Source organism: Balaenoptera borealis (assembly GCF_965194805.1).
Source record: "Balaenoptera borealis genome assembly, chromosome: 17".
NCBI lineage: Eukaryota > Metazoa > Chordata > Mammalia > Artiodactyla > Balaenopteridae > Balaenoptera > Balaenoptera borealis.
The window spans coordinates 74,872,353-75,342,997 of NC_138876.1; the positions used below are offsets into that span (position 1 = coordinate 74,872,353).

The following is a 470,645-nucleotide window of genomic DNA, read 5'->3' on the forward strand; positions in this document are numbered from 1 at the left end:
ACGTCCCTGACCTCAAGTCCCCGTCTGGCTCATCCAGGGACCCAGATATTTTTAAGACCATGTGTGGAATTCAGAAGCAGCTGAAGGCCCAGGAAATCTGCGACTGCACGGGGGACCGACGGTTGGCGACATCAAGGGAAGAGGAACGGGAAGAGGAACGTAGACGGCAGCCCGGAGGACAGAGATTTCAGACAGAAATTTCCTGCAGGGCAAGAAAATGAAGTTTTGTTTTACATTTACATTTGCACCTCTTAACTAAGATCGTTTGAAAATGCTGATGGCACAAACGAAGTGAAGTCCTGGTTTAAAACCGAACAGATCAACTGCTTATGGCTTAAGCATTTAATTAGTCCTAACATCACCATTTCAGAAATGTCCTAACATTAATACTGACGAAATACAATTTTTTTCGCAAGAAAGGGGGGGTTGCATCCCTTGGCGTCTGTGTGCATAGAGACGTGGGACATGAACAAAATTCCAGGTGAAAGGCCAGGAGGAGGTGGGCTCTGTCCAGACGTTGCACACGTGCCGCCCGTCCCGCCCCCTGCGCCCCGCCCCATCCCGATCGTACAGGGTCCGCCAACGCTCGCGAGAGCCGTCTCGCCTTCCACGTCTGCCACGTTCCAAAGGACCGGGACAGACTGGAAAGTCGAAAGCAGCTCGCGCTCGCAGGCGGCTGCGTCGCGCCAGAACAGCCCTAAATCTGTAGCGGGTGGGGGAGCGCGGCCGGGTTCCGCCCCCCTCATAGGGACCCTTGTGATTGGCTTCATGTCCCGTCACTCAGCTTTCCGCCGGCGGGGAGGGGGCGGGGCTCAGGCGAGAAGGGGCGTGGCCTAGGGGCGGGAGAGCGGCGCGCTCTCGCGTCGGGAGGGCAGTCACCGGCTCGGCGCACGCGAGGGCCGGGCGTGCGCAGGAGGCACGCGGGCCAAAGTCCTCAGAGGCGCTGCGGGCGGTGCCGAGACACCCGCGCGGCTGCTGGAGCCGCAGCCCGCACCCGCTGCAGCGCCCGCCGCAGTCAGCGCGCCCCGCGCCGCCCGCGTCCCCCACGCCCTGAGGGAGCCCCCCACCCCTCGCCTGCTCCAGCGGTGCGCGCGATGGCCCCGCGCAAGAATGCCAAGGGCGGCGGCGGCAACAGCAGCAGCAGCAGCAGCAGTTCCAGCAGCCCGAGCAGCTGCACCAGCGGTGGCAGCAGCAGCCCCGGGGCCCGGAGAGGTCAGAGGCGCTCCGGGGCCGGGGTCCGGGGCCGACCCTGGGGATGGGGCCCGGGCGGCGGGCGCTGCGGGTCCACCGTCCCAGATGCCGCGGAGCGTCTCCTCCATCCTCCGCGTCGTTCCTCCTTTGGCCGCGGGGCGGAGGCCGCGCTCGGTGGGCCTGGCGGGCGGGCTGGAGGGGCCGGGCCGAGCGGGGTCCGCGGCCTCGGGTTGGTCACGCCAGGGAACCCCTTCCCGGCCGGTCCTTCACCTGCAGTGCGCAGCCGAGATGGAGATCGTATTGATCTACTCTTTCTTGGCTTGCCGTGTAATTGGTGATGGGAGTAAGAGAAACAATTTACCTTTGCCGTGCGTATTTTGGGGAGTTTGGAAATGAGCCAAAGTCAGAGAAAATAAGTTCCTGGCAAACCAGCAGCTTTTGAGAGCAACTCAAAGGAGAATATTCTATGAGGACTGCAGGGGTGAGTGTGTGGGAGTGATTCGAATGTTCTCGAAGACTATCTTAGATATTTTTGCTTTTATGTAGCTTTCTTATGGTGCGAATACTGGGCGAGCTTCTCTATTTTTTCTCTTTGTCTTTTAAAAAAATCTATGGATATTCACCTTTCTCTTCCATGGGCTTATCCAGGAAAGAGGGAGAACAGATGTTTTAAATCTGTTTCATCTCATATTTCAGTGGTTCTCGGTTTCTTTTATACTTCCTTTGACTCATATTTAGGATATTGAAACTGCTATACACATGTGTATTGAATGTGAGCTGTAAACTTTCTTTTTTGAAATGATTTTAGATTCTTTGTTTCCTGAGGTCTGCAAGTAATGTATTTATATGTATCAAGAAAGTAAATCAGAATACTATAGTCATACTTTAAAGAACTGTTTTTTAAATGGCACTTACCACTATCCGACATTATTTATTTTCACGTGTATTGTCTTCCTGTCTCACTCACTCCTTGTTCACCCCTATTCCCAACTCCTAGAGTGGGTCTGGCCCTTAATAATTGCTCAATAAATTATTTGATTAGTGGATGAATAAATTTAAATGGTAGTGCAGTTAAAATCATTGCATAAATTTACACTCTGAGAACTAATATTTGTAGAGAAAAAGTATAGTTTGAATTTCAAAACAAGCATGTTAATTTACCTTTGGCGTAAGTAAAAGTTTGTGTTCCTTTGCCACTTGCCCTTAAATGCCAGTCAGTTGACTTAAACAGGCAGACGGGTAGATGCACTTGTCTCAGGCAGCTCTGGCTACCCTTTTTAAAGTTTCTAAATGAGAAGAGCCCATTGGACAGCTTAAGCACCAAGCAGAGAAAGCTGATAAACAAGACTTTAATGTTAATTGTTTTCAAAAGTTTTCCGTAGCTGTTTACAAGGAAAGCACATCTTTGTTCCATTTTGTCCTTTGCAGTCGTGGGTAGAGTGGGTTAACTATATCTGAAGCAGTTGCTTCATTATGTGGCCTGTTGTTGGTGGGAATTAGGAAGTATTAGGAAGTGTGTATTATATTCCCACCCCCAGTGGTTCAAGAACTAAACCAGTTTTAACAGGTAGGTAATACATTTAGGAAATGTTAGGACCTAAATGAATATATTCCAACTTTCATATTCAGGCATTTTAGAGCAAGTTCTGTCTGTATTTGAGGATCTACAGCCTTTCAAGTATTTTACACATCGATTCTATAATTGTCATGAAACAGACATAGTGTATAAAAGAGAACATGTAAAAGAGAGAAGTATCTGTATTACCAGAAAAATCTCCAAACAGAGAGTTGGTATTGGAGTGTTGCGTGTTACATAATGAGCATTCTTTTTCCGCAGCTATTTTTTTGAGTAAATGGTGAGTTCTGACTGTGTGCCAGGTGGAAGGCACTGAAGATGGTGAGGAGGATTCTCGGAGTTGTAAACAGTTACACTGCAGTGTGAAAGTGTGATTCTGTTTATGTTGGTTTCTTATAGTAGGGTATACCGGAAAGATCGAGCCACTTCTCTTTTGTTGCTGTGTTTATTGGGTCACTGATGTGTAGACATTGATGCCCAAGTCAATCCCATGTGCTGGGGAAATCATAGAAGCTGAAGAAATTTTAGCTGTGGTGTTACGGTGAGGCCCAGAAAGATTGTCTGGCTCATTAAAGGTTATGTACTTCTTGGAAACCCAACTAGTTAATGGATGATCCAAGACTAAACCCAGGTTTTCTCTTATTTGATCATTATATTATAGTACTGGACTTTAGGTTCTCTAATTTTATAAGATTTTATGGAAATCTTAAAGTAGATTATCTTTTAAGTTTCCTTCTGGCTGTCTGTGGCATATTACACCTAGTTATTTAAGAAAAGTCTTCCTTTTGTCATACCACTGATTAACTTTGCTTTTACTAAAATTATGTGTGAAACAGTATTTTTGAAAATCTTAGTTTGAGAAGAAGTGCGTGGGCTCAAATAGTGTGTTTTTTGAGATGTTTTGCATTGAGAGTTTGAAGTTGATGATGACGTTGGTCACATTAAACATTATTATTTCTTAAATTTGTGCATGAAAGTACAGTGGAAAAAGGACCCAGTCCTTTGAAGCATGCATTTTAGGGAAAATGTGATTATCTCGACTTCTGTTTATCTTAGTGGTCATTTTTTTCAAAAGTGGTGCTTTGAAACTGTGACTTTGGGGCTTTACATAACACTTGGATTTTTAAAGCAGGTGTCTGTTTTTTGTTTAACTCTTCAACTTAAATTGAAAACATTAAATGTCTAGTTTTTTGCAGAGCTCAGTTTTACCTTTTCCAGTTTTATTCTTTAAAATATAAAAGAAACATGAGTAAATTGGACATTTTACCTTTAACTTGCATATAAAATCTTGACTTGCATGGCCAGTTGAGGCCAAGGGAAACCTCTTTCAGATTTATTGATTTGAAAATCTTGTTTAAAAGGGATAACGATGTACTTTGGGACTTATTTTGTAGTTACAGACACTGGTATGTATAATGTTTTTGTTTAGCTTTTCTCTTTGGAGTATCAATCAGTCTTTCCCTGTAGCTTCTAACTTGCTACAGGAAACATCTGTTTATTTTGTCTAATAGTGTCGCGCTACTACATCATGCTTTACCGGTAGGTGTCACTGTAGAACAATTTTTCCTCTTTCAATTTGAAGCTTCAGATTATGTAACACCAACTAGTTTTTAAAATTTAATCAGCCCTGTACACACTCAAAACCATTGATGGAAATCTACTTAAAAAATGCTCGGCCACTGCTGTTTAATTCTCTCAAAATCGCTAACAAAAGGTTTTGGATTTAGTAGTAAGAGTTGGCCCCTAGCAGTCTTATTTCTTTAGGCTTATTGTATTCAGAATTAAGTGCATTGATAGACTGTAAAATTTATACATTTGCAGATATTTGATGGGTGTTAATCACTTAGAATTTTTTTCCTTCCTTTTTACTTTCAGTATTTCTTAGACTACTTAGTAATTAACAGATACGATACATTGCTGATTGCCTTCTGTCTCCCTTGAATGAGGAGGCCTTAGTGAAATTCCCTTTCTTTAGCCAGAGAATGTCAGTTAGGGCCAGTTGCTTAATCCTCCAGTAGTCATTCTAGAATGAAAACATAGGAGGGCCATAATTCTTCCACCGTAAGAACTGTGTGCTGTTTTGTGTTCAGATGAACAGCGTTTTGACCACCAGGCCAGATTGTATGAAACCAAGGGCTAAAAAATGTTCTGAGGGAATTCTTGAACACAATTTTAACAACCTGTGTTTGGCTTAGGAAGTAAAAGGAGAGTTCCATACTTTAGCTTTGCTCGAAAATCGTGTGTCTCAGAGAGATTACTAGGAAGTGAGAGGTTCTGACTTTCAGCTGATTGCCAACAGGGTAAGTTGGATAAAGGATCATGTAGGCTATCCACTCTATTTTTAGTTAGTATTGGAAATTTCGCCCCTGCGTTCTCTGGTCCCAGTAGAATAAACCTTATTATCTGCAGAAAGACAGTGTAGTTTGGGAAAGTCTGATGACCTGGATTCGTATCCGTTTAAGAACCGTGTGGCAGGTCACTCAAAATTTCTAATCCTGGTCTCCAACGGAAAGAATTATTCAGAGTTGTGATAGCCCTAAAATCAATTTTACATGCCTTCCTGTTCCTCAGATTTTTCATTAAAGTACCTCTAATGGTAAAGGTGAGTATAAAACTTTGGAGACTATATAAGGCTGTAGAGCGAAGCAGGCTACTGCATGCTTGAAACTTTTTTATGATTTATTTAAAGAAATCATTTTCTGTTATATTGTGTAGCATCTGTTTAAGTGGATGTTTAGAGGTCATGTTTATACTGGGCTCTGAGTATCACTTGGCACATTTCTGTCTACCTCTGGGGGGTGTAAGTATCCCATCTGCACATCACCCTTCAAGTTGCTGATTCACCCTCTAACCCCTCCCAGATCTGTGCTATCTTCTGTTACTGGAGCTCAGATATATTTCAGTCTTTTGACGCTACTCGCGCACACTGTTTTAATATCATGAAAATATGCAACTTAGTTTGTGTCTTGGGTACTTCTGCATCTCCCACGTGGTTTGACTTCATTCTGTACTAAGATACAGAACATTTTAAAATTCACTTCTCTTTAATAAATCCTGTATGTACATGGAACCCATCTGCAGTTTACCCAGATCTCTGGGGAAAGCCTCAGCCATCTGTCAGGAGACGTGAGTGTGCTCCGGGCGGCTCCTGTGTTTCAGTATCTGCTGCCCCAGCATCCGCGCCTGTTAGGATGTCCATTTCTTCCTTCTCTTCATCTCTATGTGCCACTGTAGGGACACCTATTCCAGAGTCGAGTGCTTTAGCCACTTCACTTTCTCCTGGTAGTGCTGGGAGCCAAGGGGATATTTCCTTGTCAGTCATTATTATTTTTTAATGAGGGTGCTTCAGGCATTTGGTCTGCATATATTATTTGTTTTTCAAGGGTGTGTCTTGTTTACCTCTGGCTGATGTGGATATCTTTTAATGGCAAATCGGTGAGTGTAATTTAGTTCTCATCAGATTGATGACACCTGAGGACAGATTTGCTGTAGATAACCTGTTAGACTCAAAGGAAATTTTGAGCTTACTTGGTGAATAAATCTTTTTTTTTTTAACATCTTTATTGGAGTATAATTGCTTTACAATGTTGTGTTAGCTTCTGCTGTATAATAGAGTGAATCAGCTATATGTATACGTATATCCCCATATCCCCTCCCTCTTGCGTCTCCCTCCCACCCTCCCTATCCCACCCCTCTAGGTGGCACCGAGCTGATCTCCCTGTGCTATGCGGCTGCTTCCCACTAGCTATCTATTTTACATTTGGTAGTGTATATATGTCCATGCCACTCTCTCACTTCGTCCCAGCTTACCCTTCCCCCTCCCCGTATCCTCAAGTCCATTCTGTAGTAGGTCTGTGTCTTTATTCCCGTCTTGCCCCTAGGTTCTTCATGACCATTTTTTTTTTTTTTTAGATTCCATATATATGTGTTAGCATACTGTATTTGTTTTTCTCTTTCTGACTTACTTCACTCTGTATGACAGACTCTAGGTCCATCCACCTCACTACAAATAACTCAATTTCGTTTCTTTTTATGGCTGAGTAATATTCCATTGTGTATATGTGCCACATCTTCTTTATCCATTCATCTGTCGATGGACATTTAGGTTGCTTCCATGTCCTGGCTATTGTAAATAGAGCTGCAGTGAACATTGTGGTACATGACTCTTTTTGAATTAGGGTTTTCTCAGGGTATATGCCCAGTAGTGGGATTGCAGGGTTGTATGGTAGTTCTATTTTTAGTTTTTTAAGGAACCTCCATACTGTTCTCCATAGTGGCTGTATCAATTTACATTCCCACCAACAGTGCAAGGGGATTCCCTTTTCTCCACACCCTCTCCAGCATTTTTATTTGGTGAATAAATCTTTAGAAAAGATAGTGACATAAGATCTTTTGAAGGATTGGGGCTGTTCTTTGGCCCCCTGAGAGTTCCAGGTGGCTGGCCAGTCGTTCTGGCTGTAGTATGACTGTTCTCGTGTGCCGTAGAGGCTCTCTGTGCTCTAACGCGGGTGGGACTGGGGGTGGTGGGCGGGAGGGTGTCTGGTCAGAGTGGAAACCATTATTGCTGTACTTGGAGAGGTGCCAGCGTTTCTCCTGCATGTGTTCCTACAGATTTAACCCTGTGACTCATTCTGTATGGAAGCCAGCAAGCAACAGTCTTAATTTTGAGTAAGAAAATATGACTTGAGAAAATAATCTTATTCTATCACCAGTATTGTATAGCTGCCATTTCCCATATCTTATATAGGTTTGACAGCCTTTGCTGTCATTCCCTAGTGCAGACTCGGTGCTGTCTTGTTGTTCTCCCCTTTGTCTAACTTCTGGTTCTTGTTTATTATATTGCTAATATACAGTTTCTCACACTATCTTTCACACTCTGTTTTAATTCAGTTTTCCTGAATTGGTCTCCTGGAAAGTCTTTGATTGGTCTTAGGTTCACAGGTAAATTTTATTTAGAAGTTAATTTCTTTCCCGTAACATGAAAATAAAAATCTGTGTTGTGAGTGTTTATTGCAGGAATACCTAACATTTAAGTTTTCCATTCTTTGAATCAAATCAATTTGAATAAGGTGGCTGTCACTTACTGAATTTTATAAAGTATTTATAAATTGTTTCATGCTTTATGCTTTTTGCTTTTTGGTAGCGTGCCATCTCTCTAACTTTCAGAATACAAATATTTCTATGTGCTGCTCTTTCAAACTGTATCTATTTGAAATATTACATATTAAGACATTTACATGGATATAAAGAGTAATGCAGTGGTTACCACGTATCCACCATACAGATGAGGAAGTAAAATGTCACCAAATTCTTGGTTTCTCCTGTCCTGTGTTATCCCTTTCCAACCGCTCTTAAATATTTTGTGATAATCATTGTCATGCATTTCTTTACAATATGTAATATGTAATATATGTTGTATAATGTTATGTTGCATATTATATACTGTATATCCATTTGCATAAAATATATCTGCTGTTAAATGCCATATATATGAAAATTGCTTAGGAAGTATATCTATATCCCTATGTATAGAAACATAAATATATACATATATATACATACATATATATACACTTGTTTAGCACATGTTAGAAGTTTTATGAATAGGTTCATACTTGGCACATTCATTTGACCCTGTTTGAGATTGTACCAAACTGGCTTTTTGTTTTCATATATATGGTTCTTCACTGTATGAACGTGCTACTTTTTCTTTAGCCATTTTGGGGTCCAAGACCACTTTGTTTTCATTTTTCTTCTTTCAAAAACTGCTGCTCTGAACACTCGTAGAGCTGTCTGTCCCATACATGTCTAAGTGTTTTTCTAGAGCAGCGGTCCCCAACCTTTTTGGCACCAGGGACCGGTTTCAAGGAAGACAATTTTTCCACAGACATGGGGTGCAGGGGAAGGTGATGGTTTTGGGATGATTCAAGCTCATTACATTTACTGTGCACTTTATTTCTATCATTATTACATGGTAATATGTAATGAAATAATTATACAACTCACCATAATGCAGAATCAATGGGAGCCCTGAGCTTGTTTTCCTGCAGCTAGATGGTCCCATCTGGGGTGATGGGAGACAGTGACACCCGAAGTGTGTTGCTTGTGTCTAGTCTACTCCGTGATCTTGTTTTGGTCTCTGTCACTGCAGAAAACCCTGCTTCACAAAGATAGGATGTTGGAAATGGAAGCAGGCTTTTCAGTGCTTATGTGGCAATCTCAGGATATTCTGTCTTGACTTTAATCCAGACATATGGAGATTTGAAGTTGTCTCAAACATACCTTTAAGGCCACCGTCATCTGTGATCTCAAGCAGTTGATCCTGTTCTAGCACGGAAGTCTGTTCACCTGGCTTATTCACAAAGGGGGCGTGGATCCATTCCTTCCCCGATCGGGGGTCTTTTGTGGGTGGGAAGTAATGCTCAAAGTCTTTTGAAAGCTGAGATAGGGGATCATGCCCCAGCTGGGAGAAAGAAGGCCCTGGCTCAGTCTCTTTCAGAATCTCTGCTAATGTTTGAAACATGTCAAAAATCCCCATGTTCACTCGTCGCCCCTATAATTCCAGTTTGGCTTTGAATGCAGCCGCTTTATCTGCGGACTTGAACACAGTTGTCGTTCTCCCCCGAAGTGACAGATTGAGTTCGTTGAGCAGGTTAAATATGTCACACAAGTAAGCAAGTTTTGCAACCCATTCTGTGTCACTGAAGTGTGCTGCCAGTGGTGACTGTTTTTCTAAAAGAAATCTCTGGAGCGGCTCTCCTAACTCAGAAACTCTGACCAGTGATCTGCCTTTAGAAAGCCATCTCACTCTGTGTGTAAGAGAAGACATGTGTGCTCTATGTCCATCTCCTCACAGAGCTGTGCAGACGTGAGTTAAGGGCATGTACTTTAATGGGGCTGATAATTTTAATCACATCCTGCAAAACATTGTTAAGTTTGGGTGACATTTTTCAGCCTGCCAGCACTTCTCTATGGATGACACAGTGCGTAGACTCACATTCAGAAGCGACCTCTTTGACCCGAGTAGTGAAACCAGAAAGCCGTCCAGTCATGGCAGCCGCTGTCTGTGCATATACAGACACAAAATGACCAACTCAGTTTTCCTGATATGTAATCATTCAAAGATTTGAGTAGTTCTGCAGCTGTGGTGTTGGTTGGCAACAAAAGTGCACATAACATGTCCTCGTGCACATCCTTCTGAAAAATATATCGCACAAAAACAAGCATTGTTGCCTTGTTGTCAACATCGCTAGACTCGTCAACCTGGATTGCGTACCACGGTGACTCATTAATCCTCTCGAACAGTTGTCTCAGTATCCTCTGCTATTTCATCAGTTCATCTAGTTATGGTGCTAGCCGAAAGAGGAACACGTGCCACCTTTTGAACTGCAGCCTTTCCTGAAAGTTCACGACAAACATCCTTAGCAGGAGGCAGGATCAACTCTTCACCAATAGTAAAGGGCTTCTTAGCTTTAGCAATGCGGTTAGCCGCTAAGAATGATACTCTCAGTGCAGACACTGAGTGCATGAAGTAGTGGCTGTTAATAATTGCTTCCGTTCTTCGTGTTCACATTTTTTTCTTTTGTAAAACTCCAAAGGCTTGTCTTTTAATGCACGGTGCTTGGTCTCCATTGGTGAAGCAGTTCTGAAGGTTTCATGGCTTCGTTGGATAGCAGGTCACCACATATTATACAAAGCTGGCTTGGAGAATGTGAATCACCTGTTGCAAGGAGCCCCTAATTTAAGTAGGACTCTTGGCATTTTCTTTTAAATGCAGCTTTCTTTTTGTTGGCAGTCTTAGAGTCTTCTGCTGTTTCATCATTGCGTGTTTCCCCCTTTTCAAAGTTCTCCAGTGACGTTTGTTTTTTACTGATTTTGGCTAGGGTTAGTTTGTGGGCTTAACAAAACTGTGACTGAGACAAGTGCACAGCGTGGGAAAGAGGCATGGATGGAAGCGGTAAATAAAATAACGGGCAGGCTACGTGCGGACTAAAATAAGTGTCGGATTCTGACTTAAAGCCTGCCACCAGATGCAGCTGTACAATTGAAGTACATCAACTCACTTGCCACTATAAAGCCTGCCACCAGATGCGGCTTAGTTGTCACTTGTCACTCACTGATAGGGTTTTGATGGGAGTCTGCAAGCACTTGATTTATTATGGTCTCTGTGCAGACAGACCGCTCTGCTAATGATAATCTGTATTTGCAGCCGCTCCCCAGCGCCAGCATCAACGCCTCAGCTCCGCCTCAGATCATCAGGCATTAGATTCTCCTAAGGAGCCTGTGACCTACATCTCTCGCCTGCGCAGTTCACAGTCGCCGCTGATCTGACAGGAGGCGGAGCTCAGGCAGTAGCATGAGCAATGGGGAGCGGTCGTAAAACAGGCCACCGACCAGTACTGGTCTTTGGCCCCGGGGGTTGGGGACCCCTGTTCTAGAGCATAATTTAAGATTGGAATTGTTGGGTCATAGAAAATACACATATTAAACTTTACTAGGTATTACCTTTTTTTTCACCCGAAAATGGTTGTATCACTTTACACTCCCACCTCCCGTGAATATAGCTACCTGTGTGGTGCAACCATATTACCAACGCTCGGTAACCTTTAATATTGCTATTGCAAGTTTAGTGGGTGTGAAGTAGCATTTTGCGTTTTAAACTTGCATTTACCTCATCACCAGTGAGGTTACCAGTGAGGATAGCTACTTGAGTTTCCTTTTCTGTGAATTCTTTACATATAACCTATATTTTTTAGGTTTTTTAATTTTAATTTTAATTTTTGATTTGTAGAATTTCTTTCTTTATCCTGAACCATTTGATTGTGTGATAAAGGGCTTCTTCCAGTCTGTGATTATTCACATTGTCATTTTCTGTGGTATATTTTGTTGAACAGAATTTTTAGATTTTTAATATATTGATAATAGCATTTTTCTGTTTTCTACTTTATGGTTTGTGCTTTATTTAACACATCTTTTCTAACAGATCATAAAACATTTTCTACTTTTTTCTGTAAAATATCTTAAATTTTGCCTTTCACATTTAGATGTCTAAACTGTGGGGTGTAGATATTATTGTATATATTGTGAGGTGGGGATCTGATTCAATATTTTTAAAGAATGGATAATGAAAATTTCATGTACCATTAACTGAAGTGTCTTCTTTCTACACTAATCTGCTGTATCACCTCTTGTGTGTAGCTACCTGTGGCTCTGTTTTGTTCCTGGCATGTGGAATTGGGCAAGTCCTTCTACCCTGTCTTTTTCATCATTATCCTAGATGTTTTTGGACATTTCCTTGCCTGTGTCCTTTTAGAATCTGCTCATCAAGTTAAGTGTCATGAAAAAATTTCAGAGTTTGACTGGGATTGTTTTGAATTTATAGAACAGTTTGGGACAAATACAAATTTATATGGACTCTTCCTGTACATGGACATAGTGTAACTTCCTACTTATTTAAGTCTTACAATGAATTGTTATAATTTTATCCAAAAGTGATATGCCTCTTTTATTAGATATAATCTAAGTACTTTATTACTTTGTTTTTTTAAACTAACTTTTTATTAGGAAAAATTTAAAATATACACCAAAGCTAAAAGAATTGTATGATGATCCCATCCAGATTTTGCAGTGGTTAACATTTCATATATTTGCTTTATATCATACTCATCAATTTATTCTTTTATGCATTTCAAAGTAAGATGTAGACATCAGTATACCTCATTCCTAAACATGTATGCATGCCTGTTATTAGAGCTCAACATTTGTTATGGTCCCCTGCCCCCTTCCCCCACTGAGGTAATATTATCATACAGTAAATTGCACAAATCTTAGTATATGATTTGAGGAGTCTTTATAAATGTATACATCTGTGTAACCCAACCCAAGATGAAGAATATTTCCATGATTCCAGGAACTTCTCTCAACCCTCTTCATTGCTACCACCTCAGCCCTCAGAGGCAACCATTGTGCTAACTTTTCTCACTGTAGATTGGTATTGCCTGTTCTAGAACTTCATTTTGTAAATACTTTTTGTGTAAGGCTTCTTTGACTCAGCATATTTTTGAGGCTCATCCATGTTGCTGGTATGAGTACCTTGTTCCTTTTTATTGCCAAGTAGTTCATTGTGTGACCATAGCACAACGTGTGATCCATTCTTTTATTGATGGACACTTGAGCTTTTCCTAGTTTGGACTAATATGAAGAAAAGTCTATGAATATTGTAATATTGGAGAAGTTTTTTTTCTTTTTTTAGTGGACATATTTCTTCATTTCTCTTGAGCAAATACCCAGGACAGGAATTAGTGGGTTATAGGGTAGGTGTATATTTAGTTTTATTAAAAAAATAAAAATAAAAACCTGCCAAAGTGTTTCCAGAGTGGTTATACAATTTAATTTAACTCTCACCAACACTGTGGGAATTTTAGTTGTTCTATATCTACCAACATTTGGGGTTGTCAGTCTTCTTAATTTTAACCATTCTGGTGGGCGTTCAGTGGCTTCTCACTGTAGTTTAAAATTGTCTTTCCCTGATGACTATGATGTCATGTACTTTTTCTTGTGCTTATTGGCCATGTACATTGTTATCTTCCTTTGTGAAGTTTCTGTTTAGGTTTTTTTGCCCATTTTTATTGCTTTTCTGTCCTTTTGTTATTGAGCTGGAATTTTTATATATTCTAGATAGTTTTTTCAGATATATATATTGCAAATATTTTTCCCAGTCTATAGCTTGCCTTTTCATTTTTTAAATAAAATATTTTGAAGAGCGAGTATTTTTAATGGTGTTTTTTTTTTATGGTGTTGTTTTCTGTATCTTGTCTAATAAGCTTTTCCTATTCCCAAGTCACAAAGCTATCCTCCCATATTTTCTTCTAGAAGTTTTGTAGTTTTAGTTTTTGTGTTTAGGTCTATGATCCATCTCAAATCAATTTTGGATTAGTTTTTTGTTTTTTCCTATGGATATCCCGTTGTTATGGCACCATTTGTTGAAAAGACTTGGCTTTCATCATTGGATTGCTTTTGGTGCCTTTGTCAAAAACCATATGACAATATAATTGTAGACCTATGTCTGCACTCTCTATTTTCTGGCACTTTCAGATTTATTTGATTATTTTATGGGTTTTAGCTACTCCGTCTATTTAGTTGTTAACCAGTAAATACACTTGGAGGCCTCGAGGGCTGACATAGGTCTAAGATACAGTTACTGATGGCCTCTGTGGTACTAGTAGATTTATGTGTGAAACAAAATTACCCTTTTGCTCTGTAAGGTTATGTAGAGCAGGGCATTTTTAAGGTGAAATTAGTGTATGTGAAGGTGCAAAGCTTATAAGCAACTTGTATTTATTTTTTCTTCTGGAGGTAGTGCAGTATTTGTGTTAATAAGTCAGTTGTTGGAATGGTCTTGTGCTCGGTGAGACATTTGAGATGATGAATAAGGATAGAATGAGATTGAGTAAGACAGAGAGCTGGTCCCCAGCTTAAGTAAGTACTGATTTGGAATAAATTACGTACATTCAAGACCTTCCCTCTCCCTGGTCCCTCAACAATGCCTTGCAGGCTCTCCGTGGTTTCTTAGTTGAAAACCGGTGTTTTCAGCCCCAGCTATTTAAATCTTCAACTTTCTGAGCTCAGGACATACTACTTTCCATTCAGTTGCGGCATGTGGCTTCCTCCCGCTGTGCAGGGAGACCAGAGGACGTCCTGAGGAGTACTCATCGCTTCAGTGGTGGGTGGGGTTGGCCTTTGAGTTGCATGGCACTGGGGGGCAACTGATGTGAGGCTGATGAGGAGACATGGTCTAGGACCTATGGTGGCTGCAAAAACCAGTCCAGTTGAGAATCTCAGCAAGCTTTTGCTCTGATTTGGGCATGAAAGTACCCAACAACTGAAGTAGGTCTTGAATACGTAGTTCAGTAACGCTCCTTTTCTTTCTTCAGACTGAGGAGCAAGCCCAACGGGGTGGTGGGTGAGTGAAGATGAGCCAGCACCACAATTAGGATTTAAAATCCTGGCAGTCACAGCTCTCCTGGACCTTCGGCCCCCACCCACCTAAGAGGGAAGTCAAGGCTACGGTCGGAGTCCTGGGTCTCTCTCGAGGACCCTTAGTGGGCACCACTTTCTCAGAGACCTGAACTGTCACTACCTTCTCCCTGAGAACTCTCCTCCACCCCCTCCCACAGCCTGGACCCCCTTCTTTAGTCTTTCTCATTAAATGAAAAACAAAACAGAAGACACAGAGATCCTGTACTCTCCCTCCTCTAACCAGCCAGATACTGCAAATGAGTAGTATGACTCCTTGCCTTCTCTCCTTCAGGTCTTTCTGGACTCAGCAGAGACTAGTCCCAGATCCACTGGGCTCTTCTTGTTCCTTTTCTTTATCTGCTCCCTGAAGGATAGTCTTCCCGAGGATTCTTTGCCTGGCACGGTTCTAATCCCATGCCACACAATCCTCACTTAATAACAGTCGTGACAGAGGAAAAACATAGCACCTGTTACTGACTGCTAACTATGTGTCAGACACTGTGTACTTCTTTATACGTCAGCACTGAATTCTCACAGTAGTCCTCTGAATTCCCTTTCTGTAGATGAAGAAATGGAAGCTTAGATCAGTTTGCTGAAGATCATGGAGCTCGTAAAAGTCGGAGCTGGAGTCAAGATCCCAATTCTGACTCCAAAGCTACTTTAGTTGAATGTTTTAGATCCTCGGTAGTTGTTGCTTAGATTACTCATAACTGGTCCTATTTCATCCTTCTGTCATTGTCATCTTCATTAATTGGAAGTTAGATCATGTCTCTTCCTTATTGGAAAACCTTGAGTAGTTCCCCCGGGTACTCAAGGTGTAGTTCAGATTTCATAGCACCATCTAGGAGGCACTTCATGGTCTTGCCTCTCTTACCCTCACTAGCCATTCGCAGCCTTGCTCCCTTTATATGTATATTAATTAAGCCATATTTAATCGCTCTCTGTAGTCTCCACACATGCACTTGCTGTTTCTTCCGTGACAGCACCTCACTTTCTCTTTCCCTATGTGGCTCCTGTACTTCCTTCAAGATGCAGCTCCTCCATCAGTTCTTCTTACTCTCCCTTCATTGTCTCCCCAGAGGCTGGGTTTTGCAACCCACTTCCCCCTCCCCCAGCTTCTGTAGCGCCCTCTGCAGTCAACTGTTTTAGCATCCTCATTGATTCACAGGTTCCTTCAGCAGATGAAAGTGTGACCCAATCATTGACAACAAAATATCAGACTGAACTGGACCCAAGTACTAGCGCCGCCACTCAGTTTTAACCTTTAGTACGTCAGCAAACCTCTCTAAGCATCTTTAAATAGTTCTCCATCTTTCAAATGGAGATAATAATACTCATATCATACTTATGAAGATTGGCTGCAAAGTGACATGTAGTAAGCGTTTCCTAACTACACTTATTCTATATGGGTGATACCACCACGACCAAAACAGACATTTTCTTTTGTACCGTGATGATCTGTTTTCTTTCATTCTTGCTTGATTGTAAGGGCAGCTCTGTGTTAGGAACAGACATCAGACGCAAACTCCCGTGAAGAGTTTAGGAATTGATTTCATTTAAAAAGATGTGATGTGCTCATACCAAATGTGGTAGGATCAGTGGCTCAAAATGTCCTCAGGGCATGCACCCTCTCAGTGTAGGTGTCTGCCATCCTGAGGCTGGCTCCTCCGGGATTCAGGATGGCAGCCGGCGGCCGTTGGGATTGCTTGCTTCCCTGTTCACGCTCAGCAGAAGAAGGGGACTTTTTCTGTTTTGCTTAGAGCAGGGCTCCTTGGCTCAGCCCTACCTGTCTCACCATCGCTGGCTGCCGAGGGGTTGCCACCGTTGTTCTGATCAGGGGTCAGCATTGTGGTCTCATGATCATGTTATTACATTTTTCTTTTGATTTCTTTTTAACTGATTTAAGAAGTGAAAACCATTCTTAGCTCCTGGTTCATACAAAAATAGGAGGTGGGTCACAGTTTACTCACCCTGGTCTAGAGTAATTGTTAGGGTTGGGAGAGTTACTCCTAATGTTTGGTGTAGGTAAACACCATGTTTCGTTTTCTTTTTATCTCCAGTGCTTAAATGATTGGGTGTAGTAGGTGCTCAGTAAATATTAGAATGAACAAATACAGGGAAAAGTCTTACTTCCCTCTCATAGATCAAAAGGGCACTGAGAGTATATAGGCTGTGTTTTTGTGTCTTCTACGCTGCCTTGAATGTAATAAGTGCTCCAAAATTATGTGTTGTGTAGGTGGATTTTTTTTTTTTTAGGTTTATGGTATGGGCCATAAGACAGATCACAAAGTCCTCTTGATGTTTATAAGTGTTGGAGCTAAAGAAATAAAAATTATTAAGATGTGGAGAATTGTTTAAATCGATCAAGTCCTTGCTGGTAGTTTCAACATTGTAGTACTTAGGCCAGTAGGAAGCATTCAGAGTTTGTACATTCTGATTGGAAGGAGGGTTGGACCAAAGCAGGCATTTATTTGTTCTGCATTTTGTGAAATTAGAAAAGCTCTGCTTACTTTGCAAGATTTTGATTTCTCCTCACTTTATTCTTAAAAATGACTCATAGATAGAGTAAAATTATTTATGTGAATACCGAAATACTGCTAAGTTTTTGTTCCCTTTATTTTTTGGTTTTGGCTTTTAAAATTCTTTTGTAAGAATTATCAATATTTCCTTCTTGACTTAAGATTAAAGTTTGTCAATTTTAATTAAAAAATAAAAAATATGAACAATGCTAACATTTATAAAGAAGATTGTCCCTCAAAATGCTATATATCTTTAAATTCAAGAGGATGGTTCTTCCCAAGTGATTATTTTATCCACATTTTCCCATATATTCTTTTTTTTTTTAACATCTTTATTGGAGTATAATTGCTTTACAATGGTGTGCAAGTTTCTGCTTTATAACAAAGTGAATCAGCTAGACATATACATATATCCCCATATCTCCTCCCTCTTGCATCCATATACTCTTTTACCCTAATATAGTACTTACCAAAATGAATTTTTAGTTTATTTGTATTTGTTTTTCTCCTCCACTGGACTGTAAGCTAAGCGGCCTCTCTTGTTCATTGCTGTAGTGCAGGGCAGGGATTTCAAGAGTATTTGTCGAATGAATGCATATTTAGGTACATGGAGAAAACTGTGGAAGCCTTTTAAAATTTACCATCCTGTGATTTTGATTACTTTGTGTCTTAAAATCTTTACATTAGCTTATAAAGCTGAGAGAAGCTTATTCTGCTGACCCGAATTAACATGTTGAGCAGAAAAGTTCTATTTAGAACAAGACTTTTATCCAAGATGGTATTACAAATCTTTAGCCACTGCTAGGGAAGGGACCCCAGTCAGGACAGCACCTGTAAAACATACCTTTGCTGTATAGCTGATTCACTTTGTTATAAAGCAGAAACTAACACACCATTGTAAAGCAATTATACTCCAATAAAGATGTAAAAAAAAAAAAAAAAAAAGCATACCTGTGCTTTCTGCCTGAACATTAGCTTCTCGGGAACTGGCATAAAGCTTTGAGACTTCAGCCTTTTTAGGTGGTCAGATTTCACTGGGTCATACTCCTAGGAACTTCGGCAGCAGCCTAGTATGGTGACTTTTGTTCCCGGTGACCTCAGCCAGAGAGGGAGGTTGTGAGTTTGGTGAAGCTGGAGCTGAGGCGGGGGTCAGGGAGGGAGGTTAGAGTAAAAATGAGTCAGTGAGAGCAGAGTTAGGGGGCACCTGAACAGAACAGGTGGTGACATTGACCATCACTTTGGTTTTGAACTGGGGCAGGATTGGGAGGAAAGGGACAGACTTGGGGTGTGAGGCGGGACAGCCGATTCGACGAAGCCGATGAGGTCCCAGCTGGACCTGCCCTGGCCATTCCTGTCCCTCACCCAGAACCAGACTGTGGTCCGGTTTTGTTTTCAGAATACTCCATGTATGTTATATTTGCTTTACCATCTAGATGGCCCCCAAAACATTTATATTTGCATTGTTTTTTTGTGGGAGTACCGTGTAAATTGTCCAGTGAAGTTAATGAGGTTACTATGTCCCGGGTCCTGTGCTCCGTGGGGAGGGGATACAGCAGTCAAATCTAACACCAGCCTCTGGGAAGGTCACTGTCCTATGGGCTGCAGAGCAGTAAATACTCCGATGAACGAAGTGTGCGTGGTTCAGGGAGTAGGGAAAGGAAGACTAAAATGCGAACCAGCTAAGGCTTTTCAGGACTCTCAAAACTACAGCCCCAGCTAATGTCTTCTGGGCAGTTAAACTCTGTGGAATCATGGAAATTAGAAGAGGTGACAGACACTTGAGGGACAAATGGCCCATTTGTATTAAAGAAAGAAAAGTAGATTCAGGGCAACTCTAAACTGATGTCTCATGACAATCCTAGGCAAATTCTAGAATTAAAAATTTTAGGGAGGGAGGGAGGGAGACGCAAGAGGGAGGCGATATGGGGATATATGTATATGTCTAGCTGATTCACTTTGTTATAAAGCAGAAACTAACAGATGATTATAAAGCAATTACACTCCAATAAAGATGTTTAAAAAAAAAAAAGCAAAAATTTTATTTTTCAGTGGATAGAAAAGACACTGCGGGTTTACTAAGTGTAGGTTCTCACTGTGCATTTTGATAAGCTTTCTGGACAAGTGATCAGGATACAATCTTGTAATTTTTCCTGACTTCACCAAGGTGTTCAACACCATCTCTGAGAATCCCCCTGGGCCTCGGGTGGTAACGCATCGGTCTTGTGACAGAGTATGGACCACAGCTGACTGCAGCGCTGGACCCACAGAGCGCTGATTTCATGGGTTGATGTCAGTTTTCAGGGCGTCCGGCCCAGTTCATGTCTCTTAAAGTAGCGTGTGGCACAGAGGTGAGGGCGGTTAGTCCCGGGAGGGAAAGAGACACCACGCAGGCAGCCTGGCCGGGAAGGTGGACTTTGACACATGGTTGCACAGTTCTGCAAAATGAACTCCTTGCTGAGGGTAAGCTGGGACAGGCTTGAAGCAGTAGGTGTATTTTCCAGAAGGCCTAGTGTTTTGTTGTGTTGGGGTTGGGTTTTTTAATTGCTCGCGGTCTCAGAGGGTGCTGCCCGCTTGATGTGTCTGACAAGGAATCCCCTTGCACGTGAGTGTCATCACGGCCAGGTGAGGGAGGGGAACGTCCCGCCCTGTGTAGGGTGGGCTGCATCCGGACTTGTGAGGCCTGCATATTGGGGGGGGGTGGAGGCGGCGGGGTGTGGGGAGCGCCTTTCCGATGAGGCCCTGGGCTGAGGGTGTCGTGTTAGCCCGGTGTCGGGAGGGGTGAGCACCCTGGGACGCTGGCCCCCACGGAGCCCTCCCCGCGCCCCCGTCAGGAGGCTGCAGAGGAGTTAGGCTTGTACTCCCAGGTGAACGGGAGGCGCAGCTCAGGGCATTCGGCGGAAATGTCCAGCCAGCAGGTGAAGGTCTGTGGGCAGAACTTGCCTGGAGGAGACCGTTTCCCCTTTGGTTTGTTGTAAGTTGGAGGCCAGAGGCAGAATCAGTGTTCTTTTCATTACTGCTGGGTTTAGGACTGACTCGATCCTTGATTTCTCTTACTTACTTACTTACTTACTTACTTACTTACTTACTTACTTATTTACTTATTTATTTATTTATTTATTTATTTATTTATTTATTTATTTAATTTTTAAATCAGTTTAGTTTTGTTTTTATTTTTATATTTATCCAACCTTTTGTTTTGAAACTTTCAAACCTATTTAACAGCAAAATGATTTGTACATTGAAAGACTCTTGTACTCTTCACCTGGATTTACCAACTGCTGGCAATTGGTCACGTTTGGTCTCTTTGTGTATCTTCCTTCCTTCCTTCCTTCCTTCCTTCCATCCCTCCCTTCCTTCCATCTTTCCTTCCTTCCTTCCTCCCTCCCTCCCTCCCTCCCTTCCTTCCTTCCTACCTTCCTACCTTCCGTCCTTTCCTTCCTTCCTTCCTCCCTCCCTCCCTTCCTTCCTTCATTCCTTCCTTCGTTCCTTCCTCTCTGTCTCTCTCTGTCTCTTTGGGACCTCTTTGAAGGTAACCTGTTAGTCATCATGACTTTTTTTTTTTTTTTTAAAGATTATTGATTGATTGATTGCTATGTTGGGTCTTCGTTTCTGTGTGAGGGCCCTCTCCAGTTGCGGCAAGCGGGGGCCACTCTTCATCGCGGTGCTCGGGCCTCTCACTGTCGCGGCCTCTCTTGTTGGGAGCACAGGCTCCAGGCGCGCAGGCTCAGTAGTTGTGGCTCACGGGCCTAGCTGCTCCGCGGCATGTGGGATCCTCCCAGACCAGGGCGCGAATCCGTGTCCCCTGCATTAGCAGGCAGACTCCCAACCACTGCGCCACCAGGGAAGCCCCATCATGACATTTTAACCGACTTAACTACTACTTTCTTCCCCATGCATCTCCTAAGGACACAGTAGGGTTCTCAAACCTAAGGAATGCAACACTGATACGGTATTATCTAACTGCACTCCCTGTTGAGATTCCTCTAAGAGTCTCCAGAAGCATCCCTAAAACTTGAAGTTTTGAAATTTTAAACTTTTTTTACTTATCCAGAATCCAATCATGAATTAACCTGGGAGATTTTAACGTTTCAGATTTTTAACCCTTACCCTCTGGAGTATCTGATTCTTTAGGACTAGAATGGGCCTGGAAATCTGGATTTTACCAACTTTTTAGTGGGAAAAAATTCAAACCTTCAAGACAGTTGTGAGAAAATTCGTTTAGATTCACCAGTTGTTTTGATGCCTTTGTCTTTTCTGTTGGTCTCTCTAGACACACACATACCATTTTATTTATTTATTCATTTTACTGCTGAACCACTTAATTAAATCATGATACTCTACCCCTGAATTCTTCAGCACATTTTTCCTAATTATCACACTCAGAAAGTTTAACACTACTCACAGCACTGTTAACTAAAGTCCGTAGTCAAATCTTCCTAATTTACTTCAATGGTACCCTTTAAACAGCCACCTCCACCTTTGAATTGTTGGTCTCTCTTTTATTTAAAGTTTTTTTTTATTATTAAAATAGATTTTCTCCCACAAAGTCTCATGAGTAAACCAGATGCCTTTCCTCTAAAATATGTTGCTTTTTGTGATATTCTGTAGCTCTTACGAGGTATGGATAAGGTGAAAATCACAGTAAAGAGACACTTTTTGATTTCTTCCTTTACAACAGACCGGTAATTTAAATGTGCAAGTCATGAGAAGTTGGGGGAAAACATGCCGATAAAAACACAAGTACACTGGTTTTTGAAAGAAGAGGTTGAAGTCTTGGCAGGGCTGTTGGGTGGCAGAGGCATTAGATTTATTCCATCCAGTCGAATTTGAGGGAAGCATTAACTAGCTGGGAAACTTTTTGTGACTCATGGGAGCTAATGAAAATAGTCCTTAAAGTAATCAAAGTTATCTTGCTTTTCCTCTGTGATGTCTGCCACTAACAGACATTTAGTTGACATCCTGGACTTTGATTTCATGACTGTCCTTTTCACTGGCATAGTGTTTGAGCCAGTGACATGGCTTCTGTGAATGGTTGTGTCACAGGTCCAGTGACTGTGTAAAAGTGCTGAAGTAGACATCACACTTAAGGATGTAAAGCATGGAAACCCTGTCAAGGTTCAACATTTTCCAATTTGGTGATATATTTAAAAAACATATAAAATTAATACATTTTTATGACATTTCAAGAACAGGCAAAACTAACCTACGGTGAAATAAAAGCAGAACAGTGGGGCTGTCCCTGCATTTGGGGTTGGTGTGGAATGTGGATGGTAAGGGCCATGAGAGAACTTAGGGGTGGCCTTCGTGTTCTGTGTCTTGATAGGGATTTGGGTTACACAGTATATAGTTTTGTCTTTTTTTTTTCAGATGGTAAAGGCCTTTATTTATTTATTTATTTTTAAATTTATTTATTTATTTTTGGCTGTGTTGGGTCTTCGTTTTTCTATGCGAGGGCTTCCTCTAGTTGCGGCGAGCAGGGGCCACTCTTCATCGCGGTGCGCGGGCCTCTCACTGTCGCGGCCTCTCTTGTTGTGGAGCACAGGCTCCAGACGCGCAGGCTCAGTAGCTGTGGTTCACGGGCCCAGTTGCTCCGCGGCATGTGGGATCTTCCCAGACCAGGGCTCGAACCCGTGTCCCCTGCATTGGCAGGCAGACTCTCAACCACTGTGCCACCAGAGAAGCCCCACAGTATATAGTTTTGTGGAAGCTCAGGGAACGTACACTTAAAATTAGGGCATTTCATTTTATGTAAATTGTATGTAAAAATGATAAATATTGGACTGTGGTTTATGATATAGAAGCTAAAGTACTTAGGGGAAGTGTGTTAATGTCTATAATTTATTTTGAAATGTATTAGACATATAAAATGGATTAACGGATGGATACGGAGGGATGAATAGACATGCCATAAGCCAGATAATAGAATGTTAATTGTAGCATGTAGTGATGCATACACAGATATCCTACGTAAAATTCTTTCACCTTTGTTGTGTGTTGGAAATTTTTGTAATAAAATATTTTGAAAATATTCATTGTTTTTTGAATCCTATGAAATAGCCATTTTTGTGGGCTCCATATGGTCAAATACTGGCAGTTTTTCATGGGTCCGCCCACCTTTTGTGGCTGCTTTATTTAGCAGGCTTTGCCTGGCAGGGTATCAGCATGAAGCTTCATTTTCCTCCAGTCACTGTGGTTAGTCGGACTAGATTGATCTCTGGGTAGCAGAGGCTCTTGACCATCCCTGGGACAGATTCCTTCATACCCTAGTCACTCTGCATTTCTAGAAGTCTGTCTGCTTTAAGTAAGATCTCGTTTTCAATGCAGCATTTCTTGTCTCCCGTTGGCAGGAAGGCAGGAGGGCCTGCAGTGGGGAAGTGGTATTTGCGTTCTCTCCACGTGGTCTGCTTTGGGGCAGTGCCCTTCTTGCCTCTTCCAGGCTCTAGCTTGTCAGGAGCGCTAGGGAAGGGAGAGGGAGAGAGGGAAAGCCCTCTGTCCCCTCGCTGGCCCCTATCGGAGTCTCCTGCTGGTTGATAAGATCACCTGGCCCCAATTGCCCACAAGTGACAGGCACCGAAACGCTTCCTCTGTGAGTTCTTTGGAAGGCCTGGTGGGACCTTCCCAGAGGGTACGATGTCTTCCAGCCCTCCTGGGCATCCACTCCTGGCAGAGCACCTCGCCCTCTCTTGCTCTTGGAAGTCACGTGCCCGGCAGTCAACGCTTTTGGGCGAGGTGCTGGCGAGATGGTACAAACCCCTGTTCTCCCTTGCTGCCCTCTTCGGGCCAGGGGAAGCTCACACCTTGCCGGGGGTGCAGACTTCTTGGTAGCAGCTGCCTTTCCTCTGCAGCTGTTCCTCCCTGGTTTTCCCGGCTCCTGCTCAGCTCTGCTGAGGGTGGGCCAGTCCCCAGGGCTGCCATCACTTCAGACCAGCTGGCCACAAATTTGAAGGTCCTCACAACCACCCTCAGGCTTGATAATTCCTGGGAATGACTCACAATTCAGGAAAGTGCTCTATTCATCACTGCAGTTGCATTACAGTGAAAGGATACAAATTAGAACTAGCCAAAGGACGAGACTCAGGACAAAGTAGGAAGGTTCCGAACACAAAGCTCCCATCGTCCTCAGGGACATAAGTATTGCCTAATATGCACGGAGTACTGCCAACTAAGGGAGCTCATCCGAGCCTTTGGTACCCAGAGGTATTTACTGGGGCTCCATCACATGCTGCGAGCATGGCTGCCGTTAAGTGATACAGCCACACAGCCGGTCCCAAAGCTTCATCGTAAATCACATTGTTAGACTGTCCAATGACCAAAGCCTCCAAGCAAACAAATCACTCCTGTCAGGCAGGACATGCCAGGGACCTCCAAGCAGGCAAGGGCAAAAGCCAGAGCTCTCTTTGGCTGAAGTTTAATTCTTCACTATGCAATTCACAATTGCAGCTATTCTTGCTTTTTATTATTTTTTAAATCAGGTTCATTATTATTAATTTATTTAGTAAAGCATTGTTGGCTGTCCCCAAAAATGTAGTGTGATGCATAATTGCATCAGCTTTGTGCCCTATAATTTTTTAAGACCCATATGTTTTGTAATTTACATGTGAATTTTCCCTATATTTTGTGCTACTGCTTTTATTTACTCCCTGCCTTCCCGCCCCATTTGCATCTATAGGGCACTTTGTTGTAAACGCTGAATTCTTTTGCCCTAGGAAGTGGGGACTCGTGGGGAAGGATGGGGACTGGTGGGGAACCCATCTTTTGCCGTCTAGATGGGTTAAGGTGGAAGTGGGACGCAGCAGCAAATTGGTGGTGGTCCCACGTGATGGCTTTGTGACCTAGTCTCATTGCCTTGGAATTAGAGCTAAAAGGGTAGGCTAGGCTTTTCTGTTGTTTTTAGTTTTGAAAAAAAGAACTTCTTTTGTTGTTGTTGTTTTTTAACAACTTTTCACCTCACCACCTCAGTTTCTGAATGGACACCACAACTTACTTTTTTGTTTTTTAAAATACATTTTTCCACTCCAGGTTCAGCAGGAGACTGTCTGAATTTCAATACCATGCTAATAGCCATCCACACAGATCAATGATTGACTAGGTTGGGGGTGTTTTTTCCCATGAGACTAAGTCTTCTTTCTTTATTAAATTCTCTGTAGAAAGAATAACGGAGTTTAAAGAACTATCTCCTTAGGCCTGGCATGAGCTTTTGGAATTAACTCCCATTTCTATTATGTTTTTAGCTTCTTACCGGGGGAGTTTTGGCCCATCACAGATTCATAAGGTGGGGTTGATGGACCTGTGTTCCGACTCAGGTGTTCCCTTCTGCAGTGAATCAGAGGTGATACAGACAGAGGCACAAGCTAGGGCAGTGGTTCCCCAGCTTGGGGTTCCAAAGAATAATAAAGATTCCAAAAAATATCTGGAGGCTGATTTAGACAGCTGTTGCTAATGTTTCTCTTTCCCTTATTTATCTTGATTCGAATGGAAATGGCTTTCTCAATTTTGTTTTACTAAATTCTCAAACCCACGGCAGCCCCTTGTCACTCCTCCAGCCACTCATGCCTGTTCCACACAGGACCGTTCAGGAGAGGTGTTAGGAGCGTCAGGTGTCTGACTGTCGGACCTGATGAATGGGCTACAGCATCTCCTTCGCGCTCAGGCCTCCTTGTGTTCAAGCTGGGTGTCATTCACCCAGGATTGATCAATGAGGAATTTATCTGACACAGAGCGATGAAGACTTGGTCATGGACCGATTTGGGTTCATCACCAGTATTTGGGAACCACTGGGCTTCTTTTTTGAAATATCTCATTCTTAATGATTTATAGGTCTTTTCCTCTTATGAATGAATTTTAAGATCATTAAATTCCTGGAGATGAGGAAACCTGAAGTGACCTGGCATTTGTTGGACCATTTTTTGTGTCCCTTTGCTCTCTTATTTCTGAAGTGTAGGCAGGAAGAGGTTTGATTACTCATATAATATCAAGGACTTGAGAAAGAATTTACCTACTTATTTAACAGATAGGTGCAGGGCAAATGTACATTAATGAACAAGGCAGGTTCAGTCCCTGGCTTCTTGAAACTTGCATTCTGGAGTTAGAAAGAACTTAAGAAATTAATTATTGTAGTTGTCTAATTACCAATGAAAGAACACTATGAAGAAGTACATTCTACAATGAGAGTATATTAGAAAATGTTTCCATTTAAGCCAAGTGGGAGGAGATAGCTAGGCTAGGACCGCAGTGCTGCCATCCCAGGAAGAGGGAATGGCGTGTGCAGAGAGCCTGAGACTGGAAAGAGCATGGTGAGTTTTTTGTGGCTGGAGTATAGACAGCTTGGGGAAAGGACACGAAACTAAAGCCGGAGCGCTAGACTGGGGCCATGTTGAGTAGGGTCTTAAAGGCCACATTGTAGATTTTAATATTATCCTAAGAATACTGTAAAGCCATTGAGGGATTTTTAACAGGGTAGTGATACAGTCAGATTTTAAAAATTATTCTGGCTGCTGTGTGGGGCACTAAAGTTTATGTTAAGGTATTGTAGTCGTCTAGGAAATGATGCTAACTTGGATTTAGATGATCGTAGGAAAGAGGCAGAAATATGGGCCATTTGAGATAGTTTCCCACTTTTTCATGGCATGGCGCATACAAAAGAAATTTTTAAAAATATGCTGGGGTACATATAGGCAAGGATGACCCAAGTACTGAGGAGAATTCAAATCTTGGCAAAGCTGCAATCCATTGGCCTGATGTAGAAACTCTGATTTGGGAGATGGGTGTTTGGGAAACAGGAGAGAATAAAGTCTAGGATGAATCCCAGGGTTTTGGTTTAAGCCGCTGGCTTGATGGAAGTGCTTATGAGATTTAGAACACTGGAGAGGAGGTGGGAAAGATGATGGGTCCAGTCGTGTATAAGCTGAGTTTGGGGTGTCCTTAAGTCACTCACATGGGATATTGAGTAGACAGGTATGTGAACCTGAAGGAGAGAAAAAATTAAGCTATCTAGAAGGTGGTAGCTAAAATAAACTAGGGAAAGGCCATAGGACCAAGGCTTCTGGAATTTCCATGTTTAAAAGTCAACTAGAGGAGGGTGAGCTAGCAAAGGAGATTGGGAATTAGAATTCCACAAATGTCGAAAATGATTCTAGAGTAACGAAAAGTCAAGGGAAGAGAATGTTTAAGAAGGAGGGAGAATTCTTCTGAGAGGACAAGTTAGATGAGGACTGAAAATTTTCGATTCGGTTTAGTGAGATGGATGTCATTGGTGTGACGTTGGCGCCACTACACTGGAGGCCCGTGCAGAAGCCAGATTGCAGCCTCCGGGTTGTAAGGAGTGAATAGGGGGTTGGAGAGTGAAAGCAGTGACATGATGGCCCTGCTGAGAATTTCACCTGTGACAGGGAGGTGGAAGAGCAGGGGCTAGCTGTGGGGTTGAGGGAAGATGCAGTAAAGGCAGAGAGCTGGGGGAATAGGAGAGGGAAAAGATAGAGTATAAGGTGGCTGAGGAGGGAAGGGGCACGGAGGACTTAGGAGGGAAGCAGAGAATGAATGCAGGTGAATTTCGCCTTGTAATGGTTGGTAGAGCACAGCCATTGGCAGACAGCTCCCGGCTGATGGTTCTGTCTTCTCTGTGATGTAAGAGCTATGGCTTTTTTTTTTTTTTTTTTTTTTTGAGTTTGCAAAGATAGAAGACTTTAGAGGCAGATAAGTTTGACATAGTCATTGTGGAATAGCTGTGTTTGTCCGGGGAGCCAATGATGGCAGATTGATACAGTGAAAGGATAGAGCAGCAGGGAGCTTAGTGAGTCTGGGAGTGATTTAAATAACGAACTATGGACTCTTAAGGTGGATTTGGAAAGATGTGAAGGCAGGAGGGGAATGAAGAGGGGTGAGAAAAAGGAGAAGCAAGAGACCTAAGAAGAAATCGTTGAGTAAACAAGGTGGAACAATGGGAAAGTCGTGATCAGAGTGGATGTTTTCATTCTTTGCTTACGTATTCAATAGAACCTAAACCTTTGCCTGTAGAGGTAGTGTTCCTTCTACCTGGGAACAGCTGAGTTGGTGTGTTTAAGGAGATTTTACACAATGTCTGCTGAGTTGTCTTTTGTTACTTCTGTAATACTGGCTGTTTAATATTGGGTTTAGAATGGTAAAACATGCTCATGTTTGCTTTGGAGACTGTATATAGATGAAAGGTTTTTAGTTTTTGTTTTAAAGAACTGTATTTTTGCTATCTCACAATATCCTGCAATCCTTATGATGCACCCAAACAAGCAGAGCTTTCTCAGCAGGATCTGTTAGGATGGTTGTGCTAGGAGAGGTGCAGAGATATTTCAGCAAGAACGAAGATGTGATTAGGAAGGTGAGTTAGGTTGGGTTTGTGGTAAGGTCCATGGTGAGAATGTAAGGACTAGTGGGGATATAGAATGGAAGGGAAGAAGGTCACTGGATGGATGAAGAAATGAAGGAAAGAGAACCTGACATGTTGGCCACACGGCTGGACATGAAATCCTATGGTTATGGCTGGAATTGAGGTGAAGAAGGTTTCACTGAGGGGAGAGGTTACTGCACACGGGTGATGACAGTGATGGGGCAGGTGGAGGGTAGTATAACTGGACAGCATGGACCTTGGGGGAACAGGGTTCTGTTGTTTTTTTCTTTTTTAGGTGGTAGGGAATGATGGTCTGGAACTTGGTAAAAGTAAGAGCTCCTTTCCCCTGCTCCAGACCCTGAGAATTAGGGATCGCTAGTGCAGGCAGTAGTACAGTGATTCTCTTTCTGTGTGGTCCCTAGACCAGCAGCATCAGATTACCTGGGAGCTTATTGGAAATACACATTCTCTAGCCCCTCTGCAGACCTACAGAATCAAAAACTCTGCGGTGGGCTCAGCGTCTGTTTTGACCAGTCCTCCAGGTGACTCTAAAGTTTGAGCAGCACTTTTGATTGCGTAATTGGGTGAGCGGAGGAAGTCATCACTTCACTCCATGAGAACTCTGATGGGTTTTCACCTGGTCGGTTTTGGAGGCAGGGAGAGCGCTGGACTCCGTGGACATAGATCTTGACTCTTGTGGTCTCCAGTGGTGTCAGGTTGAGAGTAATAGTCTCAGAGCACATTGCAGAAGTTTGGTCTTTGCTTGGACCTAGGAGTTGGCTATTAGTTTCAGCAGCTACTACAAGGAATAGTTAATACTACTGTAGTTCTCTTTGCTAGGGTTTTAAAAACATGATTGCAATATGCAAATTTTATCTATTTAAAAGCTTTTATAAACAATTCCCATCATAAAAATGAATTGTTATTATAAGAAATAGTTACTTGCAAGTCAGGATTTCTTTTTCCTTAAGCACTGGGATGGATTAAATGTTATTTCAGAGAGATTCATTCATCCTAATCGCCCTATCCAGAATAACAGGTATGCCATTATTGCAAAATTGAGGAGGGAAGAGATTTGATTGAAATAACTGTAAAATTGTTGCAAAAAACAAAGGAGAAGGTTAACTCTAGGATGTGTGAATATGTGTGATAAAAAGATTTGTGGAGGAGGAATAATTGGAGCTGCGTGGAAGGAGCCTCAGTGGTGAGGCATACCCATACTTAGTAGCTGTGATTCTTGTCTCAGTTCAGTGTTTGGCCCCAGACCCGGAATTTAGGGTGCAGCTGGCCTTGTACAGGCCCATAAAGGGAAAGAGGAAACCCTAGCAGCTCCTGCAGTCTTGGTGGCAGGCTAGGATCATGAAAAGAGCTGTGAACTGGAGATGAGGAGACTTATGCACGAGTCCAGACGGATTCAATCAAAATGTGTTGCATGCATGACTTCAACAAATATTTGCACACCTCGTTTGTGCCAAGACACTTTTCATAGGCAAGGAAATCGAGGCCCAGAAGTTTGATGACTTCCCTCAAATCAAAGGTAATGAAGCAGCTGGAATTGAAGCCAGGTCTCTTAAGTCTGAAACAGGCTACCCGCCACGTAAGTGTGGTGGCTTGGTTTCCAGTGCTCCCAAGACGGGCCTCTTGTCACTTTCCCTCTCCCTCTGAAAACAACAAAAGAAGCTTCTGAAATATTTGTCTGGTAAATCTGTGTGCTGATTGGTCATCTATCTTAAACCCCTGTCAACAGATGATTCACTATTCAACATTTTAGCAGGCACCGACTTCAGTGGGACAGATCCTTGAGGAAAGGAATGGCTCTTGGTCAGAACACCTAAGACCCTGGTCAGGTTTGATTAGTTGTCCCAGCTGCCCTGTTCATTCTGTCCCAGCTCTGAGCCATCACATATTGGTATCTTAGGTTGCTGACTCCTTGTCAGAACATTTAACTGTTTCATTTGCATGTGAAGCATTGTTTGACTGAAAAAATTAAGACTCATAAAGAACTTTGAAAGGTTGCTGCCTCACTCCGGATACAATTTGTGCTAGATTAGTTTAGTGTAACTGATGAGAGCTCTGATGAATTCTGTGAGCTGCCAATCTTAAATCAGTGAAGAAATTGGGCTGGTTTTATTTCCCCAAAGAGAATATTTGGAGAGGGGACTGGAGGGAAGTTGAAGAAAATCAGAATGCGGTTGTGCAATGGCTTTCCAGTTTCCTGAGATAGTGTTTCCTAGATGCTACTCTTACTGATGAAGAGTTCCTCCTTTCCCTGTCTCCTCACTTCATGCTTCCTTCCTAGCTCTTGCTCTCTCCTTCTCTAGGGAAACTTTTTTTTTTGGGGGGGGGGGCCACGCCACTCGGCTTGCAGGATCTTAGTTCCCTGACCAGGGATCAAACCCAGGCCCCCGCAGTGAAAGCACCAAGTCCTAACCACGGAATTCCCTAGGGAAAAAGTTTTTGATTGTTGCTTCAGTTTTGCTGTTGAGGAAATGAGTCTTGGGATGGTAATGCCTGTGAATCAGAATTCTAGAGCATTAATCCATTTCTTACCATTTAGGGTTCTGTTTCATTCAAACAAACTATGTAATGGACTTTTCATATAGGCGTTTGATTAGATTCCGAAGGATCAGTTCAAGCTGTTGCAGGGCCTGGGGCCCACATTTTATAGCAAGACTTGTTTCAGTTTTGCATGATTTGGTACTCGTGCTAAAACCATTCAAGACTGATTCCAAAAACACCCAAACTGGCAGCGCATTTGTTCCATTTTTTTTTTCAGCATGCCTGATATTTTTTAGGGTTTGGAATTGGGGGGATAGGACCAACCCAGAAAGGAACCCCAGCAGTGGGAGAAAGGCTGTCGGACTGTTAGCAGAGAGAGTATTGCAGCCTGAGTGATTAGCAGTATTTGGCCATGAGGAAGAGGCCTCTAAAAATAACTGGTGAACAGAGCTTGCAGTCAGGTCCAATTTCAGTTCTAGAGGCCTTGCCCGAGGAGCCACTGGCCAGTCCACAGCTCCGGTAACGAAGGGCCTGTGGTGTGCCTGATACCTGCTCATAGGGCTTTGGCTTTTTTTCTTCCATATATATTATTAATGGATTGAAGAAATCAAAATGGCAGAAGGTAAAGGTATATTTTTATTGTTTGGGTTAAAAGTGACTTGGGATCTAGCCGACAATTTTTAGCTTGGTTTTCAGTTGTGCGCTGTTCAAATATTTTTGGCTAAGTGCTTTGACTGCATCTTCTACGTTTTCTATTTTGAACTTCTGGAGACCTCGATGTTTCAGAATAGTTTAATTTTTCATGGACTAATCTGTCTGTAATATGAATATTAAGTTTTAGTGTCTTAACTTAGAGTATCTTTTATTGTATCGTACTACCAGAGAGCACATTTTACAAACTTCAGAAAAATGAACATGTGGTCTGTCTTGGTCTTAGACGTTAATTACAGTGAACTTAAAGAATTGTGTGCATTCAGATCTCATTTAATGTTATAGGAAGTTTAAGGGCTTTATAAGTCCCTTTTTGTATTAATGAGCACACTTAGTTGGCTCAAGCAGAGACTTACCATATGTGGAAATGGACCTAATTTTTGTGAAGCAGGCAATAAATGCAAAGAAAAGACATTGGGATTTTATTTTGTTTTTTAAATCAAATCATTAACCTTCAAGCGTTCTTTAATGATGTGTTGATTTACATTTTTGTATGTGTTTGTTTTTGCTTTTCTTTGTAAGTTAAGACTGTCTTTTCATTTAATTGAAGGCAAGCTATATTGGCTCATTATATTGAAAATGTATTTAAGAAAAATAAAATAGACATATTAAAGACTGCTTCCAACTCTCAGCTGCCCGAGCAGCCGCTGGAAGGATTCTATTATTAGTATAGAGAATATGAGTATCTCTGCTTTGAACACTGTTTTAAATAAATGGTTAGAATGGCTTACTTGACTTTTCTGATAAAGTGGCTCATGGAGCCGTGAAGAAGAATATGAGATACCTATCGGACTTTTAGTTCTTTTAGAAGGCATTTCTCCTCTTCTGCATGGATTGCTTAACGGACATAGTGAGGCAAAGTCAGCTGTTACTTCTGACCCACTTTTAACAGTTCATGGCTCCTAAAGGGTGACATTTTGTAATGTAGAAAAATGATCAGTTTGATGAATTGCTTTTATGGTTTTTTAAAACTTTGAATGAGTAGAATTTGTGTATAAATATGAAATCACCAGCATAATGCTTACCAAATCTCATAAATGGTTATTTGTAATTCACTTAGTTGTACTTCCAGTTAAGTAACTGACTAGTGCTCAGGTGCTGGGGGTGCATCTTCTATTTTCCCTTTTCTAACCAAATAAATAAAATTTCCGATTGTTCCTAGCCCAGTCTTCATTTTGGGGAGACTCATTCCATTGATCACCATGGTAATTTTCTGTGTTTGGTAGTATGTGAGAGCGTTTTCTGATTTGATGGGTCAACGTGGAAAAAAAATGAATCACGTAGTTCTTGCCATATTCTTCACCCTCATTAAAAAAAATCTTTTTGATTAATCCCTGGGACTATAGGTTGACTATGGAGCCAGAAATGAAATGAAAATTCTTAGATTTATTCTGATTTTAGAAAGGAGGGACAACTACTAGATGTTCTTTCAGAATATGTTTGGAACGCAGTACTGGTTTTAGGTGTGCTTGGGGAGTTTTAAACTCTCTCGAAGGGTTTATCTTACTCTGCTTTTTTCAGTTTAGTTGGACAGAAACTGATCTGCCCTATGGGACTAGGTACACCATATTTATAAAGTGACATATCAAGAGTGTGCTATTTAGTGTCAATTAAAAAGTTTCCCCTAGAAAAGATGTCTCAAGAAAGACTCCTTTCTATAATTTACTGTTTTGTTCCTTTATGGAATTGGTAAATATTAATAGTAAAAAGATTAATACTACTGGAGTAACACCTCATTTATTTGATATTATAAAGGGATGGATAAAATAATGCTAATTATTTCATGTTCTAGCTAAACAACATTTACTCTTTTTTTTTAACATTTAGCTTTTAAGCGATAAATCCATTTAATAAAAAAATATTTTGAATGAAAATCTTTCCAAAATTTATTGTACATTTCTTGCATTCTTAAACAGTTTTAAAACAATAGTTTAATGACAGAATTAATATGATATCATTATTACCTTGTACTAAAGATTATTTTAATAGTTAACCACTATAAGTTTAATAGTTAAGGACTAGTCAGGGTTGCCAGTGAGCATCAATCATAAATGGCCTCCTGCTACTGTTCAGGTTCTTGTGTCTACTCGTGCTGTATTCAAACATTTTATAGGCCTGCCCTCCATCAGCACTTGTTGCTTTAACTCCTTTGGGTGAGGCTGTCTCTAAAGTCTATTCTTTAGTTTTGTGCAGTGAGTTAGGAAACTTGATTGAAGTTGTTAGCATGATGTCTAAAATAAATGTGAATAGATTCTCGGTAAAGGTGTATTCTTTACTGTCTTTGGCTTTCTCTCTCTTTACCCTCCTAATCCCTTCTCTCTGTTTTGGTATATGCATTTATATAATTTTTTTTAAAACTCATTTCCACTTTTTACTTATATTTGGTGGTGCAGGTTAATAACTTAGACGAGTATTACGAATTAACTTGGATAAATGATACTTTCCTTTTGAGAATCTCAGGAATTTTCCCCCTCTGTTTCTGCTTTAAGAAAGAGATAGAGGGCTTCCCTGGTGGCGCAGTGGTTGAGAATCTGCCTGCCAATGCAGGGGACACGGGTTCGAGCCCTGGTCTGGGAGGATCCCACATGCCGTGGAGCGGCTGGGCCTTTGAGCCACAACTACTGAGCCTGCGCGTCTGGAGCCCGTGCTCCGCAACAAGAGAGGCCGCGACAGTGAGAGGCTCGCGCACCGCGATGAAGAGTGGCCCCTGCTCGCCGCAAGTAGAGAAAGCCCTCGCACAGAAACGAAGACCCAACACAGCCACAAATAAATAAATAAATAAATAAGGGAAATTAAAAAAAAAAAAGAGATAGAAATGGAGAAAGAATTGGACTTGAAATTCAAATTATTATTTTGTTTTATTAGCTATTTCTTTATAAGCTTATTTCAAATAGCATCGTCTGAGGTGTACTTTTATTGAGGTACACATTTTGAAAACTTAATTATTGAGTGAAAAATTGAGTCATGTCTGGCACATATGTGCTGAATAAATACATTAAATGAATGAATAAAATGTTGAACTATATTTATTTGGCCTTATTATTTTCTAGTTAATCAGGAACAGTACAAGAGACTGGTATCAGCTACAAAATGTCCAAGAGGAGATAAGACAAGAACCCAGTTTTCCTGCCATTTTAGCACTTATTTTAAATAAAAAGTTTAAGTTTGATTCTTAGATAATAAGTAGCCAAGGGAGGAACATCCTTAGTCACTATTATAGTTCCATATTTAGAAGGCATTATTCTTTTTATAGTTAGTATTCTATACAAATGGGTAATGTGCATATATTGATTTGTTGTATAGAAATAAAGGTTTTTTTAAATACAGTCTTAAAAAATGTCTTCATGTTTGTAGAAGGTCAATAAATTAAACACACAACACTGTTACTGAATCTGTGGTGCTCCCCTTCCCACAGAAGCTATTTCTTTTCTTTTTAAAAATTATAGTGGTGCTTTATTTTATATTGTTCTTCGTATAACTTCTGTACTTAAGACACATAAAATTTTGGAAATCATCATTTTCCCTCACCAGCATTGCAGAAATTTTCACCCAGTCTCTACTCCGGTGACTATATTCAGATAATAAAACAGTGGAGCCTATTTTAAGTGGATTTAATAAGTAACATTGTGATCTGTGCCCAGCAGGTACTTTTTTAAATGTATAAGTTTTGTTTTTATATAGCCAGCTTTTAGGAGACTTTTAATAGATCATGTGAGGAAAAAGAAAAAGAAAAGAAACAAATTAGATGGCCGGATGTTATTTAGTAAAGCATACTTTTGTAAATTCACCATGTGATTATTTATAAATCTGGCCCTTATTGACGGGTCTGTTAATATTTAAAGAACACTAGAAAAGGAGATTGACTTTTTCTTTAAGAAGGAATTTTGTTTCATTTAGTTCATCAATTTACATACTTAAATATAGATATATAAATAAATATGTGTATATTTGAGTGTGTATATCCACAAACATAACGTACACGCTCTAAGACTGATTCAGTTTTTATGACCCCTTTTGAAAAGTTGATCTAGTGGTTGGTTTAAAAAATATGTATATCTTTTTAACAAGAAGAATTGATAGTATGTTGTTGATTTAAGCCACTGGAAAATTACTACCAGTATTCCCTAATTAGAACTGGATTTAGGAATCAGGAAGCAGGTTTTAGATGAGAGCTAGTGAGGTATCTGAAATCATGAAGTTTGGCCCATTCATATGGAGCAAGGAATTCAGGAGCATAGAAGTCAGGGCTTATTCCTGGCTCGACCCACCTTATGCTGGTGGCTTTGGGTGAACCATTTCATCTTTCTTCTATAAAACAGAGATGATTATTCCTGTCCTTACCCCAAGTGTTGTAGTGGACACTTGGAAATATTTGGGGGTGTTTTTGTTTGTCATAATCACTGGGAGCTACTTACCTGTGGGACCAGAGGAAAGCAGGAATGCCAGCTGCCCTGCAGTGTGAGGAACAGTCACACAGGATGAAGAATTGTCCTGTTTAAACCCAGAAACACCCTCTTGAGAAACACTGAGGGGACCCTTGTGAGAATCGCGTGCATGTAGAGGAGGTAACGTGCTCCAGCAACGGAAGATAGCATCCTACTTTCCTACTTGCTTGATAAATTTTTCCTTTTCCCAAAGGGCATGTTGAGATATGACATATTCTTCTAATTTGTTTATTAATATTTAATATTTATCATATTCCTTTTTAAGAGAAATTTGAGTTTTATGGTCCTTTTAAGGACAGTGTTGACCATTTTCTCTTAGTATGACTTGACTATCATTATTTTTGTTTATTTTTGGCTGTATGAGTATTTCCAGACGAGGATAAAGTATATTAAACATATCAAATGTGATATATGACACTTCTGGTGGACAGCACTTTACAAAACTGTATCCTACGTCGAGACCAATTATGAAAACCTTTCCCTTTTTCCCTGGGTCCCAGTGAGTCTTGAGGAGGACTGAATTGCACTGTTTGGCTTCTCTTCTTCCCTGACCTCTGTTTCCTATAAATAGTTTCCTTCCTTCATCTCTGTCTCTCTGGCTAAGAATATGAAGCGTTTTGGGGGGAGCTTCTTCTATGGCAGTTACAGTTTTCAAAATTCGACAGAAACTAAATGCGACAGAAAAAATAGGCTTTGGCTACATTTGTGATCTCTTTAAGTTGTTAATATGCTCTGAACTTTGAAGGAGGTTATATTTAGGTCGTTTAGGTGAACTTGGAAGGAATACACATATCAATTTTTATTTTAAAAAAATCGCTAGCCCATTAGTAGTTTATTTCTTTCGTTACTTAGAAGTTAGGGTCATACATATGTGGTATTGAGGCTAAGCATAGTCTTTTCCATTTTTAAAATCTTTATTTTGTGTAACATGATTTAAGAATTTAAGTGAAAACTATTGATAGTTTTGAAGTAATTTACCATTGGAAGTACTCTCAAATTCCTGGAGAAATATTTCAGTGAAAAGAGGTTCAATAAAGTGTTTTCTTCTTATATAATGACATTGTCCGTCTGTTTTATTTTTTTAACAGAGACAAAGCATGGAGGACACAAGAATGGGAGGAAAGGAGGACTTTCTGGAAGTTCGTTTTTCACGTGGTTTATGGTCATTGCATTGCTCGGAGTCTGGACATCGGTAGCTGTGGTCTGGTTTGATCTTGTTGATTACGAGGAAGTGCTAGGTAAGGATTTTCATATTGTTTCTTATTGGTACTGTCAATTCTGCAGCCTCTCAGTGGTTCTCAGTAGGGAAGGAACAAAAGGGGATGTTATCAGGGTTACCTTGCTGTGGTACTTTCAACTTCTTTGAACCTGATCTGTCATAGAAAAAAATAGGCTTCATATTGTCTATATATCACACCAAAAAGTTTTAACAGTACGTACTCTCGCGACATGCAGTACTCTATAATTTCTATTCTATTTTGTTGTATTATGAATTTTTAAAATACTGGTCAGGAGCCACTGAATTTATTTAAGGACCCATGAATGGATCGTAAACACAATTTGCAAGACCCTGCCTTAAAGAAAGCATTTCCAAGCACACGCCTCTGTGTCCTTGTTGGAACTGTTGTGTGTGGATGTGAGTGTGTGTGTGTGCGTGCATGTGTAGGTGTGGCCTGTAGGATGTTCTGAGGAAGTTGCTGTGTTACTTCTGATAGTTGTCTTCCTTTCCTCTCCATTTCCTTTTCTCTCCCTATAATCACTGCAATTTTTCACGGTTTTTTACATTAATGATTCTTTATAATTTTTGGAGTCATACTTTTTTTGTTGTTTCACCTGACCAAGTCTCTTTTTGTAATTGAGATAAAATTCATATTGTAAATATGTAAAAATGTACAGTTCACTGTTTTTTAACATATAATTTTGTGCTGTCATCATTATTAATTTCAGAATATTTCCATCCCCCTCTTCTTCTTATCTCCTGGCAAGCACTAATACACTCAGTGTATTTGCCTATTCCGGACATTTCATATAAATGGAATCATACAATACGTGGCCCTTTGTGTCTGTTGTTTTGCACTTAGTGTAATGTTTTCAAGGTTTGGTACTTACTCCATTTTATGGATGAATTATGCTCCATCGTATGGATTCACCACATTTTGCTCATCCTTTCATCATTGATGGACATAGGGGTTATTTCCACTTTTTGACTGTTGTGAGTAAATGGCCTTCCTTTCTAATAATCCAGTGAAAGATGTGGACCTTTTCACTGAAAAAAATGCACACTTTTCTCTGTATGTACAGTGTCGCAGAGATAATCCCCTCCCTTCCATAGACCGTTCTGCACTTTTGCTTTACTTATTAGATTATAGCCAGCCATCTTTCTGGGGGGAAAGGCAAAGAATAACAAAACACACATGTAATCTGCCTTTTGTTAAAGCTTCTTACTTTTATTATTGTACTTCGAGGAAAGTGTCTCCGAGGAGGTTGATAAGAGTGATAGAAGAAGAATTTTAGTTTGGAGATGAACTTCTGAGTAGATCTGTGCTTTTGTTAACTTATGTTGGTGATGTTGCAAAGCAAAGTCTATTAGACAAAAGAAGAGATTTAAAAGATGTGTACATTTAAGCTCAAGTAACAATTTTCGTGTTTTTGTATGCATGCAGCCAAAGCAAAGGACTTCCGTTATAACTTATCAGAGGTACTTCAAGGTAGGCTATTGGAGATGCATTTTAAGTCTACTTGTGTTAGTCTCTAAAACCTCACCCTTGGTCTACTATTTTAGTTATCACCTGCATCAGAGAATGTACGTGGTAGGACCAATTTTCCCTCTTAAATTTGTGAGAAAGTATAGTATTTTCTATCTTTTTATTGTTATTTGAACTCTGTGCTCTACGTAGCCTCAACTGCAGACTAGCACTTTTCACTTATATTTTCTTAGTTATAGAAATGATAACTTCCTTATCTCTACATTATTATTGTTACTGTCATTTTCAACGTGTATGTGCTTTGTCAATCAGACTTCTACATAGCAGGTTAACAATATTTTCCTAAGTGGAACAAGGGCTCTGGGAGGGTCTAGGTTGGTCATAGCAACTCTACTCCCAAAGCTCTTCCTGCTGTTGTGCAATGTTTTAACTTCCTTTTTTTTTTTTTTTTTAACATCTTTATTGGAGTTAACTTAGTTTTTATTAAAAAATGATGGCAGTAAGGGGGGAAAGTGGCGGGGGGTGGTGGTGGTGGGATGAACTGGGAGATTGGAATTGACATATATACACTAATATGTATAAAATAGGTAACTAATAAGAACCTGCTGTATAAAAAAATAAATACAATTCTAAAATTCAAAAAAAATAAGTAAAAATAAAAGCATTGCTTAAACAAACAAACAAACAAAAATGGTGGCAGTGCTGCCGACTGGTGTTTTAGTACTGATGCTGTATTTGTAAATGCGGTTTAAATATTGCTATTTAAAATATTGTTGTTTAAAATATGTTAAATTAATAAGTCTCTTCACAGCCATTGCCCAATGATGAATTATGAACTGTGTTGATTTTAGGATGTTTTTAGGGAACTGAATGTATTTGACTTATATTTGAAATGCTGAACCAGTGCTCTGAGATGATAAAGTTAAAATACACGTTTACTATTCTTGAAGGAGGAAGTCTCTGCTAGTATTGTCTTCTCAGCTTGTCTGTTCTAAGCCTTATTTTTTTTCTTAGTAGTAGGTGGCCGGTTCTAATTACATTTTTAAGCAGGATAAGTGTAAGTTTTCCTTTGTAGTTTCAAAAAGCCAGTTTTACATACTTTATTTCCAGAAGTCTGTTTTTAAAGGTTGATTCATGATGCTTCTATCATAAATCATTATTATGAAACGTAAAATTAATCATCCTCTTATTTTTAGTACTTATACTCGATGTTAATTATATATGGTCTTTATTTGAGGCTCAGTGGATGTTCTTTTGTTTTGAGTATTAATGGTGTGAGGAACTTCTGTACTTTAGAAACATTAAATTTCATGTAACTGTTAGAAGTGGATCTGTATTATTCCTTATATATGTTGAAAATTTTACCTAAAAGATTTTTAGCAGTAAAGTTAAAAAAAACTATTCTGAAATGATTAAATCTCAGGGTATTGTTAAGCCCTTAAAGAAAATATTATCTGAGTTATATTTCTTAGATTTGTTAGGTGAATATTTCCTCAATCTCTAAGTGAACTGCCTTCATTTTTAAGTGAGATTATCATTGGCACGGCTTTTAAGGATGAAAGGAGCAAAGAGTTGCATTGATTGGTTGCATTAATGGCCGATATGCAGGACTGTAAGAAATAGTAACACCTTATTAAATTTGCTTTTCCTTTTGTTCCCATATCCGTCTTTCCTTCCCCTCTTGTAGGAAAACTGGGAATCTATGATGCTGATGGTGATGGAGATTTTGATGTAGATGATGCCAAAGTTTTATTAGGCAAGTACACATTTTTTTTTTTTTTAATTAGTTGTGCTAAAATGTTGGAAGCAAAATAATATCAGGTTGACCAAATGAACCTTTTGGCCAACCCAATATTTTAGCTTTAGTAATGTTTGTGTCAGTCATTTCCATTTTATGAAAGATATTTTCCCACTTAAATCATTTATTTCATTCTTGTTGGGATGTTAATAGCTTAATTGTTTTTCTATAAACTCTCACATTTCAATTTACTGTTACAAATGGATAAGTATATAGCTCCTGCACAGATATTATAAGTAATATAATTTCATATGTGTTTTTAGATTTAAAGCACTTTATATTCTGAACTTAACATTTGAACATGTAGATAATGTCCTAGTCTGTTTTCACATATGGTAATGGCAACCATTCTTTAGCATCATTTGACATAATTCAACGTCCATTTGAATATGTAGATTTCTGAAGGCTTACATAAATTCATTCTGAAATAAAATAGTGGTAGTAAACATCTTATAATGTCCTATGACTATTTGAAAGGTAACATTAAAATATAAACTAGTAGTCTTTGGCCAGGTTTCTTGATTTTTTTAAGTCTTGGACCCTTCTCTTTTATCACCATAATTACCTGTCTTTAACATTGAGATTTTTTTTATAATGGATAAAGATGTGATATTCCTTCATTTAATTTTAAAATACTCTCATACTAGAAAGGATGGTGCTAATTTTAATATGCAGATTTTATATAATCTGGCCTGGTGAGATACGTATTTCTGCTTGTTAAACAGCATCCTTTCCTTTGTTTTAGTATGTAGCATAATATGCATTAAAACATTTTATACTAAAGTCTTTAGAAAAATAACAAATATGGCAAGGTTTACATACTAAGCTTAATAGAATAATGGCACAAATTCTTCCTAGACACACAATTTTGTGTATATTTTATGGATATGAAAAAAATGGGAGATACATCTGTGTTGAAATGTAATAAAGCTTCTTAATTTTGACATTGTTTTCTTGTTACTGCTCAGTGAGAATTATATTTGCTACTTAACAGTGAAAGCTTCCTGTACCCATGAAATTTCTTTTCCTGTCTTAACCGTAATAGAATTTTCTATATAATTTTGTCATTATATATCTAAATTTGGGTTTCTATAAGTATGGTAAATTCTCAGAAGACTATAATCCTAGGCATGCGTAAGAAAGAAAATTATATAGACCTTATTTCAGAATGATGCTAATTTGCTTGCCTATAAATGGTTTATTACTTCATTTTGTTACTTTTCTTTAAATGACAGATTCTGAATAGCAAAGCTTTTTATTTAAAAAATAAATTCATGTGAGCCGTTTCCTCATTTTTAGAAATAATATTACTTATCTACTGTATTTTGTTGATTTTTTTAAGGGGGGAGGCGCTTAAAATCAGCTATCTGGTCTGTCAGGAAATGTCAACTATTAAAAATTAAAACATGTTATTTCTTCTACAGCACACATTGATTTCTATTGCAAACTTACATGAATAACTTGATTTTTAGTATTTTAGATTTCAAAAATTTATTCCCCTTAATATTTTTAAGCAACCGTTAAGAGTTTAATTAAATGTAATTTAGAACATCGCCATTTGTGGGTAGCCACATATGTGGTATGGGCAAATGGTAACTTGTTCCTTTTGCAAGAATCATATACTTGGAGACAGAACTCAGTTGGTGAATCTGAGTGTTCATTTGGTAATTTGACTATTAAATGCACAAAGGCTAAGATAAACTATTTTATTGTGTGTATGTACAAATTCGCAGTTGGCTTGTGGCTTTGGTGAAGATGAAAGAAACTAATGTAAGCTGTTTGTCCTCTGACTTTATTCTGTAGTGTTTGAATTCTCTGCATGAAATGCAACCTTGATAGGAATTGAATTTTATGACTAAGGTTCTTTTCTACTTTGTGAGGTTATTGTAGCCTAGTTATGCCTCTATTACTGGTGGATGGTTGAAAGAACCAGGTGAAATTCTGGCCTTGTTGGGCTCTGTATGTTCAGGGAGAGATTACGGGGGAGCAGATTCAGTGAGTGTGTAACCCAAAAGGAGCCAGATCTCTGGGGTACGTTCTCATTGGAGAAGCAGCTCAAGGGTAAGGGCTTTGGATTAAGGCAGAGGGAATCCCTGGGGAGGGATGAAAGTAGAATGTCAGAGATTGGGTGAGAGCTTGGCATGGCAGGTGTGGTAATAGTTACGCTGAACTTCCATAGGTTTGGATTTATCTCATTAGTATTTCTTTCTGGAGTCTTAAGTTTGCATATATCTAAATTTGATCAGTTTGAGGAAATGTACACATTCATGTTTACATTTCTTTTACATTTCAAAGTTTGCTTTTATGAACTATAAAGAGAATGAAATACGTGAGTAAATCAAGATCAGTAGCCATCACTAATTTTATTATTTCTGGCCATGGCCCTTACAATATACTTTGAAAATATTCTAAGCCTGGTCTTGTTTACATTCCTTCCTACTTTTGTGGCCAAATTATCTAAAATAAAATGTCTTTGATTTTGGTTTGGATGATTGAAAGCTACATTGTCTCATAATGTATTCTTTGAAAACTTGTTTCCCAAATAAATCAATTGGAAAGAGGACTAAATTCTGAGTAACATTTTCTTAGAGTAACACCACCTGTGGATTACATAGTTATCCTTTTGCCCTGTGACTGGCACCTAGCTGGCACCAGCTATGGCCAGAGAACAAAAGGGAAGGCAATCCCTAGAGCCTTGACAAACGTTTGTAGACTTGACAGATGCCTGAGTGAGCAGGAGGGAAGGGAGGGCTGGATCTTGCCCAAAGCCAGGCACATGCTGCTCTTTGGTTCAGGCCTTCTCTTAGAGGTTAAGGAATTATAAATCCAGAACATATTTTCTTTTTCTCTTTGGACTAGTACTTTTGTCTTAAGAACCACAAAAATGTTGCATAGTTGGGTAATTAGTTTTGCTCAAATACTTTTGCATATTTGTTGCATGCTTCATCCTGTCATGCTGAAGGGTGGTAAAGTTTTATATTTTATATTCAACACTTGGAAGTACTTGTATTGGAAAATGGAGAAAAAGAAAAATGTTTATTCTAAATATACAGCTGTAGAGTTTTTGGACAAGAAGAAGAAATAGTGTTATTCCCACAGGGGCTTGGGTGGGAATACAGATCTCCGTTCATAGCACTTGTCAACTGTTCAATTCAGTGAAGAAACATGCTGGGTTGGTCAAAAAATAATTTAAATACCGACTGAAGTTTGTGGGGTTCCCCCCCCAATGCATGAAGAATGGCGCAATGTAGTTCTTCTATGCACTAATGTGGGGAAAATTCACTATAATCTTTAACATTAAACTAGTTGTCTTATTATTATCCCTTACCTGCCAATCTTGATTGCTGGTAGTTATGCTGTGTGGACAAATTCTGTCTTGTCAAAGCCAGAAATACCAAATTAGGTGGTTATAATCCGAAAAGCTCTAAAATCATAGATGTGCATATTTCTTACAGCCTGCCTTTTTTTTTTTTTTTCCTCCTCAAAATTATGGATCTTACTGTATAGAACTTGACAGTTCTATTGGTGGACTTTGATACCTGCTGGACCCAAGAGACCAGTCTTACCCAAAGCCAGTTCTTCACAGGAAAAAAACAAGTGATAAAAACGATATATACACTGCTTTCTTTCCATATGGGGGTCTGGGGTCTTTGCAGTAGAAGCTAATTTCATGAGCTGATAGGGAGAGAACTCTGGAATGTTCCTGTTGCAGGTGACTGGCCTTGATCACATCTCATATTGGTAGGCTGAGCGAATTGTTATTAATAGCTGACTCTTATTATTGGTCAGAACGACAGGACCACAAGTCAGTAACCGGAGCATAATAAAGCTCACATTTTCTAGTTTTAAAATGTAAGTTGTTGATCTGGTATAATTTGAGCACGTTGGTGCCCATCTGTGGAGGCTGAACGGTTACCCTGCTAGTCATGTTAATTCCAGAGTTTCCTAAACTAACTCCAGCTCCTAAAGGGAAAAGTTTGAGGAAATGAACATTTCTATTTTCAGTGAATATTTATTGACATATGTAAATGTTTGTATAATCAACTCTCGATAATATCTGGGTGCTACATGAGCAAATGTGGGGCTTGTCGGAAGTGTCTTTTTATCCTCATACTACTTTTACTCACTTTTCCCTTTGAAGTTGGTCAGTCTGTTTTGGCTGATACAATTTTGTGGGTTTTTTTGGCTCTCAGTTCTCTGATGAGAGAAAGGCAAACCCGGTTAGGGGCTGGTAGGAACGGTGAGGATTGGCCAAATTGCTTTTCCTTTAGTCCATATGATTGAGAGTTGATTGTAAGGTGTGCATCTTAACCGATTTCTTTATTTTCCAAAATATCTTTTCTGTAAACTTCCTTGACCATGATGCACATCCTTTTTGAGATCACTCTTCCTCAACTTCTTTTTTCCACCTAACTGCTCTCCTTATTTTCTCTTTCTCTCTTCCTTTATTCTTATGTAGGCCTGACCAAAGATGGCAGTAATGAAAATATTGATTCTCTTGAGGAAGTCCTTAATATTTTAGCAGAGGAAAGTTCAGATTGGTTTTATGGTTTCCTCTCATTTCTCTATGATATAATGACTCCTTTTGAAATGCTAGAAGAAGAAGAAGAAGAAAGCGAGACCACAGATGGTGTTGATGGTACGTCACAGAATGAAGGGGTTCAGGGAAAGACTTGCGTCATCTTGGATTTACATAACCAGTAACTTTGATGCAGGGACTGAAGTCACTGGCTTGTGAACCCCTGAAGCAATCTCCTTTTTCTTTCTTTCCTTTGCTCACCCAGGGCTTAACATGCAGTGGGGCAGCTGTGATCGGACAATACAAGGCAACTATGTGATCTTTTCCCCAGTACAGCGCCTAGCTAGTCCCTTGCTTGGCTTTCCCACTTGAGGAAAGCGGTACCCCTCATTCTCCTACTGGTCCACAAAGTGCATTGAGAATGATGTTCTTGGTAGTATAATTGGTTTCTGTATCGTTTTGTTTTAACTCATGTACTTGCTGAACTAAATTCAGAAACTTAATAGCGAATTGTTTTGTGATTAACCCTTGCTGCTTGTCCTTCTAACACGCTATTCATTAAGATGATTATAGTGGAATTAATTATAAAAATATTTCTAGCATGATTCATAAATTCAGTGCTTCTCTTTTGGTCTTTAACATGACTGATGTGTAAAATGATGGTTCTTTAAAAGGCTGATTTTTTTTTAAATTGTAATTTGTTTAGGTTGATTTGTCACAGGTTAATACAAATTTCAGTGTAAAATTCTGTATTAATGGTGCTTTTAAAATAATTTGAAAATAACCTCATGTTTTTGCCTTAGGGTAGTTCAATTACTGTATTCAGATAGTAGTGTGTCTGAATCTTTCTGTCTGTGAAAGCAAAATTTATTTTTAATTTCATTTCCAAATAGACATCCAGAGAAAGTAATTTGTATTTTTTTTAAAGGAGGCATATTACACAGGAAGGAAAATGTGAATATGTTATCTTAAATAATGTTGTGCATATTAAAATTATTCATCCTAAATAACGGTCTTTTTCCATTTTTTCCTGTATTACCTTATTAATTGGCCATCAACTTTGGCTTAGGTATAATATGATTTTTATATTTGTAAATTAAATTTATTAAAGTGATAATTCTTTTTAGGAGAATCCATTTTTGCCATTAGAAAACCTTAAAAACACCTTTGAATCAATTCATTTAAAATGAGTTTGCTTCAGTGATAGCAAAAACAATTGTATTAGACATATGTAATATGCATTTCTTAAAATGAGATTTCATTCATTTCCCACCTCAAACAAAGCTCTTATAGCTTAAGAGCGATAAGATCCAAGACCTTTGATTTCTTTTACCCTTTTTGGGAGTGGTGTTTCATGTTTTTACATCTCTTTGAGCCTCTGTGAAACTTAGCTTTGGTTCTTTATAGAGCTTAAAATTGGAAAATATTTGCATTTTTTAACATTTTATTTAACTGTGATAATTTCTACTTTTCAAATATTTATTCTTATTTTTTCCCATTTAATCAAGTTGCTTTCAGAAAGTAGATTATTCACCCATTTTTTCAGAAGGGAATATGACAAATGTAGTTTCTTTTTTAGAGCTCGCTCTTGCAGGCTATCAAAATGAGAGCCTGAAAGTCAAAGTCTCGAATCAGAACCCTGGAAGCACATCAACTTCCCCCTTGACTCAGCATTTACATGTGTCCGGAAAACTGTCCAATTTGCTAATCTTATTGTAAAAAAGCATTATTCAGTAGCTACTTTTGGAAATAGATACATGTGTTGTACATTGGACAGTGATCTCCTAATGCTTAAATAACTATTATAACCTAGTTTGTCTTTTCTTGATTATTCAGGGACTGTGTTTCATTCTGTTAATGTTTCTGACAGTCCAAAGCTTCTGATTTTGGAATGTTAATATTTTGGAACAAATGAGTATGATTTAATAATGTTCTTTCTGAAAGCTTATGCAGTCTTTGCCTGTATTTATCATGTCTTCCACTTTGAATTTGAGTACTGTGACATATCAGAGTTCATTAGTTTTAAATTCGAAAGCAGTCTTAGACCTCACTCAGAGAAATTCTCTTAGACAAATGTCTGAGATTTTTTTTTTAAGGCAGTCTTGTTTCTTCATGCTTCATTGTTACTAACTCTGGAAGATGTTTGATCAGTTTATGAGAAGTAAATAATTAAATTTGTGTGTTAAAAATGTTTGGAATCATTAATTTCTCATCAGGCTCTGCTTTTTTTGTCATGCTACTAATGCACATTTTATGTACAGAAATTAATTATGCTGTATTCTTGTAAGTGAAAAATAAGGATGTGAGATTATAATTTGCCATTTCTTTGGTATCCCTTCTGATCAGCCCTTTTGAAAAGCCTCTGATGAAGGTAAAATCCAGGTAGCTGGTGAACCCCTGACTTCTGTGACTGCCTTCAACTTGTGCTTAAGGCTTGCTTTGGTGAGAAAATAAAGTTATTTGCAAAACTGGTATAGAGTACTTTGAAGCTGAACAAAGTTGCTTTGCTTACATTTTATTTATTATGTATGTTACAATTCTTAATCTTCTAAGGCTTTATTGTGTAATTTTCTGTTCGATCATAGAAATATTTTCCTAGCTTGTGTCTTTTAAGCTTAGGAACTTAGTTAAAAAGGCAAAAATGTAATCTGTATGTTTGAATGTTTATTTATGGTGAATTTTACATTGTACTATATTTACTCTGCATTTGCAGTTTGGAACAACCAAAGGCACTTTGAGGAATGTGCTCTGAGTTCAGATGGCCTTGTCTCCTCCGAGCTGCCCTTCCTCAGATGAAACTGCTGTTTGTCCAATTGAAAAGGCGCCGGGTTCTCTGGAATTTGGTACCAAAACAAGGAAGTGGCACTACAGGGGACTTCTTTTCTGCACTTTAGTTTCTTTCAGCTCTTATTTCCCCTGGGATGTGAGGGGTGAGGTGTAAGTCAGTTGGAGAGGTGTCTTCTGGGTGCTAATCTTATTAAATCCCTGAGGCCCAGCTGCCGGCTCACTGCGTCATGCAGGTGCCTCGGACATAATGTGCTGGACGATATCCTGCTTTTTCACCTTGTACTTGATTCTTTATTCTAGAAATTACCTCCCTGTCTTATAGAGCTGTATCCAGACATGTAAGAAAAACTGTTTTCTCTGCTTGAATTCTGGTTTGTTTTCATTTACAGTTAGCTAGACAGGGCAAAATGTTTCCTCGTTTGGCCTGATGTTTATAACTTTGGAGTATTAGTAAAGGCAGATAGAAGCATAGACAGTTATGAATTTGAACACCTGGCAGTTATACCTTTGGGGGCTTGATACTCAGCAACCCTTTCGAAATCAGATTCTGGTCTATAAAACAAGTAAAACGTTTTCTGTGTTTTGAGCTGTGGAAATTTCTTTGATCACCATGCATATTTGGAGCACTTTTATAAAATCCAGTGACGCAGACTTTATTATCACAAGTCGATTGATGGAACACTATGCTGAATTCTCTGCCTGTTATTTGTTGTGATAACTCTGTAATACACAGGAGTAGATATTAACTAAATTGTGAGCTGTCTGAAGTTGGGAGTCAGGTTAGGCTGCATTTGAATCCCTCTTCAAAGCTGAGCCCAACATAGGGTATTTATTAAATATTTGCTGGGGTTAGTCCTGGTGAGTGAGAACGTCAGGAGTTACCCATTGCATAATAATAAAATGCTGATTTTTTTTTTTTAAACAGCTTAAATAAGTGAAAACAATTATTGGATGTATTTTGTTTTCCAAGAGAAATGACACTTTGAAGTTCAGACAATAAACTGACCTATGCTAGCTGAGGTCTTCAGGTGACCTTTCTGCTATCTCATTTGTATTCGTGTCTGGATTTTATCTTTATTCAAGCTCTCAGTCTCTGGATGTAATCCCTTCTTAAACTTTTAGTCGTTCAGTCCTCTGATGTTCTGGTCTTCCCTCATCCCCGAGGGTTGGAAGGTTTGTAGCTTCCTTTTTTCAAAAACGTCTGTGATAATACTGTTACGCCATCTATTTAAAAATAAAAAGGAAAATGGTGTAGTGTCTTGACTTGCGTTTTGCCAAGACTAGACTTACGTTCTAGAGCAAGTCTGCCTAGCTCACAGAATCTTCTCTTAGGCGTTCAGGGCCTCATCTGTAGCCAATGTTGAAATAAATTATGATGCTTCGTGCGGGCAGGAGGAAGCTTTGAAACTGAGGCTCAGAGTGACTCACGGGTCTCACCAGAGACAGTGGGAGTGACTCGGATGACCTAAGTGTGACATGACACTCAGCCGACCAGTTCTGTGACCAACTCCCTGAAAGCCTGCAGCAGCTATAGTACTTGGGTTTCTGTAACGGAGCCAGTCTTCTAAAATTGCGGTGAAACCGCAGGTCCAACCCTGATTCAGCGTTTTAATTACACACAGAACATTTCACTTTGAAAGTGTGTGTGGGATAGTGGCCCTGAGGCAGGTGCCAAAATAATGTTCATGACCTTTAGGCAACTCCCTCAGGCTCTAAGGGAGGTATATAAGACCTGCTTCTTTCAAATTTCTGTGTAAGGATTACCAAATAGTCAACCGAGCTATTAACAGTAATCACCTTAAAACCATCAGAATAAACATACAGGGCAAAAAAGAAGTAAACAACATGGTGATTACTTTTTTTTTTTTTTTTTTTTTGCCATTCTCTTTGACGGTAGCCACATCCTAATGGCTTGGGTTCCATGATCATTTCTCTACTCTGCACAGCGTTTCTTTACTCTGAGAAGTGTTTTGAATCGTTGTTTCCTCTCTCATGGGTCATTTTTCTAGCAGCTGACCTTTGCCCTGGGTCTGCACCTCCTGCTTCTGGCCGCCTCCTTTCTCTCTCGCTGACTCAGTTTCTCTACCCTTAGACATGCCTTTGTTTCCTAGCCCTCAAAACATACGAATGCAGATCAAATTCTTCAAACTCTTATTCCTTTTCTGCCCACTGAGAATCTTGGGAAACCCCATAGATGATCCGTTTTCTTCTAAGGAGGGAAGAGAGGCCATGATGGGCAACCCTGGGGTTTTGCTCACCCTTCTTTCTACCTGTTTTCTCATTGTAACGTGACCCCTTCTTATACTCCTTGTAAAACTGTATATGGGACATTTACTAACTAACAGAATTCAGTAGTGTCCTCATCCTAACCCTTTGTTCATTCCTTCCTTTCTACAACTGCTACTTTGACTTTTAGAATCCTGCATTTTCTATTCATTCATTCATTCATTCCTTCCCTGCATTTTCTTGACTCTCCCCTCTTTTTTTGTTACTGACGGGCTCCTGTATTACCTTCTGTTTTCCAAGTGCTGTGCTTTCTTTCATGTTTATACTCTTTCCTTCAGAGACTGAATATGATGATTGTTGTTTAAATTATTAGTTCAGGCTTTGTCGTGTCAAAAATATTGAAAAATGATTGAATATATTCTTTAAGTTCAGAAAAGACAGCTTAGGTTGATACTTTGGAATTTTATATAGCACAGTGGCACACTGTTAATTTGTATAACATTAGGGATTTATACCCAAACTGGAAAAGTTGTAAATCAAGTACTTATTATCTTTTCATGTTTCTAATCAACTAATCTGATGTTGATCTAATATGTTGGCTTATTTATGTTAACTCTAGCCTTTTCATCAGTATAGCTCTTTTGACTATATCATAATAGTGGAGGGGTAGGGGGTTGGTCTGATTCCCACCATTCTGCTTTCTAAGGGAAAATCCAGGCCTCTCCAGTCAAGAACATGCAGGAATCAGGAGGGGACATTAGCATCATTATAAGTGTATTTTAATGCTTTATGCTAATTTCTTTTGCACACCGGATAATACCCATGTATTTAAAGGTTGTCATTACAAGAATAAGTTTGACATTTTACCTAAATAAACTTTCTTGGGGAGTGGTCCAAGATAGCATTCGGTATTACAAGGTGGTATGCTGTTTTTGCTAGAGGTTAAGAAAGAATTGGGCTTTGTCTGTGAAAAATAGTTGTTAGACACACACACTGGTTTTGGTTATGTATGCATATCAAGTAACTGGATAGATACAGATAGCCACATGGAACAGTTAATTCACGTTTCTGTTTTTAATGTAGTCATTGGTAAGATATACTAATACTTTTTTTCCAGAATGACAATGATGATATCTCAACCAAAATAAATTGCCATTCTCAAATGAAGTGTCTCTTGTGATGGAAACAAATTGCCATGAACAGAGAGAGGGGAAGAGATTTCGGAGTGGATGGTGATTCAAACAACAGAATAGGAGTAAAAAAATCTCATACTAGAAGTGGGAGTGTGATTATGGTTTTGAGAAACATACAGAGGGGGTTCCACAGTTTCCAGCAGGAATATGTGTGAAAGGGCTTAGGGGCTTTCTTGGGACACTTCAGACCTTAGTTGTAGGGTGACAGGTTGTACATGGTGCTGCCTCCACAGGGCATGAGCAGAAATCACCCCACCTCCTACCCTGGTGTCCCCAGGAAATGGATTGGCAGCCTGCCTCCTACCCTGGTGTCCCCAGGAAATGGACTGGCAACCTGCCTCCTACCCTGGTGTCCCCAGGAAATGGACTGGCAACCTGCCTCCTACCCTGGTGTCCCCAGGAAATGGACTGGCAACCTGCCTCCTACCCTGGTGTCCCCAGAAATGGACTGGCAACCTGCCTCCTACCCTGGTGTCCCCAGAAATGGACTGGCAACCTGCCTCCTACCCTGGTGTCCCCAGGAAATGGACTGGCAACCTGCCTCCTACCCTGGTGTCCCCAGGAAATGGACTGGCAACCTGCCTCCTACCCTGGTGTCCCCAGGAAATGGATTGGCAGCCTGGAACGCCACTTTGGAAAGTTTGCTGATATGTGAGTGTGTAAAATAACATTTATGTGACCAGGAGATAGAATTGGGAACATCAGTTGGTTGGGATGCTAGGTACAGGCTGGTTGGAAAAAGTGTACGGCGAGATATATGGTACCTGACATTTGTTAGAAGGTTAAAAATAAACACGTTATCGGAACTTTCATTTGCCTAGAGAAGAAACAGAAAGCCTTTGCAGAGTTTTTAGATAAAGAGTAAAAAAGTTAGTATATACCTCCATAATAGTATAATTCTTATTTATGTAATTTTTTATAAAGAAAGTTTGAAACTATGGGAGAAAAGCCATGATTATTCAGACAGTAAAGAGTAAAATTCTATCAAAATATGCTATCCTTTTTTTGAGTGGCAGTGATGATTGAGTAGGGAGATAAGGTCCCCAGATCCTTTCACCCCTGGTGCTTGTAATTGATCAACTGTGTCCAAGCAGAAGTCCACTGACATCAGGTACCACTGAGAGGGAAATGCCTGTGGTAATTAGACATCTCTAAAGCTAACAATTCTTTAAGACCTAAGGCAGGTTGTGAAGTTGATTAAATCAATGATTTTTTTAAAATGCATTTTTCGGTTATAGGTAGTGAAAGTAAGGTTCTAAAATGACGTATGAATGATAGATATTTGTATGTTGCAGGAGTGTATTTTTTTAATGGTGAATTTAAGTAAATTTGTTTAATAGTTGCATCAATTTAAACTATTTTATAGATACTTATTTTTTATTACCTTAATATTTTCTGTTTGTAACATATTTTCATCTTGTAAACACCAACAGAAGGACCTGGTGGGGTAGCCAAGAGAAAAACCAAGGCTAAAGGTATTTTCCATTTTTCAAATTAGCCTTGAGTGAATCAAGTTTAATGCTTGAAAATGCATGACAGTTTATAGATAATGTTTTGTAGATGCAGCTACTAATGCTAAACATTATTGCTTTTTGGTTTTGGGTGCACCTTTGGTTGTAAGTAGTTTTATCAAGGTTTCATTAAAGAGTTTTCTGCCTCGGGCCTATAATTTTAAGTAATTTCCTTTTTCAGATTATCAAAACCTCGGAACAGTCTTTAAACTACACATTAAATTTACAGTATACACATTCTATCTACCTTGTAAAACCTTTCTTTAGTCTAAATTTTTTAGTTACTGTCGGAAATAAAGATGAGTTCATCAATGATTGATTTCCTTTTTCCAAAAGCTCTGATGATGCTGTCTTAGAGCACAATAAAAGCTAGTGGGACCAAACTTGTAGTTTTCAGTAAAATGAAAACTTAAGATTTCATTATGCCGGTATAGAATTTGCTGTGTTTGATATTTTGATTCATTAAAAATTATTACACCCGTCAACCATTCTGTGTAGGCTAACAGCTTATCATTGCAGCCTTATTTTATATTCCTTTGGTTTTTCTTGTTCACTTGTAAAGATTTCTGTCCTTCAGGGAGAGGGGCATGGGGAAAGTGCATGCTTTTCTTTATAAACTTGTAATCCTCTTTTGCGTTCAAGTGCTTGGCACGTTGTATGTAGTTTGATTTTGGTGAAACATTAACAGGTGAGACTTTTACTATGTGATTTACAGGGTTTTGTGATTTGTATTTTAACTTTAAGATTAGGAAATTTTAATGTTTTAACTCTGATATCCCGCCTGAATAATTCCCGGGAAGAAAAACAGAATTTTTACCATTTTATTCTTATGTAAGTTATTATGAAATAAATGGCCAATAAAGTATGATTTGACTCCTTGATCTAGAGAGGCAAATTCAACATTGAAGATTTAATATTTTACAAACTGTGTGCAGAGTAAGACGTGCCAGCATTGCACCAGCATTCTGCTCTTGCAGTGTGGCTTCTCTATGTTACTCTGAACGGCGTTGAAGAAGAATGAGAACTTGGAGGATGGTTGATGATTTATGAATTCTATTCTGTATGTTTTCAAGGTTTTAATAAAATTGTCAGGAAGAATCGAATAACATTTTGTACTCTGTGAGTTTTACATGATTCTGATGGGCAGAAACATCTTCCACGTTTTATTATATTAAAGAAATCTTTCTCTTTTTTGTTTCTGCTTAAATGCTACATTATACAGTAAACACCTTGCTTCTTCTTATGATTTCTTAATGAGGAATCAAGAAGGTGAAATTCAAAGCTTTTGCTAGCAGCACTGTTCAACTTTATTTAAAGCAGGTTGAAAGCAGCACCTCACGTGAGATTTGGAATCACCTGTATAGTCCGTTTAATTGTTCTCTCTTCTGTGAGCATGGACAGCATAGATGTTGGCTTGGAGTGGCTCTGCGTAAAATAACGGGAAATATACTTAAAGGAATACTGATTTCATAATGTTGAATAGAAGCAGAAAAGAAGTTCTCCTTGTCGTCTTAGACACTGTAGATAACAAACTTAAAATTTTGTACTCATATGGAAATTGTATTTTTCTAAACTAAGAAAATTAAATGGTATTTAACTTTTCATTTGTGCGTTATATTTGTTTCCAAGGAGTGCAAGCACAGATATTTTCAGGACATACTTTTTTTGTTAGTGCTAAAGACTTTTAAATTATCTTTGTACAAATACTTGCAAGCTATGGAAAATTTGTTCCTACGTTGTCAGTGTTCCTTTAATTATGTTGTCATAGCTGTGATATGTGAGTTGTTAACACTCTGTGTAAAGTGCTGCCTTTATGGCTGGACTCATTAATATTGCATGTTAACCTTGTTTTGAGGCAAATCATACTATATTGCCAGCTGGAAAAATGATGCCAAGTTTCTAGCATTTCTTTTATAGCTGATACTTTATAGAGGTTTGCATCTGTTTTTAGGCAATTTAAAACTAGTGGATGAAAGGCACTTTTTGAATGATCATTTCATGTGTGTGGGGAGATAGAAAAAAAGGCAATACTTTTGCACTAAGTTGCTATGAATTAAGAGATGACTTCAATAAACATTTTTCCCTTTAATTGGAAAACTGGAAAGTTAAAGAACTCACTAAAGAAGAGCCCAAGAAGGAAAAAGAGAAGCTTGAGTCAAGGAAGGAAAGTAAGCATGAAGAGAGAAAAAGGGGCAAGAAAGAAAAAGAGGATTACCGGAAGGAGAAGAAAATTGCGGATTCATATGTTTCCAGGAAAGAGTCTCCTAGGGTTAAAAAGGACAAAGAAAAGGAGAAAGCAGGACTAGGTAAAGGTACTAAAACCAAGGAAAATAGGAAAAAATCAACAAATATCAAGGATATTTCTGGTAAAGCGGCACCCAAAGACAAAGATGATAGAAAGGAAGGGAGAAGTTCTGCCAAACAGGCACACTTAGCAAAGGGAAGCAACCAGAAGAGAAAGAACTAAAGCTGCAGTAGCGGCATCCCAGGAAATGGTCATATTCTTCATCGTGATTTGCTGCTGAAGGGCATGGAAAACTTGGTATTGCTCTGGTTGGGGAAGATGTGTCATTTAGCCATTGACTATATTTATTGGTGCTCAGCCAAGTAAATTCTTTGAAATTGAGGTACCTGTCTCATGCTTCGAAATTTAAAAGATGAAGCTTTAAAAAAATATGTAATAAAAATATGATGTAATAATGTCTATTTTTATTAACTTATTGATCGTGCATCAGGTAAATGTATATGTATAATATGAATTGTAATGATTTATTAATACAGAATATTTTCACTGGAGTTCAGCAAGAATATTAAAATTTTAAATAGTATTTATATGCAGAGTGATTTGTAAGTTTCAGGAAGGATAAATACTCATGTAGGTAGGAGGTTATCTTCTTCTCTGTTAGCTGTTGTTTTTCTTCCCTCCTTTGCCTTCCTGCTTTCCTGCTTCCCATTCTTCTTCAGCTACCCTTTTCTTTCTCCACTTCCTTTCTCCATCCCCTTTTCCTTCCCCCAGCTCTTCCCAGGGCATCTCCTCACGAAGTTGCCTGCGTGTCTCCCTCCCCAGGCCCAGCCAGCACCATCCCCCTCCCCCCGCCCCCCTCTCAGGGGGCTGCTCCTTCCCCAGGCTCTTCCCCATTCAACTCCTTTTCATCTCTCCTCCTCAGTCTTTTATATCTCCTTTACCTCCTTTTTCACCCCCCTGTGCTGCCTCACTCGTCACCCCTCACCCTGCCTCTCCCTTTCCAACCATCCCTCCCCCACCTTCTCCTGTTGCCCAATAAATACTTAGTGTTCACTGTGTTCTGAGAATTCTAGAAACAGTCCTGGATTAAAGAATTTTATGTAGAAGAACAATTTTAGAATGCTTATTTGTGACATCTTTACAGACTCAAACTAGTTACAGAAAGGCTTTAATTATTTCAAATTAGGATATACTTTCATTTTATATCACACAATTTTTCAGTTATATTGGTGGAATGGCATATATTTTTCATATTTGATTGATCATACTTGTTTACCATTTCTAAGGAGTTGCAAATTTGAGATCAAAATTGAGTTCAGAAAACATTTAATAAAATGAAATTTCTATAAGAAATGCATTTCTACAAATGGTTTGTGCTGTTCTACATGAAGTCTTAATTCTGTAACCGTGACTGCTGGTGAAATTCAGCTACTGAATTTGAGAAGAATAACCTGATTTGTTGTAACTGAATCATAAGTGCTGCCACAAAATTTTTATTTTATTTTTGAAATAATTCTTCACCTTTTTCTTTGAAGAGCCTTTAAAAACAGAGATTTTGGCCCAATTAAAGATATTTCAAATCAGAAATGAGTAAGCGTTAAGTGCAAAATTTTCTAAAAGTATTGTGTTTTTTGTTTTTTTAATATGCTGGCACCTTTTACTGCTTAAAATCAAACATCTGTACATTTAGTTACAAAAATTCCAACAGACATAATAAAATTATCCAGCAAGGGGGCAGGCCTAGAGAATATCTAGTCTAATATCTCTAATCCAATCCTATCATTCTGTTGTTTAAAAACTGAGTCCCAAAGAAATTGTCACATGGGTTAACTTGGGGCTTCATATGTTGATCAGTCCGGATTTTATTATTTTTATAGTTTGATTATAGGAGCACAGTAAACCTCAGTGAATTTTATGGCTCATTTGGTGGCAAATACAGGGGCAACTGGCTTGAGGTGAATAGATCCCAAGTACAGACCTGTAATCAGCTGTTTCTTCCTAGCTCTCTTCTCAAATCTTGACTCTGCTGATTTCTACTTGACTTTATTCTATATGGAGGTGCTACCACTTGAGGAGGAGGGTGGCCCTCCGGGGGCCCCAGACACATTTTTCTAGTTTAGCCGTCCTTGTACAAAGATGCAGTTTTCTGGGCTGGCCCTGGGAGGAAAGTCCTGGGAGATTCTGGCTGTCCTGGTTAGGCCTGGAAGCATCTGTGACCATTCCTGTAGTCGGGGACAGGCTAGCTCCTGTGCACAAAGCTTTGGGTGTGGGTTGAGGGGTTCCCTCTCAAACCACATGAAATGCTTCCTGCAGGAAAGGGTTTCTGGGAGAAGAAGAGGGAGACTCTGAGAACTGGACAGAATGAGAAGCAAAACTATATCCACCGACCATATAAAATTACAATCTTTAAAAAATATATCCTGATGTTAGGTCTTGCTAAGATAAATAGATTGAGTTTTTAAATTTATGTTTCAAATTTTAAGTGTTAATTTCTGTACAGATAACTTTTTTTTTTTCTCCCTTGTAGAGAAGGGCAGCAAATTATAATGACCTTTACTGAGGGCATTCTAATAATTTTTACCTTGGTTTTTGAAGGACAGTCAATGGCTGTAGGGCATAAAGTACATAAATGCTAAATTCTAAGAAATTGGTGAAAAAAATTTAGACTAACCCTAATCAGCGTAAGCATATAAACATTATCTGTTGCTATTTAATAAAGCACCTGGAAATATTTTAGTTCTATCATTGAGTTTCCCTTTGAATAGCAACTCAAGAATTGAAACTCCTGTCCTAAAATATTAAAAATATTTCAAGAGCTCTTGAGAACTGGGAATTGGCTTACTTTCTTTTTTTTCTTTCCTTCCATTTTCTTCAGTAAATAAAGGTTTCAACTGAATTTTATTGAAGTTGAGGCGACACTTTACTCAGATGCATTGGCCCTTACTGTTCACCTAAAAAACTTAGTGGAAATATGCTTTTGGTCATGATTAATGGGTTAAAATTATACTTGCTTTCTCAGTTTTACTTACTTTTTTATTCGGTATGTAGTTATTTCTATATTCTGCTGCTTCATATTGTTATGTAAGGATAATTAAAACCAGAAAGGTCACCTTTTTGAAATGTCAATGAAAAACAGGGACAAAAATTATATAACTTGAAGTAGTTGGGAGTCAGAAAAAGTCCTGAAAAGTGAAAATTAAATACTGAGTATAAATGTATTTTGTTATATCACTAACATTACTTAAGCTACACTAAGAGATGATGCATAGAATTCTAAAAAATGACATTCTTGGCATAATTTTCCTTTGTATGATAACATTTCCCATGTGAGTAGCAGTCATCGTAAAGACGGTCAGTTTTACAAAAATATTTGAGAGCTTATCAGTTTTTCCAGGAATCTATTATCCTATAGTGTTCAGAATACTTTCTTTGGAAGAACTTTATAATCATTGATATTTTTCCTTCAGTTGTGGTGTGTAATTTCTGTGTTTCATTGGTTAATGGCTTTGTGTGTGAATTTCAATTATTTCTAACATCGCTTGTAATCAACTATTTGCAATCTTATTTTTTTCAAGATTTTCAGTTTTACTTTATGGATGATTTGCATTGTGTATAGGTGGTCCCACAGCATTTCAAAATGAGGGAGAGACTGGTAAAGAAATTGACATAAATCTGTTAGCATGAAAGTTTGAATTAATCCCGGGGAATTAATTCTGCCAGAGATTGGCTCATAGAGAGTATTTTGTAGTGTTATGGCCTGTGTAGCCATCCAACTTTGTAACTTCAGAGGTTCTCATAATGATTACTTGGGTAATAAGGACTCCCTGTATATACTTCCATTAGAAAACAAAGAAAGATAGCAAACAAGTATGATTTTAAATGTTAATGCTTTGGGAATTCCCTGGCGGTCCAGTGGTTAGGACTCTGTGCTTCACTGCAGGGGCCACGGGTTCCATCCCTGGATGGGGAAGTGAGGTCCCACATGCCGCACGGCCAAAGGAAACAAAATTTTTTTAGTGATTTAAGTTAACTGTAGATGTCATTTTCCATGAAATGGGTCTGCTGATTTAGTCTGTGTCTCCAGACTTTTATTCCTTTCTCCTGTGTCTTTCACTGTTCCTTCTGTTAATGCCCATTGGTAACAATTCTCCAAATCGGTTACTCAGTTCACTATAAAATGCATCTTGGAAATGCTGGTTTTTCTCTCCTTTCCCTCAAGGTGGTTGTGCATGCGTGGCTGGTATGTTGTTAGCACTCGTGCTTCCCTTTCTTTTGTCAGAATAATGGTAATAATTCTACCAAGTTGTTTCAGTCAGTTGTTAAAAGTTTGGAAGCACTGTGGCTATGATTCCCACTCCTTTTATCAACAGATAGTGAGACAAATAGTTAAGTTCTTTATTCTTTGTAACTAATGTATCATTGTAAAATGGGTGTACTGGGTCCTACTTTGTCTTACTGAGATCATTGAGCGGGCAAATAAAAGTAATTCTAAATGTTACATATGTATAAAACTGCAAGAATGCTTAGTTATTTAAATGATACTGCTACAACGTGGAAACACAAGATGTGAAATGTAAAGGCTAGAAAAAAGTTATGAAGAAATAAAGTGTAGTCTTAAGTATACGGTATAATTGAGAGATTTCATACCCAGTCTAAGTGTGAAAAACTATTTATAAGTTTGCTTTGTATCCAGAACACATTTTTCCATAGAAGCGATTTTATGGTCTTTAGAGGTTTTCTATCCAGTCCACAAAAACCTATTCAATTCCTAATTTCCAGTTCTGCAAGTCTCAAGTGTAACTATGTTTCTATGGAAAAAGCATTCATCATTCTTCCTCAGGATATTAGGGACACGTTTAGCTTTACTTCTAAGTATTTTCCAGAATTCTTCTGGTTACATGTGTGAATCCATTCCAATTAGCTTACGTGGACCAAAAACGTTGATTGGTTCACGTGACCGTAAAGCCCAGGGGTAGCTGTGGTTTTTGTCCTTTGGTTATGCTAGCTCTGGGTGCTCAGACAGTGGTCTGGACCTCTCTCTCCACCTTTGGACTCTCTCAGGAGGTGGCCTTCCTTCTCAGGCAGCCTGGAGTCCCCTATGGGCCTATTTATTCCTAATTCTTACAGAATGGGGGCTGGGGTAACCAAGCTGTGACTGCAAGACCAAGGGCATGTGAGTGCCACCCTTAAAACTGGGATGATGGAGAACCGGTCCCTCAACGAAATGAGTGCGCTTTTACCAGGAGAAGGGGGGCTAGGTGCAGGGCAGGCCACACAGTGAATATTTATACCCTGTATTTCATCCGCACCAAAGGCAGGCACTTTCTGGAATTGTTTTCCCCTTCTCTCCTCCTCACCCCATGCCTCCTGCTGCCGCCCAGATATGAAGGGTTGAATGGGATAAGCCTGAATGGGTACCTCAGAGTTAGAGCCCTGGGAATAGAGAGAACTCATCCCAACCCTTGGTCAACAATAACTTTAGGCAGTTAAAGGAATGTAAGAGAATATTGCCATTTGATAAACACTGCCATTTAGTTATCAGGTGAATTAGTTTATTTTGTTAAGCTCTTTACATTTTCCCCTGGCTCTGTCTAAAGAGAAAGTGTTTGTTCTTAGGAAACTGAAGGGTGAGTATTACATAGCAGACTCAGAAGGCTTATTCTCATGCACATCTTGTTTGGGGTACTTGGAAAAAATCCTCAGTAACAATCTTTAGTGTCAGGCCCTACCTTCTCCATTTGCCTGAGGATAAAACCACATGAACTAGATGTTTATTACTGGTTTTGGATGTCATTTTTACGTAGAAATCAATTTCTGCAAAAGCTTCCATTTTCTAAGCCCTACAGAGCAGAAAATCATCTATTTTTCTTTGTTCTCATTTCATACCTCATTTGATTTCACTTCATGTGTGTATTTATCACTCTTTATTAGCATCTATCCATCATAGAGGTCTGTCTGTCACTTCTTCCTTGCCTCAAATATTTCTTCTCAAAGAGATTAGAGGAAGGCATATACTTAAAGTTTCTGTGTTGTTTTTGATAATGAAATAAAGACCCACATGCTGTGTCATCTCTATTTCCCATTTATTGATTCATTGAAGAAATATTCAGAGTATCTGCAGTGTATTGGGGGCTGTTCTAGGCCCTGCGGATACAGTCCCTACAATGAAATGCTCTGAGCTAAACAGGGGATGGAGAAAAAATAAACTGGACTATTGCCTGTCCTGCCCACTTCCCCTCTGCGTACAACATGCTCCCACTGTGTGGTGGGCTGCCTTCTGCCTCTCTCGCAGTATCCAGCTAAGTCATCACATCTGTCCTCACGTTCTCTGATCCTCCCAGGTGGTTGGATTGTGTGCCTTCCAATTATCATGCTCTTCACTTTGCTTCATTCCGGGACTTTGTTATTAGACTATGATTTATGTCCAGTACCTATCATAGTAACTGACATTAACAGGCATTCAATGGATGTTTATTGAATGGTTAACATATAAAGTAGATAATTAAAATATATTTCAGGTCTGTATACACTGTTAGTAATATTAGAAAGGTGAAAACTGTTTAAAAAAGTTTTTTAAGGAAAAACCCGGAAGCTTTTTCAGTAATTGTTTTAACCACCTTGTAAGTTGCCTTAAGCTTTGTTCATGTTGTTGTGTGTATGTGTGCAAGGCAGGCGGGAGGGAGAGGTAGATTTGTTTCTTTAGAAGAAATAAAGGAAAACATTAACTGATGGGGAAAATGTGTATTTTCTGGGTTTAAATTATCTCATTTAATTCTTAAAAACCTTCTAATGAGTTACTATTTTATCCGCCTTCCATACTTGTGGAGACCAAAGTTGTAGCAGTGGGAATGTGTTCAAGATGGGATTCAAATGGAATTCAAAGGCAGCCCTCTTGGCTGATGTTCCTAAGCTCCTACACATGATCTCCTGTTGTGAGATGTTAAACTGAGTCCACTCCAACCCCATCTTTGTGGAGTCCCTCCACTGGTCCTGAAACCAGGCTCTTAGGAATCTTTTTGGCAGTGTTTAATTCTTTTGAGATTTATGTCATCGTCTTCCTGAAGCCTGTCTGTCCGCCTTGGGTCATGTGAAAATGATTTGAATCTGGAATGGCTCTTAACTGCATGTCAGGGAAGCTCTTACAGTTCCTGGCAGTAGGGCTGCTCTTGGGATACCTGCCAAGATTGTACCTGCTGATTATACAAGCGAAGAACAACAGCAAGGATTAGCATGGCAAATTAGTACGTGTGCCTTTCTGGTTTATTGATTTCCCAGAATATTTCTCAAGTTTCGTGTACCGGTTAGGGCTGTTCTTGGGGTATATTGATTTATACCCCAGTCTAACATGTTAGACTGCTTGCATCTGAGACAGCAGCAGCCCCGAGCACTTGCCTGCAAGAATCTCAGCAGCTGGAGTAACCTGGATGGGTAAGATCAAACTTTTTATTCCTCTGTATGCCACTGAATTAGTAAATCAAAGATTGAGAAACTAATTTTTAAAGTGTCTTAGCTTTTATGGGCTAAGATTGTGAGAGCCTATGAAGCATCATACTATGTATAATCCTTACTGGCCCACATTTTGTTGAGAAAGCAGTTTGTATATGATTCTTATGAAAAGCGAATCCTTCACTCTCATTCAGAGTACGAGCCAGGTGTCTGGGACCTTTCTTTCTTTTTTTTTTTTTTTTTTAAAGATTTTTTTTTTTTTTTTGATGTGGACCATTTTTAAAGTCTTTATTGAATTTGTTACAATATTGCTTCTGTTATTTGTTTTTGGTTGTTTGGCTGCAAGGCATGTGGGATCTTAGCTCCACTGACCGGGGATTGAACCCGCACCCCCTGCATGGGAAGACAAAGTCTTAACCACTGGACTGCCACGGAAGTCCCATGTCCAGGACCTTTCTGATCCTCAGGCCCGTGCTCTCCAGCTGTGTTGGCCACCTGGTCATTCTTCACTCCCGGCACCCTCCCTGCTGAGGAATTTTGTACTTGCTGGTCTAGAGCTTTACCTGGAGACTCTTCCCGGTGTAAGTCACAGGGCCACATCCCTGATGTCCTTCAGGAATCTGTTCCAGTCTTTTCCGCGAGTCCTTTCCTCATCAGTTCATTGTAAATAGTCCCGCCCCCTTTCCCTAAGGGCCTGCCACTTTCCCCAAGTGGTATACTCTAAAGAGTTCATGTTTCTTATCTTTTTAATTGATCCCTTTCTGTGGCGGGTAGGGGTTTTGTGTGTTGCTTTTCTATAGAACAATGCTTTGCATTAGTGGGTGCTAAATATTTGTTGAATGAATGAATGTAATATGCAATTTAGTAACCTTTAAAATGTTACGTATTTATGGGAAGGAAATCCACTTATTCTTTCCTCTTATGGTCAGGTGTAGTTGGGTAGTAGTGAATGAAGTAAGCTGATATTGGGCTAGAGTAATTGTATCAGGTAATTAAATTTGCTATGAATGGTTGATTTAAAGTGCTCATTTCATTTACTTTTTATAACTTGATCCATTTTTTAATTACAATTGGAAGAAAATTTATACATTTATTAAATGTAAACATTAAAAAAATTTTTTCCGTATTTGTCTCATGTGCTCAAAGAACTAAAAACAAGGTGTGTTTTAAGGGAACTAGTTGGTTTTCCAAATCATGCAGGAGCTGTCATGGTTGACGTGCAACATTCATTCAGCCCTAGATAATCACTGTCAAACAACTGTGGTCGTCCTCCTGCTCTTGCCAGTTTAGGAATGGAAGTGGGTTCTGGTTCTGACTATTAAAACTGAAAGGGAAGAATGGTGAGAAGTTCCAGGAAAGACTTCCTCAAGCCTAAGAGAAGCAGAACAAGAGGTGGTCCTTTGCTTCTGGACATCGTCTTGTCTGAAAGAGGAGCTTGCAGCTGGGAGAGCCCGGATTGCCGCCCTGAAGACAAAGCCAGGGCTGAGAGCCAGCCGACCTGCTGTTAAATAATAAATTTCCTTCTTGCTCAAGCCAGTGTGAGTCGGTGTTTTGTTGTTTGCAGTCACATCGACATCAGAACCGATACATTCATTTCATAACCTGATGTTGAAGATTTATTTCGGAGCTGTATCCTTGCCATGTGTACCTCATAATAAATCCAATTTGAAAACCTTTCCTTTGCCTTATTTTATTTATTTTTCTTGTTTAATTTTTGTTTACTTTTTGCCTAAAATCTTGTATGAGACATGGATTTACCACTATTTTCTGGGGAATACTTCATGGATTCATGGATTAAAATGGACTTGGGAAACAAAAAATCTTGGAAACATCACAGTAAAAGCTTCCATATAGGTTATCAAAACAATAAGAATTATTCTAAAATGTGTTTTTGTTAAATATTAGGAAGTTTATAAGGGTCTGGGGAAAGAGATGTGTTAATGTGATCTTCAGCTTCTTTGGAGTTTACAAAATAGTTTATTTTTGCACTGATTTCACCTCTGGAAAATAGCTGTGACCAGGTATTAGTACATTTACAATTCAGCTGCTGCTTTGGACAGAAAAGAAAACTACTCAGTATTTTCTCTTGTTATGCGCTTTTGCTTTCTCCTGTTGTTTTTCACGTTTTACAGTGTCAATTTTAGAGACCAATAACTCCCAGCTGATTTAGAGAAAGCTGTTTATTAGGGGCATTGTGGGTCTGAATATTGATGTACTAGTTGTTTTCAAGCACTTTTAGGATCAAAATTTTTTTCAAATGAAACTTTTCTCGGAATCCAGTAAGAACGGGATTTTCAGGCAGCTTAAATCTTTATTGTTTGATGGGGGAATATTTTACTGCTTATCGAACCCATGGAGCACAGTTTTGAAAGCCTGCTACAGATGGGATTAGTGAAGAATGACCCTGTAATTTTTCATCCAAACTGAGATGCTTTTGAGAGTGAAGTCATTATACCAGGACAAAAGACAAACCGGACCGTCCGGGCAAATTAGGCTTGTGGTACTGAAATGGTGGATGCCGCTAGAGCACAAATAGGCATCTCGTTGGTAAATAGTAGCAGGGAAATTGATGTGAGTCCCCCTTGCCTCCTCTACAGCCCTAAGCCTCGCTGGTGCAGCTATAGCCTTGGCCCTGCAGAGAGTCTGCAGCCCTTTAAAGAGCAGAGCAGTCACACACGGGGTGTGCTCAGCCCTTTTGGAGCAGTTTATTGAGCACCTGCTATGTACCAGGTGTTTTCTGAGATGCTGAGAGTGCAAAGATAAATGACTTGATTCTGAAGACTCAAAGTTTAGCCTGTTCATTCAGCAAAACTTGGCCGTGAGTAAGTCCATACCTGTTCCAGTAACAGTTAAGAGACGTAAGCATGGGTCATTTAAGTGGAAAAGGGCATGGGAATTTTCAGCCCTGAATTTGGAATTTGAAATGAGATGTTTTAATAAGCCTTCATCCCTTACCCCCATGCCCTGAAAGTGAATTACAATTAGGATCTGTGCCTATGTGTGTATGCTTTCTCAGGAATCTCTAGTTAGGAGTAGAACACGACTGTATGTATTGGTGTTTGTTTTCTAACGTTAGGGTTTTTGGGTAAGTCGTATCAGAAATAAGTAACTAGAGGAAATATAAATGATGAGGTGGGATCCTGTGAATCTGTTTCAATGTCTTTTTAGGATCTGGGAGAGGATGGTGGGAGGGTGTTTTTGTCAGTGGGAGAAAAATGAAGAGCTATAGAAAAGGGAACAATAAGGGAAAATATAAAGAACCAAAACAGAAGAGTAAGTGACATTGAAATGAGGATTTTCCAGACTGCAATAGTATATCTCCATTGAGTTGTATAAAGCTGCGTAAGATTAGAAAAGGCCTCTCAGTTCTGTCCTGACCTTTTCATTCCAGCTATTGACATGCAGAACACATGCTCTATAGTAGCTACTCTTGGTACAAGATTCTCGGTGGGGTACCGAAGAGCCCAGGGTTTGGTAAATGGAATTGTCAGGCTCATGACAATCTAATTTAGTTTTCTAAATAGTTGTATTTAATTGAGGATGTATTTTAATGTGCTACATATAAAATATCAAAGAACTAGCTGTGTAATAGATTTTAGACCAGCATTGACTTTAAAAACCATCTTTTATGTTAATTTACCCTGATGTCTTATCTTCCTTAAGACAAAAAAGGAAAAACATAACTTTTTTTTCCGTATTTTTTTATGGAATAATATTGCTCATAAATGTTACCTTTAGAAGATTGTATATAGTGACTTATGTATTATTTCCTCTCATATTTAACTATAGTTTTCAAGAAGAATAATTAATTATATATAAATCAAAATATGGAGTGCATGCAAATAACAGTAGAAAGTTCCAGAGTATCTTAATTGTCTTATTGCTGAATTCGGAGTCCAAGAGTTAGAAGTTAATTAGTCCCTTACGAACACGAGAGGAGATTGAACTCATACTGAATTTTCTTTTGGCAAGTTCAGATATGACTTTTTATTTTACTTTGCTTATTGTTTTTGTGACTATATTTTAGAGATTTGTGAAGATTCAAACAATGATTTATTATTATTTTTTAAATGAAAAGTTAATTTAGGCAAAGAGATGTTAAAGGCCCAGATGAAGTTAAAGAACAAACTATTTTCCTACTTCAGTTTTTAAGCATATCAACATTTTCATGTAATATAAAGTCTTGGAAACTTTGAATTACTGGCAGTATCGATGAAGTGTTTGGAAACATTGTTTTACTTGGTTTAACATGTCAAAAATTTTTTAAAAAAGAAAAAAAACCTTAAGTTAATTTTGTGAATAAAAATGCAGGCCTTAAAGAAAGATCTGCTCCAAAGCCAACAGTCCCACCAGAAGAGGCCGAGCCGTACCCTTGGCTGCAGGATCAGGTTCTGGAGGGGCCAGGTAAGCTTTCCTCTAATTCTGACTGGATGCACCTCAGCTGCCAGGTGTCCCAGGTAGCACTTTCCACAGTCATGTTTTACCCATCATTTTGTTTCACAGTGTTTGCAGAATAATGAAATGCTTTCTCTTCTTGTCTTCTGAAATTTTATAGTGAACTCTATTCTTTTCTAGAAAAAGTTTATACAGGATCGTTGTAATTTTTGAGATCAAGAATCCAAGGCACAGGAGGTTTCTCCTTGTCTGAACATAGTTAGAAACATTGTGAACTAAATGCCATGTTTCTTGATTCCAAGTCCAGGACTACTGTGCCATATTACATTGAAAGTAAAATTACACACGTACTGTACACTAGTTTGGTCACATTATTTAATAGCGTAGGTCTACTGTGTTGCCAGTCTATTTAATATGAGTCTCCTGTCTACAACAAAAGACTTCTCAGGCCTCCGTGTGATCCTCTGTGAAGCCTGTTTTACATCTGCATGAATTCATAGCTCATTTCAAGTATTTCCTCAGTCACTCAAGGGCCTGTGACCCATAGGATGAAAACTCCTGAAATCTCTTAATAAATTGGTAAATGAAATTTGGTTCCATTACTATCATTTCCTATTCGTGCTTTGATTTTTGTTGCAAAGTACTATTTAATTTCTGTACATTTTTCATTTCCCCAGTAGTTCTCAAAAATTTGGTTTCATTTTGCCACCTATTGGAAGTGTTAGGTATGACACTGCGTATTTACTGGCAACTTTATTGCTGAGTCCAGATGGTATCAATACTTGGGCTGACTTTATCACTAGGTACTGGTGAATACTATTTGATTTACCTTCCTTCCTTTTAATAAAAATCAGTATGTTGCTCTTATTTTTTGTTGTTGCTCAAATAATCCCAGGAGAATTTCCTGTCTCTCTCCCATTCCTGTAGAATTGCTGTAATCATACCATGGCTTCAGAGCAAGAGTGATGTTTTTCTTTTTTTTTTTTAAGTTTTATAATTTGAATGTATATTTGGATTTAGCACTTCAATTTTGCTTTGTACTAGATTAATTTATAATTTTTAAAAATCTTGGTTTTCAAAGCTGGTACTTACTCCAAAATGTACTATTTGTTTTCTCTCCTCCTTTTTTTATTCTTTGTTCATATTACTCTTTGCATATTACTGATAACTTGTCCTCCTAAGTCCTTCAGTTTGTTATCACCTCATATCCTTTTCAACTTCTTGGTGATATTTGATTTAGTTTAAACGTTGCCTTCTCAACCTTCCTCTTACCTAGGTCTTTACCTTCTGTCTTCTCTGACTACCCACCTATTCTATAAACAGAGGTACATATCTTTCATTAAAATACAATGAAATAACCACCCCTTTGATCCCTATAGTTCTCTCCATCTGCCCTCCAGTCTCTCTCCTTGTTGTACTAGCTACACTTTTGAAAGAAGAATTTGCAGTTGCTTTTTTGCCTTATTTACACTTAGTTTTTAACTCACTGCAGCCTGGTGTTTTTTGTTTTTGTTTTTTTTTTGCCTTTACTCACCTTCCCCAGGGGAAAGGAGGGGCATCAGAGACTCGTGGAAAGATGAAACAGCATGGCGCAGTCACCAAGTTCTAAGCCAGTGCTGGTAGCAGATGATTTTAGAGAGGCATGTGAAGGCTAGATTGTGGAGGTCTTGCATTTCCTTCTGGGGCTTCAAGGAACTTAGATTTTCATCTGTTCAGGCAAAGGAAGCCATTGAAGGGTTTAAGCAGAGGAACAGAGTTCCAATCTCTACTCCTCTTTACTCACATTATATTTTCTGTGGTTGGTGCTGTCAGCAGTTGTAAAACTGGGAACTCTGCTAGGAAGCTATCGTGGGCATTGTGTGAGGGAAGAACAGAGATTGGGAAGGTCTCCTATAATTCTGTGAGAATATGTATAAAAGTAGTCTGTGAAATATAAACATCTATAAAAATAGAAGGCACTCTGTGCTTTAGAAATGGTTTCGTAGTATAATTAGCATAGTAGAGTCTTACAGTTTTTTTCAATCTGAAGTTCAGATTAACTTATTCTGTTTTTGTCACTGAAGATCAGTTTGTCAGTATAACTGATGTCGTTGGCATTATCTCATGTGATGGCATTCATGATACTACGTCTGGTGCTACTTCTATTTAGTGAACATAGATGATGTCTGTTAGACAGAGAATTTGTAATAGTGTCAGTGTAATTATAGCTTCTTGTTTGTTGTATGATGTTGCAATAAGCCTGATAATCCGATAAGCACCCCAGTGTAGTCGCAATGTCATTACTAATGTTGTTCACGTCTGTAATTTACATTATGACAGATGTGACTGTCAGATGAGGTTCTCCCAAGCTGGGAGGATTGTCTTGTAAGGTCTTCTTCTCACGCTTCCTGACACCTTCTGGGAGCGGGCAGCCAACCATCCCAGCCCTCACGCCAGCCGGGGAGCCCTTTCTCCTGACTATTGGGAAAGACAGTGGTTGACCATGTACTTTAATTTTATTGACCTCTTCTTCCGCATTTTGTCTTTATTTCCCAGTACTTCCTTTTCTGAAAGCTTTGCCCTTCCCATTTGCTTTTTCTATCGTTAGCGTGAATTTTGTTAACTAGAAACTGAAATAATTTTGCTCTGAGTGAGGTTTTTTTTTTTTTAAAGAGAAATCTGAACCCGAGTTAGTTTCCTATGTTTTAAAATCTTATGAAGTCGTTTAGCATTTATATCTGCTGTCAAAATAAACCCAACTTTAAATATCTACCATATTTGCCAACATAAAAAAAGGGCTAAGCTGATAGGAAAAGGGTACATAGTTGATTAGTCCAATATATTCATTTTAATGTGTATATGTGGAGACCATATTTCATGTTCTACGTTAATGTCTAGATTTTTTCTACTTAGTTATGTTTTAATTATTTTAGGGCCTCAGAATATTGAAGATGAAGTACAAGAACAAGTTCAGTCACTTCTTGATGAAACGGTATACGCAGAACATGGTATGAATTAAAATCTATGTTTCATGCATTACTAAAATAATGGTTAATTACCTAAAATGACTTGGACATTATTTTGAAATTTAAATAATAATTAAGTGGGCTTTTTAAAAAGCTATTGGAGGACAAGTACTTCTAAAATAACACTACACTCATTTTATTTTACCCCATTTTATTGTTAAGAGAATAAGCAAACAGAGACCAGTGATACCTCCAGAACAAATACATCAGCAACCAGGAGGAGGGGACTAGAACAGAACCAAGGGAGCTGTAATGGGCTCTCCTGGAGCTGTCTTCAGCCCTCAAATTATACTGAATGCTTGGGTGGCCGCCAAAGCAAAAAAGGGGAAACTTTAAATTATGTAGGTCATATTACTAGAGAAGAAGTAAACATGCTGTTTACTTAAAGAATCTAAAAAGTTTCTTATGTTAAGTTCTGTACAGAGAATATTAAATGATACTATAGAAACCAGTGTTTTTAAGATTTTATAAGACTGTTTCTTGAAGCATCTGTTGATAAAAGCACAGAATATAACCCCAAAATGTAACAGAAGGATTTTGAAGAGGGCAGAACACATGGTATCCGGATACTTCCAGTGGTCTGGTGTGAGTTGAAGGTAGTCCTAGAGGAAAAAAATAATGTTTCTTAAAAACAAACAGAATTCCCTGTCATTTAACTTGGGCTTTTGCAGGCCAGCTAAAGTATCTTATTCAGTCTTAGGTATGTTGGGGTTAAATGTAAAGCATCCCATCCAGCTCCATCTGTGCTCCTTTGGGGAGACCAGCTTTGGCTGCGTTGTAGGTTTTTGCCCTGGGCTGCTAGGGGTCTAGGAGCCTGTGTCCTTTGATCACGAGTTTCTTCTCAGCCAGAAAAGCTACTTCACCTGAGCATATCTGCCTGTATAAGCAAATGCAGGCTTTCCCGTCCTATATCTTTTTTTTTATTTTTTATTTTAACCTAACACAAGGCTGATGCAATCTCAATACATGATTGATTTCAATATGTCGAGGTAAGTGCTGTGATGGTGAAACACGTGATGCTATGTGGGGTTAGCAGAGGCTTCCTGGAGAAAATGACATACTGATGTAGGAGCTGGAGAATGGTGTAGTGCTTTGCCAGGCAAATGCTATTAGTAAAGAGTAATGTTTAAGTAAAGGGCATGGCATGTGTGAAAGTCCAGAGGCCGAAAGGGTCTGAACGGAGGTGGAGAGATGAAGGGAAGGATATTTTTACTTGATTCTAAGAGGAGTTGGAACCGTTGGAGGGTGTGAAGGAGTGTTGTGTATTCTGTCAGCGTGAAAAATAAGGTGAAGGAGATGTCAGCAGGGAGATGAGATGGGAGGTGGTACCGGTGACACAAGTGAGTCGAGATGGTTGGTCAAACTAAATTTCACCAAAGGTTCCAAAGGTAGGGGAAGAAGGAAGTGAAAGGTGTGGTAGACATTTAGGTGGGTGGGTGCAGGATGTCAGACAGAGGAGAGAGAAATCCAGGCTAGCACTGGATTGTGTTCCTTGGACCTCTTCTTTATCAAGACTTTCTCCTTGGAAAATCACAGGCCATGACTTTAAATATTATTTAAATATTAAATATTGCTTCTGAATATATATCTACAGCCCTGATCGCTCACCTAAGCTCCTGGATTACCTAACTGCATATTCTTATCTCTATTTGTATGTTTTATGGGTATCTCAGACTTAAAATATTCCTAAAACTGTATTCTTTTTTTTTTTTTTTTAATTATTTATTTATTTTATTTATGGCTGTGTTAGTTCTTCGTTTCTGTGCGAGGGCTTTCTCTAGTTGCGGCAAGTGGGGACCACTCTTCATCGCGGCGCGCGGGCCTTTCACTGTCGCGGCCTCTCTTTAAAACTGTATTCTTGATTCCTCTCCATCTCACAGCTCCCCTGCTCACCTGCAAAAATGTTTTACTCTTATTCTAGTCTTTAGTTAATGGTCTCCCTATCCACTTAGTTGCTTAAGCTAGCATCCTGGGAGTTTTCCTTGATTTCTCTCTCCTCTTCTCCCCTCATATGTAATCCATCAGCCGATCCCTTCAGCTTTGCCTCCAAAACGTATTTTGACTTCTGCCGTGTGTCAGCTACCACCATCCCCTCTTCCCATCCACTTGGGCCCCTGTTTCCATCTTTGCTCCTCTACACCCCCTGTTTGATGTGGCCAAGTCCACTGTGCCTTGTCTGGGCCTGGTCTCTCTCTCCCCTTGGTCACTTTTCTGTAGCTCAACTGGCCTTCCCTTTTTTCTTTGTCATTGCCAGGCCTGTCCCTACCGTGGGGCCTTTAACTTGCTCTCTCTTCTGTTAGTGTGTGCGTGTGTGTGTTCCAGTCTTCACATCTTATCAGACCAAACTTGGCCTCCCTGACACCGTCTCTAGAGTAGACTCTCTGTCCCTGTTATTCTGTATTTCATTGTCAGGTTTGGGTCCTGCAGTTGCATTTATGAGCTGTGTGGGCTTAGTCAAGTTCCTCAAGCCCCTCATCCTTCAAAGTGGGATAATTGCTACCTCATAGGGTTGGTGCAGCAGCTGCAATAGGGCATGGCAGTGCCTCCGGTGAGGTCTAGCAAACTCTCAGGAGACTGTTTTCCTCATGGCAGGCTGTCCCTGGGCCGTGGAGACTCACAGACAGTGTACGGTGCTCGGTTGGTTTCCCTATGAGAGCAGGGGCTTCCATTGAGTAGATGGCTGAAAGAGCTCAGTCCCGCTCACACAAAAACTGTAAAATTAGACTGAGTAAATGAGAGTAAGAGAAAAGGAACATGGCAAGAAGAAAAGAAGAAAAAGAGTTGTACAGTTAGTGACAGGAAGAATTGGTGATTGGTTTGCTGAGAAGCAGAAGATCTCAACTGAGGAGAAACAAGATAGCAGGCTGTGATGAGACGACAGAAGACAAACAAATAGTGTCAACATAAAAGGGCCTGATAGTCCAGTAACACCTGAGAGCATCCCTGGGCCACACCAGAAGCAAAGTGACTGAGGACACTGTCCTGCAGTGTGGTGGGGGGCAGTTCTGTAGCAGTAGAAGTAGTAGTATTGTTATTACTGAGATGATGATGGTAAAAATATTAACGACAGCAGAAGCAGCACAGCAGCAATAAAACCTAAATACTTATTATGGGCCAGGCTTTTTTCTAAGTGCTTCAGTCCTCACAACGATGCTGTGAGTAGGTACTCTTACTATTTCTTTTTTTATGGAAGAGAAATCTTAGGCGCAGAGTCATTAAGTAACTCTCCCAGGGTCACACAGCTGGTCTAGAGACAGACCTAGATCTGGAGTCAGATATCCCAGACCGCACACTCCTAGAGCAATACTGCACTGCGCACCTAAGTCTAGTTCCCTTGAGTTCTCGCGTTAGCGTGCTGCATCCAGAGCGTCGTCTGCTTGAGGCCATGGCAAGTTACGACCGGGAGAATGTCTTACACCACGATGACAAGCTAACCCATGTGGCAGTGGAGTAATGCAGCATGTCCGACATCTTCACAAGAGAAGCAGAATGGTTCAGTGTATCGTGAACGTCTCAGAAGAGAAAATGAGCATCTTAGCATAACTTAAAGGCTAAACATAGGAACCTTTAGAAGCAAAGTATAATGCAGCTGAACCAGTGCGGATGACCTGGCATACGGTTTAGCTGGTGGCCTGATGTTCTTTGTGATAGAATATTTGCAGAGAGTTACTTAAGATTGTTACGTGGAATTTTACGTCAGTTCTCAGTGGAAGGTCGCAAGGTGACCTTCCCTCTGACCTAGCGATAATTAAAGAGGCAAATATAGTAAGAATTCTGAATTCATTTATTCACTTATTAAATATGTATTGAGAACTTCCTATGGCTTAGTCATGGCCCCAGGGGCTGGGTATACATAGTCGCCAAAATATGTGAGGTCCCTGTCCTTGGTGAGTTTATTGTCTAGTGAGAGAAGACGTGTTACCCCCTCGGGTGGACTAGCCCTTGGCCAGAGAGAGGACAGAGTTTCAGCAAGTGCAGTGGCCCAGAAAAGGGGCAGGACATGCCGAGCAGCTGAAGTGGGTATGTGGCAGCCTTTCAGATGGGGCGTCTGTGTCTGTGTGGGCTGCTGCCTGGGGCCCTTGCTGTAGACCTGTGTCACTTTGTTCATTATCATTGTTCAAGGAGAGGACCTGCACCAAGAACAGGACGGACCAGCAGGAGAACTGCAGCCCGAAGATGGTGTCTTTGCAGGAAGTGATGTAGATGATAGATATGAACCTGTGGGAACTGGAGCAGTTCATGAAGGTAGAACACATTTTTTTGGTTTCAGAATAAAACACAATAGGTAATTTGTAATTACGATTATTGAAAGTTTTCTTAAACACCTTTAAAACCAATATTTAGCTTTTATCTAAAGTTTTTTTTTTAAGTTGAAGCTGAAAACTTCAGTTAAAATAAGTCTTTTCCCTAAAATAAAGATATCCCAATTTTTTAATTCAAAGTACACTAGGGGAAATTCTAAGGATATATACATTTCTTATAGGATGTAAGTGAAATCCTTCAGCACATTTACTTTTACTGTACTCTCCTTCCTAGAGTACCATTTTTGTAAGAAATTCAAACAACTGATGAAATATTGACCTTGATAATCTATCACAGGCTCTTGTTCTAAAATAAACTCTATAACTACAGTGGGTAGAATACAGTTCATAGCCTAGGCATTGGCAAACTTTTTCTGTAAACGGCCAGCCGGTCAATATTATAGGCTTTGCGGACCATGCAACCTCTGTCCCAACTACTCATCTCTGCTACCATGGTGCAAAAGCAGCCCTGGACAATGCCTAATTGGATAAGTGTAGCCGTGTTCCAGTAAAATTTTAATTAGAAAATCAGGAGGCAGGCCCAATGTAGACTACATATGGACCATAGTTTGCTGACATCTGTGTATATCAATATTTTAAATTAAATGCTAGTTATTTACATATCAGTTGAGTCGTTTACTTTGTATTATTTGCAATAGGCAAGTCAGAATTATTGCTATTCACTACTGACATATAGAAAAATTTTTATTTGTATACTTATTGCTCTGCTCTGCTTTAATGTGAGGCTACCATGATTATTTGGAGCCCTGCTAAATTAAGTCCACATGCTTTGTTCTTTTGGTATCTACTCTGTACTCTTTTTTTTTTAAATAAATTTATTTATTTATTTATTTATTTTTGGCTGTGTTGGGTCTTCGTTTCTGTGCGAGGGCTTTCTCTAGTTGCAGCGAGCGGGGGCCACTCTTCATTGCGGTACACAGGCCTCTCACTGTCGCGGCCTCTCTTGTTGCGGAGCACAGGCTCCAGACGCACAGGCTCAGTCGTTGTGGCTCACGGGCCCAGTTGCTCCGCGGCATGTGGGATATTCCCAGACCAGGGCTCGAACCCGTGTCCCCTGCATTGGCAGGCAGATTCTCAACCACTGCGCCACCAGGGAAGCCCCCTGTACTCTTTTCTTAAAGTAGTCCTTTAAAACCTTAGTGGTTTTAAGCCACAAGTTTTGTACTCTGACTGATTTTTGTCATTTTATTTAAAATATATAAATGATATCATTTTATACTTAAAATGAGTACTAAGGGAACCTTGTTTATTTAAGAGGGATGTTTTATTTCTAAAGAGTGATACAAGAAAACAAGCCTATGCTGAAACCAGGGGGAGTGGTTGATGGCACCAACGCAAAGTGAACAGTTACACAATGCACCCCGCTATGTAGTAATCGTCAGAGTCTGTAGGACCCATGTAACAACACAGCACCACTGGCCACAGAGGGTCTAGACTGGAGGTGCCTGGTAGGGTTCAAGGGTCAGCTCAGCCTAAGTTGAGTTTAGAGAGCTGGACAGAATGGTAAGAAACAGGCGGTAGATCAGATCCGCAGCGCTAGTAAAGGTAGGAAGGTCTGGAGCCATAGGGTCGTGGATTCAGAGAGACACCTCTTATGAACATGATCCACTAAGATGGGCTGGTATCCCACCACACCACTTCCTATCCTGGCTGCATTTTAGTATCCCCCCTGGGGAGCTTTTAAAAGAATTCCAGTGACCCACCCTGATCAAAGTGAATCAGAGTGTTTGGGGTGCGGGGCCCCCAAAATGGATGATTGTAAAAGCTCCCCAGGTGACACATAATTGCTGCCAGCGTTGAGCCCAGGTATGGTTGGGCTGTTTCCTGTCTCCTGGGCCTCACCTCACTTCCTGCTCTGCTGTGTCTGAACTGGTTAAGGCTTGTGCTCAGAGCCAGTGGGAATCAGGCAAAACACACAGGACTCGTCCCGGCCACGTAAGAATTGAGAGGTCAGGTAGCCTCAGACAATGCAGTTGGTACATGGTTGCAAGGACTATTTTAAAGCATAAACGTTATGAAGATGTTAAGTAGATCTACTTCTCACAATATTTAATATATTGGGGAACTCCTTGAGAAGCAAACAGCTCCTAATTTATGAATGAATGTATTTTCAAAAGCTTACATTGGTGCCTGTTGTTGAGAGCAGAAAATGCACTTTTCCATAGAAATAACGTTAAAAGTGATGGTTTGGTTTCCATACGAACCTACAGAATTGTATATAATGCATAATTTGGGGGAGAAAATGTAAGTTCAAAATGCTTTTGAACTTGTGTTTGATTCCAGCTGGATTGTGCATTGAAAATAGGCATTTACAGACTAGCTTTTGAACTTTAGACCTTTAGTTATCAGGCATATCATGATTTCTATGGGAAAAACATTTCTAAGTTCTGAGTAGGAATGCTGATGAAATGATTTACACACTTCCCTGGAATCTCTTGCTCTCTCCCATCTTCAGCCAGGATAGCTCAGGAAGATTGACAGTTGCTCAGAATTTTGGTATCCTAGATGCTGCTTATACAAAAAATTTCAGGAAAGACCCTCAAAGAATCTGAAACATAAGGCATTTGATATTTTTGAGGTTAGGAGTTTTAGATTGGGAGTAGGAAGAAACATTTCAAAAAAGTTCATAAATTGAAGAAACCTTATTTTATGACCTAATTTTTAATTGGGACATAGATTCAGTTTGAACATAAAAGTTGCTTGTTAAAAGTCTTCAGAAATTAGGACTTCCCTGTGTTTTGCCTGATTCCACCAGGGCGCAGTGGTTAAGAATCCGCCTGCCAGTGCAGGGGACGTGGGTTCGAGCCCTGGTCTGGGAGGATCCCACATGCCGCGAAGCAGCTAAGCCCGTGTGCCACAACTACTGAGCCTGCGCTCTAGAGCCCACGAGCCACAACTGCTGAGCCCACGTGCCACAACTACTGAAGCCTGCACGCCTAGAGCCCGTGCTCTGCAACAAGAGAAACCACCGCAATGAGAAGACTGCCCACCACAACGAAGAGTAGCCCCCGCTCGCCACAACTAGAGAAAGCCCGCGTGCAGCAACGAAGACCCGACGCAGCCAAAATGAATTAAAAAAAAAAAAGTCTTCAGAAATTAAAAATATTTCCACTCCATGTGGCTGTTAAATAACAAGGGTCACATGAGTGGCAGCACTTTGCCATCAGCGGTATGTGGGTGAAGGTATCAACCCATTTACCTTTTAGCTCCCCAAACTTATAAAGGCTCTGGGTTCTTCCTTTGTGTTCTCGTGTGGAGACAATGTGCTTTTGCTCTCGAAGATGGGAGGAGTGTCTAGAAAATAGAACAGCACAGTGGAATGTGATGGGGACATAGCTTTGTCACCACGGTGTTACTCTGTCTAAATCTTTCTCCCTCTTTAGCCCACATTATAGTATTTGTCAACCTCGTGGGGTTGTTAAGTGGATCATATAAGAGAATGTGTGAGACGTTTCTAAGTGTAGTTCTAGTGAAAGAAAAAGTGTTTAGCAGACATTTAATTGATATTTTCATGTTTTATTTTAATAGTTATTTGCTTTCAAAATAAAATCAATGATAAACATTCATTCAGAATATACATATACAATATATAAACATTTTATGAAAGTAACAATATTTATTTAAAGTTTTTTTTTCAGAAACTGAAGATAGCTACCATGTAGAAGAGACAGGTGAGATTTTAATTTAATACTATTCTTTTTTGCTTAGAATGAGTCTTTTCCTATAAAAGAGCATCATGAGAAAGAGAGATAACATTATTAATTTTAATATATTTTATATCAAATATCACATAATACATAGTTAATATTATATAATACATATTATATCACAGGTTTATATATGTGTGTGTATATGTATGTATGTATGTATGCACATATATATACATACACACACACACACACATATATGAATATAGTTTTTGTGCTTTTGAAGTCTACTTTCTGAGGATAAATTCTCAGTAGTGGGATTATTAGGTCAAAAGATAATGTGGGAGTTCGGGATTAGCAGATGCAAACTAGTATATATAGGATGGATAAAGAACAAGGTATAGCAAAGGGAACTATATTCAATATCCTGTGGTAAACCATAGTGGAAAAGAATACAAAAAAGAATGTATATATATGTATAACTGAATCACTTTGCTGTACAGCAGAAATTAACACAACATTGTAAACCAGCTATACGTCAATAAAAATAAATAAATAAATAAATAAAATAGGAAAAAAATAAAAAGAAAGGTAAGTGACAAAAAGATACACTACTATATACAAAGTAGGTAACTAATAAGAACCTACTGTATAGCACAGGGAACTCTACTCAATACTCTGTGATGACTTATATGGGGAAAGAATCTAAAAAAAAGAATGGATATATGTATACGTATAACTGATTCACTTTGCTGTACAGCAGAAACTAACACAACATTGTATTGGGTTGGCCAAAAAGTTCGTTTGGGTTTTTTCATAAGATGTTATGGAAAAACCTGAACTATAAATCAACTCTACTCCAATAAAAATTAATAAAAAAAAGAAAACAAAAGATACTATATAATTGCATGTTTTGTAGTCTTAAATTAACAAGTTAGTGAATGGGCAAAATTGTGTATTGTCACATGTCATGTGTCCCCAGAAGGTATGACCACACTGGAGATGGATACACCATCTTCCCATAAGCCTGTGTTGTTGGCTGGTTTTTCTTCAAGTGTTGGAATAGATCCCTCTTTCTGTGCTTAAGGACCACAGGATATTGTTGGCTGGCATTTAGGACCTATATTATTTCAACAATAGGCACCTGTAAACACTAGAATTACATTGCAGTCTGGGGGTACTCAGGTGTTGAGTCCAAGTTATGGGCTGGGAATGTGTGTCCTCGCTCAGGCTCACTCAGGCAAGTGCCTGCTGGGTGCCTGGGAGGAGGGTTCACCTGCACTGCTCTCTCTGTGTCTCTGCTTCACTTTTTGTTTTGTGAATATAGTTGAATTTGCATAAGCTAAATGAGAATATAGTTCCACGATTTTGTGGTTCAATTACATCGATGATGGAGACTTTCTTATTTACCTTTGTATTTGGCATTTAGCACAGTTAGTACCTGTTTGTTTCATGAATGAATGTAAGTTTGATCATCATTTTGATTTGATTTCTCTCTTTACTAGAAATTGTGCTTGTCTTGTTTTAACTATCAAGTGTAATCCTTTTCTGAGGCATATTTGTAATTTCCTAATTGTTTCCTAATTTATAGCTTCACCAGCCTACAGTCAGGATATGGAAGACATGATACATGAACAGGAAAATCCAGGTCCGTGATGTATGTTTCTGTTTGAGGCAGTGGCCAAGGTCATTTTCAACCAAGGTTAATGATTCACTCTGATACAACATAGAAATCTCTTTATAATACTCAGTCATTTTTGGCTGCCCATATATTATATACATTTCTGAATATAGTTTAATATTACATGAAGAAGTGGGGGAAAAGGGGATGTGTTTTTCAGACCACTGTTGGGATTTTGATCTTTGTAGAGAGGATACTGGAAAGAATATCTGGAAATGAACAGGGCATATGATCTAATGGAGCCAGACTGGGTACAAACCCTAGTTCTGCTCCTTCCTATCTTTGTGACTGGAGAGAAAATTATGGAATGTTATTCAGCTTCAGTTTTATTAAATAATGATAATACTGTCTATCTTACACATCTGTGAGGTTTAGAATTAATTTGTAAATATTTTAGAATAGTGTCTAGCAATGTGTTTGGTTTGTTCAGGTTTGTCAAAAATGTGTTTTTTCGTTTTAGATTCCAGTGAACCAGTGGTAGATGATGCTGGAAGAACGTATCAAGAAGCAGGTATGGACGTTTTCATTAGATGTTAAACATACTTCCAGCTCTATGGCTGCAGTGCTCTGTTAACCTGGTGACTTTTCTTTCGATGGGTCAAAGACATAATTTTAACACCAAATACAAGACCTTTTGCTTTGCAACAAAATTAGATTATTCAAAGAATATCAGGCTTTCATATTTCATCTCATCTACCACCACCTCACAACAAAAGAGGATATTAATTCCTAATGTTTCTTCTGAATGTCTTGCTTTATGCCAATCTGAGGAATTTTTTTTGTTTTTGACAACAATGCCTCAGTTTTATTTTTTTATTTTATTTTATTTTATTTTTTAACATCTTTACTGGAGTATAATTCCTTTACAATGGTGTGTTAGTTTCTGCTGTACAAGAAAGTGAATCAGCTATACATATATCCCCATATCCCCTCCCTCTTCTGTCTCTCTCCCACCCTCCCTATCCCACCCCTCTAGGTGGTCACAAAGCACCGAGCTGATCTCCCTGTGCTATGGGGCTGCTTCCCACTAGCTATCTATGTTACATTTGGTAGTGTATATATGTCTATGCCAGTCTCTTACTTCGTCCCAGCTTACCCTTCCCCCTCCCCGTGTCCTCAGGTCCATTCTCTATGTCTGTGTCTGTATTCCTGTCCTGCCCCTAGGTTCTTCAGAACCTTTTTTTTTTTTTTTTAGATTCCATATATATGTGTTAGCATATGGTATTTGTTTTTCTCTTTCTGACTTACTTCACTCTGTATGACAGACTCTAGGTCCATCCCCCACTACAAATAACTCAACTTCGTTTGTTTTTATGGCTGAGTAATATTCCATTGTATATATATGCCACACCTTCTTTATGCATTCATCTGTCAATGGACACTTAGGTTGCTTCCATATCCTGGCTATCGTAAATAGAGCTGCAATGAACATTGTGGTACATGACTCTTTTTGAATTATGGTTTTCTCAGGGTATATGCCCAGTAGTGGGATTGCTGGGGCGTATGGTAGTTCTGTTTAGTTTTTTAAGGAACTTCCATACTGTTCTCCATAGTGGCTGTATCAATTTACATTCCCACCAACAGTGCAAGAGGGTTCCCTTTTCTCCATACCCTCTCCAACATTTATTGTTTGTTGATTTTTTCATGATGGCCATTCTGACTGGTGTGAGGTGATACCTCATTGTAGTTTTGATTTGCATTTCTCTAATGATTAGTGATGTTGAGCATCCTTTCATGTGTTTGTTGGCAATCTGTATATTTTCTTTGGAGAAATGTCTGTTTAGGTCTTCTACCCATTTTTGGATTGGCTTGTTTGTTTTTTTGATACTGAGCTGCATGAGCTGCTTGTATATTTGGGGGATTAATCCTTTGTCAGTTGCTTCGTTTGCAAATATTTTCTCCCATTCTGAGGGTTGGCTTTTCGTCTTGTTTATGGTTTCCTTTGCTGTGCAAAAGCTTTTAAGTTGTATTAGGTCCCATTTGTTTATTTTTGTTTTTATTTCCATTTCTCTAGGAGGTGGGTCATAAACGATCTTGCTGTGATTTATGTTATAGAGTGTTCTGCCTATGTTTTCCTCTAAGAGTTTTATAGTGTCTGGCCTTACATTTAGGTCTTTAATCCATTTTGAGTTTATTTTTGTGTATGGTGTTAGGGCTTGTTCTAATTTCATTCTTTTACATGTAGCTGTCCCGTTTTCCCAGCACCACTTATTGAAGAGGCTGTCTTTTCTCCATTGTATATTCTTGCCTCCTTTATCAATCATAAGGTGACCATATGTGCATGAGTTTATCTCTGGGCTTTCTCTCCTGTTCCACTGATCTATATTTCTGTTTTTGTGCCAGCACCATACTATTTTGATTACTGTAGACTTGTAGTATAGTCTGAAGTCCGGTAGCCTGATTCCTCCAGCTCCATTTTAATTTCTCAGGATTGCTTTGGCTATTCGGGGTCTTTTGTGTTTGCATACCCATTGTGAAATTTTTTGTTCTAGTTCTCTGAAAAATGCCATTGGTAGTTTGATAGGGATTGCATTGAATCTGTAGATGGCTTTGGGTAGTATAGTCATTTTCACAGTGTTGATTATTCCAATCCAAGAACGTGGTATATCTCTCCATCCGTTTGTATCATCTTTATTTTCTTTCATCAGTGTCTTATAGTTTTCTGCATACAGGTCTTTTGTCTCCTTAGGTAGGTTTATTCCTAGGTATTTTATTCTTTTTGTTGCAATGGTAAATGGGAGTGTTTTCTTAATTTCTCTTTCAGATTTTTCATCATTAGTGTATAGGAATGCAAGAGATTTCTGTGCATTAATTTTGTATCCTGCTACTTTACCAAACTCATTGATTAGCTCTAGTAGTTTTCTGGTAGCATCTTTAGGATTCTCTATGTACAGTATCATGTCATCTGCAAACAGTGACAGCTATAAAGCTTTACTACTTTCTTAATTGTTTTGGGTTTGTTATTGTAGGTCTTTTCCTTCTCTTGTGTTTCCTGCCTAGAGAAGTTCCTTTAGCATTTGTTGTAAAGCTGGTTTGGTGGTGCTAAATTGTCTTAGCCTTTGCCTGTCTGTAAAGGTTTTAATTTCTCTGTCTAATCTGAATGAGATCCTCGCTGGGTAGAGTAATCTTGGTTTTTCCCTTTCATCACTTTAAATATGTCCTGCTACACCCTTCTGGCTTGCAGAGTTTCTGCTGAGAAGTCAGCTGTTAACCTTATGGGGATTCCCTTGTATGTTTTTTGCTGTTTTTCCCTTATTGCTTTTAATATATTTTCTTTTTATTTAACTTTTGATAGTTTGATTAATATGTGTCTTGGTGTGTTTCTCCTTGGATTTATCCTGTATGGGACTCTCTGTGCTTCCTGGACTTGATTGACTATTTCCTTTACCATATTAGGGAAGTTTTCAACCATAATCTCTTCAGATATTTTCTCAGTCCCTTTCTTTTTCTCTTCTTCTTCTGGGGCCCTTATAATTCGAATGTTGGTGCATTTAATATTGTCCCAGAGGTCTCTGAGACTGTCCTCAATTCTTTTCATTCTTTTTTCTTTATTCTGCTCTGCAGTAGTTATTTCCACTATTTTATCTTCCAGGTCACTTATCCTTTCTTCTGCCTCAGTTATTCTGCTATTGATTCCTTGTAGAGAATTTTTAATTTCATTTATTGTGTTGTTCATCATTGTTTGTTTGGTCTTTAGTTCTTCTAGATCCTTGTTAAATGTTTCTTGTATTTTCTTCATTCTATTTCCAAGATTTTGGATCATCTTTACTATCATTACTCTGAGTTCTTTTTCAGGTAGACTGCCTATTTCCTCTTCATTTGTTTGGTCTGGGGGATTTTCAGTTTGCTCCTTCATCTGCTGTGTATTTCTCTGTCTTCTCATTTTGCTTAACTTAACTGCATTTGGGGGTCTCCTTTTTGCAGGCTGCAGGTTCGTAGTTCCTGTTGTTTTTGGTGTCTGCCCCCAGTGGGTAAGGTTGGTTCAGTGGCTTGTGTAGGCTTCCTGGTGGAGGGGACTGGTGCCTGTGTTCTGGTGGATGAGGCTGGATCTTGTCTTTCTGGTGGGCAGGACTGCATCCGGTGGTGTGTTTTGGGGTGTCTATTACCTTATTATGCTTTTAGGCAGCCTCTCTGCTAATGGGTGGGGTTGTGTTCCTGTCTTGCTAGTTGTTTGGCATAGGGTGTCCAGCACTGTAGCTTGCTGGTCGTTGAGTGGAGCTGGGTCTTCGCGTTGAGATGGAGATCTCTGGGAGAGCTTTCGCCGTTTGATACTACGTGGGGCCGGGAGGTCTCTGGTGGACCAATGTCCTGAACTCGGCTTTCCACCTAAGAGGCTCAGGCCTGCCACCCGCCCTGAGCACCAAGAACCCGTCAGCTACATGGCTCAGAAGAAAAGGGAGAAAAAAAAATAAGGAAAGAAAAAATAAAATAAATAAAGTTATTAAAATAAAAAATATAAAAAAATATATTAAAAAAAATTAAAAAGTAATTTAAAAAAAGAAAAGAAAGAACGAAAGAAGAGAGCAACCAAACCAATAAACAAATCCACCAATGATAACAAGCAGTAAAAGCTATACTAAAAAAAAAACCCCCAAAACGGACAGATGGAACCTTAGGAGAAATGGTAAAAGCAAAGCTATACAAACAAAATCACACAAAGAAGCATACACATGCACAGTCACAAAAAGAGAAAAAGGAAAAAAAATATATAAAAAAAAAAGGGAAGAGAGCAACCAAATCAGTAAACAAATCTATCAATGATAATAAACTCTAAGTACTAAACTAAGATAAACATAAAACCAGAAGCAAATTAGATGCAGAAAGCAAACCCCAAGTCTACAGTTGCTGCCAAAGTCCACCTCCTGAATTTGGGATGATTCGTTGTCTATTCAGGTATTCCACATATGCAGGTACATCAAGTTGTTTGTGGAGCTTTAATCCGCTGCTCCTGAGGCTGCTGGGAGAGATTTCCCTTCCTCTTCTTTGTTCGCACAGCTCCTGGGGTTCAGTTTTGGATCTGGCTCCGCCTCTGCGTGTAGGTCGCCTGAGGGTGTCTGTTCTTCGCTTAGACAGGACGGGGTTAAAGGAGCAGCTGATTTGGGGCCTGTGGCTCACTCAGGCGGGGGGGAGGGAGGGGCATGGAGGAGGCGGGGCGAGCCTGCGGCGGCAGAGGCCAGCGTGACGTTGCACCAGCCTGAGGCGTGCCGTGCGTTCTCCCAGGGAAGTTGTCCCTGGATCACGGGAGCCTGGCCGTGGTGGGCTGCACCGGCTCCCGGGAGGGGCGGTGTGGAGAGTGACCAGGGCTCGCACACAGGCTTCTTGGTGGCGGCAGCAGCAGCCTTAGCATCTCATGCCTGTCTCTGGTGTCCACGCTGATCGCTGCGGCTCGCGCCCGTCTCTGGAGCTCGTTTAGGCGGTGCTCTGAATCTCGTCTCCTCACGCATCCTGAAACAATGGTCTCTTGCCTCTTAGGCAGGTCCAGACTTTTTCCCGGACTCCCTCCAGGCTAGCTGTGGTGCACTAGCCCCCTTCAGGCTGTGTTCACGCCGCCAACCCCAGTCCTCTCCCTGTGATCCGACCAAAGCCCGAGCCTCAGCTCCCAGCCCTCGCCAGCCCCAGCGGCTGAGCAGACAAGCCTCTCGGGCTGGTGAGTGCTGGTTGGCACCGACCCTATGTGCAGGAATCTCTCCGCTTTGCCCTCCGCACCCCTGTGGCTGCGCTCTCCTCCGTGGCTCTGAAGCTTCCCCCCTGCCACCCCCCGTCTCCGCCAGTGATGGGGTTTCCTAGTGTGTGGGCACTTTTCCTCCTTCACAGCTCCCTCCCAGAGGGGCAGGTCCCGTCCCTAATCTTTTGTCTCTGTTTTTTCTTTTGTTTTTTTTGCCCTACCCAGTCTCATGGGGAGTTTCTTGCCTTTTGGGAAGTCTGAGGTCTTCTGTCAGCGTCAGCGTTCAGTAGGTGTTCGGTAGGAGTTGTTCCACATGTAGATGTATTTCTGATGTATTTGTGAGGAGGAAGGTGATCTCCGCGTCTTACTCCTCCGCCATTTTGAAGGTCCCCCTGCCAATCTGAGGAAATTTTATGAAAATAATTTACCTGCCCTTTCCTCTTGTTGTTTTTTGGCCAGAGGCATTTCTCACTGATTGTGCAAACATTAATATTTAAAGGAACAGACTTCTGTATTTGAGATTAAGTTGTGTTTTTTAGCTAAGCAATTACACACAATGACTCAAGTAATATTGTAATAAGCAATACTTATTAAATAAGTGATACTTATTTTTGTTTTACTCTTTTTTGCAGATGACGTCACCTACCAAGAGTATGATGAGCAAGGTCTGAAAATGCTTCTTGACCTTAAGTTACCTACTTGTTTTAAAATCTACTCAGAGTTTGACTATGAAGTATGGAGAGTGGTATTTTTGCTATAAATATTATACCATAACTTAAAACATCCAAATGAATGGGTAGTTCTCAAAGAGTTTACTTGGGGAGATTGTCTACCTATTCCAGTGGTTCTGCCATTGCCTAAATTGTTTCTTAAATTCTTTGCAAGGTGCTTTAGGAAGCAGTTACAAATTATTCAAGAAAACACATCTCATTCCTTTATAGTCATAGCTCTCCTTTAATGAAAAATAAGTCCCATGCTTGAAAGACTACTTTGGTTAGATTTTAACTACTCTAGCTGCTTCTGCAGATTAATTTTACTTAAATAAAGATGACTGATCTGCCAGCATGGAGAAAGGTGTAGCAGAACTTCATTCTGGGCTTCAAGGCAGCATAAAGAAAATAGTTCTGGCATCAGATTCTGATTTAGACAGTTATAGCTCCTCTTGTTGCCCCAGCACTTCTCATGCTGTTTTATTAAACTCCGTGAAGTAGATTATGTTTTCACTGCTTCCCAGATGAAAGAAGTAGGGTTCAGAGAATGTAAGTAATTTTGCATAAGTCCACATGACTAAGAAATGATAAAATACCAGTGGTGGATCGTTTTTATTCTAATATCTTCAAAGATGACTCTGTAGAAGGAAAGAAGCCCATTGGATGTAACTGTCTGTGAAACAAGAAGGATGAAGAAATGTGTAGTGCTTGAGTCAGATATGGAGGACTTCCTATGTGCTGGATGGTTTTAGGGCTTGACATTCAGTTATGAATAATATAGAGTCTCTACTTCCAAAAAATTTGTGGTCTCATGTTAGCTGGTGAATCTCAAGTGAAGAAAATTAGGAAGGGCTGCATGTAGATCTAACATGCTGATTTATTAATCATGTGATTTTAAGATTTTAGACCCTACCAAGATCACCATCCACAGTGGCTGTTCCTAATGGGATATGAAGGATCCCATTGGAAGAATCCTGCAGTCTATCTCTAGGGACTAATTTTTTTTTTATAACAAATTAAATAACTTGGCCACTATAATTGAATTTAGATTTTTTTTTTCAATTTTGAATTTGAAGGAGAAAATAGGAATTTGGAATTTAGAAGTTGCATGTAGATGTGGGATTTGAGATAGCTTTCTAATTTCTGCCAGTCACTGTGGTGTTTTTCTAAATATGCTGGAAAGAACATGTTTGGAATGCAAGTTGCAGACTAGATATAGAGAATTTTAAAATCAAATTTGCAAGAAGTGTAAAATTAGATAAAATGCTAAAAAAGATGTTGTGAAAGTAAAGATATTTTCGTAGGAAGAATGTCATAATAAATATAATTTAAAATGTTAACAGGGTAAAAATATGACCTGACAGGTCATCAAGTTTTGATGAGATACTTTGAATTACCTTGTTATAGAACATAAACTTTTTCAAATCAAATAGATCTAAGAGGACAAAGGATTCTTCATTATGTGCTACAAAGATACCTTTGTGCAGTTCAGGAACCCAGACAGGGAAACCAAGTGACCAAATATATATATATTATATACACACATATATATATTATATATACACACACACACACACACACATATATGAAGCTGTAAGTCGGGTGAAAGAAAACCATTTTTCAGTCAGAGAACAGAATATATTCTGTATTAAACGTTCCAAATTCTAGGACCTGGAAAACATAAAGCTTGTTAAGGCTGTAGAGGGAACCAGCTTTCCACATAAAAAATGTCCTGGAAAGCATTAAGCCTATATTGGAAACACCTGGCAAATGACAGTACAGTCTTACCATCTAATTGATTTATTTATTCATACACTACATATACTACATATGTATCACATAGCCTGTGTCCAAAACGTAGGACACTGGGGCAGTTCCAGTGAAGAACACACATGGCTTATATTCTCATGGACTGTGTATTTTAGCAGCGGGGTAGAAATTATACAAATCATTTTAGTTTAGTATTCAGTTACAATTACATTAAGTACTGATACGCGTGAGTATAGTGTACAACAAGAGTATAAAGTGGCCCTACCTAGTTTGTGGACCAGGGAAGGCTGAAGTATGAGCTGAAGAGTAGAACAGTTGACAAGGCCAGGGGAAAGGATGCTGGAGCGTAGAATGAAGCTGCTGATGGGAAGATGTGTCTGGAGTGCTGAGCATGAGAGAGACTGGGGCTGAGATTGTGAGATGGTCCGGGTCCAGAGGCCAAGGACGTTCACCTTCACCTTGGAACACTGTTCTAGGGCAGTGCGTTTTGTAAGGATTGATCTGTCTAAAACGTAGCAAATAGATTGGAGAGACAAGAGTAGATGTGGGGAGGGAATTCCTTGGTGGTCCAATGGTTAGGATTCCGCACTTCCACTGCAGGGAAGCTAAGAATTCCGCAAGCTGCGCCACGCGGCTAAAAAGAAAAAAAAAAAGAGTAGCTGTGGGGAGACCAGTTAGGTTACTGCAGTTTTCCAAACTTGATCTTCGCTGAGTCACATCTCTGCCAAGCGAGGCATCAGAGGAGATGAGTTTCAAGAAAGGGGTGTTCAGCCGTGTCCTGGGCTGCTGAGGACCCACCCAAGTGAGCACTGAAGACCTGCCTTGGATCTCGTGCTACGGAGGCCTCACCGGTAACCTTGGCAAGAACTGTTTGCAGTGGACAGAAGTTGGACAGAGATGATAGTGGTTTAAACCAGGGTGGTGGCAGCGAAGGTGAGTGGAAGTGGACAAAGCTGAGAAGTAGAAGATAAGGTTGGCGGGGATGGATGTGCAGGTGTAGCTGGGGAGAGAGAGCAAGGTGTCGGGAACCACGTCCACGGTTGCGCTTATGCACCCGGTGGATGAGGTGCTTTTTCCGAAGACAGTGAGACTGGAAAACAGGCTTCGGGCCAGAAGGTCATGAGTGCGGTCTGTACGTCCTGATAGTGCCTGCTGAGCCATCCAAGGGGAGATACCGAGTTAGCCGATGGATGGTGTTCGGATCTCAGAAGTCTATTCGTAGTTGAGTTCGAGAATCATCAGAATATGCATTGTGATTGAAGCCAAAGGCTGCGATCATTTAAGGAGAGAGGAGAGAGCAGGAATAGAGGAGGATCTATGGCTGGACTTTGACTAAAAGCAACATCTAATGCCTGGTAAGAAAAAGGTGATGTGATGAAGGTTGAGAAGGAGAAAGGAAAGAATCAAAGGAGAGTATGGTCACATTGGAGTCCAAGGACAAGAGTACTTGTAAAGGAAGGAGCTGCTAGGAGACCTGATCCAGTAAAGGCAGGAAGTGTCCATTGGGTTAAATGAGTGCTCGTGAGAGGTCTTAGGGGAGCATTTTCAGGGATGTGATCAGGGCCGGAAGACAGACTGGAGTGGGTTGAGGAGAAGAAGTGAGGAGACAGCATGTGCAAATGACTCTGAAGAAATTAGATTGTGAAATGGAGGAAGGAGAGGGCAGGGAGAACCTATGATGGAGAAGAATCTGAAAAAGAATACACACACACACACACACACACATATATGTATAACTGAATCACTTTGCTATCCATCTGAAACATTGTAAATCAACTATACTTCAATAAAAAATAAAGGACATACTAAATAAATAAGTGAATAAAATTAAAATAACAAAAAGAAAAGACTTGTTTATTTGTTTTTCAGTTGATAGACTTGAGCATATTAAATGCAGGCACCGTTCAGGGTGACAGAGTGAGCAAACATTCACTGCTCCTTTGTCTTCCAAATGCCACCAAAATGATAGAAAATGATCTGTTAAAAATTGTCCCTTGCTCTACCCTAGCACTAGTAATAATATCTGAAACACAGTAGATGTTCAGATTTTTTTCTTTATTAAATGAACAGGGAGAATATATTTGTAACCGTGCTAGAAAAACAACACAGTTTGCTCTTAGGGTAGCAGAAATTTTCAGGCATTTTGGAAGGTGGAAAAATAGGGATCAGGCTGACTAGGAAAGCAATGAGCCAGCCAGGCATGAGGGGAGACCGCAGCCGAGACGAGGGCCTCCTTTGCAGTGGAGCAGAGAGAGGTGAGCCTGGGCCGTGGTCAAGGTAGTGGATTAAGACCTGCCCACAGAACCCTCTCTCTCAGGGACTGGAGGCAGGGCCGTTTGCCCCAGGTGAAAGATCTGAGCATTGCTCCCTAAGCAAAGTAGAGAATCTGCCTGGTAAAAACTTGGACCCAGTGTGATAAGCGGGTTGAGCCACGGGTAACTCAGAGCCTCCACTACAGTCACGAAGCAAATAAAAAAATGAAATTCAGTATCACCCCGGGGTTAACAAATTACTGAATCCAGGTAAAAAGTGACTGGGGAGGAACTTTAATTTTCCCCATTTTACAAGAAGGAAGCATATATAATTGCTCCTCTGGCTAAAAGTGGCCGCCCTGCGATTTGAATCCAGGCCTGTTTTACTCCAGACCAAACTCTTCCCGGCTCTACTCTGTAACCTGCCGCTTCCCAGTGACTGAGACCCAGAGGTTCAAGGATAAATTAGACATTGAACCATACAGCAAATGTTGTGTTTTAATGGGAGTTACACGGTGCGAAAGGATTATTTTTTCTGTGTACTTTGCAGCGTTTGAGCCATCGGAAAATGAAGGGACAGAAACTTCAGGTAAGGTATTTGTCTAAGCAGATGTTTCCTGCAAGTCAGCTCCCCTTGTATTTGTGAAAATGAATATAGCTTGTGGAACAAAGCCTCCATAGCACAAGGAGATCAACTCAATGCTTTGGGACCACCTAGAGGGGTGGGATAGGGAGGGTGGGAGGGAGGCTCAGGAGGAAGGGGATATGGGGATATATGTATACATATAGCTGATTCGCTTTGTTATACAGCAGAAACTAACACAACATTGTAAAGCATTTATACTCCAATAAAGATGTGGAAAAAAAAAGATAGATTTAGTCAGAAATACAAGACATTCTCAAGTCACCAAGGAAGTAATTGGATCATGTTGTTATGTTTATTCGCTGTTTATGGTGTAAGTTTTATGTCAGCAGGGATAATACCAGCCTATTAATGTATTCTTTGAATATAATTTAGAAATTAAAGTTGATATTCTAGTGAGTGTCTCTATAAGAAGCCCCAATCTAAAAAGAGCCAAATTTAGGTCTCTGAGTGGATATGTTCATTTAAGGACCTAGTGAAGATGAGTTAATGTAAGACATGTTTGCTTTTTTTTAGATAATGCTGTAGATGACTCAAACACAATTTTAGAAGGTAAGTTAATTTTATAGGCATGGTTTTACTTTTTATATTAAAATTATGTTCATTTCTTCAACAAGCACTTATTGCACACTTACTATTTGCTGTCTTTATAGTGCTCAGGGGCTAGGAGGGCAAGAGCAAATAAGAGAGTTGGAATTCTGTTTTCACTGCGGCTGGAACTCTAGTGGCCAAAGAGATGATGAAGTAATTAAAGATTATGAGAAGTGCAGTGATGGAGATAAAAGCAGGATCGTATAGTAGAAAGTAACTTGTTAGGGTGAGGAGGGCCACCCTAAATAGGAGGAGGTGGTCTTGTGAGAAGGAGTTATCCATGGGCAGAGGTGGGTTGAAATGGTAGGAGTGTAAATTGATACAGCCACTATGGAAAACAGTATGGAGGTTCCTTAAAAAACTAAAACTAGAACTACCATATGACCCAGCAATCCCACTACTGGGCATATACCCTGAGAAAACCATAATTCAAAAAGAGTCATGAACCACAATGTTCATAGTTGGCGTCCTTTACATTGTTACTCAGCTGGAAAAAACTTCTTTTGAACCTGAAGGATTTGTTTCAGAAAAATAAAACTTGTTACATATATTACATAGTGGTGCTTCGACACGACTTAGATTTCTGTAGTTCATAACAGTTTGCAAAGCTCGTTCCCATATACTGTTTCCATTGTTTCTCACCATAGACACTGAAGAGGAGGCGGGGCAAATAGCATTGTACTTACTTTACAAATGAAGGGCTGAAAGCCTGAGGTGAGGTCAGGTGGCTGCCCGGGTTCCAGCTAGAGTGGCCGGGCTGGTCTTCAACCCAGCGTTGGGGCTGGCAGTTGACCCTGGAGTCTGTGTGCTCACAAGGAACATGTCATGGGGAATTTTGCTCATGAGATTAATCTTAGAATTCATTTATGAGCCACTAATTGTCAGTTTTCAGATTAAATGTTACTGCTTCTGAGCTTGGTTAGACAGAGTACAGTCAACTGAATTGGAGAAGGTGGGGAGGGGGAAGGGGAGAGGAGGAGAGGGGATGCTAGAACTGCCCTCATTGTCCACTTAGCTGCTGGGAGAGACCCCAGCACAGGAGCTGTGGGCCGCTCTGTCTAAGCTGATCATCCACAGAGCAGGCTGGATGGCAGTCAGGTTTCCTGCCACCTCCTATTACTCAGTTCTCTATGGAAAATATAACTGAGTCTGTTTTTTTATTCAATTAGAATTAGAAAATGGAAACTCAGAATCCCTAGAAAGAACTTCATCCAACCCACCCCACATATACTGTTATATATAGAAGAACTAACCTCACAATACGCAACTTGGCTTTGCCTTTTTTTGTATTAGAAATAGTTTTTCTGAAACCATTTCCTCTAAGATCAGGAACAAGACAAGGTTGTCCACTCTCACCACTATTATTCAACATAGTTTTGGAAGTTTTAGCCACAGCAATCAGAGAAGACAAAGAAATAAAAGGAATCTGAATCGGAAAAGAAGAAGTAAAGCTGTCACTGTTTGCAGATGACATGATACTATACATAGAGAATCCTAAAGATGCTACCAGAAATCGACTAGAGCTAATCAGTGAGTTTAGTAAAGTAGCAGGATACAAAATTGATGCACAGAAATCTCTTGCATTCCTATACACTAATGGTGAAAAATCTGAAAGAGAAATTAAGGAAACACTCCCATTTACCATTGCAACAAAAAGAATAAAATACCTGGGAGTAAACCTACCTAAGGAGACAAAAGACCTGTATGCAGAAAACTATAAGACACTGATGAAAGAAAATAAAGATGATACAAACAGATGGAGAGATATACCACGTTCTTGGATTGGAAGAATCAAAATTGTGAAAATGATTATAGTACCCAAAGCCATCTACACATTCAGTGCAATCCCTATTAAACTACCAATGGCATTTTTCACAGAACTAGAACAAAAAATTTCACAATTTGTATGGAAACACAAAAGACCCCGAATAGCCAAAGCAATCTTGAGAAAGAAAAACAGAGCTGGCGGAATCAGGCTCCCTAACTTCAGACTGTACTACAAAGCTACAGTAATCAAGACAGTATGGTAATAGCACAAAAACAGAAATATAGATCAATGGAACAGGATAGAAAGCTCAGAGATAAACCCACGCACATATGGTCACCTTATCGTTGATAAAGGAGGCAAGAATATACAATGGAGAAAAGACAGCCTCTTCAATAAGTGGTGCTGGGAAAACTGGACAGCTACATGTAAAAGAATGAAATTAGAACACGCCCTAACACCATACACAAAAATAAACTCAAAATGGATTAAAGACCTAAATGTTAAGACCAGACACTATAAAACTCTTAGAGGAAAATATAGACAGAACACTCTATGACATAAATCACAGCAAGATCCTTTTTGACCCACCTCCTAGAGAAATGGAAATAAAAACAAAAATAAACAAATGGGACCTAATGAAACTTAAAAGCTTTTGCACAGCAAAGGAAACCATAAACAAGACAAAAAGACAACCCTCTCAATGGGAGAAAATATTTGCAAATGAAGCAACTGACAAAGGATTAATCCCCCAAATATACACGCAGCTCAATATCAAAAAAACAAAGAACCTAAACCAAAAATGGGCAGAAGACCTAAATAGACATTTCTCCAAAGAAGATATACAGATTGCCAACAAACACATGAAAGGATGCTCAACATCACTAATCATTAGAGAAATGCAAATCAAAACTACAATGAGGTATCACTTCACACCAGTCAGAATGGCCATCATGAAAAAATCAACAAACAATAAATGCTGGAGAGGGTGTGGAGAAAAGGGAACCCTCTTGCACTGTTGGTGGGAATGTAAATTGATACAGCCACTGTGGAGAACAGTATGGAGGTTCCTTAAAAAACTAAAAATAGAACTACCATATGACCCAGCAGTCCTACTACTGGGCATATACCCTGAGAAAACCATAATTCAAAAAGAGTCGTGTACCACAATGTTCATTGCAGCTCTATTTACAATAACCAGGATATGGAAGCAACCTAAGTGTCCATCGACAGATGAATGGATAAAGAAGATATGGCACATATATACAATGGAATATTACTCAGCCATAAAAAGAAATGAAATTGAGCTATTTGTAGTGAGGTGGATGGACCTAGAGTCTGTCATACAGAGTGAAGTCAGAAAGAGAAAAACAAATACCATATTCTAACACATATATATGGAATCTAAAAAAAAAAAACGGTTCTGAAGAACCTAGGGGCAGGACGGGAATAAAGACGCAGACGTAGAAAATGGACTTGAGGGCATGGGGAGGGGGAAGGGTAAGCTGGGATGAAGTGAGAGAGTGGCATACACTACCAAATGTAAAATAGATAGCTAGTGGGAAGCAGCCGCATAGCACAGGGAGATCAGCTTGGTGCTTTGTGACCACCTAGAGGGGTGGGATAGGGAGGGTGGGAGGGAGATGCAAGAGGGAGGAGATATGGGGATATATGTATATGTATAGCTGATTCACTTTGTTATAAAGCAGAAACTAACACACCATTGTAAAGCAATTATACTCCAATAAAAATGTTAAAAAAAATCATTAGGGATGAACTGAAAAAAGAAAATACAGTTTTTTCCTAAGCCTTTTGATCCGCCAGTAGAGGGCGTAACAGAGGTTGCTCAGGGAATTCCTTCTGCTGGGCAGTGGGGCTCTGGATTGTGCGCCTCTGGCCCAACCTGCAGTTTCTATGTTCCTACAGCACTTGAGTGGACAGAGAGAGGAGACTCGTCATCTTCACTCGCCCACCAAACTTCTCTTCCCTTGTCTTCCCCCATCTTGGCTGGTTGCATCAATAAGTACTCGGGTTCCCAAACCAGCAATGTGGGTGTTGTCTCCTCTCCCCCTCTCTCTATAGCTAATCCCAAGTCCTGTTGAATAGTCTACTTAAACATTTCTCAAATTCATTCTTTCGTCTGAAGCTCTAGTGATCTAGTTCAGCCTCATCATCTTCCTGGACAATGGCAGTAGCCTTCTAACTAGTCTTCTTAACTCCACGCTTGTCCCCTTCAAATCCATCTTTCACAGTGTCACTAGGATGATCTCTTCAGAAGTACACATCTGGCTATGTCAGGCCTGTGCTTAAACCCTTCTGGTGTCAGTAAGGTTACTTTCTGCTGCAGGTAACAGAAAAGTGAATTTGAATTGGCTTAAGCAGTAAAGAAATGGGACAGATCATTTGGGGCCTTGGAGGACCTAGTAAGGAATTTGGATTTTTTTCTAAGTACAGTGAGAATCTATGGAAATACTTGTGAGATATGACATAATCTGATTTATGTTTTGAAAGATTACTTGTACTCTTAGAGAATGGATTGGATGGAGCGAGAAGGGAAGCAGGGACCACCCTGTTAGGAAATTACTGTGTCCTAATCCAGAGAAGGGGTCATGGCGGCCTGGAGGAAAACCATGAAGTGGGAATGGAGGGGAAAGTTTTAAACTTGGAATGTATTTTAGAATTACAACTGATGGAGCTTCCTGATGGTTGTGAAGTAAAGAGGAATAAAGGGGGCTTTTGGTTTGATTTAAATAACTGTTGGATGTTAAGGCTGTTTACTGAGAAGAAATGATTTTCTTTCCTGGTTTAGGGAAGAAAATCCAGGATTCCATATTAGATATTTTATGTTCAGGAATTATGTGAGATACCCGGGTGGAGGTGTCAAGTAGGGAGTTGGATGTGCCAATCTGAGCTAGATGGGTGAGATCTGAGATGGATAGGAACGCTTGGGAGCCATCACCATGGAGATGGTGTCCATTCCATGGAAATAGATAACATCATTTTGGAGGTGAGTGCAGAGGGAGTAGACCAGCAGTTCCAGGACTGAGCTCTAAGGAATCCCAACATTGTGAGGTTTGAGGGAACATGCGTAGCCAGTGAGACAGGAGCAAACCAGTAGGGAAGGATGGGAAAGAGCAAAAGGAAGGAAGGAGTGTGCTCTGTGCTACTGCCATTGGAATTTCAGGGCTTGCGAAGCACCGATTGCATTTGGCAACGTGGAGAATGCCGGTGATCTTAGCAAAAGCTATTTGAGTAAATTGATGGGAGTCAAAGCCATACTGAGGTGGGTTTACAAAGTCCCGGAGTAAGACAAAGTAGGCTGTATCAATAGGCAAAACTTACAGGTTGTGCTAATATAACAAATTATTTCTTTTAAAAAATTCTCGTTATATCATTACCAAAATACATTTCAGATAAGTTTGTTAAATGTACATTTTTTCAGAATAAATTTGGATGAAAATTTATCACAATAATAATGTCTCTCTTAGTATAACATCAGGGATGAAAATAACAACGGATGTGGTTAATACTTTATGATGCATACAAGTTTTTCAAATATACCTAAAATGACAAAAGTGAAAGAAATTCTGAGAAAAATATTGGTCAGGTTGGTAAAGTGCTAACATGTCTCTAGATTATTAAGAACCAAATAAATAGGCAAACCATTAACAAGCCAGTCACAACACAGAAAACTAGTAAACATTCATGGTACTGCCACTAGAAGAAGGAACTCTTCCAGAAGCTTAACAGGGTTCAGGGAGAATATGTGTGATATTTTTCTGTTTCCTTTTTACTTTTATCTAAAATATTTCCAACTGTTTTGAGCATGTATCATTCCTAAAAGTAGAAGCAAAATAATGCAAGAAGAAAAATGATTAAAATAGCTGCATAAATATTTTGAGTTTTAGAAAATGCTAATAAAAATTCCTCCTTTTGACCAAAGCCTGTTACAAATCTTGAGCAAAGGGAAAGCAGATACAATCTTACCTCTCGATTAGGGTAATGTTACAGGGGTTTTTAGGGATGAAGATGTAAACATGTGATATAATTTTATAGAGTGAATCAGGTCAGTATATCATTATACTGTTGAGTGGTGAGGCTTACAGTTTCTTTAGTTGTAAGTAGGTTGAAGTAGGCAAGGAAAAAGACTAGATGTTAAAATTCATATCCACATTTCTGGCTAGTTTTAGAATATGTTACCTTGAGTATTATTTTTCAAAAGCAATTTTATTCAAGATAGTGATATATTTTTAAGATTCGTTTCAATTTAACTTTTTGTGCCATTAACAAGAAACGAGATGCTTTAAATGTCTTTCCTCAGCTTTCTTATCAAGTCTGATGCAAAATTGTGGTGAAAACTTAGGTTTTAGTTCATATCTCCTTTGCCAGACTGTGAGTTTTGAGGTCAGTCAGTTAGGCAGATAATGTTTTCTTTTTTTTTTTGCTAGCTTCCATGTGATTTTTTTTTTTAATTAATTAATTAATGTATTTATTTTTGCTGTGTTGGGTCTTCGTTTCTGTGCGAGGGCTTTCTCTAGTTGCGGCGAGCGGGAGCCACTCTTCATCGCAGTGCGCGGGCCTCTCACTATCGCGGCCTCTCTTGTTGCGGAGCACAGGCTCCAGACGCGCAGGCTCAGTAGTTGTGGCGCACGGGCTTAGCTGCTCCGCGGCATGTGGGATCCTCCCAGACCAGGGCCCGAACCCGTGTCCCCTGCATTGGCAGGCAGATTCTCAACCACTGCGCCACCAGGGAAGCCCGGCAGATAATGTTTTAAAGCCTGTAGTTCAGGACAGTTGAGAAATATACAACATTTTACGAAGTTATAGCTAATTCTTCTTTGTTGGGATGGTGGAGAAACCTAATGTTTTATGATAATTGCAGTTGAACACCCAAAAAGTCTGTAAAAATGATCACTGTAACTTAAAGATCAGTGGTCTGTATTTTAAACACTGGTCAGCAATCTGCAATGCAGTGTTTTATGATTTATGATTTATTTATTATTTATTTTAGAGGTGCACGTGCCCCCTGCAGAGGAACAGCGAGAAGTACCACCAGGTATGGCATTTTGTCAGATGTATTGCTTTTCCTTTTTTGTTTAATTTAAAAGATGCTGCTGATACACTAGATGGAATGATTCTATGAAGAGTAGAATTCCCGAGAGAGGAGGATTAATTATACCTAAATTTAAAAAGAAAATGTTCTGTGTTTTCGTCAGTTGAGCCAAAGTAATGGGAAATAGACATCAGACTGAGTCTAGTACATATTTGTTGAGCTGGAATTTGAGGAGTATTCATGATCAAAGTACTGTATGATTTTTGCCATTATAGATGTTGATAGTAGTGGAAGTTAGGGAAGCTTTTTTTTTCCTTTTTTTTGATTTGACAGGCTATTTGATGGAGGATGTGGAATCAGACTTGCCTTCAGATAAAAGTTTAATGGTGCTTAAATTAGTGACATTGGTCCTCCTCCTCCCCCTGTCTTCCCCGAGAACACCCTTGTGCCCCGTGTGACCCAGGCAGTCCTTGCTGCCAGCCCACTGTGCTACACCCGTCCCTCTGCGTTTTCCTCCCTTCCCCCGCATGTCCCTTTCATCATCAGTGAGTTTAAACTCATCATCAATGAGTTCAACCAAGGCCTGTGCTTTCAAATGCGTTTTAGAGGTGACATTAACCATACCTGCAATCGGAAATTAACATAGAAACCTCTTACTTTCAAAGTGGGCAAAAAAATGTTTCATTAGGAGAGGATTTTCCAACACCTCTTTCCCAAATGTATTTCTTCTTGTTTCTGTGTTTTATTTCCATTTGTTTTCTTTCTGTGTCATTTATTGGTTCAATTTTTACTCACATTTTTCACATTATGCTTAATGTGAATTTTGTAGCGATGATGTACATTCGTATTACTGATTTTGGTAGAAATAATTGTGCCTTCCAAAATTTATTGAAATACTAAATTTCAAGAGGAGAAAAACCTTTTATAATCAAAGAGTATTTTTAGTTACACCACAGCTCATATTTGCTTATTTAACAGTTGGGATGTTTTAGATTTTGATAGTTGTTGTATGTTGTACATTTAGAATATATACAAATACTAAAGGAACCGCATTGTTGGTATTGTGATATGAATGAGAAAAGAAATCCATGGAGAAATTGATCTTTTACAAGATGACTGCTGGGCATATATGTATATTTTGTGTTTAGGAAAGATGCACAGAGCAAGGAAGGTTGATGTTTCTGTCCTGCTTTTGTAATTTCCTCTTTGTTGTTGAGCAGTGCTTCACAGAGCGCCTTGTTTCTAACCTGAGGATGCAGGGCAGGTTACTGAATTTGCATTTTGATTACTATCCATTCCTCTAAAGAAAATTGTTTTATAAGTATTCCTAAAAATAACGAGTTTCTACAACACTGACTTTTTTCTAGTTATAGTTGATATTTTTTTAATATTTATCTGACTTGAATGAAGGTATGAAACGTAATATTATTTTCTGACCAGAAAGTTCTGTGCTTCTACTTTGGTGATTTATGAATGAAGCCCAAGAATTTCCTTGGAACATAAATACAAAATACTAAGTGGTTGGGGGGCTGGAATAAGGTGCTTTTTTTGATGAGATGTTTAACAGCTGAAGTAAATGAAAATGAAGATTTGATTCATATGCATACCTCCTGACACACAATGAGCTCCCAGTAAATGGTGGCTGTGGCTTTTATTGTTTAGTAATTAATTAGCCTGATCTTTGAGGTGGATCAAGAGAAGCTAAATTCTGAAAGACCTGGTCCAGGAGTTGTAACCTGTCAGTTGTAATGCATTTGTCTTACATTCTGGTGTCATAAAAATTTGAGTGATGCACCGCACGGCTGTAGTTTGACCTTTACCAAAGAGGATATGAGGCGGAGAGTCAGCAATAATTATTTGTAATGATTGCACTGGGTTTGCGTATTTCCTATTATCTTCTTAGTCTTACTTTATATTACATTTTTTAAATTATTCAATCTTACAAAAGAATAATATTCATAAATCAGTCTCTATTTTGTACAGTAAGGTGACTGCTTTTGCAACAGTGTTGAACTGTGTGATGCAGGAACTGAGGAAACAATTGTGGGACCCATTTCCTTACTACCTTTCAATCTTTAAAATTTCTTATTCAGTGGAAAATGCAAACTGAGGCCCTCTGCAAAATGCTGGATATCGGTTTTTCCTGGCCCTCAGAATCTAACTGATGATTACTTTGCCTTCCCCGATCTTTCTAAGAATTCTAAGATTTCTAAGATTGTTGTACAATCTTAATATTGCGCATTAAAGTTCATAATAACATACTTACTTATCGTTGTGATAATCCCATGGGGTGGGAATTGTCTTAATTTACTATTGTATCCAGCCGCCTACCAGGAGGCAGTGCTAACTTTTATTAAGCATTATGTATGTCATGCTATTCTAGACACACACATGAATTAACTCCCTTAGTAAATATTTCCAGTAGCCCAAGAGGTAGACATGCTGTTATCTCCATTTTGCAGATGAGAAAACTGAGGCACAGCAAGGCAGAGGAACCTGTCTGACGTCTCAGAGCTGACAAGTGGGAGAGCTGAGTTCGATTCTTGCATTTTGGCTCCAGAGTTCACACACTCAGCTTCTGTGCTCTAGAGGATTTCACATAAATGAAGGCCTAAAAGCTGATGCGTTTTGAGAGCCGTTTTGATGTGATAAAAGCAGAGATATTGTATTCTTTGGCATCTTTTTCTTAACATGCATTAGCACTTCACTTAAGACTCAGAAATGTTGAAGATTAATTATGATTCATTGTGGAAAAGTTAGTTGTCCAATAATTTAAACTTTGCCATCTTTTGTTTATATTTATAAATTTATCAGTGCTTTGCTGGCATACTTTTGGCAAGGATGTAAAAAGTCAATCCTAAGAACTGATCATTCTGATATTAGAAGTCAATCATTTTGAATACTGTGTTTTTTTAAAAAATTGATTTTGGAACCTCTGCTCCTTTAGTGGGTTTTCACCTTTGTCCTCAAAGTCATATTTTTACTTGAAATCATACAGCATATTTCTAGCAATATGACAGCATAAACATACATAGCACAAATTGAATGGCTTATGAAGGAATCGCTTAGGAAATTAAATTTCCTGCCAAGCAATACTTTAAGGCCATTTGACTAACTGGTTCCTTTAACAATTTTTCTGTCATGGCACGCCAGAAAAAAAACTTAACAGTTACGTCTTGTGATGATAATCATGCTGTTTGAAATGAAGATATGTGAGCATCTGTGTTTCTGGGTAGGTCTCCTTGCTCTTGTCTCTCTGAAAATGGAGATAACATTTGTAACTCATCTCACGTTTGAATATTCTAGCAGGGGTGATGGTTTCACTCCGTTGCATCTGTCTAGAGCTGTTACTCATGACTCCCCTGTCACCCAGCATTTTCTAACACTGACCAGTAAGACGCACAACCAGCTTTACGCTGTCAGCACTAGAGGTCTTAGCTTATGGTAGTAAGTGCCTAATACGCATATCATTGTTACTGATTTGATCATTCATCTATTCAAGAAATACGTATCAAGCAACTCCTACGGTACAGGCTCTGCCCCGGACAGTGAAGACACACAGTGAACAATACAGTCCCTGTCTTGTAGCGGTTCACAGACCTGTGGGTGTACAGCTGGGGGTAACAACCAGTACGGCGTCATTAGCTTCTCAGAGTGGTACACAAGGCAGCACCGGGAGGAGGGGGAACTAACCCGACTTTGGGACCCGGAGTGCAAGCGTGTGGAAGGCCTCCCACGTGTGGTCGTGCTGGAGCGGAGCCTTGAGGAGGTGCTGGAAGTGAAGGAGCTGGCACGTCGGGGGTGGGCACGGCAAGTGCTTGCAGCACAAAGACCAAGGTGGTGTGCCAGGTACAGGTGTAAGAAGACAGTGTGGATGGGCAGGCGGCGCTTCTCGGAGGATCCCATAAACGATGTTTGCGAATTTGAATGTGGGCCTGAAAGTGCAGGGATGCAGCAGAAAAACTCCAAGCCGAGGAGTCGTATGATCAGATCCACATTTGAACAGAGGAGTCCCGTGAGGAGGTGGAGACCAGTCGGGGGGCAGATGTGTTCATCTAAGCAGAAGTGATGGGACCTGGAACTGGTGCCAGGGATACAGAGCAGGGATGGATTTCACGGACCTTGGAGGTGGAGGTAATTTGCTGGGAGAGGGGCTGGTTGAGGGGGAAGAGTCGAGCTTGATTCCTGTGCTTCTGGCTTAAATGGATGAATGATGGAACCTTAATGGAGATACAGAAGGCGGGAGGAACAGAGGGTAGCAGAGACCACTGGCCTGAATTTGGAGATGCTGGGTTTGCAGCTTGGTGTGGACTACTTCTGAGTGGAGACGTCTTCAAATATGTAGGGGCATAATTTGAGTCATTCAAAACCGTAACTGAGCTTTAACGTTATTTGCCTTGTTACCAGTACTCATACTTTGAATAAGTTCCCATGGTCTCCAGGATTTTTGATTGCACAGGTTACAGAAATGCTTATCCCTCACACTCCAGCTAATGGTTAAATTCTAAGGGAACCTAAGGTCAAACGCATCTTTTAAAACTCTTTCTGTTGAGGTGTAATTTACACACAGGGAGGTGCTCACATGTTGAGGGTACAGTTTGATAGACTTGTACGTGTGATACATTCTTGTACCCACTACGCAGAGTTCTTCCAGCCCCTGGAGGTGTCTCCCTCTCCCCTCCCCCAGTAACGCGCCCACAAAAGGTAACTACTGTTCTGACCTGTCATCATAGATTGATCTGTCCACCTTTGAATTTGATTGAATAGAACCGCAAGTAAACATGCACATATATATATATATACACTTTTTTTGTGCCTGTTTTCTGTTGCTCATCTTTATGACTGTGAGTTTCATCCACTTTGATATTTATAGTTATTGGTTTTATCACTGCTATTTACTGTAATATTCCATTTAAAAATTCCTTTTTATGTTTATGGCTGCAGGGACTATTTCTAGTTTGGGGCTATTATGAAGAAAGCGTCCATGAATATTCTTATACATGTCTTTTGGTAGACAAACATTCATTTCTGTTGGATGTACAAAAGTATACATATAATTTCCAGTTACTTCTCATTAGCACCAAATAATTCTGCTTATATAAAAATTTCTGGTTATGCACACACACGTATGCACACATGTAGACAGATACATAGGGAAGGAAGGGAGGGAGGGAGGAAGGAAGGAAGGAAGGGAGGGAGGGAGGAAGGAAGGATGGATCACACTCCACCTTTAGAAATTATATCAAAATTTGACTGGGCCTTTATGTGCACAAACTCCTTTTTTACTCTAATTGTAACATAGATCCAATGCTGTGGTAAAATAAAGGTAAAATAAAGTAAAATAAATCAGACACTAGAGTTCGGAATAAGAAAATATTTGTTGAAAGTTGGACAGAATGAATTTTACTTCTTTTAAAATAGTGTATACTTTTTTTACCAACCACTTATATCTTCAGTAACATTAAAATTGATATAAGATTATTAAAGTAATATATTTTAACTGCAACTTACAGTATCCTGTTGCCCCTTGAAAATTCTTCCTATATTTGTGTTTCAAATGCCATACTAGATTCCCCTCCCATTGCATTCCTTTTTTTTTAAAAACTAATTAATTATTTATTTATCTTTGGCTGTGTTGGGTCTTCGTTTCTGTGCGAGGGCTTTCTCTAGTTGTGGCAAGCGGGGGCCACTCTTCATCGCGGTGCGCGGGCCTCTCACTGGCGCGGCCTCTCTTGTTGCGGAGCACAGGCTCCAGACACGCAGGCTCAGTAGTTGTGGCTCACGGGCCCAGTTGCTCCGCGGCATGTGGGATCTTCCCAGACCAGGGCTCGAACCCGTGTGCCCTGCATTGGCAGGCAGATTCTCAACCACTGCACCACCAGGGAAGCCCTGCATTTCTTTTTAATACAGTGAAAACATTGATGGGAGAAATTTAATGCTTGTATTTCTCAAAAGACTGACATTTTAAAATTCAGTTGTAATTCTCAGATGCTCTAGAGAACCTCTAATTTTCCTTAGCTTTGCAGTGAAAGTAGTAGGAACTACTTTCATAGTAGTAGGTGCCCCAGGGACTGCTCCAGGTAGTGAATCGTTCTGTTTCCCTGTTGCTGTTAAAAACAACAACAACCCCCCCCAAAAAAAAAAGCATTTACTTCTGTTGGTGGGTTTTTTAAAAGTAGAGTAAAAATGAAGCAGTTTCACAGTCTATGTCTAGTTGGTCCTTTAATTTAGATTTCCCCTTATTTTTGCAGATACTTAAAGCTTCAGAAAGGCTGCCCTTACCACCACAGGAGGACCAGTTTACCCATACGCTGCAAAAGATGGCTGGGATAGATCTTGTGAAGTAATTTCTGAGCAGACCAAGATCTTTGGGAATGAACACTAAAGATGTTTTGAATGAACCATAGTCCACTGGCATTTTAGTGTATTTTTTTTTAGAAACAAAAATCACATGTGATGTTACATTCCTGCATGTCCTTTTCTGATAGCCTTAGTGGATCCATTGGATTTCTTTTCTTTTTCCTTTTGTGACACAGCTTTTAGTCTTACCTGCATTTATGTGTTTTTCAGACAATAGTTAATAATCGTATTGATGATGTAGCAGCAATTGTCATGGCAGGGTTTTAATATCTCTTATCCGTAATTAACACTAACTATGTTGGGCTGACTTGTATACACTGTGTGAAACATGATTTAAAACCACTAAGAGTGTCTTAAAAACACTGATGGGGTCATTATTAGCTGTGAAGATTTGCGTTGTATATATCTGCAGCAATACCTTTATAAAAAATTGCTACATTAGCTTCGAGTATTCAGGGTAAAACTCAACATTTGAGATTCCTGTAGCTTTTAGCTTGTTAATTAGAAAAAATTTAAATTTCAATAAAAGTTTAAATTATCATGGTTAATTTATTTTTCAAAATAAGGGGGGGGAAATTATTGTTAGGACGCAGGGGAAAGGAATGGCCTGTTACATCATGCAAAAATGCTTTACCACACCTCGGAGTGATTGTAGAATAGCTGTAGTCCCGTGAGTATTTGTTTAAATTTTAGAAAGTCTCTTATCAATTACTGGTGCATAAGGTAAAGGTTGTTCTGCCTTTGGCTGGTTAAGTAATGCCCATACAACGCTGAAGCCCGCTCCGTGTATAAAAGTCCATAGGGCCTCTGGCTTGGTGATGTAGGGTGTGTGAAAAGTGCTCACAAGCCAGAGGCCCGCTGCTGTTTGACAGTGTTTGAGCCTTTTCCTTTCTACGCTGAAGCATTTCTTCTATTTTTAGTGTGAGTAATTTGTGACTCAGAGATAGCTGCCGTGATGAAAATACTCATTTGTTAGAAAAAAAAGGTAGCTACACCCTCATTTTGAAAGGACCCTGAGCTATAAAAAAAAAACTCTAAGAAGTGGTTTCATTTATGTGTCCAGGGAGCTCTTGATCATGTTCACATTGTTTTAAGATAAAGTGACATTTTTTCTGCTTTTAGGGTTAAAATCAAAGAGATTTTATATTTTTATCATTAGAGGTCATCGGTACAATGTAGTAAGTTATGCTGAACCGTAGTGTAGTGAAACCCAAAGTAATATGTTAGTAAAGAAGCAATAATTTTCTAAAGCTGTGATCTGGGTAATACAGAGTTGCTACTCAAAAATCTCATAAAGCTCTTACTCCGTATGGTGAATTATAGAACACTACTTTTTATAAAGCCATATTTTTTTAGGGAAACTTAGGAGTGACATAGAACTGATAAATGCGTAGAATAAATTTTGCTGGATTTTTGTATATAATCATCTCTAGAACTCTGGACATTGAGGATTCATTATGCTGTGGTTGACTTCACATACTTTCTAATTCCAAATATCTCAACGAATGAGCCTTGTCTTCACAGATGTATGCCAAGCTGGGCAACATCAATGGATTTTCTAAAAATAATGTAATCATCTTCTGTTGAATGTTATTTGAGTGCAATAAAATGCAGAATTCTTCTCTACATTGTCATTATTTTGAAGTATATTATTTTTTGTTTTGTTACATAACAAAATTGGTTCATCTTATATTTACTAGTATTTTAGAATATTATAGCATTTTTGATGACTAAAATCACAAAGGCGTACCTTCAACCTCTTTCTTACCCTATTTCTAGTAGGTAATGTGTATTTATTTTGTTTAACATTTCCTATTATGCTACATTTGGGAGCAGAATGAAAATGAAAGAGCCCCTGCATCTATCCTCTGTAGGTTTTTTTCCGGCACCTAGAAGTTCTGCTAATTCCCTGGTGCGGCCACTCTCCTCCCCTGTACCCTCGGATCCTCTGTTGACCGTCACACGGTGGGGATATTAACTTCAGCCTGGTTGAGGGGACCAAGGATTCTGAGCAGCTGGAAGGGCAGCATAGGGTACAGAAGGTTCTCTTTCTTCTGATCTTCATTCTCTGGGCAGAAAAGGAGAGCTAGACACAAAGGGACGAAGCTTCTGGGGTTCTAGAAAGTGTTGTTTTCTCTTCCAGTGTGCCCAGAAGAAACGCTTAGAAAAAGACTTTCAGGCTAAGCAGACCACTTTTACTGACTGCACTTACTCTGCGAAGTGCTGAGGTAGGGAGTTGAGTTTTCCCAGCACGTGGGTGTTATTACCCTGCTTGCAGACAAGGAGACTGAGGGTCAGAGAGGCTGAAACGCCTGCTGGCTGAGGTCATTCACGGCCTAGAGTCTAGGGTGCTCAGGTGGGCACCAGGTGGAAGGTGGAAGCCATTGGAGGGTGGCCACAAGCTGGTGGAGGGCAGTTAGGTGGTGGGCACCAGGTGGAAGGTGGAAGCCATTGGAGGGCGGCCACAAGCTGGTGGAGGGCAGTTAGGTAACTAAGGAGTAATAGTCCAGGAGATGTTGTGATAGGACCTGACCTGGGGAAGCGCTAGTGGAGAGAGAGGACGGGGACCAGGTGACTTAGTGAAGACTGGGTCAGGGAGAAGCGGAGCCCCAGGTCTGGGTCTTGGGGGGTGAACAGATGCCAGTGTGACCAGGAACTCGGGAGGACACACAGGCCTGGATGGAGATTAGCTTTGCCAACAAGAACTGGCCAGTAGGCAGATGAGCGCAGTAGCTGCAATATGATTGCGTTCAGAATAATTGAATATACAAAAGTGATTTTTCTTTAATGGTTGTATGACAGTTTTTAAAAGATTAAGATCCTGTTTTTTTTAGTAAGATTTTTCTTATTCTGTTAAATAGTGTCGACAAAGAAAAAGTAGGCGGGAGCCCAGAGTGAGGCGCGCCGCGGAGGAGGTGGGATCCGGCGCAAAAGTTTCCTCCCAACTGCAGCCCCGCGCGCCGCCGCCAGGGCTGGGGCCGGGGCCGGGGCCGGAGCAGCCGGGCCCCTGCACCGCGGCCTCTCCGACCCCCCGCCACCTGGGGGGTCGCCCTCCCCGCTGCCGCCTCCTCTCCGATTCCCGCCTGCCCGGGGCGAAGGGGCTCTGCTGCGCCGGGGAGAGGCGCCCCGGGGTCTCTGTGCCTGCCCGCGCCCGCCGGCCCAGACACCTGTTCAGCCCGGCCCGGCCCGGTCGCCGGGGGCCGGGATGAAAGTGACCGAGCGCCTCGGCAGGACCGCCACCGTGGTGCCCTGCAAGGAGGGCCAGCTGCGCGTCCGGGAGCTCACGCAGCGGGCGCTGCAGCGGTGCCTGAAGACCCGGGAGAAGGGAAAAAGGAATCGGAAGCCCTGAGAATACTGCGCTTTACTCTCCCACATGGCAGCCATCAGTTGGAGCTGAGGACACCTCTTCGGAAGGGATCATTGTGCTGTAGTCTCCGTTATTACCTTTCCCAATAGATAAGTGTGCTCCCAATACTGTTTCCTTGTGCGCCGGCGCCTCAGGGTTCTGGCCTTTCAGTCGGATCTCATCCATTCCATGGCTTCGGCTACCCTCAAGCACACACCTCCAGCCTTGAACTTGCTACAGAACTCAATATCCGCCAGCCTGTGGACTTCACCTCCTTGATGTCCCATATGCAGTTGGAGCCCAGCCTGTTCTCCGTACATCTGCTCGTCCCCATTCTCCTGTAGCCTTTCTCCACTTCTGGTGCCACCATTTACCTGGTTGTCTAATCCAGAAACCTGGAAATCCTTCGTTCCTTGACGACCTCTCATCCTCCATATTCTACCACTTGTCTCCTTGGTCAGAAAGTTCCTTTGATGCTTCCACGCGCTATCTCTTTGATCTGCTTCCTCTTTTCTGCGCCAAACCTTGCGTTTCTCATTCCTGCCGTGGGGAACTGCGGCAGACCAGTAACTGGCCTTTCTGCCTTTCCTAGCTCCCAACTCTTCCAAACTGTTCTCCGTTGAGGACTTTACAGCTGCAAATCTGATCATGTCTGGAGTATTGCTGCGAGTATTTGAATGGCTCTACATTGCTTTTAGGTGAAAACCCACTTTGCTTACCGGTCCAGTACCTTCTCTAGTCCTCTGTACCCTTTAAATTCGTACACGCAACGTAGTATTCTGTCCCATTTTCCCCACCCCAGGTAAATCCTGCTTATCTTTTGGGATGAGTCTCCAGTTGCCTCTTTCTCTAGGAATTCCCTCCCTCCCTTTCCCCCCTCACCATCACTTAGGGGCCTCAGTCTTGTGTTCCTAGAGCTCCCTATGCTGTGCTTTCATTTTGAAAACTACATTTACATTATACTGTCTATTGGTCAGGGTCTAGTAACTTAACAGACAGCCCCCAAAGGGCAGTGGTTTATCCCAGCAAAGGGTTCTCTTTCTGGGTGGGAGGTGCGGGCTCTGACCCATACAACCAGCTGCCCACCCTTCCTGTTGGCTTTGGAGTTTTCTGCAGATCCCCTGCAGTGTACTAACTGATGAACAAAGAGAGTGTGGAGGATGCCACAGGAGGCGTGGGGCCTGGCCTGGAAGTGGCAGACATCACTTTTGTGTCAGCATTCTACTGGTGAGACGGGCCATGTGCACCGTCTAGATGCAGTGGCCTGGGGAAGTAGTCCACAGGAGAGCAACTAGCTGGGCTCTGCCACATGGTGCAGTCATTCTGTCTCCCTTACTCTACTGTGGACTATTCAAGAACAAAGAATGAGTCATTTATTTTCCTATCCCCATTTTTTAGCACGGTATCTGATATATAGTATGTATACCAGAAATGCTCGTTGAATTATATCAAATTCCACATCGTTTTCTTTCATAAAAATGAAAATGACCTTGTATTCAACACAATGTTTTGTAAGTTTGAAATCTTTATATGTGGTGTAGTTTTAAAAAGAAAGTCTAAATGCAACTTTTCTCTTGATTATCTTCAAATACCTCATCACATCCACATGTGCTGTAGGCAGTAGTTTCGTGGTCCATTATATCTGCCACACTGATTGTCTTTAATAACAGCTTCAAATTCTGACACGTTGACTCACTTTGTAGATTTCTGAGACTGAGTGCTCTGCAGTTCCGGATTGTCAGCAAAGGAACATCATAATGTTTTTGTTTCATGAAGATTTGTGCCATGCTGTCCCATATATTTGAACAATGTTTGATTTTCAGCATTTTATTCATTAATTTCATGTTGATTTTAAAAATGATTCTGCACTGTCAAAAAAAAAGAAAAAGTAATGTTAGTACAGTTAGAGAACATGTAACATCGCTTTCTTTTCGTGTATGTATTTAAACACTAAATTCGAGTTACCAGTGAGATTGTACTTTTGTAATTTTCTGGGTTGGATTGAGTGTAGAGTTCCCTTTTATGTATGGACTGCCCGCTATTGGAATATACAGAGCATGACTAACATAGTATTGTTGTAGAGTGTGACCTTCTGAATCGGTCTTAATTGTTCTGCAACCCTTGGCAAGATTCCTTAGCCTCTCTAAGCCAGTTGCCTGATCTACAGAATTAAAATTACCTTTCAGAGCTGATCGTGTTAAATGGGATCATCTGCATTAAGTGTTTAGAACTATGCCTGGCAGACAGTTAAATTTTAATAAATCATTTTCCTTATTGGCACATCGAGGGCCATTTGAGGTCTCCCAGGGAAGCCTATGTACAAAGAGTAAAGTAAAGCAAAGTCACGCTTTATTCTACTGTGCAGGATGCTAATGAGGTAAGCTGGATCTCTTAGAAAACTTTACCTAAGCTAAATATAAGCACTGAAAACCCGAGAAGCTAAAATTCCCTGCTCTGTGTATTTTCCACACCCAAACACGAGTCTCAGATCTCAGCATGCTGATGCGAGGTGGGGCAGAAGAGGACACAACCGAGAGCTTTCGCCCCAGGGCTGGAACGATTGGGCTAGGCCTTCTTAGGGCAGCCTCTCGCCCGTCCTAGGTATTGCGTTGCAGGAGACACAAACACGGCGGCCCGGATTCCTGGGAGTGCACCTGGCCAGGGAGGGCCCTTGCACACCTATTTAAAAGGTGACCAGTTCAATCCACTCCTCCTTCCTTGGTTTCCCCCCAGGGGCAGGAAGATTTGTGGAGAGCCCTAAACTTTTCTTCATGACCAGCACCCACCCGTCTTCTCTAGTCAACTTAGAAACTTGCATTTTATGCTTGATTTTTAAAATTACACTAACCACGTGTCAGGTAACAGATTACTGGAAGGTGGGGAGACTCCCAGCGCTCCTGCAGGCATTGCTGGTACCGCAGAAAGAGAGCTCCTTGGAGATCGAGATTTCTGATGCTTTTCTTCTATCCTGTATCCCTGATGCCTACAAGAGTACAACTTACTAACTGATGTACTGCCTGTACTGATAAGAAGGGTATATTAATAAGATCAGAAATTCTAGAAAGTTCAGTAGAGATCTAGAAGTCTTTTTATTTTATATCCTCATACCTCCTGCAGCACTGGCTAGTGTGTGTACAGCCAACGTTATAAAACCCACTCTTTGCAAAAGTCAAGACCTGCACTTCTCTTTCCCTTCGTTTCCCTTGCAACAAAAGTAGAGGCTGGCACAGGAGAAAGAACATATGTTTTGGAACTGTGTGCACCGCTGACCCTGATGACTTGGGCCCTCTACTTTCTCAGCTTCCGCTTCCTCCTCTGCACGAAGAAGGAGATAAGACCTTCTGCACAGGGTGTCGGGAGACAAGAGACGTGCCTTGTGCTTGGCACCAAGCTGGCACACTTTTAGTCAGTTTGCTTCCTCTCGCCTGGGGTCTCAAAGGAGAAAGACACTTGATGGATAAAAATCCCCCTTGCATCAGGAGCCTGCCTCAGATTTACTTCTCGCCTCCAAAAAATGAAATGGCTTATATGAATGAATGTGGGAAACTGGGGATGAAAAAATCCAACGATCATGACTGCAACCCCGAACGCACCCTGCACGGCACCCGCACCCTCTCACATCTACTCTGGGGAAAGGATGGAATCTATGGCTTTTTAAAAATTAATTATTTATTTTTGGCTGCGTTGGGTCTTCGTTGCTGCGCGCGGGCTTTCTCTAGTTGCGGTGAACGGGGGCTACTCTTGGTTGCGGTGCACGGGCTTCTCATTGTGGTGGCTTCTCTTGTTGCAGAGCACGGACTCTAGGCACGTGGGCTTCAGTAGTTGTGGCATGCGGTCTCAGTAGTTGTGTCTCACGGGCTCTAGAGCACAGGCTCAGTAGTTGTGGCGCACGGGCTTAGTTGCTCCGCGGCATGTGGGATCTTCCCGGACCAGGGCTCGAACCCGTGTCCCCTGAATTGGCAGGCGGATTCTTAACCACTGCGCCTCCAGGGAAGTCCCTGGAATCTATGATTTTTTTAATCTCCCAAACTCTGTCCCATCCCCACTGGAACTCGCGCATACACGTCATTCCTAGGAATTCTCAAAAACTAGATAAGCACCTACTGGGACAGAAATTAACTGGTCTACCTTGAAAATTAACTAGATCCTAATCTGTACTAAACAAAAGGCCAGATAGGAGGTTATAAATGCAGAAACGAGCTTGTTTCCGCAGTCAGGTCATGTGCTGTTGTTCCTTGTCTGTGGTGGGTGTTCTTTGGCCTGTCCAGGTTCTTGGTGGGTTTCGCTGTGCTCGGCAGCTGCATGCATTGGTGGAGAGACACCAGCTGGGATTAACCTAGTGAGAGGCTGATACAGCCTCTCCTCGGCAGGTGAGCTATAGCGCACCTGGGCTCAGTGTGGGCATCCCCAGTGGGTCCCCTGTGGATGTATGAACTCCTCGAGGAGTGAGGCTAGTTCTCAGTAGGGTGGCGTGCTGCATTCCTTTAAAGCACACAGTCCCTATTATAAAGTAGTATATGGCTTTAGGAGACAATAAAAATATTGGACAGGCCTTGAGGAGGGCTTCTCCTGACCCAGTTTGCACCCACAGGGGCACTTACTGTTGGTGGAGATGACCCACCCCCACCTTGTAGACCAGGAACATTCAGCCTGGTGCCCAATACCTACTTACTGCTTGGCGACTTTTATAAGTTATTCAAATCCTTAATATTTTATAACAGATTGCATGTGTAAAGAATTCAGGATTTAGGAAAATTGAATTGTTTGCCCAGAAATATTTTTCTTTTTTTTTAAATTGAAGTGTAATTAATTTACAATGTTGTGTTAGTTTCAGGTGTACAACAAAGTGCTTCAGTCATATATATATATAATTTTTCAGATTCTTTTCCATTGTAGGTTATTACAAGATATTGAATATAATTCCCTGTGCTGTACAGTAGGTTCTTGTTGTTTATCTGTTTTATATACAGGAGTGTGTATCTCTTAATCCTAGAAATATTGTTCTTAAACGATATTTATTTGAATTCATTTAAAGATAGTCCTGTAATTTGAGATATTGAATCGTGACTCACAGTACTTATTTTGCTTTGTCTTTTCAGAAACAAATAAGAAAACAGATGATCCGGATAAAAAAGAAAAAGGTGAGATTATCAAATCAACAACGTTTCAAGTATACGTAGGGAAAAGTTATTGGATCAATACTCTCCATGAATAACATGATTTTATTTTATATCACTAGTTAAAATAAATTGCCAGTGAGTTTATTATTTCAATGATTTTATCAACAGACATTAATATTCTACATAAACCTTAAAAGCTAAGGCTCTGGAGAGAGATTGGCTTCTAATCCTGGTTTTGTCATTCACTGTACGTGCATCTTGAGAATTACTTAGCCTCTGTGCCACAGTTTCCTCTTCTGTGATATGGGAATAATAATAATAGTACCAACTTCTAGGAACTGTTTCCACAATAGTAATTAAGTGAAAATATATGTAAAGTTCTTAAAGTCCCAGTGTCTAGCACAGGGAAAGCACTTAGGAAATGTTAATTATTATTGTCACCTTTGTTGACAACTGTGCTAAGTAGAGAGATCCAAAGATTATTAGAACGTGTTCTTTTTTGAAGGAACTCTGAATTGTTGGAAAGAAAGGCATGCAAACAGTTACATCCATATAGAAAACGTCATCTCTGCCTTCTAAGAACTTATTACAGAGGCATTCTAATAAATTTAAGAATGGAGTAGAATTTTAATTCAACTCTCACAAAGGTTGTTAAACTTAGAGTGAGGAGCTATTAAATTTATAGTTAAATTTATAAATATTATATGGATGATCATAGAATAGTGTTTATACTTTGAGTCAGTTGAATGATAAAATTATCAACGATTAAACATTATTGGAGTTTCAGGAATGGCTTTAATTTGTAGTGATAAAAGCAGTGTTTACACTTAAAAGATACAGTTCGTGTAAGGTCCAAGATCTTACTCAGTATGTAAATACTACTTGAGTATATGGAGTTACTGGCCTGTGGCCATTATTTTATAGCCCTTAGGCTGGGAACCAAGCATTTAGCTCATGCATTTTTTTTTCTGACTGGTTGTTTTTAATTTTATATTAAAGTGGTATGCAGGTCTAATTTTTAAAGTGTGACTTATAAAGAAAAACAATATTCTTCTACCCTACTACTCCCTATCCATGAGTCCCATCCCAACATTTTTAGTTGTTTCTTCTAGTACTTCCCTATGCATTTCTTTTTTTTTAATTGAAATATAGTTGATTTACAATGTTGTGTTAATTTCTGCTGTACAGCAAAGTGATTCAGTTATACATTTATATATATTGTTTTTTTAAATATTCTTTTCCATTATGGTTTATCATAGGATATTGAATATAGTTCTCTGTGCTATACAGTAGGACTTTGTTGTTTATTCATTCCATATATAATAGCTTAAATCTGCTAACCCCAACCTACCAATTCATCCCTCCCCCAACCCCCTTTCCCTTGGCAACCACAAGTCTGTTCTTTATGTCCGTGAGTCTGTTTCTGTTTCATAGATAGGTTCATTTGTGTCATATTTTAGATTCCACATTTAAGTGCTATCATATGGTATTGGTCTTTCTTTTTCTGACTTCACTTATTATGATAATCTCTAGTTGCATCCATGTTGCTGCAAATGGCATTATTTCATTCTTTTGTATGGCTGAGTAGTATTCCATTGTATATATGTACTACTCCATTGTATATATGTACTACATCTTTATCCATATATCTGTGAATGGACATTTAGGTTGTCCTAAATAATGCACCTATGCATTTCTAAATAACTTCTGAATTCCGCAATTTTCTCCTCCATATTGGAAACCATTGGCTGGCTTTTATGTATAGATGACTGGGATTTCACCTGATCATCTACTCACACAAGCTCTCCCCCATCTTCCACTATATTCATTACTTATTCTGTTGGGTAGTGATGAGTACTAAGGAGAAAAGACAAAGCAGAGAGGAGGGTATCAGCAGATTTTGATAGAACTGATCACTTCCTGTCCTCCGGAACACTTCCTTCCCTTGGCCTGCAAGATGCCACAGTCTCCTGACTTTCCTCCTATCTCTACTGTTTGCTTTTTCCCAGCCTCTTTGGGTGGTTGCTCCTTTTCGCCCTGACCATCAAGCATTGGAGGCTCCAGGATCAGTCCTCAGAGTGGGTCTCCATCTACACACACTCCCTTGATGATCCCATCAAATCTCATGGCTTTAAATATGTCTTTATGACAAAGACTACTGCTTTAACTGCAGGCTGGGTCTCTTCCCTGAACGCTAGACAGGTATGTCCAGCTGTCTGCCTGATGGCTACCTGGTGCCCTCAGTTGGGTATAAAACGGAACTCCTGACCTTCCCCTGAAAATACACTCCTCCTACAAATCTTCTCTCCTCCTACAAATCTTCTCTCTCCTGCCTCCCTGTCATTCCATCAGCAAACCCTGTCCTCTCTTCCGAATGGATCCCGAATCCAGCTACTTCCTGCCACCTTCCCCCGTCTACCACCTGGGTCCCAGCTGCCACCATCTCTTGCCTGATTATTTCACTTGCCTCCTAACTGGCCTTCCTTTGTCTCTATAATCTTTCTCAATTCAGTAGCCACAGTGACCCTTTTCAAACCTAAGTCGTATCATGTTGCTCACATGCCTCCAGCCTCTTCACATCTTCCACGGGGTAAAACCGAAGTCCTTTCCAGTGGTTTACAGGCCTTACACATCGGGTTCTCACTCTCAGAAGGTCTCTGACGAGGTTAATGAGTTGCTCAAGGCCACTGTGGGAAGACTTGGCTAAGAGCACTCCAAGCAGAGAACAGTCTGTGCAAAGGTCCTGAGGCGGGAGTGAAGGCCTGAGAGGCTGGAGCACCCCTAACAAGCTGAGAGTGCGTGCAGGGCACTTGGAGAGAAAGTCAGGGGCCAGACCATGGCAGAGTCAGGACGGGTTTCTTCATGCAGTGGGGCACCATGCCCAGCCCATGCAAGTGCCTGTGCAGAGCAGAGCCTTTCCACTTCACACTCTGACTGGTTTGCTTCCGGGAGGCTCACTCCAGCACCTTCTTGCAGAGGTAGAGACGGGAGGGTGGGTTGTGGAGGTCACTTATTGCCGACATAAGCAGGGACAAACCCTGCTCCAGACGCCGTGCACAGCGTTCCTGTGACCTCAGGCTGCTCACTCTGCAGGGCTCCGTTTCCTCCCTGGGGCTGCGTGTCCCTCTGCACTGCCCGGTTCCCTCTGGTACCCTTTGCGCAGCTTCACCCTCCCGGGGTTCTGAGCCTAAAGCGATCTTTCCGGCGGCCTGGGAGGTGGGCTCCCTTGGCTGTTTCTTCACGGAACCTGTGGAGAGAATCCGCAGCAGCTTCACCTGGTCGGCTTCTCACTCTCCATCGTGCAGAACTTATATTAATACCTATACCAGTACCAACCGAGGGGTGTTGGCAACTGAAGTCTTTTATTGATTGTGACATCCAGGAAGAGTCTTAGGATTAAAAGACGTAATGAGTCAATGTTACCCCAGATTCACTGAAAATCCTATTTGAGCAAATTGTCAGCTTTGGGAATTCCATCTGTTTTTTACTCGGATAGATTCATACAGTGCTGTTAACTGGGAGGGCAGAGGGAAGGGGAAATATTCCATTTCTGGAATATGTGGTGAAAAAACTGAATGTTTTAATAGCCAGACATTAATTTCATAATAATAGAAATGGAGATTTTTTAAAATGGTAATTGTAAATTTGTCTCAGGATGAACCATTAGGTTGTCTAATTTTCTACTGCGTTATCTCCCTCAAGTTCTTTATCAAAGAACCGCGGATGAGAGGGGGAAGATATTATTTTTACTTAGAATTAATAATTATATGATCCTTTTCTTTTAGAGAATCAGGTTTAGTATATTTTGATAGAGTCATAGGTTTGGAATAGGGCTCATTCCAAAACAGGCCCTCTTTGGAGATGCCAGCTTCTTAAATTGAATCAGATTATTTACATCTGTTTTAGCTAAAATTGCTATATCAGTTTCTCCCCACTGGATGTCATCTCTTCCCACACATTCCATATTTCACACCCACAGAATGGAAGTGTGAGCAACACAACAATGGCTTATGAAATGTCCAGTTCAAACAGTTATTTTTATTCATCCATTTATTCAGTACATATTGAGTACCTGCTATGTGCCAGGCCCTGTTTTAGGCACTGGGGCTAAAACATTCAATAAAAACAAAGTCCCAGTTCTCGTGGTACTTATATTTTAGTGTATGTGTATGTAGGGAAGTATATAATTTAAAAAAAATAGAATATAATATGCAGTGATAAGTATGAAAAGGAATATAAAACAGGAAAAGAGTACAGAGAATGACAGTGGGCTGGGGTGTTGCTCTGCTGATAGGCCTCTTGGACAGTGACATTTGGAGATGCAAGATGCAAGGGCGTGAGCTCTGCAGCCACCTGGGAGAAGTGAGTTCCAAGGGTGGAATATGAATATGAAAAACATGTTCATAGTCCCTCGGGGAGGTGTGCTTAGCACGTGTGAGGATTAGTAAGGAGGCCAGTGGGGCAGGTGAGGAATATGAAGGGAGAGAGAGAGGAGGGGGTGAGATCAGAGGGGTTATAGGGTCCAAATCACATAAAGCTTTGAAGAAGGGCTTTGAATATGATCTCAAGTGAGGTGGGAAACCATTGGGAGATCCTGAGAAGAAGATTGATATGATCTGCTTTATATTTCAAAAGGCTCATTCTGGATGTAGGGATGCAAAATTAGAAGCAGGGAGGCCACTTAGAAGATGCTTGCGGTGGTCCGGGCATGAGATGGTGACAACTGGGATTAGGATGTGGGGTAGATGTGGTGAGCGGTGGTTAGATTCTGCATATATTCCCATGTGAGGTCTGTAGGATTTGCTAATGGTTAGGATATGGGGTATGAGAGAAAGGAGTCAAAAGTGACTTCTTAAAAAGTTGTGCATTAACAGATTCATTGAACGTTAAAAGTATGCAATGTGTTACTGATTTAATACATGTCAAATGTCAGTTATTAGAACAGGATTTGTGAGCCTTTAAAGAAATTTGAGGAGCAACAGAATATACCCGTGCCTGCAAAAAGGGAATGTGCTTTTGCATGTGTTTGTATGTCTGTGTGTGTGTGTGTGTGTTAGATAAAACTGCTTCTGGATCAGGGTCTTTTCCAGAAATTCTCCTTTGATTTAGATTAATATTTAATGTCCCACTATATTATTCATTACAATTAAGGATATGCTTACTCACTATATTTTGTGAACGTCTTTAAGAAGGCATTTAAAGATTTCCTGGTTACTATTTGTGTTCTTTTAAAAGTAATAGTGCCTCAACAAAACACCAGATGGCACTAGAAAACAAGTCACATTTACACTAACAAATGACATTTTTTATGCAACTTAGAGAAAAGGCTGGGATGGCTATATTACTGCCCTTAAATCAGCTTAATGCAACCAGTACCTCATATGGATATTTCTGAGTTTTCTGTGATCATAAGGAAAATAGAGAGAGAGCCAACAAGGGCAATAATCAAGCCTAATTAAGAAGTTTTCATGTTTTTAAAATATCAGTATGTCTATCTCTATGAAGTTTTTCCTGGGATTCTTACAACTGTATATAACATATTTGAGCAAAAACGGAGAACATTGCCCTGAGGATTAAAAACTAGACTCCTCACGGCAGCACCTAAAGCATCTCGGGATCTGGCTCCTGCTTATGTCTTTCCTCTGTTCAAAATGCGCTTCCTTGACTCCCCACTTCACAGTCACAAACTCCTGTTCCTCAGAACTGAGCTTAGCGATGACCTCTGCCAGGAAGCCTTCCCTGACTACACCCCCATCTCCTACCCCAGGCTAGAAGATGTACTTCTCCTCTCTGTTCCCAAGAAACCTCGTGTTTCAGATTTTTGACATGTATTTTTAGTTTTCCCCTTAATTTTTAGACACACACACAAAAAACTTCTTAAGGGTGGGAACCATGACATCCCCACCCTTGTATTAGTCAAGGTTCTCCAGAGAAAGAGAACCAATAGTGTGTGTGTGTGTGTTTAGAAAGAAACACAGACACAGAGAGATGTATTTTAGGGAACTGGCTCATGACATTGTACAGGCAGCGAGTCTGAAATCTGCAGGGCAGGCAGGCAGGCAAACTGGAGACCCAGAAGAGAGTTGATGTTATAGCTCAAGGCCAAAGACATTCTGGAGGCAGAATTCCCTCTTTCTTGGGGGGCGGGGAGGGGTGTCAATCTTTTTCTTTGGGCCTCCAACTGATTGGATGAGGCCCACTGACATTATGCAGAAAAATCTGCTTTACTCAAAGTTGACTGATTGAAATGTTAGTCTCATCTAAAAAATATCTTCTCATATAAAAAAATACCTTCACAGCAACATCCAGATAAGTTTGACCAAATATCTGGGTACCATAGCCTGGTTAATTTGATGCATAAAATTAACCATTACATCTCTCCAGTGGCAATTAACCATTACATAGTAGGGGCTGAATAAAATAGTTGTAGTATGAAAAAATGTGGTTAATTCCATTTCCTTTGATTGCCTCTTCATCTGATGGTGATAATATGAGATGCAAATAGCCTAAATGGTGGGCAGAGAGAATTATGAACAGAATATCCAAGTATGAATGAACTTTGTGTCTACAATGTACTATATCTCAAGTTATTTTCACATGGTTTCTCATGTAATCCTTATCAAAAAGATCTTGTGAATTAAGTATTTTTTAGCCATTATTTCAAGTATTTTTTTTCTTCTTTCTCTCTTCACTACTTCTGGTGTTCCAATTAGTTACATGTTGGACTGCATGATACTGTCTCACAGGTTTTGGACCTTCATTCATTTTTTTCCTATGTATTGCATAATTTCTATTGCTCTATCTTTAAGTTCAGTGATTCTTTCTTTTGCCATTTCAAATCTGCTGTTGAGTCCATCTAGTTAAAATTTCATTCCAGCTACTGTTCTTTTCAGCTCTAGATTTCCAATTGCTTCTTTTTTATAGTTTCCATTTCACCGTCAAGATTTTGTATCTGTTCACTCATTAATACCTTGTTTTTCTGCAGTTCTTTGTACTCATTTGTAATCACTGATTTGAAGTGTTTTTCTAATAAACCTGATGTTTGGGCACACTCAAAGGCGGTTGCTATTGACTGCTTTTTTGTATCCTGATCATGAGTCAGGCGAGTCCGTTTTCTTTGCATGTCTAGTAATTTTTGGTCAGAAGCTGGATTGTGTATGTTATATGTTGTAGCAACTCTGGAATTTGTTTTGCTTTTTCTGGGAGTTGTTGGTGTCTAGTACACAGTTACTTTGCTTGGGCTCAAACGGAAAAAATCTGTCTCCCCTGAAGTAGGAAGCAACTACTGCCTCTGCTTAGGTTTTTTGGCTTCTAACTGCTGTTTTTAAGTCTAGCCCTCTGGTGGGTGGCGGTCGAGGTGCCCTGTGCCTGCATAATTTACTGGTCTGCTGAAGATTTGGGCAGGATTCATACTCAGATTTCGGGGCTTGCTTCTGGGATTTCCCTTTGCATGTGGGATTCCGGTTCTAAGTTTCCGGTTGCTTTGCCAGCACTACCTTCTGCCCAAGTTATATTTCAAGCCAGGAGGACATCTATTTTCTACTACTGAAACTGTGTGTGTATTGAGAAATGTATTCAGGCAAAACACAACAAACTTACAGATTTCACCAGAAGCAGTTATGTTTTTTGAAGATCGATTTCTGCCACGGTTTGCCTCCACGAAGACTCCCGAGGATTCTTGCCTCCTAGCATTCATGCCTCTCTGTAGTTCTCTCTTCACTGAATAGGGCGAACCTGTGTGACTCAGAGGGTATTGCAGAAATGACAGAGTGTGACTTCCAAGGCTAGGTCATAACAGACATTGCAGCTTCTACCTTGCTTTCCTCTGGATACTTGCTCTGGGGGAAACGAGTTGCCATGTTATGAGAATACACAAGCAGCCCTTTAGGCAGGTCTGTGGAGCGAAGAACTTGTGTAAGATAATAAATGTTTATGGTTGTTGCAAGCTGCTGAGTTTGGGGGTGGTTTGTTTTGCAGTCATGTGTAACGAATGCATCCTCTTCGAGTTTCTGCTTGCTTTTTCACCAGCCTCCCTGGGGTTACCCATGAAGATGGAAAGTTAACCATCAGCCAGGGATTTGGGCAGAGTTTACTCTCAGGATCTCGGTCCTTCTGTGGCTCTCCTGCTTCCAACATTTCTCCTTTAAATTTCTATCTGCTCTGTCGCTCTGAATGCCGCCATCTGCGCCCTTCAGTGAGGAAGGACACTGCCCATGCAAGAAAACCACAAACTCATCATTCTTACCCAATGTAGAAACAATCTTTCAAGAGTAAACTCTTCTATTTTTAAGTTTCTCCCTGTCTTTAGTCATGTTCTAGTGCCTTCAAATAATTGTTTTAATGTTTCAGTGATATTTCATTGATTTAATGAGTGAAATACAGAATACTAACACTCTGAATACTGAAGAAGCTGGGTATCTCCAACCCATTCTGGATTCCCTTACTGTGAACTGCCTCTTCGTATTTTAGTTAAAAAATTTTTTCTTGTTGATTTTCAGTGGTTTCATTTGTATTACTGATATTAACCCCTTGCTGGATTTTGTATTACCAAAATATTTTCCCAATTGGTTTTTAATCTATTAACTTCATGTACAATGCCTTACAGGTACATAATGGTTGGGATAAATGAGTGTATGAATGAATACATGAGAGAATGGCGTTCTCTGGTCTGGTTTGGTACCTTGAACAGGTCTAACAATATCACCGTGCTTTCATATACTTTGCCATTATAAAATAATAAAATACGTACAGAAACATCGGACAACCTTGATTCAGATGACTTTGTTTTTGGGAGCTTGGGAAGAGTGAGGCAAAGAATAAATTCTTCCAGCAAAGGATTTATTCATTATCTTATTGAGATAAGAACTGTAGTTTCTGACTGTGGAGACACCTGTCATCAAGCTTCAATTATTTGGTCTCTTAGGGTCCTTTTCATTGATGTACATGGGCTTGACCAAGTCATCACTGCCTTAAACTCAGTTCCTGCACGGTCAGTGTATGTAGGTCTTCTGTCTTTTAGCTGTCGATTGGAGGTGCTTTGGTTCATTGTCTTTAGCAGTCCCTAAAACACAGTAAGTTTTTCATTATTAGTACCACAACCCATTTAGATGTAGCATAGGCTGGTGGTTCAGTTCAGGCCACACCACTATGGCTTCAGAATTTTCCCTTAATGTAGAAGAGCAATGTAGCAATAGCACACTTAAACCAACTCAGGGCAAAGCTTTGAAAAAACAATCTCCCTCCCACCCTTGCAGCTGTGAAAAGACATTATGAGATAACTGCTGTTGGAGATTTATTATAGTCATTACATTCAACAGCTACAGTAGTTTTAGTGGTTCCTAAAATATACCAGCAGTTATTGTCTGATTACTTCTCCAGATAAGTTAATTATAGGAGATTTCTGACTCTTATACAAGTCTGATTTAGAGAGAAGTTTAATTACAGCAATTTTAGTGATTTCAATAAGCTCAGCATATATTACCAGTCTCAGCAAGTGAAGTAGAGGTTTTTAGCTGTGTTGAAATACACACTTGCTTTGTTTTTATTTTTCATTTCATGATTTTTAACTGTATTGTAGTACGAGTGATAATTCAGGCACCTGTTTCCACTCGAGTGGATCTTCAGTCAAATATACCGCAGGACAATAATAGCAAATTCTTTGTTATCATTAAAATCCCATTCTAATGTTTCCCATTGAACACTCAACATTTTACAATGCTCATTTCTGTAATGATTGTGACAACATGAGCAGGGAAGAAAAATAGATTTCTTAAGGAAAAAACTCAGATATTAGTGTGTTTTAAAATTATCATTAGGATCTAAATTTTCTTTTAACTGATGGGAAATGAGACTCTGTCTTTGAATCGGAATAATCCATTTTTTGTGTATTAACACATTGTCTATTTGTATACCGAAGCATATTAAAGAGTGACATATTAGCTGCATATGCACAAGCAAGCTTAAAACTAAGCTTTCAAAAAATGTGCCATAAAAAGACAGTGCTGTTGGTAGTTGAATATATTCATTTACTTAAACAAGACTTCAAATTGGAGAGTGCCTTAGTTTGAAAAACGTATTACTGAAAATTACCTCAGTCTGATTACAGAGTTCTTCCTCACAGCATTTTTCATTCTTCTGATATAATGGTGAATTGTACTGACATTTGCAGCAGTAATTCTTGCCATATGTTTATATCTTTCATTAAAAAATCAAATATGTGTTGACAACAGAAAGTATTAGTAATAGTGAAAGTAAATCAAATCCTTTCTGTTTCAGTTTGGGTGATTTGATTACATTCTGCCTGGGAAGCTGGTCTATTTATCCCTAGCACCATGTCAGTCGTGCTTTTCTCCTTTGCTAGAATGTTCTTTCTACTTTATCTACTTAGATCCTGCAGCCCTTTGCTGTTATTGAGGCTGCTCCGCAGTGGCACAGAGCAGCATGGCAGTGGCTGGAGCCTGAGGTCAGGCAGACACTCAGGAAAGTGAGGCACAAGCAGCAGGTGGTGTCGGAAGGCCATCCAGTAGGCAACAGGCAGATGTATCTTAGGAATGGGGAGAAGCCGCTAACTACCCCAGGGGTTCGGGAAAAGACCACAAGAAAGGCTGCGAGTGGGAGGATGTGTGCTGACAGAGTATTTTCACATAGAGGAGGAGCACTGAAATTCCCCAGAGGCCCTGGCATAGGGCAGAGCCCACCGCCAGCCGTGCCATGGACTCTTAGGAGCTGGTCCAGGGTGATGGCAGCAGGGCACGAGGTTGGTGCAGGGACATCAGCGACACTCAGGGTTTATCAGCTGCCTGAATGCTTTTATTTAACCCCCCGCTGTCCTGCTGGCCCTCCATCCAGAACATTGGAAGCTGGTGTGTGGATAATGAACCGCTACTGAAACCAGGGATGCACTTAAACACAACTCGTTTCCGTGTAGGCAGCGCTGTATAATGCAGCATTTCTCAGCCCCGCCTCCACGTTAGAGTCACGTGTGGGAGTTTTCAGAAAATGCCCTGGGTCCCACTCCCAGATGCTGTGATTTCCTGCCTCTGGAACACAGTCATCGTAATGAGCAGTCAAGTTGAGAAGTACTAGGTAAGGCATGCTGATTACCTGGTCAGCTTGGTCTGTGCACCAGGATCCTCTTAACTCAAACTTTTTCATTGGGTCCACTTGGTTCCGATACCATTCCTTGATAATATTTGAATCCAGTTTGAAGGGACTCTTTAATAAAATATAAAGGCAACAAAAGGATTATCTGAGAGGAGCTGAACCTATACTATGGAAAGAACTATTGTTAAGTTTATTAAACAGCTCTCCTAAAGATAAATATACGAGCCACAAATGGTAAGCACAACTCTCACCAGTGGTGCAGGTCTGAGAACCGGCTGCTTCCTCATAGTGGCGTTGGTAGGATACTGAGCTGGGCAGGGTGTCTGTGTCTGAATTTGGTTCTGGACCCTTTTCCTCTTTCGCGGCTCATGTTCCGTCTCATCTGCAAACCCTCTTCTCACCTCACATGGGCCCATTCCTTTGTTAAACCTTGCAAATTTAAATCGGGACTAAGAGAAAAATGTTAACAAATTCTCAGTCGCCATCTACCCACACTCGAACTTCAGGTATTAAAGAACAATGACGCTTTCCTAAGTCTAGCTTTTTCTGTTACCACTAGTTACTATCGCACTGATGTCAGCAAATGTTGGAAGCAAGTTCAGCCCTTCCAACGCTGCACAGATGCCAGCTGGGAAGACACTGACTGCCTCTCTGGCCTTTGACTAGGAGAGACCCACTTCCAGGCAGACTGTGCTCAAGCCCTCTGGCCCTACTGTCCTCTTCCTCCACCCGGCTGCAGCAGCCAGGGGCAGAAACCGCCCTCTTTGGGATTTTTGCTATTTAACTAATGTAACCCTCATCATGTGCAGGTTATAAAACATCTGGGGACCTAGGACATATCATTGATTGAAGATAGGTTCCTATATGGGATGAAGACGTTTGGGGAAAAATATAAACCTAATAATAGAGAGCAAATATACTCCACTATTTTGACTCATGCTTTGCCCTCTCCTGATGGGGCCCGGCTGTGCTTTACACACAGAAGCTGCTCAGCGTTGTACAGTTCCTTGGCGTGGATGCATTCTGGGATGGCCAGGGAGAACTTTTTAAAAACTTTTTTCTGTTAAAGTCATAAAAAAACATCACTGAGGTAGTTAAAGGAATCCATTTCATACATCCTCCAAATTGTTCACTACTAGAGATATTAATCATTTAAGGCAAATGTGCAGCAACTTATATTGTAAATTCTAAACTTATTTCAGATCATAAGTACATTTGTCCACCTGATTATGGTAGAATCAGAGAACACTGATTTTGCCTTTGAGTTAATTTTTAAGAAGTCAGCTCATGTGGATGAAAGGAGTAAGGGTAGGAACTGCATATATCCTAATACATTTCTTTTACCGGAGATTCACTTGTGTTGGGTGAAGGTATGGTCCCGGTCCACCCCTATGTGTGTTGACTTCTTAAGGAATGAGCGTGGGAACTGAGTCAAGGGACAACAGCTTCTAGTTAAGAGGGATGATTCATTAAATCAACCAGTGTTCCAGCTTTGTTTGTTTGCCATGCTCTGTGGAGTGCCCTGAAAATAAAGCAAATAAAATAAAGCAAACAATATAAGGAGGCAGAGGTTATGAGCAAGACGCGGTGGGAGCACCAAGGAGGGAATAAGTCACTGCTAGGGGTGGGAGGGTAGGGTGGAAAGAACGGACGTCTTCATAGAGGATGACATTTGGGCTGGTCCTCAGCGAACAAGGGGTGTATCCGTGCAGTTCTCTTCGCATAGACCTGAGAATTCAGAAACCTAAGTGTTTTTAATGACAGGGATGATGGGTTAAGAAAAGCAACTCCTAGGTGCTTCTTCACACAGCCAGATCATCTTAACTCCAAGAGCAGTGCTACTAGGGTATCACAGGAATGCTGTCTGTGAAACAGTTGACATTGATTAGAGCCCCATTTTGAAACTCTTGACAACTGCCACTTGGGGGGAAAATGATCATAATTCTTTTTTTTAAAATATCCAGTGATTTTTAAAGTACTTTCCTTTGTTTCTTCAATACCATTGATGGTACCTTTTGTTTGTTCCTTTCCTGGTTCACCAAATAGATTAAATTAGAGCCTATTTCTAGAACTATTTATGTATTATTTATCTGGAGCCTTCAGGGTCAGTTAGCTACCATGATTATATAATATCAACTCTGCTCAAGGTGGAAGTAGCATTAACTGCAAATTATAGCTTCTGCGTAAAACTAATGAACTTGGGTGAGCTTTTTATTTCGTTGCCTTGTCACTTTGATTCATACTGCATCTTGCTTTTTAACTGCTTCCATGAACCCCATGTGCTTTCCTTCTGCCTCGGGTGTTAAAGCTTTATTAACACTGCTTTGGAAAACAGCTAACTAAAAAAGCTAAATGCTTAAGGGATTTATTATAAAACTCAGTCGTGCCATTAATTGCTGGGGTAAAATAATGTATTCAGCAAGGAAGCAAGTTCCTGCTTCTCCCATGTGTCTGCTTGATTGTGCTATTGGTAGCTCACTCTTTAATTAAACGTGTCCAAAGATAGGATCAGCTAAAGTGTGTACTGTATAAATAGTTTTCATTCCCAGTTTGCAAGTTTAAAACCCTGGTAAAAAGAGTTTGCCATCTGTTAAAACCCAAAACATGCAGTGTGCCGTTGCATAAAAATAAGCTACACGTTATTCATAAAAAGAATCACGACATAGATCCTGTCTTTCAGGCTGACAGTCATCTGCCATGTTTTAGAATGTCACCACCTTCTAAGTGACAGCATGCTGAGTATGCATTCTGTTAAAAAAAACATGATCATCTAGAAACACAGTGAAATTAATAGATTCATTTTTATTCAAGTGAAGATAGATTTGGATGTAAGTTTTACTGGTGAGAAATTACAGCTTTTTTCTTTGATATTGGCAAATGAAATTATTTCTAAGAGTTTTATTTTCAAATCTTCTTTTCCCCTAAAACTTAACCATTTCATTTAGCCAGGAAATTGGCTGTCTCCCTGCACTGCCGTTCCCTCAGCCCTGTGACAGCTTCTCCTCAGACTCTTACAATCACTTCCACTTTTTTTTTTTAATTGAAGTATAGTTGATTTACAATGTTGTGTTAGTTTCAGGTGTACAACACAGTGATTCAGTTTTTTATATATATATATATATATATATATATATATATATATATTCTGTTTTAGATTATTTTCCCATATAGGTTATTACAAAATATTGAGTATAGTTCCCTGTGCTATACAGTAGGTCTTTGTTGGTTATCTGTTTTATATATAGTAGTGTGTATCTGTTAATCCCAAACTCCTAATTTCTCCTGACCCCCCTTTCTCCTTTGGTAACCATAATTTTGTTTTCTATGTCTGTGGGTCTATTTCTGTTTTGTAAATAAGTTCATTTATATCTTTTTTTTTTTTTTTTTAGATTCCACCTATAAGTGGTATCATAGGATATTTGTCTTTCTCTCTCTGGCTTACTTCACATAGTATGGTAATCTCTATGTCCCTCCATGTTGCTGCAAATGACCTTATTTCATTCTTTTTTTATGGCTGAGTAATATTCCAGTGAGAGTGTGTGTGTGTGTGTGTGTGTGTGTGTATACCACATCTTCTTTATCCATTCATCTGTCCATGGACATTTAGGTTGCTTCCATGTCTTGGCTATTGTGAATAGTGCTGCTACGAACATTGTATTGCATGTATCTTTTCCAGTTGTGGTTTTCTCTGGATGTATGCCCAGGAGTGAGGCTGCAGGATCATATGGTAGCTCTCTTTTTAGCTTAGGAACCTCCATACTGTTCTCCATAGTGGCTGCACCAATTTACATTCCCACTAATGGCATAGGAGGGTTCCGTTCTCTCCACAATCACTTCTTCGTATACTCTTTGCCTTTCCACTTATATGTATTCACGACAAGAGAAACTTTCTAAAACACAGGTTATTTATGATCATTCATTAAAACCATCAGTAACCATTGCCTGTGGAACAGTCTGAATTCCTCAGACGACTGTTCAAGAAACTCCATAATCTGACTCTGAGCCTTCTGTGTAACCTTGATCCTCACTATTCCTGACCCAGCGCCCTGTGAAATTCCACCAGACTTCCCACAGATCCCTGAACTGTCCTCTTTCAGGTTTCCACCTCCATATTTTCCTCTTTCTGTGGAAGATTTTTCTCTGCTTCTGTCTCATCCCAAGTTAGATCTGTGCTTCAAGACTCAGCTAAACACCAAATTCTTCCTTAATTCTTACCTTATTGTTCCTATTAGAAGTAATACCTTGCTTCTTTGTGTTCCCAAAATATTTTATAATTCTTATTTTGCCTAATAATTGTCAATATTCTATTCTAGTCATTAATTTACCTTTTTTTTTTTTACCTTCTAATGTCAATTATTTGAGAATAGAGATTTTTTTCTTAGTCTTTTCAAGCTGCTGTAACAAAAATACCATAAACTGTATGGCTTAACAGAAATTTATTTCTCATAGTCCTGGAGGCTGGGGAGTCCAGGGTCAAAGCACCTGCAGATTTGGTATCTGGTAAGAAGTCTGGTTTGTGGATGGCAGCTTTTTACTGTGTCCTTACTTGATAGAAAGGGCTAGGGAACTCTGTGGAGTCTTTTTTTACAAAGCACTAACCCCATTCATGAATGGAGCCTTCACGACCCAATCACCTCCAAAGCGCCCCACCTCCTAACACCATTACCTGGGTGGTTAGGATTTCAACATATGAGTTTTAGGGGGACAAAAACATTCAATCTATAGCAGGATTATATACAGTTCATTTTGTATCCCCTGCATTAGCCAGCATAATACCTTGTGAGGTACTTCATAAATGTTTGTCAAGATAGTTTGAAAACTGATGTACACATTCCTCTAAAGAATCCGTAATAACCAACGGAGACCTTCAAGATGGTGGAGGAGTAAGACGTGGAGATCGCCTTCCTCCCCACAAATACATCAGAAATACATCTACACGTGTAACTGCTCCTATAGAACACCCACTGAACGCTGGCAGAAGACCTCAGACCTCCCAAAAGGCAAGAAATTCCTACCTGGGTAGGGCAAAAGAAAAAAGAAAAAACAGAGACTAAAGAATACGGGCGGGACCTGCACCAGTGGGAGGGAGCTGTGAAGGAGGAAAGGTGTCCACACATTAGGAAGCCCCTTTGCGAGCGGAGACTGCGGGTGGCGGAGGGGGGAAGCTTCGGAGCCACGGAGGAGAGCGCAGCCCCAGGGGTGCAGAGGGCAAAGCGGAGAGATTCCCGCACAGAGGCTCGGCGCCGAGCAGCACTCACCAGCCGGAGAGGCTTGTCTGCTCCCCCGCCGGGGCGGGCGGGGCTGGGAGCTGAGGCTCGGGCTTCGGTCGGATCCCAGGGAGAGGACTGGGGTTGGCAGCGTGAACACAGCCTGAAGGGGGCTAGTGCACCACAGCTAGCCGGGAGGGAGTCTGGGAAAAGGTCTGGAGCTGCCGAAGAGACAAGAGACTTTTTCCAGCCTCCTTGTTTCCTGGTGCGCAAGGAGAGAGGATTCAGAGCGCTGCTTAAACAAGCTCCAGAGATGGGCGCGAGGCGCGGCTATCAGCGCGGACCCCAGAGACGGGCATGAGACGCTCAGGCTGCTGCTGCCGCCACCAAGAAGCCTGTGTGCGAGCACAGGTCACTCTCCACACCGCCCCTCCCGGGAGCCGGTGCTGCCCACCACGGCCAGGCTCCAGTGATCCGGGGACAACTTCCCCGGGAGAACGCACAGCGCGCCTCGGGCTGGTGCAACGTCACGACGCCTCTGACGCTGCAGGCTCGCCCCGCCTCCTCCCGGCCCCGCCCCACATCCGTACCCCTCCCCCCCCCCCAGCCTGAGTGAGCCAGAGCCCCCGAAGCAGCTGCTCCTTTAACCCCGTCCTGTCTGAGACGCCCTCAGGCGACCTACACGCAGAGGCAGAGCCAGATCCAAAACAACCCCAGGAGCTGTGCGAACAAAGAAGAGAAAGGGAAATTTCTCCCAGCAGCCTCGGGAGCAGCAGATTAAATCTCCACAGTCAACTTGATGTACCTGCATCTGTGGAATACCTGAATAGACAACGAATCATCCCAAATTGAGGAGGTGGACTTTAGGAGCAACTATAGATATATTTTTTCCCCTTTTTCCCTTTTTGTGAGTGTGTATGTGTATGCTTCTGTGCGTGATTTTGTCTGTATAGCTTTGCTTTTACGATTTGTCCTAGGGTTCCGTCTGTCCTTTTTTTATTTTTTATTTTTTAGTATGGTTTTTAGCACCTGTTATCATTCGTGGATTTGTTTCTTGGTTTCATTGCTCTCTTCTTTCTTTCTTTCTTTTTTTAATTACTTTTAATTTTTTTTATTTTTAATAATTTTTAAATTTTTTTATTTTTTAATAACCTTATTTTAATTTTTCTTTCTTTCTTTCTTTCTTTTTTTCTGCCTTTTCTTCTGAGCTGTGTGACTGACAGGATCTTGGTGCTCTGACTGGGTGTCAGCCCTGTGCCTCTGAGGTGGGACATCCCAGTTCAGGACATTGGTCCACCAGAGACCTCCTGGCTCCAGGTACTATCAAACGGCAAAAGCTCTCCCAGATATCTCCATCTCAACGCTAAGACCCAGCTCCACTCAACGACCAGGAAGCTACATTGCTGGACACCCCATGCCAAACAACTACCAAGACAGGATCACAACCCCACCCATTAGCAGAGAGGCTGCCTAAAATCATAATAAGGCCACAGACACCACAAAACACACCACCAGACGTGGACCTGCCCACCAGAAAGACAAGATCCAGCCTCATCCACCAGAACACAGGCACCAGTCCCCTCCACCAGGAAGCCTAAACAACCCACTGAACCAACCTTACCCACTGGGGGCACACACCAAAAACAACAGGAACTATGAACCTGCAGCCTGAGAAAAGAAGACCCCAAACACAGTAAGTTAAGCAAAAGGAGAAGACAGAGAAATACACAGCAGATGAAGGAGCAAACTAAAAACGTACCAAACCAAACAAATGAAGAGGAAATAGGCAATCTAACTGAAAAAGAATTCAGAGTAATGATGGTAAAGATGATCCAAGATCTTAGAAATAGAATGGAGAAAATACAAGAAACGTTTAACAAGGACATAGAAGAACTAAAGAGCAAACAAACAATGATGAACAACAAAATAAAAGAAATTAAAAATTCTCTAGAAGGAATCAATAGCAGAATAACTGAGGCAGAAGAACGGATAAGTGACCTGGAAGATAAAATAGTGGAAATAACTACTGCAGAGCAGAATGAAGAAAAAAGAATGAAAGAACTAAGGACAGTCTCAAAGACCTCTGGGGCAACATTAAACGCACCAACATTCGAACTATAGGGGTCCCAGAAGAAGAAGAGAAAAATAAAGGACTGAGAAAATATTTGAGGAGATTATAGTTGAAAACTTCCCTAATATGGTAAAGGAAATAGTCAATCAAGTCCTAGAAGCACAGAGAGTCCCATACAGGATAAATCCAAAGAGAAATATACCAAGACACATATTAATCAAACTACCAAAAATTAAATAAAAAGAAAAAATATTAAAAGCAACAAGGGAAAAACAACAAATAACATACAAGGGAATCCCCGTAAGGTTAACAGCTGATCTTTCAGCAGAAACTCTGCAAGCCAGAAGGGAGTGGCAGGATGTATTTAAAGTGATGAGAGGGAAAAACCTATAACCAAGATTACTCTACCTGGCAAGGATCTCATTCAGATTTGATGGAGAAATTCAAACCCTTACATACAAGCAAAAGCTAAGAGAATTCAGCACCACCATACCAGCTTTACAACAAATGCTATAGGAACTTCTCTAGGCAGGAAACACAAGAAAAGGAAAAGACCTACAATAACAAACCCAAAACAATTAAAAAAATGGTAATAGGAACATACATATCGATAATTACCTTAAATGTAAATGGGTTAAATGCTCCAACCAAAAGACATAGACTGGCTGACTGGATACAAAAACAAGACCCATATATATGCTGTCTCCAAGAGACCCACTTCAGACCTAGGGACACATACAGACTGAAAGTGAGGGGATGGAAAAAGATATTCCATGCAAATGGAAATCAAAAGAAAGCTGGAGTAGCATTTCTCATATCAGACAAAATAGACTTTAAAATAAAGACCATTACAAGAGACAAAGAAGGACACTAAATAATGATCAAGGGATCAATCCAAGAAGAAGATATAACAGTTGTAAATATTTATTCACCCAACATAGGAGCACCTCAATACATAAGGCAAATGCTGCACCCAACATAGGAGCACCTCAATACATAAGGCAATGCTAACAGCCATGAAAGGGGAAATCAACAGTAACACAATAATAGTAAGGGACTGTAACACCCCACTTTCACCAATGGGCAGATCATCCAAAATGAAAATAAATAAGGAAACACAAGCTTTAAATGATACATTAAACAAGATGGACTTAACTGATATTTATAGGACATTACATTCAAAAACAACAGAATACACATTCTTCTCAATTGCTCATGGAACATTTGCCAGGATGGATCATATCTTGGATCACAAGTCAAGCCTTGGTAAATTTAAGAAAATTGAAATCATATCAAGTATCTTTTCCAAACACAGCGCTATGAGACTAGATATCAATTACAGGAAAAAAACTGTGAAAAATACAAACACATGGAAGCTAAACAATACACTACTAAATAACCAAGAGATCACTGAAGAAATCAAAGAGGAAATCAAAAAATACCTAGAAACAAATGACATGAAAACACAACGACCCAAAGCCTATGCAATGCAGCAAAAGCAGTTCTACGAGGGAAGTTTATAGCAATACAATCCTACCTCAAGAAACAAGAAACATCTCAAATAAACAACCTAAGCTTACACCTAAAGCAATTAGAGAAAGAAGAATAAAAAATCCCCAAAGAGAGCAGAAGGAAAGAAATCATAAAGATCAGATCAGAAATAAATGAAAAAGAAATGAAGAAAACAATAGCAAAGATCAATAAAACTAAAAGCTGGTTCTTGGAGAAGATAAACAAAATTGATAAACCATTAGCCAGAGTCATCAAGAAAAAAAGGGAGAAGACTCAAATCAATAGAATTAGAAATGAAAAAAGAGAAGTAACAACTGACACTGCAGAAATACAAAGGATCATGAGAGATTACTACAGGCAACTCTATGCCAATAAAATGGACAACCTGGAAGAAATGGACAAATTATTAGGAAAGCACAACCTTCCGAGACTGAACCAGGAAGAAATAGAAAATATAAACAGGCCAATCACAAGCTCTGAAATGAAACTGTGTTTAAAAATCTTCCAACAAACAAAAGCCCGGGACCAGATGCCTTCAAGGGGAATTCTATCAAACATTTAGAGAAGAGCTAACAACCATCCTTCTCAAACTATTCCAAAATATAGCAGAGGAAGGAACACTCCCAAACTCATTCTACGAGGCCACCATCACCCTGATACCAAAACCAGACAAAGATGTCACAAAGAAAGAAAACTACAGACCAATATCACTGATGAACATAGATGCAAAAATCCTCAACAAAATACTAGCAAAGAGAATCCAACAGCACATTAAAAGGATCAGACACCATGATCAAGTGGGGTTTATCCCAGGAATGCAAGGATTCTTCAATATATGCAAATCAATCAATATGATACATCATATTAACAAATTGAAGGAGAAAAACCATATGATCATCGCAGTAGATGCAGAAAAACCTTTTGACAAAATTCAACACCAATTTATGATTAAAAACCCTCCAGAAAGTAGGCATAGAGAGAACTTCCCTCAACATACTAAAGGCCATATATGACAAACCCACAGCCGACATCGTTCTCAATGGTGAAAAACTGAAACCATTTCCTCTAAGATAAGGAACAAGACAAGGTTGTCCACTCTCACCACTATTATTCAACATAGTTTTGGAAGTTTTAGCCACAGCAATCAGAGAAGAAAAAGAAATAAAAGGAATCCAAATCGGAAAAGAAGAAGTAAAGCTGTCACTGTTTGCAGATGACATGATACTATACATAGAGAATCCTAAAGATGCTACCAGAAAACGACTAGAGCTAATCAATGAGTTTGGACAGTAGCAGCATACAAAATTAATGCACAGAAATCTCTTGCATTCCTATACACTAATGATGAAAAATCTGAAAGGAAATTAAGGAAACACTCCCATTTACCATTGCAACAAAAAGAATAAAACACCTAGGTATAAACCTACCTAAGGAGACAAAAGACCTGTATGCAGAAAACTATAAGACACTGATGAAAGAAAATAAAGATGATACAAACAGATGGAGAGATATACCACTTTCTTGGATTGGAATAATCAACATTGTGAAAATGACTATACTACCCAAAGCAATCTACAGATTCAATGCAATCCCTATCAAACTACCAATTGCATTTTTCACAGAACTAGAACAAAAAATTTCACAATTTGTATGGAAACACAAAAGACTCTGAATAGCTAAAGCAATCTTGAGAAAGAAAAACGGAGCTGGAGGAATCAGGCTCCCAGACTTCAGACTATACTACAAAGCTACTGTAATCAAGACAGTATGGTACTGGCACAAAAAGAGAAATATAGATCAATGGAACAGGATAGAAAGCCCAGACATAAACCCATGCACATATGGTCACCTTATCATTGATAAAGGAGGCAAGAATAGACAATGGAGAAAAGACAGCCCCTTCAATCGGTGGTGCTGGGAAAACTGGACAGCTACATGTAAAAGAATGAAATTAGAGCATGCCTTAACACCATACACAAAAATAAACTCAAAATGGATTAAAGACCTAAATGTAAAGCCAGACACTATAGAAGTCTCAGAGGAAAACATAGGCAGAACACTCTATGACATAAATCACAGCAAGATCCTTTGTGACCCACCTCCTAAAGAAATGGAAATAAAAACAAAAATAAACAAATGGGACCTAATGAAACTTAAAAGCTTTTGCACAGCAAAGGAAACCATAAACAAGACGAAAAGATAACCCTCAGAATGGGAGAAAATGTTTGCAAATGAAGCAACTGAGAAAGGATTAATCTCCAAAATTTACAAGCAGCTCATGCAGCTCAATATCAAAAAAACAAACAACCCAATCCAAAAATGGGCAGAAGACCTAAATAGACATTTCTCCAAAGAAGATATACAGATTGCCAACAAACACATGAAAGGATGCTCAACATCACTATCATTAGAGAAATGCAAATCAAAACTACAATGAGGTATCACCTCACACCAGTCAGAACGGCCATCATCAAGAAATCTACAAACAATAAATGCTGGAGAGGGTGTGGAGAAAAGGGAACCCTTTGCACTGTTGGTGGGAATGTAAATTGATACAGCCACTATGGAGAACAGTATGGGGGTTCCTTAAAAAACTAAAAATAGAACTACCATACGACCCAGCAATCCCACTACTGGGCATATACCCTGAGAAAACCATAATTCAAAAAGAGTCATGTACCACGATGTTCATTGCAGCTCTATTTACGATAGCCAGGATGTGGAAGCAACCTAAGTGTCCATAGACAAATGAATGGATAAAGCAGATGTGACACATATATACAATGGAATATTACTCAGCCATAAAAAGAATGAAATTGAGCTTTTTGTAGTGAGGTGGATGGACCTAGGGACTGTCATACAGAGTGAAGTAAGTCAGAAAGAGAAAAACAAATACTGTATGCTCACACATATATATGGAATCTAAAAAAAAAAAAAAGGTTCTGAAGAACCTAGGGGCAGGACAGGAATAAAGACACAGGCGTAGAGAATGGACTTGAGGACACAAGGAGGGGGAAGGGTAAGCTGTGACAAAGAGAGAGTGGCATGGACATATATACATTACCAAATGTAAAATAGATGGCTAGTGGGAAGCAGCTGCATAGCACAGAGAGAATAGCTCGGTGCTTTGTGACCACCTAGAGGGGTGGGATAGGGAGGGTGGGAGGGAGACGCAAGAGGGAGGAGATATGGGTATATATGTATATGTATAGCTATTTCACTTTGTTTTTTTGTTTTTGTTTTTGTTTTTTCCAAAATATACTGAGCTCCTCTATGTTCTAGGCCCCGAGTCTCCACACAGATATTTTCTATCAAGGGTTCTTTTTTTTTTTTTTTTTTTTTTTATTTATTTTTGGCTGTGTTGGGTCTTCGTTTCTGTGTGAGGGCTTTCTCTAGTTGTGGCAAGCAGGGGCCACTGTTCATTGCGGTGCGCGGGCCTCTCACTATCGCGGCCTCTCTTGTTGCGGAGCACAGGCTCCAGACGCGCAGGCTCAGTACACTTTGTTTTAAAGCAGAAACTAACACCCCATTGTAAAGCAATTATACTCCAATAAAGATGTTAAAAATAAAGCACATATATATATGGATATATATATATGAGTCACTTCGCAGTACACCTGAAACTAATAAAACATTGTAAGTCAACTATACTTCAATAAAAAGTTTTGGGAAAAAAAAAAAAGAATCCATAATAACCAAATAAATTCAGTGGAGAAATATAGGTCAGAGCAGATTTTCAGATTCAAATATTCCATCAGAATTTGCTGCAAAGATTATTCCTTTCCCACTGAATTGCCTTTGCATCTCCATTGAAAATGTTCTTATACATATGGCTGTATTTTTGAACTCTATTCAGTCCCATTGATCTGTTTATCTCTCTCTATATCAATACCACATTGTCTTGATTCATCTCGTTTTATAGGAAATCTTGAAATCATAGAATTTGAAACTTTCAGTTGTTTTGGTTATAGTAGAGGTTATTTGTATTTCCATATGAATTTTAGAATTAGTTTGTTAATTTGTACCAAATAAAAAACCTGCTGCGGTTTTGACTGAGATTGTATAAAATCTATATCTTTACTTGGGGTGAACTGATGTCTTTAAAATGTTGAGTCTTCTGATCTCTGAATTTGGTGTGTCTCTCTATTTAAGGGCTTTTAAAATTTCTCTCAGCTTCGTTTTATAGTTTTTCATGTACAGATCTTTCACATCTTTTGTCAGGTTTAGTCCTAAGTATATTATATTTTTGGATGCAAATGTAAGTGCTATTAATTTATAATTTCAATTTCTTCTTGTTTTTTACTGGTATGCAGGAAGAAAATTGATTTTTCTATACTGATCTCCTATCCTGGTGCCTTCCTAAACTGACTTACATATTCCATTAGTTTTCTTCTAGTTTCTATCAGATTTTGTACAAAGATATTTATGTACCTCTAAATAAGGACAGTTTTACTTCTTTGTTTTCAGTCAGGATGCTTTTTCTCTCTTTTCCTTGCCTGATTCAGTGGGTAGAACCTCTGGTAGAATTTCAAACAGAACTTATGAGAGTAGAGATCTTTGTCTTGTTCCTGATCTTTGGGGGGAAGAAAATCAGCCTTTCACCATTAAGTATGATGTCAGCTGTAAATTTTTCATAGATCCTCTTTATCAGATTGAGAAAGTTTCCTTCTATTTCTACATTACTGGGTTTTAGATTCAGTCGAAGACTGTTTCTGTGCCTAATAAAATGATCATATGGTTCTTCATTTTTATTGTATTAATATTATAAATTACATTGATTGATTTTCAGATATTAAACCAACTGTGTACATTCCTGAGATAAATCTCATGATGCATTATCCTTTGTATATATTGTTGGATTTACTTTGCTAAAACTTTGTTCAGAATTTTTTACGTCTATGTTCATGAAGAAAATCAGTTTGAAGTTTTCGTCTCATGTAATGTCTTTGCCTGGTTTTGGTTTCATAGTAATGCTGACCTTACCTTAAGAATGAGTTGGGTAGCAATCCCTCTTCTCTGAGAATTAATGTATTATGTATTATTTCTTCTTTAAATGTTTGGTGGAATTCACCCGTGAAATGAGTGGGCCTAGAGTTTTCTTTGTGCTAAGGTTTTTAATTACAAATCCAATTTCTTTAATTGACATAGGATATTCAAGTTATTTATTTCTTCTTGAGTAACCTTTAGTAGTTTGTGTCTTTCAAGACTTGTGTCTATTTCATCTAATTTGTTGAATTCATTCACACATAACATTGTTCATAATATTCTCTTATTGTCCTTTTTTTTTCTTCTTATTATCCTTTTAATAATTGTAGGATCTGTAGTGGCCTCACCTGACTTATTCCTGATATTGGTTATTTATGTCTTTTCTCTCTTTTTCCTGATCAGTCTGGCTGGAGTTTTGTCAGTTTATTTATCTCCTCTCAAAATCAGCTTTAATATTATTGACTTTATTATTTTTTTGCTTCCTAAGCTATTGATATTTTCTCTGATCTTTATTGTTTCCGTTCTTCTACTGCTTTAGGTTTAATTTGCTCTTCCTTTTTTTTTTTAGTTTTTTAAGTTGGAAGCTTGGAAAATATTCTGTGTGCCCTTGTAAAGATGTGTATTTTGCTGTCGTTGGGGAAAGTGTTCTAGAAATATCAGTTAGGTCAACTTAGTTTATACTTTGATTCAAATCTTCTTTATCCTTGCTGATATTCTCTCTACTTTTTTAATCAGTTGTTGAGTGAGCAATATCAAAACCTGTGATGGATTTGTAGATTTTTCTGTTCTCTTTGTAGCTCTGTCAGTTTTTGATTCATGCATTTGGAAGCTCAGTTACTAGATGCATAAACATCTAGATTATTATGTTCTCTTAATGAATTGACTCCTTTATCCTTATGAAATGACCTTTGTCACATCTCTTCGTTGTTCCTTTTTTTTTTTCCTTTGTCTCTCTTCTTCTGGAGTAATAGAATAATTTTTATGATTCCATTTTGTCTCCTTTGTTGAGTTATTAACTATAACTCTTTGTTTTGTTACTTTAGTGATTGTTTTAGGGTTTATGGAATACATCCTTAACTCATTACAATCTACCTTCAAGTAGTATTATACTACTTCACATACACTATATAGAACCTTATGATAATATACTTCCTTCTCAAGGAAGGGGAGGCTCAGAGAGTAACCACAGGACATGAAGTGAGGAAATGGGCTGCTATGCTAAGTCTACATTCTTAGCCAGTGGGCCCTGCCTCTCTCTCAGAGCAAAACTTTTCTCCTGTTGGCTTAGCACAGGATAGAGAGGAAAGAATTCACAAAAATAGTGGAGCATCTCTGAACGTCCAAAGAATTTTCCCTTGAGAGGCTAGAGAGGAAGGTTTGTAGACCAAGAGTCCTTGTTTAATCTCCATGAGTACCTCCCACAGATTTGTTCACCAAACATAATTTCAACAGACTGTAAATGTGCGATGCCAACATTTTCTCATTATTTAAAAACGAGCTTTCACATATGGAGTTTGAAATTTGCCTGTTTAGTATTTATATTTTTCTTCACTCACAATATTCTGACCTGTGAAAAAAAAATACTAAGTGGTCAAGGTGATGTTTTTAAGAAAAGCTCTTAATATCATAGAAACTATGCTTTTTGTTTAACTTTGTATTACTCTGGAAAGAACCTAGTATTAATAAAAAAAAAAAGCTTAAATGACTTGCAAAAAAACCACTTGCTTCTCCCCTCGGAATTTGTGCTATCGTTGTCAGACGTTTTAATTTTACATATTCTCTAAAGCTTACACAACATGGTTATTGTTTTTGTTTAAACAATTATTTTATTTAAAATAATTATCTTTTAAAGACTTTTAGATAATAAGGAAGAAAACTTATGCTAACCCATGCAGTTACCATTTCCAGTCCTTTCATTTTTGTGTGTGTAGATCCGTATTCCCCACTATTATTTTTTTCCTTCTGCCTGAAGGATGTCATTTAACATATCTTGCAGTGCAAGCCAGTTGGTGATGAATTCTTTCAGCTTTTGTATATTTTTGTTTTGAGAGACATTTTTGGTGGGTATAGAATTCTCAGTTGACTTTTCTTTCTGTCCATACTTTAAAAATATTGCTTCACTCTCTTCTCCCTTTCATTTTTTTCTGATAAGAAATCTGTTATTCATATTTTTGTTACCCTGTATGTAACATGTCTATTCTGTCTACATTTAGAGCTCTCTTTTTATCACTGGTTTTGAAAAATTTGATTTCTGTCTCTCAGGGATCACTGCCCTTCATTATCTGATGTAAGTGCCTTGCAAGCCATTGTTTCGTGTATGATATGGAAATATTTAGAAATTTGATTTTGTTTCGAAAGTATGCTCTCAACCTTAGTATTTGAAGATAACATCTCTTTCTTCTTTGTGTTATTTCCACTACATATATTTCAGAAAGGCAATGGCTTTATTTTTCAGTATATTGAATTATAGGTTTATGTCTCTGTTACTGATCCATATTCACATTTGTCTGTAATTAAAACCTGGCCATTTAAACATGTATTTTCTACTTGTTAAAATATCAGAAATCGTTTGTCACTTTATCATCCTGCTATTGCCAGAGTAAACACCACTATTTCTCATTCTCCAGAGATCCAGATCTTTACAGTTGGGTTGCTTGTTGAAAGTTTGTGGTCATCTTATCATGTCTACCATACTCCTACAAATCAAAATGAATACATTCTGTAATATCAGGCTTTCACTTCTGTCACACAGGGAGAAACTCCAGAGGCACTCTTGGGTTTTCTCTCATTGCGATGATCAAATTGTATTGAAAGGTATCCACTTGGGTTTGGCGAAATCTTTGATGTTGTCTAAAAACATGTGAGCCAGATGTAATTTCTGTCTTAAAAGATGTAATAATCAAAACCAACCAATATCAATGCTGACAAACACCAATCAAGTGTGTACATCCTTGTTGACATCTGAACAATCAAGTAAAAATCAAGGTAGTGTTAGAAACTTAAGCTTACAAATACCTATATTATTCATGTATATAACATATATTAATCTTCAGATATATCTGAGATGTTGCAGAGCAGAGTTACCTATACTTATTTTTTTTTAGTAGAATTTCTTGTTGCCTCCTAACCCTAACCCTAACCTACCCCCTTCATGATTCTTATTTGATGGTGCTTGGGAATGTCTATTTTGTTTCAGGTTCCCCTGGTGATACTGATGAGCAGCCAGGCTTGAAAATTATTGTGTTATTTGACATTACTGGGAAATCAGTATTTCATGGAAACAGATATTTAAACATGACTTAAAAGACCCTTAAGCACCACTTAAACAAAATTAACAAAAGTTGATAGCTACTTTTCTAAAATACTTTTTATGCCTCTCTGCCTTTTTAAATTGTATGCCGCACACAGTTTAACTTTCTTTGGTGATTAGAGACTGCCATGCCCATTTTAATGAACATCAGTTATTGTGCAGGGATACCTTTTGGGGCTGTTGAAGTACATGGCACTGTTTACCGGTACACAATTTGACCCATATTGGAATGCTGTTTGAGCTGGGTTCATTTCTGATGTCTTTCTTACTTCAGTCTGTTGGCTTTTACGTCCTGCTGCTGAGTGTATATCTGATTCAAGCAACCCTCACTTCTTCTTTCTTATATACTTATAATAAGGTAAAGGTGCTAGCCTCTAGAACCAGAAGATCAAGATTGTTAGAATTGTATCTAAAATAAAATTTGGGGAAGGTGGCTATTCTCTCATGGGACAGTGAACATGGAGATGAAATTCTTAATGTCTGAATTAGCTGTTGGTAAGCCTGTGGACTGCCTTGCCACTGAAGGGGTTTCTGTTATGTATAGAAAACACATCACTTAGCATCTCTGAAGTTTCTAATTTAACATATGGGGTCACATCTATTAAAGGATTATTACTGTAGAAGGGGAGTGATGTATAATTTATTAAAATAACCCTATGGGGAGACAGCAGACTACATTTAATAAACCGGAATGCTTGCTGGATCCATTGACTGCTCCCAGTTGAATCCCACATTATTTCAATAGAGGGGGCAGAGGAAAACAATTGCCCTTTATATAATGTTTACTGTGTTGTATTAGTTAGTGTCTCTCAGCAGAAAAACATTTATGCTAACTGTGTGGTTTAAGCTTTGAATATTGAACTCCTGCTGGCATGTAGTTGATATTTAACTCAGAAGAACAAAAGTCCATTATTCCTTAGCTGTAGGAGGAAAGGAAGGGTCCACCTTTCTTCTTCCCTCTAATCATCAGTAAAGGCTGGCAAGTAAGACAGTCTCCCCTGAGTTGCCAAGATTTACCTCTTCTCCCCCTACTATACACCTGCAAGGTGGATATATCACATCAGAGGAAGTGGGCTCAGAAGGGGCTCTTTTTGGATCAAACACATTAATTTTCCTTTTTCACAGTGATAACACAGAGACTCCCGCCAGAAGCACTTCTGTGGCTGTCTGCTGATTGGGTTTCCCAACAGCAAATAACATGACCCACTATCGATATGAAAGCAGATTTATTTCAGACCCTCGTGTGAAGCATAGCAATAGAATACCTTGCACAATTCCCACTTGTAAATGAAAGAGAAAAGAACTGAGAGCTCCCACCAACATCCCTGCCTGTGCCTTGGAGGAGCATTGGTAGATCTGGGCTTGCTTTCCCTGTACCCGGCAGGAGGAATTTCATCAAAAACCCTAGTACTGGATTCTTGAAGTCTTGAATGTTTCACTCTGTTGTTTCCTTCCTTTTTGTTATTTGCCTTAATTTACAGATTTCCTCACTGCCAGACAATTTATCGTGGAGTTTTTTTTTCTTACACTGAAATCTATCACTGATTTTAAAAAGAAAAGCAAAATTAACTTCCAATTGTAACATAGGAAGATTAAAATATGTAGTGGGGTCTGTCGTGGTTTAACTGCTATTTAACATGAATAATATTGCAATAAGCATTACATGATTATTTCAAAGCTTCAGGCTGTATCTCAGATGTAGAGCACATTTTTCTTCAATGTCTTATTTTGGTCTTACTCTTCCTTCCCTTAAATCATTTTGCTCTTTAGATTATTTTTTATCCAATTCCACCTTTGGATACCTATAACAAAAAGCAACCCTTCATATTTTATGTGGTCCTGCTTGAAAACACAGTAGGGTTTAGGGAGCAAGGGGAGTACAATGGGGCCCCATAGCTCCTTAGTCCTTTGTTGACCCAGGAAATACAAACGGGATGTAGGAATGGTTTGGCAAAGTTATTAGTTGTCCAAAATCTCTGCCAGAGAAATGTTTGACCGTAGAGCAAATCTGGTATCTTAAAAAAAAATTAGTTCCTCAAACATTTACTAATAAGGTAGGTCATACATATCTCCCATTTAATTAAAGAGCAGAATTTTAAAGGAAATGAAAATAAGTTATTATAGATGGAAGTCATGATTAATATTTATATGATATTTTATGTTCCTTTATGGTTGGTAGGTAGGGGTCAGACATTATTCCTGTTTCATGGAAGTGAGACTAAGCAAGTCACCTAAGAAAGGCAGAAGTGGGGCTCACACCCTGGCCTCCAGACTCCATACCCTGTGACCTTCCTGCTGAGCCAGGTGTCTCTGTGTAATGTGTACACGCTGGGTCTTTGAGACACAAAATGAAGGGAAATCACTGTGATTATTTAACTGCCTTTATCCTCTGAGACAAGTAGTACAAAGTTCAGCTACTTCCTTACACAACATAATACTTATACTAATACTTAATTCCACTCTGTCATCACTCTCCAAACATGCAGGAACACCTTGGTTTCTGAACTTTTGGGCCAGATGCCAGGTATACAACAAAATGTTGTCAAAAGCATAGACACTGGAGTCAAGACAACCCCTAGCTCCAGTCTTGGCTCCTACTGTTGACAATTTGTGCAGCCTGGGTGAGTGGCACATGTCTAGCAGGGTATGTGATCAATGAATGTCAACTATTATTATCAGCAAATAGTTTGACAAGGCATTAAGCAGAGACTCAGAACATAAAAAGCAAGCTGCTTAGTGTAGTCTTTATGTTCTACTAAAATCAGCTGAACTTTGCAGTCCAAGAACTTACTGGTTAGTTGTGTCTAACATTCTGCCATTGTGTTCTAAATTCTAAATATATGGAAAAACTAGAATGGAATAAGAAATAAATATCGGTGCTCTCTATAAAATCTTCAGTGGGGTTTGTCTCGCACTTACCTTGTGTCTTTCTCTTACCTTCCTCCTCCGTCCCCTCTTTTGTTGTCTGTTGACACTTTTTGGACTAGACCTTCTTTATAAAGCACGCTATTCTCATTCTCAATTCATTCTCTCTCTTGGGTGCTTACAATTTTCCGATTGTTTTTTAAACAACTGATACGCCTAAGTTACAAATTGACGTGGATATCCCCTTCTGGAATATCTTTTTCTTTAATTGAGTTATAATTAACATTTAATATTACTTTCAGGTGTACAACATAGTGATTTGATATTTTTTATACATTATGAAATGATCACCACGATAAGTTCAGTTACCATCTGTCACCATACAAAATTGTTGCAATATTATTGACTATATTCCCTATGTGACATTCCATCCCTGTTACTTATTTATTTTATAGATGGAAGTTTGTCCTCTTAATCCTCTTCCCCTTTTTCAGCCACCCCCTAACTCCCTCCCCTCTGGCGACCACCAGTTTGTTCTCTGTATCTGTGAGTCTGTTTCTGTCTTATTTTGTTTGTTCGTTTGTTTTGTTTTTCAGATTCCACATATAAGTGAAATCATACAGTATTTGTCCTTCTGTGTCTGACTTATTTCACTTAGTATAACACCCTCTAGGTCCATCCATGTTATAGCACACGGCAAGATTTCATGGAATATTCTGGTTCATTCGTGCTTGCATGTATTTATATACATTCAGAAACATTTATTGAAGACTTTTTATGGGACAGACCATGTGCTGTGCTGGAAATAAATTATGAGGAAGACACAGTTCTTTCCTCACAAAAATTAACACTCCAACAGTATGGGGGGTGGCGTGGGGAAGAGAGTGTACATCATATATAACCACATGGCCAACTTAAACACAGCCTGAAACTTTGCTATTTCTAGAAGCAAAGTGTTGTATGAGCACAGAGGAGAAAGTTTTGTTGTTGTTTTCTTTCACGAGGATGTCTTTAGATGACTTGATAGAGGAAATAGCATTTAAACTAGGTCTTGAAGGTTGAAAGAGAGTATTCTTTGGTAGAAATAGAAGGAAGGGTTTTCCAAGCTCCCACACCCAACCACCACCAAAAAAAAACACCATGAGAAAAGTCACGGAAGTGTCACAAGTTCATGCGAAATTTGAGAGTCTGTGTAAAGGAAACGTAAACTGCTTTACAGGTAAGTAACAGGAGGCGAAGATAGAGTGACTAGGAGCCAGTTTGTCAAAGGCAGTAAAGCTGGTTCCAGGAAACAACTGTGAAAGGGTTATTTCAAGATGTACGTATTTTTCTTGACTAAATACAACATTTCAGATAGGTTTTGAGTTGGTGGGAGAAGTTCTCATTTTCTCTCTCTCTTTCTCCCAGTAAAGTTAATTTAAGGTCCTTAATCAGCTTAGAGTGTTGTATCAAAAGCAGATGGCAGCCCCGGGCAGAGCAGGTGGTTTGGCCCTCAGCATGGGAATCTTGAATCCCGCCTCTGGCTGGGGTGCGGGGCTACAACTGTCCACTCTTTGTCTTGCATGTTTTCAAAAGCCCCGTTCTTGCTGTGCCACCTGTTACAGTTGGGGTGTACATCCTCTCTCTACAAAACTAAAACTCCCTGAACGTGCATTTCAGGCCTCTTCTGGCTCTTAAAGCAGGTTCAGTGTCACTAAGGCCACGTACCCATATGTGGGGAGAAAGCAAGTCAGTGGTCGGGGTCCCTGAGCAATATCTCCACCACTGTGGGCTTTCCAAAATTCTGGAAAGCCCGGATTCCCATAATAAGAACATATATATTGCACCAAACCATAGCATCCAAGCAAGAGGAGATTTTTAGAAAAATAAAGAAAAAAAACTAATGGTGAAAATACAATTTCCCAAACTTGTGATTGATTTACAAAATAAATACTCTTTCCTCTGCCTGGAATGCTACTTCTATCTAGGTATATACTTAAGTCCTCGATTTCCCCAGAAAGCTTTCCCTCCCCCTTCCCAAAAAGATTAGCACCGCTCCTGGCCCACCCTTATAATTACCCTCATTCCTCTAAGCATTCATTATCCATTTACAGCTTTCTCCCCAGTAAGACTGTAGCCTCCTTGAGGAATGTTCTGTTGAATCCCCAGCACTTAGCACAATCCTTGAAACATGGTGGCTTTTTAGCAAGTAGTTGAATGAATGAATGAACCAATGAAAAATGTGGGTCTCAGTCCAAAGCCTGGGGCCCCCTCCACTGCTCACAGAGTCACACACAGAAGAGCAGCAATGGTTTCCTATACTTCAAGAGTAGTCAAATTTTTTAAAAAAAATAAAAATAAAAAGTAGGGTGCTTGGAGGGTTGAATGAATGATAAGAAAGAGACAGGAGCAGAAAAGGTAGCTGGGATATTAAATAAGGAGAGAATTTTTTCTTCCTTTTTTCTTATATTTGCAGGGAGGAGCCTCTTAAGCATAGTTGAATTTGAATAAGTTCAAATTACCTCCTGATAGGTTCATGGTTGGCGGGGGAGAGCTCAAAATCAGTGAATTTTATTTTTGAAAGAACGATGTTTTTATGCCCAAATGCTTCTCATACTGACATACCTATGATAAGAGTCTTCATTGATTTTATTTTTTGTTTGTTTGTTTTTTTGGCCACGCTGCTCGGCTTGTGGGATCTTAGTTCCCCGACCAGGGATCGAGCCCTGGCCCTCCGCAGTGAGAGCTCGGGGTCCTAACCGCTGGACCTCCAGGGAATTCCCAAGAGTCTTCATTGAGAATCATGTGACTTGCCTCTTCCTTATAACTTTTTTGTCAAGTCAGGTATTGAGGTGTAATTTACATATGGTAAAATCCACCTTTTGTGGTGTGTAGTTTTGACATATGCATTGACATCTAGTTACAATTTCTCCACCACAATTAAAATCTAGAACTTTGTATCTCAAAATTCTCTTGTACCCTTTGGAGTCAACCCCTTTTCCCACCTCCAGCCTCTGAAACCACTAATCTGTTTTCTTTCCCAACAGTTTATCCTTTTCTAAAATGCTGTGTAAAGGGAATCATCCAGTCAGTAGCTTTTTGAACTTGGCCTCTTTCACCTAACGTAATGCATTTGAGAGGGATCCACATTGTTGCATGTATTCATATTATGGCTGAGTAGCATTTCGTTGTATGGCTCTGCCATAAACTGTCTGTCCATCCACCGGCTGATGGACGTTTGGATTTCTTCTACCTGTGGCTGTTTCAGTGCTTCAGTGAATACGTGCATATGAGTCTTTGTGTGGACATGTGTCATCATTTCTCTTGGGCAGATAACCAGGAGCAGGGTTACTAGGATGGCATGCAAAGGAGTTTAGTTTTTATTTTATGTGTTTGGCGGATCCATGGCAATGGGGTAACATGGACAGATTGTGTTTCAGGAAGACCCTGAGGACAATGTAGAGAGAGAACAGACTGGAAGCAGGGAGACAGGTCCGGAAAGTTGCTTTTCTGTCTACCTTATGGCAGACCTTGCAGCTTCCATCACTCATCATCAGAGCGTGTCAGGGACATAGAGAGATGCAAAGATTCTGTGTCTGTTTGCATTGGTGGTCAACTTCTCCTCATGTACCATGGTATGAAAACATCTTCTTCCATGGACCAAGTGGAGAGGAAAGGGAGTCAACATTTAATTTTTATATAATCTACATGTGTATTGTTAATAATGTGTTTTATATAATCTACATGTGTCTTTTTTCATGCCTTTAATTATTCTTTTATTTCCCTTCTCTTCTGTTTTATTTGCTCTTAATGTTTCAACCACAGCAGGGGAACTCAGGATTTGAAATGCAACGGGTCACTTTTTTTTCTTTCTTTGTGGTTTTGGAAAAGGACAAAATACTTGTAATGGCAGTGACCAAAAAGAAAAGTTCAGAGTTTTATAAAACATAAACATCTGCTTCCTAAACCATTTTTAAAAACCCAAATTCAACAAAATTCACAATCCATGGCAATACTCCTAGGTCTACTTTGAAAGATTATTAACATGATTTAAATCAACTGAAAATTAGAAGTGCAGGATTTGTTCAAAGAGACCTTAAGAGAACCATTTGTAGAAGAAGAAACTGAGGCCCAAAGAGCCTGAGAGAGTTTGCTCCATCCTCTCACGAGCCCGGAGACCCTACTCCTGTTTCTGCAATAAGACCACATGTTTCCCCAGAACAAGAAGGAACAGATCTGTGTTTTTTTACAATTGGAAAAATTGCCTTAGGCTTTTTATACACTTAAAAATAAAAATAGTCATGATAGGAATAAACTTGAATTTCAAAGAGAGGAGCAGTATTAGCAGCTATTAAATAGGAAGGTGTGTGAAAAGAAATTTTATGGGACAAAGTAATTTCTCTTGGTAATGAGTGCTTTGAGATTTTTAATATTCTCTTTTTCGTGATGATACTGAAATATGTTGACACTGAGTACAGTATGGCTATTTAACAAACATATTTTAATGTTAACTATATATTGTGGATGTCCTAAGCTGCCAATAGTTGTTTTTTTTTTTTCCCCTGTAAATAAACCTCATGTTAACTTTAACAATGGAACATGGGAGATGTGCTTGGGAAAAGTGCTGGTGCCGGCAGTAAACCCCCCTGCTCAGGTGCTCACCAGGCTTTCCTGGTCCTGCTGTCGTCCTGCTGACAGACACTTCTGCAAAACCAAAGCGAGCAATTGAGAGACATAAGTCAGTGCTGGGTGACACGGCACTAACTTCCACCATTTATAAATCCCCGTCTCAGCCAAATGTCGATTCATTTCCCATGTTCTCAGCACGTATGCTAACATATCATGGCATGCCGTTGAATGTGCCCACTAGTCACTATTTTTTCATTCTCTGCTTTAGACATATTTTTCAATAATAGGGGGCCTTGGGCTTGGGGGGAGGAGAAGAGAAAGGTGGAATAAATAAAAGAGAATACCAATTTTTAAAAATATATAAGGAATGATATATGTACCACATCTTCTTTATCATTCCTCTGTCAATGGACATTTAGGTTGCTTCCATGTCCTGGCTATTGTAAATACTGCTGCAATGAACATTGGGGTGCACGTATCTTTTCAAATTATGGTTTTCTCCAGGTATATGCCTAGGAGTTATAAACAATGGGATATTACTCAGCCATAAAAAAGAACAAAATAATTCCATTTGCAGCAAATGGATGGAACTAGAGATTGTCATACTGAGTGAAGCAAGTCAGACACAGAAAGACAAATACCATATGGTATCACTTATATGTGGAATCTAAAAATAGGGTACAAATGAACTTATTTACAAAATAGAAGTAGAGTCACAGATGTAGAAAACAAACTTATGGTTACCAAGCGGGAAGGGGTGAAGGGATAAATTGGGAGATTGGGATTGACACATACACACTGCTATATATAAAATAGATAACTAATAAGAACCTACTGTACAGCACAGGGAACTCTACTCAATACTCTGTAATGGCCTATATGGGAAAAGAATCTAAAAAAAGAGTGGATATATGTATATGTATAACCAATTCACTTTGCTCTACACCTGAAACTAACACAACATTGTAAATCAACTCTACTAAAATAAACATTAAAACTATATTATATACAAGGAATGAAATGAAAAAAGTGATCAAAGTGTCAGCTTTATTACTGATAAAAGTCAAATTGAAGAATGGGACTTAAATGAGCAGGAATAATAGGTTTCATAATCTTGAACCCCAGAAGTGGACATACCCGCCCACTCCAGGCTGTGGAGAGCAGCCCTAGTTCCGCCAGGTGGGTGGGGACCCCTCCCGGGGACCCCTCCCTGCCGGATGTGATATCCGCTCAGCGCATTAGTGGTACACGTCCTGGGGGAAGGGAACGGGTGGGACTGAGCTACACAAGCTTGTTGCTTCCCCCTAACTCACTGATCAGATAAAGTCACACCACCTCCCCTGTGGGGAGAGGCAGGAGGCTAAGATTCTTAGGAAACTTCCCTCTTTTTGGAAACCATTCAGGTGGGAAATGTAGATGGGAGAGGGGAGGTGTCGGAGGACGGACGGAACAAAAAGTGCCCACTGAACTGAGAAGGCATCTGGAGACCGAACAACGAGGCAGGAAGTCCCGTGTAATCAGCGGATCAATTTATTACAGGGTAACATACAGCGTGGGATTGGGCAGAAAATGATCTGGAAGCATTCGCAGAGGCTATGGCCACTGGGACAATTTGATAGTTAACCTGGGGTATGGGGTGCTTGGAAATACGGCGTGTATTCCTAAGTCAAGTTTTATGAGTGGGTAACTAGTCTTCTGGGCGCCCGGAATACACCAGCAAAGGTCTTCATCATTGTTTGGAGACTAACAGAGCATAGAGGCCACCTGGTCCTAATGATGATGAAACAATATCTATTAACTCTAAAGCCCCTGACAACAGAGAAGTGATTCACTGCACAGTACGGTCCTGGGTAGTGTCAATGGAAGGACGGGAGGAGCTGTCAGGGCCCAAGATGGCATCAGCCATGCTAACAGCCATACGGGAGGTGTCAAGGGACTGACCCCTTTGAAACCTCAGTGGCCACACCTGTGAAGTTAAGTTCCCCATGTCCAGGAGGTTGAGAGAATAAAAGGAGATATGGCCTGGAGACCGGCACACAGTGAGTGCTAAAAAATATAGTAGCGATTGCTTTCAGTCTTTGGATAATTCCTCAAGTTCCTTCTTCTTTACCCTGGTCACAAACTGACCGGGTTTGTGATTTGGAAACAGACGAATACAGCGCCATCCTCTGAAACAGGGCAAATCCGAGACAGAACAGATTTGTGAGCAGTAGCGAATTTCACTTTGGATCTGAGCTTGAAGCCTCTGTGTCCATAGGCACTTGGATTTATGATTTTTGTATTTCAGGAGAAAATTAACTAGTTAATATGTAGCTCAGTTTGGAAATTAAACCGTGGAAGCCCTTTAGAGGCTGAAGACTGACCCTGACGAGCACGACATGCTGGGGAGAGAGGAGGAAAACCAGGAGGGTGGGCAACACGGAAGTCAAGGCGAGGCACCCTTTCAGGAAGGAGGGAGGAGCCCGCCGTGTCCAGTGCTGCAGGGGGGCCAGGTTGGACGGGAGAAAAAGGCACAGGGGGGCTTGCAGAGATGGCCGTAAGCATTATTAGCTCTCAGATACGGAGCACTTAACTGTATGTTGGTCACTGTGCTAGTTGCCCACATGCAATGTTATTTAATTCTCAAAAACACTACCCCATGTTATAGATTAGGGAAGTGAGAGTCGGAAAAGTCTACCACCAGCTTGGCTTAGGTCACAGAGCTGGGACTCAGGCCCCTGCCATCTGACTCTTAACCACTGAGCCTCCTTCCTTCTGGACGGCTCGCTTTTGCCCCTGTGGTGGGTGAGGACAAGAGCATTGTGGGTGGAAAGGGAGCCACGAGGGAGGGGAGGGGGGAGAGGATGGCGAGTAGGAGGGGGAGGCTGAGGTTTGTCCTGGTTCGTTGGTTTGCTGGCTTTAGGATGGTGGAGACTTCAGCACTGTGAAACGTGGATAGGGGCTCAGAGGAAAGCCGGAGGGAGGAGACCTACGGAGGAGGAGATGGAGACAGCAGAGTGTGGGCCTGTGGGGCAGGGCGGGGAGTGACCTTAGGCGGGAGAACCCCTCCTCCTTCACCTGGGGACAGAGCACAGGGAACTGAAAGTGTTGGTTTAATGTCAGAACATTAAGGAAGTTCTCCTCTGACTGTTCTCATTTCTCTGTACCTGGAACATCCGGCTTACCCTTCAAGGTCACACCTGGTCATGCTCTGAGCCCTAAGACAGGATTATCTGCTCTGGGTCCACTCCGCAGGCCCCGCCCGGAGCGCACCCGCAGGCCCCGCCCCTCCCCTGCTGGTCGTGACTTCAGGCTGAGTCAGCAGGAGGAAATTCAGGTTGCATCAAAGACATGCTGCCACTCTGCAGGGGCTTATGGTTTGAAACGGGACCAAGATAAGTACATAAAAGTCCCATATAATAGGGGGAAGAACCACAAAAAAAAAATAGACATGTGCATGGTGCTGAGGACTTCAGTCGTGTGATAGAGAGAGAAAGCAGAGCACTTCTGTGAGTGATATGTGGACTGAGTGTGGTTTTGAGCTGGTTGTTGAAGGAGGGGCGTATTTTCAACTGACAAGGAATAAGCCATTTTACTTGGAGAAAGTAGCCTCAGAAATGGCAGAAAGCTTATTTGGGGAACGAGGGGTGGTCCCATCTGGCTAAAGTACGGCATATGCTGGAATTTAGGTCCAGGATGCAATGGAAGGGTCTTGAGTCCTAGACTAAGAAATCCTGCCCACTTGAGTCCCTTGAGAGTAATTTCCTACTTTTATCTGATCAAGAAACACTGTGGGTGTGTTCAAAGACAGTGGTAAGCAGTCTTTTGGGCTTAGCCAAGGAGTTGATCCAAAGAGTTTAGAAATCTTACCTACCATTTTCATTCCAGAAATTAGGTCACTATCCTGAGAGTTTCAGGATACCAGAATGCACCCAGTCTCCCAAGAACACCTTCGAGCATTTGAGAAAAAGGGCCCTGGCCGTCTCCCTGTGGTTTGGCAGTTACTGACTGGGTCATCCTGGGGGTTGGGAGAGCCGCGTGGGAAGCTGAGCCAGGACTGTGCTTGGTTCTCCAGTTAGAGGCTCAGGACCAATGCTAGGTTTCTTACTACTTTTGTAAATCACTATTCTCAAGAACTATTTCTAGACAAAAACATAAAATAAAAATTAAAAACCTCTTTTTTTTTTTCAGTGAAGAAAAAGAAGCCTAAACTATTAAATAAATTTGATAAGACTATTAAAACTGAACTCGATGCTGCAGAGAAACTCCGTAAACGGGTAGGTGGTTGTTTTGCTTTTCGCAGGAACTTGCGATGGTTTCTTTGTTAAATAAACTCAGCCATTACTCTTGATTTGTTTTTTAAAAAACTGTAAGAGAAACAACCTTTGAATAGAGTGGATTTTTCCCCAGGCACATCAGCATTCCATGTGAAGTGAATCAAATGAAAAGAAAAACAGCAGCTGTAATGGCCAAATAGAAATAGAACTTTACCGTCAGGCCAGCCGACTTGGGTGGCAGCCCCTCCCATCACAGTCTCCTTGTGTGGCGTTGGGCAGATCACTTAGTCATTCTGAGCCTCCGTTTCCTTATTTTAAAAAATGAGACTAATACGTGCTCTTCCTACTTCCTACTTGGTCTTTTGCAATGAGACAAGAGATTAAAAAAGAAGCATCAGTACTGTCAAGTACCATACAAGTAGGGGTTTTCATTTTAAAGCAACTCGATGCAAAAAGAAAACACAGGTTAGTCCAATACTCTTAGGATAGTTACTGTTAAGGTGAAATGATATTAGATTTAAGATTCTTCTCACTTGGGGTTAACCTCACGCACCTCCAGTTTCCAGGGTGACTGTTTGATGTTTTGCTTTGTCATCAGTTAATCTGAAATATTATTTGCATTTGTTTCTGGATATTACAGTTTTTGAAAAGTCAATTAACACTAGATTGAAGTTATCTGTTCTCTTAACTCCATCACACTCATGTAATTATTGGGCCAAATATTTATTATATGTATTTAATGACATCTTCAGTTAATCATCTACAGGCATACCTCATTTTATTGTGCTTCACTTTATTGTGCTTCATGGGTATTGCGTTTTTTACAAATTGAGGGTTTGTGGCAGCCCTGTATCAAACAAGTCTATTGGTGCCATTTTTCCAACAGCATTTGCTCGCTTCGGGTCTCTCTGTCACATTTTGGTAATTCTCGAAATAATTTCAAACCCTCCACCAGCAAAAAGATTTTGACTCGCTGAAGGCTCAGATGATGATTAACATTTTTTTAGCAATAAAGTATTTTTAAATAAGGTATGTGCATTGTTTTTCTTAACATAATGCTATTGCACACTTAATAGACTACAATATAATGTAAACATAACTTTTATATGCACTAGAAACCAAAACATTCATGTGACTCACTCTGTTGTGATATTCACTTTATCGTGGTGGCCTGGACCCAAACCTGCAAGATCTCTGAGGTCTGCCTGTAGTTGTTTCTCATGAAAATTTCTTTCTCTACTCTGTACTTGAATTTATACTTGCATTTTAAACTAATACTCGTTAGTTTTCCTGTAATGTGGTTTTTAATCAGTAGACATTAGCTGAAAAAAAAAAAAAAAGGAATAAGGGGACTGTTATAGGTAAGCAACAACAATAAAAACACCTGAGTTAGGCACTGAAGTGGGAGGAGAATGTGCTTCCTCCCACATTTATTGAAAAAGTGCCAACAAGCATGGTGCCCTCTGTAACTAGCATTAGGCAAGGTTCCCAAACCAAAGCCTGGCTCACCCTGGTCAGCAGCTGATACAAATATAGTAACTCCAAAGAATATTGCAACAAAGTCTTTGTTCACTAAATTAACATCGAATGATTTCTGTGTCTATCTTGTTTAACTTTATAAAATGAAGCCATCTACTATTTGTTGAAAATTTGCATTTCTTAATAGAAACGAAGCAGGAATCTTCTTTTTCTATCACCTTGTTTGGCATTCTCCACTTTCTCTGTGCTACATGCCCTTGATGAAAATGGATGCCTATTTCACAGGTGACTTTAGGGATAAAGCACAAATGAACAGCTTTAGAGAAGGATTTTTATGTAATTATAATGAATAGTAGAGAGGGGCTCAGTTATCAAGGGGCAGATAAGTCAGTGAAACATAAAAATGCTGGAACAATCCATGGAGTATTCTCCAGTTCTCGCTTATTTGGAGAAATTATGATGCTTTCTTCAAGGAGCACCGTGGATCTATAAAAGGGTAAATAAAGGAGGAAGAAGAGCCCACAGAGGCAATTCTTCCTTCTGAAACAGCAGGGAGCCATGTTATTGCCTGAGTCATCAGCATAATTAAGTTTTTTAGGGTTGTTTTTATAGCTGGTAGTTTCAAATAATGCAACCGACTACACTGGGATTGCTACGGCCATAAGGCAGTAATGACCAGAGGAGGCCTGGTCTCAGGCCACACCCATGTTTCAGAAACTATGTGACATGAAAGTACGAGGTCACTTTAGTTTTCCTGCAAAAATGCATGGATCATATTTTAAACATCAATTTTTAAAAATAATATTTATTGCTCAAAACTCCTCCTTATGCCCCAGAAAAAGGATTTGAAATGATACACTGAAATATTTGTTCATTTGTTGGAATCAGTTTTTATTATTGTATTGTAAGTGGAGAAAAAGAGAGAAAGAAGGGAAAACTTAATAAAGTCAGAGTAAGTGCGACACACGAAAGTTCACACCACAGGCTCTAAACGGGGCTGGGAAAGAAGTAAACTGCAGGCAGAGCAAGAAAGGGGTGTAGATCACACTGTCAGATGGATAGTAGTCCTCAGAAGAGCTGTTCTGCACCAAATCCAGAGAGGAACCTTATGCCATAAATCTTCATAAAGGGCCCAGTGATGGATGGCACAGTCTCCTCCCTAATGTCACACCGCGGGTTCTACGTGACCTCTATGGGGTGTGTCTTAATGTCCTTCAGCGCAGCCCGCTGGCCTCATTCCAAAACAGGGGCGTGGGGGGGGGCGGGGGGGAGGGGGGGAGGGTGAGGCAAGTACATGTCTCTCCAGTGAACTGTCTTGGTCCTAGGATAAAATGTAAGCTATGTTGAAGAACAGATGATTTTCAGGCAATTCTTCGTGAGTAGTCTATCTTGTGGTTGAGTTTTTTAAGAATTGTGTAATAGTATCAGGAGCTATATTCTCCAGCAAGAACCTGGGGAAGGGAAATTTTTTTCAGACTAAAAGCAAACACATTAACTTTGCCAAATAGCTGAGGTGAGGGCAGGGCTGATGGTCCCTTAGGAAAGGCACAGAGCATCTGTGTTAAGGGACCCAAAGGATGCCTAGGACAGAGCCAACGTATTCCATTATTTTTATAACCTTGATGGCCGACTAAGGGAGTGTTAAGCTGGAAAAAATACTTTCGCAGATTTGTTATGAATATTGTTAATCCTCTGGTTTAAATCTGGAAATGGTGCATTTAGCATGATTTTCACAAAAATAGCCTCAATATTTGCAATTTAAGTTGTGTAAGTCATGTGATAGGCTAAAAGTAGTCCCTCCAAAGATACCTGTGTCCTAATCCCTGAAACCTGTACATGTTACTGTGTTTGGAGAAAGGGTCTTTGCAGATATGATTAAGTTAAGGGTCTTGAGATGGGGGATTATCCTGGGTTATCAAGTTGGACCCAAAGTTCAATCACATGTTTCCATATAAGAGAGAAGCAGAGGGAATTCTGATACAGACAAAACAGGAGAAGGCAATGTGAAGACAAAGTGGAGATTGGGGTGATGTCAAGAAATGCTGTCGGGAGGCAAGGAGCAGATTCTCCCCTAGAGCCTCTGCAGAAAGAACGGCCCTGCCCGCATCTGGATTTCAGCCCCAGTGAAACTGATTTTGGACTTCTGTTCTCCGGAACCATGAGCGAATGAATTTCTCTTGTCTTAAGCCACAAAGTTTGTGGTCATTTGTTACAGCAGCCTCAGGAAACACATACTGGTTAGTTAGAAGAAAGTCACACGGAGAAGGATATTTAACATGAATTCTTCATCCCTTACAATCACTCATGGAAGAAATAAGATGGTGGTTCTAGAAACTGTTATCCAAAATATACAAAAAACTTGTAAAATTCAATGATAAGAAAAACAACCCAATTTAAAAATGGGCCAAAGACCTTAAAAGACAACTCACCCCAGAAGATATTCAGGTGGCAGATAAGCATATGAAAAGATACTCCACCTCATATGTTATGAAATTCAATTTAAAACAAATTGGATATTACTACACACCTATTAGAAAGCCCAAAACCTGGAACACTGACACCACCAAATGCTGATGAGGATGTGGAGCAACAGGAACTCTCAGTCATTGCTGGTGGCGATGCACGATAGTACAGCCACTTCGGAAGACAGTTTGGTGGTTTCTTACAAAACTAAGCATACTCGTAGCATACAATCTAGAAATCTTGCTCCTTGGTATTTATCCAAAGGAGTTGAAAACTTAGGTTCTCACAAAAACCTGCACATGGATGTTCATAGCAGCTTTCATAATTGCCAAAACCTGAAAGCAACCAAGATGTCCCTCAGTAAGCGAATGGATGGATAAACTGGGGTACATCTAGACAATGAAATCTGATTCAGCAGTAAACAGAAATGATCTCTCAAGCCATGAAAAGATAGGGAGGAAGCTTAAATTCATATTACTGAGTGAAAGAAGCCAATCTGAATAGGCTACATACTGTATGATTCCAACTGTATGACTTTCTGGAAAATGCAAAACTATGGAGACAGTGGATACGTGTCATTATACATTCGTCCAAACCCATAGAATGTACAACACCAAGAGTGAACCCTAACGTAAAGTATGGACTTTGGGTGATTTCAGTGTGTCATTGTAGGTTCATCAGTCACAACAAATATACCACCGTGCTGAGGGATGTTGATTATGGGGGGAGGCTGTGCACGTGTAGGGGTAGGAGGTATGTGAGAAATCTCTATACTTTCCTCTCAATTTTGCTGCAAACCTAAAACTGCTCTAAAAAAAATAAAGCCTTTAAAAAAGTTAATATCATGAGAGACACAGCATATTTTAAATAGCGATACAATGATTTCTGACCATAAATATAACTTAGAGAATATGTTCCTGACTCGACTTATCTCAGCCTTCAAGTCCTCATTCTCTTCACATTAACCTGTCCATCAGATAAGAGACTTACCTGGGGCACGCTTTATTGTCTCATGTGGGCTCACACATCCTCCCCACGCTACGAAAGTAATAATCATAACAGCTACCATTTTTCATTGCTTTCCATGCGCTCTGCAGCGGCTATAAGCATTTTATATGTGTTATCAGATTTGACCTTCACAGTAGCCCGACAGGGTGATCAAGTACCCTCATTGTACCCATGTCACAGATGAGGCATATAAGGCAAAGTCGTAAGTAACTTGCCAGGAGTCACACGCCTCCTAAGTGGTGGAGCCCAGCGTCTAGCCAGTCACTCTGGCTCTGGAACCTGCGCTCATGACCACTCCTCTGCGCATATACTGTCTCCCAGACCCTCAGCGCCACTGATGGGCATGTGACAGGGAATGAGAACTCTCCTTCTTCCATGATTTTAAGGAACTTTAATATGAATATTGCCTGGCTCTATTTAGTCAAGTTGTGGAGAAGCAGGTATCAGTAACCATCAGGTAGTGCTGTATGGTTTGCTGAGCCCAGCCACGTTTGAGGGGTAAACTCTGTTGCTGTGAAAGCTCACTCAGTGAGGGTGACAGCATACAAACCACAGTGAGCTTGCATTTATGCGTGGAATGAATGGATGTATGGATTGATAGGCAGCTGAAGTGGTGGTAAAGTTCAACTCAGAAAATCCATCTCCATCGCATGGTTCCAATATTCTGAGGTGCTGCCTTCCACTAGACACCAGGAGATGTGTGTTTCTCCTTGTGGATGGACTGAGAGGGGGAGAGGGTGCCTCACCCCCGTGCCAAGACCCTCAGCAAGCTTACCTGTTACACACCCCCCATTTCCGCTTGCACAGTGGTGGTCAGAGACCTACCACAGGCGCTTGGACCAGCTTCTTAAGGGCCCGCGTGGGCTTTGGGGGGAGGTGGTGTCACATGACAAGGAAGCAGTGGGGTGCCTCCGCAACCAGGTGAGCCACATCAACCCTGATGTTCAGCGGGTGACAGTGTCGGCGGCCAGGTGGCCCTGTCATCCTGCGTGCTTATTCCGTGCCGACCGTGCCCTTCTCATTGCAGACCCCAGGCATTCTAGCTGCTAGCAGTATGCTTCCCCCAACTGAAATCCTAAACTTTTTTAAGAATGCATGTGGGAACTGTACATATAGAGAGAAAATGCAATTTCTTTTTCTTTCTTTTTTAAATTTTTATTGGAGTAGAGTTGATTTACAATGTTGTGTTAGTTTCTGCTGTACAGCAAAGTGAATCAGCTATACATATACATGTATCCACTCTTTTCTTTTTAGATTCTTTTCCCATAGAGGCTATTACGGAGTATTGAGTATAGTTCCCTGTGCTATGCAGCAGGTTCTTATTAGTTATCTATCTTATATATAGTAGTGTGTGCAGTTTCTTTAACAGTGACTCATAGTACATCATTTGCCAGGTATCTGCCTTTTAAAAAATAAAGTGTATTTATGTCCATTTCTAGTTTTTTGTTTGTCATAATGCAGTTAATTATTTTAAATCTTAGGATAAAGTTGTCTTAAACTCAGAAAGGAGTCCAGGAAATTTTGACAAAATTACTTGGTGAATATTAAATAACTATATTGAATAACATTATGCATTTGAATTTATTGTATGTATATAATTGCCTCTTCCTAACAGGGAAAAATTGAGGAAGCAATGCATGTGTTTGAAGAACTAGTTCAGAAGTACCCTCAGAGTCCAGGAGCACGATATGGGAAAGCAAAGGTATGCTGAAACCTTGCTACTTAGGACACTGTTTTGATGTCCTTATGCTCTGTATAATTGGATTTTCAAACCCAGTATTTGCATTTTATTTTTCCTTTCTAACTTGTATACAGAATCAATTTCTCATGCATATACATAAATTCAAGCAAGAAATACAGTTTTAAATAAGACAATTAATTATTGCTATTTTGTACTGGTGAATTTAGTAACATTTTTTTGCTCCCCCTCCATCTGGCTTCTCTCCGGTTTTGAAAAGAAAATAAAGAATAACACTTTTGTCACTGATTTCCCATCACCCTTGCGTTTGTTCCATTTAGACCCACCACCTAGTTTTTACGTCAGTCTCCTTAGAGGTTTAAGAACCTCATTTTATCACTAGAGGTTGCAAAGTGTGCTTAGAAAAGACTTTTAAAATATAAAGTGGAATGGACTTTGTTCTCTATGTAGTTTCTGTCAGCTGACTCATTTCTTACCCCTTACCTTCTCCCCAGCTCCTTCCCCACCTTCTCCTTTCTTTTTTTAAAAATTTATTTATTTACTTTTGGCTGCATGGGGTCTTCATTGGGTTGCTCGGGCTTCTCATTGCAGTGGCTTCTCTTGTTGTGGAGCACGGGCTCTAGGCTCGAGGGCTTTAGTAGTTGTGGCTCTCAGGCTCCAGAGCTCAGGCTCAGTAGTTGTGGCACACGGGCTTAGTTGCTCCCCGGCATGTGGGATCTTCCCAGACCAGGGCTCGAACCCGTGTCCCCCGCATTGGCAGGCGGATTCTTAACCACTACCTTCTCCTTTCTTATTGGACTTTCTCCATCTTCCAGCTCCTCAATTCATGAAGCTTTTCCACGCCCTTCTGTAGCTGGGAAACCCTCCGTGGGCCACATTCTGTTTTAGGTCCTGGGGTTTATCATGAAGAACACTCTCGAGGTCTGTGTCCTTGTGGAGCTTATATTCCAGTGGAAGATATTTTAAAAGTTTCTTACTCAGGTTTTTTGGAGTGAAAGGCCGCTCTGTGGCAGGCCCTATTCTAGGCAGTGCAGCACAGCCATCAACAAAGCACATGGTGTTTTCATTGTAATGGAGAAGACGGTGCATGAGACATAGAAGAAAGTCTCTTGCTTGCTACTGGATACTTTGTCAGGAGACAAAAATAAAGAAGAGCACAGCCATAGGATGTGTGAGGGGGTTGAAATTTTGGATAAGGTGGAAGAAAAACCAGGGTTTTGAGCAAAACCCTGAAAGTCTGTATAAATAAATATACATTTAAAGAATATTAGAAGGGTTAAAAACAAATGTATTAGAACACCTTACATGATAATACATGCCCTAGAGAAAAGAAGGTCATGGAATAAAGAACATGTTATTATGAATTTTTGTTTGTAGGTGGTGTGATTGAGAGTGACACAGCAACACTTACAATAATGAGGTGATCAGCAAAGGCCTCCCTAGGGAGGTGACAAGTGGCTGAAACATGTCAAGGTCGAGGAAGGAGCTGTCCAGGCAGAGGGAAGAGCGGGGTCAAAGGCCATGATGCAGGGAGTCAGCCTTGGCTTGATTGGAAGGACAGGAGCAGGGGCGTGCTGAAGGAGGTGACACAGGCAGGCGGGACCAGGGCCTCTCAGGTTGTATCCTCTGTGCGCTGGGGGCCCTTGGAGGGTTTGTGCGTGGGTGTGCCCGTCTGGTTGCTTTTTTTAATAACGATCGCTTTGGTTGCTTGGTGGAGAATGGATTCTGGTGGCACAAGTAGAAGCCAGAAGAATAGGAGACCATTGCAGGTGTCCTCGAGATGCGCTGGCTCAGACTGTGGTCATGGCCGTGGAGACGGAGCAGTGGACAAGGGCAGAGCTGAGAGGTCTTGATGATGGATTAGATGTAAGGGTCAGAGAGCAGACTCGAGGGTGACTTCGGGTTTTCCGCGCCATGCAGCTTGCTGGGTTCCAGACCAAGGATGGAAACCAGGCCCCCTGCAGCGGAAGTGCGGAGTCCTGACCGCTGGACCGCCAGGGAATTCCCGACTTCAGGGTTTTTGGTTAAGCCATCTAAGGAAAGGATAGTGCCAGGTACTGACCAGGAAGACTGGTGGAAGAACAGGTTTGGGGAGGTACAAAATCAAGCGTTCGCATTTGGTCCTGTGAAGTCTGTGATGCCTATTAGAGACGCAAGTGCGCGTGTCAGATAGACCGTCGGAGAGATGTAGTCTGGAACTCTGGGTAAAAGCCAGGGCTGATGTACAAATGTCAGGCAGTAAAGCTCCTCCAGCCCCGCCTCGGGGGATGAGACTGTCAGCCCTGCTGGGAAACGGCAGATGCAGAGCTGCAGAAATTTTCCAGACCCAGGAGAAGCTGACAACACCCCTTTGGAGGCGGCGATGCTGTCACTTGTGGGTGACACTCACACGGAAACTAACACATCTGGAGATAAAACGAGTGTGCTTTGCTCTGAACTAAAGGTGGCAGCCACTCGAAATCCAGATGCTCAAATTCTTCCTATCTCCCCCTTAAAAACTTATTAATTAAATTTGTATTAATTCAGTTTTAATAAATTAAATTTGTGAAAATTTAATGCAAAGAAGTTCCTTTTATCCATGGTGCAATACAGACTAGGTTTAGCAGACAGCAACTGTATCATTTCTATAAATTCATTTGGTCAGTAATCCTCCAAAATTGCTAAATTGTATTGCTATTAAGCAAGAGAGAATATGTTTATTACCAAAAGATCGTGCCTATTCAAATAAGTGATGTGCTTTGCCACTAGTCCTGGCAGTCATTTGATTAAGGAAAAGCATATTAACTCGAAAGAATAATGATTGGGCCAAATGCTCATCATGGCAAAAATGTTTCATGCTTTAGAATTTTTCTTTATGTGTGATGTTAATTGCGGGTACCAAAGTCTAAATAAATGCAATACTTTTTGCACGTGGCACTTGCTGTATTTATACCCTTATTTACAGTCAGAATTTGAGATTTATGCCTCAGCAATATTTTTTACCTCTAAACTATTATGCTACAAGGTGTTATCAATATTAACATTAATGCAAAATTTAAGCATGGTAAATTAAATTTTAATAGAATAATTTAAAAGAAAGCTTAAATTTATAGGAGTTTTAAAAATAAAAGTTCAACAGAAGACGGATTTTGTAAGGAGGAGTAGGTGATGACTTTTTTGTTCTTTGTTAGCAGATTAAACAATTACTTTGGAATATCCCAACAAATTTTTCAAATTCAGCAACATTAAGTTAAATAGAAATTACAGTATCTATCATTTCTAAAGTAGCACTGGGGCTTCCCTGGTGGCACAGTGGTTGAGAATCCGCCTGCCAGTGCAGGGCACATGGGTTCGAGCCCTGGTCTGGGAAGATCCCACATGCCACAGAGCAGCTAGGCCCGTGTGCCACAACTACTGAGCCTGCACTCTAGAGCCCGTGAGCCACAACTACCGAAGCCCGCGTGCCACAAATACTGAAGCCCGCATACCCTAGAGCCCGTGCTCCGCAACAAGAGAAGCCACCGCAATGAGAAGCCCGCGCACCGCAACGAAGAGTAGCCCCCGCTCGCCGCAACTAGAAAAAGCCTGTGTGCAGCAACGAAGACCCAACACAGCCAATAAATAAATAAATAATAAAATACATGAAAAAAAAAGTAGCACTGATAGTGTCTTATTCTTTGGATTACTGTGAAAATCAATTTTGACCAAGTTCCTTGAACATCAGACACAAAATTATGAGCTCAATTCACTTTATTATCTTACACAAACCATTAATGCCTCTCAGGCAGAAAATGCCACATCTCAGGCATCTTCAGGCATCTTCCTGCCACAAATAGGAAGGTTGGATGGGGAATTCGTTTGAATCAACAAAAGGCTTTCTGATGTTAATGTCCTGTAGCAAATGCTCAGTTTCAGGGCAAATCCTTTATCTACAGATGCTAAAGTAATCAATATGAATCAATTTTGATATTCAAAGCAAAGCCTATCAGTTTTATTTAAGAGATTTTGAAGAATTATGTACAATTTTAACACTGATATTAAAATTCCATTTCCGGAAGTTCTAAAATGTTTATACTTCATTAAAATGAAGGACCTTGAGGATGGAGGAGGGAAAGGAACAAGGCAAGTAGTTGTATCATCTGTCTCTCATTTCATATAGAGTTTAGTTAAGATATTTATTCCCCTCTATATAGAGAATGATGTCTCAGTTGACATTTGCCCTTGAACTAACCTTGAAGAGACCCTCCAGTTCTGGGACCTGTTTGGTAGCTTGAAGAGGCTACCAAATGAAGAAGGTGAACAAGATGGTCTCAAAAGGGCTCTCTCAGCTCTAGGACTCTGGCATTCTGTGACGTCATCTATGAACGACCATGTTTGGGGGAGTTAACTCACCATAGCCAAACTCACAAGAAACTGATGCTTAGACAGAAAAGCCAGCATATGGTTATACAGAAGACCATGCAGGCAGGATGACCAATACAGGATATTGACATTGGACTTTCTCTCCTGGTAGATAAGTCTATTCTGGAGACCATTTGCAGATATGAACAGATTGTTGTATATTCTGAAGCTTTTTTTTTTCTGTCAAGCACAGGTGAATTGCCCTTTTCTAATCTAGAGATCTTCATCCTATCAATTTTCCTTTATTATAAATCCGTCCACTGTCCGTCACCACTGATTCAATTCCAGCCCTTATCATCTTGGGAAACTTACCCTTATCAGTACATATTAACAAGTTCTTTCTCTGATGTGGTATTTTCTGAAAAGCTTCCCACAGGTATCTTACTTTATCAATTTGTGCTGATTCTTGTTAGTTTTTCATTTTAGGGTGGAGGAGGGTTGGATCATTTCCTTACTGTGTCCTCAAGTTGTGGAGTTAGACTATTTTGGTTCTGCAGGCATCTACATACTGCCTACAGCACACACTTTGTTTTAACAAGGTAAACATGTTAAATAGGATATTCTGAGAAAAAATTATACATGCTACTTTTAGCATCTATATCTTTTTTTTTTTTCTCAAATGGTAAGCTTCAAATTGTAGTCTACTAAATCTGATGAGATTTTGATGACCATTTTCCAGTTCGCCCCTCTCTTCCTCCCTCTAGTATTTCAGTCCCTGTTCTCGTGGATGTTAGCATGGATGAACTGCTCTGGTCCCTCTCCCATCCCCTCTCACCTGCTGAAGGACATCCTTCTAATTTTTGTGTCCCCTGCATCATCAGATTTTCCCCCTCTACTGGGTCTTTTGCATCAGCTTAGAAACATGCTGTAATATTTCCCATTGTTAAAACACACTCCCTTGTTTCCACATGACCCTCCAATTACTGGCCCATTTTTCTGCTCCCCTTTACAACGAATCTCCTGGAAGGAGGTGTGTTCACCTCCTTCCCTCCTGTTTTCTCTTGAGCCGCTCAGCTACGGGTCCCCAGCAGCCCCACGGAAATGCTCTTGCTGGGACCCTCAGACACATCACATTGTCCCCAGTCCAGAGTGATCTAGTTTCAGTTCTCATCTTGTTCAACCTGACAGCCACTTCTGATACAATTGACCACTCCCTCTTGATACCTTTTGTCGCTTGGCCTCCAGAATACCACTTTTTAAATTGTTATTTTCTTCTCTCTTCCTTCCGTCCTTTTCGCCGGTCCTATCCTGGTCCTTTCTGACCTCTGATGACCTTGAAATCTTGCAGGTCTCTAGAGTTCTGTTCTTGGGCCTCTTCTTTGCTCTGTCTACACTCACAGCAGCATCTAGCTTCTTAGCTCTAAATACCCTCTCTGTCCTCGAGGATTCCCCAGTGTTTCTCTCACTCTGACCTCTCTCCTGAACCCCAGACACATATAGGCACCTTTCTATCCATATCTCCACTTCGATACCTGATAGACATTGGGGCTTAATTGGTCCAAAACTGAACTCCTGATCCCATATCCCTACAAACCTGCTTCTTTCTGCTCTAGCTTCCCATTCTCAGGAATGACAGTTCCAACTGGTCACTGCTCAAGCCAAAAATGTTGAATTCATCCTTGACTTCTCTCTCCCTTTCTCTTATACTCTACATTCAGACCATCTGCAAGTCTGTTGGCTCTGACTTTCAAAATGTACCTGTAATCCGAACACCTCTTACCACCTCATTACTGCTACCCTGGTCCAAGTTGCCATCACCCCTTGTCTTGATTCCTGCCAGAATGTCCTAACTGGGATCTCCACTCTTCCCTTTACCCACCTCTGTATATTCTTCACATCGCTGCCAGTGTCCTTTCGACTCATACAGGAGATCATGTCAAAACCCCTCAGTGTCTTTCCTTCTCATGTAGAGCTAGTGTATTAGGATTGGCAATGGCTTACCAGGCTTTTCATTACCTGATGCCCCACCCCCCATCAGTCTCCTCCTAGCTCCCCTTCAATGTACCAGCCTTTCCTCTATTCCTCACTTCTGCCTCAGGGCCCTTGCTCTTGCTGTTCCCTCTGCCTGGAATGTTCTTCTCCCAGGTATTTTCATGCCTCACTACTTTCAGGTCGTCTCTGATCATCCCGATTAAACTAGCATCCTCCCTGCCACCCCACTCTCAGTACACAGAAGCCTACTTTATTTTTATCCACAGCACTTATGGCCACAAGACACATGATACTTTTATTTGTATATTGACTTTCCCTTCTAGAACGAAGCAACGTGAGAAAAGGGCTTTGTCTGTTTTGTGCAATTTGTCTGCCACCTGTCTAGAACAGAATATAGTTGTTGAAGGAATGAATGAACACAGGAATAACCTAGTGAAAGAACAGGAACTGTGGAGTTCTGTCTATTAACGATGTATAACAGGATGTAAATTCCATCAGCCCTCACATGTATTAGTCTTGCTTTTATGATAGTCTGTCTCATCTGTAGCTTAGTAGCTAATTTTTCTTCATATTATTAAAATAACATGCTATGTTGTTTTCCTTTCTTTTTTTAATCCTTGACAAAAAGAAAATTTGAATTTGTCTTGAATTACTTTTAAAGCATGTCCCAAAGTCAACTTTCCATAAATATTTTGAGCAACTGCAAATACAGCTTATCCTGGGACATTTCTCCCTTCCTCTAGTGCGAAGATGATTTGGCTGAGAAGAAGAGGAGCAATGAGATTCTGCGCAGGGCCATCAAAACCTACCAAGAGGCGGCCAGCCTGCCTGACGTCCCCGCAGACCTGGTGAAGCTGAGCTTGAAGCGGCGGTCAGACAGACAGCAATTTCTAGGTGAAATGGAGTAAGAATCAGTTCAGTGGCAATCAATGGCGTGCTTTTATCTGGAAAAACCTGCAGGCTGTGTATACTTTTAGAAGAGTTTAGTTACATGGAAGGAAACCTGAGTTTGATAACTAATTTCAGGCAACTTCTCTGATTGTGTCAGACTGAAAGAGTAATCCTTCATGATTACAAAGATGCACATGGTACTTTGCCACTTACCCACCCCCCACACACACTTTAAGGAGGAGGCAAATGGAATTCTGAGAGGTTGGATACGTTGCCTAAGGAATCATAGCCAATAAATTAATAGGTCTGCAATCAAAAACTTCCTATCAGGCCAAATTCTTCTTTTCTCTCTTAACGATAACCAGCTGATTCATGGTGGCTGAAGTCATCAGTGCAACAGTTTTTATAGAGGAATGTTAGGAGTTCTAAGCACTCTAAAAATTTTACCTGTAAGTTTTGACTCTATACTAAAGAAAATGATAGAAAAAAAAATTTTTAATCACTGAGTAAATTTGCAAATGCTTTGAAAAGAGCAGCATAAAGCATCCTTTCTAACCGACCCAGGATCCCAGTGCCAAAGGCAAGGGAGACTCCCTGTACCCTAACTTCATTATAACCAGGCCAGTGATTGGTTCTCTCTCACCTAAAACGCCATCGGTAAGCCAGGAGGGAAGAATCTAAGCCATGTGTAACCCCTAAGGTGGGTTCTCTGCTGGCTGGATAAGTTATGTAGACAAATTATCTCGATTACACTAGGAAATGCTCCTAAAAGTAATATTCAAAGTCAACTGAACTTTATATCAAGGATAAGAATTAAAGGTAGTTGTGTTGCTTTGGTAGATGACTAAAATCTGTGACAGGAGTAGAACCTAAGCGATGATTGGCAACTAGAAGAAATGGTCTTATTCTAGAAGAATGGACTTATATTCATAAGGGCCAGTCCTGGGGAAGGAAAACATACAGCACACGTACAGGATGGAAAAGGCAAGGCTGGGGCTCCGTGGAGGCGCTCGCCGTGGGCGCAAAATCAGTGTCCCTGAGTTGTCCCCTCTCCTAGGGCTCTGACATGGCCTGCTTAGCACTGTGGGTTTTTTACATTCATTTTGATTTTTTAAAAAATGTATCAAATATGCAACTTGATGACTGAATTTTTGATGCCCTCTTAAACTTTGCCTCTCTTGCCTCACCCTATTCCCGGCCCAGAGGAAAGACAGCCCACCAGTAGATTTAACCTTCTTTGGAAACAGTCCTTCAGTATTTGAATACAGTCTTTCCTCCGAATGAGAATGAGGCAAGTTCACTAGAGGAGGGACTCGTGTGCAGACTAGGTGGTGAAGTCCCTTGCGATTCAAAGTGGAAGGGGCGGGGAGGACATGGCAGCAGGACGGACTCTCACCTGGGCCTTTGTCCTTTGTTGTTTATCTATTTTATATATAGTGGTGTGTATATGTTAACCCCAAACTCCTAGTTTATCTCCTGCCCCTTCCCCTTTGGTAACCATAAATTTGTGGTTCAACAAGGGAAGTTTAAAAGCAGCAGAAAAGTGAGCCCAAGTGGGGGAGGTGGAGGAGGAGGGGTACAGAGAGGTAGAGTCAGATTTCTTAGTGAAGGAATGAAAGGCTGAGCAAACCATCCCAGACTGGCGGGGAATGGGGAGCGGCCCGTGGGGTGAGTTAGTGGTGCTTTATGCCAAACAGTTTTTCTGTTACTGGAGCATCCAACTGCATTAGCTTATTGACGGTCCTACCATGTCTTGGCTGATTTTCAGTTTGTGGTCAACAAAGCCCTTTAGGTAATTAATTTTGTCATGTGGACTCTCATTTTGCACATTTTCCCGTGTACAATTTGTCTTTCCAACTGTGGTGAGGAGTGATGACAGTTGGCTCCTGAAATCTTAAATGTCCGTCCAACAGCCTTAAAAACGACTTGAAGCTGGGTTTTCATGACTCGTGTGTGCACAGTCCCCTGTTGTCCACCAGAGGGTCCCCTAATACTGGATGATGTCTCCTTTGCTCCAGGACTCGGTCATCACTGACAGAAGAGGACAGCGTAGTACCTCAGTGCCTCTTCAAGTTTCCTCCAGGATGCTAGACCTTGAAATCTATTAGACTTCTTATTTGCCTGTTCTGTATTCGTAATTTTAATTATAATAAATCAAAAATATCCCAGTAAACATTTTTTAATAAGGAACCGGTAATTAAAACTTTCTTAAGAAGGAGTTTGACATAAAAGGGTAAATGTTGACAAATTTAGAAAATAGGAGTGTCTTTAAAGTATTTATAATCAGCATTATATTCAGTATCTATTTATGGGAGTAACTGATGCCTTTGCAGCTGCAGGATGAAATTCTAATGGGTACTTAGCCATCAGTATACAGAATCAGATTTAAGCTGGTCCTCAGGCTCTGTTGAGTAGTCTCTTATGATTTGTAGTCTCAATACAGAGGTGTACAGAATCTGTTTTTATTTCTTTTTTTTTTTCTTTCCACCAATCAGGTCACATGAGAGGTTCCCTGCTTACTCTGCAGAAATTAGTTGAACTATTTCCTGATGATACTTCCTTAAAGAATGACCTTGGAGTAGGGTACCTCTTGATAGGAGATAATGATAGTGCCAAGAAGGTTTATGAAGAGGTAAGCAAGCAGCAATTTGCTACTAACAATTAATCAAATTATTTTGAACATGAAGTTCTAATGTTATTTGTAAATTGCATTTAATACGCCTCATCGCTCATTCTCCTTAAGTTAAATCAAATTTGTCTCATTATAGTTGACATATCCTAAATTTTGTTTCATCTCCCTTTTTTTTTTCCCACTTCATCAGAAGATTTTCAATTTTAGTTAACACTTGATACATCAAAACCTTCAACCTATAATTGTGATCTTTTTAAAATTATATATTGATATTTATCAGTCCACAAGCAGCCTTTCTAAAAGTGTTCTTTATGATAGGAAAAGGAACTGAAAAACTTATGAGCTTAAACTCATGAACTTAAAAACACATAATCTTGTACGTTTTTCACTAAAAGACCAAACTAGAGAGAGACTAGAGAACGCAAGCCTTTTGAGCACACGGAATAAATGAGTCACCTTTCAGAGGGCATTGGCTACCTGATCTTCTAGCAAGGATACCTTTAAAAGGATGTCTGCCTTGTAATGGATGCTCTAATGAATAACTGCTAAGTCACAAGTAACTATGTCATCTAGAAAACTATGACTCCTTCAAGCAATGAGGGACGTCATTTGGTACAAGTTAAACAGGATACCAAATGAACTTTGAAGCTGGAGCAAGTTAATGCCTCTGCAAAAGAAAGATAAACACATTTACTTGTTATTCTTTAATTTAGGCCTCGGGATCAATGGTTTTCTAGCTGGTGCACTTTGAATCAAAATGCTCCTACTCAGTAGAGACAATATGATTCCTTCTATTTTTAAAATGCTGTCAGCTATAGTGATTTCATACTCAGTCTCGAGACTGGGTCCACCCACAAAGTGGTGCTTTCCTCCTTTTACTGCCGTCGGTCCCATAATTGGGAATCACTGGATTTAGGAGCAGTTGTCTTTCGACCTTTGTCCTAATTTGTACATTTTCTGAGAGAGCAGAAGTAAGACCTTTGCTGTTTATAGCATCTCTAATATCTATTCAGAGTGGGTTGAGCTTACAGTGTTGAAAATTTGTGCCACGTGCTAAAGTACCTGTTACAGGTCATAAAATAAGTCCCTATGGGGCACTGTATTTGCTAATGGCTGAGTGCCCTGCCTTGTAAAGTTTGGCTAAAGGAAACATCATGTATCTCAGTGACCCAGGAACATATGAATGTAAGAACTGTCAAACTATATCAGACATACCCATTATTCTGCCACGGTCACAAGGCACAAAGATGGAATTATAGAATTTCTCCCTTCCTTCCTTCCTTCCTCCCTCTCTCCCTCCCTCCCTCCGTTCCTTCCTTCCCAAAAACCATGATCAAGTGTCTACAGGGTGTCAAGCACATTTGAGGTTAGAGCAGGATCTGAAAGCATCCTGGTTCCTTTCACCCACTATGGATTTGTCCTTCTCCAGCTTTTCAAAACCTTCCTTAAATATATTCATTCTTTTCACCTGGTACTAAATCTCAACTATATGAAACATTTTACTTCATTTTGAACAATAAAACTTACCTGCTGTTGTTTATACATTTGAAATCATAATCTCATCAGAATAAACATAACAGGATGCAGAAAATCTAAAATACAGCCTTATTATACAACCGAGTGAGTTTCTTTTTGAAGAAGCATTGCTAAACTGAAAATAAGTGTGGGGTTTGCCTTTTGTTGCCTCCTCTGACTGCTAAGTTAATAAGCTGAATCTGATAGATTCTCTTTCCTTTACTAAAGTTTATCCTGGTATGTTTATGTCTCAGTCAGAGATGATTTTCAGCAAACGGATATTGTAATTTTATATTTTTCTTCATGTTGATTTTTATCTTGGAGTAAATTTATAAAAATCATTGATCGTTCCCTTTCTGGGTTTTGTTTGTTTGTTTGTTTTGCTGCTTTTAGTTTCAACAAAGACTGACCCCCACACACTTGCTTGGGAAATGGTGGTTAAGGAAACAAACGCAGAGTATGGCGTCATGGAGTTACAATCTGGTACCAAGTCACTAATCTTGGTTAATTTTAACTTCCTCGATATCTTTCAAATCCCCTCCCTTTTTAACCCAGGCGCCATCATCTCTTGTCTAAAGTAGGATAGATCCACTCCGACCAGGCTTGTTCTCCTATGATCTTCATCAACACAAAATGCCAATCTTACCTCCCACCCTTGGCTTCAGCTCTTTAGTGGTTCCCACTGCCCACAGCAGTGATCTTCAAACATGTTCCATTGCATCCGCTTGCAGTAAAAACTGTTCAAGCAAAAACTTGGGATATGTATGTTTATGTGTTTATATATTATGTCTATGTATGTATGTACTAATCTGTGATGTACATTGTAAAAGGTCCACATTCTAAAATAGGTCTTAAGATGAAATGAAATATTTCGAATACTTTAAAAATTTCATTTAACTGCCAAAATTTTTTTAACTCACACTGAAAAATTGATATTTTAGTAATATCCATGTGCAACATGATTTATGATTATATGATTTTTTTTTTAGTCCTGGTAGTGTGTCCTGCAGAGTTTGTGCTGAAACTAGAAATGTCAGCTCTGCCAGTTTGTTGTTGTCTGTGCCTTGTGTGTGTGTGTGTGTGTGTGTGTGTGTGTGTGTTTGTATGTGTGTGTGTATGTGTAAAGAGAGAGAGAGAGAATCTGTGTAACATTTTTAGTATTAACCTCAATTTGGTTTTCTTAGAAATCTTCATTTTCTGAGGGTTTGTTGATTACAACTAGATAATACAGCCTGTGCATCCATTATGCACCGCATGTAAACTGCAGTAAGCCCAGTAGGTGATCATAAAGAATCAAGCCTGGAGGGCAGCCCTGTCGGTCACTCTGGGTCCTGACCGCCCACCCTCCCCTCACAGTAGCAGGTGTGTGAGTGGGACGTGGGACTGTCCACCATGCAGATGAGAGAAGAGCCCTGGAGTCCATATTATATTTCAGAGACAGATATAGGTAGAGCATTTGTCATTTCTTTCCACTCCCCCCGAGGATTATCTTGTACGTGATACTGAACAGGACCTTCCGTGGTTTGCCTCCTGTCCTTTTCTCCAGTCTCATTGCCTTTGCTGTTCCTGGCCCACTATTCCTTTTTATTCACTTTCTCCTGTGCCTTGAATGCCTACCCCCAAAGTCCCCCACCTTCCTTTTCCCTGGTGAGCTCCTATTCATCCACAAATACCTTTTAGCACTTGCCCCTGCCACACCCACCCTAGAGCGAGCTAGATGCCCGTCCTCTGTACCCCCGCGTGCCTCACGCCCGTCGCTGTGCTTACACTTACCACGGTGCGTTGCTGTCGTCTGCTTGTGAGTCTGTCGCCTTCTCTTGACTGAGAGGTTCCTGAGAAAAGAGAGTATATCTCATTTACGTTGATATGTCCAGAGCCTAGAAAAGTTCTGTGTGTTCTAAAATAGCTAGTAAATTAATACATTTGCTAATTACTTGAGATGATGGCTGTGTCTACAGGAAACAGAAATGTCATCTGCGTAGCTGCAATAATTGTAATAATTCCTTCATAGTTGTGCTACCAGAAATGTGATCGGCCTCAGTACAGTTCAGTTCCAGAAGTGTTTATTGAGCTCTTGCTTGGCACCTGACTCAGTAACAGCGCTGTGGAAGGTGCAGAAGAGGCAGAGTCTGGGCTCTCAGAGATCTAGCTGGGGAGTCGAGCCCGGCAGGCAGCCATCTGTTCAGTTAGTACAGAGTTCTCCACGACCTGCCATGTGCCCAGCTCTGCTCCAAGCACTGGGGGCCAGCAGTGAGTGCAACAGACAAAAGCCCTGCAGAGTCTCCATCTTTGTGGAGGAAATCCAAATAAAATAAGTCAGATGGTGACGAGTGCTCTGAAGAAAAGGGAATCTCACCATAAACAAGTTAGAAAGTGATAGTGATGCAGCTGGAGGGTCTGTTTTATATCAGGTGATTCGGCTTAGGCTTCACTGAGATGCTAACCTTTGAGCAAGGATTTCATCACAGTAAGGGAGTGGGCCGTCTGGATGTCTGGGAGAAGACGGTTTGAGGCAAAGGAGTACTGTGTGTGCAAAGGTCCTGAGGCAGGGGTGCCTTTGGCTTTCTTTGCAGCAGCAAGGAGTCCAGAGTGTCTCAGAGTGGCTGATGGGGGTGGATAGGAGAGGAGGCCAGAGAAGTAGAGAGGCCCAGCCCAAGGGAGGTCTTAGAGACTGTTCCTAGAACTTGGTCTTACTCTGAGTGAAATGGAACCCCTTTGGGTTTTGCATAGAGGAGGGATAAAATCTGACTTAGGATTTAGTGCTTCCTTTCAGGACCCACGTGGAGAATGGGTTACAGGAGAGTGGGGCAGGGGTTCAGAGGGTCGGCAGTTAGGAGGCTCCTGTAAGAAAGAAGGTAGCAGAGAGATGATAGACTTGGACCAGGATGGCAGCGGTGGAGGAAGTGACAAGGAGTTTGATTCTGAATATATTGTGATGGTGTCATTGGCTGTATTTGCTAATGGATGAGGTACAGGTGCAGATGCAAGATGGAAAACACTAAAATATTGGCAGGGTGCACTGTGGACTCACCAAGAGTATGGGGTCCCTGCCCAGCACAGTTACTCCTTCTGTGTGAAAGATCCCATGACTCCCTTTTCCTGCTCAGGCTCCAGGACGAAGAGAAGCTGTAGGATATTCATCTTTTCTCTACATGCATTCAACTCAAACCTTCTTCACCCTTCACTTTTGGTCTGTAAATTAGTTTGTCTAAGCAGCTTCACAAGTTGAATGTTGTTTTGGTTTCTCACTGCTAATATTTAATTTAGAGGCATTTTGCATAATTTATCTTTAATCATAGTAAATGCAGATGATAATAAACAATGATCTGATTTATATTAAATATTTACCTGGGTTTTATCACAGAATATTGGATTTGGTCACCACTTTATCCTCAGTCCTTAAAATAGTCCGGGTGTTCAAGAAATTTATGATGGATCGTGATATATTTTGAATGCAAATGTAAATTTTCTCTTAATTAAGGCAATGTATAGAGTATGTACATAAAGAAATGTATAATACCCATTTGGAGTTGACTTCAAGTAAAGCTAATTTAAAGCAGTTTTTCCTGATCACTAAAAAAATACTGAAGTCATGAAATTGACAGAGGTTTTGCTGATTTGCATTGTTAAAGCAATGCTTTAACAGTCATTGCCTTTTCATTCATTTCTTCATTCTTGGAGAACATTTTGAGTTGAGGGGAAATGGGGCCATTTAAGCCTAATGTATTGCAATGAGACAAAACACTATAGCATTTTAAGCTATAACATCATAATCCAGTCCAAGTACTGTACAGCAAAGCTAATTAAAATTTGTTTTGATGGTCATTTGTAGAATTCATAGTCCATCACAATAGCTTTTTGTTTTCTTTGTGTTTAGGTTCTGAATGCGACGCCTAATGACGGTTTTGCTAAAGTGCATTACGGCTTTATTCTGAAGGCACAGAACAAGATCGCTGAGAGCATCCCCTATCTAAAGGTAACTCCCTCCTTTCCTCTGTTTTCCTCTTCTGATCCCTTTGAGTCATTTGGACACCCTTGATTATCTATTGTAGATTGATTGGCATGCACTGCTGACTCTTTTCAATGCCAAAATGTACACCCTTGGACCATGACATTCACAGACAGTGTGGTCCTTCAGCATAATCAAGAGTATCAGAGGTAGAAGTACCAACTATGTGAGCAGAGACTATTTGGAAAAAATTTTATGAAGAAATTCCTAAAACTGCAGTTGTTATTAGTTGATAAAATATTTTAAAATATGGACAACGTGTTAACTGTTACTTTTACAATTTAATTATACATGGAAATGACTTTGAACAGGGCTCATGGAAACCTTTACAAAGTGAGGTAACAAATGCAGACTGAATAGGTCAAATCCCCAAGAGCCTGATAGCCTTAAAGACTCAGATTAAAATATGCTATCATTTTTTTCTCACATAAAAATTGAAGTTCACCAGAATCATATTTGGTCTGGCTCAGGGCTCTCCAACAGAACTTACTGCCACAAAGGAAATGGTCTTTATTTGTATCCTCTATATGGTAGCCACTAGCCACATGTACTGTTGAGCATCTAAAATGTGGCTGGTGTGACTGAGGAACTGAATTTTTTATTTTAATTGTAATTTAAACAGTAACACTAACTAGAAGCTACCATATCAGCCAGGTAGCTGATCGACTACTTGTAAACTTTAAGTAGCGCTTTTGTGATCCACCTTTATGATCTCTTTCTTTCACATGACTTTGATCCGAGATCCCAAATAGTGACCCACTGATTGCAAGTAGCTTGCATGTTCTGTTTGGCCAGCATAATTCTCTTAAAAACAATTTTAATTGCTTGCCTTGGTTGAAAATCTGAACATTTTATATGAGCATGCAGATTTCTGGTGTCTCTGGAAAGGTCACATGTGGCCCACATCTCAGCACAGGAGCTGAGCAATGGTGTCCCCTTGAGGTGGGCATGCACCCCTCAGTCTGTCTTGGCTGTCACTGGGCCTCTGCAACCTGCCTATTCCCTACCATGACCCTGTGGGCATGTGGGTTTTTCTGATTTAAAGTGTTCCTCTTAGATTTCCTTTCCTATAATAAGGACCTAACAGTACTCTCCTGGCTCAGAGATGAGGAAGTGGAGGGCAGGGTTGGTTAGTTAATGAGCAATGACGTTTATTTGAGTGTCAGTCAGTCAAGAGCCCAGATCACAACTCTCCTCTCATGAGTGATGCTTCTGTTTCATGCTGCTATTTTCCAACATTATGCAAATAAAATTTCTTCCGAGTAAAAGATAACGGGCTTCTTGTGAAGAGGCCTCAAAGATGCAGTTTTTTAGACATTTAAATATGTTGTATCTTCATCCTTCTTTTACTTTTCTAAATTCATTCTCTTGCTTTAATATTTTCTCTCTTTCTTGTTTTTACATAAATTTAAATTTCAGTTCTTTTGTGGACAGTGGGGATGGAAATCAGCTGAGTGTTTTAGGATAGGAGGTGTTTAATAAAATTAAAGATTCCAACCGGCTTTAATCCTGTTGTATGTTCTGTCAAAGATTTCATTGAAAAGTGAGGACACATTTGTTTTGAGTGGAAAAAAAATATTATTTGCAGTTGGGTCTCTATCATTTCAAACATCTATGAGCAACTAAACATTTTGGTTCAGGGATAAAAAAGCCTCTAGATGACATATGGTCAGATTTGGAGAGCAAAATAAATGTGATAGAAACTCAGACAAAGAAATTCTTTGAGATATTGAAATACGATTGCTCCTGCAGAGACAGTTCACAAAGAGTCATACTGATTTTGTGGCGTATTCCACTGTTAATTGATGATGAATATGTCGTTAAGTTGAACTTTATCACCTCCTTTTGGCTTTGCATTGTAAATGTTGACCAGTAACCTAACTGCCAAACTTCAATATTGAGGTGATTTTCTGATTCTTAGAAAACATTAAGTAAATCAATGAATTAAATCTGGTATTTAATTCTTTCATAAATACTGACACTGTCCTTTCTACAGGAAGGAATAGAATCTGGGGATCCTGGCACTGATGATGGGCGATTTTATTTCCACCTGGGGGATGCCATGCAAAGAGTTGGAAACAAAGAGGTAATGCATTCGTGAACTTTTTGTTCTCTTTAACGGAAGATAGAGGAGGGGGAAAGTATTTCTATGAGAGAGTTACAATTGAAAAAAATGTGTTAAGCATAAACTTTTGAAGGTGGTGATTTAAACTTTTTGTAACAACCTAACAATTCTTACTAAATCCTATAAAGAATTTTTGGGATTTGACTTTTATAATTTCTTTCAAGAGAGTATCTGAATAATCATGAGTAGCCTCTAAATTAGTGTGCCTGCGTGTATGTCTGTGTGTGTATCTATAGAGATAGATATTGCCTTGAAAAAATATTTTTAAAATTATGAAATGAAGAGATGTGTTTGAAATTTTTAAAATATTTTTGAGATAATTTTACAGTTTGCCTAGATTTATTTTTATTTTATTTTGGAATTTAAAAAGTAGTTATTTTTAGAATGAAGTCTTTATTCAACTGATTCCTAAGCACACTGAACCCAGTAGTTAATTGTGTAATTTACCTTCCAAAATATTTAATGCCAAGTTGAAGATGAATACCTATAGCTATAATAATGACTGGTATTGACACAGAAAATATAGTAGCTAAAGCAAATCACATGTTTTCTTTGTGATTATCCCTTTTTTTCTGAGTACAGTGTCAGCTTCTTTAAACGTAACATTTGGTCATTAATCATGACATCATACAATGTAAATTCCCAAACTCTCACCATCCACTGTGGTTCACACAACATTGCTGGGCTGTCCTTCACCATCGCATGGCTCTAGGCTGGGCTGTCCTTAGAGTCAGGGATCAAAGGCTGTAGTGAGACCTTGGCTCTTTGTAGCCATGCATTCCATATATGTAATAAAGTGACATCTAAGGATAACATAGCTTCGGGTTTCTAAAATTAATAAGAACATGGGACCATTTGGACAATTGAGGGTTCATTGGAGCAAGGGGTTTTGTGATGGGGTAATTGCCAGCTAGTGACAGGAACCAATTTCGGGTAACAGAAATTTGGATGATTGACACTGTTTTCTTTATACATTTCTATGTGTCTATACCTTTCCCCTTCTGACCTAACAGTCAATCAACTGGAATAGAATGAGAAATGAGAGACAAAGAGAAAGAAGGGAGAAGAAATTGTTGATTAGTAGTCACTTTTGTGTTCCTTCATTCTTTTAAGATGTAAATGCCTGGTACCTCCTTTGAATGAGAGGGATAAGAAAGATTTTGCTACAGTATCTAACACTTGATAAGTGTTCGTATGTGATTGCTATAAATGTAATTGTCACTAATTAATTTACCTTTCAACATCTCATGGTCCAGGACAAAGGCAGATAAAAGAAGTCTGTGATTTAGTCTCACATCTTAGATGAAAACAGCCCTTACTTCAAGGGCAAAGAATTCACTACTACACATTGTTAAGGGCTTGGGATTTGAACCTATGGGATTGTTCTATCAGCTTAATTATCATTAAGACACAAAGAACAGCACAGTTCTTGAATTTAAAAGCTCACAAAGATTCATCCTTATAGGAGAAACAAGCCTATAGAAATGCCACGTTAGCATATTCTCCATATTAGATGTTGAATCTGAGTTGACTCTCGTGCTCTGAGTTTTCATACCAGGAAGCAACCCTCCTTCATGCTCTTAAGCTCTGCTCCAGGCACGAAAAGAGAAGCAGACCCACAGCCTCTGTGCTGCAGGGGCTGACAATAAAGTAGTTTTGACTTTTCTAATGGGATCATTTTGTACGGGCAGGAAGCGGGAGAAAGACCAATCATGATCCTCTCGTAGCAATTCAGCCTCAGCTTGTCCCAGAATTTCTGTGACTCCCAAATCCACATTCGATCTCTCGTCTCCTACTCAAAGTCCACGATCTACTGCCTGCCTAGTTTCTCCGCACGTTGCCGCAGTGACAACTCACTTGTTCTCCTCTAAACCACGTTTCTTCCTGGGTTCCGGCTCTCACTGGATGGTATTGCCAACTCCCAGGATCCAGACTTGAATCAGCTTAGCTCCTCCCTCTCCTGTGACAAGGCCGGTCAGGTCAGTCAGCCTCTTCGATGTCTGGCGTCCATCTCATCTTCCCTCTTGCTTGGTCGGTGCTCTAATTCCAGCCTTTGTTGCCGTCCACCTCTGTGACGGCTGCAAGAACCTGGCTGTCGGTTCCTGCTTTAGTCTTACTTTCTTCCAGGCATCTTGGGCTCAAGAACCCCATGGTGCAAAATAGAAATAAAGCCCTCTTCCCAAACGATGGCATTCCTGGTTCTCCCAGGCCAGTTGAACCACCTGTTCTCATCACAAGTGTGTGTCCCATGTCCCACTGTGCACCATGCTCCAGGCAGAACAGGCTCTGGCTGGGGTCACGTACCACGGGCCCCAAACGTGGCCTGGGGTTTCCTGAGTTAGACTCTCTTGACGTACTCTGTCTATGTAGTTCTGTAGTGAGTGTGTGTGTGTGTGTGTGTGTGTGTGTGTGTGTGTGTGTGTAAACTATACCTGGCATTAATTTGAAGTATAGTAGACATTGATACAGACCACATTTAACAAGGTGCCCAGGTATGCTTTCTGTGTATTTTAGTATTCCTGTAAAGAGGACATTTTCAGAGGATTCTAACAGCTTGATCATGGATTTTCTAGCAACTTTTATTGGGAGGCAGTCTAGATGTTTAAAAAAAAAAAAAAAAGAGTCTGGCTGAATTCATTGGGTCCCCTATACAATTGAAGGTATCATTGAAGATGATTTTTTAAAATTTCGAATAGATCACTTCACAGTTTTGTTTCTCTAAAAGTTAAATGGCAGAGGGTATAAAACCAAGGGCCCTGTTTGATGCACTTTGAGTGTCAGAAAAGCTCTTATGGGCAGCTAAACATGCCCCCGTAATCAAAGTCTCTTGCCCAGACATTCAGCCTGTTGACTGTTAAGGCCAAGACTGAAATCTAAGACTTCTAACTCCTGAACTAGAGTTATAAGTTTTGCTATAATATGTATATTAATATAATATGATAATAATATAATATATTTTCCTATAATAATTTCTTTCTCACTACTCTAACAATATGCCTAGTCCTTAAAATGAATTGCTGATGATTAAAAATCTAATGGACTGTAAGGGTTTCCAAAAATCATCCGTTGTAATTAATAATGTTGTTTAACACTGAAAATTATAGGAAACAAAATCCTAAATTTAAATTGGACAAAAATAACTGAAATAGTCAATTTAATTTCAAAGGTAAAATGCTATATTTTTTGAAATCAGACAACCATGAGCAGTTTTTAAAGAAATTACTTTATGGTTACCACTTACATGTATTTCAAGGAAAACATATAAGTGATTAGTGTATACATTCTTAATTTGAGATATTGAGAAAGATAATTAAATAAGAAGATCCCTTGTGATAGTTTTTTTTTTTTTAATGATACAAAGATAGAAGGAAAGAGGAATAAATTGCCAATAAATTGCCCTGGGTGATAATTCAACATATTTAGTCTTTTAAAATCTCAGATTGAGCATTTGTAAAATGGAGCTATTTGGGGTTATTGGGAAGATCAAACGAAATTACGCATGCACAAGCTAGTAGTAAGCTGAAAAGTGTTACTGAAAATAGGAGTGGTTCTGCTATCACACTTGATTTTCCTAAGGAAGGAAATTTTGACTTATGAATTTTAAGAGACTTAAAAGTTATTATTTCTTACATCTAAAGTAAGATGGGATTTTATGAAGATATTCTTCTATCTTCTCACTCTGCTTGATATTAACTGCCTGTTTTCATTGATCAAAATGTGTATTTGAAATCACTCTTCAAAAGTAATCATTAGATCAGAATTAAAATAATGGAGGGGATACCATTAGGCACACTCCTAGAACCGTCTTCCAGTCTAAAGACGATGGGGTGAGCACGGTGCAGGACGCATGTGGGGAGGGCCGCTGGGAGAGGTTATGGTTCGGGCGTCCTTTGAAGGGTACGCGTGGAAGCCAGCTGTCCCTGAAAAGGCTCGTTAGTCTTCTTGGAGGCAAATTGTATCGTGTTACAGCTAGCCTACAACCGCAAATGTTATCCCTTATGGCAGGAAAAAAAAAATACTAGGAACAAAAATTCCCTTCTAAAAAAATCTAATGCGGGCTATCACTCTATTTACTGCTAACTCAGAATAATATTTTCTTGCGGTCTGCTTCTTTAATGGAGGATTTATACTTCGTTACCTTGGGGCAGCCTTCTTCATGTGGACGTGAGAAGATTGTTCATGTTGCTGTCCGGGACTTCCCTGGCGGTCCAGTGGTTAGGACTCCCCGCTTCCACTGCAGGGGGCACGGGTTCAATCCCTGGTCAGGGAACTAAGATCCAGCATGCCGCCGGGCGTGGCCCAAAAAAAAAACACAAAGAAGAAGTTGCTGTCCTTCTTAACATCCCAATTCAGTAAATGCAGATATCTGTGAAGAAATGATGAAAGTCATACTCCTTTCCTTTGAAAGGAAATACAGACTTTAAGAAATGAAAGCTAAAATATAAACATAGTCCCCTTTTGTGTCTTAAAAGATTTACCCACTCAACAAAGTCCTAGGGTCTGCTGGACAGTCCGGGGAGACCAGAGTGAGTGCAGTTCAGTCCTGTGTTCAGAGAGCTTACAGCCTAGGAGTGAAAATAAAAAACACATTTATTTAAAATAATAGGTCATAATCAGAGACCCAATCAAATAACAGTATTTTTGCCAGTGTAACAGATTTGGGCACCTGACTAGCAAGCTCTTTATTTAAAAGTCAGACCTTGTTGTTAGGGACTTTAATTGTAAAAGTAGTAAAACTGCTTCGTTTGAAGTTCAGTCTTTCTGAACTCTTCCAGGCATATAAGTGGTACGAGCTTGGGCACCAGAGGGGCCACTTTGCATCTGTGTGGCAGCGCTCACTCTACAACGTTCATGGACTGAAAGCCCAGCCGTGGTGGACCCCCAAGGAAACGGGCTACATGGAATTAGTGAAGGTGAGTGTTAACTTTGTCGAGTCCTAGTCTGTCTCGCCCTCTAAATTCAAAGACGGCTTCTCATGGAAAGGAATGTCAGGGAGGAGATAGATTTTCTTTCCAGTGGCATTTGCAGAAAATATGGCAAAAAGGATCTTCATCCCATCAGCCAAGAGTTTAGGTGAGATGGTGAAGAAAGAAATTTGTTGAAGAACAGATCTCAAATATTTTGGCTTTAGGACCCCTTTGCACTCTTAAAACTTATTGAGCACCCCAAGGAGTTTTGTGTGTGTGTGTTGGGGGATTATATGTATCAATATAATTTTTAGAAATTAAAACTAAAAGGAAATTTAATCTTTTAAATGACTTCTATGAAAATAAAATAATAACTCCATTACATGTTAACATCAATAACTTTAAAAAATACATTTTCAAAGCAAAAGAATTGAAGTGAGAAGATGGGAATTGTCGTGTATTTTTACAAATCTCTTTTGGTGTCTGGCCTAATGGAAGACAGGAGGGTTTTCACCACTCTTTCACCCATACACCCACCGGAGCAGTGATGTCATATGTCAGGTAGCCTCTGGAACACTCCACTGTGTGCTCATGAAAGAATGAGCATGAAAAGAGCAAATGACATCCTGGTATTATTAAGAAAATAGTTTTGATCTCGAAGACCCCCTCAGTGGGTCTAGGGAACTCCCTAGGTGTCCCAGGACAACACTTTGAGAACCACTGGTCCTGTTTATTAAAAAAATTAGATGTAAATAGTTTTAGAAAATGTTGTGGCGGATATCTAGGATATAGAAATGTAAGTAATTCTAACAACTTAGTAGCTTAAAAAAAGAAACAAAATATTGGAGGCTTTTATATTGGTAGATTAAATCTAAACTATAAGAATGTCTACTTTATTATTTTGGTACAGGCTGGTCAGAAGTTTAACTCTTGCCTTGATAAGCTCCTTCTTCTTAGAAACAATCAAATGGAAAGTAAATTAACTCGTACTTTCAATCATTGTTTTCTACTCAAAATGTAAAAGGTAATCATGTATCTTATGAGCTAGAGGGGCTTCAGTGGTCTGGCCTGAGAATCTAACTGCCATATGTACATTGTTCATATAAGAAAATACATTCTGATTTTCAAACAACTGATTATCCATATCCAATGTGTATTTTTCAACACCACCAGGGAATTCTCCAGTTCTCAGGGGACACTGTCTGGGTGTCCTACAAAATGAATTCAGTTCTGATTCTATCTACCTGGAGATAGATCAGAGCCCATAATTTAAGGGCTCAGTCCCAGAACACCGACCCCACTTCAGATGCCAATAGCAAGTTTAGGTTGTCACCTGAGGTTCTGACCAACGGACTGTAAAACCAGAGGTTCCCCTATGACCGTCTCCTGGGGTTTAGTTTGTTAAGAGTGGCTCACAGAACTCAGGACATTTAGTTATGTTTGCAAGTTTATTGTAAAGGATATTATAAAGGAAACAGATAAACAGCCAGATGAAGAGGTACAAAGAGTGAAGTCCAGAAGGGTCCTGAGTGCAGGAGCTTCTGTCCTCATGGAACTGGGGTGCACAGCCTCCCGGCCTGTGGACAAGCTCACCCACCCAGAAGCACATCAAATCTTGGGGTTCAGGAGTTTTATAGAGTGTAATCTGCAGCACGCACGTCCATTCCCAGTGGTGGGTGGGCTGGAAGTTCCAGCCTTCTAATCACCTGGTCTTTCTGGTGACCAGCCCCATCCTGAGGCTATCTGGGGCCCCACGCTAAGTCGTTTTATTAGCATAAATTCAAGTGTGCTCAAAAGGGACTCCTTATGAATGACAAAAGTCACTCCAATTATTCAGGAAATTTCATGGGTTTTGGGAGGTTTATGCCGGGAACTGGAAACAAAGACCAGATATATTTCTTATATTATCCGAAGCCACTCCCTGGGTTTTGAGTGCAGATCCCTTCTAACAAAAGAATCCTAACAGTTAACAGACATGGGCACATTACTAGATCTCATTCAGTCATTAATAATAATGAGTCCAGTCCAGTCTCACGTTATATGAAAGTACCTCCCAGGGCGAGGCCACTCAGGTTGGCAGGCCTCCGTTAGATCTCATAAGCTCCAAAAGTAGGAGTGGTCTTGGCAACATATGGCTTTACCCTTTCAGACATCTGGTGTACCTGAGCTAAGAGACAATATCTTGCCCTGAGCCTCTTCGAGGTGTTAATGTAATATTGGATTTCCCTCATTACATACCCTATTTATTCATCCTCTTACCTTCAGCAATTATTTCTCCTTTTCTTCATTTATACCCTAACTTTTCCACCCTTGGAAAGGACATTAAGTTTGGCCACTGTGCTGGTCTGGATTGCAGGCGGCAGTACTAGCCTAGCAAATACCTCCTCTCAGTTCACTACCATTCAGGTGGGGTAGGTTTACCCAGGGGCAAAACTCGTGGGCTGTTTGTCCCACCAGGCAGTATAGCTACATTCACTCATCTGAGAGAGGTGAGAAGGGAAAAGCAAGAGTGACAAAATATTGATAATTTTGGAATCTAGGTGATGGATATATAGAGGTTTCTTATACTCTTTTCTCTACCTTTAAGTATATGTTTTACATTTTTCGTAATTGTTTTGTTAAAGAACATCTTGTTCTCTAAGACCTATAAGACTTCACTGATCAATTTGGTTTACTTGGGGAAAAGAAATTTTCAATGAGGTTTCAATAAACTTATATTAAATGAGTCTTTCTAGACCATGTTTATTCTGTATTTTATTATAAGATCAGAATACAAAAATCAATTGTATTTTTTTACACTAGCAAAAACAAACAAAAAAACCCACTCCCAAAATGAAATTAAGAAAACAATTCCATTTGCAATAGCTTCAAAAAAGAACATAAGATACTGTATTAGTTTGATACACCTTCAGTAGCAAAGTATCACAAACTAATTGTCTCACAGTTCTGGAGGCTATAATTCCAAGATCAAGGTGTCAGCTGGGTTGCTTCCTTCCAGGGGCTGTAAGAGAATCTGTTCCATCCCTCTCTCCTAGCTTCTGGTGGTTTTCTGGCAACCTTTGGAGTTCTGTGACCTATAAATTTCTGCCATCGTCTTCACATGGCATTGTCCCTGTTTGTGTATCTGTCTCTGAATTTTCCCTTTTTATAAAGGACACCCTTTGTAAAAGACACCAGTCATATTGGATTAAGGCCCACCCTGATGTCTTAATTTTAACTTTATTACCTCTGTGAAGACCCTGTCTCCAAAAAGGGTCACATCCTGAGGTACTGGGGGAGTAAGAGTCAACATGTAAATTTGGGGATCATCATCGAACTCTTAAAAGATACTTAAGAATAAATCTTACAAAGAAGTGCAAGACGTACACTGAAAACTACGAAATTGTATTGGAGGAAATTTCAAACCTCTAAAGAAATGGAAACACATTCTATGTTTATGGACCAGAAAACTTAATATTAAGATAGCAATATTTCCCAAGTTGATCTAAACTTTCAACACAATCTCTATCAAAATTCCACATGGCTTTTTTTTTTTTTTTAATGGAAATTGACAAACTGATCCTAAAATTCATATGGAAACACAAGGGACCAAGAATAGCCAAAACAATTTTGAGAAAGAACAAAGTTAAGAGAACTTAGACTTGCCAGTTTCAAAACTTACTACATACAAATTAATCAAGACAGTGTGATAGTTCCGTAAGGATAGACATATAGATCAGTGGAATAAGAATTGAAAGTACAGAAATAAACCCTTACATTTATGATTAATTGATTTTTGACAAAGGTGCCAAGACAATGCAAAGGGGAAAGAACTGTCTTTTTCACAGGTGGTCCTGGGACAATTGGATATCCAAATGCAAAAAAATAAAGCTACCTCATACTATACGTAAAAACAAACTCAAAATGGATATAGACCTAAATGTAAGAGATAAAACTATAAAACTTGTAGAAGAAAACATAGAAGTGTTCATAACATTATTGAGTTAGGCAGTGGTTTTCTTGGGTATGACACTGAAAGTACATGTGACAAAAGACAAAATAAATTAGATTTCATCGAAACTTAAACTTTTGTGCTTCAAAGGACATGATCGATAAAGTGAAAGTAAAATCCATAGAATGAGAGGTAATATTTGCAAGTCATATATCTAACATATATATATATATATGATATAATGAGAACTCTGATAACTCAATATAGAGACAGATAACTCGGTTAAAAAATGGGGAAAGATTTGAACAGACACTTATTCAAAGAAGATAATGAACGGCCGAGAAGCCTATGAAAAGGTGATCAATGACATTTGTCATTAGGGAAATGCAAATCAAAACCACAATATGATACCATTAACCCTCACTGGGATGGCTGCAGCAAAAAAGATGAACATTAACAAGTGGTAGCAAGTATGTGGAGAGATTGGAACCCTGGAACTTTGCTGGTGGGGACGCAGAGGGGTGCAGCCACTTTGGAAAACGATTTGGCATTTCCTCAAAATGTTAAACACAGAGTTAAGGCCCAGCAATTCTACTCCTAGGCGTATACCCAAGAGAAATGCAAACATATGTTCATACAAAAATGTGTCCCTGAATGTTCTTAGTAGCATTATTCACTATAGAAAAAAAGTGACCAATAACCCAAAGGTCCATCTAAATGATGAATGAAGGAATAAACAAAATGTAGTATATTACACAATGGCAATAAAAAAGGAAGAAGCGCCAAGATCCATGGTACAGCATGGTGAACCACGTGTTACATGATTCTATCCATATGAACTGTCCAGAAGGCAAATCAACAGAGAGAGGAAGGGGTGAGAAGCCAGGGACTGAGGAGAGGGCCTGAGGGTGAGCAACTGCTCATGAGTAAGGAGTTACTTTTTGGTGTGATGAAAATGTTCTAAAATTAGATAGTGTTGATGGCTCACAAGCCTGTGAATACACTAAAAACCACTGAATTGTAAAAAGTTAATTGAGTGAATTTTATGGTATGTGAGTTATGGCTCAATAAATCTGTTAAAAATTGGGAAACTGTGATATGTACGTTGTGGTTCAAGTATGTTAAAAACTAAACAGGTTTCTGGGGGTTGATGAAGAACACCTAACTTAACCATCAGTGAGGCAGTACAGTGAGGCAGGTTAGAGCATCTTCTCCATAGCCATATTGCCTGGTTTTGTTGGTTTGTCTATTTCGTTTGGTTTTTCACTAAAGTATAATTGATTTACAATATTATGTTAGTTTCAGGAATATAACATCATGATTCAGTATTTTTACAGTTTGTACTCCTTTAGAAGTTATTACAAGATAATGGCTATAATTCCCTGTGCTATAGAGTATATCCTTGTTACTTATCCGTTTTATACATAGTGGTTTGTATCTCTTAATCCCATACCCTTATCTTGCCCCTCCTCCTTCCCCTCTCCCCACTGGTAGTGGTAACCACTAGTTTGTTTTCTGTATCTGTGAGTCTGTTTCTGTTTTGTTATATTCATTTGTTTGCTTTATTTTTTATATTCCACATGTAAGTGATAACATAGAGTATTTATCTTTCTCTGTCTGACTTATTTCACTATGCATAATACTCTCTAGGTCCATGCATGTTGCTGCAAATGGCAGAATTTCATTCTTTTTTATGGCTGAGTAATATTCCATTCTATATATATATATATATATATATATATATATATACCACATCCTCTTTATCCATTCGTCTGTGGATGGCAATACAGTGAAGCAGTTTAGAATATTGGCTCTGTAGCCACATTGCCTGGTTTTGAATTTTTGGTCTCATTCCTTACTAGCTATGTGACATTGAGCAACACTTCTTCACGCTTCTGTTTCATTATCTGCAAAGTGCCTATGGAAATAGTGCTTGTTCCATGGCTGTTTATTTAATAAGTAGGAAGTGCTCAATAAACATTAGTTATTGTTATTATTTATAATTTTAATTTATGTGTTACCTTGTTTCCATAGGAAAATATTTTCTAGTTTCTAAAAAATTAGAAAGCAAATTTTGAAATTTTATGTATTATTGAAATAATAACATAACAGCTATCATGTATTAAATGCCTATTTCTAATCATTGTGCTGAGCACTTTTGTATACAATACTTCTCATCTTTACAACAACTCTTCAAGATAGGTGTCATTGGACCCACTTATGTTTGAGTAAGTAAGGATTAGAGAAACTAAGAAATTTGCCCAAGGCCCTATATTTAATAGGTCAGGGCTGGGATTGGAACTGAGGCCTCCTTATTCTCAAGTCCGTGCCTTCACTGGTACCTCACTGCGCCCTCAAAGTTACTGAGGTCTGCTCGTATGTCTCATGTTATTCTCCTTCTAGCCAATTAAATCTTTATTTCAGAATTCTATTTCTCTGGGTTTGATTTCAGCCCTGCCTGTTTTAAGCTCTGCTTCATCTAAGAAGAAAAAAAGCAAGTCCTGGGCGTTAATCACAGGGTCCCCAGCAGCACAGAATCTCAGAGTGTGTGACAACTGTGGGTTGTGATTGTAAAGTTAGCTTTACTTTACTAACTACCTTGATTTGCAGAAATGTTAATATTATATATGTTATGACTTAAAAAAAAGTAATTTCGGGTGACCACTCACCAGTAGTGAGTGTGACGAGGCAGAACTTTCTGTGTGAGGAACCCAGGGCCCAGAACCACTCAGTTGGCACACACTTGCACATCAAGATTTTTTTCCATTTTCAAATTACAGATTTGACTGTTATGGATCATGGATCATCACCCAGGCGTTCGTACTGGAAGGTGGAACCTTCTAGATGGGGTAGCTGCTGTGTTTGGCCAAAATCCTTTTAGAATAACTACCCAGATCTGGCCCTTATGTAATGATTCACTGCCACGCATAGCACATTTTCATTTAAATTACTTTCATTGTATGTTCCAGTGAGCTGTAGAGTGCAATTTTCTTGAAGGCACGGGACAATGTTCAGTAAAATGTTATCATCTGTGTTGTTCCATTTTGTTGAATTGTCATTGTTTCCCCTTATTGTGTAGCTTGCAATTTGGCGATTCTGTGCACCGGGGGTGTTAAGAGGCTGTGCAACTCGATGAAAGAAATTTAGAGAAAAATATCCCAGCGGAGTTTTCTCTTTTAGGCGTATGTTCATTAAAATTGAGTACTTTTTTTGCCCAAATAACAAATATGAAAACCCCAAGTGTTTTGGGGGTATTTAACATAGAAATTGAAACAAAAATAGATTAATGTCTTTGCTAGGTTATAAATAGAAAAGGGAAAAGAAATCTCTTCCAGTGAGAGGAAAGCCATCATACTTAAGAATTTTGCTGTTCTTCTTTTTGAGATTAGCTTTTTGATCCAAATTATTCCATGGCTAATTTAGATGTAAACATGCATGCATTGAAACCGCTGTAGTAACATGGAGAACACAACAGCCAATAGCAACTGAAAACCATAGTTCAAAATAACCCTTTTCTATTTTTTTCCCTGCTACCTAAGTCTGCATTCATCACTGGGAAAAAGGGAAACTCTTGCATGCTTTTTCTGAGTTTTTCACAGCACTTGCTCTGATAGAAACATATAGCATCACAGATAAGTTTTCCTTCCTCATACGGTAGTTTTATTACAGTTGGAGAAGTGCCCAGTAAAACTTGCCAGTGTTGTGACACAGTGCGTAAGAATGATTGATTGAATGATACTCTTCCTGGCATTTTCTCTCAGACTCTGGCTTTTATTAATTAAGAAACCCGTTGTGTATGAATAATGCCACCTGGACAAAAATAGGACTTATACAGGAGTGAATTCATGGTTCAGCATTTGTATCTGTGTGATTAAATATTTGAATATTTTCACTGAACTGCTTTTGAAATGAATTGGATTGAGACAGAAGCAAAAATGTCAGACTTACAGTGGAATTAAGCTATAAAGTAAGAGGATTATCAATTTTATAGAAAAGTAAGTATCATACTATAAAGAAGTGCTGAAAGCAGTTTCTTAAGATTAATGTAATAGTTTAATCCTATTTTTCTAAATCAGACTTTCGACTTTTGGATTCCAATGATACTTTCACTAAAAATGACAACAAAATGACAACAGGAGTCCAGAGAGTTTACAGAATTCGATGGTTATGTGATTTAAAAGTGAACTTTAGAAGCAGGTTAGTTTTGCTCTCTGCTCTGACACCTTGGGGAAGTCATTTCATCCATCTGGGCCTCGGTTTCTTTCCCTCCAAATGCAGAATAATTGCCTCAGTTCCTCCTCTCCTACAAGGTGCAAAAACACAACAAAACGCCACCATCATGGATGTTCCCGTATGTGTTTAAGTGTGAGCCCTTAATAAGAGCTGACACTCTGCTACGATTATAGGAGGGTCTAAGATGCCAGTTATGGCAACATATCAAAAGGGTGAAATATTAGAAATTCTTTGAATTATTTCGAACTAAAAGGTCATTTTCTTTCTCAAAGCAAAATTGATGAGTTTTCAATATTTGTCAGTTTTTTAAAAATGCCTAAAAATTGGCTTTATCTCTGGTCCACCTCGGGAGTTTGCAGTACAGTGTTTGACTTACAGACCCGGCACTACACTGCAAGCTGCATCTGTAGGTTAGTACGCCATTTGCAGTTCCAAAACTTTTGATCAAGTAGTGTTACCAAAAGCGGGATCCGGCTGCTCACCGCTCAAGAGCTGGCATCCGGGGATGGGGGTGAGAGTGGGCCAGGTGTGTGGAGGCGGACTCCTGTCCAAAGGACAACCAGGGGCGAGAGCTTTTACAGGTGCAGGGAGGGGCTACGTGCAGAAACGGCACAGGCAGCTCTGACGGTCATCTTGAAATAGGTCATCGGTGGTCTGACCAGCGTCATCTTGATTGTTTTAAGTACAGTTAATCTTCAGTTCCGGGGTCGGTTTGTTCCCATTTCCTTGAGGCTAATTCTCGGAATTGTGGCAGCTTGTGTCATGGCTACAGTCTGCTCATCACGTAGTTAACTTCTCCCACCTGATGGGGGTTTCAGTACCTATAAGACAGCTCACAGGATACGGCTCAGAATATGATCTATAGCCCTTGAGAAGGAACTAAAGGTCCTTGACTTTGCTTACTGACTAAACTGTTATTGTTTTGTCCTGTTTGACTGCTTTTCTTTGCTTCTGCATTTTCTCACTTCTCTGATTAAACGTACTCTTTGGCTAAAGTTTTTCCACAGACAAAAGGCAGGCGGAGGACATGGGGGGCAAGGACCCTATATAGGATCCTACTCTGTTTCAGTAGGTCATGATCTATATCTTAATATACATACACACCGATCGATGCATGTGCACATACACATTATAGATAACTTGCTTATCTGTTTATCAAGTGGTTTATTTTATATATAAACGAAAAGTCTCTGTCAGGCCTGCAGCCCCTTGAGATTAGGGGCTTTGGGGTTTTTACTCCCTCCCGACCTAGCCCGGTGCACCGTTCCCTGTGGGTAGAGCAGGGAAGGGACGACAGAACTTTATTTCCCCTTTTACCTTCCTCTGACTGAGAATGTTGGCTGGCATCCCTGCCAGTCTGGGCTAGAGTACAGGAATGTGGGTCTCCTTTGCACTCTTGTGTCCTTGAAGCCCTCAGGCTGGCTGCTTCTCCTGGCGATCTGGGCTATCTTTTTGCCTTTCTCCTAGGAGAAGAAACCCCTTTTCTCCCACTCTTTAGAAAGCACAAAATTCAGTCCTCCAAGACTCTTCTCTTTCCCTGTGCTAGATACTTTACGCTATCCTTTCCCTTCAGTAAGGATACGAGAGACTGTATATACAAAGCGGCAATGGCCAGACCATTTATAAAAATAGAACCTTGACCTACAATCTGCAACAGCCTGCCAGGGAAACGAACCCCTTTTCTACAACAAATAAACCAGGAAGCCAGCCTACTGTAAATCAGACTGACAGGAAGCCAGATTACTATCTCCAGTGGCAATGCAGAAAGCTAAACAATAACTTCTATAACATTCTGCCCCAAATGGCCAGGACTTGATTAATAACTGACAGCTTTCCTAATTTTTGTCCCCGCTTCCGACTCAGGACCAACCAGAGAAAGTCAAATGTGCTCCGCTAACCAGTCACTGGAACACCCAGCTTCTAGGTAGCCTGCCTACAGCTTCCCCAGGCCAACAGCCTCCAATCAGGGCGCCCCTGAAGCCTTCTCTTTTTTCACTAGAAAGTTTTCCCACGTCTCTGCCAAAACACTGGTGATGGTGGCAGACTCCCTTGCTTGTCTGAATTAATAGCCTTTGCTTTTCTCATTTGGTTGGTCCTTGTTTATTTCCACGATAAGAAAGGTCAGATGTTTTCCTTTATTTTTATATTCAAACTTGAAAAACAGGAGGTCCGATTAAGATGCACTAGGACCAGCAAGAGACTGCTCCTTCAATGCAACTAATTTCCCTAGAGATTTTATTAAAATCAGTTTGCTGTGAGAGCATTGCGCGCGCTATGGTGTTTGCTTGGATTTCATAACTTCAGCTCAGCGCTCAGGAGGATGTCCCTCTACCCTGGTATATTCCTTCTAAGGCGGGGGACGCTGCTACCCATGTCTTCTCATCACAGTGTAAAGTACAGGCATGTTTTAGCGAAGATTTAAGTAAACTGACTTTAAAAAATCAGATCTATAATTCCTAAAATAATTAACTATAGCCAGCATGTTCTTAGATAATTAGGTAAAAATGGTATACATTTTAGTAATGCACCACTATTATCAATTCATTCTGACTCCAATTTAATGCGTAAACTTGGCCTGGAATAGTCTTCGACCACATGCCTTCTCTTAATTTAGCGTCAGAACCTTTCAAAGTACATACACATCTCTGGGACTTCTCAGTTGCCAATGTCTATATTTTCTCAATTCCCTTTTTTCTTAACAGCTAATCATACACAGTTACTTACCTAATCTTGCTTATGTTAACCTGAGCTCTGTGAATTCTTGTATTATGGTTTGTTCACATGTTAAAAGCATAACTCTTCCTGACTTTTTCCATGACTATGCTTTATTTTGCTGCTATAGACTTACTTGATTCCTGATCCCTTCCCATCTACTATTTGCTTTCTTAGCTGGATCTAGTTCTAACCTGAACCTGCATTAGTGTTACGAGTTACTTGTGTCCCCTCAAGAATTATATATTGAATTCCTAATCCCGTTAGTACCTCTGAATATGACTGTACTTGGAGATAGGGCCTTTAAAGAGGTAAAGTTAAAATGAGGGCATTAGGGTGGGCCCTAATCTAATATGACTAATGTCCTTATAAGAAAAGGAAATTTGGACACACGGGGGTGTATGCACACACAGAGGAAAGACCATGTAAGAACATAGAAGATGGCCATCTACAAGCCAGGGGGAGAGGATTCAAAAGACACCAAACCTGCTGACACCTTGATCTTGAACTTCCAGCCTCCAGAATTGTGAGGCAATGCATTTCTGTTAAGTCACGCAGTCTGTGGGATTTGGTTATGGCAGCCCTAGCAAACTAATGCATTAGTGACTTTCCTTACTTAGCAATCTGCAACATTTCCTAACTGCCTAAGCAAAAATGTTTCTCTGAATGGGCCTATTTTCCTCCATAGAAGAAGATATTTAAAGCTCAGTTGGATGAATTCTGTTTGATTTAGGACAAAATTAAAGTGATTTTATATCAAGCTTCAAGCATCATAATCAATTTTATCATCATCCGAGCACATCATGGAATTGGGGGGATACCAACTGGGATGCAAGGAAAGTGTATAGGCCAAGAGGCGAAGAGAAATTTGTTGACAATAAATCAATATATGGATTACCAGAGTTTCGTTTCTATCACATGAAACATCATTGCTTTGGTGGTCTTTTGCAGACACATTTGAGGGACTAGTAAAGGCTTTTGCAGGCCAATAGGATTTTGTTTCAAAACTTCGCTAGAAGGTTGAATTATATATTACAAGATCCTTCTAGTTTAAGTGAAAAGAAGGTAAGCGGTAGAAAATAATCAGCTGTTAGAGCTGTCTAGAAAATATGAATGAGGAAGGGTTAAGCAAAACTGTACACAGTCATTTACCACCTCCCCCATGAAACCTCACGTAAATGGCAGTAAAATAATAAAAATGGTATAAACCCACAAGTTAAAAAACAAAAAGAAAAACAGGAGGGAGACAATAACAGATGAACAACGTCAGCATGTTTTTTGGAAATGGAAAAGAGAAGTAGCTAACTTAACAGATCCAAGAAAGCTGAGATGGAAGTAAGTAATTACAGAGGGACTTCCCAAAAGAAGAAACTTGCTACTACAGCAGTTAAAGAAAGTGTATGGCCTCCAAAAATAGGGTTGTCTATCCTGACATTTTAGGGTGCCCCATGAAAACACTGGTTTGACGATACACCCATCAGTAAGGCCTGTCAGTCATAGATCCTGCCCTTTCCCATAGCATTTCCAATCAGTAACTCAATTCTATAGGACTCGCACCCAAGGATCACCACACATTGGAGAGACCCCTCAACATGAAAGAAAATAAAACAAAAATGGAAAGAATGCTGTAGTTCAGGGGAAACAAAATTGGGGGAGCAAATGCCAACTTAATATCTCTAATATACTCGAAGCAATAAGAGAAGAGAGTGTAGCCATGAAAAAAGAATAGGATGCTATAAAAAGGAACAGTCAAAGACACGGGACTCTCAGAAATTTAAAAGTGTGACTTGGAGAAATAAGAATTTAATAGCACTATTGGAAGCTAAGTCAAGGGAATCTCCCAAAAGAAAAAACAAAAAGACAAAAATGGAAATAGAAAAGTTTTGAAAATTAGAGGCTCAATTTAACATGTCTAATGTACAAACAAAAAAATTTCCAGGAAGAATAGGAAAAAAAGATGGAGAAGAAATTATGAAAGAAATAATACTATATAGTCTAGAATTGAAAAATGTGAGTTTCCGTATTGAGGGGACCACTAAGTGTTCAGCACTTACACTAACACACATTTCCACAAAATTTTAGGAAACCAGAAATAAAGAGAAGATCTTAAAATTCTCATCATTATCATCATAGCTCTATCCGTATATAGCACCGTTACTTTTAGCACATTTAATCTTAGAAACTCCTGAGGGAAGTAGTAGTATTTTATGCTCTTTATAAGTGAGGACTCTAAGGCCCAGGGTGGTTATGTAATTTGCCCGACAGCGCACAGCTAATAAGTGGTACAGTCAGATTTTCAAACCAGGCAGCCTGGCTCTCATGCTTTACACCCCTAACCACTACACTGTGTTGACTTTTATAAAGCTTCTAGAGGGGAAAAGAAAGAAAAGAATCCAAAAGGCACCAGATTTCCCAACAGCAGCACTACATGTTATATAACGCAATGGATGAATGCTTTCAAAAGTCTATGTAGAAATTATTTACTACCTAGAATTCTGTACATAGTCAGGCCTTCAATCAAGTGTCAGAATAGCTTCAGATAAGTCAGAAAGACAAAGACCAATACCATATGATATCACTTATATGCGGAATCTATAAAACAACACAAATGAACATATATACGAAACAGAAGGAGACTCAAAGGCACAGAAAACAGACTTGTGGTTGCCAAGGGGGAGGGGGTATAGGGGAGGGATGGATCAGGAGTTTGGGATTAGCAGATGTAAACTATTATATATAGGATGGATAAACAACAAGGTCCTACTGTAGAGCACGGGGAACTGTATTCAATATCTTGCGATAAACCACAAAGGAAAAGAATATGAAAAAGAATATATATATATATACACACGTATAACTGAATCACTTTGCTGTACAGAAGAAATTAATACAACATTGTAAATACTTCAATAAAATTTTTTTGAAAAGAATAGCTTCAGACATTTTTAGAAATTCAGTTTTACCTGTGGTGTGTCCTTTCTCAAGAACACAGATAATTCTTTATCCAGATTAGAATCCAATAATTAGGGAGCCTCATACTGGGCAGAGGTCAAGAGAAGTTCCCTGATGACAGTTGTCCGGCAAGCCCAGACACCGACCAGTTCAGAGCAGAGCAGGGCAGACGGCTACTGGAGGGTTATCTTCAGAGAAAGAGAGAAAGAAAGTAATAGCTTATACGATGTTTTTGGCAAAGCGTAGAATAGTATAAGAGATTTTACAGCACTCTTTCAGGGCTATAAAGAAGAAACAGTGATAAGGGCATTAAAAAAATTAAGCCAAAGAAAAGGAGGCAGAATTTATAAATGCTGCATGTGAAATGAAGTGTAATTGTTACAACTCAGGAAAACCCAAATGTGAGTTTACCCAGATGTATGAAAGGTTTGTGACATGAGCTGAACTGCTAGATGGAGAAGAGGGAAAAGGAGACATCACATTGTTTACTTGTTTCCTTCCCTGACAGAAAATGAGGGATCAAGTCTAGAATTAATAAATCAGGAGATAGCAATATAAACATATTATTCAGATAGAAGCAGGCAAATATGAGAAAAAAAAATTTAAAGGAATTAGTTAGGGGTTGGACTCTGGACTGGGAAAAACTTGAGTAAGATACTGCTGCTTTCATTATAAGACTTGTAGTAATATTTGACTTTTGAAAAAATGTGTATGTCTTAATTGAATGAAGGGAAACAGTACGGGAAATAGTTAAGAATGTCTGCGCCTCTAAAGGCTTTCTGCAAGAAATCAGTTTTAGGAGAAGCCTTTAAAAGGAGGACTTAATCTGATGTGGAAGAGAAAAGTGTGCCATCCAAGCGGGGTGAGCAGAATATCTGGGAAAGGAGGAAATGGCCCTGAACTGGGGGGAGGGTGTGGGTTAGGGAGAGCTGGCGCACAGTTTGGGATTGATGAGGCTTGAAACTGGGAAGTCCATCTGTAGATGACTGGAATGCCAAATACAGCTGAGGTTTAACTGAAAGGCGAGTGCTGATGACGGGTTTATGAGGCCATGAGGCACTGTGAAAACAAGCAAATCTCTGTTTTCTAAAGCCTGTGTAGCCAGAAGAAGAAACGTGAATCAGAAGCTGTTGTCTTCTGGGCAACCAACTCAAATACCAACCCTATGAGTTTCTCTTTTCAGTTTCATGAAATTAATGAATTTAGGGTCAAGGAAGTAATATGTCAAATGAAACCTTTAAAAATGTAGGCATGGCCCGCTCTGTGTGAGCCTTCAAGTTCCTGTTGGAATTTCCTAAAAAGCGGAATTATTTGCCAAGTCAGACAACTCATAATATTACTGTAGAGAAAATACATTTCTTCTTTCCTTCTCCTTCTTCTTCCTCCTACTCCTCCACCTCACCCCCCTTTCTCCCCTCCCTTTCTCTCTCTCTCACGAGCACACACGTCATTAGATTTGGTCTTTAATCCCCTGTAATCATGTGAATTTTTTACAGTGCAGTTCATTGGTTTGTGCTTGAAAATGCCATTCCCAGGTCCCATTCCAGATTTCTCCCCGATGCCCGTAAAAGAGACCCTGCCATGTCTTTCCAAAGCTGAACCACCCCCCCCCAAGCAGAGTCCTTACTTTAGTAGAAGAAATGTTTCTGTTCAACATGTAGGGGATCGTGATGGGTGTGATCTCTGTGTTTTTCATCACGTCACCAGGTAGAACTGGTGTGATCTGGTTAGCCCAGTTTTCCCCAGTTGTCAGTGTGCGCCCCCTTTGAGACGCACCCAGTTCCCAGGCAGGGACACCCTGTTCCACCAGTATGTGCCCAGTGTGTGCCCTGTAAGTCACAGGAGACGGGGACCCACGGCCGCTCTGCTGCCCCAGAGGGACTCAGGGCGCGGAGCCCCCCACAGCCTGACACCCCCCTCCCACAGGTGCCCCGGGCATAATCAGGGGGCACCGCAGAGCCGGTTCTGGTGCTAGATTGTGAGACCTTAGGCTCAGTCACCGACCCAAGTCCTCTGTCATCCCTAAAGTGGCAAAGTCTCCACTGCACTCACAGCCCAGACACTTCCAGTTGTCAAATTCCGCGACAAAGTACTGAACTCTAAAGAGGACATGCTGAGTGGCTGCTTCATGATGAAAATAATCGTCGGTGCAGTGTCTGGTCAGCACCGAGCGCACTGAGCAGCTCAGCGGCATTGCCGCAAGAGTGTTTCCAGTTTGGGACCGGCTGGGAGACCCTGCATCTGTTTGCTCCTTTCTGCCAGAGTCTGTCCTCCAGCACCCCTGCGGCACGTATAACAAGGGCAAACAAGAAGGTTTTTTTAAAAAGTCATCACTATTCCAGGAAAAGTCCCTCTGCAGCAACATTTCCCTGGGGGGATCTTGGGGAGAGGGGGGCGGAAGGGGACAGGAACGACGTTTCACATGTAAGAGACAGCCTGCCCTTAAAGAAAATTTAAACATTTTATTTAGTGATGCAGCCACTTGAGCATTTTCCCTAAGCCTTTGTGCCCTATTTTAGGAACAAAAGATCAGCTCTTTCCAAAGATGCCCCTAAAAGCAGCTTTCAAAAGAAATGAAAGAAGCCACTAAAATACTGGGAGGGCAGAGGGTGAGAGCCTGCCTGCCATATCAGGCACTGATAACCTCATTTGAAAAGTAATTTCAAGTGTTAGAGAGGTAATTCTCGCCTGTCTTTATGGCAGTTTAACAAGAATTAGACAGATTTATCTAACAACTTGAATAAGTTACAGTAGCTGCAGGGAGTGTTGGCAATTTAGGTACATTTGGGGAGATGTATCTGGGGTGCATTCTCTTTCCTTTCCATGATCTTGGGATTCTTGAGAAAACCATGGTCTTCTCTCACTCTGGGGACCTGCCTAAGTGAGGGTTTTTTAGTATCTCTTAATTGCAATGCGGTCTTTGACTTGCTATTTATGAATTACCTTCTTGGGATGAAATAATATTGAAATTGTTACCAAACCAGGTTCATTTACCAGGTGCGCAGCAGCAAAGAAAGGACTTATTCATAGGCAGCCAAGGGAGGAGACGGGAGAACCAGTCTCAGATCTGCCTCCCTGAAGGCAAGGAGCTTGAGATATTTATGGGATGAAGAAGTAGGGTGGTCTTAGGGGTGGGGAAAGGTGATTGGATGTAGGGAAAAGGTGAGGTAATCAGTGGTCTGCCCAAGGTGTTTCTAAGTTACATGCTTCTTCATGGAATGTATATGTAAAAACGGAGGGACTTCCTTGGTGGTCCAGTGGTTGAGACTCCATGCTCCCGATGCAGGGGGCACAGGTTCAATCCCTGGTCGGGGAACTAAGATCCCACATGCCGCATGGCATGGCCTAAAAAAAAAAAATTTTTAATAAAACAAAATAAATAGATAAAATAAAATAAAAATGGAGGCACTTAGCATGATCTGAGTGTGCAGGTTTTGGTCCTCAACATCAAACGGTCATTTATCAGACACCTATACAGGCCCAGTTTTAGGGTCACTGGTCCCAACCAGGCTTAGCCAGCTGGAGCTTGAACTAGACACAGCTGACTCCAAGTGCCTGGAAAACAACTCAGGCAAACGTCTTATTGTTTAGGCTACATGAAGCTTGGAGGGTATGCAATTTGCAAGAAAATAATTAAGGCGAGCGTGGATAGTAAAGTAGGCTGCAAGCAGATATATAGCGAACTATAAGACAAACTCAAGAATTTCTGTTAGTCACCAAGTTTCTGTTAACCCAATGGGGCACAGCTTCAGGATGGGTTTTTTAACTCTGTGGGGCATGGTTTCAAGATTATTTGTGGACAAATGATCCACACCAGCAGAGAGCAGCGTGATGGTATGAGCAGCTCTAGATTTTGACACAAATCAGTGGGTGGGTTTCATAGAAATATAAAATCAATTGGTGCAACTACTGTGGAAAACAATATGGAGGGTCCTCAAAAAATGAAAAATAGAACTACCAAATGACCCAGTAATCCCATTACTGGGTCTATATCCAAAGAAATGCAAATATAATTCAAAATAAAATATTTTGAGATATCTGCACTTTTGCATTCATTGTACCCTTATTCACAATAACCAAGATATAGAAACAACCTAAGTGTCCATCAATGGATGAGTGGATAAGGAAGATGTAAGAAACACACACACACACACACATACACACACACACACACACACACATACACACACACACACACACACACACACACACACACACGCACAGTGGAACACTATTCGGCCATGAGAAAAGAAATCCTGCCACTTGTGACTTGGACGGACCTTGAGGGCACCAAGTGAGATAAGCCAGACACAGAAAGACAAATACTGTATGGTATTACTTACAATGTGGAATCTCAATTTAAAAAAAAAAAAAAAAAAAAAGTAAAACTCATAGAAACAGAGAGTGGAAAAGTGGTTGGCAGGGGCTGGGGGCGAAGGAAGTAGGGAGAGGTTTGGGTAAAGGGTACAAACTTCCAGCTATACGATGGATAAGGTCTAAGGATCTGATGTATAACATTGTGACCGTAGTTGATAACACCGTATCGTATAATTGAAATTTGCTAAGAGAATAGAATTAAAATGTTCTCACTCCCCAAAAATCAAATAAATAAATATGTGAGGGTGATAAATGTGTTAATTAACCAGGTGGAGGGATTCCTTTCACAATGTATATGTATATCAAATTACCACGATCTACATTTTAAATATCTTACAATTTTATATGTTAATTAAGCCTCAAAGCTGAATTTTTTTAAAAAAAGAAATGTCAATAGACTCAAAGTAACAAGGGGGGAAAAAAGCGGTATAAAATCAGTATCTAATCTTAAAATCTACCGCTTGCCCTAGACTATTGTAATATACCTAATGTGGTCACACAATGTCACAAGTGTTCCCTGGGTTTGGCTGAAGTTGGTACCGTGTCTTCACACAAATCTCTGAGGGTGTCTGCCTTTGGTGGAGTCCTGTGCTCGTGCCGGCTTCCTGGCTCCTTCTCGGTTTTCCTACATTGAATCGTTAATTCATAAAGCACGGGTCGGTAAAAACACTTGACACCTTCTCTTGTGCTTTGCTCCACCCAGTAACTGGTCATCCAGCCTTCTCCTGAATACTTCAAAAGACAGAGACCCTGTTTCATGAGGCAACTCGGTCCATTTTCAGAGCGCGCTGATTGTTGCTTCCATTTTTTGTGTGTGTTTGTAACTCATCAGCTTTACTTCCTTGCTCTTGAGCCCTGATTCTCGTTGAAATCATCTATTGTGTTCTTCCCTATCCGGGTACCCGTAGACTCCACGACTCCATCCACTTCCCATGCAACGTAGAAATGTTTGAAATTATTAATTTAATGTTTGAAATTGTTAATTTCAAACTAGCCTCTTTCATGCCGTTTTTATTCTTTTCTCCTGATAGTGGTTCCTCCTAGGCTGCCACTCCAGATGCTTGCCCTGGCCTGCTGTCCCCCATGGCACCCACCCCACTGCCATCCCCACTGCTCGTCAGTATCGCTGTGTGGTGAGGGTTCCCAGGAGGAGAGCCTGGCCTTCTCCTCCCACGGGATCTACCCGCACCAGCCAGGCACTTACTGACAGAGCCTAAGGCACCCTCAAAGTGAGAAGTCAAAGAAATGTTTTTGTCTGGCTGAATTCTAAACACGAGGACATTTATTGGCTTTATTTTGCTACTAATTTTATAACACATCACATGCTCCAATGGACATTTTCCCAATGTTCTTGAAAGTTTAATTAATATTTACCATGTTGAATGGCATCTTTATGAGGACCTCTGTTGGGAGGTGGAATTAAGTCTGTGATTTGAATTCCAGTTTGGATGCTGGAGTGCCACATGGACTGTAGGGCAGGGTCCTGATGTAATAATGATCAACAAGATGAGTCCTCTTGGTTGGTTAGGGTCTGTGTAAAAAACGACCTTTAGGCAAACTTGAAAACAAATTATAGACGGAATTGCTCTCAGCGGTTCCTAGGAATTATTGAAATGTTTATTCTGCAAAGGCACTTGGTTCTGAAAAATAATTATTAGGTGGGTTTTTTTACACCCTTGACAAGAGGTCCTAGAGGAAATTGAAATAAGTAATCTAGATGAGAGGGAACATTTCATTCCTTATTAATCAGACAAACAAAAAGCTGAACGTCACTATAAGGTGTTTATCAGGCATATTTTCAGTCCAGTAAATCCAGAATCTTCCCTCTAGTCCTTAGAAAGAAACTGGAAGTTAATCCGAGATGAAGGCCTTGCAGTGATGGATAGAGCCCAGGGCCTGTTTCTGCCTGAAGATGAGAACCTGAGGGAAAAGGGTGACTGGAGCCAGTTTACACTGTGGCAGCAAGGTGAGCGTGCTACTTCCAGATCATTCTCTGCAACCTGATGGGAAGGGGTCACTTCTGGCGATACCTCCCAGAGCTAGGGTTCCCTGACTTAAAGGAAACTACCTGGGAAACCCAGATTATGAAAATCTATTTGTTGCTTCTTGAAACTACGTAGGAACACTCATCTGTGTGTATGTGTGTGCATGGAAATATATGGATGTGTATATGCATGTGTGTATTTGGATAAATATATGTTGTATTTTGATTTTCCTGGTCTTTCCTGTTAAATGATATGTTACAAAGAGTAACCCTACCGTACAGACGTAACTGAAGAGCCCACCATGTGCTCATCGACGCCTTAGAAAGGAGCTTTCCTGAGCCTCTTTTGCTCCTGTACCTTGGAGACGATGTTGTGTGCCAAAAGGATGTCACCGCGGTGAGAGCCGTTAGGGGTGATGACAAAGCAGAGTGACAGGTCAATAATAACTAGTGTCTGAGCTCATCAAGAATAGGAAGAGGTTCACAGTCAACCTAATATTCCTTGAGCTGAACCCAGGTCCAGGTACACAGACAGGGCCCCAATCTGTGTGTGTCCAATGAGTTAATATATCAATCTGTCCTCAAAATGAGGAGCACTGAATTTTATCTTTAAAGCTCTCTCCAACTCCTTTCTGGAAAATTCAAGTTAACCTGGGTTAACGGTAGCTGAACAAAAGTGAATCCATTTTGAAGACTAAACAGCATGTGTCACACATCTTTAGCTGCAGAAAATAAATTGAGAGGATGGTAAGCAGTTGGTTTATATTATGGGACAAATCGCACTGTTGTTTATGCCGGTATGCTTTCAGAATACTAAGATTTACACGTCAGAGAAAGAAGAACGACTTCAGTAATATTTTCAGGGAAATGTCCAACGGAAGAGACATCACATGATTTCAAGTGACTGTGTCAGCTTTTTGCCAACAAGATTTTTTTAAATAGAGCTGTAATAAGGTCCATATGTGAACAACATGCTAATTTTGTCTATTGGCATCTCACTAAATGAGTCAATTCTGCTGGCCTTGAGCATTCACCAGTTCATCTGATGGCTCCGTTCCTTTAACATCCTCATGCTTCATAGAAGTTACTGGGCTTCCTACACTAAGTCTTCAGAATAGTATGCATCCTGGCAGTAATTTCCGGAAACCATAGTCTCTGCTAAAAGCACATGCTTTAATAAGGTTGAAATATGCAAAGCATTATAGGGCATATCAAAGTGTTAAACAAGAAAGGAAATAAATAATGGAGACAATTTCATTGGGGGCAACATTTTGACTTTTAAGGTTTTTGTGTATTTAAAAAAATTTGTTAATGGTAGCACAGTACATATAACTTAAAATTTACCACCTCAACTGTTTTCAAGTGTACATTCAGTGGGGTCACGTATATTCATGTTTTCACACAACCTATCTCCAGAACTGAGTTTCATCTTGCAAAACTCAAACTCTGTACCCATTAACAACACTCCCCATTGCCCTCCCCCAGCCCTTGGCAACCACCGTTGCACTTTTTGTTTCTATGAATTTACTACTTCAGACACCTCATAGAAGTGGAATCATACAATATTTGTTAACTTACAAATTTTCATATATTTTGATTATACCTGATTTTCCATGAATTAGAGTAATTTCTTAAAATATTTTTTACTTCCTTGATCTTTGTTAAATTCTTTTTCCCACTGAATGGAATTTGCTTGTTCTTTTTTTTTCTCTCTCCTTAAGTTTGACAGAGTGATCTAGTATGTTCTTTAAAAACCTCAAATTATATCTCACCTTATTTTGATTTTTTTCTAATTCCTGCTTTTATATTTTTCTTCCTCCTCATGTTCTTTGTGTTGTTTATTTTATCTGTTTTTTTTAAACTTTTCAATCAGAACTTCTTAGTAAATTTATTTTCATTCTTCCGTCTTCATTAATAAAAGCATTTAAGGCTATGGACTGATCTCTGGATTCAGCTTTGGATACTTTCCTTAAGCCATAGTTTATATTTTCACTTGTATTATTCCCCCCAGAAAAGACTTCATTTTTATCTCAATTTCCATTTCGATTCAAAATAATTTAGAGTGTGTGTATGTGTTTTATAAGTATCTGTTTTCCAATCAGGTGCAGTCAATTAAATAGAAATTAGTTTCTAGTTTTATTTTATGATCATAAAATAATACAACTCCCATAGTTGCTCTTTTAAGAAGTTTTATTAAGGTTCTTTGTGGTCTTTTGTTTGTGGTTCCAGGCTTCTGGGAGGAACCCAGTAACTGTTTTCTGGCAACAAATTTCACAGTTTAAAGAACTTTGAAGGCAGCTAGTATTGTAGCTTGCATAGAAGCAGGATGGCACCCCTGAAGGCAGTTGCCCTGTTGGCCTGGAGACAGAGGGGAGGGAATCCTGCAACAGGAGGGGTCAGGAAGGTGAGGGGGGGGAGGTGGCAGGGTCGTTTCTTAGCCACGCTGAGAGCTCAGGTTCAGACAAGAGGCCCATGAGGATCTGACTTGTGAAGACTTAGAGGTTGTCTAGCCTAGTTAGGAAAGGATGCTGCTGGATTCTTGAAGGCCTTGAAGCCGTGGCTGCAAGCTTCATTTCTATCCATACGTAAGTGGGAATCATGGAAGTTCTCTAAGTAACCCAATCGTTTCTGAAGTATATTTATTCCTTTTTAAATGATCAACGTTTCTGAGTTGGAGAAAAAAAAAAAAGACCGAATCAACAAATATACATAACTAATTTTTCCCCACAGATGTTTTCAAACTGCTGTGTGAATGTTACAGAACATCTGTTTTGCTCGTTTATTGTTATAACAATGAACGCTAAAACATAGTGTTAACAAATACGCCACACATGCACAGTCGTTCTTTCTTCCAGAGCCCATGGGAGATGGTGCTAACCCATCCCTGTAGCCCTTCTGGATGAGCTCAAGCTGAACCTCTGAATCCTGCTCAACACAGTGTTCTAGGTTAGCCACTGTCAGCTGATCAGAGCTGTCATGCAAGATGAACCTACTGTCATCCCAGCAGTAAAGCCTTGAAACTTCAGAGAGATACAACCCAGAACCTTTAAAAATCTCACCTCCGTGAATATCCCTCATAAAGTGTATTCTTCACATGTAGATGAAATATTCAGTTGATTCTTTCAGATTTGCGTTGGCAGTTAGATCTCTTTCTGGGGCTATTTTTCCCAAAGAAACAAAGTTTATCACTTCTTGAACGTTACTTTAAACTGTGTGAGAAATAATAAATTAAAAACAAAGCCACACTGAGTTCAGCTGCTGGGCAGTTTTCTCCTCTGCGGAACGGTTTGTTCTGCACAGTTATGGTCAAATCCAAGACGCAACAAGGTGAAAATCATGCTTTAAAGCATAGCCTTTGGAGACTGAGGATCCCGAGCTGGGGTCCTGGCTGCACCACTTGTTAGCGTGTGATGTGGGCTTGTTCCTGACTCTCCGAGCCTCAGATTCCTCAGCTGAAAAATGACGATGAAAGTAGTGCCTCGAGTATGAGGTTGTTACCAGGATCAGTGAGCAAAGGTCTGACATACAGGTAAATGATAGCGATACCAGTTTTTATTACATAATAAGCATACATTATGTAACAGTAATGGAGACATCCTTTGGTCGCCGTTAAGAACATGGACTCTGGGTCCAGTTGGACTGGAATTCCCGCTCTGCCACTTACCGTGTGACCTCTCCGTGCCTCGCTTCCTCTTCTATAAAATACGATTCTAATAGCGTCTCCCTCCCTGGTGCTGAAGGCATCGGGTGAGTGGTCCCTGGTGCGTGCTGAGCACCATGGAAGTGGGTTGCGTTCCTAAACCCTCCCGATCACATGTGAATAGTTGAAACCACCAACGGCAGTCCACGAACGACAAGATTCCCCTACAGAGAATCTGTGTTCACAGACTAGAAAAGATTTATGTGTCTAAATGGCTAGAGGTGTTCTCTAATTCACTCTTCACCAAGTGGCAATCCTAGTGACCCAATCTGTTAGGTTCCCCATTTATTAGCTATCATTCGGGTGAGGCACACGTGTTCTCCAAGTGACACGTGCTCAGCCCTCACCACTGTGCCCGTGGGAAATCCAGACACCTCTGGTTGCTCCTCAAGGGCCCAGGATTCACTTAGCTGCTGCCTGAACGCACAGAACCCACAACTGGTGCTCCTGCTAAGTCATCCCCAGATCCTGCGTTTAGGACGGCATGGGAAGCTAGGGCTTGAACATTCTTTATGATGTCGGATACAAGAATCTGTTGGTTCACACTGACATTATCATTAAACTCATATTCAGTTCGTAACTAAAAACAGCAACTAACATTTTACTCAAGAGACAGATTACTTAGGAAAAACAAATATAGAATTTGTTTTCTAAAATATCGAGGTCCATTTGATTGAGGAGACTGCCGTTAAGATACATTCCTTGTTAACTCTCATGTTATTCTCAGTATATGATTATCTTCGGACACAACTAACGTTAATTAAATAAAGTTGAACTCAGCTTTAGGTGTATCAGTACCTTGTAGGAATCCTGAACAGAGAATTACAATGTCTCTACCTTTTAAAAAAAAAACATTGTTTTCCTCCTCCTTGAGAGCAAATGATTCTGTACCTTCCTGAGCACATCTTTCTTCAGAAGCAGTGATTTTGTCAATGGTGAAGGAATTTGCATAGTCCAGGGTGCTTTAGACTATGTCCCAAAATCTGTGTTCTTGACGAGTCCCTCAGAGAAGCCCCCATCTCTCAGAGACCTCCCCCCCTCTCCCCTGAAATCCTATTCTTATCAGCATGTAAAGGATGAGATGTACATTGGAAAATACATGAAATCTCAATGAAAACTAATGTGTAGGTTATTAGAATATAGTCCTAGAAAACGCACGTTTAGGTCAGAACTGTAACATAAGCTATTTTCCTTCCTTGAGGGCCGGGGGTTGGATTAGTTTACTGTGCCTGCTATAACAATGACCATAAATGTCGTGGCTTAAGATAACTCAGATGTTTTACCTTTACAGTTCTGGGTCTCACTGAGCTCAAGTCAAAGTGTCATCAAGGCTGCATTCGTTTTAGAGGCTGCCCACATTCCTTGGCTTGTGGTCCCCTTCCGTCTTTGGAGCCCACAATAGCCAGTCAAGTCTTTCTCATTCTGTATCACTCTGGCACTGACTCCCTCTTCTACATTTAGACCCTGTGATTACACTGGGCCCAGCCAGTTCATCCACGATAATCTCCTTCTTTAAAGGCCAGCTGATGAGTAATCTCCATGTCACCTGCAGCCTTAATTTCCCCTTGCCACGTCACATAGCATATTCACGAGTTCCTGGGCTTAGGATGTGGTTGTCTTTGGGAGGAACCATTATTCTGCCTGCCACAGGGGGAAAAATAAGTATTCAGCACATGCCTTGTCCATTAGACATCCTTAGTCAAATACGGAAGTCCAAGGCTGAGTGGAGAGCTCTGGGCCTTTCTGTGCCAGTCACGGTTTATTGGAACAGGACACTATGTCTTCTTGTGTTTACTCGGCCTTCTCATTCTTACAGTGAGGAGGACAATATAGATTGTATGTGGTCAAAACGGGATGAGTTAAAGCTTTACTGTGATTTGTTTCTAACAGTGGTTTTATCATTTATTGTTCTAGGAAGGAAAAATGAAAATGCCTGTAAAGGAGCTCCTAAAACCTGTTCTTTACTAGATAAATTCCCCGAGACGACGGGATGCAGAAGAGGACAGGTACCAAGAGTGTTTTCTGTGCTGGGAAGAACACAGTCAGTTATTAGGGGAATAAATGGGAATGCTGATGTTTACAGAGAAACGCTTATTTCCTTTGACCCACTGAATGCCTCTTTTTTCACTTGCTTTTTAATAAAACATAGTTTCATGCCCTCGACGGCAGCATTGAAGGTGGAAAATGTTCAGTGTTTATAGCTTTGTGGAAAATGGGAGTCCTTATTTGTAGTTCCTTCACAAAGAAATAAGACGAGAATATAAATTATGAGTACTGCAAAGGCACTAATCTAAATTGACAGTAATTTTGTACTTTTAGCAGTTCTCCCACACCTTGGTAAATGGATGAGCAGGGTGGTACATTTTCTGTGCAGATCAAATATTCCGTCATGCAGCCGGGAACCCACGTGTGGCCGCACACGGGACCCACGAACTGCAGGCTCCGAATGCACCTGGGCTTGGTGATTCCCAAGGAAGGCTGCAAGATCCGATGTGCCAACGAGACCAGGTATGTTTCCTCCCATCACTTTCTCTCTTACTCATCACCTCTGAGGATGGATGTTCGTTATGACAAAGCTATGCTCAGTTGGATTATTTCTCTTTCTTTGTAACTGAAGTAGACTGGAGTGGGCGGTATTTATCCAACTTCTTAGTCCGTGTCCCATCTCTGTGCTTTCCGTTGGTCTGGAGATACTCCCCAATTCTAGGACTGCCCTCCTTAATCATTTCTCCCCAGAGCATTCTTGTCTGCTTGATGAGCCTTCTTGCTTCTCTTTCTAGATGGACAGACTTGCATTCAGTCAGCTAACTTGTACTAAACCCTACACATATTACACATTGTGTTTATTGCTTTACACCTTGAACTATGCATCAATACAAAGAGTCTCCTTCCTGAAGAAAACACCCTGTGATATTTGTACGTCTTGCTCTAGAGGACACAGCATGGTGCGATGGACGTGGCTGCCTTTTCAAATCCCAGCTGTGCCGACTAATCCTGTGTAACCTTGGCCAGTCCCTTAATCCCCTGCAGCCTCAGCCTGCTTACTTATAAAATCGGCGATGTTGCTGTCTGCTTTGCAGGATTGTTGTCCAGATTAAACGAAATAATGCCTACAAGGCACTTAGCCCGGGTACCGGCCTGAGAAGGGACATGGTGAATGTTAGGGCAACTTCTTTTGATGCCTTTGCCTGTCCTGATCCTATTACTCTCTTCCCCTGGAATGCCCGCCTTTTCACCCATCCAAAATAAACCTATTACTAAGATGCAATTTTGTTCCTGAAAAGGAACCTCTCCTTTGCCTTCTTAGAGTGTTTACAGGGTATATTCTCAGTGATCCCGCTCTTCATTTCCATTGCTTTTTATTAATTGGTATAGATTAGTCTAATCTCTGGGACTGAGCTGTAAGTGCCTGGAGGGCAGAAACCGAGTTGCCTTCTCACACATTTATCACGGCCCGTGGTGGAGGTCTGCTGGAGGGGTGTTCGGGAGTGTACTCGTTTGTTTGGTTACTGGCAGACACCTGCCTGCCCCGGGCCTTGGGCAGCAGCCCACCGAGCCGTGAGGGATTCTGAGATGACTCACACGGGGGTCTTCCCCCACCAGAGGTGTCCAGTCAGGGAGAAAACACAGCTCGTAAGTCGTGAGTCATAAGAGAGGCTCAGGCAAGGATGCTGCAGGTGGTCAGTGGGCAGGCAGCTCATTTGCCGCTGGGAATTGGGAACCTTGACAGTGGTGGCTTTTAAAGACAGGAAGGATTTGGACATTAAAAGCTGGAAGAGAGGGGCACTCGAGGCTGAGAGAACAGCAACAGCATAGGCATGGAAGCCAAAAATTACAAGCCACGTGTGAGGAATATTGAGTGCTTTCAGCAACCAAGAGCGTGGGATACTCTTACGAGGTAAACTGACCTTTAAATTCTGGTAAATTTTTGCAGAATGTATTTGAACATATATGATTCGAATCAGGCAGCGCCAAACCAAAGGTGGTTAGGAGTGCTCCGCCAGCAGGAGCTGGGGGCCAGGTTTTTATAGAGGAGATGCTGAAGCAAAGCAAGGAAATTGTTTGACTGGTTATAGTGTAAGTGGTTGCCTTATTTGGGAAAGGATGCTGGCTATTTGTGATTGGTTGTTCTTAAGTTTCACTTTCTCAGGTTCCAGTGAATTGACTCTGGTGTAGGTTTTGCTTTGCTACGAGGCTACCAAGGCATTAGAACACCTCCGTCTAATGGCCTCCTTGTTTCGCTACTTTAACATACGGAATAAGGTTGGAAAGTGAGAAAGTGAATTAGAAGCTAAATCATGGAAGGCTTTGAATACAAACTAGTGGGATCAGATCTCTTTTAGGAAGGAGTCCTGGAAACCCTGGGTGTGTCCAATGGGGCGTTTGGGAATAACAGTTAACAGACTGCCACAGTAGCCCACCCCAGAAGAGCAGGGATTGGGATCCTGGAAAGAAAGGGAGAGTAAAGAACAGAGGCAGGAGATGTGATGAAGATTGACTCAAGTGGATCTCGAGTGTGTGGGGAGGGGTGTCCGTGATGTTGCGGCAGTTTCCATTTTGGTCGGTAGCGGGGTGTTGATGCTTTAGCACATGCTGAGAGCTTGGGAGGCATGAGGCAGGTCAGGGGAACAGATCATGAGTCCGGTCTTCATATTATTTGTTTAAGTTGCTGTTGGAACACAGGAGTGGAAATATCCAGGAGTCCGCTGGATATTGAGGTCTGGAGCTCAGGGGAGAAGTCAAGTCTAGACATAAAGGTTTTAGAAGCAGACTTATCGGGAGGCGCTAGAGGAAACTTGAGAGTCCATGGCCACATGGACATTTTGGAGGCAGAAAAAGAAAAGAGAGCCAAGAAGGAGCTGGGGCAGCAGAGGGCGGAGTTGGAAGAACCAGGAGGAGGAATCAGAGATGGCCAGACAGGGCGAAGTTTCTTCCAAGATGGAAGGGATCTCACCAAGCCTTGGTGAGCTCCGTTCGGGTCTACAGGGTCTCTCCGCCAAAGGGGAGGGGGCAGGGGACCCAGGGAAAACAGAGAGGAGGTGGGAGTGTGCTGGGGAAGGCAGAGTTTGACGAGGTCAACTCCTTGGAGATCAAATAAGAATCACAGGGGCCGTGAAGGTGGAGAAGAGCTTCAGACCTAATTTAAGTATCCTAACTTAGGGTCTTAAGCTGAAGCTGGGAATGTGGTGAGGGTAACTGTCTGCACCCACCGCAAGTAGGGAAGGGTTATAAGCCCAGTTCTGAGACTCACTTGGAGGGCGATCTTGAGTGAGAACATTGACTGGGCAGCCCCTCCATTCCCACTGGGCTAAAAGCCAGCCTCCTTCGGGTGGCAGTAAGTAGCTGCTGATAACAGTACTTTGCAGATGCTATAGTTTACAAATTCACAGTGACGGTTAAACAGCACTTGCCAACACCCCGCCTCTCGCAGGGCCAGGGCGGCGGTTTTGCGGAGGATGGATTGTTTCACACTGTCTCATCCCCAGGGAGCTTCGAGGCGTCAGTGCCCTTCCTCCCCCTCCTCCTTGCTGGTCAGCATCCTTCTCCGTGTCCCTTCTATGGTACTTGTTTTATGTTGCATTACATTCTCATCCTTCATAATCCTTAACTCCAGGGTGTCTGGGTCAGGCTAAGTATTTCATTACAAAAAGAGTGTTTTTCATGAGAGAAATGGGTCAATGAAATTAAAGCACTGTGCAATGCTTCTAGTGAAAATAGCTAGAGAGCTGAATAGTAGAGTCAGTTTATAAACTCTGAGGACAGAATATGAAATCTGTATGTAATATGAAATCATATGTAATATGAAATCTGGGAAGTTTCACGCTGTTATTATGGAAGCACTATTAGTGTGGAAACAGAAGCACATGTACCAGGAAATCAGGCTTCCTTGTTATAGGCAAGGGGAAGCAATTTTTCAGAGCTTCTTGACTTTTGAAGGAGTAGCAGTTTGTGCCTTGTAGTTCTCAGGTATTAATCATCACACTGCGATTCCTGCTAGCGGGTGTGCGTGTTGGTTAAAGATTCCATCACTGCAAAACATAGCGTGGCTCTTTTTATCTGAAGATGAGCTTGAAGGTATGCAACTGTCTATCTCAATAAGTAAAGTGATCATTTAAAATGAATAAATGCTTTCCGATGACAAAACTGATGCATGCCCCTGCTACATAATTTGTGAAACACAGAGAAGCACGATAAAGAAAGTAAGTATTATTTTTGATTTCGGTACTCAGAGGTATTGCTCAGACGCTTCTCAGGGCCTATATGATGTATATTCATGATGAGGAAGCGTGTAGTGAGAATATACATTGTGTCAAGCACAGTTCTAAGAACTCTGCATACCTTCACAACAACCCCACGTAACTGGGATTATTAAACTCTCTACTTTTCAGCTGAGGAGACTGATGTATAAATAGGCTGAGTAACTTCCCCAAGGTCACTCAGCAAGTGTTGATATTTGTACCAGGGTCTTAGGGCTGCCGTAACGAATTAACACAACCTGGATGACTTAAAGCAACAGAAATGTATTCTCTCACCATTTTGGAGGCCAGAAGTCTGAAATCAAGGTATGGTCAGGGTTGGTTCCTTCTGGAGGCTCTGAGGGGGAGCCCCTGTCCCCTGACTCTCTCCTGGCTTCCGGTGGCCGCGGGCTCTCCTTGCTGCGTCCTGGCTCGTAGGCGCAGCACTGCAATCTCTGCCCCTGTCATCATGTCACCTGCTCCCTTCGTCTTCTATCCTTGTCTTCTTTTCCAAAGGCGCTTACTGAGGACCTCCCTGGCGGTCCAGTGGTTGAGACTCTGCACTTCCAATGCTGGGGGCACGGGTTCCATCGCTGGTCGGGGAACTAAGATCCTACATGCTGGGGGCATTGCCAAAAAAATAAGCAAATAAATAATTAAAGACACTTCGTGGATTTAGGGCCCAACCTAACCCGGAATGATCTCACCACCAGCCCTTTAATTTAATTACAACTGCAAAGACCCTTTTTTCCAAATCAGGTTATATCCACAGCTTCCAGGGGGACATACTTCTGGGAGTGAGGGCCACCATTCAGCCCACTACAGTGTTGGAACCAAGGTTCCATGCCAGACAGTTTGGCTTGAAAGTTTGTGCTTCTAGCCTCAATGCCATAGACCCACTTATATACAGGTTTGGGGGCTTTTTGAGTTTTGTTGTTGTTCACAAGATTAGGATCGTGCTATACTTGTAAGGTGACCACTTTGAATGCTGGTTTTTGTCTCCAGACGTCAGGGTAACAAGTAGAGAAGGCTGTTGGGGAGTCTCCATCTCTGGGGGTTTGTTTGTGTCCCCCTCGACAGGCCATGCTTTGCAGTCAGTAAAATGAGCTCATTAGCGATCTTGAGTCAGAGCTGAATGAACTTGAGTCAGTGGATAAACAGGCCACCGCTGGCAAGTGGGAATAATTGTTATCCTCACAGAGTGGCCAAGGTGTGTGAGCTTTGGGTGATCCCAGAGACAAATTCTTTCTTCTGAGTCTCCAAGTGGGCTTCTGGTACATGCTGGAACCATACCAAGGGAAAGAAGGGTGACCGTGCAGCTCTGCTGGAGACCCAGCCTCATTGCCTGTGAATCGCTGACCTGAAACATTGCACAGGACCTATATGCAGCCAGAAAAGCATGTGTTGGCATGAGTGTCAGCAACAGACTGAAGAAATGAATTGGCAAGAAGTCATTTAATTCCTCTTTATATGGTTGTAGAAATAATGACCTTTTCCCACACACCTCAAGTATTTTATAATATATTTTTTCATTATTCTTTCAAGTTTCCTATTAGGAAGATTGTGTGGAAGGCATGCTAAAATATTAACAGTCAAAGAGAGACCGTTTTTTTTAATCCACCGTGAATTGTTCATAGACAGTATTTGTTATGTTTTCATTAAGTGTCCAAGAAGATAGTCAGTTTAAATTTTTTCTCATCACGTTATAGAAGCTGTGAATTACCAAATCATTTGGAACCAAATATTTTTGCCTCTTCTACCTTTTTTGGGGGGGGGGGGATTGTTTTTTGGTTTTTTTAGTCGTTTCTCTGAAGTCATAGATCTTCTGTTTCACAAAATATACCCATCTTCCATGCAAATTGTAATGTGACCTTTCCACATTACCTTATCCACCATTCAAGCCTGCCCATCTGGGACTGTGGGACCAAAAATGTCACTTTTAACTGGATGGGATACTTCCCTTAAGGCTTGTTGTTAAATAGTAGCGTTTCACGCTCTTTCTTCTTTTACTTAAGCAATTTGGAGAATTAAAAACACCAATAAAGTTTCTTTACCCCTGTCCTGGTTAGCACGGGGTGTCTATGACTGTTCATACACCCAGATGAATATCTATGTCTCAACAGGGAACGGCACTTCCCACATTGAAAACAGATTGTGTCCACACATTTGTTTGCTGAACTGACGGTTGAGAATTTGGAAAGTTGAGATCCATTTTGCTATGGCAATAATAAATGATGTGGAGGTTTCTGGGCCAGCCCCTAAAAGCCTCCTAACTCATGGTCTTTGTTAATAGGGCTCTAGCACCAGTGACTATTGGTTTTTTTAATTTTTTCTTTTATATTGGAGAATAGTTGGTTAACAATGTTGTATTAGTTTCAGGTGTACAGCAAAGTGATTCAGTTATACATATACATGTATCTGTTCTTTATAATAATGTTTCTATGGGAAAACAGATCCTGAGTTTTCACTTCAGATTTTAACATCCTGTATCTTCATGAAAGCAAATTAAGAGCACCGAAGTCTCCTGACCTGGGTTCAAATCCTGGCTTCCCCTCTTATGAAGTGTAACTTTCGACAACTTGCATGGCCTCACTAAGCCTCAATTTCCTCATCTGTAAAATGGGAAGAATAAAAGTATGTCTTGGTGTAGTTTTGAGAATTAAAGTGATCCGTATAAATACGTTCAGAACTGTATTTACAGAGTATGATGTGGTAAGCATGCCCAGTATTTTCGAGCTTTTATTGTGCTCGTCTCTGATTGCTGCAGAAATGGGGACTTCGGCCCCTTACCTTCCAGGGAGTGAGACCAAGCACTCCTGTACTGTCGGAGGTGGTCCTTGGAACCTGCGGTGCGCACTCTGGCGGGGATGAGGGTGGGTGCTCTAAGGAGACGGGAAGGAGGGGGAAACGGGAAGTCGAGGGTGTGCAGGGCCAGGGCTGGTGAAGGAATGGATCAGATACAGAGGGGGGCTGTGATTTGACAGGCCTGGGGCTGGGAGGGTTGCTGAGGCCGGGGGGGGCACAGCAGGGCACAGCGGATGGCCACCCCCTCCATTTCCCCTTTTGCTCCCATGCCGCCACCCTGGAGGGGGGCCAGAGGCATCCCAGCTCTGTGGCCTCGGGAGGTTTCCTCTCCCTCTTCCCTTTCTTTGTCCTCCCTTTTTGGCTTTCTTAGCGATGTTACAGAGCCCTCTGCTACTGGGTGACCGAGGACCAAGAGGAGGAAGTCAGAAGCTGTTACAGAGGCAGCACAGGGGCTTCACAGCAGAGCTGAAGCCCCGGGCCCACTTGGAGGGGAGAGAATCCCCGCGGCAGCCTGGGTGGAACGAGTCCCCCCAGGAGGGGTGGAGAGAGATACTAGGGTACATATAGAGAGAACCTGTTGGGAAAAGAGCTTCTTTGTAATTTAGCCATCTTTTATTGAAATTCCTATTTTGACATCCAACAAAATAGCAAATATCATGCTCATTTCTCAGATGACAGTTTGTGAAATGTATCCTATAAAATGCAATATGAAGACTAAAGTCCGAGCCAACAGCTTGGCTCAGAGAATTAAGAGAATTTCAGAGCTGAAAGAAGCCTTGGAGGCCCTCTTGTCCTCCGTCATTGCACAAATGGGGAAACTGAGGCCCACAGGTGACATGCTTATCACAGCCACATGGCTAGTTAGCAGTGGTCAGAACAAGAAGACAGGTGTCCTAGCTTCCAGAAAAATGCTTTATCCTGATAGATAGATAGATGATAGATAGATAGATAGATAGATAGATAGATAGATAGATAGATAGATAGATGATAGATAGGTAGATAGATAGATAGATGATAGATGATAGATGATAGATAGACAGACAAAGAAGGTATGTGCATGTGTATTTCTGTATTAGGAGGAGAGAAAAAAGAGGAAGTGGCAATAATGCGGTTTTACATTTCAATTCCAGGATATGCCAGGATTTCCAGTGCCGTCAGAAACTGAGGGATTTCAATGGATCAGAATTAATAAGAGCTGTGTTAAAGTAGCCTGATTCCTGAGCCCTTTGGCCCTTTTCTGTGCTCCAGTCAGCCTGTTTAAATGCCTTACAGGCCACCTCAGCGTAGCAGCTATAGGCGCTGAGAATGTTTCCTAGAACCATGATCTCCAGCTAGAGGTTTGGCTGTAATGAAGCAAGCCTAGTGCCTTTCTGCTTCCTCCACAGAATCACGGTGTCACTGCAGGCATCCGAACTGGCTTCCATGTGATTCCTTTGCTGAAAAATTAGAACCGTGTCATTTGTCTACCTCAGAACCTTTTAGCAAAGATCACTGAGATACAATCTATAAAGTTTTTAGGTGGAAAACTCCATAAGCACGTAGCATCATTATTTAACATTATTAATGGTGATGGTAATTCTATGACAAAGTTATATTTATTAGGCTTGCACTGCCACCATTATACCATTATCATTAATTATAATAATCTGAGAAATTGAGGAATTACACAGTATTGGTTTATCTTGTGACCAGATATTCTTCTATCTTTTGGCAAACCAGGGAGAGACGTTCTTCTCGTAATGGTAAGAAATGCTAAAATTAAGCTGAGGTAGCCATCTGGGGATGGGGTACAGCTCCCCACCGCCATCCTGCCTTTCTGGGCCCTCGGAGGGAGGCTGGGTGAGTGCCTCCAGGAAGACTTCTTTCCAAGGCTGCTCTGAAAATCTTTTCTCCAGAGGGCCCTTCCCTTGTCATAATTTGAGCATAACTTAAATGTATGTGGTGGAGATTTGCTCTCAAAGCGAGTGGCCTGAAAACTATTTTCCTTGCATTGCAATGAGTGTCTTTGTTTTCCACTCAGAAGAGATGTAAGACCTTTGACATCTTTGAGCTCTGTCTCTTTTTGTTCTGGAAAACCTTCATCCTTTCCCAGACAGGTGACACATCTCTTGTTGAACTCAAGTCACTTTAGTCTGCATGTCACTTGGATGGAGTTTTATTGTCCTTCCCAATTAGGGCTGCACTTTTAGTCATTCTAGCTCTCATAAGTGATTGAAAGACATCATTTTTTACCTATTCAGAAGGTGTCTACACTTAAGAATCTACAATAAGTAATTGAGTATCTTTGCTGTTTTCTGGGAAAATGTCTGAAAGAAAATAGAAAGGCAAGTAAAAATCTAATAGAATTTTATGGCCCTAATGGAATCCAGCCCCTTGGAATACCTCCCAGATTTCATGTTTAAAAAATTGTTTAATCAGTGGTTTACACTGGTCCATATTTGACCCAAAATATCTGCAAAGCCACAACCCAGTGCTAACTTAAGTTCCACCTTTACAGGCACTGGTATGCCATGAATGAACCAGCACTAAAAGCTTTTCCCAATTTACAAGGAATTTAAGTTAATGACTGGAATGTTTAAGATTTTTCTCACATCCAGCATTCCTAAATCTTTGGCTCTCTTATACTTACCGTAATCTAGTAAAAAATGTCATTTTGTGCAAACTTAGAATGTTCAATTTAGTTGTCTTAATTACTTCCAGTACTTGAAGTAGGTTCTAGACTCTCTACCACTCAAAAAACGTTGAGAATCACTTGCCATTGCCTCACCAAGTGTATGTCACAGATTCTCTTAGGGAGTTTTGATATTGCACCCCCTGGGAAGTTTTCAGTCTTTTCAAATAAAGGCAAATTACTCATAGGGAGTGATGCCAAAGTAATTTTGAATTTTCTGTATGAATTTGACTACTCTAGGTGCTGCATATAAGTGGAATCATACAGTATTTGTCCTTACGTGAGTGGCTAATTTCACTTAGCATGATGGCCCAAAGGTTCATCCATGTTGTAGCATTGTCAGAATTTCCTTCTAAGGCTGAGGAATATTCCATTGTATGTATAGACCACATTTGTTTATCCATTCATCTGTCAGTGGACACTCGTGTTGCTTCCACCTTTTGGCTACTGTGAGGAATGCTCCTGTGAACATGGATGTACTGTTTTTTTCTTTTGCATGCCCTTCCCCCCTTGTCTTCTGCCTGTATTGTAGGCCTGTCACTGACATTGCTTAGTCCCACCGATAACAAGACCGAGGATATGACCACCAAACTTTATAAGCTAGGGATCATTTTGCTTCTTTTTTCTTGTCATTTTTTTCTTTTCTTAACTTTGCCTTTCTCTTCAAATTTGGCTTTGCATGGTATTGAATACATAGTCTGTCATTTGCCCCTGAGTCTATATATTTTTGTCCTTCGTTACACTTGGATGGGACTCCACTAGACCCTGACCCTTCAGAGGAATTGGATCAAAGAGCCAAGCAACTCATTTACTGAGTGCAAGACTTTAGGGTAGGTGGGACCTCCCCTGTGGTCCAGCGGCTAGGACCATGTGCTTCCACTGCTGGGGGCGTGGGCCCCATCCCTAGTCAGGGAGCTAAGGTCCCACAGGCTGTGCGGCACAGCCAAAAAATAAAAATAAACAATAAACTCGCAATTGCACAACATTGTGAATCAACTATACTTCAATTAAAACAGAGACATCAGGGTAGGTGTGTGAGGCAGCGCAGGAGGTGAGGCTGGAGGGAGAATGCGTAACAGGATAGAGGATTGGTTCCCAACTTCAAGGAGCTTTTAATTTGCAGATATTTGTTACTTTAAATTATTTGGAAATTTTAGTGTCAGATTCATTAATATGTCTGGGACAAATTTGTCTCCCACTTCACTGCCTTCCAACTCAGGACATTTGGCAATGACTGGAGACTTTTTTTTTTTTTTTTTTGGCTGCGTTGGGTCTTCGTTGCTGCACGCGGGCTTTCTCTAGTTGTGGTGAGCGGGGGCTACTCTTCGTTGCAGTGCACGGGTTTCTCATTGCAGTGGCTTCTCTTGTTGTGGAGCACGGGCTCTAGGTGCGCAGGCTTCAGTAGTTGTGGCTCGTGGACTCAGTAGTTGTGGCTTGCGGGGACTCAGTAGTTGTGGCTTGCGGGCTCTAGAGCACAGGCTCAGTAGTTGTGGCACACGGGCTCAGTAGTTGTGGCGCACAGGCTTAGTTGCTCCGCGGCATGTGGGATCTTCCCGAACCAGGGCTGGAACCCGTGTCCCCTGCATTGGCAGGTGGATTCCTAACCACTGCGCCACCAGGGAAGCCCAGGAAACATTTTTGATTGTTACAGTTGGTAAGGGCGTGCTACTAGTATCTAGCGGAGACCAGAGATGCTGCTAAACGTCTCACAAAGCACAGGACAGCCCCCCCCCAAAACAAAGAATTACCTGGCAAAAATGTCAGTATTGCCAAGGTTGAGAAAGCTTGCCGTGTGTAACATTATCTAATTTAATATTGATTAATCACCAGGTAATGAACATAAAAAGACAAATCATTTCCCTAAGGAAAACTTCCTTATGATAATGCAATAACTTGAAATCAAGCTAGCGTTTTCCTCCTGTAATTTTAATTATTTGCTAATCCAGGAAGTAAGATTTTAAATACTTGAGAGGAATTTTGATATCTAGAAAAAATTTCCTAGTAAAAATTTCATTTCAGAAACATAACTTAGCATTTACCATATTGACAATTAATACGTATTTGAAAAAGAAGAAAACATTAGCATAAGTAATAAACTTTCCTTGGGTTTGAAAGGCATTGTATGATTGCCCCCTGCATTTTACTCTCTCGACTGCCTTATTTAGACTAGCACCATATTTAGATCTTAGCTCCTATACAGATATCTTGTGAAGTAGTGCTATCAGCCCTAAAGGATGTTTTGCAGCATTCATTTAAAATATTCCATGGATAACCCACTTGCACAGCGTTTAACATTAGAAGTATAAACAATCTGCCCTTCCATAAAATGGAACTTTAACAAATGGAATGGGTTGAAAAGAGAATCATTTGGAGATGCACAGACACCATGCCTATGGGACATCAAAATGCCTGAGACCCAGTGACTGTCTGTACTTCCGCACCAATCTCTGAAATGCCAGGGAGGACACCACGGAGCCATTGACTGGGAGGTCACCTTGGGAATGAGCCACTGGGGCACACTTTTGAGTGCTCGCCCGACTAAACAAGCCTTGCCTAGGTTTGTACCAAGAATAAGTTTACCCTTATCACCAGTCTCCTGCCTTTTGTATACCTTCAGTGCTGAGCATGAAAGTTGATGTTCATGGTAAGAATCCTGAACTTCTTTCTTAATCACCAAGGAAAGAACACATCCTGTGTTTCACTTACCTGGTCCTATTGCACAGGTTATCATGAGAGAGCCTTCCTGAACACAGACGTGGATTGATCCGCAGGCATCTGAATCACAAGCTTCCATGCTTTTCTGTTCCAGGACATGGGAAGAAGGCAAGGTGCTCATCTTTGACGACTCCTTTGAGCATGAGGTGTGGCAGGATGCCACGTCTTTCCGGCTGATCTTCATCGTGGACGTGTGGCACCCCGAGCTGACACCCCATCAGAGACGCAGCCTTCCTGCGATTTAGCGTTTTGTGCAGGCTCAGGACACGCTGGAGAGAGGCTGCCTTTCTGGTTCAGTCACCTTGGATGTGGGCATAGACGTTCAAACACCACAGCCCTTAATTCCCTTGATTTGCAGCCTGAAAACGTCTAAACCTCCTCCGAGGGTTGGATGACACTAAAGGGAATATATGCCTCGCTGCAATTCTTTTAGGAAATACCTGCGGTATTTCATCCATGACAGCCCCCATCCGATGCCTGTATTCCTGGTGAACCCATGATCGCTTCTACCTTGCCGGCCAAAGATATTTTTTCCACTTAGAATAGGCGAAATCAGTGTAAATGAGAGTATATGTAGAAACTGTGAATGGATTGCTTTAGTTTGTAATTTTTCTATGCAATTATATTTTTCTAGGGTAGCAGGATGATTTTGTCATCACACACCGCTACTTTTTTGTTGAGTTTAATGACAAGCTGTATAAAGGCTATAGTTCTGCTTAATCGTAACTTTCCTGGTGAACTCAGACGTCCCTCTTTTAATTATTTTTAGTAAAAGGCACTCATATGAAAAAAAGATTCTATTTTCCTAATACAAAGGAGAAAGACATAATTATGCCAATGTCTCATGAATCGTACTACTCCCTACCCATTGAGTCTCTTTGCTTTTTTGTCATCATTGAGAGCTGGTATCTTAATTCCTTCCTTGCTATGTGAATGGTGGAGATACTGTCAAAATGGTATTTCTTTCTAAGAGGAACTTTTTACACTGAAGAAGGACTTGGAGTCATTTTATAATGAGTTATAACAATGACGCATGTAAATTTTTTTAATGTCAACCACTAGGCATTAGAAAAAAAAAAAGTAAAATTTCTCCAAGTGAAAATTTTCTCTTGGGATCAGGTAGATAGGGGGCTGCTAGGACACCTGGCTCCTGGGCTCTTTGCATCTATGAAACAGGGCTGGAATCCAGAGTGTTTTCTGTTGTGGATCCTTGTGAGTGATGAGGTCGTTGAAAGGATTCCCATCACAATTTTGTAAAATTATGAAGGATGGCAGAGTGGAAGACCAAGAATGCCAGGATCTCTGTCCTGCGTGTAGGATGTAAAAATTGCTTTCCTCTTTGAAATTGTTTGGAAGACTCTGACATCTCCCTGGCTTGAGCAACTTCTGCCATTTAAGCTTCACTTTGAGATGGCAATTATTATTGATAGTTTAGCTTTAAAATTTCCTACTGCATGGAAAGAACAGTTGCCTACCCGTTCCAAAGATGACCACGTCATTAATTTAGTGGAACATTAATGCATTAAATTTTGCGTTTTTTAAATCCAAGCTAACTAGAAATGTTAGCTATAAGAATGTAATGATATTCATGCACTGAATTTTAAGCCAATATGAACAAAAATGCTGGAGAAATGACACATAGGTTACCAGATTTCATTCGCAGGTAGAAAAAACACTTGTGCTTTCTTTTCCATTGAAGGACAAAGAAGGATGCTTTCTTTATCTTATTTAGAAAACATTCTTGAATATTGAAATGAACCCCCTTTGCTTGTCTTTAAGGACTTCAGCTTCCAGTCAAAGAGTTTGTAAAATATTTGTCCTCTTTCCTTCTGTTTTGCCAATGTTGAAAAATCTCACTAAAGTAGATGAAGAAGCATGTGAGGAAAAATATCAAAATTAATTACCGAAATCCAGAAGAAAAAGCAAACTCTTGAAAAATAAAAAAGCATTTGTGTCCTTCAGTATTTATTGAACAGAAGAAATGACTGACAAAGAACAATACAATCTAGTGTTCATGTGGTAACATTTCATGTCACTTACTGAATTTGGTTCTTGTATGTATATTGCATACACATAAAGAAATTCAAAGTATAAGTTGTCACTGTTGAACCATCATCTTAGATTCATTTAATGAAGTCATGGAATAGAGTAAAAACTAGCTGTTAACTTAGTAATTATAGTATGGTATTTAAAATCGGGTCACTACAGGGGGATTCTAAATATTGCCGATTGGAAAGCCAGAACTATTACTGCTGCAGAATGTTGGCAATAATAGACTCCAGTAGCATTTGAAATACTGGATCCCACAACTATTTTATAAACTCAAGTAATAAAATTTGTTTTCTAATTTGCTTTAATTCTTCATCTTTCTTCCCTGTGTTGTGGTATATAAGAAAAGTGTTTCAGTCATTGCATTGGTAGAATTATTTCAGTGTTATTTTTTTGTTATTTGAAATGTCTACACAAAATGAATTGGTTTTATTTATACTGTGATGCAATTGGTTGAGAAATATTTTAAATTCTCTTTCAATTTTATTTCAAGGGTGGAATACAAAAATCACTTCTGTTATTATTTTCTACCAGTACAAAAAAATTAAAACACTAGATCCATTGAGAAAGAGATGTAATAAATGATAAAGATTAGTATCTATCGAGGGTGATTATGGCCAGTTGAATCTCCTCTTTCCTTTGAATTTTTTAGCCAACAAATTAACCCTCCCAAGTACCTAATGTGTAAAATCATATTTTACTGCTCATTATCAACTAAAATATTTTTTATTTGACATTGAGCACCAACTGGTCATACTAATGAAGGCCCATGTCATGCAGATGGCTGGGAGAATAAGAGATAGCTAAAAACATACACCTGGTTTTGGGAAACATGGCACAAGTAAGGATATCATATCTTATGATATCTGCTTATTTTTTATCTAATTTCCTTTGAATGGATAGCTGGGGACTCCATTTCTAAGGATAATAAATAAAGAAATAAAGTGATCTTTGGCATTTCATCCTGCATTCCTGGTCTTCTCTTATTTTCAGTTCTTTCATATTTCACCATCCCTAAGGGTCTTCCTCCATGATTGATACCTACCCTCTCAGCAACAGCCAGGCCCTTTCTCCACACCTTTAACTGGTTGCAAGAGGAGGTGAGGGGACGTGGGGGCAGTGTGATGCTTTTGTAGCACTTTTCTATTCTGTAGTGACCCAAGTGAGGCAACTTGAATGGATTCATTAATCACTGACATGTATTTTCAATGAGAACCGCCCACCCTCTAGAGACACACATACCCTGTGGGAAGTCACACTGCTAAGATGAAATAGTCATCTTTCAGTTTGTGTCTTTGTTTAAAATTAGCTCTTTATAATCAGCTGGTGGCCTGATCAAAGATGTGATATCAATCATATCAATCATTTTTGCAGGATATCAAAAAAAAAACAAGCTCTGCAAATAGCCAGACCTATGAGACCTATGAGAACGTGCTCTTAGGCTGAACAATTTGAAATTTGATGCTGGTGATGAGGTCAAAGAAAATATTTCAATATAGGAATGGAAATCACTGGGGATACTATTGTCTTGGGGCTTTGCACTACATTAAACTTGACAATTGTGTCTGCACAGTTTAATTCTTATGTATCTACTTGGAAATGCACTTAATCTTAAATTGCAAAAACTGGAGAGAGTCTCTGCAAAGCCTCAGAAAAATCCTTATCCTAATGAAGTGTGTGCATCAAATTTAGTTTTTCTCTTTTCAATTCACTTAATACTATAAATATGGGATGGGGGGAATCTTGTTTCCATAACTGCCTTGCTGCATCCTCCAATTCCCTCATTGAAAAAAAAAAACATCTGTCAAGTCTTTGTTCAACTTTGGCTGCTTAGACCAATGGCTGGTGACAGTCATTACTGGGTGGCAGGAGAGGAGGCCCTTGTGTCGAGCCGAACGCACGCATTGTGGGGTCAGTTGCACGTGTGCTTCCTGGTGGCTGATACCACTGAGGGCTGGCGATGTCGGGAGCACGGGGTGGCTCAGGGTTCAGTCCAGAGCCAGGAGTGGCTGAGTGTTCTCATTCTCTCCCTTGTCCTCGTGTTTCAGGGTCCCAGCTTCTACCACAGACTGAGATCTAATAACAGGGGAAGGAGAAAGATATGATTACAAATAAGTCACGGTGTCAGCCATTTTGGAATCTTGGAGGGCATTCAGACTTTATGTCCCCCTTATTAACCAAGACACTCAAAATAACTATATAACTTCTCCCCCCTTTTGTATCTCTGTTTTCCTTGCTTTTGTGTCTTCTACACCACATTTTTAGGGAGTGAGGCATCTTGGAATCTTCTTTGCAGGAATCTCTTCTTTTGGTAAAATGAACACGTGTTCTAGCCACAACTCTGCCCCCTTGTCTAAACATTCTGTGGATCTTGAGATGTATAAAGTCTCATAAATTTTGTTGGATTTTTAATGTCTCAAAGTATTTTTGAGAGCCTTTGTTTCTCAAGGTCATAGGAAACTATCATGTATGATGTTAAGACCATGAGATTTGGAATCAGATGGTAAATGTATTCTTGACCCCTTACTGACTGAGGAGTCTTGGGGGAGTTCTTAGAGCCCTGGACCTTTATTGTCTCACCTGTAAAGCAGAGCTGTTACCTACCTTCCAGAGTTGTTGAGAAGGACTAATACTAGTACTATACCTAAAGCACTTGACATGTGGTTGTCATCAAAATCTGTGGAGCAGTCTGCTATCACCATTATTGCAATAATGGCAGTGGTCTTAGCTTCTGGTGTGTCCTTTTATACTAGAGTAATAACAGTTTCCTGTGTTTATAACATGGAGTGAAACTGAAATTATTTTCTAGCTTTATAGAGAGAAGATTATAAGAGCTATGCACACAGTAGACATTCAATAAACATTCACATACTAAAAACAAAAAGCCATTCAAAACATTAAGAAAATGGTTGAATTGGGTTGTTCAAGTAAGCAAGATTTACATATATGTGCAGTAAATGGTTAACTCAGTAGGCCTGAGTTGCCCAAACCCTCCACATTCCAGAAGTCTTCAGGACTGTCCCTTGACTGGTTCTTCTGAACCCTTGGAGTTTCCTGACTGATAAAGTGTCTTTGTATGCCTGAGACTTTGGGCCATGCCTCAATGGTTTATGCAGACAATGTGATTTATGGTGAATGCCGATTTTTGTATGCCTGAGCTTTGGGTCACACCCTGTCAGTTGGACCTCTTGTTGGGGAAGGTGGAGGAGTTGAAGACCGAGTGGCTAAGGTCAGTCGCACATGCTCTGCGTGCCTATGTGACGGACCCCACCCCCCATCCCAATAAAACCCAAAACCCTGGGCATCAAGGCATGGGGGAGTTTCCCTGGTTGGTGACACTGGGCGTGTGTTGTCACACGTCATTGCTGAGAGAACTGAGCTCTCTCTGTGTGACTGCACGGGAGGAAAACTGGAAGCTTGCAGCTGGTCCAGTGTGCCTGGACTCCACCCACCAGTGCACCCTTTTCCTTTGCTGGTTTTAATCTGTATCCTTGTGCTGTAAGAAACCTTGACTGTGAGTGTAACTACATTTCCGGGTCCTGTGAGTCCCTCTAGCAAATTATCAAATCTGAGGATCCCAAACACAGTATATAATAACACTAATATTTGCTGCCTGTGCACCTGGTATAGTTGTAACTTCTTTACTTGCATTAAGTTACTTCATTTTCATACCCCTAAGGAGTGATGCTATTATTGCTTCCATCTGGGTGGTGGGAAAAACTAAGGGACAAAAAAAATCAAGTAACCTAGGAAAGGCTGCACAAATAGAGAATAGAAAACAGGACAGGTTTATCACCCTCACAGTGTTCCTGGGTCTACCTAACACTGCAGAGATTTTTAGCTACTCTAAATGTCAATCTCATCAAACAGTCCAACTTTAGGTACCAAGTCTAACCTTTGAAAATGAAATGGATTCGTTTGCTCCCGGGACAGGGCAGAGAAGCCCCAGGTAGCCGTGTACTTCAGCCCTTTTACACCTTGCCTACACATTTCTCTCTTTGCTTTTAACTAAGGCCTGGTGTGTGTGTGTGTGTGTGTGTGTGTGTGTGCACTCACACACGCTTGGGGGGGGAATAGATTTATATAAGAAGAAGAAAAGCTGAAAACCCAGAAGGCATTAAAACAAACTGAAAAACAGAGGAGTAGAACTGCCCACACAGGCCACTCCATCCAGCACCTTGGACAGCTGCCTAACTGCTTTGCCCTTCAGGCCCTGGTGAAGATGAAGGATATTCAAGGCCGGTCCTTTATTATCGAACTGTATTCCTCTACTTTCATGCCAGTTGGCTTTGTTTTACAACATGGCAAGAGAATCACAGCCACAGAGTTAGAAGGGACCTTGGCGACCCACTAGATTAACCCACTAGGACATATTCAGTCAGGGGCCACGCAGCCTCTTGTTGAATATATCTGACTTAAGAAATCTACTCCTCCATGCTCCTAAAGGAGGAGCTCTGCTAGAAAGTTCTTTCTTACACTGAACTAAAACCTGTCTTTTTTGCAAGTTCTATATACTGCTTCTGGTTTCATCTGCTGGAGCCACCAGAGTATGTGTAATCCATCTGGTCCACATAACAGCCCTTTAAGTATTTCTCTAGTGCTCTCCAGCCCTCTCTCTGCCCGCACTAAAACTAACCAAATTCCTCTTGAGCCAAGGTTTCTAAAATTATCACTCTCCTGCATCTCTTCATCAACTGGTTGCCCTCAGGATGTCACCTCAAAATGGAATGAAATTATTGCTTCCTTTTTTCTTCTTCTTTTTTTGTATGCTTCTATTGAAGCATAGAAAATGCACCTAGAATTGCGTTAACCTTTCTGGCACTCACGTAATAAAGCCGAGGGAAATCTTAGCTATATTTACACATGCTGCCGTTAAGTCGTTTCTCCCCCATCTTGAAAGTGCGTGGTTGAGTATTTCATCTTTTTTAATTTGGCTCATATTACCACTGTATCTCTATCCTTTTAGATCTAGAAATTTGTTATCCATCCAAATTATTGTCTGTGATTTTCACGAGTATTGGATTTGTTTCCAAACTTTCCCTTCCCCTATTTTGGGAGCCACTATGGGAAAAAAAAAAATCAACAAATTCTCAGATATTGAACTTTCAATCAACAATCATTGATTTCCATGCACTCATGGTAAGAAATGCGTGTGAATGTCTTCTGCTATATGCCAGGGACTGTGGGAAAATGTTCAGAACCTCTCATTCTTCAGTGGAAATATTGCTTCAGTTACCCAGTCATAAGCGCACAGATAGGCGTGGGGTTACTGTGATGGTCATAAGCGCACAGATAGGCGCGGGGTTACTGTGATGGTCATAAGCGCACAGATAGGCGCGGGGTTACTGTGATGGTCATAAGCGCACAGATAGGCGCGGGGTTACTGTGATGGTCATAAGCGCACAGATAGGCGCGGGGTTACTGTGATGGTCATAAGCGCACAGATAGGCGCGGGGTTACTGTGATGGTCATAAGCGCACAGATAGGCGCGGGGTTACTGTGATGGTCATAAGCGCACAGATAGGCGCGGGGTTACTGTGATGGTCATAAGCGCACAGATAGGCGCGGGGTTACTGTGATGGTCATAAGCGCACAGATAGGTGTGGGGTTACTGTGATGGTCACGCTGAGAACAGGGCATTTGGGGGAGGGGAGGCATTAGCTGTAGAAGGAAAGGAAGGAAGGAAAAAGTTTCATTCACACAGTGACATCATTCACAGTCCTTATTCAGGTGACTCTTTCCTCCACTTGGCATCAAATTTGGATCTATTTGGAATTTTTTAATACCCACACTGACAGCAGGGACACAGAATGCTAGTTTTGTTATCTCAGCCAATAAACTGTTTGTCTTGGGTGAGTGGTGAGTAGCAATTGAACAGTTCTGAGGCACTGAGCGTGAGGAACCAAACATACCATTTTTTCCCCTTGTTTGCTTTTTCCCTGATGAGAAGGAGATCATAGCCTCTCTACTTTCAGCATGACGTAATTCCATTTACCTGGTCACACAATGAACATTTGATATAAGGAACACACTCATTATGAAGTGTTTGAAATTCACGGGAAAAACAGAAAGCATATGTTGCTGTTTTCAAAATCTAGTATAAATAAAGCAAAGAGAAACACCTTTCTTAAGTCTTGCCCTCAGTCCATATAGCTGAGTCACAGTACTCTCTGGGAAGACCGATCCACTGCTCACTGATAGAAATGTCACCAGCACTTGTAAACAGAGGGCTCAGGAATTGTGCATTAACTGGAGGAGCCACTTGCCTTGTGACTTTGTTGCCCAGACCACGCTCAGTGGTAATCCCTCCATTTGGTGGCTTTGCCTTCTCCCAAGAAGATTAACACTTCTGCTAAAATAAACATTTCAGACTTTTCTCTTGGGTCCTCTTTCCAACACTGAAAGCCAGCTTAACCCCAAGGGCAAGCAGGGGAGTTATTTGAGCTATCTCAGCCATCATTATCTCAGTGGTATAGCAGACTACCCTAACAAAGGCTTCATTCTTGCCTTGATAGCCACATTTTGTTTTCCTGCTATTATTATCTCCTCTCTCTCTCTCTCCCCCCACCCCATTCCCTCTACCTTTCTTCTTTCTACCTTCCCCTTTTCCTCTCCAAAATTTGGAACTTTCTCCACTGCTTGTCTTCAAACATCAATAGCCATGGTTTAATTTTTACTGATTCCAAAGGCAATTAAATTCCAAAAAGAACAAGATAAAGACGGAAAATGTTCACCATGAGCTAGTCCAAAAAGAACAAGATAAAGACGGAAAATGTTCACCATGAGCTAGTCCATTCTGCATAGACTTACAGTTGAACTAAGAGTTCTGTTCTCAGTCAGAGGTTTATTTGCAGAACTTCATTTAACTACCTTATCTCAACAGCTATCACCACATATTCTTCTTACTAATGAACTGCCATTGCCTGGCTTGGGCTTTGTGGACCCCAAATAAGGGCACAGGAACTCCACCCTTTAACCCCAGACATTCACCAAGAGTCACTGAAGGCCAGGGCTGTAAGGAGCCTCAGAGGCAATTTAATCAAACTCTCATTCAACTCAGGTCCTCCCCATTTCTTTTCCAGGGACCAACCTCGTCACTTCATCAGGAAGTATTCCATACTTCTGGTTTTATTTCTTAAAGTTAGTGATGAGCTTGGTTTTGTGGAATAGTGCAGAACTGCCTAATATCTTAGTGAACCTGTATAAGAACTTCTAAACAGAAAGAGTGGTGGGGGGGGTTTTAAAGATATTTTTAAAGATGCCTTTAAGTAATTCTGTTTAACCTCTATTTCTCCCTGTAAGCTCAATTATCAAGGCAGTTCCCTCAGGAGCTCCTTCCTGGGCTTGAATGATGGCTCCACTGCTGGCTTTGTGATCTTGGGCAAATTCGACCCCCTCATGTGTAAAATGGAAATAGGATAGTGCCCACATCATGGGACATGGGGGTATTGAGAATTAGATGAATTACAGCAAGTAAGGTGTCTAGCCCAGTGTCAGCTTGGTGTATGTGCTCCTACATTTTTAGCTCTTGTTATTCTTCCGCATTTACCGATAAGAAAATTAAGGCCTGGAATATTTAGTTCACTTACACATTGAGTCACAAAGCATGAATTCAACTCCAAGTTCCCATAGCCTCATGATTAAACTTACAAGAGAAAATTGTGTGTCCTGCTTGATGTGTCAGGTAACCTGACACTAAATGCAGACTAAGATTTGAGAATGGATCCAGACTAATATTTTAAAATTTCAAAATAAGTGATGCGACAGTTCCACATGAAAGCTAACATTATTATTTTACTTTATATCCTATAATTTTCAGAAGTAACACAGAAGTTCCCATCTGATTAACAATTATTTATGTAGCTTTCAGCACATCTATTTGTAATTGTTTTCCACTATGTTAAGCAATACGGGGTTTCCTTCTACTATAATGCCTTTGATAATGTCCTTGATAAGGAGTCTTAAGTTATAGTTGTAAGACATGTATTCTTCTGTCCAGCTACCAAACTCTTCAGTATTAGAATCATACTTTCAGGCAACATGAAACAATTAATATTTACTGAACTAGTAAATAAATCATGAATCATAAATCAACAAAGCACTTTAACAAAAGGTAAACCTAAGTATTTTTCATGTCAGCAAAGCTTTTCTCTATCAAAGTAAAGAAATAAAAAATAAACCTCCCTCTACTTTGACAATATAGTTAGCCACGACTTACTGAAATATAAAGATACCAATCCAAGAAAAATAAATATTCTATTGCTTTTTAAGCGAACTATTTTTAGAGTGAGCCAGACATTCAATTCAGGTCTTGCCTATTGCACTATAACTCAAATTTAAATGTATAACACATTTCTATTTAACCATCATGGGTACCGATCTTATAGCAAGGAGGAGAGAGCCAAGAGAAAATGCATGCACCTTCAGAAAGCATGAAATTGGGCTCACATGTACCTAGGACTAGAGCAGCTCTGTCCAACACAGAGCCCTAACCACATGTGGCCATTGAGGACTTGAAACTGGGCCGGTCTGAGTTGAGATGGGCTATAAAGATAATGTATACGTGGGATTTCAAAGACAGTATGGAAAAAAAAGAATGTAAACTATCTCACTAATACTTTTAAAAGTATATTGAAATTATAATTTTGTATACATGGGGTTAAAACATATTAAAATTAATTTCACTTGTTTCTCTTTACTTTTGTCACGTGGCTCCAAGACAACTTAAAATTCCATGTATGGCTCACATTATATTTCCATTGGACAGCAATGTTATTTAAGACGTCATTCCCTCTCACACTTGTGGCTAAGCCAGAGTAATATACTAATCCTCATTTAGAAATTCACAGTCATCCCAAAGGACCACAGCAACAACATTATGATCTGTCATTGCCAGTATTCACTGTGCTGAGTTATTTTCCATGTGTTAACTCATTTAATCCTCACATTGACACACACAAAGCCCCAGGTGACATGAGAGCTGCTTTCTGAGTATCACCGTCGTTGCTTGAATTCTAAATAGAAAGAAACTTCATCAGCCTAGATTCCATTAATTTGTTATCCTTTAGATGAGGGTGAACACATACCATTATTTTATCTCTAAATGAATAAATAATAGGAAAAGACTTTAGGAAGAAATTTAACCTACTTGAAGTGAAAGAAATAAGTTCTTTCTGAACATATAGCAAAATTAATATTAACTTTGTGTTACCACTACAGATGTTTTTTGCTGTTCATTGTAAAGGTCCTTGGAGAGCTGAGCTGATGGAAGAGAACTAGGCTGGGAGTTCCGTGCCTCTTCTCATCACCCCTGTCACTAACTTGCTGTCACTAACTAGGGCTCTACGGAGCACCTCACTTGGCTTCTGTGATCCCGCATTTTTCAACTGTAAAATGATCTCAGACAAAGTGCTATTTTTAACCCCAAGATTTCGTGAAGTCTACGAGACTGGGTTAAATCACCCATTAGTTCTTGAAAGTAATTAGACTTCATTTTTCAAAGTTCTATAATTCAGACTTTAAGCTAATTTGCTCAGATAGTCCAAGTTCCTCTCTATCTCAGCATTTGTCTTTACCTCCTTCTAGAAAAGCATAACAATACTAAAAATGACAAAATTTAGCAGGACCTGGAAAGCCTTTCCTGAAGTTTGTGTATGCCCAATACATTTAGATTTCATGAGTCAAAAAGATTTACCTTTTAAAAATATTTTTATTTCCGTAAGCTTCTAAATTTTGAATTCAGAGCTGCCAGGTGCTACTTAATAACTATTTTCCTGTGTCATTGTAAAGCATTTTAGTTTATTTAAAGTAACTTATTGCTACATGTCTGCAGGTCACAGTTTCCTGCTGCAGAGTAGCTCCCATCTGATCTGGAGCCACCAAGGGTTTTCCAGTGTGCAGAAAAATTCCAGTTGGCACTCAGCAAATCTTGCTTGTCACATCTGAAATCAGTTTCAGAATGTTTTGGAAAGGAAGATTTCAACACACACTTTAATTGGATATTTTTAGAATTATCACCTACAGGAGAGTTTCCCATCCCCAAGGCTGGTTATTATAATTATTGTCATCATCTCATCATGGCCATCAACAATAACAACCACACCATTTATTGAGTACTTATTTCATGCCAGGTTCTGCACTAATTATTTAGCCTGCATTATCTTTATTTAAACCTCACAATAATTTTCTGAGGTGAGTATTGGTTTGTTTTTGAAATATAGTTGATTTACAATGTTGTGTTAGTTTCAGGTGTACAGCACAGTGATTCAGTATATATATATATATATATATATATATATATATATATTCTTTTTCAGATTCTTTTCCCTTATAGGTTACTACAAAATATTGAGCATAGCTTCCTGTGCTATACAGTAGGTCCTTGTTGGTTATCTATTTTATATATAGTAGTGTGTATGTGTTAATCCCAGCCTCCTAATTTATCCCAACCCCCAGTCCTTTCCCCTTTGGTAACCATAAGTTTGTTTTCTATGTCTGTGAGTCTGTTTCTGTTTTGTAAATAAATCCATTTTTGTCATATTTTACATTCCACATATAAGTGATACCATATGATATTTGTCTGTCTCTGTCTGACTTACTTCACTTAGTATCATAATCTCTAGGTCCATTCATGTTGCTGCAAATTACGTTATTTCATTCTTTTTTATGGCTGAGTAGTATTCCATTGTGTATATATACTACATCTTCTTTATCCATTCATCTGTTGATGGACATTTAGGTTGCTTCAGGTCTTAGCTATTGTAAATAGTGCTTCTTTGAACATTGGGGTGCATGTATCTTTTCAAATTAGAGTTTTCTCCAGATACATGCACACAAGTGGGACTGCTGGATCATATGGTAACTTTATTTTTAGTTTTTTAAGGAACCTCCGGTATAGCCATAGTGGCTCCACCAACTTACATTCCCACCAACAGTGTAGGAAGGTTCCCTTTTCTCCACTGAGGTGAGTATTGTTAATTCTGCTTTGCAGATCAGGAAACTGAGCCTTGGAAAAGTTAATTAATTTGCTCAAGTTCCCACAGTTAGTTGTGGAACTAGAATCTGAACCCAAATATGACTCTATAACCCACATTCTTAAACACTTTGCTATACTGTACAAGAAATACCTACAACTTGATAAGAAACCAAAGGATATTAACATATATCCAGAACTGTTAATATTCAAGTTCTCAGAGAAGCATTTATTCTGTTGGCATCGATGAAGCCAGTGGTTAACAAAATCATCTATTATGTATTAAAACTTTATTTTGGGCACAGTGATGAAATCAGAAAAGAAAATAGCAGAACTTCATTCAGGAAAAAAAAAGTGTTCTAATAATTACATGTTGTACAATCGTATCTTCATCTGTAATGACCAGCAAAGAATTTAATAACACTTCCAAGATCCTTTCTTTTAAATGTACAGCATTCACCCAAATACCTGGGAACAGCTCTACAGAACTGGAATCAGCCAACATGGAAAGTCGATTAGGATGGAGAAAGGGAGCAGATAAGATTATCTGAGAACAGAGCTCAGCTGCCAGAAGACAAATCAGGCCAGGAACTTGGAGATGAGGAGGAAGGAATGAAAGAAAAGACCAAGAAAGGCCATGGTGGAAACTGGCAGCTCCAATTGGACGTTCCGCTTAATTTATTTGCAAACCGGTTTATTGCTCTTTATGAAACAATGCATTCCTGTCATATTAACTCACAGTTTTTCACCGGTACAATGAGGACAGGATATTACCACATTCTCTAGAGGGCTATGAGAGATAAAAGATACAATAAAGTGCTTGGAGCTCTTTCAAGGAGAAATTATTTCAATTGGAAAGACATCATTTTACCAACACTTCTCTGAATATGATCTTCTGAGTATGAACAGCTGATAGTCTTTCTGATAACAGAGGCAGCCCTTGCCTGCCCTCTTGAAGAAAACCAAGGAAAAAAATGCAATTTAGAAAATAGATATAGAGAAGAGGATTATTTAGTTATAAATATATTCTTAATTTTACCGAGCGATTTCCCAAAGCATTCCTTTAGGCAGAGTCACCCTAGTGCTCCTGAGGATGAGAGCATTCAAGGTCACAATTAGCGTGTGTTATGTTCAAACCCTTCCGAGGAGCCCCAGGCAGCAGAGTGAGGTCTGCAGATGTCCTAGGGCCAGTCTGTAGCTGAACCAGATGACTGTCCTTGCCATGAGCTCACATTCTGTGTGTGTGCAGGTTTCCAAAATTTTGGAAACACAGAATGCATTGCTATAGATACTCCGATGTGGATTCAGGTGTCCTGAGATGGTCAGAGGATGGTTCAAATAATACATTTTCAACATGCAGATATTTCTGGAGAGTTTTTTTATACTACCAATCATATCTTAAAATAGCAACACAGGGGGCTTCCCTGGTGGCGCAGTGGTTGAGAATCTGCCTGCCAGTGCAGGGGACACAGGTTCGAGCCCTGGTCTGGGAGGATCCCACATGCCGCGGAGCAACTAGGCCCGTGAGCCACAATTACTGAGCCTGCGCGCCTGGAGCCTGTGCTCCGCAACAAGAGAGGCCGCGACAGTGAGAGGCCCGCGCACCGCGATGAAGAGTGGCCCCCGCTCGCCGCAACTAGAGAAAGCCCTCGCACAGAAACGAAGACCCAACACAGCCGTAAATAAATAAATAAATAAGAGATCTTCTTTTAAAAATAAATAAATAAATAAATAAATAAATAAAATAGCAACACAGCAAACGGCTACAGGTGCTGGCGCCACCTGCTTTGAATGCACGCGTCTTTCACTAGAATTAGACGGGCACAAGGAGCCGCCGGGCACTTTCAGAGCATCCCTAGTTTTTCCTAATTATTCCTCTCCCTGTGAAATGGGTGGTGCACAGCCTCAGTGGAGTTCCTTTGCTAGAACTAGAATATGGTGTTCTGAAGCAGGTAGAGAAATGCCAGAAGCTGCCACCAGCTGAGACCATGAGGATGACTCATGCCACCTGAGTTTGAAAAGGATGGCTAGGGTTCTCGATAAAAACTACCTTCTGTAAGTCTGTTTTTGAGTCAGATGACTTAAATGGATCTAAATGACAGGACGTTAACGGATCTTCTTTGATAGCACTACATTAGCCTGAATATCAATTTTCTTCCAGAGTAGCTGTAGCCTCCCCACTCAGAATGGGGTTTGGGGACAGCACAGTACATGAAAGTGTGACAGAGTAAGTTGCTTTTCAACTGTGTCTTAAAGACAGGGTACAATCCGGGCTGGCAGGAACGGAAACAGACATCCAAGATAGCTGCAGTGCTTTGCGCAAAGGCAAATGCCCCGAAAAGGTGCTCTATAAGCCCCAGTGGAAGGAAGGAAAGAGGAGGAAGAAAGGAGGGAGGGAGGAAGGAATACGCAAAAGTGTGAGAACAGATGTGAAAAAGGAGACACAGCATTGGGCTTGGAATGAAGAGAACTGAATTTACAATATTTTGCCACCTACCAGCCCTGTGATCTGGGCTAAATCATTTAACCTCCGTGGGCTTCAGCTATTTGATCTATAGCATGGGGATAATAATCTGTCTATTTTTATTAAATTTAATCTATTAAAATTCTCTCTCTATTTTTAAACATACCTATTTTTTAAAAATTCTCAAAACCTGAAAGGCTCAATTTTTCAACAACCCTTGGAATAAGTGCAGTAACATCTGTATCCAGTCTGGCATGTGGGGAAATAGTCCAGTCTAGGGCCTTGCCACTTAAAGTGTGGTCCCCAGACTAGCAGCACATGCACCACCTGGGAACTGATGAGAAATGCAGATTCTCAGGCCCACCCCAGACCCACTGAATCAGAATCTGCATTTTAACAAGATCCCGGTGCTTTGGACGCACATTACAATTTTCAAAGCATTGCTCTGGAGCTGTCACTACCTGGCTAAATAATTGTGGGGCAGTAAGAAACCTTCCCATCCCAGGTTTGCTAAAAGGAAATCTGCTTTCATCTACCTCAAGAAGAGCTGTAAGGAGTTGTCAGTTGTGGCTCATTCAAACCAAATTCCTGCTTCTGTTCACTCATTGATGCAATATCTTAAAGCGTCAGAAGAGCTCATGAAATGCCACATTTATTACTAGGGAAGAGCTCTCGGTTTAGGAAAATCTGCCTTCAAATCTGGAAAATATTTCAAGGGGCAGGAAAACATTTTGGAAATTCAAAGTTGAGCAATCCTGCTTTCCCACTTCACATTTTGTCCGTGTTCATGTCACACAATAAATTTTTTCAAAAGTTTTGAGCATGTCGGTGCTTTGTGACCACCTAGAAGGGTGGGATAGGGAGGGTGGGAGGGAGACGCAAGAGGGAGGAGATATGGGGATATATGTATTTGTATAGCTGATTCACTTTGCTACAAAGCAGAAACTAACACACCATTGTAAAGCAATTATACTTCAATAAAGATGTTAAAAAAAAAAGGTTTTGAGCATGTACTATATGCTAAATAAGGAAGGGAAAATATCTCTGCCTTCAAGGTATTCACATGAAAGAGATACAGATTAACATAAAAACGCCTGTCACTCTGGCAGCTCTGTATACTCTCATTCCAGAGAGTTGCCCAGACTCAGTGTCAACAGTTCACACACAGGTTGGAAACACCCTTGGAAAGTCAGGATCGTGCTGTCTCAAAGCTGGGCATCGGTGTAAGTGCTGGACCACAGGACTGATCCAGTCAGAGAAGCCTTGTTCACGTGACTAGTGGGGCTGACACAGACAATGAACATGGAAGATGGAAGCAAACGAGAAACTTCTGGAAAGTGAGAAGTGCTGGGAAGCAAATGAATCAGGGCACTGTGACAGAGAGGGCCTGGGGAAAGGGGGTCTTGTTCCTTTAGTGAGGATGATCCCCCACCAAGATGAACGACTACTGTGGTTCAATTTGGATCACTGTTTTATACTTTGGTTCCAACTAAACTTTTCAAAATAGCACAAAAGTCAGATTTTATAGTAATGCATCCAGATCTGTGTTCAGTGGGTAGAACCAACAAGATTGGGGAGAAGGTTATGTGTTCAGTTTTGGACACGGTTAGTGTGAGGGCTTGTGTGGCATCCAGTGAGAGTAGTCACGTAGGCAGTTGCTTATATGGTTCTAAAGCTCAGAGGAGAATTCTAGAATGAACATAACTTAGGGGCTCCAAGGCATAAAGGGATGCAAGCCACGGGAACGGAGGAGAGCTCCAGAGTGAACGTCAGAGTTGTAGGAGGTGAACCAGAAGTGGTTTCCTTGAAGCCAAGGGGCTAGAGTGAGAGTTTCAGGAAGGATGGGGTAGTCTGCTCTACTAACCTTCTCCCCACTCAGCTCCTCCTCCAAGTTCCCTATCTTGGGAAACAGAAATGTTCTCCAGCAAGTTACCCAAGCCGGAGACCTCCAGTCATTCCTGAAATTTCTTCCCTCTGTTCCCCATAATGACTTTATCATCAGGTCATGTTGACTCTACCCACTAAATATCGTTGAGTCCACCTTCTCTCTGCTTCCACTCACACAGCCCCGGTCCAACTACCCCCATCTCTTGCCTGTACTATTGCGGGAGCCCCAGACAGTCTCCGTGCATGTACCATCCCTCACTCCAATTCATACTCCTCACAAAAGGCTGAGTGAGCCTTTTCATAAACTCATATATTCACATCACTCCCCTGCTTAAAACCATTCCATGACTCTCCTTTGCTCTTGGGATAAAGGTCAACATCCATCTCAAGACCTGTGTGGTCTTGCATGCCCCACACACACCTCTTCTCATCTTACTTTTTGCTCTCCAACCTCTCCGGGCTTTTCTGTTCTTGTTTTCTTTTTAATTCTGTATTTCATTGAATCTAAGATGTCATCAGTTGTAAGACAGGTCCTGATGGCAGAGATTTTTAATTTAAAAAAATATGTCTTATAATTGGTAAAACACGGTCGTCCCAGGAACCACCCTGCTCCTTCCAAATGCAGGGTGTTTGCTCCCAATTCCACGCTTCTCCTTTCACCTGGCAAACTCTTTTTCTCAACCCTCAAGTCTCAATTTATGCGTGACTTCCTCAGGGAAGCCCTTTCTGACCAGCACCCCTCCCAGACCAGATTAGGACCCTCAAGATGCACCTCATGGTACATTGTCATTGTCAAAGCACTTGTCCTGGTGAGAATAAACCAGCTGTTTGTACAGTGATGTGTTTAAAGTCTGTCTCCCTTCATAGACTGGGGACTCAGAGAGCAGGGGCAGGGTCTGCCCTCCCAATCACTTTATCCTCAGCAGCGAACACTTCATTTCATCCTCACAGCACAATAATAAGGCAGGTCTAATAGTTTTTTCCCTTTGGAGAGAGGAAACCAAGGTCACAGAGAGATAGCTACTCAGGTCACATGGCTCCTAATTTGAACCCACAGAATCTGATGTAGATCCTGGTCTCTTAATGACTCTATCTTGTACTACGTCTTGGTGTCTAGTAGGTCCTCAATACATATTTGCTGAATGAATAAATGAACAAAATTTTCAAAAAGATAAGTATTATAAAAGTTAATTGTTAATGAAAATTCAGAAACTAGGAAAAATAATCAGACTAAGGAGTTAGTTATAGATACCCTTAGAGACAATTTCAAATTCTGATCAAACATTGATTACAAATAAGACGATGATACTGTCTTATTCCATCATGCGTGGTTGACTGTTAACCTCATCACTCTACAAAGTCCTCTGTTCCTAACAGCATTTACTGTCATACAATTCCTTCCTTCCTTCTTTCCTATTTCCCTTCTCCTTTTTTCTCCCTGCCTCTCTCCTTGCCCTCTTTCTTCCTTCTTCAGAAAATGTGCATTGAGCATCTATTATATACTAGGGTATTTGTGAGGCACGGGGTACATATTGGTGAATAAAACAGCACAGCCCCTGCCCTGAGAGGGTATATAATCTATAGAAGGGAGATTGAATACATAAGCCAACAGATGTGTGATTATGGGATTGTGATCCCTATTAAGAAGAAAACAGGGACTTCCCTTGTGGTCCAGTGGCTAAGGCTCTGTGCTCCCAATGCAGGGGCCTGGGTTCAATCCCTGGTCAGGGAACTAGATCCCACATGCCACAACGAAGACCCGGCGCAGCCAAATAAATAAATATTAAAAAAATTTTTTTAATGAAAACAGTGCTCAGTGACAGAGGAGAGCAGGGTGGGAAGGGAGGGGTCTTTGGGACGGGGAGGGTGAAGAACTCTCTCCAGGGCTGTGGATGGAGAAGCCAGCCCTGATGAAAGAGTGGGCCATGAGCCAGGGGAGAACATCTCGGAGCAGGGAGGCCCTGGAGAAGGAAGAAGCCTGGCCATGGAGGCGGTGGACAGAAGCCAATGTGGCAGGGGCCTGTGATAAAGGGGAGCAGCCTTTATCCAATGCAGGGAACCAGTGGGAAGTCTGTAGAGGATGTTGGGCAAAGGGGTGGCATCATTATGGTTTTTAAAGATTACACTTAAGATTCCATGGATAATAAGTTAGATTAGAGGAACAGAGAGGAAGGAATAACACTAATAAAGACCAATAAGGATATAACTGCTCTCCAAGCCCAAGAGGGCAGGCTTACACCAGGACGGGTTGGTGAGTGGAAAATCAGGGCTCATGTGAAGACTAGACCTTCTTGGCAGACAGAGAGGAAGAGAGGCAGGGGGTCTGTGTCGCTAATTCCCCCCACCTTGACTTTGCCGTCTGTGTCCAGCACCCACTGTGCCTGACCGTTCTGGGTGCAGGGCTCCAAGGGTACAAAATTCCTGCCCTCTGCACACATTAAGGCAAAGAAGAGGGAAATGGCCAATGTAAGTCTGACTTCTAACCAGGAATTCAAGGCATCTCCCTTCAAGCCACCACACCTAATCATTGCCTGCTTCTCTCTTAGGGAGTTGGGAATTTCCATCGTTAGTGAGAAACTTCCATCGGGAAAGAAGTTAAAACTCTAAAAAAATGGAAATCCTTACGAACCATGCTGGAGAAGAAGGAAAGCTACGACTTACCATCCTGTTCCTCTGTAGGACGTCCCGGCTACCATCTCCCCTTGCTGCCATCTGACTCTGACAGCGACCCCTGAGGTTATATCCACTTTAGAGTTGAGGAAGCCAACACTCCACGTGGCTAAGCCAAGACTCCACGTGTGCCTAACATCACATAACTAGAAAAATCTGTGGAAGGAAATGACCAGAACCCACATCTAGTCCCATAAGGGGAGACTGGGGGGAAAAAAAGGCAAGTGAGAAGAAAAGAACTGTAAACACTGCCTCACAGTCTCAAAGCTGAAGCAAGCGGCTGGGATTAGGATGCGGTGACACGTGCCTGGAGCCCCTGAGGCCCGTCTTGAAGAGCGGTGAAGCAAAGCGAAGCCGGGCCAGCGGGGCCAATCACCATCATCACAGGGACACAGGCAGCTGCATCCCAAATGGGGCCCTGAAGGAGTTTCCTATGAGATGCTGAAAGCTCAACAATGCTCATTTATGGCCTTGACATGAAAACTCGAACACTGCAGTTTGGATAATTTAAGCCCAAATAAGATCTACAGCAGGTTTGCCTAAACCTGAAAAGGAGCTGAAATTCTGTATGCAAGCAGCACATTGTTTTTATGAAAGACACTTCAAAGAGATTTTCATCACGTATCATGTCAAATATTTGTTTTCATCCATACGATCACTAAAACTTATACGAGAGACCCACTGCTGGCTAGATGTTGGGTACACACAGCATCAGCGTTATTGGAATCAGGCAAAATGTTTGTTTACCAACAGCAATATGTTCAGAAGAAATAAGCTTTCTTTGCTTTTCTTGCCTAGACTACATCTCGCTTTCCAAGTAATTGCATCTGACTGTTAGTCTTCAGCAAACAGCAGTCTTTTTCGGAACAGACACTGTGAGTAGCCAAACACTTTGCACTTGAAACTACACCCAGTCACACCCACGTCTGTTCATTTTCCTCTAATTCAGCCCTACTTCCTGGCTTTGCCAGGAGCTTGGAACTCTTTATCTCATAATCTGTCATGTCATTCATTAAAAAAGAGGAGAACATGGCATGCCCCCCCCCATATTTTATCTGGCCTCATTCATGTTCTTAGGGACTGAATTCATCGTAGATTTTCTTCCATTCTAATGTTGCATGGCTCTACAGGATGCATTTGCAAGGAGATGCACCACCACCCCATTTCTGCCCCAGCAAAGAAAGTTGTATAAAAGCAGGACATCCATCTCAGCCGGATGCACAAGTAATGATGAGACTAGGCAGTTCTTCTTCTCGGTTCTTTAAGAAATGTTAACCCTTTCCTGTCAGCATCCACGCAACACTTCAGTATCCAATAACCGACAGAAAACACCAGGCATGTGTGGCGTTCCCATGAGGTCTTGGCTTCTAGAAGTGATGATATCGCAGGCATTAGCTGCCTGAAGAGGAGTGACACCCCAAAAGTATGAAGTTCAATCCTGTTTGAGTTATAAACCAGTCACAAGACAACTTACAGGGCAGCAGGGACTGTGGAGCATTCATTAAGAAATGACGCATTTTGTAATTTTACTGAATGTAACCTCCACATGGAACATCTGTTCCCGGGCCACACAGTAAAACAGGCCCTTTTTTGCCCCGACTACTTAGAAGACAAGGGTCCTCCTGTTTCCACACTGCCACCCCTCATTCTTTTCGTATGGGTTGTATTTCACGATGATGTATTGCTTCTGCCGGAAATGAGTGGTTATCCAGCAAACGCGTACATTCACCCTATAAAACGAGGAGGACATGCTGAAAGGTCACCAAGGTCATGGCCAATTCTATTGACAGCTGAAAACAGTTAAAACGACTTTTTTTTTTTTTTTAACCACCCAGGCAGGACCCAAAAGGGAACAACATGGCCAAAAATTTCCTTCTGGCTCAGAAATCTGAACTCGATCCAAGCGTTCCCTCACCCTCTCCCCACTCCCTCCAAAAAAGCGGATAGCTCACAATGTCTTTTGACATCGTCCTGCTTCTTCCATGTGGGATCTAGGAGAGGACTTTAGGGAACATAGGGGCGAAGGCGTTTTGTCAAAGAGATCAAAAGCAGTCCTTCCACTGTGTAGCTGGGCAAGACCCCAAAGCATTGGTCCCTCTGATCGCCCAGTATACAGGGTGGATGAGGTGGGTCATTTCTCTGAAAGCTGGGGCCACTCCTTACTGGCATGAGTGAAGGTGCAGCTCGGGTCTTTAAGGCCTCTTCCTCTACAAATAATTTTCTGGATTCCTAATAAGTTCTAAAGGTTTAATAAATAAATAAAAACAGGAGTTATTGCATCTCCTCAGCCAAACTTTACCTATGATCAGACTGCATCAAAACCCCCCAAATTACTGGAAATGACAAAAATTGCCAGTTTTGACTAATGAATGGTGTTATCTCTAGCTAAAAAAATAATCCTGGGCACAAACATGTTTACATGTAAATACACACTGAAGGCAGCAGAATCATTGCCATGTCATGCCAACTTAGAAAGTCGGTATAGAATTTATAACTAAAATGTTACGTGTGTGCTCTTCTACATGGGTGCTGCAGTATTGCCACTTTTTGCCTTGAGGTGCTTTGCTCACACTGGTCTTTTGATTCCATGAGGTACAGGGGCCTGTGATCTCAGCACAGAGGAGCTCTCCCTAAATACCTATCGAATGGATAAGGCCAGGCTTCTCCACCACTCTGTGAATCTTCAAAGTCACTTTGGCTCTGCTTTTCCTCAAAGTGACTCCGTCTGATTCGGTGGCTGGTACGCCTGCATCACGGGCTGGGTTTAGCTATCAGGCCCCATTCAGCTCACTCACTGTACAAGGAGAGAGAAAATGTGCCTTTCTGCCTGTGGTAATTTCCAGGCTTTTGAGAAGGAACCACGGCTCCACCATCATCAGGCTAGGAGTTCCTCTTCCAGGGCTGAGACACGAATGTTTATTTGGAGAATGAATGAGCTGAATGAGACTGGAATCCCAGATAGTGCATTAAAAACATCACCATCATCATCATCCCTTTCCTTGAATAGCAGGGATGCCAGATGGAGCCCAGATCAAAATGTAGATGTATCTGAGCGCTTGCGAGGGGACCTCCAGGAAACAAAGAGGATGAAAATTGTGAGTCAAAGTTCAGCCCGGTTCCATGAACTTAAATCAACTCCCTGACTTTCTCTTTCGAATACCCGGGCAGTGTTTTCCATTCTCTTAGCCTCCGGGAGATGAGTGTACTGTAAGATGTTAACAGCTGCTCTACTCAGAAAGCACCCTCTGATGAAATAGCTCTGGTGATGCAGCTTTTTGCCCTGCAGGACTTCTCAGGACCTTGACTATGATAATCAGACGAAAAAAAATATTTTTTAAATCTTAGTACCAGTGGAAAAAAAGCATAACTGTGTACCATGTACTTATATATTTTTTAACTAAAAAATATTAAGTATGTATGGAGCGCCTGCCATGGGCAAGATACCATGCTTTCGGCAGAAGCTAGCCGTGCGACCGAACCAAAAATCTTCAGACTGAGAGTTAGGACGCTGAGCTTGATTCCCAGCTATTCCACTGAAGCAGTAATGGGCAAGGGGATGGGGTGGATATCTTTACATTATGGTTGATAGTCCACAAAATGTAATGGAAACTTACCATCTATAAGACTAAAATTTAAGTTAAACATCGAGTAACTTTGTTTTTGTTAAAATTAAAGATCTTAGGAGAGTTTTGTAAATAACACTGATTCCATCATGGCAACATGAGTTTGTGGTTACTTAATAAATGCAGTGTTCTCATTACACAACATCTATATATATATATATGTGTGTGTGTGTATACACACACAGAGAACCATGTGGGGGACATCTGATGATCTCCAGATGACATCTAAGGACCTCCTCCAGCTCTAAAATCTCCTAAGTCCCTGATAACAAGGAGAATGATAAAATGTATTTTATATGCAATTTTAGTATTTTATATACAATTTTTGTGGAGGGTGTTTATCCTGCCAACAGAAGCTGTGTGCAGTGGCTTAGACAAGAGGAACCTACTGGAGAGCAATAGAGGATGGCCTAAAATAGACTGTTTCTCTCCCTGGCTGGCCTGGCACAGACCACCTGCCCTGCCGGTGCGGAGGGAACACACCGTTTTGATCTGGTCTGCACCCCTTCCTCTTTCTATAACAATCTGGTTTAGTCCGGGATTTTACCCTGCCCTCCACCAGAGTGACCACATGCCCAGGCCTGGAAACTCAGATACACATGCGCCCTGCCTCAGTGATGGGCTCAGAGACGGTGCAAAGCCTGGCTTTTCAGAGGCCTCCCTTTAACGTTCGCCCAGAAATGCGGGGAAAGACACTTTATTTCTTTGAGGTCATCAGCTCCATTGGCAATAGCTGCCATCAGGGTTGACTAAGATTGGGAGCAAGCAATGGAGTCATGAAACAATGCATCTGAGAGCAGTTTGTGATCTCTCCCGGGCTGCAGAGGGGCTGGTGAAAACCTTGCCTTCTCAGTGCCGGATCTGAGCGGCACCGTACCAAACCGCCCGCTTCTGCGCGAGCACGGCTCCACCTCTAGGGAAAGGCTTCAGTTCCGTACTTGGAATCAAGATCTTAGGATAAAATTTACATAGGATTTATCACCAGTAATTTTTTAAAAATTTATGTATATGTGTGTATGCATACATTTCAACATATACATATATCCATTTGTACATAAACACCAAATATATAGTATACATATATGTACAAGTATATGTGTAGATGTATACACGTATAATACATACAAATATATTTTAAAAAGTAAAACCTTTCCCAAAATGCTCCTAATCCACCAGTAGTTACTTCAAGATTGTGTATGGGTGTGCCTTTTTAATGATTTCCATAGCCATTTTAATTACTTTATCAGAGATATAGGCTAGAACCAGAAAGCAATTAATAAACCAATCCTAATAACTGAAAGAGATGTCACAAAATCTGTGACACTGATTTAAAGACCATGCACTTGCTTCATGCGACAGAAATTCCAGGCCTGCACTCCCAAAACTGAAGCGGGGCTGCCGGTTCCCAATCCAAGCCATTCCCTCCTCCTTCCAGGCAGCAAAAGCTCCTTCGGTTTGGGTGTTGTCCTCCCCCTGTGAATCAGGGTGGACTCCTGCCTCAGAAATCTCCACTCGTGCTGGACACAGGGGTAAGGACCTGGGTTCTGGTGGCAACCACTGAGCCACTAGAATAAACATTCCTGTAGCCACCTTACTTTCTAACTTCTCATTATGTGAAATAATACATTTTCCTTATTGTTTAAAGCAATGCAGTTGGAGTTTTGTCATATTCGCAGCCAAATAATTATATAGAGCCTAATACAAAGCCTACTTACTGTTATTTGTTGGAGAGTATTAAAAAGTTTGGCTACCTACTTTCCAGATCTTAAACATATTCCAGTAGTAAATTAAGAGGAAGTAGGGTGCTTCAGACCTACACAGTCCCAAGAACAGGAAGTGACAGCCAATGGCCTGAGAGCAAGGACATAGACTATAACAAATAAAATAAAAAACAGAAACAAGAAGTTAAAAATACAAAACTCAGGGTCATCTAGTGTTAGAGCAGAAAATGTCACACACTCAGCCCACAAAGGCATTATCATATCAAAGAACTGACCAATATAGAAATAAGTAGTATAGAGAAATTTTCAACTAAACTAATAATTTTTTAAAGTTTCTGTGCTCAAGGGTTGAACCAAAATTACCTGGAAAAAAAAAAAAAAAAAAGCGCTGTTAGAACCACTCATTCATCGAGAACATCACACATCTTGGATTTTACTCTGCGCCTATGCCAGAATGCATTGTTCCGAGCCGCCTGGAACTGAGGCAATTTGTGATCCTGAAACACAATATGAAAAGTGATTAGGTCTCATGGACAGTCACAAAAGCCCATTTGATTCCAAATGGGTCTGAAGACTGTTGGAAACTATGGCAGGATTAGGACTATGGGCATCGTCTACCCGCTGGAATTGACAGCGCTGTTGCAGAGGTCAGACCCAGGTCACCTGGCTCAGAATAAGGAGGCACGTCCTGAAGCCACGCAGCAGGGCACACGCTGCCCCATGAGCTGCCTGCCCGTCTCTGGACGGTGCAACTTGGGGCTGCCTGACAGGCTGTGCTGGAGAACAGGCTACCATATGGGGTGGGGGGCTGGAAGAGATGACCTTCAAAGTCTCCTCCAATTCTGTTTCCAATTTTCTTATCCCCTCTGGGTCCTTACGGGTCAAAAGCTGCTCTGAATGGTGACTGTTCTGTCCCTGTAATCTTCTCGTTCATCACAGAGCTCTGTTTGTGAGGCATCTGACGGCAGGCACAGCCCAACAGCAGGAGTGGTCCCTCCTTGCTGGCGTCACTGCTGGCACCAGGTTGTCGCTGCCCATCCTGCTGCTGCCTGAAGTCCCCAAGCAAAGGCTCAAGGATGCCAAGGACAGTAGGGCTGATGGGGTAATGAGAGGCATATGCAATTGCTAGCTACTCTGGCAGAGTCCTGGATGTTGACTCTGATATTTTACCTTCTCCAAAACCTGGGTCAGCTCTGCCTTCCTTCATGAAGACTTCTCTGAGTCTTCTGGTTGAAATTAGTGAATGCCTCCTCAGAGCACCGCAGCAGGTCTAACACCTCCTTCACAGTAGCTCTCCCATTCTGCACCTAAATATAGTTATTTGTGCGGACATCTTATCTCCCCTATAAGATCCTACGAGGCAAGATCCAGGAGAGTCTTGGTAAAGCAGGAGAATTAGCTCTTTTCATCTGGGAGCTGACAATTTGTTTGAAGCAACGGGCAAGTGCACCAAGGATGGGTTTGGGAGGTGGTAGCTTTCACTCAACGTTGAAATGCAGCGAGCATGTCTGCTGTGTGTCTGCTGTGTGTCGGGCGTGGAGTTGGATTCTTGGGGAGGGAGTGAGGTGAACAAGAGTTAGTTAGACAAAGCCTTTACCCTCCAGAATTCACTGGCTGTTAAGGGAGGGTGTCACCTCCTCTGATCCTCAACATTAATTCAGAGGTGGAACTTGGAGTCAGGACGTGTCTAGTCACCCAAAAAAGGTGTAAGTCTGTAACTGATCATCTGGGGAAAGAGTGGCAAATTCCTATTTCATGCCACTTGACTTTGGAAGTTCAGACATATAGGAAGGTATGATGGCCGTATCCGAAAGAGATAGGGTAGGGACAGGCCACATGACATGTCACTATTCCTGTGCATGGAGGGGTTGGAGAGAGAAGGCTGGCACTGGAGTTGAGGATAGAAAGTACAAGGAAAAGCAGGCAGCGTGCCATATCTTATAGAGGACACGAACCCAGAGCACGGAGCCATCGTGCCCGGGTCTGAGTCCCAGCTTGGCCATTTACTAGCTGTGTGAGCTCGGGCAGTTGCTTAACCTCTCTGCGTCTCAGTTTCCTCATTTGTAAAATGAGAATAATGACAGTACCTTTCTCATACAGTTGTGCTGAGGATTTAAAGAGTTTAATGAGCTAAAGGGCTCAGAACAGTGTCAATAGTGTGAGTTGTCGTTACAGCTGTTACTGTGTTGTCATCTGGACTGAGTGTAGGTCAGGACGCGGGCCGCTAGGTCAGTCCCTTCCCTGTAGAGGCACAAAGCCAACCTCTCAGCCACAATGACCACCACTTCCCAGAGAATGTTGACTAGTAACCTGGGGAGTAAATGAATTTCCAGGTCCCTCCCGTCCCAGCAGAGAGGTTTTCCAGACATTTGGGTGTAGTCATCCTGACTGAGCAGGAAATGCAGAGCTTCTCCTCCTCCTGGACACTGGGTCAGTTCAGGACATCAACATGAGCCCAGCTACCCAAAGGAGACTTCGATAGTGACACTCCTCCTTCCCCAAACATCTCCAGAATTCAGCTGTTCTTCCACCACTTCGTCATCAGTTCTGGCCCTCATCTTCCCACCTGAGCCCACATATCAGCTGCTGATGGCTTTTAGTCTCCTTTTCTCTGATAATTCCGCGATCCTTACAAACCCCAGACTGTAACTGTGCTTAACTATGTCTGGTGGGAAAATACAGATGAAAACAAAAATACGTACGGTTGGCCCACCATCAGGATTATGGTTAAAACTGACCTAGAGGGGTGGGATGGGGAGGGTGGGAGGGAGGGCCACAAGGGAGGGGATGTAGGTATACATAGAGCTGATTCAGTTTGCTGTGCAGCGGAAACTAACACAACATTGTAAAGCAATCATAATCTAATAAAGATAAAAACAAACAAACTCATAGAAAAGGAGAGCAGATTTATGGTAACCAGGGGCAGGGGGTAGGGGGAGGGAAAATTGGATGAAGGTGGTCAAAAGGTACAAACTTCCAGTTATAAGAAAAATAAGTACTAGGGATGTAACGTATGTACAACATGATTAACATAATTAAAACTGCTGTTATGTTATACATGAAAGTTAATAGAGTAAATCTTAAGAGTTCTCATTACAAGGAACAAAATTTTTTTCTATTTCTTTAGTTTTGTATCTATATGAAGTGATGGATGTTCACTAAACTTATTGTGATAATCATTTCATCACGTGTGTAAGTCAAATCATTACGTTGTATACCTTGAATTTATACAGTGCTGTATGTCAATTATATCTCAAGAGAAAAAGATGAAGTCTGATAATATCAAGCACTTTTCACGGGTCTGGGAGAGAGATTCTCACATACTCCTGGTGGGAGTAGGGTCATTTTGGAGGGTATCTAGGCAGTGTGGACTGAAATTTAAGATGCACAGTCCTCTGACCCAGCAGCCTCAGGGCTCCAAGTCTACCCAGAGGAACTTTCTCCTGAGAATGAAGGAGGCACATCAAAAAGGTTCAAAAGGTTCATTGAGCCCCATTTAGAACAGAGAAGAAACTCAGAAAAAACCTAACTGCCCATCAACGGGGAAATGGCTACACTGTGATATATCCGTGTTCTGGAACACTACACAGCACCGAAAACATAAGATGCACGTAGAGTTACTGATGTGGAAAGATGTTACATGATGACATGTTATGAGATGAGCTATGTCCCTTCCTCAAATTCATGCTGAAGTCCTAACCCCTAGGACCTCAGACTGTGACTATATTTGGAGATAGCATATTTAAAGAGGTTAATTAAGATAAAATGAGGTGGGCCCTAGGCCAATATGGCTGGTGTCCTTATAAGAAGAGGAGATTAGGATACAGACACGCACGAAGAGACCATGTGAAGACACAGAGGGAAGATGGCCATCTACAAGCCAAGGAGAGAGGCTTCGGAAGGCACCAACCCTGCAGACACCTTGATCTTGGACTTCTAGCCTCCAGAAATATGAGAAAATAAATTTCTATTATTTAAGGCACCTAATCTGTCCTAGTCGATGGGACTTTGTTACAGCAGCCCTATCAAACTAGGCTACACAATACCCGGTATTAGATATTTTCTCTGGATGTGTATAGATGTGTGTAATATATGGAAAAGAGAATGGAAGGGTCCACCCTGGTCTGATCCCTCCTTTGGGGAGGGGTGGGGATTGGGGAATAGTGATTGAAGGAGTAAAACAAAGTTTTACTTTTTATACATTTCGTACATTATTTGTACATCAGTTTTTAAAAAACCCTCCTTCATGGCTCTGCACTGAATACGGTATGCAGCGTACTTCCCCACCTGCATCCGACCATCTTTGGAACATTATTCCCCCTCTCACCCCTGACCCTCGCACGCCTATTTGCCACACCACACCAGAATATCCCATCCCTCCACTGCCTCCAGGCCTCTGTCTAGCTTGTCTTTTCCTCCTTTTGGGCTGCTGATTTTCATCCTTCAGAGCCCAGCTCAAACATCACTCGCATTAGAAATTGGTTGCTAGAAGTCTTACTTGGCAGATTTTCCCAGGGCCTTCTTCTCGGTTTTTTTGTTTTTTGTTTTCAATGTCTTTATTCATTTTTGTGCTCCCAGTGCCTAATCAGTGACTGTGGCCAAGTAAATGCTCAATAAATGGTTCCAAATGCATCAATGATAGAAACGTTTTCTAGCAGGTTGCTTTTTCATTCAGTGTATCTCAAAGGTCCCACATTTCATTCTGTGTGAGTTAACAGATTCCCTAGAGCCTAGGACTATAATCACGACATGAATGAGGTCCCAGCCTTTTACTGCTTCTTTCATACAATGGGGACAACTGTATTTCTGGGCCAGCCAAGCCCCATTTACGTTCAGTTCTGGTGAAATCAGCTGAGAATGTACTGCAATTTATTTTATTCAAGTTCTGTGCCCGTAAAGGTCTTCAATTACTTAACCCACAATAGGCCCAAATCCAAAACGCCCCTTGACCTCTAACTGGGAGGCTCCGCTGAGCCAGGCCTTACCTCTTCATCGGCTTGGGTGAGCACTCCCTCTCCAGGTTGGAGGACGTGTGTCTCACGTGCATTGCATTATAGGAGGTGTGAGTGTAGTCATTTTCATCGCTGTAGTCAGGACCGAGTAACGTCCGGGCCCAAGTTCCCATGTCATAAGGAGGAAGGGTTCCTCCAAATTCAGACGGCAAAAATTCAGGGTGTATTAGCTGGTGGAGGCTGTTTAAGTTGTTTCCGTGCAGGAAAATCTGGAAAGAAAAAATAATTAGCAAGAAAAAAAAATCCAAAACTTATGACCAAGCATTTAATCTAATACACAATCTAGCAGTGACAAAGTGGATGCACTGCTGGTGATCATGGGGTTTAAAGAGGCATTCAGTTCTGTGTCTGTAGCTTAGTCTGCATAAAATGTTAATTTATTGCTCAGAAAAGGGCCTGAATTAATAGTCCTTAAAAATGAAGTTCATGAACAAATTGGGTAGTATTTGGCCATGGCCCAAATTTACACATACGGTCATCTCTTAATTATCCCTGCTGATGAGAAGAGTAGGGATGCAGACCATCCAAAACCACCCAAGCTTGCTTCACACACATCTCCACGTTGCTGTGTTCTCCCCCGGAGTACCCTCCGGACCCTCCTCAACCCTCCCCATCCTTCCCAGGCCTACACCAAGTGGCAATTTCTTTCTCAGTCTGTCCCAGTGGCACCTGCCCACTCTGGTTCTCCCCTCTCCCCCAAATTTGCTCTTCATTGTGTGATGACTTCTAGTTTTTTCTGATTTGTTCATTTATGTCTTGCTTCCCCATAGCAAGAAAAGAATGCTCAGGAAAAGGGACAGTGTCTTCTTTCTCTTTTAATACTCTCCTAGCTCCCAGGGTGGTGTGGGCACAAGGAAAAAGCTCAGTCCATTCTTAGTCAGTGGAACTGAAAACTGGGACCTGAGAATTTACCGTGAGATATTTTTGCAACGATTTTCTATTTTTGTCTGGATTTGCCAATACTACCCTCAACAAACAAGTTTGCATCTTCTAAGCATATGATAGATGGTGATGGAAATTAGTCAAGCAGGGGAGAAAACACCCCCAAATAACAACATTTTCAAACAAATCTATAAAGTGGATAAGCCACAAGTTGATAATTACCATTGCCTGAGATTTAGGAATTGACTCCTGAAAGTTTATCTAAAGTGCATCTGTATAATGACATCGTTTCCCACACTTCTTCATGTTGCAGGCCCAATGCGCATAAATTGTACTCAAATATAGGGCCATCAATTACACCCCCCCATACTTAACCATGATGAAGTGTAAATGTGATTTTTAAAATACTTAAATATAGTATAATAATATACCATATAAGTATTATATTATGCTATATACTACATACTACAGGCATCCCTTGTTTATTGTGCTTTATTGCACTTCACGCATATTATGCTTTTTATAAATCAAAGGTTTGTGGCAACCCTACGTCAAGCACATGGCGTCAAGTCTATTGGTGCCATTTTTCTAACAGCGTTTGCTCTCCTCGTGTCTCTGGGTCACATTTTGATAATTCTCTCAATATTTCAAACTTTTTCATTATTATTATATTTGTCATGGTGATCTGTGATCAGTGATCTTCGATGTAACTATTACACTTTTTTTGTTGTTTTGTATTTTTAATTAAGGTATGAATTTTTTTTAATAAGAATTTTACTTTTAAAATTTAATAATTATTAGCATTTATAATATATTTATGTTGTTTTGGACAATTGTGCATTAATAACAATTTTAATGATTACCCAACTTAAAAGAAAAATTTTTGATACTTAAAGCATTAGGGTCATGGGTAATCAAAGAGTAATTTAAATTTATATACATATTTTTGTTGCAAAGAAATGTAACAGGGTGATCGATAAAATGCTTTCCAGTATAAAAAAATGTTATATCAGGCTATGATTCGGTGGGGGAAGTATAATGGAAATACAAGTTCAAGGAGAACAAAAAGAACATGTAAAGTTTCTGATTGTTAATGAGGAATTTGTTTAATAATTTTTTTAACATCTTTATTGGAGTATAATGGCTTTACAATGGTATGTTAATTTCTGCTGTATAACAAAGTGAATCAGTTATACATATACATATATCCCCATATCTCCTCCCTCTTGCGTCTCCCTCCCACCCTCTCCATCCCACCCCTCTAGGTGGTCACAAAGCACCGAGCTGATCTCCCTGTGCTATGCGGCTGCTTCCCACTAGCTATCTAGTTTACATTTGGTAGTGTATATATGTCCATGACACTCTCTCACTTCGTCCCAGCTTACCCTTCCCCCTCCCCGTGTCCTCAAGTCCATTCTCTATGTGTGCGTCTTTATTCCTGTCCTGCCCCTAGGTTCTTCAGAACTTTTTTTTTTTTTTTTTAAGATTCCATGTATATGTGTTAGCATACGGTATTTGTTTTTCTCTTTCTGACTTATTTCACTCTGTATGACAGACTCTAGGTCCATCCACCTCACTACAATTAACTCAATTTCGTTTCTTTTTATGGCTGAGTAATATTCCATTGTATGTATGTGCCACATCTTCTTTATCCATTCATCTGTCAATGGACACTTAGGTTGCTTCCATGTCCTGGCTATCATAAATAGACCTGCAATGACCATTGTGGTACATGACTCTTTTTGAATTATCGTTTTCTCAGGGTATATGCCCAGTAGTGGGATTCCTGGATCATATGGTAGTTCTATTTTTAGTTTTTTAAGGAACCTCCGTACTGTTCTCCATAGTGGCTGTATCAATTTACATTCCCACCAACAGTGCAAGAGGTAAGGTATGAACATTTTTTTAGACATAATGCTACTGCACACTTAATAGACTACTTTATCACAATACTCGCCTTTTTGCAGTGGTCTGGAACCGAACACGTGATATCTCTGAGGTGTGCCTGTTTATTATAATGTACTATATAAGTATATAATAAATACTTGCTACTTTGTTCTGTTGTACTGATTTTAACTTGTGATGTAATGACATCATTTAAAGAGGCAGGGGACAAGAAGCTAAGTGTTAAAATTCTTCACGAGAATACTGTAGCACTTCAGAAAGCAATGTACATTTTCTGATACTGGATTGTTGGCTATGACTGAATTTTAACAAGAATTTTTTTGAAGAAATTCACATATTCTGGCTTTTGCAAAATGTCTCACTGGAGGAATTGTAGTATTTGAAGCATGGAAAAGCTGCAGCAAAATACTGGCCCTGGTACCCACCCACGCAACACTTCCAGTTCTTAGAGGAAAAGGAGCACTGTTGAAACTGGCCCTCTCTCCGGGGGTCCTGTGGGGTGGAGGAATTCAGCAGGTAGGAGGTGGAATCCCCACCTGTCAGATTCTGTTCTGCACCCAGAGCTCCAGAAACCCCCTTCAATGGCACAGCACAAATGTCGATTGCTTTGTGGGAGGAATTCCCACTGGATCCTTGTTAAGTAGAAAATGAAGCCAGTGGGAAGCATGAAGCCACATTGGGAACAGTCTAGGGCACTTCTCTGCCCTTATCACTGTCGTGAACCCCAGACAGATTGCAGAATGTTCCAGAATGTCTCTGCCTCTTGGGGCTGGTGAATTCTAGTTCCCAGTTCCACACTCATTTGGGGACAGCGGAATTACCCCATATCCCATACCCTACTGCAGTGTTTCCTAAGGATCTGGAAGCATCTGAGGTCTAGGAGTTAGGAAACCTGCAGAGTGTGTATGGGAGGGTGTCCCTCACATCGTCATTCCCCCCCTGAATACTCAGAGCTCTTCCCCAGCACGGGGTCCCTGGGGCATAGAGGCCTATGTAAGGTGCTGTAAGACTGACCCTGGTTCCCTTAAGAAGTGATGTCCCTGAGCCAGGTGATAGCTGAAATCAGAAAGCTTACAAGAAAAGAGAGCTAAATGGGAAAGAGAAATTGGTGTCATGGAGTCTCTACTACATGAATAGCTTTATGCTATCTGTCTCTTTAAATTACTCCAACCACTCTGTGATGTGGGTGTTAGTTTTTCCATTTTATAAATGAAGAAACTGAGATTCCGAGTGGTTAAATAATGTTCAGTTTCTCAGCTAATCAGAATGCCATGAAAAAATACCCAGCTCTGGTGGAAGAGGCTGGCTTCCCAAATGTCATCAGCTGATGCAATCAAGATTCTAAAAGCCTTCTTCCTACGAGCTCTATTATTTCCAAAGAAGAATGCTTTCCCAATCTCAAAGGTGATGGAGCTGGCAGCTATGACCCAAGAGCCATGGGGAAAAATACAAATCATCAGTATTCTTCGTAGCAATAATACATTCACAGGACAAAATGCTAGCTCTTAAAATATTCCATGAACAGGAAGCTGCTTGACCCCATATTTCCCACAAGCATTTACAGTAAAAGGGGCATCTGTTATTTGCATGCCTTCAATGTTTCCTTTGGTTTGTCACCCGGACTGTAAAATAACTCAGTTCTACTAAATTACTGATTAAATCCAGGCCATTTGCAAACTCCAGCTGAGGCTCAAATGCTCAGGGACTACAGAAAAGCAGGAAAAAAACACAATGAAAAATACAGAGAGAGGGAGAGAGAGAGAGAGAGAGAGAGAGAGAGAGAGAGAGGACAGGCTTCGTAATTGTGCCTCCGAATCCCCCCTTTGGGTTTTTGTTTTCATTACCCGTTTCCTGGTCTTGTCTTTAAGGAATGGCTTGATGAGTGTGTACAGGGCATGAATGTACCAGGGCTGGTTGACAAAATGGACTCCTCCGAAGCGGGCAGGAAAGCTGTCCTGGGTGGAAAGAAAGAAACGCACACCAATCAGTGCACATCACAGGTTAGACGGGCCCAGCAGGACCGCCACCTAGAGCAGCCCGCTTCTTCTCTCAGACTGAAGCACCAGCCAGCGGAGGGAGAGACAGGAAACACGCTTACTTCCCAGCTGTTACGGTCTCCTCTGTTCCCCTTGCCTCCCTCTTCCCCTGTAGCTCCACAGCTGAGAAATCATACATCAGGCCGGTCTTTTCCAAGTCACAATTGTATGACCTCTGACATGACACCAGAGCATTTGCAGCCCAGATAGTGAAGGAGCTCGGATTCTTCGTAGTGTCAGGGCACCAAGGCTTCAGTTCCCATGAGCCCTACAAGATGGTTCTCTTTACCCTTTACCCTCATTCTCTGCTCTCCGGCTCCAGCCCTCTCCACTGGGTGATCATGGCAATAACTCAACTTTCTGGGTAGGAAGGGGTTGGAAAAGGATTTCAAAGGCTCTTCAGAGATGGAGCTCTCTGAAATCCTCCGAAGTCTGACAGCATCCAACATCTGTGGCTCCTTTTCACAGATTTCAGAACTGACTCCTTACTTCAACCTGGGATCCACACAGTAGGTCCCAGGGACAGACATTTTCTCATTGATGGACTAGTTGATTCCCCTAATTGAGGTCCTCCTTTTCTGCAGGTGAACACATTTTGTAAATATCAGGAAATAAGAGCATTTAAAAAAATGCTTTCAATTTTAGAATCCAGCTCAGGGCATAAGCTTACACTTGCTGAGAAGCTGCTCTGCTTGTCCACAGAACAAGGGACCTTGACCATAAAACCTGAGCTAGTCCCACAGCACCAGGTCCTGAGTTCCTGATATAGGACTTCCGAAGATTGTATTCGTGTGGTTAATGGCATGAAAAAAGAAGGAACATCTAATGCAATTCGAATTGCCAAGTGTGCTGGCAATCAATTTCTTTGCGACAAACATCTTTGTAGAATGTTAGCAAGATGGGATGAAAGCAGAAGGAGCCTGGTTATCTGAGCTAACAGTTCAGGCCACTAGCTGCTCCTTGCCGTGTATGAAATGCCCTGCCTGGGTCTTTTTTAGTCACAAAGAATGAGGGTTATTAACTTTTTTCAGAACCCTTTGAGTCTATAGGCTCCATGGGCACCTTCTACATTGAGACCTAGTTTCCAGTGTAAGTACGTGGACCTGTGCTTAAAGGTCGACCTTTAAAAAATTTAACAATAATTTTGCCTCTATCTAGACATTTCACAGAGTACAAAGGAATTAAATATTTTGAAGGTTAAACTAGACAATTTCAGTAAAAGGTCTTTATTTTGAGGGGTATGTATTTTTTCTTTTGTTTATTCTATTTTTTAAAAAACTTAATGAAACCACCAAGTAAGGGTGGAGAGACTGTTTATACCAATTTGCACATTTGTCATAATCTCTCACTATTCCAAATGTAAATTTAGAAAAGTAGAAGTTCTTAATAAGGTTTTCTTTTCTCTTTCAGGTACAGTTTGGGGTCTAAAAATTCTTTGGTTTCTTAAAAAGAAAGACCTTTCCCAGAAGGTTTTCCTTTGCAATGAGCACTAAGCAATAACCTTAGTCTTTTGGGGCCTTTTGAACTTGTTATCCAGAACTAAAAATAACTGTAATTCATTGTCTTACATGCTAAATGTGGGTTCTGGGGCTGTAGAAGGAGAAAAAGAGAAAAGGGTTTATCTGTAAACCAGGGCTTTACTATCCTTTTCAATAGGACCAATAAGAGGGTTTTTTATTTCTATTGAGAGTCTATTATATAATATATTTCTAGGTTGGTCAAGTGGAAGAAAACCCTGTAAATAATACTGCAGAGGCACTAGGTAAAATCTCAAAGAAAACATTAACCTTTACAAAGTATCTAGAGACTCCTAATTTTTGTCTATGGAATCTCAGTCCTCAAAGACAGCGGCACTGTCTTCGATTTGTGTCAGAAGAGATTGAAAGAAAAAACACAGGGCTGAGACCCATCAGTTGTCTGTGGCTTGGCCCTGGCTTTGAGTCTGCCATCTTGAAGGCATGGGATTTTATCGATCTCATTCAGGTCGGCAAACAAATATGTGCAGATAAACACATGTAACAAGGTTCTCCTGTGTAATAAGGGCAATGTGCACATGGTACGGTTATCCTTGAATGAGCCTGACTGCATTATTAATTACGGTGTGTATGTGTGTGGGTGTGTGTGTGGGTGTGTGTATTGTGCAAAGGGAAGGATGAGGGAAGGGAAAATTAGAAAACAGAGCACTCTTTTAAGCAATGCCCATTGTTCTTGGTCGTTTTGCCTGATCTCATTAGCAAACCACAGATAAATGGGAAGCTGTCTGTCACACAAATGTCTCCCAGGACCCCAAAGAAGTCCACCACCCTCACGAAGGTGCATTTCTTAGGGGCTGGAGCAGACCTATCTCAAGATGGTAAACCTTGATTCCATGACAGTGTGACATTTTGTTTTTCAGAGTTCTTGGTGACTAAAGAGTATGCTCCAAAAACATACCCCAGGTTCAAGAAAGCGGCATTAATTTGTGTGTATTTCATGCATTTATCAATAAAAATATAATTTAATTTTGAATTATAACCATATTCAAATCATAAAAATTATCTTTTCCCTAGTTTATTTTAAATTAATTTATTTCCTTATTACAAAAAATATACCCATTCTAGAAGAGTACAAAATTGATTTAAAAAATTATTTGAAAAATTAGAAAATACAAAAAGATAAGAAAGAAGAAAAGAAGAAACACCTACCATCCTACTGCGAAAGACTATGTTACTTACTATGTTGTATCATTCAGGACAGGCTATGTTATGTTATAGTAACACACAACCCCTGCTTTTTATCATTTAAAACTGTAAGGATTTACTTCTCATTCACACAAAACGTCCTTGCCGGGTTGGCAGGAGCCGGGCTTGATTTGCTCTCAGCCAGGGATGTAGCCTCGCCGTCTGGAACAGCGCTGCCACAGCTGAGGGAAACAGCATGGGGAATCACACCTTAGCTCTTAAGGTTGGCTGCCAGAAGTGACATGCTTCATCCGTCACATTTTACAGGCCAAACACGTGGCTGACTTCTAGGGCGTCAGGAAGTATAATTCTACCATGTGGCTGGTAAAGAAAAGACCAAAAGTGTCGGTGAACAGCACTAATGATTACCCAAGCTCTCCTTTCCTTCTTCCCTTCCCTTCATTTCCTTTATTCCCTCCTTTTCTTCCTTCTTTCCTTTCTAAATGGGATCATGTTTTTTTACATTGGACTTGATGTTTTTACATTGGACAACTGATGGCCTGCTTGATACTGGTGAAATAATATCAAATAATCAGTATCAAATAATACAAGGTAGAGTTTACAGAGGAGAGGGGAAAACAGAAAATTGCCTTTATGTAATGACTGGTTTACTGTCTTTAATTCCTCACTGAACAATCAGTTCAGACCTTGCACCTCTTCACTTCAGCACATACTTATGAGTGTCGACTACAGGACAAACACTGGATTATATTCTTTAAAGCACTTGGCAGAAATGGCCATCGCCACGGCCTTCTGGTACTTTGATTCCTTCTCCCTCCTTCTCTACCTGAGCTCTACTCATGCCCTAAGCTGCTGAGGTCAGGTTTGTGTTCCTTGGTGTCCTTTTTTAAAATTTACAGTCATGCTTCTTTAATATTTTTCTTTGGAATAGTGGTGACACAAGAGGTAGCTTGGAGTGCTAACATCGCTATAATCAATCCTTCCTCTAACCCCCAAGTCACACAAATACATGTTCACACTAGATAATCTAGCAAACATATCTTCCAAACTAGTCCCCGAGGCATTCTAACTCCACATTGAAAGAGTGCTACCTCTAAATCCCTCCTAAATGGAATACTGGCTCAATGATTGACCTGAAAATCTGAAGCTAGGATCTCCTCTTTGCTCTCTGAATACTCAGAGAAGGCTATTCTCATCCATCTGCCTTATTTTCCTACACCAGATAAAAATCAGAGCATTCAAGGGTTATTAAAATAAAGATCTGATACCAGAGAGTGTAGGAAGTAGGGAGGAGATCTGGGGATATATGTATATGTATAGCTGATTCACTTTGTTATACAGCAGCAACTAACACACCATTGTAAAGCAATTATACTCCAATAAAGATGTTTAAAAAAAAATGAATGAAGGAGGAGCCAGTGACCAAGAGAGTGGTGGGGTAATAAGAAATAGGTCTGAACATGCAGAAAAAAAATTTTTTTAAGAAATTGGGAAAGCCAGTTGAGTGGGATAAATCAACTAGGAAAGAGAAGGAGATAGAAGAGGTTCTACTGTACATTCTATTGTTCAGAAATGTAACTGTGGAATGAGTATTGGAGATGGGACTTTATTGTGGAAAATAAGAGGGTGAACCAAAGTCACAGCATCATGGACGTGGCATGACTCTTTCAGAGCCGTGCAAGGTACCTGGGCTTAGGACTGAGGCTAGTTAAAGAATCAAGGTCAGCTCCCTAGAAGGAATACCCAGGGAGAGTATAACGTTAACGCCCTGCGAGACTGATAAATGGGTTACAAGAGAGAGCCTTGTGGTGATGAAGATGTTCTGTAACTTGACTCTGCTGATGTCAATATTCTGGCTGTGCTATTTGCTCTGTAGTTTTGCAAGATGCTACCAGTGGAGGAAGCTGAATAAAGGTTGTACGGAATCGCTCTGTATTTTCTCCTACAACTGCGTGTGAGTCTACAATTATCTGAAAATAAAATCAAAGCATATGATTACTGTGAATATTTCAAAACTCCCCAATAGGAGTAGCCATTTTTTTAAGTATAGTAGAAGCTTTTCTAAGGCTAATCTTTTCTGCCTTATGTGAAGTGTTAGGCAAAGAATGCCAAGGTAAATGGTAAGGCACAAGATACACTGCAGGACATTCTAAGGGGCTCGTCTCTCTTTTCTTTGGGAGTCTTGGGCAGCATTAAGTGACTCTTGCAGTCCATTAGAAATATCCTTCATTTTTAAATGGGCACTGCATTTGCACTTCATTTTCACACTGGCACTCATTCAAGCATCACTCAGCTGCCTTTTCTTGTGTTTGATCAAGATTTAGGAGCAACATGGTAGAGCCAAAACTATTTCCTCCCTCTTTCCTTGACAATCAGTTACAGATGTTACTGGTGGCAGTTGGCCGAGTTTCCTGCTGGATAATAAAGCACTTACTAGCGATATTCGCTAAGTTTGTAATGCCTGCAGGCAAACATACTTCCAACAGGGTTCAAGACACACCTGACCTCAAAATCATATTGCCTGGCAAGGCTTGGGGAGCTCTGCTCAATCTGGCTGTCTGTAACTCCCATCCTTCCTCACTTCTTCTACTGCTCTTATGTGGAAACCGGAGCAGGACCACTCAAATTCACAGATACTATGCCCTCCCCCCATCTATTAAGATTCCTCTGAAAACCAAAGGCAAAGAAGGAAAGAGAGAGAGGATGAGTACATGAGCTGTCTTTTAGACCGTCTGCCTTCTTCCCTGTGGTGACTCTGAGTGTCTTTCAGGACCTTGGTTGAAGGCCTCCATTCATTCACCGAACTGCATGTATGTAAGTCTGAAGGCAACACGAGGACACAAGCATGAGGTTAGGATTTGGTTCATGTCCTACTAATGACACCCATTTCCCACATCAAAGCAGACAGTTAAAAACATTTTCAGCAGCATAAATGGGCTTCCCTGATGCAAGAGAGCCTTCTAAAAATGCTATATTTCATGGTGATGTGTTTCTATTACACCACATGGTACTCATTAGTGTGAAAGTCACATATCCACCTATTTGCAAGGAAATGGAGAGCTCATGCAATAACAGTTGCACACCAAATGCTTTACATACGTCAGTAGCAAGCATGAGAGAGAAAAGAGCATGCTTATTCGGACGCTGCTGGGAGGTAGCTCCAGCTGATTACGGGCTATGGATTTTCTTTGAATATATGCTCCTAGAAGGCATCATTGATTTCTGAGAAGCTGTACCAACCCAGTGTTCTCTTGAGGGTAGGAAGGGCTTGGGCTTTTTGTGGAGGTTCAGATCAGGGCATGCTAAAGGATGAAATTTTTTTTATCTGCAGATCCTAGAGCTGTTATAATGCTTTGGCAATTCTCCTAAACAGAGTAAGCAAAACTGACTTTCTGTCAAACCGGTCCAGACGAGCAGATCAAACTCAGAATCTTGCCTGGCTACAACCTAAACAATGTTCCTTGATGATATTTTTCATATTCCATTCTGGTCAACAGTTCACCATGCAGTTATTGAGCTCATCGTATGAGTGAAATGCAGGGGTGCAGGGGTACAGGAGATGCACGTCTGTGTCCAGTCCGTTCATTGTCCGGTGGGAGAGACAGGGAAACTGTGATGCTTCGTTTGAGAGAAAGACACAGATAGAGTTTAGCCTCTGTGGTTTATGGTAGTTTCTTAGAGCAGAGCTAATAAACAGCATAGATAACCGGAGGTGGAGATCAGGGAAAGCTGAACATGCTGCAGAGGCCAAATAAGAAAGCCTTCTATAAAAGAGCTATCCAAAGATTTGGTGATTAATAAATACACGTGACTATGCTGGAGAGTCTTCAAGGGTTTATTTGTCACCAGGAGACCCTAAATTTTTCCTAGCCTCACTGTTTACTAAGAATGAGCTTACAGATAATCTCTATTTAAAAAATTTTTTTTTAAAATTAAAAGGAAGGAAGGAGGAAGGACAGGAGGGAAAGAGATCAAAAAAGGAAGGGAGGAAGGGAGGAAGGACGGAAGGGAAAGAGATCAAAAACCATCTATCTCATGGTGCGTGCCTGTCAAATTTTTGCCGAGACAACAGAAAATGTGACTGTAAACTTAAAGAGTATCTTGATTACCCTGATATCTGCCTCACACCTGGTAGGAAAGTCTATAGAGCAAGAAAACCAACTGTTTTTTGTTTGTTTTTTTTTACTTCCTACTTAATAGAGCGCCAAATAGGAGAACTGCATTCTTCCTGGGCTCTGGCAATCTCATTGCTGGCCAGGCAAGGTGACCAAGGAGGTGACTGTCCTCAAGGAGGTGACCGCTGTTGGGAGGAAAGAAGAGGTAGACTGCAAATCCATCCAGCCTGGTCACTCTGAGTCATCAGAGCTGAGCTCAAGCAAAGAAAATTTAATTTGCCAGAAAAATCACTCCTGCTTCTCTAACCACAGTAACCTATAAAAGGGCTTCTAGTTGACTATGAAATAGCAAATACATTGTGGTAAGTACACAGTACTTCATCTTCAAGTTTCCCTCAGGGGCCTTATGTGGTAAATAGATGATTGTTGCTCATTATTTAAAAGCCAATTAGTGGAGGAATCCAGATTGCTTGAATCACTGATTTGCACAGGAAATCAATGCCGGAAGATACAACATGCTTCACCCTTTAGTCCTTACAGTCACAAAACCATGGTGTGTCTTAGAGAAAGAAGCACGGTCAAAGGAACACAGAGGTCACTCGAAGCAAACCTTCTGGCAAATGTTAAAGTTTTAACCACGAAAATATCTTTGGTCTGTAACTAAGCTCATAATAAGTAAGTGTAGTAAGATGTTAAAGTCTTAATAGATATAATTTAAGAGAAAACATTAAAGTCAGTAAAGGTAATTTAATAGCTAAGAATTGGGCACTTAGTATCTACCAGGAAATTTTATATATGTTATCTCATATCACACCCAGGACAACCTTATGTAGGTATAATACACGTGTTATAGTATCTATAATATCCCAATTTTACAGATGAGGAAACATAATCTTACTTAGAGTAGTTAAAAACTTGCTCAAGTTCACACATCAAGTAAGAGACTGAATGAAGTTGAATCCAGACCTGTCAGTTCTTATAGTTGAAGCTCTTATCTCCTACTGTAGGTTCATACAAACTCTCTATATATATCAGCAAAATTTGGATTGTCGACCATCTTCATGAGGGTTTTAAGGGTGCATATGCTCACTAATAGAGATAAAACAATAAACATTTCAAAGCATAAATCCAAGTTAAAATTTCTTAATCTTGCTTTAGCTGCAAGCGCTTTAGATGACATTTACAAGAGGACTGTCCTCATGGTTTGAAAGTGCTGTCATTTAAAGAGTTACAGTTGTTATTAGAACAGAATGAACAAGTATTCCTAATGAGCACTCTGGAAGTTTTAAAGATCAACTTGAATCTCTCCATACTGGCCCTGTCTTATTAGGGAACATTGTACTTTTATAGCATAGATATAATCATTTTAACATGGCCTCATTCTGTAGGAGATTTGAGTCAGCTGAAAGTTTTCTTGTATTTGAGCACAGTTTATTTTCTAATCACTAGATACACATCACTTCTCCATATCAAAAGCTAGCAGTAACCCATCTCCAAAATAAACAGCAGGGAGGATTCTATGAAGACAAAGCCATGAAATTTATCTGTGGTACTGCTCCTTCCTCCTAGCAATGGGGTTGGTGGAGCTCACCTGTACCCTGGTCTTCTCCCCTGTCCGGGAACCTGGCTAAACTACACTTCCCAGCCCCCATGTTACAAGATGAGGCATACGACCAAGTTCTGGAGAGCGGAACGTAGGCAGAAGTAAGACTGTAGGTAGAAGTAAGATTCACCACTTCCAGACTCAAACAAAATAGATGTGAGTCTCCCATGCTTTTTTTTTCTCTTCCACATGGCTGGAAATGAAGAACTCTGCTGCCCTAGAAGATGGGGGAGCCCCAGAATGCAAGGAGCCCCAGCCTATGAGCCACTTGCTGGAGGAGAGATCCATGCTCAGTGGAGCTGCCTACCAAGGACAGCAGGTAAGAAGTAAACTTTCATTCTCTTAGTAAAACCAAACTCAGCATAGCTTATCCCGCCCTGATGAGCTCGGCCACTACAACGATGGGTAGGGACATCTGGGCTGCCGAAATGACTTGGGAGTTATCAACTTGTAGATGGTGTTCGCATCCACGTGCTTTGTGAGTGAAGCTAGAGCAGAGACGAGATCTCAGGACTGAGCCCTCAGCTTTGCCATGTTTAAAGGCACAGATATGAGAAGAATCCAGGACAGATATCTGAAGGGTGGCCAGTCAGCCTCCGGGAAAGAGGACAGTGTCCTGGAGGCTGAGTGAAGGGAGCGTTCTCAGACTATCTCAGTATTTTCACAGTTGATGGAGCAGTCGATGGTGCTGAATAAAATAATAGGCTGAATAAAATGCAGGCTGAGAGCTGTTCCTTGAGTGTGGCAATAGGAAGGTCCCTGCCTTCAAGGAACTTACCCTCTATTTGGGAGGGAGGGAGAGATAATAAACAAAAGGTAGAGGGGAAAAAATGCTAGAAGGTGCCACGTTGGAAAATAAACAGGGAAGAAGGCTAGCGAATGTTGAGAAAGGGACCTGAATTTTAAAAGTTGATCAGGGAAGGCCTCACTGAGAAAGTCGCCTCCGAGTGAAGACTCAAGGTGATGCGGGAAGCCAGCCACGTGGTTGCCTGGGGCTAGTATTTCAGGCAAAGGGAACAGGAGCAAAAAGCCAGTGGTGGGAGCATCCTCACCACCTCCACAGAAAGGGATCATGTAAACTAGCATCTCCCAAAATAGGTACTGCACAATATTATTCTGAAGGGTCTCCTCGTACAAAAAGAGGATTCCAAGTGAAACACTACATTCTTGGCCTTCTCTTAGGAAGTAAAAGAACATATTGGTCTATTTAATTAAAGTCTTTGAAAAGGTCTGGTAGCAAAGAAACCAACTGAACTTTGTTTAACCTTTTGTTTCCTATGCGTTTTACATCATAAGATCCATTTGGGGGAGGTTATGTATTAACCAAAACTAATATTCTAGAAAATCCACAAGGGAAAATATTGAACTTCCTCACCTCTCTGTGTAAGTCAGAAAGCAATGTACTTCAGGTACTCGGGTCGGTCAGACTTGAGTTGGCAGTATGACAGTTTGAATATTGTCAGATACCATTTTAAAGAAATCTACTATGAAAGTCATATAGTTATAGGGAGCAAACATGTGATTTCAAGATATTACTTTATCTCTTTTTAAAGTTTGAGCTGTGCTTTAGTCACTTGAAAATCTGTTATTATTCATATTTCACCCAGCTTACCCGTGATCTTTAGAAAGAGACGCCCTGCAACTTCTTGCTGGAACAAAGAACAGAACTGACTCTCCTCCTAAGACATCCATCTATATTTCCATCCCAATTACTTGATCTCAGGTCTGGGGAAAGAACCACGCCATCCATTAGAGTTTAAATGGTACCTACGTTCGTCTGAGGTTAGGATAGAGCAGAATCTTTCCTTTAAACAGGACCACGTTAAGCACTGATTTGGTGTCCCCTTGAGAGCAGGGCACCAACGGTAGCAGGGCCTGTGGAGACGGCTGACAGGTCATTATGACCTGGGATCCCAGAGAAGAGCCAGGCTGGACCTGAACAAAGCCCAAGTCTCCTTTCACACAGGCAGAGAATACTGCTTTTTACTGCCTAGATATGGTTGCTGCTTTTCTGGATGAAAAAAACAAAGAACACACCATGAACGTGGAGGGCAAATAACTGATCTTGGGGAATTTTTTTCCCTTTCTTTGAAAAACTACCTCATACACTTCTTCTTTAAGCTCATCTGTCTGCCATGTGGAATGGGGCCTATTTTGTCTTGTAACCACTTACTGCACCATCCAAAGGAAATTCTCCCTAAATCCCAACACAAGTACCCAAATGGTGCCATGAAATTTAATGTTTGATTTAAGCATCTTAGAGATCTCATGCATTCATATATTTATGATGTATAAATACATCCGCAAAAGAGTTTTGGCAGTTAGGTAGACTTTACAAGAGTTTTATACACTTATTTATATGTTGCAGTGGCCTAAGTGCTATTCTAAGGGTACAACTTAAAAATCCCAATCAGTTCTCTAATGAATATTGACCATTATAAATACTTAAGTAATTTTTTTCATGGACACAGCAGCTTACAGGGACAGTTATTTTAAAAATGATAGAAATGATCCCAGAGGAAATAAAAGCTCACCAACAGGACGTGTTAGATTCTAAATTCTACCGCTTGTGCTTTTAACTCAGCTATGAGAATCTTCAGGAATTTAAGGGCCAAATGAGAGAAGATTATTCCTGATAAAATTAGGTATTTTCTACCTCCATCATTATAAAATACCTTGGGGAAAATGGCTTTCCAGTTTTTTATTAGTAACACAAATTCTTATGAGTACTTTATATTTTATACCGGCAAAACCACTATATTTATTGAAAATTACATCATTAAGGTATTCCATTTCAGATTAGAGCTTCCAGAATTACCTATTGTCTTCAAGAAAATTCTTTTAATGATACCATACATATGCACGTAGCTGCAGGATAACATCTTCAGGGATCATCTGATCTTCAGGGAGAGTCTCAATCAGCTCCATGGGGAAGAATGTGTCTTTTTGTATCCACACAATATTCAGATTTGCTCTCCTAGCCACATCCCCTCTGTGGACTTCTGACTTAAGAAATGGGAATCCTCTACTTGAGGGAAAAGACTCTAGGGATCTTACTCAGGATGCTATAATGTTTCCTCCTTTGTACTTAATTTTAGTTAACATTTTATCCACTAACTCTAGCTCTGTAATTGACTATCAACTCAGGATAAAAATTCTTATTTTGTTCTCTTACACACACACACACACACACACACACACCACAGACCCCAGTGAGTAATTGGTATATGTCTATCTTTTGGCTTTTCTCTTCCATGTTTATAATTGAGGGCTCCCAAATTTAGGATTAAATGAATTCAAATTTACAACAACAGCAAAAAATTCCAACGTCAGCCTTGTCAGCAAGCTGTGACTTATGTGGGCGTTACCTCGGGGGTGAGAGCAAATCCCCACCCCTTCTACAAGCTGCACATCCATCATTAAGGAATCATGCCTCTGCCATAGAGCTGATCTCCTGGTAAAATAAAGATGCCACTGTCAGGGTAACACTCCAGTTGTTTTTCTCCTGTTATTGCCCGGGAGCAGATCTGGGGCTGTTACGGATGCGAGGTTTGTGTGCGTCTGGGCGCTGAGGGTGGTGATGGGGGTGGAGGGGTGGATGTGAGGGCTGGTGACAGAGGATAACCGTAGGTCTGAGAAGGAAGCCTGCAAAGGAAGGTGGAAGAGCGCCGGCTCTCCCTGCCTCAGCACCAGCTCTGTCCCTCTCATGGCGTCGCAGAAAGTCACGTATTTATCGACACCTTTGAGAAGGCAACACTGTGTTTCAGGGGTAGCACGGTGGATGGAAACTCGCCTTCAGTGAGCTCTGATTCCAAAGCTACATGCAGTACAACTTTGGGCAAGTTGCTCCATCTCTCTGGGCCTAGTTTGCTGCTGGTAAAATTCTGCAGGCGATTGTGAGGCTTCACTGGATCAGAGCGTGTCATCCGCCGTGTCTGGCAACCGGCATACGCCCTGCATGTCCCCTCTCGTGGCAGTAGGTGTGGGCATGCCCAGGTGACCAGGCTGCTTCTGCGTGCCAAGTCTGTCTTTCCTTCGCATCCTTATTTTCCCCAGCTTTTGTCAGTGATCTCTCACGGGGACTGTGTGTGTCCTGGGCCTGTTTACCCCAGGGTAGGTCCATCACTCACCCTCCCCTCCCTGAGCTAGAGTGCAGGGTTTCTGCCCCTGCACCCAGGCCACCCTCCCAGGTTCCTTTTCAGCCAACGGGGAACTCTGACATGAGTGGGATGGGGGAGAAACCAGGGCATTTCCCCCACGTGGTTCTAGCTTGGGTGGCCTCTCCTCCAGGCTCCTATTTCCTTGGGACAGGCCTCTGTGGGTCCCGCCGCCGGGCCCCAGGAACGCTTTGTCTTTCAGCCTCAGGTAGGTCTCTGCTTCCTGTTCCTGCTAATCTCCAACTTGCCCCATCATCCCTGTTTGTCTTCTCAGATTGGTGTACCCCATTCCCTGTGTTAAATTAAGTTACCTCTGTTTTAAAATTTTTTTAAAATTTATTTATTTATTTTTGGTTGTGTTGGGTCTTCGTTTCTGTGCAAGGGCTTTCTCTAGTTGCGGCAAGCGGGGGCCACTCTTCATCGTGGTGCGCGGGCCTCTCACTATCGCGGCCTCTCTTGTTGTGGAGCACAGGCTCCAGACGCGCAGGCTCAGTAGTTGTGGCTCACGGGCCCAGTTGCTCCGTGGCATGTGGGATCTTCCCAGACCAGGGCTCGAACCCGTGTCCCCTGCATTGGCAGGCAGACTCTCAACCACTGCGCCACCAGGGAAGCCCAACCTCTGTTTTTTTTTTTTTTTAATTCCCAAAACATTTATTAATATATTTATCTGCAAAAAGACATTTTTCAGAGAATCAGGGATCTTCAGAAAGGGAGATGTTAATGGAAACTGAAATATTTGCATTTGTTTTTTTAAGTTTTGTGTTAAAATTGTTAACAATAGAAGTTTTTGCCAAGCTCTTCCTGGGAGATGCCTAAGTTCCCTGACACTGCCCTCTTCCTCTGTCCAACCTCTGTTTTAAATACTTATTGTGGTTTCTGTTTTCCTGGCTGGACCCTGACCGACACATGGATGCTGTGTTATGATGTTACTGAATTTTTGCCTCTGGGTTGGAGACTCACACTGTGGAATTTCAAAGCAATGGGTCCTTCGATTCCTCAGGTAAATGGACTTGAACCCTCACAGGGCCAACTTAGCTTGAGGAGCCTGGTGAATTCAGCTCTACACATCAACACAGAAGACACGTGTGTGATCCATCCAGGTAGGACCTCTGTTTACCCCTGGCCACAGATTGTGTTGAAACAGGGAGCTGAAACTCCTGTAGGAAGGACCGAAGAGAATTTTGAAGACCAGAGAACCCCTTCCTGAGATGAGTGATTCATATTCTGTGTTTGGTGAGGGGTCAAGATGTCCCATCAAGTTTAGGTTAAGTGGTCATAAACAACTTCTGTGAGCTTGCTGCTATTTACATCACAACATCAAGTGGCGTGTCCCCAAATGGAGAGGACAACTCTTTACCAACCCTGGTAGAGTCTCTCCATTTCTTAATCTTATTTCACTTGTAACAGGGACGAAATTACTCCCGGAGTATTCATAGTCTTTACCCATAGAAATCTTCTTTACTGCTCTCGCCACCTCCACCCACTTCGAGAAAGGAAGGATGCTCTTGCTCAGTGGGTTGGTTCCAGGCTCTTCTCTGCAGTGCAGACTTGGGATAATGAGTGAAAGAGAGGGAGTCAAGGAAGCCAGAGAGGCTGAGTCTGGCACTGAGAAAAAGCCAAGGGGCAGATGCCTACAGAGTAGGTGCCCATCGAGTGAGGGGAGAGACTTGGGGACTGGGGTGAGAGGCTGCAGAGAAACAAGGAGTACAAGAAGACGGGCAGACAAAGAAAGGTGATTTCGTGAAGTGTTGTTGTTGAACATAAGTTACATCTCCTTTAAAGCTCTTTAAAAGATGCAAAAAAAAAAAAAAAGAGGCAGATAAAAATCTGATGTACTGTTAAATGAGTTTTAGGGGTTGGACTATACTTTTCAAACATGTTTTACTTATACCAGACGATATGGGTACCTAAAGTTTATTCAGTTTACACGTTGTTGGCTGTGCACAATTAACCCTTTCAGTGATACTGTCTTGTTCTCTCATTGTTTCAGGTGTGTGTGTGCTGTCTTTTTGGCTAGTCAGAGAGCTGCTAACAACTGCCTTTTAATTTATTTATTCACATGACAAAAATTAATTTGAGAGCCTGCTGTGCGCCAGGCTCTGTGTAAAACTCCACTCTGCCCATGAGATGCTCTCCAGGGAGGGAGACAGAAAACACAGCCCGCGTTGTACCATGGGGTGAACGCAATGGTGGACATGAGGATACAGGAGAGCACAGAGGAGGGATGCTGCTTTCAGACACCTGGCCCAGAGCCAGGCACATAGCAGGTGCCCAGACACAAGGCACATCCAGTGAAAGAGGGTGCTGGGCTGAAAACCAAATGCAGGGACATAGCCATACCAGTTGTCAGGGGCCCAACTCTCCATTAAACTATTATAAAATGGGAGTCAGTAGAAACCGTGGCTCAACCCACAGCTTTCTACCTGACAGCTAAACCAATTCCATCGTTTGTCATGTATTAACAGCATCAGGACACAGTGGTGGTGTGGGACAGGGACACACTGGTCTCTATTCTCAAGGCAACCTCCTTCTCTTTAGGAAGATAAGACAAACACAGAACACAATTAGCAAACATACAGGGAAGCAATAAAATCACGAGCTAGAAGTGGCTAGGTATTGTGGAAATTGACTGTCAGGTAAGCCTTTCCTACATCAAAGAATTCATGCGACAGAAATTAATGCCCATAAGAATGTATTGAGTATATTAAGGTGGCACTACGGACCCCCAGGAGGAGGGAGTGTGTGTCAGGATGATGAGTGTAGGAAATGATGGATTGGTGTTCATGGGCTATACCCTGGTTGGTTTTCCACTGAAATAGAATAGAATCGAGACAAAGTGTGAGATGGAAGCAAGCCAAAATTCTTCACTTATATCCTGTGGTCTCCTGTTTGGAGCCAGGTTCTAACTCTAAATAAACTTGTGAAAATGTATTCACAGCTCTATAGGGCCAGAGATACCAAATGATGGTGTTCTACCAGCTTAAAACTCTAACATCATGCAAAATAGAGTTGTATCAGATCTTTCAGCAGCCAAGCACAGAAAAGAGAGCTAGTCTGTGTACTCTGAGTTTATCTCAAAAAAGAACCATATCTAACATGCAGAACTGTCTACACTCTTCCCTCTTTTATACCCCAGACAGTATTCAATAAATATTTGTAGAACAAATGAATAAGAGAAACCACCACACCAAAAAAGTCCACTGTCTATTCTAATTACAAAAACATTCAATTCAGCCTTTAAGGTGATTTTTCCAATTGAAATGAAGCTACATGGGGTTTGGGGGCAGGGGTACTGAGTAGTGAGTGCCATTGGGCACAGAGTTTCTATGTAGGGTGATGAAAGTGTTCTGAAATTAAACAGTGGTGATGGTTGGACAGCTCTGTGAATAAACCACAACTCACTGAATTGGGCACTTAAAAGGGGTTAATTTTGTGGTATGTGAATTATATTTCAATACAGCTGGTTGTTTTAATCATAGTTGAGATTCAGTCTTGATGAAATGCATTATAACTCGAGAATCCAAATACAGCTCATTGTGCATAGTGTAATAAATTTGTTTTATTCTTGAACATAAGGAGACTTGAATCCAATGAAAATTATGACCTTATGAGAGAGAAAAAACTATTCTGTTGAAATATGAAAGCACTTTAAACCGAAGACCAGCATGCAAATGAGCAGGAGCTTATCAGCTGAGAGCTGCAAATATTCTGTGTATCAGAGAATTGGTAGTTGGGTTATTGGTTCATTTGGTCTCTCATCCAATGAACATTTATTAAGAAATCTGAGTAGCAGTATTTTTCTAGGATCCTGAAGAGCTAGCTGTCTCATCACTGGCTGAATCAGTGAGCACCAGAAAGGTTTGAAATTCTCTAATACCTTGTGTATACACTACATCCCGGGCTGTGTAGATCTGTTTCCTCTACAGCAAGACCTGGGGCTCTCTCAGACGAAAATTGGAAGAGAGAGTTACACAGCTCTAACAGAACTGTGTTCATCTTGACCACAAATCCTGATGCTTCTACAAACAGAAAAATGGACATTCTTTCCTAGATATAGTGACTTTCCTCTAACATTTATGGCCCAGAACTACCATCAGTTCTCTATCTACCTGGCATCCAGTGTAAGCTTCAACGAACTATAGCTGATAGGCAGTCCAGTGCCTCTAGAAACACGTGGTTATTGAACAGTTGAAATGTGTCTTATCCAAATTGGGATGTGGTGTCAGTACAAAATACCCACCAAATTTTGAAGACCTAGTACTAAAAATCTAAACCATCTCTTTAATAGTTTAAAATTTGTATTTTATGTTGAAGTCACACTATTTTGGATATATTGGGTGAAATAAAATTATATCACCCCCTCCCAATGTAGCTATCTCTTCCCTGAGGATGAACAGCAAAGAACTCAGTTAAAGAAAGGTCAGCCTTGTGAAGGCAACAAAGAATATAATGAAAAGAGGTGAAGAGAGAGGCATGGCAAGCCTCTGCTCACTAACTTGTTATAACTGCTGTCATAACTGGGGGGAAATTAGAAGAATGGAGTTTGAGGTGTTAATCTAAACCCTTCAGTCCTTCTGAAATGTTAACCCCATTTTATAACCAAGACTTCTTTCTGGAAGGGGAATCCCAGCTGACCACAGGCAGATTGTGTAGCTGGGCCTTAAGAGCTAGATCTCACACATAGGCTAATGTAACTGCTGCTGCTACGTACAGGCTCAGCTGGACGTTTGAGGAGTTGAACCAGCTGCGCAAGGATGATCAAAAACTGCTGGATGTGGCACATATATACAATGGAATATTACTCAGCCATAAAAAGAAATGAAATGGAGGTATTTGTAATGAGGTGGATGGAGTTAGAGTCTGTCATACAGAGTGAAGTAAGTCAGAAAGAGAAAAACAAATACAGTATGCTAACACATATATACGGAATCTAAGGAAAAAAAAAAAAAAAAAAAAGCCATGAAGAACCTAGTGGCAAGACGGGAATAAAGACACAGACCTGGGCTTCCCTGGTGGCGCAGTGGTTGAGAATCTGCCTGCCAATGCAGGGGACACGGGTTCGAGCCCTGGTCTGGGAAGATCCCACATGCCGCGGAGCAACTAGGCCCGTGAGCCACAACTACTGAGCCTGCGCGTCTGGAGCCTGTGCTCCGCAACAAGAGAGGCCGCGATAGTGAGAGGCCCGCGCACCGCGATGAAGAGTGGCCCCCGCTTGCCGCAACTAGAGAAAGCCCTCGCACAGAAACGAAGACCCAACACAGCCAAAAAATAAAAATAAAAAATTAATAAAAAAAAAAAAAGACACAGACCTACTAGAGAATGGACTTGAGGATATGGGGAGGGGGTGGGGTGAGATGTGAAAGGGTAAGAGAGTGTCATGGACATATATACACTACCAAATGTAAAATAGATAGCTAGTGGGAAGCAGCCACATAGTACAGGGAGATCAGCTCGGTGCTTTGTGACCACCTAGAGGGGTGGGATGGGGAGGGTGGGAGGGAGGGAGATGCAAGAGGGAAGAGATATGGGAACATATTGTATGTGTATAACTGATTCACTTTGTTATAAAGCAGAAGCTAACACACCATTGTAAGGCAATTATACTTCAATAAAGATGTTTAAAAAAAAAAAAAAAAAAACTACTGGAGCCCCTTGCCAAGATGTAAGTAGTCATTTTTAAACTATATTCTTAATATCCGCGTGGATAAAGAGCTCATAGCAAGTGCATTTCCACTGCATAAAATGTAGGAATTTAATCTTCAGGATACATTCCATGTGCATTTCCTTTATGTGAACAGTTCCAATTGAAAAAGAAAACACACACATCTTCCAGAGTAACTCATATGTGCTTTCAGCTCTTTGCCATCTATAATCTAACGAGACCCACCGTGTCTGGGTGGAGGTATTAGAGACACAGCCAGTGTCTCTAAGTGACTGGGTAGCCTCCCTTGAGCGAGACACAGTTTGATAGGGGAAAGATCCAAGAAAACAAATAACTGCAGCAATTTTATACATATTGTATAATACTTGTGATATTTGACTCTTAGTGGATGTAGGAGAACATGTGCCTTTTTGTAAGTAATTAAAAGCAAATCTATGTAACCTACTGCTTGATTAAGAAAGCTTCTACTGCTGCGGGAGAACAAATGAATTATCTGCTAATTATCTTACTTTAGAGGTTAGTCCAAGCCACTTTGGTGTCTATATATTTGTGTCTATGGTTATTTGCTGCTGGTGATATAGAACAAACAAATGAGGAGTGAGTCTTTTGTGAGGTACTCTATGCCCAATGCAGCCATTGGTCAGGGAAATCTCTGTGCTCTGCACACAACCCTTGGTGCCCTGGAGTCTTGGCTCTGCAGGAAGAGTAAAACCTTTGTGAAATCCCCGTGTTCACTGAGAGGCACTCATGTAGATAATAATGGCAGACAGTTTAGGAAAACAGATTAATTATTACATCTGACAACTTTGGGGAAAAAAACAGGAGCTCATTAACAAATTTGCTAATTAGTCCTCTCCATTGTGATATAGAATTCAACAGGTATATCTGTGTATAATGCAGGATGGCTTTATGTGGTGTGTCTGTGTGTCTGTGTGTCTGTGTGTCTGAGTATAGACAGAGATGGTCTGTGTCCTGGAGTCTCATGTAATAATCTTATAAATCGTTGATGAATGTTCCCAAGTCGCTGCAGATTACTCTTGATTTGTAAATGAGACGCCTTTGCTACATACAGAAAATCAATGTTGTCGTATTTGCAAATTAACCATTCTAATCCTTTGATATTGCTCAAATTACATTTCCATCTTTGTTCAGTCCACTCTCCTGAGAGACCCTTTGGTCAAACATGGTTTCCTCTTAGGTAGTGGAAAGGGAACATTCCGGGTAATATTTGAAAAACGTAGCTGTTTAGTCAGCACATGTATTTGGATGCGTCTACTAGCTGTTAGGTAATCATTCTATCAAGAGGCAAGAGGACAAGGGGGCACAGATGAAATCTCCCTGAATAGTGTTTTCAGGGAACTTATATAAGAAAATCATTCTTTAAAAAAAAAGAAAAAATATTCCATTAATCTGAATCAGGCGAAGAAAATGGCTGTTACTCGTTGTATCCTTAAATATTAGGTTTTGCTTGTGTGTATGTGTTTGGTGGCCAATAAACAGACTTCACAGTACACTTAGAATCTTTATAAAATCCATGTGGGCAGTACACATATGCCCATCTTGTAGAACGTGGAGCACAATAAATTTTCCCCAGTTTTAAAATTGTACATTTGTATTTTGATATATATTTGGTTAGATTTAGGACACACTCCCCTTATTGAAAGACGTTTTTAAGCACAATTATATAACACTGCACAGATTGCATTTTGGAAGATATTTATAATTAGGTGAGAAAGGAAAGCCTGTGTCCCTTGCAGGGAGAAATCCCTATAGAATATTATCTATGCTGGTCCTGCCCTAGAAAAGATGTAAAAGTCATGATGAGTTTGTTTTGAGTAAGCTAATTAGCATCATTAGTTTAACGTGTTCTGCAAATTAGAAAAATTTCTAAATGGCCTGACTTGAAGAATATTTTAATTTTTAGTACTACTACATAATAAAGAGCTGTAACTCGGCACAAGTTACAGCAGTTTGACACTTACTCATGTGAGTTTTGGGGTGACACGAGTTAATAAAGAAATAAGCGCCTGGCCCTGATGCCACAGCCTAGGAGAGGAGGGAGCGAGGAGGGGACCCGTGGGAGGTGGTCTCATCTGCAGGGTGGGGCCGGTGGAGGAGGGACCACACAATGCAGGGCACATTTTGCTCTTTCTGGTAATGCTTTGAGATGCACTTTTTTTTTTTAACATCTTTATTGGAGTATAATTGCTTTACAATGGTGTGTTAGTTTCTGCTGTATAACAAAGTGAATCAGCTATACATATACCTATATCCCCATATCTCCTCCCTCTTGCATCTCCCTCCCACCCTCCCTATCCCACCCCTCTAGGTGGTTACAAAGCACCGAGCTGATCTCCCTGTGCTATGCGGCTGCTTCTGACTAGCTATCTATTTTACATTTGGTAGTGTATATATGTCCATGCCACTCTCTCACTTCGTCCCCCTTACCCTTCTCCCTCCCCGTGTCCTCAAGTCCATTCTCTACGTCTGCGTCTTTATTCCTGTTGAGATGCACTTTTATCCTCACAGTTTCCCATTAAGAATAGTCAGTGGATACTGGAACCAGTAGCAGCCCTTTCATCCTCCAAGAAGGCTCACTGCTGCTCACGCATCCACTGCCAGCTCTCCTGAGGGAGCATTACCAGCCGGAGCATGTCCCACCTGAGATGGGGCTGGGAGAGCAGGTGAGTTCGGATGCTTTTACCTCTGTCTTCTTTGATCTCTGCCCCCTGTAAATAAACCTCTTTTCCTTCCTTAAATGCCTCCCATTGTTTCAACTAACTCATGAGGGTAGACTAAGGAATACTATTGATAAGCAGGTTTCCTTTGTTTTTATAGGTTTTAAAAAAGCTGGTAAAAAAGAATCACACTCTCAGCACTGAGATAGAGCCAACCAGTCACAGGATTGCCCAAGGAAGAAAATCCTCTTTTCTCATTTGAACACTATTTCTTGGCTAAAGCCCAGCATTTTCATTTACGGGTCTGGTGTTTCCGTGTGCGTTCACAGCAGGAAGCGTCCCTGTAAGATCCTTGCCCAGGAAGCAGCCCACTGGATCCTCCCATTTCACTCCAGAATGAAGGCATCCTAGCAGGACCACAGAGGAATACAGTAACATCTGGCTGTCTCTTCATATTTCACCGAAAAAATTTACTTCTAATATGAAGAGCCAGCAACAACATCTGTATTGTCTTGTTTCCAGAGAAAGAAACAGGAACTGACCGAGGGCTGTGGGGCTGGTCTTACAGTGGCCCAGAACTCATGTGGCAGCTGGTGTTGCTGGATGCTGCGTCTCCCAGAGACGGGCCTGCCTGCTGAGCGCCTAGGAGTGGTTCCAGCTCTGCGATCAGAGGTGGAGAAAAGTCAGGCCTTTTTGTATTCCCCGGGTGTTACGATTCGCCTAAGCCAGGACCACCCTAAATTCAACCCAGCGGTGGTGAGAATTGCTTTCATCAGAAGCAACCAGCTATGGGCTATCCTGTCTGGGGAGGGTTGCTCTACCCTTGGAAGAACCATCCCAGAGCTTCCCTGCAGTTTCTCGGCTCCGGTACAGCACTGCTTTGTCCAGGTCTTCAGTCCATGGAGCACTGCCTGCCTACTTTGCTGCTCCAGCGCCATGTCCGTTTCCCGGATTTTAAACAGAGAGGGATGCTCATGGTGATATAGCCAAGCATCCATCAGTTCATGGCTGCAGCAGGGACACCCACCTGGGGTCCTACTGAGGGGGTCATCCTAGGCGCCCTGCAAGCTATTTTCAACATGTCAGAGCGTCTGCCTCGGAGTAGAATATGCATCCCAACCGAAACACCCACTACCTCAAACGAACAAGCAAAAACAATCTTTCATCTGATGCTAGGTTTAATTTCTATTTTTCTCAACTCACATACGTTGAGTTGCATATGTTTTTGAGTATGAAATATAAAAATAAATGAATGATTAATAAACATAATTCCTAAAATAATAACAAAGATTTTTAAAAGCTTTTCTTTAAACCATTGGGTGTTTACCATGTGCCAGACCTTCTGCTATGTGTTTTTATAAGAGTGTCAATTCAATCTCATAGTAACCCTGTAAAAGATAATATTATTAGTTCCATTTTAAGGATGAGAAAATCGAGGCCCAGAGAGTTTAACTAATTTACCCCATGATCTATAACCCTGATCCATACTTTGGAGGCAGGACTTAAATCCAGGCAGTCTAACTCCAGGGTTCCTACACTGAATACAAATTCCATTAAATAAAAAGGAGGAAGGTTATTGAAATATATTAAATAATAATAGATTTGAAGGTTACCGATTTGCATAAATAACGGATAGGTTAGTTGCTTGTTACCTTATTAAGCTAGCCTTAACATGCTTATTTTGCATAACTAAGGTAAACAGCAAGGGTCAAGGGCTTAGGGAATTATTCTTAGAAACTCCGGAAGTCCGCCTTGGTCCCTTTGGACAGTACATCTTTAACTGGTGGTTTGCAGATATGCAGTCAAGTTCAACACGCAAAGTCCAGAGCATCCAGAATCAGGAAGTTATGCTGAAAAAGCCTTTGGGGATGTAGAGAACAATCAAGAGTAAAACTAAAGCATCTAACTCCAGGAATCAGCCACTTCCAGGGGCAGGATTCCCCGAGGAAGTTCCAAAGAATTATGTTAAACTATATTAACGTAAGAAGGTAAAAGAGAAGCCTGATTTCCAGTTCAGCTTTGGAGTTCCCTTGGCTGGTGAAACAATTACAGGTCCCTGGAGGCCACCAGCCTTCAATGCGTCAGCCAAATTTTTTCCATTGCTTATTCAGAGGCATCCTCAGATCTCTTAGAGAAAATTCCCTATTTTCCCTCATTATTTCCTTCCATATTTTCACCAAAGCATTTCTTAAAGAAATGGTCCTCATTTGTAGTCTTGTTTGTACCTTCATTTGTTCCTTTTTAAATTCATTAATCTATTCATCAATTCTTCCTAAATTGTCATCCCACTCTTATTGGTCAGTCACCTGCAGTGTGCCTGGTTCTGGGGGCAGTCATGGATCAGGTAGCCCTGGTGCCCCTCTTCCCCGGCCCTGGTGCCCCTCTTCCCCAGCCCTGGGCCCTCATACTGCTTCCACTGAGGCACTCTCCACCGAGGCTGGGCAGATGGGACAACTCTGACTTCTATGCAGCAAAATTACTGACTGCATTTGTGTTTAGTAAACTCACCTATTCTTTCACTCAGTTTACCTCTCATTGATGTTAGGAAGAGGAAGCTGAGTGGTGACTACAGTTTACCAAGCTCTTTTATGAATCTGATTTCATTTGCTTCTGCAAACAATATATAGAGTGGGAAAAAAGCTTGTTGCAGAATAATGTATATATCATAAATAAATTTTAATACAAAAAAATTCCTCTTTATTTATTTATGTTTGTATGAGCAAGGAGAAAGAGGTGGAAGGGTATACATTGGGCTGCGTGTTTTGCCTGTGTCAGGAGCGAGGGCATGAGGGGGAAACGGAGAAAATCACCTTTGCCTTCGTACCGTTTTGTTAGCACTTGTTTCGTTATGTAAAATAAGCATGCAGTACTTCTGTAGTTTGAGAGATATCAGGTACAAATTTTACACTTAAAAAAACAGAAAAATAAATAATCCTATGAAGTTGAGATTAGCAATACCTCATTTTTACGGGAGAAGAAATTGAATGTGGGCGTAAAGCAAGGGTTTTCCTCAAGTGATAAGGCCAGAAACAGAGCCAGGCCCCATTCCAAACCTTCTGGTTGAGAGGACAGTGAGACTTCTGCCCCAAGCAGCTGTTTCCTTTCCATAGAACAAACACATCACAACTTGTTAGGATTGCGGGCAGTGCACCGAAGCAAAGTCAAACTCTCTGTACTGAGGGATAAGACATTTTGACTGAAGGGATAAACGGAAGACCAGTTGGCTCTGGATGTGATGACGGACTCCACGTCGAATACACCAAGCTCTTCATAACTTCTTTTACTTTTCTTCTACCAAGTCCAGAGACCCTCTAAGAGCTCCCAGCTGTCATCAAATGTCTCTCAGGGCAGAGTAGCCAGTCTCTGGCACAAGGAAGTAGGTTAAGGGATTCACCAGGCTTTATTTTGTACTCGTCGGGGTCTAGCTCAGGGGTCTCCAAACTTTTTGATAATGTATACTTATGTATAAATTGAATGCGTGGATAAAATCTATGAAGTTAGAAAATAGAAACTTTTCTTCCTATACATCAGTGGATCATCTTTTTTTTTTAACATCTTTATTGGAGTATAATTGCTTTACAATTTTGTGTTAGTTTCTGCTTTATAACAAAGTGAATCAGCTATACATATACATATATCCCCATATCTCCTCCCTCTTGCGTCTCCCTCCCATCCTCCCTATCCCACCCTCTAGGTGGTCACAAAGCACCGAGCTGATCTCCCTGTGCTATGTGGCTACTTCCCACTAGCTATCTGTTTTACATTTGGTAGTGTATATATGTCCATGCCACTCTCTCACTTGGTCCCAGCTTGCCCTTCCCCCTCCCCGTGTCCTCAAGTCCATTCTCTACGTCTGTGTCTTTATTCCTGTCCTGCCCCTAGGTTCTTCAGAACCTTTTTTTTTTTTTTTTTTTTTTTACATTCCACATATATCTGTTAGCATACGGTATTTGTTTTCTCTTTCTGACTTACTTCGCTCTGTATGACAGACTCTAGGTCCATCCACCTCACTACAAATAACTAATTTTGTTTCTTTTTATGGCTGAGTAGGTGGATCATCTTGTGCACCATCTTGGGGCTGCTAGTCTGTCCCCTTCTTAATGACAATTCGTGTGCTTCATCACTTTGAAGATGAAGATTGGTGGCCACTTGTTGGAAAGGCTTTGCATATCTGGAGAGCAAACCTCATGGACAGTATACTGGCAGCCATGGATGGCTCTGTGAGAGCTGAGTCCTCCGGTTCCTGGAATTCTGTAGCTCTGCTGGCATCCCAGCAGCTCTGCCTTCCTGTGCACAGGGGTCCAGACAGTCCTGATGAGCAACTGATCATTCTGATGACTTTGAATAAAGGTCTGCACCCTGGAATGCCTTAGCCATCACCATTTAAAAGACAGTTAAGAATCGCCTAGCATGGGCTTCCCTGGTGGCGCAGTGGTTGAGAATCTGCCTGCCAATGCAGAAGACACGGGTTCGAGCCCTGGTCTGGGAAGATCCCACATGCCGCGGAGCAACTAGGCCCGTGAGCCACAACTACTGAGCCTGCGCGTCTGGAGCCTGTGCTCCGCAACAAGAGAGGCCGCGACAGTGAGAGGCCCGCGCATCGCGATGAAGAGTGGCCCCCGCTCTCCGCAACTGGAGAAAGCCCTCGCACAGAAACGAAGACCCAACACAGCCAAAAATAAATAATAAATAAAAAAAAAAAAAAAAAAAAAAAAAAGAATCGCCTAGCAGGGACTTCCCTGGTGGCGCAGTGGTTAAGAATCCGCCTGCCAATGCAGGGAACACGGTTTGATCCCTGGTCCGGGAAGCTCCCACATGCCGCGGAGCAACTAAGCCCGTGGGGTATAGAAAATAAGTTAAACCTCATGAATTATGAAATATGTTAATAAACTGCCTGATAAGCAGGCGGATTGTCCCTGGCTGGGAGAACTAAAGCAGAGGCAGGTGCTGTGAGGGCGAGCTGCATTTGACCCCTCATTCGACCGGCCTGCAGGAAGCTGCCTGTCTGTTTTCCCGCACAGACAGGCTCAGTTTAAATCGGATCAACTCTCAGCACCTTAATGATGGTGTTGCGCTATCCTTTCCTCTGTAGCTTCTTTCTCCCACAGCTTTTCTCACTTGACTGTGGGCTGGTGACAGCGATGGTAAAGGTAGGAGCTGGTTCCTTACATCAATCTGGAAACCTCAGACCCCATCCACCGCCCCAGCCAAGGAAGAGGCCTTTGCTCTGTCTCTTGGAAAACAATTCTGAGAGCTGGAGGTTCACAATCACATCTTTGTTTGTTAAAAATGTCTCATTCTTGAAACTAACAGTAAATCAACTATACTTCAATTAAAAAAAAGTCTCATTCTGTTCTCCATTTCATGTCATAAAAATATCCCAGGAGAAAAAAACAAGAATGGAAAATATGAAAAATAAGTTTTCTGATAAATTCCAAATGAAGCTTGAGTGTGCTGTTTTTCTTCATTGCCTTTTATAACCTATTTATTGTTTAAAGTCCCCTGCAGATCCCACTTCAGTCACGGGGCCTTCTTTGCCTAATTGCATGAACTCCCAGGTTAGGCATTTCTTTCTCAGAGCTCCGTAACATCTTGGGAACACCCTTATTTTCATACTTCTCACTCTTCTTTGTATCAGTTTATATATCAATCATTCCTACAAAACTGCGAGCCACTTTGGGGCAGGAACCCAGATTTATTTCTTTTTCTTCCCTGTACCCTCTCATTTTATGTTATGTTATATTATTATTATTTTCTGGTGGCCTAGCACAGCGTGCTCAGTGTTTGCTGATTGACTAGGTCCCCCCAGGGTTAAGTTACTCATCAGTTATTCAAAATTAGAAATGAAGTTTCCCGTAAGTTCCATGTTCAGAATGGCAATTACATTACTGGCATCATTAATCACTCCCTCCAAGTTTGTGATCAAGGAGACACATGTTAGCTATGAGTAGCCAAAAGCAATTCTATTGCAATATTAATGGAGTACAGTTGACCCTTGAACAACGCGAGGGTTAGGGGCGTCAACCTTCCACGCAGTAGAAAATCTGGTATGATTTGTAGTTCGCCCTCCATATCCGACGTTCCTCCAGATGGGCGGTTCCGAATTCGGGGGTTCAACCAACTCCAGTCCTGTAGCAGTTTCGTATTTACTATTGAAAAAAAGCCGAGAATAAGTGGTCCCTTGTAATTCAAACCTGTGCTGTTCAAGGGTTAACTGTATATCCTTTGCATTTTGTGAATGTTGCTGTAGCATGTAATTTGCCCCATAAAATAAATCTTTGACCAGGAGTTTCAAACAGAACTCAGAGGGGTTGAGAAGTGGACCCTGGGCTGAGCCAGCCTGCTCATGGTTAAGTGACAGGCCACACTGCCAGCCTTACAGTACCCCGAATTCAAGGGCCGCAGCAAAATGACAAATTGTTTGCCCATAGCCTTGAAGCATCAAGGCCTTATTTACACGTAAACTAAATCAAAATATTAATTCCAAAAATACACAAAAACTTCTGAATGTAAATCAGAAGGGCAAAAATCAGAGAGGAAGTAATAGGTATCTGTTATTAGTGGGGAATAAAAAAAGGTCCAATTAAAGGAGAATAAAGAGTTGCAATTTAGAGACTATATATAATTCTGACAGAAAGGTCTAGAAAAGCCTAGGGAAATTTCGAACTTCCTAAACTAGGTCTTAACTCCTTCACTGACATTCAAGGCCCTCTGAACAATAACTCAAACCCAGGTCTGAGCCTTAGTTCTGCACCCCCTTTTGTGTGGCCCAGTCTTGGCCACACTGGCGCCAGGGTTCCTCGTGCAAAGGGTTCGGCTGGCCCCGGAGCCACACAGCCTGGCGGTGCTGGAGGAATTGGGACACCACTGTCCCTGAGGACACTTGGGCTTTGCACAAGTAAGTTCCACTCATCACGATACCACGATCGCCTCTCAGCACCATCCCCACCAGTAATTCATTCTTACAACCCCGGGCAGATGCCAGCTCAGGGCTTCCGTGAAAGTTCCTCCCGATTCGCCAAGGCCCCGTCAATCCTCCTTCTCACAAAACCTCCACTGAGACCCCCCAGCACGTGTGGTCGTTTGCTTTTCTAAATCTTCACGGTATTTCCACGGCTTTCATGGCACGTCTCATAGTATGTGTGTGCTTTTTAAATACGATTTTAAAATTAGAAATAACTTGAAACGTGTGTTTTGTCTCAATTACTGGTTTTCCTATTCCCATCCCCACCAAACCACCACTTTCTCTGAGGGTAGCGCTTTGTCTTTCCCGGCTTTTACCCCCGGGACCCAGTGTGGTATGAGCCACAGAGCACGCCGTGTCCCCTTTGCTAACAGGCGTGGGAGCGGGTGGTGCACAGTGAGGGCCCTGCGGGGGCTGCGCCTTCCTGGACGCACAGCTGCTTCCTTCGGGGCCCACACACGTTGGCTGAGGTGCAGGGACACACGTGGCTCTGTTTTTCTCGGATAAGGGCAGGGCCCGGACAGAGCTGCGCTCAGCCCTGGGGTCAGGCAGGCTGCTTCTCATTCCTGCCCGCAAAGGGCTATAATCCTGAGCAAAGTGGGAAAGACTTGGAAGAGAAAGGGAGAGTGGATGAGAGCGAGTGAGAACGAGGACACTGAAGGAGGAGGAGTGAGAGTGAGTGAGCGAGGGGGCGAGTCTGTGAAGGGGTGAGTGTGAGAGTGTGCGTGAGTGTGTGAAGGCGGCGCTAGTGTGTGAGGGGCAGCGTGTGAGTGTATGACGGGGTGTCTGTGTGAGGGGGAGAATGAGTGTGCGAGGGAGTGTCAGGGTGTGAGAGGGGTGTGAAGTGTGAGTGTGAGGGTGTGAAGGGGTGTGAGTGTGAAAGGAGTGTGTGTGACGGGTGTGTGTGTGTGAGAGTGGAGTGTGAGTGGAGTGTGAGTGTGAGTGTAAGAAGGAGTGTGTGTGTGAGTGTGTGAGTGGAGTGTTAGTGGAGTGTGTGTGGGTGTAAGAAGGTGTGTGTGAGTGTGAGTGGAGCGGGAGTGGAGTGTGAGTGTGTGAGTGTAAGAAGGAGTGTGTGTGAGTGGAGTGTGTGTGTGTGTGTGTGTGTGTGTGTGTGTGTTTGTGTGTGTGAGCGCGCGAGGGGCGGCCCTGGGCGGCAGAGCGGCGGGAGGACGCAGTCGGTGGGCCCCGGAGGCTCCGCCTTCCCACCCGGATTGCGCCTGCGTCCCGCCCTCCTCGGCCCCGCCCCCTGCGCGCCGAACGTGGGCCCTGCTCCCTCCATGGCTTCCGGCGGAGGGCGGTCCCCGAGGCCCTGGAGCTGCGCCCCAACGGTGAGAACTGTTAAATGTGCTTCCTTCAGGTTCGACCTGTCTGTCTCTGTCTGTGTCTCTGACTCTGACTCCCCGGCTCCGGAAGGGTGGAGAGGCGGCCCGTTCCCTCCTGTCTCTGCAGGTGTCAGGTCGGGACACGGCGGTCCCTGGGCGGCGCTGCTCTGGGATTCCAAGTGCAGCAAGCTCTGGAGCCTGAAAAGCACTTTTTTTTCCAATTCATTTTCTTTTCTCTTCCCTGCCCCCCGCCCCCCTTTTCCTTTCTGCCTGACCCGCTTGATGTATGTCTCTATCTCCAAAATATATTCTTGGAAGCCTACATTTCTCTAATCCATCTATAAAAAGTTAATGATTATCTGCTCCCCAGAACAACTTTTAGGGTCTGGATCCAACAACCTGGAGGGCAGGTATAAGTCCCCGCACATCTGAAAGCTTTCAAAAGCACTGCATTTACCATCTTACAAATAAAAGCACAGAGAACGGAGGAGAAAACAGTTCTTTGTGCCCACAAACAGCAGCTTTAAGGGTAAATCTGATGGGGGGATGTGGGGCAGGTGTGCAGAGAGTAGAAGCAGAGTGAAGGAGGCTGCTCTCAGGGAGGCCACGTGGCTTCTGAACCAAGAAATCATACGGTCAGCTTCGGAGAATCAGATCTATTTCTTTTCACAGCCGATACATTTATACTGAGTAGAATTTCTCAAAGGAGCTAAATCTACTGGATATTAAAACTTATTTTTTAGCCTCAGTAGTTAAAACGGTGTGGTATTTATGCATGAAGAGAACCAAGTATATATGGCGTATGATGAAGTGGCAAGTATAATCAGAAGGGTGGAAATAAATGTGTCCATAAATTGTGTTGGAACCAGACAGCCTTCTAGGAAAACAACAGCAGAAACCCACACTGTGCACTAGGATAAGCTGTAAAAATGTAAATGCAAAATAAAAAGAAGCCATGAAATTTTAGGAGAAAATCCAGAAACCATACAAAATTGATAAATACTATAATTTTAAAAATGCTCTTATCTAGCAAAAACAAAACAAAGCAAAAAATCCTGCAAGTAAAATCAAAAGATAACTGAAAGAAAACTATGAGAAATATTTGCAATTCATATGACAAAGAGCTAATCTCCCTAATGTAAATTGATAAAACCAACAACATAATAGAGAAAATGGGAAAAGGCTATGAACAGAAAATTAACAGAAAAGGAAAGACAAATTCCACTTAAACATATGAAAAGATTCTCCACCTCAGTCATAGAGAAATGCAAATTAATATTTCACTGAGACAACATTTTTCATTCTGTCAGTCTGTCAAAAATCCAAAAGGTTGAAAATACATTCTGGCCTTGGCAAGGCCTTGGATAATAGGTGTTCTCATAATAACTGATGATAGTGGATATTGTAGTGCATCCCCCATGGAGGGATATTTCTGACTCTTTACCCAAATTACAAGTGGATAATTTTTAATTTATACAAAAATCCTACTTCTGGGAATTTATCTTGCAGATATAATTGTACATGTGCAGAATACTGTATGTACAAACTTGTTCCTTGCTGCACTGGTTGTAATAGCAAAAGATTGGAATTAAACCAAATATCCACTAATAAAGAACTGTGTTTAGCAAACTGTGGTACATCCATATAATAGAATACTCTGAACATGTAAAAAGAAAATAAAAATAAAGTTCTCTATGTGCTGATATGGAAAGATGTCCTTTCTATGAAATGATATGTTGAAATCCTCAAGACATATTGTTTAAATAATAAAGCAAGATGGGTAATACTGTATAGAGATGGAATATTTGAATAAAAAGGGGAAAATAAGAATATATACTTCTATTTCTGTTACACAAAAGACAAAGACACAAGAAACTAAGAAAAGAAGTTACCCTTGTGGAAATGAAGGATAGGAATGAAGTAGAAACATTTGATGAATACCCCTTTATATTGTTTGATTTATATGCAGTGTGAATGGATTGCCTATTCAAAACATATATATTATGTGTCAGTCATATTGAAATATGTCTGATTTTGATAGTATCACTGAAACAGTCCTCTTAATGAAAACCAAAACAAAACTCAAAACTGCTTCTTACAAATTACTCTGTCTCCTCTTTTGTTTTCTGTTCCCGTTAGGGCTTTTAAGCCTGACATGTTTCTTCCTTTGACTTGGAGAAGATAAATAACTGCGCTGATGAGTGGCCTGAGGATTTGAGGTGTTCTGTCAACAATTTGGAGACCACCGTTTCCCATTAACTCTGGATATCTGTCTCTGAGGCATCAGCTGTTCTTAATGCACTGTTTTCCTCTATAGATCACTGCTGTCAACCTGCTAACGACACTCAAGTAGATCTACAGCAGTCATGTTTCAGCCCAGGAGTGACTGAAGTAAAGGCAGTGTCTCTCATTGAGATGAATAGCACCAGGATCCCAGGTATTTGCACTTACATGCCCGAGCTTATTTTCCTCAGTTATAAACAGTGGTTTATATATAGTTTGATTTTATAATGCTTCCATGCAAACTATAACAATTCCTCAATGCATCTATGTAGATAAAGTCTGTGACTTGCTGTAGGTGTATGAAACCCTGACAGTGTCCTGGTCTGGTGGGTCGATTTCTAGGTCTAGAGATGAGAGTCAGGTTCTAACATGGTGTGGAGCGCACCTGGAGGAGGTGAGGTGTGGAGTTGCAGGAAGGAGAAAGCTTCCACTTGCCTGTCTTCCCAATCCGATTTTTAAAAAACTCTCCTAAGGGCCTTTGCACTTGCTGTGTCCTCTGCCTAGAAATTACTGTCCCAGATCTTTGAATGACTTTCTTCTCTGTGTCATTTAGGTGTAAGCTCCTCACCCCTCCCGCACCAACCATTATTCTATCACGTCCTCTAGTTTTACCTTCTTGATAGCACTAATCACTGTCTGAAATGGTCTTTTTTACTCACTTGTTTACTTTTTTATCATTTATTAACCCTCTTCTCTCCACCACCCAATAGACTGCAGATTCCAGAAGAGCAGGGACCTGATCTCTCTTGCCCTCCCACATATTCTTGTGCCTAGAACGGGGTCTGACACATAATAGGACCTCCATAAATATTTGGTCAATGAATAAATGAAGGATTAGAGTCCACGTCTAATTGGGTTTTGTACATAAAACCTAGCAAATGAAATTAGCAAATTCTTATTCAGGGAATGAATAAATTCAAGTAAACTCTTCTTAGACATGGGCATTGCCTTTTAAAACACTCAATCGGGCAAAGAAAATACTCCAGATTGACCCTTACTTGTTCAGTCATCACTGTTTTTTATCACACTTAGGACAATTACTGATATCTCAGAAATTCTGATTTAAAAAACCAGCTTTCTTTTATAATTGTAGTATTGGTTAAGAAGGCCCAAAGTGCACTAAAAAGCTTATTTAACTTAAAAGGCTTATTTGACTCTCAGAAGAGTTATTTGTTATACACATAATTTTTCTTGAGAATCAATGGAACTTGTGCTATACTGAATTTGTTTTTCCTCCAATAACTGATTTAAAAATCAATTGCACAGAATTCTTTGTCATCGACAATACAATATTTCTTTAGGTGCTTTATTCAAATTTCAAATGCCATTTTTATCAGTGTGAAGATAGATTTTTAAATTGTATAAACAACTAGGGTTTATTGATGTGTTGGTTTAGTAAATCCTAACCACAAGGCTACATTTATATTAATAGTCCTGGAGACATACCTAGTTACATTTAAAAATACAAATAATATCTGTGCTTTTTAATGAGGTTTAAATCCTTTTTTAGAAAAAGTATTTTCCTTCTCCAACATATGTCCTTTTCTAATGAGCTAAAATTACAGATAGTGAGCCAGGTTTTGGAAAGGAACACAAACATGTATTGGGTGTCTAGACATAGTTCTGGGTATTCTTCATATGTTGGGGACCAATTAAATGTTCTCTGGAGTTTTCTGCCAACCACTCAGCCTTTGAGGCACAACTCCTGTGGGCTGTTTTGTGTGATGCAGTGCACATTGTGACATGGAACCTTGGGAAACCAAATCCTTTTGATCTGGGTCCAAGATAAATCTTATTTTATTAGATTTATCGCAAGTAATAATGATGTTCAATATTCTGTAAAATCCTTAAAACTACAAAATCTTGTCTTTTGGAGAATTTTTGATTAAGATGATCTTATCTGGAAAGAATTATATGTCAAACTGTATGTAATCAGTCAGTTAATTAGGAACTATCCTAGGTTCTCTTCCATTCTGAGGATGATACGTTAACTCTTTTAGCCTTCAATTTTATTTTAATGAACACATGCCTAAAAATCACATTTCAGGTCAAAGGAGCTGAAACACAACTGATTACTAGTCTCTGTGTAGTGAATTACTGAAAAAAAGCGTTTTCTTGGAGCACGGAGAAGCGAAAGTAATGGGCCATGCCCTTTCTTTTTATCATTATTTCCTTCTCTAAACTCATGGATCTGTTGTAACAGATATTGTTTTGGAAGATGGTTTGGCGTTCACGTGAGCAATGTATTCCATGGTTGAGATATCTGAGTTGGGAGAAGTAACAGAAATTGAAGAGAAATTACTCTTTCCCCTCAGACACACAGAGCTATGAGTTAAAATTTGGACTCTTTATCTTACCTGTAAAGAGGACATAGGAGCTTTAATTCCATAGAGGGTTAGCCTGATAAAATGGACTTCCGTACCTTACAGAGGGAAATGCAAATTGGTGGATCATGTCTGAAAGGCAATTTCTAATATGTATGTAAAATATTTGTAGCCTTTGACCCAAGAATTTCAAGGATTTGTAGACAGCAGCAGTTCTTAAATTGTGGTCTGCCATCCTGCAGGGATCCTTGAGACCCTTTTAGTGTGACCACAAGGTCAAAATTATTTTCATAATCGTATTAAGATTATTTGCCTCTTTCACTGTGTTGCTGTTTGCACCAGTGATGCAACAGGAATCAAGAGAGTGGCACCAAATTGTACTAGAACTCACGGTCTTCCACATTGCCAGCACCAGGAGAAAAATATGTGTCAGTTCCACTTAAGGGTATCCTTGGTAAAGTAGTAAAAACCAGTAACTTTATTAAGTCTCGACCCTTGAATACAAATGGTTTTAATGTTCTGTGTGAGAAATGGGCAGTACAGGTGGAGTACTTCTTCTGGGCACTGAGGCATATTGGTTGTCTTGAGGAAATGCCCTGTGTCATCGTTTGATTTGCGAACTGAACTAGCTTCTTTTTACATGGAACACCCTTTTTTTGTGAAAGAACAACTGAAAGGCAAACCATGGATATTCAGATTTGGGGCTTTAGCAGATACTTTCTCCTAAATGAACAAAGCAATCCTGTCATTTCAAGGATAACAAGTGATAGTATTTTTAAGTCAGAAGAGTCAGGGCTAGAAGCAGGGCTAGGACAGTAATTAACACAGTAACATTTTTAGATGAATTAGTGCTTATATTCCCTGCCCCTGGAGAGTTCTTTGTGACATTCCAGCATACCCAGTTGGTGGCTCAAGCAGCAACCATTTCCCCTTAGCGTGTGTTGAGCAGAGCCGCGATTTGGTCCTGGTGGCCAACCCCTAGATCGTGGTAACTGGCTGGTTTAAGCCACACATGATAGTGCATCCTACTCTTTTCGCCAGGGCTGGAGATTGAGCTTGACACTGAATCTCCTCCCCTGCAAAAGATAGCTGTCCGGGTCTATTTTGGGCAGGCTGAGCCCAGGGCTCTTCTGACAGGTCTCTGAAGGGATGATATCAGATGCCAAAGTTCTCATTATCAGGTACAGTTAACACATTAGGTCTTTCATCCTTATAAGTTATGCAAGTAGCCTAGACAAATGCCCTTACTGCAAATCCACCACCGTTTCCCTCTCTTTAATTAATTCATAACAACCTGACCTGTGTTCTTTGCCTTCAAGTTTCCAGTTGATAGTTGCTGTTTTGAAAAATCCTGTTTTCTGAAATCTTTCTAGTCTGTTACCTCTTACAAGGTAGTCTAATTGTAATGGATCTTTCACCTATTCAATAAAGACTAGGATTTCTCTTTTAATTAAAATCCCCCATAGGCATTGAAATGAAAATATGATAAGGAGGTGTGTGTATCAAATACAACTCACTCTTTGAAAAAACATTAAAATTCCACTAATGAATCATTGCGGTAGATAAAAATCAACATATAAGGTCTTTGCTCTCAAGGAACTTACAGTCTAGGGAGGCCAAGAGAAAAGTAAACAGACTCTTAGGATACCCTGGGACGGTGCTGAGATGGAAATGTGAACACTGGTTGGGGAGGGAACCCGAAGCTGATCAGGGGGCCAGGGCTGATTTTCTAGACAAGGAGCCTAGTCTTCAAGGCGCCCCCAAATCTGGTCCATGTTTATGCTCCAGTGTTTCCAGTAAGAACTCCTCACCCCAGGCAGGGCTCTGCTCACTCGCACAAACTCACCATGCTTGTTCCTGTTCCAAGAATCTTGCTTAGATATTTCCTATGTCTGGAGTTCTGTTCCTACTCTCTCTGTAGCCAGTTTTTTCCTATTGTTCGATGCCTGTTTCACTCCCTGAAGCCTTCTGGATCACACCAGCCTCCTTTCGAGAGGCAGTGTTTGTCGTTTCCTCAGGAAGCCTCATATGGGTGCCCTTCCTACACGTTCCCATAGAATCCTCTGCTCATCTCTGCTTTGGGACTTACATATCCAGCTGCCAACATGAATCTCCACTTGGAAGGTTTCAAGCTTCCAGTGTACAAAACTGAACTTCTGAGCTCCCCAGCCCCATCCCCGATCGGATTCATCTGAAGTCGTTGCCCTCCTCTCCATTCTCCTAGGTGTTAGCCCTCACCAAAACCCTGAATTCATCTTCGAATCCTCTCTGTTTCAAAACTCATACATCCAATTCTGGTGGCTCTAACTTAAAATATATCTGGAGTCTGGTTATCTTCCCACCACCTCTGCTGTTTTCACTCTGGTCTCAGCCACTAGAAAAATCTCAAGCCTAAATGATGCCAGTCATCTCCCAACCTGTTTCCCTGCATCTGCTCTTGTATTGTCAGTCTATTCTTCACAAGCAGCCAGAGTAATCTGTTTAAAAATTTGATTGCATCACTCTTCTGCTCAAAGACCTCCAGTTGTTCCTCACTGTACTAAGACTAGTCCTTCCAAGGCCCATAGGGCACCCCAACCTCTCTGACCTCATCTCCTACAACTGCTCTTCGTCACTTAACCTCAGAACTAGAGCTTTTCTGCTGCTCTGTGAACACTGCAGCCACTCCCACCTCAGGGCGCTGGCTTGCCTGCTCCCTCCGCCTGGAGCATCCTTCCCTCAGTAGCTGTGTGGTTAACAGCCTCACCTCCTTCAAGTCTTAGCTCCAGTGTCACCTTCTCGATGAGGCCAATCACAAGGACTCTAAATTGCACCCCATTCTCATCTATGCCCCAGCAGTCTCAATCACCCTAATCTGTTTTTTCCATAGTATTTATTTTTTATCATACTATATAATTTATCTACCTGCTTATTGTCTTCCTCTCCCAACTAGAATGTTTGCTCTATCTGGGCAGAGATTTTGGTCTTTTTAATTCATTGCTGTATCATGAGCACCCCTAGGATAGTATCTGTGGTGGTATTTGCTGAATGAATAAATATAAGTTATATGTTAACTTGCATTACTTCCTCACTAGACTATAAATTCCTTGAACACACAGATTCTGAATTATTCAACGTTATATATTCAACATCCAACCCAGTACCTAGCATACTGCTAGCGCACAATCAATAATCGTGAGTGAATGAGTCTCTCTCCACTGAAATGCCCTTGTCTGCACTACCCATTTTAACAGTTAATTATTGACTGCTTTAATGTCTCACTGAGTCTTGTGTGTGAGCATTAACCATTTGGTGAAACCTGCTTTTATTACAGTCAGAGGCTACAACTCTTACTTCTTTTGTGCATGAACATGGTAGATTGATATATTGATCTAGTCTACTGTATTTTTTGAGTTGAATGTATAATAACTAGTGGTGGATATTGTTGTTGAGCAGTGGGAGAAATGGGGCATAAGGGTCCCTAGGAAGGTGTTTCCTAGAGACCATTGTTTCCAGTAATTGAGACAAGGTCTGTAAACTCAACACTTTTTGGTTTTTTTGCTTGACGACTTGTCTATTTATTTGCCATCCATATTTTCCTGCATTTATATTCCATGGGCCCTGGAACAACTCCATTTACCTTTAAGGTCTCTTGCTTTTTATGGCTGCTAAGAACTTTAGGATTGTGTGAGTCTTTTTATTCATTTATGTATGCTCAATATTAAAAAGTGACATAAATCTCAACATCCATCCATTCATCTGTCCATCAAATTACTGAGTGAGTTCCAGGCACTGAGGATGAAAGATGGTTAAGATATGGCCCCTGACTCTAAGAAATTTATCCTCCTTGGAGAGGCAGAAACTTAAATCAACAATGCAGAATAGTATGTGAACTCTAGCATAGGAATATGTGCAGTGTGTTGTAAGAATCTAGAGGAAGGGCACCTAAACCAGATCTAGTTAATTGATATCTTTTTGAAATTAGTGGCACTTGAGCTGTGTCTTGAAGTATAATTAGGAACTAAAGAGTAGGGATAAGGCAGAAGATAAAACAAAGAGACATGAGGTAACATGGAATGTTAGGAACTACATACAGTTTACAATAGGTGGAGCTCAACATTTTGGAGATGAGGTTGGAAAAGGAGGTGCGGAGGGAGTATCCAGAGATGTGGCTGGAGAAGTAAGCAGGGGAAGCTCCAGGAGGATCTTCAGTCACAGGCTGTGGAGCATGAACTTGATCTGATAGGAAATAGGGATCTACTGAAGGATTTTAAAAGGAGATAGTTATTGACTGACCAAACTAGGAATAGAAATTTCCTCAACCTGATACAGAGCATCTACAAAACATGCAACTAACTTTATACCTAATGGTGAAAGACTGAATGCTTTTCCCATAAGACCAGGAGCAAGACAAGGATGTCTATTCTTACCACCTCTATTTGATATTGTACTAGAGATTGTAGCCAGAGCAATTAAGCAAGAAAGAAAAGTCATCAGATGGGAAAAACAGTAAAACTATCCGTTTTCAGTTGACATGATCTAGTATATAAATAATCCTAAGGAATCCAGTTTTAAAAACTACTAGAACTAATAAATGAGTTCAGCAAGGTTGTAAGATATAAGATTAATATACAAAAATTAATTATATTTCAATATACTAGCAATGAAAAATTAATTTCATTTAAAATATTATCAAAAAGAATAAAATACCTAGAGATAAATTTAACAAAAGAAGTACAAGGCTTGTATAACAAAAACTATAAAATATTTTTGCAAGAACCTAAATATCTAGGTAAATGGGAAGACATCTCATGTTAATGTATTGGAAGACAATGTTATTGTGATGACAGAATTCCCCAAACAGGTCTAGAGATTCAGTTCAGTCCCTATCAAAATCCCAGTTCCATTTTTTTTTCCAAAAATTGACAGGCCGATCCTGAAATTCATGTGAAAATGCAAGGGATCTAGGATAGCCAAAACAATCTTGAAAAAGAAGAATAAAGTTGGATGACTCACATTTCACAATTTAAAACTTATTTCAAAGCTACAATAACCAAGACAATGTTATACCAGCATAGTATAGCTATATGGATCAGTGGAGTAAAATTAAGGGCCCAGAAAGAAATCTATATATTAATGGTCAATTGATTTCAAACAGGGAAGCAATACCATTTAATGGGGAAAGAGTAGTCTTCGACAAATGATGCTGGAACAAGTGGATATCTTCATGCAAAAGATTGAAGTTGGAACCCTACCTCACACTATACACAAAAATTAACTCAAAGTGAATCACAGACACCCCCAAAAATATATAGGAGTGAATTTTCATGACCTTGGGTTACACAAGGTTTTTTTTTTTTTTTTTTGCTACGATACCAAAAGTACACACAAGAAAAGAAAAGAAAAAAAGACAAATTGGACTTTATCAAAATTAAAAACTTTCATGCTTCATAGGATTCTATCAATAAAGTGAAAACACAACTTACTGAATGGGAAAAAAGTATTTGCAAATGATATATCAGATAAGGGAATTGTATCCAGAATATAAATGTGTGTTACAAGTCAATAATAAGAAGACAAATTACCCAATAAAAAATTGGCAAAGGATTTGAATAGACAGTTCTCCAAAAGGGTATACAAATGGCCAATAAGCACAAGAAAAGATCCTCAGTATCAATAGTCATTACGGAAATGCAAAGCAAAACCACAATGAGATACTGCTTCACAGCAATGAATATGGATATAACTAAAAAAAAAGAGAATAACTAGGGTTGGCAAGGAGTGGAGAAATTGGGACTGTCATACATTGCTGGGAGGAATATAAATGATACAGCCACTTTGGAAAAAATGTGTACATGAATATTCATAGCAAGATAATTCATAATCGTCAAAAGTGGGAAGAACTCAAATGGCCAGCAACTGGTAAATGAAAAAAAAAAATGGGGTAGCCATGCAATGGAATATTATTCAGCAATAAAAAGGAATGAAGTACTGATAGATACTACAGCATGGATAAGTCTTGAAAACATTATGCTAAGTGAAAGAAGCCAGTCACAAAGGATCACATATTGTATGATTCCATTCATATAAAGCATCCAGAATTGGCAGATCTATCCAGACAGAATGTAGATTAGTAGTTACCTACAGCTCTGGAACGAGTGGAGGAAGTGATTAATGAGGAGTGACTGGTAATGGGTATGGGATTCTGGGGGAGGGGGTGATAAAAATGTTCTAAAATTAGATTGTGGTGATGATTACACAACTCTGTGAATATACTAAAACCCACTAAATGTACCCTTTAAATGAGTGAATTATATGGTATGTGAGTTATATCTCAGTAAAAGGTGAAAAGGAAAAACACCAAAATGTGAATTGTGGTTCTCTCTGGACTGAGGAATTATGGCTGATTTTTATTTTCTTCTTCATATTTTTGAAATTCTCTAATAAGCTCAAGTAAATTTTTATTTTTTCAACTTATCATGAAAAATATTTATTTAAATTAAGACAAAAGGAAATGGTGTATATTACAAGACAGATGTGACTTTTAGGAAGACAATATGGAACCTTTAGAAGAATCAAAGCAAGCCTAGAACAAAGCAGGAGGAACAATTTAAAAAACTGTCCGTCTTTTGGGAGAGAACTGATGAGGTTCCAAATTGAAGTGGCAGCTCTGGAGATGGAAAGAAGATGGAAATGTGAAAAATATTGAGATAAAATCATTTGGAATTGGAATTGGGAATCAGTTATATGTATATATACACACACACACACATATATATACACATATACTATATCTATATATATATATCAACTATATATAGATATATGAATAGATAGATAGATATACATTAACTCAAAATGATATATGTACCCCCATGTTCATTACAGTACTATTTACAATAGCCAAGGTACGGAAATAACCCAAGTGTCCATCAGCGAATAAATGTATAAAGAAATTGTGGTGCATATATATATATATATACATATACACACACACACACACACACACACACACACCACAATGGAATATTATTCAGCCATAAAAAGAGGGAAATCTTTTCATTTGCAGCAACATAGATAAACCTCAAGGGCGTTATGCTAAGTGAAACAAGTCAGACAGAAAAAGGCGAATCCTGTATCTGTATGTTCTCTCTTATATGTGGAATCTAAAAAAAAAAAAAAAAGCAAAAAAGAATGTATGCTATAGTAGCATAAGTAGCATATAGTAGCAAACAGGAGCATATCAGCATTATCTGTGAACTTGGTAGAAATGCAGATTCTCAGATCTTACTACCCCAGGCCTATGGAAATCAGAAACTCTGTAGAGAGGTTCAGTATTTTTTTTAAACTTTCCTGTAGATTCTGAAGCATGCTAAATATTGAGACCTACTGATCAATACCATTCCCAGGTTCTCTTTTAGATCTAAAATTCAGTGGTCTAGAAGAAACTGTGTTTTTAGGGGAAGAAACGTTCATCAGGAATTAGAAAATCTGGAGAAAATCTTCACAGAGGAAGTAAGGTTTGATCTAGCGACGTGATATCATACTAATCATAAAAGATGGAGAGGATTGTTAAGAGGTAAAAGGGTAGGGGGATTGGCAACATTACAAGCTGAGGTACCAGTGGGAATGGGAATGGAGAGAGGGGAATTTTATGATTCATCTGTGATCAGGGAGCAAATTAGGCAAGTGGTGCAGGAAAGGGGGGGGTAGTCTTGGGCAGCACTGGTAAATAAACTTGGATGAGTAGAGTAGAGCCGCTTATGGTTGCTCTTAAATATTGAATATTGGTTTATGCTCATAGTTGGTTATTTTCTCTATGTGTCTATTATACTTTGAACTATTATATGTAGCTAACTTTCTTATGGAAGTATGGAAGGTGTTGTAATTAAGACATCCAATTTTTTGCAAATATAAAGAAATGTGAGTGAGTATCTATAGTAAAAGGAAAACACAAGAATAATCAAGAAATAGAACTTCGTACCAAAGTACTCAACAATACCGTGCTCTGACCAGAGAAAAATATTTCAGAATGTTCTCAGGCTTTATGTCTGTCGCAACTTCTGAGTCAGGTCTTCTCTTCTCTAGATCTCTTTCAAAACTGAGTTGCCCCTTCCAAAGTCTGAAAGTCCACTTTAACGTTACCCTGTCCTCTTGTTTTTCTAAGAATATCTTAATTAAAACCTCATTCAGTTAATGGAACAAGTTATTCGTAATTTCTTCCAAATCCTTAATGAGTCTCTGGATTAAGGCATCAGGGATTACTCCTCTCAATTAATGACATTTCAGTTGAGCTGGAATTAGCTTAATCATTTAATTTTTTTCACATTATTAATACTCTCCATCAAACATCTTGAAATTCCTAAACTCCACTCTAATATTATTGAAGCAGGAGAAACCATGTTTATGACTGTATTTTTAGAGTTCCTTAGCGGTGAAAGATACTTTTCAAAGCCTTCAGTCCAGCTTTTGTGCTCAACAACAATTGCCCTGTGCCTGGCCAACACACCTCATTTTTCCTTTTCTCCCATGTGGAATGGAAGAAACACCAAGCTAATCTTTGTCCCGTCCTGGGGGCATGACCAGCTGGTCCCTCTACCTATGCCTGCTTGGAATTCTGACGCATGAAAAGTTGAATAAATAGTTGTTGAATTGAAGTGAATCTCCTCTTCCAGCCTTTGCCAATTCATGTTACCCATACTTATCAAAAACTAGCTCAAATTTTTAACAGAAAGTATTAAATGAATAACTGGCTCTGCCATCACTCTCCTTAATATTTCCTCATCACTGATTTATCCATCTGCTAAAATGCATTTCAGGAGGCATTATTCAATAACTGGGATTAAGACTAATCAAAATACCTAGAAAAAAATTAAGTTAAATCCCTTCCTCCACACCTTTTCAAATGTAAATTCTGATAGATAAAAATGTTAAATTAAAGAAAAAATCTAAGTCTAGAAGGAAATACGAATTTTATATAACATTTGGGAAAGAAAAGACTTTCTAAGCCCTAGCAAAGGCCACTTAACAGACTTGATCATATAAACGTCTTAAACTGCTTTAAACAAGAAGAGCAAAAATAAACATTAGTCATTGTAGATGCAAATTATGGAAAAATGTTTGTGATGTGAGAAAATGTTAATTTCCTTAGGTAATAAAAATCTCTTACAAAATTAGAAATAAAACAAAATTTAAAAACCTCAACTGAAAAATGGTTGAAGTACGTTAACAAGTGATACACAAAAAAGATAATAGGGCTTCCCTGGTGGCGCAGTGGTTGAGGGTCTGCCTGCCAGTGCAGGGGACACGGGTTCGGGCCCTGGTCTGGGAGGATCCCACGTGCCGCGGAGCAGCTGGGCCCGTGAGCCACAATTGCTGAGCCTGCGCGTCTGGAGCCTGTGCTCCGCAACGGGAGAGGCCGCGATAGTGGGAGGCCCGCGCACCGCGATGAGGAGGGGCCCCCGCTTGCCGCAACTGGGGAAGGCCCTCGCGCGGAGACGGGGACCCAGCACAGCCATAAATAAATAAATAAATAAATTTTAAAAATAAATAAATAAATAAATGTGATTTGAATAAAATCTAAAAAAAAAATCTAAAAAAAAAAAAAAGATAATAAAAAATGTCTAATAAACATATGGGAAAATGTTCCACCTCAGTAGAAGTCAAAGTAATCAAAGCAGATTAAAACAAAAAGGGGCCGTGTGGTGGAGGCATAGTGGGGAGGTTACAAATAGACCAAGACTTAATTTTAATACCCAGTGCTGATTTTGGTTCAGAAGCAGACCCTTTCATACAATGCTGATGAATATTAAAAAAAAAAAAAAACCTTCTGTAGAGCATCTTCAACATTCATTTCACCTCTAGAAATTAATCCTAAGGCAGTAGTTCATGTGGCCAAAAATTTAGTAAAAGGACATTCATGTCAGGAATTTACATAATACTGAAAAAATTGAGAACAATCTAAACATTCAGCAATTGGGAATTGGTTAATACATTATCATATAACTAAACAATGGAATACTATGCAGTCATTATAAATGATGGTTGAGGTAAAATAAAAGAGCTAGAATACTGTTCACTGTGTACTATAAAGTGAAAAGACCAGATGCTCAGGTTTAAAAGGTTTATTTCTGTATAGGGTTGTGTGTAATTTGCATTTTCTTATTTTTATTTACCAGTATCACCAATATTTTTTAAAGATTTTTTTATACTGAACATGTATAATGAACCCCCAAGAGTGGGGTTTGGGAGTGGAAGTTGAGTTTAGGGAATGTTACAGATTTCAACAGCTGGAGGTGCTGAGGACATTTATTGTTCTTCCATTTCAGGGAATCTATTAGACAGACTTTTAAAGAGCTCCAGCCATGGGAATTCCCTGCCGGTCCAGTGGTTAAGACTCGGCGCTTCCACTGCAGGGGGCGTGGGTTTGATCCCCGGTTAGGGAACTAAGATCCCATGTGCCACATGATGTGGCCAAAAAAAATAGAAAATAAAGAGCTCTGTCTTGGCAATGTGGAAACTATTTTCACTATATAATAAAACTTCTCTAAAGTCCAAATAATAATTTCTGGGATGCCTATGTTATACAAGTGACTAAGGATTTGTCTGTTAAACTGTAAAATTTTCTATATCACATTATTACTGTTTCAGATGAAAATCTCTCTACTGTTTACACATTTCCATGGTGTCTTCAGTAATGCTTATTGAATGTGACTAAGGCTCTTTTTGATAGCTCAGGATCACGGCTGTGTACATCATATCTGCTCCATGGTATACAGTGGTCTGAGGTACATTAAGCTCTGTGCGAAACAACCTCAATCATGGTGCTCTCTAGTTTCAATAGTAAAATTTTTATCTTATTTGTGTTTCTTCCCTGGCTGACAACTGTTATTTCTTGATACGGTCTATATGGCAATGTGAATTACCCCTCAACCAAATTCTTTCACAGACTTCTAATATGTGGTAAGTTTGGAAACTACATGGCCAAATTAAGAAAATAAATGGGCTCTAAGGGAAAGTTAGAGAGATTCTCTTAATGTAGCTATTTTGTAACACTTATTTGATGCTGCATATTCTGTATTCTATGAGATACAATTGTCATATAGTTAAATTTCACAAGGACAATGTGCTACTGCATTTCTTAGCTTCGGTATTTTCCAAGAATAATCTTATTTATTAAATTCCAAACATAGACATTAATAGTTTAGATCTTAGATGAAAAAAGTACAAGCAGATAGTACACCAAGTGTTGTGATGCCACAAAAGAATGATTGACTCGGGAACACCTGGACACAGCGGGTAGGTCACTTCTTTTTTCTGTAAATCAAACTGTACTCTAGCAAAACTAATCTACCGTGTGGGAAGTCAGGATAGTAGCTACCTTTGGGAGTCAGCTACTGGGAGGGGGAAGGAGAGGCCTCTGGGTAACTGGCAGTATTCTTTTTCTTAATCTGCGTTTGGTTACTTAAATGTTTTCATTTTCTGAAAACTCACTTGGCTGCACACTTACAGCTTGGGTAGTTCTCTGGATGTATATTAACATATCAATAAAAAGTTTATTGGGACTTCCCTGGTGGCACAGTGGTTAAGAATCCAGCTGCCAGTGCAGGGGACATGGGTTCGATCCCTGGTCCAGGAAGATCCCACATGCCTAGGAGCAACTAAGCCCGTGCGCCACAACTACTGAGCCTGCGCTCTAGAGCCCGTGCACCACAACTACTGAGCCTGCGCTCTAGAGCCCACGAGCCACAACTGCTGAGCCTGTGCTCTAGAGCCCACGAGCCACAACTGCTGAGCCTGTGCACCACAGCTACTGAAGTCCACATGCCTAGAGCCTGTGCTCTGCAACAAGAGAAGCCACCGCAATGAGAAGCCCACGCACTGCAACGAAGAGTAGCCCCTGCTCGCCGCAACTAGAGAAAGCCCGCGTGCAGCAATGAAGACCCAACACAGCCAAAAATAAATAAATTAAATAAATAAATTATCACCTTATCTTTGATAAAGGAGGCAAGCATATACAGTGGAGAAAAGACAGCCTCTTCAATAAGTGGTGCTGGGAAAACTGGACAGGTACATGTAAAAGTATGAAATTAGAACACTCCCTAACACCATATACAAAAATAAACTCAAAATGGATTAAAGACCTAAATGTAAGGCCAGACACTATCAAACTCTTAGAGGAAAACATAGGCAGAACACTCTATGACAAAAATCACAGCAAGATCCTTTTAGACCCAGCTCCTAGAGAAATGGAAGTAAAAACAAAAATAAACAAATGGGACCTAATGAAACTTAACAGCTTTTGCACAGCAAAGGAAACCATAAACAAGAAGAAAAGACAACCCTCAGAATGGGAGAAAATATTTGCAAACGAAACAACTGACAAAGGATTAATCTCCAAAATATACAAGCAGCTCATGCAGCTCAATATCAAAAAAACAAACCACCCAATCCAAAAATGGGCAGAATACCTAAATAGACATTTCTCCAAAGAAGATGTACAGATCACCAACAAACACATGAAAGGATGCTCAACATCACTAATCATTAGAGATATGCAAATGAAAACTACAATGAGGTATCACCTCACACCGGTCAGAATGGCCATCATCAAAAAATCTACAAGCAATAAATGCTGGAGAGGGTGTGGAGAAAAGGGAACCCTCTTGCACTGTTGGTGGGAATGTAAATTGATACAGCCACTATGGAGAACAGTATGGAGGTTCCTTAAAAAACTAAAAATAGAACTACTATATGACCCAGCAATCCCACTACTGGGCATATACCCTGAGAAAACCATAATTCAAAAAGAGTCATGTACCAAAATGTTCATTGCAGCTCTGTTTACAATAGCCAGATCATGGAAGCAACCTAAGTGTCCATCATCGGATGAATGGATAAAGAAGATGTGGCACATATATACAATGGAATATTACTCAGCCATAAAAAGAAACGAAACTGAGTTATTTGTAGTCAGGTGGATGGAGTTAGAGTCTGTCATACAGAGTGAAGTAAGTAAAAAAGAGAAAAACAAATACAGTATGCTAACACATATATATGGAATCTAAGGGGAAAAAAAAAAAAGGTCATGAAGAACCTAGTGGCAAGATGGGAATAAAGACACAGACCTACTAGAGAAAGGACTTGAGGATATGGGGAGAGGGAAGGGTAAGATGTGACAAAGTGAGAGAGTGGCATGGACATATATACACTACCAAACGTAAAATAGATAGCTAGTGGGAAGCAACCGCATAGCACAGGGAGATCAGCTCTGTGCTTTGTGACCACCTAGAGGGGTGGGATAGGGAGGGTGGGAGGTAGGGAGATGCAAGAGGGAGGAGATGTGGGAACATATGTATATGTATAACTGATTCACTTTGTTATAAAGCAGAAACTAACACACCATTGTAAAGCAATTATACTCCAATAAAGATGTTTAAAAAAAGTTTATTCTAAGTATAAAAACAAAATACTACACTTTGAAAAATTATCTTTGGGCTAAAAAGAGTTAACAATTCTTATTGGTTTCTTAGCAACAAATGCTTTCCTTTGGTGTAAGTGGAGACTACACTATCACCTATTTATTCTCACAAGGTCCACCTTCTCTCTTGGTGGGACACAACAAAAGTCTGGGGTCTTTAGTTGGTCTCCAAGGTAACTAAAATCTTATTCAGAATTGATGCTTCACTGATTGTTCCAATCAGTCTTTCCCGCGTTTTTATTTTGAAGTGATGATGTTTTACTCTCCTGCTCTGCTTATTACCAAGTGCTGTTGGGAGGATCAATTAAGGCACTGTGTGAAAGTGCTTTAAGTGCCAGACTAACAATAGGTACCATCATCACTACCATCATCACTGACCGCCATCATCATCATCATCACCAGGTTTGATTATTTTTAACCTGGAGTAGAAACTATGAGCTTCTTTGAGATGTTTGTCTCACCCTATGGTTATTCTCCTTATTTCTTGTACCATGAACACTAGACTGTCCCCCAAACAGTTTAGCTAGAATATCCAGGTCAGGGAATGTGGCAGGCTTGACATTCACTATCCACAGTGAAAGGAACCATCACCAATCAGTGCCAGCATTCTTTTTCGCCTGAGCTGCATTCGAATTGTTTAGATTTGGTGTGGGGGGGCAAGCCTATTTTCCATCCCTGACATAAGCACTAAGGCTATATCCATGAAGGTAAAGTTATAGATCTGTAGCATTGGGTGGTTAAAAGGGTTGTAAGAATTATCTAGTCCAGTGTTGTCAAGAGTTGTCCCTGGACCAGCACATCACATCACCTGGCGACTTTTTGGAAATGCTAATTCTCACTCACCTACCCAAACACGCCCTCACCCCATCCCGACCTACTGAATCAGACACTCCAGGGTTGGGACCCTGTAATCAGAACTTTAACAAACGCTCCAGTGATTTTGGTGCGTGATGAAGTTTGAGAACCACTGCTCTAGTCCAATCCCCATTGGGTTTTGCTGATGAATAATCTTAGGTCTATAGGTGTTATGCCATTTTCCCAAGGTTATCCATGGAATTACAGTTGCCAAACAGAAATAAAACTCGACTTCCTAATTCCTAGTTGCTACATTGGATAGCAAGTAGAGGATTGCAAGAAAACTTTCCTCTTATTTCTACCTTATGTTTCTAAGTGAAATTTTTTGTCATTTCCCACCATCTTTGGGGGGGCACCCCTCCAACATTCTTAGTCTGTGTGGTTTGGGTTTAGCATCTTGGGTGGGCTCATAATCTGATCTATCTAGAGCACCCTCAATCCCCTCGCTCCTGTCAAGAATATGAAAAAAACCTGTCTGAAAATGAAGTCAGTACAGACATCTCATCTTTGGCGTGCTGAAGAATATCAACCTGGAACTAAACAATTCACAGAGGTCAATTCTTTGTCAGGACCGATCTTCCACAGCTGTGTGAAGGCCCTTAATATATTCCTCTGCTGAAAAATCTTGTCCAGTGGAAAAGTAAGGTGGCATACTCCTTCCAGTACCATCTTCCTGCTCCCTCTCCTCAATCCACCCCCGCCCCGGGTCTGTGGGACATTCTTCTTGATAGAGTTATCTCCGTTTCTCCACCGCCCTCCTCAAACCAGAGCTTTCTAGATGCCATTCCCACGGCTACACTGAAGTAGTTTCCCTCCTTGAAGGCCCATCCTTTTAGTTTCTTGATGAATGAGCTCCTCCTTCTTCTCAACCTGCCCTTTCTCTTTTGTGGGCTCCTCCTCATCTAACTTGTTCATTTTTGTTGCTCTTCGCTTGGGTTCTTTTTCTCAGTCACTGGCTTCACTCCATAGTTTTTCTCCAAATGATCTTTCCTTTCCTATGATTTCAAATACCACCAACTCTATAGATCCAGCCCAGACCTCTCCCCTCAGCTTATACTTAATGCAAACAGTTAAATACCCCATGGCATCTTAAGCTCAACATGTCCAACACTCATTCTCTCCCCCCACCTGCCCACTCCCATCTGCACCGTCTCATGTGTCGGCACCACCTCCACCCTTCCCCGGAGCTGCACACCCAGCTTCATCCTCGACTCCTCCTCTAACACTGTCCATCCTCAAGCATCCAGCCACCAAGCACTGCTTTGCTTTACTTCCTATGTAGTTATTGAATCCTTTTATCACTCCTAATTTCGCCTTTGGTTATTTCTTACTTGAATGATTGCAGTTGTCTTCTATTCGGTTCCCCTGCCTTTGAATCTTCCCTGCTCATACCTACCGAATTGATCCCGGATGAAATATCAATCTGTGGTGTCATCCTGCTTCAGTATGTTCAGTGGCCCCCAACGTCTGCAGAAAGAGACCAAGCTCCTTAGCATGCCACAGGGGCATACAAGCTCCTTGCCTGGCCCTTGTGCACGCCAGGATTATGAAATTAATTCTGCTTCTCTCTCTTAGTGAGTGATGTCTTGCCTCTGTATTTTTGCCCATAATATCTCCTCTACCTGAAATTTCTCCCACCCTGCCTTCATTTAGCTATTCCACAGTCATCTGCTAAGAATCAGCTGAGGTGTGGCCTCACCCAGGAGGCCATTCCTAACTCCTCCTGCCTGGATTGGGATTGTATTAACCTGGTACCTATGACCCTTCCTGCACATGCAACACTGTTTTCATCATTTGTTTATAGATCTGCCTCTACTCTGAATGATGACTTGTTGAGAGCAGGGACTGCCTCTGTTTACTTTTGTGGCTGATTCAAAGTCAAGTCTTAGTAACTGTTTCTTGAATGGATGAATCCGAGCATTGGCTAGGTCAATAATGCATGAGAGTCCAGAAAAACCAGTTATCAAAAATATGCCAGAGATAGACCTATATAATTGGAACTGTTTTAAATGGGCCATCCTGTCTGCCATCTGGATCACCAGAGTGTCATTACCTCTAATTGTCTTCCTGAGTTTAATTGATACTTAACAAGGTAGAGCATTAAAAGGGATATTTTATTCCTCTAATATTTCTATAATAACATATTGCACTACTGCAAACTCAGAATTACAGCTTTGTGGCCTGAGAAAGTAGTTTGTTTAGAGAGAAAGTGTTCTTCAGGCACCCCTGGAGTGTTCAGAATGAATTAAGAACCTTCTTGGCAAAATATATACAAATATCCTTTTCCTTCAATCTGTTTGTATCTAATATTCTTTAATATAAGAAAACTGTAAGCATCAAAGACTGTAAATGTTACTGCTTAAAAGAGTCCTCCAGGATGAAAGAGGTGAATTTTGACCCCATTAATCACTCAGCTACAAAGGCTTTGGGAGTGGACTCTTTGGTGATAATTAAAAGGATCACAACACATAAACAGAAAAAACCCCTCAAGTGCCACAGTCTGAACAAGTGACACCAAGCTGGACCCAAGTCATTAACTGAGGTGAGAAGGTAGCTCCCGTGTTTGGGGCCGGTGAACAGGCTGGGGAGGTCAAACTTTAGAGCTGAGGCAATGGAGAGCAATTTCATTTAAATTCGTGAATTAGAGCCACAGGAGCCCACAGATAAGGGCTGGCCTCTTCATTCTTTCAATAACATTCTACCTTTCAGTGAGCACTGACTATGGCCTGGGCGCTTTTCATGCACTATTTAATTTCTACCATAAACCTATGAGGTAGTACTGTTTTGAGACCACATTTTTACAGACAACAAAACCAGAACTGAAAGAGTTAAATGACTTGACTGAGGTCTTAAAGTGGCAGAGCCAGGACTGAAGCCCACATAGTTGGACTCTGCTCTCACCTACACCAAGGCGGCAGCAGCATCACCTGGGAACGTTTTGGAAGGGCAAACTCACGGGCTCTTCTCCAGAGCTACAGAATCAGAAACTGGGAGTGGGGTCCCGCCGTGTGTGTTGTAGCAAGTCCTCCGGGGAGTCTGTGTACTTACAGCTGCGCTCCATCGCGTTATACCGCAATGCCATCTACTAGAGCAGTGCTTCTCCAACTTTAATGTGAGTACAGATCACCTGGAGAACTTGAAATGCAGATTGATTCAGTAGGTTTGGGGTAGGGCCTGAGAGTCTGCATTTCTAACCAGCTCCTGGTGATGTTGAGATTGCTGGTTTGTGGACTACACTGCATAATAAAACCCTAGGATGTAGCTTCAGGAAGCCAGGTTGCTTTGTTCTCTGCTGTCGTCTGGTTTAGAAGAATACCAGACTCACCTTTTCTTTTGAATGAATACACCACAAGTCAGTATGTCTGCCTGTCTGAGTCATAGACTGTTGACTTGGTGTGAATCTACTACTAACTCGAAATGCATCTGCCCAACCAGCCTTTACAAATTTCTCATCACACCAGTCATTCATTTACCCTCAGGAACTGTCATGTTTCCCAGTGACTTGACGGACGTTTTACTGTTCCAGTCTTTCAAGTGGATAGAGCACTTTGGATTCCCCAAGGGCAAGTGAACATATTGTATGTTTTGGAAAAGAGATGGAAAATCAGAATGTGGGAAGGAGTAGGATGTGGAAAGGAGGCTAGAGAGAAGGGATGAAGGTTGGAAACAGTTTAATGAAAAGGGACGCCCAGGAGATGGATGAATCCCAGCTGCCTGAGCCTCTGAGCCTTGCCCGCGATCCCCTCCCACCTTTGGGTTAAGAGTTGGAAAAGCAGTGAACCTCCTTTCACACTAGACTGGCTCAAAGCTGTTGGGAGAGTTTAAATCAAAGTTGATATAGGTATTATAAAACCATTTTTAACAAAAATGACAACAAAAGTCACACAGTAAACCTTAAACTGGAACGAAGAGTTAATGAACTGATAAAGTGTCTGATTGGCCAGAAGAAAATGACATAAGCACAGAAATGAGAAAAAAGCAAAAAGAGTGCTTCCTAGATCTCCTCTGGTGAGTGAAAAGTAAGCTTCTCTAAACCCTTAACAAACATCTGGGTCCTTAGGGAATCAAATATTTTGTAAATAGCCTATGGGACAAAAGGCTATAGCTCTTCCTAAGTGAAACACTTAGGCACAGTAAATTCTTTAAGTATCTGGGTTGGCTGAACATTGATAAATGCTGTGTGCTGATCGTAATGGTTGGGTGGCAGTGATTTACAAGAAATAATTCCAAAAATTGATTTTGGAAACAGTGTAAAACTCAAGAACAGGACTTCAGCATGCTGCTTATTCTGCCAGAATTCCCCAGAAGAATTGAGAATAATGCTTTGCTATATTAAAATGGTGGCATAAATATTACTTTGTTTGATTAAAATTTAAACAAGTTGTAATGAACAGATATAACCGCTCTTTTAGACATTATTGACCACATTTAAGAAATGAAACAGCAGAGTGAGAGAAAGTGACTTCTAGGCATTCTCAAAATTAGTATTTTTAACTAAAGTTTTTTGAACTAATATTCACAGAATATTTATGTATCTGGGACAACTTAATATTCTAAACAATGACATACCCCATTGTTCTAAAAGGAGGAATATATACTATATACACTATTAGAATTTCATGACTGGCTGATGCAAGGTAACTTTTGATGTAAAAAAATCTGATGACCCCTTAAAGAGCTGTCTTGTACATGATTATTATTATTATAACTCATTAATTCAGCCTGTGAAATACATAACCAAAGTTCTATGGACATGCCATTTTTTTTGATGACTGTTGTCAGAGGCAGTATAATTGCCCTTTTCTTCACTAAGGCTTTATTTTTTAGAGCAGTTTTAGGTTCACAGCAAAATTGAAGGGAAGGGACAGGGATTTCCCATATATCCCCTGCTCCCACACACGTATAATACTCCCTCATTATCAACAGTCCCCACCTGAGGTGTACCTTTGTTACAACTGATGAACCTACATTGACACGTCATAATCACCCAAAGTCCATAGTTTACATTATGGTTCACTCTTGGTGTTGTACACTCTATGAGTTTGGACAAATGTATAACAACAAGTATCAATCATTATAGTATCATCCTTTGTGCTGCACCTGTTCATCCTTCCCTGCCCACAACCTCTGGTCATCATTCATTGTCTTTTGCAGAGCAAAAGTCTTTAATCTTAATGAAGTTCAGCTTATCAATTATTTCTTTCCTGGATTGTGCCTCTGGTGTTGTATCTAAAGAGTCATCACCATAACCAAGGTCACATAGACTTTCTCCTACATCTCCTGTGTCTGTGTCTAGATTTGTTTTTTTGCATGTGGATGTCTGGTTATTGTAGCACCATTAGTTAAAAAGACTATCTTTGCTTCACTGTAGTGCTTTTGCTCCTTTGTCAAAGATTAGTTGGATATATATAATTGTCTTTTACTTTATTTTTAAAAGATTTTTATTGAAGTATAGTTGACTTACAGTATTATATTAGTTTTAGGTGTATAACATAGTGATTAGATATTTTTATGAATTATACACCGTATGAAGTTATTGTAAAATATCAACTATATTACCTTGCTGTATATAATATCCCTGCATCTTATTTTTTTATAACAGGTAGGTTGTATGTCTTAATCCCCTTCACCTATTTTACCCCTCCCTGACCCTCTTCCCTCAGGTAACCACTGGTTTGTTCTCTATATCTGTAAGTCTGTTTCTGTTTTATGTTTGTTCATTTGCTTCGTTTTTCAGATTGCACATATAAGTGAAAACATACAGTCTTTCTCTGTCTTCTTTATTTCCCTAAGCATAATACCTTCCAGGTCCATCTGTGTTGTCGAAAATGGCAAGATTTCATTCTTTTTTATGGCTGAGCAATATTCGATTGTGTATATTTACCATATCTTCTTTATCCATTCATCTGTTGACGGGCAGTTAGGTTGCTTCCATATCATGGCTCTTGTAAATAATGCTGTTATGAACATTAAGGTACATGTGTCTTTTCAAATTAGTGTTTTTGTTTTCTTCAGATAAATACCCAGGAATGGAATTGCTGGATCATGTGGTAGTTCTATTTTAAATTTTTTGAAGAACCTCCATACTGTTTTCTGTAGTACCAATTTACATTCCCACAAGCAGTGTACTTTTCTCCACATCCTTGCTAACACTTGTTATTTCTTCTCTTTTCAATGATAACCATTCTGACAGTGTCAAGTGATACCTCCTTGTGGTTTTGACTTGCATTTCCTTGATGATGGACAATGTGGAGCATCTTTTCATGTGCCTGTTGGCCATCTCTATGTCTTCTTTGGAAAAGTACCTATTTAGGTCCTCTACCAATTTTTTAATTGGATTTTTTTTATGTTGAGTTATATGCATTCTTTATCTATTTTGGATATTAACCCCTTATTGGACATAGCATTTGCAAATATTTTCTCCCATTCAGTAAGTTGCTTTTTTGTTTTATTAATGGTTTCCTTTGCTGTGCAAAAGCTTTTAGTTTGATATGCTCTCATTTGTTTATTTATGCATTTGTTGCTCATGTCTGAAGAGACAAATCCGTAAAAATATTGCAAAGATCAGTGTCAAAGAGCATAATGCCTATGTTTTCTTCTAGGATTTTTATAGGTTTTAGTCTTACATTTAAGTCTTTAATCCATTCTGAGTTTATTTTTGTATATGGTGTGAGAAAATGTTCTAGTGTTACTCTTTTACATATAGCTTTCCAATTTTCTCAACCTCACTTATTGAAGAAACCATCTTTTCCCGTTGTATATTCTTGTCTCCCTTGTCATAGATCAATTGACCATATGTGCATGGATTTATTTCTGGGCTCTTTATTTTGTTCATTTGATCTCTGTTTCTGTTTTCATGCCAGTACCATACTCTTTTGATTACTGTAGCTTTGTAGTATAGTTTGAACTCAGGGAGCGTGATACTTCCAGCTTTGTTCTTTCGCATGATTGCTTTGGCTATTCAGAACCTTTTGTGATTCCATACAAATTTTAGGATCATTTTTTGTTCTGTGAAAAACGCCATAAATATTTTGATTAGGATTGCATTGAATCTGCACATTGCTTTGGGTAGTATGAATATCTTAACAATATTAATTCTTCCAATCCATGAGCCTGGAATATCTTTCCTTTTATTCACATCTTCTTCAATTTCTTTCCTTAATGTTTTATAGTTTTCAGTATACAGGTCTTTCACCTCCTTGGTTAAATTTATTTCTAGATATTTTATTCTTTAAAAATTTGATTGTAAATGGGATTGTATTCTTGCTTTCTCTTTCTAATAGCTCATTATTAGTGTATAGATATGCAACAGACTTCTGTATATTAATTTTGTATCCTGTAAATTTACAGAGCTTATTTATTTGTTCTAATAGTTTTTTGGTGGAGTCTTTTGGGTTTTCTATATATAGTATCATGTGATCTGCAAATAGTGACAGTTTTACTTCCTTCCAATTTGGATGCCTTTTTTTGCTTTTCCTTGTCTAATTGCTCTGGCTAGGGCTTCCAAAACTTATGTTTAATAGAAGTGGTGAGAGTTTGCATGCTTGTCTTGTTTCTGATCTTAGAGAAAAAGCTTCCAACTTTTCATCGTTTAGTATAATGTTAGCTGTGGGTTTGTCATAAATGCCCTTTATTATGTTGAGGTGCGTTCCTTCTATACCAACTTTGTTGAGAGTTTTTATCATGAATGAATGATGAATTTTGTCAAATGCTTTTTCTGCATCTGTTAAGATGATCACATAATTTTTATCCTTTGTTTTGTTAATGTGGTGTATCACATTGATTGATTTGTGGATATTGAACCATCCTTGCATCCCTGGAATAAATCCCACTTGATCAGGATGTATGATCCTTTTAATGTGTTGTTGAATTCAATTTGCCAATATTTTTGTTGAGGATTTTTGCATCTATGTTTATCAGGGATATTGGCCTCTGATTTTCTTTCCTTGTAGTATCTTTGTCTGGTTTTGGTAATGCTGGCCTTGTAGAATGAGTTTGGAGGTGTTCCCTCCTCTTCAGCTTTCTGGAATAGTTTGAGGAGGATAGGTATTAACTCTTCTTTAAATATTTGGTAGAATTCCCCTGTGAAGCTGTCCGGTCCTGGACTTTTGCTTGTTGGGAGTTTTTTGATCACTGATTCAATTTCATTACTAGTAATCAGTCTGTTCAGTTTTCCATTTCTTCCTGATTCAGTCTTGAAAGGTTGTATCATTCTAGGAATTTAATCATTTCTTCTCAATTGTCCAATTTGTTGGTGTATAACTGTTCATAGAGTTCTCTTATGATTGTATTTCTGTAATATCTGTTGTAATTTCTCCTCTTTCATTTCTAATTTTACTTATTTGGTCCCTCTCTCTGTTTTTCTTTATGAGTCTGGTTAAGGGTTTATCAATTTTCTTTATCTTTTAAAAAAGACAGCCTTTAGTTTCATTGGTTTTTAAAATTCTTTTTGGTCTCTTTTTCATTTATTTCTGCTCTAATCTTTATTATTTCCTTCCTTCTACTAACTTATAATTGCCTTTTAAAGCATTAAAATACAAGTGGTAGACCCAAACAGAAGACTGTCACCAAGTTGCTAGCCCAGTGCCCATCACCTCTATATTACATGGTATCACCTCCACTTGGGGATAATCGGGACTGTATATAACCAAGAAAAAAAGCAGTTAAACATCCAGATTCAAAATAAAGGAAGCTTCTCGACATTACATTACAGGGTATTCCAAATGTCTTTTGCTTATTGTGGTAGATATTCTGATATGCTGCCAGGCCCCCTTTAGGACTGAGTATTGATTTCCCAGCTGCTTGAGGTGCTACCAGGAGAAAATTCTCAGATAATAGTGCCCTCTGGAGCCCCAGGCTGAAGAGAGCTGCTTTGCCCAAACTCACAACCACTTCTCAGGATAGCCTGCACTCAGTTACTGAACAATATGGGAATATAAAGGTCCAGTCCCTTGGCTCCAGTCAGGGACAACTCTGAAGGGTCATCTCAGTTTCAGAACACCTGAAGCTTTCATTGGAAATGATTGAATCCCAGCTTAACTTCTCCTGCCGCCAACCATTCTTCGTAGCTTCCCTTCTGCGGGTGCTGACCCCAAGAGCATTCCCTAATGAATCTCCTGCATGTTAATCTCTGTGTCAGAATCTGCTCCTCAGAGAACCCAACCTGGAACAATTAGTAATTGAGGGTCTCACTGAACAACTTTCTTTATGGAGAACTAAGAACAGCGGTAATAGAGCTAAAACTCAGGGTTTTGAAACTAGGTTGTGATGCAGGCGAAGGACTGAACAAAAATGATTCTAAATTCTCACAACCTGAGCACCCCACCCCCTTCTCCTACAGGAGGTATTGTACTATCTGTGTGTGTTGAGGGGGTTGCCGTATTTCAGGGCCCCAGATTCTCTAGGAGTTGATCAGCAGGTAATCCTAGATAACACCTGTGAACAGCTGAAACCCCAAACCAGATGGCCTAGCACAAAAGTAGTCTGATTAGTACCCCCGTGCCAGGTTACTTTCTCACATCTACCCCACAAAAGGCAGGACAGCAGAGAAAGCAAGTTCCCTTCAGTGGACATAGGGTCTCCCTCCCCTGCAATCTCCTGCATGTCTACAGGACACTCGAACCTCCTTGGGCCTCTCTGATGGTGCAGAGGAAAAAAGAACAGCAGTGACTTCTCAACTCTCACTGACCCTTTCCTTTTCTCCAGTAAAGTCCATGGCCTTTACCCATGTCAGTGGTGTTATGAAATTTATCTTGAACTTTCATGGCTGACAAGTGGAGACCTGTATGGGATCTTCCTTGTACCACAGTGTGACCACAAAGACATGAATTCTGCTAGTATCAGTTAGGACTTCTTTGAAATGCCAGAGCGGTTAATGGTTACACTGGATGGAAGCAATCCCTGCAGTGATAAAAGGTCCCTGGGAGAGCTGGTAGAGAGGTGACCATGGTGTCTGAATTCCCACAAAGCCTGAGAGAGGATAGCCTGGAGCGAGAAGTTGCCAGTGGCTGGCCAGAGCTGACCACCCACTGTAGGGCAAGAACCAAACCAACAAGCTCGTTAGGAGAGGGAGCCCATATCCCAGACAGAGGAGCTGCATCCAAGCTCAGCTTCTTCTAGGATCACTGGCTTCCTTCTCCTGGCAGGAGGGTCTGCACCTTTTTAAGAGTTCTTCGGTCTTCAGGGACTGGGCAGGCAGAATTCACAGAAAAAGCTGCATCCCAATCCAGACAGCCTGATAGGCCTGATGCTTTCCCACAGTCAAAGGAGTTTACCTTGTTTAGCAACAGAGAGGTCCAGGCCATTGCTCTGTGAGATGATGGGATGAAGTACTTTTTCTCCACTCTGACCCTGACCCCATGCATCTCCCCTTCACCCAGTAGAGGCTGTTCTTTAACCAGAGCTATAGGATGTTGTGGAGTTCAACCCGGACCCTGGTACATGAAGAGAGAAGGCCCAGATAGGACTGGCTTTGCCCCACAAAAAGTCATCTAGTATTTCTTGTAAAAATATATTACAAACTTATGTACAGCTTTATGTTTTAAAACACATTCACATGCATTAACTCAGTAAGACCCACATTAGCCTAGAGAAGTTGGCAGGGGACATGTTATATAATCCACACATTTCCAGAAATAAAAATTGGAACACAGGGTTGGAAAAAGTACATTTTTCTTCCTGATTTATGAAAAATCTTATAAATACATAGAATTTGAATCACAGCTACTTACACATGTAATGAATTATCTCTTTTTAGAAAGATAAAATTACATGAAGCTTGTACTACACCACAGAAAATCCTGGAGATATGGCCAGCATAATTATAGGGAATGAAATAAACCTTGCAGCTTACTTTAAATCTCCCTTTGATAAAAGCTTTAAGGAGAGAAAGATCAGATGTTCAGAGGCTTAGATGAGAGGACGCTGGAGAAAAAGAGAGCTAAGAGAAAGTGATCGACAGTAAAGGACAAACAAGTCTATGATTGAGATATTTTTAAGGCAAGGCAGGATATTCTGTAGTCTAGAAATGCAAAAGCAAATTTTAAAATGTGCCCCCGATATACTGTGTGATGTAGCTCCCCAGGATAATGTGGCATTCTTGGAACAGTGTGTACTTGTTCCTCTTCTGAAATAGGAAACCCTTTCAACAAAATAAGTTCCATTCAATAAACATGAGTTTATCAGAGGCCCTGTAAGTGCTGTATATTTGCTGGGAGCCACATGTGAATCAGCCACAGTTTAAGAAACAGGCCCATCAATTACTCATCACACTGGAGTATGATGGGTGATTGAAATGGGTTTCCCAGTCTTGTACTTTGAAGAGCTTGAGTACTGGCTGCTTGATCTGAGCATTAACAAATAGTTTGTGATCTATGTAGCTGCATGTAACTGCCATCTGTTGGGTGTCAATCTTCCTGCAAAATGAAGAATGGACTTGAGTTTTATCTATGCTGATTCTGAATCTTCCTGAACTATGCCTTTTCTTTTGTACAATGATAATGCATCACCAGGAAGCTAAGCAGCATTGCTTAGCTCTGAGTTTGCTACTTTTCATGGACTCACCGGTCCTTAAAAGTAGAAGGGACCCCAGGAACTGACTACACTAACGTCTACACAGCACAAAAACCCCTTCCCCAAAGTCCTGGCAACTGGTCATACAAACAGGAAGTGGAGTTCCATATGCTTCCGTGGCCCTGAAATGATTTACGTTAGTACAAACACCTCAGCACGTTGCCTTCAGAGAAGCGAGGACCCACCGGGTATATTTTCTTGTGCAAAGATGCTTCCAGAAACCCTGGAAAGCTTCCATGCCACTGCAATATAAGGGCACACTCATAAAGTAGATGTTTTCTAGTTTTAATTTGTGTGAGCTCTCACATTGGATTTGGCTAAACATCTCCAAGCTTTATTCATAATCGCAACGGTAGGTAATTTGTGCCTGTGGTGACAGTAGTTTAGAGTTGTTAATGAAAATGGAGGCTAATTTTTTTAAAAAAATCATCTCAACTCAGGCTGGGGTAAAAATACGGAGTATTCACAGGTGGATTCTATCGAAATTTTCTTTTTCCATTCTCAAAGACAAACATTACTTGGGTTGCAATAAGAAAAGAGCACACAGTCGCATACTATCTCGTATGGTACATTCATTGAACATACCTGCAACCCTTCAATGGCCAGTTTGAGGATTGATGGTGTCAGTTTGGAGGCTTGTTTGAAGGAAAAATTACTCCAGTCTATAATTAAAATGAAACCATTTATCTGAAGCTCCGGATCTTCAATAAGGACTTCCAATGACAGCAGGATGGCCCGGAGGATGTCTGTGAAGGAGTTCCTGCAGCCAAAGCAGAAAGGAGAGGCTGTGCATGAATATTAGCAGGTGATAGGACTTTGTGTGTGAAGCACTGGCCGCCTCACTCCTCTGCTCTGTGAGCCCAGCCTGCAGGGTAACACCAGTGTCCTGTACCCAAAGTGATGGAAAATACATTTGCTAAACTTCACAGGAACAATGCTTTGAGAATCACAGGATGGAACCTCCCTTTGATCTGACTGCACCAGAACCCCAGACTTTACAAGGTGTCTCTCTTTTGTGTTTCCTCGGGTCTCTAGTCTCTGCTTCCACCACAGACCTGATTGCATTTCATTGAAATGCATCCCTTACTTGTCTCTCCCTCCTGGACCATAATCATAGTTGTGGCCCCAGTATCTAGCTACTTAATGAATATTGCTGAAAAAATGAGGTAAGACCTTCATCAGAGGCACTTGTTTTGATTAAACCTCTTATTTCTTTTGTGTGGTTAAAATCTTGCTCAAAGTGTAAAAACAACTGTGCAATTGATGCTATTTTTTAGCCTCAATTCATGAATAGAGAAAAACAAAGCAAGAAGAATAGCTTATTTTCATTGAAGGTTTGCAGAGTGTGATTCAGGAAGGAAATCGCTTGGAGTACAACAGTAACTATGACAACAGGTAGACCTGAATACAAACTAGAGTGACAGTTCTCTAGTGTTGTATGTGTTCTTCCACATCAAATATTCCCAGTCACAAGTTGATTTTTGTTATAAATAATTTTCAGACACGAAGAAATGATGGCATATTTTGCTAATTCTCCCAGCAAATTATTTGAGCTAAAAATTTAAGATCTTAAAGGATCTCTAAATTCTGTGGATGTCAAGTGATGGCAAAATCTGTTACTTCCTTCAGACTATCATTACTATCAGAAGCTGTATCGTCTTGTGAAACCAGATGAAATGATCAGATTCCTGAGCATTTCAATCTGATTCAAATTATAACCAAATCTAATGACTCTAGATTGGAAATCAGAAAATATGTGATTAAATATGGGATTAACAGATACAAATTACTATACATAAAATAGATTCACATCAAGGATTTACTGTACAGCACAAAGAATTATACTCAATATCTTGTAATAACCTATAATGGAATGTAATCTGCAAAAAAACCTAAAACCGTATCACTATGCTGTACTACCGAAACTAACACAACATTGTAAATCATCTATACTTCAATAGAACAAAAACAAAACAAACAAAAAAACAGTAAGAATTTACTGAATGGCTGTTATAAGCTCAGAGCTCTGTTTAATACTTGAAGTTATAGAATAGTATGTCATATTTCTACTTTCAAAGAGCCCTTAATTTAGTTGGGGTGGGGTAGGAGATTAGCAAAATGAGTTGAAAGGGATCGATAAAATTTGAGTAATCAGGAAGAGCTTACAGAGGAATGAAAGCTTGGGCTAAGCCTTGAAGGGTAAATAGGATTTTGGATAAGTGGGAAAAAGAGTAAGACATTTCAGGAAAGAGGAGTGACACGTGAAAAATACAGATATTAGCCCATTCTGTTTCTGTACAGTTCTTCTTACTAAAAATGTCTTCCTTATATCAAGCAAAACTTTTCCTCCCCCAAACCCACCCACTGAGTATAGTTCTGCTATAAAGAATAGAACCTCAGGTCTTCCTATACCACACACTAAATTATCTAAACATGGTGGACACGATGCCCTATATAATCTCTAGATAAAAATATATATATATTAGTAACTTTAACCATTTCTCATAGAATGTGGTTTTTAATAATGTTCTCATCATTTTCTTTTACATATATTCTCTTCTAAATTTTAGAGATGTCAAATTCCTATTAATGTAGGGTAAGTTTTCACTAGGGCTTTGAGTTTTGTTTTTGCATTCATAGCAAATATGATCTAAAGACCCAAGTCTTTTTTAGAGATACAGCTTTGTATTGGGAAGAAACATTGATTTAAGTGGAGCGTGAGACCGAAGATTGTGAGCTTAGGCAATTCCAAAGGAAAATATGGAAATGCCCAATGGTAAACTACAAATGACCATTAGGGAATTAGAGCGTCTGATCCTGGATAAGCTTTCTTAGGAAGAATACACACATGGAGAGAATCAGGAAACTTAGAAAAGCTAAGCCTTATGTAAAGCTTACATACAGTTCTGAGGTTGAAGGAAGAAAGGTTAAGGAAATAAGAAGTGAGAGAATCATGATAGTAATGTGTTTTTTAAAAGGGGGGATAGTGTTTCAAGAAGGATATGATAGATTGCATTACTGACCCCAATTCTTCACTTATCTGAGCATCCACACACTGGCTATGTGTTGACCTCATTGATGAGAGTGTATGTCTTGCCCTTTGGCCATGTGACTTGCTTTAACTGATGGTATGTGACTGCAATGACAGTGTACCAATTCGGGGCCTAGCTCTTAGAGACCTCAGATGTTACTTGTTCTCTTGCTTTCTGCCGTTGCCATGGAAAAGAATATGCCACAGCTAGACTGCTAGACTGAAGAGAAGGATGACTCCCCAGCCAGCCAGCTAGCAGATCTTTGAAAGAAGCAGAGCCACCCAGCTGACCCCAGCCTAGATGAACTCTAGCTGCCCCACAGATGTGTGAGCAACAGTAAATGATTGCTTTTTTAAGCCATTGAGTTTGGGGATGGTTTGTTATAAATTAATAGCTACCCAATACCAGAAGGTAGTTAACCAAGTCAAATGCAACAGAAAGATGAAGGAGAATAAGGGAGAAGAAAGGGCTATTGTATTTGACAACAAGTAGATCTTTGGAGAATTTTGAGATAGCCTTTTTCATTGAATAGTGAAGACAGACATCATTGATTATGAAGATCTTTAGCAAATCACTTAATTGCTACCGCATTTTACTCCTCTGTAAATGAGAGATAGCACCTCTTCCATCACATATCCACTTGTATTCACTCCCAAGAAAGAAACATTGACTCTTTGAAACCTGAAAACTATTTTATGCATTTTCAAGACCAGAACCTTACTGATGGGTAGGCATTTGCAGTGAATGAAGTATTATACTTACGGGGTGATCCCAGGAGAAAAGTAAAATAATTTTGGAATTCACTATAGTTTCCAAATGTTTGAATACTTCACTTTTCTAGAAGAACTAGAAAGTTGGGCAGCAAAAAGTTGAATGGAATGGGTCTCAAGTCGTGAGGCATAACCCTGTTGAGGGGTGTGACCACCCCCTATACCTTAGCTGATCGTTAGCTTGAATTCCTTACTTCCTGGCTTCCTGGAAGCCTCTTAGTTAATTCTGAAATCACAGTGCATATTTCTATGCTAATTCTTCTGCATATAACAGCAAGAAGTCTGTTAATATTAGTAGTTAAAGCTCTTTTGGCCAGTTCTTGAAACCTCTTCACTTTACAATCAATATCATTGTGTTTACGACTGTTGCTTGGAGATTTTTAGGGTCCTCCTTAAACCACAAACTAGTTGTGCAGATGATTTGCCACCAATATCTATTTGCAGCAGGTGCAGAAACATTCTTTATCTGAGTATGCTTCTTTATCTCTTCATCCCATTTGGAGTTTCTTTCAAAGTTAATTACTAAAATAACCACAGCATGACTTTCACAGTTCCTACTTTGCCCCTTTTCTGATAACGTTGCCTAAGCCAACATGGAGAGGAATATGTGCTCCTTCTGCAACTCTTCTGATGCATTTTGGCCTCTAGACATGGCAAGAACCCTCTTAGTAAAGTGGCAAAAGAGTCTATACTCAACGGCTTGACATCCTGGCTCTGCCACTCAACAAGCATGCAACTCTGTGTAGAAGACTGAAGTCCAACGTGGGGTGATTTCCTGTTTCTCCATGTAGAGGGCTGTTGCAGGGTTATGCAAAATTACATGTGCGAAGGAGCTTTGTGAATTGGAAAGTTCCTCCCAATAGGGTAGGAGGCAGTATTTGTACTTGCATGGAATATAGAGATACCCCTCTTGGTTACACTGCTTTCATGGTGGTGATGGCAGCAGGACAATAGGAAATGTGCAAAACTCCACTGTGTTCTGTCCAGATGAACCTATTTTCTCCTCTTCTAGGGCTGAGGGTCTTTGGTAAGTGGTTTGGAATGGGAATCCGGGTGATATATTTTCCTGAATGGGTTCTAATAATTTGTATGTGAATCAGGTTTCAGCTGGATGGTCTCTGTGTGTCATTATGCATCTAGGCAAACAAATCTATTTCTCAATGAGGTAATCAAGGAAAAGTAAAAAAAATAATTGTGTTCAGATAATATTAGGTCAAGAAAGATGCTAACAAAAATGTTTAGCTTTGCTGTGGCAGAATTAATATTTGCAAGACCTTAATCTTAAATGTATTACCCTGAATGTTAGCTGGAAAGTCAATTAGTTCATTACTGTTCTTAGCAGGGGTCGTCTCCCAGAGAACAGAAGCCTGGGATTGAACTCTGCCCCATATGGTTTGATGAAGCTCGTATGATTAAGAAGAGTAAGAAAGAAAAGGAAGGAGAAAGCAGGGAAGAAAGGAAAGAGGAAGAGAAAAAGAGAGAAGAAAGAAAGAGAGAGAGAGGAAGGAAGGAAAGAAAGAAAAGAAAGAAAGAAAGAAAGGAAAGAAAAAGGAAAAGAAAGAAAGAGAAGGAAAGGAAGGAAGGAGGAAAGAAAGAAAGGAAGAAAAAAGGGGAAAGGGAGGGAGGAGGAAGGGAGGGAGGAGGAAGGGAGGGAGGGAGCCCCAACTCACCTCCAACTCAAGCATTTGCTTATGGAGGGCAGACCATAAAGGGTAATGTTCTTGTCTAAGAACAGGGCCCTGCTTTTGAACTAGTAGAGAGAAAATAGTGATGTAAATGGTGAAGACAGTGTTCTCTCACTCAAGTAAAGTATGAAGATAAGAGACTGTTTCTTTAGACCAATGCTGACAGGCCTATCCATCTCAGGATATAGACACAAGAATGCAAAGTATTCATATCCACCATTAAAAATGAAACTGAAACTAAAGTTTTCAAAGTCCAATTTGCCAGGGTTTTTCCTTGTCTGTGTTTCTCTGGTGAGCAAGTGTATAAATCATTGTGTGTGTGTGTGTGTGTGTGTGTGTGTGTATGTACACAAACAATGAATTCATCCTTTAGGGTTGCCTCCATTCAGGCTTTTTTATTTTAAATGAGAAGATGGTTTGAATAAATAAAACCAATATTTTATTACATTTCATCCAAGTGCTTCTAAATTCTCCCAAGAATTGAAGAGAATGAAATTAACATCAAATGCTTCTATCTGCTCATTTAAACAGTTAATGAAATTTATCATCACTCAATGTTTTATTTTAAAAGTTTTGAAGTACCTAGAACCAGATGAGGAATCAGGAAGGCATTTATTCAAAGATACGACAAAATTTTACTTTGTGGAAGACACATAAGATAAAAGGATATTTTTTACTTTTCTGCTAGTAGATGGAAACCAGTAGAAGACATTAAAAAATACATACATGGGAGGCAGTGAAGCATAGTCATTGAAAGCATAGGGTTTGGAGTTAGCAGACTCTGATTCAAATCTCAGCTGTTCTGTGTAAACTTAGCAAGTGAGTTTTATCTCTCTGTGGTTTAGTTTCCTCATCTGTAGAAAGAGGATCATAGCACCTACCTCCCTGGTAATGATAACATGAGCTAATGTACACAAAGTCATAGAGCAACTGACTTGTTTTATCCATAGAATGAGTTGATGGTCATGTTGGTTTTCATTATTACGTAAGTGAACATGATATCAGGTGGAAAGTAATAGGAATTGCAGAGTGTTTGGGAGTTATAAGGCAAGATCACCCATGGCTGGGAGGTTTCAGAACATCTTCAGTTGGGCTGTGAAGAATGGGAAGCTTTGGATGCTGGACGTAGAAGGAAAAGGGCAGAAGGAGCCACATAAACAGTAAGTTCTGAGAGTGTAGAGACTATTGTACTGGGAGCAGTGGCAAGTTTGCCAGTGCCATTGGGGCAAGTGTAAAGGAATGTGGAAATAAGGTTAGAATTGTGATCCATCTTCATCCTGCTTGCTGGGAGAACTACTGGCTGTTTATGCAGAGTAAGGGAGCAACAGCAATTATGCTTTAGGAAGATTTGAACTGGTAACAGGGATTATGTGGATTGGAGTTAGGAGACCGGAGACACAGAGCCCAATTAAGAGGAGGCCATTGCAATATAGTAAGTGAGAGCTGAATGGAAATGATAGAGAGATGAGAAGAACTATGAGGGACAGTACCCAGGACTTAGTTACAGATTAGATGTGGATGTAAAGAGAGAAGGTCAGAGGTACTATTAAGGACAAAAGGAACTCTGCTGGGTAGGAAGTGAGTTAGAGGTGCTAGAGTTGTATCTAGTTCTTACACGGTAAGAATCAGCACCCAGGACAGCAACGCACAATATTAATATTAGTTATTAATATGACTTGACTTTGGGGCTGTCAAGGGGGTGCCTAGAAGTGCATGGTTGTGTGGGGTCTACATTCCTGCCACTCAAGTGATGAAATATCACCCTAAGTAGAAGCCATGTCTGCAGAAGAGAATATTTCCTGTTCTCTTTGCAAGAAGGGACCACTTGCCTCTCTAACCTAGACTATGAGCTCCATCAGGGCTGGAAGTGTGTAGTATTTGTCTTTGAATCCCTGTAAATCACCAGTACCTTTACATAGTAGATGCTGAATAAATGATTCTTAGTAAAGGAATGAAGGCAAACATGTTAAACCAACCTGTTGGAAGCTGTGAAACACTGAAAATAGACAAAACCCACTCTGGGAGCACCAGTGGGTAAATTTTCTTCCTCTTCAATGCCTCTTATGCTCATTGATAGGAGCAGTGATGGCAGATGTATGTCCTTAAGCCCTTTTTCCATCATGGCTCATATTTATAAAATAATATGCTACTAAGTACCATGTATACAAGAATTGGAAAGAAAACCAGGCTTTAAGATTAATTTGGGAGACTTCCCTGGTGGCGCAGTTGTTAAGAATCCGCCTGCCAATGCAGGGGACACGGGTTCTATCCCTGGTCCGGGAACATCCCACATGCCGAGAGGAGCAACTAAGCCCGTGCACCACAACTACTGAGCCTGCGCTCTAGAGCCCGTGAGCCACAACTACTGAGCCCGTGAGCCACGACTACTGAGCCCACGTGCCTAGAGCCCGTGCTCCACAAGGGAAGCCACCGCAATGAGAAGCCCGTGCGCTGCAACAAAGAGTAGCTGCCACTCACCGCAACTAGAGGAAGCCCACACTCAGCAACGAAGGCCCAACACAGCCAAAAATAAATACATAAAATAAATAAATTTATTTTTTAAAAAGGATTAATTTTGGTTTAGGAGAGGGCCGTGGCTGTATTCACATAAGGTTAGTGTGGGCAGTAAGAAGATTACAATCTAGAACAGTTAAATGCTAGATGGATGTCTACAGATAGGAAGGCTGGTGTACCACAAGATTCTTAGCCCATTGGGAAAGAACTGGTCCCAAAACACCACTTTAAGACAGCCGAAATGGAAGCAAGGAAGAGGTTTATTTCATTAGCCCTGTAGATGGGGATTGGGCCAGGGTCTATAGGGAGTGGAAGCCATAGAAGAAAACACCCCGATGGACGTGAGCTATGGGCATTCCATCTATTACTAAGTGACTATGGCACATTAATTTCATGCTTATCTATTCTGGTAACTCTGGCTGAGGAGCTTCAGAAAAGTACAGACTAGGAAGAGTCTCAAGAATGCAAAAAAAGCACTTAAGACTAGACACGGAGCTATGATCATACCAGCCTAACTGGGGTCACAAACAGCAAGATCTCCTCTGACATGGGTGAATGAATATGAATGGCCACATTACTCTTACTTACAATGGAATTCAATTGATATTTATAGATCTTGCGTGGAGTTCATGGTAGTGTACTAGCCACGGCTTGAAATGGAATATTCTTTCCTCTAAGTCTGTCTGGCTCTTATAGCCATAAAATCACTTTCAGGATAAGACATTGGACAATAAGATGAGGAGGCATTTTAGGAAAACATACATCCCATGGTACTACACTGCTTTGAATGATTTTCCCCTCCTGAGGTCCTTCCCTCTGAGTGATAGGCTGCAGTCACTCTTGCAATCAAGAGATTCCTTTCTGAAATCGCAAACTGTGTGCAAGACAGTTTGAACTATATAGTGCATTAGCAAAACAACTCTATAGATGTTACCTTTCATGGAAGGCATACCTGTGACTTGAGTTGGAAGTATGCAGCATCTCATAATTTTAATTAATTCATAAAATTGCCCATCTCCAATGAAAACTCCAAACCTTTGTACTTAACGAAGAGATCAATGTATTCTGGCAGGATAACAAGATCTTAAAACCAAGAGAAGCCCCAAGGCTCTAAAATTAGTTGCCTGTAACTAGGAGTCTCAACCCTGAAAAATATGGGTAATTCACATCAGAAGCTTTAATAGAGACTGATTGAATTCAGAGAGTCTGCAATCTGATTGAAGTTTTCAAAGTTGGTTTATCCTTTCCCCTTTTGAAAAGTCTAGCTTTCTTAATCATAAGCTACTTAAACAGCAGCAAGCAATCAAATGTATACACGATTAAAAGGAGAGAGCCACAAGGAAATCATTACATAATGGAAAGAAAAAGCTTATTTTCATAGATAATATATTCAGGAGAGCTTTATAATCTACTCTGGTAGAAATACAACTTGTTGGCTGGTTTCCAGATAGGCATCGTCTATCTGGCTATCACCCTTTAGCTGTTTCATCTTCCTCAAGACACCTCAAGGTTATTGGATTCTCAGAAAGAGAAAGATATAAGGCTCCCATGACCATCACAGCTATCAGGCTCAGGAAGCCCCTTACCACTGTTTATACTGTCTCTGAGCTTTGGCACTACTGAGGCTAGTCTGACAGGAGGACTTTTTGGTCTTGATCAACTCCTATAATGCTTGTGATGGTTCACAAATTGCAATAATGACAAGCAGTTTGATCATCCTTCTGAAACTAAGATAAATATATTTCATGCCCAGAAGGAACAAGCCTTTTGCAAACTCCACGCACTTTTCTTCCAGAACTGAACATGTACTTCACTTCAGCAGAAAAATCCCCTTTGGAGGTTTCAGAAGACAGGTTGGACCTTGAGTGCTCTGCCTATAATAGTTAGCTGGCAGGACCAGACATGTCAGAATAGAGATGTGGGAATTTCTAGAATTCTCCTAAAAGAGGTTCCACATGCACATTCCCTGGGCCCCAACCCAGCCCAATTCAGGTGGTGGGTTATGGAGGTGAAAGAGTGGCAGTGCCCTCTCCCTGCACCCTCCTCCCAAACCAGTGGCCTGGAAGCTCCCATGAACTCACTTATGGACCCCCAGTCAAAACACAAGCTCATATTTTTACCCTGCTTATATTGGGAATCAGAATCAAAACAAAAGGTAACTCTTGAAACGTTCATAAAAAAATAAACATAGGTTCTACATAGTTCATTTAACAGCAACAACAAAACCAACGCAGGGTTTGGTTGACTTTTCCTAGCTGAGGAAATGTGCTTAGAGGGTTAATTTTGCCCCTTAAGGTAACTTTACTTATGGAAGGTCAGATGCCTCTGTAGGGGATCATTTTATGGAGGTGGTTAAAGACAACATTGGTTTCTTTTACTTAATTACATCACAGATTATCACTTGGCAATTCTCTAAGCAATTAGAGCCAGTGGTTATTATTTATTGCTGCCACTTAACAGTAGCTGCACTGCAGGAGATACTGTAAAACATCAACATACATTTATCTTCAACATAAGTCCAAAATATCCTACTCTGAATAGCAGAACAGAATTTGGAAAATGTATTACATATGTATAGAGGCACAATTTATATATTTTAAATATATTTCTCACACAAAGAGAAAATACAACACTTTAGGACTTGGAATTTTGCTGTAGGAGGATTTCATTGCCTATATTTATCCTAACAAAATCTCAGAGATTGTAAAGGACGACTTAGAAAGATCAGCAGTTTAATTTCCAAAGAGGAAAAAATTTAAATGCTCAGGCTCTGGAAAGTTTTGTCTCAAAATTTCCCTCTTGCTTTGATCCTCATCTGCTACAAACTGGTGGGTTATTACCCATTCCTCTTCTATTAGTCAAGGCACAAGGAGGGTATTTCTAGTTCTGGCTCATAAGAACATTCCCAGAGGAAAAAGCTGGGATCTTCTGTCTCTTTCACCCACATTCAGGAATATGGGATGGTACTTACCCACCCACTTAATTCTCTGGACTCTGGGGAAGCTTGGAGGGAGGGAGAATGGATTAAGATGAGGTTGCTTCTTCCAGAATGGATTTACAATTCAAATAGAATGAAGCAATAGAGAGCTACAAGGAATCCTGGTGATTACAAGGTGATTTTCAGCAGAAGGTAGGATCACTCCCTCCCCAATTTGGGGGACATCTGGTTATGTGTATGGGAGGGAATCATTGCTGGTTTTTACAGTATTTGGAGAATGCTGCCAGCATTTATTGAGCAGAGGCCATTGGTGCTAAATATCCTGCAATGTGCAGTACAGGCCCCAGAATAAGATCCCCGTCCCCAATGCCAGGAACTTCTTTATCTTAAATGGCGAAGGTCAGATCCAGAGATGCTCAGTGCAACCTCATGAGCGGTTGATTGCACAGTCGTAACAGGGTTCCTGACCCCTGGGTCTAGTGTGCCTGTCACAGCCCTGAGACTCACAGAACATCCAAAGGAAGAAATGCTGGCTCAGTGGGAGGCTGCGCAGTGTGTGGAATCCAGAATTTCTTGCTGCTTCTCTTGCACTTCCTTCCTCTGTGCCTAGACTCTTCTGTCCCTTCTCCTCACCAGGCTCTTTCTCACTCTTGAGTCAAATGCTACTTTGTTAGGAAGACTTTCCTGCCACAGGAAGTGGCAGAGTATTGACAAAAAGCCCCACCTTGACCAAATTTGAGTCGGGCTCCTCTGAGTGTTTTCTTCATCCAGGCCTCCTCCTTGGTCCACATCCTTGGCCTGCAGAGCCCAGTTTTCGCAAAAAAAATCCTGCTAAGCCAGGATTTGAGAATATTGACAATATTGAGAAATTTGAGAATATTGAGAATCTCCCCACCTTTAATATCTTAAACCAAGTTTCTCCCTGCCCCCCATCCTTGGCACCTAACCAAATTCCTCTTAGGAATTTTCCATCCACTCCCTCTCCCTGCCCATCAGCTATAAATCTCCACTTGTCCCTTGTCAGACACTCTCTCCTATTACAATAGTCTTGACCCCTATATGCCTGTATATACGCAATATAGGCAGACCTCATGTTATTGAACTTTGCTTTATTGCACTTCACGGACACTGTGTTTTTTACAAATTGAAGGTTTGTGGCAACCCTGCACCAAGCAAGTCTATCAGTGCCGTTTTTCCAACAACATTTGCTCACTTTGTATCTCTGTGTCTTTTGGTAATTCTCACAATATTTCAAGCGTTTTCATTATTACTATATTTGTTATGATGATCTGTGATCAGTGATCTGTAATGTTACTATTTTCGTTGTTTTAGGGCACCACAAATCGCACCCATATAATAACTTAATGGATAAAAGTCTGTGTTCTGACTGCTCCACTGAGTGGCTCTTCCACTGTCTGTCTGTCTCCCTCTCCTCGGGCCTCCCTGTTCCTTGAGACACAACGATATTGAAATTAGGTCAATAACCAATAACCAAACAATGGCTTCTAAGTGCTCAAGTAAGAGTCGTATGTCTCTCACTTTAAATCAAAAGCTAGAAATAATTAAGCTTAGTGAGGAAGGCATGTTGAAAGCCAAGACAGGCCAAAAATTTGGCCTGTTACACCAGTTAGCTAAGTTGCCAATGCAAAGGAAATGTTCTTGGAGAAAATTAAAAGTGCTACTCTAGTGAACATATGAATGACTTTTAAAAAAAAAAAAAGTGAAACAGCCTAATGGCTGATACGGAGAAAGTTTTAGGGGTCTGGTTAGAAGGTCAAACCAGCCACAACATTCCCTTAAGCCAAAGCCTAAGCCAGAGCAAGGCCTCAGCTTTCTTCAATTCTGTGAAGGCTGAGAGAGGTGAGAAAGCTGCAGAAGAAAAGTTTGAAGCTAGCAGAGGCTGGTTTATGAAGTTTAAGGAAAGAAGCCATGTCCTTAACATCAAAGTGCAAGGTGAAGCAGCAAGTGCTGGTGTAGAAGTTGCAGCAAGTTATCCAGATCTAGCTCAGATAATTAATAATCTTTATAATAATATAATGATGGATACCTTTCATTATATATTTGTCCAGACCCATAGAATGTACAACACCAAGAATGAACCATAATGTTAACTATGGACTTTGGGTGATTATGATGTGTCAATGTAGGTTCATCAGTTGTAACAAACGTACCATTCTGATGAGAGATGTTGATAATTGGGAGGCTACACGTGTGGGAGCAGGGGGTATATGGGAAATCTCTGTACTTTCCTCTCCATTATAGTGTGAATCTAAAACTATGCTTAAAGAAAACAAACAAAAATGTACATTTTATTAAGAGCAACTACAAAAGAAAATGACTCATAAGTTCTTCTGTTTGTTAGGATGGACACTAAAATCCACATGCCCAGTGTACCCTAAGCTCATAGCTTTTAGATCACTTGCATTGCATTGTTCTTCCTGCATTACTCGGGCAGCCTCTCTCCTGGGATACTCAGACCTTGAGAGGGGAGATGCGTTTTCAGTTCTGTGCTCCTGAAGCTGGGCTTTAAGGGCAAACACACCTGTCGGTACACATCTTCATAATCATGTTCAGCTTTATAACCTGGAAGGGGAATGATGGTGTCATGCCTGGAATTCTGATCAAATTTGGGACTTATCCTTGGATAAGACATACTGGTCGGGCAGCTCAGAGCAATAGAAGCAAATTGGCTAAAACTTGGCCTGACAGGCTTTGGAAAAATATCCAGAAGAAAGTCAAATATGACTAAATCTTGATAACAGAAAGGCTAAAGAGGCTTGCACATGGTATACAATATAATGGTATATTGATTTGACTTGCTAGAAATGACTAGCTTCAGAAGGGAGGTAGGTGACGGGCGAACAAAGAACATTCTTCAAATATTTAAAGAATACTTTCTCTCCTTCCTTCTCTCTTTGTTGGATCCAGAAGAAGAGAGAAATTTCTTAAATTACTGTTTGGAAGATTCATGTTGAAAGAAAAAATGTGCTGGCAATAGGGATTGTTCATGATATGAATGGATTATTGAGAGATTTAGAATCAACTTCTCTGCTGACCTTAAGATATGCAGAATTTTAGAACTGTTTCAAAGCCTCCATCTTTATACATGAGGAAAAAAACGAGGCCCAGAAGACACAGCTAACAAATATCAGTGCCAAGATTTGAACTTCAGTGTTTGAATATCACAGTGGGAGGGCACCTGAAAGACCATGCCATCCCCACGGGGCCAGCGGGGTTTGTTTTCCACCAACTTTTTATTAAGAAAATGTCCTGGCAAACAAAAAAGTAGAAAGAATACCACAGTAATACACCCATCATTTGATTCAACAATTGTCAACATTTGGCATAGTTGCTTTATCTATCATATGCATATGTATGCATATGTGTGTGGACAACCAAAAGCAAGTGCAAAGTCCCATACATCAATTTTTTAAAATGATTTCCATGTTACTTGTCCTGTAGAATGTCCTACACTTTTGTTTTCTCGTTATGCCATTTAATTTGTTCTTTTTAAACTGGAAGGAGGTCCACAGGCTTGGTGAGATTCCGGTCAGATATTTCTGGAGAGACTATTTTGTAGGATGATGTGCCAATAGGCTTGAATTCATTGCCGATTCTGACCTACTGATGGGTGCCGCAAGTGCTCTTATTGAGAAAGAGTCAAACACTACACGGAAGCTCAGCAGAAACTGGTGCCAAGATGGACTTACTGGTATCGAGGGGGTGGAAACAACTTTATGAAGAAGAGGGAGGAAGTGGATATTTTTTCAGTTGAGATCATTGTAGACTCACATGCCGTTTTAGTCATTTGTGTGTGTGTGTGTGTGTGTGTGTGTGTGTCTATATATGTGCATTTAGTTCTGTGCAGTTTTATCAGACATATAGGTTGGTGCGTTCATCATCTCAGTCAAGATGCTGAACAGACACATCACAGCAAGGGCCCTACATGCTGCCCTGATCATTCCTCCCTAAACCGTGGCAGCCACTAAACTGTCCTTTGTTTCTAAAATTTTGTCACTTCAAAAGTATTATAATAAATGCAACATTATGGTGTATAACCTTTGGGGACTCTCTTTCTTCATTCAGCATAATTACCTGGAGTTTCATCCAAGTGGCTGCATTTATAGCTTATTCCTTTTATTTCTGAGTAATATTCAATGGTATAGATTTGCCACCGTTTGTTAAACCTTTTGAAGGATATCTGAGCTGATTCTAGTTTTTGGCTATTGCAGATAAAGCTGCTCTGAGCATTTGCGTATAGGCTTTTATGTGAATATCAGTTTTATTTCTCTGAGACTAATGCCCATGAGTCTAATTTCTGGGTTGTATGGTAATTGCATGCATAGTTTTTTTAAAAAAGAACTGTCAAACTGTTTTCCAGAAATGCTCTGCTGTTTTCCAGAAATGCTCTACTGCTTCCCAGTATTTGATGTTGTCACTGTTTTTATTTTAGCCATTCTGATAGGTGTGTAGTGTTATCTCATATCTCTTATTTTAGTGGCTAGAACTTCCAATACTGTATTAAATAAAAGTGGTGAGAGTGGACATTTTTGCCTTATTTCCAGTCTTAGGGGGAAAGCATTCAGTCTTTTACCCTTAAGTATAATGTTAGCTGTAGGTGTTCTGTAGATGCTCTTTACCAAGTTGAAGTAATTCCCCTTTATTCCTAAATTGCTGAGTTTTCTTAAGACTAAAATAATCATAAATGAGTACTGAACTTTGTCAAAGCTTCTTCTGTGTCAATTGATATAATAGTAGGATTTTTCTTCTTCAGCTTGTTGATGTGGTGAATTGTACTGATTGAATTTTGATTGTTGAACTAGCCTTGTATATTTGGAATAAATCCTGCTTAGTCATTGTGTATAATTCTATATATCGTGGGATTCAGTTTGATAAATTTTTTGATGATTTTTGATTCTAAGTTCGTGAAAGGTATTAATCTGTAGTTTTCCTTTTCTCTACTGTCTTGGTCTGGTTTTTTTTTAAATTAATTTATTTATATTTATATGTATTTTCGGCTGTGTTGGGTCTTCGCTGCTGCGCAGGCTTTCTCTAGTTGCGGCGAGCAGGGGCTACTCTTCGTTGCGGTGCGCGGGCTTCTCATTGCGGTGGCTTCTCGTTGCGGAGCACGGGCTCTAGGCACGCGGGCTTCAGTAGTTGCAGCGCACGGGCTCAGTAGTTGTGGCTCGCGGGCTCTAGAACTCAGGCTCAGTAGTTGTGACGCACATGCTTACTTGCTCCGTGGCATGTGGGATCTTCCCAGACCAGGGATAGAACCCGTGGCCCCTGCATTGGCAGGCGGATTCTTAACCACTGTGCCACCAGGGAAGTCCTTGATCTGGTTTTGCATCAGGGTAATATTGGCCTCATAAAATGAATTGGGAAATGGTTCCTCCTTTTCTTTTTTCTGGAAGAGATTATGTAAACTTGGTGTTAATTATTCTTTAAATGTTAGGTAAAATTCTCCAGTGGAACCATCTGGACCTGGAGGACTCTTTTTCAGGAGAATTTTAATTACGAATTCAATTACTTTAAAGGTTATGGGGCTATTCAGATTATCTATTTCATATTGATTGAGTTTTGTTACTTTGTAGTTTTGGAGGAATTGCTCCATTTTTTCTAAGTTGTTGAATTTATGAGAATAAAGTTGTTCATAGTAGTCCTTTATTTCCTTTTTTAAGGCTGTAGGATCTGTAGTGATATCACCATTTCATTCCTGATATTGGTGATTTGTGTCTTCTCTTTTTAAAATTTTTGTCAGTCTTGCTAGAGGTTTATAATTTTTATTGATTTTTTTGGAAGAACCAACTTTTTGCATTGATTTTCTCTTTATTTTCCTACTTTCAATTTCAAGGATTTCCATTCTTTATTATTACCTTTTTCTGACTGCTTTGGGTTTATTTCATTCTTCTCTGTTCTAGTTTCTTAAGGCTGAAATTTAGGTTTATGATTTGAGCTCTTTCCTCATGTCTAATAGCAGCATCTCATGCTATAAGTTAACGCTCTCAGCACTGTTTTATCTGCATTCCACAAATGTGGATGCATTGTCTTTTCATTTTCATCTAACTGTATATACTTTTTAAAATTTCCTTTCAAACTTCCTCTTTGACCCATGGGTTATTTAGAAGTGTGCTGTTTAATTTCCATGCTTTTGAAGATTTTCTAGTTGTCCTTCTGTTTCTGTCTTATTTCAGCAGTGGAAAAATGCCATGCTTCTTCCTTCTCCCTCCATGGTCAGATGAAAAATCCACTGTCACTTGAATTAGTGTTCCTGTGTATGTAATGGGTCTCTGGCTGCTTTCAAGATTTTTTCTTTGTCTTTAGTTTACAGATATTTTGTAATGATGTGTCTCAATTTGTTTTATTCTGTTTGAAATTCATTTAGCTTATTGGATCTGTAGGTTTGTATTTTTCACCAAATTTAGGAAGTTTTCAGTCATCGTTCTTCAAATACTCTTTCAGACCACTCTCTTCTCTCCCTCTGGAACTCCGATCATACAAATATATGATTTTATGATACTGTCCCCCAGATCCCTGAGTCTCTGTTCAATTTTTTTCAGTCTCTCTTCTATCTGTTGAGATTGGCTAAATTCTATTTATCTGTCCTCAAGTTCACTGACTCTATCCTTTTTCTCCATTCTACTATTGAGACTATCCAGCAAAGTTTTTAAATTTTCTTTTATTATATTTTTCAGTTCCATAATTTCCACTTGGTTCTTTTTTATAACTTCTATTCTTTTGCTGAGACTTTCTATTTTTTCATGATGCACAGCTCACCTTATGTCACTGGAGAGAGTATTGTTAGATCCCGGGGGGAGGAATGAGGCCACCTGGGCTGCCTTCTGTTGCTAAGTTGGATGCCAGGAGACACTGACCCTGGGTCACTTTCTTCCATGGGTAAGGATGTAAGATACCCCGGGGCTATGCTGTTTTCCAGTCCTGGGGTCTTAAACCGGTTTACCTTCTCCTTGCCACCTTCCAGCAAGGTTGTCTGGTTGTCTTCAGTGCTATTTGCAGGGATTATAGCTACGGTTAGTGTAGAGGAGCAAAGAGAAGCCCATCTATATCATTTTGTCTGGAAGAGAAGTCGGAAGAGACTGGTTTTTAAGGCTTTTTCTTCTCAGAGCAGGGGTTCTTAATCTGAAGTTATGTTTTGTGCCTTTGTATGCATCTGTCTTTCTCTGTAACCTGGAGTTTTCTTTTGTGTATCAAAGGAAAACACAGTGAAAAGTGTCATGCCTTGCTCTCAGAGTGGCATCATTTCCAGACACACCAGCTCTGCCCAGATGATGGTTTCCATGAAGGGGCTCAGCTGGGCTCTTGGCCGCCCTTGCCTCCCCTACTCAGGAAAACCAGAGCCTCAGCGCTGTGTATTTGCCGGGACCTCACAGTTAGGCAGCCTCTAGATTAGAAGCTCTACAAGGCTAGCATCTCCATGCATTTTGCTCACTGCTGTATCCTCAGAGCCTAGAGCAGTGCCTGGTATCGAGAAGTCATTCCGTAAACATCTGTGTGAATAACACTTGGACTGGAGCTAAAGTAGCCTGAGAACACCCCACAGCCCCAGAACCTCCTGCTGAGCCCAGGGTAGCTCCCTTACACCCCTTTATGGGGAAGGGAGATTGTTCAATATGGGGTGAAGACCTCATGGAGAAGACCCTATTTGATTTAGACCTTCCTGGGATGCCCTGACAATGTGGGATTCCTTGGAGGAGTCCAGACCTGAGCAAGTAGAGAGGAAGGACAAGATTCAGCATATACCCCATAACGTGACTTACTAGGACAAGCCATGATGCCAGTTACATCTTTCTGGGACAGATGAGGACATGCATTTATTCCCTACCAACTTCCTCATGCATCCCAAACTTTTCTTGAAATCTCCATCAGCCCACCACGGCAGCCCACCAGGCAAGCAGCACACCATCTCTATTCAGCTGCACAAGCAGAGAGAAGTGAGGAAGCCTTCATAAGAAAGGGCCAGATGCCCCTGTAACTCTGCTACCATCACGACCATGTGGGTGACTGCGAATCACCCAGTTAACTAAAGGCTTCCCCGCAGCTTCATTTCCTCTGCTAAACATGGTAATTGCTTTGCTCATTTTTGCTTTACCTTTGATTTCAATTCATATAAACAAAAACATAGTGATATAAGGGGGAAGAGAAGAATATGCATTTTCTAAGCTGTCTGGGGCCTGACGATTGTTTGAATGTGTGTGTACTTTAAACAAGATGGTAGATTACACCATTAGCTTATCTTCAGAGTAATAAAAACTACCATTCAGGAACCAAAAGTCTTCTAATGGTTTATTGAAATGGTTCCCTCTTGCAATGCATTATCACCGTGCTTTACAATAAGGAGAAAAGTATGTTCCAGTACAACATCAGATAATGCCACGGTACACAGGCTTGCAAGAGAAATAGCTCACTTGGGGAATAGAAGAAGTGAAGAAAACGCACCGAGTGCAAGGTGCTAACCAGAACTCTGGTAAATGAAGTGAGCAATGACCCCCGTGGGACCCCCGATTCTCCTCCACGGTCAAAAACACTGAGGAGGAGAGTGAGTAGAGAGGAGCCACAGTTTAATGCGTTTTACTTAATTGAATACCCTCACAGACTTATTAATCTATGCAGCAGGCAAAATTAAACCTTTCTTACAACACTTCTTGCATGGCAAAGAGACCAGGTGCCTCAGTGATGCCGTTCAGGGATTATTTGGATGGGGCTTAAAAAATGCAGGCAGTGTAGTGCACACCTGTGTTGTGTTTGGAAAGTGCTAGAAGGCCAGGAAGTGCTTGATGTAACTACCTAGACTGATCCTTCACCAACTGGTGATTCCTGCCCTGTGAAACTTTAATGTATGGAGGCTAATTCTGTATTTATATTTTTTTCTCTTTGGAATTTTCAAACGAGAAACGTTTGGGAGTTTGGAATCAAGTACACTAGAATTGCAAATCATTTCAAATTGTTTTTTACTGACTCCAAGTGGCAGATCAAGAAGGTTCTGAGCGCTCAGATGGGGGATCAAACAGAAAGAACAAAAAACTTCCTGGCCTGTGTTCTGAGCCATCTGACAACCCCGATTCTGTCTCTGTATTGCTTCCTGTCTCAGGCGCTATCCCAGACACAGGTTCACATGCGGAAATCTGAGAGGCACCCTTGACCCCAGCCTCCTCCCCTGCCTCTCACTCATTCCCAGGCAGTCACAGAACCCTGTTGATTTCACCTCCCAGTAACTTTGCCGTCTGTCCAGGTCACCTTATCTCCACCACCACCTTGCTCCTCCAGTCGCCTTCATCTCTGCAGGAAATAGCCTTGGAACCGGCCTCTGCTGCTTTCACTCTTACCACCTTCTAATCCGTTCTCAGCCCAACAGGCAGAGGAAATCTTTTTAAGAGACAAACCTTATTCTACCGATCCTTTCCTTTCCTTAAAACTCTCAATGGCCTCCTCCTGCTGTGTCTCAGGATGACCTACCAGCCTCTGCGTGGCTTTATCTCGCCCCTGCTCCACATCAGTGCATGTAAGTTGGGGCTCATTCTTGGTGCTGCTGCAGCCCCCTTTTGTGACCTGTGCCCCCTTGGAGTTAGTTGTGCAACAACTCCAAGTGTGCGTACATTTAACAAGAGAAGAAAGCACCATTCTAGGAGTGAATACCACTCTCCACCCAAGCTGTAACTCTCCCGCTGACTAGCCTTCTTAAGTTCCCTGAATATACTGTGCCTTGTACCACCTGAGGACATTTGCACAGACTCTGCTGTTGATATGGGATGCTAACCTTGGCTCTTTCAGATCTCCTTTCAAATATCTGCCCCAGAGCAGATCAGGGGCCCTTGCTTTCCATTCCTTAGAATCCCGTTCTTCTCTCCTGAACACGTACCACACTTGTGCTTAAAAAATTAGATGGGACATTATTCGTGTGATAAACTGTTTCACAACTGTTTCTGCCATTAGAACAGAAGCCCCGTGAGTACAGGACTGACATCTGTCATGCTCATGACACTGTGCCTTGTTCAGGGCAGGAACTCAAGGTTTGTCAAATGAATAAATTACCTGGGAGAAATACCTGCTTCCCGGTTTACAAGGAAACCTCAGGGGAGCAAAATCTTGAAGGTTTGCTAGTGAGAAAGGGATGACAAATGGAAATTAATTGCATGCTGCCTTTTTACTAATTAGAGGCATATAAAAGGTTATCATTAGTGTTTGGTAGGAGTCCTATTATATCTTAGTGAGCACAGGCATATTCACACAGGCTTTAAGGGTCTCTGAAAGACTCCCATCCTTGACTTTTCTTTGACTATTTAGTTTGCTCATCTGTGTCCTCTACATGTCCATGCGGAGACTGCTTAGGGCAGTGGTTTCAGCCCTGGCTTCACTGCTGGGGAGTTTTTCCAAAATACTGATGGCCTTGCCCCATGCCCAGAGACTCTGATATAATCATCTGGGGGCAGGTCCCAGGTAGCCTGAGTTAAGAAACACAGACTGAGTTCCATTCCATACTTAACTTCCATAAGTTATTCCATAACTTCAGCAAAATGCCCTATGCAGGTACATTGGAAGTTCTTTCATTTTTAAATAAATGTTCCTTAAGATTTGATGGACACAATTTTACCTTAAGCCATTGGACCAATGTGCTTTTTTATGAAGTATATCACCACAGAGTTAAGTGTGCTCTCTCTTCATTGTCTAAAATAACCAAGAATGGATATGGGTTTAGGGCAGTGGAGTCAGTCACTCTTGAGTTGATTTTGGCTGAGTTTCCTGAAATACCTGCCCTACAACCCAAGCTCAGGGCCCTCCCCGGCCCTGCCCCCGGTGACCCTGCCAGCCTCCAGATCCAATTTCTCCAGCACCTGCTGCCACCATCCACAGCCCTCCCCAGCTCAGGAACAAGGCTCTTCACTCACTTTTCTTCTTCTCTACCTCTTCCTTTCCTTCTGTCTCTCTTCTTTTCCTCCTTTTCCCATTTTCTACTTCCATTCTGTTTTAGTCAAGGCTGGGCCTTTGAAAGACCTGTTCTTTTCCTGTAACAGCTGAAAAATATCTGCACATGCCATCAAGCCAGACACACACCCAGAAGCAACTAACCGGGAAGAGAGAAAAGAGCTGGCACAGTATTCTAGAGAACGTCTAGCCCTCCAAATGTACTGAAGAGTTTCCTTCTCACCCGGGGCTACAAGCATTGCTTCTGAACCCTGCGCACCCCTTGCTTTTAGAAGAGGGCATCCCACATGCTCTGTGATCTTTCTGAGCGACCCTCAGCCTGTGAAAGCATCTAGTGTGGAGCACTCGTATGAGGGTCCTGAACAATGCAATGTCAGCCTAGTCTGTGCTTTGAGAATAAAAATTAAAATGCAAAGGGGATTTTATAAGTAATTTTCATAAAGGTAATTGTCAATAATGGGAAAAATACAATTACAAGAACTGTAATAGAGGAAGATGTGGTTGATAAGTGTACAGGTCACGTGGTCATGAGAAACAAAGTTGAACTCGCTTCATCTTGGCTTTCGTGGTTATGCTGGCAGGTGCATTGCTCTTCTGTAGCAATGCACTCTTTAATATAGGTTAATAAAGGGACTTGTTTTTATTAAAAACCTTCAATATGATAGTTTAGAAAACTACCACTAAAGAGACTCTACACAGCAGTAGACGAGCTTCTCTGAGCCAACAAAATACACATTTGCCTTTGGTAACAGTGGGTCACATGGATGTAATTTTCCATATCCATTCCATATGGTACTTTCTCACTCTCTCTAGGATAGCACTTTTTCTTAGGTAGTTCAGACCCCAAATGGTATGCCTTTTGCAAAACCTCAATTTAATAAGCAGGAGGAAAAAATGAATACTTAGCAAAGAAGTATGTCTTATAGCTAAAAAGTCAAGGCAAATATTGGAACCAAGGAAAAAATTAGAGCTGGTTCCTTCAACAAGGGGAAGAGTGTCTCAGATCCTATTGGATATTCATTCATTCATTCATTTATGGAGCACCCATGTCTATGGCCCGATGCTCAATTCTAGAACAGCTGAGACAGAAGGCCAGCTTGCACATACTCCAGTCTGTACTGCGAGATGCCAGAAGTGGGGGCAGGGGGTTGAGCAGGTTGCTGCGGGGTCATAGAGGAGACAGAGCTTATCTGGCAGAGCTCGGCTGCTCGTTTCCTGGCGAGGGAGTCTAGCCTTACCACCGTGCGCCGAGCGCCGTGCCCCGGCTGGTCCTGCTGACTTAAGGAGAGATTAAGCTTGCGCTGTACTCGGGATGGTCCCCTTGTGGCCACAGTGGTTAATGGTGGGAGCTCTGGAGCCAGACAGCAGGGTAGGAATGTTGCATCTGAACTTAACCAGCTTGACTTGGCCAAGTTTGTTACTGTTTTTTCATTTCTCTGCGACTCAAGCTCCTTGTCTGTATAATCAAAATGAGAGTGCCAAATTCATAGGATTTTGGTGACAGAATTAACTTTGAAAAGATGCACAAAAGATCACTCATTTTTTTTAGCAAAGGGTAACTGAATTCTGTGTGCCTTGCACTGTGCCAGATGCAGGGGCAACAGAAGTGAAGGCAGCACAGCTTTGGTTTTCAAGCTCACCGTTCAGGGAGAGACCAAGAGGACAACCAAGCAGTAGATCTGGCGTGATAAATGCAGTGGTGAACAGGGTGGCAAGCAAGGCAGACAGGTAGCTCGGGGGCTTTGTGGGGGGTGGGGATTGGCAGTACGTGCTGACGTCAAACTCCACTGGCCAAGTCACAGAGGAGCTCAGACCTCTCCCTGCCGAGTCCAAGGCAGAGCCCTCTCCTCTCCGCAGGGCTCTGCTCTGCTCTCTTTTCTCTGTCCTCCCGCCAGGCCCGTGATGCGATTAGAAGGGCCCTGAGCTCCCTCTGGTCGGGGAGGAGAGTTCTTCCCCCTCTACAAGGGGCACAGTGGAGCCAGGATGAGACGTGGGTATGAGGAGGAGGGTACTAAGAAGGGGAGCCCGCTGGACGCTCCAAGGAGAGAAGAGCAGGTGCGGCCCAGTTCCCCACTGGAGCGAACAGAGAGATTTGGGACAAACCACCACCTAGCACTGTCCCTGCAAACACCTCTCAGGAATCGGGGGTTTTCGGAGGTGGGTAACTGAAGGTTAGAAATTCTATCGCTTTCCGCTGGAAAGCCAACTGACACATTTTCATGACTCTTTGAATCCGCCACTCTTCAGATGCTAAACATTAAAAGCCCTCCAGGAAATGGCGGTGGGTTCAGCATCCATTCAAAGAGAGGAAACAGCAGCTGTTTTCACTCAGGAGTGTTCACACCCAAGTCTTCTTAAAATGCCCTTCAAAGCCATCAATTAGATTCTGGTAGCTTTATCCCAACCTGCTGGTACAACCTTGGCTTTCGCCTCCAGCCTTAAAAGGTGGAAAATACTGCCAGACTGTCTCCCGTGTGTACTTTTTTGTCTGAAACAAAATTCTAAACCCCAGGGAAAAGTTCATCTGAGTGACGCTCAAAACAAATCCGCCCGGGTTGTAATTCACGGAGGCACGCAGCGCCTGGAGAGCTGGGCGCCCAACAATACCAGATGGTGGGTGCAGAATTGATGAGGGACCCTCCTGAGAGATGCTGGAGGATACAAGCATAGGTGGGAGTTCCCAGCCTGGGGGCCAGGCCTGTGATTTGGGACATGCATATTCACGAAGGCCCCAAAAGAGACCGGACAGCCAGCTGTGAACACATTGTATGTGTGGAAAATGGCCCACGGAGCACAGTGAGAGCGGGGCAGCAGGCCAGAGGCCCCTCCATTCATTTGTGGGTTTTAACACAGCTCCGTTATCTTTAACAGCTTCACGCCTCCATCCAGTTATAGTTCCAGCACAATTTGCAGACCCGTTTCCCTCTAAACAGAATGATGGACTTCTTAACGTGTGGAATAGAATTCATTCTGCTGTAGTGGCTAGAATGACAAACGCTAATACCATCAACAAGCCGAAGAAGAAATGTTTTCAAGAAGAAATGTTGTCTATTGTTTACCACTAGGCCTAACTTATTCTTCTCAGTGCATTTTAAAGGTATATGTTTGTATCCACAGTACCTTTAAGAGAAGGCCATTGTCTTCAGCGCCTCTATCCTGCCTGTGATGTTTGCGCTGAGCTGACAGAACGGACACCTGGTTACAAAGCAGAACAAAGCAAAAACCAGGAACTACGAAGTGTCTTCCCATCCCCTAAACTGCCAACCTGAAAATATTCTACCCCAGAGTTTAAAAATTATTGAAACAGTTAAAAAAGAGAGATTATTCAGAAACAAAATTTCCATTTGCTTTCAACAATAACGATATTGAAATTCATGCAATTAGAAATGTACCCAGCAGTTCTAGAAAATTAGGGGAGTTCCTATTCTTTCTTTCTCCCTCCCTCCCTCCCTCTCTCTCTTTCTTTCTCTCTCTTTCTTTTCTTTCTTTCTTTCTTTCCCCTTTCTTCCTTCCTTTCTTTCTTTTCTTTCTTTCTTTCTTTCTCTTTCTTTCTTTCTTTCTTTCCCCCTTCCCCCCTTTTTTCCTTCCTTCCTTTCCCCCTTCCCCCTTCCTTCCTTCCTTCCTCTTTCTTTCTTTCTTTCTTTCATTCTTTCTTTCCCCTTCCCCCTTTCCTTCCTTCCTTCCTTCCTTCCTTCCTTTCTTTCTTTCTTTCCTTCCTTCTTTCTTTTCCCCTTCCCCCCTTCCTTCCTTCCTCCCTTCCTTCCTTCCTTCCTTCCTTCCAACACTTCATCAACTTGCCTGAGGTATGCTCTCCTGAATACCTGTTGCTGATGAGACAAAATTTGGGCCAAATATTTGGGTTCTGGGCCCCTCAGTTAATATCCTGTGAAGGACATGTGGCCCAGTGACCTTCCTTGGACACAGGACACAGGTCACTGTTCACAGGTCTGGCTCCGGCTGGACCACTTCAGTACTTCACCCAGGGCTGATAACTGCCCATAGGTGAACAGCCACAGGCCTGTTCTTAATTGCTCAAATATAAAGATATCTGGCATCCTAAACAGAGGTCCTAGTACCTTAGAGACAACGCCTAGGGCATCTGCCTTTCTGCCTGTCCAGTTGGCTCTGTTCTCTGTGCAGTGAGGACTCTTCCTGCAGCAGAAGGCATGATGCCAAACTTAAAGCCAATGAAACACTTTAAGACTGGCTCCTGCCTCTGAATTTAGGACATGTTTTGTTTTACTACCCTCCGATTTTGAAAAAATGTATTTGTTTCCCTCTTGTTATAAGTGCTACAGCATTTTAGAAGTTACAGTGAAGGCTAGAAAGATCAAATAATAACAAAACAGAACCCTGTTACTCACAGAGGGAAATGTGAGTCTCAAGTTGGGTTAAAGCCTGGAAATTCCCAAGGCTGAACAGTATGGTGAGACTTTATACTCTGAAGGGAAGCTTGAGTGGTGTCATGGCACCTGCTGGGAGCAGCTCTGGGTCTGGCTGTGGGTGTCCGACCCAGGCTGACAGCTCAGAGTGGGAAAGAGGGTCCAGCAAGTGTGGAGAAGCCCCGGCCCACCCTCTTGTTCTCCTCACTGACCCTACTCCAAGGGGCTGTACCTCTCCTTTCAGACAGCGTCCATCTGTGCCCTGACCCTGGCCTCTGACCCCTTAGACACCTCCCCACCAAAGAGTCCCTTTATCCACCACACTTGGTGTGCCTGCTGGGTGAGTTCCCTCCAGGGAAAGGCATGCCATCCCGGGACGCTTGGATATCTGATTCCCTAAAGGCTCCACTCTGTGTTTGGAGCAAAAGAGAAAAAATCTGCTTTTGCTGCAGTCTCCTTTTCAAAAAGAGTAAAGCAGAAGTTTGACACATTTTAGAATGTGAAGTTTGATGCTGAGAGACAACCAAAGCCTTAAATTGTAAAATAAACTCTAGATAATTTATACGTGTTACCTAGGTTTTTACTACATATTTACAAATAGACTCCTACTCTGAAGAAAATTGGCTTAACAATTTTAGTGAGGAATATAAGCAGGTGGGCCGGGGCTTCTCCACACCTGCTGGACCCTCTTTCCCACTCTGAGCTGCCAGCCTGGGTCAGGGACCCACAACCAGACCCAGAGCTGCTCCCAGAAGTTGCTGTGACACCACTCAAGCTTCTCTTCAGAGTATAAAGTCTCACCATACATTCATCCTTGAGAATTTCCAGGCTTTAACCCAATTTGAGACTCACATTTCCGTCTGTGAGTGATAGACTTCTGTTTTGTTATTATTTGATCTCCTAAGGAGGAGAAAAATCTCTCATCAGCCAGAAAAGACTACTTTTCCTAGCCCACTTGGACATAAGCTTTGCTGCATGAAGTTCACAAAGTACATTTGCCTTTGTGATGTTTGCTGATATTTCCTGGTTCAGAGCTGATGCCCTTCTCTCCACCTGGATAGATCCTGGTCATTCGTTAAGATCCCGCGCAGCCATCGCTGTCTGCCCCTCCCCCCCCCCACGTGAGGTGGCTCTCCTTTGCATTGCCATGGCAACCAACATATTTATTTATCACAGACAGCACTTACTACACTTTATGGAATTACTTTACTCAGTTATCCCCTTCATTAGCCACTTAATTTTTCAGGGGTAGCCATCTTGCTTATTTATATTGACGATGTTGAAATTTATCCAATTTCTGTGATCCTGGAAAACAGCAAAGGTTAAGCAATCTCCCCACCCTTTGTGCTCCAGGAAAAAAGGGCTGACTGGAAAGAAGCACCGTGCCCACATGACTTAGATCAGACTCACACAGATGCTCCCTCCCCTGTTGACCTGTGACAGACACAGACTCCCTAGCTCCCCATTCTTTGCCTCATAAATGATTAGCTGAACTGCTGGTCCCCACTGATCAAAGGAGCAAAATGCTTGTTAACCAAATCTGGTTAAGAGTCTCTCCTTTCCCTGGACCCTGAAGGTTGGTTCATCCTCACCTGGTCTCAAGATAAAACATTCTCTGATCTCCTCTCCATCTGGCCATCCTTTCATCCCACTTCCCACATCCAGATCTTTCTAGCCTTGTTTATTCCTCCCCCAGAAAAGAAAACTCTTTCTGCTTAACCCGTGAGACACTCACAGATCTTATGTTCAGAGTGGTCTCCCTATTGCTTTTTTTTTCTTTTTATTAAAGTGTGGTTTTATTTTTTTTTTAACTTTTTATTTTATATTAGAGTATAGTTGGTTAACAATGTTGTGATAGTTTCAGGTGCAGAGTGGTCTCCCTATTGCAATCTTCCTTATGTTCAGAGCGGTCTCCCTTCCCCTGCTACAATAGGGGGACCCACGGGAACTCAGGATGTTTCTACACTGCACGTCATCTGTGAGCAGAAGCTCCTTCTGCAGATTCTTGCTGCCCGTCCCAGCTCCTCTTGCTACCTTCTCCCATGGCTTCCGCGTACTGGGCAGGGTGCCTGCATGGTGTAGATTGTGATCTGTTGGGGGGTTTTTTTCTGTTTAAAAAAATTTTTTTAAATAAAAAGCAACTCATTGAGTTACCTTGCAGTGGGTTGTGTTTAAATCTTTTTTTAGACTGGCTTCAGCATTGTGCAATTTAAAACAAGTAACTTAAATAACTTAAACTTATTTAAATCCTGAATTGTAAAAAAAAATTATTTCCTCCCTTTGCAATAATCTTATTTGAGTGAAGTCTCTCTTTACTAAGTCCAGATTTGTTTTTTATTTGACCGTATATTTATTCTCACACAGTAAGCACTTGGTAAACTTTTTAAGCTCTTGTTGCTTTTGCTAGTTTTGAAACTTAAGGTTTCTGATGAATAATTAATCCTAAAGTTTCCTTTCTATTTTATTTTTCTTGCAAGCTCCAGTTAGTCAAGTACTGTTAAGTCAGTACCTTTTCTTACCTTTGAGATCTTTACAGGACTCTGTCAAGTATCACAACTAGATGATTGGGCTTTAATTTCTAAAGGAGTTTTCCGATTATAATTACTTCCTACTATGATGCTTTACCTATTTGTCACTGGATATGCACCTTATTAAACTTTCAGATTTTGCCATATCTTTATTCTTGCCCTAATTCAAAGGGTATTTCAAAACTTTTTTGCTTCCTAAGCAGTGTAATAAAAAACATAATCAGTAAATGCATATAAAAATGCATGGACTAAAAAACTCTTAGGTATTTTAAATGTTAACATTGTAATATCCTTGCAGGAAAGTAAAAAGAAAATATATGAACAAAATGAAAGAAACCTGTTACAGCTTCCAGTTAAACATGGCAGATTGAGCATATGATTTTATTTCTTCTCCACTTAAGACCTTATTTACATAAGAGTAAAAGAATTTTTTAAAAATGAGTAAACCTTGGGAACAAAGAGAACCTATAGAGAGATGATGGCAGATGAGAGATATTATGAAATTTTGGAAGCTGGGAAGCAGATGGACAAGGGGCTGCTGACGTAACAGACCAGAGGAAGGAAGCCAGCAAGACGCAAGTCGATTCTGCACCATGGACTCCTGGAAATGCTCAGGAGATAGTCTCCTCTGAAGGATGGGGCAGGTGGCTCAAACCAGGGGAGTTCTTGGAACGTGTTTAAAGGAGCAGTTAGATACTAGATCCCACTCAGCAAAAGGACAGTTTACTCTCTGGAAGTTGGAACAGAGAGGCTCCCGGATGCTATGTCCAGCTGGGGCTGGGCCACGGGCCAAGTAGGGGGTTCACTGAAAGTCTATTTCTGAAACTGCAAAAGCACTTGTCCTCCCTCCCCACACCCATCTCCCAGAGAGCTGGCACCACCCTCACCCCTGATCAGGAGATTGGGAGCACTTCTCTCTGGGGATGCTGAACCGAGCGGGAAAAAAGACCTACAGATACTGACAGTTGGGAGTCCTCCATGGAAAAAGACAGCTGGCTACCTTGTCATGCCACCATGGAGCTCACAAGGCCCTCCCATTCAGGCTGAACTTCCAAACAGGTGTTTAGTGCCTCCACTCTTAAGAATGACTTAGCCAAGGATCAAGGAAACAAATTAACTTAGAGAAGATAAGCATATGCAAGAAGGAGGATTATAATTAATATTATCAGAGAAATGAAAATATTGCATCTGTGGGGGAAAAGAGTAAGATATTATTAACAGCACAACCAAGCATACTCTTAGCAAAGAAAGGTGTGATATCATGTGTGAAAAATGCAGAGAAGGGTAAGAAAGTCACATCAATAAAGTCTTAAAAAAATAAAATAAAACAACAAAAAAAAAATTTAGAAAGTGGAAGAAAAGAGTAAAAAAATTAGAAGTTAACTCCTCTAAATCAACCATTCACATAACAGGAGTTACAAAAATAAAAATGAGAGAAAAAGGGGAAGGGGATTTAACAACAAAAAGTGATAATAAAGTAAGAAAGTTTCCCTGGACTTAAGCACATGAATTTTCAGATTGAAGGGCTCATGGAGTGTTCAACTGAGTAAATGAAAAAGACCCAGCCCCTTCCTTTACCATGAGGGGGTCTTGCACACACCTGTGGATGCTACACACCTGCGCCTCCATCAGTCCTTGGCCTTGGAGTGTGCACACAGTAAGAACATCTGCCTTTGCAGGGAGGACCTGAAAGGGCACTTGGGGCCGTCTGGGCAGGGAATTCTGGAGTCCAGAGGTTCAGAAGCCAGATTTAGGAGGGCAGAGGGGCACAGCGTCCAGGTGGGCATGTCCCTGTCCCCTTGGCTCCCTTGGCCAGGGGATCCCATGACATAGCGGGGCGAGGATGGAGGAAAGCCACAGTCTAAGGCTCATGGCCAAGGGCAAAGGGCAGTCCTGGATGCACAGAACATCGAGTAATCTCCTACAAAAGCAGTTACTAACCTCAGGGACAACGAAACGTGTAAGGAAGGAAATGTCGTCGTCGTTCTTTACTGTTAAAAAACATTTAAAATATAATCATTTTTTAATGTGGTCAGCTGTGAATATGATTTATATAGTTATAAAAATATAAACACGAAGTATTGATTTAGTCCCAAATTGTGTTTTCACGATTTTAAGAAGTTGGGAAAATGATGTGCAAGTTGGGGTTAAACTCTCTTAGCAGAATCACTAAACTCTCTTAGCAGAATCACTAAATAGTAACTTAAACCAAAATGATAAACAAATAGCAATTTATGCATGTCACTTGAAAATTTGCAAGTAAATAGCAGAAGATACAGTCAAAATGATTGAAAACATTTGTCTCTGTACAGTGGAATTTGAGACAGAGATAATGAGAAGTAAGGAGATGCTGTCTGCTGTTCAAAGGCTATTATAATTTGTCTTTTAATACAATCAAAATTAAATTGAAAAAGATTACATTATTACTTTGACAAAATCAAAATTAAATTTAAAAAGAAGATAATTAGAAGGAAATACTGGGGGAAAATGAATGAGAAAAAATGAAGAGGAAATATAGAAACATCAAAAGGGAGGAACTCAAAATTTTTTAGAATAGAATAAAAGAAAAGAAAAAGGAAAAGAATGTACAGGTCCAACTTGCAGACATAATATTGAAAATTCCATTTTAGACACAGTGCACTATTCTGCAAAGCTTTCATGGGTTTGTCATTCATTTATTTTATTGCCTTAACTTATTCCTCATAATATGCCTCTGAGTTAGCAAATGTTCAGGGTAAATAGAGTTCAGGGTGAGGAGGGAGGGGAGTTAATATCCAAAGACAAATCTCTGTTACCTGAAGACTTACCTCCTGCTGAGAGACAACCACATAAGGGGGAAAAAACATGAAAACACAAATGAGAGACACATAGAAATCCATCTAAGGCAAATTAGAAATGAACTCGCACGCTGGAGGACTTCTGAAGCTTCAGGGAATCTGCAGTCTGAAAGATGCTTTAAGGAAGTTATGGATTTTTCTGATGAATGAAGGAAGAAAAGACAGTTCTTGCATGGAGAGAAAGGAGGCGATTTTTAGAAAAGAGTAAGATTGGCCAGGACAAGGTTGAAGGGGATAACAGGCAACTTACGCTGAAGGGACAGGACAGCCTGCCCACCTGACATGGCTCTAACTTGCCCACGATAACCCTGACCAACCTGTGTGTCCAAGTCGACCCTCACCTTCCAATTCAAGCTCCATCTCCACATAAGCCACAAATGGGCCCTATTAGGAAAGACAACAATAATTTCTCTCCTGCTCATTGTTAGCTGAGGTCCTGTACCCTCATTTGGGGCACTTTTAAGATTTTCTGCCAGGTGTCCCAATCCAACTCTTCCCTGGATTAGAAGGCCACCCAGAAAGAGCGTGGCCTTTGACACTGAATTCGAGTTAGAATTCCTGCTTCATTTACTTACTTACGGCAGTGGTACTGGGCAAGTTCACAGAACTCCCAGAGCCTGTTTCCCCACCTGCAATCTGGGCATAATGAATGTGTAATTAGAAATGTCTTTGGAAGAATGGAGATAATGTATGTAAAGTACCTGTCAAAGAGCAGGTGTGCAAAACACGGTAGCTGCTGTTATTATTACCGAGATTATGGTTATTTACATAAATATTCTTTTCTCAATTAAACGACACATATCTTGAGAACAGCGACTTGTCTTTTTCCCTTCTTAGAATCATAGTGCCAGGCACATGGTGGATATTATTGCATCTGTGTAGATTGATCAAGATAGGGTTGGCAACGTGTGTGTTTAGAGAAGGAGAATCCTATGCTACTAATAAAAGATGATGGTTGGGGGGACGCCACTGAATCTAATCCTGACCCAGGAGCAGGGAAGGACACTTAGGTGTAAGTGATCTGACTATGTTGTGACACCCCTTTAAATGAGGAGGAGAAAAAAATGGGCAGAAGACCTAAATAGACATTTCTCCAGGGAAGACATACAGATGGCCAAGAGGCACATGAAAAGATGCTCAACTTCGCTAATTACTAGAGAAATGCAAACCAAAGCTAAAATGAGGTATCACCTCACACTTGTCAGAATGGCCATCATCAAAAATCTACAAACAATAAATGCTGGAGAGGGTGTGGAGAAAAGGGAACCTTCCTACACTGTTGGTGGGAATGTAAATTGGTGCAGCCTCTATGGAGAACAGTATGGAGGTTCCTTCAAAAACTAAAAATAGAGCTACCACTTGATCCTGCAATCCCACTCCTGGGCATATATCCAGAGAAAAACATGGTTTGAAAGGATACATGCACCCCAGTGTTCATTGCAGTGCTGTTTACAACAACCAAGACATGTAAGCAACCTAAATGTCCATCAACAGATGAATGGATAAAGAAGATGTGGTACATATACATGATGGAATATTACTCAGCCATTAAAAAAAATAAAATAATGCCATTTGCAGCAACATGGGTGGACCGGGAGATTATCATCCTAAGTGAAGGCAGTCAGAGAAAGGCAAATATCATATGATATCACTTATATGCAGAATCTAAAAAAAATTATACAAATGAACTTATTTACAAAACAGAAACAGACCCACAGACTTAGAGAATGAACTTATGGTTACCCGGAGGGAAGCCGGGGGGAGATAGATTGGGAGTTTGGGATTGACATGTACACACTGCTATATTTAAAATAGATAACCAACAAGGACCCACTGAATAGCACAGGGAACTCTGCTCAATATTCTGTAATAACCTAAAAGGGAAAAGAATTTGAAAAAGAATAGATACATGTACATGTACAACTGAACCACTTTGCTGTACACCTGAAACTAACACAACATTGTTAATCAACTATGTTCCAGTATGAAATAAAAAATTTTTTAAAAATGAGGAAGAGAAAAATGCCTTCACAAGTATCTGAAAAATATTTCTTTCCAGTGTGCACATAGGAATAAAATCATACAGAAAAGTTGAAACTTTTTAAGTCGTAGTTGGAATTGGAACTACAAGTTCGATGTGCTTTAATTCAGGTTAAATCTTGAGGAACAACTAAATGCAATGCTCTGAGAAAGTAGGTAATACATAGTTTTAACTTTAAAAAGATAAAATATTTATATTACAAATAATTCTAAAAGTGATTGGAAATTTTCTGTTCTATCCATTAATAAGCAGAAATGTAAAACAAGGCTCAGATTTTAAACAATAGAGCGTTATCATGACAACAAAAACACTAACTGTGCTGTTAGTACATGTTTATGCTCAACTTTTACCATATTTTAAATTGCCGGGATTTAAAGTTCCTTTGATTATTTCAAGATGAAATTTATTGCAATATATAGAAACAATGCTTCTTCGTCCTGCCCCACCCCCCTTTTTTTTAACTAAAGAGAAAAAATTGGATTTCTTCCTTGAAGGGCTCTCTTTGAATTTCTCATACTCTCTCCAGCTAATAGTTTCCTCTACACAGACATACATGGTGGCATATATTCATGTGTGTGAATTGTTCTTGCCTCCAGAACAAAGAGATCTCCTTTAGCTCACTTTTTTATGATAGCCTGACTATTGTATTCATGAGAGTTGTCAAATCGAAAATCCGTTAACTGAACATGCTCCTAGGGATTTCAAGTATTAAAAGATAAAAATCAGCATTTTTCTGGCCACATATAATTTATGTGGGGTGAAATCCTTCTAAATCATCGGGGAAAAAAATGCCTTTGAAAGTATCTGAATGCCAAGTCTATTTTAAAAAGAACATCAGATTTGGAATTACTAACCTCAATTCTTCTTCCTCCTTCACTTCATTATAGCGCTTATTTATGTTAGATGATATGCTTGGTACTGCAAAGAATATAAAAGTTAACAGGACCTGGCTTCTGTGATACATTATTCAATGGTCACAAAGACCTCCCATCTCAGGAGACAGCTCCATTTGTAATGTGACTGGGCTGTACCCCTCAACCAGAGATAAGAGTCTCTTTCTGTACCTCTTCAAACCAGGCTGGTCACGTGACTTACTTTGACAAATAGAATGTGGAGAAGTAACATGTAAGTTCCAGGGTCTAGGTCTCAAGAGACCTTGTAACTTTTGCCCTTTCTCTCTTAGAACCCTGTAACCACTATAGAAGCCCAAGATGAAAGACTACTTGGAGACAGGTCCAGCTTTCCAGCTGTCACAACTGAACCCAATTCACAGCTGACCCTACAGCTGAATGCAGGCAGGTAAGTGAACCCAGGCAAAACCAGCAAAGAACTACACAGTCAAACCACAGGATCATGAGAAATAATATATCATTGTTGTTTTCAGACACTAAATTTTGGTACAGTTTGCTATGCAATAGTAGACAGTAGACCCAAATTGATACCGGGAAATGGAGTTGTGCTGTACCAAAAACTTAAAACACGTGGCACTGGTTTTAGTTCTGGGTTGCAGGTGAAGGCTGAAAGGCAGTGAAACTGTTGTTAGCAAAGGCTGGAAGAGCAGTGAGGAAACTGCTATTAAAGACTGGAGAAAACCAGTTTGTGTTATGGGTGATGGAACATTTGCAAGACCGTTTTCTGGGGTAATGTAGAGCACAGAAAATGTACCGAAAGAACTTGTGAATACGGCAAAAAGTTGAAAGTGTCAGTTGGCACTTTTTGGTCATGTATGATAAATTATGTCAAAGGAGAGATGAACTAAAGAAGGAACTCTTCAGTACGAAAGGCCCAGGATTTGTTGAGTTGGAAAATAAAATTATTTCATATTCTCAGTCTCTCCCACTAGCAAACAATGCTCAGTGTAAGAAATGGCTTCCAAATAGAGACCAAATCAAGGCTGTGCCTGTTGGTCCTTTGCTAAACCTCACAAAGATTTTAAATGGCGCCCAATAAACACTTTCAGCTAGACCAAACAGCATCAAAGAAACTCAAGGTTTTGCCACTTGGCAGCCACTCGCCTAAAGTACAGAGTGGTCTGTCTCAAGAAAAGGACAGATGCAGCAAGAAACAAGAGGAAATATTTTTAAATTTCTCATAATTTTAAAATATTAAATAAAATATTTAAAAATTTTTGTCTGTTTCAAAAAATCCCGGTGAGTATTGCGTCAATGGAACTTCAAGAAGCTGGCGTGAAGAGTGGTCACTGTAGTAGGAGAAATTGCATGGACTTTGCACAACACTACTGATTAATAAGAAACAACAAGAGAGGAATCAACTGCAGCAACACAGGAACTATTTCCTAACACAAACACTCTAATTAGAAAACAGTGTACACTGTTTCAAGAAAAAAAATGTCAGGATGATAGCTACCAAGGAGGAATTTTTCAGTATCTGAAAGGAAGAAGAGGAAGAGGAGGAGTAGGATTTTTATAAAAAATCCAGAAGAAAAAAATCACCCAGAAGAAACATTCACAAAAGTTTCAGGTTGTTCTCAGACTACTTAGTAGGTCAAAGTGCTAGAAATCAAGCTAGCAAACCATTACAGAACTCTGGAGAATAAAGCCTCTGAGAAACACGAGCATGCCCTCAGCTACTTCAACATGCAGAATTCTACCATCAGGGCAGTCTTCCTGAATAAGCTGCTGGAAAATGCCAGGGCAGTGAAGCACATATAAAAACAAGTCCAGAATGGAGAAATCTTGGTAGATGGACAGGCATTGGGCAGAAAAATGAGTAAGATGCAGAGATGAATTTGAATGTGTGTTTTAAATGGTCATAAAAGTAATTACTAAAAGCTATTTTTAAGTGAATTAAATGATCACTTGTATTTCTAAGATAATAGAAACCAAATTATGGTTTCCATAACCACAGAGTTCTGAAGGAAAACTAGGATTAGAGTGGTGGAGTATAAAAGGAAACAGTATTACATTTCTTTTCTTCCACAGCAGATGGTTTTCGAACTTACTAGTTTATTACTTAATAAATTAAGAGTTGATTTAACACCGTTCCAAGATTGTCTTTCAAAAATGTAAATTGATTTAAATTAATTTAATTAATTAATTTAAATTAAAACTGAAAGCACAAAACTTATTTTTTTTAATTTTGCTGGAAAATTAGCAAATAAAAATAAATGTATGTAGCAAAAATGAACAAACCAAAAAAGCAGGTACAGAAATAGCAAAAATAAAAAGCATTAAACAGTAACACCACCCTCCACAACAATTGTAAAGTATAAGCAACACATCTAAAACAAAATAACACAGAGAAGCTTAGAACAATTTAGGTGACAAAAAGCAGAAAAGATGACTCCAAAAGAAGAGCTCTAGAGGCAGCTTTTGTCTGTATAAAATAATTAAAAAGGAAAAACAACATGTATGTTTACACACAATAGCTATAATCAATGCTGAAGATAAAATGAACAACATAGTACTTACAAGGAAGCAAAGTCATAGAGAGCCTGATAAAGATACAATTATACTGAAAGAATTTGACACATTGCTCTCAATCTATGACAGAATACATAGGCAAAAGTAAAGAGATAAAACTTGTTGATAAAAATTGAGAAAATTGAGAACTTGTTTACACATATTCACATTTTTAGAATATGTGATTGTATGCTTGAGACCCAAGGAAATAGAAATTTAAGTAAGGTGAATAAATATAAGGTAAATATACAAATATTTATATATTAAAAATTCTGCTTAAGATGGTAGAATAGGCTGGTGCCAGAAAGCAGAAATCTTCCCCCAAACAGAAATGTGGGATAAATATAATTTTAAACTGTTAATTCATAGCTGAAGTCAAAGGTAAGAAAGCAAAATCTCCACGGGTCACAAAGGAAGCAGGAGTCATCAGAGAGATGACGGATTGAAGCCTTATGGAGCAAGTGAACCAGAGCTAGCTCTTAGGGGCTGAAGTTCAAATGCTTCCATGGTGATGAGATGGAGATCAAGGCCCTGGGACTAAAACTAGAACTGTCTCCCCATATAAAATGAGGTGCTGGAAAATGAGAAGTCATAGTTGTAACAGGAATAAAGAAAATTCTGCCTGCTTATCGTTGGGCATGACATGGAATGGGGCTTTCATCTAAGTCCTTGGTAAGGGTAGGAGGAGACAGAGTCTCTGTTTACAGATGATATGATACTATATATATTAAAGACTCCACCAAAAACCTGTTAGAACTAATAAACGAATTCAGTAAATTTGCAGGATACAAACTCCATATACAAAAATCAATTGCATTGCTATACACTGACAATGAACTATCAGAAAGAGAAATTAAGAAAACAATCCCATTTACAGTAGCAGCAAAACAAACAAACAAACAAACACAGGAATAAATTTAACTAAGGAGGTGAAATATTTGTGCACTGGAATATAAAAGATGAAAGAAATTGAAGAAGATGCAAATAAATGGAAAGATATTCTGTTCATGGATTAGAGTAATGTTTTTAAAATGTCCACACTACCAAAGCACTACCCAATCTACAGATTCAATGCAATCTCTAACAAAATTCCAATGGCATTTTTCACAGAATGAGAACAAACAATCCTACAGTTTGTAAGGAACCACAAAAGACCCGGAATAGCCAAAGAAATCGTTAAGTGAAAAGAACAAAACTGGAGGCATCACACTTCCTGGTTTCAAACTAATATTACAGAGCTATCATAATCAAGACAGTATGGTTTTGGCATAGAACAGGCACCAGAGAGAAAAAAAGATACCTATGAAGAAACATCAGAAACATACACTTTTTTAAGGCAACCAAAATGCAATTAATATCTTCAAAGTGTTTAGGGAAAACAATATTTAATCTAGATCCATATACCCAGTTAAAATATTATTTAAGAGTAAAGAAGAAATTACATTTTCAAACATACAAAGGTGGCTAAGAGAGTTTACTAGCTGCAGCTACTCACTTCAGCAAGAAGGAAATAAATTCACAAAGAGGAGTCATGTGCAAGATTCAACAATGAGGGCTTCCCTGGTGGTGCAGTGGTTAAGAATCTGCCTGCTAATGCAGGAGACACGAGTTCGAGACCCGGTCCGGGAAGATACCACATGCCGCGGAGCAACTAAGCTGGTGTGCCACAACTACTGAGACTGCGCTCTCGAGCCCACGAGCCACAACTGCTGAGCCCAGGTGCCACAACTACTGAAGCCCGCAAGCCCTAGAGCCCGTGCTGCACAACAAGAGAAGCCACCGCAATGAGAAGCCCGTGCACCACAACGAAGAGTAGCCCCCACTCGCCTCAACTACAGAAAGCCCATGTGCAGCAACAAAGACCCAACGCAGCCAAAAATAAATAAAAAAATAAATTAATTAATTTTAGAAAAAGGATTCAACAATGAGCAAAGAAATTGGTAAAACACCTTGGAAAATTTGAACAGGCATTAATTGTCAAGTGATAACAACAACAATAACAATAACTCTGAGGTTGAATATATGGTAGGACTAAAACAATAGATAGCAGTGATTTTAAATATGGGGAAGTTCAGAGAGAAGTTAGAGCATTCTTTTTTCTTTATTCTGGATAAGAATAGAGAGATTGACCTCGAACTTTTTAGCAAAATCTGCTGGTAAAGCATCCATATTAAAATTTGGAGAATAGGGGCTTCCCTGGTGGCGCAGTGGTTGAGAATCCGCCTGCCAATGCAGGGGACACGGGTTCGAGCCCTGGTCTGGGAATATCCCACATGCCGCGGAGCAGCTGGGCCCGTGAGCCACAATTACTGAGCTTGCGCGTCTGTAGCCTGTGCTCTGCAACATGAGAGGCCGCGATGGTGAGAGGCCCACGCACCGCGATGAAGAGTGGCTCCCACTTGCCACAACTAGAGAGAGCCCTAGCACAGAAACGAAGACCCAACACAGACATAAATAAATAAATAAATAAAATTAAAAAAAAAAATTTGGAGAATAACATGTAAAATAATAGAAGTAGATAACTTCCAAACCCAAAGGGTGGAAGTGGGGAAAAGCAAGAAACAATAAAACTTGATCAGACCAACAGAAAGCAGTGCTTTGATGACAGTGCTTTGATGCATAACAACACATTGCATTGTACAGCAAGGAGAGAGGAGCGCTCTCATAGACTCCTGGGGGGAATAGAGACTGGAAACTTATTTCTGGAAAGCAATTTAACTATATATGTACAAGAGCCATATGAGTTTTCATTGCTCACTAATTCAACTTCTTGGAATTTATCCTAAGGAGGGAAAACCAAAGATGTAGAGAAATATTTATATAGAAAGATGTTCATTATGCCATTATTTATACTGGTCAGAAATTGAAAATAGCCTGATGCTCAGCATTAATTGAGTTTTAAACTATCCACTCATAATTTTGTGCTTAATACATGTTTAGTAAACTCATAAAATAACCATGATATAATTTTAACTGAAAAAAAAAGCAGATTAATAAACAAACTAGTGGTTACCAGTGGGGAGAAGGAAGGGGGGAGGGACAAGATAGGGGTAGGGGATTAAGAGATACAAACTACTATGTATAAAATAGATAAGCAAAAAAGGACACATTGTACAGCACAGGGAAATATAGCCATTATTTTGTAATAACTTTAAATGGAGTATAATCTATAAAAATATTGAATCACTATGCTGTACACCCAAAACCAATATAGTATTATAAATTAACTATTCTTCAGTTAAAAAATTTACTGAATTGAAAAAAGCAGATCAATAAAAAATAGTTGACATTTACTGAGTGCTAAGTATGGGTCAGTCATTTTTCTTAGCCTTTATTTGTATTAACTATTTTCATTCTCATTACAACTCTTTAAGGTTGATACTGTTACTATCCTCATTTTATGGGTGATTAAATTGAGACCCAGAGTGTTTGAGTGACTTGTCCAGGCTCAGGCAGCTAGTATGTGGTGGAGCTCTGACTCACACTCAGGCAGTCCAGCCACAGCTCTTGAGCTCTATATCATAGTGCTATCCTGCTATCCAGTATAAGCCTCATTGTGTGTGTGTGTGTGTGTGTGTGTGTGTGTGTCTATGTGTGCAAAATATACTTCAATTCTCAGTGTAAAAAGTGGTTATAGCTCAGTGGGGGGATTGTGGATGATTTCCAACGTCCTAACACTTTCCCTATTGTCATGGTTATCATCAATGCTTACTTTTTTATTTTCCAGTTTTATATATATACATATGCATATGTATATATATATATATATGTGTGTGTGTATAACTTTTTCAGATCCTGTTCCATCATGGGTTATTGCAAGATATTGAATATAGTTCCCTGTGCTCTGCGGTGGATCCTTGGTGTTTGTCTATTTCACGTATAACAGTAATGCTTCCTCTTACAGTCACACAGCCCTTCATGTTTAGGATAGAGCAACAGGCCCATTTGGCAGCCCTTCTGTAACACTATCCAAGTAGGGTGTTTGCTCCCCGGGGCATCGCAGAACTGTATGCACAGGGAAACCAGTACATCGAATGTGGGGTTCTTAAACAACTTTTGGCTGTGAGCCTCTTGAGAATCTGGTGGAAGCTTGGGTACCTTCTATACCAAATGCACATGTGTCTAAAATTTCAGGAGATTCACAGATGCCCAGTAGCCAAACGTAGACCAAAAGTCTCTGCCCTCAGGTTCAGAATGAGCCGGGTAAATGTGTCTCACTTACCCAGCAGCTGCAATTACTTAGACCACTGTGGAAAACAAGGAAGAAGGCATCTCCCACGTTTCTCCCTGGCTAAGGTGTCTATGAGCTCATGATGCTTGCCAGTGTCCGTGTTCCTGTCCCCACCCCTGGGTGAACAGACCAAAGCAGTATAAATTTAAATCTATAAATATAAAAATTATATTTTGGTCATGGTGGTGGGGTCAGGGTCATATGACACATGAGAAGGGGGTGGCAGCTCAAGTGAGGGGACCAAAGGGAGTGGGCCCAGGGACAGCGCTCTTTGGATCCCCACTGCCTTAGAGTAGGTATTCAGGAAAGACACAGGATGTAGTAAAAGATAAACAGAGAGCTAAGCTACTTTTTGTTGCCCAATATATTCTTGATGAGAGACAAAAGCTTGCATTTAGTAGCTAGAAAAATCTAAACATAAAAATATAAAGGATAGTCACCACTTTGGTAAAAACAGGTTTAGTCCAAGTGTAAATGAAAACATAGGTCCTTTTCTGTTAGGCTGGGCAAACATTATAGAGAAGAAAGACACACAAGTCAGAGGGGGGTGTAGTATGTGAATCCAAGATTGGAAAAACCTTGGAAGAAAAACTGCCCAGGTTTTCCATTTTGCACAGTTCCAAATAGAATCTGCATCAGAAGGTGCTTCATGCCCTGCCTGCCGGTGCATTAAGCAGAACTATATTTCTGAGCATACAGAGGAGATGCCATAAAATTCATGCACTGCTACAGCTCATTTACATTATTTCTTGGGATTCCCCATAGATCTTCACCCAAAGCATACAATTCAACAAGCTCAGTTTTCTGGCTTCCTAATCCACAGAAAATTAGGAGAAAGGGTTTTGAAGCAAGCCCACTAACAATAGCCAATTAATAGCTAAGAGGAGAAAGAGGTACTCAAAACAAAACAAAACAAACAAAAGAATTAGAAAGTGCACATAGCGTGGCAGTATGGGCCATGTAGCATGGGAACAAAGCCCATATGTTCCAAGAATCCTCATCACGATAGTTATTTCACAGCCCAGGGCACGATAACTTATATTTACTGTTGTCAACATTTGTCATTTTAAAAAAGTATTACACTATATTTGACAAGGGTAGGGAGTACATAATGCATTCTAAGGTGGTTTTTTTTTTTAAAAAAACACACACAACTGCATAAAATAAAATTTTAAAACTGGCTTCTAAAAAGCAACCCTCAACTATCTGAAGATTTAGCTTCTCTGGATGGGATACCCTCTTCCCTTACGAACTATAAGGTAAATGAGGCATTGCGGTATTATTCTGGGGGGTTTCACAGATCAGATATCAAACTGAAACACTCTAGCTGCGGTGGTGTGATCTACTAACCAGTATGCATGCTATAAAATTATATGATGGATTAACTCATCAGAAACTCATGAGGAAATGTGTGATCAATATCATCCACACAAACCTGTCAGGGTGAAGAGGATCCGGAGTAGAAATAAGACGCCCTTCGCAAAGAATGAGGCGGCGAGTCGGGTTTCCGCTGCCTGAGCTCTGCAGGGAAGGAAGCACCCTGAACAATGCACGTTTCTATAACACGAGACCTTCTCTCAACTCGGTCTTATGCACAGTGACACGCACGGAATACAGAACGTAAGAATCGAGGGAAAACAATGCAAGTCATCTACTTCCACATCCTTATTAGGTGAGCGAATTGGCACCTGAGCTCATCACACAGCGGGTGGAGCCACCACAGACCCCGCAGTAGTGACTCCCGTCCCACGTCCTGGTTGCTCCTGCTGCTTCTAGGACGTTCTCTGTCCCCATTATGTCACGCTGAGAATCGCCGGGCAGGCGGTAGACAGAGCACCCTCATCTCTTCCTCCTTCATTCTCAAGTTCAACTGCACACAACTCTGGTCCCCTTAACAAGAATGTTGTCATTGGGAAGAGTCTCCAGAGAGCTTCTCCCCTCTGGACTTCCCATTGTTCCAAACTTCTCCCCGCCAGTCAAGAGGACGCTGTTGGGCACTACTCTGTACCTGTGGATACCAAGGAGAAAAAGACACAGCGTCCTGCCTCCAGAAGCTTCCTGAAGCATGGAGAAGTGTGCAGTAAAGAAGATGAGTGTGACAGGCATTCAGGGAAGAACAGAGGAAGAGAGCAGTGCTGTCCCAGCCATGGACAAAGCTTCTTAGTGTGGAGGAGAGCTTTGAAAGAGGAGTAGGGCTCGATCTGGCCTCAAGCACAAAGCCCAAGTTCCTTGTGGCAAGCGAGGCCTTTCAGTCCTGGCCTCTGCTTACCTCCCCAGCCTCCTCTCTCTCCATGTGAGCCCTTATAGTCTACCCTCAATGGAACCAACTGAGGCTCTTCCAGCAAGGCTAGCTCTCTCTTCCCCGGATCCCTGCGCTGTGTGGTCTTTTTGTCTCAAACGGCCCCCCTCACATTCCTCCCCTCTACCTGCTCAGTCTTCCTTCTCCGTCAAGCCAGATAATGCCTTCAGGAAAATTTCTCCGAGGCCCCAGCTTCCCAGTGGGTTAGGTGCCTCTTGTCTGTGCTCCTGTAGGGCCCATGCTCACCTCATTATGGGAACGAAAACTAAATAGTAGGAGCTAGGTAAGCAAAGGTGGGAAAGAGCTTCAGTGAGTGAGGAGGGGGGAAGGGGGAGAGGTGGCTTACTCAGGTGGAAGATGTCCTTTGGATAAGGAAACTAATGCCAAGTTCTTAAGGTTTTCTATGGCAAAATGTGTGGCAAAGAGACTGAATCAGTTTTGTTAGGGAGCCCTTAAGGATTCCTGAGCAGGGAATTTGTAATAAATTGTGAGCAATCAGAGATTAGGTGACACAATCCCCGGAAGCAGACCCCAGACATAACCAGGTATCATGAAGAAGGAGAAAGAGAAATACTCAGAATCAAACCACCAACCAGTCTTGTGATTTTGTCCAGATTAGACACCTCCTATTTAAAATGAAGATAATAATTCTCCTTCACAAATTGTCGGGAGGATTAAATTAACAACGTGGCACAGGAGATGCCCAGTGCCTGGGAAGCATTACTAATATTAGCACACTCTCAGCCGGGAAGACACTGGGTGTTACTTGCGGGAGTGCCATATTTGAAATTAGATTCGGAGACACTCAGCAGGGAGTATTAGAGATGGGGAAGAAATAGAGGCAAAGAGAAGAGAAAAATGATGAGAAACAAAAAGAGAACTTGCAAAGAAAAAACAACACATCACTTTAAAACCCTCACAACAAAATTTACCTTCTCTTTATTTTCCTGTCTGATGCTATGTTTCTCAGTATAGTAGCAATAACTTCTACTGCTTTATAGGACTCACAGTAAATGGCTTCTGAGCTTGATTTACAACCTCAGCGAAGTATAGGCATTTCGTCATCCCCAGCAGCTACTTAAGGTTCCGTATATCACCGTTCAGGAGCAATCATCTAGGAACCATATAAGGGCAGGAGAGCTGGGCGCTGGTCCTAGGCCTGAGGTTCAGGGCTCAGGCACTGGAGGGTTTCCTTGGAAGCTCTACAGTGTGCTTCTTGTAAAGGGATCAGAAGATGCTTCCCGGCTGATTGAGAACTGGGGAAAGCAGCAAACAGCCCAGAAGAGCTTCAGGTCATACGAGAAAAGGCCCCATAGCTCGCAATGCACTCGTTCAGGAAGTCAGCTACGCCCTTGAGAAAATCTCACAGTGAACGCAGCACACAGACAGCACCGTGATTAAAAACGCCCTTTCTCCGTGCCCTCTTTTACTGCCGCTGGCCTTTTAAAGAGCAGACCCAGGCTGTGCCCCCCACTGGAGCAGGATTTCAAGTTGAGTAAGTGAGCAAAGCTCTGGGCTGGCTGCTTTATCCAGGCCACGCTCCAGGAAGGAGGAATTTATTCTTAGACCCTCGAATTTCTAGGCATCAGAAGAGACTTCCTTATCTACACAGTAACGAGTGTCATGTCTTTTAAACTCCTGGGTTTAGAAGTGAGCATTTGCGAGGAGCAGGAGGTCTGGAAAGATATGCTGTCAGTGAAAGCTTGCTCTCGTGCTTCTGATGGTCGCCTCCTGCTGCAAACCTGCCCGGCCTTCGTAACAATGTTGCAGGAGCCCTGTGACGTCTGACAGCTCCCTGAGGGGCTAGGCAGGAACGTGCACTGCCGTGTTACCTCAGAGCAGAGACCCCACTGCTCTGCCTTCCATTCAATCCGCACGGGAGACGCTTCTAACGGGCATGCTTTCAAGGACCTGAGCTCAATCGACGGGGATGTTGACAGTGGGCAGAAAGCAGCTGAGCCCTGGACTAAGCAGAATTAGAGTGTGAGTGCTGAGGAATGTCTGACAAGGAGTTCTTATGGAGGAAGAAGGGGATTTAGAAGAAATATTTGAGGAACTATTTGACTAACCCACGTGGCGAGCCATACACTCCTCCAGCAGGTTGAGGAAGCAGAGTAAACTCTTCGAGCTTCATTTCCGCATCAGTCGCCAGCTTTTTAGAAGCACGTAACAGAGATGTAGTCCATTTTATAAGGTCTTTAAACCAAATGAGAAATTGTATCTTGGGCATCTTACATTAGATCGATGTGGGAAAACCACCTGAATGATGGAAGAAAGGACATGGCCGTCTGCGTCAGACCCCTTCCTACCTAGCACCTCATTTAACCCTCACAGCTCTACCAAGGACACGTGATCATTACCAGACAGTGAGGAAACCGAAGGTTAGAGGAGTTATGTATCTCGCCAAGGCCACAGAGCTGGTAAGCTGTGGAGCTGGGGTTCTGTTTGCCAACTGAAAGCCGACTCATCTTAGTGGAAGGAACAGGTAGGCAAAGATGACACTTTCGATCACTATCTTAGATCACACTCATACTAGGACCACTTTCTGTGACATATTCCAAGCAATATCCAGATTCCTTTGTTGGGCTGGGATTTTAAAAAAATCAAAGTTGTTTCTGTTGTCACTCTTATTATGGCCAAATAATTAGGGTTGAGATTGGACAGGATCTTCAACATTTGATTTGCCAGGTTTCTATGAGATTGGAGTACGTGGCAACAGGATTTCCCTGTTAAGCTATGAGAGCCTTTTCAAGTCTTTAGGACCTTGAGTGACCGAGAGAGGCTTGCTCACTCATACCTTGCTGAGAGCCCTCCTGAGTGTCTGATCAAATGGCCCCCAAGTTTGGCAAATGGGTTCTAGTGGTGAACTATACAGAACAGTATTTGAACTATGGAGTTAGGTCTGAGATCCAGCTCGTTTTAGCCATTTACCAGCTGTGTGATCTTGGATGGGTCACCTAACCTCTCTGAGTCTCAATCTCATCACCTGCAAAATAAGGATATGAATAGTGACTACCTAAGAGCATTACTGCCTGCCGCAAGGTAAGCACTCAACAGTGTCTGATTTTGTGGTTGTAATACTCTCCTTCTCTTCGGTTCAACTTTGCTCATTGCCAAGGTCACAACAATTGGAAAACTGATCACTGCTAGAACGATGCTGAGAATGTTTCTGTAGGAAGAACAGACAGCTAGACCTTTTCCTGAACCTGCCTCGATAGGACCTGGGACTGGGGAGGAGGGTTGCCTCATGGCCCTGGTGAGAAGCACAAAGTCCACCTGACTTGCCTCCCCCTTGGCTACCCAGCATTCAACACTGACATTTTAGAAATCTGGCCCCTTCGTTCACAAGTTCTTGTACTCAGGACAGTAAAACTGAACGAGGTGTAGACCCCCCGCTGCTTGTAAAAAGCTCTTTTATGCTCTTGCAGAAGCTAAAGGTGAACCTCCATCAAGTGGCTTATTTATAGTTTGAAGACTTACATCCCACCTACTAGCTCGGGGTTTTACTCAGAAGAGAAAACCCACTTAATGCGCATCTCCCACCACCGTGCTGTCGGGACGCAGGCCACGCCAGCCCTTTGGAGGCTGCCACAGCTCGGCAATAACCGGTGACGTCTGAAGGAGCTGGGCCGCCAGCATATCCATTAGATCCATTACGTCTGGCAGGAGGGGGCGAGGAGCAGCTGAACACCTGTCCAGAACAAAGTGGTGAGTGGAAGAGCGCCTGCTGCCTAAGAGCACATAGATTCTCGGTTGATTTCTTCATTACAAAGTAAACACGGCAGTGTCCTTGCTTTCAGAATTGTGACAGCAGGAAGGTCAAGTACCCTAGTATCATTCATCTTCCTGTCGTTTCACACCTGGAGGGACTGGGGCGGGGGCGGTGCTTGTGTGAGATGCCATTCTGGGATGCGGAGCTCCTTTGGACCGTCAGGAACTCGCCCAGAGCTGGCCAACTGTAACTGTTCAGCACCTCTCTGGAGTACATGGAGGAACGAGTGAAGCTTGGATTCATCCCGCTACACAATAGCAAGTCTTACAGTAGATAATTACACTATAAAGTGGTAACAATACTTGTCTCCCTGCACTGAACGCGAACGGTGTGTCAAAGACTCCGCCAAGTGCTTTGCCTGTATTATCTCGGATCCTCACAGCAACCTTAGCTAGGGTTACTGCCAGGTCCCATTTGAGAAAGCCGAAAACTGAAAGAGCTACATCACCCAAAGTCACATAGCTCACAAGTGGTAAAGCTGGGATTGAACCATACTCTTAATCACTGGTCCCTAACCTATGGGCCCAATTCTCATAAGTACCATCTCAGGAGGAGTCCAGAAAATGCACACGTGCCCGAGTATTTTCTGCAGCCTGAATACATTACAGGCCCAGCTCCTATGTATACTGTTATTTTTCAAGTGTTACTAATGCTACTGCATTTAATAAAATACTGATCACATAGTTAAAAAAAGACTAGCAAGTCTTGTCTATTGTTCGGCGCCCCACCCACTTTCTTATTTGCTCAAACTGAAGTGATGGGTCCTTCTCCACTCCCTTTCTTCCCGCTCTTATCAGGGACTAGGCGGGCCTTCCCCATTGAGCCTCCAGATTCATCTCAACTTCCGGTGCACCCAACTTGCAATGCTCTTCCTTCACTGTCTGAGCCCCATTGGAACTCACGAGGAATGGCTTTGTTGTTTACACCGAGCCGCCCTGGGCTTCTTGGCTAGGAGAGGGAGGCTGAAAGGAGGCTGTGAAAAATCTTGCATTTGGACCCCAGGGCTGCTTTGCCACTTAGCAACACACCAGTGATTCAGATTTTGATTGTAAGAAGCTCTGGAAGCTTTGAGTTCAGGGTAGGAATGAGACCATAGCTAGGGTTTCGTGGGAAAGCATAGTCTTTCTATTCAGACAGACAAGAGAAGCATTTCATCTCTTTTATAGATTAGCTACACACATAACCTAGATCCTTGCAGGACTATGGTAGGAATTAGAAATTATATGTATCAAACACTTGGCACAAAGGCAATTCACAAAGGGTGTTATTGACATCGGTGTTAGGACGTTTTTAGACACGCCCCATCAGGGGTTCTCACAGTGGCTTCTAGCTCCCCTAAGGGCTTTGGAAATATGAAGGTGGTCGTTCAGGTGATGACGGTACCTGGGAGAGGGGATGCTGGACATTCCCAATGCTGGACACAGTCCTGCACATTAAGAACCAAGCAGCTTCAAATGCCAGTTGTGCTTCTTTTGAGAATCTCTGCTCTTAAATCTTAGATCCTCTCCACTGTGGTCACTGTCTTCATCCACACTCTTGTCTACCACCAGGAAATCCACTTACAGACTTTCAGAAGCTCCATGGATATTTTGAAATATCTAATCACTCAGGAGCTGAGCAGTCAGCTCCAAGTGTCTTTGGAATGAGCTTGGAATTGGAAGCCTTGAGTCTAAGTTTTTCCATTGATGAGTCATAATGCTCCTTGGTTAGAAAGTATCCTCTCCTCCCCAAACCTCTTCTTTGTTATTTGTAACTTAGTGATACTGAAACTCCTCAAATGGTTATGAGCATCAAATCAGAAAATGTACACGGAAATGCTTGGGAACCATAAGGTCCTAACAGCTGTATAGAGTATGGAGGTACAGAATTATGCGCTGTAATATAACTGACTAGGAACCAACTTAAGGCTCTTCCCTTGAGAAATCTGATTGGCCTGAGCAATGCTGTGCTGAGTCATATTGGAACGCAAAGCACAAGGAAAAATCAATCATTCTTACCCTGCCTTCTTGAAAATTTTGATATTCTGTTCATCAGGAATTTTTGTTTGCGTTAATTTTGATTCTAAAAAATGTTTTATGACAATATTGCTTACGTTGATTAATGAGTGTTTTGGTGCCCCCTTCAATTTTGCATCCCAAGCAAATGCACCAACCCCTCACCCTTGTCCCAGCCCTGGGGCTGAAGTCGTGGCTCAGGCTCCCTGATCTTCAATCCAGATGGCTGTGCTTCAGTGCAAATCTTTTGTCCCTGGTTCTGTATTTTGGGGAAAGAGAGCCTACAGGATTCATTGCCTTCTTATAATAACTCTATATACTCGAAGGTAGTAATCAAGCTGTTCATCAGCTGCCTTTTCTCTCTACTAAATTACCCTAACGTGGCTCTTCCTTAGAATAATACCTCAGCCTCCTCAAAGAACCAACTTTTCAACTAATTTTCCACCTGGCTGCTGATTTTTGAGCTTTCAGTTGTGGGAAACAAACAATACACTGACAAAAGAATGTCCAGTGTAATTTTATATATTTTGATTTACAATGCATTTCCAATTGTTTTTTCCCCCATTAAAGTACTTGGGGACCAGCTGGTCTACACATGGCACCAACAGATACTATTGTAGTCTATTGTGGGGCTTTTATTACCTGGACTGCCCCCCCCACCCGATGCTTTTCTGATATCCTGAGACTATAGTAAACATAATAGGTAGGGACACTAAGACCAGGTGACTTCTCAGAGCCTGCCAGCCACAACTGAGCTACTGTGGAGGTCTTTGGAGCACGGTGGCTTGGGGTCTTAGCTGTATTGTCTATACTTTTCAGGAGGAGGAAAGTTAGTAATGGCATCAAATTCTACTGCCCTTAGAAAAAACATCTTGTGACCTGATATCCTAGATATTTGCCTGCTTTGAGTTTTTTTCTTAAGAAACAACTGCCATTTATTGACTAGTGCTAATCTATGATCATGGTCATCCCCACTTTACAGGTGAGAAACTGAAGATAATAAGAATTTAAACAACTTGCTCAGGATCATATAGCTGGTTAGGAGGCCGCTGGAATTTGAAGCTGGCCATCTGGCTTCAGAGTTTGTGCATTTAATCACTATCCTATTCTGCCCCTTGGACACCATCAACTAGAGTAATTGGGGTTAATCCTTGCAACAGCTCCACATGCCAGATACTAGACCCATTTCCATTTGATAAAATTGAGGCTCCAGAAAGTAAAATAACCTGACCAATTTTAGCTCTTTTGTTAACTGAGCAAAATCCAGAAAAAAATAGACGAGTTCTTCTGTGCTTACATTTTCCCCTTTGTGGGAAGGGCATTCCTGGGCAAATCAGGCTGTGTGGCCCCTTGCAAGTATGCAACTCAGAAAGAAACAAGAAATAGATGTCTTTTTTATCAGATCTTAGGGGCAAGTTGGGGATTCTTGCCAATGTTGTTATGAATTAAGGTGAAAAAGATCAAAGGGCGCATTGAGCAAGAGTGTTTCCTTAGGTTTCCGTTACACACCAGGCTGCAGAGCTGAAATGTACACTCTGCTGACCCTGGAGGTGCTGGCTTCATTGTATGAATGAGTAGGTGGGTGCTGATTTAATCTAACTCCTTTCAGTTCAGCCCGGCAGCCTCAGGAAAGACAGAAGTCGGCTGAGGAGGCCAGTTTGTGCTCCGAGACCTCTGTGTTCTGTGGGCACACCTAACCCTGCACATGCCCCCGGAGGGTAGCACTTCTCATCACTCACTGTTCTGGGCTCTTGCTCAGGCTGTCTGGGTCTAGATGAATGAGATTTACATCGTTTTAATAAATATTAATAGCCATTTTAATCTCAGTAAACCTTTCATATGAGACGTTCAAATCACTTTCCAGTCATCTCAGGCTCCCCACGAGAGTCCAGTAATCATTTTGCAAAGCTGTGCTAACTCTTCAGCCCTTCGGGGTTCCATTAGGCTAGGTCTGTGTGACAGGGAACACGTCTGGGGAGAAAAATAACAAGTGCTGAGGATGGGCAAGGGGCAGATCACACTCGTCGGCCCACTTCTGTTCTCAAATATTGTACTCCTGTCTCTATTTTTAACTTATTTACCATCTGTGCTCTATTATATTTGTAGTGGGAGGTTTAATAGTGTTTGTGATAATACTAGAAGCTAACATTAATTGTTTACCATGGGCCAAGCAATGCGCTGTGTACCTTAAATGCCTTGTTTCATTCAGTCCTCCCAACTACATTATTAAATAACCGTCAAGAGGTTGCTTGTCCCAGATCATATAACCAGTAAATCACATGACAGTATCCAGGTTCAAACTGAGGTTTGTTTGTTTCTAATCATCTTTGGCTATCAGTAAGATAGCCTTATCGTTCACCTTCTTGTTAAAGCCAAAATGGTTTGGAACAAATAGTATTCTACAGTTTGAAACAAACTGCCTCAAGTAGACCCAGCTTTGGGAGGGGTAGGAGGGGTGGAAGAAAGAGATTGTGTGTGTGTGTGTGTGTGTGTGTGTGTTGTGTGTGTTTGTTGTGTATGTGTGTGTGAGAGAAGAGAGGGATTACTTTAAAGAACCTAGTGAATCAGGAGCCTATAAAGTGAATTTTAAAATCCCTCTCCATCCATAGGATCAGGCTGAAAGAGCTTCACATTCATGAGCCAGTAGAGCTAGAAGATATCTCAGGGTTTACCTAGTTCAAGCTTTTTATTTTACACCTGAGGAAACTGAGGAACAGAGACGTGAAGTAACTCTTTCAAGGTTATCTTAATCATAAAGATTTGAATTATTCCCTTAAAGACTTGTTTCTTCTTGCTTCTTAACACATTTTGAGGTACATACAGACCAAAGACTAATACAAAACAAGATATTTCATGATGATTTATCTCCTCATGTGTAAATCATCGCTTACTGGTGTTCTGTGTATCATCTGTCTTAGCAGATACAAGTTCTCCAACACATTCAACTAAGCACAAATGAAGTCAGCAGGATCATTCTCCAGAATCATCAAATTTTTCTGTTTCGAAATCCAAAATGTTCATGTGCCCTTTTCGAGAGGACAGCTGTTCCCTCTAGTTTAAGACTCATGTCCTGTGTTGATGGTTTACGTCTCAAAAGGAATTCTCCTGTGGTAGATGGGAGTTAGCTGTCTATGTGTTTGCACCATAACTGGACAGTGGGTGGCCCAAGGGGTTGTTTGCTGGAGGGACATTGTATTTGCATCGCGTTCATCATGTTCTTGTGCCTTAGCACAAGCCCTGGCACAAAGTCTACACTTGTCACATGTTTGTTGAGTGAATGATATATGGGTGAATGTAAAGACCTGGAAATCTTTCTCATCAGTAGAGCATTGTAACAAGAGGCTCATCCTTAATGCTTATGGAATAACAGAACAGAGACATGGCAGGGCAGCCCAGACCTAGGTGTAGACCTGAACAATCTCTAGACTGATAGTGTTAAAACATTCAAATACCTTTTCAGGATTAGATCGCTTTATTCCAGTTTACCAGCCAGAAAACAGCCAGTGGTCACTAAGGTGTCCCATACTAATCATCATTTTTAGGGGGAGGAATAGTCATATGAGGCACTAAAGGGGCGCCCTAGAAATTCCTTTTAATTATATTTGGGAGAGGGGCTCTTTGGTATTTTTTTTTTAATTAGGAAATTTATTCAATAATTATAGTGATTGATACTTGAGTATGTACAATAGACCAGAAACTGCAATGTATTAATCTTTGGTATATTTTTAAAGTTAAACCTGTGTTTCCCCAAATACCATAATTTCAATATGATCCCCCTGTGAGAGCTCAAGCCACAGGTGAAGTTTTGGAGATTAATTCATGCATTTTTTTGCATTCAACATTTATTGCCTATTGGACCATATGCCCAAGAGATAAACATGAAAAAGGCACAGTCTCCTGCTCTCAAGGAACCTGCAGTCTTGGGAGGAGGGCTAAGAAAGAACACACAAGTAAACATGCAATTACAGTAAAGCCAGGTTAAGATAACTTGCTCTCAAGTCAACCCCACTCTGTATTTCACTGGTTGTGTGACATTGAATGAGTTACTTAACTTCTCAAGACCTCGTGTCATCAAATGTAAAATAGGGATCCTAGGAACACCCATCATGCAAAGTTCTTGAGTGGATTAAATGAGAAAATATATGTACATATAAATGCTTAGCAGAGTATGTGGTATGTTTTCAAAAATATTAACTAAAATAACAGTGGTTCTTATACTCCAACTGTAAATACTTTAACGGAAACATGTGAATAGAGGAAGGCACCTCACTGAAACAGGTTGGGATGGAAGGTAGATAAAGACTACCTTCCCGAAGAACCATAGAGATAGGTGTGAGTCAGTAGGCAGGTTATGTCCAAGATGGTTGGACTTGGCATAAGAAATGGTTGATCCCTGCTTTAAGTAGCTGGTGGGGCAAGTCCAGAGGCTTGGAGGCATGTTGAAACCTCAGCTATTTAAGACAAGGCTTACACTTCCAACCAGCAGGACCAGAGAACATGAAAAAGGGCAGAGGGTGAAGACGAGCAGGAGATGCAGAAGGTGGATCATAAAGAGCTTTGCTTTACTTTGAAGACCTTGCAGGTCACTGAAGAATTTTAATGAGGGGAGCGACATAACGGAATTTTGGACGGGTTACTCTGATGATGGTAAAGGCTAGAATGGCTCAGAGGAGACTAGACCAGAGGCAGGGACTCCAGTCAGGAGGCTGTCTCAGTGATGCAGGTGAGAAATAATGAGAAGTTACGCTAGGGCAGTAGCCATGGGGGCAAAGAGAGTGAAGAGATTTGAGGTGGTTTTAAGAAGAAAGGGGTAGGGCTTCCCTGGTGGCGCAGTGGTTGAGAATCTGCCTGCCAATGCAGGGGACACAGGTTCGAGCCCTGGTCTGGGAAGATCCCACATGCCGCGGAGCAGCTAGGCCCGTGAGCCACAACTGCTGAGCCTGCGTGTCTGGAGCCTGTGCTCCGCAACAAGAGAGGCCACGACAGTGAGAGGCCCGAGCACCGCGATGAAGAGTGGCCCCCGCTTGCCGCAACTAGAGAAAGCCCTCGCACAGAAACGAAGACCCAACACAGCCATAAATAAATAAATAAAAAATTTTTTTTAAAAAAAGAAGAAAGGGGTAGGACTTGGCATTTAATTGGATGTGAGGAGCAAGGGCAAGGAGCAGTCTGGGAAGACACCCAGGTTTCTGGCTTGAGAGACTGGATGGATGGAAGAGTGGGGAGAGTGGGAAAGATGCTGCACTCAGTTGGGACATGTTGAGTTTGCAGTTCTTTATAGGACTTTCCGGGAGAAATGGCTGGCAGGCATTTGGATGGGAAGGTCTGGCACGCAGAAGAAAGGTCAGATGTTAAAGTCATGGAGAAGATCCAAGAAATTAGTTCATGTGTTAAAAACACTTGACTTAAAGCCATCTACTGAATCCATTTTTGTTGTTGTTGTTAAAGATGAGAACCCTAAAGACAGAATATATGGTTCTTCTAGCAGACCAGATTTCAATTTTATTAAAATAAATGACCCACTTTGATGAACAGAATAACTTCTGAGGTCTCTTACAATTCTAAAACTGTGATTCTTTTGTTCCAAAACATTGCTGTGGATCTGTAATCACCTATTGATGACAGTTAAAAGACCTGTGGCCTTAAAATTCTCTTTGTGGATGTGTAGAATATATACTTTTAAATAAGAGCCCATTATCTGTAAAGGCATACAGCCCCAAACATGCAGTGACAATGCTTATGAAAAAGAAAAAACAAATAAAGACACTATCTACATTTACCTACTCTGATCCCAATTGGCTGCAAACAGCAGAAGAATCTTCCTGCCATAGTGATCGCGGTTTTCCAGCACTCCAGGGAACCCATCGATGAGGGCCCTCTTAATGCCAGGATCATCAGCCTTGAAGTTTTTGAACATGTCCAGGTTTAGCTGGCGGTACTGGAAGTATTGGGCCAGGAGTCTAAAGGCATCTGCTTGGTGAAACTTCCTGGCTCGGAGAAATCTCAGGATGAAGGCATCATCTGTGCGTAAAAATCCAATGTCAGGCCTGGTGATGATCATGTCCCTGACTTGCTGAATATCCTGGTGCAAAACATCTGGGTTTTCATTCAGTTCTAGGCGAGCTTTCTCTATAGTCTCTGGGCTGAGTCCAGCCTGTAAATGGGTCATCTTGGCCAAATCTCCTTTCCAAGTGCTTAATTTCTGATATTTGGGAAGAAAAGAGACTGGTCCCATTCACGTGATGGTCTGCTGAAATTGTGGCCCATTCAACAGTTTTTTTACTACCAAGCTGCCACTGAAACAGACAAATAGAGGGTCTTCTTTCTGTTCCTGGAAAGCAGTAGGACATTCAGGTCCTATGTGGTGGCGGCCATCCCAAAGAGAAGCAAAACCGAGGCCATTGCTTACTGCAAAACAAATGCACACAAGAGAAACAAACAGAGATGATACAAAGAAAGTCTGGGTAAGTTAATTGGAGCTCAGAAAAGCAGTATATTATGCTTCAGATCTGATTAGAAGAATAAAGGGTATATTTTCTTTAAAAGAGGATATTTGGCATAATTTTATTATTGACAACTTCAGTGTGTAATATGCAAGTATTTGCAATACGTTTAGGAAGTTTTTAGTTACGTTGACTAGTTAACATGATAGTGTATGGTCAGATTAGTAATAGATTGCTTTTTTTTAAAAATTTATTTATTTATGGCTGTGTTGGGTCTTCGTTTCTGTGCGAGGGCTTTCTCTAGTTGTGGCGAGCGGGGGCCACTCTTCATCGCGGTGCGCGGGCCTCTCACTGTCACGGCCTCTCTTGTTGCGGAGCACAGGCTCCAGACGCGCAGGCTCAGTAATTGTGGCTCACGGGCCCAGTTGCTCCGCGGCATGTGGGATCTTCCCAGACCAGGGCTCGAACCCGTGTCCCCTGCATTAGCAGGCAGATTCTCAACCACTGCGCCACCAGGGAAGCCCAGTAATAGATTGCTTTTTTATGAATTACTCAAGAAGAGAGAAAAATCCTCCTCTGTTACCGCCTGCTTTATGGGGCTATTCACAGGCCTCCTATCCAGAGACATTATGGCCTCCCATTAGCTTCTTTTCTCAAACAGTTTCTTTCACAGAAATACGCCCTCCCCCACCTGTTTTAAAGGCAGCCATTTGCAGCTTAACAATAAAAAGGGACTTTAAAAAGTCACCCTATTTTCACCCCACAGTACCTAATTACTCAAAACTAAACTCAATGAACTGGAGCAGGGAGGGAAGGACAGGCTTATGGCTGGAAGCTTGACCTTCAGTAATCAAATTCAACAGCAGTGAGAAAGAGTCTCATGTGCGGACATTTACAAGTGGTTTTACTATTCTGCTAAAGGCAAAGGGACTTGAGGACTTCCCTGGTGGCGCAGTGGTTAAGAATCCGCCTGCCAATGCAGGGGACATGGGTTTGAGCCCTGGCCCGGGAAGATCCCACATGCCGTGGAGCAAGTAAGTCCGTGCACTACAACTACTGAGCCCGTGTGCCACAACTACTGAAGCCCGTGTGCCTAGATCCTGTGCTCCAGAACAAGAAAAGCCACGACAATGAGAAGCCCGTGCACTGCAACAAAGACCCAACACAGCCAAAAATATAAATAAATAAATTTGTTTTTTTAAAAAAAAGGCAAAGGGACTTGAAACTCTCGGTTGTCTCCTTACCTAACCCAATATCCATATGGACTTAAAAGTCATTTTTTCGTATAACTTTTCTGTTGTCCTGAAATATTATTTTACTTATGATAATGATTGTTTTTTGTTTGTTTGTTTTGTTTTTCCCTTGGTGAAATAAATTTATTTATTTTTAATTTATTTTTTATTGAAGTATGGTTGAATTATAATGTAGTGGTAATTACTACTGTACAGCAAAGTGATTCCATCATACATATATACATAGTCTTTTTCATATTCTTTTCCATTATGGTGTATCACAGGATATGGAATATAGTTCCCTGTGCTCTACAGTAAGACCTTGTTGTTTTTCCATGCTATATATATTAGTTTGCATCTGCTAATCCCACACTCCCAATCCAACCCTCGCCCACCCTCCTCCCCCTTGGCAACCACCAGTTTATTCTCTATGTCCCTGATTCTGTTTGTTTCACAGATAGGTTCATTTGTGTCATATTTTAGATTCCACATATAAGTAATATCATATGGTATTTGTCTTTCTCTTTCTGACTTGCAATCCCAATCCTGGGCATATATCCAGACAAAACTATATTTCAAAAAGATACATGCACCCCTGTGTTCATAGCAGCACTGTTCACAATAGCCAAGACATGGAAAGAGCCTAAATGTCCATCGACAAATGAATGGATAAAGAAGATGTGGTACCTATATACAATGGAATACTACTCAGCCATAGAAAAGAATGAAATAATGCCATTTGCAGCAACATGGATGCAACTAGAGGTTATCATACTAAATGATTGAGTGTTTTAATCCCCTTGGATTTTTCTACCTAAATGTTATACACACAAATGCTCATATTATTTGCGTCTTTCTCATTTTAAATATAAGTGTTTAAGCTCTCTCAGACATTGGTTTGGTCTAACTTAGGAGTTCTAAAAATCAGAACATATTAGGTGTAGAAAAACTTGCAGACATGCATTTTTTCCCTAGCTTTCCTAGATCAAACAGTATATGCAATAAGAGGCAGAACATTTACTTCCAACCTAATTATTAATGCCATATCATACAAAATAATTTTAAAGACAAAAATGATTCTTTTACTTAATTTAGGACTAGCAGTAATTTCTTCAGGGAGACAATCACCTCACACATTTCTGCTTTATGTTGCCTTTGTGATATGGAGGAGATGAAGATCAGTTCAGGTAACTAGCATTCATTTTCAAGAATGAATATAGAATAGTAAAAATTTTTATTTACAAAATGCTGGCTTTGTAAAGTAATTTGTAAGAAAGTAGCATTTAGCTCTGTAATGTGTGAAAATAAGAAGTATAACAGAGTCTTGATTCTCACTGATTCTTAAGGACTTAGAATAGTAAAGGAAAACGTGCTATGCACTAGTCCCAGGATTGGAAGAATCTTTAAAATCTGTCTAGTTCGACATCCATCTGATTTTAAAATTCCCTCTCTATTAGCCTCATCACACCCCTTCAGAATTCATCTCTGCACCCATTGCAGTCTATCTTTGATTGCTCTCACCAACCAATGACCAGGATGATTGTATAATTTATTATCCAAATTTAGACACCAGGGGTCACTAATAACAATAATGCTCAACAACAGGCATACATGGGGACATTTCCAAGCAAACCCAGACAGATGATCACTCTACTAGTGAATGACCTTTCTGTTGCCACCTCCAATAGACAAATTTTGGTAACCTATTATGGGCGACCCCATCAGCATTTGATATTGATGACTTCATCCTTCTTAAGACTCTCCCATTTTCCCACTCTTTTCTGTGATTCCATACACCCTATTTTTCTCTTAACCTCTGTCCATTCCTGCTCCATCTTCTTCTGTGCTCACCACTTCATATGCTATTTTCCAGGATCCAACCGTGGCTTAACCACCTGCATGTGGATAACTTCAGTCCATAGCTCTCTCCTGGTCTTCAGGCTTACGTACACATTCCAGTTGCTTACTGGTCACCCCCACTTAGATGTCCCCTAGACACCACACACTCAGTATGTTCAACACTGAGCTAATCATAGTTGTTCATCCTGAATCCCCTCATCCTCCTCCATCTCTTACTGACTGACATCATCTCTGTATAGTTTCCCACGCTAGAAGCCTGGGAGTCAACTATTATTCCACCTTCTCCCTTACCGCCCACATCCAGGCAATCACTTCCATAATATTCCTTAAATCTTCCCTGTGCTTTCCATCCATTTTCACTGTCTTTGTTTAGACCGCGTCTCCACTCATCTGTTTAGTTCTGCAACATTCTCCCTATGGTGCCCTTGTGGCCAACCTTGCCCTTTTCTTGTCCATTCTCTGTACTACAATTGAAATCTGCTCATGTCACTCCTTGATTGACAGCGATCAATAGCTTCCAGTTGTCCTAGGATGAAATATAAAACTCTGTGACGTGGTTTCCAAGACTCTTCATCATCTGGTCCCTATCTGTCTCTCCAGGTTCACCCTCCAGCCATGCAGCCACACCGAGACACTTGTAGTTTCGTCTTTCTTCTCTGGGCCTTGGCAAAAGATGCTCCCTCTGTCTAGAAAAACCACTGATTAACTCCTCTTTCCCCTTCAGGAGTCATCTTGGAGATCATTTTCTCCAGGAACCCTCCCTCACCTTCAGAGGTCACAGGTAGCCCGCCAGCCCTGACCACACCACATTTTATTGCCAAGTTCCTCTCTCCCTTCTCACTCTGAACTCCTTGCACAGAATCTCATTAATTACCTGGCTCTGACTCATCTGCGTATCCCCAGTACAGTGCACGCAGAGGGTCTGTGCCATGAGCAGAGCCACTATGTTGTGTTCACTGCCTATTCTCAGTGCCTGGAACTGTGCCTACACTGAGTAGGTGCCATATATCTACGTACATGCAGAACCAATTAATAAAGTAGTCAAAATGTTGTTTTAACAAGTAAGTGGTTTCCCCTTCTGTTTGGGTACCTGTAGGACTGTTTTCCTTAAATGAGGGTGTGGCAGCTGCCTTTTAATTTCCTTCCTCATCTACAAAGTATTTTTTTCCTGGAAGAAGTTAGCCTAGGCACACTGTACTTCAGATCATCGCCTCTTTGAAGCATGCTGGGTGATAGTCATGGTTCCAGCCATGGCACAGCGTGCTCAGAGCACAAGGCATAGCAAAGGCTCGTCCCTGGCAGAATATTTAAAGCTGCTGGGAGCAAGTTACTTATCTTGCAGTTCAGGGAGCTCAACAGTGTTTCCAAGATAAATTACTATGAGTTCAAGGGGAGAGTTGAGGTTGCATTTTTCATGGCCCACTTCCACACATAGTTATGCCTCCAATCTATAATCTCTGAAATACATTTGTTTCAATCTATATCTTTGTTCTGTGCTCAGCATACAGTGGAAGTTGCTGGGGAGAATACCCAAGCCAGAGTCACTGGGTTTCATACTTAGGATGAAATAGACATTTTCCATTAAAGGCAAATCCTTCATTTCAGAAGTCTGAATAGACTGCTACTAAAAATAACAGCTTCAATTGATAAGATTTAAGGCACTAAAGATGCTATGCTATACAAGAATGTTCTCCAGATGTAGCATTTTCAATTGCAATTTTTTTTGTTCACATGAAGGATTTGGTTCTCATTCAACTTTTCTGAATTGGTCAAACAAGTGTAAAGGATACATTGGACTAGGTATCACCTGAAGAAGTAGGAGCGGTTTCTGTCCTGGTGGTAATAAGAATTGCTTCAATTTATTATTTATTATAACTGCGCTTATTATGTCCCAGGCACTTGCATACTCTCTTTTTTATATAGTATGTTATTTAATCCTTAGAACAACTATATGAGATGAGTATATTATTGTCCCCATTTTTCAGTTGAGGAAACAGGCACAGGAGGTGGTAAATGACTTTCCCTAGGTTACGCAGTTACCAAGAGTCAGAAATGGGTTTAAGCTTAAGGAATATTTCTGCTGTCCCATGTTCTTTATGACTGTGCTATTTCTTCCTATATGTAGCAGAGAGGTTCTAGTATTTACCACTTAAGACCTATGTGACTGTCAGCAAGTTACCATCCCTGTCAGAACCTCACTCTCCTTCCCTAAAATTCCTTCCAGATTCACTATTCTATAAGCCTAAACGTGCCTAAGGGGTTAACAGACATTTAGGTGGCCTAACACCATACCTTACAAATGTCCAGTTACCATCTTGTCCTCATATTTCATCAGCGGATGACAGGAACTATTCAAAATCTACCTATCTATGACTTTTCCGGCTTTCATTGATTTTTGCTCTGCCTTTACGTATTTTCCTATGGCTAAAATGACAAATCAGAGGCCCTGCCATTCTGTTTGAAGGACTGATATTTTGGCGTGCCTAGTAGAGTTCCAAGCATAGCCTGGGCATTGAAATGTGCTTGATAACCCAAAAGGGCACTTTAGGCAGATTCCTATGAGCTTTGGAAACTCTCTCTTCTACTGCTGGTTGGGTCCTAAATGATTATTTATTTAGAGATTGTTTCAAATCTCTACATGAAAAGTAACTCACTACGCTCTCTGGGGAGCCCAGGGTAGATGCTTACTTCCATTTCTAATCCATGCTTTTTCTAATGAACTAGAAATTTAGGTAGTGGTATTTTTGTATGAGGGGGAGGAAAGAAGAGTCTCCATATCATATTTGAAATCATGGCATCCATAGAGTCCAGATTCATACTTCATCTCAAATTTCCATTAGAAAAAATACATATTTGTGTATTTCCTCATACAGAATTCAATCTTAAGAAAGTGTATTTGCACACACACACTTATAGACACATACCCTAGTCTTTATGAACCAAGGAGTCTAGGTGGAAAAATCATTTCAGAAAGTATAATAATTCAAATGAAATCTATTTTGGTTATTTTGTAATCTATTATTCTCATTTATTTCATTATCCTTAGAAACACACATTAAATATAATGATAACAGTCAGAATAATAATAATCATGTCTTATCTACAAATATGTACATATGTGTATTATTATTTCAAAGCATTTTACATCAATTATCTTTTTTCATCATTACAATGATTCTGCAATAGGTAGAATAAAGATAATTCCCTGGGAGATGCTGAGAATCATGTGAAATAATGTAGGTAAAAGTGCTTTGAAAATGAAAAGCTCCAGTTTACATTTACTGTAATATTCTTGTTGATATCATACTTCTGTTGTCTCCAGGTAGATAAAAGGATGTTGAAGCCTAGAACAGCTAAGCACCAGGCATTAAGTCAGGTAATGAGCTAGTGTGAAAAATGAGGGAAAAAACAAACAAGTATTTGTTGACTACTTGTTACGTGCCTCGGGCTTTGGTATTATATAGTCTAATCTCCACACCAACCTTTAAAGCTAGGTTATTACTTATTAGATAAAAGGATAAATCTGAGATTTAGATAGATTAAGTATAGCTGGAAGAACAAAGATTCATACCCAAACCTGCCTGACTCAAAGCCCGTGTTCTGTCCATTGGTCTACCCTGCCTCTCAGAATAGGTGCTTTCTCTTTACCAGCCTGGGTATCAGTGCTCACAGACTCACTCACACAGCAAGCACAGACCTACACCCCATCAATCCTAAGGAAGAACATTTAAGAGATGTAAAATTGGCCAGATTTGGGAGGAAAGAGTATATTGTTGTCATGACCAGAAAGAGGAAATCTGTAAATCCTAAATATTGTTTGAAACATAAGAACATCAATAACTAATGAACAATACCTCAAATATTTATTGCTTCTGAATGTTCTTGATAATACAAAGAACAATTTTAAATACACATAAATTTAAATTAATACAAATACAAAATGAGAAACTGTACCTATATTTGTTTCATGGGTTTCTTTTATAAGAAAAAGATGAAGAATGAATCTCAGTGATAAAACTTTCCACATGAAAGTCTAATCAACTACCTCAGCCATCAGTAAGTGTGAAAGGTGTGTTTCAAAATTTTAAATGTATATTGAATTAGGTTAACCCTTATGGCTCTTCACCTTTCTAAAATCTCACTTCTAATTTTTTAACTGAATATGTATTTCCCCCTAGGAGTGCTGAAAGGGATTTTTACACTGAATGAAATAAAAATAGATGCTGCTGATATATCAAAACCAAAATCAAAAGTCACAGTGAGCAAAAATCGTTTTTTAAGTACAATTCTATTTGAAATCTTTCCTGAAAGATGATATGCTCCCTTAGTGCCAGTGGAGCCTCTATTTAAATCTCAGAGGTCAGTTGATTACGATATTCTATGGTGCTGACCAGAAAGGAATCTTATTTCCAAGTGATGAATTTGAGATTGACCATTAAGGTTTGTAGGACTTCTCTGCATAAGTGCTGGCAAGGGAACATAAGCCTTGTGAGTAACAAATTGAACTCCAATCCACTGACTTTCTATCAAACATTAGCCAACTTGCAGATATGAGCTATCTATACCCGGGGCAGGGAGAGTAGTCTAGAAGGATAAAGGGGAGACCTTTAATCATCTGAAAGTGTAGTGTGGCCAGAATTTAGCCCCTGGCTCATGGTCAACTTTCTGTTGCTTTTAGCTCAGTAGTAGCCCAGGGCTTACCCTTGCCACATAAACATTCATTGTCTAGACTCCCTTGGCTCCCTTTAAAATAGCAACTCAACACACAGTCATCTGCCCCCATTTGTTCTTGCTCTTAAGGAAGATTAAAAGTAAATTGGAATGAGTTCTATCACAGTAGAGACACTGAGAACTTCTACCCAAAATAGATGCCAGATCAGAATTAGAATAGGCTGGGACTCAGATGAAGTGAACTTTCTTGACAAAGGATTGTGTCCTGTTCCAGAACAATCTATAAAATGTTTGTCCTTTTAGTTTGCTTTGGGGCAAATAATGCAAGGAGTTAAAGGGAAAGACAACTTGTAAGGAAGGCATGGGATTTTTTGGCCTCCTAACTGTGTTAGGTAGAAAAGTTTGTAATTGAAGCAGTGGTTACCTTACACTTCACTGTATTTTAAATAAAGAAAGTCTCTAGGGGAAAAATCATTGAGACATAGAAAATTAAACTGGAATGTTTTTCTATGCCATTAAACCATCCCCATAAGAAGTCATTGGCAGTCAATGCCCCAGTTTTAAGGACAGATTCATTGTGCTTCTTAGGAGTATCAATGAGAAGGGAAGGAAAACAAAAACACTTGGAAGAAGGTATTTCTCTCAGACTCTTTTTGAGGAGGAAGAACTGGAGGAATGTAAGAAAGGCAGGGCTCACTCAAAGATAGCCATTAAACCCACTGGTCCCCCTTTTCCACTCAGTGTTTTTCCCCGCGTATCTATGTGACTAGGACTCTTTTTCTGGGTGTGATTTGGAAGACTATGAAAGCAGCAGGAATCAGAATTAAGAAAACTGCCTGGTGAAAATGAAAGGCAGCAGAGGTGGGAGGAAAGGGGCTATTTGCATAACTTTCTCCTCAACTAGAGCTATGATTTTTGAGCTCTTATTGCCTCAGAGCTTGGCGTGGTTTTTGCTTTGTTTTAGTGTGAGTGCCATTATTTAATAATCCGACATAAAGGTGGGCATGTTAAAAAAAAAAAAAAAAAAGAAGGAATTTGTTCTTTGCTGTTGCTTCTCAAAGTATGGTCCACGGGTCAGCGGCATCGGCAGCTCGTGGAGCTTGTTAGGACCACAGACGTCAGGACCCACCCAGACGTGCTGAGTGGTTCACAGAATCCCCAGTCAGTTTGGATGCACATTAATGTTTGAGCAGCGCTGACCTAAAGGATTGATAATCAAAGGGCTTGAGAAGGTAGGTTAATTACCCCTGAATTCAGAGCTCACTCTGTCTGCGACAGCAGTGCTACTTTGTCCAAGAGGAGAGTAAAAGCACTCCCAGTGTGCTTTTGGAGCATTGACCCTTCCTTTTGGAGAACTGACACTCATAAAAGATCACCTCATTAATTGTTCTCAAACATGCTAGTATGCCCTATATACCAACCAAAAGCAATGAAGGAAGGAAGGAGGAAGGAAGCAAGTGAAAGCAAGAGAGAGGGAGAGAGAAAAGGAAAGAGAGAAAAATCTTACATGTTTAGTTTGATTTATTTTGTCCACACATAAGACTAGATGGCTTTTATTTATAGAGCCTGGGATTGGAGTTCCCAAGTGCCATTTCCAGGCCCACGGATTCTCTCTTACTCCCTCCAAAACTACAAACTAGTGAATACTGAATACACTGTGTACTTGACACACATACAGGTGTGGAACTTTACCTAAGACATTTGAGCAATTATACAGGCTGAACTGACATGATGTTATTCTAAGGAGAGGAGATGGAGAGAGTGGTCTGAACAATACCTACAAATTGGAGGTATGGCTAAAAGGGTCCAGAAGACAAGAGTGGATCATCTCAAACACATATGGGGAAAACCCTACTGGCTCAGAAGTCAGGAAGAAGAAAGCTCACAGAGAATTAGCCCCCCGCACAGAAACTTTCATGTGATAACAGGTCCGTAAAGGGGGAGAATAGGGTTACCCGGCCAGAGACAAGATGATAAGGGGCTGTGGGAATCAGCAGAAATAGTGGAGAATAATGAACTTATTAACTGAATAAATGAAAGCTTTTTTATGGAGAGGAGAGTGACCAGTTGATTTCTACATCCATGAAGAATCAAGCCAAAGAAGATAAACTTCCATTAAGCTAAGAAAAACTTGGATTGAAAAATAACCACAGTTTTCTCTAGAGAAATGTACACTTGGGGCTGACATTGGAGGCTACAGTCTTAGAGTAATACTGTGGATCTTCTCCTGAAATTTAGTCTAGTAAATAAACAACTGGATAAAATGAACAATAATCAAAACAATAAAAATTTGGGAGAAAGATGTAATGGGGAAAAGATCCCTCTTAGCTTAAGGGGTATTTCTGGGCTGATTGCATGTGGCCAAACTTCATACTTTGTATACCCGTTCTGCTGTGTTTCGTCCTCTGGGTCACCATTTAATGGGAAAGCAGAGAAGATCCAAGTCAACCTGGATCCATTTACTAAGGATGCCTCTGCTGGGGAAATGTGTGAAATCGTGAATAGGCTTCTCAGGGTTACTAAGGTGTCCTTTTGTGAAACCTGCAGAAGTGAAAAGACACCACCAATTCTGGAGTTCTAGATTCCCCCATTTGGGAAATGAATGACCTTCCAGCTTTATACTCCACGATTCTAAAGGATGCACCTCTCTGGGAACATGTCTACAAAAGTGTTATGATGCCATTCTGCTGGAAAATGTGTTTTCTGTTCACCTTTAAATCCATCATAAAAATGAGAAATTTCTGTTATTGAAAATATGAAAAAAGCAAAATATCCCGTAATAGAAAAAACAAAAGGGGAAGCCAGGATAGTGGCACTTTAGAAAAATTAATAAGCTCAGTATAATATCTTAGTCAAAGAAAAGCATTGCTTCTGAGAAGCAGCATTGTTTTGAAATTTCCCCAGCCACAGGAAATTGTATCAGGCACAGGAAGAAGTAGCATTGAAGGCACTACATTCCTGGCCTGAGTTTCTGGTTCAAGCAGCTAGAACTGGCAATATGTACATTTTAAAAAATTGTCTGGGCTGAACCGTTCTTTGCAGACAGATAAGGGAGTTTTAAGAATCCGGTTGCTTGGGGACTTGAGAAGTCCAGTTTACTGTGGATATTACCAATCAAAGGACAATATATAGATGACCAGATTTCCTTCCTCTCTAAAATCCATTTCACCAGATATTTTCACTAGTTTTCTTGGTTTGAATTCAAAAGTGAGTGAATTTTAGACGCAGATAGAATTAATTCATAGCAGTAAATAACTTTTGACAAAATACTACTATTCCTCATTCAAGAAGAGTATTTGATGTGAATTTTTCCTCAAAATTTCTTCCTTGTTTGTGACTTTTTTTTTTTGACACTGCCTCTGATAATGAGCAAGCTGATTTAGACAAAACTTGGCTTCTTTTTCTCTTTAAAGAGGCAGAATAAATGTACAACGGGGATTTTTTAATCAACCTTTTCTGTGCTTTGGTTTAAACTTGGTTGTTACATGTGACTGACGTTATTCCCATATGAAATTATAATCCATCTCATTTTTAATAAAGATGTTGATTTTATGAAAAACAATTTGCTAAAAAAAAACCCCAGCATTTTGCTGTTTGGTAACAATTGGTTAAATGAGTACCCACGAAAAGATTTTTATTTATGACAGGCTCGGGCACTTATTTTCTGAGGTTTGTTAGCTCTTATAAAACAGATGATCCTGGCTAAATCAAAGAGGTGGTGTGACTTGTGTTTGGACCTTCAAGATATTTGAAGACCCTAACTTCCTTTCAGCTGAGATAGAAAATCTTAGCACTCTAAAAGCAGAACCTGGTAGAACACAGTTACATAAAATGCCTTTTCCATTTTTTTTTCACTCTATTACCCTTTACTATTATAGGAAAATGGTGTTATTGCCTGATTACTGAGAAAGCACACAGAAATCTCGCCTTCCAAATCCGAGTCAGTCCTTGACTAGGATGAACAAAGCCAGGCCATCTGCTCTGAATATCATTACTACTTTGGCCATTTGGGCAAGGGATCTATCTTCTCTGCTTCAAAGAGAGGTTTTAGATTGGAAAATTGAAATTAAATAAGTAGACAGGAAGAGACATTTGGACAAATAACACTTTCCAAAGAGAGCCCCATTTGTTAGGTTATTATCATCATGATCATTTTAATTTTCATTCTGGCCACAGAGTTAACCTTTGGGGTCTCCGTTTTACAAAACATTTCAGTAAAAAACTTAATTCCAGAGTTTCTGCAATAAACGCTTAGGAAGGAAAACCAGCATGTGGGTGAATGAGTCATCAGTCACCCCCCCCCCGCCCCGCTTCCTGGTGATTCTCCACTGGAAAACCAGAAACATGGATTGAGTTTATACAGCTATTTCACCAGAATAATACTATACCGCAGGCCATGTTAATTTCCTGAACTAAACAGTCCCTAATCTGCTGAAAGGCAGCTGGCTAACTGCTGGTGTCTGGCAAGTGCCCTATCTGTCCCCCTGCCCAGGGTATCTCTCTACTGTCTTCACTTTCCCGTTCTCTCAAGCAGGCGTCTCTCTTTGTTTTCAGGGGTGTAGCCCACCTGAACTTTCCTTTCTATGCCTGAAAACTTGGGCTCTTTTCCTCTATCCTGCGGACCTGCGGCTTTGTCTAAGTGACAAGGCACAGTTGTGTTGACTGTAGTTACGGCGCTGGTGATGGTGGAGATCATGACGGTGATGGTGGAGATGGGGGGCTGATGGTGTAAGGAGCGCAGGCTGAGCGGGCGCCGGGGGCGGGGAGGATGGACCACGGAGGCGGTGGAGAGTGGGGTGCGAGAGGGATGGAGTGAGCAGGGATTGCAGATGGGAGCTGTCCACGCGCCGAAGTGCTGAAACGCCGCGGCCATGGCATCGCAAGAGCGGAGAAAGGCGGGGAGGCGCTGCAAATATAGAAGGGAGAAAAAAGGCAACAAATACCTTCACACGGCCGCCCAGCCTTGCTTTGGGAATGTGTTTCTGCAGGTGTCCTCGGTGCTGAGCTGAGTGGGTGAGATCCCCTATTCTGGCAGGTTCGGGCTCAGATTTCTCTAGAAAGCTGTGAATGAGAGCCCTGGCTCTTAGGGGCTGTGATTTTGGTAGGAGGCGTGTGCGCCCGAGACTCTGTCCTTCTATATGGAGGCTGGCTTTCCCCTGGGTCCTAAATGCCTCCGCAACGTTTGTTTCCCCCGGTTCCGTCAAGACAATACTAAGAATTATTGTAATTTTGTAACATCTGGGACAAAAAGTATTTACTTACCATTACCCCCCGACAGACACAAACCTTAAAAACAAAACCTTTTAAACAGATTAATGCAACCGCTGAAACAAGACTCGTGTGTGTGTGTGTGTGTGTGTGTGTGTGTGTGTGTGTGTGTAAATTTAACAGATGAGAAAGTATCACAGACCTATAGGGGAAAGGATGGATTATTTCATTAACAAATGGTGGTAAGAAAATGAACGATTTGGAAAAGGCTCAAATTAAAGCCCCATCGTACCAAATTAATTCCACCTAGATTAAAGAGCTAAATAAGAAAGTAAAATAAAATTTAGAAAAACAACTAGAAGAACATAAGAAATATGTTTACTGATTTCAGCATAGGGAAGGCTTTCTAAGCACCGGAGGAATAGAAGCAATCATAAAGAAAAAAGGGCAATAAGTTTGAGTGCATAAGAATACTTTTGAATGTAAAAATGTCGTTAACAATGTAAATATAAATGACCACTTGGAAAAAATTGCAACAACTATATGTTTCATACATAAAATATCTCATATATCAAAAGAAATACACTATCAGCCCAAGGGAAAAAAAAAAAACAAGGACAAGCACATGACAAAGAATTCACTAAAGAAAGGTGAATGCATTATAAACCTATTTTTTTTTAAATCAACCTCTCCTGTACAGAGATACGTAATTTAAAATAGTGGATTTTGGCTGAGGGTTTAAATCTACTTAATATCTCATGTTGTTGAGATAACGGTGAAGAAGTGTAACCTTTCTATAAATCTATTTTGCAACATACATTGAGTCATAGTATACATACAGTTAGACCCAATAATTCCACTTTATGCACCTTATCCTAGGGATATAATCAGATATGCAGATAAGGATTTATGTACATAAATTTAATTTAGGACCATAGAAACTGTCAAAAATAATGAAAGAATCACATTTTTGTATATAGCCTATAATATTTGCAGCTATTAAAAACATATTTTTGAAGACTACTGTAGACAAAGAAACATGCTCACAAAATGGTAAGTGAAGAAAAAGCAAGATAGCAGATACAGTACCGCCCATTATAAAGTTTTCATATTTACTAATAAAAAGAAACATTAAATATTTTAATGCAACCTTTTTATCGTATATTTCACGGAGCCTTTAAAATTGTCAGAATTCTTCCAACTCTGACATAGCATTATGTGTTTATTTACTTATCTGTATATTATCTCTCTCTCCAATAGAATGTAAGTGCCACGTGGTAGAAAATTTGTCTCTTCTGTTCAGGACTTCTTCCCAATCACCTAGAAGAATGCCTGAATGTCATAGAAGTTCAATAAATATTTGAGAAATAGAAAAATGAATGAACGAATGAATGAATGAATGACATAACCCCCCACATACCGATATGTTTTAAAACATTTTATAAAGCTATGAATTTCATATAAAAAGTTATCCAAAAAGGTATAGTACACCAAAACGACCTGAGGTTGCTGCTGAGTTTCGATCACATATCAGCTTAAAGAGACATCTCCAAAAGTATAACTAATCATGGACATGACTTGCAAAGTAGCACTAAATGGGAACTTTTTAGGAGAAAAAAGTTTTCTCTGATTAATTTGCAGTCTAATACTGTTCACTTCTTCTTGATCATGATCCCTTTAAAAGCTTTGTAGACTTTCCTTTCTTCTGAGATGTTAATGTTAATTATTCTGCTTCTCTTCCTCCTTTCATCAATTTTATAACCACTAATAGAAATATAAACCAAGACCAACACGTAAGTGTTTCATTAGCCTATGATATAAAAAGACTTTTTCAAAGTTTCAGATGAATTTGGCTACCTTTGCTCAGCTTCTGTTCTCTTTCAGTTTTTTTTTCCACTGTCAATTGTGACTTTTGAATGACATCAGTGATAACCTAGCCAAGTTTTATTTGTATTTGTAGAGACAAAAATCATATATGTGTGTGTGTTGTGTGCGTACTCTCCTTCCCGAGAAATCTTTATAGAAGAAAACTCTCCCCACTTATATGAGGCTGAGACATAAACCCAGAGTGCTCCTGCCTGATCGAGTGATAGGACCTACAGAGATGGGCAGAGTAACCACAAAAGCTACTGGCTGCCAGAAATATAGTCTTATATTCTGAAAGTTTAAAAAAAACAGTTTTAAAATTTACTTGCACTGATCAGAGTGAAAAAAATAGTTTTTTTTAAAAAACCTCTCTTTTATTTATGATTAGAACAGATATGTTCACTATATTACAAGATTTACTTCTTCCCAAAGTGCCAGTGAAAGTATACCATTTCACTTTGTATTTAAGGATATTATCCTTGCATTGTTTATCATAATACCATTCTACACCGCTTAAAATTTCTGTGTAAGAACAACTGCCCTTTACTGAGTAGATGTGTCTTCACTGTGTTGGATCTTTTTGTTTCCAGGATCCAGATTATCTTTGCTCAGAGCCTTTGCTTGGTAACTGCTAAGCAGAGGCTTCTGTGATGGGTTTCTTTTCTTTCCTCACCCTGATTGAGATTGTTCTGGTACTTGGCACACTCTACTTACCCTCCATTTCAGCTTCTTGTATTTCTCAGCCGCCTACGTATTTGTTTGCAGGGCTCCTCCACATCCCCTTTGTGTATAAGTAGCCAGTGCCAAGGGTTCAAGTGTAGTCAGCTCATCTGCTCACAAGCATCTTTCCTGGTCCCTGACCTCGTGCCTGACATTCCTAAGTCAGTTACTCATTTCCGCACTGCCTTAAAGGACCCTGTTGCTGTTGGATTTGCTGTGGTCTAGGTTTGGTTGACGGGAAGGTGCTTTCTGTGGTTGGCTAGTGACCGATGAAGGTTGTATCCATGTGGGAGTGCACTAAAGTCTAAGAGTCCAGGCAGATGGGATAATACCCAGAGAAATCTCGATATTTATAAGAGAGATGTTAGGATGATATTACAATGGTAAAATAGCACATTTCTAGACAATTGGATGTTTAAGGACTGGGTAATGTATAAAGACTAAGGTCAAATTGCAAAAGTAAAAATATTTTACTTAGCCATAAGGATAATTCATTCTCCTTATGTATGTTTTGTAATGTACATCTCAATTTATTTATTTATTTATTTATTTTTATAAATTTATTTATTTATTTATTTATGGCTGCACTGGGTCTTCGTTGCTGCACACGGGCTTTCTCTAGTTGTGGCGAGCAGGGGCTACTCTTCGTTGCGGTGCGCGGGCGTCTCATTGCATTGGCTTCTCTTGTTGCGGAACACGGGCTCTAGGCACGCGGGCTTCAGTAGTTGTGGCTCACGGGCTCTAGAGCGCAGGCTCAGTAGTTGTGGCGCACGGGCTTAGTTGCTCTGCAGCATGTGGGATCTTCCCGGACCAGGGCTCGAACCCATGTCCACTGCATTGGTAGGCAGATACTTAACCACTGCGCCACCAGGGAAGCCCTCAATTTATTATTATAAGAGACTGTCACTAATATTTTTACTATCTAATATGCAGGCCAGTGTTGAAGTTTTAGAGTTTGTATTAGTCAGGATAGGCTAGGTAATGCTGAAAGAACAAATTAACTCTGCACTGCCAGTGGCTTCCCACAGCAGTGTCTTCCTCCTTGTTTACACTTGTTTGGGGGCTGGGGAGAAAAGGAGCTGTGTTCCATCTGGTCAGGGCCAGGTGAGGAATTGGCACAGCAGGGAAGAACAATGCATGGAGAACTTAGACCTGCTTGGAAGTAACACACATCTTTTCTGCTCACAGCCCATTGGCCAGAACAAGTCACATGGCCCTGCCTATGTAAAAAGGAGCTGGGAAATGTGTACAAGCACAGGGATATTTGATGAGCAGTCAATATTTTTTTTTAATTAATTTATTTATTTTTGGCTGCATTGTGTCTTCATTGCGGTGGCTTTTCTTGTTGAGGAACACAGGCTCTAGGCGTGCGGGCTCAGTAGCTGTGGCTCGCGGGCTCTAGAGCGCAGGCTCAGTAATTGTGGCACATGGGCTTAGTTGCTCCCACAGCATGTGGGATCTTCCCGGACCAGGGCTTGAACCCGTGTCCCCTGCATTGGCAGGTGGATTCTTAACCACTGAGCCACCAGGGAAGCCCGAGCAGTCAATATTTATACAGCATTCTTCCCTGGTGGTTACCAAAAATGTCTTAACACACATAGGACATACTCAACCCATCTCCAAAGATTAATTTATTCACTACATCTAGCTCCAGGTTTCAGATCTCTAGGTTTTATGGAGTTGTCTTATCTAGATGTGATCCTCTGTCCTAAAGATGTATTAAAATGCAAATTATTTGCAACCTATCTGCCAACATACCCAACATATAACAGTAAGAGAGGGACAGGGTAACCACAGCAAACACTCCCGTTTAGAAAGGGAAGGATGGGAGAATCCCTGGCAGTCACTGAGCCCAGTAATTCTGAAATCACACTGAACGGGTGTGGCCAAGACCTCCTGCACTGGGGGTTAGAGGGTTTTTTTGATTAGAGTCTTACTCTGGTCTCTGGGAAAAGCTTCTTATTCCTTTGTTCTCTGTGACCCCTGGCACCACATCTGAAAGATTGCTGTTTTTTCCATTATACACCTTGGCCGCATCCAAAATGGGAATTACAGAATATGCCCTTAGTTGAAATTGAATTTCCAATTTTAGTTTCAATTTCTATTTCACTTGGGTCACAGCAAACATCCAGTTCTTTGAGTAGCAGTATGCACTCAAGAAACCACACAACCACATAGTTAAACATTTATAAATTCCAGCATTTATTTCCCCCAAAGTCTAAATGAGTAAGCAAGCTAAAAAGGTGGTAAAGTGGTTTACAAACTGTATCTCTGAATTGGTCAGTTTTTCTCTGTCTTGACCACTACCAGATATCTTCTGCTTGTTGTCATTTTGAGGGTTCTTGGAGAGATTCAGGGAACCAATGTCACAGGTTGCTCCATCACTGCTGTGGCAGGTTGGGTGTATCTTCCAACTGGGACCTGGGTGGTATCGATATACCTCACATTCCATTGATTCAAGGTTACAACATTCAGTGTTGCATCGTTAAGCTGGAGTGTTCATAGATCATTGTATTCTAATCTGTCCTGGACAAGGTGACCATATCAAAGTATCCCATTTCCTTTGGAGTGACATGGAAAAGCTTTAAGTTCACATCTAGTCAATTTTGCATGTAAAGCAGGTGTGAACAAGTGGTTACAAACAAGATGAGGCATCCTTTACAATATTTTGAAAGATATATACTTCAACCTCCTTAGGGGATACAGTTTTTCAGACCATTACCTTCCATAGGGGAACAAGGGGGGCACACAAGTTATTTCAGTTCTCTAAGGCTCATGAATTTTTTATTCCAAGTTCATAGGTTTTTTGAAAGTATTCTCTGAATACTTTAGAGGTGCATTGTCTGTCTGGCTTAATCGGTTTCATATTATAATATCCACAGTATAATTCTTTGGAGACATAGACTTCAGATCTGCTATATTTGTTTGCTTTTTTACCCCCTCAATATATTTTTTACCTCTCAGTATATTTGAGCCTCTCTGGAGTAGTAAGTGGTAAAGCCAGATCCTTTACCTGATCTTTTTCTGGAAAAAGTCTAAACCATTGAGAGGTTTTAAGTAACCATGAAGTAACATCCTTAATCTGATTCTTGCCAAAAATATCTGTTTTAATGGACTTTTCCTCAAATTCTTTCTTAATTTTAACTCTTTCTTTGGGAGTAAAACTCAATCAGCTATTCCAACATGGTGAAGTGTTGGATTTCTAGAAGTCTCTATTTCCTTGTATTTCTACTTATAAAACCAGTCATCCTTTTCTTTCTCTCTTTACTATCTTGTAAGACACAACAAATAATAACCAAGACATTCTACCACAAACACTTTGTTTTTCACTCACTTTCCCCTAGAAATTTGAGTTCTTTAAATATGCAAACTTACTAAGTTATTGCAGGTGACAGTTTTGCCAAATGTTTTACTACTGCATAACACGGATTATGTTCCTTACCTTTGATATCAGACTCCTAACCACATATTGCCAACCATTAAGTCAACACTACACAATTTATTTTTTAATACAGCATTTCACTTCCAGGAGATGGTAGGCTATGCTTCAATAATAAGTAAATCCAAAGATCTCAGAGTCTTCATACAACAAAATCTTATTTCCCATGCTGGAGGTTCAGTGCTGGTTGACAGGCAGATGGGATGCAGGGGAGATTGAAGGGCTCTGCTCCTCAAAGTCAGACTTAGGGAAGTCCCATCATTTGGAAAGCCATCATGACAGAAAGAATGAGTCCATGAGAACTCACACTTACTCTTCCTGCTCTGACCTAGAAGTGACATGTATCATTTCTACTCATAGCCCATGACCAGAATAAGTTGTTTGCTCCTACTTGAATGCATGGAGCTGGGAACAAGGGAGAGAGTAGTTGATGTGCAGTAGGATTTAATAGGGAAGTGCAAACCTAAGCTCATTTCCATGCTTGAGAGACTAAAAACAAAGACCTAACAATGCATCATTATACTCTGACACTCATCGGAGGGAATCATCATGCAGGATCAAACAGTAGGAAGTGCTCAAGGTTGGAAATTCTAGACAGAAAGAGTAAAGTAATTCAACCTGTAGAGAATGTCTACTATGTTTCAACAAGGAAGCATAACCACTGCTATCATAATTATTACTTTCTATGACTGGAAAACAAAAGAACGCAGTAATCAGTATCAGTATGATTCAAGAAAGAGCATGAGATTTGGAGTTCAAAGGCTTTGGTTCAAGTCTCTGCTTCTTACTAGCTGTGGGATCTCAGGCGAATTACTATAGTAAACACAGGTTTTCTGTCTGGACTATATACCTTTGTAGAAACTCCTCTTCCCCCACTATCTAAAATTCCTGTCCAGACCATGTCATGGGCTGACACGTGACAATTTGATTAATTGTTGCTGGAAAGTGCCACAATGGGTAAACAAAGTAGGAGGAAATGAAGCCCGTGAGAGTTTGAAAACCTCTGGAGAGTATATCATTTTGTGGCGTCGATGGCGGCAGATCTCCTGCCCCCCCCCCCACGCCCCTCTTTCCGTTCGCCCTCAACATTGTTTTAGATCCTCCTCATCCTTCCAAGCCCATCTCTTCCACAAAGCTTCGCCGGAGACTGGGCTCCCGGCATTGCTGCGATAGGCTTCTCGCCATTGCGGTGAGCTGGGTGAACGGTGCCATGACTCTGATTGTAGTCCTTTTAAGTACTGGGGAGACTTAGAGAAGAAAGGTCTAACCTCAAAGGCAATATCTTGAGACCATGTATTGTCTTCCAGAGGGAAAGAAGCTCAAGCAGGAAAGTCACAGTTTGGTGACTTCAGACTGTCTCAGGACTGTCTGCTCCTTGGGGTCAAAATCGATGTCGAATTCATCTTTGTTTCCCAAGGCACCTGGCACAAGGAGAAGTCATCCAGAGAGTCATGAGGACACTCAGGCAGCCTCTGGAGAGGCCCGTGTGGGAAGAAACTGAGGCCTCCCATGAGCTACAAGCACCACCTTGCTAGCCTGTGACTGCACCACCTTGGAAGCAGATCTTTCAGCTCCAGTCACTTCTGATGACTGTGGTCCTGGTGACATCTCGGCCGCAGCCTCATGGGACGCCCTGGGCCAGAATCACCCGGCTGAGCAGTTCCCAAATTAATGAACTGCACAAACAATATCATGATGGTTATGGAGTTTCTTGTACATAAGAATGGCCTGGGGACTTTCCTGGTGGCACAGTGGTTAAGAATCAGCCTGCCAATGTAGGGGACACGGGTTTAAGCCCTGGTCTTGGAAGATCCCACATGCAGTGGAGCAACTAAGCCTGTGTGCCACAACTACTGAGCCTGCACTCTAGAGCCCACGAACCACAACTACTGAAGCCCACGTGCCTAGAGCCCATGCTCCGCAACAAGAGAAGTCACTGCAATGAGAAGCCCGCACACCTCAATGAAGAGTAGCCCCCGCTCGCCACAACTAGAGAAAGCCCACATGCAGCAACGAAGACCCAACACAGCCAAAAATATAAATAAATAAATAAAGTAATTTATTAATTAATTAATTTTAAAAAAAGAATGGCCTGGAATAGAGTGGCATCTATGTTAATGCTTTCTGCAGATGCTTGCATCCATGTCTTCAGAGCCTCCTTGCCATCATGGGGCTCCGGTTGTAATATATGTTGTCCATGTTGCCACAAAGCAGCCTAAAGCTTTCCATGACTTTACACCAGCATATGAGGCTGAGAATGTTTGGAAATGTGCCCAGGGTGCCAGCTATGACAGTAGAGTAGAAAGAGGATCGCTGGATTTCACAGGCAGATGTACCAGACTTGGTGCTGCACCCTTTTCTCAAGCTTACCACTGCGTCTGGACTGCGTTTGAATCCTTTTCTGAGTGTGACACTGCCAATCCCGTGTGCACTACAGATGCGGAAATCGTATTCAAGGACTGTTAGTTGGACTGGGTTTTATATTGGTTTCACTGACCATATCCTATCAGACAATGGTGCCAATTTTAAAGCAAAAAGTACCCTGCTGTAGGGAGCTTCACATGACGTTCCATGGACCATTCACTGCCTGAGTCACACCAGGGAGTTAGGTGTCACTGAAAGATGGCTTGGATTCTCAAAGAAAAAGCTTAAAAAGCAATGGAGAGTAGATGCTCAACTTCTAGTGGAGTTCATGGTTAAGTCTGTCAGGCTGGGCTCTAATGTGGCATTTCCCCAGCAAGTACCTCTCATTTGAATAGAATGTTTAATTATGAGATTGAGGAAAGGAGGAGGAGCTCCAGATTCAGAATTCAGAAGAAAATGACTACTGGGCTGATAACTCCTTCTGTATTAGTCAGGGTTCTCCAGAGAAACATTACCAATAGGTTATGTATGTATATACACACATACATACTTATATCTGTATCTATATCTATATATCTATCTCTGTATCTATACTTCACAGCCTACACATTCAAGAAAGAGTCTTTGGGTGAGGAGGAGTGGGGGCAATGCACGTCCACATCCCTTCTACTTCACCACTGCTGGAGCCCTTGACCTCAGTCCCTGACAGTGTCACTCTTTGTCCGGGGTGGTGTAACCAACTGCTGCTCTGGGGATGGAAATGTCAGGCTTGCTCATGTTTTCTGTGTTTGTCTGCATGTTGTAATTGGGCAAGTAAATGCTCACTCCAAACTAGTGGTATATTTCTCGAAATTTTATACTATTTTTATGATGCTGAAGTATTTGCTTTAATTCTAAATAAAAATTTATATTAAAAAAAAAAAAAGAAAACCTATGGAAAGAGAGTCCTATGGGTCCCATTTCCTGTTCCAAGGTTTTGATTCCCAAAACTCTTCCCTCAACTGTTTGAGCCACATGAACTAGCCCATCAAGTTCATTTGAATGGAATTTGAATTTTCATCTTTGCTATTAAGTAGTTCTAGTTAATTCTACTGATTTCTTTGAAAGAGTTTGAGGAGACCTTACTACTCAGACCACTCTTTGAAACCTGGTCCTATGAGAAATGTCTACTTCCCTGAAAATTGGCCCCCTTAGTGAATGCCCAAACTTAGGAGGAGAAAATAAGAAGTACTAGTGAGTTTAACTGTCATTACCCATACTAGGATTTGCCTATGAGACTTCTTACCATTTAGCCAGATTACTTTGGGGAATCCCAAACTTTTCCACACACATCTCCTCTTTGTTAGGGCAAAAATAAGCAGTTGAGTATTAGAAATTATACACCTTAATTCCCACCAAACCTCTGCAAAATGTAAGTGTCTTTTAGAGAGAGGTTATTCATTATGTCATAATAACTATGTGTTAGTGTCTTTCACATTGCAAGGAATAGATCCACACTTCATTTACTTCATCAGGTGGGAGCTTATTATAAGTATACACAGTTTATAATAATAATAATAGCTAAAATTTATTAAGCTTTTACTATATATAAGCAATACAGTAAGGAGTTTACAAGCAATATGTCACTGAATCCTCATAGCAATCCCATGACGGGGGGTACTTTATTGCCCTCTTTTTACCAGGGAAACTGAGTCACAGAGAGTTTAAGTACATGGTTGAATTATTTGGGCAGCTGGGGGCATAACCCATGTCTGTTCCCAAGCCCAATGCTCTTAACCACTCTTCTTTTTTTTTTTTTATGGCTTTAAATTTATTTATTTATTTATTTATTTAGGCTGTGGTGGGTCTCCGTTTCTGTGCGAGGGCTTTCTCCAGTTGCAGCGAGCGGGGGCCACTCTTCATCGCGGTGCGCGGGCCTCTCCCGTTGCGGAGCACAGGCTCCAGACGCGCAGGCTCAGCAGTTGTGGCTCACGGGCCTAGCCGCTCCGTGGCATGTGGGATCCTCCCGGACCGGGGCACGAACCCGTGTTCCCTGCATTGGCAGGCGGACTCTTAACCACTGCGCCACCAGGGAAGCCCCTCTTAACCACTCTTCTATTGTACTATGTGAATCCCACAAGAATTGGGGGATGGGGCCTCTTGGAGAACTAAAAAGTGTCATATCTCAGTGTCACTCTTGTGATCTCTTAAGCAGCTTCTCTCTTGGCTTCTCCATCCACTTCTTCTGCTTCTACCAGTCGCTTCTTTCTCTCTTCTGCTTTTTATCTCATGACTGCTGCTACCTATACTTTATGCCTACTGTCTCCTCTCTCTGTATCTTTCCCCACTCTGCTTACTGAGATTTTCTCTGTGTGTTGCATTCAAACTTTCATAGAACCACAATCTGATTGGCTTATTTAGTCATTATCAATTGAGGAGTGTCCTCTCCGGTGAAATTCTTTCATTGGCAGCATGATAGGCTGTCCCATTGCTAGCCGCCTTTTGCTCAGGACCAGCCCTGTTCTAATTGGTTGTGGCCAGGGTGATAGCGGGGTGACATAATTGTAATGGAACACACATAGATACTCTTCTCAAAGGAGAACATGAAAGGTGTTCAGAACTTCATGGCTTATTAGTTATTTGTTGCTACATGTTCGTGAACATCTTTGCAAGTTTTAGTAACTAGAAAATAGGCAAACCAGTCACTTATTTGGCAAGTTTCTCAGGGTTTGAGATGTAGGATCAGTATATTTTTATGAGTGGAATATCATAAATGTCTGGAGTCAGGAGAGCAGGTTGGAATTACAGGGGATCAGTGGATGCCTTGGAGAGACAGGCTGCAGCAAGAGGACCTTGAATATCCAGTGGGATGGGGTTGGAAGTATGGCAGAAACGCAGAAAGGGATGAACTCGTAAATGGAAGGACACCCTTGCATTAGTCTGCTGGGGCTAATAACAGGGTATCCCAGACTGGGTAGCTTAAACAACAGACATCCATTTTCCCACAGTTCTGGAGGCTGGAAGTCTGAGATCAAGATGTCTGCAGGGTTGGTTTCTGGTGAGGCCTCTCTTCTTGGCTGCAGACAACTGCCTTCTCGCTATTTCCGTGCACATTTGTAGTCTCTTTCTCTTCTTATAAGGACACCAATCCTACCGGATTAGAGCCCTATCCTTATGACCTCATTTAACATTATCTTCATGAAGGCTCTATCTTCAATACAATCACTGGCGGGTAGAGCTTCAACATATGAATTTAGCGGGAGACACAGTTCGGTTGGTAACACACCCAAACTCTTTCCCTTACCCTTTGGGTCATGAACAGCACTGCACTCACCCTACTCATTCTTATACAGTCCAACAATTAATGCCTCATTTCAGGAGTGAAGGAAGAACCACATTTCTTTGATGTTTTCTAGAAATTTTTTGTAATGATGCTGTTTATTCCGCTCAAGAGAAAGAAACTGTGCAGAATAAATGGACAAATCCAAGTCTCTGGGTTTAGTCTGGGGAGCCTTTCTAGTTGTCTCCAAGACTGAAAAGCACATGCATGTCTCAAGCAAGGTTTAATGATAGGAGACTGAAATGTACATGTGCATGTTGGTCATAAATAACTGCTTATGAGGGCAAGAGTATTTTAAAGTATGTGATAAAAATTACTCCAAAACCTCTATTTTTTGAACTCTTATATTTGCAAATAAGGGGCTTTGTTGCCATAAATGAAGGTGCAGGGAAATTCATCCCTAGTGTCTTTAAGAAATACCTTTTAAAGTATTTTTACTTTAAAATATGTGATATTCATTAATGCAGATATTTAATTATCTTACTATGTTCATTTATTTTTGTTTCTATTTCAATATAAAACATTTTAATATAAAACTCATGATAAAATAGCTCTTCAATACCAAAAGTCAACAATATGATTTTTTAAATTGGATTCAGCAGAGACTGGATCATTTTGAATCCCAAAAGAAAAATTCTAATACAAGGGATAAACTTAAGCAAGTGTGTATTTAATTGGGTTCATTATTTATTTAGCATATTGAAACTATCCATTTAATTTAAAAATTAAGCCTTTTGCCCCATGCTTTGAATAATATGGTTACTAATGTGTACAGAAAATATTTAAGTATGTTGACTTCTTATCCTATTTAAAATAAGATATTTAAAATTCACTTTTGTCTTCTATTCATGTAATTTTATGCCTTCATGACAAATACTATCATGCTAGATGAGGCTTCATTTCTTCTAATAAAAATTAAGCAATTTCAAAGTTATTAGTATTATTTCTGAAATTCACAGTAATCTTACCAAAAATTTTATTGAGACTCGGAAAGTGGGTTAAATATCTACTGGGTTCTAAACTCACTGTGTTTAACATATATATTATATACACATATCGTAAATAAATAATCAACCAACCGAACATTCAACTTACATATATATATCTTATTGGACTGATATTTCAAATTTATATCCTTGTGATACAGTTAAAATTTACATCCTTCCAGTTCCTCAAGGGTTTCAGTGGATATCTTAGTAGGCGATCAGAGGAGAGTTATGGTTTGGGAAACTAGTGCTACAAATCGGCTCTAAATGGATTCCAGCCACTGTGAGTTCCCCTTTCTGCAAAATTGGAATACCTGCGGAATTATTTCTGCAGATCTTTTCAGCAACCACAAGAGTTTGGTTTCTAAATTTGCAACTTGCAAGTCATTCTTTGGGAAGACCATAAGGAAAAAGAGAACTGGTCCTTGAGAATAGGAAAGAAGTAAAGGAAAAGGTAGAAAGGAGCAGAGTTTTTGCATGAAGACTTGGGAGAAATGAGGAAACTAAGGCACATCTGGGCCAAAAGCTGGAGGTGGGATGCAAAAGAGGAGCTGGCTTTGAATGAGAAGTTTGAGAAGTTTGTGGGCAGAGCTGCATTGTAAGAAGGAAAGAGATTGGGGTTAGGAAACACAATTCAGGTTTTTTAAGCCCCACTTTTTTTCATACCAAATGTAACCTATATGACCTGCGTCACAAATTCTAAATGTAATAGCGTCACCAGTCTCCTATGTTACTTAAATATGCCTCCCAAAACCTTGTCAGCAGGAAGTCCCCGCTTCCCCCAGGTTAACCAGCCCCCCAGGTTAACTCAGTCCAAAGGGATGGTGCTGGCCCCGCCCCACCCCAAGAGTTACGGTGCAGTTTGATTGGCCGCCCAGGCCAGTGTTTCTCACAGCCATATTCTATCTCTGGGAACCAGTTCCTACACCAGTGGTGCAAGTGCTGTCAGGGAGGGTGCCTGACCCATCACTGTGGCCTCTGTCCCAAGCAGGGCTGTCTGTGCTCCAGTGCTCGGCACCAGCCTGACCCACAGGCCCCAGGAGCATGGGATTAGGCCGGGGGCAAGCACCCTTGTGGTCCAGGGAAAAGACACCCTCAGTGATTCCAAGATGATCTCCTCTTCTGAGGGAGACCCTTTAAGTCATTCCAAGGGGCCCAGTCCTAAGCTTGTGGGAGTTGGAGGAGGGAAGTTGCCTTCAGTGATTTCAAGGCTCCTGCATATATGTATATGCGTGTATATACATAGATAGGTAGGTAGGTAGGTAGGTAGATAGATAGATAGATAGATAGATAGATAGATAGATAGATAGATAGATACAGATATATACGTATGTAAAATCTCTGATGACATCCAGCACCACATATAACGAAATTAGTTTGTGGTACTAACACTACCAGAGAACTTGGAAAGATGTGTCCAACACTTCTAGGTTATAAAAGCGGAGACATTTTGAACATCTGCTTTGAAGACAGGACATACGAAAAAATGTTCACAAAAAGAAGACAAATTTACAAAGACCTTTTTAAATTGTAGTGGAGGTTGAGCCTAAATGTCTTCTAGGAACCCAAGACTGGGTTAGTGCAACAGTCCATGTGATTGCTATTTAGTGAGTGTACAATGACACAGTCTTTGCTTACTGGGTTGTCTTTATTGGTTTGTTCAGTGGACATAAGAAGATTCATGAGAGAAGGGGCCATTTGTTTTTGCTCACCACTATGTCGATCAATAAATATTTGTTGGATAAATGAGTTTACCTGAGACCTTGGTAATTCCCTCTAATTCCCCGTAAGAGCTTGATTCCCCCCACATGGAGCTGTTGTGAAGAACAAATGAAGCAATATATGTAAAGCACATAGCAGGAGCTAACATTTATGGGAGCTGAAAGTGGGAATCAAATAAAAGAGGCATCCCCCCCCACCCATAGATCACCCCCTTGTACATACACCCTTGGCTGTGTTCTGTATCATGAGAGGCCTCGTGGACACATATGTGGGTATCCCACACAGCAAAGCTCATCCAGCCTCACCCCGCAACCAACAGCACGGGCATGCTCAGGAAGTAGGACCTTTGGAACAGGTCCACACAAGCCCCAGGTGCAGGTTTGGGGCCATTTGGGCAGGAAGTTCTTTCATTCTGGGTACTTGGAACATGGAGGGGGGGTGGGTGCAGACTCTGGGTGGACATGTCCCTGGGCACCAGTGAGCATTTCATCCCATGGGGATGCTATGCACATGGCCAGGGGAAAAGCTCCCATTACCCAGATCTACGGGCAGTGTTGGTGCTTCTAGAACACACCTGGTACATAGTAAATGCTCTGTCAGTGGGGAGAACGAGGGAAAGAGATAGAGAGCAAGAGACTGAGTGAGAGAGAGACAGAGAAAGTCAGAGAGACAGAGGGACTCCTGAGCCAGCAAGACCAGACTTCAATCAGATTGAAGAGACTGACAGATATAAAGTAAGAAGTATGGGTAACGAGGAGTTTAGTCTGTTATGGTGGAATTAAAAAAGGAGAATCTACAAGACAAATCAATATGGCCACAGATCACTCAAGCATCAAAGAGGTGGCAAAGGTAAGGAACAAGACACCAGAGGAAGGAGACAACTTGGTAGGGGACAGAGAAAACATCAGAGGTCAATGGGAGCCACTCAGCCCTCTGATATGCTTGGGTCATGGGTCTAAGCCAGCTTCCCTTCCCTTGAGGGCACCATTCCCTCCATAAATTGGCCTCCCCGATTCTTCCAGCTCAACCATTGTGTCTCTTTTCTATGTTTCAATGTATTAACTAAAACTTGGAGTTTTAAGAAAGCAGGCTCCTTCACAGACAGCTATTATCTGGTGTGGTTTTGCTCATTCCTTTTTTCTTTTTCTTTTAATAAGATCACATATACTATGTTAGGTGCCAGGAGTACAAAACTGATTAAGGCATAATTCCTTGTCCTTGAGGTGCGAAGAGGCAAGTGAGGGAGCTGAATATGTGAGCAAACGGTTATAGTGCATCTGATAAGAGCTGGATAGAGACGGGAAAAAATGCTGTAGAGCACGGGGCTTAGAACTAAGAGTCTAGTTTAATTAAAATCTAAAAGCAAAAGAGAACTTTGCCAGAAAGACAACTTTACTGGTGCATAAATGCAAGAGTTTTTCAAGCAATCTTTCTAACTCATATAGATCTCCTGCTGGGACTGTTTGGGATGACCCCTCAGAAGACAAAAAAGGAGTAAACAAAAAAGAAGAGAAAGGTATTCCAAATCTGTTAAGACACAGTGACTGAGAAATGGAAAGGAAAGAGACTGAAAAGAGAGTGTAAACCAATGTGAGTGCATATTGATAACAATGATTGGACCAAGAATGATGGGAGAGTGTATTTTTTAATTTTTTAATACATTTTAAAATTTTTATTGAAATATAGTTGATTAGGGTTTGTTATAATGTGATAGTTTCAGATGTACAGCAAAGTGATTCAATCATACACATATGTGTAAATATGTATATATTCTTTACACTTTCTTCCATTATAGGTTATTACAACATGCTGAGTATAGTTCCCTGTACTATACAGTAGATCCTTGTTGGTTTTCTATTCTATATACAGTAGTGCGTGTATTTTAATCTCAGACTCCGAATTTATCCCTCCCTCCACCTTTCCCCTTTGGTAACCGTAAGTTTGTTTTCTGTCTGTGAGTCTCTTTCTGTATTGTAAATAAGTTCATCTGTATCATTTTTTTTAGATTCCACATATAAGGGATATCATATGATATTTGTCTTTCTCTGTTTGGCTTACTTCACTTAGTATGATACTCTCTAGGTCCATCCATGTTGCTGCAGTGTATTTTAATTACCAACCTGGACCTTGCCCTTCATTCTGTGGTCACCTGCCCTAATTGTTAATGGCTTATTCTAAATGTGTTAGAAAACCACAAAAAGCATTGTTCTCTTAACGAATGTTTAGCTCTGAGTCAGAAAGTGCAAGGAGCCCAGAATTCCCCAAACTAAACCTTTCTCTGTTCCCTTTTATGTTCCTATGATGTAATCGTGGATCTTGCTTACTACGTTAATGGCATGACTGGTTAGAAGCACAGTTGCCTCCTTCGCCAACCCCAATGGTCTTTTTGAAATGAAATCATATTGACATAAGGAAATCTTGCATGAGTAATATGGTAGCTACGAGAAAATAATTTCTGAGCATGCCATAAGATTTTACTAATGTATGTTAATTTACTGGGTTGTTCTTTTGAAGGATCAATGGCATTTTAAAGGCAAGCACCTTCTACAGATTTATTTGGAAATTTTGACTCTGTGCTTACAGAAAGAAATGCCATAACTTAATCCCCTTTCACAGGCTGTTCCCTTCATTTTGCAAATTAAGCAATAAACCCTGTGTGTGTGTGTGTGTGTGTGTGTGTGTGTAGGGGAGGGTGTTGAGTATAAGACACAAAACCCAGCTTTCTCCTTCAGCTTGGTTAAATTACTCAACCTTCTGAACTAAGCTTCCTTTTCATAACTCCTTCTTCTAAAATACTTTTGTGATTTCATTCATAGATTTTTAGTTGGTTCTGGCTTTAATCTCTCAGACTAATATAACCAAGGCTGAAGTACAAAGGATTCCAGATGGACAGTCAGGATGTGGGTGAGGTAACCTGCGTATGAAACACATTGCTCATCAGTTACCTTGAACAAATCACTCACCTCCACAGTTTTCTCATTTCCTTACTGTGAAAACTGGGTCACAGATTGAAATGCCTTGAGGTGCCAGGCAGGTAATACAAATGCGTGAATGGGTTCAGGGGTCGGGCAGTGTTGATGGTGGGAAGTGTGGTGGACAGATTAGTTTGCCTTTCCTAAAAGCATTCAAAACCAAAGTTAAAGAAATAAAAACAATCTGTAGGCCAGACGAAGTTTGGAGTTCTCCTGTTTGCAATCTCTGAGTTAGATAACAATTCTCTCCCTCTCCAGTTTTCGTAGGTCTGTAGTCTTTGTTTCTTTGGCTTGAAGTCAAGATCTCTCAGCATCAGAGCTCTCCCCGGATTACAAATTGGGCACCTTTGGAAACTTCATTAATTCTTTTCATCACCAGAGAGCCCTTCCATAAATTACTTATTCGTTGCACTCTTTATGTATTACTCATTGATTGCAGTCTTAAAGCTGTCTGACAACCTTATTTGTACTTGGAGAATTGAACAGGGTCTATAATATGAATTTTGAAGATATAAGACACTACAAGTGTTAATCAGTTGAAGAAAGTAGCACCAAATTTTAAGTAACTTTATCTGAAGAAAAAGGATGTGTTTTAAGCTAGTTTTAAGCCTTCCAAACTTAAAAGTAATCAGTGATTGTGTCCTCCTTTGCCATGATGTATCTTCAAAATGGAGATAAATTCTTAGGGCTTGAAAATCAGTAGCAGTGGGATGAAGGAGGAAGGTAACAATTTCCCTGCTTCAATGAAAACATTTCAGATTCACTACATGTTGAAAGACACCCGGGAACAAACTGTAATGAGCTCACTAATCAGAATTTGGTTAAGATGGAGTAGGAGAAGAAAGCAAGAAGAGAAAGCTTAAAGGAATTAAGTATGTCCTTGGTTAAGTGATTCACTGGGGTAGAGAAATGGCATTATCAATAACTGTCAAGAAGATTTAAACTCAGGGAAATAGAGCTAATTTCAGCTGGAATAAAGGAATACATCAGTAATGTAAGGAAAATAAATTCAAAGAATATTTAAACTGGGGCTTCCCTGGTGGTGCAGTGGTTGAGAATCTGCCTGCTAATGCAGGGGACACGGGTTCGAGCCCTGGTCTGGGAGGATCCCACATGCCGCGGAGCAACTGGGCCCGTGAGCCACAATTACTGAGCCTGCGCGTCTGGAGGCTGTGCTCCGCAACAAGAGAGGCCACGATAGTGAGAGGCCCGCGCACCGCGATGAAGAGTGGCCCCCTCTTGCCGCAATTAGAGGAAGCCCTCGCACAGAAACGAAGACCCAACACAGCCATAAATAAATTTAAAAAAAAAAAAAAGAATATTTAAACTAATCCAAGCAAATGGCAACAAAATAAAAATAGATTCTTTAAAACAGTGTTGAAAGAATAGCTCTTATGCCATTTTTTTAATCACCCATTGGCTCTTAGTGCAACACCAAGCATGATGAAGGCATTCAATAAATTACCTGATTGCCTGACATGTGAAATGTTTAAAATAAACCAAATGTTGTTTTTAAAAATTTTTATCCAGAATAATTAGCCATTTCTAATTCTTACAAGTTCAGAATGACTCTTATCACCAGAACAGCTGGCGTCAGCATTTTTTATTGTGCTGAGTACCCACCAGGACCCATGAATGGCAGTCTCTTTCCATGACCAATCCACCAATAAAGAGTTAATTGACGGCCTTTTTCATGCCCAGTCCTGAGATAGATTCCTTAAGAGCACTGAGCAGAATTTTCTTAAATAAATTAACTCAAAATGACAATACAGTTACGATGAAATGAAGCATATTTTATGGGTCTTGAAACATAATCATACCAACTTGAAAAGCTCATATTTGTTATACATGTAAGAAGGCAATAAACCCAAATTAGCTATATACCTCAGTCATGATTATCATTTAATATATTTGCAATTAAGAAGGACGCTTAGGTTAGTCACGAGAAGAGGAAAAACTAAACTGGTGTGGAAAGTTTGGTTTTTTTAAATCATAGCTGTTTAAACTGTATATGGAAAATATAGGAGTTGCTCTATCTTTCAAGGCTGAAGATAATTTTCCCCATAAAATTATAGTCAGAATGAGACTAAGCACGGGTGATCTAAAGCAAAGAAAACTTTAAAAATAATGGAAGATTGTGTGTGTGAGTGTGTGTTGGGGTGGCAGTATTTAGGGCTTAGTGAGTATCTTATTTTACTCTGTTTTGTTTCTGTTGGTTTTAATTTTTAAATGTAACCAAGAATACGACACAAATTTGATACAAAATTTATAAGATGCTAAATATCTGCTTGAAAAGTGGGAAATTTTATTTTTAATAATACTCCTGGATTACATGGATATTTAGCCTCCTGCAAATACAAAGACAAACCCGTACTGCTCTCATCTTTATTCAGCATCCCAGCCCAGGTGGTACACAATGAAGGCTAGAGTGGAGAATGAGGGAACTAAACTCTTGAGAGGACCAGGGCAGGCATTTTTTCTGCAAGTGAATAAGAATGAAATAAGTGGCTGGGTAAATGGCGATTCCATTTCTACCATCAGCCACCTACTCTTGGCCTGAATGCCTTGTCTATGTGCTTCATAGCAGTTGGTGGTAGGAGGGGGTATTAAGCAATGAGCATTAGATTTGTTGCAGGAAGGGGGACCCTTTCCAGGGCCCAAGAGCGGGCTCTTGTCTAACACTCAGAAATGAATTGTCTGAGGAGACACACGTACTGACAAAGCAAAAGACTTTACTAGGAAGGGGCGCCTGGGCGGAGATCAGTGGGGTAAGGGAACCCAGGAGAACTGCTCTGGCGCGTGGCTCACAGTCTTAGGTTTTATGGTAATGGGGTTAGTTTCCGGGTTGTCTCTGGCCAGTCATCTTGCTTGTTGCCCATATCTGGTCTGACTCAGCATCCTTCCGGGTGGCATGCGCATCTCTCAGCCAAGATGGATTCCAGCAAGAAGGATTCTGGGAGGTTGGTAGGATATGTTATGGGCTGGCATCTCCTCCCTCCTTTCCGCCCCTCTCGAATTCTCCCGGTTAGTTTTCGGCGGTAGCACCGTGCAAGCACCGTGTTCCTTATCGGGACCTCCTGCTGTGAGACAGCTCAGGCAAGTGGTGACCATCGTGCCTGGCCAAGGCGGGCGGTTTTGGTCAACAGTTCCCTAACAGATCCGCCATGCACAGGGCTGCCATACGAAAGCTGCAGTATTTTGACTAGAATCCCAAATGACACTCTATTTTTATTCCGTAATAGATATCCATTAAGCACTTACGATGGGCCAGGCACCTTTTAGACACCGGAAACTGTCAAATAAAAAAAAAAAATCCAGATTTATTTAAGAGAGACTTTATTCAGAAAGATTATTGCAAGGGAGGAAAAGAATTATTGCAGTAGGAGAAGAGGAATATTACAATAGAAAGAAAGCTGTGGCCATAAGATCTGTGAATACCTCAAGGGTTAAACAAGGGTTTTTCTTTTACAGGGAGGAGTGAAAAGGCTAGAAAGAATCTGTGTGGGAGAGTGGGGTGAAGGAGCGGTCTGATCAGACAGTAGAGCAGAGAACAGTTTACCCTGCAGCCAACTTATTCTCACCTGCCTGCTGGCTCAGGCTGAGGGTGGGCCACAGTTCAGTGGCCTCGGGGAAGGAGAGAATATTAACCAAAGTTTGGTTAATAAATATTTCGTTCCAATTGCTCAGTAGAGACAAGCAGTTCAGCTAGTCATTTATATAAGGCAAAGAATAGAAACTTGGAAGGTCTGTGTCTGGCCTTGTTATAGGTAAACAAGGGGCATCCATGAACTTTAAGTCATTTTGGGGAAGGATGGTTCTTTTTTTTTTTTTTAACATCTTTATTGGAGTATAATTGCTTTACATTGTTGTGTTAGTTGCTGCGGTATAACACAGTGAATCAGCTATATGTATACCTATATCCCCATATCTCCTCACTCTTGCGTCTCCCTCCCACCATCCCTATCCCACCCCTCTAGGTGGTCCACAAGGCACCGAGCTGATCTCCCTGTGCTATGCGGCTGCTTCCCACTAGCTATCTCTTTTACATTTGGTAGTGTATATGTGTCCATGCCACTCTCTCACTTCGTCCCAGCTTACCCTTCCCCCTCCCCGTGTCCTCAAGTCCATTCTCTACATCTGCATCTTTATTCCTGTCCTGCCCCTAGGTTCTTCAAAACCTTCTTTTTTTTTTAGATTCCATATATATGTGTTAGCATACAGTATTTGTTTTTCTCTTTCTGACTTACTTCACTCTGTATGACAGACTCTAGGTTCATCCACCTCACTACAAGTAACTCAGTTTCGTTTCTTTTTATGGCTGAGTAATATTCCATTGTATATATGTGCCACATCTTCTTTATCCATTCATCTGTCAATGGATAAAGGTTGACAGGTTGCTTAGGTTGCTTCCATGTCCCGGCTACTGTAAATAGTGCTGCAATCAACATTGTGGTACATGACTCCTTTTGAATTATGGTTTTCTCAGGGTATACACCCAGTAGTGGCATTGCTGGGTCGTATGGTAGTTCTATTTTTAGTTTTTTAAGGAACCTCCATACTGTTCTCCATAGTGGTTGTATCAATTTACATTCCCACCAGCAGTGCAAGAGTGTTCCCTTTTCTCCACACCCTCTCCAGAATTTATTGCTTGTCGATTTTTTGATGATGGCCATTCTGACCGGTGTGAGGTGATACCTCATTGTAGTTTTCATTTGCATATCTCTAATGATTAGTGATGTTGACCATCCTTTCATGTGTTTGTTGGTGATCTGTATATCTTCTTTGGAGAAATGTCTATTTAGGTCTTCTGCCCATTTTTGGATTGGGTTGTTTGTTTTTTTGATATTGAGCTGCATGAGCTGCTTGTATATTTTGGAGATTAATCCTTTGTCAGTTGCTTCGTTTGCAAATATTTTCACCCATTCTGAGGTTTGTCTTTTCATCTTGTTTATGGTTTCCTTTGCTGTGCAAAAGCTGTTAAGTTTCATTAGGTCCCATTTGTTTATTTTTGGTTTTGTTTCCATTTCTCTAGGAGGTGGGTCACAAAGGATCTTCTGTGATTTATGTCATAGGGTGTTCTGCGTATGTTTTCCTCTAAGAGTTTGATAGTGTCTGGCCTTACATTTAGGTCTTTAATCCATTTTGAGCTTATTTTTGTGTATGGTGGTAGGGAGTGTTCTAATTTCATTCTTTTACATGTAGCTGTCCAGTTTTCCCAGCACCCCTTATTGAAGGGGCTGTCTTTTCTCCATTGTATATTCTTGCCTCCTTTATCAATGATAAGGTGACCATATGTGCATGGGTTTATCTCTGGGCTTTCTATCCTGTTCCATTGATCTATATTTCTGTTTTTGTGCCAGTACCATACTGTCTTGATTACTGTAGCTTAGTAGTATAGTCTGAAGTCTGGGAGCCTGATTCCTCCAGCTCCATTTTTCTTTCTCAAGATTGCTTTGGCTATTTGGGGTCTTTTGTGTTTCCATACAAATTGTGAAATTTTTTGTTCTAATTCTGTGAAAAATGCCATTGGTAGTTTGATAGGGATTGCAATGAATCTGTAGATTGCTTTAGGTAGTATAGTCATTTTCACAATGTTGATTCTTCCAATCCAAGAACATGGTATATCTCTCCATCTGTTTGTATCGTCTTTAATTTATTTCATCGGTGTCTTATAGTTTTCTGCATACAGGTCTTTTGTCTCCTTAGGTAGGTTTATTCCTAGGTATTTTATTCTTTTTGTTGCAATGGTAAATGGGAGTGTTTCCTTAATTTCACTTTCAGATTTTTCATCATTAGTGTATAGGAATGCAAGAGATTTCTGTGCACTAATTTTGTATCCTGCTACTTTACCAAATTCATTGATTAGCTCTAGTAGTTTTCTGGTGGCATCTTTAGGATTCTCTATGTATATTATCATGTCATCTGCAAACGATGTCAGTTTTACTTCTTCTTTTCCGATTTGGATTCCTTTTATTTCTTTTTCTTCTCTGATTGCTGTGGCTAAAACTTCCAAAACTATATTGAATAATAGCAGTGAGAGTGGTGAACCTTGTCTTGTTCCTGATCTTAGTGGAAATGGTTTCAGTTTTTCACCATTGACAATGATGTTGCTGTGGGTTTGTCATATATGGCCTTTATTATGTTGAGGAAAGTTCCCTCTATGCCTACTTTCTGGAGAGTTTTTTCAAAAATGGGTGTTGAATTTTGTCAAAAGCTTTTTCTGCATCGATTGAGATTATCATATTGTTCTTATCCTTCTATTTGTTAATATGGTGTATCACATGGATTGATTTGCATATACTGAAGAATCCTTGCATTCCTGGGATAAACCCCACTTGATCATGGTGTATTATGAAGGATAGTTCTTTGCAAGCAAATCATTTCTCAAATACAAAGGATGGGGGGATTTCTTAGACTTTACTGTTTTCCAGGCTCTCAAGCATCAGGTAAAGTTCAGCACTGTCAGGGCATGGCAACAATGTAGACAAAGTGGGTCCTCGCAGTCAAGGACCTGAGATTCCATGGGATGAAATGAACAGGGACCTCTAGGCCTGTCCATTAATACAGTCGTTTCAGATCCTGCTAAGCCTATGCAGAAAAGAGGAGGATATGACGGTGGTGGGCAGTGACTGGTAGAGGAGGCCTCTGACGGTGGAGACAAGAGAAGGTCTCCTAGAAAACGTGCCATTTGAGCTGAGAATTAAGTGATGCAATTGAGCCATCATGGCAGCTAGACCATCCTGAATGAGGTAGGGAACAGGAATGAGATTGGAAAGGAAAGCAAGACCAGGACAGGTGGGACTTGCAGGTAAGGAGCCTAGACTCTGGTTGCTCTGCCAAGGATGGACAGAGCAGAGAGAGAGCGAAGACAGGGAGGCGAGTAGGAAGGGCCCGGGAATTCTGCAGAGCTGGAATGATGGCCTGGACTGGGGTTGTGGTATTGGGATAGTGAAAGTCATCCAGTTCAAGGTATGCTTTGGAAGTAGAGCTAATGAAATTTAGATAAGGCATGAGGAAATGATAACAACAGCAAACCCTTCCATAGAACCTACAACGCTCTAGGCACCGTTGTGAGTGCTTGATGTGTACTAACACATATTTTATCTTCACCAAAAAATATGAAGAGATAGGTACTGTATGGTTCCCATTTTCAGATAAGGAAACTGAGGCACAGAACGATTAAGTAATTTATCCAAAGTCACAGAGCTAATAAGCGGCAGGGCTGAGATTTGAACCCTGGTAGGCTCCAGGGCAGAGTCTAGCATGCATGGTTCCTGTAATTTTGATCTGAGTTATTGGTCCTGCCATTGGTTGAAATAATTAAGGCTCGGTGGGAAGTGGACTTGAAGAGGAGATCAATGGCTCAGTATAGGCCATGTTAATTTTCTAGTAACTGTTAGATAACCAAGTGACAGTATTGAAAATTTAACTGGGTGTATGTTTGGAGCTCGGGGAAAGTTTCAATTTGGTGCTGTAACTTCCAGCATCTTCAGCATATAGATGGCATTCAACACCACAGGGTTAAATGAGATCACCTCAGGGTTTGGGGGTGGGAGGGGAGAAGAAGACAAGATCTGCACCCTGGGCAGGTCAGAGGTGTAGAAGCTACACCACTGGCTTTGAGCCTCTATTCGAGTTTTCCTGATTTCGGCATGAGGATATCTGTTCTGATGCCTCCTTCTCATACTCTTGCAGCTTGAAAGGAAACTTTGAAGTAAGCTGGAAGTTAATTTGCAATTTATTTGGGGCAGACTATCTCTCTGTGTATAGAAAATCTCATTCTTGATCACTATGAGAACGACCGCTTTCTCAAGCTAAGATACCGCTTTGTTAACATGTAGGAGACCTACTAGCACTGGAGCCCTAGACTGTTTGAAACATAAAAGGCCGAGTTGCAGTTTACTAAATGGTTTCATATCTACCATCCTCTTTGACCTTCACACCCACCCCATGAGGTAAGCAGGCCACTGATGATGATGACCCCTAGCTGGTGAGAATCTAATGTTTGAGAGACTAAATTACTTGCTTAAGGCTCTACTGTTGAGGAGCAGAAATAGGATTCAAACCCACATCATGTGCGACCAAATCCTTTGCCCCTTCAGCAGCACCAAGCCTGCTCAGCACACCCAGTGCGCTTCATTACAACATTTGCAACTCCCGTGCATTTTGTCAAAAGACAAAGGTAGAAATGCAAACATTTAACTTTATCTCTCCAACTAGCCGAAGTGTCTAAGGGTTGCTAATATTGAATCCCAGGACATCGTGGGTTATAGATAAGAGCCCATAAAAGGAGTCGGACAGGAACTGGGCAGACTGCCAACATTTGCAGAGGGCGATCGGCCCAGTAGGGCTTCATTACTTTGTTAAACATGAATTCTCCAAGCATGAAGCACACCCATTTTCATATGTAAATATAAAACTACATGTAAAAGTCAACTAAAAATAATCTGTGGATTTTTTTTTTTACCATAATTGTGTATTTGCGATATTACAAATAATTGAGAGTTGATATTCAAAGAAAAGCATGTAGGTAAAAAAACAACAATATGTAAAACCCAACCCCTATCCTCTGTGTGCTGGTGAAATGGGCAGGGACTTATAGCAGAAATCTTAAGCAAGTTAGAGCAGATATGAGTTGGTTTTTAGTACCTGTGCCAGCCAAGCTATTTAACAAGGGATCCTTCTGGGTCATTTTTCACCTGTCAGGATTCCCAGGGAGGTGTCTCTCTCTTGCTCCTCCTCTTTCAAATGCCAGCTGATTTAGTCACTAGAACATGCATTTACCTTCCTGCTTTGAGACAGTACAGCGCAGCAGGTTTAACTAAATTGCTAATAAGACCATTTTAAGTTACTGGTACCTCCACCTCCACCCCTTGCGGCACCTCCAGCGGGAGCAGGTGTGACGGGCTTTCAGACCCACAATGCTCTTCGCTACTGTTGCTCTGAACCCTCTGGCAGACACCAGTCAGGAAAGGGCAAGTCAAGGACAAGGAAGCAGAGGGTGAGAGCGCCCGGAACTCTGGCCACCCTGTCACCCAACACTGCCTGCAGCCTGGGGGGCCGAAAATCGTATGACAAGGGGGAACTTGTCTGAACGCGGGATGGGCTCTGATTGGCAGAGGAAGGCCACCTGATCTGTATCTTTCCAGATGCTGATGTCAAAGACAAGTTCAGCAGATGTGCTCTCACTGACGTGATGCCATTCTCTGATCTCAAAACGAGGAAGAGAATCCCTCTGAATTCTCACCAGATGTGCCTGTGAACATGTACAGCTGATGGGTGAGTACTGTCTTCCTGGACAGTCAAGCAGCATCCTACGACATGCTTTAAAAACACAAGGCAGTGAGAACCGCTGTCAAAGGGTGAAAGAAAGAGAAGAAGCAGTGAGTTGACACAACAAGAGAGCATCCCTTGTCTGAAAACTGTGATCTGTGACACCCTCCCTCTTGCCAGGGCTTTCTGTCTCTCTGGATTGGTGCAGTGGACGAGGGTGTTGTGCAGAGACCTCTCCTGAACCCCAACCTGGCCCCAAACTGTATCCTTCCTACTCTCCTCTTTTATTTTATTTGTAATTCCTCTGAAATCAACTTTATTATTCAAGGGATAGTTAGCCTGTATGGGATTCTAAAACAGTATGGCTTAGCCAGTGCTTCACAACCTCTTTCACATCAGCACACTCAGAACAAATGACAGTATTTGGAAAGCACAGCAGGGGAAATGGATGAGGCTGGTCAAGGGTCCCTGGGCCACCCCCTGGGAAGCAGTATCTGAGCACACATCACTTGGAAGCACTGACTTAGATCAGGGAGCTCAAGCCACAGGTACTTGATTATTTTAGGACAGGAAAACACGCAAGCCTCACTTTTATGATATTATCAGGGCGCCAGAATGTAGATTCTGGGGTCCAATACTTCCATCCTAGAGCTACTGAATCCAAATTCAAGTAGTTGGGGAGATCTGGGGATTTGAATTTACGCAAGTTCCTCTTTTCATCTTCATGCGGGTTAAGCCTGCAAACCTCTGTGTTTGGTGTCTCCATTCTCATCACCCTTACTTCCTCCCCAGCATGCCTTACTTCTCTCCTGTGTCCACTTCCTGGCCGGGGTGTTTCCTCTGGGGAGCTGGCACTTACACATTAAGATAGTAGAAGACAGAAGAAAGAAAAAAGACTCAGCAGAATTAAACGCTGAACTTGGGTGCTCAGAGGCTGTCGGTACGTTTGAGCTGGACCAGGAAGGACCCCTCACTTTATACACAAGACCCGAGGGCCCTGAAGATCAGAACTCCCACCCCTCCCCCAGCTCTTATTAACCAACAGCTTCACCAGAGAGGTAAAGAAAGAAATGACGCATCCCTGGCATGGCGAAGTGGGAAGGAGAGAGAGGGGTAAAAATACTTCTTCCCACTCAGCTGGTATACGGGAAGAAGAGGACAGGAGAACAGCTGTTTGCTGGCAATCTAAAGGAAAAGGCAAAAAGCGGTTTGGTTCCTTCCTTTGGACTGTGCATTGGCTTTATCACCTAATAGTCAGATTTGTTTACAGGCAAATGGGCTTCCAGATGTCCCTGACCTTTCAGATGTTATAGACACAGCCAAGGGCACCACGGTTAATCTAAGGGAGCAATTCTAAGCACTTTCCTATCTCTCTGGCTATTCATATCCTTTGTAAAAGGAAGGGGTTGGACACCCTAATAAGTAAAATCTAGCACATAAGCACATAGAGAATGATTAAAAACAGGGATCTGCCGCCCTAGTCTAGCTGGGCGAGGGGGCAGGGGAAAGGCGCCATTCACACAGAGCAGAAGGAGGGGGAGAAAGCAGAAAAGGGGGCTCAGTCGGGTGCTCTGGGCAGAGACCATATTCAGGTGAAGGGAGGGATCCGGTGGGCCTAGAGTTACTGCAGAGCTGCACCTCGGCCAACCGGCAAAGACGAAAATACAGCAGCCCTTGCTGCAAGCTTGGTGCTGCAGCTGGGGAGCTGGGGCCAGAGCAGCCCTGCACGCAGCGATGCAGCGCTATGCCGACAGCTGCAGCCCGGGCTGCCCGCTGCACCGGCACCGCCCTGCTCGCATCTGCTGCTCACCGTCAACACCCGTGCAGCTGCGCACGGCGCCGAGTGCCCTCCAGAGCCCCGTGAGTGTGCGTTCCCAGAGTCTAAGCTAGAAGGTGACTTTGACTGCATAGGTGATGCTTCATGAGCCAGGCTGTTGAAATCTCTCTCCTCGGGAGGGATATGACCACATGCTGCCTGCATTGCCTCACTCTTCTGTTACCACATCTCTGGTTTTGCCCTCAGCACCTTGGCTGCCTTTACTGTCAGGTTTAACCCAGCCCCACCCAGGGCTGCACATGATAACTGCCTTCCACCAATGTTCCCATCAAGGAAGATACCACGATAGCGATTCCTTCCCCTAGAGAATTATCTTTGCATTTAAGGGTTACCCGATCTGCTGTGTTTGGGGGACTTCCAATATGCCAAGGTCAGGAACTGCTCTGATGTTGTGATTTATACAGTATATGCTAGCAAATGTGCTTTAGTGCTGTGGTTGCCATAAAACAGTCCCTCTGCGATGACGCTACCTCTCATGGGAGCCCTCGCCCGATACGAAAAGACCAAGATTATTTTTTTGCATTTGGTTAATTAAAAATCTGCAAATTTACTTCTCTTTTCCTAGCTTTAGTGAGGTAAAATTGACATGTAAAATTGTAAGATAGTTAAAGTGCACCAGTTCGGCAACTTGATATACGTATATATTGTGAAAGGATTCCCCCATTAATTAACACACCCATTACCTCACGTATTTACCCCCCCCATTTTTATTTTTGGTGAGAACATCTAAGTTCTACTGTCTTAGCAAATTTCAGTCACACAGTAGTGTTATCATCTGTGGTCGCCACATTATACATTATATCCTCAGACTTTATTCATCTTATAACTGAAAGATTTTACTCTTTACAAACCTCTCCCTATTTCCCCCAACCTCAGCCCCTGGCATCCACTTTTCAACTCTCTGCTTCTACAAGTTTTACTTTTTTTTTTTTTTAGATTCCACAAATAAGTGATGCCACTCCGTCTTTCTCTGTCTGGCTTATCTCACTTAGCATAATGCCCTCCAGTTTCACCCATGTTGCTGCAAATGATAGGGTTTGCTTCCCTTTTAAAGGCTGAATATTATTCCATTGTATATATATACACATTTTCTTGATCCATTCATCCATCGGTTGACAGACATTTGGTTGTTTCCATACCTTGGCTATTTAATGCTGCAATGAAAATGGGGGTATAACTATCTCTTCAAGATAATGGTTTCATTTCCTTTAGATACCCAGAAGTGGGATTGCTGGATCATATGGTAGTTCTATGTTTAATTTTTTGAGGCACCTCCATACTGTTTTCCGTATTGGCTGCACCAGTTTACATTCCCACCAACAGGGGAGGAAGGGTCCCTTTCCTCCACATCTTCACCAGCAAGTCTTCTTTTTTCTTTTAATTTTTATTGGAGTAGAGTTGATTTACAATGTTGTGTTAGATTCAAGTGTACAGCAAAGCAAATCAGTTATACATATACATATATCCACTCTTTTCTAGATTCTTTAGATTCTTTCCCATATAGGTCATTCCAGAGTACTGAGTAGAGTTCTCTGTGCTATACAGTAGGTCCTTATTAGTTATCTATTTCTTGTTCATTGTTAAATGCACTGTAAATGAAGGCTTTTGCCATTAAAATGAGACCTCTTTCCATCTGAAGAAAGAGGCGAGAGTGCTTGCAAAACTGAAACATGGCCCGTGGAGCAGAGCAGAGTGGCAGGACTCACTGGCTTGCCCTGTTAGTTGATTCTGCCTCTTGCTCTTCTTTGCGCCCTTATTTCCTCCCATCTTGCCTCTTCTCCTGTCCTTGGCTTTCTCGGTAAAAGTCGTCATCCTCCTCATCACCACCATCACCATCACCATCACCACTGACAACCATAAATACATATTTAATAAAATAGCAATGCATAGCGAGTCTCCTCCAGAAGAGAAACAGGACACGTGAACACAATATACATAGTAATTCAGGTTAGTATGAGCCAATAAGTGGCACACAAGCATATTTATTTTCTAAATTCCAGTCTCCCAGCCCTTTAAGTTGCTGGAAAATACTCAGTAAGCACTCTTGGAACACACATACAAATCTTACGGGTTTGTAGCCTGCGACCTACACTGGTGGGTACAAAATCCACTCGCTTCAACTTTGTGAGCAGACAGGAGCGTTTACAAAGTTAATTCAATTAGAGGACAGAAAATTGAAAGCATCCAGAATGATTTACCCAACCTCTTCAAGTATGCTCGAGGAATATGTAATTTAAGCATTTCTCGTCTTGAGTTAAAATATATTTAACACTTATAAAATCTTAAAAGTCAAGATTTAAAATGTGTGGCTTTGCTGAACATAGATCAAATTTATAGGCATTGAAGGCCTGCCTGCCATCAATTAATGGTGGCAAAACAGCTAAAGATGTTTTATCAACATCCGTTTGCTACAAAGGAAAAATCTGTCTACTCAGTTAGCAGAGACACAGAAAGTGAAAGTGACGCTGCTGATGCACTTGTTGGAGTTACCCCCACAATCTGGGTTTTGTTTAAATCAAGTGGTACGGCTGTAATCAATTTTAGCCCATTTTGAAATGCATGTGTTATGATCAATCAAAACCATTTTTAGTGCTATTTCAGGAAAGAAAATAATTCTGAACATCAGAGAAATTCTTTTATTGGCACCAGAAGCATCACCTCAAACCCATATGATGTAGGACTTAAAGCTCTTATAAAATTATATTTCCTGGGAGTGCCATGGTGGCCTAGTGGTTAGGATTCCGGGCTTTCACTGCCGGGGCCCGGGTTCAATCCCTGGTTGGGGAACTGAGATCCTGCAAGCTGCACGGCCAAAAAAAACCCCTTATATTTCCAATTAGGAAATCAATAACCATAACATATAAGTAGTTAAGTCGATCTTGGTCCGAAACTTGCCTTTTTCAATTCACTTAGAAGCCCTGTGTGTCATGAGAGGGCTCTAGTGATTTATTTTGTCAAAATGACCTGAAATCATCTCCTTCACTAACACCACCTCATAGATTTAATAAGCAAAATGCATAAAAACCACAATCAGTGACAATGGCCAGAATAGAGTTACTTGTGCTAGTAATTTACTATTTGATTCCTATATAGAGTAGGTCAGTTTTAAAAATAATATTTTAAAGTAGTGTATGATTCCACTGACATGAGGTACTAGACAAATTCATAGAGACAGAAAGTAGAAGGGTGGTTACCAGGGTCTGGGGGCAGGGTAAATGGTGAGGTTTTGTTTTACGAGTATAGTTTCAGTTCAGGGTGATCAACAGCTCTGGAGATGGATGGTGGTGATAGTTGTATAACAGTGTAAATGTATTTAACACCATAGAGCTGTACGCTTAAAAATGGTTAAAATTGTAAATTTTGTTATGTATGTTTTACCACAATAAAAAATAAAACTAAAAAAATTAACATTTTAGCTACCTTATTCTCAAAGCAATAATAACTAATTGGTGTGAAAGGAAGTTGAATGACGTATTCCTTAAGTGAAAGATGGTACTTAGATTTCCAAAGTATATATCTCCCTTCTATTCAGTAGGGTCTATTTTTTTATAGCAAGGTCAACTTTCTGAGTTTTTTAAAAATTATGAACATTTCAGTGGCAAATCTTTCTGTTATTTTTGCCAGATAGTACACAAGGTGCTTCCTTAGAAATTTATTTGACCTCTACTCCTGCTCTGTTGTCTTACTTGAAAAGATGTCCCTGAAACCAAACATCATACCATTCCACGCCTAAGAGAAGACAGGCAGAGATCTACCTGCAGAATGTAAATGATTATAAGGAGAAGCTTTAAAGGAGCTAGAATAGCACTGATCAAGACCTGAAATTATATTGTACCTTTGTTTGTTATTTTCTATCGCCTTCACTGCTCCACACACACAAACAAGAATTTGACTTCTGTAAGTACTGAGGTTTTGTCTGTAAAGCTCCCTACTACACCCTCAGCACCTTGTGTGGTTCCTGGGACATATTAACTGATTGATAACCATTTGCTTAAAGAATGAATAAATGGAGAAAATTGATGAGAAGTCTGGGAATTTGAAGGTACCAGAATTCTGTCAGAAGATCATATTTCTAGTATTTTTTTTGGCACACTGTTAATTTAGTTGCGCAATCTCAGGCACGTCCCCCAACTCTCTGGCAATCTGTATACTTGTTTATGGAAGGAAATCCAAGTTTCTTCCAGCTGCGCTATTCTGTGATCTCATCCTGTCTTCACTAAGGCCCTAGAAAGGGCAGCATCGTATCGTAGAAGTGAATTCCCAGAATGGTACAACTCCTCCCTAAAAAAAAAAAAATCTACAAAAACAACAAAAATTAGTAGCAAATATTTATTAGATAATGTAAATTTCAAGACAAAAGTACTAAAAATGGTAAATGATCACTTTACCATAGTCAGGCCAAGGCCCTAAATCAGAAATGAACTTGGCCTGTTAAAGAAACAGGAAAAAGGTCAATGTGAGTTGAATAAAGTTTGTGTGGGTGGGATGGAGGTCAGACAGGAGGAAAGCAGGGGCCTGATCCTACACGTGTAGGAGTCTGGTTTTATTCTAACATGGGTGTGAAGTCATTTAAGCAGAAAGGAGCATGCTAGACCCTCTCCATCTTTATCTCATCTCTACTTTTCAGTGTTGGTTGGTCTAGTTTTCCCCTGCTAAGACCGTGCTGCTTCCTAGGGAAAAGCCCTGTCATTGGCCAGAGGGCCTTGGCTCTGTAACTTGATGGCTAGTGATGTAGGCATGTCACTTAACCACTGCAAGTCTCAGTGCCTTCACTTTCTAGACAAGGAGATAATACGGGTATCCATTTTGCCGGATTGATTTGAATGTGAAATGAAATCTTCCATGAAAGCTTGGATAAGGAGTGATACAGACGAGGTACTTTCACAATTAGCTTTAGTATCATAAAAGCTATATCTTAAAACAGCGGTCCCCAACCTTTTTGGCACCAGGGACCGGTTTCGTGGAAGACAGTTTTTTCACAGACGGGGGCGGGGTGGGGGGAGATGGCTCAGGCGGTAATGCAGGCGATGGGGAGCGATGGGGAGAGGCAGATGAAGCTTCACTCGCTCGCCGGCCGCTTACCTCCCGCTGTGAGACCTGGTTCCAAACAGGCTGTGGATCCGGGGGTTGGGGACCCCGGTCTTAAAAGACTGAAAAATACATGTATTAGAATGTAACTGATCTCTGGATAAGGCATGGTTTTCTAAACACACTAACAATAAAGGAAATCACAAAGGAAATATATGCAAATTCCACCGGTGATTTTAACAAAATTTAGAAATACTTTAGGGCTGATATATCCAGTTGTCTACATTTTACACTGTACAATCCCAGGGAACGACGAGCAACAGTACATCTTTATTAAATGATCACATTAAAATAAAATCTAAAATAAGCTGGGTTTAAAAATGAAACAAATATAGTAGCTAATACCATACTGTTTAAAATGTTCTAGGGAATTCCCTGGTGATACAGTGGTTAGGACTTGGCGATTTCACTGGGGGGCCCTGGTTCGATCCCTAGTTGGGCAGCTAAGATCCCACAGGCCTCTCGGTGCACCCAAATTTAAAAAAATAAAAATAAAAAAAGAGTTCTTAAAATAAAAAGGATAAATTTTCCAGCTGTCAAAATGGCAAAGGTAAAATGTTGAAGAAATTGCAGTGAGATGGAGACTCATATTCTGCTGTCAATGTGACGTGTGAATTGGCTTGCTCCTTCCAAAAAGAAATTTGGCCGAATGTATTAAGACCACTAAAATATGGGTATCCTTAAACATGAAACTGTCCCTTCTAAGAACATCGGAGCTTACCGTACAGAAAGAATCATAGTTATCCACCAAGACTGATGTATAAAAATATAAATCAGGGTGAAAAAGTAGCAACTGCTTGAATAGCCACAACAGCAGATTGATTCAATAAATCATGTTATCTTCATTTGCAAGAATATTCTTAAAAAATACCTAATTGCATGAGAAATTACACACAATTTAATATTAAGTAAAACAAAGATTTCTTTTTTAAACTACGTGCAGCGTGACTCCAGTTGAGAGGCTGAGTGTCAGGAAGCAGACGCAGGAGCACATGATGGTGGGTGGTCCACCGCTGCACCGAGAAGCAGAGAAAACCCACCCACCCAGAGAACTGGCTGGAACACATCTGCGGGGAGAACCAAAGCAGAGCCTTTCTGGGTTACCCCCAGCTCGAGTCTGCTCCTGGGGCCCGGCAACAGCTGTCACCTCTGCTCTAGGAGCCAAGCTGTAGCCTCTTAATGAAGCATCTCTTTGTGGGGAAAAGAGAAGGAAGGAAAGAAAGAAGAACAAGAGAGGAGGGGAGGGAGGGAGGGACAAAAATGTTCGCGGTAGGGCCTTTCTGAGTGTTAGAATTACAGGGAACTGTTGATTCCCTCTTTTTATATCCATGGCACAGTCTCGGATGATCGCATAGCTTCTTCATTACACCCGCTCAGATCTCTAGGACCCCCTGCTCGGTCAGGGAGTAGTGTGGGACGGGATAGGAAGAACCCTACAGATTAGGACCTGTCAGATCAAACCAGTCAATAAAGTGCCTCTTTAACTCATCCAGTCTCTGCCTGAACGACTCAGGTAGACACTCAGCGCTGCGGAGTTCTGTCCTCTCCGAGGGTCCTCTTCACGGGAGCATCAGGATAGCTGATGGGACCTGACGGCCCCGGAGGGCCAGCCGCATAGCCTCTGGACCTCACCTGTCTGAGTCCATCTGCCTTTGGAGAGGGGAAGGACCTGGTTCGGCCGTTTGTCTCGAGTCGGGATGTCTCTGAGTGCTGAGCTTCTTAGGTGTGACCGCAGGTCTTGCTCGCCTTCGGGCCCTCCAGCAGCTTCTCAGTTTTCTAAAGGATCCCATCAAACCACCGCCCCCTGGACAGACTGCTCCACCACGGTCTGTCCGAAGGTTCCCAGAGTTTTGTCAAAGCTGGGAGAGGAGTCACTTTACCTCTCTAGACCCCAACACCCTCAGCTCTTAAATTACTAATTGAACAAGTTTGAAAAAATGGCCCCTGAGTCTATGTTGGTGTCCAGCTCAGTGACATCAAGATTTTCAGAACAGAGGAGAACTTCTTTCTCCATGGACCACCTTGGTCTTCCATTTCCCCCCTTACTGGCATTTCCAAACAACCTCCTAAAAATGCACTTCATCATTCTGGCCGGGGGCTTGCTGCCTAGGCCAGCTCTGTCTGAAACAGGCGTCATTCTGTGATTTGACTTTAATCTGATAGAATTCTCTTAGGTCTGGCACAGGGCCTGGGCTAATTAAAAACATTCTCTTTTGCCTTACTCATCACTATCCCATGGAGATATTTCTCTTAGGGGCTTCATATAAAGAAATGCTTAATTGAAGGCAGGATTTAAGAGTTTCTGGGTCCTCTGGCCACACTAATAACATTTACTTTTACTGCGTTCATTAATGAATGGTCCTCCAGCCACCAGTGTGGAGAGAACAGAGTGTTGAGGATGCAGGTGTTGGCGCCACTGGCCCCTCACAGGCTAAGCGAGGGCTCATCCATTTGAGCTGATATCCCTCCTCTGCCCCCCGCACAAGCTGTGTGACCTTGGGAAAGTAACTCAGCCTCTCTTGGCCACCATTTCCTCATCTGTAAAATGAGGTCAGTGAACTAGAGGATCTCTACCATCCTTTCTGTTTAGAAACCTGTAATCCTTCTCATTTTTGTAAGTGAAGCCCAGCTGGATGTAGGCCCTGGGGAGCTATTAAAGAACAGAGCAGGTGCTGGACGCTGGGAGAAGAGATGGGATTTCACAAAAAGAAAAAGCCATCCGCCAAGGAACAATGCCAGGGCTGCATTTGTGAAATTTTACTCTCGACTCCACAGGTCTGTGCTTGGTTGGATTTCTGGGTCCCAGAGGGATGTCTGAGCAAGTGGCAGATGGGGGGGGGGGGGGCACATCATGCCTTCCACAGGCCACATCTCGGAAGGAGGTCTTCTACCCGCTCTCACTCAGGACCCCGCGGTGCTCAGGCTGAACACACCCAGCCCTAATTGCCTGCTGTCGCCACGTCGACTGCCTTCCTGTAAACACTCCTCACGCAGACTTCGCGGCTCTCTCTCACCCTTTCTCCCTCAGGCTTGAGGACTGTCCCTTCCCCGCTCTCGTGCCCTTGGCGGACATGCTGTTCTCTCCCTGCCCTTGGCCCTGGCAGCCCGTTGCCTCATGTCAACGCTGGGTGAGCACAGCCGAGATGAACGGAGGGGAGCTTGGCTCAGGTACCGGGATTTATGGCACAGCCAACTCACTACCGACCGGTTTTGCTTCCTCACCGACCATGGAAAGTGGTCCAGCAGCCTCACAGGAGATCCTGACATCAATAGCACGTCTCAGCAGGTTGGACCCCAGCCTCTGATTTCACTGGTCGGAAACCTGACTGCTGGCAGTGCCAGGCCCGGCTGACCACGTGCCAGAGGGCACATCGCTATGTTGACGGGGCTTCTGGCTCGGAGGCTGGACTGTAAACAAAGAAGGAAAGTCCCAAAAGATCCTGGCCCCGATGGTCTTCATTCTTAGCCACAAGAAGTGGCTGGTACATTCTATTTCAGCTTCAGGACACAGAATGTGCTAGGGAACAAGGCATTCATATATTAACCTTCAAGTCAAATCATCTGATACTTGTGGGTTCTGACATCCTTACAAATGCAGGCTCTCTCTGGACACCGCTGGTAGAGATCAGCCTGGGAAGAGGAATTGTGCGTAGACAAACCAAAACCTCTCCTTTCCCCCCACCCTCCTCCTCTCTACTTTCTAGAAAATCTTGCCCTCAAAATTTACAATTGCTTCTTTTCATTGAAAGACGTGTTCAGAAGCTTTGAGAAAATAGAATGGTGAGTTTTGCTAAATTTGAATAAAACAAAAACTACAAAGTGTGTCCACTCAAGTTCCATTTTCTTGAGCTTTAATCATAGTTATTGATAATAACACAGAACTAGGTATATGCATCTGTGATTTGAAATTCTTGCCTCTTGAGACCATTAAAAAAGAAGGCAGAGGGCATTTCAGTGCAGCTCTGCTGGGCTTCTGTTGGAATCCTCTATCTGTGGGTCGTTTCTCTGTTCAGTTTGGGGGCTGCCACAGATGCTCCAGCAACTGGAACATTTTTGTGTTCTGCTCACGTGCTTGGATTTTAACCTTTGAAACCTTTACTCTACAATCTAAACAGTAATTGCTTATAGGACAGTCGAGTCATTGAGATGCTCTTTCCACAGACTCTTTTAGTGCTTCCCTCTACCCAGCTCCCTAGACTTTCTATTTAAGTGGCTACCAGATCCACCTATGAGCTGCAATTAGACTGGTCATTTTAAAAACAACACTCGGCTTACTCCGTTTAGGGTAACAATGATTATTCTGAAGTGACCTAGAATTGCGTGTCCCATGCAGAGAAAACCACCTGCTCCTTAGAGATCTAGGGTGGAAGAGAACCACAGCAGCTATTCTGTCAGCTCTGATTTTTTTTTTTGAAGACCTAACTATAAAAACTAGCAAAAATTGCACCATTTATGCTGAAGTCTGTGAGCTCCGAACACCCCTATTTTCCTGCTGAGACCCACGTCTGCTAAGCTGGTAAAGACTCGGGCAGTATCACAAGGGTTAAAAGTTTACATCCAACGCCAGAGACCAGGGACTGATCCCTGGCTTGTCCTTGTCTACCTGTGTGATTTGGGGCAAGTTATGTATACTTCTGAGCTTCAGCTTTCTCATCTGAAAAAACTGAGGATAATCAAAGTATCCAATACGTAGGGTGGTTGTGAGGATTAAATGAGATGGTGTGTATAAAGTGACAGAAACTTTTAATGTATATGCCCCATCTTGTTCGACTCTCCCTGGCTTAGGGGGACTGAAGATACATTTCTAGTTGTCCACAACTTGAGAACAGGGTCATGTGTCTACATGCTGCATACCCTGAACTCCTAGCCCCAAATCTAGCATATAAAAAGTCCCTGCAAATATAAACAATTATTATTCATCAGAAATGTGTTGAGGATACCACTTCCCACCTGATTCTCATTGATTTCTGTTTGTGAAGGTTATGCCTGTGGCCCTGAGGGCTCAGACACTGCCTTGCTATTCTGGGGAAGAGCGAAAGGCTGTCCTCTCCACTGCGGGAGCGGGGGCAGCCTACAGTGAGCAGTCAGTATGGCCTGTCATTGACGCGGAAGAGTTCTTCCTAAAATGCCAGGATCCCCGAACTCCAGCCACGCACTCCGATCCTGCGTCGGAGTGCCAGGGAGGCACACTCTCCCTCCTGCTGGAGCAGCTGAAAGAGAGCAAAGCTCCACTGTGCTTTGGGCTCCCGCCTGCCTGGACTCAGATAAAAGGCATGTCCACGCTCTATCGATACAGGTGGGCCCAGCAGGGATAATTCACCTCTTCCTCTGGAGTAATCTACAGTTACTTACGCACAGACCCAGGGACCCTGAGCCACGCTGACACTCCAGCAGCAAGGGCAGGGCACAGGATGACAGGGCTAGTCAGACCAGGCCCTGTGCCTCCAGCCAGAATGCCCACACTGTCCAGCCAACCAGGGATGGGATCCAGACACCCTGGTTCCCCACTCCCTGGCTGAAAGAGACTTCTGCACTAGGGTCAATAATGACCCGGTGCCGGGGGCCTGGGGTGAGATCCTGGACTGAGGCCACCGGGGAACTGGTTCAGGTAATAGGATGCTGAGCGGGCCTTTTCCTGTCGCCTCAGATGGGTGGCTGGTGCACAGAACTAAAGCAAAGGGGTGTCACCTGCCCCCCATTCTCACGGAAGTTATACGTAACTGGGGGCTAGACACCCCTCCCTGGCTTACTGAGAAGCAAGCCATCAGCTCTGCTATCCATCCAACTGCTACCCCTTTCCTCTCCCCTTCCTGAGTTGGGGACGCAGGGAAGAAAAGAGTATCACTTACCCCCAGTGCAGGACTCACACTTCCAGCCATTTCCTCTCTCTCTCTTTGGGGGAATCTTCTCAAAAATAAAGAGAGAGAAAGTCTCCAAGAAAACCAAACCAAGCACTGGGTGTGCAGAGAGAAGGGGCTGGCATCTCGTTCCGCCGGTGGATGTCAGCCACGCATAGCCCCGGGCGACAGACTGCTCCGCCGGCCACGCAAAGAACGGAGCGAGGGCGGGGCCAGGGTGGAGGGGGGATGGGCGTGTTTTACCCAGGTTGGATGGATGGACCCCGTGGATGAAGCAGGCCCTTTCCCCAGCAAAGGGGACAGGCTGCCAGGAGAGGAGACCCCGGCTATGAGAGACTGGGGCTCCTCAGCCGGGAGGGGCAGCGCTGGTGGCAGGCTTGGAAGAGGTCTGGTTCTGGGAGAAGGGAAAGAGATCAGCCTTAAGCCAGAACTGAGTCTGGAGTTTTAAACTAGACTATACCAACCTAGATTTTTAAATAACTGAAAGTTGTAAAAAGCTATGGGTTCTTCCTGAGACTTCATGAAAAAATGAGACATGGTTGATGGAGAACGGCCGACAGAAACGATGGGGAGAAAAATAAGAAAATAAGTCCTTTCCATGTTTGTCCCCCGCAAAATCTCATACGTGTAAATGACAGCTATCTAGCAGTCCTGAGTACCTCACAATGCAAACTGATTCAGAATATGTCGACACTCTGTAAATTCTCATTTAGCCTTTTGAAATATAAAATGACAAACTCTAGCATAATTTGTCTGGTAGATACACTAATATCTCCTATTTCCTAATTTTTTCACTTAGCAGAAAGAGAGAAAAATGTCCATAATTCCCTCTTTACTGATTTCCTTATAAAGGTTCAAACCTTTATATGTTCAAATGCCTGCTAAGAAGTTGTTTGATTAATTAATATTATTTGATTAATAATCAATGGTTTATTTTTATTTTGTTTTTTTAAAGATTTATTGATTGATTGCTATGTTGGGTCTTCGTTTCTGTGCGAGGGCTTTCTCTAGTTGCGGCAAGCGGGGGCCACTCTTCATCGCGGTGCGCGGGCCTCTCACTATCGTGGCCTCTCTTCTTGCGGAGCACAGGCTCCAGACGCGCAGGCTCAGTAGTTGTGGCTCACGGGCCCAGTTGCTCCGCGGCATGTGGGATCTTCCCAGACCAGGGCTCGAACCCGTGTCCCCTGCATTAGCAGGCAGATTCTCAACCACTGCGCCACCAGGGAAGCCCTAAGCAATGGTTTATTAATCAAAGATATTAAACAATTACTATCTTCTTCAGACATGCTAGAAAATAACCAACGTATTTTACCCTCTGTTAAAGCTTTATGTGGTTATATAATTTTTATATATTATTTTACTCTCTAGAGATTCTAGGAAGCCAAGACTAAAAGTGAAAAAAATCCCCAAAATTAAGCAAAGAGCTAAAGAGCTGATCAAATGTGGTTTATTTTAATGCAACCTCTCAATAAATAATATAATTCATGTTGTTATGCTTTGCTCAAGAGACCCCACTTATCATAGGGGGAGATGTGAAAATATTGCCAGATAGTTGCCATAGTAACTGCTGTGTTTTTGATGTTGGGTCAGAAAGTCCAGGGCTAAGGATAGCCAAAGATTGATATTGGGGTTTGGGGAGGCTCTCACTAAGAAAGTTTCTAGATCCATGGATATTCACACAGTAAAGAGACTACGGATTACATCATGGTGGTGTCCAAAAACCAACCCAACACTGCAGATCTGGGTTGCAGCTCCCATTTAGCAGACTTTCTATGGGGAATGAATCTTTCAAATGAAGGAAACTAGTCTGGGAAAATGTGAGGGTTAAATAAGACTTCTTTTTGACCCAAGCTTCTCATTCTTAAAAGGTCCAAAAGCTTTCCGTATCCACAAGAGTCCCAAATGTGACTGACCCTAATAATAGACAGACCTCTTCCATATAGATGCCTGGAGGTCCCCAGTGCAAACTATACTTTTAAAATTATCCTAAAACTTTTTTCAGGGCTCCTTCTTTGGCTGCTCCGTTGACCACAAGGATCGGGAAGCATCGAATGTTACGGCAGCAAAAGACATGCAGGGAGCTCACTATGACTGCCTCCCCCATATCTGCCCTCGCACACACCCATTCCTGTGTTGTGAGCTGTGGTAAGGTTTGAGTGAAGTGGGCCTGCCCTCATTTCTAGGTATGGGTCCCTACTGGTCTAAGCCAGGTTCTCAAACCTTAGTGTGCACGAGCGTCGGCACCTAGAGAGCTTGTGCAAGCAGTGTGCCTTCCCAGTTTCGGATTCAGTTGTCTGGAGTGGGGCCTGGGAATCTGTATTTCCAGCGAGGTTTCAGGTGATCTGGATGATACCCGGTTTCCTGTCACTTGCCTCCACTGCACTTTAAATAGTACAGTAGGTGAATTCCAAAAGCGTTCGTTACACTCAAGAGATGAAAACTCTCTGTGTGCCAAGGGGGTAGGGGAGTTATGGGGGTCGATTTACTTTAGAGCAGTGGGTCTCAACATTGACCACCTGGGGCTCTCTAAAAAAAAAGGAAAAACTGAGAGCCAGCCCCTACTCTCAAGAGATTCTAATTTCATTGTTCTGGGGAGGCCTGGGCATCAGTATTTTTCAAACTCCCCCAGAGATTCTAATGCCCTTTTTAGTGGAAGCAAGGGACCCAGTGGACTCTAACATGGGACCTGGTCCAGCTGGCCCTATGGATTCAAATAGCTTTTAGGGAAGATAGCTTTTCCGGGTCCTGGATCTCCAGGTAAATGGCATTGTCCAGTTTTGCATACTAAGCCACGTGGCTAATTCTGCTCAACTCAAGTAGAAGGTCTGAGTAGATAAACAGGAAAAAGAGAAGGTAAACAAAAATAGCAAATTACAAAGTACACAATTACGATTAATTTAAATAGTAGTGATGATATTTGCCTTACAATACACTTTGAACTTGGATACTTATAGCTAATACTTAAGCAATACTTACTGTATTCCAGAGACTATCCTATGCTTTAACCTATTACCTAAAGGATTCCTCCTAATAACTTCTAAGGAGGATGCTGTCTTTCTCATGATCATTTTCCAGATGAGATTATTGAAGCTCAGAGAGGTTAGTCACAGGCCCAAGGCCACACAGCCAGGGAGTGGAGGGCTGGGATCCAGACCTAGATGGTCTGTGTGATCAACCACTGTGCTAGATGCTGCCCATCTGCTAATATTGACATTTGGAATACTTAACTTATTCACCCAAAAAAGCAAAGCAGAAACTGGCTACGTGGTAGTCCCTGTCCGGGGTTAGCACACAGTCTTTGAGAACTTCATCTGTCACTGACCCCCCTTCAGTTTATTCCTGTTAGAGAGCTTCCCAGATCTTAGAGAAGGATGTAAACATCGGATAAGAGGACCCAAACGTGTCTGGCACCACACAAATGCTCCACCGCTCAGCTGTGCGTTGAATCCCAGGTTTTGCTTCAAGGGGCACGGTGTCACGGGGGCTTCATTTCAGACTCTAGTGGCTCAAATCCCACCGTTCTGCCTTGGGCAAGTTCCTTTGTCTCTGAGCCTCTGTTTCTCTACCTAGAAAGTGAACTAACAATGAGATTCAGTAATTAGACTTATTATGGGGAATAAATGAGAACACAGGTGGGTGCTCCACATGAGGTAAGAGCCAGCATGGTGAGTGTAAACCTCACCACAGGACGCATGCTGTTCCTCCTCTGGTTTACAGTCGACCTTGAACAAACATGGGCTTGAACTGGGCTGGTCCTCTTATATGCAGAATTTTTTTCAATAGTAAATACCAAACTATACCATCCTAGGTTGGTTGAATCCGCAGATGCAGAACCGCAGATACAGGGACCGACTCTGGGACTTGAGCATCCGCGGATTTTGGTAACCATGGCGGGTCCTAGAACCAATCCCCTGCAGATACCAAGGGATGACTGTATTTCTGTTGACAATGTCTTGCATAGGAAAAAAAATACTTAATAGGGCTTCCCTGGTGGCGCAGTGGTTGGGAGTCCGCCTGCCAATGCGGGGGACACGGGTTCGAGCCCTGGTCCGGGAAGATCCCACACACCTCGGAGCGACTAAGCCCGTGCGCCACAACTACTGAGATTGCGCTCTAGAGCCTGCGAGCCACAACTACTGAGCCCGCATGCCACAACTACTGAAGCCCGCGCGCCTAGAGCCTGTGCTCTGCACGCAACAGGAGAAGCCACTGCAATAAGAGGCCTGCACAATGCAGCGAGGAGTGGCCCCCGCTCGCCGCAACTAGAGAAAGCCCCGCGCTCAGCAACGAAGACCCAGTGTAGCCAAAATAAATAAATAAATTTAAAAAAAAATACTTAATAAATATTTTTGAATAAATTAATGAGTGAGTGGATAAGACAAACCACTTCACTGTTGGTTTTAACTCACTCATTGAAATTCAGGGAAACCAGAGACAGCTGTTTCTCAGAAAAGGCACTTCTCTTTGGAACTAAACACAGAATCCCACAGACCTCAATTTGTCAGGGTACCAGTTTTTTATCTTCCCACCACTTCCGGTATTCGATTTCTGTGTATTTTCTTTCCAAACAGGAAACACCTCTTCAAACAGGATTTCTCTGTCTTGATTCTTCCTGTCTCATTAGTCTAGTCACTGTCTTAACACGGGTTGGACAACAGCCTTGGTTGGCCAAGCATTTCACAGTTTTAGTACCAACAGTCCTGTGTTCAAGGAAACCTCTCTCACATCACCCTCCTTGGCACCCAGATATCTTTGAACTGTAAAAGCTTAACATTTGGGTACCACGCATTGTAATATAAAATGTCTCAAAATAACTCATTCCTCTGCACCCGACCTTTGTCAAAGAACAACATATGCCTTCCCTCTCAGTGTCTTGTTTTGGATACTATCACAACGGGAAAAAGGTAAACACGAGAATGAATGTGTCATATTTATGGAAAATAAACACTAATTTTTTGGCAAAAGCCAAAACAGGAATTAATATAAAAAGAAAGACTCACGTCCCTTCAAGATGTTTTTCTTTAAGTTGGATTATTTAAACAGAAGGGAATGTGAGAAAATGCTTATCATGAAGCAAAGAGCAGCGAGTTCTCATGAAAATGTAATGGTGCGGTTTCAGCTCAGGGTACATCCAAGGTTTGCTGGAAATGCGATTATACAGTTTGCCAGAATCAGATTTTACAGCTGTGGGCCTGATGGGAAAGATTGTAAAATCGCTCACCCAAGAAAGGAATAGCATTTCTCACTGAATCCTTAAAGGGCTCGTTCCTCACATCCAAGTGGACTTCATTGTTAATGAGAATTCATTCAATGTGGCACTGGTTGTCTAGGATAGAATCTTGTTTTATACGGCAGTCTGCCTGGAAGTTCATCTATCAGTGTATATCTGTCCAGCTCCGGACACACGTGGATGTCATGGGCCTACTGGTAACACTTCGTTTTGTAGTATGCCTTTCAACTACTATCAGAACTTATTTATTAGAACCAGGTGTTGCTGTAATATTGAACTGCTTCTGAAAAGCTAAATTTAACATGGGAGCTGAGCAAGGAAAAACAAGTTTTCATAACATGACAGGTGTCCTTCATGTATGGTAGCCGCCCCCTCATCTGCGGGCAATACAGTCCAGGACTCCGGGGGATGCCTGAAACCGTGGATGGTACCAAACCCTAAATATACCGTGTTGTTCCCTATAGATAATACCTATGATAAAGTTTAGTTTATAACGTAGGCAGAGTAAGAGAATATCCAAATTGCCAGCATCACTACTCTTGCACTTTGGGGCCAGTGTTAAGTAAAATAAGGGTTACATGAACACAAGCACTGCCACACCGTGTCAGTCGATCTTACTGGCTACTAAGTGACTAAAGGAGAGGAATCGCTGGGCAAAGCAATGATTCACGTCCCGGGCGGAACTGAGCGAGATTTCATCACGCTAATCAGGACAGCGCACAATTTAAAACTTATAAATTGTTTATTTCTGGAATTCATGCAATATTTTTAGGCCGTGGATGACCCAAAGTAACTGAAACCATGGAAAGCAAAACCACAGATAAGGGGGGACTCCTGTAATTCTAAAAGTCCAGATCATCAGAAAGGAACCCTCATTATGGAGAACAGTACGGAGGCTCCTTTAAAAACTAAAAATAGAGCTACCATATGACCCAGCAATCCCAGTCCTGGACATATACCCAGAGAAAACCATAATTCGAAAGGCTGCATGCACGCTGCTCTTCCCTGCAGCCTTATTTACAATAGCCAGGACATGGAAGCAACCTAAATGTCCATCAACAGAGGAATGGATAAAGAAGCTGTGGTACATATATACAATGGAATGTTACTCAGCCATAAAAAGAAACAAAATAATGCCATTTGCAGCAGCATGGATGCAACTAGAGATTGTCATACAGAGTGAAGTTAAGTCAGAAAGAGAAAGAAAAATATCATAATATCACTCATACGTAGAATCTAGAAAAATGGTGAACTTATTTGCAAAGCAGAAATGGATGTAGAAAACAAACCTATGGCTACCAAGGGGGGAAGGGAGGGTGGGATGAACTGGGAGATTGGGATTGACATATATACAATACTATATACAAAACAGATAACTAATGAGAACCTACTGTATGGCACAGGGAACTCTACTCAACGCTCTGTGGTGACCTAAATGGGAAGGAAATATAAAAAAGAGTGGATAGATGTATATGTATAACTGATTCACTTTGCTGTGCAGCAGAAACTAACTCAACATTGTAAAGCAACTATACTCCAATAAAAATTAATCAAAAAAAAAAGGAACTCTCATTCATTCTAAATACTTTCCAAAGAGAAACGCATTACCTCAGCTGTGCCATCTTTAGACCGCAGTACCTTCTGATGTCCTCACTAGATGGACATTAATTCTCATTTTCTGACACCAGACCAACGATTGCAAATAGAACCAGTTACCCTCCCCCCATATCCCCCCCAATTTGAGCCTCCTCCCTCCCCAGGTCCAGCGTTTAAATGAGAAGACGCCACAGTATGGCCTGCATGATTGCCAATGAAGAGGAGATGATTTTGATCTAAAAAGTCCACATGAAGAAGACTCCAAAATTATTCTTCACTCTAAATTTTACTGATTTAAAGGGCAAACTGAGTTCTGCCTCAAATCCTGTTGCGAGAAGACATCAAGATGCATGCGAAAGTGGAGAATTTGATATTTCTTCACCCATTCATTCTGATCAGGTTAAAACAACACCAGCTATGTTCAAAAATAAAGTGCTGCATGTGAAAAATATCTTCCAGTTTTAAGGGCCAAGGCTCAAGTTGAAAAGCTTCAATGATCTTAAGGGTCTGGACATGTTGTTTTAATTTTAAAAATAAAACATTTTGAGTGTCTTATATGTTCCAAGCCAAGAATGCAGTCACTCTTCAAAAACACAACTTCTAATAACACCGTTGAACAATAAATTGTGGGCTGATTTTCCTTTTAAAAGTAACATCTATTCTTCACTAATTGATTTAGCCATCTTGAAAAGAGCCACTAGGTTTTTAAAAAATTATTTGACCAGCTTTTTCTTTTTCATTTCTGGAACATATTAATCTTACTTCAGTAAGCATCTCTGCTCCAGTGCAACACTTCTGAAGCCAAAACAAACCTAGAGATTATCTTCACTGTAGTCAAAGTCAGTAGTTGTCACCCATGTATCTCAAATTGGAAATTCATAATTCTCCTTATTGAAAAGCTTACAGGAAATGTCTTGAGAACTAAGCAAAGATGGCTTTTTAGGGATAATATTAGAAACCCAATGGTTACACCATCTCACATGGTATAATTGGAAATAGTGGACATGACTTTTTCCTGTGCATTACATTTAGCAATTGCTACCCAGGAGGAAGTACTACCAGGACAGGCAAATGCATCCTGGGGATTAATGACAGCCCAGGGGTTGCCAAGGGACTGAGTTGATGACAAAATTCCATTAATTCCAACTAGTCATTTTGCCCTAGGATGTGCTGTCCAGCTAAGTAGCTCTGACTATTTGTAGTGCGTGCAAATAGCCTGAAATACAAAAATACACACACTGACTTACAAAATACATTCCCCTCCAGCCAAAATAGGATTTTTTTTTTTTCTTCTGGTTCAGGTTTCATCCTAGTGGTTCAATACCTGTGAAACTGTAAAGGGAACTGTGATATGAATTTAGAAGAATCCCGTCAGAGTTGAAACTGCCTTACCAGGATTTGAGAATCCAGTGGAAAAATCTCGCTTTCAGATCCCAACATGTTCAGCACATTGGAACAAGACTGCCAAAGATTTCACTTACCAATAACAATGCGTGATATTTTTTAACGCGTTTCTCAGGATTTGACAAGTATAAATGATTGTCGATCATAGTTGATGACCACTAGGCATGAAGGTTTTATGTTACTTTTTTTAAGCTTCTGTTTTCAAAACTATAAAATTACTCTGGTAAAACACAAATATGTATTTCTCCCAAAGTCATAAATGAGAATTCACGGGGCATTTACAGAGGATTAGAAAGCAAATGTCCTGCAGTCTGGTTAAGGACCATCTCCTCCCATCTCCCCGTGCCCTCACCCCATCCCGTGACCCCACTGAACATGAATTAACCACATCGAGAGAGGTGCTCTGTTTACTTGTTCTTATCTCCCACCTACAAAGACTGTGAGCTCCTGAGCTCAGCCGCTGTCTCTTGTTTGTTTGTATACCATCTAGTGCCCAGCCCATGGCCTGGCAAGTAATAGGTGCTTAAATAAAGCACTGAACCATGAGGCTAATATAGTCAACCATATTCTAACAGAGAAGCTAAATGGTGACTTGAGGCATAATTTTGGTCCAAAATGCAGTACTCGCAGCATTTATATTTTAGAAGAGGAAATGTACTTGAGCATTTCTTGCAGGCTACTTCCTTCCACCATTTGGTGTTACTTTTCTCCCTTCAACACCAAATAGTCTGCACTATTGATACTGTGTATAAAATAGATAACTCATGAGAACCTACTGTAGAGCACAGGGAACTCTACTCGATGCTCCGTGGTGACCCAAGTGAGATGGAAATCCAAAAAAGAGGGGAGATATGTATATGAATAGCTGATTCATTTTGCTGTACAGTAGAAACTAACACAATATTGTAAAGCAACTATACTCCAACAAAAATTTTTTTTAAAAACTCAACCAGTCTGTTAGGAAATAAAAAGGGGGGCAAATGGCATTGTAGCCCCCTTCATTTGGTCCCTGCCCTGACTTTCTTGTGATTCATGGGGCATACATACCGTGGTGAACTAGAAACATCTGAAACCCCAACTCTCTAATCTGTAAATATGAGGGACTTTCTGTAAATCAAGATCAAATCCACCTACACTGATGAGATGCTATTTAACACAACACTTGGAAAAGGGAAAGAAAATAGTAGAAAAACCTCAGAAAAGATAATGAAAAACTCTAGAGGAGCTGAGATTTCAAGAACTTGAGATTAATTAGGATAGTATTTTAGAAAAGAGAAGGTGGGAAAATCTAGATCCGGACAAGTGATGAGCAGACATTTTTGCGTGATGGACAATTAAGGAAGGTTAAAGATGCTTAAATCTATGCTTTTGTTTTGAGTCAAAACATATTTAGAATAGCCTGGAGGTGGAAGGTACATGTTTCTAAAGATTGTGTCCTGACATCATAGAAGAATGCCAATGAGAAACTTGCCCTAATGTCATAGTCAGGACCTGGATGCTAGAATGCCAGCACCCAAGCGAGGGCCTATGTCAGGGCAGAGGCTGCCTCCTTTGTGCACGTCCCAGTAGAGACAGAAAACTGGATTCAAATCCTTATTACGTCTACAACATTTGTCAAACTCCCTTGGGCAAAATACTATTTCTAAACGTCCATCTTGCAACCCTGTTTTGAGGGGTGATAAAATCAATCTGGTTTCCCCATCTTGATTCCCACAAAATCAGCCTCTTTTCTCTATTTAAGTACATTAATGTTAGAGTGTTTGTGGTCCAGAGCCCAGCTCCTAAGGCAGCGTCGCTGTCTTTGTGGGGAAGCTGTAAGATGGATGCTAGCACAGTCTGCTAAATTCCATCCTCCAAGCAGACCAGAGGGTGGAAAGGCCAGGCAGGTATGTTTAGAGAGCAGACTGGCTTCCAGCGCACGTTTGTGGCCAGCAAGGCAAAGGCTCTTGGGGGGTTCTTCCAAGCTAGTCTTAAGGATTCTAGACTCTCAGTCATATTCCCTTGACACCCAGTTTTTGTCGTGTGACCATGAGATCCTAATGAATTTGAAGAGTAAGGAGCCAGTGCTAACATTTCATCTATTGCCCTGTGAGACAAGCCAGTATACCCTCCAGTTAGGGGTGCTGTTCATTAGCAGGACTCTAAATTCAGCATGATGGTAAAGGGACATCAAGCCCCAGGGCAGGCCTACCAAGGAGAAAGTAAAGGCCAAGAGGATGTTTTCTATGTCCCCCAAATCCTCCTGTGCTGGAATCTGACTCACAAACTCGGATTGAGTGCCCACTGCCCAGTTTACATGTTCATGCACCTGGGAAGGACCCAAGAAGTGGAGTGAACAGGGTTTGGGGTGACTCAGGGGCAGGAGGAGAGCGGGATCTGTTGACCCCAGGTCAGCTACCTGGGTAGAAACAGCACTCACATTCCTCTCCCCAATGGCACAGCCATGGGAGCTAGTTCCTTCCCCAGGTCAGCCTCGATTTCCCTTGACAAAGTCATAACTGTCATTCTGAAGGCGTGTACAATTTTTTAAAGTTGGAGGACAACTGAGCTCTCTCATTGTCAATTGAATTCCACCTCTCTTAGCAGTGACTTGGAAACTTACTTGGAAACTTTTAAGTAAGTGAGTAGGATGGCACTCAGAAACACACACATACACAAGCACTTTCAATTTCAGTGCTATGAGTTCAACATCATTGAAAAAAAGGTGGGGATATGAGGTTTCAAAACCTCTTCTGGCTAGGATCCTGTAGGTAAATGAGAAGTCAAGCGATTCTTCTCCATAATCACAGTTTTTTTAAAAAAAAAGACCTTGACTAAACTTTACCTTTGATCATTGGTAAACAAGCTAACTCATGAGGCTGGCCCAATATAAGGAGTTTTAACTCATAGACTGTCAAGTTCAGGTACACAGTGTGACTTTGGTACAACTTTTCACCTCTTCAGCTGTTTTTAATGTCTGTTCCCACTGATCCGTGTGCCACACAGCCTTGCTACAGCAGAAGTTTTGATGCTTCTATTTTTATATAGCCAATTTAAAGTGACTGCTAGGATATTTAATGCAGTCTAAAAACAAACTTCTAAACTTTAAGGTTTTTTTTTTTAACTATGTCCTTTGAATACCTGACTTCTGTACCCAAACCTTATCCCATTTCTCCATCTCATCTTGGACCACAAAGCTTCAAGAGGTAAGAGATGGGGCACATTTCTTAGAAAAAAAAAAAAAAAAAAAGCAGCTTGTAAAAGCTGAATATTTACTTTACGTCACACAATAGGAAACATGGTCAAAACATTTCCAGTGTGAAAATGGCTCTGTGGGCCCAGATACCCAATTTTACAGCATTCACAAGTAAAAGAAGGATTCAAAGACTGAACCATCATTAACATACTTGTCAAACTGCTGCATTAACCAGAAAGCCAGTTAACTAATTCACAGTGGGCAGTAAAGCTGAGAAGTGGGCTGGGATTCTCATGAGGTCTGGTTAGTGAATTCTTTCCCCATTATAATAGCTGCAAGGGAGGTCAAATTATAGCCAGAAAGTTACTCCAGGAGTTGGAAATCAGGGTGCAAAGAGTTGGATGGATATATTAGTTTTCCAACTCTGCCGTAACAAAATGCCACAGACTAGTTGGCTTAAATAACAGGAATTTATCTTCTCACAGTACTGGAGGCTAGAAGTCCAAGGTCACGGTGTCAGCAGAGTTGGTTTCTTCTGAGGCCTTTCTCCTTAGCTTGTGGGTGGCCATATTCCCCCTGTGTCCTCACATGGTTTTCCCTCTATATGTCTGTGTCCAAATCTCCTCTTCTTATAAGGACACCAGTTAGACTGGAATAGGGTCCACCATACAACTTCATTGTACCTTAATTACCTCTTTAAAGACCTTATCTCCAATTACAGTTCCATTCTGAGGTCGTGGGAGTTAGGGCTTCACCACATGAATTTTGGAGGGACACAATTCAACCCCTACCAATGGATGACTTCAAGGCTAGTTCACCAACATTTTCATAGCTTGGTACACCCATCCTCATTGCAAGGTGAGCCCACCACGCAGATGTGCAGTTGTGGGGTCTCTTCAGGGCACTCTGCCTGACAGCGCTGGAAACACCAGTTCTTGGCCCACGGGATCCCCATTCAAGTTCAGTGATGACAGTCCCACCAGTGTTGCAATTCTCCTTCAGAGTATCGTTCAAGCGATTAGATCTAACCTTCCTGGGTTGCATTTTTATTTCAATCTTGCCTCTCTCAACTGGCAGCTTCCTTGGATTTGGGCTGTTCCCTAACTCCTGAGTCACCCATTTCTTATGTATGACTTATTCTTTAACACAAATGGCGAAACCCATTCACCTAGTGAGTTTCATTAGTTTAACTCACGGAAGGCAACCATATCTCAAAATTCTTCATTATACGTTTCGGTTGCCACTAAGCCATTGATTAAAGAATTAGAATATAGTCATAAAGCGTTCTTGTAAAGATGTTGTTGATTTAACACTATAAGCTTCCCACTTTATTTTAAACACATTAGTGACATCACACACACACACTTAATTTGAATAACTTGAGTGCAGTTAAAAACAAAAGAAACAATACATAGATCAGAAATGGGCACAGCTATAAATGAAACTAAAACTGCAGAATGGTTCTGGGTCAAAGTGCCCACTGGCTTGAGAACCGGATATGCCATAAACCCAGCTTCACCATGAGGGTCCAGCCAATAGTGTAAGAGCTGCTTCTGGACAGGGAATCTCAGGAGACCAGATGGACGCAACTTTAGGGCCACCAGACAGGGAGGGAAAAACAGAGGATAAACTTTGAAAATAACCTATTTTGACGCAACTGCAAACTATCATTTCAAATCACATGAGAAAAATTAAACACTAAGAAAGATAACCAACAAACCAGCTTCCGCCCAACTAGGGAGATAGTATAGTGCAAACCTGCCATTCTCAAGTTTGATACACATCACAATCACCAGGACATAGTGTTAAAAATATAGATCACAGATCCCCAAAGGTGCCAGGACAGGCACAGAGTTGCCAGATACAATGCAGGTCAATGAAAATCTCTTAGCATAGGTATGTCTCAATATTGCATGGGACACACTCATACTAAAAATAGTTATTCATTGTTTATCTAAAATTCAGATTTAACTGGTAATCTGAAAAATGACCAGCCAGAAGAAAACTGGCTTTTGCTTTTTGGCTTTTGCTAAGTCTGGCAAATAACCCTGTTCCCAACAAAATGGAATACTTAATAGACCAATCTGAAATGACTTTAACATAAGTATGTTTTAGGGCCTCAAAGAGATAAAGGAAGAAATAACACTCATTTAATCAAACTATAAAAGTATGAAAAAAAAAACTGAGCAGATGAGCCAATTGCCCCCTGGAAATAATAATATATGTTGACATGGAAATTAACTTTTACAAAGTTAACAAACTGGATAAACCTATGACAGGGCAAAGTTAAAGGAAGAAAGGATGTGATATGAAGTAGTTTGCCTAGAATGCTGTACAGAGAGAGATATGGAGCTAAAAAGCATGCATGAGAGTTTAAGAGACATACAGGAGGGTGCAGAAGCTTCCTCGTGCTTCTAACAGGAACTCTGTCCAGAAGACTGGATGGGAGGGCAGAGGGGTGAATGAAAGGGGTAATGGCTCAGAGGTGTCCACAACAGAGTGGGTACAGAGGGCCTCAGAGGGTGAGTAAAACAAACAAAAGCCTCAAGGAGAATCCATATAGTAAAATGCAGAATACCAAGAATAAAGATAAAAACTTTCAAAGCCACAGGAGAGAAAAAAGTCACAGAGTGACACAAAGGGACCATTAATGATGGTAGATGTTTCATTGGGGCCAGATGTGCTGGAAGGTCAGGGTGAAATGTTTAAACAGGATCGTTTACCACCCACAAACCACTCTGAAAGATCTGCAGAGGCATTGGAATCACCTGAGACTTGGATGTAACGTAATCACAGAAGCCATATCCCATCACCTTGGTCACAGAAGCAAGTTACAGGTCACCCCACACACGCACACTCAAAAGAAGAGGTTATTCAAGGCCATGAGTCATTGGGAGTCCTCTTAGAATTAGGTCTATGACACTGACCTTCAAATTATCTATCCAATTGCCTCCCAAATATCTGTATCTGAGACAACACAGGTATCGACAAAATATGTCCAAAAGTAAATAACCTTTTCCTCAACGCTTGCCCTTCCTCCTCTTTTGCAAAGCTCAGTTAGCATTAACCCAGTCACTCAGGTCCAAAAACATGGCAGTCACCGTTCACTCCTCATTCCTTCTCACCACTCCCACTCAGACAACCACAAGTGGAATAGATCCCCTTCTTCCATCTCCACTGCCTCTGCCTTAGTCAGGCAGTGGTCTTCTTGTCCCTAGACGACTACACTTGAAGCCAGTCTTTAAGCCGTTAAGCAGGTCCTCACGCTTATGGTCTTGCCCACCCGAAGCCACATGATAGCCAATGTTCTATCATAGTTGAGTCTATCTTCTTTTGCAGCTTTTTTGAAGGGCTATAGAAATGTGACAATAAGTATTTTCTATGCGGATGGGATAAAACTTTCTAAGCTTGATGCAGTTAGGCTGGGCAGTCAAGAGAGCAACCTCCACACCCAGAGAACCAGCTTAGCCTCACAGCTGGCTGCTGGGCTCCGAGGCCAGCCCTGGATACTGATGGGCCCCTCGAGCCTGGTCCACACATCTGTCATTCATTCTGTTCATTGTGTGTCTCCCTTAGACTTACCAGGTTGAAAATATGGTCAGTGCCTGTAGAAATGGATGCTGTTATCTTAGTGATGGAGAAGTTTATTAAAGTAACCCCACATTTAGGAGAATTGACATAGGGTCTTTTTTTAACATCTTTATTGGAGTATAACTGCTTTGCAATGGTGTGTTAGTTTCTGCTTTATAACAAAGTGAATCAGCTATACGTATACATATATCCCCATATCCCCTCCCTCTTGCGTCTCCCTCCCACCCTCCCTATCCCACCCCTCTAGGTGGTCACAAAGCACCGAGCTGATCTCCCTGTGCTATGCAGCTGCTTCCCACTAGCTGTCTATTTTACATTTGGTAGTATATATATGTCCATGCCACTCTCTCACTTCGTCCCAGCTTACCCTTCCCCCTCCCTGTGTCCTCAAGTCCATTCTCTACGTCTATGTCTTTATTCCTGTCCTACCCTTAGGTTCTTCAGAACCTTTTTTTTTTTTAGATTCCATATATATGTGTTAGCATACGGTGTTTGTTTTCCTCTTTCTGACTTACTTCACTCTGTATGACAGACTCTAAGTCCATCCACCTCACTACAAATAATTCAATTTCGTTTCTTTTTATGGCTAATTGACATAGGGTCTTGCACCACCCTACCAGCTGGATAATCTTACAAGAATCACTCAGCCTCGTCCACCCTATTTTTAATGGGACCATACACCTGCCCACAGCTGTCTCTTAGAAATCAAAGAGGATTTGTGAGAAAATTTCTCCAATCCTTTTAGAAAAAGGGTGAGCAGTCAATTTGCTGAATTATTTTTCATATCTGGTAGATATGTTCTGATAACTTTTACATTTTGTTGATTTTCCTGTTCAAACACTACAAAAATACCCTTAGTCATTGATGTGCAAAATTCACCTCAGCGTTGCAATTTCTGTGGGCTAATTTCTGAAACTATTGCAGCTCTTGCCAGGAAAGAGTAAGATGTAATACTGTTCTGATGTATCTCATATTTTGTCAGAACCCTTTCTTCAGAATTAATAACCTGGATACCTTGCTCCAAAATATATGAAGGATAGGCTCTTTACAGAATTCTGCCACACAGTTGAAACTAAATCAGCATGTGTGTCTGGAAAAACTCCATCATTTTGTGAGGCCAATAAATATCCCTCCTTAGCAAATGTACTGGTAATGGATCACAAAGTCACTTGATCTATCTGTATGCAATAAAATATTTGAAGGCATTGCTAATTTCTGATTTCTCATTTGTAGTTTTGTTGCAGGACCGAGAACCCAGATGAAAGGTTACAGGGACGAATCTGAGTTTCCTGTAGACCTGAGCCCACCGCTCTCCCCCGGCTTCCATCCACCTGCGATAACCAGGGTGTGTCCGCTCCCACCGCCAGCGTGTGCTCGCCTAGCTCCCTGAGCAATGTCAGCATCTTTCCAAGGCCCTCCAGTGGCAGAAAGCTGGAACTGCAAGACCAGGTAGGCTTCCTGGAAAGCCAAGGGGCTGAGTGATTTGTCTCCACCCGCCCTCCCTGTGAACAGGGTTAGAGCTGAGAATCATGATTGATACACATAACTAACCTTTTCCCTCACACATTCTATGCGGATAAAAATGGTGTCGAATTATGAGCCCAGTACTTCACAATCACCTCCTCCTCACCAAAACCCAATATACAGTTGGGAAACTGAGGCTGAGTCGGCAGGTGAATCACTGGAGGTCGTACAACTGGCCAGTGACAGAGCCAGGCTGTGAGCTCAGGTCTCTCTGTCTTTTTCAGTAGCTCTCAGACCTGAGTGTATATCAGAATCCCTGAGAGGCTTTTAGAGCCTGGTCCCAGAGCCCTGGGAGCCCCGTGATCCGTATTTTAATGCCATCTCCTGGCAAATGTGATGTGCGTGCAACTTAAGGAGGCCAGGTCTGAATCACACCACCTCCCTACAGTTTTTCAGGAGAGCAAAGCAGGACTCTTCCACCTGAGATGTCAGCTGCTCTTGGGATGGAGTCTGAGACAGCATGGGTCTCACAACTCCCAGAAGTTGCTCAACAAATAATATATGAGGGATATATATAACCCAATCACTTTGCTGTACACCTGAAACAGACACACATTGTAAATCAACTATACCTCAATTTTAAAACTATGAGGTAGAGTAACCGAATTTATAGAGACAGAAGGTAGAACATACACAGAATATATACAGAAGGTATACAGAATGTATACAGAATATATAGAGAAGGGAATGTATACAGAATATATAGAGAAGGTATACAGAATGTATACAGAAGCTATACGGAATGTATACCAAATGTATACCGAATATATAAAGAAGGTATACAGAATGTATACAGAAGGTGTATACAGAATGTATACCGAAGGTATACAGAAGGCATACAGAAGGTATACAGAAGGTATACAGAGGGTATACAGAATATATACAGAATATATACAGAAGGTATACAGAATATATACAGAAAGTATAAAGAATGTATACAGAAGGTATACAGAATGTATACCGAATATATACAGAATGTATACAGAAGATATACGAAGGTATACAGAAGGTTTACAGAATATATACAGAATATATACAGAAGGTATACAGAAGGTACACAGAAGGCATACAGAATGTATACAGAAGGTGTACAGAATGTATACAGAAGGTATACAGAAGGTATACAGAATATATACAGAATATATACAGAAGGTATACAGAATATATACAGAATGTATACAGAGTATATACAGAATGTATACAGAATGTATACAGATATATACAGAAGATATACAGAAGGTATACAGAATATATACAGAATGTATACAGCATATATACAGAAGGTATACAGAATATATACAGAAGGTATACAGAATATATACAGAATGTATACAGAATGTATACAGAAGGTATACAGAATATATACAGAATATATACAGAATGTATACAGAAGGTATACAGAAGGTACACAGAAGGCATACAGAATGTATACAGAAGGTATACAGAATGTATACAGAGTATATACAGAATGTATACAGAAGGTATACAGAATGTATACAGATATATACAGAAGATATGCAGAAGGTATACAGAATATATACAGAAGGTATACAGAATATATACAGAAGGTATACAGAATATATGCAGAAGGTATACAGAATGTATACAGAAGGTATACAGAATATATACAGAATGTATACAGAAGGTATACAGAAGGTACACAGAAGGCATACAGAATGTATACAGAAGGTATACAGAATGTATACAGAAGGTATACAGAATATATACCGAATATATACAGGAGGTATACAGAATATATACAGGAGGTATACAGAGTATATACAGAATGTATACAGAAGGTATACAGAAGGTACACAGAAGGCATACAGAATGTATACAGAAGGTATACAGAAAGTGTACAGAATGTATACAGAAGGTATACAGAATGTATACAGATATATACAGAAGATATACAGAAGGTATACAGAATATATACAGAATGTATACAGAAGGTATACAGAAGGTACACAGAAGGCATACAGAATGTATACAGAAGGTATACAGAATGTATACAGAAGGTATACAGAATATATACTGAATATATACAGGAGGTATACAGAATATATACAGAATGTATACAGAAGGTATACAGAAGGTACACAGAAGGCATACAGAATGTATACAGAAGGTATACAGAAAGTGTACAGAATGTATACAGAAGGTATACAGAATATATACAGAATGTATACAGAAGGTATACAGAATATATACAGAATGTATACAGAAGGTATACAGAATATATACAGAATATATACAGGATGTATACAGAATATATACAGAAGGTATATACAGAATATATACAGAACGTATACAGAATATATACTGAATGTATACAGAAGGTATACAGAATGTATACAGAAGGTGTACAGAATATACACAGAAGGTATACAGAAGATATACAGAAAGTATACAAAATGTATAGAGAAGGTATAGAGAAGGTATACAGAATGTATACAGAATATATACAGACTGTATACAGAAGGTATACAGAATGTATACAGAATATATACAGAAGGTATACAGAAGGTATATACAAGGGAATACTACTCTGCCATAAAAAAGAATGAATTAATGCCATGTGCAGCAACATGGATGGACCTGGAGATTGTCATACTGGGTGAAGTAAGTCAGACAGAGAAAGACAAATATCATATGATATCACTTATACGTGGAATCTAAAGAAATGGTACTAATGAACCATTTACAAAACAGAAATAGAGTCAGAGATGTAGGAAACAAACTTACGGTTACCAAGGAGGAAAGGGAGTGAGGATAAATTGGGAGATTGGGATTGACATATACGCACTACTATATATAAAATAGGTAGCTAATAAGAACCTGCTATATAGCACAGGGAACTCTACTCAATACTCTGCAATGACCTACATGGGAATAGAATCTTAAAAAGAGTGGATATACGTATACGTATGGCTGATTCACTTTGCTGTACAGCAGAAACTAGCACAACATTGTAAATCAACTATACTCCAATAAAAACTTTTAAAAAAAATAAAGATTATGGTAACCAGGGGCTGGGGGAGAGGAGAATGCAAAATTATGGCTTAATGAGTACAGAGTTTCAGGTGGGGATGATGAAAAAGTTCTGAATTTGGATGGTGGTGATGGTTGCACAAAAATGTGAATGTACTTAATGCCACAGAACCGAACACTTGAAAATAGGTAAAATAACAAATTTTATGTTATGTATATTTAACTACAATTTTTTTAATGTTTTAATTTTTTAAAAAAGCATTATCCTCATTAAGCTTAAGTAATTTCCTCGTGATGTATGAATTCATGAAACTTGGCAGATTTTCTAGTTCTTTCAACCTAATGAACAATTCTATCTACCTCCAAAATTTCTTTCCTAAGCAGTTATTCTTTACGGAAAGTTCAACCATTTCCTCTGGCTTAGCAGATACTGAAACAGATACATCCTTAAATTGTAGTTTACAAACTTGACATCCATAAGCTACTCCCATTTTGCTTTTGTTTGGTTTGGTTTTGGATTTTTTAGTGGCGAAGAACTCTTGAAGAAAACAAATAAAATACACTAAGTCCAGTAGGTCATCTATTCATGGGATAACTTGGCCTCATGGAAGCTTAGTGAAGCTGGATTCCCACATACAGTGGAAACTGCTTTAATAGACAAGTAGCTAAACAAAGTGACATGCGGCACTTCACATTTGTTTTGTTATATAAAATTGATTCTTTTCTTTTTTTAATGAAGCACTAATGTGCTTAATGTCACCTGCAGAATGTTTAGGGAGCCTCATTATATTCTTCCCACATTTAACATTTTCCTATAGAAATCGCCCAGTTCTGTAGACAAGCTAAAAAGTCCTCAGTGCATTAAAAACTACATTTTTTAATAGTGTAAACAATTTGCGTTTATAGCCCCTGAAAATTCTACTTGGATATTTTGCCAGCAAAAGACAATCAAAAGTCCATTAGCTTTCTTCCCTGAAAACCCATCAATTTTGGCTTCAGTGGAAAGGCAACATCTCTATATTTGTTTAGTTTGCTTTTTAAAATCGTCCCTGCCCAAGAACATAGGCACCATGGGTTTCGGTTAGCAAGAACTGCCAAAATAATGATGGCTTTCTTTTCTCAGTGTCCCTCAATAAGCATGTCAGTGATGACAGTTCTCCTCTGTGAAAAGCTCTTCCACCTACAACCAGGTTGTGTTGAACACACCTGGAAGGAGTGTGACAGAGTGTAAAAAACACCAGCTTTGAAGCTGGGAAACGGGAATTCAAATCTTAGCCCAACTAGCAGTGGAATCTTGAGAAATTGCTTAACTCTTCTTGGCTTCAGTTTTCTCATCAAAAAAAAAAAAAAAAGGACCCCTATCTCCTACCTGGCAGAATGATTGTAAGAATTAAATAAGATCTCTTATGTGGAAGCACCTAGCACATAGCAGTTGCTCAATAAATATTAGTTGAGTCTTTCTGTAGAGCTGTTTGAAGTAATCATTGCAGTCAATCAATTTGCACACATGATAAGCTCACCAGGTGCCTAGCTTTGTGCTGGGATTAAACTTCTAATCTAAGGAAGCTATTACATGAGGTAAATAAGAATAATATCCACAGATGCTAAGAAAGCAAGAGAAGATGCAAGATAATCAATGCTGAGTTGGGTGGGACAGGCTCTCAATGCTGAAGCAGTTCTCTCTGAGCTTGGCCTGCCTGAGAGGTTTCTTGGAGGAAGAGAGGGCTGAGGTGGCAGCAGCCTTCCGAGGTGACTAGAATTTGGATTGTCAGAGAAGAATATAGGGCACTAAATATAGTAGCTAAAGCACAAAACCCTTAAAAACACAATCTCTTTGGCCCACCACGGCATTGTCATAAACATAACTTTTCTCATTATGACCAAATCGGCCTTTTATTTTATTTATTTTTGGGGTTCTGTTTTGTTTTGTTGTTTTTTTGGCCATACCATGTGGCTTGTGTGATCTTAGTTCCCGGTTCAGGGATCAAACCCAGGCCCCCTGCAATGGAAGGACAGAGTCCTAACCACTGGACCACCACGGAATTCCCCAGCCTTTTATTTTTGCTAGAAAGGAAGATTTAAACATTTCCTGCCACCTCTACCAAACATAGCCATCGTACAAGAGATACAGTCATTCCTGCACTCTCTTCCTTGCTTTTTAGATTTTCTTTTCTTCTGTTTTTTGTTTTTGTTTTTTATGATGAGGGCACTGGATGTGTAGTCAGATCTGGATTTGAGTCCTAACATTGCCCTTCCTCTGGGGCTTTGGGAAGCGCATCTACCCTTCCTCACACTAACTTTCCTCGCTTGCCACTGCACAGGACCTGGTGGGTACTGTGCTGCTATTACTGATCTAGCTGGGGCTCCTGAGCTCCCCATCCTTCATGTTAGCTAACTCATTCTTTTATGACAATAGTGAACTGGCAAACTTAAAAAGAATGACAATGACTAGTGCTGACATAACTGTGGGGTCAGTAATATCTTATACATGAATAATGAAAGACAAGTCAGCAAACCTTTCTTGAAGAGCATTAAGGCAAAATTTTCATTAATTGCATACCTTTGGAGTTGACAGTCTTATTTCATGGAACTCGTTCTAAGTAAATAATCTGAAAAATACTCAAAGACATACATACAGAGATGTTTATGGTACAGTTTTTCCACTAATGAAAAATTTTTAGACAAAGTAAATATTCAAAAATAGGAAATAGAATAAATATATAGATAACACCTATATATGGAGTGATGTGCCACCTAGGCATTAAAAATGACAATATTAGTGTGCATTTTTTAAATTAATTTTTATTGGAGTATAGTTGCTTTGCAATGTTGTGTTAGTTTCTGCTGTACAGCAAAGTGAATCAGTTATACATAGACATATATCCACTTTTTTTTAGATTTCCTTCCCATTTAGGTCACCACAGATCATTGAGTAGAGTTCCCTGTGCTATACGGTAAGTTCTCATTCATTATCTATTTTAGTGTGCATTTATTTTTTGTCGTGGAAGACTTTCACATTAGATTAATGTTGCAGTGATAACTTTATTAACTCCTGAGTGTTCACATGTTTTCTCCTTTACCACCCATCAGCCCCACTCACTAAAGAGAAGGTGGATCTTGCCCTCTCAGTTACTCCCTCCTTCAGCAGAATTTCCCAGCAAGGAAGGTCCCTCACCTTTACTAATGCAGACTCTGGGGAGTGGAAAATTAATAAGGGGACCAGATTACAGAGGCAGAAGATGAGGGACAGGCAGAGCTGAGAGAACAAGTTGCTCCACATATATAAAAAGGTGAAAGGAGGGATGGAGCAAAGCCACTCTGGGAATGGAGGTGACCTGGAAGAATCGGGCATGGAAGATGCCTTCTGCAGCTCTGGGTGCAAACAAAATAAAACAAGATAACTGGGGAAAAAAGGAAGTGGTGTCCAAGAGTACAACTGTGGGTTGTGTGTTAGATTCCACTTGATATCTACTAAGAAACCCAAGGACAGAATGGAACTGCACTTTGGGTTCATAGATTCTGTGTCTTTGAGGCATCTCTAAATAAGCAACAAGGAACTCTTGGATATACTAGAATATATGAGGGTTATATTATTTGAGAGGGAGTCTAGAAAGCAGGTATAAAACAATACATTATTTTTATACATTCCTATGTATGTATTTGCATAAGCAAAATTCTAAAAGGACATAAAGTCAGAATTTTATACAGTGGTCATTTTTTTTCTGTTGTTGTTTATCTACATTTTCTATTTTTTCTATAATGAACACTTTTTTAATGGAACAAAAAGGAGGAGAAAAATAAAAGACAATTCAGCCTAGAAGCACAAATGCTCTGTGCTGTACTGTATTCAGGATATTATTCCAGTCTCCTCCTCAAACTTGCTGCTTAAAAAAAAATTCTTGCTTCCCCTGCCCCACATGTGTGTCCCAAGCTGTGTTTGTTTCTCGTGTGTAAGGCCTCCGCCCTCCACCAGGCACTTGGAATTCAAGGCAGCTCCATCTCTGGTGTCTCTGGGCAGACTGCTCCTTTTGCAATAAAAACTAACTTGAGAGCAACTCCACCATCTTGGCTGGGACGAGTATTTCACGGACTACAAATCCTAGCATACAAACCATTTACCCGCTTCTGTCCAGGAGGTCTGGAGTCATAGGTATTTCACGGTCCCTATTTGGAAGGCCTAGGAGGCTAAAGCTTTTCTGCAAACAGATGTGGGGGACATGCAGGGGTCTGTCCCAGGCGAGTGGCTGACAGGGTCTTGCTGCTCAGGGTGGGTGGCAGGCCTGACCCTCTGAGGTGGGAGAGCCGAGTTCAGGACATTGGTCCACCAGAGACCTCCCGGCCCCACGTAGTATCAAACGGCGAAAGCTCTCCCAGAGATCTCCATCTCAACAGGAAGACCCAGCTCCACTCAACGACCAGCAAGCTACAGTGCTGGAAACTCCATGCCAAACAACTAGCAAGACAGGAACACAACCCCACCCATTAGCAGAGAGGCTGCCTAAAAGCATAATAACGTAATAGACACCCCAAAACACACCACCGGATGCAGTCCTGCCCACCAGAAAGACAACATCCAGCCTCATCCACCAGAACACAGGCACCAGTCCCCTCCACCAGGAAGCCTACACAACCAACTGAACCAACCTTACCCACTGGGGAGAGACACCAAAAACAACAGGAACTACGAACCTGCAGCCTGCGAAAAGGAGACCCCAAACACGGTAAGTTAAGCAAAATGAGAAGACAGAGAAACACACAGCAGATGAAAGAGCAAGGCAAAAACACACCAGACCAAACAAATGAAGAGGAAATAGGCAGTCTACCTGAAAAACAATTCAGAGTAGTTCTAGTAAAGATGATCCAAAATCTTGGAAATAGAATGGAGAAAATACATTTAACAAGGACCTAGAAGAACTAAAGAGCAAACAAACAATGATGAACAAAACAATAAATAAAATTTAAAATACTCTAGAAGGAATCAATAGAATAACTAAAAGGCAGAAGAACGGATAAGTAACCTGGAAGATAAAAGAGTGGAAATAACTACCGCAGAGCAGAATAAAGAAAAAAGAATGAAAAGAATTGAGGACAGTCTCAGAGACGTCTGGGACAACATTAAACACACCAACATTCGAATTATAGGGGTCCCAGAAGAAGAAGAGAAAAAGGAAGGGACTGAGAAAATATTTGAAGAGATTAAAGTTGCAAACTTCCCTAACATCAGAAAGGAAATAGTCAATCAAGTCCTGGAAGCACAGAGAGTCCTATACAGGATAAATCCAAGGAGAAACACGCCAAAGCACATATTAATCAAACTGTCAAAAATTAAATACAAAGAAAAAATATTAAAAGCAGCAAGGGAAAACAACAAATAACATACAAGGGAATCCCCATAAGGTTAACAGCTGATCTTTCAGCAGAAACTCTGCAAGCCGGAAGGGAGTGGCATGACATATTTAAAGTGATGAAAGGGAAGAATCTACAACAAAGATTACTCTACCCAGCAAGGATCTCATTCATATTCAACGGAGAAATTAAAACCTTTACAGACAAGCAAAAGCTAAGAGATTTCAGCACCACCAAACCAGCTTTACAACAAATGCTAAAGGAACTTCTCTAGGCAAGAAACACAAGAAAAGGAAAAGACCTACAATAACAAACCCAAAACAATTAAGAAAATGGTCATAGGAACATACATATCAATAACTACCTTAAATGTAAATGGATTAAATGCTCCAACCAAAAGACATAGACTGGCTGAATGGACACAAAAACAAGACCCATATATATGCTGTCTACAAGAGACCCACTTCAGACCTAGAGACACATCCAGACTGAAAGTGAGGGGATGGAAAAAGATATTCCATGCAAATGGAAATCAAAAGAAAGCTGGAGTACCAATTCTCATATCAGACAAAATAGACTTTAAAATAAAGACTATTACAAGAGACAAAGAAGGACACTATATAATGATCAAGGGATCGACCCAAGAGGAAGGTATAACAATTGTAAATATTTATGCACCCAACATAGGAGCACCTCAATACATAAGGCAAATGCTAACAGCCATAAAAGGGGAAATCGACAGTAACACAATCATAGTAGGGGACTTTAACACCCCACTTTCACCAATGGACAGATCATCCAAAATGAAAATAAATAAGGAAACACAAGCTTTAAATGATACATTAAACAAGATGGACTTAATTGATATTTATAGGACATTCCACCCAAAAACAACAGAATACATTTTCTTCTCAAGTGCTCATGGAATATTCTTCAGGATAGGCCATATCTTGGGTCACAAATCAACCATTGGTAAATTTAAGAAAATCAAAATCGTATCAAGTATCTTTTCCGAGCACAATGCTGTCAGACTAGATATCAATTACAGGAAAAAATCTGTAAAAAACACAAACACATGGAGGCTAAACAATACAATACTAAATAACTGAGAGATCACTGAAGAAATTAAAGAGGAAATCAAAAAATACCTAAAAACAAATGACAATGAAAACACAACGACCCAAAACCTATAGGATGCAGCAAAAGCAGTTCTAAGAGGGAAGTTAATAACAATACAATCCTACCTCAAGAAACAAGAAACATCTCAAATAAACAACCTAAGCTTACACCTAAACCAATTAGAGAAGGAAGAACAAAAAAACCCCAAAGTGAGCAGGAGGAAAGAAATCATAAAGATCAGATCAGAAATAAATGAAAAAGAAATGAAGGAAATGATAGCAAAGGTCAATAAAAATAAAATCTGATTCGTTGAGAAGATAAACAAAATTGATAAACCATTAGCCAGACTCATTAAGAAAAAAAGGGGGACGACTCAAATCAATAGAATTAGAAATGAAAAAGGAGAAGTAACAACTGACACTGCAGAAATACAAAGGATCATGAGAGATTACTACAAGCAACTATATGCCAATAAAATGGACAATCTGGAAGAAATGGACAAATTCTTAGAAACGCACAACCTGCCGAGACTGAACCAGGAAGAAGTAGAAAATATGAACAGACCAATCACAAGCACTGAAATTGAAACTGCGATTCAAAATCTTCCAACAAACAAAAGCCCAGGACCAGATGGCTTCACAGGCAAATTCTATCAAACATTTAGAGAAGAGCTAACACCTATCCTTCTCAAACTCTTCCAAAATATAGCAGAGGGAGGAACACTCCCCAACTCATTCTACGAGGCCACCATCACCCTGATACCAAAACCAGAAAAAGATGTCACAAAGAAAGGAAACTACAGTCCAATATCACTGATGAACATAGATGCAAAAATCCTCAACAAAATACTAGCAAACAGAATCCAACAACACAAAAAAAGAATCATACACCATGATCAAGTGGGGTTTATCCCAGAAATGCAAGAATTCTTAAATATACGCAAATCAATCAATGTGATACACCATATTAACAAATTGAAGGATAAAAACCATATGATCATGTCAATACATGCCGAAAAAGATTTTGACAAAATTCAACACCCATTTATGATAAAAAACCCTCCAGAAAGTAGGCATAGAGGCAACTTTGCTCAACATAATAAAGGCCATACATGACAAACCCACAGCCAACATCGTTCTCAATGGTGAAAAACTGAAACCATTTCCTCTAAGATCAGGAACAAGACAAGGTTGCCCACTCTCACCACTATTATTCAACATAGTTTTGGAAGTTTTAGCCACAGCAATCAGAGAAGAAAAAGAAATAAAAGGAATCCAAATCGGAAAAGAAGAAGTAAAACTGGCATCGTTTGCAGATGACATGATACTATACATAGAGAATCCTAAAGATGCCACCAGAAAACTACTAGAGCTAATCAATGAATTTGGTAAAGTAGCAGGATACAAAATTAGTGCACAGAAATCTCTTGCATTCGTATACACTAATGATGAAAAATCTGAAAGTGAAATAAAGGAAACACTCCCATTTACCATTGCAACAAAAAGAATAAAATACCTAGGAATAAACCTACCTAAGGAGACAAAAGACCTGTATGCAGAAAACTATAAGACACCGATGAAATAAATTAAAGACGATACAAACAGATGGAGAGATATACCATGTTCTTGGATTGGAAGAATCAACATTGTGAAAATGACTATACTACCTAAAGCAATCTACAGATTCATTGCAATCCCTATCAAACTACCAATGGCATTTTTCACAGAATTAGAACAAAAAATTTCACAATTTGTATGGAAACACAAAAGACCCCAAATAGCCAAAGCAATCTTGAGAAAGAAAAATGGAGCTGGAGGAATCAGGTTCCTGGACTTCAGACTATACTACAAAGCTACAGTAATCAAGACAGTTTGGTACTGGCACAAAAACAGAAATATAGATCAATGGAACAGGATAGAAAGCCCAGAGATAAACCCACGCACATATGGTCACCTTATCTTTGATAAAGGAGGCAAGAATATACAATGGAGAAAAGACAGCCTCTTCAATAAGTAGTGCTGGGAAAACTGGACAGCTACATGTAAAAGTATGAAATTAGAACACTCCCTACCACCATACAAAAAAATAAACTCAAAATGGATTAAAGACCTAAATGTAAGGCCAGACACTATAAAATTCTTAGAGGAAAACATAGGCAGAACACTCTATGACATAAATCACAGCAAGAACCTTTGTGACCCACCTCCTAGAGAAACGGAAATAAAACCACAAATAAACAAATGGGACCTAATGAAACTTAAAAGTTTTTGCACAGCAAAGGAAACCATAAACCAGACGAAAAGACAACCCTCAGAATGGGAGAAAGTATTTGCAAATGTAGCAACTGACAAAGGATTAATCTCCAAAATTTACAAGCAGCTCATGCAGCTCAATATCAAAAAAACAAACCACCCAATCCAAAAATGGGCAGAAGACCTAAACAGACATTTCTCCAAAGAAGATAGACAGATTGCCAACAAACACATGAAAAGATGCTCAACATCACTAATCATTAGAGAAATGCAAATCAAAACTACAATGAGGTATCACCTCACACCAGTCAGAATGTCCATCATCAAGAAATCTACAAACAATAAATGCTAGAGAGGGTGTGGAGGAAAGGGAACCCTCTTGCACTGTTGGTGGGAATGTAAATTGATACAGCCACTATGGAGAACAGTATGGAGATTCCTTAAAAAACTAAAAATAGAACTCCCATATGACCCAGCAATCCCACTACTAGGCATATACCCTGAGAAAACCATAATTCAAAAAGAGTCATGTACCACAATGTTCATTGCAGCTCTATTTACAATAGCTAGGACATGGAAGCAACCTAAATGTCCATCAACAGAGGAATGGATAAAGAAGATGTGGCACATATATACAATGGAATACTACTCAGCCATAAAAAGAAACGAAATTGAGTTATTTGTAGTGAGGTGGATGGACCTAGAGTCTGTCATACAGAGCGAAGTAAGTCAGAAAGAGAAAAACAAATACCGTATGCTAACGCATATACATGGAATCTAAAAAAAAAAAGGTTCTGAAGAACCTAGGGGCAAGACAGGAATAAAGATGCAGACATAGAGAATGGACTTGAGGACACGGGGAAGGGGAAGGGTAAGCTGGGACGAAGTGAGAGAGTGGCATGGACATACATACACTACCAAATGTAAAATAGATAGATAGTGGGAAGCAGCCGCATAGCACAGGGAGATCAACTCAGTGCTTTGTGACCACCTAGCGGGGTGGGATAGGGAGAGTGGGAGGGAGACGCAAGAGGTAGGAGATATGGGGATATATGTATATGTATAGATGATTCACTTTGTTATAAAGCAGAAACTAACACAGCATTGTAAAGCAATTATACTCCAATACAGATGTTTAAAAAAAAAACAAAACTAGCTTGAGTTACAGGGTACCTACTGCACAGGTTCTGGAGCCACCAGCATGAGTCTCCAGAGGAGAATGGCACACAAGCATGAGATAAATGAGGCGTAGCAAGAAAACCACTGAACCAAATGTATTATTCACCGTGAGAAGAGTTATTCAAGAACACAACAATTTACAGTAGCATTAAGGGAGCGGCAAACCTAAGACACTAGAAAACCACATCAGGATCTTTAACTCAGACTACAGAAAAAGGAAATTAAAAAAAAAAAAAGTAATGTATTAGGTACATCATTTATCTATATATAATTTCATGTTTGTACATGCAAACTGCCATCTGAGGGGAGAAGAATAAAATGTGAGTTCATACCTTTTCATCAGTTCATCTGACACTTATACACAATCATATTGTCATCTTCACTGACTAACAAGAAATGTTTATATTTAACGAAAAACCCATAATCAATTGAAAGAAGAATCTAATGTGCTCTATGGCCTCTGACCTGGAAAGATAGTGCTCAGGGAAAAAATGATGACTGTTATTCCAATTATAGAGTTTTGTTTTGTTTTGTTTTGTTTTTAAAACATCTTTATTGAAGTATAATTGCTTTACAATGGTGTGTTAGTTTCTGCTTTATAACAAAGTGAATCAGTTATACATATACATATGTTCCCATATCTCTTCCCTCTTGCATCTCCCTCCCTCCCACTCTCCCCACCCCACCCCTCTAGGTGGTCACAAAGCACCGAGCTGATCTCCCTGTGCTATGCGGCTGCTTCCCACTAGCTATCTATTTTACATTTGGTAGTGTATATATGTCCATGACACTCTCTCACCCTGTCACATCTCACCCCTCCCCCTCCCCATATCCTCAAGTCCATTCTCTAGTAGGTCTGTGTCTTTATTCCCGTCTTGACACTAGGTTCTTCATGGCCTTTTTTTTTTTTTTCCGTAGATTCCATATATATGTGTTAGCATACTGTATTTGTTTTTCTCTTTCTGACTTACTTCACTCTGTATGACAGACTCTAACTCCATCCACCTCATCACAAATACCTCCATTTCATTTCTTTTTACAGCTGAGTAATATTCCATTGTATATATGTGCCACATCTTCTTTTTCCATTCATCCGATGATGGACACTTAGGTTGCTTCCATGTCCTGGCTATTGTAAATAGAGCTGCAATGAACATTTTGGTACATGACTCTTGTTGAACTATGGTTTTCTCAGGGTATATGCCCAGTAGGGGGATTGCTGGGTCATATGGGAGTTCTATTTGTAGTTTTTTAAGGAACCTCCATACTGTTCTCCATAGTGGCTGTATCAATTTACATTCCCACCAACAGTGCAAGAGTGTTCCCTTTCCTCCACACCCTCTCCAGCATTTATTGTTTGTAGATTTCTTGATGATGGCCATTCTGACCGGTGTGAGATATCTCATTGTAGTTTTGATTTGCATTTCTCTAATGATTAATGATGTTGAGCATTCTTTCATGTGTGTGTTGGCAATCTGTATATCTTCTTTGGAGAAATGTCTATTTAGGTATTCTGCCCATTTTTGGATTGGGTTGTTTGTTTTTTTGTTATTGAGCTGCATGAGCTGCTTGTAAATCTTGGAGATTAATCCTTTGTCAGTTGCTTCATTTGCAAATATTTTCTCCCATTCTGAGGGTTGTCTTTTGGTCTTGTTTATGGTTTCCTTTGCTGTGCAAAAACTTTTAAGTTTCATTAGGTCCCATTTGTTTATTTGTGGTTTTATTTCCATTTCTCTAGGAGCTGGGTCAAAAAGAATCTTGCTGTGATTTATGTCATAGAGTGTTCTGCCTATGTTTTCCTCTAAGAGTTTGATAGTGTCTGGCCTTACACTTAGGTCTTTAATCCATTTTGAGTTTATTTTTGTGCATGGTGTCAGGGAGTGTTCTAATTTCATACTTTTACATGTATCTGTCCAATTTTCCCAGCACCACTTATTGAAGAGGCTGTCTTTTCTCCACTGTATATGCTTGCCTCCTTTATCAAAGATAAGGTGACCATATGTGCGTGGGTTTATCTCTGGGCTTTCTATCCTGTTCCATTGATCTATATTTCTGTTTTTGTGCCAGTACCAAACTGTCTTGATTACTGTAGCTTTGTAATATAGTCTGAAGTCAGGGAGCCTGATTCCCCCAGTTCCATTTTTCTTTCTCAATATTGCTTTGGCTATTCGGGGTCTTTTGTGTTTCCATACAAATTGTGAAATTTTTTGTTCTAGTTCTGTGAAAAATGCCATTGGTAGTTTGATAGGGATTGCATTGAATCTGTAGATTGCTTTGGGTAGTAGAGCCATTTTCACAATGTTGATTCTTCCAATCCAAGAACATGGTATTTCTCTCCATCTATTTGTATCATCTTTAATTTCTTTCATCAGTGTCTTATAATTTTCTGAATACAGGTCTTTTGTCTCCTTAGGTAGGTTTATTCCTAGGTATTTTATTCTTTTTGTTGCAATGGTAAACGGGAGTGTTTTCTTAATTTCACTTTCAGATTTTTCATCATTAGTGTATAGAAATGCAAGAGATTTCTGTGCATTAATTTTGTATCCTGCTACTTTACCAAATTCATTGATTAGCTCTAGGAGTTTTCTCATAGCATCTTTAGGATTCTCTATGTATAGTATCATGTCAGCTGCAAACAGTGACAGCTTTACTTCTTCTTTTCCGATTTGGATTCCTTTTATTTCTTTTTCTTCTCTGATTGCTGTGGCTAACACTTCCAAAACTATGTTGAATAATAGTGGTGAGAGTGGGCAACCTTGTCTTGTTCCTGATCTTAGCGGAAATGGTTTCAGTTTTTCACCATTGAAGACAATGTTGGCTGTGGGTTTGTCATATGTGGCCTTTATTATGTTGAGGAAAGTTCCCTCTATGCCTACTTTCTGCAGGGCTTTTATCATAAATGGGTGTTGAATTTTGTCGAAAGCTTTCTCTGCATCTATTGAGATGATCATATGGTTTTTCTGCTTCAATTTGTTAATATGGTGTATCACGTTGATTGATTTGCGTATACTGAAGAATCCTTGCATTCCTGGGATAAACCCCACTTGATCATGGTGTATGATCCTTTTAATGTGCTGTTGGATTCTGTTTGCTAGTATTTTGTTGAGGATTTTTGCATCTATGTTCATCAGTGATATTGGCCTGTAGTTTTCTTTCTTTGTGACATCTTTGTCTGGTTTTGGTATCAGGGTGATGGTGGCCTCGTAGAATGAGTTGGGGAGTGTTCCTCCCTCTGCAATATTTTGGAAGAGTTTGAGAAGGATAGGTGTTAGCTCTTCTCTAAATGTTTGATAGAATTCACCTGTGAAGCCATCTGGTCCTGGGCTTTTGTTTGTTGGAAGGTTTTTAATCACAGTTTCAATTTCAGTGCTTGTGATTGGTCTGTTCATATTTTCTACTTCTTCCTGGTTCAGTCTCGGCAGGTTGTGCGTTTCTAAGAATCTGTCCATTTCTTCCAGATTGTCCATTTTATTGGCATACAGTTGCTTGTAGTAATCTCTCATGATCGTTTGTATTTCTGCAGTGTCAGTGGTTACTTCTCCTTTTTCATTTCTAATTCTATTGATTTGAGTCTTTTCCCTTTTTCTCTTGATGAGTCTGGCTAATGGTTTATCAATTTTGTTTATCTTCTCAAAGAACCAGCTTTTAGTTTCATTGATTTTTGCTATTGTTTCCTTCATTTCTTTTTCATTTATTTCTGATATGATCTTTATGATTTCTTTCCTTCTGCTAGCTTTGGGGTTTTTTTGTTCTTCTTTCTCTAATTGCTTCAGGTGCAAGGTTAGGTTGTTTATTCGAGATGTTTCCTGTTTCTTGAGGTAGGCTTGTATTGCTATAAACTTCCCTCTTAGAACTGCTTTTGCTGTGTCCCATAGGTTTTAGGTCGTCGTGTCTCCATTGTCATTTGTTTCTAGGTATTTTTTGATTTCCCCTTTGATTTCTTCAGTGATCACTTCGTTATTAAGTAGTGTATTGTGTAGCCTCCATGTGTTTGTATTTTTTACTGATCTTTTCCTGTAATTGATATCTAGTCTCATAGCGTTGTGGTGGGAAAAGATACTCGATACGATTTCAATTTTCTTAAATTTACCAAGGCTTGATTTGTGACCCAAGATATGATCTATCCTGGAGAATGTTGCATGAGCACTTGAGAAAAATGTGTATTCTGTTGTTTTTGGGTGGAATGTCCTATAAATATCAATTAAGTCCATCTTGTTTAATGTATCATTTCAAGCTTGTGTTTCCTTATTTATTTTCATTTTGGATGATCTGTCCATTGGTGAAAGTGGGGTGTTAAAGTCCCCTACTATGATTGTGTTGCTGTCGATTTCCCCTTTTATGGCTGTTAGTATTTGCCTTATGTATTGAGGTGCTCCTATGTTGGGTGCATAAATATTTACAATTGTTATACCTTCCTCTTGGGTCGATCCCTTGATCATTATATAGTGTCCTTCTTTGTCTCTTGTAATAGTCTTTATTTTAAAGTCTATTTTGTCTGATATGAGAATTGGTACTCCAGCTTTCTTTTGATTTCCATTTGCATGGAATATCTTTTTCCATCCCCTCACTTTCAGTCTGGATGTGTCTCTAGGTCTGAAGTGGGTCTCTTGTAGACAGCATATATACGGGTCTTGTTTTTGTATCCATTCAGCGAGTCTGTGTCTTTTGGTGGGAGCATTTAATCCATTTACATTTAAGGTAATTATTGATATGTATGTTCCTATTCCCATTTTCTTAAATGTTTTGGGTTTGTTATTGTAGGTGTTTTCCTTCTCTTGTGTTTCTTGCCTAGAGAAGTTCCTTTAGCATTTGTTGTAAAGCTGGTTTGGTGGTGCTGAACTCTCTCAGCTTTTGCTTGTCTGTAAAGGTTTTAATTTCTCCATCAAACCTGAATGAGATCCTTGCTGGGTAGATTAATCTTGGTTGTAGGTTTTTCTCCTTCATCACTTTAAGTATATGCTGCCACTCCCTTCTGGCTTGCAGAGTTTCTGCTGAAAGAGCAGATGTTAACCTTATGGGGACTCCCTTATGTGTTATTTGTTGTTTTTCCCTTGCTGCTTTTAATATGTTTTCTTTGTATTTAATTTTTGACAGTTTGATTAATATGTGTCTTGGCGTGTTTCTCCTTGGATTTTTCCTGTATGGGACTCTCTGTGCTTCCAGGACTTGATTAACTATTTCCTTTCACATATTAGGGAAGTTTTCAACTATAATCTCTTCAAATATTTTCTCAGTCCCTTTCTTTTTCTCTTCTTCTTCTGGGACCCCTAAAATTCGAATGTTGGTGCATTTAATGTTGTCCCAGAGGTCTCTGAGACTGTCCTCAGTTCTTTTCATTCTTTTTTCTTTATCCTGCTCTGCAGTAGTTATTTCCACCATTTTATCTTCCAGGTCACTTATCCTTTCTTCTGCCTCAATTATTCTGCTATTGATCCCATCTAGAGTATTTTTAATTTCATTTATTGTGTTTTTCATCGTTGCTTGGTTCCTCTTTAGTTCTTCTACGTCCTTGTTAAATGTTTCTTGCATTTTGTCTATTCTATTTCCAAGATTTTGGATCATCCTTACTATCATTATTCTGAATTCTTTTTCAGGTAGACTACCTATTTCCTCTTCATTTGTTAGGTCTGGTGTGTTTTGACCCTGCTCCTTCATCTGCTGTGTGTTTTTCTGTCGTCTCATTTTGCTTATCTTACTGTGTTTGGGGTCTCCTTTTCACAGGCTGCAGGTTCGTAGTTCCCGTTGTTTTTGGTATCTGTCCCCAGTGGCTAAGGTTGGTTCAATGGGTTGTGTAGGCTTCCTGGTGGAGGGAACTAGTGCCTGTGTTCTGGTGGATGAGGCTGGATCTTGTCTTTCTGGTGGGCACGTCCACGTCTGGTGGTGTATTTTGGGGTGTCTGTGGCCTTATTATGATTTTAGGCAGCCTCTCTGCTAATGGATGGGGCTGTGTTCCTGTCTTGCTAGTTGTTTGGCATAGGGTGTCCAGCACTGTAGCTTGCTGGTCGTTGAGTGAAGCTGGGTCTTGATGTTGAGATGGAGATCTCTGAGAGATTGTCGCCGTTTGGTATTACAGGGAGCTGGGTGGTCTCTTGTGGACCAGTGTCCTGAAGTTGGCTCTCCCACCTCAGAGGCACGGCCCTGATGCCTGGCTGGAGCACCAAGAGCCTTTCATCCACACGGCTCAGAGTAAAAGGGAGAAAAAATAGAAAGAAAGAAAGAAAGAAAGAAAGAGGATATAATATAGTGAAGTAAAATAAAGCTATTATAAAGCAAAGCTATACAGACAAAATCTCACCCAGAAGCATATACATATACACTCACATAAAAAGGAAAAGGGGAAAAATTAATATATCCTGCTCCCAAAGTCCACCTCCTGAATTTGGGATGATTCGTTGTCTATTCAGGTATTCCACAGATGCAGGCACATCAAGTTGTTTGTGGAGCTTTAATCCTCTGCTTCTGAGGCTGCTGGGAGAGATTTCCCTTTCCCTTCTTTGTTCATACAGCTCCCGGGGTTCAGCTTTGGATTTGGACCCGCCTCTGCATGTAGGTCGCCTGAGGGCATCTGTTCCCCGCCCAGACAGGACGGGGTTAAAGGAGCAGCTGCTTCGGGGGCTCTGGCTCACTCAGGCGGGGGGAGGGAGCGGTACGGAGGAGGCGGGGCGAGCCTGCGGCGTCAGAGGCGTCGTGACGTTGCAGCAGCCCGAGGCGCGCCGCGCGTTCTCACCCCCCCACCCCGGGAGATCCGTGTCTCCGGATCACGGGAGTCTGGCCTTGGCGGGCTGCACCGGCTCCCGGGAGGGGCGGTGTGGAGAGTGACCTGTGCTCGCACACAGGCTTCTTGGTGGCGGCAGCAGCAGCCCCAGCGTCTCACGCCCGTCTCTGGGGTTCGTGCTGATAGTCGCGGCTCGCGCCTGTCTCTGGAGTTCGTTTAGGCGGCGCTCTGAATCCCCTCTCCTCGCGCACCAGGAAACAAGGAGGTAAGAAAAAGTCTCTTGCCTCTTCGGCAGCTGCAGACTTTTCCCGGACTCCCTCCCGGCTAGCTGTGGCGCATTAACCCCTTCAGGCCGTGTTCACGCCGCCAACCCCAGTCCTCTCCCTGCGATCCGACCGCAGCCCGAGCCTCAGCTCCCAGCCCCGCCCGCCCCGGCGGCTGAGCAGACAAGCCTCTCAGGCTGCTGAGTGCTGCTCGGCGCCGAGCCTCCGTGCGGGAATCTCTCCGCTTTGCCCTCCGCACCCCTGTGGCTGCGCTCTCCTCCGTGGCTCCGAAGCTTCTCCCCTCCACCACCCGCAGTCTCCGCCCGCGAAGGGGCTTCCTAGTGCGTGGAAACCTTTCCTCCTTCACGGCTCCCTCCCACTGGTGCAGGTGCCGTCCCTGTTCTTTTGTCTCTGTTATTTCTTTTTTCTTTTGCCCTACCCAGGTACGGGGGGAGTTTCTTGCCTTTTGGGAGGTCGGACGTTTTCTGCCAGCGTTCAGTGGGTGTTCTGTAGGAGCAGTTCCACGTGTAGATGTATTTCTACTGTATCTGTGGGAAGGAAGGTGATCTCCGCGTCTTACTCTTCCGCCATCTTCTCTCCACCTCTCCCTGTCAACCTATAGACTTTTGAAATTGGCAAAAGTAGCGTTTTCAGCTCTGCAGCCAGGTGGGCGCTCCTAACAAGTATTATTTTGTCTGCCAGGCATCACACTCCAGTCTGTCTGTGAGCACCAGCCCACCACACTCCCAGTCAACGTTGCTCATCAAGAGCTCGTCTCAGTCCCAGTTACAGAGTTGAACGTTTATTAGCTAAGCCACCAGAACGATGAAGCCCAAGCATGCAGTAGGTAGGTGACAAAGCCCAGAGTCGGCGAGAGATCCCAGACAGACAGGCTCTCTGCTCCACAGGTGATCTGGGGTCCCAGGTTGTTTTCACTTTGCTCTATCCTCACAGTCTTTCTCAATTCTCCCAAGGATGATCTACAACTAGCACCATTGTAGATGCTTAGGGGAGACCTTGAGGCGTTACATAGAGTATACTCAGGCTTGATGCCTTCAAAGAGGGGTCCACTTCCAATTCACCATTATATTAAGAGTACAGTCCTTCGAGGTCCCAGCCCATTTTGGAGGGGTCTTCTGTTAGACCCTCCACTTATGCAGATTTGATTTTACTTTCTGTCCCCACATCTCATAAAGCCAGCAAAGCAAAAATGCAAATTTGTCCATCTCAGCAAATTATCTCAAGACAAAAGCGGCTTCCCTCGTGCTTGTGCTGTTTACCTCTTTGAGTTGGTGTTCTCTTGCAAAGTTGGGTGACTATTTTCTTAGCAATTCAGTACTTTAATGAAGAAATCTATTATTCACTCATTTTAGCTGTTTTCAGTAAGTTGGTTGGTCCAAGCAACCTAGCCTGCAGTTAGTGAAAATAGAATATATCCAGAAAAGTGTAAATCCTGCAGGAGCAGGATTCAAAATCCTGGCTCTTTGGTAAAGATAGCAAACCTGTCTGAGCTTCAGGTGCTAGATACGTTTGCTGTGAAGATTGAATAAGTTAGGTACCACATACATTACAATGCCTGGCTCAAAATAGTTGCCTTTCTCCTTTTATTATTACATGGCATGATTCCATGGGAGGTCTTTTTCACGGGGGAAGTTGAGCATATGTTGGGTGAGATCAAATGTTGGGGGGAAGAAGAGTGTTATGAGGTGGGGGGGTTGTAATAAACAAAGCGATAAGGAAATGAAGTTTCTGAGAACAGCCCTTCTGTTACTCTGAGTTGGAGGGAAAATGACATCACGTGGCATGCTTATATAGATGGTCATTTTGCTCCCTTTTGTCTGCCTGTATAATTAATTTCTTTTATGACCCATTTCAAATGTCACCTTAGAGTCAAAACTCTTATAAAATGAATGAATGGATGACACTGTTTATCAATCAGATTTCTGTGGGAAAAAAAATTTAATGCTTTGGGAAATGTTTGGAAACACTCATCACTATACAATTATTCACAGTTTTATACTTTAGGTTTTCCATTTTATATTGCCAGTTACATATGAAAATAGCTCAGCTGTGTAGCCCAGAAGGGCAGGATCTGAATAAACCTAACATGGTCTTGAACTTCCTTTCCCACCCTCAGACACATCCATATTCAACATGCTAGAGAACTCTATCTAAGATCTCAGAGGAGATGCTACAATTTTTCTCAGTCCGACTGCCCTTTTTCATCCAAAATCCTTCCTCACACCTCAGTTAAATCCCTTCTGAAACTACAGAGCTAGTTGAAACATGTTTGGGATTTTACACTTTTTTAAGTCCAATTGCCAAAATCTCACGCTTCTTTTAAGGCATCTGTTGTGACTACCTTCAATTACCCTCTCTCCCTCCCTCCCGTCCTTCCTCCCTTCCTCCCTTCCTTTCCCTTACCTCTCTTTCTCTCTGTCCTTACATAGTTGTCGTTCCCATTCTCCAGCGTTCTGGTGAATACGCCCACCTAGCAAAGCCCCAAGGGTGGCACCTCTGAGGAACGCTAGTAGGACTGACTCTGACTCCTGCTAGCCGTCTCCTTCCCTTCTCATCCCTCCTCATCCTTTCTCTTCTCATCCCTCCTCATCCCTTCTCATCCCTTCTCATCATCCTTTCTCTTCCCATCTCGTCCCTTCTCATCATCCCTTCTCATCCCTTCTCATCGCTTCTCATCATCCCTTCTCATCCCTTCTCATCCCTTCTCATCCCTTCTCATCCCTCCTCATCCCTCCTCATCCCTCCTCATCCCTTCTCATCCCTTCTCATCATCCCTTCTCATCATCCCTCCTCATCCCTCCTCATCCCTCCTCATCCCTCCTCATCCCTCCTCATCCCTCCTCATCCCTTCTCATCCCTTCTCATCATCCCTTCTCATCCCTTCTCATCATCCCTTCTCATCATCCCTTCTCATCCCGTCTCATCCCGTCTCATCCCTTCAACTTCGCAGTCCCCCACAACACAATCTCAGATGCTTGTCCTCACTTGTCTTTCCTCTCAGTGTTTACAGTTCTTCAAGTAGGCAGAAAAGGAACAAAAACTGCACCTCCTCTTAGGGGAGTCTGCATTTGCATCTCATTTTCATTTCATTATGTGGCCTGCAGATCTACAGAGATATGACATCAATCCATTCAGCAGAATGTTTTAATCTCACAGAAGGTAAATGCCAGCTACAGACATGCCTGTCTCCCATTTGCCCTTACTTGATTCTCTTCTTCAATTCCAAGCACATTTATGTTATGCTAAGTGCACACTGGCCGTGCATTTCTCTGCAACCCTTTTCCCTCCAGGTCTTGTGGTGCTGGTGTGAGATGTCAGAGAGGCCTAAATTCCCATTAGGGAGATTTCAGTGAGACGCACGGAGCCTCCTCGCCCATCCTGTCAGCCCTGCCCCACAGCAACACTCACACCGTCCTTAGCTCCAGGGCTGGCCATTCCCAGGACCAGGTGACAGACGTCATATTTCAGCTGGCAACCAGGCAGGAAATGAGACTTGGAATCAGGGCAGTCATACTGACAACCAACATTTGTACAGCCTTTAAACCTTGCAAAGGGCTTCCTTCCGTATTAACCGCTAAATCATCACAGTCATTCTAGAAACTAGGCGTTTGTCTTATTATTCCCATTTTACAAATAAAGAAATTGAGCCCTGGAAAGATATTATAGTCTAAGATTACACTGCTAGTCAATTACTGGTAGCCGAATCCAGGGCTTCTGATTCCAAAACCCACGTTCTTAGTATTTACTTAAAATAGTCCTCAATACCACCTCCGTGGAGGTGGCATGTTTTTACATGTAACAAGAACTATTATTAGGGGGAAGGGTAAGCTGGCACAAAGTGAGAGAGTGGCATGAACATATATACACTACCAAATGTAAAATAGATAGCTAGTGGGAAGCAGCCGCATAGCACAGGGAGATCAGCTTGGTGCTTTGTGACCACCTACAGGGATGGGATAGGGAGGGTGGGAGGGAGGGAGACGCAAGAGGGAAGAGATATGGGGATATATGTATAGGTATAACTTATTCACTTTGTTATAACGCAGAAACTAACACACCATTGTAAAGCAATTATACTCCAATAAAGATGTTAAAAAAAAAAAAAACTATTATAACTGAACGGCTCCTACTTAGCCAGAGTAGTCAGGGGTAGGGGGGAGTATTAGATCCATTTAGATTCTCTCTAATTTTCAAATCTCTCCCCTAATATAATGGAGAATGAGCCACAAATGCCAAGAGGAGGGAAACGCCCACATAATGTGCCCTCCTGCTGGAGGCCTAATTCTGCATAAGGCTTCTTCCCTTAGGGCTGTAACTGCAGCTTCTCTATGAGATCTACCAACCTTTCTGTATTAGTTAGCATTTGCCATGTAACAAACCACCCCCAACATTTAACTGCTTATAACAATAACCATTTATTTAGCTCCTCTCATAGGAAGTAGGAGAGTCACTAAAAAAAAAAAAAAAAGAACTATGCTGGACATAATTCTGACAAAGAATTGGTTGACTGATTGATTGATTGATTGATTGATTATAACTACAAAGACCCTGTCTCTAAATAAGGTCACATTCACAGGTACTGGGGGTTAAGACTTGAACATATCTTTTTAGGGAGACATAATTCAGCCCATAACACCCACCTGTGACTTACTAAGCAGAGTCTCCACTGGGCGTTAACAGCCCAGAGGGATTTGCAAGCTAGTAGTAACTTAGAAAATTCCTCAAGAAGAAGAAAGTAAAGCTGAATTCCCTGATTCCTGCTGTTCCAACCCTTGGGTTAAGAAGGAACACCTCTCAGACAGAAAAAAAAGAAGCTCTTTCAGCTCTCAAAGGGTGAGGGAAATTTATGGGGAGATGGGGAATGAAATTTTCAGTTCACCTCATCATACTGTGTTGCAATTATTCTCTTTCTACCTTTATGAGTGTTCACTCTTCCCAAGGAAATTGTAAGCTTTGAGGCCAGGTACAATTTTACATTTGTAAATATAAATGGACACCAAACCATTGAACAATTAACATTCATGGTTTCAACTATTATCAAGCAACCCCAAAAATCCATGTGACACAGTAACTTATAATGGTCAGGAAATCATTTTGAATCCCAGCAGGAAGCCTGGTTGTGGAATAAATCACTCAGCCACAGTCCTCCCAGTTCATCATACAGTGTATTTTTCACTTCACACATTATGGTTTTATCCTAGACATTAAATTTGGGTCTTTTTTGTTCTTCACATCTCTCTACTTACCTTTTTAACATATAGAATACAGTTATAACTGTTTTAGGCTAATTCTAACATCTGTGTCACTTTGGGTCAGTTTCAATTGATTTAACCTCATTACAGGTTGTATTTTCCTGTGTCTGTGTATGCCTGGGAAATTTTTTTTTTTTATTGGATGCTAGACATTGTGAATTTTATCATGTTTCACGCTAGATGTTTTTGTTTTCTTCTAAATATTCTTGAGCTTTATTCTGAGATGAAATTAAGTTCTTGAAAACCACTTGATAGTTTCAGATCTTGTTTTTAATATTTGGCAACCAGGACTGGAGCACAGGAATCCAAGCAGAAGTGGTTTGTGCCACTTTCAGGCCCAGTGCAAATAAATATCTCATGGAAAATTCTCTATTCTTCTGTCAGCTGATGCAGACAAGTACAGCCGCCTTAGAAGACACACAATGTAGGTGGTGGAGGCATAAGGTGAAAAGTGCCAGTTCCCAGAATCAACCTTGGAGGAGATTGCTCACTAATTCAGAGCACTATTTGTACTTTATATGAGCAAGGAATAAATTTTTTGTTTGTTTGAGCTGATGGGGAAGAAAATTTTTTCCTCTGTCCTTCTTGGTTCTTTGGCTGGTCTAATAATCAAATTAACATAGGATAGATTAACAGAAGAAAAATAAATTTAATTATGTAAGTACAGGCATCCCATAAGAATATGAGACCCAAAGGCAAGTTGGGCACTTGTAGCTTATATGCCATCCTGAACTAAGAAATGGGATGGGGTCAGCGCTTCAAGGGGGAGGAGGGTAATTCAATAAGAAGAGCAGATATTTGTTAATTAGATGTTTGCCCTGCCATACAGATAGGTCATTCAGATAAAGGTTATCTCTGCTAATAGCTCTCTCTTTGAGCCGGGCCCCCTATCTGAATTCTTTTAGGTAGTTAAGAGAAAGTTTTTCCTGAGTCTGCTGGGTCTTGACTGCCTTCAGCTCAAAATAATCCACATGTCAAAGTGGCATATTTTAGGGTCACGTATTCTGCTCCCCTTCAGTACCATTACACATTTTCCAGATTTTTGTTGCAGGAGTTGCAGATATCCTATGTAATGAAGCCTCAAAATGTGGTGCTTGGCTGTTTACATTTTTATAAGCTAATTGGATCAAGATAAAATATAATCTCACAATGAGTATTATTAATTTTTAAAACTTGAATTTTTCATATTTTATTATTTTATGACCTTTTCTACTTTTAAAGTAATACATGCTCATTATATATTTTGTAAAAATGTGCTGCTTTTTGTAAATAGAGAGAAAAGTGAAAAAGAGATAATAGCCATCTTCTGTAATAAAACCCTCGAAGATAGTTAACTCCACCAGTTGTCTCTAAGCCACTTCACATTCAATTTACTCAGCACCGAACTAAAGATCTTCCCCCTAGATAAGGTCTTCTTCCAACGTTCCCTACTTCACTGAATAGCAACAACACCAGCCCTCCAACTGCATGAGCCAAAAACCAGAATCGTTCTTAACAACCCACCTCTTCATGTGCCCTTTCTGAAACCAGCAAGATAACAGCCAATATAGACAAAAGACACAGTGACCTGATGAAATCTAAGAACAAATTGATATGTTAGAGTGATGGATGAAATCTATTAATCCTATTCCAAGACAGCTGTGGGTTGGGAGGAGTTGTGATGCTGGCGGACTGGACAGAGGAAACCAAAGGTCAGCAAGACTTTGAATGTGAAGGGGCTTTTCATCCTCTGAGTATTTCGATCATATTTTTCCTGATGAAATCCAACCCTTGATCCAGCTTGAGGTCTACCTCTTCTTGCATAAAGCTTTGCTTGACTTTCATCCCCACCGTAACCTGGCTCTAGTTTCGGAGTAATTTTTTTTCTTACAAAAGGATTTTGCATCCATTCCATTCACAAGGTGTTATTTTTGGCCATACCCTATTGTTTATTTTTTAGGGTGGATATACTTAGTTGTCCCAGCTAGAGGTAAAGTTATAGCTCTTGTGGGATAAGACTGTGGCTTTATTCCTTTGTGCATTACCTGCTCCCCTAGCATGCTTGTGTTTAAAAAGAATAAACAAATGCCTGCTGACTTATTTCAGTCTCATGTTGCCCTGGGCTAGAGCGTCAGCGAAGCCACGTGAGGAGTGGAGAGGGGGAGGGCTGGTGAACTGAGAGTACTTGTGTGAACTGTCCCACCTCTCACTGAAGAGAAGGCAAAGGACCAATTTTCCAAACCAGGCAACCTGCATCCTGGCCACTGCCTGGAGTGCATCTAGAAGACCGAGATTTCCAAGATGAGATTTCAGATACATCAAAAAAGAGGTGAATAGCCCTGGTGGAGATTATTTCCCACTTGCTAATATTAAAAAAATCCATTTAAATTGGCCCTCCTCCACCATACTCTTTATACTGATTAATTTCTCTCCTGTCTTGACTTGCTGATCTCCTCGACATTTAAATTCGCTATTTATTTCAATAATAATTTATTAACTTGATTTTTGTATTGACCACAAGACCTGGAAAGTATTTTTCAAATTTCTTGCTGATCTGTTCCATGATGACTGTGCTTATATGCGGAAATGGAGCTATGGCATTTAAAACCAATGAAATGGGGGCCAATAGGAGGCTGTGAAACTCCCCCTTGGCCCGACACCTGGGCGGCTAGATGGAGACATCCTTTTGCTTTGTTTAAACTACTGTCTGAGAGAGTCATATCTTTTTCTCAAGAGGCTTTTACTAAAAATAAACTTATTAAGAGGGAAATTAAGCAGATGTTGACCATTTCCAATTTTCTCTACCCCTTTCCAACAATACTGTATTTCTGGTGTTCCACAAAGTATCAATATTTGCTGAATTTTGGAAAACTGAGATGTGCTCTTGTATGTAATCTATTTACCCGTGTAAAAACAACTGTAGTCTTGAAAGAGGAAAATTATTGCTTAAAATTTTGGGAGCTGTACCCTTTTACAAAATTGCTGTGATGCTTTTCACGATCACAGTGACTTTTGGAGACTTGCTGTTATCAAGCATTGTGCTATGTAATTCTGCCGTGTGGTTTTCACACCGGCTTTGAGATGATCATTGTGACTCTCCTTTTGCCAATGAAGAGGCAGGGACTCAACAAGTTTCCTAAGATCATCCAGGGCTGCTCATTAAATGAGGGGGCTGAGGTTCAAAGCTGAGTCTGCCTGATTGCTATGCCAAGAGCTTAAGACCCACATTGCTTTAAATATGGCAACATATTTAAAGAGCTTGTTGGAGTGACTTGTCATCCGTGTTAGCTGTAATTGTCATTGTTGCTTATCACTGCTTTTGGTTTAGGATGTCAGTGTTGAGCATCTAAATATAGAGCTATTAACAAATAGTGGGTGATCAGCATTACCTGAGAGAGAAAGAGAGAGAGAGACAGAAATACAGAGAGAGGAACAGGGGGCTAGAGAGAGGGGGAGAGAGACACGTTGCTGATATTGTGGGAAGAGGCACAGATCTGAAATCTTGCAGACATGGCTTCAAGTCCTGGCTCCTCACACAGCAGCTGTGTAACATCGTGCAGATGAAATCAACTGTCTTATCTGTAAGATGGTGTGAATAATAAGAGCTCCTTTGGGGGGAATGATATGCTCATTACGTTGATTGTGGGAGTGATTTCACAGGTATATACATATGTCCAAATTTATAAATTGTACACATACATGTGTGCAGTTCATTGTATGTTAAATTATACCCCAATAAAGCTATTAAAACAACAACAACAACAATAATAATAGCTCCCGTATCATTAGGTTGCTGAGAAGATTAAAGTTAATATATACTTAGAGGCCTACATGTAGGTAATTCTCAGTCAACATAGCTCTTGCTATTGTCTGAAGATTTATGTATTGTTTACCTCCATCGAAGCTAGTTCTTAATCCTTTACATTAGGAGATATTTGCAACGTAGGACAGAGCAAAGAACAATCCCTCCATGGAATGTTTCTTACTAGCTGGGAGATAAGAAGTAAATCCCCTAAGCCATGTCCACCTCATTTTCTTCTTCTATAAAATGGGGGCAAGAACCTGCCTCAGTGTTGAGGAAAGGAGCAAATGAGATTATTTGTGTCAGCATCTGTTTATGAACAAACATTCACTGAGAGACTTCTGGGTTCCTGACACTTTCAGTGCTGGGGATACACCAGCAGAACAGAAAGACAAAGTTCTTACCCTCACGGCGCTCTCATTCTATCAAAGAAAAAGTTACTCTGACACTTGTTAAAACAGTAAAGAAGACTTTATTCAAGACTATTGTAACAGATGTCAAGACCATCACACCCGGGAAAAGAGATCAGATCCAACTCTGAATACAACACAGACAAGTGGGGATTTCTAGCTAAGGTAGCAGGGAGGATGGATGAAAAATTACTAAGAGGCAACGTCAAGGATAGGAGAAGTCTTATTAACTTGACTTAACAGGATTCCTGCTGAAGGCAGGTCGGGGGGGAATCCAATATCAAGGGTGGCAGATGAGAAACTGGATCAAATATCAAGGATGGGGAGATTCTAAGCTGACTTAGCAGGATCCTTGCTAAGACTGGGCTGTGCCAGCCTGGCAAGAACTGGGCCAAGAGCTCAGAGGAGACTGACTAGTTTGGTCAAGGAGGGAGGTTTTATCAGTTTCATCCTTTGAATATTCAACTGAGCTCAACAAACCCTCCTGAAAAGCAAATGCCTATTAAAAAGGTTATTTTTGTCATGTATGCCTGGTTATTAATTCATCTGAGGGAAAAGGAAGCTGGTGAGAGAGATCAGGAGATAATTTAGAAGCACAATCTTTGGGAAAGCGTGGGTGGGACAACCAGAACCCCTGAGGGTAAAGGCATAAGTAAATCTTCCTCCCTTTTTCTATTTTAAGTTACCAGAATCGTGAAGGATACTCTCCTGGGCTGCCCAGTTGGCTGGCACTAGGAAGGGTCTGGTAGAACTAGTTTTGTTTGGGGTGGGGCAGAGGGGGGGGGTAATTGTTTTGCTTTGTTTACTAAATATAGATTCTCTTTCGTAGTAAGGAAACATGATGCGTAAAACAAAGGCTGAAAAAGCAAACATTCCTCACAATGTCAGCAGATACTGATTTTAGATATTTTTAATGGCTTATTGACATACTACTGATACTGATTTTAGAGACACTGCAATTAATTCTTGTCATCAATATGCATTTCTTAAAATTCAAGGTTGAGCGACTCTGAATCCAAGAGTCGTTCAAGTAGGGCCTTCCCAGCCTCCTCTGAAGCCCAATCTGTGCTCTGCTTCTGCAGGAGACTTTCAGTTTCTTCCAGAACCAGTCAGGCCAGAGAAGAAATGGAAACACGCCAGCCTCAGCTCCACTGACAGTGAACAGTGAGATAAAAAGTCCAGCCTGGGGAAGTGTCAGTCACTTATGGTGTCAGCAAGAAACCTAAGCCTAGGCAGAAAGGAGCTATAAATAATTCTGAGGGCCTCCCAAGAATTCTTGGAGAATGTTCAGGAAAATCAAGCTGCTCCCA

General features: G+C 40.9%; 2 protein-coding genes and 1 long non-coding RNA gene across 14 annotated transcripts; 1 reads left to right on the forward strand and 2 right to left on the reverse strand.

The window, feature by feature from the left end:
• The first annotated feature begins 832 nt into the window (after nt 1–832).
• ASPH (aspartate beta-hydroxylase) lies at nt 833–222,704 on the forward strand. 12 transcript variants are annotated; one of them, XM_082364701.1, is made up of 27 exons: nt 844–1,212; nt 37,407–37,556; nt 38,982–39,026; nt 40,711–40,779; nt 52,980–53,021; nt 67,060–67,152; nt 70,056–70,130; nt 74,271–74,393; nt 78,097–78,141; nt 79,709–79,765; nt 80,259–80,309; nt 86,096–86,128; nt 90,746–90,784; nt 91,355–91,390; nt 98,206–98,250; nt 113,053–113,094; nt 152,906–152,991; nt 159,557–159,643; nt 166,696–166,846; nt 169,339–169,475; nt 174,868–174,966; nt 176,996–177,085; nt 181,900–182,037; nt 202,067–202,202; nt 207,835–207,926; nt 208,295–208,428; nt 220,442–222,704. In XM_082364701.1, exons 1-27 carry the CDS (start codon nt 1,095–1,097, stop codon nt 220,590–220,592), a joined length of 2,364 nt encoding a protein of 787 aa, XP_082220827.1. In that variant the 5' UTR covers nt 844–1,094; the 3' UTR covers nt 220,593–222,704. The 12 variants fall into 12 exon arrangements, with proteins under 12 accessions (XP_082220829.1, XP_082220827.1, XP_082220834.1 ...); XM_082364705.1 differs by having other exon boundaries at nt 848–1,212; nt 78,109–78,141; XM_082364711.1 differs by lacking the exon at nt 844–1,212 and adding an exon at nt 31,626–31,784.
• LOC309615306 lies at nt 50,563–52,972 on the reverse strand. Its single transcript, XR_014236713.1, has 2 exons — nt 52,173–52,972; nt 50,563–51,846 (listed from the first exon to the last, which is right to left on the reverse strand). It is a non-coding gene; the product is annotated as an uncharacterized lncRNA (long non-coding RNA).
• Nucleotides 222,705–222,823: 119 nt separating the features above from the next.
• Nucleotides 222,824–386,178, reverse strand: CLVS1 (clavesin 1). Its single transcript, XM_082364725.1, has 6 exons — nt 383,778–386,178; nt 370,409–371,036; nt 315,828–316,002; nt 255,377–255,487; nt 250,719–250,954; nt 222,824–224,472 (listed from the first exon to the last, which is right to left on the reverse strand). Exons 2-6 carry the CDS (start codon nt 370,861–370,863, stop codon nt 224,385–224,387), a joined length of 1,065 nt encoding a protein of 354 aa, XP_082220851.1. The 5' UTR covers nt 370,864–371,036; nt 383,778–386,178; the 3' UTR covers nt 222,824–224,384.
• Nucleotides 386,179–470,645: the final 84,467 nt, after the last annotated feature.

Coding starts and splice junctions, on each gene's coding strand:
- ASPH (XM_082364701.1), top strand. CDS start 1,095: ATGGCCCCGCGCAAGAATGCCAAGGGCGGCGGCGGCAACAGCAGCAGC. Junction 67,153..70,055: donor TCAGGTTCTGGAGGGGCCAG/GTAAGCTTTCCT, acceptor TAATTATTTTAG/GGCCTCAGAATATTGAAGAT. Junction 113,095..152,905: donor TCCGGATAAAAAAGAAAAAG/GTGAGATTATCA, acceptor TTTTTTTTTCAG/TGAAGAAAAAGAAGCCTAAA.
- CLVS1 (XM_082364725.1), bottom strand. CDS start 370,863: ATGGGACCAGTCTCTTTTCTTCCCAAATATCAGAAATTAAGCACTTGG. Junction 250,955..255,376: donor AAGACAAGACCAGGAAACGG/GTAATGAAAACA, acceptor TTTTCTTTCCAG/ATTTTCCTGCACGGAAACAA. Junction 224,473..250,718: donor TCACCCAAGCCGATGAAGAG/GTAAGGCCTGGC, acceptor CCCTGTTATTAG/ATCTCAGTCTGTGGTAGAAG.